Source organism: Pantherophis guttatus, chromosome 6, assembly GCF_059756535.1.
Source record: "Pantherophis guttatus breed Tessera chromosome 6, ASM5975653v1, whole genome shotgun sequence".
Classification (NCBI taxonomy): Eukaryota; Metazoa; Chordata; class Lepidosauria; order Squamata; family Colubridae; genus Pantherophis; species Pantherophis guttatus.
The window spans coordinates 99,273,801-99,850,516 of record NC_142068.1 but is presented as its reverse complement, the minus strand read 5'-3'; the positions used below and the strand labels follow the sequence as shown (position 1 = coordinate 99,850,516).

The window sequence follows — 576,716 nt, the reverse complement described above, 5'->3', positions numbered from 1 at the left end:
TGGGGAGCATGAATATGTGTTTCTTCTGCAAATCTGAGCTCTGTGTCAAAAGTTCCGTTTTCTGGCTGAATTGAGCCCTACTGCCAATTCTGAGAGACACCTTGGTCTATCTCCTCAGGGATAGCTCAGATTTGTAAAAATTGACTGTTTTGGGGGCTTTTCAAACTGTGGGGTACATGAATATGTGTTTGTATGTGTGAATATGTGTCTGCCAATTCTGAGAGAGCTTTGGTCTAACTCCTCAGGGAAAGCTCTTACTTGAAGATTGAATGTGTTTTTGCCCTTTTTCAGACTGTGCGGAACATGAATATGTGTTTCTTCTGTAAATCTGAGCTCTGTGTCAAAAGTTCCGTTTTCTGGTGCTGCCAATTCTGAGAGGCACGTTGGGCTATCTCCTCAGGGAAAGCTCAGATTTGAAAAAATTGACTATTTTTTGGGCTGTTCAAACTGTAGGGTACATGAATATTTGTTTGTTTTGCATATCTAAGCTCTGTGTCAATCGTTATGTTTTCTGGTTGAATGCAGTCCTGCTGCCAATTCTGAGAGACACTTTGGTCTAACTCCTCAGGGAAAGCTCAGATTTGAAAAAATTGACTGTTTTTTGGGCTTTTCAAACTGTGGGGTACATGAATATGTGTTTCTTCTGCCAATCTGAGCTCTGTGTCAAAAGTTAAGTTTTTTGTTTTAATTGAACCCTACTGCCAATGCCGATGCCCTTTGGTCTAACTCCTCAGGGAAAGCTCTTACTTGAAGATTGAATGTGTTTTTGCCCTTTTTCAGACTGTGGAGAACATGAATATGTGTTTCTTCTGCCAATCTGAGCTCTGTGTCAAAAGTTCCGTTTTCTGGTTGAATGCAGTCCTACTGCCAATTCTGAGAGACACTTTGGTCTAACTCCTCAGGGAAAGCTCAGATTTGAAAAAAATGACTGTTTTTTGGGCTTTTCAGACCGTGGGGAACATGAATATGTGTTTCTTCTGCAAATCTGAGCTCTGTGTCAAAAGTTAAGTTTTTTGTTTTAATTGAACCCTACTGCCAATTCTGATGCCCTTTGGTCTAACTCCTCAGGGAAACCTCGTATTTGAAATTTGAATGTGTTTTTGTCTTTTTTCAGACCGTGGGGAACATGAATATGTGTTTCTTCTGCAAATCTGAGCTCTGTGTCAAAAGTTCCGTTTTCTGGCTGAATTGAGCCCTACTGCCAATTCTGAGAGACACCTTGGTCTATCTCCTCAGCGATAGCTCAGATTTGTAAAAATTGACTCTTTTTTGTGCTTTTCAAACTGTGGGGTACATGAATATGTGTTTGTTTTGCATATCTAAGCTCTGTGTCAAAAGTTATGCTTTCTGGTTGAATGCAGTCCTACTGCCAATTCTGAGAGGCACTTTGGGCTATCTCCTCAGGGAAAGGTCAGATTTGAAAGAATTGACTGTTTTTTGGTTTGTTCAAACTGTGGGGTACATGAATATTTGTTTGTTTTGCATATCTAAGCTCTGTGTCAAAAGTTATGCTTTCTGGTTGAATGCAGTCCTACTGCCAATTCTGAGAGACACTTTGGTCTAACTCCGCAGGGAAAGCTCAGATTTGAAAAAATTGACTGTTTTTGGGCTGTGGGATACATGAATATGTGTTTGTTTTGCATATCTAAGGTCTTTGTCAAAAGTTATGTTTTCTGGTTGATTGCAGTCCTACTGCCAATTCTGAGAGACACTTTGGTCTAACTCTTCAGGGAAAGCTCAGATTTGAAAAAATTGACTGTTTTTTGGGCTTTTCAAACTGTGGGGTACATGAATATGTGTTTCTTCTGCAAATCTGAGCTCTGTGTCAAAAGTTAAGTTTTTTGTTTTAATTGAACCCTACTGCCAATTCTGATGCCCTTTGGTCTAACTCCTCAGGGAAACCTCGTATTTGAAATTTGAATGTATTTTTGTCCTTTTTCAGACCGTGGGGAACATGAATATGTGTTTCTTCTGCAAATCTGAGCTCTGTGTCAAAAGTTCCCTTTTTTGGCTGAATTGAGCCCCACTGCCAATTCTGAGAGTCAGTTTGGTCTAACTCCTCAAGGAAACCTCGTACTTGAAAATTGAATGTTCTGGCCCTTTTTCAGACCGTGGGGAACATGAATATGTGTTTCTTCTGCAAATCTGAGCTCTGTGTCAAAAGTTCCGTTTTCTGGTGCTGCCAATTCTGAGAGGCACTTTGGGCTATCTCCTCAGGGAAAGCTCAGATTTGAAAAAATTGACTATTTTTTGGGCTGTTCAAACTGTAGGGTACATGAATATTTGTTTGTTTTGCATATCTAAGCTCTGTGTCAATCGTTATGTTTTCTGGTTGAATGCAGTCCTACTGCCAATTCTGAGAGACAGCTTTGGGCTTTCAGATTTGAAAGAATTGACTGTTTTTTGGGCTGTTCAAACTGTGGGGTATATGAATATTTGTTTGTTTTGCATATCTAAGCTCTGTGTGAAAAGTTCCGTTTTCTGGTTGAAGGCAGTCCTACTGCCAATTCTGAGAGACAGCTTTGGTCTAACTCCTCAAGGAAACCTCGTACTTGAAGATTGAATGTGTTTTTGCCCTTTTTCAGACTGTGGGGAACATGAATATGTGTTTCTTCTGCCAATCTGAGCTCTGTGTCAAAAGTTCCGTTTTCTGGTTGAATGCAGTCCTACTGCCAATTCTGAGAGGCACTTTGGTCTAACTCCTCAAGGAAACCTCGTACTTGAAGATTGAATGTGTTTTTGCCCTTTTTCAGACCGTGGGGAACATGAATATGTGTTTTTTTTTCATATCTAAGCTCTCTGTCAAAATTGTGTGTTTTTGGTGTTTTCATACCTTGCATAATATGAATATGTGGTTCTTTTGAAAATCTGAGCTCTGTGTCAAAAATTCCGTTTTCTGGCTGAATTGAGCCCTACTGCCAATTCTGAGAAACACTTCGGTCTAACTCCGCAGGGAAAGCTCAGATTTGAAAAAATTGTCTGTTTTTTGGGCTATTCAAACTGTGGGGTACATGAATATGTGTTTTTTTTTCATATCTAAGCTCTCTGTCAAAATTGTGTGTTTTTGGTGTTTTCATACCTTGCATAATATGAATATGTGGTTCTTTTGAAAATCTGAGCTCTGTGTCAAAAATTCCGTTTTCTGGCTGAATTGAGCCCTACTGCCAATTCTGAGAAACACTTCGGTCTAACTCCGCAGGGAAAGCTCAGATTTGAAAAAATTGTCTGTTTTTTGGGCTATTCAAACTGTGGGGTACATGAATATGTGTTTTTTTTTCATATCTAAGCTCTCTGTCAAAATTGTGTGTTTTTGGTGTTTTCATACCTTGCATAATATGAATATGTGGTTCTTTTGAAAATTTGAGCTTGTGTCCAAAGTTAAGTTTTCTGGCTGAATTGAGTCCTACTGCCAATTCTGAGATACAGGTTTGGTCTAACTCCTCATTGAAAGCTCATATTGAAAATTGAATGTCTTTTTGCACTTTTTTCAGACCGTGGGGAACATCAATATGTCTGTGTGTTGCAAATCTGAGCTGTGAGTCAAAAGTTATGTTTTCTGGTTGAATGCAGTCCTACTGCCAATTCTGAGAGGCACTTTGGTCTAACTCCTCAGGGAAAGCTCAGATTTGAAAAAATTGACTGTTTTGGGGGCTTTTCAGACTCTGGGGTACATGAATATTTCTTTGTTTTGCATATCTAAGCTCTGTGTCAAAAGTTATGCTTTCTGGTTGAATGCAGTCCTACTGCCAATTCTGAGAGACACTTTGGTCTAACTCCTCAGGGAAAGCTCAGATTTGAAAAAATTGACTGTTTTGGGGGCTTTTCAGACTCTGGGATACATGAATATTTGTTTGTTTTGCATATCTCAGCTCTCTGTCAAAAGTTATGCTTTCTGGTTGAATGCAGTCCTACTGCCAATTCTGAGAGGCACTTTGGTCTATCTCCTCAGGGAAACCTCGTACTTGAAATTTGAATGTGTTTTTGCCCTTTTTCAGACCGTGGGGAGCATGAATATGTGTTTCTTCTGCAAATCTGAGCTCTGTGTCAAAAGTTCCGTTTTCTGGCTGAATTGAGCCCTACTGCCAATTCTGAGAGACACCTTGGTCTATCTCCTCAGGGATAGCTCAGATTTGTAAAAATTGACTGTTTTTTGGGCTTTTCAAACTGTGGGGTACATGAATATGTGTTTGTATGTGTGAATATGTGTCTGCCAATTCTGGGAGAGCTTTGGTCTAACTCCTCAGGGAAAGCTCTTACTTGAAGATTGAATGTGTTTTTGCCCTTTTTCAGACTGTGGGGAACATGAATATGTGTTTCTTCTGCCAATCTGAGCTCTGTGTCAAAAGTTCCGTTTTCTGGTTGAATGCAGTCCTACTGCCAATTCTGAGAGGCACTTTGGTCTAACTCCGCAGGGAAAGCTCAGATTTGAAAAAATTGACTGTTTTTGGGCTGTGCGATACATGAATATGTGTTTGTTTTGCATATCTAAGGTCTTTGTCAAAAGTCATGTTTTCTGGTTGAATGCAGTCCTACTGCCAATTCTGAGAGACACTTTGGTCTAACTCCTCAGGGAAAGCTCAGATTTGAAAAAAATGACTGTTTTTTGGGCTTTTCAGACCGTGGGGAACATGAATATGTGTTTCTTCTGCAAATCTGAGCTCTGTGTCAAAAGTTAAGTTTTTTGTTTTAATTGAACCCTACTGCCAATTCTGATGCCCTTTGGTCTAACTCCTCAGGGAAACCTCGTATTTGAAATTTGAATGTGTTTTTGTCTTTTTTCAGACCGTGGGGAACATGAATATGTGCTTCTTCTGCAAATCTGAGCTCTGTGTCAAAAGTTCCGTTTTCTGGCTGAATTGAGCCCTACTGCCAATTCTGAGAGACACCTTGGTCTATCTCCTCAGGGATAGCTCAGATTTGTAAAAATTGACTGTTTTTTGGGCTTTTCAAACTGTGGGGTATATGAATATTTGTTTGTTTTGCATATCTAAGCTCTGTGTCAAAAGTTATGCTTTCTGGTTGAATGCAGTCCTACTGCCAATTCTGAGAGGCACTTTGGGCTATCTCCTCAGGGAAAGGTCAGATTTGAAAGAATTGACTGTTTTTTGGTTTGTTCAAACTGTGGGGTACATGAATATGTGTTTGTTTTGCATATCTAAGCTCTGTGTCAAAAGTTATGCTTTCTGGTTGAATGCAGTCCTACTGCCAATTCTGAGAGACACTTTGGTCTAACTCCTCAGGGAAAGCTCAGATTTGAAAAAATTGACTGTTTTGGGGGCTTTTCAGACTCTGGGGTACATGAATATTTTTTTGTTTTGCATATCTAAGCTCTGTGTCAAAAGTTATGCTTTCTGGTTGAATGCAGTCCTACTGCCAATTCTGAGAGGCACTTTGGTCTATCTCCTCAGGGAAACCTCGTACTTGAAATGTGAATGTGTTTTTGCCCTTTTTCAGACCGTGGGGAGCATGAATATGTGTTTCTTCTGCAAATCTGAGCTCTGTGTCAAAAGTTCCGTTTTCTGGCTGAATTGAGCCCTACTGCCAATTCTGAGAGACACCTTGGTCTATCTCCTCAGGGATAGCTCAGATTTGTAAAAATTGACTGTTTTTTGAGCTTTTCAAACTGTGGGGTACATGAATATGTGTTTGTATGTGTGAATATGTGTCTGCCAATTCTGGGAGAGGTTTGGTCTAACTCCTCAGGGAAAGCTCTTACTTGAAGATTGAGTGTGTTTTTGCCCTTTTTTAGACCGTGGGGAACATGAATATGTGTTTCTTCTGCCAATCTGAGCTCTGTGTCAAAAGTTCCGTTTTCTGGTTGAATGCAGTCCTACTGCCAATTCTGAGAGACACTTTGGTCTAACTCCGCAGGGAAAGCTCAGATTTGAAAAAATTGACTGTTTTTGGGCTGTGGGATACATGAATATGTGTTTGTTTTGCATATCTAAGGTCTTTGTCAAAAGTTATGTTTTCTGGTTGAATGCAGTCCTACTGCCAATTCTGAGAGACACTTTGGTCTAACTCCTCAGGGAAAGCTCAGATTTGAAAAAATTGACTGTTTTTGGGCTTTTCAAACTGTGGGGTACATGAATATGTGTTTCTTCTGCAAATCTGAGCTCTGTGTCAAAAGTTAAGTTTTTTGTTTTAATTGAACCCTACTACCAATTCTGATGCCCTTTGGTCTAACTCCTCAGGGAAACCTCGTATTTGAAATTTGAATGTATTTTTGTCCTTTTTCAGACCGTGGGGAACATGAATATGTGTTTCTTCTGCAAATCTGAGCTCTGTGTCAAAAGTTCCCTTTTTTGGCTGAATTGAGCCCCACTGCCAATTCTGAGAGTCAGTTTGGTGTAACTCCTCAAGGAAACCTCGTACTTGAAAATTGAATGTTCTGGCCCTTTTTCAGACCGTGGGGAACATTAATATGTGTTTCTTCTGCAAATCTGAGCTCTGTGTCAAAAATTCCGTTTTCTGGCTGAATTGAGCCCTACTGCCAATTCTGAGAAACACTTTCGTCTAACTCCGCAGGGAAAGCTCAGATTTGAAAAAATTGTCTGTTTTTTGGGCTATTCAAACTGTGGGGTACATGAATATGTGTTTTTTTTTCATATCTAAGCTCTCTGTCAAAATTGTGTGTTTTTGGTGTTTTCATACCTTGCATAATATGAATATGTGGTTCTTTTGAAAATTTGAGCTTGTGTCCAAAGTTAAGTTTTCTGGCTGAATTGAGTCCTACTGCCAATTCTGAGATACAGGTTTGGTCTAACTCCTCATTGAAAGCTCATATTGAAAATTGAATGTCTTTTTGCACTTTTTTCAGACCGTGGGGAACATCAATATGTCTGTGTGTTGCAAATCTGAGCTGTGAGTCAAAAGTTATGTTTTCTGGTTGAATGCAGTCCTACTGCCAATTCTGATGCCCTTTGGTCTAACTCCTCAGGGAAACCTCGTATTTGAAATTTGAATGTGTTTTTGTCCTTTTTCAGACCGTGGGGAACATGAATATGTGTTTCTTCTGCAAATCTGAGCTCTGTGTCAAAAGTTCCCTTTTTTGGCTGAATTGAGCCCCACTGCCAATTCTGAGAGTCAGTTTGGTCTAACTCCTCAAGGAAACCTCGTACTTGAAAATTGAATGTTCTGGCCCTTTTTCAGACCGTGGGGAACATGAATATGTGTTTCTTCTGCAAATCTGAGCTCTGTGTCAAAAATTCCGTTTTCTGGCTGAATTGAGTCCTACTGCCAATTCTGAGATACAGGTTTGGTCTAACTCCTCATTGAAAGCTCGTATTGAAAATTGAACGTCTTTTTGCACTTTTTTCAGACCGTGGGGAACATCAATATGTCTGTGTGTTGCAAATCTGAGCTGTGTGTCAAAAGTTATGTTTTCTGCTTGAATGCAGTCCTACTGCCAATTCTGAGAGGCACTTTGGGCTATCTCCTCAGGGAAAGCTCAGATTTGAAAGAATTGACTGTTTTTTGGGCTGTTCAAACTGTGGGGTACATGAATATGTGTTTGTTTTGCATATCTAAGCTCTGTGTCAAAAGTTATGCTTTCTGGTTGAATGCAGTCCTACTGCCGATTCTGAGAGACACTTTGGTCTAACTCCTCAGGGAAAGCTCAGATTTGAAAAAATTGACTGTTTTTTGGGCTTTTCAGACTCTGGGGTACATGAATATTTGTTTGTTTTGCATATCTAAGCTCTGTGTCAAAAGTTATGCTTTCTGGTTGAATGCAGTCCTACTGCCAATTCTGAGAGGCACTTTGGTCTATCTCCTCAGGGAAACCTCGTACTTGAAATTTGAATGTGTTTTTGCCCTTTTTCAGACCGTGGGGAGCATGAATATGTGTTTCTTCTGCAAATCTGAGCTCTGTGTCAAAATTTCCGTTTTCTGGCTGAATTGAGCCCTACTGCCAATTCTGAGAGACACCTTGGTCTATCTCCTCAGGGATAGCTCAGATTTGTAAAAATTGACTGTTTTTTGGGCTTTTCAAACTGTGGGGTACATGAATATGTGTTTGTATGTGTGAATATGTGTCTGGCAATTCTGAGAGAGCTTTGGTCTAACTCCTCAGGGAAAGCTCTTACTTGAAGATTGAGTGTGTTTTTGTCCTTTTTCAGACCGTAGGGAACATGAATATGTGTTTCTTCTGCCAATCTGAGCTCTGTGTCAAAAGTTAAGTTTTTTGTTTTAATTGAACCCTACTGCCAATTCTGATGCCCTTTGGTCTAACTCCTCAGGGAAACCTCGTATTTGAAATTTGAATGTGTTTTTGTCCTTTTTCAGACCGTGGGGAACATGAATATGTGTTTCTTCTGCCAATCTGAGCTCTGTGTCAAAAGTTAAGTTTTTTGTTTTAATTGAACCCTACTGCCAATTCTGATGCCCTTTGGTCTAACTCCTCATTGAAAGCTCGTATTGAAAATTGAATGCCTTTTTGCACTTTTTTCAGACCGTGGGGAACATCAATATGTCTGTGTGTTGCAAATCTGAGCTGTGTGTCAAAAGTTATGTTTTCTGGTTGAATGCAGTCCTACTGCCAATTCTGAGAGGCACTTTGGGCTATCTCCTCAGGGAAAGCTCAGATTTGAAAGAATTGACTGTTTTTTGAGCTTTTCAAACTGTGGGGTACATGAATATGTGTTTGTATGTGTGAATATGTGTCTGCCAATTCTGGGAGAGCTTTGGTCTAACTCCTCAGGGAAAGCTCTTACTTGAAGATTGAGTGTGTTTTTGCCCTTTTTTAGACCGTGGGAAACATGAATATGTGTTTCTTCTGCCAATCTGAGCTCTGTGTCAAAAGTTCCGTTTTCTGGTTGAATGCAGTCCTACTGCCAATTCTGAGAGACACTTTGGTCTAACTCCGCAGGGAAAGCTCAGATTTGAAAAAATTGACTGTTTTTGGGCTGTGGGATACATGAATATGTGTTTGTTTTGCATATCTAAGGTCTTTGTCAAAAGTTATGTTTTCTGGTTGAATGCAGTCCTACTGCCAATTCTGAGAGACACTTTGGTCTAACTCCTCAGGGAAAGCTCAGATTTGAAAAAATTGACTGTTTTTTGGGCTTTTCAAACTGTGGGGTACATGAATATGTGTTTCTTCTGCAAATCTGAGCTCTGTGTCAAAAGTTAAGTTTTTTGTTTTAATTGAACCCTACTACCAATTCTGATGCCCTTTGGTCTAACTCCTCAGGGAAACCTCGTATTTGAAATTTGAATGTATTTTTGTCCTTTTTCAGACATCAATTCAGACCGTGGGGAACATCAATATCTCTGTGTGTTGCAAATCTGAGCTGTGTGTCAAAAGTTATGTTTTCTGGTTGAATGCAGTCCTACTGCCAATTCTGAGAGGCACTTTGGGCTATCTCCTCAGGGAAAGCTCAGATTTGAAAGAATTGACTGTTTTTTGGGCTGTTCAAACTGTGGGGTACATGAATATGTGTTTGTTTTGCATATCTAAGCTCTGTGTCAAAAGTTATGTTTTCTGGTTGAATGCAGTCCTACTGCCAATTCTGATGCCCTTTGGTCTAACTCCTCAGGGAAACCTCGTATTTGAAATTTGAATGTGTTTTTGTCCTTTTTCAGACCGTGGGGAACATGAATATGTGTTTCTTCTGCAAATCTGAGCTCTGTGTCAAAAGTTCCCTTTTTTGGCTGAATTGAGCCCCACTGCCAATTCTGAGAGTCAGTTTGGTCTAACTCCTCAAGGAAACCTCGTACTTGAAAATTGAAAGTTTTTGCCCTTTTTCAGACCGTGGGGAACATGAATATGTGTTTCTTCTGCAAATCTGAGCTCTGTGTCAAAAATTCCGTTTTCTGGCTGAATTGAGCCCTACTGCCAATTCTGAGAAACACTTCGGTCTAACTCCGCAGGGAAAGCTCAGATTTGAAAAAATTGACTGTTTTTTGGGCTTTTCAAACTGTGGGGTAGATGAATATGTGTTTTTTTTTCATATCTAAGGTCTCTGTCAAAATTGTGTGTTTTTGGTGTTTTCATACCTTGCATAATATGAATATGTGGTTCTTTTGAAAATTTGAGCTTGTGTCCAAAGTTAAGTTTTCTGGCTGAATTGAGTCCTACTGCCAATTCTGAGATACAGGTTTGGTCTAACTCCTCATTGAAAGCTCGTATTGAAAATTGAATGCCTTTTTGCACTTTTTTCAGACCGTGGGGAACATCAATATGTCTGTGTGTTGCAAATCTGAGCTGTGTGTCAAAAGTTATGTTTTCTGGTTGAATGCAGTCCTACTGCCAATTCTGAGAGGCACTTTGGGCTATCTCCTCAGGGAAAGCTCAGATTTGAAAGAATTGACTGTTTTTTGGGCTGTTCAAACTGTGGGGTACATGAATATGTGTTTGTTTTGCATATCTAAGCTCTGTGTTAAAAGTTATGCTTTCTGGTTGAATGCAGTCCTACTGCCGATTCTGAGAGACACTTTGGTCTAACTCCTCAGGGAAAGCTCAGATTTGAAAAAATTGACTGTTTTGGGGGCTTTTCAGACTCTGGGGTACATGAATATTTGTTTGTTTTGCATATCTAAGCTCTGTGTCAAAAGTTATGCTTTCTGTTTGAATGCAGTCCTACTGCCAATTCTGAGAGGCACTTTGGTCTATCTCCTCAGGGAAACCTCGTACTTGAAATTTGAATGTGTTTTTGCCCTTTTTCAGACCGTGGGGAGCATGAATATGTGTTTCTTCTGCAAATCTGAGCTCTGTGTCAAAAGTTCCGTTTTCTGGCTGAATTGAGCCCTACTGCCAATTCTGAGAGGCACCTTGGTCTATCTCCTCAGGGATAGCTCAGATTTGTAAAAATTGACTGTTTTTTGGGCTTTTCAAACTTTGGGGTACATGAATATGTGTTTGTTTTGCATATCTAAGCTCTGTGTCAAAAGTTATGCTTTCTGGTGAATGCAGTCCTACTGCCAATTCTGAGAGGCACTTTGGGCTATCTCCTCAGGGAAAGGTCAGATTTGAAAGAATTGACTGTTTTTTGGTTTGTTCAAACTGTGGGGTACATGAATATGTGTTTGTTTTGCATATCTAAGCTCTGTGTCAAAAGTTATGCTTTCTGGTTGAATGCAGTCCTACTGCCAATTCTGAGAGACACTTTGGTCTAACTCCTCAGGGAAAGCTCAGATTTGAAAAAATTGACTGTTTTGGGGGCTTTTCAGACTCTGGGGTACATGAATATTTTTTTGTTTTGCATATCTAAGCTCTGTGTCAAAAGTTATGCTTTCTGGTTGAATGCAGTCCTACTGCCAATTCTGAGAGGCACTTTGGTCTATCTCCTCAGGGAAAACTCGTACTTGAAATGTGAATGTGTTTTTGCCCTTTTTCAGACCGTGGGGAGCATGAATATGTGTTTCTTCTGCAAATCTGAGCTCTGTGTCAAAAGTTCCGTTTTCTGGCTGAATTGAGCCCTACTGCCAATTCTGAGAGACACCTTGGTCTATCTCCTCAGGGATAGCTCAGATTTGTAAAAATTGACTGTTTTTTGGGCTTTTCAAACTGTGGGGTACATGAATATGTGTTTGTATGTGTGAATATGTGTCTGCCAATTCTGAGAGAGCTTTGGTCTAACTCCTCAGGGAAAGCTCTTACTTGAAGATTGAGTGTGTTTTTGCCCTTTTTTAGACCGTGGGGAACATGAATATGTGTTTCTTCTGCCAATCTGAGCTCTGTGTCAAAAGTTCCGTTTTCTGGTTGAATGCAGTCCTACTGCCAATTCTGAGAGACACTTTGGTCTAACTCCGCAGGGAAAGCTCAGATTTGAAAAAATTGACTGTTTTTGGGCTGTGGGATACATGAATATGTGTTTGTTTTGCATATCTAAGGTCTTTGTCAAAAGTTATGTTTTCTGGTTGAATGCAGTCCTACTGCCAATTCTGAGAGACACTTTGGTCTAACTCCTCAGGGAAAGCTCAGATTTGAAAAAATTGACTGTTTTTTGGGCTTTTCAAACTGTGGGGTACATGAACATGTGTTTCTTCTGCAAATCTGAGCTCTGTGTCAAAAGTTAAGTTTTTTGTTTTAATTGAACCCTACTGCCAATTCTGATGCCCTTTGGTGTAACTCCTCAGGGAAACCTCGTATTTGAAATTTGAATGTGTTTTTGTCCTTTTTCAGACCGTGGGGAACATGAATATGTGTTTCTTCTGCAAATCTGAGCTCTGTGTCAAAAGTTCCCTTTTTTGGCTGAATTGAGCCCCACTGCCAATTCTGAGAGGCACCTTGGTCTATCTCCTCAGGGATAGCTCAGATGTGTAAAAATTGACTGTTTTTTGGGCTTTTCAAACTGTGGGGTACATGAATATGTGTTTGTATGTGTGAATATGTGTCTGCCAATTCTGAGAGAGCTTTGGTCTAACTCCTCAGGGAAAGCTCTTACTTGAAGATTGAGTGTGTTTTTGCCCTTTTTCAGACCGTGGGGAACATGAATATGTGTTTCTTCTGCCAATCTGAGCTCTGTGTCAAAAGTTCCGTTTTCTGGTTGAATGCAGTCCTACTGCCAATTCTGAGAGACACTTTGGTCTAACTCCTCAGGGAAACCTCGTATTTGAAATTTGAATGTATTTTTGTCCTTTTTCAGACCGTGGGGAATATGAATATGTGTTTCTTCTGCAAATCTGAGCTCTGTGTCAAAAGTTAAGTTTTTTGTTTTAATTGAACCCTACTGCCAATTCTGATGCCCTTTGGTCTAACTCCTCAGGGAAACCTCGTATTTGAAATTTGAATGTGTTTTTGTCCTTTTTCAGACCGTGGAGAACATGAATATGTGTTTTCTGCAAATCTGAGCTCTGTGTCAAAAGTTCCCTTTTTTGGCTGAATTGAGCCCCACTGCCAATTCTGAGAGTCAGTTTGGTCTAACTCCTCAAGGAAACCTCGTACTTGAAAACTGAATGTTCTGGCCCTTTTTCAGACCGTGGGGAACATGAATATGTGTTTCTTCTGCAAATCTGAGCTCTCTGTCAAAAATTCCGTTTTCTGGCTGAATTGAGCCCTACTGCCAATTCTGAGAAACACTTTGGTCTAACTCCGCAGGGAAAGCTCAGATTTGAAAAAATTGTCAGTTTTTTGGGCTATTCAAACTGTGGGGTACATGAATATGTGTTTTTTTTTCATATCTAAGCTCTCTGTCAAAATTGTGTGTTTTTGGTGTTTTCATACCTTGCATAATATGAATATGTGGTTCTTTTGAAAATTTGAGCTTGTGTCCAAAGTTAAGTTTTCTGGCTGAATTGAGTCCTACTGCCAATTCTGAGATACAGGTTTGGTCTAACTCCTCATTGAAACCTCGTATTGAAAATTGAATGTCTTTTTGCACTTTTTTCAGACCGTGGGGAACATCAATATGTCTGTGTGTTGCAAATCTGAGCTGTGTGTCAAAAGTTATGTTTTCTGCTTGAATGCAGTCCTACTGCCAATTCTGAGAGGCACTTTGGGCTATCTCCTCAGGGAAAGCTCAGATTTGAAAGAATTGACTGTTTTTTGGGCTGTTCAAACTGTGGGGTACATGAATATGTGTTTGTTTTGAATATCTAAGCTCTGTGTCAAAAGTTATGCTTTCTGGTTGAATGCAGTCCTACTGCCGATTCTGAGAGACACTTTGGTCTAACTCCTCAGGGAAAGCTCAGATTTGAAAAAATTGACTGTTTTTTGGGCTTTTCAGACTCTGGGGTACATGAATATTTGTTTGTTTTGCATATCTAAGCTCTGTGTCAAAAGTTATGCTTTCTGGTTGAATGCAGTCCTACTGCCAATTCTGAGAGGCACTTTGGTCTATCTCCTCAGGGAAACCTCGTACTTGAAATTTGAATGTGTTTTTGCCCTTTTTCAGACCGTGGGGAGCATGAATATGTGTTTCTTCTGCAAATCTGAGCTCTGTATCAAAAGTTCCGTTTTCTGGCTGAATTGAGCCCTACTGCCAATTCTGAGAGACACCTTGGTCTATCTCCTCAGGGATAGCTCAGATTTGTAAAAATTGACTGTTTTTTGGGCTTTTCAAACTGTGGGGTACATGAATATGTGTTTCTATGTGTGAATATGTGTCTGCCAATTCTGAGAGAGCTTTGGTCTAACTCCTCAGGGAAAGCTCTTACTTGAAGATTGAGTGTGTTTTTGTCCTTTTTCAGACCGTAGGGAACATGAATATGTGTTTCTTCTGCGAATCTGAGCTCTGTGTCAAAAGTTAAGTTTTTTGTTTTAATTGAACCCTACTGCCAATTCTGATGCCCTTTGGTCTAACTCCTCAGGGAAACCTCGTATTTGAAATTTGAATGTGTTTTTGTCCTTTTTCAGACCGTGGGGAACATGAATATGTGTTTCTTCTGCAAATCTGGGCTCTGTGTCAAAAGTTCCCTTTTTTGGCTGAATTGAGCCCCACTGCCAATTCTGAGAGTCAGTTTGGTCTAACTCCTCAAGGAAACCTCGTACTTGAAAATTGAAAGTTTTTGCCCTTTTTCAGACCGTGGGGAACATGAATATGTGTTTCTTCTGCAAATCTGAGCTCTGTGTCAAAAATTCCGTTTTCTGGCTGAATTGAGCCCTACTGCCAATTCTGAGAAACACTTCGGTCTAACTCCGCAGGGAAAGCTCAGATTTGAAAAAATTGTCTGTTTTTGGGCTATTCAAACTGTGGGGTACATGAATATGTTTTTTTTTTTCATATCTAAGCTCTCTGTCAAAATTGTGTGTTTTTGGTCTTTTCATACCTTGCATAATATGAATATGTGGTTCTTTTGAAAATTTGAGCTTGTGTCCAAAGTTAAGTTTTCTGGCTGAATTGAGTCCTACTGCCAATTCTGAGATACAGGTTTGGTCTAACTCCTCATTGAAAGCTCGTATTGAAAATTGAATGCCTTTTTGCACTTTTTTCAGACCGTGGGGAACATCAATATGTCTGTGTGTTGCAAATCTGAGCTGTGTGTCAAAAGTTATGTTTTCTGGTTGAATGCAGTCCTACTGCCAATTCTGAGAGGCACTTTGGGCTATCTCCTCAGGGAAAGCTCAGATTTGAAAGAATTGACTGTTTTTGGGGCTGTTCAAACTGTGGGGTACATGAATATGTGTTTGTTTTGCATATCTAAGCTCTGTGTCAAAAGTTATGCTTTCTGGTTGAATGCAGTCCTACTGCCAATTCTGAGAGACACTTTGGTCTAACTCCTCAGGGAAAGCTCAGATTTGAAAAAATTGACTGTTTTGGGGGCTTTTCAGACTCTGGGGTACATGAATATTTGTTTGTTTTGCATATCTAAGCTCTGTGTCAAAAGTTATGGTTTCTGGTTGAATGCAGTCCTACTGCCAATTCTGAGAGGCACTTTGGTCTATCTCCTCAGGGAAACCTCGTACTTGAAATTTGAATGTGTTTTTGCCCTTTTTCAGACCGTGGGGAGCATGAATATGTGTTTCTTCTGCAAATCTGAGCTCTGTGTCAAAAGTTCCGTTTTGTGGCTGAATTGAGCCCTACAGCCAATTCTGAGAAACACTTTGGTCTAACTCCGCAGGGAAAGCTCAGATTTGAAAAAATTGTCTGTTTTTTGGGCTATTCAAACTGTGGGGTACATGAATATGTGTTTTTTTTTTCATATCTAAGCTCTCTGTCAAAATTGTGTGTTTTTGGTGTTTTCATACCTTGCATAATATGAATATGTGGTTCTTTTGAAAATTTGAGCTTGTGTCCAAAGTTAAGTTTTCTGGCTGAATTGAGTCCTACTGCCAATTCTGAGATACAGGTTTGGTCTAACTCCTCATTGAAAGCTCGTATTGAAAATTGAATGTCTTTTTGCACTTTTTTCAGACCGTGGGGAACATCAATATGTCTGTGTGTTGCAAATCTGAGCTGTGTGTCAAAAGTTATGTTTTCTGCTTGAATGCAGTCCTACTGCCAATTCTGAGAGGCACTTTGGGCTATCTCCTCAGGGAAAGCTCAGATTTGAAAGAATTGACTGTTTTTTGGGCTGTTCAAACTGTGGGGTACATGAATATGTGTTTGTTTTGCATATCTAAGCTCTGTGTCAAAAGTTATGCTTTCTGGTTGAATGCAGTCCTACTGCCGATTCTGAGAGACACTTTGGTCTAACTCCTCAGGGAAAGCTCAGATTTGAAAAAATTGACTGTTTTTTGAGCTTTTCAGACTCTGGGGTACATGAATATTTGTTTGTTTTGCATATCTAAGCTCTGTGTCAAAAGTTATGCTTTCTGGTTGAATGCAGTCCTACTGCCAATTCTGAGAGGCACTTTGGTCTATCTCCTCAGGGAAACCTCGTACTTGAAATTTGAATGTGTTTTTGCCCTTTTTCAGACCGTGGGGAGCATGAATATGTGTTTCTTCTGCAAATCTTAGCTCTGTGTCAAAAGTTCCGTTTTCTGGCTGAATTGAGCCCTACTGCCAATTCTGAGAGACACCTTGGTCTATCTCCTCAGGGATAGCTCAGATTTGTAAAAATTGACTGTTTTTTGGGCTTTTCAAACTGTGGGGTACATGAATATGTGTTTGTATGTGTGAATATGTGTCTGCCAATTCTGAGAGAGCTTTGGTCTAACTCCTCAGGGAAAGCTCTTACTTGAAGATTGAGTGTGTTTTTGCCCTTTTTCAGACCGTAGGGAACATGAATATGTGTTTCTTCTGCCAATCTGAGCTCTGTGTCAAAAGTTCCGTTTTCTGGTTGAATGCAGTCCTACTGCCACTTCTGAGAGACACTTTGGTCTAACTCCGCAGGGAAAGCTCAGATTTGAAAAAATTGACTGTTTTTGGGCTGTGGGATACATGAATATGTGTTTGTTTTGCATATCTAAGGTCTTTGTCAAAAGTTATGTTTTCTGGTTGAATGCAGTCCTACTGCCAATTCTGATGCCCTTTGGTCTAACTCCTCAGGGAAACCTCGTATTTGAAATTTGAATGTGTTTTTGTCCTTTTTCAGACCGTGGGGAACATGAATATGTGTTTCTTCTGCAAATCTGAGCTCTGTGTCAAAAGTTCCCTTTTTTGGCTGAATTGAGCCCCACTGCCAATTCTGAGAGTCAGTTTGGTCTAACTCCTCAAGGAAACCTCGTACTTGAAAATTGAATGTTCTGGCCCTTTTTCAGACCGTGGGGAACATGAATATGTGTTTCTTCTGCAAATCTGAGCTCTGTGTCAAAAATTCCGTTTTCTGGCTGAATTGAGTCCTACTGCCAATTCTGAGATACAGGTTTGGTCTAACTCCTCATTGAAAGCTCGTATTGAAAATTGAACGTCTTTTTGCACTTTTTTCAGACCGTGGGGAACATCAATATGTCTGTGTGTTGCAAATCTGAGCTGTGTGTCAAAAGTTATGTTTTCTGCTTGAATGCAGTCCTACTGCCAATTCTGAGAGGCACTTTGGGCTATCTCCTCAGGGAAAGCTCAGATTTGAAAGAATTGACTGTTTTTTGGGCTGTTCAAACTGTGGGGTACATGAATATGTGTTTGTTTTGCATATCTAAGCTCTGTGTCAAAAGTTATGCTTTCTGGTTGAATGCAGTCCTACTGCCGATTCTGAGAGACACTTTGGTCTAACTCCTCAGGGAAAGCTCAGATTTGAAAAAATTGACTGTTTTTTGGGCTTTTCAGACTCTGGGGTACATGAATATTTGTTTGTTTTGCATATCTAAGCTCTGTGTCAAAAGTTATGCTTTCTGGTTGAATGCAGTCCTACTGCCAATTCTGAGAGGCACTTTGGTCTATCTCCTCAGGGAAACCTCGTACTTGAAATTTGAATGTGTTTTTGCCCTTTTTCAGACCGTGGGGAGCATGAATATGTGTTTCTTCTGCAAATCTGAGCTCTGTGTCAAAAGTTCCGTTTTCTGGCTGAATTGAGCCCTACTGCCAATTCTGAGAGACACCTTGGTCTATCTCCTCAGGGATAGCTCAGATTTGTAAAAATTGACTGTTTTTTGGGCTTTTCAAACTGTGGGGTACATGAATATGTGTTTGTATGTGTGAATATGTGTCTGCCAATTCTGAGAGAGCTTTGGTCTAACTCCTCAGGGAAAGCTCTTACTTGAAGATTGAGTGTGTTTTTGTCCTTTTTCAGACCGTAGGGAACATGAATATGTGTTTCTTCTGCCAATCTGAGCTCTGTGTCAAAAGTTAAGTTTTTTGTTTTAATTGAACCCTACTGCCAATTCTGATGCCCTTTGGTCTAACTCCTCAGGGAAACCTCGTATTTGAAATTTGAATGTGTTTTTGTCCTTTTTCAGACCGTGGGGAACATGAATATGTGTTTCTTCTGCCAATCTGAGCTCTGTGTCAAAAGTTAAGTTTTTTGTTTTAATTGAACCCTACTGCCAATTCTGATGCCCTTTGGTCTAACTCCTCATTGAAAGCTCGTATTGAAAATTTAATGCCTTTTTGCACTTTTTTCAGACCGTGGGGAACATCAATATGTCTGTGTGTTGCAAATCTGAGCTGTGTGTCAAAAGTTATGTTTTCTGGTTGAATGCAGTCCTACTGCCAATTCTGAGAGGCACTTTGGGCTATCTCCTCAGGGAAAGCTCAGATTTGAAAGAATTGACTGTTTTTTGGGCTGTTCAAACTGTGGGGTACATGAATATGTGTTTGTTTTGCATATCTAAGCTCTGTGTCAAAAGTTATGCTTTCTGGTTGAATGCAGTCCTACTGCCAATTCTGAGAGGCACTTTGGTCTATCTCCTCAGGGAAACCTCGTACTTGAAATTTGAATGTGTTTTTGCCCTTTTTCAGACCGTGGGGAGCATGAATATGTGTTTCTTCTGCAAATCTGAGCTCTGTGTCAAAAGTTCCGTTTTCTGGCTGAATTGAGCCCTACTGCCAATTCTGAGAGACACCTTGGTCTATCTCCTCAGGGATAGCTCAGATTTGTAAAAATTGACTGTTTTTTGGGCTTTTCAAACTGTGGGGTACATGAATATGTGTTTGTATGTGTGAATATGTGTCTGCCAATTCTGAGAGAGCTTTGGTCTAACTCCTCAGGGAAAGCTCTTACTTGAAGATTGAGTGTGTTTTTGTCCTTTTTCAGACCGTAGGGAACATGAATATGTGTTTCTTCTGCCAATCTGAGCTCTGTGTCAAAAGTTAAGTTTTTTGTTTTAATTGAACCCTACTGCCAATTCTGATGCCCTTTGGTCTAACTCCTCAGGGAAACCTCGTATTTGAAATTTGAATGTGTTTTTGTCCTTTTTCAGACCGTGGGGAGCATGAATATGTGTTTCTTCTGCAAATCTGAGCTCTGTGTCAAAAGTTCCGTTTTCTGGCTGAATTGAGCCCTACTGCCAATTCTGAGAGACACCTTGGTCTATCTCCTCAGGGATAGCTCAGATTTGTAAAAATTGACTGTTTTTTGGGCTTTTCAAACTGTGGGGTACATGAATATGTGTTTGTATGTGTGAATATGTGTCTGCCAATTCTGAGAGAGCTTTGGTCTAACTCCTCAGGGAAAGCTCTTACTTGAAGATTGAGTGTGTTTTTGCCCTTTTTCAGACCGTGGGGAACATGAATATGTGTTTCTTCTGCCAATCTGAGCTCTGTGTCAAAAATTCCGTTTTCTGGCTGAATTGAGCCCTACTGCCAATTCTGAGAAACACTTCGGTCTAACTCCGCAGGGAAAGCTCAGGTTTGAAAAAATTGTCTGTTTTTGGGCTATTCAAACTGTGGGGTACATGAATATGTGTTTTTTTTTCATATCTAAGCTCTCTGTCAAAATTGTGTGTTTTTGGTCTTTTCATACCTTGCATAATATGAATATGTGGTTCTTTTGAAAATTTGAGCTTGTGTCCAAAGTTAAGTTTTCTGGCTGAATTGAGTCCTACTGCCAATTCTGAGATACAGGTTTGGTCTAACTCCTCATTGAAAGCTCGTATTGAAAATTGAATGCCTTTTTGCACTTTTTTCAGACCGTGGGGAACATCAATATGTCTGTCTGTTGCAAATCTGAGCTGTGTGTCAAAAGTTATGTTTTCTGGTTGAATGCAGTCCTACTGCCAATTCTGAGAGGCATTTTGGGCTATCTCCTCAGGGAAAGCTCAGATTTGAAAGAATTGACTGTTTTTTGGGCTGTTCAAACTGTGGGGTACATGAATATGTGTTTGTTTTGCATATCTAAGCTCTGTGTCAAAAGTTATGCTTTCTGGTTGAATGCAGTCCTACTGCCAATTCTGAGAGACACTTTGGTCTAACTCCTCAGGGAAAGCTCAGATTTGAAAAAATTGACTGTTTTGGGGGATTTTCAGACTCTGGGGTACATGAATATTTGTTTGTTTTGCATATCTAAGCTCTGTGTCAAAAGTTATGCTTTCTGGTTGAATGCAGTCCTACTGCCAATTCTGAGAGGCACTTTGGTCTATCTCCTCAGGGAAACCTCGTACTTGAAATTTGAATGTGTTTTTGCCCTTTTTCAGACCGTGGGGAGCATGAATATGTGTTTCTTTTGCAAATCTGAGCTCTGTGTCAAAAGTTCCGTTTTGTGGCTGAATTGAGCCCTACTGCCAATTCTGAGAAACACTTTGGTCTAACTCCGCAGGGAAAGCTCAGATTTCAAAAAATTGTCTGTTTTTTGGGCTATTCAAACTGTGGGGTACATGAATATGTGTTTTTTTTTCATATCTAAGCTCTCTGTCAAAATTGTGTGTTTTTGGTGTTTTCATACCTTGCATAATATGAATATGTGGTTCTTTTGAAAATTTGAGCTTGTGTCCAAAGTTAAGTTTTCTGGCTGAATTGAGTCCTACTGCCAATTCTGAGATACAGGTTTGGTCTAACTCCTCATTGAAAGCTCGTATTGAAAATTGAATGTCTTTTTGCACTTTTTTCAGACCGTGGGGAACATCAATATGTCTGTGTGTTGCAAACCTGAGCTGTGTGTCAAAAGTTATGTTTTCTGCTTGAATGCAGTCCTACTGCCAATTCTGAGAGGCACTTTGTTCTATCTCCTCAGGGAAACCTCGTACTTGAAATTTGAATGTGTTTTTTCCCTTTTTCAGACCGTGGGGAGCATGAATATGTGTTTCTTCTGCAAATCTGAGCTCTGTGTCAAAAGTTCCGTTTTCTGGCTGAATTGAGCCCTACTGCCAATTCTGAGAGGCACCTTGGTCTATCTCCTCAGGGATAGCTCAGATTTGTAAAAATTGACTGTTTTTTGGGCTTTTCAAACTGTGGGGTACATGAATATGTGTTTGTATGTGTGAATATGTGTCTGCCAATTCTGAGAGAGCTTTGGTCTAACTCCTCAGGGAAAGCTCTTACTTGAAGAATGAGTGTTTTTGCCCTTTTTCAGACCGTGGGGAACATGAATATGTGTTTCTTCTGCCAATCTGAGCTCTGTGTCAAAAGTTCCATTTTCTGGTTGAATGCAGTCCTACTGCCACTTCTGAGAGACACTTGGTCTAACTCCGCAGGGAAAGCTCAGATTTGAAAAAATTGACTGTTTTTGGGCTGTGGGATACATGAATATGTGTTTGTTTTGCATATCTAAGGTCTTTGTCAAAAGTTATGTTTTCTGGTTGAATGCAGTCCTACTGCCAATTCTGATGCCCTTTGGTCTAACTCCTCAGGGAAACCTCGTATTTGAAATTTGAATGTGTTTTTGTCCTTTTTCAGACCGTGGGGAACATGAATATGTGTTTCTTCTGCAAATCTGAGCTCTGTGTCAAAAGTTCCCTTTTTTGGCTGAATTGAGCCCCACTGCCAATTCTGAGAGTCAGTTTGGTCTAACTCCTCAAGGAAACCTCGTACTTGAAAATTGAATGTTCTGGCCCTTTTTCAGACCGTGGGGAACATGAATATGTGTTTCTTCTGCCAATCTGAGCTCTGTGTCAAAAGTTCCGTTTTCTGGTTGAATGCAGTCCTACTGCCAATTCTGAGAGACACTTTGGTCTAACTCCGCAGGGAAAGCTCAGATTTGAAAAAATTGACTGTTTTTGGGCTGTGGGATACATGAATATTTGTTTGTTTTGCATATCTAAGCTCTGTGTCAAAAGTTATGCTTTCTGGTTGAATGCAGTCCTACTGCCAATTCTGAGAGGCACTTTGGTCTAACTCCTCAGGGAAAGCTCAGATTTGAAAAAAATGACTGTTTTTTGGGCTTTTCAGACCGTGGGGAACATGAATATGTGTTTCTTCTGCAAATCTGAGCTCTGTGTCAAAAGTTAAGTTTTTTGTTTTAATTGAACCCTACTGCCAATTCTGATGCCCTTTGGTCTAACTCCTCAGGGAAACCTCGTATTTGAAATTTGAATGTGTTTTTGTCTTTTTTCAGACCGTGGGGAACATGAATATGTGTTTCTTCTGCAAATCTGAGCTCTGTGTCAAAAGTTCCGTTTTCTGGCTGAATTGAGCCCTACTGCCAATTCTGAGAGACACCTTGGTCTATCTCCTCAGCGATAGCTCAGATTTGTAAAAATTGACTGTTTTTTGTGCTTTTCAAACTGTGGGGTACATGAATATGTGTTTGTTTTGCATATCTAAGCTCTGTGTCAAAAGTTATGCTTTCTGGTTGAATGCAGTCCTACTGCCAATTCTGAGAGGCACTTTGGGCTATCTCCTCAGGGAAAGGTCAGATTTGAAAGAATTGACTGTTTTTTGGTTTGTTCAAACTGTGGGGTACATGAATATGTGTTTGTTTTGCATATCTAAGCTCTGTGTCAAAAGTTATGCTTTCTGGTTGAATGCAGTCCTACTGCCAATTCTGAGAGACACTTTGGTCTAACTCCGCAGGGAAAGCTCAGATTTGAAAAAATTGACTGTTTTTGGGCTGTGGGATACATGAATATGTGTTTGTTTTGCATATCTAAGGTCTTTGTCAAAAGTTATGTTTGAATGCAGTCCTACTGCCAATTCTGAGAGACACTTTGGGCTATCTCCTCAGGGAAAGCTCAGATTTGAAAAAATTGACTATTTTTTGGGCTGTTCAAACTGTAGGGTACATGAATATTTGTTTGTTTTGCATATCTAAGCTCTGTGTCAATCGTTATGTTTTCTGGTTGAATGCAGTCCTACTGCCAATTCTGAGAGACAGCTTTGGGCTTTCAGATTTGAAAGAATTGACTGTTTTTTGGGCTGTTCAAACTGTGGGGTATATGAATATTTGTTTGTTTTGCATATCTAAGCTCTGTGTGAAAAGTTCCGTTTTCTGGTTGAAGGCAGTCCTACTGCCAATTCTGAGAGACAGCTTTGGTCTAACTCCTCAAGGAAACCTCGTACTTGAAGATTGAATGTGTTTTTGCCCTTTTTCAGACTGTGGGGAACATGAATATGTGTTTCTTCTGCCAATCTGAGCTCTGTGTCAAAAGTTCCGTTTTCTGGTTGAATGCAGTCCTACTGCCAATTCTGAGAGGCACTTTGGTCTAACTCCTCAAGGAAACCTCGTACTTGAAGATTGAATGTGTTTTTGCCCTTTTTCAGACCGTGGGGAACATGAATATGTGTTTCTTCTGCAAATCTGAGCTCTGTGTCAAAAATTCCGTTTTCTGGCTGAATTGAGCCCTACTGCCAATTCTGAGAAACACCTTGGTCTATCTCCTCAGGGATAGCTCAGATTTGTAAAAATTGACTGTTTTTTGGGCTTTTCAAACTGTGGGGTATATGAATATTTGTTTGTTTTGCATATCTAAGCTCTGTGTCAAAAGTTATGCTTTCTGGTTGAATGCAGTCCTACTGCCAATTCTGAGAGGCACTTTGGGCTATCTCCTCAGGGAAAGGTCAGATTTGAAAGAATTGACTGTTTTTTGGTTTGTTCAAACTGTGGGGTACATGAATATGTGTTTGTTTTGCATATCTAAGCTCTGTGTCAAAAGTTATGCTTTCTGGTTGAATGCAGTCCTACTGCCAATTCTGAGAGACACTTTGGTCTAACTCCTCAGGGAAAGCTCAGATTTGAAAAAATTGACTGTTTTGGGGGCTTTTCAGACTCTGGGGTACATGAATATTTTTTTGTTTTGCATATCTAAGCTCTGTGTCAAAAGTTATGCTTTCTGGTTGAATGCAGTCCTACTGCCAATTCTGAGAGGCACTTTGGTCTATCTCCTCAGGGAAACCTCGTACTTGAAATGTGAATGTGTTTTTGCCCTTTTTCAGACCGTGGGGAGCATGAATATGTGTTTCTTCTGCAAATCTGAGCTCTGTGTCAAAAGTTCCGTTTTCTGGCTGAATTGAGCCCTACTGCCAATTCTGAGAGACACCTTGGTCTATCTCCTCAGGGATAGCTCAGATTTGTAAAAATTGACTGTTTTTTGAGCTTTTCAAACTGTGGGGTACATGAATATGTGTTTGTATGTGTGAATATGTGTCTGCCAATTCTGGGAGAGCTTTGGTCTAACTCCTCAGGGAAAGCTCTTACTTGAAGATTGAGTGTGTTTTTGCCCTTTTTTAGACCGTGGGGAACATGAATATGTGTTTCTTCTGCCAATCTGAGCTCTGTGTCAAAAGTTCCGTTTTCTGGTTGAATGCAGTCCTACTGCCAATTCTGAGAGACACTTTGGTCTAACTCCGCAGGGAAAGCTCAGATTTGAAAAAATTGACTGTTTTTGGGCTGTGGGATACATGAATATGTGTTTGTTTTGCATATCTAAGGTCTTTGTCAAAAGTTATGTTTTCTGGTTGAATGCAGTCCTACTGCCAATTCTGAGAGACACTTTGGTCTAACTCCTCAGGGAAAGCTCAGATTTGAAAAAATTGACTGTTTTTGGGCTTTTCAAACTGTGGGGTACATGAATATGTGTTTCTTCTGCAAATCTGAGCTCTGTGTCAAAAGTTAAGTTTTTTGTTTTAATTGAACCCTACTACCAATTCTGATGCCCTTTGGTCTAACTCCTCAGGGAAACCTCGTATTTGAAATTTGAATGTATTTTTGTCCTTTTTCAGACCGTGGGGAACATGAATATGTGTTTCTTCTGCAAATCTGAGCTCTGTGTCAAAAGTTCCCTTTTTTGGCTGAATTGAGCCCCACTGCCAATTCTGAGAGTCAGTTTGGTGTAACTCCTCAAGGAAACCTCGTACTTGAAAATTGAATGTTCTGGCCCTTTTTCAGACCGTGGGGAACATGAATATGTGTTTCTTCTGCAAATCTGAGCTCTGTGTCAAAAATTCCGTTTTCAGGCTGAATTGAGCCCTACTGCCAATTCTGAGAAACACTTTGGTCTAACTCCGCAGGGAAAGCTCAGATTTGAAAAAATTGTCTGTTTTTTGGGCTATTCAAACTGTGGGGTACATGAATATGTGTTTTTTTTTCATATCTAAGCTCTCTGTCAAAATTGTGTGTTTTTGGTGTTTTCATACCTTGCATAATATGAATATGTGGTTCTTTTGAAAATTTGAGCTTGTGTCCAAAGTTAAGTTTTCTGGCTGAATTGAGTCCTACTGCCAATTCTGAGATACAGGTTTGGTCTAACTCCTCATTGAAAGCTCATATTGAAAATTGAATGTCTTTTTGCACTTTTTTCAGACCGTGGGGAACATCAATATGTCTGTGTGTTGCAAATCTGAGCTGTGAGTCAAAAGTTATGTTTTCTGGTTGAATGCAGTCCTACTGCCAATTCTGATGCCCTTTGGTCTAACTCCTCAGGGAAACCTCGTATTTGAAATTTGAATGTGTTTTTGTCCTTTTTCAGACCGTGGGGAACATGAATATGTGTTTCTTCTGCAAATCTGAGCTCTGTGTCAAAAGTTCCCTTTTTTGGCTGAATTGAGCCCCACTGCCAATTCTGAGAGTCAGTTTGGTCTAACTCCTCAAGGAAACCTCGTACTTGAAAATTGAATGTTCTGGCCCTTTTTCAGACCGTGGGGAACATGAATATGTGTTTCTTCTGCAAATCTGAGCTCTGTGTCAAAAATTCCGTTTTCTGGCTGAATTGAGTCCTACTGCCAATTCTGAGATACAGGTTTGGTCTAACTCCTCATTGAAAGCTCGTATTGAAAATTGAACGTCTTTTTGCACTTTTTTCAGACCGTGGGGAACATCAATATGTCTGTGTGTTGCAAATCTGAGCTGTGTGTCAAAAGTTATGTTTTCTGCTTGAATGCAGTCCTACTGCCAATTCTGAGAGGCACTTTGGGCTATCTCCTCAGGGAAAGCTCAGATTTGAAAGAATTGACTGTTTTTTGGACTGTTCAAACTGTGGGGTACATGAATATGTGTTTGTTTTGCATATCTAAGCTCTGTGTCAAAAGTTATGCTTTCTGGTTGAATGCAGTCCTACTGCCGATTCTGAGAGACACTTTGGTCTAACTCCTCAGGGAAAGCTCAGATTTGAAAAAATTGACTGTTTTTTGGGCTTTTCAGACTCTGGGGTACATGAATATTTGTTTGTTTTGCATATCTAAGCTCTGTGTCAAAAGTTATGCTTTCTGGTTGAATGCAGTCCTACTGCCAATTCTGAGAGGCACTTTGGTCTATCTCCTCAGGGAAACCTCGTACTTGAAATTTGAATGTGTTTTTGCCCTTTTTCAGACCGTGGGGAGCATGAATATGTGTTTCTTCTGCAAATCTGAGCTCTGTGTCAAAAGTTCCGTTTTCTGGCTGAATTGAGCCCTACTGCCAATTCTGAGAGACACCTTGGTCTATCTCCTCAGGGATAGCTCAGATTTGTAAAAATTGACTGTTTTTTGGGCTTTTCAAACTGTGGGGTACATGAATATGTGTTTGTATGTGTGAATATGTGTCTGCCAATTCTGAGAGAGCTTTGGTCTAACTCCTCAGGGAAAGCTCTTACTTGAAGATTGAGTGTGTTTTTGTCCTTTTTCAGACCGTGGGGAACATGAATATGTGTTTCTTCTGCCAATCTGAGCTCTGTGTCAAAAGTTAAGTTTTTTGTTTTAATTGAACCCTACTGCCAATTCTGATGCCCTTTGGTCTAACTCCTCAGGGAAACCTCGTATTTGAAATTTGAATGTGTTTTTGTCCTTTTTCAGACCGTGGGGAACATGAATATGTGTTTCTTCTGCCAATCTGAGCTCTGTGTCAAAAGTTAAGTTTTTTGTTTTAATTGAACCCTACTGCCAATTCTGATGCCCTTTGGTCTAACTCCTCATTGAAAGCTCGTATTGAAAATTGAATGCCTTTTTGCACTTTTTTCAGACCGTGGGGAACATCAATATGTCTGTGTGTTGCAAATCTGAGCTGTGTGTCAAAAGTTATGTTTTCTGGTTGAATGCAGTCCTACTGCCAATTCTGAGAGGCACTTTGGGCTATCTCCTCAGGGAAAGCTCAGATTTGAAATAATTGACTGTTTTTTGAGCTTTTCAAACTGTGGGGTACATGAATATGTGTTTGTATGTGTGAATATGTGTCTGCCAATTCTGGGAGAGCTTTGGTCTAACTCCTCAGGGAAAGCTCTTACTTGAAGATTGAGTGTGTTTTTGCCCTTTTTTAGACCGTGGGGAACATGAATATGTGTTTCTTCTGCCAATCTGAGCTCTGTGTCAAAAGTTCCGTTTTCTGGTTGAATGCAGTCCTACTGCCAATTCTGAGAGACACTTTGGTCTAACTCCGCAGGGAAAGCTCAGATTTGAAAAAATTGACTGTTTTTGGGCTGTGGGATACATGAATATGTGTTTGTTTTGCATATCTAAGGTCTTTGTCAAAAGTTATGTTTTCTGGTTGAATGCAGTCCTACTGCCAATTCTGAGAGACACTTTGGTCTAACTCCTCAGGGAAAGCTCAGATTTGAAAAAATTGACTGTTTTTTGGGCTTTTCAAACTGTGGGGTACATGAATATGTGTTTCTTCTGCAAATCTGAGCTCTGTGTCAAAAGTTAAGTTTTTTGTTTTAATTGAACCCTACTACCAATTCTGATGCCCTTTGGTCTAACTCCTCAGGGAAACCTCGTATTTGAAATTTGAATGTATTTTTGTCCTTTTTCAGACATCAATTCAGACCGTGGGGAACATCAATATCTCTGTGTGTTGCAAATCTGAGCTGTGTGTCAAAAGTTATGTTTTCTGGTTGAATGCAGTCCTACTGCCAATTCTGAGAGGCACTTTGGGCTATCTCCTCAGGGAAAGCTCAGATTTGAAAGAATTGACTGTTTTTTGGGCTGTTCAAACTGTGGGGTACATGAATATGTGTTTGTTTTGCATATCTAAGCTCTGTGTCAAAAGTTATGTTTTCTGGTTGAATGCAGTCCTACTGCCAATTCTGATGCCCTTTGGTCTAACTCCTCAGGGAAACCTCGTATTTGAAATTTGAATGTGTTTTTGTCCTTTTTCAGACCGTGGGGAACATGAATATGTGTTTCTTCTGCAAATCTGAGCTCTGTGTCAAAAGTTCCCTTTTTTGGCTGAATTGAGCCCCACTGCCAATTCTGAGAGTCAGTTTGGTCTAACTCCTCAAGGAAACCTCGTACTTGAAAATTGAATGTTCTGGCCCTTTTTCAGACCGTGGGGAACATGAATATGTGTTTCTTCTGCAAATCTGAGCTCTGTGTCAAAAATTCCGTTTTCTGGCTGAATTGAGCCCTACTGCCAATTCTGAGAAACACTTCGGTCTAACTCCGCAGGGAAAGCTCAGATTTGAAAAAATTGTCTGTTTTTGGGCTATTCAAACTGTGGGGTACATGAATATGTGTTTTTTTTTCATATCTAAGCTCTCTGTCAAAATTGTGTGTTTTTGGTGTTTTCATACCTTGCATAATATGAATATGTGGTTCTTTTGAAAATTTGAGCTTGTGTCCAAAGTTAAGTTTTCTGGCTGAATTGAGTCCTACTGCCAATTCTGAGATACAGGTTTGGTCTAACTCCTCATTGAAAGCTCGTATTGAAAATTGAATGCCTTTTTGCACTTTTTTCAGACCGTGGGGAACATCAATATGTCTGTGTGTTGCAAATCTGAGCTGTGTGTCAAAAGTTATGTTTTCTGGTTGAATGCAGTCCTACTGCCAATTCTGAGAGGCACTTTGGGCTATCTCCTCAGGGAAAGCTCAGATTTGAAAGAATTGACTGTTTTTTGGGCTGTTCAAACTGTGGGGTACATGAATATGTGTTTGTTTTGCATATCTAAGCTCTGTGTCAAAAGTTATGCTTTCTGGTTGAATGCAGTCCTACTGCCAATTCTGAGAGGCACTTTGGTCTATCTCCTCAGGGAAACCTCGTACTTGAAATTTGAATGTGTTTTTGCCCTTTTTCAGACCGTGGGGAGCATGAATATGTGTTTCTTCTGCAAATCTGAGCTCTGTGTCAAAAGTTCCGTTTTCTGGCTGAATTGAGCCCTACTGCCAATTCTGAGAGACACCTTGGTCTATCTCCTCAGGGATAGCTCAGATTTGTAAAAATTGACTGTTTTTTGGGCTTTTCAAACTGTGGGGTACATGAATATGTGTTTGTATGTGTGAATATGTGTCTGCCAATTCTGAGAGAGCTTTGGTCTACCTCCTCAGGGAAAGCTCTTACTTGAAGATTGAGTGTGTTTTTGTCCTTTTTCAGACCGTAGGGAACATGAATATGTGTTTCTTCTGCCAATCTGAGCTCTGTGTCAAAAGTTAAGTTTTTTGTTTTAATTGAACCCTACTGCCAATTCTGATGCCCTTTGGTCTAACTCCTCAGGGAAACCTCGTATTTGAAATTTGAATGTGTTTTTGTCCTTTTTCAGACCATGGGGAACATGAATATGTGTTTCTTCTGCAAATCTGAGCTCTGTGTCAAAAGTTCCCTTTTTTGGCTGAATTGAGCCCCACTGCCAATTCTGAGAGTCAGTTTGGTCTAACTCCTCAAGGAAACCTCGTACTTGAAAATTGAAAGTTTTTGCCCTTTTTCAGACCGTGGGGAACATGAATATGTGTTTCTTCTGCAAATCTGAGCTCTGTGTCAAAAATTCCGTTTTCTGGCTGAATTGAGCCCTACTGCCAATTCTGAGAAACACTTCGGTCTAACTCCGCAGGGAAAGCTCAGATTTGAAAAAATTGTCTGTTTTTTGGGCTATTCAAACTGTGGGGTACATGAATATGTGTTTTTTTTTCATATCTAAGGTCTCTGTCAAAATTGTGTGTTTTTGGTGTTTTCATACCTTGCATAATATGAATATGTGGTTCTTTTGAAAATTTGAGCTTGTGTCCAAAGTTAAGTTTTCTGGCTGAATTGAGTCCTACTGCCAATTCTGAGATACAGGTTTGGTCTAACTCCTCATTGAAAGCTCGTATTGAAAATTGAATGTCTTTTTGCACTTTTTTCAGACCGTGGGGAACATCAATATGTCTGTGTGTTGCAAATCTGAGCTGTGTGTCAAAAGTTATGTTTTCTGCTTGAATGCAGTCCTACTGCCAATTCTGAGAGGCACTTTGGGCTATCTCCTCAGGGAAAGCTCAGATTTGAAAGAATTGACTGTTTTTTGGGCTGTTCAAACTGTGGGGTACATGAATATGTGTTTGTTTTGCATATCTAAGCTCTGTGTCAAAAGTTATGCTTTCTGGTTGAATGCAGTCCTACTGCCGATTCTGAGAGACACTTTGGTCTAACTCCTCAGGGAAAGCTCAGATTTGAAAAAATTGACTGTTTTGGGGGCTTTTCAGACTCTGGGGTACATGAATATTTGTTTGTTTTGCATATCTAAGCTCTGTGTCAAAAGTTATGCTTTCTGTTTGAATGCAGTCCTACTGCCAATTCTGAGAGGCACTTTGGTCTATCTCCTCAGGGAAACCTCGTACTTGAAATTTGAATGTGTTTTTGCCCTTTTTCAGACCGTGGGGAGCATGAATATGTGTTTCTTCTGCAAATCTGAGCTCTGTGTCAAAAGTTCCGTTTTCTGGCTGAATTGAGCCCTACTGCCAATTCTGAGAGACACCTTGGTCTATCTCCTCAGGGATAGCTCAGATTTGTAAAAATTGACTGTTTTTTGGGCTTTTCAAACTTTGGGGTACATGAATATGTGTTTGTTTTGCATATCTAAGCTCTGTGTCAAAAGTTATGCTTTCTGGTGAATGCAGTCCTACTGCCAATTCTGAGAGGCACTTTGGGCTATCTCCTCAGGGAAAGGTCAGATTTGAAAGAATTGACTGTTTTTTGGTTTGTTCAAACTGTGGGGTACATGAATATGTGTTTGTTTTGCATATCTAAGCTCTGTGTCAAAAGTTATGCTTTCTGGTTGAATGCAGTCCTACTGCCAATTCTGAGAGACACTTTGGTCTAACTCCTCAGGGAAAGCTCAGATTTGAAAAAATTGACTGTTTTGGGGGCTTTTCAGACTCTGGGGTACATGAATATTTTTTTGTTTTGCATATCTAAGCTCTGTGTCAAAAGTTATGCTTTCTGGTTGAATGCAGTCCTACTGCCAATTCTGAGAGGCACTTTGGTCTATCTCCTCAGGGAAAACTCGTACTTGAAATGTGAATGTGTTTTTGCCCTTTTTCAGACCGTGGGGAGCATGAATATGTGTTTCTTCTGCAAATCTGAGCTCTCTGTCAAAAGTTCCGTTTTCTGGTTGAATGCAGTCCTACTGCCAATTCTGAGAGGCACCTTGGTCTATCTCCTCAGGGATAGCTCAGATTTGTAAAAATTGACTGTTTTTTGGGCTTTTCAAACTGTGGGGTACATGAATATGTGTTTGTATGTGTGAATATGTGTCTGCCAATTCTGAGAGAGCTTTGGTCTAACTCCTCAGGGAAAGCTCTTACTTGAAGATTGAGTGTGTTTTTGCCCTTTTTCAGACCGTGGGGAACATGAATATGTGTTTCTTCTGCCAATCTGAGCTCTGTGTCAAAAGTTCCGTTTTCTGGTTGAATGCAGTCCTACTGCCAATTCTGAGAGACACTTTGGTCTAACTCCTCAGGGAAACCTCGTATTTGAAATTTGAATGTATTTTTGTCCTTTTTCAGACCGTGGGGAATATGAATATGTGTTTCTTCTGCAAATCTGAGCTCTGTGTCAAAAGTTAAGTTTTTTGTTTTAATTGAACCCTACTGCCAATTCTGATGCCCTTTGGTCTAACTCCTCAGGGAAACCTCGTATTTGAAATTTGAATGTGTTTTTGTCCTTTTTCAGACCGTGGAGAACATGAATATGTGTTTTCTGCAAATCTGAGCTCTGTGTCAAAAGTTCCCTTTTTTGGCTGAATTGAGCCCCACTGCCAATTCTGAGAGTCAGTTTGGTCTAACTCCTCAAGGAAACCTCGTACTTGAAAACTGAATGTTCTGGCCCTTTTTCAGACCGTGGGGAACATGAATATGTGTTTCTTCTGCAAATCTGAGCTCTCTGTCAAAAATTCCGTTTTCTGGCTGAATTGAGCCCTACTGCCAATTCTGAGAAACACTTTGGTCTAACTCCGCAGGGAAAGCTCAGATTTGAAAAAATTGTCAGTTTTTTGGGCTATTCAAACTGTGGGGTACATGAATATGTGTTTTTTTTTCATATCTAAGCTCTCTGTCAAAATTGTGTGTTTTTGGTGTTTTCATACCTTGCATAATATGAATATGTGGTTCTTTTGAAAATTTGAGCTTGTGTCCAAAGTTAAGTTTTCTGGCTGAATTGAGTCCTACTGCCAATTCTGAGATACAGGTTTGGTCTAACTCCTCATTGAAAGCTCGTATTGAAAATTGAATGTCTTTTTGCACTTTTTTCAGACCGTGGGGAACATCAATATGTCTGTGTGTTGCAAATCTGAGCTGTGTGTCAAAAGTTATGTTTTCTGCTTGAATGCAGTCCTACTGCCAATTCTGAGAGGCACTTTGGGCTATCTCCTCAGGGAAAGCTCAGATTTGAAAGAATTGACTGTTTTTTGGGCTGTTCAAACTGTGGGGTACATGAATATGTGTTTGTTTTGCATATCTAAGCTCTGTGTCAAAAGTTATGCTTTCTGGTTGAATGCAGTCCTACTGCCGATTCTGAGAGACACTTTGGTCTAACTCCTCAGGGAAAGCTCAGATTTGAAAAAATTGACTGTTTTGGGGGCTTTTCAGACTCTGGGGTACATGAATATTTGTTTGTTTTGCATATCTAAGCTCTGTGTCAAAAGTTATGCTTTCTGTTTGAATGCAGTCCTACTGCCAATTCTGAGAGGCACTTTGGTCTATCTCCTCAGGGAAACCTCGTACTTGAAATTTGAATGTGTTTTTGCCCTTTTTCAGACCGTGGGGAGCATGAATATGTGTTTCTTCTGCAAATCTGAGCTCTGTGTCAAAAGTTCCGTTTTCTGGCTGAATTGAGCCCTACTGCCAATTCTGAGAGACACCTTGGTCTATCTCCTCAGGGATAGCTCAGATTTGTAAAAATTGACTGTTTTTTGGGCTTTTCAAACTTTGGGGTACATGAATATGTGTTTGTTTTGCATATCTAAGCTCTGTGTCAAAAGTTATGCTTTCTGGTGAATGCAGTCCTACTGCCAATTCTGAGAGGCACTTTGGGCTATCTCCTCAGGGAAAGGTCAGATTTGAAAGAATTGACTGTTTTTTGGTTTGTTCAAACTGTGGGGTACATGAATATGTGTTTGTTTTGCATATCTAAGCTCTGTGTCAAAAGTTATGCTTTCTGGTTGAATGCAGTCCTACTGCCAATTCTGAGAGACACTTTGGTCTAACTCCTCAGGGAAAGCTCAGATTTGAAAAAATTGACTGTTTTGGGGGCTTTTCAGACTCTGGGGTACATGAATATTTTTTTGTTTTGCATATCTAAGCTCTGTGTCAAAAGTTATGTTTTCTGGTTGAATGCAGTCCTACTGCCAATTCTGAGAGACACTTTGGTCTAACTCCTCAGGGAAAGCTCAGATTTGAAATTTGAATGTATTTTTGTCCTTTTTCAGACCGTGGGGAATATGAATATGTGTTTCTTCTGCAAATCTGAGCTCTGTGTCAAAAGTTAAGTTTTTTGTTTTAATTGAACCCTACTGCCAATTCTGATGCCCTTTGGTCTAACTCCTCAGGGAAACCTCGTATTTGAAATTTGAATGTGTTTTTGTCCTTTTTCAGACCGTGGAGAACATGAATATGTGTTTTCTGCAAATCTGAGCTCTGTGTCAAAAGTTCCCTTTTTTGGCTGAATTGAGCCCCACTGCCAATTCTGAGAGTCAGTTTGGTCTAACTCCTCAAGGAAACCTCGTACTTGAAAACTGAATGTTCTGGCCCTTTTTCAGACCGTGGGGAACATGAATATGTGTTTCTTCTGCAAATCTGAGCTCTCTGTCAAAAATTCCGTTTTCTGGCTGAATTGAGCCCTACTGCCAATTCTGAGAAACACTTTGGTCTAACTCCGCAGGGAAAGCTCAGATTTGAAAAAATTGTCAGTTTTTTGGGCTATTCAAACTGTGGGGTACATGAATATGTGTTTTTTTTTCATATCTAAGCTCTCTGTCAAAATTGTGTGTTTTTGGTGTTTTCATACCTTGCATAATATGAATATGTGGTTCTTTTGAAAATTTGAGCTTGTGTCCAAAGTTAAGTTTTCTGGCTGAATTGAGTCCTACTGCCAATTCTGAGATACAGGTTTGGTCTAACTCCTCATTGAAAGCTCGTATTGAAAATTGAATGTCTTTTTGCACTTTTTTCAGACCGTGGGGAACATCAATATGTCTGTGTGTTGCAAATCTGAGCTGTGTGTCAAAAGTTATGTTTTCTGCTTGAATGCAGTCCTACTGCCAATTCTGAGAGGCACTTTGGGCTATCTCCTCAGGGAAAGCTCAGATTTGAAAGAATTGACTGTTTTTTGGGCTGTTCAAACTGTGGGGTACATGAATATGTGTTTGTTTTGCATATCTAAGCTCTGTGTCAAAAGTTATGCTTTCTGGTTGAATGCAGTCCTACTGCCGATTCTGAGAGACACTTTGGTCTAACTCCTCAGGGAAAGCTCAGATTTGAAAAAATTGACTGTTTTGGGGGCTTTTCAGACTCTGGGGTACATGAATATTTGTTTGTTTTGCATATCTAAGCTCTGTGTCAAAAGTTATGCTTTCTGTTTGAATGCAGTCCTACTGCCAATTCTGAGAGGCACTTTGGTCTATCTCCTCAGGGAAACCTCGTACTTGAAATTTGAATGTGTTTTTGCCCTTTTTCAGACCGTGGGGAGCATGAATATGTGTTTCTTCTGCAAATCTTAGCTCTGTGTCAAAAGTTCCGTTTTCTGGCTGAATTGAGCCCTACTGCCAATTCTGAGAGACACCTTGGTCTATCTCCTCAGGGATAGCTCAGATTTGTAAAAATTGACTGTTTTTTGGGCTTTTCAAACTGTGGGGTACATGAATATGTGTTTGTATGTGTGAATATGTGTCTGCCAATTCTGAGAGAGCTTTGGTCTAACTCCTCAGGGAAAGCTCTTACTTGAAGATTGAGTGTGTTTTTGCCCTTTTTCAGACCGTAGGGAACATGAATATGTGTTTCTTCTGCCAATCTGAGCTCTGTGTCAAAAGTTCCGTTTTCTGGTTGAATGCAGTCCTACTGCCACTTCTGAGAGACACTTTGGTCTAACTCCGCAGGGAAAGCTCAGATTTGAAAAAATTGACTGTTTTTGGGCTGTGGGATACATGAATATGTGTTTGTTTTGCATATCTAAGGTCTTTGTCAAAAGTTATGTTTTCTGGTTGAATGCAGTCCTACTGCCAATTCTGATGCCCTTTGGTCTAACTCCTCAGGGAAACCTCGTATTTGAAATTTGAATGTGTTTTTGTCCTTTTTCAGACCGTGGGGAACATGAATATGTGTTTCTTCTGCAAATCTGAGCTCTGTGTCAAAAGTTCCCTTTTTTGGCTGAATTGAGCCCCACTGCCAATTCTGATAGTCAGTTTGGTCTAACTCCTCAAGGAAACCTCGTACTTGAAAATTGAATGTTCTGGCCCTTTTTCAGACCGTGGGGAACATGAATATGTGTTTCTTCTGCAAATCTGAGCTCTGTGTCAAAAATTCCGTTTTCTGGCTGAATTGAGTCCTACTGCCAATTCTGAGATACAGGTTTGGTCTAACTCCTCATTGAAAGCTCGTATTGAAAATTGAACGTCTTTTTGCACTTTTTTCAGACCGTGGGGAACATCAATATGTCTGTGTGTTGCAAATCTGAGCTGTGTGTCAAAAGTTATGTTTTCTGCTTGAATGCAGTCCTACTGCCAATTCTGAGAGGCACTTTGGGCTATCTCCTCAGGGAAAGCTCAGATTTGAAAGAATTGACTGTTTTTGGGGCTGTTCAAACTGTGGGGTACATGAATATGTGTTTGTTTTGCATATCTAAGCTCTGTGTCAAAAGTTATGCTTTCTGGTTGAATGCAGTCCTACTGCCGATTCTGAGAGACACTTTGGTCTAACTCCTCAGGGAAAGCTCAGATTTGAAAAAATTGACTGTTTTTTGGGCTTTTCAGACTCTGGGGTACATGAATATTTGTTTGTTTTGCATATCTAAGCTCTGTGTCAAAAGTTATGCTTTCTGGTTGAATGCAGTCCTACTGCCAATTCTGAGAGGCACTTTGGTCTATCTCCTCAGGGAAACCTCGTACTTGAAATTTGAATGTGTTTTTGCCCTTTTTCAGACCGTGGGGAGCATGAATATGTGTTTCTTCTGCAAATCTGAGCTCTGTGTCAAAAGTTCCGTTTTCTGGCTGAATTGAGCCCTACTGCCAATTCTGAGAGACACCTTGGTCTATCTCCTCAGGGATAGCTCAGATTTGTAAAAATTGACTGTTTTTTGGGCTTTTCAAACTGTGGGGTACATGAATATGTGTTTGTATGTGTGAATATGTGTCTGCCAATTCTGAGAGAGCTTTGGTCTAACTCCTCAGGGAAAGCTCTTACTTGAAGATTGAGTGTGTTTTTGTCCTTTTTCAGACCGTAGGGAACATGAATATGTGTTTCTTCTGCCAATCTGAGCTCTGTGTCAAAAGTTAAGTTTTTTGTTTTAATTGAACCCTACTGCCAATTCTGATGCCCTTTGGTCTAACTCCTCAGGGAAACCTCGTATTTGAAATTTGAATGTGTTTTTGTCCTTTTTCAGACCGTGGGGAACATGAATATGTGTTTCTTCTGCCAATCTGAGCTCTGTGTCAAAAGTTAAGTTTTTTGTTTTAATTGAACCCTACTGCCAATTCTGATGCCCTTTGGTCTAACTCCTCATTGAAAGCTCGTATTGAAAATTTAATGCCTTTTTGCACTTTTTTCAGACCGTGGGGAACATCAATATGTCTGTGTGTTGCAAATCTGAGCTGTGTGTCAAAAGTTATGTTTTCTGGTTGAATGCAGTCCTACTGCCAATTCTGAGAGGCACTTTGGGCTATCTCCTCAGGGAAAGCTCAGATTTGAAAGAATTGACTGTTTTTTGGGCTGTTCAAACTGTGGGGTACATGAATATGTGTTTGTTTTGCATATCTAAGCTCTGTGTCAAAAGTTATGCTTTCTGGTTGAATGCAGTCCTACTGCCAATTCTGAGAGGCACTTTGGTCTATCTCCTCAGGGAAACCTCGTACTTGAAATTTGAATGTGTTTTTGCCCTTTTTCAGACCGTGGGGAGCATGAATATGTGTTTCTTCTGCAAATCTGAGCTCTGTGTCAAAAGTTCCGTTTTCTGGCTGAATTGAGCCCTACTGCCAATTCTGAGAGACACCTTGGTCTATCTCCTCAGGGATAGCTCAGATTTGTAAAAATTCACTGTTTTTTGGGCTTTTCAAACTGTGGGGTACATGAATATGTGTTTGTATGTGTGAATATGTGTCTGCCAATTCTGAGAGAGCTTTGGTCTAACTCCTCAGGGAAAGCTCTTACTTGAAGATTGAGTGTGTTTTTGTCCTTTTTCAGACAGTAGGGAACATGAATATGTGTTTCTTCTGCCAATCTGAGCTCTGTGTCAAAAATTCCGTTTTCTGGCTGAATTGAGCCCTACTGCCAATTCTGAGAAACACTTCGGTCTAACTCCGCAGGGAAAGCTCAGGTTTGAAAAAATTGTCTGTTTTTGGGCTATTCAAACTGTGGGGTACATGAATATGTGTTTTTTTTTCATATCTAAGCTCTCTGTCAAAATTGTGTGTTTTTGGTCTTTTCATACCTTGCATAATATGAATATGTGGTTCTTTTGAAAATTTGAGCTTGTGTCCAAAGTTAAGTTTTCTGGCTGAATTGAGTCCTACTGCCAATTCTGAGATACAGGTTTGGTCTAACTCCTCATTGAAAGCTCGTATTGAAAATTGAATGCCTTTTTGCACTTTTTTCAGACCGTGGGGAACATCAATATGTCTGTCTGTTGCAAATCTGAGCTGTGTGTCAAAAGTTATGTTTTCTGGTTGAATGCAGTCCTACTGCCAATTCTGAGAGGCATTTTGGGCTATCTCCTCAGGGAAAGCTCAGATTTGAAAGAATTGACTGTTTTTTGGGCTGTTCAAACTGTGGGGTACATGAATATGTGTTTGTTTTGCATATCTAAGCTCTGTGTCAAAAGTTATGCTTTCTGGTTGAATGCAGTCCTACTGCCAATTCTGAGAGACACTTTGGTCTAACTCCTCAGGGAAAGCTCAGATTTGAAAAAATTGACTGTTTTGGGGGATTTTCAGACTCTGGGGTACATGAATATTTGTTTGTTTTGCATATCTAAGCTCTGTGTCAAAAGTTATGCTTTCTGGTTGAATGCAGTCCTACTGCCAATTCTGAGAGGCACTTTGGTCTATCTCCTCAGGGAAACCTCGTACTTGAAATTTGAATGTGTTTTTGCCCTTTTTCAGACCGTGGGGAGCATGAATATGTGTTTCTTTTGCAAATCTGAGCTCTGTGTCAAAAGTTCCGTTTTGTGGCTGAATTGAGCCCTACTGCCAATTCTGAGAAACACTTTGGTCTAACTCCGCAGGGAAAGCTCAGATTTCAAAAAATTGTCTGTTTTTTGGGCTATTCAAACTGTGGGGTACATGAATATGTGTTTTTTTTTCATATCTAAGCTCTCTGTCAAAATTGTGTGTTTTTGGTGTTTTCATACCTTGCATAATATGAATATGTGGTTCTTTTGAAAATTTGAGCTTGTGTCCAAAGTTAAGTTTTCTGGCTGAATTGAGTCCTACTGCCAATTCTGAGATACAGGTTTGGTCTAACTCCTCATTGAAAGCTCGTATTGAAAATTGAATGTCTTTTTGCACTTTTTTCAGACCGTGGGGAACATCAATATGTCTGTGTGTTGCAAATCTGAGCTGTGTGTCAAAAGTTATGTTTTCTGCTTGAATGCAGTCCTACTGCCAATTCTGAGAGGCACTTTGTTCTATCTCCTCAGGGAAACCTCGTACTTGAAATTTGAATGTGTTTTTTCCCTTTTTCAGACCGTGGGGAGCATGAATATGTGTTTCTTCTGCAAATCTGAGCTCTGTGTCAAAAGTTCCGTTTTCTGGCTGAATTGAGCCCTACTGCCAATTCTGAGAGGCACCTTGGTCTATCTCCTCAGGGATAGCTCAGATTTGTAAAAATTGACTGTTTTTTGGGCTTTTCAAACTGTGGGGTACATGAATATGTGTTTGTATGTGTGAATATGTGTCTGCCAATTCTGAGAGAGCTTTGGTCTAACTCCTCAGGGAAAGCTCTTACTTGAAGAATGAGTGTTTTTGCCCTTTTTCAGACCGTGGGGAACATGAATATGTGTTTCTTCTGCCAATCTGAGCTCTGTGTCAAAAGTTCCATTTTCTGGTTGAATGCAGTCCTACTGCCACTTCTGAGAGACACTTGGTCTAACTCCGCAGGGAAAGCTCAGATTTGAAAAAATTGACTGTTTTTGGGCTGTGGGATACATGAATATGTGTTTGTTTTGCATATCTAAGGTCTTTGTCAAAAGTTATGTTTTCTGGTTGAATGCAGTCCTACTGCCAATTCTGATGCCCTTTGGTCTAACTCCTCAGGGAAACCTCGTATTTGAAATTTGAATGTGTTTTTGTCCTTTTTCAGACCGTGGGGAACATGAATATGTGTTTCTTCTGCAAATCTGAGCTCTGTGTCAAAAGTTCCCTTTTTTGGCTGAATTGAGCCCCACTGCCAATTCTGAGAGTCAGTTTGGTCTAACTCCTCAAGGAAACCTCGTACTTGAAAATTGAATGTTCTGGCCCTTTTTCAGACCGTGGGGAACATGAATATGTGTTTCTTCTGCAAATCTGAGCTCTGTGTCAAAAATTCCGTTTTCTGGCTGAATTGAGCCCTACTGCCAATTCTGAGAAACACTTCGGTCTAACTCCGCAGGGAAAGCTCAGATTTGAAAAAATTGTCTGTTTTTTGGGCTATTCAAACTGTGGGGTACATGAATATGTGTTTTTTTTTTCATATCTAAGCTCTCTGTCAAAATTGTGTGTTTTTGGTGTTTTCATACCTTGCATAATATGAATATGTGGTTCTTTTGAAAATTTGAGCTTGTGTCCAAAGTTAAGTTTTCTGGCTGAATTGAGTCCTACTGCCAATTCTGAGATACAGGTTTGGTCTAACTCCTCATTGAAAGCTCGTATTGAAAATTGAATGTCTTTTTGCACTTTTTTCAGACCGTGGGGAACATCAATATGTCTGTGTGTTGCAAATCTGAGCTGTGTGTCAAAAGTTATGTTTTCTGCTTGAATGCAGTCCTACTGCCAATTCTGAGAGGCACTTTGTTCTATCTCCTCAGGGAAACCTCGTACTTGAAATTTGAATGTGTTTTTTCCCTTTTTCAGACCGTGGGGAGCATGAATATGTGTTTCTTCTGCAAATCTGAGCTCTGTGTCAAAAGTTCCGTTTTCTGGCTGAATTGAGCCCTACTGCCAATTCTGAGAGACACCTTGGTCTATCTCCTCAGGGATAGCTCAGATTTGTAAAAATTGACTGTTTTTTGGGCTTTTCAAACTGTGGGGTACATGAATATGTGTTTGTATGTGTGAATATGTGTCTGCCAATTCTGAGAGAGCTTTGGTCTAACTCCTCAGGGAAAGCTCTTACTTGAAGAATGAGTGTGTTTTTGCCCTTTTTCAGACCGTGGGGAACATGAATATGTGTTTCTTCTGCCAATCTGAGCTCTGTGTCAAAAGTTCCGTTTTCTGGTTGAATGCAGTCCTACTGCCACTTCTGAGAGACACTTTGGTCTAACTCCGCAGGGAAAGCTCAGATTTGAAAAAATTGACTGTTTTTGGGCTGTGGGATACATGAATATGTGTTTGTTTTGCATATCTAAGGTCTTTGTCAAAAGTTATGTTTTCTGGTTGAATGCAGTCCTACTGCCAATTCTGATGCCCTTTGGTCTAACTCCTCAGGGAAACCTCGTATTTGAAATTTGAATGTGTTTTTGTCCTTTTTCAGACCGTGGGGAACATGAATATGTGTTTCTTCTGCAAATCTGAGCTCTGTGTCAAAAGTTCCCTTTTTTGGCTGAATTGAGCCCCACTGCCAATTCTGAGAGTCAGTTTGGTCTAACTCCTCAAGGAAACCTCGTACTTGAAAATTGAATGTTCTGGCCCTTTTTCAGACCGTGGGGAACATGAATATGTGTTTCTTCTGCAAATCTGAGCTCTGTGTCAAAAGTTCCGTTTTCTGGCTGAATTGAGCCCTACTGCCAATTCTGAGAGACACCTTGGTCTATCTCCTCAGGGATAGCTCAGATTTGTAAAAATTGACTGTTTTTTGGGCTGTTCAAACTGTGGGGTACATGAATATGTGTTTGTTTTGCATATCTAAGCTCTGTGTCAAAAGTTAAGTTTTTTGTTTTAATTGAACCCTACTGCCAATTCTGATGCCCTTTGGTCTATCTCCTCAGGGAAACCTCGTACTTGAAATTTGAATGTGTTTTTGCCCTTTTTCAGACCGTGGGGAGCATGAATATGTGTTTCTTCTGCAAATCTGAGCTCTGTGTCAAAAGTTCCGTTTTCTGGCTGAATTGAGCCCTACTGCCAATTCTGAGAGACACCTTGATCTATCTCCTCAGGGATAGCTCAGATTTGTAAAAATTGACTGTTTTTTGGGCTTTTCAAACTGTGGGGTACATGAATATGTGTTTGTATGTGTGAATATGTGTCTGCCAATTCTGAGAGAGCTTTGGTCTAACTCCTCAGGGAAAGCTCTTACTTGAAGATTGAGTGTGTTTTTGCCCTTTTTCAGACCGTGAGGAACATGAATATGTGTTTCTTCTGCCAATCTGAGCTCTGTGTCAAAAGTTCCGTTTTCTGGTTGAATGCAGTCCTACTGCCAATTCTGAGAGACACTTTGGTCTAACTCCGCAGGGAAAGCTCAGATTTGAAAAAATTGACTGTTTTTGGGCTGTGGGATACATGAATATGTGTTTGTTTTGCATATCTAAGGCCTTTGTCAAAAGTTATGTTTTCTGGTTGAATGCAGTCCTACTGCCAATTCTGATGCCCTTTGGTCTAACTCCTCAGGGAAACCTCGTATTTGAAATTTGAATGTGTTTTTGTCCTTTTTCAGACCGTGGGGAACATGAATATGTGTTTCTTCTGCAAATCTGAGCTCTGTGTCAAAAGTTCCCTTTTTTGGCTGAATTGAGCCCCACTGCCAATTCTGAGAGTCAGTTTGGTCTAACTCCTCAAGGAAACCTCGTACTTGAAAATTGAATGTTCTGGCCCTTTTTCAGACCGTGGGGAACATGAATATGTGTTTCTTCTGCAAATCTGAGCTCTGTGTCAAAAGTTCCGTTTTCTGGCTGAATTGAGCCCTACTGCCAATTCTGAGAGACACCTTGGTCTATCTCCTCAGGGATAGCTCAGATTTGTAAAAATTGACTGTTTTTTGGGCTGTTCAAACTGTGGGGTACATGAATATGTGTTTGTTTTGCATATCTAAGCTCTGTGTCAAAAGTTAAGTTTTTTGTTTTAATTGAACCCTACTGCCAATTCTGATGCCCTTTGGTCTATCTCCTCAGGGAAACCTCGTACTTGAAATTTGAATGTGTTTTTGCCCTTTTTCAGACCGTGGGGAGCATGAATATGTGTTTCTTCTGCAAATCTGAGCTCTGTGTCAAAAGTTCCGTTTTCTGGCTGAATTGAGCCCTACTGCCAATTCTGAGAGACACCTTGATCTATCTCCTCAGGGATAGCTCAGATTTGTAAAAATTGACTGTTTTTTGGGCTTTTCAAACTGTGGGGTACATGAATATGTGTTTGTATGTGTGAATATGTGTCTGCCAATTCTGAGAGAGCTTTGGTCTAACTCCTCAGGGAAAGCTCTTACTTGAAGATTGAGTGTGTTTTTGCCCTTTTTCAGACCGTGAGGAACATGAATATGTGTTTCTTCTGCCAATCTGAGCTCTGTGTCAAAAGTTCCGTTTTCTGGTTGAATGCAGTCCTACTGCCAATTCTGAGAGACACTTTGGTCTAACTCCGCAGGGAAAGCTCAGATTTGAAAAAATTGACTGTTTTTTGGGCTTTTCAAACTGTGGGGTACATGAATATGTGTTTGTTTTGCATATCTAAGCTCTGTGTCAAAAGTTATGCTTTCTGGTTGAATGCAGTCCTACTGCCAATTCTGAGAGGGACTTTGGTCTATCTCCTCAGGGAAACCTCGTACTTGAAATTTGAATGTGTTTTTGCCCTTTTTCAGACCGTGGGGAGCATGAATATGTGTTTCTTCTGCAAATCTGAGCTCTGTGTCAAAAGTTCCGTTTTCTGGCTGAATTGAGCCCTACTGCCAATTCTGAGAGACACCTTGGTCTATCTCCTCAGGGATAGCTCAGATTTGTAAAAATTGACTGTTTTTTGGGCTTCTCAAACTGTGGGGTACATGAATATGTGTTTGTATGTGTGAATATGTGTCTGCCAATTCTGAGAGAGCTTTGGTCTAACTCCTCAGGGAAAGCTCTTACTTGAAGATTGAGTGTGTTTTTGCCCTTTTTCAGACCGTGGGGAACATGAATATGTGTTTCTTCTGCCAATCTGAGCTCTGTGTCAAAAGTTCCGTTTTCTGGTGCTGCCAATTCTGAGAGGCACTTTGGGCTATCTCCTCAGGGAAAGCTCAGATTTGAAAAAATTGACTATTTTTTGGGCTGTTCAAACTGTAGGGTACATGAATATTTGTTTGTTTTGCATATCTAAGCTATGTGTCAATCGTTCTGTTTTCTGGTTGAATGCAGTCCTACTGCCAATTCTGAGAGACAGCTTTGGGCTTTCAGATTTGAAAAAATTGACTGTTTTTTGGGCTGTTCAAACTGTGGGGTATATGAATATTTGTTTGTTTTGCATATCTAAGCTCTGTGTGAAAAGTTCCGTTTTCTGGTTGAAGGCAGTCCTACTGCCAATTCTGAGAGACAGCTTTGGTCTAACTCCTCAAGGAAACCTCGTACTTGAAGATTGAATGTGTTTTTTCAGTTCTTTTTCAGACTGTGGGGAACATGAATATGTGTTTCTTCTGCCAATCTGAGCTCTGTGTCAAAAGTTCCGTTTTCTGGTTGAATGCAGTCCTACTGCCAATTCTGAGAGGCACTTTGGTCTAACTCCGCAGGGAAAGCTCAGATTTGAAAAAATTGACTGTTTTTGGGCTGTGGGATACATGAATATGTGTTTGTTTTGCATATCTAAGGTCTTTGTCAAAAGTTATGTTTTCTGGTTGAATGCAGTCCTACTGCCAATTCTGAGAGACACTTTGGTCTAACTCCTCAGGTAAAGCTCAGATTTGAAAAAAATGACTGTTTCTTGGGCTTTTCAAACTGTGGGGTACATGAATATGTGTTTCTTCTGCAAATCTGAGCTCTGTGTCAAAAGTTAAGTTTTTTGTTTTAATTGAACCCTACTGCCAATTCTGATGCCCTTTGGTCTAACTCCTCAGGGAAACCTCGTATTTGAAATTTGAATGTGTTTTTGTCTTTTTTCAGACCGTGGGGAACATGAATATGTGTTTCTTCTGCAAATCTGAGCTCTGTGTCAAAAGTTCCCTTTTTTGGCTGAATTGAGCCCCACTGCCAATTCTGAGAGTCAGTTTGGTCTAACTCCTCAAGGAAACCTCGTACTTGAAAATTGAATGTTCTGGCCCTTTTTCAGACCGTGGGGAACATGAATATGTGTTTCTTCTGCAAATCTGAGCTCTGTGTCAAAAATTCCGTTTTCTGGCTGAATTGAGCCCTACTGCCAATTCTGAGCAACACTTTGGTCTAACTTCGCAGGGAAAGCTCAGATTTGAAAAAATTGTCTATTTTTTGGGCTATTCAAACTGTGGGGTACATGAATATGTGTTTTTTTTTCATATCTAAGCTCTCTGTCAAAATTGTGTGTTTTTGGTGTTTTCATACCTTGCATAATATGAATATGTGGTTCTTTTGAAAATTTGAGCTTGTGTCCAAAGTTAAGTTTTCTGGCTGAATTGAGTCCTACTGCCAATTCTGAGATACAGGTTTGGTCTCACTCCTCATTGAAAGCTCGTATTGAAAATTGAATGTCTTTTTGCACTTTTTCAGACCGTGGGGAACATCAATATGTCTGTGTGTTGCAAATCTGAGCTGTGTGTCAAAAGTTATGTTTTCTGGTTGAATGCAGTCCCACTGCCAATTCTGAGAGGCACTTTGGGCTATCTCCTCAGGGAAAGCTCAGATTTGAAAGAATTGACTTTTTTTTGGGCTGTTCAAACTGTGGGGTACATGAATATGTGTTTGTTTTGCATATCTAAGCTCTGTGTCAAAAGTTAAGTTTTTTGTTTTAATTGAACCCTACTGCCGATGCCCTTTGGTCTATCTCCTCAGGGAAACCTCGTACTTGAAATTTGAATGTGTTTTTGCCCTTTTTCAGACCGTGGGGAGCATGAATATGTGTTTCTTCTGCAAATCTGAGCTCTGTGTCAAAAGTTCCGTTTTCTGGCTGAATTGAGCCCTACTGCCAATTCTGAGAGACACCTTGATCTATCTCCTCAGGGATAGCTCAGATTTGTAAAAATTGACTGTTTTTTGGGCTTTTCAAACTGTGGGGTACATGAATATGTGTTTGTATGTGTGAATATGTGTCTGCCAATTCTGAGAGAGCTTTGGTCTAACTCCTCAGGGAAAGCTCTTACTTGAAGATTGAGTGTGTTTTTGCCCTTTTTCAGACCGTGGGGAACATGAATATGTGTTTCTTCTGCCAATCTGAGCTCTGTGTCAAAAGTTCCGTTTTCTGGTTGAATGCAGTCCTACTGCCAATTCTGAGAGACACTTTGGTCTAACTCCGCAGGGAAAGCTCAGATTTGAAAAAATTGACTGTTTTTTGGGCTTTTCAAACTGTGGGGTACATGAATATGTGTTTGTTTTGCATATCTAAGCTCTGTGTCAAAAGTTATGCTTTCTGGTTGAATGCAGTCCTACTGCCAATTCTGAGAGGGACTTTGGTCTATCTCCTCAGGGAAACCTCGTACTTGAAATTTGAATGTGTTTTTGCCCTTTTTCAGACCGTGGGGAGCATGAATATGTGTTTCTTCTGCAAATCTGAGCTCTGTGTCAAAAGTTCCGTTTTCTGGCTGAATTGAGCCCTACTGCCAATTCTGAGAGACACCTTGGTCTATCTCCTCAGGGATAGCTCAGATTTGTAAAAATTGACTGTTTTTTGGGCTTCTCAAACTGTGGGGTACATGAATATGTGTTTGTATGTGTGAATATGTGTCTGCCAATTCTGAGAGAGCTTTGGTCTAACTCCTCAGGGAAAGCTCTTACTTGAAGATTGAGTGTGTTTTTGCCCTTTTTCAGACCGTGGGGAACATGAATATGTGTTTCTTCTGCCAATCTGAGCTCTGTGTCAAAAGTTCCGTTTTCTGGTGCTGCCAATTCTGAGAGGCACTTTGGGCTATCTCCTCAGGGAAAGCTCAGATTTGAAAAAATTGACTATTTTTTGGGCTGTTCAAACTGTAGGGTACATGAATATTTGTTTGTTTTGCATAACTAAGCTATGTGTCAATCGTTATGTTTTCTGGTTGAATGCAGTCCTACTGCCAATTCTGAGAGACAGCTTTGGGCTTTCAGATTTGAAAAAATTGACTGTTTTTTGGGCTGTTCAAACTGTGGGGTATATGAATATTTGTTTGTTTTGCATATCTAAGCTCTGTGTGAAAAGTTCCGTTTTCTGGTTGAAGGCAGTCCTACTGCCAATTCTGAGAGACAGCTTTGGTCTAACTCCTCAAGGAAACCTCGTACTTGAAGATTGAATGTGTTTTTTCAGTTCTTTTTCAGACTGTGGGGAACATGAATATGTGTTTCTTCTGCCAATCTGAGCTCTGTGTCAAAAGTTCCGTTTTCTGGTTGAATGCAGTCCTACTGCCAATTCTGAGAGACACTGTGGTCTAACTCCTCAGGTAAAGCTCAGATTTGAAAAAAATGACTGTTTCTTGGGCTTTTCAAACTGTGGGGTACATGAATATGTGTTTCTTCTGCAAATCTGAGCTCTGTGTCAAAAGTTAAGTTTTTTGTTTTAATTGAACCCTACTGCCAATTCTGATGCCCTTTGGTCTAACTCCTCAGGGAAACCTCGTATTTGAAATTTGAATGTGTTTTTGTCTTTTTTCAGACCGTGGGGAACATGAATATGTGTTTCTTCTGCAAATCTGAGCTCTGTGTCAAAAGTTCCCTTTTTTGGCTGAATTGAGCCCCACTGCCAATTCTGAGAGTCAGTTTGGTCTAACTCCTCAAGGAAACCTCGTACTTGAAAATTGAATGTTCTGGCCCTTTTTCAGACCGTGGGGAACATGAATATGTGTTTCTTCTGCAAATCTGAGCTCTGTGTCAAAAATTCCGTTTTCTGGCTGAATTGAGCCCTACTGCCAATTCTGAGCAACACTTTGGTCTAACTCCGCAGGGAAAGCTCAGATTTGAAAAAATTGTCTGTTTTTTGGGCTATTCAAACTGTGGGGTACATGAATATGTGTTTTTTTTTCATATCTAAGCTCTCTGTCAAAATTGTGTGTTTTTGGTGTTTTCATACCTTGCATAATATGAATATGTGGTTCTTTTGAAAATTTGAGCTTGTGTCCAAAGTTAAGTTTTCTGGCTGAATTGAGTCCTACTGCCAATTCTGAGATACAGGTTTGGTCTAACTCCTCATTGAAAGCTCGTATTGAAAATTGAATGTCTTTTTGCACTTTTTCAGGCCGTGGGGAACATCAATATGTCTGTGTGTTGCAAATCTGAGCTGTGTGTCAAAAGTTATGTTTTCTGGTTGAATGCAGTCCCACTGCCAATTCTGAGAGGCACTTTGGGCTATCTCCTCAGGGAAAGCTCAGATTTGAAAGAATTGACTGTTTTTTGGGCTTTTCAAACTGTGGGGTACATGAATATATGTTTCTTCTGCAAATCTGAGCTCTGTGTCAAAAGTTAAGTTTTTTGTTTTAATTGAACCCTACTGCCAATTCTGATGCCCTTTGGTCTAACTCCTCAGGGAAACCTCGTATTTGAAATTTGAATGTGTTTTTGTCCTTTTTCAGACCGTGGGGAACATGAATATGTGTTTCTTCTGCAAATCTGAGCTCTGTGTCAAAAGTTCCCTTTTTTGGCTGAATTGAGCCCCACTGCCAATTCTGAGAGTCAGTTTGGTCTAACTCCTCAAGGAAACCTCGTGTTTGAAAGAATTGACTGTTTTTTGGGCTGTTCAAACTGTGGGGTACATGAATATGTGTTTGTTTTGCATATCTAAGCTCTGTGTCAAAAGTTATGCTTTCTGGTTGAATGCAGTCCTACTGCCGATTCTGAGAGACACTTTGGTCTAACTCCTCAGGGAAAGCTCAGATTTGAAAAAATTGACTGTTTTTTGGGCTTTTCAGACTCTGGGGTACATGAATATTTGTTTGTTTTGCATATCTAAGCTCTGTGTCAAAAGTTATGCTTTCTGGATGAATGCAGTCCTACTGCCAATTCTGAGAGGCACTTTGGTCTATCTCCTCAGGGAAACCTCGTACTTGAAATTTGAATGTGTTTTTGCCCTTTTTCAGACCGTGGGGAGCATGAATATGTGTTTCTTCTGCAAATCTGAGCTCTGTGTCAAAAGTTCCGTTTTCTGGCTGAATTGAGCCCTACTGCCAATTCTGAGAAACACTTCGGTCTAACTCCGCAGGGAAAGCTCAGATTTGAAAAAATTGTCTGTTTTTGGGCTATTCAAACTGTGGGGTACATGAATATGTGTTTTTTTTTCATATCTAAGCTCTCTGTCAAAATTGTGTGTTTTTGGTCTTTTCATACCTTGCATAATATGAATATGTGGTTCTTTTGACAATTTGAGCTTGTGTCCAAAGTTAAGTTTTCTGGCTGAATTGAGTCCTACTGCCAATTCTGAGATACAGGTTTGGTCTAACTCCTCATTGAAAGCTCGTATTGAAAATTGAATGTCTTTTTGCACTTTTTCAGGCCGTGGGGAACATCAATATGTCTGTGTGTTGCAAATCTGAGCTGTGTGTCAAAAGTTATGTTTTCTGGTTGAATGCAGTCCCACTGCCAATTCTGAGAGGCACTTTGGTCTATCTCCTCAGGGAAAGCTCAGATTTGAAAGAATTGACTTTTTTTTGGGCTGTTCAAACTGTGGGGTACATGAATATGTGTTTGTTTTGCATATCTAAGCTCTGTGTCAAAAGTTAAGTTTTATGTTTTAATTGAACCCTACTGCCAATTCTGATGCCCTTTGGTCTATCTCCTCAGGGAAACCTCGTACTTGAAATTTGAATGTGTTTTTGCCCTTTTTCAGACCGTGGGGAGCATGAATATGTGTTTCTTCTGCAAATCTGAGCTCTGTGTCAAAAGTTCCGTTTTCTGGCTGAATTGAGCCCTACTGCCAATTCTGAGAGATACCTTGGTCTATCTCCTCAGGGATAGCTCAGATTTGTAAAAAATTGACTGTTTATTGGGCTTTTCAAACTGTGGGGTACATGAATATGTGTTTGTCTGTGTGAATATGTGTCTGCCAATTCTGAGAGAGCTTTGGTCTAACTCCTCAGGGAAAGCTCTTACTGGAAGATTGAGTGTGTTTTTGCCCTTTTTCAGACCGTGGGGAACATGAATATGTGTTTCTTCTGCCAATCTGAGCTCTGTGTCAAAAATTCCGTTTTCTGGCTGAATTGAGCCCTACTGCCAATTCTGAGAAACACTTCGGTCTAACTCCGCAGGGAAAGCTCAGATTTGAAAAAATTGTCTGTTTTTGGGCTATTCAAACTGTGGGGTACATGAATATGTGTTTTTTTTTCATATCTAAGCTCTCTGTCAAAATTGTGTGTTTTTGGTCTTTTCATACCTTGCATAATATGAATATGTGGTTCTTTTGAAAATTTGAGCTTGTGTCCAAAGTTAAGTTTTCTGGCTGAATTGAGTCCTACTGCCAATTCTGAGATACAGGTTTGGTCTAACTCCTCATTGAAAGCTCGTATTGAAAATTGAATGCCTTTTTGCACTTTTTTCAGACCGTGGGGAACATCAATATGTCTGTCTGTTGCAAATCTGAGCTGTGTGTCAAAAGTTATGTTTTCTGGTTGAATGCAGTCCTACTGCCAATTCTGAGAGGCACTTTGGGCTATCTCCTCAGGGAAAGCTCAGATTTGAAAGAATTGACTGTTTTTTGGGCTGTTCAAACTGTGGGGTACATGAATATGTGTTTGTTTTGCATATCTAAGCTCTGTGTCAAAAGTTACGCTTTCTGGTTGAATGCAGTCCTACTGCCAATTCTGAGAGACACTTTGGTCTAACTCCTCAGGGAAAGCTCAGATTTGAAAAAATTGACTGTTTTGGGGGCTTTTCAGACTCTGGGGTACATGAATATTTGTTTGTTTTGCATATCTAAGCTCTGTGTCAAAAGTTATGCTTTCTGGTTGAATGCAGTCCTACTGCCAATTCTGAGAGGCACTTTGGTCTATCTCCTCAGGGAAACCTCGTACTTGAAATTTGAATGTGTTTTTGCCCTTTTTCAGACCGTGGGGAGCATGAATATGTGTTTCTTCTGCAAATCTGAGCTCTGTGTCAAAAGTTCCGTTTTGTGGCTGAATTGAGCCCTACTGCCAATTCTGAGAAACACTTTGGTCTAACTCCGCAGGGAAAGCTCAGATTTGAAAAAATTGTCTGTTTTTTGGGCTATTCAAACTGTGGGGTACATGAATATGTGTTTGTATGTGTGAATATGTGTCTGCCAATTCTGAGAGAGCTTTGGTCTAACTCCTCAGGGAAAGCTCTTACTTGAAGAATGAGTGTGTTTTTGCCCTTTTTCAGACCGTGGGGAACATGAATATGTGTTTCTTCTGCCAATCTGAGCTCTGTGTCAAAAGTTCCGTTTTCTGGTTGAATGCAGTCCTACTGCCACTTCTGAGAGACACTTTGGTCTAACTCCGCAGGGAAAGCTCAGATTTGAAAAAATTGACTGTTTTTGGGCTGTGGGATACATGAATATGTGTTTGTTTTGCATATCTAAGGTCTTTGTCAAAAGTTATGTTTTCTGGTTGAATGCAGTCCTACTGCCAATTCTGAGATACAGGTTTGGTCTAACTCCTCATTGAAAGCTCGTATTGAAAATTGAATGTCTTTTTGCACTTTTTTCAGACCGTGGGGAACATCAATATGTCTGTGTGTTGCAAATCTGAGCTGTGTGTCAAAAGTTATGTTTTCTGCTTGAATGCAGTCCTACTGCCAATTCTGAGAGGCACTTTGTTCTATCTCCTCAGGGAAACCTCGTACTTGAAATTTGAATGTGTTTTTTCCCTTTTTCAGACCGTGGGGAGCATGAATATGTGTTTCTTCTGCAAATCTGAGCTCTGTGTCAAAAGTTCCGTTTTCTGGCTGAATTGAGCCCTACTGCCAATTCTGAGAGACACCTTGGTCTATCTCCTCAGGGATAGCTCAGATTTGTAAAAATTGACTGTTTTTTGGGCTTTTCAAACTGTGGGGTACATGAATATGTGTTTGTATGTGTGAATATGTGTCTGCCAATTCTGAGAGAGCTTTGGTCTAACTCCTCAGGGAAAGCTCTTACTTGAAGAATGAGTGTGTTTTTGCCCTTTTTCAGACCGTGGGGAACATGAATATGTGTTTCTTCTGCCAATCTGAGCTCTGTGTCAAAAGCTCCGTTTTCTGGTTGAATGCAGTCCTACTGCCAATTCTGAGAGACACTTTGGTCTAACTCCGCAGGGAAAGCTCAGATTTGAAAAAATTGACTGTTTTTGGGCTGTGGGATACATGAATATGTGTTTGTTTTGCATATCTAAGGTCTTTGTCAAAAGTTATGTTTTCTGGTTGAATGCAGTCCTACTGCCAATTCTGATGCCCTTTGGTCTAACTCCTCAGGGAAACCTCGTATTTGAAATTTGAATGTGTTTTTGTCCTTTTTCAGACCATGGGGAACATGAATATGTGTTTCTTCTGCAAATCTGAGCTCTGTGTCAAAAGTTCCCTTTTTTGGCTGAATTGAGCCCCACTGCCAATTCTGAGAGTCAGTTTGGTCTAACTCCTCAAGGAAACCTCGTACTTGAAAATTGAATGTTCTGGCCCTTTTTCAGACCGTGGGGAACATGAATATGTGTTTCTTCTGCAAATCTGAGCTCTGTGTCAAAAATTCCGTTTTCTGGCTGAATTGAGCCCTACTGCCAATTCTGAGAAACACTTCGGTCTAACTCCGCAGGGAAAGCTCAGATTTGAAAAAATTGTCTGTTTTTTGGGCTATTCAAACTGTGGGGTACATGAATATGTCTTTTTTTTTCATATCTAAGCTCTCTGTCAAAATTGTCTGTTTTTGGTGTTTTCATACCTTGCATAATATGAATATGTGGTTCTTTTGAAAATTTGAGCTTGTGTCCAAAGTTAAGTTTTCTGGCTGAATTGAGTCCTACTGCCAATTCTGAGATACAGGTTTGGTCTAACTGCTCATTGAAAGCTCGTATTGAAAATTGAATGTCTTTTTGCACTTTTTTCAGACCGTGGGGAACATCAATATGTCTGTGTGTTGCAAATCTGAGCTGTGTGTCAAAAGTTATGTTTTCTGGTTGAATGCAGTCCTACTGCCAATTCTGAGAGGCACTTTGGGCTATCTCCTCAGGGAAAGCTCAGATTTGAAAAAATTGACTGTTTTTTGGGCTGTTCAAAGTGTGGGGTACATGAATATGTGTTTGTTTTGCATATCTAAGCTCTGTGTCAAAAGTTATGCTTTCTGGTTGAATGCAGTCCTACTGCCGATTCTGAGGGGGACTTTGGTCTATCTCCTCAGGGAAACCTCGAACTTGAAATTTGAATGTGTTTTTGCCCTTTTTCAGACCGTGGGGAGCATGAATATGTGTTTCTTCTGCAAATCTGAGCTCTGTGTCAAAAGTTCCGTTTTCTGGCTGAATTGAGCCCTACTGCCAATTCTGAGAGACACCTTGGTCTATCTCCTCAGGGATAGCTCAGATTTGTAAAAATTGACTGTTTTTTGGGCTTCTCAAACTGTGGGGTACATGAATATGTGTTTGTATGTGTGAATATGTGTCTGCCAATTCTGAGAGAGCTTTGGTCTAACTCCTCAGGGAAAGCTCTTACTTGAAGATTGAGTGTGTTTTTGCCCTTTTTCAGACCGTGGGGAACATGAATATGTGTTTCTTCTGCCAATCTGAGCTCTGTGTCAAAAGTTCCGTTTTCTGGTGCTGCCAATTCTGAGAGGCACTTTGGGCTATCTCCTCAGGGAAAGCTCAGATTTGAAAAAATTGACTATTTTTTGGGCTGTTCAAACTGTAGGGTACATGAATATTTGTTTGTTTTGCATATCTAAGCTCTGTGTCAATCGTTATGTTTTCTGGTTGAATGCAGTCCTACTGCCAATTCTGAGAGACAGCTTTGGGCTTTCAGATTTGAAAAAATTGACTGTTTTTTGGGCTGTTCAAACTGTGGGGTATATGAATATTTGTTTGTTTTGCATATCTAAGCTCTGTGTGAAAAGTTCCGTTTTCTGGTTGAAGGCAGTCCTACTGCCAATTCTGAGAGACAGCTTTGGTCTAACTCCTCAAGGAAACCTCGTACTTGAAGATTGAATGTGTTTTTTCAGTTCTTTTTCAGACTGTGGGGAACATGAATATGTGTTTCTTCTGCCAATCTGAGCTCTGTGTCAAAAGTTCCGTTTTCTGGTTGAATGCAGTCCTACTGCCAATTCTGAGAGGCACTTTGGTCTAACTCCGCAGGGAAAGCTCAGATTTGAAAAAATTGACTGTTTTTGGGCTGTGGGATACATGAATATGTGTTTGTTTTGCATATCTAAGGTCTTTGTCAAAAGTTATGTTTTCTGGTTGAATGCAGTCCTACTGCCAATTCTGAGAGACACTTTGGTCTAACTCCTCAGATAAAGCTCAGATTTGAAAAAAATGACTGTTTCTTGGGCTTTTCAAACTGTGGGGTACATGAATATGTGTTTCTTCTGCAAATCTGAGCTCTGTGTCAAAAGTTAAGTTTTTTGTTTTAATTGAACCCTACTGCCAATTCTGATGCCCTTTGGTCTAACTCCTCAGGGAAACCTCGTATTTGAAATTTGAATGTGTTTTTGTCTTTTTTCAGACCGTGGGGAACATGAATATGTGTTTCTTCTGCAAATCTGAGCTCTGTGTCAAAAGTTCCCTTTTTTGGCTGAATTGAGCCCCACTGCCAATTCTGAGAGTCAGTTTGGTCTAACTCCTCAAGGAAACCTCGTACTTGAAAATTGAATGTTCTGGCCCTTTTTCAGACCGTGGGGAACATGAATATGTGTTTCTTCTGCAAATCTGAGCTCTGTGTCAAAAATTCCGTTTTCTGGCTGAATTGAGCCCTACTGCCAATTCTGAGAAACACTTTGGTCTAACTCCGCAGGGAAAGCTCAGATTTGAAAAAATTGTCTGTTTTTTGGGCTATTCAAACTGTGGGGTACATGAATATGTGTTTTTTTTTTCATATCTAAGCTCTCTGTCAAAATTGTGTGTTTTTGGTGTTTTCATACCTTGCATAATATGAATATGTGGTTCTTTTGAAAATTTGAGCTTGTTTCCAAAGTTAAGTTTTCTGGCTGAATTGAGTCCTACTGCCAATTCTGAGATACAGGTTTGGTCTAACTCCTCATTGAAAGCTCGTATTGAAAATTGAATGTCTTTTTGCACTTTTTCAGGCCGTGGGGAACATCAATATGTCTGTGTGTTGCAAATCTGAGCTGTGTGTCAAAAGTTATGTTTTCTGGTTGAATGCAGTCCCACTGCCAATTCTGAGAGGCACTTTGGGCTATCTCCTCAGGGAAAGCTCAGATTTGAAAGAATTGACTTTTTTTTGGGCTGTTCAAACTGTGGGGTACATGAATATGTGTTTGTATGTGTGAATATGTGTCTGCCAATTCTGAGAGAGCTTTGGTCTAACTCCTCAGGGAAAGCTCTTACTTGAAGATTGAGTGTGTTTTTGCCCTTTTTCAGACCGTGGGGAACATGAATATGTGTTTCTTCTGCCAATCTGAGCTCTGTGTCAAAAGTTCCGTTTTCTGGTGCTGCCAATTCTGAGAGGCACTTTGGGCTATCTCCTCAGGGAAAGCTCAGATTTGAAAAAATTGACTATTTTTTGGGCTGTTCAAACTGTAGGGTACATGAATATTTGTTTGTTTTGCATATCTAAGCTATGTGTCAATCGTTATGTTTTCTGGTTGAATGCAGTCCTACTGCCAATTCTGAGAGACAGCTTTGGGCTTTCAGATTTGAAAAAATTGACTGTTTTTTGGGCTGTTCAAACTGTGGGGTATATGAATATTTGTTTGTTTTGCATATCTAAGCTCTGTGTGAAAAGTTCCGTTTTCTGGTTGAAGGCAGTCCTACTGCCAATTCTGAGAGACAGCTTTGGTCTAACTCCTCAAGGAAACCTCGTACTTGAAGATTGAATGTGTTTTTTCAGTTCTTTTTCAGACTGTGGGGAACATGAATATGTGTTTCTTCTGCCAATCTGAGCTCTGTGTCAAAAGTTCCGTTTTCTGGTTGAATGCAGTCCTACTGCCAATTCTGAGAGGCACTTTGGTCTAACTCCGCAGGGAAAGCTCAGATTTGAAAAAATTGACTGTTTTTGGGCTGTGGGATACATGAATATGTGTTTGTTTTGCATATCTAAGGTCTTTGTCAAAAGTTATGTTTTCTGGTTGAATGCAGTCCTACTGCCAATTCTGAGAGACACTTTGGTCTAACTCCTCAGGTAAAGCTCAGATTTGAAAAAAATGACTGTTTCTTGGGCTTTTCAAACTGTGGGGTACATGAATATGTGTTTCTTCTGCAAATCTGAGCTCTGTGTCAAAAGTTAAGTTTTTTGTTTTAATTGAACCCTACTGCCAATTCTGATGCCCTTTGGTCTAACTCCTCAGGGAAACCTCGTATTTGAAATTTGAATGTGTTTTTGTCTTTTTTCAGACCGTGGGGAACATGAATATGTGTTTCTTCTGCAAATCTGAGCTCTGTGTCAAAAGTTCCCTTTTTTGGCTGAATTGAGCCCCACTGCCAATTCTGAGAGTCAGTTTGGTCTAACTCCTCAAGGAAACCTCGTACTTGAAAATTGAATGTTCTGGCCCTTTTTCAGACCGTGGGGAACATGAATATGTGTTTCTTCTGCAAATCTGAGCTCTGTGTCAAAAATTCCGTTTTCTGGCTGAATTGAGCCCTACTGCCAATTCTGAGCAACACTTTGGTCTAACTTCGCAGGGAAAGCTCAGATTTGAAAAAATTGTCTATTTTTTGGGCTATTCAAACTGTGGGGTACATGAATATGTGTTTTTTTTTCATATCTAAGCTCTCTGTCAAAATTGTGTGTTTTTGGTGTTTTCATACCTTGCATAATATGAATATGTGGTTCTTTTGAAAATTTGAGCTTGTGTCCAAAGTTAAGTTTTCTGGCTGAATTGAGTCCTACTGCCAATTCTGAGATACAGGTTTGGTCTCACTCCTCATTGAAAGCTCGTATTGAAAATTGAATGTCTTTTTGCACTTTTTCAGACCGTGGGGAACATCAATATGTCTGTGTGTTGCAAATCTGAGCTGTGTGTCAAAAGTTATGTTTTCTGGTTGAATGCAGTCCCACTGCCAATTCTGAGAGGCACTTTGGGCTATCTCCTCAGGGAAAGCTCAGATTTGAAAGAATTGACTTTTTTTTGGGCTGTTCAAACTGTGGGGTACATGAATATGTGTTTGTTTTGCATATCTAAGCTCTGTGTCAAAAGTTAAGTTTTTTGTTTTAATTGAACCCTACTGCCGATGCCCTTTGGTCTATCTCCTCAGGGAAACCTCGTACTTGAAATTTGAATGTGTTTTTGCCCTTTTTCAGACCGTGGGGAGCATGAATATGTGTTTCTTCTGCAAATCTGAGCTCTGTGTCAAAAGTTCCGTTTTCTGGCTGAATTGAGCCCTACTGCCAATTCTGAGAGACACCTTGATCTATCTCCTCAGGGATAGCTCAGATTTGTAAAAATTGACTGTTTTTTGGGCTTTTCAAACTGTGGGGTACATGAATATGTGTTTGTATGTGTGAATATGTGTCTGCCAATTCTGAGAGAGCTTTGGTCTAACTCCTCAGGGAAAGCTCTTACTTGAAGATTGAGTGTGTTTTTGCCCTTTTTCAGACCGTGGGGAACATGAATATGTGTTTCTTCTGCCAATCTGAGCTCTGTGTCAAAAGTTCCGTTTTCTGGTTGAATGCAGTCCTACTGCCAATTCTGAGAGACACTTTGGTCTAACTCCGCAGGGAAAGCTCAGATTTGAAAAAATTGACTGTTTTTTGGGCTTTTCAAACTGTGGGGTACATGAATATGTGTTTGTTTTGCATATCTAAGCTCTGTGTCAAAAGTTATGCTTTCTGGTTGAATGCAGTCCTACTGCCAATTCTGAGAGGGACTTTGGTCTATCTCCTCAGGGAAACCTCGTACTTGAAATTTGAATGTGTTTTTGCCCTTTTTCAGACCGTGGGGAGCATGAATATGTGTTTCTTCTGCAAATCTGAGCTCTGTGTCAAAAGTTCCGTTTTCTGGCTGAATTGAGCCCTACTGCCAATTCTGAGAGACACCTTGGTCTATCTCCTCAGGGATAGCTCAGATTTGTAAAAATTGACTGTTTTTTGGGCTTCTCAAACTGTGGGGTACATGAATATGTGTTTGTATGTGTGAATATGTGTCTGCCAATTCTGAGAGAGCTTTGGTCTAACTCCTCAGGGAAAGCTCTTACTTGAAGATTGAGTGTGTTTTTGCCCTTTTTCAGACCGTGGGGAACATGAATATGTGTTTCTTCTGCCAATCTGAGCTCTGTGTCAAAAGTTCCGTTTTCTGGTGCTGCCAATTCTGAGAGGCACTTTGGGCTATCTCCTCAGGGAAAGCTCAGATTTGAAAAAATTGACTATTTTTTGGGCTGTTCAAACTGTAGGGTACATGAATATTTGTTTGTTTTGCATATCTAAGCTATGTGTCAATCGTTATGTTTTCTGGTTGAATGCAGTCCTACTGCCAATTCTGAGAGACAGCTTTGGGCTTTCAGATTTGAAAAAATTGACTGTTTTTTGGGCTGTTCAAACTGTGGGGTATATGAATATTTGTTTGTTTTGCATATCTAAGCTCTGTGTGAAAAGTTCCGTTTTCTGGTTGAAGGCAGTCCTACTGCCAATTCTGAGAGACAGCTTTGGTCTAACTCCTCAAGGAAACCTCGTACTTGAAGATTGAATGTGTTTTTTCAGTTCTTTTTCAGACTGTGGGGAACATGAATATGTGTTTCTTCTGCCAATCTGAGCTCTGTGTCAAAAGTTCCGTTTTCTGGTTGAATGCAGTCCTACTGCCAATTCTGAGAGACACTGTGGTCTAACTCCTCAGGTAAAGCTCAGATTTGAAAAAAATGACTGTTTCTTGGGCTTTTCAAACTGTGGGGTACATGAATATGTGTTTCTTCTGCAAATCTGAGCTCTGTGTCAAAAGTTAAGTTTTTTGTTTTAATTGAACCCTACTGCCAATTCTGATGCCCTTTGGTCTAACTCCTCAGGGAAACCTCGTATTTGAAATTTGAATGTGTTTTTGTCTTTTTTCAGACCGTGGGGAACATGAATATGTGTTTCTTCTGCAAATCTGAGCTCTGTGTCAAAAGTTCCCTTTTTTGGCTGAATTGAGCCCCACTGCCAATTCTGAGAGTCAGTTTGGTCTAACTCCTCAAGGAAACCTCGTACTTGAAAATTGAATGTTCTGGCCCTTTTTCAGACCGTGGGGAACATGAATATGTGTTTCTTCTGCAAATCTGAGCTCTGTGTCAAAAATTCCGTTTTCTGGCTGAATTGAGCCCTACTGCCAATTCTGAGCAACACTTTGGTCTAACTCCGCAGGGAAAGCTCAGATTTGAAAAAATTGTCTGTTTTTTGGGCTATTCAAACTGTGGGGTACATGAATATGTGTTTTTTTTTCATATCTAAGCTCTCTGTCAAAATTGTGTGTTTTTGGTGTTTTCATACCTTGCATAATATGAATATGTGGTTCTTTTGAAAATTTGAGCTTGTGTCCAAAGTTAAGTTTTCTGGCTGAATTGAGTCCTACTGCCAATTCTGAGATACAGGTTTGGTCTAACTCCTCATTGAAAGCTCGTATTGAAAATTGAATGTCTTTTTGCACTTTTTCAGGCCGTGGGGAACATCAATATGTCTGTGTGTTGCAAATCTGAGCTGTGTGTCAAAAGTTATGTTTTCTGGTTGAATGCAGTCCCACTGCCAATTCTGAGAGGCACTTTGGGCTATCTCCTCAGGGAAAGCTCAGATTTGAAAGAATTGACTGTTTTTTGGGCTTTTCAAACTGTGGGGTACATGAATATATGTTTCTTCTGCAAATCTGAGCTCTGTGTCAAAAGTTAAGTTTTTTGTTTTAATTGAACCCTACTGCCAATTCTGATGCCCTTTGGTCTAACTCCTCAGGGAAACCTCGTATTTGAAATTTGAATGTGTTTTTGTCCTTTTTCAGACCGTGGGGAACATGAATATGTGTTTCTTCTGCAAATCTGAGCTCTGTGTCAAAAGTTCCCTTTTTTGGCTGAATTGAGCCCCACTGCCAATTCTGAGAGTCAGTTTGGTCTAACTCCTCAAGGAAACCTCGTGTTTGAAAGAATTGACTGTTTTTTGGGCTGTTCAAACTGTGGGGTACATGAATATGTGTTTGTATGTGTGAATATGTGTCTGCCAATTCTGAGAGAGCTTTGGTCTAACTCCTCAGGGAAAGCTCTTACTGGAAGATTGAGTGTGTTTTTGCCCTTTTTCAGACCGTGGGGAACATGAATATGTGTTTCTTCTGCCAATCTGAGCTCTGTGTCAAAAATTCCGTTTTCTGGCTGAATTGAGCCCTACTGCCAATTCTGAGAAACACTTCGGTCTAACTCCGCAGGGAAAGCTCAGATTTGAAAAAATTGTCTGTTTTTGGGCTATTCAAACTGTGGGGTACATGAATATGTGTTTTTTTTTCATATCTAAGCTCTCTGTCAAAATTGTGTGTTTTTGGTCTTTTCATACCTTGCATAATATGAATATGTGGTTCTTTTGAAAATTTGAGCTTGTGTCCAAAGTTAAGTTTTCTGGCTGAATTGAGTCCTACTGCCAATTCTGAGATACAGGTTTGGTCTAACTCCTCATTGAAAGCTCGTATTGAAAATTGAATGCCTTTTTGCACTTTTTTCAGACCGTGGGGAACATCAATATGTCTGTCTGTTGCAAATCTGAGCTGTGTGTCAAAAGTTATGTTTTCTGGTTGAATGCAGTCCTACTGCCAATTCTGAGAGGCACTTTGGGCTATCTCCTCAGGGAAAGCTCAGATTTGAAAGAATTGACTGTTTTTTGGGCTGTTCAAACTGTGGGGTACATGAATATGTGTTTGTTTTGCATATCTAAGCTCTGTGTCAAAAGTTACGCTTTCTGGTTGAATGCAGTCCTACTGCCAATTCTGAGAGACACTTTGGTCTAACTCCTCAGGGAAAGCTCAGATTTGAAAAAATTGACTGTTTTGGGGGCTTTTCAGACTCTGGGGTACATGAATATTTGTTTGTTTTGCATATCTAAGCTCTGTGTCAAAAGTTATGCTTTCTGGTTGAATGCAGTCCTACTGCCAATTCTGAGAGGCACTTTGGTCTATCTCCTCAGGGAAACCTCGTACTTGAAATTTGAATGTGTTTTTGCCCTTTTTCAGACCGTGGGGAGCATGAATATGTGTTTCTTCTGCAAATCTGAGCTCTGTGTCAAAAGTTCCGTTTTGTGGCTGAATTGAGCCCTACTGCCAATTCTGAGAAACACTTTGGTCTAACTCCGCAGGGAAAGCTCAGATTTGAAAAAATTGTCTGTTTTTTGGGCTATTCAAACTGTGGGGTACATGAATATGTGTTTGTATGTGTGAATATGTGTCTGCCAATTCTGAGAGAGCTTTGGTCTAACTCCTCAGGGAAAGCTCTTACTTGAAGAATGAGTGTGTTTTTGCCCTTTTTCAGACCGTGGGGAACATGAATATGTGTTTCTTCTGCCAATCTGAGCTCTGTGTCAAAAGTTCCGTTTTCTGGTTGAATGCAGTCCTACTGCCACTTCTGAGAGACACTTTGGTCTAACTCCGCAGGGAAAGCTCAGATTTGAAAAAATTGACTGTTTTTGGGCTGTGGGATACATGAATATGTGTTTGTTTTGCATATCTAAGGTCTTTGTCAAAAGTTATGTTTTCTGGTTGAATGCAGTCCTACTGCCAATTCTGAGATACAGGTTTGGTCTAACTCCTCATTGAAAGCTCGTATTGAAAATTGAATGTCTTTTTGCACTTTTTTCAGACCGTGGGGAACATCAATATGTCTGTGTGTTGCAAATCTGAGCTGTGTGTCAAAAGTTATGTTTTCTGCTTGAATGCAGTCCTACTGCCAATTCTGAGAGGCACTTTGTTCTATCTCCTCAGGGAAACCTCGTACTTGAAATTTGAATGTGTTTTTTCCCTTTTTCAGACCGTGGGGAGCATGAATATGTGTTTCTTCTGCAAATCTGAGCTCTGTGTCAAAAGTTCCGTTTTCTGGCTGAATTGAGCCCTACTGCCAATTCTGAGAGACACCTTGGTCTATCTCCTCAGGGATAGCTCAGATTTGTAAAAATTGACTGTTTTTTGGGCTTTTCAAACTGTGGGGTACATGAATATGTGTTTGTATGTGTGAATATGTGTCTGCCAATTCTGAGAGAGCTTTGGTCTAACTCCTCAGGGAAAGCTCTTACTTGAAGAATGAGTGTGTTTTTGCCCTTTTTCAGACCGTGGGGAACATGAATATGTGTTTCTTCTGCCAATCTGAGCTCTGTGTCAAAAGCTCCGTTTTCTGGTTGAATGCAGTCCTACTGCCAATTCTGAGAGACACTTTGGTCTAACTCCGCAGGGAAAGCTCAGATTTGAAAAAATTGACTGTTTTTGGGCTGTGGGATACATGAATATGTGTTTGTTTTGCATATCTAAGGTCTTTGTCAAAAGTTATGTTTTCTGGTTGAATGCAGTCCTACTGCCAATTCTGATGCCCTTTGGTCTAACTCCTCAGGGAAACCTCGTATTTGAAATTTGAATGTGTTTTTGTCCTTTTTCAGACCATGGGGAACATGAATATGTGTTTCTTCTGCAAATCTGAGCTCTGTGTCAAAAGTTCCCTTTTTTGGCTGAATTGAGCCCCACTGCCAATTCTGAGAGTCAGTTTGGTCTAACTCCTCAAGGAAACCTCGTACTTGAAAATTGAATGTTCTGGCCCTTTTTCAGACCGTGGGGAACATGAATATGTGTTTCTTCTGCAAATCTGAGCTCTGTGTCAAAAATTCCGTTTTCTGGCTGAATTGAGCCCTACTGCCAATTCTGAGAAACACTTCGGTCTAACTCCGCAGGGAAAGCTCAGATTTGAAAAAATTGTCTGTTTTTTGGGCTATTCAAACTGTGGGGTACATGAATATGTCTTTTTTTTTCATATCTAAGCTCTCTGTCAAAATTGTCTGTTTTTGGTGTTTTCATACCTTGCATAATATGAATATGTGGTTCTTTTGAAAATTTGAGCTTGTGTCCAAAGTTAAGTTTTCTGGCTGAATTGAGTCCTACTGCCAATTCTGAGATACAGGTTTGGTCTAACTCCTCATTGAAAGCTCGTATTGAAAATTGAATGTCTTTTTGCACTTTTTTCAGACCGTGGGGAACATCAATATGTCTGTGTGTTGCAAATCTGAGCTGTGTGTCAAAAGTTATGTTTTCTGGTTGAATGCAGTCCTACTGCCAATTCTGAGAGGCACTTTGGGCTATCTCCTCAGGGAAAGCTCAGATTTGAAAAAATTGACTGTTTTTTGGGCTGTTCAAAGTGTGGGGTACATGAATATGTGTTTGTTTTGCATATCTAAGCTCTGTGTCAAAAGTTATGCTTTCTGGTTGAATGCAGTCCTACTGCCGATTCTGAGAGGGACTTTGGTCTATCTCCTCAGGGAAACCTCGAACTTGAAATTTGAATGTGTTTTTGCCCTTTTTCAGACCGTGGGGAGCATGAATATGTGTTTCTTCTGCAAATCTGAGCTCTGTGTCAAAAGTTCCGTTTTCTGGCTGAATTGAGCCCTACTGCCAATTCTGAGAGACACCTTGGTCTATCTCCTCAGGGATAGCTCAGATTTGTAAAAATTGACTGTTTTTTGGGCTTCTCAAACTGTGGGGTACATGAATATGTGTTTGTATGTGTGAATATGTGTCTGCCAATTCTGAGAGAGCTTTGGTCTAACTCCTCAGGGAAAGCTCTTACTTGAAGATTGAGTGTGTTTTTGCCCTTTTTCAGACCGTGGGGAACATGAATATGTGTTTCTTCTGCCAATCTGAGCTCTGTGTCAAAAGTTCCGTTTTCTGGTGCTGCCAATTCTGAGAGGCACTTTGGGCTATCTCCTCAGGGAAAGCTCAGATTTGAAAAAATTGACTATTTTTTGGGCTGTTCAAACTGTAGGGTACATGAATATTTGTTTGTTTTGCATATCTAAGCTCTGTGTCAATCGTTATGTTTTCTGGTTGAATGCAGTCCTACTGCCAATTCTGAGAGACAGCTTTGGGCTTTCAGATTTGAAAAAATTGACTGTTTTTTGGGCTGTTCAAACTGTGGGGTATATGAATATTTGTTTGTTTTGCATATCTAAGCTCTGTGTGAAAAGTTCCGTTTTCTGGTTGAAGGCAGTCCTACTGCCAATTCTGAGAGACAGCTTTGGTCTAACTCCTCAAGGAAACCTCGTACTTGAAGATTGAATGTGTTTTTTCAGTTCTTTTTCAGACTGTGGGGAACATGAATATGTGTTTCTTCTGCCAATCTGAGCTCTGTGTCAAAAGTTCCGTTTTCTGGTTGAATGCAGTCCTACTGCCAATTCTGAGAGGCACTTTGGTCTAACTCCGCAGGGAAAGCTCAGATTTGAAAAAATTGACTGTTTTTGGGCTGTGGGATACATGAATATGTGTTTGTTTTGCATATCTAAGGTCTTTGTCAAAAGTTATGTTTTCTGGTTGAATGCAGTCCTACTGCCAATTCTGAGAGACACTTTGGTCTAACTCCTCAGATAAAGCTCAGATTTGAAAAAAATGACTGTTTCTTGGGCTTTTCAAACTGTGGGGTACATGAATATGTGTTTCTTCTGCAAATCTGAGCTCTGTGTCAAAAGTTAAGTTTTTTGTTTTAATTGAACCCTACTGCCAATTCTGATGCCCTTTGGTCTAACTCCTCAGGGAAACCTCGTATTTGAAATTTGAATGTGTTTTTGTCTTTTTTCAGACCGTGGGGAACATGAATATGTGTTTCTTCTGCAAATCTGAGCTCTGTGTCAAAAGTTCCCTTTTTTGGCTGAATTGAGCCCCACTGCCAATTCTGAGAGTCAGTTTGGTCTAACTCCTCAAGGAAACCTCGTACTTGAAAATTGAATGTTCTGGCCCTTTTTCAGACCGTGGGGAACATGAATATGTGTTTCTTCTGCAAATCTGAGCTCTGTGTCAAAAATTCCGTTTTCTGGCTGAATTGAGCCCTACTGCCAATTCTGAGAAACACTTTGGTCTAACTCCGCAGGGAAAGCTCAGATTTGAAAAAATTGTCTGTTTTTTGGGCTATTCAAACTGTGGGGTACATGAATATGTGTTTTTTTTTTCATATCTAAGCTCTCTGTCAAAATTGTGTGTTTTTGGTGTTTTCATACCTTGCATAATATGAATATGTGGTTCTTTTGAAAATTTGAGCTTGTTTCCAAAGTTAAGTTTTCTGGCTGAATTGAGTCCTACTGCCAATTCTGAGATACAGGTTTGGTCTAACTCCTCATTGAAAGCTCGTATTGAAAATTGAATGTCTTTTTGCACTTTTTCAGGCCGTGGGGAACATCAATATGTCTGTGTGTTGCAAATCTGAGCTGTGTGTCAAAAGTTATGTTTTCTGGTTGAATGCAGTCCCACTGCCAATTCTGAGAGGCACTTTGGGCTATCTCCTCAGGGAAAGCTCAGATTTGAAAGAATTGACTTTTTTTTGGGCTGTTCAAACTGTGGGGTACATGAATATGTGTTTGTTTTGCATATCTAAGCTCTGTGTCAAAAGTTAAGTTTTTTTGTTTTAATTGAACCCTACTGCCAATTCTGATGCCCTTTGGTCTATCTCCTCAGGGAAACCTCGTACTTGAAATTTGAATGTGTTTTTGCCCTTTTTCAGACCGTGGGGAGCATGAATATGTGTTTCTTCTGCAAATCTGAGCTCTGTGTCAAAAGTTCCGTTTTCTGGCTGAATTGAGCCCTACTGCCAGTTCTGAGAGACACCTTGATCTATCTCCTCAGGGATAGCTCAGATTTGTAAAAATTGACTGTTTTTTGGGCTTTTCAAACTGTGGGGTACATGAATATGTGTTTGTATGTGTGAATATGTGTCTGCCAATTCTGAGAGAGCTTTGGTCTAACTCCTCAGGGAAAGCTCTTACTTGAAGATTGAGTGTGTTTTTGCCCTTTTTCAGACCGTGGGGAACATGAATATGTGTTTCTTCTGCCAATCTGAGCTCTGTGTCAAAAGTTCCGTTTTCTGGTTGAATGCAGTCCTACTGCCAATTCTGAGAGACACTTTGGTCTAACTCCGCAGGGAAAGCTCAGATTTGAAAAAATTGACTGTTTTTTGGGCTTTTCAAACTGTGGGGTACATGAATATGTGTTTGTTTTGCATATCTAAGCTCTGTGTCAAAAGTTATGCTTTCTGGTTGAATGCAGTCCTACTGCCAATTCTGAGAGGGACTTTGGTCTATCTCCTCAGGGAAACCTCGTACTTGAAATTTGAATGTGTTTTTGGCCTTTTTCAGACCGTGGGGAGCATGAATATGTGTTTCTTCTGCAAATCTGAGCTCTGTGTCAAAAGTTCCGTTTTCTGGCTGAATTGAGCCCTACTGCCAATTCTGAGAGACACCTTGGTCTATCTCCTCAGGGATAGCTCAGATTTGTAAAAATTGACTGTTTTTTGGGCTTTTCAAACTGTGGGGTACATGAATATGTGTTTGTATGTGTGAATATGTGTCTGCCAATTCTGAGAGAGCTTTGGTCTAACTCCTCAGGGAAAGCTCTTACTTGAAGATTGAGTGTGTTTTTGCCCTTTTTCAGACCGTGGGGAACATGAATATGTGTTTCTTCTGCCAATCTGAGCTCTGTGTCAAAAGTTCCGTTTTCTGGTGCTGCCAATTCTGAGAGGCACTTTGGGCTATCTCCTCAGGGAAAGCTCAGATTTGAAAAAATTGACTATTTTTTGGGCTGTTCAAACTGTAGGGTACATGAATATTTGTTTGTTTTGCATATCTAAGCTCTGTGTCAATCGTTATGTTTTCTGGTTGAATGCAGTCCTACTGCCAATTCTGAGAGACAGCTTTGGGCTTTCAGATTTGAAAAAATTGACTGTTTTTTGGGCTGTTCAAACTGTGGGGTATATGAATATTTGTTTGTTTTGCATATCTAAGCTCTGTGTGAAAAGTTCCGTTTTCTGGTTGAAGGCAGTCCTACTGCCAATTCTGAGAGACAGCTTTGGTCTAACTCCTCAAGGAAACCTCGTACTTGAAGATTGAAGGTGTTTTTTCAGTTCTTTTTCAGACTGTGGGGAACATGAATATGTGTTTCTTCTGCCAATCTGAGCTCTGTGTCAAAAGTTCCGTTTTCTGGTTGAATGCAGTCCTACTGCCAATTCTGAGAGGCACTTTGGTCTAACTCCGCAGGGAAAGCTCAGATTTGAAAAAATTGACTGTTTTTGGGCTGTGGGATACATGAATATGTGTTTGTTTTGCATATCTAAGGTCTTTGTCAAAAGTTATGTTTTCTGGTTGAATGCAGTCCTACTGCCAATTCTGAGAGACACTTTGGTCTAACTCCTCAGGTAAAGCTCAGATTTGAAAAAAATGACTGTTTCTTGGGCTTTTCAAACTGTGGGGTACATGAATATGTGTTTCTTCTGCAAATCTGAGCTCTGTGTCAAAAGTTAAGTTTTTTGTTTTAATTGAACCCTACTGCCAATTCTGATGCCCTTTGGTCTAACTCCTCAGGGAAACCTCGTATTTGAAATTTGAATGTGTTTTTGTCTTTTTTCAGACCGTGGGGAACATGAATATGTGTTTCTTCTGCAAATCTGAGCTCTGTGTCAAAAGTTCCCTTTTTTGGCTGAATTGAGCCCCACTGCCAATTCTGAGAGTCAGTTTGGTCTAACTCCTCAAGGAAACCTCGTACTTGAAAATTGAATGTTCTGGCCCTTTTTCAGACCGTGGGGAACATGAATATGTGTTTCTTCTGCAAATCTGAGCTCTGTGTCAAAAATTCCGTTTTCTGGCTGAATTGAGCCCTACTGCCAATTCTGAGCAACACTTTGGTCTAACTCCGCAGGGAAAGCTCAGATTTGAAAAAATTGTCTGTTTTTTGGGCTATTCAAACTGTGGGGTACATGAATATGTGTTTTTTTTTCATATCTAAGCTCTCTGTCAAAATTGTGTGTTTTTGGTGTTTTCATACCTTGCATAATATGAATATGTGGTTCTTTTGAAAATTTGAGCTTGTGTCCAAAGTTAAGTTTTCTGGCTGAATTGAGTCCTACTGCCAATTCTGAGATACAGGTTTGGTCTAACTCCTCATTGAAAGCTCGTATTGAAAATTGAATGTCTTTTTGCACTTTTTCAGGCCGTGGGGAACATCAATATGTCTGTGTGTTGCAAATCTGAGCTGTGTGTCAAAAGTTATGTTTTCTGGTTGAATGCAGTCCCACTGCCAATTCTGAGAGGCACTTTGGGCTATCTCCTCAGGGAAAGCTCAGATTTGAAAGAATTGACTTTTTTTTGGGCTGTTCAAACTGTGGGGTACATGAATATGTGTTTGTTTTGCATATCTAAGCTCTGTGTCAAAAGTTAAGTTTTTTGTTTTAATTGAACCCTACTGCCAATTCTGATGCCCTTTGGTCTATCTCCTCAGGGAAACCTCGTACTTGAAATTTGAATGTGTTTTTGGCCTTTTTCAGACCGTGGGGAGCATGAATATGTGTTTCTTCTGCAAATCTGAGCTCTGTGTCAAAAGTTCCGTTTTCTGGCTGAATTGAGCCCTACTGCCAATTCTGAGAGACACCTTGGTCTATCTCCTCAGGGATAGCTCAGATTTGTAAAAATTGACTGTTTTTTGGGCTTTTCAAACTGTGGGGTACATGAATATGTGTTTGTATGTGTGAATATGTGTCTGCCAATTCTGAGAGAGCTTTGGTCTAACTCCTCAGGGAAAGCTCTTACTTGAAGATTGAGTGTGTTTTTGCCCTTTTTCAGACCGTGGGGAACATGAATATGTGTTTCTTCTGCCAATCTGAGCTCTGTGTCAAAAGTTCCGTTTTCTGGTTGAATGCAGTCCTACTGCCAATTCTGAGAGACAGCTTTGGTCTAACTCCGCAGGGAAAGCTCAGATTTGAAAAAATTGACTGTTTTTTGGGCTTTTCAAACTGTGGGGTACATGAATATGTGTTTCTTCTGCCAATCTGAGCTCTGTGTCAAAAGTTCCGTTTTCTGGTTATATGCAGTCCTACTGCCAATTCTGAGAGGCACTTTGGTCTAACTCCGCAGGGAAAGCTCAGATTTGAAAAAATTGACTGTTTTTGGGCTGTGGGATACATGAATATGTGTTTGTTTTGCATATCTAAGGTCTTTGTCAAAAGTTATGTTTTCTGGTTGAATGCAGTCCTACTGCCAATTCTGAGAGACACTTTGGTCTAACTCCTCAGATAAAGCTCAGATTTGAAAAAAATGACTGTTTCTTGGGCTTTTCAAACTGTGGGGTACATGAATATGTGTTTCTTCTGCAAATCTGAGCTGTGTCAAAAGTTAAGTTTTTTGTTTTAATTGAACCCTACTGCCAATTCTGATGCCCTTTGGTCTAACTCCTCAGGGAAACCTCGTATTTGAAATTTGAATGTGTTTTTGTCTTTTTTCAGACCGTGGGGAACATGAATATGTGTTTCTTCTGCAAATCTGAGCTCTGTGTCAAAAGTTCCCTTTTTTGGCTGAATTGAGCCCCACTGCCAATTCTGAGAGTCAGTTTGGTCTAACTCCTCAAGGAAACCTCGTACTTGAAAATTGAATGTTCTGGCCCTTTTTCAGACCGTGGGGAACATGAATATGTGTTTCTTCTGCAAATCTGAGCTCTGTGTCAAAAATTCCGTTTTCTGGCTGAATTGAGCCCTACTGCCAATTCTGAGAAATACTTTGGTCTAACTCCGCAGGGAAAGCTCAGATTTGAAAAAATTGTCTGTTTTTTGGGCTATTCAAACTGTGGGGTACATGAATATGTGTTTTTTTTTCATATCTAAGCTCTCTGTCAAAATTGTGTGTTTTTGGTGTTTTCATACCTTGCATAATATGAATATGTGGTTCTTTTGAAAATTTGAGCTTGTGTCCAAAGTTAAGTTTTCTGGCTGAATTGAGTCCTACTGCCAATTCTGAGATACAGGTTTGGTCTAACTCCTCGTTGAAAGCTCGTATTGAAAATTGAATGTCTTTTTGCACTTTTTCAGGCCGTGGGGAATATCAATATGTCTGTGTGTTGCAAATCTGAGCTGTGTGTCAAAAGTTATGTTTTCTGGTTGAATGCAGTCCCACTGCCAATTCTGAGAGGCACTTTGGGCTATCTCCTCAGGGAAAGCTCAGATTTGAAAGAATTGACTGTTTTTTGGGCTGTTCAAACTGTGGGGTACATGAATATGTGTTTGTTTTGCATATCTAAGCTCTGTGTCAAAAGTTAAGTTTTTTGTTTTAATTGAACCCTACTGCCAATTCTGATGCCCTTTAGTCTATCTCCTCAGGGAAACCTCGTACTTGAAATTTGAATGTGTTTTTCCCCTTTTTCAGACCGTGGGGAGCATGAATATGTGTTTCTTCTGCAAATCTGAGCTCTGTGTCAAAAGTTCCATTTTCTGGCTGAATTGAGCCCTACTGCCAATTCTGAGAGACACCTTGATCTATCTCCTCAGGGATAGCTCAGATTTGTAAAAATTGACTGTTTTTTGGGCTTTTCAAACTGTGGGGTACATGAATATGTGTTTGTATGTGTGAATATGTGTCTGCCAATTCTGAGAGAGCTTTGGTCTAACTCCTCAGGGAAAGCTCTTACTTGAAGATTGAGTGTGTTTTTGCCCTTTTTCAGACCGTGGGGAACATGAATATGTGTTTCTTCTGCCAATCTGAGCTCTGTGTCAAAAGTTCCGTTTTCTGGTTGAATGCAGTCCTACTGCCAATTCTGAGAGACAGCTTTGGTCTAACTCCGCAGGGAAAGCTCAGATTTGAAAAAATTGACTGTTTTTTGGGCTTTTCAAACTGTGGGGTACATGAATATGTGTTTCTTCTGCCAATCTGAGCTCTGTGTCAAAAGTTCCGTTTTCTGGTTATATGCAGTCCTACTGCCAATTCTGAGAGGCACTTTGGTCTAACTCCGCAGGGAAAGCTCAGATTTGAAAAAATTGACTGTTTTTGGGCTGTGGGATACATGAATATGTGTTTGTTTTGCATATCTAAGGTCTTTGTCAAAAGTTATGTTTTCTGGTTGAATGCAGTCCTACTGCCAATTCTGAGAGACACTTTGGTCTAACTCCTCAGATAAAGCTCAGATTTGAAAAAAATGACTGTTTCTTGGGCTTTTCAAACTGTGGGGTACATGAATATGTGTTTCTTCTGCAAATCTGAGCTGTGTCAAAAGTTAAGTTTTTTGTTTTAATTGAACCCTACTGCCAATTCTGATGCCCTTTGGTCTAACTCCTCAGGGAAACCTCGTATTTGAAATTTGAATGTGTTTTTGTCTTTTTTCAGACCGTGGGGAACATGAATATGTGTTTCTTCTGCAAATCTGAGCTCTGTGTCAAAAGTTCCCTTTTTTGGCTGAATTGAGCCCCACTGCCAATTCTGAGAGTCAGTTTGGTCTAACTCCTCAAGGAAACCTCGTACTTGAAAATTGAATGTTCTGGCCCTTTTTCAGACCGTGGGGAACATGAATATGTGTTTCTTCTGCAAATCTGAGCTCTGTGTCAAAAATTCCGTTTTCTGGCTGAATTGAGCCCTACTGCCAATTCTGAGAAATACTTTGGTCTAACTCCGCAGGGAAAGCTCAGATTTGAAAAAATTGTCTGTTTTTTGGGCTATTCAAACTGTGGGGTACATGAATATGTGTTTTTTTTTCATATCTAAGCTCTCTGTCAAAATTGTGTGTTTTTGGTGTTTTCATACCTTGCATAATATGAATATGTGGTTCTTTTGAAAATTTGAGCTTGTGTCCAAAGTTAAGTTTTCTGGCTGAATTGAGTCCTACTGCCAATTCTGAGATACAGGTTTGGTCTAACTCCTCGTTGAAAGCTCGTATTGAAAATTGAATGTCTTTTTGCACTTTTTCAGGCCGTGGGGAATATCAATATGTCTGTGTGTTGCAAATCTGAGCTGTGTGTCAAAAGTTATGTTTTCTGGTTGAATGCAGTCCCACTGCCAATTCTGAGAGGCACTTTGGGCTATCTCCTCAGGGAAAGCTCAGATTTGAAAGAATTGACTGTTTTTTGGGCTGTTCAAACTGTGGGGTACATGAATATGTGTTTGTTTTGCATATCTAAGCTCTGTGTCAAAAGTTAAGTTTTTTGTTTTAATTGAACCCTACTGCCAATTCTGATGCCCTTTAGTCTATCTCCTCAGGGAAACCTCGTACTTGAAATTTGAATGTGTTTTTCCCCTTTTTCAGACCGTGGGGAGCATGAATATGTGTTTCTTCTGCAAATCTGAGCTCTGTGTCAAAAGTTCCATTTTCTGGCTGAATTGAGCCCTACTGCCAATTCTGAGAGACACCTTGATCTATCTCCTCAGGGATAGCTCAGATTTGTAAAAATTGACTGTTTTTTGGGCTTTTCAAACTGTGGGGTACATGAATATGTGTTTGTATGTGTGAATATGTGTCTGCCAATTCTGAGAGAGCTTTGGTCTAACTCCTCAGGGAAAGCTCTTACTTGAAGATTGAGTGTGTTTTTGCCCTTTTTCAGACCGTGGGGAACATGAATATGTGTTTCTTCTGCCAATCTGAGCTCTGTGTCAAAAGTTCCGTTTTCTGGTGCTGCCAATTCTGAGAGGCACTTTGGGCTATCTCCTCAGGGAAAGCTCAGATTTGAAAAAATTGACTATTTTTGGGGCTGTTCAAACTGTAGGGTACATGAATATTTGTTTGTTTTGCATATCTAAGCTCTGTGTCAATCGTTATGTTTTCTGGTTGAATGCAGTCCTACTGCCAATTCTGAGAGACAGCTTTGGGCTTTCAGATTTGAAAAAATTGACTGTTTTTTGGGCTGTTCAAACTGTGGGGTATATGAATATTTGTTTGTTTTGCATATCTAAGCTCTGTGTGAAAAGTTCCGTTTTCTGGTTGAAGGCAGTCCTACTGCCAATTCTGAGAGACAGCTTTGGTCTAACTCCTCAAGGAAACCTCGTACTTGAAGATTGAATGTGTTTTTTCAGTTCTTTTTCAGACTGTGGGGAACATGAATATGTGTTTCTTCTGCCAATCTGAGCTCTGTGTCAAAAGTTCCGTTTTCTGGTTGAATGCAGTCCTACTGCCAATTCTGAGAGGCACTTTGGTCTAACTCCGCAGGGAAAGCTCAGATTTGAAAAAATTGACTGTTTTTGGGCTGTGGGATACATGAATATGTGTTTGTTTTGCATATCTAAGGTCTTTGTCAAAAGTTATGTTTTCTGGTTGAATGCAGTCCTACTGCCAATTCTGAGAGACACTTTGGTCTAACTCCTCAGGTAAAGCTCAGATTTGAAAAAAATGACTGTTTCTTGGGCTTTTCAAACTGTGGGGTACATGAATATGTGTTTCTTCTGCAAATCTGAGCTCTGTGTCAAAAGTTAAGTTTTTTGTTTTAATTGAACCCTACTGCCAATTCTGATGCCCTTTGGTCTAACTCCTCAGGGAAACCTCGTATTTGAAATTTGAATGTGTTTTTGTCTTTTTTCAGACCGTGGGGAACATGAATATGTGTTTGTTCTGCAAATCTGAGCTCTGTGTCAAAAGTTCCCTTTTTTGGCTGAATTGAGCCCCACTGCCAATTCTGAGAGTCAGTTTGGTCTAACTCCTCAAGGAAACCTCGTACTTGAAAATTGAATGTTCTGGCCCTTTTTCAGACCGTGGGGAACATGAATATGTGTTTCTTCTGCAAATCTGAGCTCTGTGTCAAAAATTCCGTTTTCTGGCTGAATTGAGTCCTACTGCCAATTCTGAGATACAGGTTTGGTCTAACTCCTCATTGAAAGCTCGTATTGAAAATTGAATGTCTTTTTGCACTTTTTCAGGCCGTGGGGAACATCAATATGTCTGTGTGTTGCAAATCTGAGCTGTGTGTCAAAAGTTATGTTTTCTGGTTGAATGCAGTCCCACTGCCAATTCTGAGAGGCACTTTGGGCTATCTCCTCAGGGAAAGCTCAGATTTGAAACAATTGACTTTTTTTTGGGCTGTTCAAACTGTGGGGTACATGAATATGTGTTTGTTTTGCATATCTAAGCTCTGTGTCAAAAGTTCCCTTTTTTGGCTGAATTGAGCCCCACTGCCAATTCTGAGAGTCAGTTTGGTCTAACTCCTCAAGGAAACCTCGTACTTGAAAATTGAAAGTTTTTGCCCTTTTTCAGACCGTGGGGAACATGAATATGTGTTTCTTCTGCAAATCTGAGCTCTGTGTCAAAAATTCCGTTTTCTGGCTGAATTGAGCCCTACTGCCAATTCTGAGAAACACTTCGGTCTAACTCCGCAGGGAAAGCTCAGATTTGAAAAAATTGTCTGTTTTTGGGCTATTCAAACTGTGGGGTACATGAATATGTGTTTTTTTTTCATATCTAAGCTCTCTGTCAAAATTGTGTGTTTTTGGTCTTTTCATACCTTGCATAATATGAATATGTGGTTCTTTTGAAAATTTGAGCTTGTGTCCAAAGTTAAGTTTTCTGGCTGAATTGAGTCCTACTGCCAATTCTGAGATACAGGTTTGGTCTAACTCCTCATTGAAACCTCGTATTGAAAATTGAATGCCTTTTTGCACTTTTTTCAGACCGTGGGGAACATCAATATGTCTGTGTGTTGCAAATCTGAGCTGTGTGTCAAAAGTTATGTTTTCTGGTTGAATGCAGTCCTACTGCCAATTCTGAGAGGCACTTTGGGCTATCTCCTCAGGGAAAGCTCAGATTTGAAAGAATTGACTGTTTTTTGGGCTGTTCAAACTGTGGGGTACATGAATATGTGTTTGTTTTGCATATCTAAGCTCTGTGTCAAAAGTTATGCTTTCTGGTTGAATGCCAATTCTGAGAGACACTTTGGTCTAACTCCTCAGGGAAAACTCAGATTTGAAAAAATTGACTGTTTGGGGGGCTTTTCAGACTCTGGGGTACATGAATATTTGTTTCTTCTGCAAATCTGAGCTCTGTGTCAAAAGTTCCGTTTTCTGGCTGAATTGAGCCCTACTGCCAATTCTGAGAAACACTTTGGTCTAACTCCGCAGGGAAAGCTCAGATTTGAAAAAATTGTCTGTTTTTTGGGCTATTCAAACTGTGGGGTACATGAATATGTGTTTTTTTTTCATATCTAAGCTCTCTGTCAAAATTGTGTGTTTTTGGTGTTTTCATACCTTGCATAATATGAATATGTGGTTCTTTTGAAAATTTGAGCTTGTGTCCAAAGTTAAGTTTTCTGGCTGAATTGAGTCCTACTGCCAATTCTGAGATACAGGTTTGGTCTAACTCCTCATTGAAAGCTCGTATTGAAAATTGAATGCCTTTTTGCACTTTTTTCAGACCGTGGGGAACATCAATATGTCTGTGTGTTGCAAATCTGAGCTGTGTGTCAAAAGTTATGTTTTCTGGTTGAATGCAGTCCTACTGCCAATTCTGAGAGGCACTTTGGGCTATCTCCTCAGGGAAAGCTCAGATTTGAAAGAATTGACTGTTTTTTGGGCTGTTCAAACTGTGGGGTACATGAATATGTGTTTGTTTTGCATATCTAAGCTCTGTGTCAAAAGTTATGCTTTCTGGTTGAATGCAGTCCTACTGCCAATTCTGAGAGACACTTTGGTCTAACTCCTCAGGGAAAGCTCAGATTTGAAAAAATTGACTGTTTGGGGGGCTTTTCAGACTCTGGGGTACATGAATATTTGTTTGTTTTGCATATCTAAGCTCTGTGTCAAAAGTTATGCTTTCTGGTTGAATGCAGTCCTACTGCCAATTCTGAGAGGCACTTTGGTCTATCTCCTCAGGGAAACCTCGTACTTGAAATTTGAATGTGTTTTTGCCCTTTTTCAGACCGTGGGGAGCATGAATATGTGTTTCTTCTGCAAATCTGAGCTCTGTGTCAAAAGTTCCGTTTTCTGGCTGAATTGAGCCCTACTGCCAATTCTGAGAGACACCTTGGTCTATCTCCTCAGGGATAGCTCAGATTTGTAAAAATTGACTGTTTTTTGGGCTTTTCAAACTGTGGGGTACATGAATATGTGTTTGTATGTGTGAATATGTGTCTGCCAATTCTGAGAGAGCTTTGGTCTAACTCCTCAGGGAAAGCTCTTACTTGAAGATTGAGTGTGTTTTTGCCCTTTTTCAGACCGTGGGGAACATGAATATGTGTTTCTTCTGCCAATCTGAGCTCTGTGTCAAAAGTTCCGTTTTCTGGTGCTGCCAATTCTGAGAGGCACTTTGGGCTATCTCCTCAGGGAAAGCTCAGATTTGAAAAAATTGACTATTTTTGGGGCTGTTCAAACTGTAGGGTACATGAATATTTGTTTGTTTTGCATATCTAAGCTCTGTGTCAATCGTTATGTTTTCTGGTTGAATGCAGTCCTACTGCCAATTCTGAGAGACAGCTTTGGGCTTTCAGATTTGAAAAAATTGACTGTTTTTTGGGCTGTTCAAACTGTGGGGTATATGAATATTTGTTTGTTTTGCATATCTAAGCTCTGTGTGAAAAGTTCCGTTTTCTGGTTGAAGGCAGTCCTACTGCCAATTCTGAGAGACAGCTTTGGTCTAACTCCTCAAGGAAACCTCGTACTTGAAGATTGAATGTGTTTTTTCAGTTCTTTTTCAGACTGTGGGGAACATGAATATGTGTTTCTTCTGCCAATCTGAGCTCTGTGTCAAAAGTTCCGTTTTCTGGTTGAATGCAGTCCTACTGCCAATTCTGAGAGGCCCTTTGGTCTAACTCCTCAGGGAAACCTCGTATTTGAAATTTGAATGTGTTTTTGTCTTTTTTCAGACCGTGGGGAACATGAATATGTGTTTCTTCTGCAAATCTGAGCTCTGTGTCAAAAGTTCCCTTTTTTGGCTGAATTGAGCCCCACTGCCAATTCTGAGAGTCAGTTTGGTCTAACTCCTCAAGGAAACCTCGTACTTGAAAATTGAATGTTCTGGCCCTTTTTCAGACCGTGGGGAACATGAATATGTGTTTCTTCTGCAAATCTGAGCTCTGTGTCAAAAATTCCGTTTTCTGGCTGAATTGAGTCCTACTGCCAATTCTGAGATACAGGTTTGGTCTAACTCCTCATTGAAAGCTCGTATTGAAAATTGAATGTCTTTTTGCACTTTTTCAGGCCGTGGGGAACATCAATATGTCTGTGTGTTGCAAATCTGAGCTGTGTGTCAAAAGTTATGTTTTCTGGTTGAATGCAGTCCCACTGCCAATTCTGAGAGGCACTTTGGGCTATCTCCTCAGGGAAAGCTCAGATTTGAAACAATTGACTTTTTTTTGGGCTGTTCAAACTGTGGGGTACATGAATATGTGTTTGTTTTGCATATCTAAGCTCTGTGTCAAAAGTTCCCTTTTTTGGCTGAATTGAGCCCCACTGCCAATTCTGAGAGTCAGTTTGGTCTAACTCCTCAAGGAAACCTCGTACTTGAAAATTGAAAGTTTTTGCCCTTTTTCAGACCGTGGGGAACATGAATATGTGTTTCTTCTGCAAATCTGAGCTCTGTGTCAAAAATTCCGTTTTCTGGCTGAATTGAGCCCTACTGCCAATTCTGAGAAACACTTCGGTCTAACTCCGCAGGGAAAGCTCAGATTTGAAAAAATTGTCTGTTTTTGGGCTATTCAAACTGTGGGGTACATGAATATGTGTTTTTTTTTCATATCTAAGCTCTCTGTCAAAATTGTGTGTTTTTGGTCTTTTCATACCTTGCATAATATGAATATGTGGTTCTTTTGAAAATTTGAGCTTGTGTCCAAAGTTAAGTTTTCTGGCTGAATTGAGTCCTACTGCCAATTCTGAGATACAGGTTTGGTCTAACTCCTCATTGAAAGCTCGTATTGAAAATTGAATGCCTTTTTGCACTTTTTTCAGACCGTGGGGAACATCAATATGTCTGTGTGTTGCAAATCTGAGCTGTGTGTCAAAAGTTATGTTTTCTGGTTGAATGCAGTCCTACTGCCAATTCTGAGAGGCACTTTGGGCTATCTCCTCAGGGAAAGCTCAGATTTGAAAGAATTGACTGTTTTTTGGGCTGTTCAAACTGTGGGGTACATGAATATGTGTTTGTTTTGCATATCTAAGCTCTGTGTCAAAAGTTATGCTTTCTGGTTGAATGCAGTCCTACTGCCAATTCTGAGAGACACTTTGGTCTAACTCCTCAGGGAAAACTCAGATTTGAAAAAATTGACTGTTTGGGGGGCTTTTCAGACTCTGGGGTACATGAATATTTGTTTCTTCTGCAAATCTGAGCTCTGTGTCAAAAGTTCCGTTTTCTGGCTGAATTGAGCCCTACTGCCAATTCTGAGAAACACTTTGGTCTAACTCCGCAGGGAAAGCTCAGATTTGAAAAAAATGACTGTTTCTTGGGCTTTTCAAACTGTGGGGTACATGAATATGTGTTTCTTCTGCAAATCTGAGCTCTGTGTCAAAAGTTAAGTTTTTTGTTTTAATTGAACCCTACTGCCAATTCTGATGCCCTTTGGTCTAACTCCTCAGGGAAACCTCGTATTTGAAATTTGAATGTGTTTTTGTCTTTTTTCAGACCGTGGGGAACATGAATATGTGTTTCTTCTGCAAATCTGAGCTCTGTGTCAAAAGTTCCCTTTTTTGGCTGAATTGAGCCCCACTGCCAATTCTGAGAGTCAGTTTGGTCTAACTCCTCAAGGAAACCTCGTACTTGAAAATTGAATGTTCTGGCCCTTTTTCAGACCGTGGGGAACATGAATATGTGTTTCTTCTGCAAATCTGAGCTCTGTGTCAAAAATTCCGTTTTCTGGCTGAATTGAGCCCTACTGCCAATTCTGAGCAACACTTTGGTCTAACTTCGCAGGGAAAGCTCAGACTTGAAAAAATTGTCTATTTTTTGGGCTATTCAAACTGTGGGGTACATGAATATGTGTTTTTTTTTCATATCTAAGCTCTCTGTCAAAATTGTGTGTTTTTGGTGTTTTCATACCTTGCATAATATGAATATGTGGTTCTTTTGAAAATTTGAGCTTGTGTCCAAAGTTAAGTTTTCTGGCTGAATTGAGTCCTACTGCCAATTCTGAGATACAGGTTTGGTCTCACTCCTCATTGAAAGCTCGTATTGAAAATTGAATGTCTTTTTGCACTTTTTCAGACCGTGGGGAACATCAATATGTCTGTGTGTTGCAAATCTGAGCTGTGTGTCAAAAGTTATGTTTTCTGGTTGAATGCAGTCCCACTGCCAATTCTGAGAGGCACTTTGGGCTATCTCCTCAGGGAAAGCTCAGATTTGAAAGAATTGACTTTTTTTTGGGCTGTTCAAACTGTGGGGTACATGAATATGTGTTTGTTTTGCATATCTAAGCTCTGTGTCAAAAGTTAAGTTTTTTGTTTTAATTGAACCCTACTGCCGATGCCCTTTGGTCTATCTCCTCAGGGAAACCTCGTACTTGAAATTTGAATGTGTTTTTGCCCTTTTTCAGACCGTGGGGAGCATGAATATGTGTTTCTTCTGCAAATCTGAGCTCTGTGTCAAAAGTTCCGTTTTCTGGCTGAATTGAGCCCTACTGCCAATTCTGAGAGACACCTTGATCTATCTCCTCAGGGATAGCTCAGATTTGTAAAAATTGACTGTTTTTTGGGCTTTTCAAACTGTGGGGTACATGAATATGTGTTTGTATGTGTGAATATGTGTCTGCCAATTCTGAGAGAGCTTTGGTCTAACTCCTCAGGGAAAGCTCTTACTTGAAGATTGAGTGTGTTTTTGCCCTTTTTCAGACCGTGGGGAACATGAATATGTGTTTCTTCTGCCAATCTGAGCTCTGTGTCAAAAGTTCCGTTTTCTGGTTGAATGCAGTCCTACTGCCAATTCTGAGAGACACTTTGGTCTAACTCCGCAGGGAAAGCTCAGATTTGAAAAAATTGACTGTTTTTTGGGCTTTTCAAACTGTGGGGTACATGAATATGTGTTTGTTTTGCATATCTAAGCTCTGTGTCAAAAGTTATGCTTTCTGGTTGAATGCAGTCCTACTGCCAATTCTGAGAGGGACTTTGGTCTATCTCCTCAGGGAAACCTCGTACTTGAAATTTGAATGTGTTTTTGCCCTTTTTCAGACCGTGGGGAGCATGAATATGTGTTTCTTCTGCAAATCTGAGCTCTGTGTCAAAAGTTCCGTTTTCTGGCTGAATTGAGCCCTACTGCCAATTCTGAGAGACACCTTGGTCTATCTCCTCAGGGATAGCTCAGATTTGTAAAAATTGACTGTTTTTTGGGCTTCTCAAACTGTGGGGTACATGAATATGTGTTTGTATGTGTGAATATGTGTCTGCCAATTCTGAGAGAGCTTTGGTCTAACTCCTCAGGGAAAGCTCTTACTTGAAGATTGAGTGTGTTTTTGCCCTTTTTCAGACCGTGGGGAACATGAATATGTGTTTCTTCTGCCAATCTGAGCTCTGTGTCAAAAGTTCCGTTTTCTGGTGCTGCCAATTCTGAGAGGCACTTTGGGCTATCTCCTCAGGGAAAGCTCAGATTTGAAAAAATTGACTATTTTTTGGGCTGTTCAAACTGTAGGGTACATGAATATTTGTTTGTTTTGCATATCTAAGCTATGTGTCAATCGTTATGTTTTCTGGTTGAATGCAGTCCTACTGCCAATTCTGAGAGACAGCTTTGGGCTTTCAGATTTGAAAAAATTGACTGTTTTTTGGGCTGTTCAAACTGTGGGGTATATGAATATTTGTTTGTTTTGCATATCTAAGCTCTGTGTGAAAAGTTCCGTTTTCTGGTTGAAGGCAGTCCTACTGCCAATTCTGAGAGACAGCTTTGGTCTAACTCCTCAAGGAAACCTCGTACTTGAAGATTGAATGTGTTTTTTCAGTTCTTTTTCAGACTGTGGGGAACATGAATATGTGTTTCTTCTGCCAATCTGAGCTCTGTGTCAAAAGTTCCGTTTTATGGTTGAATGCAGTCCTACTGCCAATTCTGAGAGACACTGTGGTCTAACTCCTCAGGTAAAGCTCAGATTTGAAAAAAATGACTGTTTCTTGGGCTTTTCAAACTGTGGGGTACATGAATATGTGTTTCTTCTGCAAATCTGAGCTCTGTGTCAAAAGTTAAGTTTTTTGTTTTAATTGAACCCTACTGCCAATTCTGATGCCCTTTGGTCTAACTCCTCAGGGAAACCTCGTATTTGAAATTTGAATGTGTTTTTGTCTTTTTTCAGACCGTGGGGAACATGAATATGTGTTTCTTCTGCAAATCTGAGCTCTGTGTCAAAAGTTCCCTTTTTTGGCTGAATTGAGCCCCACTGCCAATTCTGAGAGTCAGTTTGGTCTAACTCCTCAAGGAAACCTCGTACTTGAAAATTGAATGTTCTGGCCCTTTTTCAGACCGTGGGGAACATGAATATGTGTTTCTTCTGCAAATCTGAGCTCTGTGTCAAAAATTCCGTTTTCTGGCTGAATTGAGCCCTACTGCCAATTCTGAGAAACACTTTGGTCTAACTCCGCAGGGAAAGCTCAGATTTGAAAAAATTGTCTGTTTTTTGGGCTATTCAAACTGTGGGGTACATGAATATGTGTTTTTTTTTCATATCTAAGCTCTCTGTCAAAATTGTGTGTTTTTGGTGTTTTCATACCTTGCATAATATGAATATGTGGTTCTTTTGAAAATTTGAGCTTGTGTCCAAAGTTAAGTTTTCTGGCTGAATTGAGTCCTACTGCCAATTCTGAGATACAGGTTTGGTCTAACTCCTCATTGAAAGCTCGTATTGAAAATTGAATGTCTTTTTGCACTTTTTCAGGCCGTGGGGAACATCAATATGTCTGTGTGTTGCAAATCTGAGCTGTGTGTCAAAAGTTATGTTTTCTGGTTGAATGCAGTCCCACTGCCAATTCTGAGAGGCACTTTGGGCTATCTCCTCAGGGAAAGCTCAGATTTGAAAGAATTGACTGTTTTTTGGGCTTTTCAAACTGTGGGGTACATGAATATATGTTTCTTCTGCAAATCTGAGCTCTGTGTCAAAAGTTAAGTTTTTTGTTTTAATTGAACCCTACTGCCAATTCTGATGCCCTTTGGTCTAACTCCTCAGGGAAACCTCGTATTTGAAATTTGAATGTGTTTTTGTCCTTTTTCAGACCGTGGGGAACATGAATATGTGTTTCTTCTGCAAATCTGAGCTCTGTGTCAAAAGTTCCCTTTTTTGGCTGAATTGAGCCCCACTGCCAATTCTGAGAGTCAGTTTGGTCTAACTCCTCAAGGAAACCTCGTGTTTGAAAGAATTGACTGTTTTTTGGGCTGTTCAAACTGTGGGGTACATGAATATGTGTTTGTTTTGCATATCTAAGCTCTGTGTCAAAAGTTATGCTTTCTGGTTGAATGCAGTCCTACTGCCGATTCTGAGAGACACTTTGGTCTAACTCCTCAGGGAAAGCTCAGATTTGAAAAAATTGACTGTTTTTTGGGCTTTTCAGACTCTGGGGTACATGAATATTTGTTTGTTTTGCATATCTAAGCTCTGTGTCAAAAGTTATGCTTTCTGGATGAATGCAGTCCTACTGCCAATTCTGAGAGGCACTTTGGTCTATCTCCTCAGGGAAACCTCGTACTTGAAATTTGAATGTGTTTTTGCCCTTTTTCAGACCGTGGGGAGCATGAATATGTGTTTCTTCTGCAAATCTGAGCTCTGTGTCAAAAGTTCCGTTTTCTGGCTGAATTGAGCCCTACTGCCAATTCTGAGAAACACTTCGGTCTAACTCCGCAGGGAAAGCTCAGATTTGAAAAAATTGTCTGTTTTTGGGCTATTCAAACTGTGGGGTACATGAATATGTGTTTTTTTTTCATATCTAAGCTCTCTGTCAAAATTGTGTGTTTTTGGTCTTTTCATACCTTGCATAATATGAATATGTGGTTCTTTTGACAATTTGAGCTTGTGTCCAAAGTTAAGTTTTCTGGCTGAATTGAGTCCTACTGCCAATTCTGAGATACAGGTTTGGTCTAACTCCTCATTGAAAGCTCGTATTGAAAATTGAATGTCTTTTTGCACTTTTTCAGGCCGTGGGGAACATCAATATGTCTGTGTGTTGCAAATCTGAGCTGTGTGTCAAAAGTTATGTTTTCTGGTTGAATGCAGTCCCACTGCCAATTCTGAGAGGCACTTTGGTCTATCTCCTCAGGGAAAGCTCAGATTTGAAAGAATTGACTTTTTTTTGGGCTGTTCAAACTGTGGGGTACATGAATATGTGTTTGTTTTGCATATCTAAGCTCTGTGTCAAAAGTTAAGTTTTATGTTTTAATTGAACCCTACTGCCAATTCTGATGCCCTTTGGTCTATCTCCTCAGGGAAACCTCGTACTTGAAATTTGAATGTGTTTTTGCCCTTTTTCAGACCGTGGGGAGCATGAATATGTGTTTCTTCTGCAAATCTGAGCTCTGTGTCAAAAGTTCCGTTTTCTGGCTGAATTGAGCCCTACTGCCAATTCTGAGAGACACCTTGGTCTATCTCCTCAGGGATAGCTCAGATTTGTAAAAAATTGACTGTTTATTGGGCTTTTCAAACTGTGGGGTACATGAATATGTGTTTGTATGTGTGAATATGTGTCTGCCAATTCTGAGAGAGCTTTGGTCTAACTCCTCAGGGAAAGCTCTTACTGGAAGATTGAGTGTGTTTTTGCCCTTTTTCAGACCGTGGGGAACATGAATATGTGTTTCTTCTGCCAATCTGAGCTCTGTGTCAAAAATTCCGTTTTCTGGCTGAATTGAGCCCTACTGCCAATTCTGAGAAACACTTCGGTCTAACTCCGCAGGGAAAGCTCAGATTTGAAAAAATTGTCTGTTTTTGGGCTATTCAAACTGTGGGGTACATGAATATGTGTTTTTTTTTCATATCTAAGCTCTCTGTCAAAATTGTGTGTTTTTGGTCTTTTCATACCTTGCATAATATGAATATGTGGTTCTTTTGAAAATTTGAGCTTGTGTCCAAAGTTAAGTTTTCTGGCTGAATTGAGTCCTACTGCCAATTCTGAGATACAGGTTTGGTCTAACTCCTCATTGAAAGCTCGTATTGAAAATTGAATGCCTTTTTGCACTTTTTTCAGACCGTGGGGAACATCAATATGTCTGTCTGTTGCAAATCTGAGCTGTGTGTCAAAAGTTATGTTTTCTGGTTGAATGCAGTCCTACTGCCAATTCTGAGAGGCACTTTGGGCTATCTCCTCAGGGAAAGCTCAGATTTGAAAGAATTGACTGTTTTTTGGGCTGTTCAAACTGTGGGGTACATGAATATGTGTTTGTTTTGCATATCTAAGCTCTGTGTCAAAAGTTACGCTTTCTGGTTGAATGCAGTCCTACTGCCAATTCTGAGAGACACTTTGGTCTAACTCCTCAGGGAAAGCTCAGATTTGAAAAAATTGACTGTTTTGGGGGCTTTTCAGACTCTGGGGTACATGAATATTTGTTTGTTTTGCATATCTAAGCTCTGTGTCAAAAGTTATGCTTTCTGGTTGAATGCAGTCCTACTGCCAATTCTGAGAGGCACTTTGGTCTATCTCCTCAGGGAAACCTCGTACTTGAAATTTGAATGTGTTTTTGCCCTTTTTCAGACCGTGGGGAGCATGAATATGTGTTTCTTCTGCAAATCTGAGCTCTGTGTCAAAAGTTCCGTTTTGTGGCTGAATTGAGCCCTACTGCCAATTCTGAGAAACACTTTGGTCTAACTCCGCAGGGAAAGCTCAGATTTGAAAAAATTGTCTGTTTTTTGGGCTATTCAAACTGTGGGGTACATGAATATGTGTTTGTATGTGTGAATATGTGTCTGCCAATTCTGAGAGAGCTTTGGTCTAACTCCTCAGGGAAAGCTCTTACTTGAAGAATGAGTGTGTTTTTGCCCTTTTTCAGACCGTGGGGAACATGAATATGTGTTTCTTCTGCCAATCTGAGCTCTGTGTCAAAAGTTCCGTTTTCTGGTTGAATGCAGTCCTACTGCCACTTCTGAGAGACACTTTGGTCTAACTCCGCAGGGAAAGCTCAGATTTGAAAAAATTGACTGTTTTTGGGCTGTGGGATACATGAATATGTGTTTGTTTTGCATATCTAAGGTCTTTGTCAAAAGTTATGTTTTCTGGTTGAATGCAGTCCTACTGCCAATTCTGAGATACAGGTTTGGTCTAACTCCTCATTGAAAGCTCGTATTGAAAATTGAATGTCTTTTTGCACTTTTTTCAGACCGTGGGGAACATCAATATGTCTGTGTGTTGCAAATCTGAGCTGTGTGTCAAAAGTTATGTTTTCTGCTTGAATGCAGTCCTACTGCCAATTCTGAGAGGCACTTTGTTCTATCTCCTCAGGGAAACCTCGTACTTGAAATTTGAATGTGTTTTTTCCCTTTTTCAGACCGTGGGGAGCATGAATATGTGTTTCTTCTGCAAATCTGAGCTCTGTGTCAAAAGTTCCGTTTTCTGGCTGAATTGAGCCCTACTGCCAATTCTGAGAGACACCTTGGTCTATCTCCTCAGGGATAGCTCAGATTTGTAAAAATTGACTGTTTTTTGGGCTTTTCAAACTGTGGGGTACATGAATATGTGTTTGTATGTGTGAATATGTGTCTGCCAATTCTGAGAGAGCTTTGGTCTAACTCCTCAGGGAAAGCTCTTACTTGAAAATTGAATGTTTTTGCCCTTTTTCAGACCGTGGGGAACATGAATATGTGTTTCTTCTGCAAATCTGAGCTCTGTGTCAAAAATTCCGTTTTCTGGCTGAATTGAGCCCTACTGCCAATTCTGAGAAACACTTCGGTCTAACTACGCAGGGAAAGCTCAGATTTGAAAAAATTGTCTGTTTTTTGGGCTATTCAAACTGTGGGGTACATGAATATGTGTTTGTATGTGTGAATATGTGTCTGCCAATTCTGAGAGAGCTTTGGTCTAACTCCTCAGGGAAAGCTCTTACTTGAAGAATGAGTGTGTTTTTGCCCTTTTTCAGACCGTGGGGAACATGAATATGTGTTTCTTCTGCCAATCTGAGCTCTGTGTCAAAAGTTCCGTTTTCTGGCTGAATTGAGCCCTACTGCCAATTCTGAGAGACACCTTGGTCTATCTCCTCAGGGATAGCTCAGATTTGTAAAAATTGACTGTTTTTTGGGCTTTTCAAACTGTGGGGTACATGAATATGTGTTTGTATGTGTGAATATGTGTCTGCCAATTCTGAGAGAGCTTTGGTCTAACTCCTCAGGGAAAGCTCTTACTTGAAAATTGAATGTTTTTGCCCTTTTTCAGACCGTGGGGAACATGAATATGTGTTTCTTCTGCAAATCTGAGCTCTGTGTCAAAAGTTCCGTTTTGTGGCTGAATTGAGCCCTACTGCCAATTCTGAGAAACACTTTGGTCTAACTCCGCAGGGAAAGCTCAGATTTGAAAAAATTGTCTGTTTTTTGGGCTATTCAAACTGTGGGGTACATGAATATGTGTTTGTATGTGTGAATATGTGTCTGCCAATTCTGAGAGAGCTTTGGTCTAACTCCTCAGGGAAAGCTCTTACTTGAAGAATGAGTGTGTTTTTGCCCTTTTTCAGACCGTGGGGAACATGAATATGTGTTTCTTCTGCCAATCTGAGCTCTGTGTCAAAAGTTCCGTTTTCTGGTTGAATGCAGTCCTACTGCCACTTCTGAGAGACACTTTGGTCTAACTCCGCAGGGAAAGCTCAGATTTGAAAAAATTGACTGTTTTTGGGCTGTGGGATACATGAATATGTGTTTGTTTTGCATATCTAAGGTCTTTGTCAAAAGTTCCGTTTTCTGGTTGAATGCAGTCCTACTGCCAATTCTGAGATACAGGTTTGGTCTAACTCCTCATTGAAAGCTCGTATTGAAAATTGAATGTCTTTTTGCACTTTTTTCAGACCGTGGGGAACATCAATATGTCTGTGTGTTGCAAATCTGAGCTGTGTGTCAAAAGTTATGTTTTCTGCTTGAATGCAGTCCTACTGCCAATTCTGAGAGGCACTTTGTTCTATCTCCTCAGGGAAACCTCGTACTTGAAATTTGAATGTGTTTTTTCCCTTTTTCAGACCGTGGGGAGCATGAATATGTGTTTCTTCTGCAAATCTGAGCTCTGTGTCAAAAGTTCCGTTTTCTGGCTGAATTGAGCCCTACTGCCAATTCTGAGAGACACCTTGGTCTATCTCCTCAGGGATAGCTCAGATTTGTAAAAATTGACTGTTTTTTGGGCTTTTCAAACTGTGGGGTACATGAATATGTGTTTGTATGTGTGAATATGTGTCTGCCAATTCTGAGAGAGCTTTGGTCTAACTCCTCAGGGAAAGCTCTTACTTGAAAATTGAATGTTTTTGCCCTTTTTCAGACCGTGGGGAACATGAATATGTGTTTCTTCTGCAAATCTGAGCTCTGTGTCAAAAATTCCGTTTTCTGGCTGAATTGAGCCCTACTGCCAATTCTGAGAAACACTTCGGTCTAACTACGCAGGGAAAGCTCAGATTTGAAAAAATTGTCTGTTTTTTGGGCTATTCAAACTGTGGGGTAGATGAATATGTGTTTTTTTTTCATATCTAAGCTCTCTGTCAAAATTGTGTGTTTTTGGTGTTTTCATACCTTGCATAATATGAATATGTGGTTCTTTTGAAAATTTGAGCTTGTGTCCAAAGTTAAGTTTTCTGGCTGAATTGAGTCCTACTGCCAATTCTGAGATACAGGTTTGGTCTAACTCCTCATTGAAACCTCGTATTGAAAATTGAATGCCTTTTTGCACTTTTTTCAGACCGTGGGGAACATCAATATGTCTGTGTGTTGCAAATCTGAGCTGTGTGTCAAAAGTTATGTTTTCTGGTTGAATGCAGTCCTACTGCCAATTCTGAGAGGCACTTTGGGCTATCTCCTCAGGGAAAGCTCAGATTTGAAAGAATTGACTGTTTTTTGGGCTGTTCAAACTGTGGGGTACATGAATATGTGTTTGTTTTGCATATCTAAGCTCTGTGTCAAAAGTTATGCTTTCTGGTTGAATGCAGTCCTACTGCCAATTCTGAGAGACACTTTGGTCTAACTCCTCAGGGAAAGCTCAGATTTGAAAAAATTGACTGTTTGGGGGGCTTTTCAGACTCTGGGGTACATGAATATTTGTTTGTTTTGCATATCTAAGCTCTGTGTCAAAAGTTATGCTTTCTGGTTGAATGCAGTCCTACTGCCAATTCTGAGAGGCACTTTGGTCTATCTCCTCAGGGAAACCTCGTACTTGAAATTTGAATGTGTTTTTGCCCTTTTTCAGACCGTGGGGAGCATGAATATGTGTTTCTTCTGCAAATCTGAGCTCTGTGTCAAAAGTTCCGTTTTCTGGCTGAATTGAGCCCTACTGCCAATTCTGAGAGACACCTTGGTCTATCTCCTCAGGGATAGCTCAGATTTGTAAAAATTGACTGTTTTTTGGGCTTTTCAAACTGTGGGGTACATGAATATGTGTTTGTATGTGTGAATATGTGCCAATTCTGAGAGAGCTTTGGTCTAACTCCTCAGGGAAAGCTCTTACTTGAAGATTGAGTGTGTTTTTGCCCTTTTTCAGACCGTGGGGAACATGAATATGTGTTTCTTCTGCCAATCTGAGCTCTGTGTCAAAAGTTCCATTTTCTGGTTGAATGCAGTCCTACTGCCAATTCTGAGAGACACTTTGGTCTAACTCCGCAGGGAAAGCTCAGATTTGAAAAAATTGACTGTTTTTTGGGCTTTTCAAACTGTGGGGTACATGAATATGTGTTTCTTCTGCAAATCTGAGCTCTGTGTCAAAAGTTAAGTTTTTTGTTTTAATTGAACCCTACTGCCAATTCTGATGCCCTTTGGTCTAACTCCTCAGGGAAACCTCGTATTTGAAATTTAAATGTGTTTTTGTCCTTTTTCAGACCGTGGGGAACATGAATATGTGTTTCTTCTGCAAATCTGAGCTCTGTGTCAAAAGTTCCGTTTTCTGGTTGAATGCAGTCCTACTGCCAATTCTGAGAGTCAGTTTGGTCTAACTCCTCAAGGAAACCTCGTACTTGAAAATTGAATGTTTTTGCCCTTTTTCAGACCGTGGGGAACATGAATATGTGTTTCTTCTGCAAATCTGAGCTCTGTGTCAAAAATTCCGTTTTCTGGCTGAATTGAGCCCTACTGCCAATTCTGAGAAACACTTCGGTCTAACTACGCAGGGAAAGCTCAGATTTGAAAAAATTGACTGTTTTTTGGGCTGTTCAAACTGTGGGGAACATGAATATGTGTTTCTTCTGCAAATCTGAGCTCTGTGTCAAAAGTTCCCTTTTTCGGCTGAATTGAGCCCCACTGCCAATTCTGAGAGTCAGTTTGGTCTAACTCCTCAAGGAAACCTCGTACTTGAAAATTGAAAGTTTTTGCCCTTTTTCAGACCGTGGGGAACATGAATATGTGTTTCTTCTGCAAATCTGAGCTCTGTGTCAAAAGTTCCGTTTTCTGGTTGAATGCAGTCCTACTGCCAATTCTGAGAGACACTTTGGTCTAACTCCGCAGGGAAAGCTCAGATTTGAAAAAATTGACTGTTTTTGGGCTGTGGGATACATGAATATGTGTTTGTTTTGCATATCTAAGGTCTTTGTCAAAAGTTATGTTTTGTGGTTGAATGCAGTCCTACTGCTAATTCTGAGAGGCACTTTGGGCTATCTCCTCAGGGAAAGCTCAGATTTGAAAAAAATGACTGTTTTTTGGGCTTTTCAAACTGTGGGGTACATGAATATGTGTTTCTTCTGCCAATCTGAGCTCTGTGTCAAAAGTTAAGTTTTTTGTTTTAATTGAACCCTACTGCCAATTCTGATGCCCTTTGGTCTAACTCCTCAGGGAAACCTCGTATTTGAAATTTGAATGTGTTTTTGTCTTTTTTCAGACCGTGGGGAACATCAATATGTCTGTGTGTTGCAAATCTGAGCTGTGTGTCAAAAGTTATGTTTTCTGGTTGAATGCAGTCCTACTGCCAATTCTGAGAGGCACTTTGGGCTATCTCCGCAGGGAAAGGTCAGATTTGAAAGAATTGACTGTTTTTTGGGCTGTTCAAACTGTGGGGTACATGAATATGTGTTTGTTTTGCATATCTAAGCTCTGTGTCAAAAGTTATGCTTTCTGGTTGAATGCAGTCCTACTGCCAATTCTGAGAGGCACTTTGGTCTATCTCCTCAGGGAAAGCTCAGATTTGAAAAAATTGACTGTTTTTTGGGCTTTTCAGACTCTGGGGTACATGAATATTTGTTTGTTTTGCATATCTAAGCTCTGTGTCAAAAGTTATGCTTTCTGGTTGAATGCAGTCCTACTGCCAATTCTGAGAGGCACCTTGGTCTATCTCCTCAGGGATAGCTCAGATTTGTAAAAATTGACTGTTTTTGGGCTTTTCAAACTGTGGGGTACATGAATATGTGTTTGTATGTGTGAATATGTGTCTGCCAATTCTGAGAGAGCTTTGGTCTAAGTCCTCAGGGAAAGCTCTTACTTGAAGATTGAATGTGTTTTTGCCCTTTTTCAGACCGTGGGGAGCATGAATATGTGTTTCTTCTGCAAATCTGAGCTCTGTGTCAAAAGTTCCGTTTTCTGGCTGAATTGAGCCCTACTGCCAATTCTGAGAGACACCTTGGTCTATCTCCTCAGGGATAGCTCAGATTTGTAAAAATTGACTGTTTTTTGGGCTTTTCAAACTGTGGGGTACATGAATATGTGTTTGTATGTGTGAATATGTGTCTGCCAATTCTGAGAGAGCTTTGGTCTAACTCCTCAGGGAAAGCTCTTACTTGAAGATTGAGTGTGTTTTTGCCCTTTTTCAGACCGTGGGAAACATGAATATGTGTTTCTTCTGCCAATCTGAGCTCTGTGTCAAAAGTTCCGTTTTCTGGTTGAATGCAGTCCTACTGCCAATTCTGAGAGACACTTTGGTCTAACTCCGCAGGGAAAGCTCAGATTTGAAAAAATTGACTGTTTTTGGGCTGTGGGATACATAAATATGTGTTTGTTTTGCATATCTAAGGTCTTTGTCAAAAGTTATGTTTTCTGGTTGAATGCAGTCCTACTGCCAATTCTGATGCCCTTTGGTCTAACTCCTCAGGGAAACCTCGTATTTGAAATTTGAATGTGTTTTTGTCCTTTTTCAGACCGTGGGGAACATGAATATGTGTTTCTTCTGCAAATCTGAGCTCTGTGTCAAAAGTTCCCTTTTTTGGCTGAATTGAGCCCCACTGCCAATTCTGAGAGTCAGTTTGGTCTAACTCCTCAAGGAAACCTCGTACTTGAAAATTGAATGTTCTGGCCATTTTTCAGACCGTGGGGAACATGAATATGTGTTTCTTCTGCAAATCTGAGCTCTGTGTCAAAAGTTCCGTTTTCTGGCTGAATTGAGCCCTACTGCCAATTCTGAGAGACACCTTGGTCTATCTCCTCAGGGATAGCTCAGATTTGTAAAAATTGACTGTTTTTTGGGCTTCTCAAACTGTGGGGTACATGAATATGTGTTTGTATGTGTGAATATGTGTCTGCCAATTCTGAGAGAGCTTTGGTCTAACTCCTCAGGGAAAGCTCTTACTTGAAGATTGAGTGTGTTTTTGCCCTTTTTCAGACCGTGGGGAACATGAATATGTGTTTCTTCTGCCAATCTGAGCTCTGTGTCAAAAGTTCCGTTTTCTGGTGCTGCCAATTCTGAGAGGCACTTTGGGCTATCTCCTCAGGGAAAGCTCAGATTTGAAAAAATTGACTATTTTTTGGGCTGTTCAAACTGTAGGGTACATGAATATTTGTTTGTTTTGCATATCTAAGCTATGTGTCAATCGTTATGTTTTCTGGTTGAATGCAGTCCTACTGCCAATTCTGAGAGACAGCTTTGGGCTTTCAGATTTGAAAAAATTGACTGTTTTTTGGGCTGTTCAAACTGTGGGGTATATGAATATTTGTTTGTTTTGCATATCTAAGCTCTGTGTGAAAAGTTCCGTTTTCTGGTTGAAGGCAGTCCTACTGCCAATTCTGAGAGACAGCTTTGGTCTAACTCCTCAAGGAAACCTCGTACTTGAAGATTGAATGTGTTTTTTCAGTTCTTTTTCAGACTGTGGGGAACATGAATATGTGTTTCTTCTGCCAATCTGAGCTCTGTGTCAAAAGTTCCGTTTTCTGGTTGAATGCAGTCCTACTGCCAATTCTGAGAGACACTGTGGTCTAACTCCTCAGGTAAAGCTCAGATTTGAAAAAAATGACTGTTTCTTGGGCTTTTCAAACTGTGGGGTACATGAATATGTGTTTCTTCTGCAAATCTGAGCTCTGTGTCAAAAGTTAAGTTTTTTGTTTTAATTGAACCCTACTGCCAATTCTGATGCCCTTTGGTCTAACTCCTCAGGGAAACCTCGTATTTGAAATTTGAATGTGTTTTTGTCTTTTTTCAGACCGTGGGGAACATGAATATGTGTTTCTTCTGCAAATCTGAGCTCTGTGTCAAAAGTTCCCTTTTTTGGCTGAATTGAGCCCCACTGCCAATTCTGAGAGTCAGTTTGGTCTAACTCCTCAAGGAAACCTCGTACTTGAAAATTGAATGTTCTGGCCCTTTTTCAGACCGTGGGGAACATGAATATGTGTTTCTTCTGCCAATCTGAGCTCTGTGTCAAAAATTCCGTTTTCTGGCTGAATTGAGCCCTACTGCCAATTCTGAGAAACACTTCGGTCTAACTCCGCAGGGAAAGCTCAGATTTGAAAAAATTGTCTGTTTTTGGGCTATTCAAACTGTGGGGTACATGAATATGTGTTTTTTTTTCATATCTAAGCTCTCTGTCAAAATTGTGTGTTTTTGGTCTTTTCATACCTTGCATAATATGAATATGTGGTTCTTTTGAAAATTTGAGCTTGTGTCCAAAGTTAAGTTTTCTGGCTGAATTGAGTCCTACTGCCAATTCTGAGATACAGGTTTGGTCTAACTCCTCATTGAAAGCTCGTATTGAAAATTGAATGCCTTTTTGCACTTTTTTCAGACCGTGGGGAACATCAATATGTCTGTCTGTTGCAAATCTGAGCTGTGTGTCAAAAGTTATGTTTTCTGGTTGAATGCAGTCCTACTGCCAATTCTGAGAGGCACTTTGGGCTATCTCCTCAGGGAAAGCTCAGATTTGAAAGAATTGACTGTTTTTTGGGCTGTTCAAACTGTGGGGTACATGAATATGTGTTTGTTTTGCATATCTAAGCTCTGTGTCAAAAGTTACGCTTTCTGGTTGAATGCAGTCCTACTGCCAATTCTGAGAGACACTTTGGTCTAACTCCTCAGGGAAAGCTCAGATTTGAAAAAATTGACTGTTTTGGGGGCTTTTCAGACTCTGGGGTACATGAATATTTGTTTGTTTTGCATATCTAAGCTCTGTGTCAAAAGTTATGCTTTCTGGTTGAATGCAGTCCTACTGCCAATTCTGAGAGGCACTTTGGTCTATCTCCTCAGGGAAACCTCGTACTTGAAATTTGAATGTGTTTTTGCCCTTTTTCAGACCGTGGGGAGCATGAATATGTGTTTCTTCTGCAAATCTGAGCTCTGTGTCAAAAGTTCCGTTTTGTGGCTGAATTGAGCCCTACTGCCAATTCTGAGAAACACTTTGGTCTAACTCCGCAGGGAAAGCTCAGATTTGAAAAAATTGTCTGTTTTTTGGGCTATTCAAACTGTGGGGTACATGAATATGTGTTTGTATGTGTGAATATGTGTCTGCCAATTCTGAGAGAGCTTTGGTCTAACTCCTCAGGGAAAGCTCTTACTTGAAGAATGAGTGTGTTTTTGCCCTTTTTCAGACCGTGGGGAACATGAATATGTGTTTCTTCTGCCAATCTGAGCTCTGTGTCAAAAGTTCCGTTTTCTGGTTGAATGCAGTCCTACTGCCACTTCTGAGAGACACTTTGGTCTAACTCCGCAGGGAAAGCTCAGATTTGAAAAAATTGACTGTTTTTGGGCTGTGGGATACATGAATATGTGTTTGTTTTGCATATCTAAGGTCTTTGTCAAAAGTTATGTTTTCTGGTTGAATGCAGTCCTACTGCCAATTCTGAGATACAGGTTTGGTCTAACTCCTCATTGAAAGCTCGTATTGAAAATTGAATGTCTTTTTGCACTTTTTTCAGACCGTGGGGAACATCAATATGTCTGTGTGTTGCAAATCTGAGCTGTGTGTCAAAAGTTATGTTTTCTGCTTGAATGCAGTCCTACTGCCAATTCTGAGAGGCACTTTGTTCTATCTCCTCAGGGAAACCTCGTACTTGAAATTTGAATGTGTTTTTTCCCTTTTTCAGACCGTGGGGAGCATGAATATGTGTTTCTTCTGCAAATCTGAGCTCTGTGTCAAAAGTTCCGTTTTCTGGCTGAATTGAGCCCTACTGCCAATTCTGAGAGACACCTTGGTCTATCTCCTCAGGGATAGCTCAGATTTGTAAAAATTGACTGTTTTTTGGGCTTTTCAAACTGTGGGGTACATGAATATGTGTTTGTATGTGTGAATATGTGTCTGCCAATTCTGAGAGAGCTTTGGTCTAACTCCTCAGGGAAAGCTCTTACTTGAAAATTGAATGTTTTTGCCCTTTTTCAGACCGTGGGGAACATGAATATGTGTTTCTTCTGCAAATCTGAGCTCTGTGTCAAAAATTCCGTTTTCTGGCTGAATTGAGCCCTACTGCCAATTCTGAGAAACACTTCGGTCTAACTACGCAGGGAAAGCTCAGATTTGAAAAAATTGTCTGTTTTTTGGGCTATTCAAACTGTGGGGTACATGAATATGTGTTTGTATGTGTGAATATGTGTCTGCCAATTCTGAGAGAGCTTTGGTCTAACTCCTCAGGGAAAGCTCTTACTTGAAGAATGAGTGTGTTTTTGCCCTTTTTCAGACCGTGGGGAACATGAATATGTGTTTCTTCTGCCAATCTGAGCTCTGTGTCAAAAGTTCCGTTTTCTGGCTGAATTGAGCCCTACTGCCAATTCTGAGAGACACCTTGGTCTATCTCCTCAGGGATAGCTCAGATTTGTAAAAATTGACTGTTTTTTGGGCTTTTCAAACTGTGGGGTACATGAATATGTGTTTGTATGTGTGAATATGTGTCTGCCAATTCTGAGAGAGCTTTGGTCTAACTCCTCAGGGAAAGCTCTTACTTGAAAATTGAATGTTTTTGCCCTTTTTCAGACCGTGGGGAACATGAATATGTGTTTCTTCTGCAAATCTGAGCTCTGTGTCAAAAGTTCCGTTTTGTGGCTGAATTGAGCCCTACTGCCAATTCTGAGAAACACTTTGGTCTAACTCCGCAGGGAAAGCTCAGATTTGAAAAAATTGTCTGTTTTTTGGGCTATTCAAACTGTGGGGTACATGAATATGTGTTTGTATGTGTGAATATGTGTCTGCCAATTCTGAGAGAGCTTTGGTCTAACTCCTCAGGGAAAGCTCTTACTTGAAGAATGAGTGTGTTTTTGCCCTTTTTCAGACCGTGGGGAACATGAATATGTGTTTCTTCTGCCAATCTGAGCTCTGTGTCAAAAGTTCCGTTTTCTGGTTGAATGCAGTCCTACTGCCACTTCTGAGAGACACTTTGGTCTAACTCCGCAGGGAAAGCTCAGATTTGAAAAAATTGACTGTTTTTGGGCTGTGGGATACATGAATATGTGTTTGTTTTGCATATCTAAGGTCTTTGTCAAAAGTTCCGTTTTCTGGTTGAATGCAGTCCTACTGCCAATTCTGAGATACAGGTTTGGTCTAACTCCTCATTGAAAGCTCGTATTGAAAATTGAATGTCTTTTTGCACTTTTTTCAGACCGTGGGGAACATCAATATGTCTGTGTGTTGCAAATCTGAGCTGTGTGTCAAAAGTTATGTTTTCTGCTTGAATGCAGTCCTACTGCCAATTCTGAGAGGCACTTTGTTCTATCTCCTCAGGGAAACCTCGTACTTGAAATTTGAATGTGTTTTTTCCCTTTTTCAGACCGTGGGGAGCATGAATATGTGTTTCTTCTGCAAATCTGAGCTCTGTGTCAAAAGTTCCGTTTTCTGGCTGAATTGAGCCCTACTGCCAATTCTGAGAGACACCTTGGTCTATCTCCTCAGGGATAGCTCAGATTTGTAAAAATTGACTGTTTTTTGGGCTTTTCAAACTGTGGGGTACATGAATATGTGTTTGTATGTGTGAATATGTGTCTGCCAATTCTGAGAGAGCTTTGGTCTAACTCCTCAGGGAAAGCTCTTACTTGAAAATTGAATGTTTTTGCCCTTTTTCAGACCGTGGGGAACATGAATATGTGTTTCTTCTGCAAATCTGAGCTCTGTGTCAAAAATTCCGTTTTCTGGCTGAATTGAGCCCTACTGCCAATTCTGAGAAACACTTCGGTCTAACTACGCAGGGAAAGCTCAGATTTGAAAAAATTGTCTGTTTTTTGGGCTATTCAAACTGTGGGGTAGATGAATATGTGTTTTTTTTTCATATCTAAGCTCTCTGTCAAAATTGTGTGTTTTTGGTGTTTTCATACCTTGCATAATATGAATATGTGGTTCTTTTGAAAATTTGAGCTTGTGTCCAAAGTTAAGTTTTCTGGCTGAATTGAGTCCTACTGCCAATTCTGAGATACAGGTTTGGTCTAACTCCTCATTGAAACCTCGTATTGAAAATTGAATGCCTTTTTGCACTTTTTTCAGACCGTGGGGAACATCAATATGTCTGTGTGTTGCAAATCTGAGCTGTGTGTCAAAAGTTATGTTTTCTGGTTGAATGCAGTCCTACTGCCAATTCTGAGAGGCACTTTGGGCTATCTCCTCAGGGAAAGCTCAGATTTGAAAGAATTGACTGTTTTTTGGGCTGTTCAAACTGTGGGGTACATGAATATGTGTTTGTTTTGCATATCTAAGCTCTGTGTCAAAAGTTATGCTTTCTGGTTGAATGCAGTCCTACTGCCAATTCTGAGAGACACTTTGGTCTAACTCCTCAGGGAAAGCTCAGATTTGAAAAAATTGACTGTTTGGGGGGCTTTTCAGACTCTGGGGTACATGAATATTTGTTTGTTTTGCATATCTAAGCTCTGTGTCAAAAGTTATGCTTTCTGGTTGAATGCAGTCCTACTGCCAATTCTGAGAGGCACTTTGGTCTATCTCCTCAGGGAAACCTCGTACTTGAAATTTGAATGTGTTTTTGCCCTTTTTCAGACCGTGGGGAGCATGAATATGTGTTTCTTCTGCAAATCTGAGCTCTGTGTCAAAAGTTCCGTTTTCTGGCTGAATTGAGCCCTACTGCCAATTCTGAGAGACACCTTGGTCTATCTCCTCAGGGATAGCTCAGATTTGTAAAAATTGACTGTTTTTTGGGCTTTTCAAACTGTGGGGTACATGAATATGTGTTTGTATGTGTGAATATGTGCCAATTCTGAGAGAGCTTTGGTCTAACTCCTCAGGGAAAGCTCTTACTTGAAGATTGAGTGTGTTTTTGCCCTTTTTCAGACCGTGGGGAACATGAATATGTGTTTCTTCTGCCAATCTGAGCTCTGTGTCAAAAGTTCCATTTTCTGGTTGAATGCAGTCCTACTGCCAATTCTGAGAGACACTTTGGTCTAACTCCGCAGGGAAAGCTCAGATTTGAAAAAATTGACTGTTTTTTGGGCTTTTCAAACTGTGGGGTACATGAATATGTGTTTCTTCTGCAAATCTGAGCTCTGTGTCAAAAGTTAAGTTTTTTGTTTTAATTGAACCCTACTGCCAATTCTGATGCCCTTTGGTCTAACTCCTCAGGGAAACCTCGTATTTGAAATTTAAATGTGTTTTTGTCCTTTTTCAGACCGTGGGGAACATGAATATGTGTTTCTTCTGCAAATCTGAGCTCTGTGTCAAAAGTTCCGTTTTCTGGTTGAATGCAGTCCTACTGCCAATTCTGAGAGTCAGTTTGGTCTAACTCCTCAAGGAAACCTCGTACTTGAAAATTGAATGTTTTTGCCCTTTTTCAGACCGTGGGGAACATGAATATGTGTTTCTTCTGCAAATCTGAGCTCTGTGTCAAAAATTCCGTTTTCTGGCTGAATTGAGCCCTACTGCCAATTCTGAGAAACACTTCGGTCTAACTACGCAGGGAAAGCTCAGATTTGAAAAAATTGACTGTTTTTTGGGCTGTTCAAACTGTGGGGAACATGAATATGTGTTTCTTCTGCAAATCTGAGCTCTGTGTCAAAAGTTCCCTTTTTCGGCTGAATTGAGCCCCACTGCCAATTCTGAGAGTCAGTTTGGTCTAACTCCTCAAGGAAACCTCGTACTTGAAAATTGAAAGTTTTTGCCCTTTTTCAGACCGTGGGGAACATGAATATGTGTTTCTTCTGCAAATCTGAGCTCTGTGTCAAAAGTTCCGTTTTCTGGTTGAATGCAGTCCTACTGCCAATTCTGAGAGACACTTTGGTCTAACTCCGCAGGGAAAGCTCAGATTTGAAAAAATTGACTGTTTTTGGGCTGTGGGATACATGAATATGTGTTTGTTTTGCATATCTAAGGTCTTTGTCAAAAGTTATGTTTTGTGGTTGAATGCAGTCCTACTGCTAATTCTGAGAGGCACTTTGGGCTATCTCCTCAGGGAAAGCTCAGATTTGAAAAAAATGACTGTTTTTTGGGCTTTTCAAACTGTGGGGTACATGAATATGTGTTTCTTCTGCCAATCTGAGCTCTGTGTCAAAAGTTAAGTTTTTTGTTTTAATTGAACCCTACTGCCAATTCTGATGCCCTTTGGTCTAACTCCTCAGGGAAACCTCGTATTTGAAATTTGAATGTGTTTTTGTCTTTTTTCAGACCGTGGGGAACATCAATATGTCTGTGTGTTGCAAATCTGAGCTGTGTGTCAAAAGTTATGTTTTCTGGTTGAATGCAGTCCTACTGCCAATTCTGAGAGGCACTTTGGGCTATCTCCGCAGGGAAAGGTCAGATTTGAAAGAATTGACTGTTTTTTGGGCTGTTCAAACTGTGGGGTACATGAATATGTGTTTGTTTTGCATATCTAAGCTCTGTGTCAAAAGTTATGCTTTCTGGTTGAATGCAGTCCTACTGCCAATTCTGAGAGGCACTTTGGTCTATCTCCTCAGGGAAAGCTCAGATTTGAAAAAATTGACTGTTTTTTGGGCTTTTCAGACTCTGGGGTACATGAATATTTGTTTGTTTTGCATATCTAAGCTCTGTGTCAAAAGTTATGCTTTCTGGTTGAATGCAGTCCTACTGCCAATTCTGAGAGGCACCTTGGTCTATCTCCTCAGGGATAGCTCAGATTTGTAAAAATTGACTGTTTTTGGGCTTTTCAAACTGTGGGGTACATGAATATGTGTTTGTATGTGTGAATATGTGTCTGCCAATTCTGAGAGAGCTTTGGTCTAACTCCTCAGGGAAAGCTCTTACTTGAAGATTGAATGTGTTTTTGCCCTTTTTCAGACCGTGGGGAGCATGAATATGTGTTTCTTCTGCAAATCTGAGCTCTGTGTCAAAAGTTCCGTTTTCTGGCTGAATTGAGCCCTACTGCCAATTCTGAGAGACACCTTGGTCTATCTCCTCAGGGATAGCTCAGATTTGTAAAAATTGACTGTTTTTTGGGCTTTTCAAACTGTGGGGTACATGAATATGTGTTTGTATGTGTGAATATGTGTCTGCCAATTCTGAGAGAGCTTTGGTCTAACTCCTCAGGGAAAGCTCTTACTTGAAGATTGAGTGTGTTTTTGCCCTTTTTCAGACCGTGGGAAACATGAATATGTGTTTCTTCTGCCAATCTGAGCTCTGTGTCAAAAGTTCCGTTTTCTGGTTGAATGCAGTCCTACTGCCAATTCTGAGAGACACTTTGGTCTAACTCCGCAGGGAAAGCTCAGATTTGAAAAAATTGACTGTTTTTGGGCTGTGGGATACATAAATATGTGTTTGTTTTGCATATCTAAGGTCTTTGTCAAAAGTTATGTTTTCTGGTTGAATGCAGTCCTACTGCCAATTCTGATGCCCTTTGGTCTAACTCCTCAGGGAAACCTCGTATTTGAAATTTGAATGTGTTTTTGTCCTTTTTCAGACCGTGGGGAACATGAATATGTGTTTCTTCTGCAAATCTGAGCTCTGTGTCAAAAGTTCCCTTTTTTGGCTGAATTGAGCCCCACTGCCAATTCTGAGAGTCAGTTTGGTCTAACTCCTCAAGGAAACCTCGTACTTGAAAATTGAATGTTCTGGCCATTTTTCAGACCGTGGGGAACATGAATATGTGTTTCTTCTGCAAATCTGAGCTCTGTGTCAAAAGTTCCGTTTTCTGGCTGAATTGAGCCCTACTGCCAATTCTGAGAAACACTTTGGTCTAACTCCGCAGGGAAAGCTCAGATTTGAAAAAATTGTCTGTTTTTGGGCTATTCAAACTGTGGGGTACATGAATATGTGTTTTTTTTTCATATCTAAGCTCTCTGTCAAAATTGTGTGTTTTTGGTCTTTTCATACCTTGCATAATATGAATATGTGGTTCTTTTGAAAATTTGAGCTTGTGTCCAAAGTTAAGTTTTCTGGCTGAATTGAGTCCTACTGCCAATTCTGAGATACAGGTTTGGTCTAACTCCTCATTGAAACCTCGTATTGAAAATTGAATGCCTTTTTGCACTTTTTTCAGACCGTGGGGAACATCAATATGTCTGTGTGTTGCAAATCTGAGCTGTGTGTCAAAAGTTATGTTTTCTGGTTGAATGCAGTCCTACTGCCAATTCTGAGAGGCACTTTGGGCTATCTCCTCAGGGAAAGCTCAGATTTGAAAAAAATGACTGTTTTTTGGGCTGTTCAAACTGTGGGGTACATGAATATGTGTTTGTTTTGCATATCTAAGCTCTGTGTCAAAAGTTATGCTTTCTGGTTGAATGCAGTCCTACTGCCGATTCTGAGAGGGACTTTGGTCTATCTCCTCAGGGAAACCTCGTACTTGAAATTTGAATGTGTTTCTGCCCTTTTTCAGACCGTGGGGAGCATGAATATGTGTTTCTTCTGCAAATCTGAGCTCTCTGTCAAAAGTTCCGTTTTCTGGCTGAATTGAGCCCTACTGCCAATTCTGAGAGACACCTTGGTCTATCTCCTCAGGGATAGCTCAGATTTGTAAAAATTGACTGTTTTTTGGGCTTCTCAAACTGTGGGGTACATGAATATGTGTTTGTATGTGTGAATATGTGTCTGCCAATTCTGAGAGAGCTTTGGTCTAACTCCTCAGGGAAAGCTCTTACTTGAAGATTGAGTGTGTTTTTGCCCTTTTTCAGACCGTGGGGAACATGAATATGTGTTTCTTCTGCCAATCTGAGCTCTGTGTCAAAAGTTCGGTTTTCTGGTTGAATGCAGTCCTACTGCCAATTCTGAGAGACACTTTGGTCTAACTCCGCAGGGAAAGCTCAGATTTGAAAAAATTGACTGTTTTTTGGGCTTTTCAAACTGTGGGGTACATGAATATGTGTTTCTTCTGCCAATCTGAGCTCTGTGTCAAAAGTTCCGTTTTCTGGTTGAATGCAGTCCTACTGCCAATTCTGAGAGGCACTTTGGTCTAACTCCGCAGGGAAAGCTCAGATTTGAAAAAATTGACTGTTTTTGGGCTGTGGGATACATGAATATGTGTTTGTTTTGCATATCTAAGGTCTTTGTCAAAAGTTATGTTTTCTGGTTGAATGCAGTCCTACTGCCAATTCTGAGAGACACTTTGGTCTAACTCCTCAGATAAAGCTCAGATTTGAAAAAAATGACTGTTTCTTGGGCTTTTCAAACTGTGGGGTACATGAATATGTGTTTCTTCTGCCAATCTGAGCTCTGTGTCAAAAGTTAAGTTTTTTGTTTTAATTGAACCCTACTGCCAATTCTGATGCCCTTTGGTCTAACTCCTCAGGGAAACCTCGTATTTGAAATTTGAATGTGTTTTTGTCTTTTTTCAGACCGTGGGGAACATCAATATGTCTGTGTGTTGCAAATCTGAGCTGTGTGTCAAAAGTTATGTTTTCTGGTTGAATGCAGTCCTACTGCCAATTCTGAGAGGCACTTTGGGCTATCTCCGCAGGGAAAGGTCAGATTTGAAAGAATTGACTGTTTTTTGGGCTGTTCAAACTGTGGGGTACATGAATATGTGTTTGTTTTGCATATCTAAGCTCTGTGTCAAAAGTTATGCTTTCTGGTTGAATGCAGTCCTACTGCCAATTCTGAGAGGCACTTTGGTCTATCTCCTCAGGGAAACCTCGTACTTGAAATGTGAATGTGTTTTTGCCCTTTTTCAGACCGTGGGGAGCATGAATATGTGTTTCTTCTGCAAATCTGAGCTCTGTGTCAAAAGTTCGGTTTTCTGGCTGAATTGAGCCCTACTGCCAATTCTGAGAGGCACCTTGGTCTATCTCCTCAGGGATAGCTCAGATTTGTAAAAATTGACTGTTTTTTGGGCTTTTCAAACTGTGGGGTACATGAATATGTGTTTGTATGTGTGAATATGTGTCTGCCAATTCTGAGAGAGCTTTGGTCTAACTCCTCAGGGAAAGCTCTTACTTGAAGATTGAGTGTGTTTTTGCCCTTTTTCAGACCGTGGGAAACATGAATATGTGTTTCTTCTGCCAATCTGAGCTCTGTGTCAAAAGTTCCGTTTTCTGGTTGAATGCAGTCCTACTGCCAATTCTGAGAGACACTTTGGTCTAACTCCGCAGGGAAAGCTCAGATTTGAAAAAATTGACTGTTTTTGGGCTGTGGGATACATAAATATGTGTTTGTTTTGCATATCTAAGGTCTTTGTCAAAAGTTATGTTTTCTGGTTGAATGCAGTCCTACTGCCAATTCTGATGCCCTTTGGTCTAACTCCTCAGGGAAACCTCGTATTTGAAATTTGAATGTGTTTTTGTCCTTTTTCAGACCGTGGGGAACATGAATATGTGTTTCTTCTGCAAATCTGAGCTCTGTGTCAAAAGTTCCCTTTTTTGGCTGAATTGAGCCCCACTGCCAATTCTGAGAGTCAGTTTGGTCTAACTCCTCAAGGAAACCTCGTACTTGAAAATTGAATGTTCTGGCCATTTTTCAGACCGTGGGGAACATGAATATGTGTTTCTTCTGCAAATCTGAGCTCTGTGTCAAAAGTTCCGTTTTCTGGCTGAATTGAGCCCTACTGCCAATTCTGAGAAACACTTTGGTCTAACTCCGCAGGGAAAGCTCAGATTTGAAAAAATTGTCTGTTTTTGGGCTATTCAAACTGTGGGGTACATGAATATGTGTTTTTTTTTCATATCTAAGCTCTCTGTCAAAATTGTGTGTTTTTGGTCTTTTCATACCTTGCATAATATGAATATGTGGTTCTTTTGAAAATTTGAGCTTGTGTCCAAAGTTAAGTTTTCTGGCTGAATTGAGTCCTACTGCCAATTCTGAGATACAGGTTTGGTCTAACTCCTCATTGAAACCTCGTATTGAAAATTGAATGCCTTTTTGCACTTTTTTCAGACCGTGGGGAACATCAATATGTCTGTGTGTTGCAAATCTGAGCTGTGTGTCAAAAGTTATGTTTTCTGGTTGAATGCAGTCCTACTGCCAATTCTGAGAGGCACTTTGGGCTATCTCCTCAGGGAAAGCTCAGATTTGAAAAAAATGACTGTTTTTTGGGCTGTTCAAACTGTGGGGTACATGAATATGTGTTTGTTTTGCATATCTAAGCTCTGTGTCAAAAGTTATGCTTTCTGGTTGAATGCAGTCCTACTGCCGATTCTGAGAGGGACTTTGGTCTATCTCCTCAGGGAAACCTCGTACTTGAAATTTGAATGTGTTTTTGCCCTTTTTCAGACCGTGGGGAGCATGAATATGTGTTTCTTCTGCAAATCTGAGCTCTGTGTCAAAAGTTCCGTTTTCTGGCTGAATTGAGCCCTACTGCCAATTCTGAGAGACACCTTGGTCTATCTCCTCAGGGATAGCTCAGATTTGTAAAAATTGACTGTTTTTTGGGCTTCTCAAACTGTGGGGTACATGAATATGTGTTTGTATGTGTGAATATGTGTCTGCCAATTCTGAGAGAGCTTTGGTCTAACTCCTCAGGGAAAGCTCTTACTTGAAGATTGAGTGTGTTTTTGCCCTTTTTCAGACCGTGGGGAACATGAATATGTGTTTCTTCTGCCAATCTGAGCTCTGTGTCAAAAGTTCGGTTTTCTGGTTGAATGCAGTCCTACTGCCAATTCTGAGAGACACTTTGGTCTAACTCCGCAGGGAAAGCTCAGATTTGAAAAAATTGACTGTTTTTTGGGCTTTTCAAACTGTGGGGTACATGAATATGTGTTTCTTCTGCCAATCTGAGCTCTGTGTCAAAAGTTCCGTTTTCTGGTTGAATGCAGTCCTACTGCCAATTCTGAGAGGCACTTTGGTCTAACTCCGCAGGGAAAGCTCAGATTTGAAAAAATTGACTGTTTTTGGGCTGTGGGATACATGAATATGTGTTTGTTTTGCATATCTAAGGTCTTTGTCAAAAGTTATGTTTTCTGGTTGAATGCAGTCCTACTGCCAATTCTGAGAGACACTTTGGTCTAACTCCTCAGATAAAGCTCAGATTTGAAAAAAATGACTGTTTCTTGGGCTTTTCAAACTGTGGGGTACATGAATATGTGTTTCTTCTGCAAATCTGAGCTCTGTGTCAAAAGTTAAGTTTTTTGTTTTAATTGAACCCTACTGCCAATTCTGATGCCCTTTGGTCTAACTCCTCAGGGAAACCTCGTATTTGAAATTTGAATGTGTTTTTGTCTTTTTTCAGACCGTGGGGAACATGAATATGTGTTTCTTCTGCAAATCTGAGCTCTGTGTCAAAAGTTCCCTTTTTTGGCTGAATTCAGCCCCACTGCCAATTCTGAGAGTCAGTTTGGTCTAACTCCTCAAGGAAACCTCGTACTTGAAAATTGAATGTTCTGGCCCTTTTTCAGACCGTGGGGAACATGAATATGTGTTTCTTCTGCAAATCTGAGCTCTGTGTCAAAAATTCCGTTTTCTGGCTGAATTGAGCCCTACTGCCAATTCTGAGAAACACTTTGGTCTAACTCCGCAGGGAAAGCTCAGATTTGAAAAAATTGTCTGTTTTTTGGGCTATTCAAACTGTGGGGTACATGAATATGTGTTTTTTTTTCATATCCAAGCTCTCTGTCAAAATTGTGTGTTTTTGGTGTTTTCATACCTTGCATAATATGAATATGTGGTTCTTTTGAAAATTTGAGCTTGTGTCCAAAGTTAAGTTTTCTGGCTGAATTGAGTCCTACTGCCAATTCTGAGATACAGGTTTGGTCTAACTCCTCATTGAAAGCTCGTATTGAAAATTGAATGTCTTTTTGCACTTTTTCAGGCCGTGGGGAACATCAATATGTCTGTGTGTTGCAAATCTGAGCTGTGTGTCAAAAGTTATGTTTTCTGGTTGAATGCAGTCCCACTGCCAATTCTGAGAGGCACTTTGGGCTATCTCCTCAGGGAAAGCTCAGATTTGAAAGAATTGACTTTTTTTTGGGCTGTTCAAACTGTGGGGTACATGAATATGTGTTTGTTTTGCATATCTAAGCTCTGTGTCAAAAGTTAAGTTTTTTGTTTTAATTGAACCCTACTGCCAATTCTGATGCCCTTTGGTCTATCTCCTCAGGGAAACCTCGTACTTGAAATTTGAATGTGTTTTTGCCCTTTTTCAGACCGTGGGGAGCATGAATATGTGTTTCTTCTGCAAATCTGAGCTCTGTGTCAAAAGTTCCGTTTTCTGGCTGAATTGAGCCCTACTGCCAATTCTGAGAGACACCTTGATCTATCTCCTCAGGGATAGCTCAGATTTGTAAAAATTGACTGTTTTTTGGGCTTTTCAAACTGTGGGGTACATGAATATGTGTTTGTATGTGTGAATATGTGTCTGCCAATTCTGAGAGAGCTTTGGTCTAACTCCTCAGGGAAAGCTCTTACTTGAAGATTGAGTGTGTTTTTGCCCTTTTTCAGACCGTGGGGAACATGAATATGTGTTTCTTCTGCCAATCTGAGCTCTGTGTCAAAAGTTCCTTTTTCTGGTTGAATGCAGTCCTACTGCCAATTCTGAGAGACACTTTGGTCTAACTCCGCAGGGAAAGCTCAGATTTGAAAAAATTGACTGTTTTTGGGCTTTTCAAACTGTGGGGTACATGAATATGTGTTTGTTTTGCATATCTAAGCTCTGTGTCAAAAGTTATGCTTTCTGGTTGAATGCAGTCCTACTGCCAATTCTGAGAGGGACTTTGGTCTATCTCCTCAGGGAAACCTCGTACTTGAAATTTGAATGTGTTTTTGCCCTTTTTCAGACCGTGGGGAGCATGAATATGTGTTTCTTCTGCAAATCTGAGCTCTGTGTCAAAAGTTCCCTTTTTTGGCTGAATTCAGCCCCACTGCCAATTCTGAGAGTCAGTTTGGTCTAACTCCTCAAGGAAACCTCGTACTTGAAAATTGAATGTTCTGGCCCTTTTTCAGACCGTGGGGAACATGAATATGTGTTTCTTCTGCAAATCTGAGCTCTGTGTCAAAAATTCCGTTTTCTGGCTGAATTGAGCCCTACTGCCAATTCTGAGAAACACTTTGGTCTAACTCCGCAGGGAAAGCTCAGATTTGAAAAAATTGTCTGTTTTTTGGGCTATTCAAACTGTGGGGTACATGAATATGTGTTTTTTTTTCATATCCAAGCTCTCTGTCAAAATTGTGTGTTTTTGGTGTTTTCATACCTTGCATAATATGAATATGTGGTTCTTTTGAAAATTTGAGCTTGTGTCCAAAGTTAAGTTTTCTGGCTGAATTGAGTCCTACTGCCAATTCTGAGATACAGGTTTGGTCTAACTCCTCATTGAAAGCTCGTATTGAAAATTGAATGTCTTTTTGCACTTTTTCAGGCCGTGGGGAACATCAATATGTCTGTGTGTTGCAAATCTGAGCTGTGTGTCAAAAGTTATGTTTTCTGGTTGAATGCAGTCCCACTGCCAATTCTGAGAGGCACTTTGGGCTATCTCCTCAGGGAAAGCTCAGATTTGAAAGAATTGACTTTTTTTTGGGCTGTTCAAACTGTGGGGTACATGAATATGTGTTTGTTTTGCATATCTAAGCTCTGTGTCAAAAGTTAAGTTTTTTGTTTTAATTGAACCCTACTGCCAATTCTGATGCCCTTTGGTCTATCTCCTCAGGGAAACCTCGTACTTGAAATTTGAATGTGTTTTTGCCCTTTTTCAGACCGTGGGGAGCATGAATATGTGTTTCTTCTGCAAATCTGAGCTCTGTGTCAAAAGTTCCGTTTTCTGGCTGAATTGAGCCCTACTGCCAATTCTGAGAGACACCTTGATCTATCTCCTCAGGGATAGCTCAGATTTGTAAAAATTGACTGTTTTTTGGGCTTTTCAAACTGTGGGGTACATGAATATGTGTTTGTATGTGTGAATATGTGTCTGCCAATTCTGAGAGAGCTTTGGTCTAACTCCTCAGGGAAAGCTCTTCCTTGAAGATTGAGTGTGTTTTTGCCCTTTTTCAGACCGTGGGGAACATGAATATGTGTTTCTTCTGCCAATCTGAGCTCTGTGTCAAAAGTTCCGTTTTCTGGTTGAATGCAGTCCTACTGCCAATTCTGAGAGACACTTTGGTCTAACTCCGCAGGGAAAGCTCAGATTTGAAAAAATTGACTGTTTTTGGGCTTTTCAAACTGTGGGGTACATGAATATGTGTTTGTTTTGCATATCTAAGCTCTGTGTCAAAAGTTATGCTTTCTGGTTGAATGCAGTCCTACTGCCAATTCTGAGAGGGACTTTGGTCTATCTCCTCAGGGAAACCTCGTACTTGAAATTTGAATGTGTTTTTGCCCTTTTTCAGACCGTGGGGAGCATGAATATGTGTTTCTTCTGCAAATCTGAGCTCTGTGTCAAAAGTTCCGTTTTCTGGCTGAATTGAGCCCTACTGCCAATTCTGAGAGACACCTTGGTCTATCTCCTCAGGGATAGCTCAGATTTGTAAAAATTGACTGTTTTTGGGGCTTCTCAAACTGTGGGGTACATGAATATGTGTTTGTATGTGTGAATATGTGTCTGCCAATTCTGAGAGAGCTTTGGTCTAACTCCTCAGGGAAAGCTCTTACTTGAAGATTGAGTGTGTTTTTGCCCTTTTTCAGACCGTGGGGAACATGAATATGTGTTTCTTCTGCCAATCTGAGCTCTGTGTCAAAAGTTCCGTTTTCTGGTGCTGCCAATTCTGAGAGGCACTTTGGGCTATCTCCTCAGGGAAAGCTCAGATTTGAAAAAATTGACTATTTTTTGGGCTGTTCAAACTGTAGGGTACATGAATATTTGTTTGTTTTGCATATCTAAGCTCTGTGTCAATCGTTATGTTTTCTGGTTGAATGCAGTCCTACTGCCAATTCTGAGAGACAGCTTTGGGCTTTCAGATTTGAAAAAATTGACTGTTTTTTGGGCTGTTCAAACTGTGGGGTATATGAATATTTGTTTGTTTTGCATATCTAAGCTCTGTGTGAAAAGTTCCGTTTTCTGGTTGAAGGCAGTCCTACTGCCAATTCTGAGAGACAGCTTTGGTCTAACTCCTCAAGGAAACCTCGTACTTGAAGATTGAATGTGTTTTTTCAGTACTTTTTCAGACTGTGGGGAACATGAATATGTGTTTCTTCTGCCAATCTGAGCTCTGTGTCAAAAGTTCCGTTTTCTGGTTGAATGCAGTCCTACTGCCAATTCTGAGAGGCACTTTGGTCTAACTCCGCAGGGAAAGCTCAGATTTGAAAAAATTGACTGTTTTTGGGCTGTGGGATACATGAATATGTGTTTGTTTTGCATATCTAAGGTCTTTGTCAAAAGTTATGTTTTCTGGTTGAATGCAGTCCTACTGCCAATTCTGAGAGACACTTTGGTCTAACTCCTCAGGTAAAGCTCAGATTTGAAAAAAATGACTGTTTCTTGGGCTTTTCAAACTGTGGGGTACATGAATATGTGTTTCTTCTGCAAATCTGAGCTCTGTGTCAAAAGTTAAGTTTTTTGTTTTAATTGAACCCTACTGCCAATTCTGATGCCCTTTGGTCTAACTCCTCAGGGAAACCTCGTATTTGAAATTTGAATGTGTTTTTGTCTTTTTTCAGACCGTGGGGAACATGAATATGTGTTTCTTCTGCAAATCTGAGCTCTGTGTCAAAAGTTCCCTTTTTTGGCTGAATTGAGCCCCACTGCCAATTCTGAGAGTCAGTTTGGTCTAACTCCTCAAGGAAACCTCGTACTTGAAAATTGAATGTTCTGGCCCTTTTTCAGACCGTGGGGAACATGAATATGTGTTTCTTCTGCAAATCTGAGCTCTGTGTCAAAAATTCCGTTTTCTGGCTGAATTGAGCCCTACTGCCAATTCTGAGAAACACTTTGGTCTAACTCCGCAGGGAAAGCTCAGATTTGAAAAAATTGTCTGTTTTTTGGGCTATTCAAACTGTGGGGTACATGAATATGTGTTTTTTTTTTCATATCTAAGCTCTCTGTCAAAATTGTGTGTTTTTGGTGTTTTCATACCTTGCATAATATGAATATGTGGTTCTTTTGAAAATTTGAGCTTGTGTCCAAAGTTAAGTTTTCTGGCTGAATTGAGTCCTACTGCCAATTCTGAGATACAGGTTTGGTCTAACTCCTCATTGAAAGCTCGTATTGAAAATTGAATGTCTTTTTGCACTTTTTCAGGCCGTGGGGAACATCAATATGTCTGTGTGTTGCAAATCTGAGCTGTGTGTCAAAAGTTATGTTTTCTGGTTGAATGCAGTCCCACTGCCAATTCTGAGAGGCACTTTGGGCTATCTCCTCAGGGAAAGCTCAGATTTGAAAGAATTGACTTTTTTTTGGGCTGTTCAAACTGTGGGGTACATGAATATGTGTTTGTTTTGCATATCTAAGCTCTGTGTCAAAAGTTAAGTTTTTTGTTTTAATTGAACCCTACTGCCAATTCTGATGCCCTTTGGTCTATCTCCTCAGGGAAACCTCGTACTTGAAATTTGAATGTGTTTTTGGCCTTTTTCAGACCGTGGGGAGCATGAATATGTGTTTCTTCTGCAAATCTGAGCTCTGTGTCAAAAGTTCCGTTTTCTGGCTGAATTGAGCCCTACTGCCAATTCTGAGAGACACCTTGGTCTTTCTCCTCAGGGATAGCTCAGATTTGTAAAAATTGACTGTTTTTTGGGCTTTTCAAACTGTGGGGTACATGAATATGTGTTTGTATGTGTGAATATGTGTCTGCCAATTCTGAGAGAGCTTTGGTCTAAGTCCTCAGGGAAAGCTCTTACTTGAAGATTGAGTGTGTTTTTGCCCTTTTTCAGACCGTGGGGAACATGAATATGTGTTTCTTCTGCAAATCTGAGCTCTGTGTCAAAAGTTCCGTTTTCTGGCTGAATTGAGCCCTACTGCCAATTCTGAGAAACACTTTGGTCTAACTCCGCAGGGAAAGCTCAGATTTGAAAAAATTGTCTGTTTTTGGGCTATTCAAACTGTGGGGTACATGAATATGTGTTTTTTTTTCATATCTAAGCTCTCTGTCAAAATTGTGTGTTTTTGGTCTTTTCATACCTTGCATAATATGAATATGTGGTTCTTTTGAAAATTTGAGCTTGTGTCCAAAGTTAAGTTTTCTGGCTGAATTGAGTCCTACTGCCAATTCTGAGATACAGGTTTGGTCTAACTCCTCATTGAAACCTCGTATTGAAAATTGAATGCCTTTTTGCACTTTTTTCAGACCGTGGGGAACATCAATATGTCTGTGTGTTGCAAATCTGAGCTGTGTGTCAAAAGTTATGTTTTCTGGTTGAATGCAGTCCTACTGCCAATTCTGAGAGGCACTTTGGGCTATCTCCTCAGGGAAAGCTCAGATTTGAAAAAAATGACTGTTTTTTGGGCTGTTCAAACTGTGGGGTACATGAATATGTGTTTGTTTTGCATATCTAAGCTCTGTGTCAAAAGTTATGCTTTCTGGTTGAATGCAGTCCTACTGCCGATTCTGAGAGGGACTTTGGTCTATCTCCTCAGGGAAACCTCGTACTTGAAATTTGAATGTGTTTTTGCCCTTTTTCAGACCGTGGGGAGCATGAATATGTGTTTCTTCTGCAAATCTGAGCTCTGTGTCAAAAGTTCCGTTTTCTGGCTGAATTGAGCCCTACTGCCAATTCTGAGAGACACCTTGGTCTATCTCCTCAGGGATAGCTCAGATTTGTAAAAATTGACTGTTTTTTGGGCTTCTCAAACTGTGGGGTACATGAATATGTGTTTGTATGTGTGAATATGTGTCTGCCAATTCTGAGAGAGCTTTGGTCTAACTCCTCAGGGAAAGCTCTTACTTGAAGATTGAGTGTGTTTTTGCCCTTTTTCAGACCGTGGGGAACATGAATATGTGTTTCTTCTGCCAATCTGAGCTCTGTGTCAAAAGTTCGGTTTTCTGGTTGAATGCAGTCCTACTGCCAATTCTGAGAGACACTTTGGTCTAACTCCGCAGGGAAAGCTCAGATTTGAAAAAATTGACTGTTTTTTGGGCTTTTCAAACTGTGGGGTACATGAATATGTGTTTCTTCTGCCAATCTGAGCTCTGTGTCAAAAGTTCCGTTTTCTGGTTGAATGCAGTCCTACTGCCAATTCTGAGAGGCACTTTGGTCTAACTCCGCAGGGAAAGCTCAGATTTGAAAAAATTGACTGTTTTTGGGCTGTGGGATACATGAATATGTGTTTGTTTTGCATATCTAAGGTCTTTGTCAAAAGTTATGTTTTCTGGTTGAATGCAGTCCTACTGCCAATTCTGAGAGACACTTTGGTCTAACTCCTCAGATAAAGCTCAGATTTGAAAAAAATGACTGTTTCTTGGGCTTTTCAAACTGTGGGGTACATGAATATGTGTTTCTTCTGCAAATCTGAGCTCTGTGTCAAAAGTTAAGTTTTTTGTTTTAATTGAACCCTACTGCCAATTCTGATGCCCTTTGGTCTAACTCCTCAGGGAAACCTCGTATTTGAAATTTGAATGTGTTTTTGTCTTTTTTCAGACCGTGGGGAACATGAATATGTGTTTCTTCTGCAAATCTGAGCTCTGTGTCAAAAGTTCCCTTTTTTGGCTGAATTCAGCCCCACTGCCAATTCTGAGAGTCAGTTTGGTCTAACTCCTCAAGGAAACCTCGTACTTGAAAATTGAATGTTCTGGCCCTTTTTCAGACCGTGGGGAACATGAATATGTGTTTCTTCTGCAAATCTGAGCTCTGTGTCAAAAATTCCGTTTTCTGGCTGAATTGAGCCCTACTGCCAATTCTGAGAAACACTTTGGTCTAACTCCGCAGGGAAAGCTCAGATTTGAAAAAATTGTCTGTTTTTTGGGCTATTCAAACTGTGGGGTACATGAATATGTGTTTTTTTTTCATATCCAAGCTCTCTGTCAAAATTGTGTGTTTTTGGTGTTTTCATACCTTGCATAATATGAATATGTGGTTCTTTTGAAAATTTGAGCTTGTGTCCAAAGTTAAGTTTTCTGGCTGAATTGAGTCCTACTGCCAATTCTGAGATACAGGTTTGGTCTAACTCCTCATTGAAAGCTCGTATTGAAAATTGAATGTCTTTTTGCACTTTTTCAGGCCGTGGGGAACATCAATATGTCTGTGTGTTGCAAATCTGAGCTGTGTGTCAAAAGTTATGTTTTCTGGTTGAATGCAGTCCCACTGCCAATTCTGAGAGGCACTTTGGGCTATCTCCTCAGGGAAAGCTCAGATTTGAAAGAATTGACTTTTTTTTGGGCTGTTCAAACTGTGGGGTACATGAATATGTGTTTGTTTTGCATATCTAAGCTCTGTGTCAAAAGTTAAGTTTTTTGTTTTAATTGAACCCTACTGCCAATTCTGATGCCCTTTGGTCTATCTCCTCAGGGAAACCTCGTACTTGAAATTTGAATGTGTTTTTGCCCTTTTTCAGACCGTGGGGAGCATGAATATGTGTTTCTTCTGCAAATCTGAGCTCTGTGTCAAAAGTTCCGTTTTCTGGCTGAATTGAGCCCTACTGCCAATTCTGAGAGACACCTTGATCTATCTCCTCAGGGATAGCTCAGATTTGTAAAAATTGACTGTTTTTTGGGCTTTTCAAACTGTGGGGTACATGAATATGTGTTTGTATGTGTGAATATGTGTCTGCCAATTCTGAGAGAGCTTTGGTCTAACTCCTCAGGGAAAGCTCTTACTTGAAGATTGAGTGTGTTTTTGCCCTTTTTCAGACCGTGGGGAACATGAATATGTGTTTCTTCTGCCAATCTGAGCTCTGTGTCAAAAGTTCCTTTTTCTGGTTGAATGCAGTCCTACTGCCAATTCTGAGAGACACTTTGGTCTAACTCCGCAGGGAAAGCTCAGATTTGAAAAAATTGACTGTTTTTGGGCTTTTCAAACTGTGGGGTACATGAATATGTGTTTGTTTTGCATATCTAAGCTCTGTGTCAAAAGTTATGCTTTCTGGTTGAATGCAGTCCTACTGCCAATTCTGAGAGGGACTTTGGTCTATCTCCTCAGGGAAACCTCGTACTTGAAATTTGAATGTGTTTTTGCCCTTTTTCAGACCGTGGGGAGCATGAATATGTGTTTCTTCTGCAAATCTGAGCTCTGTGTCAAAAGTTCCCTTTTTTGGCTGAATTCAGCCCCACTGCCAATTCTGAGAGTCAGTTTGGTCTAACTCCTCAAGGAAACCTCGTACTTGAAAATTGAATGTTCTGGCCCTTTTTCAGACCGTGGGGAACATGAATATGTGTTTCTTCTGCAAATCTGAGCTCTGTGTCAAAAATTCCGTTTTCTGGCTGAATTGAGCCCTACTGCCAATTCTGAGAAACACTTTGGTCTAACTCCGCAGGGAAAGCTCAGATTTGAAAAAATTGTCTGTTTTTTGGGCTATTCAAACTGTGGGGTACATGAATATGTGTTTTTTTTTCATATCCAAGCTCTCTGTCAAAATTGTGTGTTTTTGGTGTTTTCATACCTTGCATAATATGAATATGTGGTTCTTTTGAAAATTTGAGCTTGTGTCCAAAGTTAAGTTTTCTGGCTGAATTGAGTCCTACTGCCAATTCTGAGATACAGGTTTGGTCTAACTCCTCATTGAAAGCTCGTATTGAAAATTGAATGTCTTTTTGCACTTTTTCAGGCCGTGGGGAACATCAATATGTCTGTGTGTTGCAAATCTGAGCTGTGTGTCAAAAGTTATGTTTTCTGGTTGAATGCAGTCCCACTGCCAATTCTGAGAGGCACTTTGGGCTATCTCCTCAGGGAAAGCTCAGATTTGAAAGAATTGACTTTTTTTTGGGCTGTTCAAACTGTGGGGTACATGAATATGTGTTTGTTTTGCATATCTAAGCTCTGTGTCAAAAGTTAAGTTTTTTGTTTTAATTGAACCCTACTGCCAATTCTGATGCCCTTTGGTCTATCTCCTCAGGGAAACCTCGTACTTGAAATTTGAATGTGTTTTTGCCCTTTTTCAGACCGTGGGGAGCATGAATATGTGTTTCTTCTGCAAATCTGAGCTCTGTGTCAAAAGTTCCGTTTTCTGGCTGAATTGAGCCCTACTGCCAATTCTGAGAGACACCTTGATCTATCTCCTCAGGGATAGCTCAGATTTGTAAAAATTGACTGTTTTTTGGGCTTTTCAAACTGTGGGGTACATGAATATGTGTTTGTATGTGTGAATATGTGTCTGCCAATTCTGAGAGAGCTTTGGTCTAACTCCTCAGGGAAAGCTCTTCCTTGAAGATTGAGTGTGTTTTTGCCCTTTTTCAGACCGTGGGGAACATGAATATGTGTTTCTTCTGCCAATCTGAGCTCTGTGTCAAAAGTTCCGTTTTCTGGTTGAATGCAGTCCTACTGCCAATTCTGAGAGACACTTTGGTCTAACTCCGCAGGGAAAGCTCAGATTTGAAAAAATTGACTGTTTTTGGGCTTTTCAAACTGTGGGGTACATGAATATGTGTTTGTTTTGCATATCTAAGCTCTGTGTCAAAAGTTATGCTTTCTGGTTGAATGCAGTCCTACTGCCAATTCTGAGAGGGACTTTGGTCTATCTCCTCAGGGAAACCTCGTACTTGAAATTTGAATGTGTTTTTGCCCTTTTTCAGACCGTGGGGAGCATGAATATGTGTTTCTTCTGCAAATCTGAGCTCTGTGTCAAAAGTTCCGTTTTCTGGCTGAATTGAGCCCTACTGCCAATTCTGAGAGACACCTTGGTCTATCTCCTCAGGGATAGCTCAGATTTGTAAAAATTGACTGTTTTTGGGGCTTCTCAAACTGTGGGGTACATGAATATGTGTTTGTATGTGTGAATATGTGTCTGCCAATTCTGAGAGAGCTTTGGTCTAACTCCTCAGGGAAAGCTCTTACTTGAAGATTGAGTGTGTTTTTGCCCTTTTTCAGACCGTGGGGAACATGAATATGTGTTTCTTCTGCCAATCTGAGCTCTGTGTCAAAAGTTCCGTTTTCTGGTGCTGCCAATTCTGAGAGGCACTTTGGGCTATCTCCTCAGGGAAAGCTCAGATTTGAAAAAATTGACTATTTTTTGGGCTGTTCAAACTGTAGGGTACATGAATATTTGTTTGTTTTGCATATCTAAGCTCTGTGTCAATCGTTATGTTTTCTGGTTGAATGCAGTCCTACTGCCAATTCTGAGAGACAGCTTTGGGCTTTCAGATTTGAAAAAATTGACTGTTTTTTGGGCTGTTCAAACTGTGGGGTATATGAATATTTGTTTGTTTTGCATATCTAAGCTCTGTGTGAAAAGTTCCGTTTTCTGGTTGAAGGCAGTCCTACTGCCAATTCTGAGAGACAGCTTTGGTCTAACTCCTCAAGGAAACCTCGTACTTGAAGATTGAATGTGTTTTTTCAGTACTTTTTCAGACTGTGGGGAACATGAATATGTGTTTCTTCTGCCAATCTGAGCTCTGTGTCAAAAGTTCCGTTTTCTGGTTGAATGCAGTCCTACTGCCAATTCTGAGAGGCACTTTGGTCTAACTCCGCAGGGAAAGCTCAGATTTGAAAAAATTGACTGTTTTTGGGCTGTGGGATACATGAATATGTGTTTGTTTTGCATATCTAAGGTCTTTGTCAAAAGTTATGTTTTCTGGTTGAATGCAGTCCTACTGCCAATTCTGAGAGACACTTTGGTCTAACTCCTCAGGTAAAGCTCAGATTTGAAAAAAATGACTGTTTCTTGGGCTTTTCAAACTGTGGGGTACATGAATATGTGTTTCTTCTGCAAATCTGAGCTCTGTGTCAAAAGTTAAGTTTTTTGTTTTAATTGAACCCTACTGCCAATTCTGATGCCCTTTGGTCTAACTCCTCAGGGAAACCTCGTATTTGAAATTTGAATGTGTTTTTGTCTTTTTTCAGACCGTGGGGAACATGAATATGTGTTTCTTCTGCAAATCTGAGCTCTGTGTCAAAAGTTCCCTTTTTTGGCTGAATTGAGCCCCACTGCCAATTCTGAGAGTCAGTTTGGTCTAACTCCTCAAGGAAACCTCGTACTTGAAAATTGAATGTTCTGGCCCTTTTTCAGACCGTGGGGAACATGAATATGTGTTTCTTCTGCAAATCTGAGCTCTGTGTCAAAAATTCCGTTTTCTGGCTGAATTGAGCCCTACTGCCAATTCTGAGAAACACTTTGGTCTAACTCCGCAGGGAAAGCTCAGATTTGAAAAAATTGTCTGTTTTTTGGGCTATTCAAACTGTGGGGTACATGAATATGTGTTTTTTTTTTCATATCTAAGCTCTCTGTCAAAATTGTGTGTTTTTGGTGTTTTCATACCTTGCATAATATGAATATGTGGTTCTTTTGAAAATTTGAGCTTGTGTCCAAAGTTAAGTTTTCTGGCTGAATTGAGTCCTACTGCCAATTCTGAGATACAGGTTTGGTCTAACTCCTCATTGAAAGCTCGTATTGAAAATTGAATGTCTTTTTGCACTTTTTCAGGCCGTGGGGAACATCAATATGTCTGTGTGTTGCAAATCTGAGCTGTGTGTCAAAAGTTATGTTTTCTGGTTGAATGCAGTCCCACTGCCAATTCTGAGAGGCACTTTGGGCTATCTCCTCAGGGAAAGCTCAGATTTGAAAGAATTGACTTTTTTTTGGGCTGTTCAAACTGTGGGGTACATGAATATGTGTTTGTTTTGCATATCTAAGCTCTGTGTCAAAAGTTAAGTTTTTTGTTTTAATTGAACCCTACTGCCAATTCTGATGCCCTTTGGTCTATCTCCTCAGGGAAACCTCGTACTTGAAATTTGAATGTGTTTTTGGCCTTTTTCAGACCGTGGGGAGCATGAATATGTGTTTCTTCTGCAAATCTGAGCTCTGTGTCAAAAGTTCCGTTTTCTGGCTGAATTGAGCCCTACTGCCAATTCTGAGAGACACCTTGGTCTTTCTCCTCAGGGATAGCTCAGATTTGTAAAAATTGACTGTTTTTTGGGCTTTTCAAACTGTGGGGTACATGAATATGTGTTTGTATGTGTGAATATGTGTCTGCCAATTCTGAGAGAGCTTTGGTCTAAGTCCTCAGGGAAAGCTCTTACTTGAAGATTGAGTGTGTTTTTGCCCTTTTTCAGACCGTGGGGAACATGAATATGTGTTTCTTCTGCCAATCTGAGCTCTGTGTCAAAAGTTCCGTTTTCTGGTTGAATGCAGTCCTACTGCCAATTCTGAGAGACACTTTGGTCTAACTCCGCAGGGAAAGCTCAGATTTGAAAAAATTGACTGTTTTTTGGGCTTTTCAAACTGTGGGGTACATGAATATGTGTTTCTTCTGCAAATCTGAGCTCTGTGTCAAAAGTTCCGTTTTCTGGTTGAATGCAGTCCTACTGCCAATTCTGAGAGACACTTTGGTCTAACTCCGCAGGGAAAGCTCAGATTTGAAAAAATTGACTGTTTTTTGGGCTTTTCAAACTGTGGGGTACATGAATATGTGTTTGTTTTGCATATCTAAGCTCTGTGTCAAAAGTTATGCTTTCTGGTTGAATGCAGTCCTACTGCCAATTCTGAGAGGGACTTTGGTCTATCTCCTCAGGGAAACCTCGTACTTGAAATTTGAATGTGTTTTTGCCCTTTTTCAGACCGTGGGGAGCATGAATATGTGTTTCTTCTGCAAATCTGAGCTCTGTGTCAAAAGTTCCGTTTTCTGGCTGAATTGAGCCCTACTGCCAATTCTGAGAGACACCTTGGTCTATCTCCTCAGGGATAGCTCAGATTTGTAAAAATTGACTGTTTTTTGGGCTTCTCAAACTGTGGGGTACATGAATATGTGTTTGTATGTGTGAATATGTGTCTGCCAATTCTGAGAGAGCTTTGGTCTAACTCCTCAGGGAAAGCTCTTACTTGAAGATTGAGTGTGTTTTTGCCCTTTTTCAGACCGTGGGGAACATGAATATGTGTTTCTTCTGCCAATCTGAGCTCTGTGTCAAAAGTTCCGTTTTCTGGTGCTGCCAATTCTGAGAGGCACTTTGGGCTATCTCCTCAGGGAAAGCTCAGATTTGAAAAAATTGACTATTTTTTGGGCTGTTCAAACTGTAGGGTACATGAATATTTGTTTGTTTTGCATATCTAAGCTCTGTGTCAATCGTTATGTTTTCTGGTTGAATGCAGTCCTACTGCCAATTCTGAGAGACAGCTTTGGGCTTTCAGATTTGAAAAAATTGACTGTTTTTTGGGCTGTTCAAACTGTGGGGTATATGAATATTTGTTTGTTTTGCATATCTAAGCTCTGTGTGAAAAGTTCCGTTTTCTGGTTGAAGGCAGTCCTACTGCCAATTCTGAGAGACAGCTTTGGTCTAACTCCTCAAGGAAACCTCGTACTTGAAGATTGAATGTGTTTTTTCAGTACTTTTTCAGACTGTGGGGAACATGAATATGTGTTTCTTCTGCCAATCTGAGCTCTGTGTCAAAAGTTCCGTTTTCTGGTTGAATGCAGTCCTACTGCCAATTCTGAGAGGCACTTTGGTCTAACTCCGCAGGGAAAGCTCAGATTTGAAAAAATTGACTGTTTTTGGGCTGTGGGATACATGAATATGTGATTGTTTTGCATATCTAAGGTCTTTGTCAAAAGTTATGTTTTCTGGTTGAATGCAGTCCTACTGCCAATTCTGAGAGACACTTTGGTCTAACTCCTCAGGTAAAGCTCAGATTTGAAAAAAATGACTGTTTCTTGGGCTTTTCAAACTGTGGGGTACATGAATATGTGTTTCTTCTGCAAATCTGAGCTCTGTGTCAAAAGTTAAGTTTTTTGTTTTAATTGAACCCTACTGCCAATTCTGATGCCCTTTGGTCTAACTCCTCAGGGAAACCTCGTATTTGAAATTTGAATGTGTTTTTGTCTTTTTTCAGACCGTGGGGAACATGAATATGTGTTTCTTCTGCAAATCTGAGCTCTGTGTCAAAAGTTCCCTTTTTTGGCTGAATTGAGCCCCACTGCCAATTCTGAGAGTCAGTTTGGTCTAACTCCTCAAGGAAACCTCGTACTTGAAATTTGAATGTGTTTTTGCCCTTTTTCAGACCGTGGGGAGCATGAATATGTGTTTCTTCTGCAAATCTGAGCTCTGTGTCAAAAGTTCCGTTTTCTGGCTGAATTGAGCCCTACTGCCAATTCTGAGAGACACCTTGGTCTATCTCCTCAGGGATAGCTCAGATTTGTAAAAATTGACTGTTTTTGGGGCTTCTCAAACTGTGGGGTACATGAATATGTGTTTGTATGTGTGAATATGTGTCTGCCAATTCTGAGAGAGCTTTGGTCTAACTCCTCAGGGAAAGCTCTTACTTGAAGATTGAGTGTGTTTTTGCCCTTTTTCAGACCGTGGGGAACATGAATATGTGTTTCTTCTGCCAATCTGAGCTCTGTGTCAAAAGTTCCGTTTTCTGGTGCTGCCAATTCTGAGAGGCACTTTGGGCTATCTCCTCAGGGAAAGCTCAGATTTGAAAAAATTGACTATTTTTTGGGCTGTTCAAACTGTAGGTACATGAATATTTGTTTGTTTTGCATATCTAAGCTCTGTGTCAATCGTTATGTTTTCTGGTTGAATGCAGTCCTACTGCCAATTCTGAGAGACAGCTTTGGGCTTTCAGATTTGAAAAAATTGACTGTTTTTTGGGCTGTTCAAACTGTGGGGTATATGAATATTTGTTTGTTTTGCATATCTAAGCTCTGTGTGAAAAGTTCCGTTTTCTGGTTGAAGGCAGTCCTACTGCCAATTCTGAGAGACAGCTTTGGTCTAACTCCTCAAGGAAACCTCGTACTTGAAGATTGAATGTGTTTTTTCAGTACTTTTTCAGACTGTGGGGAACATGAATATGTGTTTCTTCTGCCAATCTGAGCTCTGTGTCAAAAGTTCCGTTTTCTGGTTGAATGCAGTCCTACTGCCAATTCTGAGAGGCACTTTGGTCTAACTCCGCAGGGAAAGCTCAGATTTGAAAAAATTGACTGTTTTTGGGCTGTGGGATACATGAATATGTGTTTGTTTTGCATATCTAAGGTCTTTGTCAAAAGTTATGTTTTCTGGTTGAATGCAGTCCTACTGCCAATTCTGAGAGACACTTTGGTCTAACTCCTCAGGTAAAGCTCAGATTTGAAAAAAATGACTGTTTCTTGGGCTTTTCAAACTGTGGGGTACATGAATATGTGTTTCTTCTGCAAATCTGAGCTCTGTGTCAAAAGTTAAGTTTTTTGTTTTAATTGAACCCTACTGCCAATTCTGATGCCCTTTGGTCTAACTCCTCAGGGAAACCTCGTATTTGAAATTTGAATGTGTTTTTGTCTTTTTTCAGACCGTGGGGAACATGAATATGTGTTTCTTCTGCAAATCTGAGCTCTGTGTCAAAAGTTCCCTTTTTTGGCTGAATTGAGCCCCACTGCCAATTCTGAGAGTCAGTTTGGTCTAACTCCTCAAGGAAACCTCGTACTTGAAATTTGAATGTGTTTTTGCCCTTTTTCAGACCGTGGGGAGCATGAATATGTGTTTCTTCTGCAAATCTGAGCTCTGTGTCAAAAGTTCCGTTTTCTTGCTGAATTGAGCCCTACTGCCAATTCTGAGAGACACCTTGGTCTATCTCCTCAGGGATAGCTCAGATTTGTAAAAATTGACTGTTTTTTGGGCTTCTCAAACTGTGGGGTACATGAATATGTGTTTGTATGTGTGAATATGTGTCTGCCAATTCTGAGAGAGCTTTGGTCTAACTCCTCAGGGAAAGCTCTTACTTGAAGATTGAGTGTGTTTTTGCCCTTTTTCAGACCGTGGGGAACATGAATATGTGTTTCTTCTGCCAATCTGAGCTCTGTGTCAAAAGTTCCGTTTTCTGGTGCTGCCAATTCTGAGAGGCACTTTGGGCTATCTCCTCAGGGAAAGCTCAGATTTGAAAAAATTGACTATTTTTTGGGCTGTTCAAACTGTAGGGTACATGAATATTTGTTTGTTTTGCATATCTAAGCTCTGTGTCAATCGTTATGTTTTCTGGTTGAATGCAGTCCTACTGCCAATTCTGAGAGACAGCTTTGGGCTTTCAGATTTGAAAAAATTGACTGTTTTTTGGGCTGTTCAAACTGTGGGGTATATGAATATTTGTTTGTTTTGCATATCTAAGCTCTGTGTGAAAAGTTCCGTTTTCTGGTTGAAGGCAGTCCTACTGCCAATTCTGAGAGACAGCTTTGGTCTAACTCCTCAAGGAAACCTCGTACTTGAAGATTGAATGTGTTTTTTCAGTACTTTTTCAGACTGTGGGGAACATGAATATGTGTTTCTTCTGCCAATCTGAGCTCTGTGTCAAAAGTTCCGTTTTCTGGTTGAATGCAGTCCTACTGCCAATTCTGAGAGGCACTTTGGTCTAACTCCGCAGGGAAAGCTCAGATTTGAAAAAATTGACTGTTTTTGGGCTGTGGGATACATGAATATGTGTTTGTTTTGCATATCTAAGGTCTTTGTCAAAAGTTATGTTTTCTGGTTGAATGCAGTCCTACTGCCAATTCTGAGAGACACTTTGGTCTAACTCCTCAGGTAAAGCTCAGATTTGAAAAAAATGACTGTTTCTTGGGCTTTTCAAACTGTGGGGTACATGAATATGTGTTTCTTCTGCAAATCTGAGCTCTGTGTCAAAAGTTAAGTTTTTTGTTTTAATTGAACCCTACTGCCAATTCTGATGCCCTTTGGTCTAACTCCTCAGGGAAACCTCGTATTTGAAATTTGAATGTGTTTTTGTCTTTTTTCAGACCGTGGGGAACATGAATATGTGTTTCTTCTGCAAATCTGAGCTCTGTGTCAAAAGTTCCCTTTTTTGGCTGAATTGAGCCCCACTGCCAATTCTGAGAGTCAGTTTGGTCTAACTCCTCAAGGAAACCTCGTACTTGAAAATTGAATGTTCTGGCCCTTTTTCAGACCGTGGGGAACATGAATATGTGTTTCTTCTGCAAATCTGAGCTCTGTGTCAAAAATTCCGTTTTCTGGCTGAATTGAGCCCTACTGCCAATTCTGAGAAACACTTTGGTCTAACTCCGCAGGGAAAGCTCAGATTTGAAAAAATTGTCTGTTTTTTGGGCTATTCAAACTGTGGGGTACATGAATATGTGTTTTTTTTTCATATCTAAGCTCTCTGTCAAAATTGTGTGTTTTTGGTGTTTTCATACCTTGCATAATATGAATATGTGGTTCTTTTGAAAATTTGAGCTTGTGTCCAAAGTTAAGTTTTCTGGCTGAATTGAGTCCTACTGCCAATTCTGAGATACAGGTTTGGTCTAACTCCTCATTGAAAGCTCGTATTGAAAATTGAATGTCTTTTTGCACTTTTTCAGGCCGTGTGGAACATCAATATGTCTGTGTGTTGCAAATCTGAGCTGTGTGTCAAAAGTTATGTTTTCTGGTTGAATGCAGTCCCACTGCCAATTCTGAGAGGCACTTTGGGCTATCTCCTCAGGGAAAGCTCAGATTTGAAAGAATTGACTTTTTTTTGGGCTGTTCAAACTGTGGGGTACATGAATATGTGTTTGTTTTGCATATCTAAGCTCTGTGTCAAAAGTTAAGTTTTTTGTTTTAATTGAACCCTACTGCCAATTCTGATGCCCTTTGGTCTATCTCCTCAGGGAAACCTCGTACTTGAAATTTGAATGTGTTTTTGCCCTTTTTCAGACCGTGGGGAGCATGAATATGTGTTTCTTCTGCAAATCTGAGCTCTGTGTCAAAAGTTCCGTTTTCTGGCTGAATTGAGCCCTACTGCCAATTCTGAGAGACACCTTGGTCTTTCTCCTCAGGGATAGCTCAGATTTGTAAAAATTGACTGTTTTTTGGGCTTTTCAAACTGTGGGGTACATGAATATGTGTTTGTATGTGTGAATATGTGTCTGCCAATTCTGAGAGAGCTTTGGTCTAACTCCTCAGGGAAAGCTCTTACTTGAAGATTGAGTGTGTTTTTGCCCTTTTTCAGACCGTGGGGAACATGAATATGTGTTTCTTCTGCCAATCTGAGCTCTGTGTCAAAAGTTCCGTTTTCTGGTTGAATGCAGTCCTACTGCCAATTCTGAGAGACACTTTGGTCTAACTCCGCAGGGAAAGCTCAGATTTGAAAAAATTGACTGTTTTTTGGGCTTTTCAAACTGTGGGGTACATGAATATGTGTTTCTTCTGCAAATCTGAGCTCTGTGTCAAAAGTTAAGTTTTTTGTTTTAATTGAACCCTACTGCCAATTCTGATGCCCTTTGGTCTAACTCCTCAGGGAAACCTCGTATTTGAAATTTGAATGTGTTTTTGTCCTTTTTCAGACCGTGGGGAACATGAATATGTGTTTCTTCTGCAAATCTGAGCTCTGTGTCAAAAGTTCCCTTTTTTGGCTGAATTGAGCCCCACTGCCAATTCTGAGAGTCAGTTTGGTCTAACTCCTCAAAGAAACCTCGTACTTGAAAATTGAAAGTTTTTGCCCTTTTTCAGACCGTGGGGAACATGAATATGTGTTTCTTCTGCAAATCTGAGCTCTGTGTCAAAAATTCCGTTTTCTGGCTGAATTGAGCCCTACTGCCAATTCTGAGAAACACTTCGGTCTAACTACGCAGGGAAAGCTCAGATTTGAAAAAATTGTTTGTTTTTGGGCTATTCAAACTGTGGGGTACATGAATATGTGTTTTTTTTTCATATCTAAGCTCTCTGTCAAAATTGTGTGTTTTTGGTCTTTTCATACCTTGCATAATATGAATATGTGGTTCTTTTGAAAATTTGAGCTTGTGTCCAAAGTTAAGTTTTCTGGCTGAATTGAGTCCTACTGCCAATTCTGAGATACAGGTTTGGTCTAACTCCTCATTGAAAGCTCGTATTGAAAATTGAATGCCTTTTTGCACTTTTTTCAGACCGTGGGGAACATCAATATGTCTGTGTGTTGCAAATCTGAGCTGTGTGTCAAAAGTTATGTTTTCTGGTTGAATGCAGTCCTACTGCCAATTCTGAGAGGCACTTTGGGCTATCTCCTCAGGGAAAGCTCAGATTTGAAAGAATTGACTGTTTTTTGGGCTGTTCAAACTGTGGGGTACATGAATATGTGTTTGTTTTGCATATCTAAGCTCTGTGTCAAAAGTTATGCTTTCTGGTTGAATGCAGTCCTACTGCCAATTCTGAGAGACACTTTGGTCTAACTCCTCAGGGAAAGCTCAGATTTGAAAAAATTGACTGTTTGGGGGGCTTTTCAGACTCTGGGGTACATGAATATTTGTTTCTTCTGCAAATCTGAGCTCTGTGTCAAAAGTTCCGTTTTCTGGCTGAATTGAGCCCTACTGCCAATTCTGAGAAACCCTTTGGTCTAACTCCGCAGGGAAAGCTCAGATTTGAAAAAATTGTCTGTTTTTGGGCTATTCAAACTGTGGGGTACATGAATATGTGTTTTTTTTCCATATCTAAGCTCTCTGTCAAAATTGTGTGTTTTTGGTCTTTTCATACCTTGCATAATATGAATATGTGGTTCTTTTGAAAATTTGAGCTTGTGTCCAAAGTTAAGTTTTCTGGCTGAATTGAGTCCTACTGCCAATTCTGAGATACAGGTTTGGTCTAACTCCTCATTGAAACCTCGTATTGAAAATTGAATGCCTTTTTGCACTTTTTTCAGACCGTGGGGAACATCAATATGTCTGTGTGTTGCAAATCTGAGCTGTGTGTCAAAAGTTATGTTTTCTGGTTGAATGCAGTCCTACTGCCAATTCTGAGAGGCACTTTGGGCTATCTCCTCAGGGAAAGCTCAGATTTGAAAGAATTGACTGTTTTTTGGGCTGTTCAAACTGTGGGGTACATGAATATGTGTTTGTTTTGCATATCTAAGCTTTGTGTCAAAAGTTATGCTTTCTGGTTGAATGCAGTCCTACTGCCAATTCTGAGAGACACTTTGGTCTAACTCCTCAGGGAAAGCTCAGATTTGAAAAAATTGACTGTTTTGGGGGCTTTTCAGACTCTGGGGTACATGAATATTTGTTTGTTTTGCATATCTAAGCTCTGTGTCAAAAGTTATGCTTTCTGGTTGAATGCAGTCCTACTGCCAATTCTGAGAGGCACTTTGGTCTATCTCCTCAGGGAAACCTCGTACTTGAAATTTGAATGTGTTTTTGCCCTTTTTCAGACCGTGGGGAGCATGAATATGTGTTTCTTCTGCAAATCTGAGCTCTGTGTCAAAAGTTCCGTTTTCTGGCTGAATTGAGCCTACTGCCAATTCTGAGAGGCACTTTGGTCTATCTCCTCAGGGAAACCTCGTACTTGAAATTTGAATGTGTTTTTGCCCTTTTTCAGACCGTGGGGAGCATGAATATGTGTTTCTTCTGCAAATCTGAGCTCTGTGTCCAAAGTTAAGTTTTCTGGCTGAATTGAGTCCTACTGCCAATTCTGAGATACAGGTTTGGTCTAACTCCTCATTGAAACCTCGTATTGAAAATTGAATGCCTTTTTGCACTTTTTTCAGACCGTGGGGAACATCAATATGTCTCTGTGTTGCAAATCTGAGCTGTGTGTCAAAAGTTATGTTTTCTGGTTGAATGCAGTCCTACTGCCAATTCTGAGAGGCACTTTGGGCTATCTCCTCAGGGAAAGCTCAGATTTGAAAGAATTGACTGTTTTCTGGGCTTTTCAAACTGTGGGGTACATGAATATGTGTTTGTATGTGTGAATATGTGCCAATTCTGAGAGAGCTTTGGTCTAACTCCTCAGGGAAAGCTCTTACTTGAAGATTGAGTGTGTTTTTGCCCTTTTTCAGACCGTGGGGAACATGAATATGTGTTTCTTCTGCCAATCTGAGCTCTGTGTCAAAAGTTCCGTTTTCTGGTTGAATGCAGTCCTACTGCCAATTCTGAGAGACACTTTGGTCTAACTCCGCAGGGAAAGCTCAGATTTGAAAAAATTGACTGTTTTTTGGGCTTTTCAAACTGTGGGGTACATGAATATGTGTTTCTTCTGCAAATCTGAGCTCTGTGTCAAAAGTTAAGTTTTTTGTTTTAATTGAACCCTACTGCCAATTCTGATGCCCTTTGGTCTAACTCCTCAGGGAAACCTCGTATTTGAAATTTAAATGTGTTTTTGTCCTTTTTCAGACCGTGGGGAACATGAATATGTGTTTCTTCTGCAAATCTGAGCTCTGTGTCAAAAGTTCCCTTTTTTGGCTGAATTGAGCCCCACTGCCAATTCTGAGAGTCAGTTTGGTCTAACTCCTCAAGGAAACCTCGTACTTGAAAATTGAAAGTTTTTGCCCTTTTTCAGACCGTGGGGAACATGAATATGTGTTTCTTCTGCAAATCTGAGCTCTGTGTCAAAAATTCCGTTTTCTGGCTGAATTGAGCCTTACTGCCAATTCTGAGAAACACTTCGGTCTAACTCCGCAGGGAAAGCTCAGATTTGAAAAAATTGTCTGTTTTTGGGCTATTCAAACTGTGGGGTACATGAATATGTGTTTTTTTTTCATATCTAAGCTCTCTGTCAAAATTGTGTGTTTTTGGTCTTTTCATACCTTGCATAATATGAATATGTGGTTCTTTTGAAAATTTGAGCTTGTGTCCAAAGTTAAGTTTTCTGGCTGAATTGAGTCCTACTGCCAATTCTGAGATACAGGTTTGGTCTAACTCCTCATTGAAACCTCGTATTGAAAATTGAATGCCTTTTTGCACTTTTTTCAGACCGTGGGGAACATCAATATGTCTGTGTGTTGCAAATCTGAGCTGTGTGTCAAAAGTTATGTTTTCTGGTTGAATGCAGTCCTACTGCCAATTCTGAGAGGCACTTTGGGCTATCTCCTCAGGGAAAGCTCAGATTTGAAAGAATTGACTTTTTTTTGGGCTGTTCAAACTGTGGGGTACATGAATATATGTTTGTTTTGCATATCTAAGCTCTGTGTCAAAAGTTATGCTTTCTGGTTGAATGCAGTCCTACTGCCAATTCTGAGAGACACTTTGGTCTAACTCCTCAGGGAAAGCTCAGATTTGAAAAAATTGACTGTTTTGGGGGCTTTTCAGACTGTGGGGTACATGAATATTTGTTTGTTTTGCATATCTAAGCTCTGTGTCAAAAGTTATGCTTTCTGGTTGAATGCAGTCCTACTGCCAATTCTGAGAGGCACTTTGGTCTATCTCCTCAGGGAAACCTCGTACTTGAAATTTGAATGTGTTTTTGCCCTTTTTCAGACCGTGGGGAGCATGAATATGTGTTTCTTCTGCAAATCTGAGCTCTGTGTCAAAAGTTCCGTTTTCTGGCTGAATTGAGCCCTACTGCCAATTCTGAGAGACACCTTGGTCTATCTCCTCAGGGATAGCTCAGATTTGTAAAAATTGACTGTTTTTTGGGCTTCTCAAACTGTGGGGTACATGAATATGTGTTTGTATGTGTGAATATGTGCCAATTCTGAGAGAGCTTTGGTCTAACTCCTCAGGGAAAGCTCTTACTTGAAGATTGAGTGTGTTTTTGCCCTTTTTCAGACCGTGGGGAACATGAATATGTGTTTCTTCTGCCAATCTGAGCTCTGTGTCAAAAGTTCCGTTTTCTGGTTGAATGCAGTCCTACTGCCAATTCTGAGAGACACTTTGGTCTAACTCCGCAGGGAAAGCTCAGATTTGAAAAAATTGACTGTTTTTGGGCTGTGGGATACATGAATATGTGTTTGTTTTGCATATCTAAGGTCTTTGTCAAAAGTTATGTTTTGTGGTTGAATGCAGTCCTACTGCTAATTCTGAGAGACACTTTGGTCTAACTCCTCAGGGAAAGCTCAGATTTGAAAAAATTGACTGTTTTTTGGGCTTTTCAAACTGTGGGGTACATGAATATGTGTTTGTATGTGTGAATATGTGCCAATTCTGAGAGAGCTTTGGTCTAACTCCTCAGGGAAAGCTCTTACTTGAAGATTGAATGTGTTTTTGCCCTTTTTCAGAGTGTGGGGAACATGAATATGTGTTTCTTCTGCAAATCTGAGCTCTGTGTCAAAAGCTCCGTTTTCTGGTGCTGCCAATTCTGAGAGGCACTTTGGTCTAACTCCTCAGGGAAAGCTCAGATTTGAAAAAATTGACTGTTTTTGGGGCTTTTCAAACTGTGGGGTACATGAATATGTGTTTCTTCTGCAAATCTGAGCTCTGTGTCAAAAGTTAAGTTTTTTGTTTTAATTGAACCCTACTGCCAATTCTGATGCCCTTTGGTCTAACTCCTCAGGGAAACCTCGTATTTGAAATTTGAATGTGTTTTTGTCCTTTTTCAGACCTTGGGGAACATGAATATGTGTTTCTTCTGCAAATCTGAGCTCTGTGTCAAAAGTTCCCTTTTTTGGCTGAATTCAGCCCCACTGCCAATTCTGAGAGTCAGTTTGGTCTAACTCCTCAAGGAAACCTCGTACTTGAAAATTGAATGTTTTTGCCCTTTTTCAGACCGTGGGGAACATGAATATGTGTTTTTTCTGCAAATCTGAGCTCTGTGTCAAAAATTCCGTTTTCTGGCTGAATTGAGCCCTACTGCCAATTCTGAGAAACACTTCGGTTTAACTCCGCAGGGAAAGCTCAGATTTGAAAAAATTGTCTGTTTTTTGGGCTATTCAAACTGTGGGGTACATGAATATGTGTTTTTTTTTCATATCTAAGCTCTCTGTCAAAATTGTGTGTTTTTGGTGTTTTCATACCTTGCATAATATGAATATGTGGTTCTTTTGAAAATTTGAGCTTGTGTCCAAAGTTAAGTTTTCTGGCTGAATTGAGTCCTACTGCCAATTCTGAGATACAGTTTTTGTCTAACTCCTCATTGAAAGCTCGTATTGAAAATTGAATGTCTTTTTGCACTTTTTTCAGACCGTGGGGAACATCAATATGTCTGTGTGTTGCAAATCTGAGCTGTGTGTCAAAAGTTATGTTTTCTGGTTGAATGCAGTCCTACTGCCAATTCTGAGAGGCACTTTGGGCTATCTCCTCAGGGAAAGCTCAGATTTGAAAAAATTGACTGTTTTTTGGGCTGTTCAAACTGTGGGGTACATGAATATGTGTTTGTTTTGCATATCTAAGCTCTGTGTCAAAAGTTATGCTTTCTGGTTGAATGCAGTCCTACTGCCAATTCTGAGAGAGACTTTGGTCTAACTCCTCAGGGAAAGCTCAGATTTGAAAAAATTGACTGTTTTTTGGGCTTTTCAGACTCTGGGGTACATGAATATTTGTTTGTTTTGCATATCTAAGCTCTGTGTCAAAAGTTATGCTTTCTGGTTGAATGCAGTCCTACTGCCAATTCTGAGAGGCACCTTGGTCTATCTCCTCAGGGATAGCTCAGATTTGTAAAAATTGACTGTTTTTGGGCTTTTCAAACTGTGGGGTACATGAATATGTGTTTGTATGTGTGAATATGTGTCTGCCAATTCTGAGAGAGCTTTGGTCTAACTCCTCAGGGAAAGCTCTTACTTGAAGATTGAATGTGTTTTTGCCCTTTTTCAGACCGTGGGGAACATGAATATGTGTTTCTTCTGCAAATCTGAGCTCTGTGTCAAAAGTTCCCTTTTTTGGCTGAATTGAGCCCCACTGCCAATTCTGAGAGTCAGTTTGGTCTAACTCCTCAAGGAAACCTCGTACTTGAAAATTGAATGTTTTTGCCCTTTTTCAGACCGTGGGGAACATGAATATGTGTTTCTTCTGCAAATCTGAGCTCTGTGTCAAAAATTCCGTTTTCTGGCTGAATTGAGCCCTACTGCCAATTCTGAGAAACACTTCGGTCTAACTCCGCAGGGAAAGCTCAGATTTGAAAAAATTGTCTGTTTTTTGGGCTATTCAAACTGTGGGGTACATGAATATGTGTTTTTTTTTTTCATATCTAAGCTCTCTGTCAAAATTGTGTGTTTTTGGTGTTTTCATACCTTGCATAATATGAATATGTGGTTCTTTTGAAAATTTGAGCTTGTGTCCAAAGTTAAGTTTTCTGGCTGAATTGAGTCCTACTGCCAATTCTGAGATACAGGTTTTGTCTAACTCCTCATTGAAAGCTCGTATTGAAAATTGAATGTCTTTTTGCACTTTTTTCAGACCGTGGGGAACATCAATATGTCTGTGTGTTGCAAATCTGAGCTGTGTGTCAAAAGTTATGTTTTCTGGTTGAATGCAGTCCTACTGCCAATTCTGAGAGGCACTTTGGGCTATCTCCTCAGGGAAAGCTCAGATTTGAAAAAATTGACTGGTTTTTGGGCTGTTCAAACTGTGGGGTACATGAATATATGTTTGTTTTGCATATCTAAGCTCTGTGTCAAAAGTTATGCTTTCTGGTTGAATGCAGTCCTACTGCCAATTCTGAGAGACACTTTGGTCTAACTCCTCAGAGAAAGCTCAGATTTGAAAAAATTGACTGTTTTTTGGGCTTTTCAGACTCTGGGGTACATGAATATTTGTTTGTTTTGCATATCTAAGCTCTGTGTCAAAAGTTATGCTTTCTGGTTGAATGCAGTCCTACTGCCAATTCTGAGAGGCACCTTGGTCTATCTCCTCAGGGATAGCTCAGATTTGTAAAAATTGACTGTTTTTGGGCTTTTCAAACTGTGGGGTACATGAATATGTGTTTGTATGTGTGAATATGTGTCTGCCAATTCTGAGAGAGCTTTGGTCTAACTCCTCAGGGAAAGCTCTTACTTGAAGATTGAGTGTGTTTTTGCCCTTTTTCAGACCGTGGGGAACATGAATATGTGTTTCTTCTGCCAATCTGAGCTCTGTGTCAAAAGTTCCGTTTTCTGGTTGAATGCAGTCCTACTGCCAATTCTGAGAGACACTTTGGTCTAACTCCGCAGGGAAAGCTCAGATTTGAAAAAATTGACTGTTTTTGGGCTGTGGGATACATGAATATGTGTTTGTTTTGCATATCTAAGGTCTTTGTCAAAAGTTATATTTTCTGGTTGAATGCAGTCCTACTGCCAATTCTGAGAGACACTTTGGTCTAACTCCTCAGGGAAAGCTCAGATTTGAAAAAATTGACTGTTTTTTGGGCTTTTCAAACTGTGGGGTACATGAATATGTGTTTCTTCTGCCAATCTGAGCTCTGTGTCAAAAGTTAAGTTTTTTGTTTTAATTGAACCCTACTGCCAATTCTGATGCCCTTTGGTCTAACTCCTCAGGGAAACCTCGTATTTGAAATTTGAATGTGTTTTTGTCCTTTTTCAGACCGTGGGGAACATGAATATGTGTTTCTTCTGCAAATCTGAGCTCTGTGTCAAAAGTTCCCTTTTTTCGCTGAATTGAGTCCCACTGCCAATTCTGAGAGTCAGTTTGGTCTAACTCCTCAAGGAAACCTCGTACTTGAAAATTGAATGTTTTTGCCCTTTTTCAGACCGTGGGGAACATGAATATGTGTTTCTTCTGCAAATCTGAGCTCTGTGTCAAAAATTCCGTTTTCTGGCTGAATTGAGCCCTACTGCCAATTCTGAGAAACACTTCGGTCTAACTCCGCAGGGAAAGCTCAGATTTGAAAAAATTGTCTGTTTTTTGGGCTATTCAAACTGTGGGGTACATGAATATGTGTTTTTTTTTTCATATCTAAGCTCTCTGTCAAAATTGTGTGTTTTTGGTGTTTTCATACCTTGCATAATATGAATATGTGGTTCTTTTGAAAATTTGAGCTTGTGTCCAAAGTTAAGTTTTCTGGCTGAATTGAGTCCTACTGCCAATTCTGAGATACAGGTTTGGTCTAACTCCTCATTGAAAGCTCGTATTGAAAATTGAATGTCTTTTTGCACTTTTTTCAGACCGTGGGGAACATCAATATGTCTGTGTGTTGCAAATCTGAGCTGTGTGTCAAAAGTTATGTTTTCTGGTTGAATGCAGTCCTACTGCCAATTCTGAGAGGCACTTTGGGCTATCTCCTCAGGGAAAGCTCAGATTTGAAAAAATTGACTGTTTTTTGGGCTGTTCAAACTGTGGGGTACATGAATATGTGTTTGTTTTGCATATCTAAGCTCTGTGTCAAAAGTTATGCTTTCTGGTTGAATGCAGTCCTACTGCCAATTCTGAGAGACACTTTGGTCTAACTCCTCAGGGAAAGCTCAGATTTGAAAAAATTGACTGTTTTTTGGGCTTTTCAGACTCTGGGGTACATGAATATTTGTTTGTTTTGCATATCTAAGCTCTGTGTCAAAAGTTATGCTTTCTGGTTGAATGCAGTCCTACTGCCAATTCTGAGAGGCACCTTGGTCTATCTCCTCAGGGATAGCTCAGATTTGTAAAAATTGACTGTTTTTGGGCTTTTCAAACTGTGGGGTACATGAATATGTGTTTGTATGTGTGAATATGTGTCTGCCAATTCTGAGAGAGCTTTGGTCTAACTCCTCAGGGAAAGCTCTTACTTGAAGATTGAATGTGTTTTTGCCCTTTTTCAGACTGTGGGGAACATGAATATGTGTTTCTTCTGCAAATCTGAGCTCTGTGTCAAAAGTTCCGTTTTCTGGCTGAATTGAGCCCTACTGCCAATTCTGAGACACACCTTGGTCTATCTCCTCAGGGATAGCTCAGATTTGTAAAAATTGACTGTTTTTTGGGCTTTTCAAACTGTGGGGTACATGAATATGTGTTTGTATGTGTGAATATGTGTCTGCCAATTCTGAGAGAGCTTTGGTCTAACTCCTCAGGGAAAGCTCTTACTTGAAGATTGAATGTGTTTTTGCCCTTTTTCAGACTGTGGGGAACATGAATATGTGTTTCTTCTGCAAATCTGTGTCAAAAGTTCCGTTTTCTGGTGCTGCCAATTCTGAGAGGCACTTTGGGCTATCTCCTCAGGGAAAGCTCAGATTTGAAAAAATTGACTATTTTTTGGGCTGTTCAAACTGTAGGGTACATGAATATTTGTTTGTTTTGCATATCTAAGCTCTGTGTCAATCGTTGTTTTCTGGTTGAATGCAGTCCTACTGCCAATTCTGAGAGACAGCTTTGGGCTTTCAGATTTGAAAAAATTGACTGTTTTTTGGGCTGTTCAAACTGTGGGGTATATGAATATTTGTTTGTTTTGCATATCTAAGCTCTGTGTCAAAAGTTATGCTTTCTGGTTGAATGCAGTCCTACTGCCAATTCTGAGAGACACTTTGGTCCATCTCCTCAGGGATAGCTCAGATTTGAAAAAAATGACTGTTTTTGGGGCTATTCAAACTGTGGGGTACATGAATATTTGTTTGTTTTTCATATCTAAGCTCTGTGTCAAAAGTTATGCTTTCTGGTTGAAGGCAGTCCTACTGCCAATTCTGAGAGACACTTTGGTCTAACTCCGCAGGGAAAGCTCAGATTTGAAAAAATTGACTGTTTTTGGGCTGTGGGATACATGAATATGTGTTTGTTTTGCATATCTAAGGTCTTTGTCAAAAGTTATGTTTTCTGGTTGAATGCAGTCCTACTGCCAATTCTGAGAGACACTTTGGTCTAACTCCTCAGGGAAAGCTCAGATTTGAAAAAATTGACTGTTTTTTGGGCTTTTCAAACTGTGGGGTACATGAATATGTGTTTCTTCTGCAAATCTGAGCTCTGTGTCAAAATTTAAGATTTTTGTTTTAATTGAACCCTACTGCCAATTCTGATGCCCTCTGGTCTAACTCCTCAGGGAAACCTCGTATTTGAAATTTGAATGTGTTTTTGTCTTTTTTCAGACCGTGGGGAACATGAATGTGTGTTTCTTCTGCAAATCTGAGCTCTGTGTCAAAAGTTCCCTTTTTTGGCTGAATTGAGCCCCACTGCCAATTCTGAGAGACAGTTTGGTCTAACTCCTGAAGGAAACCTCGTACTTGAAAATTGAATGTTTTTGCCCTTTTTCAGACCGTGGGGAACATGAATATGTGTTTCTTCTGCAAATCTGAGCTCTGTGTCAAAAATTCCGTTTTCTGGCTGAATTGAGCCCTACTGCCAATTCTGAGAAACACTTCGGGCTATCTCCTCAGGGAAAGCTCAGATTTGAAAAAAATGTCTGTTTTTTGGGCTATTCAAACTGTGGGGTACGTGAATATGTGGTTTTTTTTCATATCTAAGCTCTCTGTCAAAATTGTGTGTTTTTGGTGTTTTCATACCTTGCATAATATGAATATGTGGTTCTTTTGAAAATTTGAGCTTGTGTCCAAAGTTAAGTTTTCTGGCTGAATTGAGTCCTACTGCCAATTCTGAGATACAGGTTTGGTCTAACTCCTCATTGAAAGCTCGTATTGAAAATTGAATGTCTTTTTGCACTTTTTTCAGACCGTGGGGAACATCAATATGTCTGTGTGTTGCAAATCTGAGCTGTGTGTCAAAAGTTATGTTTTCTGGTTGAATGCAGTCCTACTGCCAATTCTGAGAGGCACTTTGGGCTATCTCCTCAGGGAAAGCTCAGATTTGAAAAAATTGACTGTTTTTTGGGCTGTTCAAACTGTGGGGTACATGAATATGTGTTTGTTTTGCACATCTAAGCTCTGTGTCAAAAGTTATGCTTTCTGGTTGAATGCAGTCCTACTGCCAATTCTGAGAGACACTTCGGGCCATCTCCTCAGGGAAAGCTCAGATTTGAAAAAATTGTCTGTTTTTTGGGCTTTTCAGACTCTGGGGTGAATATGTGTTTTTTTTTCATATCTAAGCTCTCTGTCAAAATTGTGTGTTTTTGGTGTTTTCATACCTTGCATAATATGAATATGTGGTTCTTTTGAAAATTTGAGCTTGTGTCCAAAGTTAAGTTTTCTGGCTGAATTGAGTCCTACTGCCAATTCTGAGATACAGGTTTGGTCTAACTCCTCATTGAAAGCTCGTATTGAAAATTGAATGTCTTTTTGCACTTTTTTCAGACCGTGGGGAACATCAATATGTCTGTGTGTTGCAAATCTGAGCTGTGTGTCAAAAGTTAAGTTTTCTGGCTGAATTGTGCCCTACTGCCAGTTCTGAGATACACTTTGGTCTAACTCCTCAGGGAAAGCTCGGATTTTCAAATTGAATGTGTTTGGCGCTTTTCCGAACCTCGGAAACATTTATATGTTACCCGTAGGAATCAACTCAGCGAGAAAACTTACCTTCTGATACAAAGCTCAGATTTGCAAGGAACACATATTCATGTTACCCTGGGTCTGAAAAGCCATAACACATTTAATTTTTAAATCCGAGCTTTCCGTGAGGAGTTAGACAAGATGTATCTCCGAATTACCAGTAGAGTTAATTCAGCCAGAAACTTCTGACACAGAACTCAGATTTGCACGGAAATACATATTCATATTCCCATATGTCTGAGAAGCCCCAAACAGTTTCAATTTTCTAGACCAAGCTGGTCCTCAGAATTTCCAGTAGTTCAGCCCAAAAATCCATTGATATACAGCTGGGTCTAACACAGAAGGGAAAGCTCAGTACATGAATATCTGTCTCATTTGCAAATCTGAGCTTTATGCTGGAAGTTTAGTTTACTGGCTGAATGTGGGAAACATTACCACATTACACATGTTACCCGTAGGACGCAATTCAGCTGGAATTTTAACCCACCACAGAGCACAGATTTGCAAAAATACAAATATTCGTGTTCCCAGCTTCTGAAAAGCGCAAAACACAATCAATTTTCAAATGTGAGCTTTCCCTGAGGAGTTAGACCAAGCTGCATCTCAGAATTACCTGTAAAAGTCAATTCAGGCACAAAATCAATTCTGAGATAAAACTGTACATGAATATCTGTTTCATTTGAAGTTACATTTCCTAGATGAATTGAGACCTACTAGTAATTCTGAGATATACCTTGGTCTAACTCCTCAGGGAAACTCGGATTTTAAATTGAATGTGTTTTGGGCTTTTCAGAACCTGGGAAACATGACTATGTGTTTCTGGATCGGGACTCCCTACACACAGTCACTCATGCCCTCGTCACTTCCCGCCTGGACTACTGTAACGCTCTCTACATGGGGCTACATCCTTCTCCGGAGGCTCCAACTGGCGCAGAGTGCGGCCACGCAGGTGGTTATGGGAGCAAGTGTGACACCTCTCCTGCGTGAGCTGCACTGGCTCCCGGTGGTCTTCCGGGTGCCCTTCAAGGTTTTAGTTACCACCTTTAGAGTGCTCCATGGCTTAGGACCTGGTTATTTACAGGACCGCCTACTACCACAAGCAGCCTCCCACCGGCCAGTACACTCTCATAGAGAGAGGCTCCTCCGGGTGCCATCAGCTAAACAATGTCGACTGGCGGCCCCCAGGGGGAGGGCCTTCTCTGTGGGGGCACCCACTATCTGGAACGAGCTCCCCCCAGAGATATGGAGGATCCCGGATCTGTGCTCTTTCCGCCGTGCTCTTAAGACTCTCCTATTCGAGCAAGCCGGCCTGGCCTAATTTTCTCCCCTGTTTTAAAATTCTTTTAAATCAAAATTTTAATCTGTTTTAAATTATTGGGATTTTTAATTGTCTCGGGCTAAATTATTTAATCTGGTTTTAATTATGTTTTTTAACTTTTGTATCTATGTATTTTATTTTGTGCCTGTTCACCGCCCTGAGTCCTTCGGGAAAGACTATGTGTTTCCTTGCAAATCCGAGCTCTGTGTCAGAAATTACGTTTTCTGGCTGAATTGATTCGTACTGGTAATTCTTTGATCCAGCTTGGTCTAACTCCTCAGGGAAAGCTCGGATTTTTAATTGAATGTGTTTGGGGATTTTCAGAACCTGGGAAACATGTTAAATATGTTACCCATAGGACTCACCTTAGCCAGAAAACTTAACTTATGACACAGAGCTCAGATTTGCAAGGAAACACATAGTCATGTTTCCCAGGTTCTGAAAAGCCCAAAACACATTCAATTTTCTAATTCGAGCTTTCCCTGAAGTGTTGACCAAGCTGGTCCTCAGAATTTCCAGTAGGACTCAGTTCAGCCCAAAAATCCATTCTGATATAAAGCTTGGTCTAACACTGAAGGGAAAGCTTGGTACATGAATATCTGTTTCATTTGCAAATCTGAGCTCTGTGTCAGAAATTAAATTTTCTGGCTGAATTGACTTTTATTGGTAATTCTAGATGCTGCTTGGTCTAATTCCTCAGAAAAACCTCGGATTTGAAAATTGAATGCGTTTTGGGATTTTCAGAACCTGGGAAAAAACATGAATATGTGTTTCTTTTGCAAAGAGACTAATTGAATGTGTTTGGCGCTTTTCAGAACCTGTGGAATACGAATATGTGTTCTTTTGCAAATCTGAGCTCTGTGTCATAAGTGTTCTACCTGAATTGAGTCCTACCGCCAATTCTGAGCTAAAGCTTGGTCTAACACCAAAGGGAAAGCTCGGATTTGAAAATGTGTTTTGGGCTTTTGAGAACCTGGGAAACATTCAGCCAGAAAACCTAACTTCTGACACAGAGCTCAATTTGCAAGGAAACACATATTAATGTCGCCATGGGTCTGAAAGGCCCAAACCCCATTCAATGTTCAAATCCGAGCTTTCCCTGAGGAGTTAGACCAAGCTGCATCTCAGAATTACTAGTAAAAGTAAATTCAGCTATAAAAATTAATTCTGAGATAAAGCGTGGTCTAACACCGAAGGGAAAGCTCGGATTTTAAAATTGAATGTGTTTGGCGCTTTTCAGAAGCTCGAAGACATGATACCTGTAGGACTCAACTCAGCCAGAAAACTTACCTTCTGACACAGAGCTCAAATTTGCAAGGAAACAATGTTGCAAGGGGAACAATGTATTCATGTTCCCCTTGGTCTGAAAAGCCATAAGACATTCAATTTTGAAATCCGAACTTTCTCTGAGGAGTTAGACCAAGGTATATTTCAGAATTACCAGTAGGACAATTCAGCCAGAAAAGTTAACTTCTGACACAGAGCTCAGATTTGCAAAAGAACACATTCGTGTTCCACAGGTTCTGAAAAGCGCAAAACACAATCAATTTTCAAATGTGAGCTTTCCCTGAGGAGTTAGACCAAGCTGCATCTCAGAATTACCTGTAAAAGTCAATTCAGGCACAAAATCAATTCTGAGATAAAACTGTACATGAATATCTGTTTCATTTGAAGTTACATTTCCTAGATGAATTGAGACCTACTAGTAATTCTGAGATATACCTTGGTCTAACTCCTCAGGGAAACTCGGATTTTAAATTGAATGTGTTTTGGGCTTTTCAGAACCTGGGAAACATGACTATGTGTTTCTGGATCGGGACTCCCTACACACAGTCACTCATGCCCTCGTCACTTCCCGCCTGGACTACTGTAACGCTCTCTACATGGGGCTACATCCTTCTCCGGAGGCTCCAACTGGCGCAGAGTGCGGCCACGCAGGTGGTTATGGGAGCAAGTGTGACACCTCTCCTGCGTGAGCTGCACTGGCTCCCGGTGGTCTTCCGGGTGCCCTTCAAGGTTTTAGTTACCACCTTTAGAGTGCTCCATGGCTTAGGACCTGGTTATTTACAGGACCGCCTACTACCACAAGCAGCCTCCCACCGGCCAGTACACTCTCATAGAGAGAGGCTCCTCCGGGTGCCATCAGCTAAACAATGTCGACTGGCGGCCCCCAGGGGGAGGGCCTTCTCTGTGGGGGCACCCACTATCTGGAACGAGCTCCCCCCAGAGATATGGAGGATCCCGGATCTGTGCTCTTTCCGCCGTGCTCTTAAGACTCTCCTATTCGAGCAAGCCGGCCTGGCCTAATTTTCTCCCCTGTTTTAAAATTCTTTTAAATCAAAATTTTAATCTGTTTTAAATTATTGGGATTTTTAATTGTCTCGGGCTAAATTATTTAATCTGGTTTTAATTATGTTTTTTAACTTTTGTATCTATGTATTTTATTTTGTGCCTGTTCACCGCCCTGAGTCCTTCGGGAAAGACTATGTGTTTCCTTGCAAATCCGAGCTCTGTGTCAGAAATTACGTTTTCTGGCTGAATTGATTCGTACTGGTAATTCTTTGATCCAGCTTGGTCTAACTCCTCAGGGAAAGCTCGGATTTTTAATTGAATGTGTTTGGGGATTTTCAGAACCTGGGAAACATGTTAAATATGTTACCCATAGGACTCACCTTAGCCAGAAAACTTAACTTATGACACAGAGCTCAGATTTGCAAGGAAACACATAGTCATGTTTCCCAGGTTCTGAAAAGCCCAAAACACATTCAATTTTCTAATTCGAGCTTTCCCTGAAGTGTTGACCAAGCTGGTCCTCAGAATTTCCAGTAGGACTCAGTTCAGCCCAAAAATCCATTCTGATATAAAGCTTGGTCTAACACTGAAGGGAAAGCTTGGTACATGAATATCTGTTTCATTTGCAAATCTGAGCTCTGTGTCAGAAATTAAATTTTCTGGCTGAATTGACTTTTATTGGTAATTCTAGATGCTGCTTGGTCTAATTCCTCAGAAAAACCTCGGATTTGAAAATTGAATGCGTTTTGGGATTTTCAGAACCTGGGAAAAAACATGAATATGTGTTTCTTTTGCAAAGAGACTAATTGAATGTGTTTGGCGCTTTTCAGAACCTGTGGAATACGAATATGTGTTCTTTTGCAAATCTGAGCTCTGTGTCATAAGTGTTCTACCTGAATTGAGTCCTACCGCCAATTCTGAGCTAAAGCTTGGTCTAACACCAAAGGGAAAGCTCGGATTTGAAAATGTGTTTTGGGCTTTTGAGAACCTGGGAAACATTCAGCCAGAAAACCTAACTTCTGACACAGAGCTCAATTTGCAAGGAAACACATATTAATGTCGCCATGGGTCTGAAAGGCCCAAACCCCATTCAATGTTCAAATCCGAGCTTTCCCTGAGGAGTTAGACCAAGCTGCATCTCAGAATTACTAGTAAAAGTAAATTCAGCTATAAAAATTAATTCTGAGATAAAGCGTGGTCTAACACCGAAGGGAAAGCTCGGATTTTAAAATTGAATGTGTTTGGCGCTTTTCAGAAGCTCGAAGACATGATACCTGTAGGACTCAACTCAGCCAGAAAACTTACCTTCTGACACAGAGCTCAAATTTGCAAGGAAACAATGTTGCAAGGGGAACAATGTATTCATGTTCCCCTTGGTCTGAAAAGCCATAAGACATTCAATTTTGAAATCCGAACTTTCTCTGAGGAGTTAGACCAAGGTATATTTCAGAATTACCAGTAGGACAATTCAGCCAGAAAAGTTAACTTCTGACACAGAGCTCAGATTTGCAAAAGAACACATTCGTGTTCCACAGGTTCTGAAAAGCGCCAAACACATTCAATTTTCAAATCCGAGCTTTCCCTGAAGAGTTAGACCAAGATGTATCTCCGAATTACCAGTAGAGTCAATTCAGCCAGAAAACGTAACTTTTGACAGCCCAAAAATCCATTCTGATATAAAGCTTGGTAGTTCAGCCCAAAAATCCATTCTGATATAAAGCTTGGTCTAACACCAAAGGGAAAACTCAGTACATGAATATGTGTTTCTTTTGTAAATCTGACCTCTCAAAAGTAAAGATTTCTACCTGATTTCGGTCCTAACACCAATTCTGAGTCCCGGTAGACCGGGCCGTCTGCCAGTAGCGGACACCCCTGGGGCCTGTCGCGGGCACCGAGGTGACGGTGGAGGTCCCTGACCCAGGCCTGCGGCCCCCATGATTGGATCCTGTACATCCATCATGGCAGGGAAACAGAAAAAGAGACTCTAGTCTGGCCAAGGTCCCGGTTAAACCGGTCCCACCCGAGGCTGCCTGAACTTCCTGGTAGACCAGGTCGTCTGCCCGTTGTGGACCCATCGCAGACTCCTCCACAACCGAGGCCCGCGGCTCCCATGCTGAGATCCCATCCCGCAATCCCCGCCCGCGCCACCCCGGTCTCCCATCTCCACGCTCCGCTGCTGGGACCAAAGTGGAGACGTTACGCCATAGTCCACTCAGAAGGAACCCCTCTCACGCGGCCCACTCCGGTTGCGAGACGCGAAGGAAAAACGAGCGATAAGGGAGAAAGAGGGGGTCATCTGATGAACGTGAGGGGCAAGCAAGCGACAGACACTGATTTAAACACAGATTTAGACAATTACCAGTAGGACTCAATTCAGCCAAAAAATCAATTTGAGATAATGCTTGGTCTAACACTGAAGGGAAACATCAGATTTGAAAATTGAATATGTTCTGGGCTTTTCAGAACCTGGGAAACATGAATATGTGTGTTTCTTTTGCAAATCTGAATGTGTCAGAAGTTAAGTTTTCTGGCTGAATTGAGTCTTACTGGTAATTCTGAGATACAGCTTGGTCTAACTCCACAGGGAACTCTCGGATTTGAAAATATAATGTGTTTTAGGCTTTTCAGACCCTGGGGAACATGAGTATATGTTTCTAATGGCCCCTGTGTGTCTTGGCTTCTGTTTTCCATGCTCTCATATTAATGTAAATCCTTGTCCCCTGGGCAAGGGGAAACCAGATCAGCGGTTCAGCTGTGTCGATCATCTCCAATTTCTTTAAATTTTCTAGTTTGAATAGAGTGTTATCTTGTTCTTTCCTTGGGAGAGCGCCAAAAGCATGAATGAGACCGGTTTCTGTGCTGTTAAGTACATCTTCGCTGGACAAGACTGGCTTACTCCCACTTTCTTCCTTTCTCTTTTCCAAAGTTGAGAATGCAGAAGAGACAGCAACTTTGGGAGCTTGCATGTTAGCATGTTAGCAATTAAGGGTTTAACCCTTTCCTCACAGAAAACGGGAGGATCACAGGAAAGATTTGAAAGGAGGCTAGATATGCCTTCAACATGTGGTATGGTCGGCTGTTTGAAAGATAGAAGTATCATCTTCCAATTTGGGGCCTCAGGAAGCTGCAGTACGGGGATCAATCTGCACCCAGTGACAGTGAAGAAGCTGGCTTAGGGAATCTAGTAAGGAATCTTGGTAATCCAGCGTCCATGATTAATTCTGTTCATATGGATTCTAAGCACAACCTGATGTGTTTATAGTGAGTGATGTGATTGCTGTAATTGTAGAGAAACTTCTCTATTAATAACCTCCTCCTCTTGATGCCTTATGTGGAGGACTGTTTTTCCGAGTGGGCTGACACTTTTTAGCAGGCTCTTTAACTGTTTCCCTGGGTCTTTGCTCTTTTTCCTCTTCCTTATATCCCAGTCTGCTGTACGGACTTTAGTGACTGTAGCTCGATGTTGTTCTTGCAGAAAAACAGCTATATCTTTTTTCAATGTCTGCATCATGTTGAATTAGTTGCTCAAATATTGAAACAAACGGTTGTGCTGTAAGGCATTGCTTTGCAATAAACTCTGTTATATTCTCCCACGGTAAACTCTCCACACTTTGGATTAGTTTGTTGTTAAACTTTTTAGACTTTAGCTCGGTCTCCATACTGGCTGTAGCTGGATTTGTTTGTGAAAAAGCTGGCTGTCATTTTGCTCCCCTCCCCCCAGATCAGGAAAGTCTGTTTTGTCAAATCTCTTTGCTGGTCCTGTTCTAACCTCTCCAGATTGTTGGAAATGAAAGGGGGGTATTTTTACTTTACTTCTTGTCAGCAAAGTGCTCATCAATTTTGGTTGTTTTGCATTCTTCATTGGTGGGAGAGATCCTGGCCTGGTGCCATGGCACTTCTTTTTCCCCCCCCCATGCCTTATTAGTCCTTATCAGCCAAAACTTTGTCTATGTTGTGGTCTACTCTATCGTCCCTGAAAAATATTATTTAAATAAATAGGCTCCAATGGGTATACTAAAAATTGACAAGATACAGCTCGTCTAACTCTAAAGGGAAAGTTCGGATTACCAGTGGTTCATCTTCTGGATCACTTCTGAATGTGTGATTCCTCCTGCTGAGGTGCCAGGGTTTCCTCCCAAAAGAGGGAGGGGGAATGGTAATTCTACGATCAGGGCAGTCTCCTTCTCATGCTGGCCAGGTTTTGCAAGTCCCCCACCCCCGGTGGGTGGTTCTGGGTGGATGTTTGTGAATGACACTCTGCACCTCTTTTCCACACTTGAAACAGGCTGAGGATTTCGGAGAAAATACCGTTGTCGCAGGGCCATCATGAAATGGTCAAAATCCTGCAGTTTTGGTGCATTGGTGTTATGCAGGGTCATCATCCTGTGGCACCCTCTAGGGCTAGGGTCACAACTCAAACTCAGGATCCTTGGGTTTGGAAATCATGCCCATACTCTTGCATGTAAGTGAACATGTGTGCCACAAAGAATCCTAATTGATCTCCATCAAACTTCACCCGAAGGGAGGGAGTTTCCAGTTGCGGGAATCAGGGCTGGTTGGGAATGGGCAACAGGCAATATGTTGCCTGGAGGGGAGGATTTGCTGGGTCCCACTGCTGCTATGCCATCTGCTTGACAGGCAGGCTCCAGAAGGGGTGTGCCTCCCTTGGCATCATCCGCGACTGCTGCCCTTTCAGCACTCTTTGGTTGTCGTCCTGGCTCCCCTCGGATGTTGAGATTTTCCAAAGTTTCCATGACCAATTGGACAATCCTCCCTCAGTGGTGCTTTGGTTAGTTTCCCCTGGTCAGCGAGGGCTTCTAGTTCCAGTTTCCACCCCAGTTTTCGGTTGCCGCGGCTGAGGGTGACTTGTCTAGTTCTCAAATCCCAGCTTTCTTCCCGATGCCAAGTGACTTTTCAGGATTCTCTTCTCTACACTCTCCTCTCTGATGGGGTGTACGAAACAGGCATCCAACTGGGTGTGGTTAATGTCTCCTCCCAGCATTTGGCTTCTCCCAGTTCTCTGCTCGTTCAGACATGGTTTGCAAGGTCTCCTCAGTAGAGCGAAGATTGCTTCTCTGGGTTGACCATTTTGCAGATGTTGCTTTCTGTAAGGATTGCCTCTCCTCCCAACTTAAGAAAGTAAAAACTCTTGAAATGTAGTATTTCAAAAGGACCCTTTTATTAAGCAGAAGTGATAGCAATGGATTCAAAGCAACGTCTGAATACCCTTAGGCAAAACAAGTAGGATTAAAGCAGTAGAGAGCCCTCCCTTAAGCAGTAGAGAGCCCTCCCTTAAGCCAGAATGCGGATTTTAGCCAATACACAAGCGTGAAGATGTTTTCTTTACCTGAGAACCGGATAAGTATGTATTCACATTGTTTCTCCTTTATCCTTTAAAGTGAATCAGCACACATGGCTGTCATAAACATTCCTCAACACTAAGGGGGACTCAGGGCTCTTTGACGCCAGGATATAGGTTGTAAAATATCTGTTGACACAGGCAACCAAGTCTCCCCCTTCTCCCAATTGAATGGCAGTATCACTTTTAGGGATCTAAAAGTGTCCAACTTTTAGATCCCGTCCAACTCTGTTGTCCTATATTCTATAAGCACATATTTATTACTAGGTTAACAAGATATAATTTATTAGTTTGGTAAGGAGAATTTTAGTTTTTACTAAAAACCATTATTAAGCAACTAAAGAGAAAAGTCAAATAAAGTCAGCTTAATTAAATTGCCTTTGTGAAAGCATAAAGAAAACTTCAGAGTTGTTTAGAAAATCAAGAAGTAAATCATTAAGTAAAAGTTTAATAATATAGTTTTATTAATTAGTGAAACTATACATTCAAATTCAACTGTGAGAAAGTTGGGAAAGATGCAAGCATCGCTCAAGGTCTTTTTTTTTTGCTGAATAGTTTAAAGGATATATAAACAAACAAGAAAAAGGCAGAAAAAACTAATAAAATATATATGAGGAAAAATATTTACAAAAACATGAAAAGTAGAGTTTTACAGTACGTCATTAATTAAATATAAATAACTGAATATATTATATTGTTTTAAAGATAAAATCACTGTTAAACTGGAAACAAAGCATGATGTCAATAAAGATGAACAAAGTAGAATAATTCAATGAAACTATAAATTATAAACCCACATTACTAAAATCTAATATGATTTGAATAATACCCAATTTTTTGAGTAGTATGAGTGATTTCTCATTTGAGAACCACTCTAAGAGTGGTTTCTCATTTGAATTAAATTCTGTGTGAAATTTATTTTTAAAGCATGAAAGCATCAAAGTGTATTCCCACAACTTGATTTGACATTCTTCCACTTGAAGGGATCAATAATTCTTCCAGTAAAAAGCATATAATCCCTTGCAGCAGCTGATAGATTTGCATCTTCTCCTTTAATTAACAACAGCACTCAGACTACACTGCCCCACATGTCAGCATATTGTCCCCCAAAATCTGGATCATTTTATCGAAGGATGGAAGGCTGAGTCAACCTTGTTCCTGCCAAGATTGAATTCCAGGCTGTGGGCAGAGTTAGTCTGCAATACTGCATTCTAACCACTGCACCATCAGGGCTCAGTGAAATGTTGAAATCTTCCCTTGGTCAGCTTCTGCCTGCCTGGGTGGATAAAAAGGGCAAGCACAGGCCGCTAGCCAGTTTTGTGGTGACCATAAGGCAAACTGAGCACAGCCCAACTCTCTTGTCAACCACTCACAATTCTGACTGGAATTTCTCTGTTTGGTTCCACTTTCTGCCTGCAAAATGCTACATCTTTTATATTATCATGGTTTTAATCCAGATCTAACTATCTAAACATCGAAATGTTTAAAGTACATTTCAGACTAGGGCCTAGTCTGTCCACTTTCAGATTTAAGTGGCAAAATGGTTCATTTTGGGAATTTCTGTAAGAAGCCATCAACTAATTGCAGATCCTGCTGGATTGGATTTGCTGTCTTTTACCTCAATTGGAGCTTTGGAAAAAGCTACTACTTCTATTTTCTTACAAACAGGTTAGAAAATTGCCCAAGAACTCCATTTTGTGAATGCCTGGACTGCATTTTGAGTTTTCACTGGAGTAGACTATGTAAATCCTTCACTGCTTTCCTTATTGAAGTGAATAACTAATGTTATTCTTATCTTTGAAGTGAATTTGGGTGAACATGTCATTTCCATTTTTTTCCCTGTTAAAGTGATTGTCAAGGCTTGATTGCATTCTCTTGTGCTTTTACCCTTTTGGGTAAAATCTGTTCTGATGGCCCCTTGCTTATTTGTCTTTCACTTTGAAAGTTCAGTGTAAACACTTTTGATTGCGATATTTCTGTTTCATTGAATGGCTAAATCTTGGCCATTTCTTGTGTTTCAAGTTGGCAACATTGTCCTCTACTCTTTCATCTGAATTTTTTCCATGTGAAGTAATGTATTTTTGTGTTAGTTTCTATTTTTCAACATGATGATGTTACTACTATATGTAGCAGTTATTTGGGTCATTTGATTTTTTTAAAAATCAATTAGAAACAATGTCAGCATAACTAAGCACTATCAAAGAGATGAGTGGCATATAAATAAACTAAATGTGTCCTTTTATTGCCTTTTAAGAGAATTAGAAGATTGTGTAAAATCACTAATTTTGGGATTTTCCCTACTGCATTTTGCAGTCATTCTTGATGACTGGCCAATTCTTGTTTTTTACCTTCCTTAGGGCTCAAATGAAGATTACTTCAACAGTAGTTTTTATTTTTGGCTATCTCTCAAGTGGATTTGCATTGCTGCATATTCTCCAAGTTTAAGTTCCCAATCAAATATTGTCAATTTGTATCTTCGTACTGGGCAAAATTTATTCTCACTTGCATATATCTTATTAAATTATAATGTTGGTTGCTGGGAGGTGTGGCTCCCGCACTGCAAATTGGCCGGAAACAAGCCTCGGTAATTCGCCCAGCACAAGTGGACAGGGAGGAATGACGGAACAATGATGTTGGAGGAGGAGCACCAGTGAAGGATGAATGCCTGTGGTAGGTCAGCTGTGGTGGTGGGGCTGGGGTGAAATAGGAGGTGCATTGTGGCCATGGCCAATTACCTGCAAGATGCTGCCACCCTCATAAATGCAAGTTGGTACCAAGTGCCCAAATTGCAATCATATGTCTGTAAGGGTAGCACGAAAGTCATAATTTTAAGGACAGGTCATAAATAACTTTTTCTGAGGTTTGTTGTGGCTCCGTTACCTGAGCCTGTGTCATCGGCAGGAGAGGACTCCAAGAGTGAAAGAGAGGAGTTGGCAAGGTCTCCCTCTCCAGGACCCTTCTCTCTGGCAATGCCTTCGGTGTCCGCCGAAGAGCGGGGCCAAGCACGTCCATGCAGCCACAGATGGACAGTGATGAGGGTAATAAGTCTTGGCTGGACCCACACCAGCGTCGCAAAGATAAGCGCACGCAACAGAAGAAAGGGCGTGCCTGAGATTAGGCTGAGTCACTGGACCACACCCCATAAAAGAGAGCGTGGTGGCCAGTCAAACCTTGTGACGAACAAAGCTGAAAGCTTCCACGCCATTCTGCATTGCCGGACTTTTGCTATAGACTTTGCTAAAAGTATCTCTGGAGTTGATTTAATTCCGTAATTATTGAACTGCTTTCCTTTGATGTATTAGAAGTGGGGAGAAGTTATCTCTCCTCTTTGTAAATAATAAACTTTTGACAGGCAGCCACTAGGTTGTTGCCAAGTTCCGTTATCATAAGGCAGTGTTTCCCAAACTTGGCTATTTTAAGATGCATGGACTTCAATTCCCAGAATTCCCCAGCCAGTATGCCTGGTTGAGGAATTCTGGGAGTTGAAGTCCATACATCTTCAAAGGGTCAAGTTTGGGAAACACTGTCATAAGGAAAAGGATTTTGCCGGCTGGTTTGGTCTTTAACTCCTGAATGTCTGTTGGTGTGTGTGCGTGGGGTTGGGGACAGAACAAGGTTGTCATAACTTTGAAGCATTGTTAAATGGTTGTCAAGGGCAGTCTTGACAAAGACTAATCAAGCTTTATTAGATGTAGAGGACCATGACAGCTGTGATAATTTCACTAAAGAACTAATGAGCAAGGAAGAACTTAGAAGGTTGGGTAACCATCCATCCTTAGAACAGGTCTCCTCAAATTTTTGAAAATGACAGACTCATTGTGAACATTTATATAAAATTACTGTCACAGTAGAAGACAAAATGGATATAAGTCTACATACCTATACATACCAGGTTTCTGAGATGTAAAAGAAATCAGACCAAGATAAATCATTTCAGAATTTTTTTTCATAATATAACATACTGTTTAACCTGCAGGTATGCAGTGGCTCAGTGGCTAAGATGCTGAGCTTGTCAATCGAAAGGTCGGCAGTTCAGTGGTTCGAATCCAATCGAAAGGTCGGCAGTTCAGTGGTTCGAAGCTGCGTTAATGGGGTGAGCTCCCGTTACTTGTCCCAGATTCTGTTCGAAAGCACGTAAAAAATGCAAGTAGAAAAAATAGGGACCACCTTTGGTGGGAAGGTAAGAGCATTCCGTGCGCCTTTGGCATTTAGTCATGCCGGCCACATGACACGGAGACGTCTTCGCTGGCTCTTCAGCTTTGAAACGGAGATGAGTACCGCCCCCTAGGGTCGGGAACGACTAGCACATATGTGTGAGGGGAACCTTTACCTTATAAGCTGCAGAATTCAATTGAAAACCAAACTGAAATCTTTTATGGGAAAAAATATATTTATAAACTTACAATAATGGTTGCATAAATGTGCACACTCTTAAAACTAATACTTTATTAGTTTTATTAGCACAATATAGGCAGCATATGTCTTTGGCGTAGGAGCCTTTCAGCATGGCATATCTTGCCTTGGGAACCTTTGCCTACTCTTCTTTGCAGAAATGCTGCAAATCTGTCAGATTGTGAGAGCATTTTCTGTGCATAGCCCACTTTGCAGATTTTCGATTGGATCCAGGTCTGGACTCTGGCTGAGCCATTCCAAAACATTGATATTCTTCTGATGTTGATTCTTCTTTTGTTGATTTGGAGGTATGCTGAGTCATTGTCATGTTGAAAGATGAAATTCACCTTCATCTTCAGCATTTTTGTGTCATAATTCAATACTTGGAACTGTTAATAATTTCTTCCACCTTGACTAAAATTCTAGTTCAAGCTGAAGAAAAGTAATCCCAAAGCATAATGCTGCTACCACCACGCTTCACTTCACATATATGTACTTTTGGTGATGCACAATTGTTTTTGCACCGAACATACTTTTTGGAATTATGACCAAAAAGTTCAACTTTGGTCTCATTAAGACCATAACACATTTTCCCACATGCTTTTGTCAGAGTTAATGTAGGTTTTTGCAAAAAGTAACCAGGCATGGATGTTTTCTTTGTAAGAAAAGGCCTCTGTCTTGCTGCCCTACCCCAGACATATGAAGAATAAGGGAGATGTAAAACACAACTAGTATTTGCTAGAAAATCCTGCAGCACCTTTAATGTTGCTGTAGACCTTTTGGGCGAGTTATCTTGTATTTTCATCAATTTTGGAGGAGTCCCAGTTCTTCACTGTTGAGCTATTTTCTCTACTTGTCTTCACTGTGTTCTATTCCATAGTATATCCAATGCCTTGGAAATGGTTTTGTATCCTTCTCCTGACTGATATCTTCCAACATGGAAAACATCAACATCTTTGATGTTTCATAAGCTCTTTGCAGACCATGAGTTTTGCTGTAACAGGCAACTGAATGTCAGAAAAATCCTACTAGAAGAGATGAACTTTATATGGGATTGATTATTTTTTTCCCCTAAAAGATTTCAGTTTTTTTTTTAATTAAATTGTACAGCTTGTATTGAAGGTGAAAACAATTCTGAGGTTATTTAGCTTGGTCAGATTTATTTACATTTTAAAAATGTGGCATTTAAACAGGTTTTAACAGGACTTTTTATATCCACAGTATATTATCTCTCTTAGTGCACAGAGTGTTATCCCTTTGTTTGCCTTTTCTTTGGATGTTATTTCCAAAGAGAGACATCTCTTTTATTATTATTTAAGAATCCGTGTGGGACACATGTTGGACCTATAGAATTTGGCTACACTGAAGAAAGAAAGAGGGAATCTGATGGATACTAGATACTGTAGTCCTATAAGCAGGACTGAAGGGCTCTCAGTTCCACTGCAATAGACATTGCCTTTATATTTTTTGCTTCTGGGGGAGAAAGAGTCAGATTTCATTCTTAGTCTACTAAGGAATGACAAAAAACCTTCTGGGGGAGAAAGAGTCAGATTTCATTCTTAGTCTACTAAGGAATGACAAAAAACCATAAATATGAAATATAGACATATTTCAACTCAATGAACTTTGTAAGATGCAATTACACAATTATATTTTTAGGTCCAAAGAAAGTCTGTATTTTTTCTTTTTTTTTTTTCTATGACCAAGGAGCATGTATGACAGTAGGACTATGTCCATCTAGAGATCTAGTTTGGTGTAGTGACTAAGGCACCAAATTAGAAACTGGGAGACAGTGAGTTCCAGTTCCTTAGGCACAAAGTTGGCTGGGTGACCTTGGGCCAGTGACACCCTCTCAAGCAGGCAAGGGCAAACCACTTCCAAAATCTTTCCAAGGAAACTGCAGGGACTAGTCCAGGAAGTTGCCAGGAGTCAACAATGATTCAAACACACACACATGCACACACACACACCTCTTGTTTCAAAAAGGGTGATCCTTCATAATTGGTCAATAGCGATACTCTAATTTTCCAAAACAATCTAGAATAAAAAGGCAACATATTTGATATGTAAGGAAATAAACCTCTAAGCCACATTTCATTTACAGGCAATTTTTATTTCATCCTAAAGTCATTTAACTCCACACACATACATACTCACACATACAAACACCCAAATCCACATGCACACTCACACACAATCACCTATTGTTCCATACAGTGGGACATTGGCCAGTGGGATTCTGCATTGAATGTAGAGAATTTTAGCCTGGTGGGAGCCCTAGTTAAAACACATTTTATTTCTGGGCTTATGCAGGAGAGAAATGGCCTTTCTTAAGTGAAAGACTGCAAAAAAGATAGAAAGAAACATTTTGCAGTCCATTCCTGAAGGAGTAGAGGCTATTTTTTGCCTATTGCAATCACTTCACATCAGTACCTTTTATAACACTAGATTGGAATGCCTGCAAGACCTTCAGCAATTTTAAAATAAAAAGGAAGCACCACACCACCGATGCTAACCCTAATGAAGCTTACACGGCAATCTGAGATTATTATTTTCTTGCTTTTATTTTAGATGCAGCTTTTCCACAGTTTCAAATATTGTTCAGTGACCCTTCTAATCCTCTCAGAAAGTTCAGTTTACTCTGGCAAAAGTACAAGCCTAAATCCCTGAAGATTCAAGAGCGAAAGAATGGTCCTAAAGTAAACCTGTGCAAGGAATGCTGACAGTGAAGCAAAGTACTGTACTTATACAGAAGCTGGATATTTCTTTGCTTGATTCTAACAGTATCTTGCAGTATCCATTCTGAAAAAAACAAAGCAGGTCTCTACTGAAAACTTTAACTTTAAAGGAAGGAGGAGCTGCAAGATTGTCACCTTAGCATGTTTACTTTGGGATGCTACTCTTTTGCTTAGGGCAAGCATAACTTCAGTTGGACATAGCATGATCAGAATCCATCATTCCTTTAGTCATTTCCTTTTTTTTTAATTTATTTCAGAAATTGTGATGGAGTCAGTAGACTGCTGGGTAGCCAAAAGAGGTACCGGGGAGGTTGCCTCTATGAGAGCTGGGTTCAGAATTATAGGCAGAGACAAAGGTGGCACTCCCACTTGTAAGGGGGAGGCTAGTGGTTGAAGAATAAGAGGCTGCTGTGCCACTGCTGGAATATCTGTAGCTAGGTTCATCTTCCCAGGTGTTGCTGGAGAGGCAAAATGTGATCCAAAGTGAATGCAGGCATTCTCAGAATCTGCAGGGAAAAAATAACAGACTTCTCATTTTTATATGAGGGACATTAGTCTCTATCACTTTCCCCAAATTTCACCCAATTCATTCTGAGCTCTTCTAAGTCCTTAGAATTTGAGTGTTCATGTCTGCAATGGACACTCTTGTATAATCTCCATTTAAAATCTGTAGACATTATAGGAGAGGGGTGGTACTCTACGGTAGCAAAAATCAGAAGTCTGGTGGCTCCTTTTCTCACTAATGAATTTTATTAAGAAGCACAAGCAGCTCACCATCAGAGTGACTGTTTAAGGATTAAAACCAGGGTGAGTAGGGGGAATATAGGGATGGTAATCAAATTGTTAAAGTCCTTATAACCTGTTGACCTCATCTTCATAACCTCCTTGCCTTTGCCATTCTATTCCAGTATAAATTTAAATCCCATCAGTCTAGCCATTTAAATCCCATCAGTCTAGCCATTTTTTGCATCTGTGCGTCTATGTTACTTTAACTATATGATTCTCACTGGCCCAACAAATAGGTTTTAATATATCCATTCTTAAATGTTATTCCTAGACATAACTCTCTTATCCATTTCACACCCCACTTCAAAACCATTTTATTTGCATTCTTAAATTTAACTCAACTTTGCCTTCCAGGGAAAGGCTACCTCTCTGATGGACTTTCCACCATCAGGTAAAAGGGGATCTATTCTACTGGGCTGGATTTTAAAGGTTTAACTGATTGTTTTTCATGCACTGAATTTTAGCTCTGAATTTTGCACATTTCCCTGTTATTAGATTATGTGATTATGAGCAATCAGAGACAAATTTATTTTTAATTAGTTTTTTTCCTTCTTTTTCTATTCTGTTCTTTTTCTATTCATAGTTCATCTTGTAGAAAATATAATCCTACCACTGGCTGCTAGTTCTGGAGACTTCTCAGATGATGCTGAAAGAGTAGATGGTCTGGAATCTTCTCCAGAGGAATGTGTCTGAGCAGATATTGATGCTTTTGGTGGATGTACTTCTACTGGTAAGGTAGAAACTGGGTCTAAATAAAAGCAGCAAGGAGAAGTATTATAAAAGTCTCTCAAATAAAGCTGCATTCAGACTATGGCCCCTTATGTATCTGCACAACAAACCATTAAACACATGCAAAATGCCCTAATACACATATTTTATTAAAACTTGTTTGAAGCTAGAGCTTGGATTTCTGTGATCAAACAAGTTTTATATAATTATTAAATTATATTATTAATAACTAAATATAATTATTTAATTATTTAATAATATAAGCTATTAAACTACAGGTGATCCTCATTTAATGACCATTCATTCAGGGACCATTCAAAGTTAGGGTGCTAATCAAGTGGTATCTAAATTGATCTTCAAAGTTCTAGCTGTCCTCACATCCCCAACGTCATATGATCACAATCTGAATGCTTGACAACTGTTCACACTTACAACAATTGCAGTTTCTTGCAGTCACATGATTGCCATTTCCCTGCTGACTTCCCAGAAGCAAACTCTGTGGGGAAGCTGGAGGGAAGGTTGTAAGTTATTTCAGTAAGTCACTTATACCCTCCTGGTACGTAATGAGACTTTTCGGCTCGAATTCTTGGTGCTGCCTGTTTTTCCACCAGGGTTTTGCCTCCACATTATTACACCTCGGCACTTTGGGCCACGGCCCCTTCGTCCTTTGCCGTGGCTCATTGGTCGCAGTACAGTTAGCATTGGGCTTTTGGGTGCAGACAACAGTTCGAAGCCAGCTAATCGGTGCAGGGGCTCGGGAGCTTTGGGGGTAGAGGGGGGGCTGCAGTTCAGAGGGAGGCTCTGTCAGTTCGGAGCCTCCTGAGGCAGCCGAGAGCAGCGCGGGGGAGGGATCCAGCCACAAAAGATGGGGGGAAGGGGGCTGTAGAGGTTCCCAGGGTTTCTCTCTGTGGAGGAGGGGGCTGGGAGGCGGCAAACGTATTTCTACCACAACTGGGGCTGCCCTAGTTAGAACTGACAGCCCTTGCCTGTCAGTTTGGAGCCTCCCGAGGCAGCCAAGAGCAGCGCTGGAGGACAAGGGATCCATCAGGTGGAGCTTTTGCAACGAGCTGGGGGGAATGGCTGGCCTGATCTTTTGCTTTCCTTCTCCTGGTTTCTGAAGACCCACCTGTCCCAAGAGCCCTGCTCTCTAATTCCAATCCCTTATCCTTTTCTCTTTCTCTGCTCACGTTCCTTTCAAGCTCGAGCCGAAAAGTCCTAGACCCCTCCTGGTAGCAGCAATCCCTGTATTAGTCCTGCCTCATACTTGTACCTTTAAGTAAGAATGATCCTTGACTCCATTTGTTGACAAAGTTATAGCTTACTAATGATCAAATGGATTACAATAAAGCAAAGCCAGAACTGAGGTTTGTGCGCCAAATCCTTAAGTATAACTTCCCTGTCCAAACACTTCCTACTGTTGCCCCAGGGGTGGGATCTACTTACCTTTACTACTCGTTCGCAATGGGATCGCACGTGCACGTGAACGAAGCTCACACAGGCGCATGCGCAGATCACATCCAGGGTGATGGGTGGAGCCTCCTGCCGGTTTTACTACCAGTTCTTGTGAACCGGTCCAAACCGGGGGCAAACCACCACTGCCCCCCCCCGATCATCCAATCAGTTTTAAAAGATTTGTTTTTGAAATAGTCACTCTTGCAGTTGCATTCCTCTCCCATGAAAATGACCTTGAGGACTCTTCATTGAGAAGGATGCTTCTTTCCATCAGTTTCACTTTCCCCCAAGCATTTACGTTCACCCTCTCTTCCACCCTGTCCCCAGGATTCATGGCAGACTGGCACTGAATGACAGCAAAGTGTGAGTGGCAGTTCTGACAACCTGGCTCTGCCGCACTCACATTGCACCCCGTGGGCCACTCAGATACCCTCCCCTGCCCAGAGTACCAACCACACAGTGCTCATGCAGCACTTTGCCTGGGACTCGCAGGCAAAGTGATCTTCACTTAATGACATCAACCAAGAGTGCCAAGTTTGCCATCAGTAAATGATGTAGTCACATGACACCATGCTTTATGACAGCATTGCTTAGAGATAGAAATTTTGGTCTGAATGAGTAGATGGTCTGGAATCCACTCCAGAGTCTGAGCAGATATTGATGGTTTTGGAGGATGTACTTCTACTGGTAAGGTAGAAACTGGGTCTAAATAAAAGCAGCAAGGAGCAGTAAATGTCCCTCAAATAAAAAACAACAAACCATTGTTAACTAAGCACTGCCTATATATAGTGTGTTCAATATGTTTTATAGGAATAAATTTTAGCTGATGAAATATGGCTTTTTAAATATAAGGTTATTTACATTTGATAATTTACTATGTCTTAGATACAATTAAGAGAATTTTATGAATTTTTTTTTAGTAAGTGTCAGGCATAAGAAATCAGGAACCTGATTGTTCAACTGAATACAAATTTATTCCATGTTACCTCTAAACAAAAATCTGAACTACTAATAGTTGAGGCAAATTGAGTCAATGGAATTCAAGAAGTGCTGAACTCAAGAAGTGTGGACTGCAAATTGATGATGTGCTTCCTCTGGCTCAGCCTGGTCATCTCCTACAGCAAGTATTTAATTAGTATTTTAAGATAATTTATAGATTTGGGTTATTTGTTTAAATTTGGATTGTGATTCTACTGTTACGATCTTTGCACTAAAAGAACTTTCTTTTAGAGGTCATTTTTATTATAAATTTGTTTGATGTATAACTTTTTGGTCATTTTTGTTTTGTCATTCCCTTTCCCTTTTAGGTTAGTATTTTAATGTTTGATGTTGAAATTTGATAAGAGATGAAATATAAAAACAAATTAAATTTGGGAAGTTGATAAAAAGGAAATTGTTATTCCCAGCCTTGGATTGTGGCTTTCCAAAACTCAAATAGTAGCCTCTTTCTAAAGGATCTTGGTCTAGAAAGGACCATGTAACTCTGAAGCTCAAGGGCTCTATATGGGCTTCTGAATATACCTTGGATGACTGTCTGTTTGAAGAGCTCATCTCGTAGTTTTGGCAAAAAGCAGTCTATGCGCTCCCAGGTGATTTCCCATAGATCTGAGTAGCCTGTTCGTGAATCAGCATTATGGAATATCCCAGCTGTGTCCATTACTAGCAACATATTCTTCAGTGATTCAGGGATGGCCTCTGGCTGGAAGGCAAAACATATTTATCAACGGGTCTGCAAAATCGCCACTGAATTTTGATGGCAAGAAGCAAGTGTTATTACTTGGAATTGAATTTTAGAACAAGAGAAAACTTGGCATGTTTCTACAGCTAACCCTACAACTTTGCTTGAGTTGTCAGGAAATGGGAGAGACCTGACAATACTAATTACCTCATTTACATCCAAAGTTAGACTGTTTTAACAATTTGTCATTATGCTTTCTTATGATAATGAGAATAAATTTTAATTGTGTCTGCTGTCCTGAATTTTTGATATGCCAATCATGGTTTGGCTCTAAGACTATCTGCTCCTGCCAGCAGTATCCATTACCCTCACATGCCTGCCATGTTTGAAATCTTAATACAATGTTAAAATCCTCTTTTTATTCTCTTTTACCCTAGATATAGCATCAGTGCTGTTTTAGACCAAGCTGCTTCTTTACCACGATTGCTGGGATGACACATGGAACAAAATATTTTTGATTCCTGAGATTAGGAATCAGGAATCAGTGAATGAAAAGCCATAATAGAGATTTCTACCCTTTCTTTGGTCATTTTTAGATTCTGTTTCCACTGGATGGAACAGGAGGAAAGTGGAATGATCATCTATCATCTCCTTATCCTGCTTGTTAAAACACTGAAAGCACTTCAGACCACACTCTACATTTCTCCTCTCTTTATTTTTTCTAAGCAGAGTGCATTATTGCAATGGATACTGCTATCATATCTGCTTATGAAGAGGTAAGATTTTTGTTACCTAGCTGAGAATAATAGAATGTACTGTAATGTGTAATTCAGGATGGGGAAAGGAAAGAAGTGGGACAAAATGAATTAAATAATTTGTTAATTAAAAGTACTACATTTATTATCAATCCAGATTCCATAATTTTTATGAATGGGTTCTCAGATACTTAGTCTGGCACTTAGTGGCACTTAGTCTGATTAAGGCTGCGTTACCTTGATTACATGTTTTCTCTTCCCAACATGCTATTGAGAAATTGGAGAAGTAAAAAAATTGAACCTTGCAAAGAGCACTACTAATAATTAAGATAGCCTCCACTTACTTACCAACAAGTCACTGGAGCCAGCATGCATGTATTTATCCATAAAATCCAATATTGTCAGCCATAAAGCAGCAAATGTTGGGAGAGAGAGGAGTGGGGACAAATGTTGCAAGAAGACCTAAACAGAAAATACAGTGAGAATTTAGTTTAGGATTCAGCAAGTCTTGTCCACTGTGACTTTCATGTGATGTTAAAAAATATTTTTTTACCAATATCAGTGACCAAGTTGCACACAGTTCTTTATTCTTAATAAAAAGTGAAAACAAACTGAGTGAAATGACTAGTGACAATTATGTGGCACAAAATTTTCAGGGTAAAGGTATGTGGAATCGGAGTTTTATTGTATTGGGGGTGTTACTTGGAACCCTGACATAAAGACTTCCCCAAATCTTTCATTTTAAATTCTGGAGTAACATTTTATTTCACATAAAACATATCTAGTCCTTTAAAGCTGAAAAAAGTTCCCCCGTGAATTTATAGATAGAATAGAAATAATTAAATATGTATATTTAAATAACAAGTTTGTAGCTGAATACTGAATCTTTTTTAAAAACTTGTATCGCCTCCCAAAGGAAGCTGTGAAGCAGTTTTCCAGTCCCATAAGTGCGCTGATAAAAGTAAACAAATTTGCTTTGGTAAGAACACTTAAGTGACAGAACCTGGCCAACGCCAGTCTCCATCAGAATGGGGCTAAATTCTGGAAACTGCATCCAATTTTCATTTTCTTCTCCTTAATCATTAGAACTATTACAATTCAGTCAGAAACCACCTTCTATAAATAGCCTTATACCTTGGAGAGTAGAGTTGAAGCTCTCATTCTGGTCTCTTCCATCCCTCCAATATCTGCCGGGCTAATATTTTCCAGAAGTTTGGTCAACAAAGGAAACAGAACCTATTGATCCAAGGTATGGAATTTGCTAATAGTTAAGAAAGATAATTCTAATATTGTATACAGGCTGCAAGCAAATCAAGAGTTAAGTACTGGTAGATTGGCGGAGGAAGCAGATTGACTCATCAATAGATAAATGTTATTAATAAAATAAATTTCCCACAGGCCAAAAATAGGCTCTGGTGTTCTATTAGTTTCTACTTCAGACTTGTTTATTTGTCTGTTCTGCTTTCCTTTACTACAAAGTGTTTCTAAGCTGCTCCGGGAGCTTTTTTGTCTACAAACTTTAAGTAGTGTTCACTACTTCCTCATGTAATACAAAAATCTTTCATAGCCAAAAGAGTCTATAACTCAACACAGCGAGCTCTCTACAAACAACTCGCCACAGGACAAGAGTTACACCAATATGGAAGAAATAGTCAAATAGAATCATTAAAGAAAGATGCCAAAGATGCCAAATAAAATGTGAATGACAAAAATTAAAATTATTTTTAAAAATTATTTTAATTAATTAAATTGAATTGTTGAAGCATCCTGCAGAGAGTTGTCCCGTGGTGAGTTGGCCATTTAAAACTGGTGCAGCATCCCATAGTCATGTGGTCAAAATTTGGGTGCCTGGCAACTGGCATGTATTTATGGCAGTTGCAAGTGTCCCAGTGTGTTGTGATCACCCTTTGCCATCTTCTGACAAGTAAAATCAATGGAGAAGCCATATTCATCTAACAATCGTATTGCTAACTTAACAACTGCAGTGATTCAACTTAACTTCAACTTAACAACTATGGCAAGAAAGGTTGCAAATGGTACAAAACTCACTTAATAACTGGAAATTTTGGGCACAATTGTGGTCATAAGTTAAGTACTATAGATAAGGTAGCTATTCACCTTGATTTATAAAAATAATAAAAGGCAGGTTTACTTACATCCTACCTTTATTATTTTTATAAATCAATGAATAAAAATTTGAGTTTAAAGTTGCTGAAATGTTAAGATGAAGTTTCATCCAAATCCCATACTTACAATATGCAATACTGTTTGATACTAGTAAATAGGAAATTTCCAATTGGCATGGTTCCTTGAAATGGAATTAAGCAATTAAGATCATCCTTATGCCACATAAGGCATAATAACTGAGTTATTATTCAATTATTTACCTGAAGTATTTCTTTCCAAATATTCCACAGTATCTTATGCCTAAAGTAGTAAGTTATCCTTAATACTGTGTTTCCCCCAAAATAAGACCCTGTCTTATATTTTTTTGAACCCTGAAATAAGTGTTTGGCCTTATTTTGGGGGAGTCTTATTATTTTGGGGCGCATGGAGCAAGACAGGGCTCCTCTTGCTGTCTTAACTGATTTCGAGCTATGTCTCCCTAACCCTAACCAGATAAAATGACGGGGACCGGCTGCGCATGTGTTTAAATAGGGCTTATTTTTTGGGGGGGGGGCTTATTTTTAGCACATGCGCTGAAAAGCTCAATTGGGGAGTACAAACAGCATGTAACTGCATAAATGCCACATACAGTATATCACAGAAGTGAGTACAGCCCCTCACATTTTGTAAATATTTAAGTATATCTTTTCATGTGACAACACTGAAGAAATGACACTTGGCTACAGCTTGTATAACAGTGTAAATGTGCTGTCCCCTCAAAATAAGCCATTAATGTCTAAACTGTTGGCAACAAAAGTGAGTACAACCCTAAGTGATAATGTCCAAATGGGGCCCAAAGTATGAGAGAGTGAGAGCGATAATTTAAAACACCTGTTCCCCCTTCACGCCTGAGACCTTGTACCACTAACAAGTCACATGACACCAGGCTACTTGGGCCCATTTGGACATTATCACTTAGGGGTGTACTCACTTTTGTTGCCAGCAGTTTGGACATTAATGGCTAAACTGAGTTGCGTTATTTTGAGGGGACAGCACTTTTACACTGCTATACAAGCTGTATACTACTTTACATTGTAGCCAAATGTCATTTCTTCAGTGTTGTCACATGAAAAGATATACTTAAATATTTAAAAAATGTGAGGGGGTGTACTTACTTCTGTATATAGCTATCTCTCTCAAACATAGCCCGATCATTAAAAAAATTCTAATTTTTGGTTTTTTTTAACTTAATTGTTGTCTTTCACCTAAATTTCCGAGACCCTGTGATAAGAGTGAATCTAATCCTTATTATCTTTGAAAAGCTGTCATTCCTTGTAATGGACATACATTACCTTATTGAAGCAGGATTCCCATTCCAAAGCATCGAGAGCTTGTAAATCATGCACAAGAAGAGCCCGCTGCAAGTAGGTCAGTGCCTGCATCCGTACTTGTCTTCTTGCATCACAACACAAACAAGCAATGCCTGTATAGAAGACAAAATGATGTGAAAAGAACTATTTATTTACTCTTGGTTAATAACCTTATATCCAACATATATAATTTTCACCTCTTCCTAAGTAACATGAAAATCCTGTGGCATACTTAAAGTAACAAAGAGCAAGACAAAATACAGAGTTCTAGTGTTCTACACTAGATCTGATCAATGACTTTCATAGAAAATTGAGTTTATAAATGATCTGAAGTTAGCAGTTGAATAGTCAGGGGAGGGAACAAGCTTATTATTGACCATGAAATTATTCAGGATATTGAAACAAGAACAGGATTCTAAAGAATTCTCCCAGGCCACAAGGTTTCAGAGGAAACGGGAATTCCCTGAGGTAGTGTTGAACTCCACAGTTCAACTCCACAGTTTGCCAGTTGGAATGAAAGGGCAATGTAGGCCGGGTCTATGGCAATAGGGGTCTAAGATTTTTCGGCTGGAAAGCTTCTCCTTGCCTGTTTTGCCTTGAGGTTTTTGCCTCTGGGTTATTAGCCACTCCTCGGCTGGTCCTCCCCCAGTCTTTCGCCCCAGCACAATGGCCACGGCCACTCCCTTCCAGGCGCTTCATCCTAGGTTTTTTGACACCTGGGACAGTTAGGGCCCAACAAATCAGCTAGAGGGGGAAGGAAGGAAGGAACAGCCTTGGTGAAATGGGAGGGAGAAGGAGGGAGGGGACTTCCACCTCTGGCTTTTTTTTCGAGAGAAGGAAGAACCCTTTTCAGGCCAGATATCCAAATTGACAATGAATAATTTACGACATTGGATTCCCACCCTAAAAGAAGGGGGGAGATGTTGGCAAACATCACATCAAAGATTTAGAAAGGAAGAAAAGGAAATTGTAAAAACGCTCTGTTCCCACCCCTGCCCGTTCCCCCAGTTCAAAGGGAAGTACTCCTGATGTTTGTTTGTTTTTTTGCAACTGTCCCAGGTGTCGAAAAACCTAGGACAAAACCTCCTTCTGTGTATGGGCTGTGGCGAAGCGCCTGGGAGGGAGTGGCCGTGGTTGTTGTGCCGGGGCGAAAGACTGGGGGAGGGCCAGCCAAGGAGAAATGTTTGTGGCTAATAACCCAGAGGCGAAAACCTCGAGGCGAAACAGGCAAGGAGAAGCATTCAAGCCAAAAAATCCCATTCCGGACAATAGCCCTCAGCTGCCTGTTCCAATTCATCATGCAGGGCAGGGCAGGGCAGGGCAGGGCAGGGCAGGGCAGGGCAGGGCAGGGCAGGGCAGGGCAGGGCAGGGCAGGGCAGGGCAGGGCAGGGCAGGCAGCAGCATTTTTCGAAAGGACTGAGAGGCAGCCAGGTGTGCATTCTGACGGACACTGGTTGCTACCCAGTGTGTGTGTGTGTGTGTGTGTGTGTGTGTGTGTTTGTACAATCTTTTTCCACTATCAGCAAGCTGGTATTTTATTTTTTACTCTCAGCTGAGATACTATTTCAGCTGAATTTTTTTGTTTTTTCAAATTTTATTCATCTGTCATTTTTTAAATACATCTGTGGATTACAAACTACATCAAGGGGACAACGTCGACATTAGCCACAGGAAGGACCAAAAGGAGAACTAAGAACTTCTAGAACTAAGGTGAAATTTCCTGACTGCATAAACAATTAACCAAATGGAATGGCTTGACTTTAGAAGTTATGGTTGCTCTATCACTGGAGGTTTTTGAGAGGAGATTGGACAGCCATTTGTCCAAAATAGTATAGGTCCCTTCAACTCTGTTACTCTTGTTATTCTAGAATACTAATGTTTAAGAATAGAAATTTCAGTTTAACATTTTTGTTTTAAAAATCTTCTAAATGTTGGGGAATTTTGAAAATAAACTTCTAGAATTTTTAAAATTTTTGGAAAAAAATCCTTTTAATGAAATGGCTGAGAGGCAGCCCAGCTGAGAGACAGAGAGGCGGCCCACTTCTGGCAGCTGAGTGGAGACAGTGCGGTACAAATGGAGGCCAGCTGAGCAGCAATGAAATAGAGCTAGGAGGCAGTAGATCAGAAGCTGTGAGCAGCATCGCAGACCAGCTGAGCAGTGGTGGTGCAGAGTTAATTGGCAGAGGTGCAGAGTGTCCAGAGCAGCAACTGAGAGCAGCGCAGCAGACCAGCTGAGCAGTTATAGTGGACCAGAGTTCCAGAGCAGCAGCTGAGAGCAATGCAGCAGACCAGCTGTGCAGCAGTTAAGTGGAGCAGAGTGCCAAGATGGCGGCAACGGAGGAAGCATTGTTACATTGCAGGGATAAAAGTTTCTATTAAACTAAGATAAAATGGTAGGAGGAGAGGTGGAGAGGGAAAGATAAGTCTTAGAAAAAGAAAAGACTGGAGAAAGTAAAAGGAGAGGAAAGATTGGAGAAATTAGGAGGAAACCACAGCAAACTTTTCCTGCTGAGAGAAGCCCAGCTGCACCCAAGAGGCCTACCGAAGAGACCCATTGAAGTGAGGTGAGTGGAGAGGCAAAATGAACTAGTGGAGAACAAAGAGGCGAGTTGGTGAGTGAGTGGGGCCAGCTGCGGAGCAGAGAGGAGAATCAGCTGTGGGGTGGACAGACTGAGGGCAGCGCAATGACCAGCAGAGAACAAAGAGGCAAGCCAGTGGAGCAGAGAAGAGAAGAGCTGGCTGTGGAGAGGAGAAGTGAGCTGGACCATTTAGGCGAGGGGTGTCAAACTCACGAAGTCACAGTGTCATCACTTGATGTATCGCAACTTTTTTCCCGTTCACTAAACGGGCCCGGCAGTGACCAGCATGTGATGCATCCGGCCTGCAGGCCGTGAGTTTTGACACCCCTGATCTAGGCAGTCCTAGATTGTTGGTGGAAGCAGCACACCAACTCGACGGACCAGCAAACGGGAGCCATGTGGCTGTGGCGCAAAGAGCAGCGGCAGCGCAGCAGAGAGAAAAGCCAGCAGCAAGGGGCAGCACAGCAAACTAGAGCCTGAGAGCAGTGCAGAGAGCAGTGTGGAAACCGACGGTAGAGCAATGGTGGAATTGGAGGCTATGGTTGGGGGTGGACCATAGTGGACTCATGACTGCTAACAGCAACAGAACAGCATGGCACACCAACAGATGAGGCAGGGGCAGTGGTGGGATTCTGCCGGTTCTAGGGGGTTCGGCCGAACTGTTTGTTAAATTGCTGGCTCGCCCCGCCCCTTGCCCCTCCCCTCCGCACCACTATTTATTGCCAATAAATAGTGGTGGGCGAGGGGCGGGCGAGCCAGCAATTTAACAAACGGTTCGGTGTTTTTTCGTAATTTTATTGGCCCGCAGACCTTCAGCATAGGCTAATTAGCCCTTGATTAGATCAGCTCCCGACTCTCATCTGATTTGCTGTCAGCTGTTTTGCTCAGGGCTCTGCTGCTTGCTGGAGTAGATTTTTTTCCCCCTAGCTATGCTGAAAAACGAAACTGAAAGTAAAGCAGGCTGTTGGCTTTGCTGTTGCTGCAACGTTGGAAAATTAGGCAGGCAGATTTCTTTTCTTTTTCCTCACCAAAAAAGGTAGGTGTAAACAATGGGAAATTTAGGGAAAAAGAGGAGAGTTCAAGATTTTAAAACACAAAAGAAAAAAAGCTCTATTTAACTAGGGAATTGTAATAATTGAGATACTATTAATTGTATATTGTGTTGAAAGCAGAAATGGTTAAGTTGTGGTTTGGAGGAATATATGGGGGAAATTATTTGGTTTATTATTATTGGTAAATATAATTAATTGATTTGTAAGAAATTGGATTGCATGGAAATAATTGGAATATTCATGTTCATATTGATTAATATACAAAAAATGTAGTTATATAACTAATTGATTTATATTAAAATGTTGAATTTATATTAAACAACTGTAATATTACATAATTAACCAATGTGAGGATGGATATAAAAATAGATGACAATAGGAAGGGGTATAATATAGAATAGAAGGGAAAAATTGAATTTGATTAAGATTAGAGATGAGGATGAAGGGTAATATTGGTTTTTTACAAAAATAGATGAGGAATAAATATGGCAAAAAGGAAATATAGACATTGTAAATTTAATTGAAATGACTAAACACTGTTTAAATTTGTGAACCGGCCAAATATTCTGTTCAAAGAAAATGGGGAGAAACAGGCTCTGACTCAACCCCTCCAAGACCGAGTGGCTGTGGCTTCCAGCGTCCCGATATAGCCAGCTGACGCCATCGCTGGCTATTGGGGGCGAATCACTCGCCCCCACGGAGAGGGCTCGCAACTTGGGCGTCCTCCTGGACGCACGGCTGTCTCTAGAAGACCATTTGACGGCCGTGGCCAGGGGGGCTTTTTATCAGGTTCGCCTGATACGCCAGTTGCGCCCCTTTCTAGATCGGGACTCTCTACGCACAGTCACTCAGGCACTAGTCACTTCCCGCCTGGACTACTGCAACGCTCTCTACATGGGGCTCGCCCTGGGGTGCACCCGGAGGCTCCAGCTGGTCCAGAACGCGGCCGCGCGGGGGATTATGGGGGCGACGAGGCGCTCCCATGTGACACCTCTCCTGCGTGAGCTGCACTGGCTCCTGGTGGTCTCCCGGTGTGCTTCAAGGTGTTGGTGACCACCTTTAAAGCGCTCCATGGCTTAGGGCCGGGGTACTTACGAGACCGCCTACTGCCACCAATAGCCACCACCGGCCAGTACGCTCGCACAGAGTGGGCCTCCTCAGGGTGCCGTCCGCCAGACAATGTCGGCTGGCGACCCACAGGGGGAGAGCCTTCTCTGTGACGGCGCCCACCCTCTGGAATAACCTTCCCCCAGAGTTACGTATAATAACAGACCTCCGGATTTTTCGTCGGGCCCTGAAAACTTATTTATTTCAACTAGCTGGGCTGGCTTGAGCTAAATTTTAAATTGATTTTAAATTGGGTTGTTTTAATTTACGGCCAGAATATTTAATTATTTTAATACTGTTTTTTAAATTTTGTATGCTTTGTTTTTACTTAGGCTGTGCACCGCCCTGAGTCCTATTTGGAGAAGGGCGGTATAGAAATTTAAACAAATAAATAAATAAATAAATAAAATACATTGTATGTTTGTATGTGTGTTTCTAATTATTGTTATTTATTCATATTTGTTCTCTTTTATTCTTTAAAGTTTAACAATTCATTCTTTATCTTAATATCTTTATATTTGTTTGGGGTTGGCTTTCTTCCCTTTCATCTTTTTTATTGTACAGCAATCTTTCTCCTCAAACTTACCACCTCTCTCTTTTCTTTCCTTCTTACTTTCTCTTCCTCCCCCTCTTCTTCTCCTCTCTACTTCCTCTTCCTTTCTCCTTCTCCTCCTCTCTTCCTCCCTCTCTTACCCTCACTACTACTCTAATTTCCCTTCCCTTCCTTCATCCCTCTCTATTGCTGTATCCTTTTATGCGTATGGACTACTCAGAGGGCTGAAAAAGTTATTTCTGACTGGTCCTCGCACTTTTGACCAGTCCTCGAAGTTACGACTGTCCTCACATTTTACGTTTTTGCCCTATCTTGTCACCATGATGAAGAGAAGCAGTTGTGAAATGAGTGACATGGTTGTTAAGGATGCCGCAACGGGCATAAATGTGAGGATGGTCATAAGTGTGAGGACCGGTCAAAAGTGCGAGGCCCAGTCAGAAATGACTTTTTTCATCCCTCTGTAGTCCCTATGCAGATAGCCACGCTCACCGGTCACATGACCAGCTAGCCACACCCACCCAGTCACATGACCACCAAGCCACACCCCCAACTAAGCCACGCCCACAGAACCGGTTGTTAAAAATATTGAATCCCACCAATGTTGCGGGGGCAACATGAACTGAGAAAAGCAGGGAGAGCTGAATATCCAGTAGCGGCAGGAGAAAAGCAAGTAGGAAGAGAGGATTAAAAAGGCAACAATTACAGAACACAAGGCAAAAAAAACCCCAAAGCCAAGTAGACAATAGCAAGTATGGAACATATAAAGATAGAGAAGAAAGGGATAAATAAAGCTCACAAGAAGGCAGGGAGAGAAAGAATCATAGAAGGCAGGGAGGAAAGAGATAATTATAGAGCATTCCATTACAGGATGGGAATGAATCTTGCACTTAAGCCCCAGTCAACACTGAAAATTTTTAAATTTGACATTTTAAATGATCTGCTAGAACTTTAAAATTTTAAACTAGACATTTTTGAACTGCTAGAACTTTAAATTTTTAGTTAGATTATGGTCTGCATAGTTAACTACCTCCATGATGGGCTTTTGGCAAGGGATGGGGCTGTACCTCGCAAAGACTGGGGAGAATGTTTTCAGAAAACGACTAGCTAACTTATCAGGAAGGCTTTAAACTAAAACCGAGGGGGGAGGGTGACCTGGACCTAATTTCAATTAAAAAACCCTAGAAAACAAGTCAAATAATGAGGTAACACCAAACAGGAGACATAGGAAGCTCTTGTGGCCCATCAGCAGCCTGTGCAGCTAGTAGCTGATTCCGACAGCAAGGAGGCTGGTGTGGTGCTGCACCAGTAGCCTGTGCAGCTGGCACGCAAATCAGACAATGCGGAGGCTGGAGAAGATGTGGTGCCAGAGGCGGGGATTCAGCCAGGGCCTTCAGAACCTCCAGAAGCTCCCATAAGTGAAGAGGAAGAAGAGGAGGAGTCTTTTCTCGATGCACGGGCGCGCAGAGCTGCCAAAAGGCAGGAGTGACTCCTCAGGAGGAGGTCTCCTTGGAAGTAAGGCTTGGGGCTGATTGATTGATTGATTGATTGCCGCCCTTCTCCGGAGACTCAGGGCGGCGTACAATACATTAAGCAATAGCCTTCATACTTTTGTATTAAGGCTTTCGGCCCCCCCTTTGTTTTTTATACAAAATCAGCTTATTGCCCCCACAATCCGGGTCCTCATTTTACCTGCCTCGGAAGGATGGAAGGCTGAGTCAACCTTGAGCCTGGTGAGATTTGAACTCGCAGTAATTGCAGGCAGCTGGCAGCTAAATGCTACTTAACAACACTTTAGTCCGCGGCACCACCAAGGCTTCTTGTTCAAGTTCCCCAAATGCACAAAGTTTGGGGAACAAACAGAGTGAACTCGAATTATTAATACATGATATAGCTGGAATTACAGAAACTTGATAGGATGAAACTCATGACTGGAACATACTGATAGAAGGACACAAACTATTAAAAAAAAAACCAGATCCCATAAAAGAGGAGATGGAGTTGCACTGTATGTAAAGGACATATTGCTACAGAAATGCACGAAACCAAGACAAAAACCTCCTAGAATGCATTCTGCTTGGTTGGGTGGCCTGTAGTATACACCTATACACTTATGGCAATATCATTCTTCTTTTTCTATTATATTGATGAACCAAGCAGAAAAAATAAATGTACTTTTTGCTGAACAATTAACAATTGTTAATTGTTTAGCAATTGTTAACAACACTACAATTATTGTAATGTAGGAAACACTACAATACTAAAGGGGGACTTCAATTACCCTGACATCAACTGGAACACTAATTCTGCACCAAGTGAGAAATCAAATAGGTTCCTAACCCCTCAGTTGCATTGCAGAAAGAGTGGTCTCCCAACTATGAAACACATGGCTGGTGGTGAGGAAAGCTCGGGAGGAGGCTCATGAGCAAGCTGTCAAGAAGCTGTCAAGAACCCAAGCTGTTTAAGACTGGCAACCATGTCTACCTTTCCACCCGCTTCTTGCAATCTTTACAACCTTCAAAGATTAAATGCATCATTAACTCAGTAACTGTAGAATTAGATTTGGCCATGTCCCTTCAATGGGTTCACCCCCATATTCCATTGTAGTTTATTGAAGCCTGAGATAACTTCTCCCCTTAGAGAAGTTCTCCCCTTCCACAACCCCAGAACCTTTAATGGTAGAAGGGATGCAGCACTTTGAAATCAGGGAAATTCTAGACTCCCGTAGAATTCCCTTCTGTATCTGGTGGCATGGAAAGATTTCCTGACAGCTTAGAGTGAGGTCGACCATCACCAGGTTAGAGCCCCTAAACGTATTAAATGCTTCCATAATCAGTACCCGGACAAACCCAAATGACATTCCTTTCTTCTCTCCCTGTTTGTTTTGTTCTGTTCTCCAGGATTAATGTTGAAGACAGAAAGGAGAGGGAGCGTCTTTGGAGAGCGAACTCTCTCCCAGCTGGTTTCAGCCCATCTCCAAGGCCATCATATCCTGAGGATGAATCTCTTTGCACCTCTCAAATCAACCTTGCAGCATTACGGGGAAACGAAAGAATGTTGTTTGCATTGCACAGGCTTTTTCAGATTTCGCCTTGTACTCCTGGAATCACTTTTCTCTCAGTAAAAGTCCTTTTGATTCAATTTAATAGATTAATAGATTAATTCAATTTAATAAGAGTCTTGCTTTCCTGAGGAACTAGCTGAGGCAGTTTCTTACACTTACTCTAGATAGCTGTGAATAAAGAGCTTCTTCTGAGTAGTCCACACCAGTTTTCAACTTTATTAGGAGTCTTCTGACGAGTGTCCACCGTGAACTGAGGGGGGGGGGGCATGTTACAGTAAAAGCATCAGCCTTACTTCTTCAGACAACAGTGGCTCTCTTCTGGGGGATGGGGGGAAGTGTTATGGGCAGAAATGCCTCTTTCTGCAATTAAACTACAAGTATTTTGCTTGTAAAGCAGGGCTCACAAAAGTGGGGGTGGCTTGTGATCTGCTGGCTTTATCCTGACCATAAGCCAGGCAGATCTCTGGTAGCTTCAAGGGGACTCAAAAAAGATTGATGGGGAGAGATCACCCTCATATGCTGCCCCCAAAGCCTGCTGCATGCAGAAAGCCTCGGAGCCCCACGGTCTTCCACTAGTACTTGGTGGCTGAGCTCAGGAGGGCAGCCTTAACCCTTCTTTTGACGGGTGGTTGCAGTTTAGCCCATCAATTTTTCTCAATTCCCCCCACCCAGCTTTTTGGAGCCAGGTTTCACCTAATATGTACTTGTACATTTGGTTTTTCAAGCCTAAGTATAAAACCTTAATATTCTCTACATAAATTTCACTTGGTTGGATAGGGCCCTCAGTTCAAGTCTGTCAAGATCCATTTGGATCCTGAGCCTATCATCTGGGATGTTTGCTATTCCTGCCAACTTAGTGTCATGTGCCAATTTGATGACTTCCCCTTCTATTGTAGTATGTACCTATGACAGTGTCATTCTTTCTTCCCACATGACTTCTTTTGACCCACATGAATTCTAGGTGGTTTTCATGCTTGGTTTTGGGGTTTTCTGTAGAGATGTAGTGATCTCTTACATATAATACAACTCTACCTCCTCTTTTGTTAGGTCTGTTTTTTTAAAATAGTTTGTATTCTTCCATTGGTACATTGCAGTCTTTAATTTCATGCCACCAAGTTTCAGTAGTGGCAACTATATGATAACTATTTTCATGTACTAGTACTTCAAGTTCACCTTGTTGTTCCCTAAATGTTGAGTGTAGAGGCCAGGTGTCGGCAACTCACGGCTCTTTTAGCCCTCTGCTGTGTTTCCTGACGGTGAGCCAGTCATTTTCCAGATGCATTCTTCCAGATGCGTTCTTGTGCGATACAGACCATCCCTTGCCAAAAGCCATCCTGTACAGGTAGTTCACTTAGTAACCATTTGAAATTCCAATAGACACCCCTCCAAAGATACTTACAACTCAGTTCTGAAGTTCAGGTGGACACCTCTCACCATGGTCATATTTCAGATACTTGGCAGATTATGGCTGTTGCAGCATCTTGCAATGATTGCAATTTATATTTTTGCCCCAAAACAGGCATTTACTTCTGGTTTTGGCAAAAATGTCCCATAGTGAACAGCAGGTTTTTAATGACCACGGCAGTTGCTTAACAACTGAGGATTCACTTAATGACTGTGGTGGTTTTCTTAATGGCTCCTGGAAAAAAGGCTGTAAAATTGGATTGGTCATGTAAGGACCCATTTTATGACCATCATGACTTAAAACTGTAATGGACAGGTTCCATTACAATCATGTCTATAATTTTCTAGGTTGTGTGAGCTTTACCTTGCAACAATGGGCACCAACAATTGATCCATAATGCTCGAGAATTTGCTTCTATTTTCTTCTCTGAAGTTTCCAGATGCTGCTGCTCTTCTGCCCAAGAACTGTAGATGGTAGCAGCTCGTGTATGAAGGGTATGCATTAGATCCAATAGCTGTAAAAGAAATAAAATAAATAAAAAACCTTCACTACAGGTCCTTGACTTAAAACCTTTCGTTTAGTGAGCATTTGAAGTTACAATGCATTGAAAAAAGTGACTTATGATCATTTATCATACTTAGGACTGTTTCATGGTCACATGATCAAAATTCGGGTACTTGGCAACTGGCTCATATTCATGATAGTTACAGTGTACCACAGTCATTTTGCAACCTTCTCACAAGCAAAGTCAATGGGGAAGCCAGATTCACTTAATAACCATTGATACTAACTTAGTAACTAAAGTGATTAATTTAACAACTTTGGCAACAAAGGTTGTAAAATGGGGCAAAGCTCACTTAACTGTTTTGCTTAACAGTTCTTTGGGCTCATTTGTGGTTGTAAGTCAAGGACTATCTGTATATTTAGGATGAAGTTTTCTCTTCCTATTCATTTTATATGAAAATAAAATAGACTCTTACAAAAGGAAAAGTTATGAAGACTCTACAGATGTAGATGAAGACACAATAAAATAAAGATCCAGGGTGCTACTTACTACAGAATGAATGTCAAATACATTTTTAAAACAAAAACAAAAAATGTATTTAAAATATTTCCAGTTTGCATTTTGGGGGAAAGTTCCTCTTCCATAGTTTTTTATTAAGAATACCTTTCTGGGATATTTAATAAATGAACATCTAATATTAGAACCATAATTAAAAAGACACAAAAAGAATGTTCTTCCTGCGTCAAGTCAGAAAGTTCAGACTGTCCCAGGAACTGTTGATACAGTTCTACAGAACAGCCATTCAGTCTGTTATTTGTACTTCTATAATAACTGTCTGGTTTGGTATAGCAACCAAACAGGACAGGTACAGACTTCAATGGATAGAACAGACTACACAAAAAACAACTGCAACCAGTCTGCCTTCCACAGAGGACCTGTATATTTTCTCAGGAGGGCTGAGAAAATATCTACTGACCCTTCACATCCTAGACATAATCTGTTTGAACTCCTCCCCTCAGGACACCGCTATAAGGCATTGCATGCCCAAACACCTAGATACAGTTTTTTCCCTTGCAACATCACTCTGCTGATTACTTAATTCCCACAATACTGTTTTATGTGTAAGTATGGTATGGCTATAGTTATTATCATGGTATCCTCTTATTGATACCATTATTATAATTATAATTACACTGTAGTTTTCAATGTAGTTTGAGAGCTTCTGCATCAAAGATAAATTTTTATGTGTCTAATCACACTTGGCTAAGTACAATTACAATTCCATTCCATTTGCAACACATAGAGTACATGTACTAATGAAGATTCCATTAGTAATCAGTTGTGAATAAAGGGCTAAATAAAAAAAGATTAAAGGTAATATTTTTGAAGACATATTCAAGGAGCCTCCCTTGCCATCAAGTTATATACTATATTGAAAGTTTTCTCAGCATATTGGATTGATTTTGGGGGGAAACGTTTTGAGAAAATTAAATCCTAGGAAAACTTAGTGAGCTGAATGAATAATATGATTACTGTAAAAGAAAAATTGCAAAGTGAAGTGCAATTGATATGTAGTATGCATATAAAATTAAAATTAAATTCTGGGCAAAGAAATTGCTAAATTTATTGCTAAAAATCATGAATATTTGTTTGTCACTTTGAGAACCATGGTGTGTATATAATTTTAAGAAACTGAATACTGAATACAAGCTTCATTGTATTATCTACAATATGGTAGATTATGAAATATGAAAGTGAAAGATTGCTAATCTACAATATGGTAGATTAGCAATCTTTCACTTTCACTTTGATAACAAACATCTATTAACCTTCTGTTAGTTCACAATTTGATTGGAAAGAAAAAAGATTTCTCTGTCCTTTTTTAAAAGAATTCCCTTTAAATGGAAAGGGATAGGGCAAAACTGGCAACTTGTTTTGTGAAACCTACGTAAATTTCACATTATGAATTATCTGAGAAAACAAACTACAAAGTTAAACAAAAAACTCTAAAAAAGTTTATAAGCAAAGCATTACTCAGATTAATCTACTTAAATCTTAATCTTAATCTTAGTTTGAATCTTTTTTTTTTATTGCAAAAGTTTTACAATTACATTTTCACCCCTTTTTCCCCCCCCCCCACCCACCCCAAACTTCCCAACCTCCCTAACTCTCCCTAACCCTCCCCTCCCCCCAGACTTCCCTATATTATACTCATATCTGGTAAAGAAAGAGAAAAAAAAGAGAGAAAAAAACCCCTTAATATAAAACTTGTGTAAAAACTTGAACCCCTCCCTCCCCTTTATAATTTTTCTTTTTACCCTCGTTCCATTAAAATATTTCTAATACATTATTTTCAAATAAAAGCTATTTGATACTTTCTAGTTTGATATTTGTTCTGAACATATTCTATCCACCTTTTCCATTCCCATTCATAAGTCTCTTGTGAACAATCTTTTAAATATGCTGAAATCTTCGCCATCTCTGCAAAACTGGCCATCTTCAAAGTCCATTCCTCAATAGTGGGCAAAGCTTCATTTTTCCAATATTTACCTATCAACAATCTTGCTGCTGTTATCATATACAATATCAGTTTTGTTTCACCCGATGTAAAACCCTTAACTATACCCAATAAAAACAATTGTGGAGAGAATTGAATTTTTTTCTTCAAAACATTCTGCATGACCCACCAAATTTTTATCCAAAAAGCCTTAACTTTCCTACAGGTCCACCAAACATGATAATACGTAGCATCCAAACATTCACATCTCCAACAGTTTGGCTGAACATTAGGGTACATACATGACAACTTTTTGGGATCTAAATGCCATCTATAAAACATTTTATAAAAATTTTCCCTCAGATTCTGCGACTGTGTAAATTTAACATTCTGAACCCAAATTTTTTCCCATGTTTCCAACATCACTGGTTCTTCAAAATTTTGTGCCCACTTAATCATACAATCTTTAACTAATTCAGTTTCTGAATCCCTTTCTAACAAAACATTATAAAGCCTTTTGATATGCATTGGACCTTTCTCTTTTATATGTCTAACCAATTCTTCCTCATGCAACATAATACCAGTTTTTTGGTCCTCTTTCCATCTCAATTGTAATTGATTATATTGTAACCAAGTTAAATTAATCCCTTCGTCCAACAGTGTCTGCAATGTCTTCAGCTGCCATCTGCCCGCATCTGTAAAAAGAACCTCTTTGTATAAACCCCCCCCGAGTGACATTATATTTGTATTCCACAAAATATGACCAAGATCCAGCCATAGCAGTATTTTATAATCCCATTTGAATCGGTGCTTCTTCCAAACTCTCATCAAAGAGTCTCTAAGTATATGACTTTTAAATACTTTATCAACTTTGTCATCATAAAATAAGTAAGCATGCCATCCAAATTCAAGATCAAAACTTTCTGCATTCAATATTCCAGTCTTTTTCCTTCCAAACCAATCACTTGTTAAAGTTAAAGCTGCTGCATCATAATATAACTGTAGGTTTGGAAGTTTAAGACCTCCTCTTTCTGGAACATCTTGCATAATTTTCAATTTCACTCTCGGCTTTTTCTCGTTCCAGACAAACTTATTCACTCCAGTTTGCCAGACTTTCAATTGTTTATCACTTTTGAGCACCGGAATCATTTGAAACAAAAAAAGAAATCTTGGCAAAATGTTCATCTTAACTGCTGCTATTCTTCCAAGTAGAGGCAGCTGCAGTTTTTTCCAAGTCTCCATATCTTTCTGCACCTCTTGCCACAACACCTCATAATTATTTTGAAATAATTTCATGTTTGATTCTGCAACCTGAACTCCTAGATATTTTACCTTAGGTACAATCTCAAAACCTGCCCTCCTTTCAAGCTCATGTTTACGATCTTGTGTCATGTTTTTAGCTATCATTTTAGTCTTTTTTGGATTCAGTCTAAAACCTGAAACTTTACCATAGTCTTGTATAATGTCCTTCATCAGGATTATTGATTCCATTGGTTGTGATAGGGTAACAACCAGATCGTCTGCAAATGCCTTTATTCTGTAATCCTCTTGCCTAATCATTATACCTTTCAAGATATTAGAATCCCGTATTGTATTTAGCAAGACTTCTAGTGTTAAAATAAATAAAAGTGGGGACAACGGACATCCCTGTCTTGTTCCTTTTTCAATTTTGAACTCTGTTGTCAAACTTCCATTAATAATAATCTGTGCCTTTTGCTCTTGGTAAATTGCTGAAATCGCCTGTATAAATTGATCCCCAAAATCCATCTTTTTAAAAGTCTTTAGTAGAAAATTCCAATCCACTCTATCAAAGGCCTTCTCTGCATCCAAAAAGACCAGCACTGCAGGAATCTGTTTATTCTTCTCAAGATATTCCAATAAGTCTATTACTTGCCTTACATTGTCCTTCATGTGTCTGCCCTCGATAAATCCCGCTTGATCATAATGAATCACCTTTTGAATTACTGGCATCAACCTGTTGGCTAATACTTTCGCATAGATTTTATAATCTGTATTCAAAAGAGATATTGGTCTATAGTTCTCTGGTTTTTTAGGACCGATTTGTTCTTTTGGTATCAAAGATATGTAAGCTGTTGTCCATGATGGGGGTATTTTACCCCCTTGTTGAATATTGCAAAATAAATCTCTGAGTTGTTCCACCATTTCAGCTTGCAAAATTTTGTAATACACTACGGTCAAGCCATCCGTGCCAGGAGCTTTGGCTGTTTTTAACTGTTTAATTGCTACTATTATCTCCTCCTCTGTTATAGGATAATTCATTCTTTCCTTTTGTTGATCAGTAGTTTTTGTAACTCTTTTATCATTTAAATATTTTTCTATAAGTCCATTCTGCACCTCCTCTTTAGCATATAATTTAGTATAATAGTCCACAAAAGCTTCTTTAATTAATTTTTGTTGAAAGATTTCTTTCCCTCCAATATCAATACTATCAATAGTCCGTATACTTTGTTTTTTCCTCAATGTGTAAGCCAACCATCTGCCTGGTTTATTAGCGTTACAAAATGTATTGTACTTCGCATATTGTAAGTTTGTTGCAACTTGTTCCGCCATAAGCATTTGGAATTGATCTTTCAAGAGTTTTATAGCACCGCATATTCTTTCATCTGTTGGATTTTTAATAAGTAACTGTTCTTTATTCTTTATTTCTATTTCCAATTCAGATCTTTTCTTTTGTCGAAACAGTCTATGTTTAGAGTTCATATGGATAAGCACCCCTCTCATATAGGCTTTGCTTGCATCCCACACAATTTCTATTGGGGTACCTTTATTCAAATTTATTTCAAAAAATTCTTTCAAATGCTTTTTAAGTTCTGTTGTGTTTTTTTCATATCTGAACAAGTTCTCATTTAATCTCCAAGAACGTCTCTCAATCTTATCCATCTCAATTTCTATCCATACTGGGCTATGGTCAGTCAAAGTTCTTGGAAAAATCTTTGTTCTTTTTGTCTTGAGAAGTAGATCATCTGACAACAAAATAAAATCAATCCTAGAGAAGGATCTATGTCTATCTGAATAAAAAGTATAGTCCAGTTCTTTTGGATTATGTATTCTCCAAATATCTTTTAGTTCCAAATCTTCTTTCATATCAAAAAAAGTCTGAGGTAACCTAATCCTAGATTTCGCTGAACTCCTTTTGTCTAATTTAGAGTCTATTACTCCATTCCAGTCTCCCATGATTAAAATAGATCTATAGTCCCATTGTAGTATTTTAGTATGTAACATTTTATAGAAATAATCCTGTTGTTGGTTGGGAGCATAAATTCCTATCAAAAGAATTTGGCCATATGTTGTTAGTAATTCAATTGCTACAAACCTACCATCTTCATCTGTTTCTATAACTTTAGCCGTAAATTTCTTATTTACATAGATAACCACACCATTCTTTTTTTGCAACGTTGAGGATATAAAATGTATTCCTAATTTGGAGTTTATCAAGTATTTTTGATCTTGAACTGTAATATGCGTTTCTTGTAGACAAATTATATCATTATTAAATTGTTTCAAATATGTAAATAATTTCTTCCTTTTCTGTGCTGAATTCAACCCATTCACATTCCAAGATAAACACTTAAGCATCATCTTCATCTTTCTGGAGCAAAGAGCAGAATAACCGAATATCATCCAAAATCTTCGGAGTCGCTCCCCCCATGGCTCCAGTCTCTTGTGTAGTAGTCTTAGCTCCCTTCTTGTCTTGTCTTTCCTGTTGTTGTTGTTGCTTTTGTTTAAGTAATTTAGATTGAGCTCGAGTTATACGTTGATCCTTAACTTCGATCATCCGAACTGGGTCCAAGATTGGAGAAGATTCCAGCAGAGGCTCATCCAGAAAACCTCCTTCTGCGCCTTGCACTTCCTCTAGTTCCTGCTTAGACTGTTCTTGCAATTCTCGTTGAGGTTGCTTCTCATCACTCTCCTTAATCTCCAAAACTGTAGATGTACGTGGGGATGGTGTTCTTTCCTTAAGAGTAGTAGTGTAGAAGTGCTCTGCCTTCTCCATGGTGTTCAAACGATATCTTTCTCCCTTGTATCTCAAAATTATACCAACTGGGGCGTCCCACCGAAATGGTATCTGTAAATTCTGCAATTCTTTAACAAGAAAACCGAATTCTTTTCTGGTTTTCAACATTTTAGGAGGTAATTCTTTATAAATTCCAATTCGTGAGCCCCCCACTTGCACAGAGGTGTAAAAGGATTTTTGCAGGATGTCATTTCTTATTTCTCTGTCCGTAAAATATATGACCACATCTCTGGCCACCCAAGAATTCACTCTGTAAATTTTATCTATTTTGTGAAAAACCACATCAGGATTAACTTGTAAGATCTTGGCCAGAGCCTCAGAACAAACCTGTCTCAAATCCTGTCTATCCTCTTCTCGAATTCCTCGAAGCCGAATTGCAAACTCCATTGCCCTGAATTGTACCATCACAATTTCATTTTCAACTCTCTGCATTTTATTGTCAACATCAGCAATTTTATAATCATTGTCTTTCATCTTAACATTAACTTCTGATTTAAATTCTTCAACTTTAGAATCAACTTTAATAATAAATTCTGCCAGGCCAGACGCCACTTCTGATATTTTTTTGGTCATCTTATTTTGATTCTGTTTCACCATATCTTTAACTTCATTAATTTCCTGCATAAATTCCTGGTGTGACTTTTGAAGTTTATCATCTATCTCCTGTTGAGATTTTTGAAATTTATCATCCAGAATTTTAGAAATAAATTCTTTTAAATCTCCCACATCAAAATCTTTTTTCTGAGTCTGTGTCTGTTGTTCAGGGGGAGGCTGTGTTTTATGTGTGGGAGATCCACCCCCTGTTGCCTTCGCTTCCTGCTTCTTTGAGGCCATCCTGCCACGTAAGCTAGTTTTACTAAAAAAGGAAGTTCTTCTTCCTCTCCCACCTCCACAAAGACTTCTAAAAAAGTCCCCCAGATTTATTCGAATAAAAACTAAAGTAAAGCAAAGTCCAGTATTGAAAAAGGAGAAATTTCTCTGTTATTCTCTTATTACAAGCGAAGCAACTTTGTAGCAACTTGGTAACTTTGTAACAAAGCAAGATGACTTCACCAATCCACACTTGCTGGCTCGTTAACTCTAATGCTAAGCGTCATATTTTTTCAAGTCACTTTCACTCATTCGCATTTTTTCTTAAATTGAAAAGTCAACAAAGCGATTCCAAGTTTCAGGGTTCAAGTGTATATCCGCTGCTTGTTAAAGTTGGTTCCTTTCGCTTTAAATGTTTACTGCAGCCGGCTTGTTCTGCAGAAGCAGAATCGTCCCACGCCGCCCGGAGTCTCAGCAGGTTGGGAGGGAGCCGCGCCTGTTTCCTCCCCAGAAACAGTTCCCTGGGGGGTTACAGGGGCTCGACCTGTGCCCTGCTATCTCTCCTCCAACAATCCTCAGGATTTTGAAGTTTTCGAGCCACTTCTCGATCGCGAAGCGGCTCTACAGGCGGCGGGGCTGGCGGTCCTTAAAAAGGCACCGTCGTCGCCGAAGGCTAGCAAACCGGAAGTCTTAGTTTGAATCTTAATTTTAAGATTTTGGCTCTTATTTTTGTTTGAATAATTTTTATAGTTGAGGACCATTATTTTGTTTTGTTAATTGCATTTGAACAACTGTATGCTGTCCAGAGTCTATATGCACTGGGGAAGATTATAATTCTGATTTAAAAACAAACAAACAAAATACATCTTATGATACAAACATAGTGTACTATGAAGTACAAATGATTCAAATAGCAATAGCACTTAGACTTCACAGTGCTTTTACAGCCCTCTCTAAGACATTTACACAGTCAGCATATTGCCCACAACAATCTGGGTCCTCATTTTACCGACCTCGGAAGGATGGAAGGCTGGGTCAACCTTGAGCCTAATGAGGTTCGATCTGCCAAATTGCAGTCAGCCGGCAGTCAGCAGAAGTATCCTGCAGTACTGCATTCTAACCACTGCGCCATCGCAGCTCTTAGATTGTTAATAGATTGTTAATTTCCTCCAGTCATTGGTCAGTGGATCGATCAGTTGGTGGGCTCATCCCATCTCATCAGCAATGGACCCATCCTCCCACAGTTCTATAGATGTCCTAAAATACACAAGCTTGACATATTTCTCTGTCCAATTATATCATTACCGGGGAACCCAACCTACAACATAGCTAAAGAACTGACAAGAAAGCTTGAACATCTCACAGAGGGGATGTTCTGTCCCCCCACCTCACATAGGCAGACACACGAGCAAAAGATATCTGCCAGTAATTTATTTTTACAAGCCGACCTGAATCCTTTGGCAGATAAAAGTTATGGCAGCTACTTTCCGAATGCCTGCCAAGTTTCTTATCAAGTCTAGAAACAGGAGTCAGCGTATCTGCAGTCCGTTGCTGGGGCAACCAAGAGTTCACAAGGCACAAAAGAGTAGTCAGAAGTCATTCACAAAGTCCAAGCCTTAATTCCGAAAGATATCCCATCCGAAGCTCACGATATGCAGTTTTTGTCCGTCACAGAGCCTGCAGAGCAACCCCACCCACTTTTATCCCCTGTGGGGCATGGCTCAGTGACTCAGCAATCTCTGGCCCTTCCACACCTCTTCCTTTGCTGCGCACACCTCTCCCTCCAACGCTGCCTGGGATCAATCCAAGATTGATCTTCATCACTCCCTATTAGTGGGTGCTCCGACATGCCTTCCTCCTGACCTTCAGCTGGAACCTGAGATATTGCCAGAAAGGAGGGTCCTGGAGAGGGAGGCCTTGTCAGTTCCTCCCCATCACTTTCAGAGTCATCTTCATCCGTGAGGACAGGCTCCGGAGCCGGAGTCACAACAGGGGAGAGAATATACTGTAATATCAACTCCCCACTACAGTGCCTCCATAAAATCAAAGATGACATTTTTTTAATTTATTTATTTATTTTATAAAATTTGTATGCCGCCCTATCTCCGAAGACTCAAGGCGGTTCACAATGACAATCGACCAAGCGACTGTTAAAACCAACAAATATACATAAAAAATATCAGAAAAGTATTTTAAAAAAATTAAAAAATACTACCCCATCAGTACTCGATGTAATAGCACTCTTTATATCCACAGATCCAGGACTAGCAAAAAATAAATAAAAAAATAAAAAAAATAAAAAAAAATCCATGGCAGCACACTACTATACAACATACCTGACCTAACCAAATACACCAAGATCATGGACCTCATCAATTTCTGCCTTACCCCCTCTGCCTTATCACAAATTAAAGAAATACATGTGTGATTAACGTCTCAGTACATAACAGAGACTGTAATGTCTAGAAACTATAGTATTCCCATGCATACAATCAAAGGTATGGATCTGGCATGTACATGACAGTTTGTCATAATAAAAAAGGAATAACATGAAACAATCAACATTTTCAAAAGAATAAAATTCACGAGGAGGCGTGGCCAGCATCGTGGTGGTACGACAGACTGTTTGGGAGCTCCTAAAGATCCGCTGCTATCTCGGTTGCCTGGGGTCTCAAGTGACCTAAGTCACCCTGTAGAGACAACGAACAAGGGGTTTGCGATCCCCCTGTGTTGGCACGGACAAGCCAACACAGGGGGATCGCAAACTCCCCAGTTGGTCTGGAGAAGCTTCTCAAACTGGGCAGTGGAGAAAGCGACCCTAGAAGTCGCTAAGAAGCTGGGGCGGCCGCAGTGGAAGAAAGCATAAGAAGACAGTGTCATCGAGGTGAGAAAAATTTGTTTTGGGGGGAAAAAAGTTTCCCTTCATTCCCACTTGCAAGTAAATAGAGTGGAAAAGAGGCTAAGAGAGAGGAGTGAGAGTGGGAGTGTATTCAGCTCTCACATCCGACACTGGGTGGCGAGGAAAGTGAAAGTACAAGGCTAAAAGAAACTTTCTTTTTGGAGAAAAGAGGAATTTAAAGAAATTTGGGAATTCCTTTAAAAATTAGGACTAACCAATTTGAGAAGTCTGATTTTTTTTTTTTTTTTTTTGCGGAGATGAAATAGTTGTAAATAATTGTGAAATTAAAGTTTGAATAGGATTAATTAAAAGCAGTAAAGACTTTGGAATGTTGAAAATGCTTGGCTTGATTGACTGAACTAGCCTGCAGTGCCATCTAGTGGCAGAAGAAAAAGAGAGAGAAAAAAAGAAAAGGGCTTTGAGGCTAAGGCTGACCTTGATAACTAAGGCTGACTAGGAAGATAAGAAAGCAGATGTGCAAGAGATTGTTAACTTTATTTTTACTTTTTAAACTTTTTATCTTTTTTGCCTATTCCCTTATTTACTTTTACTTTGAAGTACTTTGTTTGGATTTTTTGTGGTGGAGAAGTATTGGATAGTTTTTCTTTCTATCTCTGCTTTTTTTTGGGACTTTTTATAAGTTAGTAAAGGGAATAAGGATATTCTTTTTCCTTTCTTGTTTACTGTTTTTCTCTCTCTTGTTACTGGATTTGAAAAGAACCGGACTGCTGAGAAGGTGGATTAAGACAAGAAGAGTCTGAAGAAAAAAAAATTTTTTTCCTTGTTCGGGATTAAATTTTTGTTTTTATTTTTTCTCTTGGTTTTTATTTTATTTTTTTGGTGTTTTTTTTCTTTTTTCTCCCCCTTTTTTTACTGTTGGAATATCTCTGGTATTTTATTTTGGGGTGTGTGTGATTGAATTCTTGTCCTTTTTTTGTTCTTTTTCCCCCTTTTCTCTCTTTTTATTTTTCTCAAATCCAACCATCAGGGAAGATTAGATATTTGGTTACAAATAAAACATAAGCAGATTACAAATTTATCTTTGACAACATCAAAATGAAGAAACTTACAGCACAACACCCAGCAGCAAGCCCCTCATCAACAGAAACAAAAACTTCAGAGACATTGGAACTAAAAAATCTCATACAGTCTCTTCATGAAACAGGACTTAAAAGTAAGAGGAAAAAATGGAAATGACAGAAAAGAGGGTTGAAGAATTAGAAGAAAAGTTGATTTCAGTAGACAAAAACCAAGAAAAAACAATAATCTCGTTGGAAATGGACCATTCTGATTATTATCTAAGATTTCAAAATATAGAGGAGGAAAAAGGAGAAAATTTACCAGAGGTGATTGCTGAGATGCTGGCAGAACCCAAGGAGAAGATTTTAAATGAGATTGATGAGGTTTTTAGAATACATACAAGATATGCAATGAGAAACAAATTACCAAAAGAAGTACACATAAGATTCACAAAGAAAGCACTAAAAACAGAGATATTACAAATAACAAGAAGTACAGCATTGAAGTACAAAGACAAAGAAATAATAGTACCGAGGCAAATATCTAAAAGAGTTAGAGATTTGAGGAGAGAATATCAATTCTTAACAATTTTTTTAATAACAAAAGGAGTGAGTTTCAGATGGTTAATACCAGAAGGAATCTTGGTGACATGGCAAGAACAAAGACATAGATTGGATTCAATTGAAAAAGTGAAGTTATTTTATGAACAATTTTGTGGACCATTAGGATGGGAGCAGCATGAGAAATTAAACATAAAGATGAAAAAAAAAGAAAGAGCACTAAGAGAAGGTGCAAGATCAAAGGGGCCAAAGGAACAAAGAGAGACAAGAACGATGAAACTTAAAACTAGTAACAAGTAAAATATGGAAGAAGAAATAAGTGAAGGCGAAGGCGGCAGTGTGGTGGTGAGTGGCAGGCAGGCAGCCCGTTGAATTCCGTCTGCCCCACTCGGAAACCTCAGCGGCCCTTTGGAACCGGGAATGGTGGCGCTGGCATCAGCGGGGGTGGCGTGGTCGGCCCGGATATTAATTTGGGCCGCAGCACACCCCATTGAAGTACTGACGCTGTTTCCAAACTCTATTGTCGGCAAAAGGGGCTTGCTGGGGGCGAGACTGAGAGGGACACAAGCGGTTTGTTTTCGGGACTGGAGATGAGAGACCCCTTCCTGGAGGATCTTTGGCGGCTGCACAGGACCTGGAGGCCCCCTGTGGCATTAAATGGAGGCTGGGGTCTGGAAGCTGGTTGTTATCCTGGAAGAACTGAGGAGAATAGGGCTGGTGGGCGATGGAGGGGTTTCCCCGTTGCATGGATACCAACCCTTTCTCTCCTCCCCGCTCCCGGGTATTGTATACGCCAAAAATGGGATTATTATCTGGCCTTGACTGAAGGGGTTCTCTCTTCCCCCCCTTCCTTCTTTTTCCCCTTCCCTTTTTCATCGGGATTTACTCGGATACGATCTTCGAGTATAAGACTACACCAAGGACTTCCATCTTTGCCCCGGCATGACTCACGGACTGACAGACCAATAGACTTCTCCCTCCGACAGTGGGTCAGCCAAATGATGCAACTGCTGAGGGGGCCTTTATTACACCATGATTTTGCCATTGGGAGAAGTACTTTTTTGATCCATGGCTGCTTGAGGGTCCCGCCGTGAGAGGGCAGGCAGGATGTCGTGACTATTGGATGAAATTGTCAGGACCCCCTACTGTCGTGGGAGGGCAGTAGAGATACCAGTGGTACATCATTGAACAATGGCTCCATGCTACATCTTTTTTGAGACCCCTAATTATGCTCTGTGCCTCCATCGCTGCACTCGGAGATGTACACGACAGCGGATCTTCTTGCGCTGCAAGATTCCCCCTTCTCGCAGATGTGGCCCTCATTATCGAGGGCCCACCTCAATGATGGGTTTTGGGACCCAGAGAGGTGGCATGTGAAAACCAGGGGGTTGAGGGTTTTTTTATCGAAATTTTTAGTTAAACTTTTAAGGGGTCCCAGGGAGGGGGAGGGTCAGATTGGAATTCAGGCTGTGGGTATGGGGGATAACCCACAAAGGGGAGGGTCGGGTCTGGCAGTGAAGTGCAGCGTGGGGGGTGGGGGACCCGGGGTCGAGCGGGGTCAGAGCTCATCCGGATAGTGTTTCGAACATCAATACAGTGGGTGGGAGGGGCAGATACGGCAGGAGCAGGGGGCCATATCATGTTAGGGGAATGTGCACTCGCTGTCTACGAGCGGTGGCGTGCTCCAGCCCCCAAGGCTCCACTCGTTCCCCAGGTTGCACAGACCCTCAGGGCCCAGGCCTTCGGCTGATGCTATGGAATGCCAGGTCCATAGTAAATAAAGCCCCCCTCATTTGTGATCTTGTTCAGGAGGGGGGAGCGGACCTGGCAGGTATTACGGAGACCTGGTTGGGCCAGGAGGGGGGGTTTCCCCTCGTTGAAATGTGCCCACGGGTTTTCCATGCATTCCATCAGCCAAGGTCACAGGGGAGGGGAGGGGGGGTAGCGGTTATCATTAAAGAAGATCTGAGACCGAGGGAGGCCACTGTTCCTCAGACGGCCGGCTGTGAATCCCTCCTTGTGAAATGGGGTCACGGGGTTCAGATGGGTTTGCTGATCACGTACCTGCCTCTCTCCATGTGGCAGCAGCCCTGCCCGAGCTACTCAACGTCATCGCCGCGGTGGCGGTTGACACCCCTAGACTTATGGTCATGGGGGATTTCAACCTGCTGTCAGTGGGTGAGACGTCTGAGGTGGCTCGGGAGTTCATGGCTTCCATGACAGCTATGGACCTGACCCAATTAATTCATGGCCCTGCCCACACGAGGGGACACAGGCTGGATCTGGTTTTTGTCTCTGGACAGTGGTTGAGTGATCTTGAGATAAAGTTACCAAGCCCCTGTCATGGTCAGATCACTCTCTCCTTCGTCTCGACCTTCGAACCGCTGCACCCCGCCACAGGGAGGCGGAGCCGGTAAGATGGTACCGCCCCAGGCACCTGATGGAACCTGATAGGTTCCAGATGGAGCTTGGGCCATTTCCTGAGGCTCTGGCACACGCCTCGACTGGAGACCTAGTGGCTGCCTGGGATAGGGTGGCCGCTGGAGCTCTGGATCGGGTTGTGCCTTTGCAGCCTCTGACCCGGCGCTGATCTCATTTGGCTCCTTGGTTTACTGAGGAGCTGAGGGAGTTGAAGCACTGGAAAAGATGCCTAGAGAGTAGTTGGAGGGCCAGTCTTTCTGAATCGGACCGGACACTGGTAAGATCTCATATTAGGAATTACCGAGTGGCGATAAAAGCAGCAAAATGTAGTTATTTTGCTGCTCTTATTGCATCATCAGATAACCGCCCGGCTGCCCTGTTTAGGGTGACCCGCTCCCTGCTCCACTAGGAAGCGCGGAAGGACGCCTTGGAGGGTAGAGCCAAGGATTTTGTTCAGTATCTGTATGACAAAATCACTCAGATTCGGGAAGATCTGGACTCCGACTGGGTAGTCTCAGAGGGAGGGACTGTGGTAGGTCTTGAGAATGTTATCTGGGATGAGTTTGATCCTGTGATTCCTGAGGCCGTGGACAGGATTCTGGGCAGACTGAACGCAACCACGTTTGTTGGACCTGTGTCCCTCCTGGTTAGTGCTGGCTTCCCGGGAGGTGACATGAGGCTGGCTCCAGGGGATTATAAATGCTTCATTGGGTGAGGGTGACTTTCCCGCCGCCTTGAAAGAGGCGGTGGTGAGGCCTCTCCTCAAGAAGCCTTCCCTGGACCCGGCAATGTTGGTTAATTATCGTCCGGTCTCCAACCTTTGCTTTGTGGCGAAGGTTGTTGAGAGCGTGGTTGCGCAACAGTTCCCCCAGCACCTGGATGAAACGACGTATCTGGATCCGTTCCAGTCGGGTTTCAGGCCTGGGTACAGCACGGAAATGGCATTTGTCGCGTTGGTAGATGATCTCTGGAGGGCTCGGGACAGGGGTTGCTTCTCTGTCCTGGTCCTATTAGATCTCTCAGCGGCTTTTGATACCATCGACTATGGTATCATGCTGCACTGGTTGGAAGAGTTAGGGGTGGGAGGCACTGTGTTGCGGTGGTCCTCCTTCTTTCTCTCCGACCAGTTGCAGTCTGTGCTGGCAGGGGGACAGAGATCGACCCCGAGGCCCCTCATATGTGGGGTGCCGCAAGGGTCGGTCCTCTCGCCCCTCTTGTTCAACATTTATGTAAAGCCGCTGGGCGAGATCATCCATGGTTTCGGGGTGAAGTACCAGCAGTATGCTGATGACACTTAGCTGTACATCTCCACCCCAGACCACCCCAACGATGCCCTTGAAGTGATGTTCCGGTGCCTGGAGGCCATGTGGATCTGGATGGGGAGGAATAGGCTCAGGCTCAACCCATCCAAGACCGAGTGGCTGTGGTTTCCGACGTCCCGATATAGTCAGTTGGCGCCATCACTGACTATTGGGGGCGAATCATTGGCCTCCACAGAGAGGACTCGCAACTTGGGCGTCCTCCTGGATTCACGGCTGTCTTTAGAAGGGCATTTGACGGCTGTGACCAGGAGGATTTTTCATCAGGTTCGCCTGATTCGCCAGTTGCGTCCCTTTCTGGATCGGGACTCCTTACGCATGGTCACTAATGCCCTTGTCACTTCCCGCCGGGACTATTGTAACGCTCTCTACATAGGGCTCCCCTTGAGGAGCACCCGGAGGCTCCAACTGGCGTAGAGTGTGGCCGCGCGGGTAATGGGAGCGACATGGCGTTCCCATGTAACACCTCTCCTGCGCGAGCTGCACTGGCTCCCGGTGGTCTTCCGGGTATGCTTCAAGGTTTTGGTTACCACCTTTAGAGTGCTCCATGGCTTAGGACCTGGTTATCTATGGGACCGCCTGCTACCACCAATAGCCTCCCACCGGCCGGTACGCTCTCATAGAGAGGGGCTCCTCTAGGTGCCGTCGGCCAAAAAATGTCAACTGACGGCCCCTAGGGGGAGAGCCTTCTCTATGGGGGCACCTACTATCTGGAATGAGCTCCCCCCAGAGATACGGAGGATCCCGGATCTGCGCACCTTCTGCTGCACTCTCAAGACCTTTTTATTCCACCAGGTGGGCCTGGCCTAATCTTTTCCCTTTTTCTTTTTAATATGAAAATTTTAATCTGTTTTTAAATGATTGGGGTGTTTTAAATCTGTCTGGGCCAAATAGTTGAATTCGGTTTTATTCTGTTTTTAAATTTTGTATTTATGTATTTTATCATCGTTCACTGCCCTGAGTTCTTCGGGAGTAGGGCGGTATATAAATCAAATAAAGATAAAGATAATAAAGATAAAAGCAATATCAATAAATGAAAATGGACTGAATTTGGCGACAAAAAGAAACAGAATTTTCAACAGATTAAATAGCCTAAAGATGGGCATTATATGCGTACAAGAAGTACATATTAGAAAGCAACATACAAAATTATTAGAGCACTCAAAATTAGGAGCTATATTTACTTCATTGATACAACAAAGTAAGAGGGGATGTTAAAGAAAAACTAGAGCCTAAATTAATATTTGAGGATGAAGAAGGTAGGATTTTAATGGTGGAAATAAAAATGAAATTTAAACAAATACTTTTGATAGTGTTATACGCTCCAACAAGAAGAATTTTACAAGAAGTTGCACAGGAAAATTATAGAATTGGATTATGAATGTATAATGGGTGATTTTAACACTGTAATGGATGCGGAGTTGGACTATAAAACAACAAAGACAAATAACAAACCCAGAAAAACTCTCCCAAAATCTTTTTTTTACAATGATTGAAGAATTAAGTATTCAAGATATTTGGAGACAAAAGACATTTGAAAGAAAAACAATACACCTTTTATTCAAATAGACATTTGTCGTGGTCGAGGGTAGATATGATATAGATTTCAACAGAATTTATAGATAACATAAAGAAGTAAACATTGAAACAAACATTTGGGCGGACCACAACCCAATAACAATAACTTGGAAAGGACAGAAGAAAAAGACAAGATGGACACTGAATCTAATAATATTAAATGAAAAAGAATTTCAACAGACTATGGAAAAGGAATTAGAGTTTTTCTTCAAAATTAATAAAAAGGAGGATACATCACTTCAAAATGTATGGGACACAATGAAAGCATATATTAGGGGCTTGGCAATAACATACCTGGGAAAGGAAAAAAAAAAGACAAATACAGAAGAAATTGGAAGAGGAGTATAACTAGAGAAAGATTTACAAAAGGACACACAAAGCAACAAAATTAAGAAACACATGGAAAGGAAAAAACACGAAATAAACCTGAATGAGCAAGAATTTTTGGCAAATAAATTAAGAGCACCCAAACAAATATTTTTGCATAAATAAAATGCAAATAAACCGGGAAGATGGCTAGCATATAAAATAAAAAGAGAGAGAGAGAAGAAAGCAATAAAATACTTACAAGATGAAAAGGGAAAAATACTTTATAGAAGTGAAAAAAAGAAGAGAATAATTCAAAATTATTATGAAAAGCTTTATTATCAAGAGATAATAAAGATAAATTGTATTATCTGAAGAGAAGATAATACAATTTTTAGAAAAATCAGACTTACCTAAAATACCTGAACAATACAAAGGAATGTTAGAAGAAAGAATAACAATGATGGAGCTAACAGAAGCGATTAAAAAACAAAAAAATGTGAAAACACCAGGTCCGGATGGACTACCAGTGGAACTATATAAGACATTTCAAGAGGTGTTATTGCTCGAACTAATTAATGAACTTTTATTGAAAGCAAAAATGCCAGACTCGTAGATAGAGGCCTATGTAACACTTATACCTAAAGAAGATTCAGACTTGCAATTAAGAAAAAACTACAGACTGATTTCATTGTTAAATGCGGATTACAAAATTTTCACTTCAATAATGGCGAATAGACTAAAGAGATTATTAAATGAATTTATTCATATGGACCAAAATGGGTTTCTACCTAAAAGGCAAATTAGAGACAATATGAGGATAATTTTGAATACTTCTGAGTACACTCAGAAAAACAAATGGCGATGATATTTCTAGATGCACAGAAAGCTTTTGATAATGTGAATTGGCAGTTTATGATAAAGCAACTACAGATAATGGACTTCGGAGAAAGATTTATGAATACTATAAAAACAATATATAATAAACAATCAGCCAAGATAATGATGAATGGAGAGATGACAGAAAAAGTTAAGGTAACAAAAGGAACAAAGCAAGGATGTCCATTGTTATTTGTATTGACTCTAGAAGTGCTAAATAGAAATATAAGACAGAATGAAGAAATAAAAGGGATGAAAATTAAAAAAGAGGAATATATATAACAAGCCCTTGCGGATGATTTAATATTTATTCTGGAGGAACCCCAAAGAACAGGACCCAAATTATTAGAACAAATAGAGGAATATGGAGAGGTAGCAGGTTTAAAAATAAATAAAGAAAAAACAAAAATATTGGTGAAAAATACTACAGAAAAACAAAAAAGAGAATTAAGGAAGAAATTAGATATACAAATTGTGAAAAAAGTGAGATAATTAGGAATACAAGTATGCGTAACAATAAAAGAGGATAATTATTATAATTTTAAAAGACAAATTGTGAAAGACTTGGAAAAATGGAAAACTTTGCAATTATCACTTATGGGAAAGACTGCAATAATCAAGATGAATATACTACTGAGATAATTGTTCTTATTTCAGAAAATTTCCATAAAAATTGAAGACTTATTTTCAACATCTCAATAAAATAATGAAGAAGTTTATACGGCAGGGGAAAAAGGCGAGAATTAATATAAAGATGCTACAAGATGCAAGAATAAGGGGAGGATTTGGATTGCCTAACTGGGAATTATATTACCAGGCAGCAGCATTGACGTGGATGAAAGAATGGATCAAATTAAGAAATATAAGATTACTAACTTTGGAAGGACATGATTTGCAATTGGGATGGCATGCATTTTTTAAAAAAAATTTGATTTATATGCCGCCATTCTCCGGAGACTCAGGGCGGCTTACAATGCGTTAAGCAATAGCCTTCATACTTTTGTATATTTATACAAAGTCAGCTTATTGCCCCCACAAAATGGGTCCTCAATTTACCCACCTTAGAAAGGATGGAAGGCTGAGTCAACCTTGAGTCTGGTGAGAATTGAACTCGCAGTAATTGCAGGCAGCTGGATGTTATTTATTTATTTATTTAATTTATTTATTAAATTTTTATACCGCCCCCTCTCCCGAAGGACTCGGGGCGGTGAACAGCCAAGATTAAAAAAACATATAATATAAACATTAAAATACAGTTAAAAGAAAATTAAATACAAAATGGCTCGCCAATTTAAAACGCCTTACCCATAACCCTATAATTAAAACAAATTTAAAATTTCCACATGTAAAAGGGGGAAGATTTAGGCCAGGCCGGCTTGATGAAATAGATGAGTCTTAAGCGCGCGGCGGAAGGTGCGCAGATCCGGGATCCTACGTATCTCCAGGGGGAGCTCGTTCCAGATCGTAGGTGCCCCCACAGAGAAGGCTCTCCCCCTAGGGGCCGACAGCCGACATTGTTTGGCTGACGGCACCTGGAGGAGCCCCTCTCTATGGGAGCGTACTGGCCGGTGGGAGGCTATTGGTGGTAGTAGGCGGTCCCGTAAATAACCAGGTCCTAAACCATGGAGTGCTTTAAAGGTGATGACCAGAACCTTGAAGCGCACCCGGAAGACCACCAGGAGCCAGTGCAGCTCGCGCAGGAGAGGTGTTACATGGGAACTCCACGTCGCTCCCATAACCACCCGCGCGGCCGCACTCTGCGCCAGTTGGAGCCTCCGAGTGCACCTCAAGGGGAGCCCCATGTAGAGAGCGTTGCAATAGTCCAGCCGAGAGGTAACGAGGGCATGAGTGACTGTGCGTAGGGAGTCCCGATCTAGAAAGGGACGCAACTGGCGAATCAGGCGAACCTGATGAAAAATCCTCCCGGTCACGGCCGTCAAATGCTCTTCTAAAGACAGCCGTGAATCCAGGGGGACGCCCAAGTTGCGAGCCCTATCCATGGGGTCCAATGGTTCACCTCCAATGGTCAGCGATGGCACCAGCTGACTATATCGGGACGTCGGAAACCACAGCCACTCGGTCTTGGATGGGTTGAGCCTGAGCCTGAGCCTGTTCCTCCCCATCTAGATCCGTATGGCCTCCAGGCACTGGGACATCCCTTCAAGGGCATCATTGGGGTGGTCCGGGGCGGAGATGTACAGCTGGGTGTCGTCAGCATACTGATGGTACTTCACCCCGAAACCACGGATGATCTCACCCAGCAGCTTTACATAAATGTTGAACAAAAGAGGCGAGAGGACCGATCCCTGCGGCACCCCACATATAAGGGGCCTCGGGGTCGACCTCTGCCCCCCTGTCAACACAGACTGCGACCGGTCAGAGAGAAAGGAGAAGAACCACCTTAGTACGGTGCCTCCCACCCCCAACTCTTCCAACCGGTGCAGCATGATACCATGGTCGATGGTATCAAAAGCCGCTGAGAGATCTAACAGGACCAGGACAGAGGAGCAACCCCTGTCCCGAGCCCTCCAGAGATCATCAACCAACGCGACCAATGCCGTTTCCGTGCTGTACCCAGGCCTGAAACCCGACTGGAACGGATCCAGATACGACGCTTCATCCAGGAACCAGGGAAGCTGTCCCGCAACCACACTCTCAACAATCTTCGCTACAAAACGAAGGTTGGAGACTGGACGATAATTAGACAATATTGCCGGGTCCAGGGAAGGCTTCTTGAGGAGGGGCCTCACCACTGCCTCCTTAAGGGCAGCGGGGAAGACACCCTCACCCAGTGAAGCATTTATAATCCCCTGGAGCCAGCCTCGCGTCACCTCCCGGGAAGCCAGCACTAACCAGGAGTGACACGGGTCCAACAGACATGTGGTCGCGTTCAATCTACCCAGAATCCTGTCCACGTCATCTGGGGTCACAGGATCAAACTCATCCCAGATAACAGTCTCAAGACCTGCCTCCGTCACCCTCGCTGGATCTACCCAGTCAGAGGCCAGACCTTCCCGAATCTGAGTGATTTTGTCATGCAGATACTGAACAAAATCCTCGCCTTTTCCCTCCAAGGGGTCCTCCCACGCTTCCTGGTGGAGCAGGGAGCGGGTCACCCTAAAAAGGGGGGCCGGGCGATTATCTGATGACGCAATAAGAGCAGCAAAATGAGTACATTTTGCTTTTATCGCCACTCGGTAATTCCTAATATGAGATCTTACCAGTGTCCGGTCCGATTCAGAAAGACTAGCCCTCCAACTGCTCTCTAGGCGTCTTTTCCGGCGCTTCATCTCCCTCAGCTCCTCAGTAAACCAAGGAGCCAAATGAGATCAGCGCCGGGTCAGAGGCTGCAAAGGCACAACCCGATCCAGAGCTCCAGCGGCCACCCTATCCCAGGTGGCCACTAGGTCTCCAGTTGAGGCGTGAGCCAGAACCTCAGGAATTGGCCCAAGCTCCATCTGGAACCTATCAGGTTCCATCAGGTGCCTGGGGCGGTACCATCTTATCGGTTCCGCCTCTCTGCGGCGGGGTGCCGCGGTTCGAAGGTCAAGGTGAAGGAGAGAGTGATCCAACCATGACAAGGGCTCGATGACTATATCCCCTATCTCAAGATCACTCAACCACTGTCCAGAGACAAAAACCAGGTCCAGTGTGTTTCCCCCTATGTGTGTAGGGTCATGAATTAGCTGGGTCAGGTCCATGGCCGTCATGGAAGCCATGAACTCCCGAGCCACCTCGGGAGCCCCTATTAAATGCTGCCTGCTGCTAAATGCTGCCTGGCGTAGGAGGCATTAGCCTCCTACGCCACTCAGGCTCCTGCCATACCATTTTTATGATATGGCAGAAGTAAGATACGTATTTTCATAGACATTATGTAAGAAATGCATTGTTATTAGTGTGGGAGAAGGTTAGAGATAAATATTATTTGAAAATTCCAATATGGTTATCAACAATGGAAGCATTGATACACCCAAATATGGTTAATTTTAGAAATATTTTTAGATATAAAGACTTACTTACAGACAAGGGGGAATTGAAAGGGAAATAAGAAATGGAAGAACAAGGGATTGTTCATGTTCTGCTAGTTTTCTGCCTGTTTGTCCTACATAGTAACTGTTACAGACTTTACACCAAATTTTGTAGATTATTCCTTTTTTATTCCTTTGGCTATTGGGTCTCTTGGAAGTTTTGGAAGGCTTTAGTTTGTTTGTGTACTATTATAATGCCATAGTGTTGTAATATTATGTTAGTTGATTCTGAGATGTTTTTGATATATAGCAGTGTTATTTTTGATAGCTTGTGTTGATTGTGCTGTAGTGGGTTGAACGGTCATAATCTTTTGATAAAGCATGTATATTCATTTGATTGGAAGATGTATAGGCAATGTATAGGATTTTTTTCTGCTTTCCATCTTTGCACAAATGCTATCCTTGCTGTAGTTATTATATGTATATATTTTCTTTACTAATTTTCTTTGGTACTATATACCAATAGGAATGGCTCAGGTTTTAAATCAATGTGTTGTTGGATCATTTCTTCTAACCATGTCTTTAATTCTGCTCCAATAGTCTCTAGCTTCTGAACATGTCCACCACATATGATAATAAGATCCTGGTATTTGATGGCATTTCCAACTTTTAGCTGATTTGTCTTTAAACATTTTTGCCAATTTTTCCGGAGGCACATGCCATCTATAAAACATTTTATACTGATTCTCTTTATATGCAGTGGACATTGTTAGTTTATAGTTCTTTTCCCATAACTGTTGCCATCTATCGAGCTCAATTGAACATCCACAATTTTTTGCCCAAGCAATCATTGTTTCCTTTACTTGTTCTTCCTCTAATTCAATGCTAAGCAGAAAACTATAGATTTTTAAAAATTATTTTATCCTCTGTTCCCATGAGTATCCTATTCAAATCTGTAATTTCTAAATAAAGACCGTATAATTTTGCATCTTTTTCATATCTTGCTTGTTGTATTTGCATGTGCCAACTAACAGAAGACATGATGAAAGCTCCTGAATTTTACAATACATGAATAGACTTAACCATAGTTTCCACTGGGAAACTGTGAGGATCTGACATTAAGCTAAGTTTAAAAATGTTAGGAAATTCATGGAAACTTGGCACTCAAGACAATTCGGACTTCAACAGGCACACATAAACATTTATGCACTATTCAAGAGAGTGCACTTGATCAACAATCAAACAGTAAACAACAGATTAATAAAAGAACTACCAAGAAGAAATCAACATTCCCACTGCCACTGATAGGGAAAGCCACTGTATATTAACAAGAGCAAACTGCACTCCCTTCTGGCACTGAAAATGTTACCTAGTTTAATAATGAACACTAAAATCTCAAGCTAATAACAAGCATCAAACAATCTTCTTTATTTCTTGTTAAACATCTTCAAAAAGATAAAGATAGCCCAATTAAATAAGAGCCTGTAGTACAGTGGACTAAAGCACTGTTATTAACATCTGCTGCTTGCAATTACTGCAAGTTCAAATCTCACCAGGCTCAAGGTTGACTCAGCCTTCCATCCTTTCAAAGGTAGGTAAAATGAGGACCCAGATTGTGGGGGCAATAAGCTGACTTTGTATAAATATACAAAAGTATGAAGGCTATTGCTTAACGCATTGTAAGCCGCCCTGAGTCTCCGGAGAAGGGCGGCATATAAATTAAAGCAAAAAAAAAAAAAAAATCCATTAAAATACATATTTTGTTATCTTTTCTGAATTACCACTCGCATAAATCCACTCAAACTTTGGGATTATGCTTAGTTTACAGCATTCAAGGAGAGAGCTCCCTTCTCTAACTAATAATCCAATCCAAACTGCTCCTCAGAGCCTGTTTGGTATAGTGATTAAAGTTCTGGCCTAGAAACCAGGAAACTGTGTGTTCCAGTCCCACCTTTGGCATGAAATACTCACTTGGTCTAACCCACCTCACAGGGTTTTGTTGTGGGGAAAATAGGAAAAGGAAAGAGTATTGTGTATGTTTACTGCCTGGAGTTACTTATAAAGTAATGAAAGCAGGATGGAAGTTTAATAAATAAATAATATTCCTAATTATAGGAAAGGCCCCATTGACATTCTGATTCAAATCTGTTTCTCTTTTCCCCTCTCTATTTGTGTTTTAAAAGTCACACAAGATAAAACAATGTGAATAAGTATCTAGTTAACTTATAGATATTACACTAGAAAAAACACAGGGAGAGGAAAAAATCATGGCTATACTTACGTCTTGACTAACCTGTAAAGATACAGTGTGATAACTGGCAGGGACACTCTCATCCTCATCCTCATCTTCACTAGTGGAACGGTGCTGATGTTGGCTGGAGGTTTTAAAGTGTCTCAGAGAGTTTTCCTTTGCTTTCTTCTTAAACCGTGCTGATTTGGAGTCGTATTTATGATTTTTTCCTCTTTTCTCCTGGGATTTACACCCTATAAACACAATATACAACGGTGCTTAAAAGTTTGTGAAACTTGAATTTTCAGTATTTCCACATTAATATGGGCTCCTTTTTATCTAGAGCTAGATAAAGATAGCCCAATTAAATAAATGAGTAACTTCTGGGGAAAAGTGGTGGACTGTGATTAAGAACAGGGAACTAAAAAATAGATCAGCTCCTTTAATCCTATCTGGGCAAAGCGTGACATGAGACCACCCAAACTGTGTTCCTTACAGTTCTTTCTCTAAATGAGGCTACACAAGACAGCAGTCTCCAAAGGATAAGCCAACTAGAAACTGAGGAAATTGTAGTTGTAATTGGAGCGTTCCAAAGGACATTGTGTTTGCATTTCCTTTGCTAGTAACTTTTTAGAAATTGCCTATAAACTACTTTAAAGAGGTTAGATGCCTTCAAAATGAGAAGGCTGGAAACACTGGATAAGCACCTTCAATCCTTATTATAAGAAAAAAACACCCTGTTTCTTTAAAAGCTTTAAGAATTTAAAATAAACAGTGGGGTGGAGCTAAGATGGCAGCAATGGCTGTAAAGAGCTCCTCCAAAAGTAAATTAGGTTTTTCTTTTTTTAAAATACTTTGTAAATATTTAAAAAATTTTAAATATGTAAATTTTTTAAAAAATATTTTTAAGTATTTTTATATTTTTAACTCATTTTTAATCTATTTTTAATCTATACCTGACTTTTATAAAAACACATATAGTGAGGCTACCATTTGTTTTAGATACATTTTAACAATACTATAAGCCAGGATTTTTTTTAAAAAAAAAATTATTAAATTTCCAAAGATTAAAATACACAGTACAAAAAGAAACATAATACACACACAAAAAAAGCAAGAAAAACACAGAAACACACACACACACCAAAAAAATATAAACAACCAAAAATAAACATCAAACTTTCAATACTAACAACAACTTTTCTGCATCGGTATCTCTAACCTATTTAACCTCTTTACACAAATTCTAGTTCTAAATATCTCTATCTTAAACTTACATCTTTATTTAAATTATCTTGATTTCTATTATTATTTTTTTTTTAATTTGATTTATATGCCGCCCTTCTCCGGAGACTCAGGGCGGCTTACAATGCATTAAGCAATAGCCTTCATACTTTTGTATATTTATACAAAGTCAGCTTATTGCCCCCACAAACTGGGTCCTCATTTAACCTACTTTAGAAAGGATGGAAGGCTGAGTCGACCTTGAGCCTGGTAAGATTCGAACCTGCAGAAATTGCAGGCAATTCGATCTCATAACAAAAACATCCCTTAAATTTTACATTTCACCATTTCATTAAATGTTTACTCTCCAGCCAGGAATACCATTTATATTCCATATTAAATAGTACTCGGTGTCCTCCCTCTCCTTCATTTTCTCTGCACATTTGTATATTTGTTTTATTATGATTTGATCTGGAGGGGTGTGTGGTTGTTTCTAATTTTGTGCTATCACAATTCTACTTGCCGTTAGTATATGTAATATGATATATTGTATACTTTTCTGCATTTTCCCTTCCAGAATACCCAGGAGAAACAGTTCTGGCTTTCTTTCTATCTTCTGCCCTATTATTTCATCCAGCCATTTTTTAATCTTGCCCCAAACTTTCCTAATCTTAGGACATGTCCACCACATGTGGTAGAATGTCCCTTGTTTGTGTCCACACCTCCAACAATTCGGAGACCTATTGAAGAACATCCTGGCCAATCTCACTGGTGGCAAATGCCATCAGTAGAACATTTTGTAAAGATTTTCTTTATAAGCAGCTGACACTGTTAGTTTGTAAATTCTCTCCCATAATCTATCCCAGTGATGACTAACCTTTTTACCATCGCGTGCCAGGAAGGGGGGGTGAGGGAGGTTCGTGCGTGTGCATGCCCACACCCATAATTCTATGCAACCCGCCCTGCGCATGCGCACACAACCCTCCGTGGTACGCTACTGGTACACTCCTGGTACGCGATGGCCAGATAGGAGTCTCTGGAGGCTGGGGAAGAGCAAAACACGTCACTTCCTGTCCCACCGGGAGTTGGGAAATGGGCCATTTCAGGTCTCCTGAAGGAGGGCCTTCAGGAGGTGGGGAAGGCTGTTTTCGCCTTCCCCAGATGCATAGAGAGGATCTGGAGCCAGGTGAGGAAGAAAAACGGGCCTTCCCCCCCCCAGGCCCTCCGGAGGCAGGAAACAGCATGTTTCCCTACTTCTGGTGGGCCCAGAAGGCCCGAAAATCAGGTGGCCAGCGCGCACATGCGCGCCAGAGCTGAGCTGGCGTACCCACAGATATAGCTACATGTGCCACCTGTGGCACGCATGCCATAGGTTCGCCATCACGGATCTATCCCATTGATCCAAATGAATATTATGTCCAAAATTTTTTGCCCAACTAATCATTGTTTCTTTCACAGTTTCCTCTTCCATTTTAGATTTCAATAAAAAATTATACATTTTTATTATCATTTCCCTCCCGGATCCTAATAATATCTTATCAAATTCCAATTGTTCTCTGTATATGCCAAATTGTTCCTTATCTTTTTTATATTTTGTTTTAATCTGTAAGTATGGCCACCAGTCAATTTTTATTCCTTGTTTTATTAGATCCTGTTCTGACTTTAAATTTCCAATTTCATCTAATAGGTCCGAATATCTTACTATTTTATTTAAATCCAATACATTGGAATATCATTGATATCCAAACTGGAACTTTCATATAACGATTTTTCTTTATAATATTCCAAGTATCGATCAAAACATTTCACACTAGATGTCTCTGGAAGTATGTATGTGTCTTAATTTTCCCTTCCCAAAGGAATGCACGCTATCCCAACTGGAGGTCATGCCCTTCCAATATTAATATTCTTATTTCTTAATTGGATTTATTTCTTAATCTTTTAACCAAGTTATTGCAGCTGCCTGATAATATAATTCCCAATCGGGCAGGCCAAATCCTCCTTTGGTTCTGGAGTCCTGCAGAAGTTTACGTTTTATTCGGGCTTTTTTCCCCAGCCAAATGAATTTACCTATCATTCTATTTAGATATTCAAAAAACAGTTTCCCTAGTCTAATTGGTATCGATTGAAAAAGATATAATAATTTAGGCCAGTGGTCCCCAACCTTTTTATCGCCGCGGCCCGCTGAGCGCGCGCAGGGGTGGGGGCACGGCCCAGGAGCTTTTGCGCACGGCCCATTGCACACGGCCCAGGAGCCTTTGCGCTGCAGCGTTCATGTCCCCCGGCCGCTGCGCGGCCCGGTGCCAGGTACTCCACGGCCCGGCACCGGTCCGCGGACCGGGGGTTGGGGACCACTGATTTAGGCAATACATCAGGGGTGAAATGTAAAATGTGTTACTACTGGTTCTGTGGGCGTGGCTTGGTGGGGGTGGGGATGTGACTGGGTGGGCGTGGCCAACTTTTTCTTTTTTAAAAAATGCTTTGAAAAGCCTCTCTGCCGATTAGGCAACTCAGCTGGGATCGTCAGAGACTTTTCAAAGCATTTTTTTTACCACCTTTTTGACCAAGAGGCTGCAGAAAAAAATGCTTTGAAAAGGCTCTGAGGATCCCAGCTGAGCCCCGCGATCATCAGAGGCTTTCTTTTTTACTTTTAAAAGCTTTTTTTCGTCAAAAGAGGTTGTAGAAAAAATGCTTTTAAAAGTAAAAAAAAAAAAAAGCCTCTGATGATCATGTGACTCAGCTGGGCATGGTGGGGGAGGCGCAGGGATTTTTGCTACCGGTTCTCTGAACCACCCCCACTGCCATCGCTACTGGATTGGGCGATCCGGTCCGAACCGGGAGCATTTCACCCCTGTAATACATTCATCTTTATCACGGCTATTCTACGTATTAAGGATAATTGTAATTTGGCCCAAATATCTAAGTCTTTTTGAATTTGCTGTATTAATTTATCCTTTTTTAATCTGTAGGCCAACCATCTCCCTGGCTTATTAGCATTTATTTATTTATTATTATTTATGTAATTTATATGCTGCCCTTCTCCCGTAGGACTCAGGGCGGCTTACAAAAACAAAACAAAGATGTAACAAGGGCATGAGTGACCATGGCAAGGGCATCCCGATCTAGGAAAGGGCGCAACTGGCGCACAAGGTGTACCTGTGCAAAAACCCTCCTGGTCACGGCCATCAAATGATCTTCTAGGGATAGCCGTGAATCCAGGAGGATCCCCAGATTGCAGACCCCTTCTGAGGGAGTAAGGGTCTCCCCTCCCATCACTAATGACGGGGCCACTAGATCAAGAGATGCCAGTATCCACAGTCACTCAGTCTTGGATGGGTTGAGTCTGAGTCTGTTTCTTCCCATTCAGGCCCGAACCGCTTCCAGGCAGTGGGACATCACAGAAAGGGCATCCCCAGGGTGATTCGGGGTGGAGATGTAAAGCTGAGTGTCATCAGCATATTGATGGTACCTCACCCTGAAACCACAAATGATCTCACCCAGCATAGATGTTAAAGAGCAGAGGGGAGAGAACCGACCCCTGAGGCACCCCACAAGTGAGGGGCCTCGGGGTGGATCTCTCTTCCCCTCGTCAACAAGGACCAGGATGGAGGAACAACCCCCATCCCTGGCCTGCCAGAGATCATTTACTAGGGCGACCAATGCCGTTTCCATGCTGTAACCGCACCTGAAACCCGATTGGTACAAGTCTAGGTAGTCAGTTTCCTCCAGGAACTGCGGGAGCTGCTGTGCCATCACAGACTCAACAACCTTCGCTATAAAGAGAAGGTTGGAGACTGGACGATAGTTATTAAGAGAGTCTGGATCCAGGGTGGGCTTCTTGAGGAGGGGACGAACCACCGCCTATTTGAGTGTGGCGGGGAAGACCCCTTCCCTCAAAGAAGCATTGACAACCGCTTGCATCCAGCTTCCAGTCACCTCCCTGGCTGCAGAAACGAGCCAGGAGGGACAAGGGTCCAATAAAAATGTGGAGGCACCCAGTCGACCCATGATCCTGTCCACTTCATCCATCAAAACAAGCTCAAATTCAACCCATCAGGACAGGCCCCTGTCGACTCGTCAGACTCTGCCCAGTAGAGTCCAACCCAGTCCGAATCTGAGTGATTTTATCTTGCAGAAACTGTACAAAATCCTCAGCTCTGCCCTGCAAGGGGTCCTCCCTCACTCCATGATTGAGGAGAGAGCGGGTCACTCTAAAAAGAGCGGCTGGGCGATTTTCTGCAGATGCAATGAGAGCAGCAAAATATTGGCGCTTTGCCACTTCCATTGCCACAAGATAAGACCTAATATGGGTTCTTAACTGTGTTCGGTCAGATTCGGATTGGGAGGATCTCTAATCGCCCTCCAGGCGTCTTCTCCGACGCTTCATTTCCCTGAGCTCCGCGGTGAATCAGGGAGCCACCCGGGATCAGAGACCGCAAAGGCACGATTTGATCCAAGGCCCCCACCGTGGCCTGTTCCCAGACCGCGACCAGGGCCTCAGACGAATCGTGGGATAAGGAGGTGGGAAAAGGCCCAAGCTCCGTCAGGAACCCTTCCGGGTCCATCAAGCGCCTGGGGCAGAACAATCTCACTGGTTTTGCCTCCCAGCGGTGGGGGATGACGGAAAGTCCAGCCTGAGGAGGGAATGATCGGACCATGACAGGGGATAGGTTGACAAGTTTCCCCATCACGATCATTTATCCACTGTCCAGAGAGAAAAACCAGGTCGAGTGTGTGTCCTCCCTTATGAGTTGGGCCCTGTACAACCTGAGTTAGGTCCATGGCCGTCATGGAGGCCATGAACTCCTGGACTGATTCAGATGTCTCCCCGGCCGATGGCAGATTGAAATCTCCCACAACCAGAAGGTTGGGGAGTTCAACCACCAATTCGGCCAGGACATCTAGCAGAGTGGCAGGGCTGAGGCTACGCAGCTGGGAGATAGGTACGTAACCAACAGACCCGACTGAACTCCAGGGTTCCATTTCAGAAGGAGGGACTCACACCCGCCTATCTGAGGAACAGTGACCTCCCTGAGACTGAGACTTTCCCTAATAACAACCGCCGCCACCCCGCCCCTACCCTGGAGTCGTGGCTGGTGCAGCACACGGAAGCCTGGGGGACATAAATCGATGAGAGGGACGCCTCCCTCTGGCCCTAACCAGGTCTCCGTAATGCATCCCAGGTCCGCGTCCTCCTCGTCAATTAAATCTCGGACGAGGAGGGCCTTGTTCACCACAGACCTGGCATTCAGATACACCAGCCGCAGTCCAGGGCTCCGCACCCCTACACCCCTGGGGAAACAGGATAAGGCCAGGGGGCCGGAGCGCACCACCGGCTGGATGCAGCAGGGGCGCTCCCCAGATCCCCTTCTCTCCCACCCCCTGCCCCTCCCAACCATCACTGGGATTGGAAGACCCTCACTCCACCAAACCTCTTCTTTCCCCTCCCTTCACCCCGCCAACTTTGGTCGAGCTAGATGGCTGAACCGTGAGAGCCGCCCCCGGCTCATTTTTCACCCCCCACCTCCCAGGTCCCCTTAAAATTTGATTAAAAACCCTAATTAAAAAACCCCTCAAGACCTGCTTTGAAGCATGCCACCACTCGGGGTTCCAAAACCCGTCCTTGAGGTAGGCCTTTGATAAATAGGAAGGCCATGACTGCGAGAGGGGGGCATCTCGCAGTGAGCGGAGGTCCGCCGAGGTATAAGCCAGTTAAAAATATGGGGAGAAACAAGTGAAAGTTGACTGTGGGCGTCGGAGATGGTAAAAAAAAAAAAACAGGGGATAGTAAATGCAAAGCAGTTGGGCTTGAAGTACCGGAAAAACTACCACTCTCTCACAGCGATGGACAAGTCAAAGAGCAGCTGTGATGATTATCCAGGGGAGTCAGCCACAGCCGCCCACTCACGGCAAACTAGGTGACAAAATCCACCGGCAAAGATCATAACACATTCCTCCGGAATAAAGTAGCAGTAATTGTCCAAAGACTCTCAGTTCCTTCGCCCGTTGCCTGCTGTCCCCCTCCGGCATGAGATCGATGGAAAGCGATGAAAAGGAGGCAGAATTGAAACCACAAAGAGATAGAGAGAAGAAGGAGATCAGATGGCAGTATAATAGAGAAGGGTGATGCTAAAGTCCAATTAACCACTGAAGCTGGTAAAGATAGGCTGGCCAAAATCGGAGTAAGGGCAGTAATCGGGGGGGGGGGCGCTACAAGAGGAGGGGAGGGGTTCCAAGGGGGGAGATAAAGATGGAAAAATTGCCAATCCCCCTCTAGCCACCTCACCAACAACCCTGGATCTTCACTGGCACACTCACCCAAATGAAAAAGTCCCATCCTCTCAGAACAGAAACTGTCCAGTTCTTCCGGTGGCCACAAAGACAAGGGAGGTTGTAAAGACCCAGCTAAATCAAACTGGGCGATAAGTCCCCTCAGTCTACAGTTAATTGAATCAGCTGCCATCGATGCGGTCTCTGCCATTGCCGATTTCGCCACTATCACCTTCCTCTGGCTCCCTACGGCACCTGACGATCCTCCCTCGCCGCCACAGCACTGCAGGGTCCCGGAATAGCTGTATGCGGCTGTATACGGCTTCCCGGCAACCCAGCCGCGCCAAGCAGACCAGCTCTCCGCGGCCTAGGCACAATCATAGAGACCGCCGCCGCCCTACTAACAGCGTCCCAGCTGATGCAATCCCTCCATGCTGGTTCTCGTGCCAGTTCGTGCCATCCCGAAGCCTATCCCTGGTCTGAATGGCTCATCAGAGCCATCAGGTACTCAGCAAGATGGGCATGGGGCCAGAAGGTGGAAAAGCGGCCCCCGACCGCCCCAAATAATCTGAATAATCCTTCACCGTCCTGTCAGCAGATACCCCGGGAGACGGCTATCTTGCACATGCGCAGGACCATTCAAAGCATGTTCAAAGTGTATCTGCTTCGCTGTTTTAAACTTATTTATTTATTGGTTCGATTTATATGCCATCCTTTTCTGGCATAAAAGGATGCCTTCAGGGCGGCTTACAACGCATTAAACAATAGCCTTCATACTTTTGTACATACCTGCTTAGTAGGGCTTTCGCCCCCCCCCCCCAGCGGTGTTCTTTATACAAAGTCAGCTTATTGCCCCCACAAACCGGGTCCTCATTTTACCTACCTCGAAAGGATGGAAGGCTGAGTCAACCTTGAGCCTGGTGAGATTTGAACTTGCAGTAATTGCAGGCAGCTGGTATTACTTAACAGTGCTTTAGTCTGCTGCGCCACCAAGGCTCTTTTGGGCCATTTCCTCCTGGGAGAGCAGATTTATTTTGTTTGGTCAAATCCCTTTCCTCTCTGCCTCTCTTATCTGGGGATGTCTGCATTTTACATTTTAATTCTTCCAATTTCTCTTGTAGATCCAATTGTTGTTTCTTTTTTTCTCTATTTCCCCTTATCCCGTATACAATCATTAGGCCTCTGACATAAGCCTTGGTTATATCCCAAAGGTTCTGTAAGGTCGTATCCTCATTTAGATTCTCCTTCAAGAAAAAATCCAGTTCTGACTTCCGGTTTGCGAGCTTCGGCGACGGCGGTGACTTTTTAAAGACCGCCAGCCCCGCCGCCTGTAGAGCCGCCCCGCGAACGAGGTGCGGCTTGAAAACTCCGAAATCTTGAAGATTGTAGGAGCAGAGACAGCAGGGTACAGGTTGAGCCCCTGTAACCCCCCCAGGGAATTGCTTCTGGGGGTGAAAACAGGTGCGGCTCCCTCCCAACCTGCGGAGACTCCGGGCGGCATGGGACGATTCTGCCTTCAGCAGAACAAGCCGGCAGCAGCAAACTCTTAAAGTGAGAGGAACTAATTCTAACAAACAGCGGAAATATCAACTTGAATCCAGAAACTTGAAAATTGCAAGTATTAGTGCTTTGTTGACTTTTTAAATCAAAAGAGAAAGTGAGCGAGTGAAAGTGATTTGAAAAAATATGGCGTCCAGCATTTGAGTTAACGAGCTAGTGAAAGTGGATTTTTGAAGCCTTCCTGCTTTGCTACAAAGTTGTAAAATTGCTACAAAGTTGCTCTATCTAAAGAAAAAATTTCTTTTGCTAAAATTTGACTTTGCTTTACTTCAGTTTCACCTGATTAAATCTGGGGGACTTTTTTAGAAGTTTCTGTGGAAGAGGGAAAGGAAAAAGAACTTCCCTCTTCAGGAAAACTAGCGTACGTGGCACGATGGCTTCAAAGAAGCAGGAAGGGAAGGCATCAGGGGGGGGATCCCCCACACATAAACATCAAACGCAACTTCCCCCTGCTCAACAGTTACAAACTCAGAAAAAAGAATTCGATGTGGGAGATTTAAAAGAATTTATTTCTAAAACTTTGGATGACAAATTTCAAGAATCACAACAGGAGATAGATGATAAACTTCAAAAATCACATCAGGAATTTTTGCAGGAAATTAATGAAGTTAAAGACATGGTGAAACAGAATCAAAATATGGTGACCAAAAAAATATCAGAAGTGGTGTCTGGCCTGGCAGATTTTATTGGGAAAGTTGATTTTAAAGTTGAAGAATTTAAATCAGAAGTTAATGTTAGGATGAAAGACAATGACTATAAAATTGATGAAGTGGATAATAAAATGCAGAGAATTGAAGATGAGATTGTTATGATACAATTCCGGGCGATGGAATTTGCCATACGGCTTCGGGGAATTCGAGAGGAGGAGAGACAGGATTTGAGACAAGTTTGCTCTGAAGCCCTGGCTAAGATTTTACAAGTTAATCCTGATTTGGTATTTCATAAAATAGACAAAATTTACAGAGTGAACTCTTGGGTGGCCAGGCAAAGACAACTGCCCAGAGATGTGGTCATATACTTTACTGAGAGAGAAATTAGAAATGATATCCTGCAAAAATCTTTTCACACTTCTGTACAAGTGGGGGGCTCACGGCTTGTAATTTTTAAAGAATTACCTCCTAAAATGCTGAAAGTTAGAAAAGAATTTGGTTTTCTTGTTAAGGAATTGAAAAATTTACAGATACCCTTCCGGTGGGATGCACCAGCTGGGGTAATTTTTAGATATAAGGGAGAAGGATATCGGTTGAATACCGTGGAGAAGGCACAACACTTTTACAGTACTATTCTTAAGGAAAGAACACCATCTCCACGTACATCTACAGTTTTGGAGATTAAGGAGAGTGAAGAGAGGCAATTGAAAGAACAGTCTAAGCAGGAATTAGAAAACGTGCAAGGTGCAGAAGGAGGTTTTCTGAGTGAGCCCTTGTTGGATTCTTCTCCAATTTTGGATTTGATTCATTTGACTGAAGTTAAAGACCAACGTATAACTAGAGCTCAATCTAAGCTACTTAAACAAAAGCAACAACAACAACAGGAAAGACAAGACAAGAAGGCGGTTAAGAGTACCCTACAAGAGAGTGGAGCTATGGGAGGAGCGAGATCGAAGCTTTCGGATGAACTTCAAATATTTTGCTCTGCGCTCCAGAAAGAGGCTAATGACCTTTAAGTGTCTATCTTGGAATGTTAATGGGTTGAATTCAGCACAGAAAAGGAAGAAATTATTTACATATTTGAAACAATTTAATAATGATATAATATGTTTACAAGAAACGCATATCACAACTCAAGATCAAAAATATTTGATAAATTCAAAACTAGGAGCACATTATATATCTTCAACTTCGCAGAAAAAGAATGGTGTGGTTATTTATGTAAATAAAAAATTAACAGCAAAAGTTATAGAAGCAGATCAAGATGGTAGGTTTGTAGCAATTGAATTGCTCACAGCAAATGGTCAAATTCTTTTGATTGGAATTTATGCTCCCAATCAACAACAGGATTATTTTTACAAGATGTTACATACTAAAATATTGCAATGGGACTACAGATCTATTTTAATTATGGGAGACTGGAATGGAGTAATTGATTCTAAATTAGATAAAAAGAGCTTGGCAAAGTCTAGAATTAGACTACCACAGACCTTTTTTGATATGAAAGAAGATATGGAACTAAAAGATGTTTGGAGAATACATAATCTAAATGAATTGGATTACACTTTCTTTTCTGATAGACATAGATCCTTTTCTAGGATTGATTTTATCCTGTTGTCAAATGATCTACTTGTTAAGACAAAAAGAACAAGGATTTTTCCAAGAACTTTGACTGACCATAGCCCTGTATGGATAGAAATCGAGATGGATAAGGTTGAGAGACGTTCTTGGAGATTAAATGAGAACTTGTTTAGATATGAAAAAAATATAATAGAACTTAAAAAGCATTTGAAAGAATTTTTTGAAATAAATTTGAATAAAGGTACCCCAGTTGAAATTGTTTGGGATGCAAGTAAAGCTTATATGAGAGGGGTACTTATCCACATGAATTCTAAACATAGACTGTTCCGACAAAAGAAAAGATCTGAGTTGGAAATGGAAATAAAGAATAAAGAACAGTTACTTATTAAAAATCCAACAGATGAAAGAATACGAAGTGCTATAAAACTTTTGAAAGACCAATTCCAAATGCTTATGGCGGAACAAGTTGCAACAAGTTTACAATACGCGAAGCATAATACATTTTGCAATGCTAATAAACCGGGCAGATGGTTGGCCTACACATTGAGGAAAAAACAAAGTATACGGACTATTGATAGTATTGATATTGGAGGGAAAGAAATCTTTCAACAAAAATTAATTAAAGAAGCTTTTGTGGATTATTATACTAAACTATATGCTAAAGAAGAGGTGCAGAATGGACTTATAGAAAAATATTTAAACGATAAAAGAGTTACAAAAATTACTGATCAACAAAAGGAAAGGATGAATTATCCTATAACAGAGGAGGAGATAATAGTAGCAATTAAACAGTTAAAAACAGCCAAAGCTCCTGGTACGGATGGTTTGACTGCAGTGTATTACAAAACCTTGCAAGCTGAAATGGTGGAACAACTTAGAGACTTATTTTGCAATATTCAACAAGGGGGTAAAATACCCCCATCTTGGACAACTGCTTATATATCTTTGATACCAAAGGAACAAGTTGGTCCTAAAAAACCAGAGAACTATAGACCAATATCTCTTTTGAACACAGACTATAAAATTTATGCGAAGGTATTAGCCAACAGGTTGATGCCAGTAATCCAAAAGGTGATTCATGAGGACCAAGCGGGATTTATTGAGGGCAGATACATGAAGGACAATGTAAGGCAAGTAATAGACTTATTGGAATATCTTGATAAGAATAAACAGATGTCTGCAGTGCTGGTTTTTTTGGATGCGGAGAAGGCCTTTGATAGAGTGGATTGGAATTTTCTACTAAAGACTTTAAAAAAGATGGGCTTTGGGGACCAATTTACACAGGCGATCTCAGCAATTTATCAAGAGCAAAAAGCACAGATTATTATTAATGGAAGTTTGACGACAGAGTTTAAAATTGAAAAAGGAACAAGACAGGGATGTCCGTTGTCCCCACTTTTATTTATTTTAACATTGGAAGTCTTGCTAAATACAATACGGGACTCTAAAATTTTGAAAGGCATAATGATAAGGCAAGAGGATTATAGAATAAAGGCATTTGCAGATGATCTGGTTGTTACCCTATCACAACCAATGGAATCAACAATCCTGATGAAGGACATTATACAAGACTATGGTAGAGTTTCAGGTTTTAGACTGAATTCAAAAAAGACTAAAATGATAGTTAAAAATATGACACAAGATCGCAAACATGAGCTTGAAAGGAGGGCAGGTTTTGAAATTGTACCTAAGGTAAAATATCTTGGAGTTCAGGTTGCAGAATCAAACATGAAATTGTTTCAAAATAACTATGAGGTGTTGTGGCGAGAGGTTCAGAAAGACATGGAGACTTGGAAAAAGCTGCAACTGTCTTTACTTGGAAGAATAGCAGCAGTTAAGATGAACATTTTGCCAAGATTTCTGTTTTTGTTTCAAATGATTCCGGTGCTTAAAAGTGATAAACAACTGAAAGTTTGGCAAACTGGACTTAATAAGTTTGTCTGGAACGAGAAAAAGCCGAGAGTGAAATTGAAAATTATGCAAGATGTTCCAGAAAGAGGAGGCCTTAAACTTCCAAACCTACAGTTATATTATGATGCAGCAGCTTTAACTTTAACAAGTGATTGGTTTGGGGGTAAAAAGGCTGGAATATTGAATGCAGAAAGTTTTGATCTTGAATTTGGATGGCATGCTTACCTATTTTATGATGACAAAGTTGATAAAGTATTTAAAAGTCATATACTTAGAGACTCTTTGATGAGAGTTTGGAAGAAGCACCGACTCAAATGGGATTATAAAATACCGCTATGGCTGGATCTTGGTCATACCTTGTGGAATACAAATATAATGTCACTCGGGGGGTTTTTATACAAAGAGGTTCTTTTTACAGATGCGGGCAGATGGCAGCTGAAGACATTGCAGACACTGTTGGATGAAGGGATTAATTTAACCTGGTTACAATATAATCAATTACAATTGAGATGGAAAGAGGACCAAAAAACTGGTATTATGTTGCATGAGGAAGAATTGGTTAGACATATAAGAGAGAAAGGTCCAATGCATATTAAAAGGCTTTATAATGTTTTGCTAGAAAGGGATTCAGAAACGGAATTAGTTAAAGATTGCATGATTAAGTGGGCACAAAATTTTGAAGAACCAGTGATGTTGGAAACATGGGAAAAAATTTGGGTTCAGAATGTTAAATTTACACAGTCGCAGAATCTGAGGGAAAATTTTTATAAAATGTTTTACAGATGGCATTTAGATCCTAAAAAGTTGTCATGTATGTACCCTAATGTTCAGCCAAAATGTTGGAGATGTGAATGTTTGGATGCTACGTATTATCATGTTTGGTGGACCTGTAGGAAAGTTAAGGCTTTTTGGATAAAAATATGGTGGGTCATGCAGAATGTTTTGAAGAAAAAAATTCAATTTTCTCCACAATTGTTTTTATTGGGTATAGTTAAGGGTTTTACACGGGATGAAACAAAATTAATATTGTATATGATAACAGCAGCAAGATTGTTGATAGGTAAATATTGGAAGAATGAAGCTTTGCCTACTATCGAGGAATGGACTTCGAAGATGGCCAGTTTTGCAGAGATGGCGAAGATTTCAGCATATTTAAAAGATTGTTCACAAGAGACTTATGAATGGGAATGGAAAAGGTGGATAGAATATGTTCAGAACAAATACCAAACTAGAAAGTATCAAATAGCTTTTATTTGAAAACAATGTATTAGAAATATCTTAATGTAAAGAGATAAAGAGGGAAAATTATATAGGGGGAGGGATGGGTTCAGGTATATATATCAGTGTTATTAGTTATGAGTACATAATAGGGAAGTCTGGGGGGGGAGGGTTAGGGAGGGTTAGGGAGGACGGGAAGTTTGGGGAGGGAGGTGGGGGGGTGAAAAAAGGGGTGAAAATGTAATTGTAAAACTTTTGCAATAAAAAAAAAAAAAAAGAAAAAAGAAAAAATCCAGTTCTTTTCCCATCCATTCTATATACTTTTTTTCTTTTATCACTTTTTAATTCATGGTCCATCTTCCTCTTAATTTATGCCTTCCTTTCCATTTTAGTATCAATGGGCTGCCCATTAGTTAGTTATTAGTTAGTTAGTCATATTAGTTGCTATTTCAACTTCATCTATATTTTTAGTTAGTTCCAAATCCGTCCAAATCATATCTATTCTGGACCATGAATCATGTGGGTTAGAATAAAAAGTATATTGTTTTTTTTTTGTGTGGATTTCATTCTCTCCAGATATCTTTTAGATTCAGCTCTTGCACCATATCAAAAAAAGTAGATGGCAGTATCTTCCCCTGTTTTTTATTTTTCTTCCCCAATCTATAATCTTGTTTTGGATCTACAACCGAATTAAAATCCCCCAATAAGCAAATATTTTCACTTTCCAATTCCGCTATCTTTTTATGTAATTTGTAGTAAAATTCCCTTTGTCTAGTTTTTTCCCCTTATTGTTATCTCAATTAATAAAATTCTACCTTCATCATCTGCATAAATTTGTTTCGGTTGTAGCCAATCTTTAATATATGTAACTACTCCTCTCTTTTTTTGTGGTGCAAGAGCTGAGTAAAGGTTTCCTAATTTAGGGGCTTCCAATAGATGTCCTTGTTGTCTTTTGATGTGAGTTTCTTGTAGGTATGTGATATCTGTATTATGCTTTTGTAATTTAGCTAGAGTTTGTCTCCTTTTGGCTGGAGAATTTAGACCACTGATGTTAATGGAAATTAATTTAATTTCTTTGTCCATTTACCTTCTACTGATGATCCTAGTTTCTTTTCCTTAAGTTCGGTTCTTTTTGTGTCCTTGACCTTGTCCCTATTCTGTCCTGCTGTTCTTTTTCAGTCCTCTCCTGTAACTCTGTTTCTGACTCCTTTCCTTCTTCCTGACTCTTAACTTCTATCTCCTCCCCACTTTCCCTCTCTTCCAGGGGTGAAATGCTCCCGGTTCGGACCGGATCGCCCGATCCAGCAGCAATGGCGGCGGGTGGTTTGGAGAACTGGTAGCAAAAATCCCTGCGCCCCCTGCTTTTACTTTTAAAAGCATTTTTTCTACAATTTCTTCCTCCGAAAAAATGCTTTTAAAAGTAAAAAAAAAGCCTCTGATGATCGCGTGGCTCAGCTCGGATCTCAGAGGCTTTTCAAAGCATTTTCTGGGGAAGAGGTGGTTTAAAAAATGCTTTGAAAAGGCTCTGATGATCAGGCAACACAGCTGGGATCGTCAGAGCATTAAAATACAATTAAATAATTTGGCCCGGAAAACAAAATTTAAAACACCCCAAATTCCTAAGACAAATTTAAAATTAAATTTTTTTTAAAAGTTTAAAAGAGAGGTTAGGCCAGGCCGGCCTGCTGAAAAAGAAATGTTTTGATGGCACGGCGAAAAGCGTGCAGGTCTGGGATCCTCCGTATCTCCGGGGGGAGCTCGTTCCAGATGGCGGGTGCCCCCACAGAGAAGGCTCTCCCCCTGGGGGCCGCCAGTCGACATTGTTTGACTGACGGCACCCTGAGGAGCCCCTCTCTATGGGAGCGTACTGGTCGGTGAAAGGCTACTGGTGGCAGAAGGCGGTCTCGTAAATACCCCGGTCCTAAGCCATGGAGCGCTCTAAAGGTGGTAACCAAAACCTTGAAGCGCACCCGGAAGACCACCGGGAGCCAGTGCAGCTCGCGCAGGAGGGGGGTCACATGGGAGCGCCCCGTCGCTCCCATAACCACCCGCGCGGCCGCATTCTGGACCAGCTGGAACCTCCCGGTGCTCCGGGTGCTCCTCAAGGGGAGCCCCATGTAGAGAGCATTGCTCCAGGCGGGAATACTGAACTTGTTCCTGTTTGAAACGCAAGAAGAATTGCTTTATTGTGTAATGACAACAACTGGTAAGAAGACTTTGTACTTGGAATATCCCTGAATTGATATTTTAACTATCACCTTATCTGTGTATGACTTGGATTGTTATTGGACTTTGCTTTACTTTTTTCCAAAAGTAAGACTACCACAGCTCAGTGTGTCAGTATATTAACTGTGGTTATTCACTGTCAGCCGCTTTCATGTGCATACTCAAGGGGTACTCTGCTCAATAACCCATAACATTGGTTATGAGCCAAGAATATCCTTAACACACATTACCCCCCCCCACCAAGCCACGCCCACAGAACTGGTAGTAACAAATTTTACATTTCACCCCTGCTCTCTTCATCTGTTATTATACACTGTTCATAAAACTCCTGGGCCTTGTCTATTGTATCCAAGCTAATTTTTTTATCTTGCCAGGTCACTAGCAAGCCCTCCAGGATAAGCCACCGAAACATGATCTTATATTTGATAAGTTGGGAGGAGAGAAAGTGTCTTTGCTCCCTTACCCTCCTGGGTATTTGTTTAAGAGTCAGGATCTCTTTCCCCTTATATGTCAATGTTGTATCTCGGGTTCTTCTATAGATTTCATCTCTAATTGTTCTTTTAGTAAATCGTATATGTACCTCCTGTGGCAATTTATTACGTCATGCATAATTGGTATGCATCTTATACAACTCATCGATACCATGTTGTAACTCACTCTTATTCTTCTTCAAACTGCCAGCTACAACTCTATCATAAGACTCAGGAGGTCTTCTTTATTTTCTTGTGTATTCTGGAATCATAAGTAAAACGCAGAGTTGTCCATTTCGAGAAACGTTATTGCGTCCTCAAATTCTCGATTCATTGCCATCGATTTCTTTTCTGTCTCCTCTAGGTTTTTTTCTGTCTGTTCAGTTCTTTCCGCCACAATTTTTATCCTCTGGTCATTCTTAACAATTGTCTCTTGTATTTCTCCTATTTTATTGTCTAATTTTCTTATATCGCCTTTAACTTCATCCATATTGTTTTTCAATTCCTCATGATTCTTTCCAATCGATTCTTGAGTCTTCAGAAGTACCTCTTGAATCATATTCAGAGATGTCTGCATGCTTTGTAGATTCATTGAAGTCCCTGCTTTCTCACCTCCCAACATCGCCTATCAGTTTTTGTCCTGCTGGAGAGGCAGTCATTTGTGTGACTTTCTTTGCAGTTTTGGTTGCTGTATTTGACATATCTAATTTCCCAAAAAATTTCTTCCACAAAACCATACACAAATCTATTTCCCTTCTCCTCCTATAGTTTATCTTTTCTATCTACTTTTAAGTATTAAAATTTCCCTCAATTACAGTTCTTTTAGAGTTCAATAATTAGAATAATTAAATACTTGAATAATTAGATAGTATAATTAATAGTGTAATTAATAATAATATATAGTTATAATAAAAATGATTAATAATTAGTTAATTCTATCTTCCAACCTTATCAATATCAATTTCACTCTAAATTCAATTAACAATACCTACATAAACAAGAATATATTACTTCAAAGTCAAAAAGGCAGAAAGACAAGGCAAAACAAACAGTAATAGTAATCACTCCATATATAAATTATTTATCCCTATTTGCAGCTAGACTTATCTATTTATATACACTATCTTATAATATACCACTATTTTCAAGAGTCAGTTGAATAACCAATAATGACAATAATAAAAGTAAAGATAATCTAGACATATACCAAATTATTTACTTCTAAATATACAATATACACAATACCTCTGGCTTCTAATCTCCCCAGCCTACATTTTCTTGATAATTCTAAACAAGTCCTCTGTTCTCCTACTTCCTCACACCGTCCAATCCAGTCCCGTTCACTACTTTCTAACTCCTTCTTTGAAGATGTCTGCTCCTCTTAATATGCACTGTCACTGTTGCTGTCACTCTGATCCACACTCCAGACCTCGTCATTTAGATTGTTAAATCCACAGTCCACCTTCTTTCACTTTCAAATCCCGATCAAATTAGTCCCAGTCTTTACCGAAATTCAAGTTCCTTCCTTTCTCTTCCTTTCAGCTCCTCCAATCATCCTCTTTTCTCTCTTCCACTTCTTTTACGCTGTTCCGCTCCACTGCCTAGGGCGCCGCTTTTTCTCTTTTTAGAGGCTCCCTTGTCTCACCTTTTAAGTTCTACCAATTTAGGGAAGTAGCCCAGTAACTTACTCTTTCCCGTCTCAGTTCACCGATGCTTCTAGCTGTTTTTCCACTTCTTGCTTCCTTCTCTATTCAAATTGACCGTCATGCCTCTGGATCCGACCATTACAGCTAGTCTCTTCCATGCTGAAAATTAAGGGGTTCTTCCTTCCGTAACAGGGGATCGCGCACCTCCCTGTTACCCCGAGAATTTCCCCTCTACAGAACCAACCTCTCCAGGGTCAACTCTCGCAGTTATCGGTTTTCAAGCGTGGAAATTCAATCCAAGAAGACAGAGCTCCGCTTCTTAGATCGCAACACCATGACATCACCCCGGAAGTCCCCTACAAGTCAGGATTTTTAAGAATGGGGAAAAAGAGAAAGAGACAGCACTCTGCAACACAGAGGTCATCCAAGCCATTGAATCAACAGAAAATGGAGGATTATACTGCAAACAAACACTCTGTTCCAGTAAGTAACTTGTCTGCAGCCGTCTTATCAGATAAATTTAATTTATGTGACTCATTGGAATGGGACTTACAAACCGAACTTGAAAGCAAACAACATGTAGAACTTTCCTCCTCTGTCTCACAGAGTGGTTCCCCTCCTTGGAACTCGGCAGAAGCCTTCCTTGCACAGGAGGGAGATGTAATAAATTTAAAGGGGGAACATATGACAGATTTCCTCTCTAGGCAATGTTTGCTTACAGTTCAATCTGTAAACTCAATCTATGAACTTTTATCAACTATCATAAATAAGGTTGACTGCCTGAAAGAATCTTTTTGCAAAGTTTGTTAGGAGCCACCCAAATACTGCAGAAAGACTTGGGAGGACAACCATGGATAGATATGGGATGGCTAATTCAGAAGATAAAACTAGAGAAGGCCCTTGTCTTCCTTCCAAAAATGTGACACTCATAAAGAAAACACTCAATCAGGTAAAGGCCTAAGACCAATATAACTACAGTCTGCAGACTAACCAGGTTACCTTGCAAGTTTACAACAGAGTGAATAGAGGGTGTTGGAGTGATAGAGAAGCTGTTAGGCAGTCTGATAGATCTATTCTGATAGATCTAATTCAGTCTGATAGATCTACTACACACAGAGTGGCTGCCAGCGAGAAGGTAATGTATGAGAATTCTCCTATCGTTCAAGCAGCCCACAATTCCCTCTATGCTCTTTAGAATGAAGCCCTTTTGAGCACCTTTTCAATATTTCCAATACAGGTCTTTTGCTCAGACAAAGTGTGTCCACTCCTGAAACAGCATTTCATCTCTGGGTGCAGAGGGAACTGTTGCTTTAAATCCAAGCTGCAACACCCCTTGCTGCTAAGCCTAAGGCTGCTGCAGCTGAATTGATCCTGAGAAGGCAAAGGGGTGATATACAAACCAGGAGTGAAATCCTACCGGTTTGGACCAGTTTGGGCGAACTGCTAGGGATTATGGGCATCAGTTCGCCGAACTGGTAGTAATTACCCCTCCTTGGCCCACCCATGATCGGCCGGTCGCTGCTCACCTCTTCTAGCTGCTTGATATTCCACAGAATTCAATGTTAAATGCAGAAGAGAGAATGCTAACTTTTCTCCCTCCATTCAGAATGGAGCTGCTGCAGTCTGTCCCTTTAAGGTAGTCCCCAGGAGGGAGGGGGCCAGGAGGGAACCATAAAGGGAGCAGCAGCTCCGTTCTGAATGGAGGGAGAAAAGTTAGCATTCTGTCTACCACAGAATTCAATGTTAAATGCAGCAGAGAGAATGCTAACTTTTCTCCCTCCATTCACAACGGAGCTGCTGCAGCCTGTCCCTTTTAAGGTAGTCCCCAGGAGGGAGGGGGACGGAGGGGGAACAGCTAGAATGGAGCCATTTTCATGAAAGGCAGGAAAATGGGGAAGGAGAATTTCCTGCCTGTCATCCATTCCTCAATCTCAGTACAGACTGAGGGAAGGATGGTAGGCAGGAATATTCCCCTCCCCATTTTCCTGCCATTCGCAGGAATGGCTGGGAGTGGCGGGGCCCATGAGGGGCCCCTCGATGCGAGTGATGTCAAGTTGGCCACGCCCTCCCAGTCACATGACCACCCCCAACAAGCCATGCCCACAGAACCGGTAGGGGAAATTTTTTTAATTTCACCCGATACAAACTGTGTTACCCACAGCTGCAGAAACTGCTGAGGATGTGCCAGAAGAAATGCTGATTGACCTATTCAGTGTATTGCCAGAACCTGAGCAAATTAATATTATTCAAAGATTGGATGATCTAAAAGAGGCTCTGACAACAATCTACAGCAAAGCCTCTATTTAATTTGGCTCCACTAATCTCTCAACCTTGTGGCAATATATTTAACCAACAATCCTTACCTCAATAGTAAAAAAAGGTAGTGTCACACAGACTAACAATGGGGTAATTGCACTGACGGACCCAGACTCTGAGAAACAGCTGAAAGACAAAGGGTTTCATCGCATAGTGCCCGCTAAGCTTTACTTTTACTTTTTACTTTTATTTGATTTATATACCGCCCTACTCCCGAGGACTCAGGGCGGTGAATAGCCAACAATAAAATACATACATACAAAATTTAAAAAGCAGAAATAAAATCGAATTAAATAGTTTGGCCCAGACAGATTAAAACCCCAATCAATTTAAAACAAATTTAAACTTTGAATATTAAAAATACTAAAAATATTAAAAATTGTTTAAAAAGAGGGAGAAAGTTAGGCCAGGCCCGCCTGATGAAATAAAAAGGTCTTTAGAGCGCGGCGGAAGGTGCGCAGATCCGGGATCCTCCGTATCTCCGGGGGGAGCTGACAAATACTAATCCATCTTCCATCCTCATTGACTTAGAAGTTCCCACAACATCTTCTCACAAGATGAATCCTTAGCTATGTCCCTCCAAACAATGACATAAATCTATAGTTATAGATTTAAGCTGGAGTACCTGCCCATCTGAAAAAAAATCATTCTTGGAGCAAGGGCAGAGGCACACTGGCAATCAAGATATAGAGGAGCAACCTTCCAGCAACCGGCAAGATACCACAGAGTTGATCTCCTCCGGGTCCCGTCAGCTAAACAATGTTGACTGGCGGGCCCGCGGGGGAGGGCCTTCTCTGTGGCTGCCCCAGCTCTCTGGAACCAGTTACCTCCTGAGATCCAGACCATCCCCACCCTATTGGTCTTCCGAAAAGCGGTGAAGACCTGGCTTTTCCGGCAGGCCTGGGGCCGTTGATCTCACTGTTGCGATCTGGCGAGATCTGGCCATGAATGGTGTGAATGGGTTTTAATTGTTTTTAATGTTTTAATTTTTAATGTTTTAATATATGGTTTTTAAATGCATTGTAAGTCGCCTTGAGTCTTCGGAGAAAGGCGGCATACAAGTTGAACAAATAAAATAAAAATAAATAAAAACAACAAGTTCTGCAACCCACGAGGAGAAATATCGAACCTCACAACAACGTTTATATGAGAAGCATAGATAATATTGACACAGCTCCAATGTCAAGTTGACATCTGGCCTTTTTACCATCTAGTCAATCCTGCCTTTCTGCCACCAAACCGGCAGTTAGGTTCTTTCTTAGGGGGAGCCTGGAACCCCCCGCCAGAGCATGTGCTATAATGGTGGGCTGGAGGGAATCAAATACCTCCTGTGGACCAACAGGCCTGGTGAGTGGCAGCTGGCTCATCAGTATTGACTGACAGCGGAGACCTCATTGGTCAGAACGGCTTCAGAAGAACAGCACACGGTGTGGTGGCAGCCACTTGAACAGCGTGTGCACAGCAGTACAGAAAGCAAAGGGAAGACTACTACACTATTTATTTCCCAGGAAAATCATGTTAATGGCAGCAAAACCTAACAATGGCCCCAAGTACGGGCACCCCTTAAATTGGGTAGGGGTGCTAAGAATCTCCCGGTCCGCTAGAAGCATGATAAACCCAAAACTAAGAATTGGAATGTGGAACCTGAGAAGCCTATATGAATCCGGGAACGCACAAGCTCCTCTAAAGAGAGCATTCTTTATAGGAGCTATTAGCTCTCTTCATGCTAATCTTAGCTTTTTGTTTGTATTAGATACTGGGCCTACTTGATGTCTTCTAAATGTGGATTTGCTTATACAGTATATCTGTCAGGTTCATTCATGTCAGCGCTGGGGAAATCATATTTTGGAGTGCTGACATCATCACTCTGCTTAGCAACTAATTCCCACAACACTGTCAAATAATCTACTAAAACTGTATTACTATTATTCTTCTCTTCCTTACTAGTATCTATCTCTTCCCACTTATTACTATAACCATGTTGCTTGTATCTTACAATTTATATTGTTTTTATTTGTTTCCTAGTACGATTTGATATCTTATTAGTAACCTTGACTATCTCTAACTGTTGTATCTTATTCTCCTTATGTACACTGAGAGCATATACACCAAAGACAAATTCCTTGTGTGCCCAATCACACTTGGCCAATAAAGAATTTTATTCTATTCTATCACAGAAGTGAGTACACCCCTTCACATTTTGTAAATATTTAAGTATATCTTTTCATGTGACAACACTGAAGAAATGACACTTGGCTACAATGTAAAGTAGTGAGTATACAGTTTGTATAAGTGTAAATGTGCTGTCCCCTCAAAATAATGCAACTCACAGCTATTAAATCTAAACTGCTGGCAACAAAAGTGAGTACACCCCTAAGTGATAATGTCCAAATGGGGCCCAAGTAGCTGTTTTCCCTCCCTGGTGTCATGTGACCCGTTAGTGGTACAAGGTCTCAGGTGTGAAGGGGGAGCAGGTGTTTTAAATTTGATGTTATCGCTCTCACACTCTCATACTGGTTACTGGAAGTTCAGCATGGCACCTCATGGCAATGAACTCACTGAGGATCTGAAAAAACGAATTGTTGCTCTACATAAAGATGGCCTAGGAAGATTGCCAAGACCCTGAAACTAAGCTGCAGCACGGTGGCCAAGACCATACAGGACAGGTTCCACTTTGAACAGGCCTTGCCATGGTCGACCAAAGAAGCTGAGTGCCCGTGCTCAGAGGTTGGCTTGGGAAATAGACATATGAGTGTTGTCAGCATTGCTGCAGAGGTGGAACGGGTGTGGGGGTCAGCCTGTCAGTGCTCAGACCATACGTCGCACGCTGCATCAAATTGATCTGCAGGGCTGTCATCCCAGAAGGAAGTCTCTTCTTTTTTTTTTTATTGCAAAAGTTTTACAATTACATTTTCACCCCTTTTTTCACCCCCCCACCTTCCTCCCCAAACTTCCCGTCCTCCCTAACCCTCCCTAACCCTCCCCCCCAGACTTCCCTATTATGTACTCATAACTAATAACACTGATATATATACCTGAACCCATCCCTCCCCCTATATAATTTTCCCTCTTTGTCTCTTTACATTAAGATATTTCTAATACATTGTTTTCAAATAAAAGCTATTTGATACTTTCTAGTTTGGTATTTGTTCTGAACATATTCTATCCACCTTTTCCATTCCCATTCATAAATCTCTTGTGAACAATCTTTTAAATATGCTGAAATCTTCGCCATCTCTGCAAAACTGGCCATCTTCAAAGTCCATTCCTCGATAGTAGGCAAAGCTTCATTCTTCCAATATTTACCTATCAACAATCTTGCTGCTGTTATCATATACAATATTAATTTTATTTCACCCCGTGTAAAACCCTTAACTATACCCAATAAAAACAATTGTGGAGAAAATTGAATTTTTTTCTTCAAAACATTCTGCATGACCCACCATATTTTTATCCAAAAAGCCTTAACTTTCCTACAGGTCCACCAAACATGATAATACGTAGCATCCAAACATTCGCATCTCCAACATTTTGGCTGAACATTAGGGTACATACATGACAACTTTTTAGGATCTAAATGCCATCTATAAAACATTTTATAAAAATTTTCCCTCAGATTCTGCGACTGTGTAAATTTAACATTCTGAACCCAAATTTTTTCCCATGTTTCCAACATCACTGGTTCTTCAAAATTTTGTGCCCACTTAATCATGCAATCTTTAACTAATTCCGTTTCTGAATCCCTTTCTAGCAAAACATTATAAAGCCTTTTAATATGCATTGGACCTTTCTCTCTTATATGTCTAACCAATTCTTCCTCATGCAACATAATACCAGTTTTTTGGTCCTCTTTCCATCTCAATTGTAATTGATTATATTGTAACCAGGTTAAATTAATCCCTTCGTCCAACAGTGTCTGCAATGTCTTCAGCTGCCATCTGCCCGCATCTGTAAAAAGAACCTCTTTGTATAAAAACCCCCCGAGTGACATTATATTTGTATTCCACAAGGTATGACCAAGATCCAGCCATAGCGGTATTTTATAATCCCATTTGAGTCGGTGCGTCTTCCAAACTCTCATCAAAGAGTCTCTAAGTATATGACTTTTAAATACTTTATCAACTTTATCATCATAAAATAGGTAAGCATGCCATCCAAATTCAAGATCAAAACTTTCTGCATTCAATATTCCAGCCTTTTTACTTCCAAACCAATCACTTGTTAAAGTTAAAGCTGCTGCATCATAATATAACTGTAGGTTTGGAAGTTTAAGGCCTCCTCTTTCTGGAACATCTTGCATAATTTTCAATTTCACTCTCGGCTTTTTCTCATTCCAGACAAACTTATTGACTCCAGTTTGCCAGACTTTCAGTTGTTTATCACTTTTAAGCACCGGAATCATTTGAAACAAAAACAGAAATCTTGGCAAAATGTTCATCTTAACTGCTGCTATTCTTCCAAGTAAAGACAGTTGCAGCTTTTTCCAAGTCTCCATGTCTTTCTGAACCTCTCGCCACAACACCTCATAGTTATTTTGAAACAATTTCATGTTTGATTCTGCAACCTGAACTCCAAGATATTTTACCTTAGGTACAATTTCAAAACCTGCCCTCCTTTCAAGCTCATGTTTACGATCTTGTGTCATATTTTTGACTATCATTTTAGTCTTTTTTGAATTCAGTCTAAAACCTGAAACTCTACCATAGTCTTGTATAATGTCGTTCATCAGGATTGTTGATTCCATTGGTTGTGATAGGGTAACCACCAGATCATCTGCAAATGCCTTTATTCTATAATCCTCTTGCCTTATCATTATGCCTTTCAAAGTTTTTGAGTCCCGTATTGTATTTAACAAGACTTCCAATGTTAAAATAAATAAAAGTGGGGACAACGGACATCCCTGTCTTGTTCCTTTTTCAATTTTAAACTCTGTCGTCAAACTTCCATTAATAATAATCTGTGCTTTTTGCTCTTGATAAATTGCTGAAATCGCCTGTATAAATTGGTCCCCAAAGCCCATCTTTTTTAAAGTCTTTAGTAGAAAATTCCAATCCACTCTATCAAAGGCCTTCTCTGCATCCAAAAAGACCAGCACTGCAGGAATCTGTTTATTCTTGTCAAGATATTCCAATAAGTCTATTACTTGCCTTACATTGTCCTTCATATATCTGCCCTCAATAAATCCCGCTTGGTCCGCATGAATCACCTTTTGGATTACTGGCATCAACCTGTTGGCTAATACCTTCGCATAAATTTTATAGTCTGTATTCAAAAGAGATATTGGTCTATAATAAATCTCTAAGTTGTCCCACCATTTCAGCTTGTAAAGTTTTGTAATACACTGCGGTCAAACCATCCGTGCCAGGAGCTTTGGCTGTTTTTAGCTGTTTAATTGCTGCTGTTATCTCCTCCTCTGTTATAGGATAATTCATTCTTTCCTTTTGTTGATCAGTAATTTTTGTAACTCTCTTATCCTTTAAATATTTTTCTATAAGTCCATTCTGCACCTCTTCTTTAGCATATAGTTTAGTATAATAATCCACAAAAGCTTCTTTAATTAGTTTTTGTTGAAAGATTTCTTTCCCTCCAATATCAATACTATCAATAGTCCGTATACTTTGTTTTTTCCTCAATGTGTAAGCCAACCATCTGCCCGGTTTGTTAGCGTTGCAAAATGTATTATGCTTCGCGTATTGTAAACTTGTTGCAACTTGTTCCGCCATAAGCATTTGAAATTGGTCTTTCAAAAGTTTTATAGCACTTCGTATTCTTTCATCTGTTGGGTTTTTAATAAGTAACTGTTCTTTATTCTTTATTTCCATTTCCAACTCAAATCTTTTCTTTTGTCGGAACAGTCTATGTTTAGAATTCATGTAGATGAGTACCCCTCTCATATAAGCTTTACTTGCATCCCAAACAATTTCAATTGGGGTACCTTTATTCAAATTTATTTCAAAAAATTCTTTCAAATGCTTTTTAAGTTCTATTGTATTTTTTTCATATCTAAACAAGTTCTCATTTAATCTCCAAGAACGTCTCTCAACCTTATCCATCTCAATTTCTATCCATACAGGGCTATGGTCAGTCAGAGTTCTTGGAAAAATCTTTGTTCTTTTTGTCTTAACAAGTAGATCATTTGACAACAGGATAAAATCAATCCTAGAAAAAGATCTATGTCTATCCGAAAAAAAAGTGTAGTCCAATTCATTTGGATTATGTATTCTCCAAACATCTTTTAATTCCATATCTTCTTTCATATCAAAAAAAGTCTGTGGTAGTCTAATTCTAGACTTTGCCAAGCTCTTTTTATCTAGTTTAGAATCAATTACTCCATTCCAGTCTCCCATAATTAAAATAGATCTATAGTCCCATTGCAATATTTTAGTATGTAACATCTTATAAAAATAATCCTGTTGTTGGTTGGGAGCATAAATTCCAATCAAAAGAATTTGACCATTTGCTGTGAGCAATTCAATTGCTACAAACCTACCATCTTGATCTGCTTCTATAACTTTCGCTGTTAATTTTTTATTTACATAAATAACCACACCATTCTTTTTCTGCGAAGTTGAAGATATATAATGTGCTCCTAGTTTTGAGTTTATCAAATATTTTTGATCTTGAGTTGTGATATGCGTTTCTTGTAAACATATTATATCATTATTAAATTGTTTCAAATATGTAAATAATTTCTTCCTTTTCTGTGCTGAATTCAACCCATTGACATTCCAAGATAGACACTTAAAGGTCATCAGCCTCTTTCTGGAGCACAGAGCAAAATATTTGAAGTTCATCCGAGAGCTTCGATCTCGCTCCTCCCATAGCTCCACTCTCTTGTACGGTACTCTTAACTGCCTTCTTGTCTTGTCTTTCCTGTTGTTGTTGTTGTTGCTGTTGTTTAAGTAGCTTGGATTGGGCTCTAGTTATACGTTGATCTTTAACTTCTGTCAACTGAATCAAATCCAAAATTGGAGAAGAATCCAACAAGGGCTCATTCAGAAAACCTCCTTCTGCACCTTGCACGTTTTCTAATTCCTGCTTAGACTGTTCTTTCAATTGCCTCTCTTCACTCTCCTTAATCTCCAAAACTGTAGATGTACGTGGAGATGGTGTTCTTTTCTTAAGAATAGTACTGTAAAAGTGTTGTGCCTTCTCCACGGTATTCAACCGATATCCTTCTCCCTTATATCTAAAAATTATCCCAGCTGGTGCGTCCCACCGGAAGGGTATCTGTAAATTTTTCAATTCCTTAACAAGAAAACCAAATTCTTTTCTAGCTTTCAGCATTTTAGGAGGTAATTCTTTAAAAATTTCAAGTCGTGAGCCCCCCACTTGTACAGAAGTGTGAAAAGATTTTTGCAGGATGTCATTTCTTATTTCTCTGTCCGTAAAATATATGACCACATCTCTGGCCACCCAAGAATTCACTCTGTAAATTTTATCTATTTTGTGAAAAACCAAATCAGGATTAACTTGTAAGATCTTGGCCAGAGCCTCAGAACAAACCTGTCTCAAGTCCTGTCTCTCCTCCTCTCGAATTCCCCGAAGCCGTATGGCAAATTCCATCGCCTGGAATTGTATCATAACAATCTCATCTTCAATTCTCTGCATTTTATTGTCAACTTCATCAATTTTATAATCATTGTCTTTCATCTTAACATTAACTTCTGATTTGAATTCTTCAACTTTAAAATCAACTTTCCCAATAAATTCTGCCAGGCCAGACGCCACTTCTGATATTTTTTTGGTCACCTTATTTTGATTCTGTTTCACCATGTCTTTAACTTCATTAATTTCCTGCATAAATTCCTGATGTGATTTTTGAAGTTTATCATCTATCCCCTGTTGAGATTTTTGAAATTTGTCATCCAGAGTTTTAGAAATAAATTCTTTTAAATCTCCCACATCAAATTCTTTTTTCTGGGTTTGTAGCTGTTGAGCAGGGGGAAGTTGCGTTTGATGTTTGTGTGTGGGGGATCCCCCCCCTAATGCCTTCCCTTCCTGCTTCTTTGAAGCCATCCTGGCTCGTGATCTAGTTTTTCTAAAGAGGGAAGTTCCTTTTCCTTTCCCTCCTGCACAAAGACTTCTAAAAAAGTCCCCCAGATTTGATCAAACAAGGGTTAAAATAAAGCAAAGTCCAATATTGAAAAGGGAAAAAATTTCCCAGTTATTTCTCTTATAACAAGCAAGGCAGCTTAGTAGCAACTTGGAAACTTTGTAGCAAAACAAAGTAACTTCACCAATCCACACTCGCTGGCTCGTTAACTCTGAAGCTAGGCGCCATATTTTTTCAAAGCACTTTCACTCATTCGCATTTTCTCAGATTGAAAAGTCAACAAAGTGCTAATACTTGCGTTTCCAAATTTCAGGATTCAGGTAGTTTCGCTGTTTATTAAAACTGGTTCTTTCGCTTTAAGTTTCCTGCAGCCGGCTTGTTCTGCAAAAGCAGAATCGTCCCACGTCGCCCGGAGTTCCAGCAGGTTGGGAGGGAGCCACGCCTGTTCTCTCCCCAGAAACTTCCCTGGGGGGTTACAGGGGCTCAACCTGTGCCCTGCGATCTCTCCTTCTTCAATCCTGTGGATTTAGAAGTTTTCGAGCCGCTTCTTCGTCTCAAAGCGGCTCTACAGGCGGCGGGGCTGGCGGAGCTTCAAAGAGCGCCGCCGTCGCCGAAGACAAGGAAACCGGAAGAGTCCCAGAAGGAAGTCTCTTCTAAAGATGATGCACAAGAAAGCCCACAAACGGTTTGCTGCAGACAAGCAGACTAAGGACATGGAACTATGTCCTGGGGTCCGATGAAACCAAGATAAACTTATTTGGTTCAGATAGTTCAAGCGTGTGTGGTGGCAACCAAGTGAGGAGTACAAAGACAAGTGTGTCTTGCCTACACTCAAGCATGGTGGTGGGAATGTCATGGTCTAGGGCTGCATGAGTGCTGGGGAGCTACAGTTCATTGAGGGAACTATGAATGCCAACATGTACTGTGACATACTGAAGCAGAGCATGATCCCTTCCCTTCGGAGACTGGGCCACAGGGCAGTATTCCAACATGATAACAACTCCAAACACACCTCCAAAATGACCACTGCCTTGCTAAAGAAGCTGAGGGTAAGGGTGATGGACTGGCCAAGCATGTCTCCAGACCTAAACCCTATTGAGCATCTGTGGAGCATCCTGAAATGGAAGGTGGTGGTGCGCAAGGTCTCTAACATTCACCAACTCCGTGATCTCATCATGGAGGAGTGGAAGAGAACTCTAGTGGCAACCTGTGAAGCTCTGGTGAACTCTATGCTCAAGAGTTAAGGCAGTGCTGGAAAATAATGCTGGCCACACAAATATTGACACTTTGGGCCCCATTTGGACATTTAGGGGTGTACTCACTTTTGTTGCCAGCAGTTTAGACATTAATGGCTGTGTGTTGCGTTATTTTGAGGGGACAGCACATTTACACTGTTATACAAGCTGTAGCCATCATTTTTTCAGTGTTGACACATGAAAAGATATAAATATTTACAAAATGTGAGAGGGTGTACTCACTTCTGTGATATACTGTATGTGGAATTTATGCAGTTATATGCTGATCCTTCCTTCCTTCCTTCCTTCCTGCCTGCCTGCCTGCCTTCCTTCCCTCCCTCCCTCATCATTTTCCTTTCTTCTTCCTTCCCCTCTTTCCTTCTTTTTCCTTCCTTTCTCTTTTAATCTTTCTTTCTTTTTCTTTGTCTCTCCTCTTTCCCTTTCTCTTTCCCTATCCTTTCTTGGATGCTCAAATGCAAAAGGAAAAACAGTTCTCGTTTTGTTTTGTTTAGTTTTTTCTTTTGCTAGCCCTTTGCTAGCAAAAATGGAGCCCGGGGAGTTGTGTGCGGCCCTCCAGGGCCCCATTTTTGGCCTGGATGGCCTCCTGCAGCCCTCTGCCAGTGAAAATGAGCCTGGGATGTGCCCCTCCCCCCCGAGCTCCTTTTTCGCTGGCAGGGGCACTGCAGGCCGGTCCTTCACTGTTTCTAGGGAGGCCCTGCAGGCCAGATCTAAGCACCCTCTTTTTTAAAATGATTTTTTTATTTTCTTTTAATACAAAACATTCCATCATTCATTAAACCATGTGTCATCTGAGTACAATTTTTTTGTGTCATAACAGTTAAAGCTTACCACCATATTCATTATTTATATCTACTCTTAGTTTAATATTAATACTTAATACTTAACATATCTGTTATCATAACATTTCTCTTCTTAACTTACTTAACTTTGCTATAATTACTTTCATATTTATTCTCTAACCGCTGACAAAATAAATCCCATATATTTTAATAATCAGATTCTTCCTTCCCTCTAATTGCAAGTGTTAATATATTCATTTCTGCACATTCCAGTATTTTCTTTTTTTTTAATGTAATTTTATTATAATACATATATGACATTCACATAACATACAACATATACGTATCTTATCGTTTTTAAGCATTGTTTCTTATGCTTAAAAACGATAAGATATGTTGTATGTTATGTGAATGTCATATATGTATTATCTTATTATTCTGTATTAACAGAATATCTTTCTGTTATTTTATCTTTCCTCCCCTATGTCTTCTTCTTCCCCCCCATGTCCTTTTTCCCTCCCTAAAAAAAATGTTTTTTAACAAGCTTAACTTTGTACATTTCTCTGCAATTATCATCTACATATTTTAATTATATCTTTAATATTATACATTTCTATATTCTTATTATATAATTTTTATTCCACTCCATACATTTGTTATATATATATATATATTGTACTTCTAATTTTCTCCCCTGATAGTTATTATTCTTTATTTCTAGCCTTAAGCTATTTATACCATTTATTCCATATTTTATAATAGTCTGTCTCTTCTTTTTCTTTAATTTCTTTTGTTAATCTGTCCATCTCCGCACATTCTAAAATCTTATCTATCAATTTTTCCTCAGTTGGAGTTCTTTCCTGTTTCCAGTTTTTTGCATATACTATTCATGCTGCTGTTAAGATGTGTAGCATCAAATATTTTATTTCCTTGGAATATGGTCTTGTAAAAATTCCTAACAGGAATGTTTCTGGTTTTCTTTCTATTTGTTGGTCTGTTATTTGTTCTTTGCCCAAAGGTTTTTTGCTGCCGGGCACGTCCACCATAGATGGCAATATCTTTGCAAGTCTTGTCGGTGGCAAATGCCATCTGTAAAACATCTTCAGCTGGTTTTCCTTGTATGCCGCTGATAATGTTAATTTTGCATTTACTTGCCACATTGTTTCCCATCTCTCCAGATCTATTGTATAATTAAAGTTTTGCACCCATTTAATCATTGTATTCTTCACTATCTCTTCCTCCATTTTATATTGTAGTAGAAATTTATAAATTTTGCTAATTAGCTTTTCTTCTGATCCTAATATAATTTTGTCTAATTCGTGTTTCTCTCTTTGAATTTCGTATGTATTTGTATCTTCCTTATATTTAGATTGATTTGTCGTCCACCAATCGATTTCTCTATTTAGGTCCGATTCCAATTCTTGTTTTGGATTCAATTTTCCTTGTTGTTCTTTTTTTTTTTTTTAATTTTATTGAATAAACAAATATATTACAATTCAACCTTTTCGGTTTGGCAACGTGTAGTCATACTATCTGCTGGTATATGGTAGCTAATAGGTTATATAGATAATTTACATTTAGAATCGTAAGATATTCATGAAATTAATGTATTATAAGTCATAATATAATAGTACATAAGTTAAGTTAATAGTTAAGTGTTGTCCCCCTTAGTAATTAACTTTTGCATCAATTTTCCTTGTTGTTCTATTAGCTCTTTATACCTTATTACTTTATTTAATTCTGTTAAATTTGGATGTCTTACTCAAGGGTGAAATGTAAAATTTGTTACTACCGGTTCTGTGGGCGTGGCTTGGTGGTGATGGGGGTAATGTGACTGGGTGGATGTGGCCAACTTTTTTTTAATTTTAACTTTTCAAAGCATTTTTTCTGCAAGTGCAAAAAAATGCTTTGAAAAGCCTCTGCCGATCAGGAACACAGCTGGGATCGTCAGAGCCTTTTCAAAGCATTTTTTTAACCACCTCTTCCCCAGAAAATGTTTTGAAAAGCCTCTGAGATCCCAGCTGAGCCGCGCAATCTTTTTTTTTACTTTTAAAAGCATTTTTTCGGCAGAAGTTGTAGAAAAAATGCTTTTAAAAGTTAAAAAAAAAAGCCCCTGATGATCGTGTGGCTCAGCTGGGCATGGGGGGGGCACAGGTATTTTTGCTACTGGTTCTCCGAACCACCCACTGCCATTGCTCCCAGATCGGGCGATCAGGTCCGAACCGGGAGCATTTCAACCCTGGTCTTACTGCTTCTAATGGTGAGAGCCAGATCGGTATTTTTGTATAGTGCTGCTTTTTAATTTACAACCAAATTTGTAATAGCGCATTCCTTATTATATGTCTTTTGAAATAGCTGTGTGTTTTGTGTTTTCCATCCCAGAGGAATGCATGCCAACCCACTTGTATTTCATGTCCTTCAATTGTTAATATTCTATTATTTTTTAGTTCCATCCATTCTTTTAACCAAGTTAAGCCAGCTGCTTGATAATATAGTTCCCATTCTTGGAGTGCTGTTCCTCCTCTGTCTTTTATGTCCTGTAATAATTTAAGTTTAATTCATAGGTGCTTCCCCCTTTTTTTTTTAAAAAAAAAAATTGATTTGTATACCGCCCTACTCCCGAAGGACTCAGGGCGGTAAACAGCCAAGCAATAAAATACATAAATACAAAAATTTAAAAAACCAGTTAAAATCAAATTAAATCATTTTGGCCCAGACAAATTAAAACACCCCAATAATTTAAGAACAGATTTAAAATTTATATATTAAAAGAGGGAGGAGATTAGGCCAAGCCTGCTTGATGGAATAAAAGAGTCTTCACAGCGCGGCGGAAGGTGCACAGATCTGGGATCCTCCGTATCTCTGGGGGGAGCTCATTCCAGACGGTAGGTGCCCCCACAGAGAAGGCTCTCCCCCTAGGGGTCGCCAGCCGACATTGTTTGGCTGACGGCACCCGGAGGAGTCCCTCTCTATGAGAGCGTACTGGCCGGTGGGAGGCTATTGGTGGTAGTAGGCGGTCCCGTAGATAACCAGGTCCTAAGCCATGGAGCGCTTTAAAGGTGGTAACCAAAACCTTGAAGTGCACCCGGAAGACCACCGGGAGCCAGTGCAGCTCGCGCAGGAGAGGTGTCACATGGGAGCGCCATGACGCTCCCATTACCACCCGCGCGGCCGCACTCTGCGCCAGTTGGAGCCTCCGGGTGCTCCTCAAGGGGAGCCCCCTGCCATATAAATTTATATGTTATTTTATTCAATGTTTCAAAAAACTTTTTTTTCCAATTTTATTGGTATGACCTGAAATAAAAATAAAAGTTTTGGTAAAATATTCATTTTAATGGTGGAGATTCTTCCCATTAGTGATATCTGTAAATTTCTCCAATTGTCTTTCTTTATCTGTGTTACTAATTTATCATAATTGTCTTCTTTAATTGATGAACCTCTTGCCGATAACCAAATCCCTAGATATTTTATTTTCTTAGTTGATTGAATTTGTATAATGTTCTCCAACTCTTTTTCCTGTTCCTTTATGAGATTTTTTGTTATTAATTTTGATTTATTTTTATTAATCTTTAGTCCTGCCACTTCTCCGAATTCTTCAAATTTCTTAAACAGTTTTGGTGCTGACTCTAGTGGTTCTTCTATTATAAACACAAGATCGTCAGCAAAGGCCTGAACCTTGTACTCTTCTTTCCTTATCCTTTAATTTCTTGGTCTTCCCTGATCTTTTTTAAAAGGATCTCCAATGTTAAAATATACAATAGTGGAGAGAGTGGACATCACTGTCTAACCCCTTTTGTTATGCCAAATTGATCTGTGGTGTCATCGTTCATAATTACTCTTGCCGTTTGTTTTGTATAGATTTCCCCTATGATTTTTTCAAATTTTGTCCCGAATTGCATAAATTTTAGTTGCCCCATTAAAAATTTCCAATTTAGATTATCGAATGCTTTTTGGGCATCAAGGAAAACCAGTGAAGCTTGTTTTTCCGAGTGTGATTTGTAAAACTCTAATGTATTTATTATTATTCTCATGTTATTCTTGATTTGTCGGCCTGGCAGAAATCCATTTTGGTCCTAGTGTATATGGTTTTTAATACTTTTTTAATTCTTTCAGGTATAATTACCGCAAATATTTTGTAATCTGTATTTAGTAAGGAGATTGGTCTATAATTTTGTATTAACTGGTGGTCCATATCTTCTTTGGGTATAATAGTAATTATTGCCTCTGTCCAGGTTGTCGGGATTTTTGCCTTTTCCAAAGCCTCATTATATAATTCTAACATGGTTTCTCCCAATATTTCCTGTAGGCTTTTATATAGTTCCACCGGTAGCCCGTCTGGCCCCGGTGTTTTGTTGTTTTGTTGTTTTTTCAATGCCAATTCAAATTCAAGTTTAATTATTGGTCCGTTTAATATTTCTCTTTGTTCTTCTGTGATTGTTGCCATTTCTGATCTTTCTATATACTGTTTTACTTTTTCCTCCTCTATTTCTTCTTGTTTCTATAAGTTTGAAAAGAATGTCTGAATAATGTTCTTTTTAGCTTCTCTTCCATATTGAATTACCCCTTTTTCGTCTCTGAGTTGGTATATCATTCTTTTATCTTTTTCTTTTTTCAGTTTATATGCCAACCATCTGCCTGTTTTGTTCGCATATTCAAAATAGTTTTGTTTTGCCATCTTTGTTTTCTGGGCTATTTCTTTTTGATTTATCAGATTTATTTTATTTTTGATTATATTCCATTCCTCTCTTACTTTTTTGTTTTGAGGATCTTTTTGTAATTTGTATTCTGAGTTTTTTAATTCTTCATATAGTTTATCTTGCTGTTGTCTCCTTTATTTTTCTTCCCTATATATGCAATTGTCAATGCTTGTATGTATGCTTTTGTTGTATCTCTTTTGTTGTATCTATTATTCGGATCTGGATGGGGAGGAACAAACTCAGACTCAACCGAGTGGCTGTGGTTTCCGTCGTCCCGATAGTCAGTTGGCGCCATCTCTGACTATTGGGGGCGAGTCGTTGGCCCCCACAGATGGAGTTCGCAACTTGGGCATCCTCCTGGACTCACGGCTGTCTTTTGAAGAGCATATGATGGCCGTAGCCAGGAGGACTTTTTATCAGGTTCGCCTGATTCGCCAGTTGCATCCCTTTCTGGATCGGGACTCGTTACGCACGGTCACTCTCGCCCTTGTCACCTCACGCCTGGATTATTGTAATGCTCTCTACGTAGGGCTCCCCTTGAGAAGCACCCGAAGGCTCCAACTGGTCCAGAATGCGGCCGCGCGGGTGGTAATGGGAGCAATGTGGCGCTCTCATGTAACCCCCCTCCTGTGCGAGCTGCACTGGCTCCTGGTGGTCTTCCGGGTGCGCTTCAAGGTTTTGATTACTATCTTTAGAGCGCTCCATGGCTCAGGACCAGGGTACTTACGAGACCGCCTCCTGCCACCAATAGCCTCTCACCGACCAGTTCGCTCCCATAGAGAGGGACTCCTCAGGGTGCCGTCGGCCAAACAATGTCGACTGACGGCCCCCAGGGGGAGAGCCTTTTCTGTGGGGGCACCTACCATCTGGAACGGGCTTCCCCCGGAGTTACGAAACATCCAAGACTTACGCATATTCCGCCGTGCCCTGAAAACATTTCTATTCCAACAAGCTGGTCTGGCCTAACTCTCCCTTTTTAATTGGCTTTTAAACTGGCTTTTAAATTGGGTTTTAAACCTCTTTAGATAAATTTGGATGTTTTTAATCTTTGAGCCTAAATTACTTAATCTGTTTCTTAATAGTTTTTAACTTCTATATGTATTTGTATTTATTATGGCTGTTCACCGCCCTGAGTCCTTCGGGAGTAGGGCGGTATACAAATATGAAAAATAAAAATAAAAATAAAAAATGTTTTCTAAAGAAGTATCTTCTCTTTTGTTTATCTTACAAAACAATTCTAATTCCTTTTCCAGCATTTGTTTTAATTTACATATATTTTAGTTCATTGTCCATCTCCTAAATCTTTTTCCCCTTCCAATTTATAAGTATTGGGTTGTGATCTGCCCATTCGTTTACTCCTATCTCTATTGTTTCTACGCCTGCCTGATATCTGCAGTCATCCAGGCCATATTGATTCTAGACCAGGATTAGTGTGGATGGGAGTAAAATGTATATTGATTCTCATCTTCATGTGTCTCCTCCAAACATCTCTCAGGTTTATTTCCGCCGCCATATTAAAAAATTCTTTTGGTAGCATTTCTTTTTTTTTTTTAATTTTTCTTACCACTTTTATAATCTTTTTTGGCATCTACTATAGTGTTACAATCTCCAATTAGACAGATATTTTCATATTCTAATTCTAATACTTTATTATGTATTCCTTTAAAAAATTCATGTTGATTTTGGTTAGGGGCATATATTTATTTATTTATTTATTTGTTTAAATTTCTATACCGCCCTTCTCCAAATAGGACTCAGGGCGGTGCACAGCCTAAGTAAAAACAAAACATACAAAATTTAAAAAACAGTATTAAAATAATTAGATATTCTGGCCGTAAATTAAAACAACCCAATTTAAAACCAATTTAAAATTTAGCTCAAGCCAGCCCAGCTAGTTGAAATAAATAAGTTTTCAGGGCCTGACGAAAAATCCGGAGGTCTGTTATTATACGTAACTCCGGGGGAAGGTTATTCCAGAGGGTGGGCGCCGTCACAGAGAAGGCTCTCCCCCTGGGGGTCGCCAGCCGACATTGTCTGGCGGACGGCACCCTGAGGAGGCCCACTCTGTGCGAGCGTACTGGCCGGTGGGAGGCTATTGGTGGCAGTAGGCGGTCTCGTAAGTACCCCGGCCCTAAGCCATGGAGCGCTTTAAAGGTGGTCACCAACACCTTGAAGCGCACCCGGAAGACTACCGGGAGCCAGTGCAGCTCGCGCAGGAGAGGTGTCACATGGGAGCGCCTCGTCGCCCCCATAATCCCCCGCGCGGCTGCATTCTGGACCAGCTGGAGCCTCCGGGTGCACCCCAGGGGGAGCCCCATGTAGAGAGCGTTGCAGTAGTCCAGGTGGGAAGTGACTAGTGCCTGAGTGACTGTGCGTAGAGAGTCCCGATCTAGAAAGGGGCGCAACTGGCGTATCAGGCGAACCTGATAAAAAGCCCCCCTGGCCACGGCCGTCAAATGGTCTTCTAAAGACAGCCGTGCGTCCAGGAGGACGCCCAAGTTGCGAGCCCTCTCCGTGGGGGCGAGTGATTCACCCCCAATAGCCAGCGATGGCGTCAGCTGGCTATATCGGGACGCTGGAAGCCACAGCCACTCGGTCTTGGAGGGGTTGAGTCAGAGCCTGTTTCTCCCCATCCAGGCCCGCACGGCCTCCAGGCACTGGGACATCACTTCAAGGGCATCGTTGGGGTGGCCTGGGGTGGAGATGTACAGCTGGGTGTCATCAGCGTACTGATGGAACTCCACCCCGAAGCCACGGATGATCTCACCCAGTGGCTTTACATAAATGTTGAACAGAAGGGGCGAGAGGACCGACCCTTGTGGCACCCCACAAGCAAGGTGCCTCGGGGTCGACTGCTGCCCCCCCGTCAACACAGATTGCGACCGGTCAGAGAGGTAGGAGGAGAACCACCGCAGAACGGTGCCCCCCACCCCCAACCCCGCCAACCGGTGCAACATGATACCATGGTCGATGGTATCAAAAGCCGCTGAGAGGTCTAACAGGACCAGGATAGAGGAGCAACCCCTATCCCGAGCCCTCCAGAGATCATCCACCAACGCGACCAATGCCGTTTCCGTGCTGTGCCCAGGTCGGAAGCCGGACTGGAGCGGGTCTAGATAGACAGTTTCATCCAGGTACCAGGGAAGCTGTTGTGCTACCACACTCTCAACAACCTTCGCAACAAAGCGAAGGTTGGAGACTGGACGATAGTTAGCCAAAACAGCCGGATCCAGAGAGGGCTTCTTGAGGAGGGGCCTCACAACCGCTTCTTTCAAAGCGGCCGGCAGGACCCCCTCACTCAAAGAAGCGTTAACAATCTTCTGGAGCCAGTCTCGTGTCACCTCCCGGGAAGCCAGTACCAACCAGGAGGGACACGGGTCCAATAAACATGTGGTCGCATTCAGCCGTCCCAGGACCCTGTCCATGTCCTCGGGAGCCACAGGATCGAACTCCCCCCAGATAACACTCTCAAGACCTGCCTCAGTCATCCCATCCGGACATACCCAGTCAGAGGCCAGCCCTTCCCGAATCTGAGCGATTTTGTCATACAGATACTGCACAAAGTCCTCAGCTCGGCCCTGCAAGGGGTCATCCCGCGCTTCCAGATGGAGGAGGGAGCGGGTCACCCTAAACAGGGCGGCCGGGCGATTATCTGATGACGCGATAAGAGCGGCAAAATAGCTAGATTTTGCCGCTTTTATTGCCACTAGGTAGGTCTTAATATGAGACCTCACCAGTGTTCGGTCGGATTCGGAGCGGCTGGTCCTCCAACTACTCTCCAGGCGTCTTTTCCGGCGCTTCATCTCCCTAAGCTCCTCGGAGAACCAAGGAGCTAGGTGAGTTCGGTGCCGGGTCAGAGGCCGCAAAGGCACGACACGGTCCAAGGCCCCGGCAGCCGCACTATCCCAGGCGGCCACCAGGTCCTCAGCCGAGTCGTGAGTCATAGTCTCAGGAAATGGCCCAAGCTCCATCTGGAACCTATCAGGGTCCATCAGGCGCCTGGGGCGGAACCACCTGGTCGGTCCCGCCTCCCTGCGGCGGGGTGCAGCGGTTAGAAAGTCCAGTCGAAGGAGAGAGTGGTCAGACCATGACAAGGGTTCGATGACTATATCCCCTGTATCAAGGCCACTCGACCACTGACCAGAGACAAAAACTAAGTCCAGAGTGTGTCCACCCATGTGAGTGGGGTCATGAATTAACTGAGTAAGGTCCATGGCCGTCATGGAAGCCATGAACTCCCGAGCCACCTCAGACGTTTCGCCGACAGATGGCAGGTTGAAATCCCCCATGACTAGAAGTCTGGGGGTACCAACCGCCACCTCAGCTATGACGTTGAGCAGCTCAAGCAGGGCCGTTGCCACGCGGCAGGGAGCCAGGTACGTGATCAACAAGCCCATCTGTACTCCACGACCCCATCTCACAAAAAGGGACTCACATCCGGCTATCTGTGGAACAGTGGTCTCCCTCGGATCAAGACTTTCCTTTATAATAACCGCCACCCCCCCACCCCTGCCCTGAGCTCTCGGCTGATGGAATGCTCGGAAACCTGGTGGGCACATATCCACGAGGGGAACCCCCCCCTCATGGCCCAACCAGGTCTCCGTAATACCTGCCAGGTCCACTCCCCCCTCCTGAATAAGATCGCAAATGAGGGGGGCTTTATTTACCACGGACCTGGCATTGCACGACAGCAGCCGAAGGCTCGGGCCCTGAGAGTCTGAACAGCCTGGGATACGAGAAGGGCTATGGGGACCGGGGCGCGCCACCGCTCGAAGATAGCGAGTGCGCGCCCCCACCACATGATGCGGCCCCCTGCTCCCGCCGTATCTGCCCCTCCCACTCAACACATTGATAGAAAAGCCCTCGACAGAATGGACTCTAATGTCCCCCTTACCCCCGGAATCTGCACCCTCCGTGGCCCCACTAACAGCTGGGCCGGACCCCTCCCCCCGTGGGTTAACCCCCAAACCCACACAACCCTCCCACCCCTTAAAATCCCTTAAAAATCTATCAAAAAGTTTCCCTAAAAAACCCCTCAATCCCCTTTTTGCAGCATGCCACCTCTCGGGGTGCCAAAGCCCGTCATAAAGGTAGGCCCTTGATAAAGTAGAGGGCCACACCTGCGAGAGGGGGGAGTCTCGCAGAATAAGAAGTTCTGTTGGTGAATACATCTAATCAATCAGTTAATTAATTAAGCTGGGGGAAGTCCACGGCCTGGGGGTAATCCAGATAGTCCAAGGTCTGGGGAGGGACATTCAGTCAATTCCAAGTCAATAAAGTCAATAAATCCAATAAATCCCACTGCTCTCTCACAGCAGTGGATGGAGTCTTAAGCCACTTTGAGGCCAGATGTTAACACCAGCTGCCCTCTCACGAAAGCTGGGAAGGGCCAGAAACCGCAGTCATCGTCCGGCTCCATACAAGGCTTGAAATCTGAGATATCTCACTCACGAATCAGGAGGCAAATCAGGGGGCTGTAGATGTCCATGGGAGGCAAATATCATCCTATTGTTCAGAGGAACCTCCAGATAATAAGTGGCCTCACAGAGGCTAACAAACCACGTGGGGCATAAGAGCTTGGCCTCAGGTCTTTTCCAACCATCAGAACCAGCAATGTTTTTAGCTCGCCCCCATCCACATAAGGGGGGGGGGGAAACCTCTGGGAGAGCCAAGAAGAGGCTCCCTCCAAGTAAGCCTCCCATCTAAGTTGTAATAGCAGTTCCAAAGAAACTGACATTACTAGTATATTGTGGTCAGAGGCTCCTCGCGCTCCCGAGCAAGTTCCTCCTCCTTTTCGCCCCCTCTGGTGCCATCCCTCACAGCCGCTCGTCCCAGTATTGTAGCAAGTGCCAGCCCGACGATCCCAGCTCTCGAAAAAATCTCCATCCATCGCTGGGAAGCCCCTGCCGTCCCCTCGGAGCTCCGGGGAGAAACTGCATCGCCGACGCCGCCACCGCCCACTCCACCGGTCCGGCAGCTGCGGGGAGACGCCGAAGCCGCTCTCCCTGCTCGTAAAACTCGTAAAACTCGTATTACTATTAATAGTAAAAAAAATTTCTTTCTATTTCTAGTTCGACCATCACTGTTCTTCCTACCTCATCTGCGTATGTTAATTTCGATTTTATTCTTTCTTTTACATAGACCACTACTCCTCTTTTTTTTTTTTGTATCAAAGATGTATATAGTTTTCCTAATTTTAGGTTTTCTAATAGTATTTGGTATCCTCTTTTGATATGTACTTCTTGAAGGCATATCACATCTGCTTCCGATTTTCGTAATTTTGTGAATGTTTGCGTTCTTTTCTTCGGCGCATTTAATCCATTTATGTTTACTGAAAGTTTAATTGCCTATTCCATTGCCTAGTGTAACTGTTTTTTGGTGTGTCTTGTCTCCATCCGCCTTTTTGCTCTCGCACCTTCTCTTTCCTCTTGTTCTTTTTCTTGACTTTCTTGCTTCTCTTTCTTGCTCCACTTCTTCTATTTGCTCTTCTTCCTGACTTTTACTCTGTTTCTTCTTTGTTTTCCTGTTCCTCTTCCTGTGTAAAGTGTAAGTTATAGAATTCTCTTGCTTTTTCTACTGTGTCTACTTTATACTTTTTGTCTTGCCATGTGATTAAAATCCCCTCTGGTGTCAGCCATCTAAACATTATTTTATATCTAATCAATTGGGTTGTTAAGAACTGGTATTGTTGGCATTGGTTTCTAATTCTTCATGGTATTTGTTTTAAAATCATAATTTCTTTACCCTTATATGTCAACGTTTCTTCTCGATTTTTTATATGCTTCATCTCTAATTGTTCATTTTGAAAATCTGACATGTACTTCCCTCGCCAATCGATGTCTTATGTAATTAATGTGTACCCAGTAGATTTCGTCCATCTGTACTTTTATTTCTGACTTGTCTTTCTGTATTATTTCTGACACTATCTCCGCCATTTTTTCTCCTAGATCTTCATTATTTTCTTCTATTATATTTTGAAAGCGCAAGAAATATGAAGTTTTCTCCATCTCCATCATCGCTATTGAGTCAGACAATTCCTTGTTTAGTTGGAAAGATTTTTGCTCCATTGTCTCCACTTGTATCTCTACTTGGTCTACTTTTGTTTCCATTATTTTAATTCTTTGTTCATTTTCTCTTATGGATTGTTGGATATCCCCAATTTTATCATTCATATTTTTGATGTCCTCTTCTACTTCTCCTATTTTGTTTTTAATTTCTGCATGAAACATTTTCATTTCTTGATGATTATCCGCCATTTTTTCTTGTGTTTTTAATAGAGTTTCTTGAATCATCTGAAACATGTTTTGGATAGCATTTAATGTCATTTCCAGCTTTTCTTTTTCTTTTCCTATCATATTGTCTATTGTTCTTTGCTATAGTGGTGATGCCATTGTTATTGTAGGATTCGTACTTAGTTTTTTTTCCTGTTTTTGCTATAGTAGTTATACTTGACATTTTTAAAGCTCGTGTGAAATTTTCCCACACTAACATATAAATATTGGTCTTTAGTTTTTGTTTTCTCTCTCCCCCCTCCTTTTTTTTTTTTTTTGGATATACTTAATGTCAGGTTTCGATGCCATCTCAAATAAATTGCACTCCCAAACAATTAATCTTTGCTGAAATATTCCATTTATTGAGTATGACAGATCTGGCCCCGATTTTGTCGTAGCTGATACTAACCTTCTGACCCACAAACCCTTTCCTTTTCGTTCCTCAATTCTCAACTTCTCATTGGCCATCTTCCAAATCAGTTTCCCCAGCTTCTGACCTCACCCCACAGGAATGTCTCCCATCCCATCTCCTAGGGGATATTATCTACAGAGAAAATAAGTAAGTGAAAAGTCAATCCTCATCTCCTCCTTTTTATGGCAGCATCAGAATGCTGACATCTGGCCCCTCTCCCTTCATTTTTCCAGGGAGGCCTGTTTCAAGAAAAAAATCAAATTAAGTACCGTTACCCAATCCTAGGGTGTGTCCCACCCCCTCCCGCCTTGCCCGGGTGATCTGCATGGAATTTGGCTATAAGGCGATCAGCTTGGATATTTGTGTTCTTCACCCAGGAAGCCTCTGACAAGGGGTAACCCTTCCACTTAATTAAGTATTGGAGGCACCCCCTATGCCACCTCGAATCGAGAATTCGCTGTAACTCATAGTGAGTGTGGCCCCAACAACCAGGGGCTCGGGGGAATCACGTGGCACTGGTCTTAAAGCTCACCCCACCACAGGCTTCAGGAGGCTGCTGTGGAAAACGGGGTGTATCTTCCCTAGTAGCCGGGGCAACCACAGTTGTACTGTAACTGGGTTATTTTTTCTATAGGGAAAGGTCCTATAAACTTCGGGCCCAATTTCTTGCTCGGGAGTCTAAGTCTCAAATACTTGGTGGAGAGATAAACCTTCTCCCCCCCTCGAAATGGTCTTTGGGGAATTTGGTGCTTGTCTGCTTGTTTCTTATAGGATTGTGCCGCCTTGGCCAGTGCCCTCTTAACGTTCTCCCAGGTTTTCCTCAACATATCCATCCAATCGGTCAAGCTGACTGAGGAAGGGGGCTCCCTTGGGTACTCTGGCATGGGGACCACTCACTATTTTAAACGGGGTTAATCCCATGCTACTGTGGACAATGTTATTATACGCGACCTCCGCAAACGATAGGAGGTCTGCCCAATTGGACTGTTGGTAGTTGACGTAGCATCTTAAATACTGCTCTATCATGGCATTCAGTCTCTCCGCCCCCCCCACTGGTGCTCGGGTGAAACGCTGAGCTGAGGCCTTGGGATGAACCTATGGATCGTAGGAACTCCCTCCAAAATTTTGCTGTGAACTGGACCCCTCGGTCGGAAATGATTCTTCTGGGTACTCCATGCAGGTGGTAGATGTGTTTCAGGAACAGTTTGGATAATTGGCGGGCTGAGGGTAGCCCGCTGCAGGGTATAAAGTGTGCCTGTTTGGAGAATAAGTCTATTACAGTCCAGATCACTCTGTTGCCACCACTTCTCGGCAGTTCTACTATGAAATCCATCGCAATCTCCTCCTATGGTCTCGTTGCTTCAGCTACTGGTTGCAGCAGCCCGGGAGGGCATCCTGGTCGTCTCTTCATCGTGGCGCAGACGGTACAACTTTTTACGTAACTGTCTACGTCCTTTCTCATGCGGAGCCACCAGAACTGTCTCCGTGCTAAGTGCAGAGTCTTTAGGAAGCCAAAATGTCCCGTTGGTTTAACATCGTGGCTCCTCTTGAGGATCAGGGTGCGTAGAGTCTGTGGGACATAGAATTTTGTCCCTTTCCATGCTAGGTCATCCCTTTTTGTCAAGAGGTGTTGATTGTCTCGAAACCTGGGGTCCGCTGCTGTTTCAGTTTTGAGTCTTGTAGTTAAGTCACTTGCAGGTTGACCCTGCTGGTCGCGTCATTGCCGTCTGGTGACCACCTGACCCACAGCCTGGGTGGAGGGGATGATGGCATTCACTACCTGCTCCCGCTCACTGTTGTATTGGGGCATCCGGGAGAGGGCATCAGCCAGAAAGTTCTTCCCCCCTGGGATGTGCTTGAGCTCAAAGTTGAAGCGAGTGAAGTATTGAGCCCATGGGACCTGCCTGGGCGACAATTTCCGTGGTGTTCTGAGCTCCTCCAGATTCTTATGATCAGTCCAAACTTGGAACGGTTCCTGGCCTCCCTCTAGTAGGTGCCGCCAGGTCAACAACGCCCATCTCACTGTGAACGCTTCCTTCTCCCACGCCGCCCATCGCCTCTCCGTGTCGGTGAGCTTGCGGGAGGTGTAGGCACAAGGTTGTAGATTACCTTGGCTGTTCTTTTGGAGCAGCACGGCCCCCACTGCCACATCGCTTGCATCTGCTTGGATGATGAAAGGCTGTTCAGGGTCAGGATGCTTTAAGACAAGTTCTTTTGCAAACAGTGTCTCGAATGCCCATTGGCAGGTCAGGTCCCACTGTAGAGGTTGTCCCGGGCGGGGTTTCGTCGCCGGACTTCCTGTCTTTAGGAGGTCTGTCAGAGGTTTGGCAATTCTTGCGAACGAGGGGATGAATTGTCTGTAGAAGTTCGCGAACCCTGGGAAGCTTTGCAGTTGTCTGCAGGTGCGACGGGGCTGCCACTGTAGAACTGATTGGACTTTGGTTGGGTCCATCTCTATTCCTTTGGTTGATACTCGGTAGCCTAGGTAGTCTAGTCGTGATTGGTGGAACTCACATTTTGACAGTTTGACATACAGGTTTGCCCTCAGCAGTTTTTCCAGCACTTGGCGGACGAGGGGTATGTGTTCGTCTATGGTCTCCATGTAAATGAGAATATCATCCAGGTAGACGAGGACCCCTTTGTAAAGGTGCTCATGTAGGACTTCATTTATCAGCTGCATAAACACCGCCGGGGCTCCTTGCAGTCCAAAGGGCATTACCTTGAACTGGAAATCCCCAGGGGGCAGTTGAATGCCGTTTTCCATTCATCTCCTTCCCTGATGCGTATTTGGTAGTAAGCTTCCCGAAGGTCTAGTTTGGTGAAAACTTTTCCTTTAGCTAGGTGGGCTAGCATGTCCTTCATGAGGGGAAGGGGATATAAGTTGTGTACGCAAACGGCGTTGATATCTCTAACATCAACCACCAGGCACATAGAGCCATCTTTCTTCTCTTTGAAAAGGACCGGTGCCACGACCTGCGGTTTAGCTGCCTCAATGAAACCCCTTTGTAAGTTCTTGTCTATGTAGTTCCGCATTTCCTGCATTTCACGGAACGTCATGGCATACAGTTTAGGTTTAGGCAGTTTCGCTCCAGGGATGATCTCGATAGCACAATCGGCCTCGTGGTGGGGGGGGGTAGAATTTCACACTCGGCCATGCTGAATACCTCTGCAAGGTGTTGGTACTCCCCTGGGATCTGATCTGTGTCATAAGAGCTGTCAGATGCGGCTGACAGTTGCTCCGCTGTACCCTCAGGGAGGGGCCCTTGTGTTGGCGGTGTCTTCTTTTGCTGAGGTGGGAGAGATTGGGGTCCCTGCGTGGGGGGCATCTCCCCTGGTTGGGGCGGCAGGGGTTGGGGGCCCTTTGCTATCCTCAACCTGCGGGTCCCCTCTTGCCACCAGATGATTGGACCCCATTTGTCCAGCCATGAGAGTCCCAGTATGACTGGGTCTGTCATCTTGGGGGCTATTATGAACCGAATCATTTCCCAGTGATCTGCTAGCTCCAGCCTCAATGGCTCGGTCAAGTGTGTGGCATAAGTTCCCCCCACTAAGGATCCATCAACTTGCTCAAATCGAATTGGGTGTTTGAGCTTTTTAGCTCGGATTCCCAATTTTAGGACTGTGGGTAGGTTGATCAGGCACCTCGTGCTGCCAGAGTCTATTAGGGCTTGGAAAGTCCCTTGGGTCCCTGTTTTCGGGGCTGTTAGGCGTATGGGGAAACAAAAGGATGGACGGGTCCACTCACCATCGGGTCGTCTTCACCCTCATCCTCGCTGTCATAAGATTCGGGGGATTGATCTCCCTTATCTGGGATTCCTCTTGTTTCGGTCAGGTGAGCGAAGACCTCCGGGCCCTGGGGAGCTTTCCGTGGCACGTGGGTGGCGCGTTTGGGCCCTCGTTCCGGTCGTGCTTTGGGCGGTGGATCTGGTCTCAGTCTAGGGGTTCCACACATTGCTGCCAGGTGACCAATCCCCCCGCATCTGTAGCACCTCAGCAGGCTCTGTGGAGCGACTGGCCAATGGGTGGGCTGTGGTGCTGCAGTTCCTCGTCTACTGGGTGGCCCCTAGTCCGGTTGGCCTCTCTCCTTGCTATCTGGTTGCTTCAACATGTCGTTGGCCCGCAGCCCTCTGTCAACTTTTATCGCTACCCGGAACCATTCGGAGAGTCGGTTCAGGATGTCTCGATAAGCGGTCACTTGGGCAATTCTCTTATCTAGGCTTGTCCTAAAGAAGTACACCAGCAGTCGCTCTGGTAGGGGAGGCAGGGTCCCAATAACTCTCCTGAATTCACAGATATGTTCTCTGATGGGCTTCCCCTTCTGCATTAGGTTTCTGAGCTCGTCCTCCACATAGGGGTCCTCCTCTGCCTCCTCGAACCGGGCTCATAGCAGTTGTAAGAACCTGTCTGCGTCTTGCAGTTGGGGGACCCTGTTCTTGTAGAGGGCTGCTGACCACCTCCTTGCTTCTCCCTCCAACCCTTCTGAAATGGCACTCACTAGGGCTCTGGGGAATGGGTAGAGGTGTCCATAACGCTCTATGTAGATCTCAGCGGTATCGAGGAATTGGGCTAGGTGGTCTGGGTTGCCATCGAACTTCCCTCTGAACCGGGGTGGCTCCTCCCACGCTGCCCTCTCCTCCCAGTGCGGGGCTCTGTAAGTCTGGCCTCGGTGCTGATGGTCCTCTTCCTCATCTCTCATTCTAGGGTAGGGAGGTGCTGTCCCATCTAGGCTGCTCTGCTTGCTGGGCCAGAGGGGAACCCATGGATGCATTTTTGGGCTCCTTCTCCTTCTGCTAGGGAGGGGGGAAGGGCTGCGCTTCAGCCTACGCCTTCTCGGTTCAGCAGCCCGAACTGGTTCTCTCTTTTCCTTTGGTCTGCATGATGGCCCCTCCTCCCGAAGGATGGCACAGTCAAATTTCTCCTTCAATTCATCTATGGGGCTATCAAGTGGCTTCCTTGGAATTTCTTGGTGCCTGGCCTGATGCCAGTCCCATAGCCAGTCTGCCCTCCCCAATTCACTTAGGGGTTTCCCCTTCTCCTGCACGTTTGGGAAGGGAAACTCAACCTCTGCGGCTTTTGCAAACCCCCTGAGTACTTATCTGCCTTCTTCTTGGCTTGCAGCACGATCGTCTGACCTTGGCTATCTTGCAACTTTGCCAGGGGAGACGGGCAGGGTTGAGATTTCGTGGCTTCCAAGCTGGCTGGAATCAAGGCTGGCTCTTTTCCAGTTGCCTGAATTAAACTTTCTTCAGCCATGGCGTCAGTGGAATATCTCCATTCACTCCAGATATCTGGGAGGCAACTGGAGGATTGGAGGTCAGCCAGCTTGGCTTGGAAAGGAGTATCGGCTATCTGTCAGATTTCGATGTCATCTCAAATAAATTGCACTCCCAAACAATTAATCTTTGCTGAAATATTCCATTTATTGAGTACGACAGATCTGGCCCCGACTTCGTCGTAGCCGATACTAACCCTCTGACCCCCAAACCCTTCCCTTTCCGCTCCCCAATTCTCATCTTCTCATTGGCCATCTTCTAAGTCAGTCTCCCCAGCTGTGACCTCCTGTGACCTCACCCCACAGGAATGTCTCCCCTCCCCTCCCATCTCCTAGGGGATATTATCTACAGAGAAAATAAGTAGGTGAAAAGTCAAGCCTCGTCTCCTCCTTTTTATGGCAGCATCAGAATGCTGACACGTAAACTTATTTCTATAACTTTTGCTTATTCAAAAACAGTTTTAGATACACACACCTTTACTTATATCTTATATACGTTTCAACTTATTCTAGATTTATCTATTATGCAAATATACACTATAATACGTATAACGCTATAGCACTATAACAATATCACCATATAATCAATTATTACTTTGCAAGTAATCAATTGTTACTTTACAATATTTTTAATTAGTGTAGCTGTATTTAATTTATTTTTTCTTTTGCTTTTATAATATATTATATTATATTAACCATACAATCCTTAATTATAGGATTAATAAATATCTTTTCTTCATTAATTCCTTATACTCTATAACATTTCACTTTTTCAAACTCTATAAATTAACAATGCAATAATTATGACTGTAATACAATCTTTTCCCCCCCCTTACATTACTATTTGAATATATATATATATTTGTATATAAGAATATACAAATGCTGCTGTGTCATCTTCTCCAACCACATACGAATTCTTGCCCAGTATTTTTTTGCTTCTACACACGTCCACCACATATGATAATACGATTCCGGTATCTGATGGCATTTTCAACATTTAGTTGATTTATCTTTAAACATTTTTGCCAGTCTTTCAGGTGACCAGATCTAAGCACCTTGTGGGCTAGATCTAGCCCGTGGGCCTTGAGTTTGACACCTCTGTCTTATAACATGTTGAATACCCAAAGACAAATGCAAGTTTCTTTTTTGTAGACTTTAGCTCGGCATTCAGCACCATTATTCCCAAAATCCTCTTTAAACTGACTCAGCTATCTATGCCTGACTATACTTGCAGATGGATTATAAGCTTTTTAACATTATTGGGCTGTACCCTAACTGCCACCAGGCTGCATGAGTGGCCGGCTGGTGCATGTGTGTCCACCCGTGCATATGGCCCCACTTTTGCAAGCGTAGCCGCGAGCGTCATGGATGTTCCAGCTCCATTTGCGCAAATCTCGTCACAGACATATGAGCCTCATTGTGGGCACTTGCGAATCCACGTCTCGTGCACTCTCAGCCACACTTGTGTGAGCTTTACTACAGACCCCGCAGGCATTCACGTGCGTGCACAGACACACACATATGCTTGCCTCGTGTTCTAACAGATAGGAAGCAGCAAGTGAAGCTAGGTAAAATCACATCAAATACCCGTTCAATTAGCACCGGAGCCCCCCAGGGCTGAGTGCTCTCTTCATCACTCTTTTCTCTATATATCAATGACTGCATCTCAAAGGATCCCTCTCTTAAAGTACTGAAGCTTGTAGATGATGCAACAGCCATTGGTCTCATTTGAGACCTTAAAACTGTAGAGATGATAGTAGATTTTAGAAAAGGCTCTCCTATTCACAGTATCAACAGGGACTTCAGATGGACACCCAACATTAGAACATCATTAAAAAGGTGCAACAAAGAATGTTCTTCTTGCATCAACAGAGAAAGCTCAGATTGTCCAAGGATCTTCTTATACAATTCTACAGAGGAATTCTTGAGTCTGTCATTTGTATCTCAATGTCAGGATTCCAAGGAACACCCCCAACAAAATAAAGCTCCGAGGCCTGAGGTTCCTCAAAGTTCTAATTTATTAGAGATGTCATGTTGGCACATCTGGGAAAACCCAAATCTGAAAGCTTCCAAGTTTCCCCCACCCAGCTAAGAGTTCACAGCCCTGCCCCACACCCACAAGTTCATCACATTGTCCAATCACCTCTTCACACTCCACTGGATACAATCTTCAGGCAGTCTCCATCAGATGCAGGCAAAAGTCAGGCAAAAGTTCTTGAGTACGGAATGTTGTTATGACTAACTTTCTACTGCTCCAACAACAACCCCCTCACAACTTCCCCAGCTAAAATATGTGGCAGTTTAGAAGCAAAAAGAAATTTGTCTTCCAAAACTGACAGGCTTCCCCCCCCCTCAGGAAAGGAATGCATCCTGGGACAAGACTGAAGTCAGGGGTTAACATAATTAGCACATTAACCCCCTCCCCCTCCCAGGAGGACCCTTAGGCTTATCAGGGAATTTATCATGCAATTGCCTAACTAAGGTGTCTGCCTGAACATCCCAACTCTTCACCCACGTGGCTTCAGACAAGGGGTACCCCTTCCAATGAACCAAATATTGCAAACGTCCCCTCTGCAATCTAGAGTCCAAAATCTTCTTCACCTCATAATGAGTCTCACCCTGCACCACAATTGGCTTTGGGGGAGCAGCAGGTTGAGGTCTCAATTTAGATCCCACAGCAGGCTTTAACAGGCTGCAATGGAAAACAGGATGAATTTTTCCCAGTATGCGGTGGAGATTTAACTGTACAGTAACTGGGTTAATCGCTTTTACTATGGGGAAGGGACCTAAATGTTTTGGTCCTAACTTCTTACTCTGCAACCTCAAATGTAAGTATTTGGTGGAAAGATACACGCCATCTCCCATCCGAAAGGGGGGTTGGAGAGATCGGTGTTTGTCTGCTTGCTTTTTGTTTGCTTCGGCCGCTTCATTCACGGCTTTTTTGGTATTCTCCCAGCCTTTCATTAATGATTCCATCCATTCATTCAGAGTCGTGGAAAAAGGCTGTTCTCTCAGCAGTTCTAGCATTGGGACGAATTCCATGCCGCTCGTAATCTGAAAAGGCGTCAGTCCCGTACTACTATGCACCGCATTATTGTAAGCCACTTCTGCGAAAGGAAGCAAGTCAGCCCAATTATCTTGCTGGTAATCTACTTAACATCTGATGTACTGTTCCACCATGGCATTAGCATGTTCCGCGGCTCCGTTCGTACTCAGATGGAAAGCCGAGCTAAGTCTCTGAGATGACCCAATGGACCTCAGGAACTCCCTCCAGAACTTAGCGGTGAACTGAACTCCTTGATCGGAGATCACCTGTCGCGGAACTCCATGCAGCCGGTAGATCTGTTTGACAAACATCTTGGCTAATCTCTTAGCCGAGGAAAGTCCAGAACAAGGAATAAAATGGGCCTGTTTGGAGAACAGGTCTATCAGAGTCCATATTACAGTATTTCCACCATTTTCTGGGAGCTCTACTATAAAGTCCACAGCTATTTCTTCCCACAGGCGGCTGGGCTCAGCTACCTGTTGAAGCAAACCGGGAGGCTTCCCCGGTCTTGTCTTATTGCTGGCACATGTGGCACAACTTTTTACATAGTCCTCCACATCAACTTTCATTTTTGGCCACCAAAACTGCCGTCTAATCAGATGAAGTCTTTAGAAATCCAAAGTGACCAGCCAATCGGGAATCATGGCTACGCTGGAGCACCAGGAGTTTCATGCTATTGGGGACATAAATTTTTGAACCTTTTCAAGCTAGTCTATCACAGGTCATCAAAGTATCTTGATTGTCGGCTAGCCATGGATCAGTAGATAGTGCTGCCTTCAAGTCAGCAGTTAACTTCCCATCGATGGGATCAGTCCGCCTGCTGGCCTGACTCCGAGTAGTGACTTCCGCTGCACTCTGTGTGTCTGGGATGATGGCATGGATGACGTCCTCCCTCTGACTGTCATATTGGGGTTTCCTTGAGAGGGCATCTGCAAGCAGGTTCTTCCCCCCTGGGAAGATTTCAGCTTGAAATCAAACCGCTTGAAATACTGGGTCCAGCAGACCTGTTTGGGGGAGAGCCGTTGTGGGGTCTTTAAGGCTTTGAGGTTTTTGTGGTCTGACCATATCTCAAAGGGGATCGTGGCTCCCTCTAGGAAGTGCCGCCATGATAGAAGAGCCCAACGAACAGCAAAGGCTTCCTTCTCCCATATTGCCCATCTCTGCTCGGTGTCTGTGAGTTTTTTGGACACATATGTAGCCGCCCTTGGGGGTCTTCCTGGAGGAGCACTGCTGCCACTGTAACGTCACTGGTGTCAGCCTGGACAAGGAACTGCCTATCTGGGTCTTGGTGCTGAAGGATGGGCTCCTCTGCAAACAGCCGTTTCAATTTTTCAAATGCTTTTTGACAGCTTAGCGTCCAGGCTAACGACTGCATTGGCTGCGGCTTTACAGGGGAGGGTCCTGTCTTTAGCAATTCAGTAAGCGGCAGGGCCAGTTCCGTGAAGGCCGGGATGAATTGCTGGTAGAAGTTAGCAAACCCCAGGAAACTTTGCAGCTGTTTCCTGGTGTGAGGGGCCTGTCAGTCAAGTACAGCTCGCACTTTCCCGGGATCCATCTCTATGCCTTCGTTCAACACTCGGTAGCCCAGGTAGTCCAGAGAAGTTTTGTGAAACTCACATTTGGACAGCTTCGCATAAAGTTTTGCGGCTAACAGTTTCTTTAGTACTTGTCGGACTAGTTTCACATGTTCTTCTAATGTCTCACTGAATATGTCATCCAAGTAGACTAGAACCCCCTTGTATAAATGTTCATGCAGCACTTTGTTAATCAATTGCATGAATACAACAGGGGCTCCTTGGAGACCAAAGGGCATGACTTTGAATTGGAAGCTACCTAATGGGCAGCTGAAAGCAGTCTTCCACTCATCTCCTTCCTTTATGCGCACCTTGTAGTAGGCTTCTCTCAAGTCAAGTTTAGTAAACACTTGCCTTTTGAAAGGTAGTTCAGTAGGTCTTTCATGAGGGGAAGATGTTTTCCATGCATACAGCATTTATTACACAAAAATCCACACAAAGCCTCATTCCCCCATCTTTCTTTTCCTTAAACAGCACCGGGACAGCTATTCTGGATTTTGCTGGTTGGATGAACCCTCGGGCTAGGTTAGTACCGATGTACTTCCTCAGCTCAGCCATCTCTTTTGGGGTCATTGAGTACATCTTTGGTTTAGGGAGTTTGGCCCCAGGCTCGATCTCAATTGCACAGTCAGTGTGGCGATGAGGGCGAATGATATTGCATTCCACATCATTAAATGCTTCAGCCAGGTCCCTGTATTCCTTGGGGACCTGGGGAGTCCCAGGTAGGACTTAGATGGCCGTTGTGTCCGCCTCTCGTTGGTGGGGCCCTAGAGGGCTTGTCTCAGTGGGTTCGGCTTCAGGAGGGATGGGCAGCAAAGGCCCCACTCCTATCATGACTTTTCGGTAGCCGTCCTCCCATTTGATTGTAGGGGCCCATTTGTCTAGCCAGGCAAGTCCCAGGATGATTGACTGCCATTTTTGGGGCTACTATGAATCGAATGAGTTCTGTGTGGATCCCTAGTTCTAATCTGACAAGTTCAGTGGCCCACGTAGCAGGAGTGCCACCTATTAAGGTCCCGTCTACTTGATGAAAGCGTATGGGGTGGCTTAAGAGGTGTGTCTTAATGCCCAGCTGCTCAACAATGGGGGAACTAATTTATTTATTTATTTGGCAGTATTTATATGCCGCCCTTCTCCCGAAGGACTCAGAGCGGCGAATACAGGTTAAAAACATACAATGATAAAATAATGAAATCCCGTTAAAGCCAAATTAAAATCAATAAATAATAAAACCCAAGAATCAGCATCAGCCCATTCGTTGAAATAGCCAAGTCTTCAGGCCTCGATGGAAGGAGCGGAGATCCGGGGCCGTCCGGAGCTCGGTGGGTAGTTTGTTCCAAAGGGTAGGGGTGCCCACAGAGAATGCCCTAGCCCTGGGCGTCGCCAGACGGCATTGCCTGGTCGACGGTATCCTGAGGAGAGCGGCTCTGTGAGAGCGGACAGGACGGTGGGAAGCAGGCAGGAGATGGTCCTGCAAGTACCCCAGGCCTAAGCCATTAATTAAGCAACGGGTGCAGCCGGTGTCTATTATTGCTGCTACCTCTCCAGGCACCCGTCTCTGGCACTGTCAGCTTGACTTTGACCACAAAGGGGTGGATGGTTCCACTTACCATCGGGTCGTTTTTGCTGCTGCTACTGTTGGCTGGCCCAGGCGGCAAGTCTTTGGTCGAGGTCTCTTCGTTCTCTCCAGAGGGAGGGGAAGTCTCGACTGCCTGCTGGGCAATTCTGCTGGCATCTGGGGGCTTTCGTGGGTCCCTTCTGCCTCAGGCTGACATGGCGGGGCGCGGTTGTGGAACTGGCCCAGGTGCCAGACACTCCGCAGCTCAATGACCCACTTGTCTGCAATGGTAGCACTTGATTACCCCTGTAGATTGAGCAGGAGGGGTTTCAGTGGGGTTTGTCAGAAATTGTTAAAGGTAGCATTTAGCTTCCAACTGCCTGCAATTACTGCGAGTTCAATTCTCACTAGGCTCAAGGTTGACTCAGCCTTCCATCCTTTCTAAAGTAGGTAAAATGAGGACCCGGTTTGTGGGAGCAATAAGCTGACTTTGTATAAAATATACAAAAGTATGAAGGCTATTGCTTAATGCCTTGTAAGCTGTCCTGAATTTCCGGAGAAGGGCGGCATATAAATAAATAAATAAAAAAAGATCTCTAACCAAAGTTCTCCCTGGGGGCCTCTCAACTGAGGGGTTGTGGCGTGGGTGAACTTCTCTATCAAGAGCTATTGACATGGTATACCAGTCTTGCAGTCACTCTGGCACCCCCTGGATTCCACAGGCGGTTCTGACTTCTTGATCAATGGCTTCTTTAAAATAATGCAGAAATATTCTGTCCTGCTAATGTCCAAGGTTCCCCGCAACTTGTCTAAAGTCCCATATGAAGTCCTTCATGAGTTTCCTTGACTCATCACCTTTATCTTGGTTTCATTCTCATTGATTTGGTCTCAGTCTTCGAATCTGGCCCGGAGCAGCTCAACAAAACCTTCCGCATCATTTAATTTAGCAACCCCCTCATTATGCAGTTGGGCTATCCAGTCAGCAGCATCTCCCTCATTCATCCCCTCTGAGATCGCAGATACCAAGTCGCGATCTGTTTCGTATTGCTTTCCATACTGATCTATATGAGCCCATACTCGGCTGAGGAAATCGGCCAGTTTGGTAGGCTTACTGTCAAATGTCGCTCTAAGCCATGGTGGCGGGGCCCTTGCTGGCGGCATTCACCCTGCTGGAGGCGGGATGAATGCCGGAAGCTGAACTGGAACCTGTGGCGGCACTGCTGGCTGCTGGATCAGACCCCACAGGCAGTGCTGGTATCGTTGGGGAAAATTGGGCTCATGGTGATCCCGTAAGAAGGGGAGCAGCAGGTGCTGGCATCCACTGCCACTGGACCCACCCCTGGCCGGGATAGAATCTCCAGCCTGGAGGGATAAATTCTGCAGGGGGTAGCATGAAGGCAGGTTGATGAGGGCTGGATACAGTATGACATCCAGGCAATCGTTCTTTCGGTCCCATCTCTGGAGTTGGACCAAGCTGGCAACTTTTCCCAGAATCCATTTCCCTGGACTGAGCTCCTAGGCTTTGCGTCACTCCCATGGCTCCCTCTGCAATCTTCTCTCTCCCTTCCATCTTCGCTGAGTCTTCGTACCACCCAATCTTTAGGTTGGTGCTGGGGCTCAGCACCCCATTCAGCCCCCTTTCAGGGTGCTGCTTAGTTATTTAGGGGATTCAGGTTAATGTCAGGGTTCCAAGGAACACCCCCAACAAAATAAAGCTCCGAGGCCTGAGGTTCCTCAAAGTTCTAATTTATTAGAGATGTCATGTTGGCACATCTGGGAAAACCCGAATCTGAAAGCTTCCAAGTTTCCCCCACCCAGCTAAGAGTTCACAGCCTTGCCCCACACCCACAAATTCATCACATTGTCCAATCAACTCTTCACACTCCACTGGATACAATCTTCAGGCAGTCTCTATCAGACGCAGGCAAAAGTCAGGCAAAAGTCCTTGAGTATGGAATGTTGTTATGATAACTTTTTACAGCTCCAACAACAACCCCCTTCCAACTTCCCCAGCTAAAATATGTGGCAGTTTAGAAACAAAAAGAAAATTGTCTTCCAAAACTGACATTCAATTACTATCTGGTTTGGCACAGCAACCAAACAGGACAGGTACAAACTTCAATGGATAGTTAGCACTGCAGAAAATTGCAACCAGCCTGCCTTCTATTGAGGTTCTGTACATTGCACGAAACAGAAAGAGGACTGAGAAAAAATATCTACAGATCCCTCACCTCCTGGGCATAAACTGTTTCAACTTCTCCCCTCTAGACAACACTATAGGGCACTACATGCCAAAACAATTGACAAAAAGATCCCTTATGCCAGGGGTCCTCAAACTTTTTAACAGGCGGCCAATTCATGGTCCTTCAGACTGTTGGGGGGGGGCAGACTATAGTTTAAAAAAACATGTACAAATTCCTATACATACTGCACATATCTCATTTGTAGTGCAAAAAAACATGATACAATATTTAAAATGAAGAACAATTTTAACCAACATAAACTTACTAGTATTTCAAAAGCAGTATGGGCCTGCTTTTGGCTGATGAGATGGTCAATGTCTGGTTCCATAAAGGGGGGGAGGCTGGAGAGGGGGAGGAAGGGAGGATTGCAAAATAAAACAATAACAATAATAATGCCAATCAATTCTTCAAACAGCTGTCAGCAACCTCTCCCATGGAGATTCCCCCCAGCTGCTTTTACACACCCTCCTTTCTTCCTAGCAGCTTTCGCAGGCCAAAGAAAGATGTCTAGGAAATCCAGTGCGGTCCTGCCAGCTTGGCTTCCTGAAGTGCTCAAATTCCTTCTCCGGCATTTGGGGTGGACTACAGACTTGGGGGGAAGGAGAGACTTTCTTTGCTTCACTTGAAAACTTCTTAGTGTCCTCGCCCAGCGTGGAAGGAGAGGGGGAGAGTGAGGAAACGTTGTGAAGAAGTGGGGTGGGGTGACACTCTGTGGTCTTCGCTGAGAAAGCGAGTGTCAGGCAGGAGGCTGTCGGTAGCAGGCATGTGCGGGCGGGGGTGAGAAGATGCGAGGCAATCGCTTTAATTGTCCCCATTGATTCTTAACTGGCGTGTTTCTTTCCTTTGCTCGGCGTGCCCTCTTGCTGGCTTAGTGTGTGGAGGGAGTGGGAAGCGGAGATGGGGCAGACGAGCCTCTGAGTGGGAAGAGGGTGGGTGTGGGTGCTTGCGCGCATGGGGGGGGGTTAGAATCTGTGTGGAGTCGAGAGAAAGTTACCCAGGTAGAGGGAGGGAGAGGGCCAGGGGTGGGTTCTACTTACTTTTACTACTGGTTCGCAGGGGGGCCACGCTAAAAGGGGGTGAAAATTTAGGTGCGTCTTATACACCGAATGTAGCCCCGCCAACCCACTGGCCCCCACCCTTTGGCCTCTGCCTTGCAGCAGTTACCTCCTTGCAAGCAAACAGTAAGAAAAAAAAGCTTTCAGCTTCAGCACAGCCTAATTAGCACAAGTTGATTGGATCGGCCTCCTGACTCTCAGCTGATTTGCTCTCAGCTGTTTTGTGCAGGGCTCTGCTGCTTGCTGCAAAGAGGTAAATTGCTGGAGCAGATTTTTTTCCTTGTGCTAATCAAGCTATGCTGAAAACAAAAATGAAAGTAAAGCAGGCTGTTTGCTGATTGCTGCAATGAGGCAAAATTGCTCAGAGGGAGAGGCAGAGGCAGATTTCTTTTTCTTCTTTTCCTCATCAAAAAAGCTAGGTGCGTCTTATACTCCGGTGCGACTTATACTCTGAAAAATACGGTAATATTCTTGGAGATATTACCCAAGATAATATCCAAGGAAAAAGGCCTCTCTTGTATTGCTGAACGTTCATGAGTCTATCAACAGGAGAACACTGAATATCAATGTATGCATGGCAGGGCTGCAAGGAAAAAGACATTACTCTCCACAAAGAACATTGCTGCCTATCTATAGTTTGCAAAAGACTTCATGATAAGCCAGAAGGGTACTAGAAGAATATTCTGTGAATGGATGATAACAAAATATTATTTTTTGATTTGAATGAAAAGTGTTATTTTTGGCTAAAAACAAACACTGGCTTCCACTGTAAGAACTGGTGTAGGGTTTCCTGCCTAAGCAAGGGATTTGACTAGAAGACCTCCAAGGTCCCTTCCAACTCTGTTATTCTATTCTAACTTCATCTTGTTTGTGAAACGTGGTAACAGAATCATGGTTTGGGTTTGATTTGCTGCCTTCTGGACCAGAACATCTTGCCCTCATTGATGGAACTAAATTCTGAATTGTACCAACAAATTCCACAGGAAAATGCTAGGATATCTATCCATGAACCTAAGATCAACATAAAGTGGGACATGCAACAACAACAACCCAAAACATGCTGGTCCAAAACAAAATAGCTAAAGCAGAAGAAAGTATGATTTGAAATAACCAAGCCAAAGTCCTGATCATATAACCTATAGAAATGTTGTGTAATGATCTGAAGCAGGAAGTTCAATTGAGGAGGTTTACTGTAGGGAGGCACAAGTTAAAATTCCTCCAAGCTGATGTGCAGGACTAATCAACAATTAACAGAAATATTTAGTTGTGATTATTCCTGCCAAAGAGTCACAGCAGTTATTGAAAGCAAAGTATCACATACTTTTGTTGTTAGTTGCAAAGTCGTGTCCGACCCATCACGACCCCATGGACAATGTTCCTCCAGGCCTTCCTGCCCTTTACCATCCTCTAGAGTCCATTTAAGCTCATGCCTACTGATTCAGTGACTCCATCCAGCCACCTCATTTGATTCATCTAGCCCTACCTTTCTCATGATGTGCTCTGCATATAAATTAAATAGGCAGGGCGACAGTATACAGCCTTGCCGAACTCCTTTCCCAATTTTGAAACAATCAGTGGTTTCATGTCCAGGTCTCACTGTTGCTTCTTGACCCGCATATAGGTTTCTCAAGAGACAAATAAGATGGTCTGGTACTCCCATCTTAAAGAAGAACTTGCCATAATTTGTTGTGATCCACACAATCAAAGGCTTTAGCATAGTCAATGAAGCAGAAGTAGATGTTTTTCTGGAACTCCCTAGCTTTCTCCATGATCCAGCGTGTGTTGGCAATTTGATCTCTAGTTCCTCTGCCTCTTCGAAATCCTGCCTGTATTTCTGGTATTCTTGCTCCACATACTGCTGGAACCAGTGGCGAAATTAAAAAATTTTCCCTACCGGTTCTGTGGTGTGGCTTGTTGGGGGGAGGTCATGTGACTGGATGGGCATGGCCAACTCGACATCACTCACATTGAGGGGCTCCTCACCGGCCCCTCCCCTCCCCGCCACTCCTTGTCGCGAATGGCAGGAAAATGGGGAGGGGAATATTCCTGCCTACCATCCTTCCCTCAGTCTGTACTGAGATTGAGGAATGGATGACAGGCAGGAAAATCCCCTTACCCATTTTTCTGCCTTTCACGAAAACAGCTCCGTTCTAGCTACACCCCCTCCATCCCCCTCCCTCCTGGGGACCTTAAAAGGGACAGCTGCAGCAGCTCCGTTATGAATGGAGGGAGAAAAGTTAGCATTCTCTCTGCTGCATTTAACATCGAATCCTGTGGTAGAGAGAATGTTAACTCTTCTCCCTCCATTCAGAACGGAGCTGCTGCTCTATGGTTCCCTCCTGGCCCCCTCCCTCCTGGGGACTACCTTAAAGGGACAAGCTGCAGCAGCTCCGTTCTGCATTTAACTTTATTTATTTATTTAATTTAAATTTAAATTATTTATTTAAATTATAAAATTTATTTATTAAATTTAAATTTAATTCTGTGGAATATTGAGCGGCCGGAATAGGTGAGTGGCGACCAGCTGGGCGTGGTGGGGCCAAGGAGGGGTAATTACTACTGGTTCGGCAAACTGATGTCCAAAATCCCTAGCGGTTTGCCCGAACCAGTCCGAACCGGTAGGATTTCATCCCTGGCTGGAGCCTAGTTTGTAGGATTTTAAACATAACTTTACTGGCATGTGAAATGAGTGCAATGGTGCGATAATTTGAACATTCTTTGGCATTGCCTTTCTTTGGAATTGAAATGTAAACTGACCTTTTCCAATCCTGTGGCCACTGTTGAGTTTTCCAAATTTGCTGGCAAATTGAGGGTAGCACTTTTACTGCATCGTCTTTTAAGATTAAGCTCAGCTGGAATACTGTCACCTCCATTACCTTTGTTGTTGCTCAGATTTCCTAAGGCCCATTTGACTTCATATTCTAGGATGTCTGGCTCAAGATGTAGTTATCAGGGATGTTAAGCTCGTTCTTTTCTTCTGTGTAATTTTGCCACCTCTTCTGCCTCTGTCAGGTCCCTGAGATTTTGGTCCTTTATCATGCCTATCTTTGCATGAAACGTTCCCTTCATATCTCTAATTTTCTTGAAGAGATCTCTGGTCCTCCCTATTCTATTGTTTTCTTCTATTTTTTTGCACTGTTCATTTAAGAAAGTATTCTCATCTCTTCTAGCTATTCTCTGGAATTCTGCATTCAATTGACTGTATCTTTCTCTTTCTCCCTTGCCTTTCACTTCTCTTCTTTCCTCAGCTATTTGCAAAGCTTCCTCAGACAGCCATTTTGCTTTTTTGCTTTTTTTTCTCTCTTTGGGATGGTTTCAGTTGCTACCTCTTGTACAATGTTGCGAACCTCCGTCCATAGTTCTTCAGGCACTCTGTCTATCAGATCTAATTCCTTAAATCTATTTGTCACCTCTACTGTATTCTATATTCTATATTCATCAGGGATATGATTTAGTTCATACCTGAGTGGCCTAGTGCTTTTCCCTACTATTTTCAATTTAAGCCTAAATTCTACAACAAGAAGCTCATGATCTGAGCCACAGTCAGCTCCTGGTCTTGTTTTTACTGACTGTATAGAGCTTCTCCATCTTTGGCTGCAGAGCACATAGTCAATCTTATTTCTGTGTTGACCGTCTGATGATGTCCATGTGTAGAGTCGTCTCTTGGGTTGTTGGAAAAGAGTGTTTGCTCTGACCATTGTATTCTCTTGACAAAATTCTATCAACCTGTGCCCTGCTTCATTTTGTACTCCAAGGCCAAACTTGCCTGTTATTCCGGTTATCTTTTGGCTTCCTACTTTAGCATTCCAATCCCCCCTGATAAGGACATCATTTTTTGGTGTTAATTCTATAAGGTGCTGTAGGGCTTCATAGAACCGGTCAATTTCATCCTCTTCAGCACCAGTGGTTGGGGCATAGTCTTGGATTACTGTGATATTGGTTTGCCTTGGATTCGAACTCATTCTGTCATTTTGGGGATTGTATCCCAGTATTGCTTTTCCTACTCTTTTATTATTCCTACTCCGTTTCTTCTGAGGGATTCTTGCCCGCAGTAGTATACCTGATGGTCATCTGAATTAAATTCACCCATTCTTGTTCATTTTAGTTTGCTGATTCCTACGATGTCGATGTTCAGTCTTGTCATCTCTTGTTTGACCACGTCCAGCTTGCCTTGATTCATGGGTCTTACATTCCAGGCTCCTATGGAGAAAAAATCTTTACAGCATCAGACTTTCCTTTCATCACCAGATGCATCCACAGCTGAGTGTCCTTTTGGTTTTGGCCCAGTCGCTTCACTCTTTCTGGCGCTAGTAGTACTAGCCCTCTGCTCTTCCCCAGTAGCATATTGGACACCTTCCGATCTGAGGGGCTTATCTTCCGGCGTCATATCTTTTTTCCTTTTGGTATTGTCCATGGGGTTTTCCTGGCAAAGATATTGGAGTAGGTTGCCATTTCCTTCTCCAGTGGATCACATTTTGTCAGAACTCTCTGCTATGACCTGTCCGTCCTGGATGGCCCTGCATGGCATAGTTCATAGCTTCATTGAGCTACGCAAGCCCCTTCGCCACATACTTTAGTCATACTCAAATATGTATTTTTCGATCATTTAGTTATTGAGATCATTTTATCTAATTTTAGAACACCTTTTATGTCATATTTAAACACAAATATTGAAAATTCAAAGAAGTTCATATACTTTTAAGCACCACTATAAATATATAAATATTGCATTGCGGTAAATACTGGCAAGTATTTTCGACAATTGCAGCATCCACTGGTCATGTAATCACCATTTGTATCCAAGCTTCGAAGCATCCAAGCGAGCTTCCAACAATGGAGGCAGCCAGATTTGCTTAATAATGGCATGATTCACTTAACAACTGCAGTGATTCGCTTAACAACTGTGGCAAAAATTGTTGTCAAATGGGGTAAAACTCACTTAACAACTGCCTTGTTTAGCAATGGAAATTTTGGGCTCAGTTGTGGTTTTAAGGTGAGGATTACCTGTACTTCACATCACATTTTATTCTTCAAGACTTTATCTATCAATTAAACAATCAGAATAGAGCTGGAAGCAACCTTAGAGGTCTTCTAGTCCAACCCCCTGCTGAAGCAGGAGACCCTGTACCATTTCAGACAGGTGGCTGTCCAGTCTTTTCTTAAAAACCTCCAGTGATAAAGCACCTCCAATTTCTGAAGGCAAGCTGTTCCACTGTCCTCATTGTTAGGAAGTTTCTCCTTAATTCCAGGTTCCTTCTCTCCTTGATTAGTTTCCATCCATTGTTTCTTGTCCTGCCCTCTGGTGCGTTAGAAAATATGCTGACCCCCTCCTCTTTGTGGCAGCCTCTCAAATACTGGAATACTGCTATCATATCCCCCCCAGTCCTTTTCTCTAGACTAGCCAAATCCAAACCCAAATCCTGCAACCATTCTTCCTATGTTTTTAGTCTCCAGGCCTTTAATCATCTTAGTTGCTATTCTTCGCACTTTTTACAAAGTCTCAACATCTTTTTTTGTAACGTGGTGACCAAAAATGGATGCAGTATACCAGGTTGTGGCCTTATTAAGGTTTTATAGTACCTAATACTAGGTACTAATACTTCACATGATTTTGATTCTATGCCACTGTTTATACAATTTAGGATTGCATTAGCTTCTTTGGCTGCTGCTGCAGAATGCTGGCTCAAATTTAAGTGATCTTCTACTAGGACTCCAAGGTCCCCCTCACAGTTACTGTTTTTGAAACAGGTTTTGCCTAATCTGTACTTGTACCTTTGGTTTTTCCTGCCTAAGTATAAAACCTTGCTTTTCTCCACATTAAATTTCATTTTGTTGGACAAAATGAACAAGTTCCATTGTTCAAGTCTGTAAAGATCTTTTTGAATCCTGAGCCTATCATCTGGGATGTTTGCTATTCCTGCCAGCTTAATGTCATCTGCAAATTTGATGACTCACCTTCTATCCCCTCATCTAAGTCATTTATGAAGATATTGAAGACTACTGGGCCTAAGGACCATATGGTACCTCACTGCTTACTTCCCTCTATGTAGATATTAGTAACATTAAGGGCTACTTGTTGAATATGGTTTGTCAGCCAGTTACAAATCCATCTGGTGGTGATGCTGTCTATCCCACATTTTTCTAGTAGGTTGAAGTAGGCTGTGGTCTACTTTGTTGAATACTTTGCTGAAATCTAAGTATTGTCAGCTTTGAAAGCCATATCAGGCTAGAAGCTTCCATGCTGCCACTTTCTCATGTGTGGGAAAGTAGGAGTGGGATTTAGTAGAGGGGTTGTCTGTAGACATAATAACATTCTTCTTGTCGGTCAAGGTCAAGGCGATCCTGCATCAGGTCAGAGTGATGTCTCGAGATGGGACGGCGGTTGATTGGAGCATGTGATCGACTGAGGAGTGAGAGGATGGTTTTGGGGGTTTTGATTTACTGACGGAAAGCCCGGACCTCTCAGATTTGGGTTTTCCCAGATTTGCCAGTTTACCTATTCTAGTAAATAGAACTTTGAAAAATGCTTGCTTCAGAGTCTTTACTTAGAGTTGGGATTTTTTCTGGAACACTGACATTAACCCGAATCTCCCTTAAAGCATAACGGCACCCCAAAAGAGGGCTGTCGGGGGTGCTGAGTCCCAGCATCTACCTAAACTTCGGATGGTGCAAAGACTCAGTGAAAATGGAGGAGAAAGGAGAGATCGCAGAGGGGGCAGTGGGGACGGATATTCAAGGATTTACTGACACCCTGATTTCTCCTTCTGAAGAAATGGTGCGAGCCATTGAGGCTGCAGAAGAGACCCAAAGGCTAAGTGCTCAGCCCAAGAAGTCGGATTCCGGGAAAAGTTGCCAGTCTGACCCAACTCCAGAAAGGGGACCAGAGGAGATAGTGCTGCTCCCAGCCCAATGAAGTCGCCCCATGAGCCAGAGTGGAGAAGAGCAACAGCTATAGGATCTGGAGATTCCCGGGACTGAAACCTGTTGCCCTCAACGCGAAGCTAATAGTTAACTGAGCTCCCTGAGTGTTTCGAATGGATGGAAGTGGGAAGTTACACACCCCCTCCCTACCTCCTCAAGTGAGATGGAGCTTAGTGCAACCTACATTCACCTTCCCCGATCCAGGACCTGGCGGAGGAATTAGCGAGGCGCAGGCATCTCTCTACCTGGCCAGGGGCGAAACAAGCGGATCAGCGCAGCATGGCCATCCTGCAGCTGGGAGACATCAGACGCAGACAGTATGGGGAATGCGAAACCCTCCTGCAGGGCCCCCTCACCAGCCTGCCTTTGTACTACCTCCTCCTGAATGTATACCCCCAGGCTGGGGATTCTATCCCGGCTAGGGGTGGGTCCAGTGCCAGTGGTATCCAGCATCGTCTGCTCCAATTTTCCAGGGATCCCCATGGCCCCAATATGGCCCAACAATCCCAGCACCACAGGTGTCTGGTGGTGTTCCGCAGAGTGCTATACTCACAGCAGCCAGCTGGAGTCCCCCCCCGCCCTCTCTGCAGCCCAGCAAGCAACTCAGCAGCCGCTCCCCCTCCCCTAGCAGCCGGCTGGAGTCCAGCAACCAGCAGCAGCTCCGCCAGAGGTTCCAGCTCAGCCTCCCGATGGCAGGCCCAATCAACCCACAAGGCCAATGCCAACCCCCTTCAGAGCAACCTTTGATGGTACTCCTGCCACACTGGCTTACTTCCTCAGCAGGGTCTGGGCTCATGTAGATCAGTATGGAGACCAATATGAGTCAGACTGGGACTTGGTATCGGCAATTTCTGACGGGATGAATGAGGGGGAGGCTTCTGAATGGATAGCCCAGCTGCACAATGAGGGCGCTGTGGAACTAAATGATGCCGATGGGTTGTTGTGCTGCTCTGGGCCAGATTTGAAGACCCAGATCGAATAAATGAAAATGAAGCCACACTAAAGGTGATGAAGCAAGGTAATTGACCCATAGAAGACTTTGTATTGGACTTTAGATGGGTCGCAGGGAACTTGGGGCACTGGCCGGACCGCATACTCCTACACGTTTTTAAAGAGGCCATTGATCAAGAAGTCAGGACAGTCTGTGGGTTCCGGGGGGTGCCTGAGTGACTGCACGACTGGTATATCATGTCCATAGCTCTAGACAGAGAAATTCACCCCTACCGCAAAACCCCAGCAGAGAAGCCTCCTCGGAAAGCTTTAGCTAGATGGCCACTTTCAAAGCCTGCTGAAGTCACCCCCCCTTAACTGGCAGGGGCGATTAAATGCTATCGGTGTGGAACATCGAGCTTCTGAGTGCCTGGCCCCTGCCCCAGTTCCACAACAACGTCCTGCCACAGCCGCTCGAGGCAGAAGGGCTCCAAGGAAGGCCCCAGACACTAGTCAATTTGCCAGACAAGCCGTAGAGGTTCCCCTCCCCACTGAAGAGAGCGAGGAACCACCAGCCAAAAAAGCCCCTCCCGACGAGGCTAGCAGAGATGAAGACCCGATGGTGAGTTCACCCATCCCCACCTTTCAATTAAAGTGAAACTGGTAGTGCCAGAGACAGGGAAGCAAGGAGAACTGCCAGCAATAATAGATACAGGCTGCACCAGATGTTTATTTGGACTTCCAATTGTTGAACAATTGGGGATCAGAACAACAGCCTTAAAGCGTCCAATTAAATTTCACCAGGTGGATGGGACGTTAATTGGAGGCTTCCCCGCCACCCATATTACAGAACTGGTTAGATTAGAAATCGGAAGATATCATGAATTTATCCAATTTATAGTAACCCCAAAGATGTCAGAATCGGTCATACTGGGCCTGGTTTGGCTGGACAAATGGGCCCCCACCATCAAATGGGAAGATAGATACTGGAAAATCATAATGGGTGTCAGCCCATTATCCCCTGCCCCTCCTACTCATAAGGGCGAGCTGCCAGAAACAGCAGATGCTTGTTCAGACAGGCCTCCACGTGAACCCAAGATTCCTAAGGTATATAGAGACTTAGCTGAAGCGTTCAGCGAGGAGGAATGTAACTTCCTCCCCCCTCATCGGCCTATGGATTGTGCCATCGAATTAGAACCAGGAGCCAAGTTGCCAAAACCCAGGATGTACTCCATGATGTCTGCTGAAATTACCAAGTTGAGGAAGTACATTGACACCAACCTAGCCAGAGGGTTCATCGAGCCTGTGAAATCCAGGATGGCCACCCCCGTATTGTTTAAAGAGAAGAAAGATGAGGGGCTCAGATTATGTGTGGACTTTAGGGGTGTAAACTGCATTTGCATACAAAATACCTACCCCCTACCACTAATGAAAGACTTGCTGAACCACTTGTCAAAAGTCAAGATTTTCATCAAGTTAGATCTAAGGGAAGCCTACTACCGGCTTCGCATAAAGGGTCATGCCTTCTGGACTCCAAGGGGCTCCTGCAGTCTTCATGCAACCGATCAATGAAGTTCTACGTGAGCACCTGTATAAGGGGGTCCTTGTTTACCTGAATGACATTCTTATATTCAGCAAAAATAAGGAAGAACATGTCAAATTAGTCAGGCAAGCGCTGAAAAAACTCCTAGCGGCCAAACTTTATGTAAAGCTGTCAAAATGCGAGTTCCATAAGGAGTCATTGGACTACCTGGGATGCAGGGTGTCAAATCTGGACTGACTAAAAATAATCCGCCTCATCCAGAATTCTCCAAAGCTGCTATGCGATCAGTCTCTCTACCACCTTCGCCAAAAAGGGGAGGTTGGACACTTGTTGAAAACTGCCCTGGATCAAGCAATGGTCCTGTAAAGATGGGGCACACCAGCATCTCTTTTAAAGGTGGTGGGATCACTCCCTCTTTCAAGGAGTTGTTAACTATTGCCCAGTTCCATACATGCAATGCTTCTCACGAGGTCTTAATTAGCCAGAAGGGGCATGAATCTAACACACGTGGCTGAACTAGCAGCTGAGAGAGCTCTGTCCACTTCCTCATTCAACAGGCTCAAACTCCTCCCATATCATCTTGCAAGATGTAGCCCCCATCACCTCCATAAACTCTGCTCTAAGGGTGGATTCTGACATAGAGTAAATGTGACCAATTTTATCTGACAGATGCACAGCATATTCTTCATATCAATCCTTAAATTAGACTTCGGCATTGCTCCCTCTAAGGAGAGTCCAAGTCATCTAGATTATATAAATATTTCCTTGCTGTTTAAAATAAAATTATGACAATAATAATACACATTAGTAGTAGTAGTAATAATAGTAGCAGTAGTTGGAGCTTTTGGGCCATATAGAAACTAATAGAAATCTGGCTTACCTCCATTTAGGCTGGCTTCCACAAAGATGCGGATTGTTTTGACGCACAGCTCAAAGTTCTCAGGTGTTACATGAGCTGCATCTCGCACAATAAAAGATAAGGACTCAACACACTTCATGAGAGATTTGGTATTATGAGGACCCAGGTCCATTCCCACAGTCAGACTATACTGATTCACCAGGGGAGAATTTCCTAGTCTGGAAAGTCCAGCCATGGTTGAATTATCAATGTCATCTTTCCCAACCTGTGAAATAGAGATTATTCAAAGGTTAAAGGAAATCATATATTCTAACTGGTCAATTTGCTTTTTAAATATAATTTTTATTTAAAAATATAAAAATAGTAGAAAGTAATAGAACTAAACTTAGAGAAACAAAAAGAAAAAGAACAAAAAGTGCAGAGAAAAAAGAAGAAAAAGAATGAATATAATAAAAAAAAGGAAAAGAAATAGACTTCCAACCTTCATCACAACTATAAACCAATTTAATAACTCTTCACACCCTTTAGGTTACAAACAGATCGCTTTTCATTCCATATCCCATCCCCGATCTAAAAGCAAATTCATAAAATATCAATTTGTCAATCCTTGCATCAGCAAAAAGTCCAGAAAGGTTTGCTAGAATTTTGTGAAAAAGTTTTACTTTACCTTTGATCAAATAAACCAACTTTATATTCCCTTTTATTACTTGTCTTAATTTTTAACTCAATGATTGCTGTAGGATTTTTTCTTCAACCTTTATCCCATGAGACAGAGGTTTTACCAACCTTCTTTTGTAGCTCCCCCCACAAAAAATCCAGGTTTAAAAATCTTGTTTTATCATTTTTACTTTCCTTTTAATTTTTAAAACTTAATTTTTTTATATCAAGCAAATGTACTTTTCCAAATTATTATTTTGGCCTCTCATTTGTAGTTCTACTTTCAGTAGTTTCTCTGTCATGTCAGATAAATTTTTTTCCACATCCGTCATTCCTTCATTAAAATTTTTAAGATATAGTTTGTCCATAAAAACAGACATTAATACCAAAAGTATTGACATTGTTACTAATTTTGGGTCTGTTTTCAAAGATTTTCTTTAATATTTCTGATGTTATAACATTTTGTCATTTTGTAAATCCCAGTATTAACTGACATCAAGAATAGGGTTTTTTTTCCCTTCTGCTTAGAATCTTTAGTGTCCTCTAGTGTCCATTTTCTAAAATCATCATCTTTATTATGACTTGCAATAACTATAATAGACAAATTAAGTCTCTATTCCATGAGAAGCTGATTATTTTTTATAATTATTTCCAAAATTTTATTAAAGGCCAATATTCCAAATTTATCTCAGATTATATCTTATTTTTTGCTGTTTGTTTCAATATTCGTCAAGTTCTTATAATTAATTTTTCTTTTGTTTAGAGTTGAAGATAAAACATCACATGACTTACAAGCTTGTTGTTCCAAACATTTCTAGTATATTTAAGATGATTAATAGGCAATTTCTGAAAGTGATTAGAAAGTAAGGTTTGTGAACTTAATGTTCACAAATCCCCCCCCCCAGGTTTGTGAGCAAGACAGGTAATCTTATTGTATCATAATGTTCAAGCCTGCTGAAAATTGCTATCTGATAGACAACTCCTTGCAATAAGCAGCTGTTTGAAGCATATGTGGATGATTTCCTGTTTTCTTCTTATCCAGAGATGTTTCAAGTTTGTCATGGTCATCAATTCTACTTTGACTGAGTCATCTTCAGTTTTCCATACCTCTGTCAGAAGTCTCAATACAATGGGAACTGAATTCCAATTATTACTTTGGGTGATGTTCCAAGACTCTAAGCCAATCCCAGTCTGTGGATCATTACTGGGCAACGGCATGCCAGAACCCGGGACGCACAAACAAGTGAAGCCCCACCCATGGGATGCAGGCAGCTTACGAAACCATGCCCCCTCTGGTCTGCGGAAAAACCTCTCTTCACAGAACCAGTCCCTGGTGCCCAAAAGGTTGGGGACTGCTGCTCTAAGTTTTTCCTCCTATAGCCCTGTATGAATACAGCTAGGTCACCCTACTTAGTTCACAGGCATGATGCCTGTGATAATACACATGTTTTTGCTGTCTTCAGTCACAAACATATAGGTCCATTTCAGTGGTGGGTTTCAAAATTTTTTACTACCGGTTCTGTGGGTGTGGCTTGGTGGGCGTGGCATGGTTTGGTGGGTGTGGCTTAGTGGATGTAGCAGGGGAAGGATACTGCAAAATCCCAATTTCCTCCTGATCAGCTGGGACTTGGGAGGCAGAGAATAGATGGCCAGTCAGAGGTGGTATTTACCGGTTCTCCGAACTACTCAAAATTTCTGCTACCGGTTCTCCAGAACTGGTCAAAACCTGCTGAAACCCACTTCTGGTCCATTTGCCTTCTTTTGGGGAGCATTTAAATGGGACTGAGTGCAATCAGGGACTAAGGATCTAGCTGAGAATAGAAGTACTGGTGATCAAGTACTGATTAGAATACAAGTACTGATGATCTATAATGTAGGAATTAAAATCTGCAGGGGATTTTAAGCTGAGAGTAAGAATTTACCAATTCCCTCAGCTAGTGCTTCCAAGCCTGGAAGACTCATATGGCTTTCAGCTATATTTACTGAGCAGGACAATATTATAAAGTTGCTGCCAAAGCATTCTTCCTAATACTAAATTCTTTTTAAAATATCTCCTGTAAAACATTTATAATATTTCAACTTTTAAAACTTTAAAAGCCAGCCTCTGTGTGTTTATGTGTATATGTGTATGTTTATGTGACTGTGTATAGATGTGTATAGATAAAAATAGATATAGCAGGTTTCTCATACACATATGCAAACATTAGTAAATAAATCCTGGGGACAATATAAGCAATAATTAGATGCACTAATAATATAATTCAAGATAAGGTAGCTTCTTATGTTCACAACATAAAAAGAGAAATCAGTGAATGAGATAGAGGACCAATGAACTGGTTTGTCTTGGAAACAAACCAAACTATTTTTTGATTTAGGAAAACAATGGGCTATGTTTGAAGCCTGCTCATGCCCAGCTACCAAACATAATTCTCAGTGTTACCTTAACCACTGTTGAGGGCTTAGAACAGTGTTTAGAACAGATGCAGAATTACTTTTAACATGGTAAATGAGGGATATGATCCTTTTATTTATTTTTTTCAAACAATAGATGGCAAAAACCCTTAATTATTTACTATTCATTCATCTCAGATACATAAAAAGAGAGCAAAACACTCAAAATTACTTACCACAAGCCAGCCACTGTTCACCACATCTACATCAGTGACAGAACGATGCAATTTACCTTGCTTGCTATGATCTGCATATACCTCTGAATCAGAAGTGTAGCCACGATCTAGGCTGGTTTCATTTGGATGATAGGAGATCTCACTGTCTGATTGAGCTCCTTAAACAAATAATTAAACAAAATGGAATGAAGCAACAACTGTTAACATTGGTAGCATGCTTCTCAACAAGATAACCCATTGCCAATGACCAGTTTACCTGTATCATTCTCTGTTCTTGTAGGTTGCAGCGCTAGGGGTGGTTTCACCCCAGAACCAATGCATTCCAAGAGAGTAAAGAGTGTGTACCAGTCTTCTCCAGAGTGAATATTGGCAGCATTAGTCTTGAGAAGCTCATGAAGGCCATATGCAATCTGATGACTTGCCCTGTTTAACATGCTGGGTTTCATCATGAGCAAGATTCGCAAGGAGAGCAATACCTAGTCAGAGAGAAATCATGGTAACTACAAGAAATGTAAATTATACCTGTACCAGATTCATGTTTGTTAACTGCTAGCAGCACATTCAAGCCTGTATTATAGGAAGAATAACTAGATTTGTAATTGTATCTTCTTGCCTGGTGAACAATCACAAAGCTTTCTCTTCTGAATTTATTCCTACTTTTGAAACATGAATAAAGTAAAAAAAAGGTAAGTAGTAATAAATAATAGATCTGTAATAAAATAGATCTCTGGTTATTTATTGGAGGCCACCTATCTCACTCACAGAGTGACTGATATTTAAAAATATTATATATAAAGAATATGAAAATGTAAAGTTTTAAATCTTTACAAAGTTTATGTTTAAATGAAATAGATTTGAAGTGGATGTCAGAAATGAAGGAATCACCTCAGACATTTGTTGCACCGCTATGATATTGCAAATGATATCTCCTTTCCTGACATTTATGTGGGGTAATCTATTGTTTGATCAACCTTGTGGCTTCATCTCAAAAAACTTCCATAACTTCAAACAAATGTGGAAAGAATCTGATTACTTTTTCTCATAGGAAATATTAATAATTGGCAACCTGAGCCCCTAATAAAGGAGTAGAACTTTCCAAAACCCACAGCCTTTGTTATTCTAGAGAGCAATATCCTGATATGGAATGGGACAACTGGTCATGGCCACATTGCTGTGGCCACTTCACTGTGTCCACACACATCCACACCCACCCCAGCCAACCCACTGCAGCCCTGTTAAGATATTTAAATTTAGCATCTGGAGCAGTGGGGTTGTGCAGTGAGCTGGAACACACAGTTATAGTTGATTGGTTGGAGAGTGCTGGCTCCTGCGTGAAGCAATGTGCGCAGTGATTGGCTGCTGTAGGTGTGAAGAGTTTCCCTTTTTCCCCGCCTTTTTTTCCTGTGTGCCCTGTATGCTCTGTGATTTACCTCATGATGCTCTTGTTTGCCTGACTATCTTGTTTGCTGTAAATAGAGATGTAAAATATATTTATTTATATAAAACTACAAGTTCATGTCAGCGTCTCTAACTTCATTTGGACAGCTGCTATGCAATTCTGGCAGGTTATGGGCCCAGAAATGCACTGAAGCACCAGTATTATTTTCTCTGAGGTAAAAGGTTCTTTGTGAACCTGAGGGAAATTGGCCTGTAAAGACAGCCTGATGTATCTGTTACAGAAATGGGAGGATGACTTCCTTTGGCTTGTCTTATAAGATGAATAATGTCCCATGGAGCCTAAGGATGAAGGTATTTATATGGAGTGAGGATTTGTGGACAGTTGTAAGCAATTCTCCAGCAGATCTCAATGAGAAACAGAAAAGGCAAAATGGAAAAGCACTAGCCAGCATAATTTTACATGCTAACATCTGCTAGGGAATGCTGGCTTGCCCTACACAGAATTTATGTAAAAGAAGCAGAAAAGTAACTCTCACCAGAAAACTGTATAGGGCAGTGATGGCTAACCTTTTTGCCATTGCGTGCCAGGAGAGGGGTGGGTGGGTGAGGTTCGTGCGCGCGCATGCATGGCCTCAGAGTGGGGTGGGAATGGAGATTTTGCAATATCCTTCCCCTGGAGTGGGGTGGGAATGGAGATTTTGCAGTATCCTTCCCCTGCCATGCCCACATAGCCAAGCCATGCCTACAAAGCCATGCCCACAGAACCGGTAGTAAAAAAATTTGGATTTCACTACTGTAATCATTCCATTGTACAGTGCCAAGGAACAGTATACATACCATGTATTGGTATATTGTTTGATAAGATTTTATGGATACCAGATTTAGATCAAAATTTGCTGAGTGTGTCTTGCTTAAACAATGAAGGGTATGAGGTAATTTTTGCAAGGGTCATAAAGACCCTTTGTGTGCACAAAGTTTGAAACTGAACAATTGATATGTTTTGAACCACAAGGAAACTGGTGGCAGTATGCAAACAATCTTTTCTAATGAACCAAAGCATAATGAGTTTGCATATTTGTTACACAGAAGGCTGGGTCATGCAAGCTTTAAAGTATTGCAGAAAATGCCTGATCTGGCTGTAGGTTTGAATGTAAAAGATTGTGACAACTATTTGAATTGTGCAATTTGTAAGGAGGCCAAATCGAAAATATACCCTGTCAGCAAAAGAAGTGGCAGAAAATCTGAAAGAATATTTCAGTTAGTACATGCTGATTTCATTGGCCATCTCTCCCCTCCATGGGAGGAGCTAAATTTGCTTTGGTAATTGTTGATGATTTCTCAAGGTATGGCTTTTGTTATTTACTAAAAGCAAAACAAACATGTTTCAACAATTTTAGCAGTGGGTAATGTTTGTAGAGAGAAGGTATAAACAAAGTGTATGTCAATTACAAACAGACACAGGTACAGAGTTCATGTCTAGTAAGTTTCAGCAGTGGCTGAGAAAGGCATAACCTGGAGTGGCGGGGGTTAAGGGCAGCGGTAGGTTAGCTGGGGCAGGAGGGGCCACAGTGTAGTGGCTGGGGTAATGTGGCGACAGTCAATTGTCCTAGACCCATGATGGCGAACCTGTGGCACGTGTGACACAGGTGGCATGTGGAGCCATATCTGTGGGCACACGAGCGTTGCCCTAGCTCAGCTTCAGCGTGCATACGTGTGCTGGCCAGCTGATTTTCGGGCCTTCCGGGCCCACCCACCAGAAGTTGGGAAACGGGCTGTTTCTGGCCTCTGGAGGGCCTCCAGGGGGGTGGGGATGGCCGTTTCCGCTCTCCCCAGGCTCCTACAAAGCCTCTGGAGCCTGGGGAGGGCAAAAAATGGGCCTACTGGGCCCACCGTGCCATCACATGCCAAAAGTGGGGGAGAGAGTACAGGGGGGTTGCGGGCGCATGTGCAGGATGGTGGTGGGGTGCATTGAATTATGGGCATGGGCACGTGCGTGCATGACGCCCCTAGCTCCCCCTGCTTTTGTCACGCGATGACAAAAAGGTTAGCCATCACTGTCCTAGACCCTCCTGATACTACTATAGCATGGCTGAAAAGCCCTCAGTTTGGTGGAATTTGAAAAATGGTGCTAAAAAACAAATGGGTAGTCATTTCCTGTACCTTCAGAATTTTGTAATGTGATTAGAAAGCATTATTAACTATTAACTATTTTTAGTATAGTAGGAAGCATGGTTATTTATGTCAATTTTGTTGCTATACTGTCATGCTCCTACTTTAAGACAGGCGCACTAGGCTGTGTAACACCAAACCCAAGGGAGTGAGCCATTCTGCTTATTTGTTAGGTGTAATTATAAATATTTTCTGAACATGAAAAAGGAGTCTGATTGTCTTATCTGTCTACTTGATAAGATAATAGAAGGAGTAAAAACGAGAATCTCAAACTGGGAGATAGAGAGAGAGATGGAGAGATGAAGGGAGAGGGAGGGAGGAAGGGAGAGAGAATACTGTATATGTGAATATGTCCAACAGATGTCTGAAAGAACATGGAAAAATTTTGGAAATACTTCTCGTGGTGGTCAAAACGAAAAACCAAAAGAAAAGGCAGAAATTTTACCCTTAACCAGTGGTGAAATCTAAAAATCGTTGCTACTGGTTCTGTGGGCGTGGCTTGGTGGGTGTGGATTGGTGGTCATGTGACCAGGTGGGCATGCCAACTTGACATCACGTACGTCACTCACTGCTAGAGCCAGGAGCTGCACATTCTGAAGCACATTCTGTCCTTCTGAAGCCCCCAACGCTTTGAGTTTCCTTCCACCATCTGATTTGACTGCCCAAGCGAACCTCAGAGCCTTCGCTTGCCCCGCTCTCCATCCCGGAGGGCTGCGCATCCCCCGCGAATCCTCCGTACAAACTGCCCACCCCGTTTCTGCAAAAGCAGAGCCCCCCCGCAGGGCGATCCAAAGAGGGGAGGGGGATGCTGCAGAAAAGGCCGCCTTCCACCTGTGCCTCCCGTGCTGGCTCTGTGGGGCTTGGGGCTCCAAGGCAGCCCACTGGATTCCCACCCACCCATCCAGCCACCTGCCTGCTCTCTTTGACCACCAGCGCCACTCCAGGAACTCGGCCCGCGGAGTCCAGCACTCCAGGGGAGGGAGGCTCAGCCACGCCGCCACTTCCCAGCAGTGAAGCAGAGCAAGAGGGACAGAAGCCCCCCACGTGGGGGATGGCCAGGCCCAGCCGCATCACCAAGAGCCCGCAGCACTTTCCCTTTGCCCTGAGCAGCGGCGCTTACCTGGGCGGGCCAGTGCAGGTAGCCCTTCTTGTCACTCTACCTCCCTGCCTGGGTGCAGACATCCGCCTGCCCGCTGCCGCCATTCTTGCCACTCTACCTCCCTGCCTGGGTACAGACATCCGCCTACGTGAAGCAACCTCCCAAAGCAACTCCACCACCGTTTGCTTTCATTCTGCAATGGGAGAAGGAAGAAAGCGAACGGCAGCAGCATGGCGATGCTCCGGGAGGGCAGGCGAACCAGCCTCAATATCTGCCTGAACCAGTCCGAACTGGGAGCATTTCACCCCTGCCCTTAACATATGGACCAATGATACTTTTAGTATTGGAACATTCGCAGTAACTAATACTGAAGAGACACAACAAAATTAGTCCCTTCAGAAAACTGACATATCACACAGAACTGTATTTACCTGGGCGCTTATTTCTTCTCTGCGCAGAAGTCGGATTGCCAGTCTCAATAGACCCACTACTGCTCTTTCCACTAGACAACAGTATTCCATAGCATTAATACATAAATGGTAAAGATGATCTCGCATTGCCTGCCAAACGAAAGTCACACGATCCCTATAAAGAAAGGGAAAGAAAAAGAGTATTGTGGGGAAAAAATAAATCAAACACAGGCTTTATTCCAGGCAGTTGATAGTGGGAATTTGTGATCAATGTATGTGAATGATTTATTCAGAGCCAATTTGGTTAACGTGCTGGCCTTAACTAGGGGACTATAAATTCTGGTCTTCCATTAAAGCATGGAAGCCGGCTGGGTGATTTTGGGACAGCCACTCTTAGCCCAACTCATCTCATAGGGTTGCTGCTGCAGGAGAAATAGGAGGGAGCATTATGTACCCTGCCCTGAGTTGTACAAAATAAAGGCAAGATACAAATCAAATACATAATTTAGCCAAAATTAGGGTCCGCTAATCCAGGGGTCCTCGACCTGTGGGCCATGGCCAACTACTGGGCTGTGGCCTATTGGCTGCCGGGCCACGTAAGTAGCTACTTGATGCAAATGTGTGTGCGCAATGCATGCAAGCATTGTGAACGTCATGGGCATCACACGGGCTCTTGCAGCCCAACTTGCATGAGGGTTGTCGCAGGCGCTCGTGACTCCACACATGCAAACGTCATTGCGGGCAGTCACAGCCCCACTCCACTTATACTTGGTAAGTATAAATTGAGATGCTTGAAGAAAGTACAGAATATTTTTTGAACTATTTATAGGAGTATGTTTGATGTTAATTTTCTTAGTTGTTAAAGGGTTACTTTTGGATAGATATAGCAGACTTTAAAGAGAGCTCAATTTATCATTAATTATATTCAGCTGCTTATCAATTAAAGAGATAGTATCTGCTGTTTCTATACAACGCCTAGCCAGAAATTATTCTTGAGAGATGTTATCAGTCGATTGATAAAGAACGGCTTTCTCTCTTGCTTGTTAATACAATGCCAATATTGTAATATTAGTTACACACTGAGGTGATTAGAACTAATACACTTGGCTTTTAGTTTGATAAAGTCCATTCATGGTGAGAAGACTGAGATATTTGATGTATTTTTATTAAATGATCAATACTCAGATGTATCAGTAAAGAAAATTCTATTTAAATCTTTGGCTTATAGGAACAGTTTTGTACCTTCAATGAAATGTTAACTTTACAGGGTTTTCCCCTTTTATATGTGTGCATGCGTATAAAGGACAGCAGATAATTAACACATGTATCTGAGATACACATAGACATAAACATAATTAGTCCTATGACAGCTATTTACAAGTTTTTGCTGGAAACCCAGTGGTGGGATGCAACCGGTTTAACAACCTGTTTGATGAGTGCGCGCTTTGCCCGCGCATGTGCTATGTTCAAAAACTGCCCATTTTAAGCTTAAAAACTTACCTTCTAGGTCAGCTGGTGAGTAAAACAGCTGATGTGCGGCAATCTGCTGTGCCGTGCGAATCAGCTGGGCTAAAAAACAGGGAAATATAGGACAGAAAAGGGCAGGGGCGGGACCAACTGCTCATCGGAACTACCAGTTTGCCCGAACCGGCTGAATCCCAGCCCTGAAGAAACCAGCATATATTTCAGCTTTCTGGCAAAAAATATCTATTGCAAATAATGACTGCTGCAAAAAAGACATTTAATAACTGCTGCAAAAGAGATGGTAAAATCCAGTGTGGTCATGGGGTAAACCACTTAAAACTGACAAGACTTACAAACGTAATTCTGGATTCAATTACAATTGTAAATAAAGTAGTACCAGTAATTAGTGGAAAGGTATCACTTTCCAGTCAGCTTCACACTAAAAAAATGGGTCACATATGGGGATAAATTGGTGGAGATCAAGCAGAATTTGATATGAAAATCTCTCCATCACAGTTGCCTCATTATGTGCCAATAAGTCATCATTGACTCTTAGTAACAATATAGATTTTCTCCATGGCATTAAGAACGGAATAATCAAATTTAATTGCTATTAGGGATACTCTTTAACCTGACAATCTACCTGAGTTTCCAGTTTGGAGAATGCTATCAAGTAAAATTGAAAGTTCTCAACAGTTTTTGCCATATCAAAGGGTGAAATGGCATCTATATGGCTCACCTATTTTCCAGCGCAATCCTCAAAAGCATCTCCAAACAGAAAGCACAGTCTTCTTCATCATAGGTTTCCTCATCAGGAGACACAGATATGAGAGCCTGAAGCAGCCAAAGAATATTCACATATATAACATTGGTATAAAATTGAGAACAGATACAATAAGCTGCTGTAATGATCATGGAAATGAAAAGTCAAACATGTTTTGTAGGTGTAATATTATACATTTATTTTTTAACATTTGTCAGCTCCTCTGATTGGAAGATGTGGACAGCTCACAATTATCAAACAGATTTTAAAAATATTATTACCCCAATAGCATAAAAACAGCATAAATCAGTGATTAGATGTCTGGGTGTCAGCGTTCCAAATTATGATCTCCTCCAGCGCTGACATGAATGAGAGAGGGAGAAGCTTTGCTTTAATGCTGAGATGAACTTTTACCTAGTTTCCTGCTCTTCAGTAGATAGCGTTACCTGGGTGACAGAGGGAGGGGGGAATTCCTGTGAAAAGAAAGTGCTTGGGACGAAGAGATGGATCTGCACGATGGCCAATGAGACATTGGGGTTGAAGAACGGAAAGGGAGGGGTTTGGAAGGAGGTGCCAGTTTTGGCTGCACAAAGAGTTCAGGGATGTCGTTCTTTCTATTCTTAAATAAAAAAAAGATTCATTAGAGACCTTGCGTTTGAGAATGAAGTTTATTTAAGATAGCAGCGAAACCTGAGAGACAGCCAAAACTCCTCCAAAGCCAGGCTGGCTGATTTTAAATCATCCCGCTCCCTCCCAGACGTGTGGTCGGACTGGAGGTTATCTCCGGACACTATGGCTGAAGCCAAGTTCTCGGAGGAAAGCCTGCTTCAAGCAACGGGAGGAGAACCGGCCGTGATCCCAGCCAGTTTGGAAAGTACGAAGGCTCAACTCTCCCCGCCTTCCCCCTCGGCAGAACTTCAAGCCAAGAAACAGGAGCCAGATTAAGTACCCGGGGACTGTGCCAAAAGCCTCCGAGGCTGAATTTCTCTTTCCAAACGTGAAAGATAAAGGGAAACCCCTAAGTGAATTGGGAAGGGCGACCTGGCTATGGGAATGGGAGCAAGCCAGGAAACAAACTAAGCACCAAGAAATTTTAAAGAAGCCACTCGAAAGCCCCATAGATGGGTTGAAAGAGAAATTTGACCGTGCCACCCTTCAGGGGGAGGGGCCATCTTGCAGACCCAAAGAAAAGAGAGAACCAGTCTGGGCTGTTGATCCAAGAGGCTGTAGGCCAAAGCGCAGGACTTCCCCCTCCACAGCAGAAGGAGGAGGAGCCCAACGACGCATCCATGGGTTCCCCCCCTCCCAGCAAGCAGCGGAGCCTAGATGAGGCAGTACCTCCCTACCCCAGGATGAGAGACGAGGCAGAGGACTATCAACACCAAGGCCGGCCCTACAGAGCTCAGCACAGAGAGGAGAGGGCAGAGAGGGAGGAACCACCCAAGTTCAGAGGGAAGTTCGATGGTGACCCAGACAATCTCGCCCAATTCCTCGATTCAGCTGAGATATACATAGAGCGTTTTGGACACCTCTACCCTTTCCCCAGAGCCCTAGTGAATGCTATTTCGGAAGGGTTGGAGGGAGAAGCAAAGAGGTGGTCAGCATCCCTCTACAAAAACAGGGCCCCCCAGCTGCAAGATGCAGACAGGTTCTTGCAACTATTGAGAGCCCGTTATGAGGAGGAGGAGGAGGACCCCTATGTGGAAGACGAGCTCAGAAACCTAATGCAGAAGGGGAAGCCTATCAGAGAGCATATCCGTAAATTCAGGAGAGTCATTGGGACACTGCCTCCCCTACCAGAGCGATTGCTGGTGTATTTTTTTAGAACAAGCCTAGATAAGAGAATTTCCCAAGTGACTGCCTATCAGGACATCCCAAACCGACTCTCCGAATGGTTCCGGGTAGCGATAAAAGTCAACAGAGGGCTGCGGGCAAATGACATGTTGAAACCACCAGATGGAAAGGAGAGAGGCCGACCGGACCAGAGACCACCCAACAGATGAAAAACCCCAACATCACAGCCCACCCAGAGGCCAGCCGCCCCACGGAACCCACTGAAATGCTACAGATGTGGGGGGAGTGGCCACATAGCAGCAAGATGTGGAACCCCTAGACCGGGACCAGCTCCACCGCCCAAAGGACGACCGGAACGAGGGCCCAAATGCGCCACCCACGTACCACAGAAAGCTCCCCAAAGCCCGGAGTTTTTCGCTCACCTGACCGAAACCAGAGGAATCCCAGATGAGGGAGATCAGTCCCCCGAACCCTATGACACGGAGGACAAAGGTGAGGACGACCCGATGGTGAGTGGACCCGTCCATCCTTTTCTTTTCTCCATACGCCTAACAGCCCCCAAAACAGGGACCCAAGGGACTTTCCAAGCCCTAATAGACTCTGGTAGCACAAGACGCCTAATTAACCTACCCACAGTTCTAAAATTGGGGATCCGAGCTAAAAAGCTCAAACAACCAATTCGCTTTGAGCAAGTTAATGGGTCCCTAGTGGGGGGAGCGTACGCCACACACTTGACTGAACCTGTGAGACTGGAACTAGCAGATCACTGGGAAACGATCCGCTTCATAATAGCCCCCAAGATGACAGACCCAGTCATATTGGGACTCTCGTGGTTGGACAAATGGGGCCCAATCATTTGGTGGCAAGAGGGGACCCGCAGGCTGAGGATAGCAAAGGCCCCCCAACCCCTACCCCCCCGACCAGGAGAATTCCCTCCTATGCTGAGACCCCAAAGCTGCCTGCCACTGCAGAAGAAAACACCGCCAACACAAGGGTCCCTCCCAGAAGGTACAGCGAAGCAATTGGCAGCCGCACCCGCCAGCGCTTGTAATACAAATCAGATCCCAGGGGAGTACCAAGACCTTGCAGAGGTATTCAGCGAGGCCGAGTGTGACATTCTACCCCCCCCACCGCGAGACCGATTGTGCCATCGAGATTATCCCGGGAGCGAAACTATCCAAACCTAAAATGTATGCCATGACGCCCCGTGAAATGCAGGAAATGCGGGACTACATAGACAAGAACTTACGAAGGGGATTTATTGAGCCAGTAAAACCAAGGATAGCGGCGCCGGTCCTTTTTAAAGAGAAAAAGGATGGCTCTATGAGACTGGTGGTCGATTTTCGAAGTATCAACGCCGTTTGCGTACACAACTTATACCCCCTCCCCCTCATGAAGGACATGCTAGCCCACCTAGCTAAAGGAAAAGTCTTCACCAAACTAGACCTTCGAGAAGCTTATTACCGAGTACGCATCAAGGCAGGAGATGAATGGAAAACAGCATTCAACTGTCTCCTGGGTAGTTTCCAGTTCAAGGTAATGCCCTTTGGATTGCAAGGAGCCCCGGCAGTGTTCATGCAGTTGATAAATGAAGTCCTACATTAGCACCTTTACAAAGGGGTCCTCGTCTACCTGGACGATATTCTTATCTACACGGAGACCATAGACGAACATATACCCCTCGTCCGCCAAGTGCTGGAAAAACTGCTGAGGGCAAACCTGTATGTCAAACTGTCAAAATGCGATTTCCACCAATCACGGTTAGACTACCTAGGCTACCGAGTATCAAACGAGGGGATAGAAATGGACCCAGCCAAGGTCCAATCAGTTCTACAATGGCAGCCCCCTCGCACCCGCAGACAACTGCAAAGCTTCCTAGGTTTAGCGAACTTTTACAGACAATTCATCCCCTCGTTCGCAAAAATTGCCAAACCTTTGATGGACCTCCTAAAGACAGGAAGCCCAATGACGAAACCCCACCTGGGACAACCCCTACAGTGGGATCTGACCTGCCAACAGGCATTCAAGACGCTAAAAGGAATGTTTGCGAAAGAACCTGTCTTAAAACACCCTGATCCTGAACAGCCTTTCGTCATCCAAGCAGATGCAAGTGATGTGGCAGTAGGAGCCGTTTTACTCCAAAAGAACAGCCAAGGTGATCTACAACCCTGCACCTACACCTCCCGCAAACTCACCGACACGCAGAGGTGATGAGCGGCGTGGGAGAAGGAAGCATTTGCAGTAAGATGGGTGTTGTTGACCTGACGGCACTTACTAGAGGGAGGCCAGAAACCATTTGAAGTCTGGACTGATCATAAAAACCTGGAGGCCCTAAAAACCCCATGGAAACTGTCGCCCAGGCAAGTCCAGTGGGCTCAATACTTCAATCGTTTCAATTTCAAGCTTAAGCACATCCCAGGAGGGAGGAATTTCCTGGCTGACGCCCTCTCCCGGATGCCCCAATGCAACAGTGAGCGGGAGCAGGTAGTGAATGCCATCATCCCCTCCACCCAAGCAGCGGCTCAAGTGATCACCAGACGGCAAGAACGTGACCAGCAGGGCCAACTCGCAAGTGACTTAACTGCAAAATTAAAAAATGAAACACTGACAGACCCCTGGTTCCGAGACAATCAACATCTCTTGACAAAAAGGGATGACCTAGCATGGAAAGGGACAAAGCTCTATGTCCCACAGACTTTACGCACCCTTATTCTCAAGAGGAGCCACGACGTTAAACCAGCGGGACACTTCGGGTTCCTAAAGACTCTGCACCTAGTACGAAGGCAGTTCTGGTGGCCCCACATGAGAAAGGACGTAGACAGTTATGTAAAAAGCTGCACCATTTGTGCCACGATGAAGACAAGACCAGGGTGCCCGCCTGGACTGTTGCAACCAGTAGCTAAGCCGACAAGACCATGGGAGGAGATTGCGATGGACTTCATAGTAGACCTACCGAGGAGTAGTGGGAATACAGTGATCTGGACTGTAATAGACTTATTCTCCAAACAGGCACACTTCATTCCTTGCAGCAGACTGCCCTCAGCCCGCCAGTTATCCAAACTGTTCCTGAAACACATCTACCGCCTGCATGGAGTCCCCAGGAGAATCATCTCCGACCGAGGGGTCCAGTTCACAGCAAAGTTCTGGAGGGAGTTCCTACGATCCGTAGGGTCATCCCAAGGGCTCAGCTCAGCATTTCACCCGAGCATCAATGGGGGAGTAGAAAGACTGAACGCTATGATAGAACAGTACTTAAGATGCTACGTCGACTACCAGCAGTCCAATTGGGCAGACCTTCTATCTTTTGCGGAGGTCACATATAATAATGCTGTCCACAGCAGCATGGGGCTAACCCCGTTCAAAGTAGTGAGTGGCATGGATTTTGTCCCCATGCCAGAGTACCCGAGGGAGCCCCCTTCCTCAGTCAGCTTGACCGACTGGATGGCAATGTTGAGAGAAACTTGGGAGAATGTTAAGAGGGCGCTGGCCAAGGCGGCTCAATCTTATAAGAAACAGGCAGACAAGCACCGAACTCCCCAAAGGCCATTTCAGCTGGGAGAGAAAGTCTACCTTTCCACCAAGTACTTGAGACTTAAGACTCCCGAGCAAGAAATTAGGCCCGAAATTTATAGGACCGTTTCCTATAGTAAAAATAATCAACCCCGTTACAGTACAACTGCAGTTGCCACGGGTTTTGGGGAAGATTCACCCCATTTTTCACAGTAGCCTTCTGAAGCCTTCTGAAGCCTGTAGTGGGGTCTACTTTAAGACCGATGCCACGTGAACCCCCTGGGCCCCTGGTTGTTGGGGGCCAAACTCACTACGAAGTGCAGCGAATTCTTGATTCAAGATGGCACAGGGGACACCTCCAGTATTTAATTAAATGGAAGGGCTACCCGTTGTCAGAGGCTTCCTGGGTGAAGAGCTCAAACATCCAAGCTGACCGCCATATAGCAAAATTCCATGCAGACCACCCGGGCAAGCCGGGAGGGGGGGGGAGTTCGCAGCCAAGGAGGGGATAATGATACTTATCTTGTTGTGTTTTTTTTTCCTATGGGGCAGGTTACATCGGAGAAGTGAAGGGAGAGGGGCCGGATGTCAGCGTTCCAAATTATGATCTCCTCCAGCGCTGACATGAATGAGAGAGGGAGAAGCTTTGCTTTAATGCTGAGATGAACTTTTACCTAGTTTCCTGCTCTTCAGTAGATAGCGTTACCTGGGTGACAGAGGGAGGGGGGAATTCCTGTGAAAAGAAAGTGCTTGGGACGAAGAGATGGATCTGCACGATGGCCAATGAGACATTGGGGTTGAAGAACGGAAAGGGAGTGGTTTGGAAGGAGGTGCCAGTTTGGGCTGCACAAAGAGTTCAGGGATGTCGTTCTTTCTATTCTTAAATAAAAAAAAGATTCATTAGAGACCTTGCGTTTGAGAATGAAGTTTATTTATGATAGCAGCGAAACCTGACATTGGGTTCCTCCTGGATAAAGAGGAGCCTATGGAGCTGTTACAAGGCTGCTGTGAGGAATATTCTCAATATCTGCTAGAGAAAGCAACTCAACTTCACTCAGTTGAACAAATCCTTTGAAAGTTACCAGACAGAGCATGTCTGAGGTCTGTTATTTGGAAAGAGTTAGCTGGTTCTAAAGAAGTGAACCTTTTGGGGGTAAGCTTGATCATTTGTGTTCTGGACCCATGCCCCTCCTAATTGATTGAATGGTGGCATGTAGTTGGGTCTGAGCGGTGGTTAATACTTTTTTGCAGGATGGGATGATACAGCCTACTTTGAAGGAGGTGTGGGTATAACTCTTTCTGAAGAGGCCATTCTTGGTCGCAACTGTTTTAGACCACTATGATCCAGTCTCCAATGTTCCCTTTTTAGGGGAGGCTGTTGACAGGGAGGGTTGGTTTTCAGCCATAGAGAGTCATGAAGAGAGTCTTGAAAACCCAAATAGTTTTGGGTTTTGGGCTTCTAAGTTTAGTGGCATGTCACATTTGACTCTGGATGGGGTTGCATTCTCTCCAGGGGTGGGTTCTACTTACCTTTACTACCAGTTCGCAACAGGACCACGGACGCTTACTTGCTTCACATGCACTTCTGCGCATGTGCAGTAGCTTCTGCGCAGATCACCCATGATGACGTCATGGCGGGTGGGCGAAGCCTCCTGCCGCTTTTACTACCGGCTCTATAGAACCGGACAAAATTGGGAGCAACCCACCACTGATTCTCCCAGATGGCACTGATGTGTAATTAGGGAGTCTTCTTGGGCTCATGCTATTGCTTGATAAACAAATGGCAGCTGTACCTAAGTGGAGCTTTTGCATGATCTACCAACACACACACTTTCAGATTTGCAATTAATATAATTTTACAATAAAGTAGAATTAGTTCTTCTAGTGATGCTTCCTGTCTGGTTTGCCTCACAAGACAAAGTCTGCAAGTCTGAAAGTCTGAAAGTATATCTCCTCTTCCATTTTCCTTATTTTTATATTGTATATTCAAATTATCATTGTAAAAAGAGAAATGAAGTTGTATTGAACCCTTTTTCTTTCTTCCTTTTAAAATAGCTCTGTCCATGCATCAGTGGTATGTGTGTTCCTTTTCCTAACTTTTACAATAATCTCTTGAACATAAACAGGACTGCAACAGCACAAATGAATTCTTTTTTAAAATAACCATAATTTTCATAAAGTGAATTTAGCTGCCCCAACAAATTTTATCTAAATTTCAAAAAATTGTATTATCACAGTATAATATATTATGAAATAGACATAAAAATGAATATTTTGCAGGGAATGATTTCCATGAACATTAGAGTTTGTTTCAGACTAGAATTAGTGAATACAGGTTTTATTAAAAAATATAAGCCTTCTGCACAATTAGATTTTAAAAAGTAAGACAGAGATAGAGAATTCTTGTGATATATGTCCATCTTGTTGTTGTTAGTTGCGAAGTCATGTCCGACCCATCGCGACCCCATGGACAACATTTCTCCAGGCCTTCCTGTCCTCTAACATCCTCTGGAGTTCATTTAAGCTCACACTGACTGCTTCAGTGACTCCATCCAGCCACCTCATTCTCTGTCGTCCCCTTCTTCTTTTGTCCTCAATCTTTCCAAGCAATCTTTCCCTCTTCTCCAGTGAGTCCTTCCTTCTCATTAGGTGGCCAAAGTATTTGAGTTTCATCTTCAGGATCTGGCCTTCTAAAGAGCAGTCAGGTTGATCTTCTCTAGGACTGACCGGTTTGATCGCCTTGCAGTCCAAAGGACTCACAGGAGTCTTCACCAGCACCATAGTTCAAAGGCCTCAATTCTTTGGCACTCAGCCTTCCTTATGGTCCAACTTTCACAGCCGTACATTGCAACTGGGAAAACCATAGCCTTGACTATACACGCTTTTGTTGGCAGGGTGATGTCTCTGCTTTTTAGTAAGCTATCTAGTGTCAGCTTTGGAAGCCATATTAGCCCCAGAAGCTTCCATGCTGCCACTTTCTCATGTGCGGGAAAGTAGGAGGGGGGATTTAGTAGAGGGAATGTATTTAGACAAAATAGCATTCTTCCTTTCGGTCAAGGTCAGGACAATCCTGCATCTGGAGGAGGGGTGGTTGGAGTGATGTCTCGAGATGGGACGGATGGTGATTGGAGCATGTGATGGACTGATGAGTTTTGGGGGTTTTGATTTACTGATGGAGAACCCAGAACTCTCAGATTCGGGTTTTCCCAGATGTGCCAGTATACCTACTCTAATAAATGGAATTTTGAGAAAATGCTTGCTTCAGAGTTTTTAATTGGAGTTGGAGTTTTCTGGAACGCTGACATCTAGATTTGCCATAGCTTTTCTTCCCAGAAGCAAGCGTCTTTTCATTTCTTGGCTGCTGTCCCCATCTGCGGTAATCTTGGAGCCAAGGAAAATAAAATCTATCACTATCTCCATTTCTTCCAGGTGCCATGATCTTTGTTTTCTTATTGTTGATTTTCAAGCCAACTTTTGCACTCTCCTTCTTCACCCACATCAGGAGGGCTCTTTAGTTCCTCTTCACTTTCTGCCATTAGAGTGGTATCATTTGCATATCTGAGGTTGTTGATATTTCTCCCGGCAATCTTAATTCCAACTTTTGATTCATCTAGCCCCGCCTTTCTCATGATGTGCTCTGCATATAAGTTAAATAGGCAGGGTGACAGTATACAGCCTTGCCGAACTCCTTTCCCAATTTTGAACCAATCAGTGGTTCCATGTCCAGTTCTCATTGTTGCTTCTTGACCCGCATATAGGTTTCTCAAGAGACAAATAAGATGGTCTGGTACTCACATCTCTTTAAGAACTTGCCATAATTTGTTGTCATCCACACAATCAAAGGCTTTAGCATAGTCAATGAAGCAGAAGTAGATGTTTTTCTGCTCCCTAGCTTTCTCCAAAATCCAGCGTGTGTTGGTAATTTGATCTCTAGTTCCTCTGCCTCTTCGAAATCTTGCCTGTACTTCTGGTAGTTCTCGATCCACATACTGCTGGAGCCTAGCTCATAGGATTTTAAGCATAACTTTACTAGCATGTGAAATGAGTGCAATGGTGCAATAGTTTCAACATTCTTTGGCATTGCCTTTCTTTGGAATTGGAATGTAAACTGACCTTTTCCAATCCTGTGGCTAGTGTTGAGTTTTCCAAATTTGCTGGCAAATTGAGGATAGCACTTTTACTGCATCGTCTTTAAAGATTTTGAATAGCTCAGCTGGAATACTGTCACCTCCACTAGCTTTGTTGTTGCTCAGATTTCCTAATTTGACTTCACATTCTAGGATGTCTGGCTCGAGGTCAGTGACCATCCCATTGTGGTTATCAGGGGCGTTAAGCTCGTTCTTGTTCTTCTGTGTAATTTTGCCACCTCTTCTGCCTCTGTTAGGTCCCTGCCATTTTGGTAGTTTATCATGCCCATCTTTGCATGAAACGTTCCCTTCATATCTCTAATTTTCTTGAAGAGATCTCTGGTCCTCCCTATTCTATTGTTTTCTTCTATTTCTTTGCACTGTTCATTTAAGAAGGCATTCTTATCTCTTCTAGCTGTTCTCTGGAATTCTGCATTCAATTGGGTGTCTTTCTCCCTTGCCTTTTGCTTCTCTTCTTTCCTCAGCTATTTGCAAAACTTCCTCAGACAGCCATTTTGCTTTCTTGGTTTCTTTTTCTTTGGGATGGTTTTAGTTGCTACCTCTTGTATAATGTTGCGATCCTCTGTCCATAGTTCTTCAGGCACTCTGTCCATCAGATTTAATTTCTTAAATCTATTTGTCACCTCTACTGTATATTCATCAGGGGTATTAGTTAGTTCATACCTGAGTGGCCTAGTGCTTTTCCCTACTTTCTTCAATTTAAGCCTAAATTTTGCAACAAGAAACTCATAATCTGAGCTGCAGTCAGCTCCTGGTCTTGTTTTTACTTACTGTATAGAGCTTCTCCATCTTTGGCTACAGAGCACATAGTCAATCTGATTTCTGTGTTGACCATCTGATGATGTCCATGTGTAGAGTCATCTCTTGGGTTGTTGGAAAAGAGTGTTTGCTCTGACCATCGTATTCTCTTGACAAAATTCTATCAACCTGTGCCCTGCTTCATTTTGTACTCCAAGGCCAAACTTGCCTGTTATTCCGGTTATCTTTTGGCTTCCTACTTTAGCATTCCAATCCCCCCTGATGATAAGGACATCATTTTTTGGTGTTAATTCTATAAGGTGCTGTAGGGCTTCATAGAACCAGTCAATTTCATCCTCTTCAGCACCAGTAGTTGGGGCATAGACTTGGACTACTATGATAATGTCCATCTTAGTGTGCCTCTAAAACTTCAAACTGCAGTATGTTAAGGGCTGCTATAAACAATTTCATGGATGTAAGAATTGTTGACCTACATGGCCAATGCATAGCCATATGAATAACTTATATTTCTTCAATATGTATTTCAGAATGGGAAAAGCATACAGGTACATTAATGACTGCAATTGGGATCAGCAACTTGGTTATTAAGCAAAGTAGTCACTAAGTGAAAAATCACTAACTGTGACTGTGTTTACAATTTTCACTTCAGTTTTCCTTTGCTTTACAATGTTGGTAGGATATAACCCCAAATGGCTGGGTAAGCGTAAATGGCAGGCAAGATTTCCAGAATTTGACTCCTGAGGAAGCTGGAAAAAAGGCAACTCTTATAGCACTTTTTCTTCACTCCCCCTTTATGCTTATCTCAGAGCTGGGATAATGAGAAGAAGAAAATTGTATTTACATTCATTGGAGAGAAAGGATAAAAAGATTGCACACACACAATGGGAAACACACATAAATAGGAATGTGCTCTGGCCAGCATATCTTAGTACACTCAGCAGATCTGTTTAGGAGGCAATCAAAAGTCTTTAGTATAAAATATATTAGGCTCATTTAGAGAATAGCATGGGGCTGGAGTATTCTAATCAATTAATTACATTCCGAAAGCTGAGCTTATTAATTTATGGTTAGCAATTTTTAGGAATGTGGTTAGCACTTTCTAGGGACATGCTATGCTGGAGAAAAACAACTCAAGAAGAGACAATGTTTAGGCAATGTCTCCACGGGGGGGGGGGTGGTGGAGGGAAAAATGGGCCAGGTGCAGGACAATATATACTAACTGACTGTAACAGCATTGTGATTGAGACATGTAAAGATTATAAAGGTGGGTGTTGGCTGCAATATGTAAGCAATACAAATCCATCTAAAATTAGCAATGAAATCTCATTACTCACAGTAAATTTTCTCAAAACTCTGCAACTGGTTTAAGCTTGCCTATTTCTAGTTTGCCTGAAGGGCTAACTCAAACCTCACCTTCATTAATTCCTGCAGGGACTCAAGTTGCAGAAACTTGCTCTCAGTGATTAACTTCTCTGGATCACATTGCTGTAAAGTGGAAAATTAGAAGACAAACAAATTATTAATCTTACAAGGCAAAAATAAGTAAAATATAAGTAGTATAAAAACTAAGTATCCACAAACATTTCTAGAATGTATTGCCTCTTTTTTAAATACCCCATACTAATTTTTAGGATGAAGGACTTCTTGGTTTGAACTCAGCATCTTTTTCTCAAGAAATTAAAGAGCTTCTTGAAAGGATTATGAACTGTAATAAATTCAGAATAAAATAGAATAACAGAGTTGGAAGAGACTTTGTAGGTCATCTAGTCCAACCCCCCACCCAATCAGGAGACCCTATGCCAGGGGTGTCAAACTTGCATTGTCACAGAATCATCACGTGAAGTATTGTGACTTTTTCCCCCTTCACACGTGGCCAGTGCGTGAGGTATCTGGCCCACAGGCTGTGAGTTTGACACCCCTGCCCTACACCATTTCTGACAGATGGCAGTTCAACCTCTTCTTGAAAGCTTCCAAGTGATGAAGCTCCTATAACTTCGAAAGGCAAGTTGTTCCATTGGTTGATTGCTCTCACTGTCAGAAAATTTCTTCTTATTTCCAGGTTGAATCTCTCCTTGTTCAGTTTCCATCCATTATTCCATGTCTGGACTTCAGGTGCTTTGGAAAATAGCTTGACCCCCTCCTCTCTGTGATAGCCCCATAAATATTGGAATACTGCTATCATGTCTCCCCTGGTCCTTCTCTTCACTAGATGAGCCATGCCCAGCTCCTACAACCGTTCTTCACGTTTTAGCCTCCAGTCCCCTAATATCTTTGTTGCTCTTCTCTGCATTCTTTCTAGAGTCTCGGCATCTTTTTATACTGTGGTAACCAGAACTGGATGCAGTATTCTAGGTGTGGTCTTACTAAGGCTTTATACAGTGGTATTAGTACCTCACCTCAAATACTTTGGTCACCTAATGAGAAGGAAGGACTCACTGGAAAAGAGCCAAATGCTGGGAAAGATTGAGGGCAAAAGAAGAAGGGGACAAAGTAGGAATTTTGTGAAGATAAAAATTTATAAGGGGGTTTGAGGGGTTCAAGTTTTATAAAAAGGGGATTTTGATGGGATTATATTCTGTGGAAGTCAGGGGGGAGGGTTAGGGGGGTCTGGGGGGGTTAGGGTGGGGACTGTGGGGTGGGTTGGGGGGGGAAATGGGGCGAAAATGTAATTGTAAAACTTTTGCAATAAAAAAAAAAAGAAGAAGAAGAAGGGGACAACAGAGAATGAGGTAGCTGGATAAAGTCACTGAAGCAGTTGGCATGAGCTACCATCCGGGGGATGGTAAGAGGACAGGAAGGCCTGGAGGAACATTGCCCATGGGGTAGCGATGGGTTGGACATGACTTCGCAACTAACAACAACAATGTAGTACCTCACCTGGTCTTGAATCCCTGTGAATCCCTGTTAATGCAATTTAGGATTGGATTGGCTTTTTTGGCTGCCACTGGACACTGTTGGCTCATATTTAATTGGTTGCCCACTAAGGCTCCAAGATCCCTCTCAGAGTTACTGCTATTAAGCCTGGTTTCTACCAATCTATATTTGTACTTTTGGTTTTTCTTGCCTAAGTGCAAGACTTTATTTTTCTCTACATTGAATTTCATTTTGTTAGTTAGGGCCCAGTTCAAGTGTGTCAAAAATAAAAACAAAATCAAATAAATATACCTGTCCAATATATTTGAAAATATATTGCACCACTTAAAGTATGGAGGCCACTAAGGAACTTAATGTTGTCTCTTTTTTCCATCTTGAGTTGAGTGCTACCATCCACTGATGATAAAATCCACTATAAATATCATTTTTCCCAGTCAGAATGAAAGCAGTTAAATATCATGTTAAAAGGTAAATATTTCCCTTTTCCAGTCATGTCCAACTTTAGGGGATGGTGCTCATCTCCTTTTCCTAAGGGAGGCAGCATTGTCTGAAGATGCTTCTGTAGTCATGACTATATGCCAAGGCACATGGAACACTGTTAAAAACAGCCAACTATGCTGTTTTTCCTCTTTGTCATTAATCAGAACTTTAGTGGGATGACACAAGGTTCCCTGTTAAAAGGTACCTAACATTTTACTATACTGTATATCTAATACTGACTTTCAAAGCAAAAAATGTGCCTTTAGAACAAGAAGTAATAATGAGGGAAGTGATGATGGAAGGAAATACTTCTTCTCTACCTCTTTATCTATCTCAATGTAATATACTCTATATTTTTATTGCTGTACATATCTTGAATTCCCACCCAAAGGTGGTGATAGTGGTATTATTGCTTGCTGCATAGTCAGCCAAGTGTTTAGACTGGATTTGGCATTTTTATCCATCTATTACATCCTTCCCAAGGTCCTGAGAAAGGCACTTGTTTGATGATGTTAAAGGTATCACTATATTATTATATTATTACAGGTAGTCCTCTCTTAACTATCACTAAGTGATGTGGTCATTAAGTGAGACATCCTGTGACCATGGCTTCGCCATTGACTATGCTTGTTGGAAGCCAGCAGGGAAGCACACAAATGGCGATCACATGACTGATAGTCATAAATGTCCATCAGTTGTTAAGCACTCAAATCTCAATCACATGATCATGAGGAGGTTCCAAAAGTCATAAATGTGACTACTGGTTATAAAAATTTTCAGCATAATCATAAATTTGAATAGTTGCTAAACAGTACAGTTGTTTCGATACATATACCTATATATGCATACATGACCATGCTACATAGATACATTTATATTAATAATTTATACTTTATACATTTATTATATATATGTAGGTCTTTGGTTATTCAGGTTTTCTCCCGCGTAAAATTGGAAGTGTCTTGGCAACGTTTCGACAAAGTCTCATTCGTCATCTCCAGGCTGGTGTTTTCGGCTTCGTGCTTCTAGGAGTAATGTGTGATCGCAGCTGTTTCTTCCTTTTAACTGCCAGTGGGGGTGGGAGCTGATTGGGTGGGAGCTTGGCTGTGTTCTGATTGGGTGGAGGTGTGTTCTGATTGGTTGGTGGTTTGGCTGTGCTCTGATTGGATGGGGGGTTGGCTGTGCTCTGACTGGCTGGAGGGGGTGTTCTGTTTAGGTGGGGGCTTGGTTGTGCTCAGGTTAGTCTGAGTTGCAGGGGGATTTGAGCTGGTGAGCTGCATTGCTGTTGTTTGGCTTCGCGTTCGTGGTCATGCCACATCTTCATGGTGGGTGTCAGTTTGCTTCATGTATGGATTGGAGGGGTTTAAAGTGGCTAATGATGCAGCTGTGGTCTGGCTTCTGGTTTGTGGTTGTGCCTCATCAGTGTGGGTTTGCTTTTTGGGTGGATGTGTGGTGGTGACATCCTGTGTGGTTTTCGTGAGTGTGGGTCTGGTGTCATTCTTTGTGTTAGGGACTCGTTTGTCAATGAGGGCGGGTTTCCAAATGGCTGGTAGGCGGGAGGTATCATCTCGTTTATTCATGCTGTGTGAGCGTTTTTCTATCTCAATGGCTTCTCTGATTGTTCTGTTGTTAAAGTGTTCAGTTGTGGCTATAATTCTGGTCTTTTTAAAATCAATATCATGTCCTGTGGCTTTAAGGTGTTGGACCAGGGAAGAAGTTAGTTCCCCTTTTCTGACTGAGTTCTTGTGTTCTTCAATGCGTGCACTTATTCTTCTGTTGGTTTGTCCGATGTATGTGGTGGGGCAGGCGGTGCATGGGATTTCATATACTCCTTGATTTTCTAACTCAATTTTGTCTTTGGGGTTTCTTAGGATGGTGGATATTTTTCGGTTTGTGCAGAATGCTGTCTTGATGTTGTGTTTGTGGAGGATCTTGCTGATTCTGTCTGTGGTGCCTTTTATGTATGGGAGGAGGGCTTTGCCGTTTTCTTGTTCTCTGTCTTGGATTTTAGTGGGGGTTTCTTTTTGGATTAGGTTGGTAATCTTATTTCTTTGGAATCCACTGGATGTTAGTACATTAGTGGGAGTGTGTTTTTTTAGGGTTTTAGGTGTTGTTCGTCAGCTAAGCATTTTGTTCTGGAGATGAGTGTCTTGGCTACGGAGCTGATCTGTGCTGGGTGGTGATGTGAGAGTGCCTGCAGATAGCAGTTTGTGTGTGTTTTCTTCTGGTAGATGGTGTGTCCTAGGTAGCCATTGGATTTCTTGTAGACTAAGACATCCAGGAAGGGAAGTTGGTTGTTCGCTTCTGTTTCCATGGTGAACTGTATTTTGGGGTGTAGGCTGTTGAGGTGACCTAAAAACCCCCACCTAAACAGAACACACCCCAAGCCAATCAGAGCACAGCCAACCCCCCATCCAATCAGAGCACAGCCAAATCACCAACCAATCAGAACACACCTCCACCCAATCAGAACACAGCCAAGCTCCCACCCAATCAGCTCCCACCCCCACTGGCAGTTAAAAGGAAGAAACAGCTGCGATCACACATTACTCCTAGAAGCACGAAGCCGAAAACACCAGCCTGGAGATGACGAATGAGACTTCGTCAAAACGTCGCCAAGACACTTATTTTACGTGGGAGAAAACCCGAATAACCAAAGACCTACATACAAACGCCCGCGAAAACCTCAGAAAACATATATATATATATATATATATATATATATATATATATATATATATATATATATATATATATATATATATATATATATGTATATATGTATATATGTATATATGTATATATGTATATATGTATATATGTATATATGTATATATATATATATATATATATATATATATATATATATATATATATGTATGTATGTATGTATGTTATATGCATACTATATATCGTAATGGTGTGTGATACACACACACACACACACACAGAATTTATATTTATTTTAACTACAGCATCTATCACCAATTTGGACTAGTGGCATTTTCTTACGTGAATAAAAATCCCATACTTTTAAAGTGCTTGATATTGATAAATCAGTTTGATATTCAAAACTTAAGAAGTGAATGAAACAAAAGGATCTGCATTTTGTTTAAGTATGTCTGTATGAAAGATTTCAAAATGACTTATAACGTAGTCTGTCAACAGTATTTCAAACTTTCTGGACTCTCCCGGGTCTGCCTAAAATGGGAATGAGTAAAATCATGTGTTCTTTATTTATTCATTTATATTTCATTTTCTTGATCACCTTTCTCCCTCAGAGTGGAGCTCTGGGAGATGTTGGAGATACAATTACAATTCAATATCTACTTCCAATATTTTAAAACAATCATATTATAACTACATATAATAATTTGACTTTGAGACACGGTTTCATATTTTCAGATGTAAATATTCTTTTGAACATGGACATTGACAATTGAACTACAGAATCAGATTCATCACTCTCTTTTCAATGCTAAGAAATCCGTCCTTCAACAATGGAAAGATAAATTTATGGTCTCAATTACTCAATGGATGAAAGATTTGATATTCTACTCCTGTGATGGCGAACCTATGGCACACGTGCCAGAGGAGGAATGCAGTGCCCTCTCTGTGGGCATATGAGCCGTCACCCATTCAGCTCCACTGTGCATGCACGCACGCCTCCTGCCGGCCAGCTGGTCTTTGGGTTTCTGCCACGCATATGCAGGGGTGGGGGGCATGCGAGGCGTGTGTGCAGGGGGGCATGCACTCGTGGATGGGGCAGGGTGCGTGGGGCCGAGCGCACATTGCATTTTGGGGGTTCAGGAGCGCATGCGCGCATTCACACATACACACTTGGTCCAGAAAAGATTAGCCATCACTGTTCTATTCTATGTGCCATTATCTTTTACCTGAACCCAAATTACCTTTATACATTCCAGGGCCATTCTCTTTGCTTCCTGATTCTCTGTGGATGGTCCTCTCATACCAGATTGTTCTGTGCCACTGAGTGTCAGCCAATTAACAAAAATGAGCACTGTAGACTCCCCACTACAAAAGAAAAAAGAAAAACATGCTTATAGAGGAGGGAGGAGAAACTTGCAAATAGAACTCAATATCAGTTTGGGATTCAATATTAGTTCCAAAACTAAACCAGCCAAAATGCTCCAATTTATTTTAAAGAGAGATGAATCAGCAACTTTATTTAGAAATCCAAGGATTGCAGATGAATAAACAAATACTATCAAATTAATTGAGATATGGGGAATCTCAAATATAAGGGTGAAGGTTCATTCTCCAAGCTTGTAGGTTGGTTTCTGAACATTTCATTACAAAGCTAAATAACATCTTCAGTGGAGTTTAGGGGATGTCAATGTCAGAGTTCTTCTGTTTATAAGGGCTTCAGGTGTGGATATGTCAAGTGAGGGTATTGTGATGGGTGAGGTGTGAGTCATCAGTGAGAGTCTTGTGATGGGGAGGTTACATCAGGTGAGGGTCATTGGGAGATGAAATGCTGATTGGAGGGACTTGCGTGGGTTGATTGAGGGTTGGTGCTGTCTTTGGTTAGCTGTGCGATTGATTTGGATTCTGAGGGGTTCGTAAGCTGTTGTAGGTCAATGTGTCTGTTGATGGAATTGCTTCTGGAGTGCCAGGCTTCAATGAACTCACGAGCATGGTGGGTGGTAGCTTGGTCAATGATTTTTGTGTTGCTCCAATCGAACTGGTGCTTTTTGGTGTTGGTGTGGGTAGAGATTAAGGATTTGGGATTGTGGTTAATTTTTGCGTGGTGGTTGGCTGTATGGTGCATCGGAATACGGACTTTTTTGGGTATTTTAGTAGTCATCAGTATGCTGATGACACCCAGCTGTACATCTCCACCCCGGACCACCCCAACGATGCCCTTGAAGTGATGTCCCGGTGTCTGGAGGCCGTGTGGATCTGGATGGGGAGGAACAGGCTCAGGCTCAACCCATCCAAGACTGAGTGGCTGTGGTTTCCGATGTCCCGATATAGTCAGTTGACGCCATCGCTGACTATTGGGGGCGAATCGCTGGCCCCCACGGAGAGGGCTCGCAACTTGGGTGTCCTCCTGGATTCACGGCTGTCTTTAAAAGAGCAGTTGACGGCCGTGACCGGGAGGATTTTTCATCAGGTTCGCCTGATTCACCAGTTGCGTCCCTTTCTGGATCGGGACTCCCTATACAGAGTCACTCATGCCCTCATCACTTCCCGCCTGGACTACTGCAACGCTCTCTACATGGGGCTCCCCTTGAGGAGCACCCGGAGGCTCCAACTGGTGCAGAGTGCGGCCGCGCGGGTGGTTATGGGAGCAACATGGCGCTCCCGTGTGACACCTCTCCTGCGCGAGCTGCACTGGCTCCTGGTGGTCTTCCGGGTGCGCTTCAAGGTTCTGGTTACCACCTTTAGAGCGCTCCATGGCTTAGGACCTGGTTATTTACGGGACCGCCTACTACCACAAGCAGCCTCCCACCGGCCGGTACGCTCTCATAGAAAGGGGCTCCTCCGGGTGCCATCAGCTAAACAATGTCGACTGGCGGCCCCTAGAGGGAGGGCCTTCTCTGTGGGGGCACCCACTATCTGGAACGAGCTCCCCCCAGAGATACGGAGGATCCCGGATCTACGCACTTTCCGCCGTGCTCTTAAGATTCTTCTATTCCAGCAAGTCGGACTGGCCTAATTTTCTCCCCTGTTTTAAAATTCTTTTACATCGAAATTTTAATTTGTTTTAAATTATTGGGATTTTTTAATTGTCTTGGGCTAAATTATTTAATCTGGTTTTAATATCTTTTAACTTTTGTATTTATGTATTTTATTTTGTGCCTGTTCACCGCCCTGAGTCCTTCGGGAGTAGGGCGGTATATAAATCTAATAAAAGATCAAGATAAAGAAAGATTTTAGGCTTTTCTGTCAATCTGGGTTACCCACCGATTAGAAGGTGTTTCCTCTCGCTGAAGAGAGATCTTGCCATTGGGATCTACAAAATCTTCAACCTATGGATCAAATTAATAAATTAGTACTTTAAAATGTATTTTATTAAACTATTTCAATACTGCTTTTCACTGTATTACTAGTGCATATACATCTACGTGCATATATACACACACATCATAAATATTTTAAACATAGAAACAAGCCTTAAAATGATTTTGGAAAAGGCCATTAAAATAATAGGCAGTGAAAGATAAAAGTATATAGCAATAATTAAGCCAGTCTTGGGGTTCTGTTGATATCCTAAAGAGCACAATTTCCCTTATTTCTTACTAACACTACTGCTAATTTGAAGCAGAAGGGGACAACTTGGCGCAGGTGGGTTGGCACAGGTGGGTCCAGTGGTAGGTTGCTCCCGGTTCTTTCTGGTTCTATAGAACCGGTAGTAAAATCGGCAGGAAGCTCCGCCCACCCGCCAGGATATTATAAATGACAATCTGCGCATGCGCAAAAGCTTTTGAAGCTGGCAGAGTGCTGCAGGAGGCCATGGAGGCTGAAAATGAGCCACAGGGGGCGCACATGGCCCCCCCATGCCCCGTTTTGGCTGGTAGAAGCACTGCAAGCTTGTCCTTTGACATTTCCAGGCCGGCCCTGCAGGCAGGCGGCAGAGTGCTGCAGGAGCAGAGGCATCCCGCAGCCCATTTTGGCCAGCAGAGTGTTGCAGGAGGCAGCACCTTCTTCACCTTCTCTTTAGCAACATCTGCCAACTAGAACTAGGTACCCTCCAAGATCTGAATGGCTGTTGTTCAGAAGAGTCAAAAACATCTGGCTCTTCACCTAGATCTTTGAGGAGAGAGAGTAAGAGCCCTCATATCACTGAGTTTGTCCTCTTTTATCTTAATCTTTTACCTGTGATTGATTTAATTGTAAATTTTTTTACAGGATCATTGAGAATTGGGTGGTATATAAATTTTGTAAATTATTACTAATATTAAGTCCTCTTCTAGGGCTGTGTCAGATTAATAGACTGTTTGACAGTTTTTAGAGACATCTGGAGAAATTGTCAGTTCGTTTATGCTCTGCTCCTATACCAAAGAGTCAAGCCGCATAGCAGCTGGGGACTCTACATGTCTTTAATCTCTACATTATGGAATTGAGACTATTTGTCTTCTGCCACCAGTAGCCTCTCACTGGCCAGTATGCGCACATAGAGAGGGGGTCCTCAGGGTGCCGTCGGCCAAACAGTGTCGACTGGCAGCCCCCAGGGGGAGAGCCTTCTCTGTGGGGGCACCTGCTATCTGGAATGAGCTCCCCCCGGAGATACGGAGGATCCCGGATTTACGCACCTTCCGCCGTGCCCTCAAGACCTATTTATTTCAACAGGCTGGCCTGGCCTAACTTCCCTTTTAATTGTAACTTTTAAAATTGGTTTTAAAACATTAGGGGTGTTTTAAATTGTTTTGGGCCAAATTATTTAATGGGTTTTTATATTATCTTTTAAATTTTGTAGTTTGTGTGTTTTATCTTTCTGGCTGTTCACCCCGAGTCCTTCGGGAATAGGGCGGTATATAAATCTAATAAAATAAAAATGAAATGAAAATGAATTGTGCCAGAAAGTAAATCTTCCTTTGTCTGGAATAGCCATTTTGAATGCAAAGGGAAAAAAATGCATCTTGAGCCTGTGTCAAACACCCACCATGGCCATGCCCATCCCGACCACGACCACGCCCACCCCCAGCCACCCCCAACCTCACCCCCTAGCCTTCCAAGGTCAAACACAGCCCTGATGCAGCCCTCAATGAAATAGAGTTTGACACCCCTGCTCTACATTATCATCAAATCAAGAATACAGGAAAGGTCCCCAAGATGGCTGCTGAGGAGTAAGGGCTTTCTTTCTCTTACTCACAATCTGCTATGTTTACTGCCAGAGCTGGTTCTTTGGCAGTCTTGTCCCTCTGGATTTGAATGTGGGCACTTAGGACTTATAGATAGCTGTGAACCCACCCAGGAAGGGAATCTTGAAGACTGCAACTCCTTGTGGGAACAGCCGAAAAATCAATGGGTGTTGACATCTCTTCCTACCAACAGAATGTTTTTGTAAGCATGCCTGAGGCTTTTAAATTCACTTTTTGAATTTTTGTTTTTGTTCTTATCTTTTAAAAGTTAACTGGCTGGCTAAATGTCAATTTATTTCAACCCCTGCTGGATTCTTTCTGCTTCCTTTTCTGCTTTCTTTCTTTATTTGACAGCTCTTATAAATTTCTGCTTTCTATATAGAAACACAGCACATGACTCTGATTTGTATTTTATTAATCTGCAAAAACTTTTTGGGATCAAAACAATCAGAAAATATCTTCTCTGCCTTCTTTGCTTTGAACCACAACATATCAGATTACAGAGAGGAGAAGGAGGCTTGCACTCAATGGAGAAAAAAAGAGTCTGGCTAGCAACATGCAATCTTTAGCTTGATTTTTTTCCTAAAAAGTTTATAAATTTGGTGAATTTATAAAGATTGTGGAACACATTTTGAAAAACCAGACACTAAATACTTTAGACCACAAAAAGAACCTGTTTCAAAGTAACAAATTCATTGGGAAGAAATTCAGACCCAGAAACAACACACAAAACTCAAAACATTGAGAAGAAATATGATTTCCTAGCTGTAAATTGGCCAGGAAGACATATAGACTTAGAAATAATAGAGTCAACTCCATATATACTTTCCGGAAGCTTAACACTGTGCATATAAAAGCAAAGAACTCTCTGTTTGGACAAGTGGCAAATAGCCTTTTTTAAGGGGTTTGAAGGAAAATGGGAAAAGGACTTAATACATCTAATTCAGGAATGATTTTATCTATCTGTTTTTGAGGGGAAGATAGATGGGCTTTGGAGATTGAATTTATTTATTCAATCAACCAGCAATTGATAAGAAATGGTATAAACAAACAAATTGATCTGGGACCAATTAGAGCTAATATTTGGGGTGATTTGGGATTGAAGCTATGGTAAATTTTCTATGAGTTGATTACAATATTAGTTTATTAATAGAGGATTTTGAATTTCAATATTGTCTTTCTCTGACTATTGTTCACAAATTGTATTATTTTTATACTTTTATACAGTATGTTTATTATTATTGGTTTTTTCTGTTAGTTATTTTCTTATTAATATAGTTTATAGATGACAGGCTAACAATTTCTAAATAGATTTAGTGGTCTAGACCCAGAGTAGCATGGGGATCTCATATTCCACAGCACCCTCACATCATCACTTGTACCTACCTGCCTGCCTGTGCACCATAACCCACTCTCATACCCACCCATCTGTGCACCCACCTGAACTTGGGCCTGACTGTAGCACTCACCTGCATGTGTGCCCACTCTCAAACACAAAACTTTATATCATTATATTTTATAAAATCCCAATTTATAGGCTTTTTAAACATAGTATTTAATATTCTGCAAAACAAAAATATTTTTTAAAATGTAGGGTTTTTTTTTAGCACATTGATTATTCAACAAAGCCCAAGCATGGCAAATCCTTGTCCTCTCACCCTATTCTCCTAACATCTACTGTCATTTGTTTTACCTCCACCATGGTTTTTGGCAATAATTCTGCTCTGAAAAGTTGCAACATTGCCTCCATTATGTTTTTCCAGCCCTCTCGTAAAATATCACCATGTCGATGAGCCAGGTGGAACACAGTCTTCGCTGCAATGTGGGCTTTTGGATTGCTTCCAAAAACTGTTGGCAAATTCTCAATTGACTGCAACAGAAAAGTACAAATAAATAAATTCTTATTGTTTAAAAATCTCAAGTTTGGTATTAACTCAATATTAACTCAAAACAGAAAGGGTTGATTTAGTCAAATGTTCAGTCACTTTTTTAATTGCCATCTGCCCCCATCCATAAAAAGAACTTCTTTGTATAAACACCCCCCCCCCGAGTGACATTATATTTGTATTCCATATGATATGACCAAGATCCAGCCCTAACGGTATTTTGTAATCCCATTTGTATCGGTGCTTCTTCCAAACTCTCATCAAAGAGTTCCTAAGTATGTGGCTTTTGAATACTTTATCCACTTTGTTCTCATAGAATAAATATGCATGCCAACCAAATTCAAGATCATGACTTTCTATATTCAATATTCCAGTCTTTATCCTTCCAAACCAGTCACTTGCTTGCGTCAAAGCTGCTGCTTTATAATACAATTGTAGGTTTGAAAGTTTAAGGCCTCCCCTTTCTGGAACATCTTGCATAATTTTCAGTTTGACTCTCGGCTTTTTCTCATTCCAGACAAACTTATTCAGTCCATTTTGCCATTCTCTCAATTGCTTATCACTTTTAAGCACCGGAATCATTTGAAACAAAAAAAGAAATCTTGGCAAAACGTTCATCTTAACTGCTGCTATTCTTCCAAGCAACGACAGCTGCAGTTTTTTCCACGTCTCCATATCCTTTTGTACCTCTCGCCACAACACCTCATAATTATTTTGAAATAATTTTATATTTAGATCTGCAACTTGAACTCCTAAATATTTAACTTTTGATACTATTTCAAAGCCTGCCTTTCTTTCAAGTTCCTGTTTACGATCTTGTGTCATATTTTTAACAATCATCTTAGTCTTTTTCTGGTTCAGTCTAAATCCTGATATCATACCATATTCTTTTATAATGTCTTTCATCTGAATTATTGATTCCATCGGCTGTGTTAGGGTAACAACCAGATCATCTGCAAATGCCCTGGTCCTATAATCCTCATGCCTAATAGCTATGCCATGTAATGAATTTGAATCCCGTATTGTATTCAACAAGACTTCTAATGTTAGAATAAATAACAATGGGGATAGCGGACAACCTTGTCTTGTTCCTTTTTCAATACTAAAATTTGTAGTCAGACTTCCATTAATAATAATTTGAGCCGTTTGTTGTTGATAAATTGCTGAGACCGCCTGTATAAACTGATCCCGAAAGTCCATTTTTCTCAAAGTCTTTAATAGAAAGTTCCAATCCACTCTATCAAAGGCCTTCTCCGCATCCAGAAACACCAGCACTGCAGATATTTGTTTATTCTTCTCAAGATAGTCCAATAAGTTTATTATTTGCCTTACATTATCCTTCATGTATCTGCCTTCTATAAATCCTGCTTGGTCGTGATGAATCACCTCTTGAATAACTGGCATTAACCTGTTGGCTAATACTTTTGCGAAAATTTTATAATCATTGTTCAGAAGAGATATTGGTCTATAATTCTCAGGTTTTTTAAGATCTGCTTGCTCTTTCGGTATCAGTGAAATATAAGCTGCTTTCCATGAAGGAGGTACTTTACCCCCTTGTTGTATACTACAAAATAAGTCTTTAAGATGTTCAATCATTTCTGTTTGTAAAGTTTTATAGTACACCGCAGTTAAACCATCCGTCCCTGGTGCTTTAGCTGTTTTCAATTGTTTAATTGCGGCAATAATCTCCTCAGCTATAATTGGTTGACTCATTCTTTCCTTTTGTTCACTAGAAATTTTTATAACTCTTTTTTCTTCTAAATATTTATCTATAAGTCCAGTCTTTATATCATCTTTAGCATATAATTTGGTATAATAATCTAAAAAAGCTTCTTTTGATCAAACTTCCGGTTCCGGCGTGTCCCAAGATGGCGGCGGTCGGCTGAGCTCCGCGGAGGAGATGGAGAGGTCGCTGGTGTCAGGGGTCTTCAGGAGCCGCTTTAACTATCTCCGGCTCCAGTCCCAATGAGGGGAATGCCCGCCCTGCCTGCTGAGGGCTTTTTCGCCCTCCGGAATATCAGGGCAGGGCGGGACACGCTGTTTGAAGCCGCCGCGGGAGATGGGGCGGCGGCCTGTTAAAAACAGCTGTTTCCAGCTTGTCAGCGCCGGGAGAAGTGGAAGCCGGAGCGTTCGGCGGCATTCGGCGTTGCTATGCGGCGGCGGCTTGGAGGTGCCCTTCATCCCCTCGCCCCTCACGGATCTCTGGGACGCTCTCCTGATGCTTTTCGGGGGTCCTGGGGGTGCCAAGGGGAGCCCAGGGTGCCGGTTGCGAGCCGGCCGCGGCGGTGGCGGCGGTGGCGGCGGCAGAAGGCAATGGCAGCCACAGATCATCCGGCTGAGGAAAGAACTTGCAGCAGGTGGATGGGGGAATACAGACAGCCTTGCCTTGCCCTCAGGATTACCATCTGCTCTTTTTTGAGCCTTGACCCCTGTTATCCAGGGTTTGTCATCAGAGCTGAGACTGGGGATTTGGGGGAGTCTTGGGACAGGAGAGGCGGGAGGCTGACCAGGGCTCTATCAGTCACCTCGGGTGGCTTCTCCTCCCCCCCGCTTTTTCTTTCCCCAGGTATGTGTGGGTGTTGGCCTTTGATGGCCACCCACCCTTGGACTTGGACTGGGTTTTTTGTCTGCTATCCCTACTTTCGCCCCAGGGAAGAACTTGTGCCTGTGGGATTATCATCATTGTCTTTAATAACTTTACAAATTGCTGGCTTCTTGTGCGACCCCGAACTGGAGGAGAACTGGGCAAAATGGTGTGCAGGTGCTGAGGGGGCTGTTTGTCATCCGCCAGATGAAAGGATGGACTATTGTGACTTTATTGTTGGTGTCATCTGCCCCAGTCACTGTAAGAGGGTGACTGGGATAATTATCCTCCAGACGTGGGGGGATGTCACTGGCCCCTTTCACTGTCGTGAGAGGGCAGTGAACCAGCTCCTGATATGAAGATCTACTTTGACCCAGTATTATTGGACGATCTGGTGAAGCCCTGACCAGTTGAATCTCCATCTCTGTTTTGTGCGATGTTTACGGCTGCTGACCTGCTTGCGCTGCGAGACTCCCCCCTCTCGCAGGTTTGGCCCTCCTCACTATCGAGGGCCTACCTTGATGACGGATTTTGGAATCCCGAGAGGTGGCATGCGGTGAGGAGGGGGTTGTGGGGTTTTTTGGGGAAATTTTTAGATAAGGTTTTAAAGGTTTCTGGGAGGGGGGTGGGTTCGGTGGGTTTGGGGGAGAACCTATCGGGGAGGAGGCCAGAGCCGGCTGAAGAGCACGGCACTAGAGATGCGGGAACCGGGGTCAAGGAGGGGGTTAGAGCTTGTGTTATGGATGGTCATTACATCAGTACTGTGGGTGGGAGGGGCAGATATGGCGGGAGCAGGGGGCCACATCAGGTTGTGGGAGCGCGCGCCCGCTGGCTCCAAGCAGTGGCGCGCTCCGGCCTCCAATGCTCCCCTCGTTCCCCAGGTTGCACAGACCCTCAGGTCCTGGGCCTTCGGCTGATGCTGTGCAACGCCCGGTCCGTGGTAAATAAAGCCCCCCTCATTTGCGATCTTGTTCAGGAGGGGGGAGCGGACCTGGCAGGTATTACGGAGACCTGGTTGGGCCAGGAGGGGGGGTCCCCCTCGTTGAGATGTGCCCACCCGGTTTCCGCGCATTCCATCAGCCGAGGACACAGGGGAGGGGCGGGGGGGTGGCGGTTGTCATTAGAGAAGGTCTTGGTCCGAGGGAGGCCACTGTTCCTCAGACGGCTGGTTGTGAGTCCCTCCTTGTGAAGTGGGGTCATGGGGTGCAAATGGGTGTGCTGGTTACGTACCTGGCTCCCTGCCACGTGACGGCAGCCCTGCCCGAGCTGCTCAACGTTATAGCCGCGGTGGCGGTTGACACCCCCAGGCTTATGGTCATGGGGGATTTTAACCTGCCATCCGTCCGTGAGGCGTCTGAGGTGGCTCGGGAGTTCATGGCTTCCATGACGGCTATGGACCTGACCCAGTTAGTTCATGGCCCTACTCACACGGGGGGAAACATGCTAGACCTGGTTTTTGTCTCTGGTCAGTGGTTGAGTGATCTTGAGATAGGGGATATAGTGATCGAGCCCTTGTCATGGTCAGATCATTCCCTCCTTCGCTTTGACCTTCGAACCGCCGCACCCCGCCGCAGGGAGGCGGAACCATTGAGGTGGTACCGCCCCAGGCACCTGATGGATCCTGATAGGTTCCAGACGGAGCTTGGGCCATTTCCTGAGGCTCTGGCACACGGCTCGACTGAGGAGCTGGTGGCCGCCTGGGATAGGGCGGCTGCTGGAGCTTTGGATCGGGTCGTGCCTTTGCGGCCTCTGACCCGGCGTCGATCTCGCCTGGCTCCTTGGTTCACCGAGGAAGTGAGGGAGATGAAGCGCCGGAAAAGACGCCTGGAGAGTGGTTGGAGGGCCAGCCATTCTGAATCTGACCGAACACTGGTAAGGTCTCATATTAAGACCTACCTGGTGGCGATAAAAGTGGCGAAGTATAACTATTTTGCCACTCTTATTGCGTCATCAGATAATCGCCCGGCCGCCCTGTTTAGGGTGACCCGCTCCCTGCTCCACCAGGAAGCGCGGGAGGACCCCATGGAGGGTAGAGCCGAGGATTTTGTACAGTATCTTTATGACAAAATCGCTCAGATTCGGGAACATCTGGACTCTGACTGGGTAGATTCAGCGGGGAGGATAGAGGCAGGTCTTGTGAGTATTATCTGGGAAGAGTTTGATTCTGTGACGCCCGAAGACGTGGACAGGATACTGGGCAGACTGAGCGCAGCCACATGTTTACTGGACCCGTGTCCCTCCTGGTTGGTGCTGGCCTCTCGGGAGGTTACACGAGGCTGGCTCCAGGGGATTATAAATGCTTCCTTGAGTGAGGGTGTCTTCCCTGCTGCCTTGAAAGAGGCGGTGGTGAGGCCTCTCCTCAAGAAACCTTCCCTGGACCCGGCAGTGTTGACAAATTATCGTCCAGTCTCCAACCTTCGCTTTGTTGCGAAGGTTGTTGAGAGTGTGGTAGCGCGACAGCTCCCCCAGTACCTGGATGAATCGTCGTATCTGGATCCGTTCCAGTCGGGCTTCAGGCCTGGGTACAGCACGGAAATGGCATTGGTCGCGTTGATTGATGATCTCTGGAGGGCTTGGGACAGGGGTTGTTCCTCTGTCCTGGTCCTATTAGACCTCTCAGCGGCTTTTGATACCATCGACCATGGTATCATGCTGCACCGGCTAGAGGAGTTAGGGGTGGGGGGCACCGTCCTACGGTGGTTCTCCTCCTTTCTCTGACCGGTCGCAGTCTGTGTTGACAGGGGGGCAGAGGTCGACCCCGAGGCCCCTTGTATGTGGGGTGCCACAAGGGTCGGTCCTCTCGCCCCTTCTGTTCAACATTTATGTGAAGCCGCTGGGTGAGATCATCCGTGGTTTCGGGGTGAAGTACCACCAGTACGCTGATGATACTCAGCTGTACATCTCCACCCCGGACCACCCCAATGATGCCCTTGAAGTGATGTCCCAGTGCCTGGAGGCCGTGCGGATCTGGATGGGGAGAAACAGACTCAGGCTCAACCCATCCAAGACCGAGTGGCTGTGGTTTCCGACATCCCGATATAGTCAGTTGGTGCCATCACTGACTATTGGGGGCGAGTCACTGGCCCCCACGGAGAGGGTTCGCAACTTGGGTGTCCTCCTGGACTCACGGCTGTCTTTAGAAGAGCACATGACGGCCGTGGCCAGGGGGACTTTTTATCAGGTCCGCCTGATTCGCCAGTTGCGTCCCTTTCTGGATCGGGACTCGTTAAATACGGTCACTCATGCTCTCGTTACTTCCCGCTTGGACTACTGCAATGCTCTCTACATGGGGCTCCCCTTGAGGAGCACCCGGAGGCTCCAGCTGGTCCAGAATGCGGCCGCGCGGGTGGTTATGGGAGCGACGTGGCGCTCCCATGTGACCCCCCTCCTGCGCGAGCTGCACTGGCTCCCGGTGGTCTTCCAGTTGCGCTTCAAGGTTTTGGTTACCACCTTTAGAGCGCTCCATGGCATCAGACCGGGGTATCTACAAGACCGCCTTCTGCTACCAATAGCCTCTCACCGACCAGTACGCTCCCATAGAGAGGGGCTCCTCAGGGTGCCGTCGGCCAAACAGTGTCGACTGGCGGCCCCCAGGGGGAGAGCCTTCTCTGTGGGGGCACCTACCATCTGGAACAAGCTCCCCCCAGAGATACGGAAGATCCCGGACCTGCGCACGTTTCGCCGTGCTCTCAAAACTTTTCTATTTCAGCAAGCTGGCCTGGCCTAACTCCCATCTTTTAAATTTTTAAATTTTTTAATTTGTGATTTTATAAATTGGGTGTTTTAATCTGTGTTTTGGCCGAATATTTAATAATTTTAAGGGATTTTTTAATATTTGTATTATCTGTATTTTATCTTGGCTGTTCACCGCCCTGAGTCCTTCGGGAGTAGGGCGGTATAGAAATTTGATTAATAAATAATAATAATAAATAAATAAATTTTTGTTGAAAAATTTCCTTCCCTCCAATCTCAATACTACCAATGACCCGTGTGCTCTGACGCTTCCTCAATGTGTAAGCCAGCCATCTGCCCGGTTTATTAGCGTTGCAAAATGTATTATGTTTCGCAAATTGTAAGTTAATTGCTGTTTGTTCCGTCATAAGCATATGAAATTGATCTTTCAAAAGTTTTATAGCTCCTCGTATTCTTTCATCTGTTGGATTCTTTATAAGTAGCTGTTCTTTCTTCTTTATCTCTGCTTCCATTTCCAATCTTTTCTTTTGTCGGTTTAATCTGTGTTTAGAATTCATATAAATGAGTACCCCCCTCATATATGCCTTACTTGCGTCCCACACAATTTCAATAGGGGTACCCTTATTCAAATTCATTTCAAAAAATTATTTCATTTGCTTTTTAAGTTCATTTACATTTTTTTCATATCTAAACAAATTTTCATTTACTCTCCATAATCTTCTCTCAATCTTTCCCATTTCAATTTCTATCCATACCGGGCTATGGTCGGTTAGAGTCCTTGGAAAAATCTTTGGTTTTTTTTTGTTTTTGCAAGTAAATCAGATGATAATAAGATAAAATCAATCCTTGAAAAGGATCTGTGCCTGTCTGAGAAGAAAGTAAAGTCCAAATCTTTTGGGTTATGTATTCTCCAAATATCTTTTAATTCCAAATCTTCTTTCATATCAAAAAAAGTCTGTGGCAGTCTAATCGATTTTATTTATTGATTAGCCCTTTGGGCCATATCAAGGCAGTCTAATCCTTGACTTTGCCATACTCTTTTTATCTATTTTGAGATCAATTACTCCATTCCAATCTCCCATAATTAAAATAGATCTATAATCCCATTGCAATATTTTAGAATACAATGTTTTATAAAAATTTTCTTGTTGTTGATTAGGAGCATAGATTCCGATCACCAAAATTGGACCATTTTCTGTATAAAGTTCAATTGCTATAAACCTCCCAAAGTCATCTGCTTCTATAATTTTAGCTGATAATCTTTTATTTATATAAATCACTACTCCATTCTTTTTTTCCGAGCTAGAAGCTATAAATTGTGTTCCTAATCTAGAATTTATTAAATATTTTTGATCTTGTATTCGAATATGAGTTTCTTGTAGGCATATGATATCATTGTTAAACTGTCTCAGGTAATTAAATAATTTCTTCCTCTTCTGTGGTGAGTTTAGTCCATTCACGTTCCAAGATAAAAACTTAATTGTCATCTGGAGACTCTTGAAGCGATAAGAACATTTGCTGAAGACTTTCTTCCAAGTTGATAGTCTTCGGCTTAGCTCCCCCCATGGCTTCACGTGCTTGTATACCCTTAGTTCCCTTCTTGTCTTGTTGTGGCTTGGACCTCTCCTGTTGTTGTTTTTCTTTAAATTGCTTATAAGCTGCTCGAGTTATACCCTGATCTTTAGCTTCACACATCCGGACCAGGTCCAAAGCCACTTCTCTTGTATTTGTGGGTGATCCAGTTACAATTTCCAGAGGGAGATCTAACAGGGACTCATCCAAAAATCCCCCTGTAGCTCCCTGCATTTCCATTGCCTCCTGCTCCGTCTGTTTACACTGCTCTTCAGTCTCTTGTTGAAACTGCTTCTCCTTATCACTCTCCTTTATCTCCAACAGTGAAGATGTACGTGGGGATGTTGTACCTTTTTTAAAAACTGTAGAATAAAATTCTTCCGCTTTCTCAACTGTATTTAATCTGTATCTTTCTCCTTCAAACCTCAATATTATGCCAGTTGGAGCATCCCATCTGAATGGGATTTGCTGTTTCTTTAGTTCAGACACTAAAAATCCAAAGTCCTTTCTATCTTTTAACATCTTAGGTGGCAACTCTTTATAAACTCCAATTTCCCTTCCGTCCACTTGTATAGTAGAAACAAAGGACCTTTGCAGAATATCATTTCTTATTCTTCTATCTGTAAAATATATCACCACATCTCTAGGCAATTGCCTTTGTTTAGCCACCTAAGAATTCACTCTGTAAAGTTTATCCATTTTACAAAAAATCTCTTCAGGGCTAGTCTTTAACATCACAGCTAAAGCATCAGCACAGATGCTTCTCAGGTCTTCTCTAGTATTCTCTTTTATGCCTCTAAGTCTTATAGCAAATTCCATAGACCTGAATTGCATCATTGTCACCTCATTTTCAATCCTTTGCATTTTATTGTCAACATTAAAGATTTTATGGTCAGCCTCCTTCATTTTGACATCCACTTCAGATTTATATTCCTCCACTTTTTTTATCAGTTTGCACAACTGCAGCTGAGAGACCAGTCACCACTGTCATTAACTTTTTAGTCATCTTATCATATTTTTCTTGAACCACCTCTTTGATTTCTTTAATCTCCTGCTTAATTTCCTGTTGAGATTTTTTAAACTTCTCATCCATATTTTCATCTTGCCTCATCAAAGCCTGGGCAATAAACTCTTTCAAGCTTTCAAGATCAATCTCCTTTCTCTGGCTCTGCTGGCTAGAAGGCTGTTGTTGCGGCTTATGCGTGGGGGATCCCCCTCCCCCCGCCGCTTTCGTATCTTGCTTAGACTGCTTAGAAGCCATTCTGCCACGTAGTCTAACTTTTTCAAAGAAGTAAGTCTTTTTTCCCCTTCTTCCTCCACAGAATCCTCTAAAAAATTCCCCCAGGTTTGGTCAAATTAGAAATAGAATTAGGTCAAAATCAGGCTTGCTTTAAGAGAATTTCCCTTTCTCTTCACTTGTTACAAGCAGTGATACTTTGTAGCATGTTAAAATAACTATGCAAATCCACTTTCGCTTTCAACTTTCCCTAGCGCTGAAGCCGGGCGCCATTTTCAAGAGGCTTTCAATCTCTCAGTTAAATTTAGTCACAGTGCTCAACACAGCACAAATACTTGCGATTTTGAGGTTCAAGTCCCGATTTCACCCTGTTCAATTAGGAAATTCTCGTTGTTTTCGCTTGTAAGGATGGTCACACCGTCTAGTTCTACGAAGTAGAATCGTCCCAGAGGTCCGGAGCTTCGGCGAGCTGGATAGGGAGCCTCGCCTGTTTCCTCCCCCAGAAGCAAATAAAAGCAGCCTCGGGGCTTCACAGGGGCTCAACCTGATCTCACCGGCTCTCCTCACAATTCCTTTTGGATTTGGAGTTTTCCAAGCCGCTTCTCCTTTCTTGAAGCGGCTCTTTACAGACGACGGGGCTGGCGGTCTAAAAAAAAACTATCTGGCGACGACGAAGACCAAACCGGAAGACATTAGAAATACTGTTGGAAGAAGGGATTAATTTAACCTGGCTACAGTATAATCAACTTCAACTGAGATGGAAAGAAGGTCAAAAAACTGGCATAATGATGCATGAAGAAGAATTGGTTAGACATATAAAAGAGAAAGGTCCAATGCATATTAAGAGGGTTTATAATGTTTGTTTGTTTTTAATTTGATTTATATGCCGCCCTTCTCCGAAGACTCAGGGCGGCTTACAATGTGCTTTGCTAGAAAGGGATTCGGAAAATGAAAATGAATTGGTTAAACATTGTATGATAAAGTGGGCACAAAATTTTGCAGAACCAGTGATGTTGGAAACATGGGAAAAAATATGGGTTCAGAATGTTAAATTTACACAGTCGCAGAATCTGAGGGAATTTTATAAAATGTTTTATAGGTGGCATTTAGATCCTAAGAAATTATCGTGTATGTATCCTAATGTTCAACCAAAATGCTGGAGATGTGATTGCTTAGATGCCACATATTATCATATGTGGTGGACTTGTAAGAAAGTGAAGGCTTTTTGGATAAAAATTTGGTGGGTTATGCAAAATGTTTTGAAGAAAAAACTTCAGTTTTCTCCACAACTGTTTTTATTGAGTGTAGCTAAGGGTTCTACATTGGGTGAAACAAAGCTGATATTGTATATGGTGACAGCAGCGAGATTATTGATAGGTCAATATTGGAAAAATGATGCTACGCCCACTATTGAAGAATGGACTTTGAAGATGGCCAGTTTTGCAGAGATGGCGAAGATTTCAGCATATTTAAAAGACCGATCTCAAGAGTCTTATGTATGGGAGTGGAAAAAGTGGATAGATTATGTGCAGAATAAATATCAAACTAGGAAATATCAGATAGCTTTTAGTTGAATGAATGTATTATGTAGGGATAGATTAATTGAGTTTTATGAAGGTATAAATAGTATAGCTGCTGGAGGACAAGATCCTAAAGGACTAAAGCGGAAGGAAATCTCACCTACGATGGTTGAACAAAAGAAAAGTCGTGATGATATAATGGGAGATGGAGCGGATAAGAAATTCAAGGATCTTGAAAAAGAATTGCAGGAAGCTGAGTGCGGGGAGAAGTTACCACCCTTTTCTCTGAGAGATGAATTTAAGTAGACTACCCGAAAGAAGTGACCCGACCATTGGCACGTCCCCTCTCCCCCACTCTCTTTATAGAGGCGGAAACCAATTGAGGATGTGGGGGACGAAGATTGTTTGTTATTCAATGTTTGATGTGTTTTTTGTTCTTTTTTGTTGTTTTTTTATTGTTTTTTTTCTTCTATGTTGAATGTTGTTTGGAATGTGGGAGATTGGTGTTGGGATCTGGGCACAGAAAGGAAGAGGAGGGGAAAGGATTAAAAAAGTTACAGTTTAAATGGGTTTAATAAAAATAATGACATGGAATGTGAAGGGTATAGGGAATCAGATCAAGAGAAGATTGGATTGGAACTTAAAATTAAAAGAGATCTACCAGATATATTATTTTTGCAAGAAACCCATCAGAAATCTGAAGACTCAAATAAAATGTATATAAAGGGTATGCAAATTTATGAAAAATCTTTTGGAACTTCAAAAGCTAGAGGAGTTGCTACATTGATATCAGATAGGGTATATTTTGAAAAAGAACAAGTAATTGTGGATGAAGAAGGAAGATATGTAATAATTGTGGGAAATATTAACGAGGAAAAAGTGACACTGGTTAATTTATACTTACCAAATGAGAAGCAAAAAGAATTTCTTGAAAAAATAACTAAAATTTTGGAAATCGAAAGTGTAGGGAAAGTAATTGTGGCTGGGGATTTTAATTTAATTAGAGATAAAATAGATAGTACTAACCCCACTCGTTGTGGAGGAGCAAATAAAATGGGGACCTTAAATAAATGGATGTTTCAAAACGGTGTGGTTGATATCTGGAGAGAAGTGAAAGGAACTGAAAGAGTGTACACTTTTTACTCTAAGATACATAATACATATTCAAGAATTGACTATATCTTAGTTTCTAAAGATTTGTTGAATAATGTGGATAAGATAGATGTGGGAATTTTTAAGGATTCTGATCATGCAGAAGTTACGATGGAAATAGATTTTAATTTTGAGAAAAAAGGAAGTTGTTGGAGATATGATGAAAAACTGTATAAAAATGAGGAGGATAAAAAATGGATATTTAAAAAATGGGAAGAATGTTGGAGATTGAATGATAATGGAGAGGTTAAATTTGAAATTGTTTGGGATGCGATGAAAGCAGTGTTTAGAGGGGAAAGTATCAAGTTATCAAGCAGAAAATATAAAAATTATAAAAATAAAATTGAAAAAGATAAAAGCCAGATTAAGGAATTGGAAAATTAATTTTTGCTTACTAAAGAAAATTTTTTTTTGGAGGAATTAAATTTGCTAAAAAATAAATTGATAGAAGAAGATATAGAATTGGTAAAAAAGAATATGAGATATTTAAACAGGAATTTTTTTGAATTTAGCAATAAAAACTCTAAGTTATTGGCAAGGATGGCGAAAAATAAAAGAGAGAAGAGAGAAATTGGAGCCTTGATAGATGATAAGGGTATAAGATGCTATAAAAAATTAGAAAAATGTGAAGTGGTCAGGAACTTTTTTCAAAATTTATATTCGAAAAAATTAATTGATCGGGGAAAACTGAGAAGCTATTTAGAAAAACATGTTGTGAAAATTGACCAAATATATAAAGATTTAATGGAAGAAGATATAACACAAGACGAGATTAATGGAGTAATACAAAAAATAAAATTAGGGAAAGCTCCAGGTGAAGATGGATTACCTGCTGAGTTTTATAAAGAATTTAAGGAAATAATAATACCGAAATTGCAAAAACTATTTAACGGAATTTTACATGGTGGAGAAGTTCCGTTGTCATGGAACAGAACGGTGATATCTATAATCCCTAAACCAGATAAAGACTTAGAAAGGATTGAGTCCTATCGGCCCATCTCTTTAATTAATCAAGATGCAAAGATATTTACTGCCATTATAAGTAATAGATTAAGTAGATTTATAGATAGATATATAAGTTATAACCAAGTAGGTTTTGTGAAGGGTAGATGCATGAGTGATAATGTCAGAAGAGTATTAAATATTATAGATGTTGCTGAATATAATGCTGATAAAATAGGTATAATATCATTAGATATTTTTAAAGCTTTTGATTCTGTACAATGGGAAACTATTAAAACAATTGTTGAGGTACTAAGTTTTGGTAATAAGTTTATACATGTTATTTCAAAACTGTATCAAAAAAGTAGTGCAAGAGTGAAGGTGAATGGAAGGCTGACAGAAGAGATAAGATTGGAAGCGGGTACAAGACAAGGATGTCCCGTCTCCAACATTATTTTTATTGGTTATGGAAATTTTGACTAAAATGATAGAAAAAGATGAAGAATTGGAAGGGTATAAGGGATATAAGATAAATCTGTATGCGGATGATATTTTGATTATTTTGAAAGATATAGAGAAAGATTTGAAAAAGATACATAAGCATTTGGAAGAATTTGAGGAAATGACAGGTTTGAAAATAAATTGGTCAAAATCTGAATTATTAATGAATAATAATGGTAAGGAGTGGGAGAATATGCAAGAACAACTTGGGATAAGGATTAAAAAAACATTGAAATATTTGGGTATAACACTTTCACTCAAAGTTAAAGAAATGAAAAAATTAAATTATGATGTGGTGATGAATGAAATTGAGAAAAAGATAGATAAATATAAAATGATAAAGTTGTCTTGGTTTGGTAGAATTGCAATGTGTAAGATGATGTTGTTGCCAAAGTTTAATTTTTTATTTGAGATGTTACCGTTAAACTTGACAGAGAAAGATATTGAAGGATATCAGAAGAAATTGGATAAATTTTGCAATGGTGGGAAAAGACCTAGATTAGTGAAGAAAATGTGGTATCAAAATCAAAAGGAAGGTGGATTAGGAATCCCCAAACTACTCAATTATTATTGGGCTTATGCTATTCGGACTGTGGTAAAAATATTTAAAGGTGAAGATAGTCATTGGAGAGATTTAGAATTAAAGGACATCAAGAGATTTGGCTCAACATGGTTTTTAGATAAAGCAAAATCAAAATGTGTAATTAATAGCTATTGGTTAAAGGGACTGAGTAAAATTTGGAACAAATTTGTTAAAATTTTAATTCCAGATATAATTTTCTTAGGGAAGACAATTGAAAATTGGCCAATTAAAACTAATATAAGTCGTGATAGGGTAATGGAAGATGAAAATATACAAACTATAATAGATTGGTTAAAAACTTCAGAAAATGAAAGGAGGAAAAAAGAAATCATTGAAAAATTGGGTTTAGGCTGGTTTGAAAAAATACAGATAGAAAAATGGACTAAGAAGGTAAGGGACAATTGTTCGATAAGTAGAAGTAAAACTGAATTTGAATATTTAGTATTCCAAATTATGAAAGATGAAATTGGGCTAAAGGGACTTGTTAGTAAGATATATAAGATTATAAATTTTGATGGAAAACCACAAAGGGTGATGAAGATGAATTGGGAAAAAGAACTTAATATTAAAATATCAGATTTAGATTGGAACGTGAATTGGAAGAGTAGAATTATGAAGACTTTATCTGTAAGGATTAAAGAGCATAATTATAAGGTTGTTTGGAAATGGTATTTGACTCCATTAAGATTGTCATTGATGGATAAAAAAATTAGTAAATAATGTTGGAGATGTGACATGGAATTAGGGACTTATGAACATATGTGGTACAAATGTGATAAAGTTAAAAAGTTTTGGCAACAATTGGAGGAAATGATATTTGAAATGATGGGGAAAGCAATAATATTGAGACCAGAAACTATATTACTGTTGATAATTAAGGAAATAGAACCAACAAAATATGAGAAAGAATTGATTAGAATTATGATTATAATGGGTAGAATTATAATAGCCAGATATTGGAAATTAGATGTGAATTTTAGAATAGAAGAATGGTATTGTGAAATGTGGAAATTAGCTTTAAATGATAAAATGACATGTGATATTAAAATTAGAAATGGTGACTATAAAGAACATATTTTCTGCAAAATTTGGAAACCATTTGTGGACTATGCGCTGGGAAAATTGGATGCTTCGGTACCTGTACCCCGAGAACGTGGATTTTGGCGATCATGAGGATATATCCGAAGAACCAAATCTTCCTTTCTTATGTATAGCACAGGGTGAAATATTGTATATGTTGTTTGTAATGTTAGTAATTTAAAATATAAAATGAATAAAAATAACAAAAATATAAATAAAAGGTAATATATTCATTTTTACAGCGGCTATCCTACCCAGCAAAGACAGTTGCAATTTCTTCCAATTTTCCATCTCTTTCTGTATTTTTTGCCATAACGGTTCATAATTATGTTGATATAAGTTCATATTTGCAGTCATAATATAAACCCCTAAATATTTAACCTTCTTAACTATTTCAAATCCTGTTAACCTTTCTATCTCTTCTTTCTGGCTTCTGTCCATGTTTTTAGCTATTATCTTTGTTTTAGCTGTATTTATTTTAAAACCAGATACTTGTCCATATGAGCAGATTATATCCATCAAGGCTGTAATCGATTGTACTGGTTGGGCTAAGGTAACCACCAGGTCATCCGCAAATGCTCGTAACTTATATTCATGCCATCTAATTCTGATTCCCTTTATTATATCAGTCCCACGTATTTTATTTAATAAAATTTCCAGCGTCAAAATAAACAATAATGGAGACAAGGGACAGCCTTGCCTTGTTCCTTTTTCTATATTAAAATTATCTGTTAAACCACCATTGATTATTATTTGCGCTGTTTGTTTTTGATATATTGCCTTAATAGATTGTATAAAATGTTCTCCAAATTGCATCCTTTCTATTAGTTTTAATAAGAATTGCCAATTCAATCTGTCGAAAGCTTTTTCAGCATCCAGAAAAACTAGCACTGCAGGGACCTGGTTGTTCCTTCCCAATTACTCTAATAAGTTAACAATTTGCCTTACATTACTTTTCATTTGTCTTCCATTTATAAAACCAGTTTGATCATGATGAATCATTTGCTGCATAACTGTCATTAATCTGTTTGCTAAAATTTTAGCAAAAATCTTATAGTCTGTATTTAAAAGTGAAATCGGCCTATAGTTTTTAGGATCTGTATAGTCTTGCCCATCTTTTGGGATCAGCAATATAAATGCTGTGTTCCAAGTTGGAGGTACCTCTCCTCCCTGTTGTATATTATTGAATAATTCCTTCAGTGGTTCCACCATTTCCTCCTGTAAACTTTTATAATAAATAGCTGTCAAACCATCCGTTCCAGGAGCTTTACCCACTTTCAACTGCTTAATTGCAAACATAATTTCCTCGGAAGTTATCAATTGATTTAAGCTATCCCTCTGCTCTTTTGAAGTTATACAAATATTCTTTTTCTGCAGATATCTATCTATATCTATATCTTGAATTTTATCACCAGTATACAGCCTTGAATAAAACTCTAAAAAGGCTTTTTAAATCAATTCTTGCTCATAAACCTCCTTACCCTTGTATTTTATTTTCTCTATTGTCCTTGCTTTCTGCTTTTTCCTTAACAAATATGCCAACCACTTACCTGGTTTATTGGCATTACAAAAAATATTATGTTTTGCATATTGTAAGTTGGTTGCCACTTGATCTGCTATCAACATATTAAACTGTCCCTTCAGTAAATTAATTGCCTCTTTAATTTTCTTATCTGTTGGGTTGGCTATTAAGGCCCGTTCCTGTTTATTAATCTCCTCTTCTAATTCTTTTCTTTTTGCCCCCCGTTTCCTTCTATATTTATTATTCAAATATATCAAAATTCCTCGCATGTAGGCTTTACTTGCATCCCATACCATTTCCATAGATTTACCCTTTTGCATATTCATAGCAAAAAACTCTTTCATAAATTTTTTACACTCTTTTACATTTTCTTCCTATCTAAACAGATTATCATTTAACCTCCAGGACCTCCTAGGCCCTTTCCCATACTCCAATTCCATCCAGACTGGACTATGGTCTGTCAATGTTCTTGAACAGATCTTCGTGTTCTTCACCCTAGATAATAAATCATTAGTAATTAATATAAAATTAATCCTTGAAAAAGATTGATGTCTATCCGAAAAAAAAGTAAAATCTTTTTCTTCTGGGTTTCTTTCACGCCAAATATCCCTCAACTCCCAGTCGTCCATCATCTCCCAGAACGGTTTGGGCAATTTTGCTCTTGTTAAAACATTTTGTTTAGGTCCCTTCTTATCTTTTTTTACATCCAAAACACCATTCCAATCTCCCAATAGGATACAAGTTTTATATCTCCATTCTGTCAACTTTGAATGTAGTAAGTTATAAATTTTTTCTTGTTGTTGGTTCGGGGCATATACTCCAATTACAAGTGTTTTTTCTCCTTTTATTAAAAATTCAATTGCTAAAAATCTTCCTTGATCATCCGCTTCAACTAATTTGCAATTAAGTCTCTTTTCACATATATAACTATACCATTTTTCTTCTCTGATGCTGCTGCAACATAATGTATACCTAATCTTGCATTTGTCAAATATTTTTGATCTTGTATCCTAATATGAGTCTCTTGTAAACAAATTACATCATTCTTAAATTGTTTAAGATAGTGAAATATTTTCCTTCTCTTCTGTGGAGAATTCAAACCGTTGATGTTCCAAGTCAAAAATCTAGTTCCTATCTCTGGGCCTCTGAAGCGTCTGGAAAAATTTTTGATGGTCTTGCCTCATTTGACCTTTAGGTCTTGCTCCCCCCACAGCTTCTGTTTTGGTAGTTTCTTGAGTTGCTATCTGCAGTTGTTGTTGTTGTTGTTGTTGTTGTTGTTGTTGCTGCTGTCTTAATTCTTCCTTACGCTTAGCTGTTGCTGCTCTGGTCTGTCTTTGATCCTTCGGTTCTGCAAAAATATCAATTAACTCCACATCTTGAACAGCCATCTGAATTTGTAGTGATTCTTCTTGACCAGTCAAAACTCCCCCCTGAACCACTGTCAGTAGCTCTTCTCTCTCTCCTTCCAGTACTTCCTTCTTTCTTTTTCCTTCTGGTGATTTGGGTGTCCCAGCCTTTAATACATTGATATAAAAATCTCTTGCTTTCCATATTGTATTAAGCCGATATCTCTCTCCAGAATACGTCACCACTAAACCGGCTGGGACCTCCCATCTGTACTGTAATTGACGTTTTTTCAGCTCATCCACCAGAAAAGCATACTCCCTTCTCACTCTCAGCATCTTGGGGGGGATTTCTTTCATTGTCATCACCTCCTGGCCTTCAACCTGAAGCTTGTTTTTAAAAGTAGCCTGTAAAATTTCATTGCGTACTCTCCTTGTAGTAAAATATATTACAATGTCTCTTGGTAAGCGTTTCTGTCTAGCCACCCAAGAATTGACATGATATACCTTATCAATCTGCCAGCCCAGCTCAGTTTTCGTCTTCCCCAGCAACTGTGCCAATGCCTCTGACATCATTTCTTTCAAGTTCTCTTGTTTATTCTCCTTCACCCCTCTAAATCTTAAAGCAAATTCCATATCTCAATATTGTAACATCGTTACATCATCTTCAGCTCTCTCAAGTTTGCTGTGAGTCTCTCCTAATTTTTTGTCCAAAATTTCTGTAGATTGCTTAATTTCTTCAACTTTATCATCCACCATTTCAATGTCACCTGCCAAACATTTAAATGCCAATAGAATATCATCTCTAATCTGCTGTTCCGAATTAAAATCTCATCTGAAACAGCCTGTATTTTTTTATTAGTTTCATTAATTTTTTCATTGGTTTCATTAATTTTTTCATTAATCACAGTAGCAAATTTATTTTGTGTAGTTTGTAGGGCTTCTTGTATCATCTCAAACGTTAAAATCTGTGGGTCTGTTAGAGGGGCAAAGGCTTGCAATCTAGGGGTATGAGCTGGGGAGCTTCCAGTTCCTTTAATAGGAACAGTCTTTACAGATTTTGAGGCCATTTTCAGTTTAAATTGATCGTTGTATTTTATTCAGAAGCTAAAAAGAAAAGTTCATCAAAGTCCAAGAATTTTCCCAATCGTAAATTAACGTTTAAAATCCTCCTTCTCTCAGCACAGCAATTTTTTCCAGGCAAGAGGCTGCCAGGGAAACGAAACTTTCTGTAACCTTCCCTTTTTCCGCCCCTCCATTTCAAGTTTCAATCGCCATTTTAAATTGCTAACTTGTTACTTCTGAAGGAGGCTATAAACTTTGGAGTTAAGTGTGAATACTTGCAGTCTGACTTCTCCTGGCTTGTTCTGCCTGCAGCAATTAAAGATGTTAAAAATCCCTCATTTGTTGTCAGCAGAGATGGACGCGGCTTCTAGCCCGCTAATTAGCGGAGTCTTCCCAGGTCTGGAGCAGATTGGTAGGCTTCTAGGGAGCCCTTGCCCTTCGCACCCCAGGATTACTCCTAAGGCACTTGGGGGGCTCTACCTCCGCCTGCCGGCTCTTCTCTCTCCCCTTTGCCCAGGGAGAGGGTTTTCAAGCCCCAGACAACTGTTTTTCGGCTGTTCTGGGGCTTTTACAAAACCGAGGATCGGACGCCCACAGAGAGGCGTCAACGAAGTCCTGCGGAGCCAGCCAGAAGTCCAAAAAAAGTCATTTCTGACAGGTCCTCACACTTATGACCATTCTCACATTTATGCCTATGCAGCATTCTTAACAACCATATCACTCATTTCACAACTGCTTCTCTTCACCATGGTGATAAGATAGGGCAAAAACGTAAAATGTGAGGACAGTCGAAAGTTCGAGGACTGGTCAAAAGTGTGAGGACCAGTCAGAAATAACTTTTTCAGCCCTCTGAGTAGTCCATATGCATAAAAGGATACAGCAATAGAGAGGGATGAAGGAAGGGAAGGGAAATTAGAGTAGGAGTGAGGGTAAGAGAGGGAGGAAGAGAGGAGGAGAAGGAGAAAGGAAGAGGAAGTAGGGAGGAGAAGAAGAGGGGGGAAGAGAAAGTAAGAAGGAAAGAAAAGAGAGAGGTGGTAGGTTTGAGGAGAAAGATTGCTGTACAATAAAAAAAGATTAAAGGGAAGAAAACCAACCCCAAACAAATATAAAGATATTAAGATAAAGAATGAATTGTTAAACTTTAAAGAATAAAAGAGAACAAATATGAATAAATAGCAATAATTAGAAACACACATACAAACATACAATGTATTTTCTTTGAACAGAGTATTTGGCCGGTTCACAAATTTAAACAATGTTTAGTCATTTCAATTAAATTTACAATTTCTATATTTCCTTTTTGCCATATTTATTCCTCATCTATTTTTTTTAAAAAACCAATATTACCCTTCATCCTCATCTCTAATCTTAATCAAATTCAATTTTTCCCTTCTATTCTATATTATACTCCTTCGCATTGTCATCTATTTTTATATCCATCCTCACATTGGTTAATTATGTAATTATGTAATACAGTTGTTTAATACAAATTCAACATTTTAATATAAATCAATTAGTTATATAACTATCTTTTTTGTATATTAATATGAACATGAATATTCCAATTATTTCCTTGCAATCCAATTTCTTACAAATCAATTAATTATATTTACCAATAATAATAAACCAAATAATTTCCCCCATATATTCCTTCAAACCACAACTTAACCATTTCTGCTTTCAACACAATATACAATTAATAGTATCTCAATTATTACAATTTCCTAGTTAAATAGAGCTTTTTTTCTTTTGTGTTTTAAAATCTTGAACCTCCTCTTTTGCCCTAAATTTCCCATTGTTTGCAGTTTTGCACCTACCTTTTTTGGTGAGGAAAAAGAAAAAGAAAAAGAAATCTCTCTCTGCCTCATTTTGTCACCTTGCAGCAAAGACCCTGCTTTACTTTCAGTTTTGCTTTTTCAGCATAGCTAGGGGGAAAAAAATCTGCTCCAGCAATTTACCTCTTTACAGCTAGCTAGCAACAGAGCCCACCGCAAAACAGCTGAGAGCAAATCAGCTGAGAGTCGGGAGGCTGATCAAATCAATTTATGGTAATTAACCTATGCTGAAGCTGAAAGGGGTTGTTTTTTCTATTTTTGCAGGCACCGGTCTACTCATTTGTTTTCTTTTAACACTGATCAGCTGTAGGGCGGCCCTTTGAAGCCCCGTGGGAAGAATTTAAACAGTTTTTTTCCCTCTAGCCATCAGCTGGGACTCAGGAGGCAGCAATAGATTGGGAATGGGCGGGGTAAGCGAATGGCGACCGGCGATCCAACAGAGGCAGAGGGTGAGGTGAGTGAAGGCGTGGGGGGAGCGAGAGAGGGCTTTGGCGACCCCTATGAAATGGCCGTTTGACCCCCAAAGGGGTCATGACCCCCAGGTTGAGAACTGCTGCTCTATAAAGTTACAACTAGATACTGCTTCTTCCCATAATCTATCCCTTATCTAGGACTTATCCATAAGACATTAACTTTTCAATCCTGGTGTTAGCAAAAAGTCTTATAAAGGTTTGCCAGAATTTCATAAAAACATGGCTTATTTTGACCTTGATAAAATAAGTCAACTTTATATTCTTTTCTTTTACCTATAACAATCTAAATCTTTAGTTCATTCAAATATTGTCATAGGATTTGATGTCCCTTCAATTCTTATTTGTCCCATTGCATAGGCTTCTTTGGGCTTAACACACAAGATCTGCAGTCTCTGGGAGGTTTAGAGCTCTGAGACATAAGGGAATAGCCATTTTTTCAACCATGGTTGGTGGAAAACACTGGGCTCACATGTAAGTAGTCCTCAACCTATGACAACAATTGAGCTCACAATTTCTGTTGTTAACCAAGATAGTTGTTAAGTGAGTTTTGCTCCATTTTACAATCCTTTCTGCCACAGTTGTTAAGTAAATCATTGCAGTTAAGTTAGTAACATAGTTAAGTGAATCTGGCTTTCCCATTGACTGCTTGTCAGCAGGTTGCAAAAGGTGATCACACATGAGCTAGGGACACTGCAATCGTCGTAAATCTCAGACAGTTGTTAAGGGTCTAAATTTTGATCATATGACCATGGAGATAATGCAACGGTCATAACTATAAGAAATGGTCATAAATCACTTTTTCAGTGCTGTTGTAATTATTATGAACTTTGGATCAACAGGTTTTACAGCACCTGGTGAATTTTCTTCAATTCTTAGTGAAATATGTTTTAAATACAAGTTTTAAAAAATGGAATTAACAGCAAAAAAATGATGAAAAGTTTGATTTTGAAAAATTACAAACAGACCAAGGGTCCAGATGGTTATAAAATAAGATTTTGAAATTAATTACAAGAAACTTTCTTGCAAGAACATGCTTTTGTTTTCAATTCTCTTTAAAAAATTGGTAGGATGTAACTTTGAAAGTTGGATGCTCTGGGGAACCAGAAAGAACTGAAAATTAGTATTAACGAATCAAGTGGTTGTATTTAACTGAAAGGAAAATCAATTTTGTTCATGAACTATGTTTAAATTTAAATTATTTATATGTCTCCATTTGACAACTTACCTCACTGCTGAGGGCTGTGAATTTACAGAGAGAAATTATGAGGTTGTCAAAAACATCACTGAGGCCGTAATGAGCAGAGATCATGGCACATTTTCTGAAAGACAAATCATAATGCTGTAAGCTTCCAGAATTATTCCCCCGTTTTTTCCCATTATATTTCTGCAACGCAAACAGATATGTATCAAACTGTGATTATTCAAACCAAGCTGGTTTGGTTTCAAATGATACCACATGTGCATTAATGAAGGGCAAACTCATATAGTTTAATTGTGAATTAAGCACAATAATCATTGCAGTAATAAAAAATAAGATGACATTCAGAAATACAACTCTGTCACAAACACAAATACTACTCAAACATTCATTTTTCATTCTTGCATATTTATTGATATCTGTGTGTATCATCAGTTTCTTTTACATGAAGTGCATAGGACAGCAAGTTTCTTCCAATGAATCCTATCTATGGCAGCGTCTTCAGCTTCTATCCATTTAATGTCCACTGTTTGTAAGTTATTTTTAAATGTCTGATGCCAAGTTTTGCATGGTCTATTCCACCTCCACTTTCCCTCTGGCGGCTCCCATCATACAGTGTTTTTCGGGTATCAATGTTCTGGCAAAAGAAGAATATGGCCAGCTAGGCACATTTGATGTTCTGTCACAATGGCTGCAACTTCCTGGATCCACCTCACTGGAAAGTTTCCACATTGCTGATACAATCACATCAAGTGACACCCCGAATTCTCTGTAGGCAAGATTGATGGAGCACATTGAGCTTTCATGCTGTGTGTGCTGTTAATGCCCATGTGTCACTGGTATAGATCTCTGTTGGTACAACAATTGTTTTATAAAGCTGTAACTTGGTCTTCTTATCTATTGTTGGAGCTGACCAAGTAGGTCATAAGGACTGGTGTCAGAATGCCAGTCTGCCATGAACTCTGGGGGAGGCTGGAAGGAAGGGAAGGGAGGAAGAGTTAATGCTTGAGGGAAGCGATGAAGCCAGAAGAATGTCGACAGGCATTTCCAAATCATCTCTTTTAAAATTGATTGGACAATGAGAGACCAGCAATGAGAGACTGGGGAAAGTTGGTGTGAATACTCAGTTCTGGCTTTGCTATACTGTAAACCACTTGGCCTTTTAGTAAAGTATACCTTTCACTACAAATGGAGTTGAGGGTCTTTCTTTCTTAAGGGACCAAGTTGGGGCAGAACTTCATTCTCAATCCACCTAGAGGGCTAGCCTACCATGAGGAATGTTTAACCCTGTATGTCTGTCTCCAGCAGGGGTCATGCAAAGATAGGGACCAGAGAGGGGGGTCTAGGACTTTTCACCTTGGTCTCTTCGCCTTGCCTGTTTCACCTTAAGGTTTTCGCCTCTGCATTATTAGCCACAAACTTTTCTCCTTGGCTGACACACCCCCAGTCTTTCGCCCTGGCACATCGGCCACTGCCCCTCCGTCCCAGTCCCTTAGCCGGGGCCCATTCGTCGAAGTACAGTTCGTGTCGGGCTTTTGGCCTCCCAGGACAATTCACACCCAGCCAATCGGTGCAGGGACTTGGGGGCTTTGGGAGTGGAAAAGCGGGGGCTGCAGTTCAGAGGGAGGCTCAGGAGGGCCAACAACACCCGCCTCTTTGTCCAAAGTGCCTGAGACAAGGGTTGGCTTGGCTGCCGAGAGCAGCGTGGGGGAGGGGGGCTGTAAAGGATGAGGGATCCATCACCCCAAATGGGAAGAGAAGAGTGGGGGGAGAGAGAAAGAAAAAGAAAGAAAAGAAAAGGGAGGGAGGGAGGGAGGGAGAGAGAGAGAGAGAGAAAGGAAGGAAGGAAGGAAGGAAGGAAGGAAGGAAGGAAGGAAGGAAGGAAGAAAGAAAGAAAGAAAGAAAGAAAGAAAGAAAGAAAGAAAGAAAGAAAGAAAGAAAGAAAGAAAGAAAGAAAGAAAGAAAGAAAGAAAGAAAGAAAGAAAGAAAGACCACCACCCCTGCTTTGTCCAAAGTGCCTGAGACAAGGGCTGGTTTGCATCTCTTTGCCACAAAGAGAGGTGAGGGGGGATTTGGGGATTTTGAGGATTTGGGGGGGACAGGCTCAAACAGGGTGCTCCACACCCTCGCAGGGAAGGAATCTTTGGCAAAGGACCGGAAGGACCCTAACTGCCCCATCACCACCGGTCTTATATAGCTTATCAAATACACAGAGGTACTCATTAGAATCAAATTTTTTCCTTAGGAAATTAGGAGGGAAGCTGGCTCTTTAAGTTCTCCCGTTTGTTTATTCAGGAAAGAGGTTGTTGTGCTATGCTTGGTGGAAGAGCAGAGGTGAAGAGTGGTGGGGTAAATACCCAGGCTTCATCGAAAGGAGTATGTTTGAAGTCCGAGAGGAAAATTCTTTTTACCACCTTTTTTTTTTTTTTTACCTGGGGCAAATACATTGATCTGGCTTTGATTTGCCTGCCCTTTACCCTTAACAACCTCTTTCCTGAATAAACAAAAGAGGAGAACTTAAATAGCCAGATTCCCTCCTAATTTCCTAAGGAAAAAATTTGTGTCCTATCCTATAAGGACATACCATTGAGTGAACGAATGAATTCTTTATTGGCCAAGTGTGATTGGACACACAAGGAATTTATCTTTGGTGCATATGCTCTCAGTGTACATAAAAAGAAAAGTTACTTTCATCAAGAATCATAAGGTACAACACTTAATGATAGTCATAGGGTACAAATAAGCAATCGAATCATACTAGTGTAAGGTTTGGCAATACACTTAAGCCAAAAATGAACCAAAACAAAGACTTAAACGGAGGCTTGAAAACCAAAGAAAACAGACTTTATTCTTTGATCAAAGTTAAACTTCTCGGTAAGAAGTTCCAAATACATATTCAAGAAACATGGAAGGAAAATTCTACAAAACATGAGATTCTACATTGTAAAAGTCAGTAATATAATCTAACTTCAGATTTACATCTTTCTTTTTCTCTCTCCCCTGTTTTTTCTTTCTTTTTCTTTCTTTTCCCCCTCCCCACTCTTCTCTTCCCATTTGGGGTGATGGATCCCTCATCCTTTACAGCCCCCGTCCCCCACCCTACCTCCGCACTGCTCTCGGCAGCCGAGCCTACCCTTGTCTCAGGCACTTTGGACAAAGGGGTGGGTGTTGTTGGCCCTTCTGAGTCTCCCTCTGAATTGCAGCCCCCACTCTTCCACTCCAAAGTCCCCGAGTCCCTGCACTGACTGGCTGGGTGTGAATTGTCCTGGGAGGCCAAAAGCCCAACACGAACTGAACTTCGACGAATGGGCCCCGGCTAAGTGACTGGGATGGAGGGGCCGTGGCCAATGTGCTGGGGCGAAAGACTGGGGGTGTGTCAGCCGAGGAGAAAAGTTTGTGGCTAATAACGCAGAGGCGAAAACTTTAAGGTGAAACAGGCAAGGCAAAGAGACCGAGGCAAAAAGTCCCATTCTGCCAGAGAGGCAATCACAACAGGACTGGGGGGCAGCTGTAAAAGTAATGACATAGGAGCCAAAGCCCTTTCCCTGCTGAGAATGCAGTGAGACTTTTCCTGACCCTGCAACTGGCAAGGCACATGGGGAGACCTACAACCCCCTCAGGTCCTACAGCTGTAACAAGTGTGGCAAGAGCTACTGCCTTCTCAGCTTGCTGAACCGGCATAAAAGGCACCACATGTAAAAGCCGACATTGATGCCCAGGGCCTGAGAGAGGGGGGAAGGGGAGTCTCCGATGAACAGTTTCAATGGAGACCAACAAACCACTGAAAGGGATGACCATCACCAGAGCACTTGAGACCAGCTTGTGCCGCCCAGAGGAATGGCAGCATCCATGGCAAACCCAGAAGGAGAGTCATGGGACAACCATTGGACCACCACTTGAACCCATCAAAGATGTTGAGAACTTCTAACCGGCATTCCCTTGGAGTAGCCCAACCCCATGCCTAGGTCGATGCCCCCGCCTACTCACTCAAAAAACTGGGAGAGACCTCACTGATGAGGGACTGACCCTAATGATCCCTGGGGAGTTAGAGGGCCCTCTGGCAGCAGTGATCTCACCCGAGAATCTGGGCCCAGAACACGACATCCAGAGACATGTCTTGAGCCGGCACAGATAGAGTGTTCCTGGCAACTGACTGGAGACCAGAGGCAGTTGCCGATCCCTGTCCCCGCTGGCTCCTGCAGTGCTGCCAGCACCAGCTGCCCCAGTGGCACAAGGTGACCACCAGCCACCAGAGCTGGAGGTAAAGTTCAATGAGGAGGTGAAACAACTGGGAATTCTCCTCACCAGAGTTTGGGATTTCATGGCAGAATATGGACTGGGCCTCCCAGATTATGAAACTAAGGTGCGCTAAATTATAAGGACCTTGGAGGGTGAAGCAGCCCACTGGATCATGGTGCTACATGATGCAGATGCTTGCAGCCTATATTCAGAATTCTGTGGGCTGGCCAGGGAACTTCTGGGCTGGCCCCAAGAAATACTCATGCAATATTTCCAGCTGGGCGTAAATCGGGAAGTTCTATACATCTGTTTATTCTCGGGGTCTCTCAAAACTCTCCAAGGATAGTACGTCCTGGCTGGTGAGGTGAAGATTGACCTAGCCTTGTCCCATGAACCCCAGGGAGGGAACCGCAACACTTCAGTGCTGCAGAGAGGAGAGACCTTCCAAAGACAGGAGGGATCCTAGCCCTAGGCGACACACAACAGGGGGTTAAAATGTGGCAAGGAAACCATCGAGCTATTGATTACTCTCCTCCACGCTGGATACCAGCCACCCTGAAGGATTCCCTGAGGAAAGGGAATCCAGTCTCCAAACCCAAAAAAGCAGCAAGCAAGGGGGTTGAAGTCATAGTGTTCACCCCCTCATCTAGTGATGACAAGGGAACTCCAACCAAAGACCTGAAGCCGACCTGGAAAGCAACAGCAGCAGAGTCAACGACCCAATGGTATGTGGAACCATGAGGCTAATGACGGTGGTAGTAGAGCAGCTGGTGGCTTCCTTGGGGTGGATGCAGTGTGGGGATTCATCCGGTTCTCCCCGTTTCGCTAGAACTGTTTGTTAATTTTATATGCAGTTCAGCGAACTGGCTGAATTGCCTGTCCCTGTCCCCGCCTCCTGGCCTCCCTTGCCAGGCTCCGCCTCACCCCTCCCCTCCTGAGGGTTTCTCCCACTGAGAAAATGACGTGTCTCAAGATCACTTTGGCTCAGGCAGTGGAATTCCCCGCTTATTCCCTCTCTCCGCAGAGTGAAGGAATCACAGAAATGCTGCCAAGCCAAGAATGGGGCTTCAGAGAACTTTGGAATAGGGAGTGTCCAGAAAAGCGAAAGGACCAATGAGAATTCTCCCTTCTGCAGCATCATCAGTCTCCGGGCAAAGTTTCCCTTGACTTCACCCACTGGAGGAGAGAGTTCCGTCCATAGAAGAAGCCCAAGTTGGTTATTCAGGCCAAGATCCCCCCTCCCACTTTCTCCGCTTCTCTCTCCCTGCAAAACTGTCTCTCATTGGTGCTGGGCCCTTGTTCTGGGCCCCTCCCACCTCCAAAGTCCGATATAAACGCTTCCTCTCCCCAGTGCAGAACCGCTGATTCCTCCTCTGGGCCTGGAAGCATCTGTCCGGCCACACGGACACCCACACCCATTTCATTTCACAGGTGAAGATTTTGCCGAAGGAAGAGTTACTGCACTGGATGACAAGGGGGGAGGGAAAGCCCCGCAGCCAGCGAGAACTTGGGGGTCACAGACAACCCCAATCCGAAGGGAAGCTAAATCAGGAAGAGGCGGAGAGGATCTGCAGCAGTGGTGAAATGTAAAATTTGTTACTACCGGTTCTCTGGACGTAGCCAACTTTTTTTTTTTAACTTTTAAAACTATTTTTTCTGCTACCGGGCATGTCCACCATAGATGATAATATGTTCCTTGGGATTTCTTGCATTTCCAACATGTTGAGCTATTTTGCTACATTTTGGTGATGTTGGGGTCGGTGGGCAGGGCCTCCCGCCGGTTTTACTACTGGTTCTATAGAACCGGTGCGAACCGGGGGCAATCCACCACTGGGTAATTTGACAACAGTTTGTAAGGTTGCGATACAAGGACATTTTATAGAATACAATGCAGCAATTAAGAGGAAGATGGATGAAAAACATCCAAAATATGTTACAAGAAATTAAACTGAAGAAGATGGAACTCCAAGATTCATCAGAAGATTCTAACATACTTAACTAATTAAGTAATTATCTAACATAATTAACTAATTAATCTTCGTTAAATTAAAGTTAATTAAATTAAAGTTACATTAAAGCTGTGCTGCCAGCCGACCCCTGGCTCACAGACAATAAAGATGTCTTGACTATGAGTGATGGACTAGCATGGAAAGCTTCTAAACTGTATGTCCCTGCGAGCTTGAGACTAGAGGTGTTACAGTGCAGCCATGACTCAAAACTAGGCGGTCACTTTGGATTCCTGAAGAATCCAAAATGAAAGCAGGTGTGGAAAACTATGTAAAGAGCTATGGCACCTGTGCTGCCATGAAATTGAGACCAGGAAAAACCCCTGGACTTCTCCAGCAAGTGGCAAGCCCCAGTAGACCTTGGGAAGACATTGCAATGGATTTTATAGTTGAACTCCCAGAAAATGGGGGGAACACAATAATCTGTACAGTAATTGATTTATTTTCCAAGCAAGCCCACTTTTCTGCTTGCTCCAGACTGCCTTCTGCGAAGAAGCTGGCTAAACCATTCATCAAATGCATCTACTGCCTGCAAAGAATACCCTGCTGAATCATCTCAGACCGAGGGAGTCCAATTTATGGCCAAGTTCTGGAGAGAGTTCCTGAGGTCCATCGGATCCACGCAATGACTTAGCTCGGCTTTTCATCTGAGTATGAACGGCGCGGCGGAACGAGCAAATGCAATGGTGGAGCAATATATAAAATGCTATGTGGATTACCAACAAGAGAACTGGACGGACTTGTTACTGTTTGCAGAAGTGGTTTACAATAACGCACTGCATAGCAGCACTGGACTGATTCCTTTTCAAGTTACCAGTGGCATGGAATTTGTCCCCATGCCTAAACTACCCAGGGAACCCCCTTCTTCTATGTCTTTGGCAGAGTGGAGTCCTTGAAAAAGGGGTGGGAAAATATAAAGAAAGCACTGGCAGAAACTGCGGAGGAATATAAAAAGCAGGCAGACAAGCACCGCTTTATTCAACCCACTTCCATGTGGGAGATAAAGTTTTCCTATCAACCACATGTACGGTTGAGGCTGCCTAGCAAAAAATTAGGACATAAGTTTTTAGGTCCTTTCCCAATAGTGAAAGTACCCTGTGACAGTTCAACTTAGCCTCCCCCGCATTCTAGGGAAAATGCATCCCATGTTTCATTGTAGCCTGCTGAAACCAGCCTTTGGGTCTAGATTAAGACCTCAGACCCAACCACCACCTCCTCCTATAGTAGTGCAAGGAGAAACCCATTATGAACTGAAAAAAATTTAGATTCTAGACTATAGGGGTCGTTTACAATACTTAGTTCATTGGAAAGGGTACCCTTTGTCTGAAGCTACATGGGTTAAGAGTTGGGATGTGAAGGCAGACAGATTGGTTAAGCAATTCCATGAGAAATATCCTGACAAGCCGAAGGGTCCTCCGGGAGGGGGGGGGAGAGGTGGTTAACTGTATGATTTTAACTCTCTGTACTACTCTCATTCCAGGACACGATTTTCTCGGGGGGTGGGGGGGTCTGTCAGACCTGGAAGCCATCTTTTACATTTGGGCCTTCAGGCCTGCCACATTTTCTATGATGGGAAAATGGGAGTGGGGATTGCATAGATTGACAAAGAGTCTTTGGTGGCGCAACTGACTAAGTGCTGTTAAAGTAGCACCAGCTGCCTGCAATTACTGCAAGTTCAAATATCACCAGGCTCAAGGTTGACTCAGCCTTCCATCCTTCCAAGGTAGGTAAAATGAGGACCCGGATTGTAGGGGCAATAAACTGACTTTGTATAAAAAAGAACACTGCTGGGGGGGGGCGCGGGGCGCGAAAGCCCTACTAAGCAGGCATATACAAAAGTATGAAGGCTATTGCTTAACACATTGTGAGCCACCCTGAGTCTCCGGAGAAGGGTGGCATATAAATCGAACCAATAAATCAATAAATCAATATGTTGTCAAACTAACATTCTTTTCTCAGAGAGTCAAGGCCACCTTGCCCTGCAGCTGCGATGAGGTGACTGGGAGGCATCTCCAATTTTGGATGGTGCCTGATTGGATCATGTGATGGACATGTGAGTGCTGGGCAGGGACCTTTTTTAGGGTAGGAAAAACCTGGAAACTTTCAGATTCGGGTTTTCCCAGATGTACCAATATGACATCTCTAATAAAATGGAACTTTGAAGGAATTCAAGCCTCAAAGTCTTCTTTCGTTGGGGGTATTACTTGGAACCCTGACACCCAGTCTGTTCCTCCCATAGCATTTTATTAATTGTTCCTTGCAGGAGTCTAAGGAGAACGATTGAGAACACTTTGCCAGGTACAGAAAGAAAAGTGATAACTTTCCAGTTATTATAGACTCTGAGATTCCCTTCTTGGGAAGTTTTAACAATAACTCTCTTTTGCCAATTGTCAGGAAAGCACTGTGTGTGCCAACACATGTTTAATAATCTAATCAGCTCCATTACCAGATCTCCGCCAGCTTTCAAAAGTTCTGCCAAGATCTCGTCTATGTTGACAGCTTTATTATTCTTCAATGCATTATTTGCCCATTGAACTTCATAGATTGTAATCATGCTCAGTTCAATATCGAGTAGTGCAATGGAATCAGCATTACTAAAATCATAGGTCATATTGGGGATTGGCTGATTAAATGGGTTTTTTTTGAAGTGTTCTACCCATCTCGCCTCTTGGTCTTCATTTTTAAACAAAACTTTTCCATTCTTATTTTTAATAGGAACATCAAGACTTCCTCTTGCATTGGTTAGATTGCAAAACAATATGATATATTATCTTCATATCATTCCTATCCACTGCCTCTTGTGCCTCAATGCTCTTGCGCTTATCAACCGGGCAACTCTGCTTAACCTAGCAGTCCAGGTCTCTGTATTTGTCCTTTGCTACTATTCTTTCAGTCAATGTCTTTGCCTGATCCTGTTGATGTTTCGCAATCCTGTGTTTGTCAATGAATTTCTAGATATCATCTAGAATCCACTGTTCTCTCCATGAACCTTGATGTCACCCTACTGTTACATTGGCACTGTTGACAACGGCCTGTTTAAAATTGGTTATCGGAGACCTGAATGCCCAGATTGATGGACACAAACATAGCATAGAACATGTTCTAGGGCTACACGGTTCAGCTATACAAATGAATGATAATGGTGAATACCTCACCTTATTCTGTGGTATGAACAGTTTATGTATTGGGAACACCTATTTTGAACATAACCGCATTCTCAAGGCAGGATGGCACTCTCCTGACAGTTCCACAAGCATCAAAATCAACTATATATGTATTTTTAGGCAATGGTACTTGATGTTGCTAGATGTATACACCTACTAGGGTCAGATGTGAACTCAGACCGTTACCTAGTCATGGTGTGATTCAGGTTAAAGAAAATACAACAATGCCAAACAATATGTCCTTTTGCAGTCAAGAAATTGAAAGATGTTGCAGTTGTTGTGCAGTTCCAATTTACATTGACTAATAGATTTCAACAGCTACTGCACGATAGTGTAGACATCGAAGATTAGTGGATACATTTTAAACAGGCCATTGTTAAAAACTGTATGTCTTTGTGGAAAATATCAGCATGCTTAACATCCAAGGTTTTTTGGTCAAAATAAGGATATGGTACATAAAATAATTTTGTAGACTGTGAAGAAAAGTTACCTGAAACCAGAAATAGTCTTCTGGATAACTGTTTCATCTAAGCTCTTGTCAAAAACATAGGAAAGAGCTGCAACAGTAGGTCCCCAGGTCATAGCAAAGAGGTCATGATCATAGCTGCCAGGTGGAACATGCAGAAAAACTCCTTCTTCAGTGGCTCCACGATGCAACAACACACTCCATACATAGTTTTCTTTTACTAAACCTGTCTGCTCATCGGGCATCACAATCTCTTCATTTCTATCAAAGATGAATACAGAAATATTAAATGATCAATTGTTAAGATGCACTGTAGCAAATATGCTAAGATTTTATTTTATTTCATTTTTATACCACGTTTTTCATATACAACACCAACTGGTGAATGTATCAATATGCTTCTTTTTTCCTATTTTCCCCACAACAACAACAACTCTGTGAGGTGAGTTGAGAGACTGTGAATAGCCCAAAGACACCCAGACAGTTTTTCATGCCTAAGGCAGGACTAGAACTCACTGTCTACTACTGGCTGCTAGGCTAGCCCTTTAGCCACTACATCAAAGTAGCTTTTTTAAAAAATCAGATTGCTCTGATAACTTTCTTCTTCCAAGGATTAATTTATACTTACTTGATAGCATAATATATATCTTCTAACATGTCTTGGTCAAAATCTTTGCCACCATTTACTCCTTTCAGATTTTTTCGGAATTCCTGTAATTATCAATGAAAGTACATTACTTTCTGATAAATTCTGAATTCTGCAAATAACCTTTATTGTGATATATTTTGAATATTTTCTTATGAAATTCAGAGGTAACACATATCTTTGGAAGATTTTGGGATTAGTTTCTAAAAGCTTCTACAATTCAAAGAAAAAAAGCAGAAAAATAGAAGCAAGAGATCCTCTGAAAATGGCGCTCTGGTAGTTTTCTTTTCCATACTGACAAACAGCTGATTTTGCCACCATCTATGGCTGAAGAGTCAAGTCTCCACCTTTTAGTTCGAATTTTTAAGCATGCCTCCCAAATTTGAAATTCTTTTCTTTTCTTTTTGCTTTACATTTTAAATGTTCTGGTGGAATGCTGAACTATTCTTACAAACACACACTCCTCCCCCACACACACTGGTGGATTATAAACATGAAGTTTTTATTCTTTATTACTGCTTTTTTTCTGGAACAACAAACACTTTTGTTTTTATCACAAGGAAGTCAATGGCATGAAGATTTTTTCCTACATTAGTGAAAGTGATCTGATTTACCCTGGATGCTTACAGTAAGGAAATTGTTTTACCGCTTTTTATAAGAACTTTATTTTCTATTTTTAAATATTTTCCTGGTCCTTTTATTGAAAAGAAAAGAAATAGGAACAAGAAAGCTGAGGATGAAAACATAATCTTAATAAAGCCCAACACACCAGAAAAAAAATCAGAATATTCAAATTAGCAAATTCCACGAAGAAGAAATATCTCACCTCTAATGTCATAGGTACATTCTGCTTGCGAACATTATGATTGTGCTGATCAGTGTTCAGCATGATAACTGCATAGGCTAGAGCAAAACAGGCATCACTATTAGCAAATGGAGTCCCATTTGATTTCTGAAAAGAGAATGAGAATGGAAAGCAGATGTAACTATAATATTGAATATAACTGAAAGGAAAATGCCAAGAACTTAAGCCACTCCCCCTCTAAAAATAAAGATTAAATAGAAAATTGTTTATAAATCCACACAAAATAGTCCTATGAATTGCCCAGATTTCCTGTCTAGGTTTGCCAATCTAGGATTGGCAATTCCCAATAAAATCAATTTGGAAAGTATTTCCTCCTACCAAATTTGTATATATGACTCAATTGCAAATGTATATGCATATGTGTATTTATTTATTTATTTACTTATCAGGCTATGTGTCAATGTTCTGCCTGACGAACCCAATCAAGAAAGCAAAAGCAAGACGATCCAATCTCTGAATGCAAAACTTTATTGAGTACATCATTTCAGCACTGATTAGGTCAAACCAGATCTAACTAATTCCCACGCAAACCCACATAATTAGTATAGGATTTTCCGTTCCCCTCTAAGTGCTGATCACATGGTCCAATTGAGCCTCACGATATTGTGAGAAAAAGTCTTTGCCTTTTGCAAACACTTGCTGCAGTGTCCTTGGCTCCCACATTCGTCTTCTTGTTGTCTGGAGCCTATATTCCATTTCCCCTTCTCTCCTTCCTAGTTCGTTGGCAAGCTGAAAAGCGATAATGGTTGCAACAGCAAAAGCACATTTCAATCTTGAAAATATGTTTATGCATGTATTTATTTAATCAAATTTATAAGGCTGCCCATCTCACAAATAATGGCTCTGGACAACGTGCAACAATATCTAAAACTATAAATATATAAAAAGTTATTAAAAATATAAAACAAACAGTATTAAAATATAAAAACCAAGGCACAGGAGAAGGTGAATATTAATTATGATGGAGTCATCTTATATCAGTGATGGCTAACCTTTTCCAGACCGAGTGCCCAAAGTGTACCTGAACCCCCAAAATGCAATGGCGCATGCCCCCTGCACATGTGCCCCGGCCCTGCGCATGTGTGCACTGCATGCCACCTCTGGCACGCGTGACATAGGTTCGTCATCATGGTCTTAGATCCAGATGACTTAAGGGACATAGCATGCATGCCTTATCTGCAAGATGTAATGGAAGTGGTACATGCAATTGGGGAGAGACAATCCCTCAAATACCTCAGTGCCATAAAGGGATTTAATGGTCAAACCAGTGCCTTGAATTGGAGCCAGAAGCATCCTGGCAACTGATGTAACTTGTGGAGCAAAACTCCTCCCCAGGCATCCATTCTGGATCTGCAACAAAGCTGGCATCCAACTTTGAGCAACTCTGTCCCCTAATAGATTCTGAGCAAATTGCTTTGCCCACCCCTGTAAGAGATTCTCCAAGCCCCCTCTATTCTGGGGGGCTCTTGTGACTTAAAACAGAGTCACAGGGCAGTTATTTGCAAAAGTTATAAGGGCAGAGAAGTAGTGACACTCTGATAAAATGCTGAGGATGAAGAGGAATTTCATCTTTTAAAGTGACAATGAACCAAAGCATACCTCCAAATCAACAAAAGAATGGCTTCATCAGAAGAATATCAATGTTTTACAATGGCCTAGCCCCATGATGGCGAACCTATGGCACGCAGAGCCATTTCTCCGGGCACAAGCCGTCGCCCGTTACTCTTCTGGGTTCCGGCGTGCCGGCCAGCTGGTCTTCACACGTGGCGAAGCGCCAGAAACCAGAAGAGCAGCCACCCGGTGTGATGCTCTGTAGGCCATGCTCCAAATGTAGGCCATGATTTCCTCTGTAGGCCATGCTCCAAAAAATAACAGGGCAAAGACAAACATTCAATTAACATTTATTGATTATAAATTAATAATTATCTGTAAAATAATGTAACTTTTTGTAAAGTTAATAGTTCCCCATCCATATGTACACATTCTCACAAAAACCACTCTGGAGTACAGTTCAAGAGAATGCAGAAGTTCAAGTTCAGCAAATTTAAGACTTATTTAAAATTCCACTCAGTCCATACAATGCTATTATATTGAGGATAGATACATTTAGCCAAAGTTACAAATTGGAATAGAAACTGGGGAAAACCTGTTTTTTCTATTTAAAACCAAGAAACTGGATGATAGTCATGTGTGCTAAGATGCAAGGATAAAGGAATATAATTAGATTTGCAGCAATTTTATTCAATTGATTTCTATGTTTTTACTTCCAGATAAATATAGAGAAAACTTCCAGTCTCATCCACCTCTTTTTATTACTTGCAATGTTTGCAGCAGACATCCTCACATTTATGTCTCTTGTACATTTGTTTACTTTCAATAATACTTTGTCTTATTTCAGAAAATATACCATTTTGACCTACCTCCACTGACTCCATACACACTTAATTTTAGGGAAGAAAAATTTAGTGTTACTTTTGAGTAAATATCATACCCAATCCCAATTCAGACCATTTTATTTATTTATTTATTATTTATTTATTATTCAAATTTCTATACCGCCCTTCTCCTTTCGGACTCAGGGCGGTGAACAGCCAAAATAAAAACATCTATACATAACATCACAGTTAAAAATAAATTAAAAATAATTTATAAATTTGGCCCGTAATTTAAAACTTGTCAATTTAAAATCAATATTAAAATTTTAAAACTAACCCTAAAATCAAGACAGACCGGCTAACTGAAAAAAATAAGTTTTTAGGGCCCGACGAAAAGTCCGGAGGTCGGAGATCACTCGTATCTCTGGGGGTAGATTGTTCCAAAGGGTAGGTGCCACCACAGAGAAGGCTTTCCTCCTGGGGGTCGCCAGCCGGCATTGTCTGGCCGACGGCACCCTGAAGAGGCCCTCTCTGTGGGAGCGAACCGGCCGATGGGAGGCTATTGGTGGCAGAAGGCGGTCCCGTAAGTACCCTGGCCCTAAGCCATGGAGCGCTTTAAAGGTGATCACCAACACCTTGAAGCGCACCTGGAAGTCCACCGGAAGCCAATGCAGCTCGCGCAGGAGAGGAGTCACATGGGAGCGCCCCGTCGCTCCCATAATCCCCAGCGCGGCCGCATTCTGCACCAGTTGGAGCCTCCGGGTGTACCCCAAGGGGAGCCCCATGTAGAGAGCATTACAATAGTCCAGACGAGAAGTGACGAGTGCTTGAGTGACCGTGCGTAGGGAGTCCCGGTCCAGAAAGGGGTGCAACTGGCTTATCAGGCAAACCTGACAAAAAGCCCCCCTGGCCACGGCTGTCATATGCCCTTCTAAAGACAGCCGCGCATCCAGGAGGACACCCAAGTTGCGGGCCCTCTCCGTGGGGGCCAATGATTCGCCCCCAATAACCAGCGATGGCGTCAGCTGGCTATACTGGGACGCCGGCAGCCACAGCCACTCGGTCTTGGAAGGGTTGAGTCGAAGTCTGTTTCTCCCCATCCAGACCCGCACGGCCTCCAGGCACTGGGACATCACTTCCAAGGCATCATTGGGATGGTCTGGGGTGGAAATGTACAGCTGAGTATCATCAGCGTACTGATGGAACTCCACCCCAAAACCACGGATGATCTCACCCAGCGGCTTCACATAAATGTTGAACAGGAGGGGTGAGAGGACCGACCCTTGCGGCACCCCACAAACAAGGTGCCTTGGGGTCGACCGCTGCCCCCGTCAACACGGATTGCGACCGGTCGGAGAGATAGGAGGAGAAGCACCGCAAAACGGTGCCCCCCACTCCCAGTCCCTCCAGCCGGCGCAACAAGATACCATGGTCGACGGTATCAAAAGCCGCTGAGAGGTCTAATAGGACCAGGATAGAGGAATAACCCCTATCCCGAGCCCTCCAGAGATCATCAACCAATGCGACCAATGCCGTTTCCGTGCTGTACCCAGGTCTGAAGCCGGACTGGAGCGGATCCAGATAGACAGCTTCATCCAGGTACTGGGGAAGCTGTCGCGCCACCACACTCTCAACAACCTTCGCAATAAAGCGAAGGTTGGAGACTGGACGATAGTTAGCCAAAACAGCCGGATCCAGTGATGGCTTCTTGAGGAGAGGCCTCACCACCGCCTCTTTCAAGGCGGTCGGTAGGACACCCTTGCTCAAAGAAGCGTTGATAATCCCCTGGAGCCAGCCTCGTGTAACCTCCCGGGAAGCCAGCACCAATCAGGAGGAACACGGGTCCAATAAACATGTGGTTGCGTTCAGCTGTCCCAAGATCCTGTCCACGTCCTCGGGAGCCACAGGATCAAACTCCTCCCAGATAACACTCTCAAGGCCTGCCTCAGTCATCTCGTCTGAACTAAGCCAGTCGGCGGCCAAGTCTTCCCGAATCTGAGTTATTTTATCATCCAGATACTGTACAAAATCCTCAGTTCGGCCCTGCAAGGGGTCCTCCCGTGCTCCCAGATGGAGGAGGGAGCGGGTCACCCTAAACTGGGCGGCTGGGCGGTTATCTGATGACGCGATAAGAGTGGCAAAATAACTAGATTTCGCCGCTTTTATCGCCACTAGGTAGGTCTTAATATGGGACCTTACCAGTGTCAAGTCAGACTCGGAACGACTGGCCCTCCAACCGCTCTCTAGGCGTCTTTTCCGGCGCTTCATCTCTCTCAGCTCCTCGGAGAACCAAGGAGCTAAGTGAGTTCGGTGCCGGGTCAGAGGCCGCAAAGGCACGACCCGGTCCAAAGCCCCGGCAGCCGCCCTATCCCAGGCGGCCACCAGGTCATCTGCCGAGTCATGAGCTAGAGTCTCAGGAAATGGCCCAAGCTCCAGCTGGAACCTATCGGGGTCCATCAGGCGCCTGGGGCGGAACCACCTGGTCGGCTCCGCCTCTCTGCAACGGGGTACGGCGGTCACAAAGTCAAGTCGAAGGAGCGAGTGGTCAGACCATGACAAAGGTTCAATATCTACATCCCCTATATCGAGGCCACTCAACCGCTGACCAGAGATAAAAACCAAGTCCAGAGTGTGTCCCCCCATATGAGTAGGGCCGTGAATTACTTGGGTCAGGTCCATGGCCATCATGGAAGCCATGAACTCCCGAGCTACCTCAGATGTTTCACCGATGGATGGCAGGTTGAAATCCCCCATGACTACAAGTCTGGGGGTATCAGCCGCCACCTCGGCTATAACATTGAGGAGTTCGGGCAGGGTCGTTGCCACATGGCAGAGAGCCAGGTACGTGATCAACAGACCCATCTGCACCCCGCGACCCCACTTCACAAAAAGGGACTCACATCCGGCTATCTGAGGTACAGTGGTCTCCCTCGGATCAAGACCTTCTCTTAGAATGACCGCCACCCCCCCCCGCCCCTGCCCTGAGCTCTCGGCTGATGAAATGCACGGAAGCCTGATGGGCACATCTCCACGAGGGGAACTCCCCCCTCATGGCCCAGGTCTCCGTGATACCTGCCAGGTCCGCTCCCCCCTCCTGAATAAGATCACAAATGAGGGAGGCTTTATTTACTACGGACCTGGCATTACACAACATCAGCCGGAAACTCGGGCCCTGAGACTCTGAGCAGCCTGGGGAACGGGAAGAGCTAAGGGGACCGGGGCACGCAATCGCTCGGAGATAGCGAGCACGTGCCCCCACCACATGATATGGCCCCCTGCTCCCACCATACCTGCCCCTCCCACTCAGCGTATTAATAGAGAAGCCCTCACTAGAGGGCCTTCTAACAGTCCCCTTTCCCCCAGAGTCCGCACCCTCTATGGCACCATTAATAGCAGCCGGACTGGTCTCCAACCCCGTGGGTTTTCCTCCAAACCCACGTAACCTCCCCCCCCTCAAACCCCTTAAAAGTCTATTTAAAAAAGTCTTTAAAAAACACCTCAATCCCCTTTTTGCAACATGCCACTTCTCGGGGTCCCAAGATCCGCCATTAAGGTGGGCCCTTGATAACATAGAGGGCCAGGCCTGCGAGAGGGGGGAATCTCGCAGCACAAGAAGCTTTGCCCTAGAATACATTTTAACACTAGAGTGATAATACAAGTTTGGCCTAGACATGGCCTAGGGGTCTATAATGATGTTTCAAATGTCCAGGAAGCAAGACTAAGTTAATCGGAAGAGTCACCATTATCCTCTTACGGTAATGGGTAGGAGTCCTCACGTTCAGTCCAGCTGAGGGAACTATCCAACCACCCTCTCACAGTGGTTGGCCATCCTAATCAAGGCAAGATGGAAAAAGTCAGAAAAAGTCCAAAGCCACCCTCTCACGGTGGTTTGGCCCTCCTGGCCCTGGAAAGATGAATCCCATCTGCGGCGAACATAGTCTGAAGCTGGCTCCATTATCATGTGAGTGTTGTCCCAGTTTCTACCATTATATTATTTGTACTTCATTTTATCATTTACTATCTTGCTGTCAGTTTGGGATATTTTTCAAATAGAAAATTAACATAGAATTGTAAGTTATAGTCCAATTTGTTTGATTTTTGCTATGTTTGGGTAATAAATCATAGTTGATATATGAATTCAGCCACTGCCACCCACACAAAAAAATTAAGTGAATATAACCTAACCAAAATCAGTTATTTTTTTCCACAATGATGAAAGTAAGCATAGAAAAAAGAATTCTTCATTCCAATTCCATTACTTAATACACTATTTAAGAACAAAGATATAGGGCAATTCAAAACATACATGCCAATGTTCTGTAAAGGCTTCCAATAGCCTGTGAATCACAGGAGCTTCTCCTGGCAAACGAAAGGCTTCTAGGTAGAGTCTTAAAGCTTCATCTAGTCGTAAACCTTGGAAATGGAAAGTCCTGAAAAGAAAAGACAAAATCAAGATAAGTACGCAGAACAAAAGAACTATTAGACTATTACATCACAAAATCATTACAAATAGCCCTTATAACTGGTTGTTTATCAATTGTTTGTAGTCTCAATGGGTTCTGAAAGGTACTTTATGATCTGTAAAGCACTTCTGACTGTGCCGGGAGGGGTGATTTTTTTCCCATTAGGGTTAAAAAAATCTGAAATAATATAGAGAATTTTTAAAATATAAATTATGATAGTTTATAAAGATTAATCAGTAAACAGAAGTATATACTATTCCCCACAGAAAAGAGAAGCAGAGATGGTTAAATTATTTTATCCAAAGAAGAATATATTTAATGTTTTTCTATTTGGAAATTGCTTCCGGATTTTCTGCTTGCAATGGGGAAAAAATGAAACTTTGATTTTGGTTTTGCTGATTAGATAGGTGTCAGGCCTGGAACAGAGGAGGGACTGTAGGGAACTGGGGAGATATATAGTCATAACAACATTCCTTTCTCTAAGAGTCAAGGTCACTCTGCCCTGCACCTGGAGGGGTGTTGCTGGGAGGCATCTCCAGTTGGGATGGTGAATTGATTGGAATATGTGATGGACATGTGGATGAAGGAGAAGGGACTTTCTTTTGGGTGGGAAAAACCTGGAGGCTTTCAGATTCGGGTTTTCCCAGATGTGCCAATATGACATCGCTAATAAAATGGAAATTTGAAGAATGTCTAACCTCAGAGTCTTCTTTCATTACGGGTGTTACTTGGAACCCTGACAATAGCTTTGTTGCTATAGAAATGGCTAAGTATATACTGTTGTGTAAAAGTAAAAACTTCTTGTTGTAATATTGTTAACTTCTTGTCATGCCCTAGCAGATAATTTATGTACGGTATATATTGTTAGTATATATTGTATATGTGTGGATATCAATTTGTAATTGATTTTATTGGGGTGTTTTTAAATTGTGGGCCGAAATTATTTAATATCTTTTTAAATTGTTTTGAATTTTGTATGCTATGTTTTACCTTGGCTGTTCACCGCCCTGAGTCCTGCCGGAGAAGGGCGGTATAAAAATCAAATCAAATCAAATCAAATCAAATCAGATAGATAGATAGATAGATAGATAGATAGATAGATAGATAGATAGATAGATAGAGATAGAGATAGAGATAGAGATAGAGATAGAGATAGAGATAGAGATAGAGATAGAGATAGAGACAGAGACAGAGACAGAGACAGAGATAGAGATGGTAATGAGTATGAAATACTATTTGCTGGACGACAATACACCATAAGGAAAGATAGGAGAATTTGTGCATGAGGTGTTAAGCAGGATAATTTATACATACTAGGAAAGGAAAAGAATGATTGTACACAAACACTTACAAATACTCCCACGGATGAAAATTCTGTACATTTACTATACAGGAGATTAGATCATACAAACTTCAGAACACTGCATAGATGCCAGACCTAACTGAAGAACTATGCAATATGTATTTAGATTGTATTGTTTGTAAAGAGTCAAAGGCCAAGGAGTATCCTGTGAGTAAGAAAAGTTCAAGGCAAACAGAGTCTTGCAATTAGTGCACGCTGATTTGATTGGTCCTATGGCACCCTCACTAGGAGGAGCTAGGTATGCACTAGTAATAGTGGATGATTATACTAGTTTTGCTATGTGCTAAAAAGCAAGACAGAGGTACTGCAAATGTTCAGGCAATGGGTAAACCTTGTAGAGTGCAGATATGGTGGTATAGTATGCCAGCTGCAAACAGACAGCAGAACAGAGTTCATGTCAGATAAGTTCCAAAGGTGTCTGAGGAGTTTAGGCATAAGGCATAGACATACAAATCTGTACTTGCCAGCAAAAAACGAGTGGTTGAAAGAAGGAATGGCGTAATACAAACTATGAAAGACTCACTGCTAGCAGGAATGGGTAGAATGTACTGGGGGGGAGCCATGAAAACAGCCAACTATTTGATAAACAGAGTATGGAGTGTTGCTATGAATGAAACTCCATATTTCCTGTTATATGGAAGAAAACCTTCATTGGCTCACCTAAGAATATTTGGTAGTTATGCCTGGGTGTATAGTGTCAAAAGCACCAGAAGAAAAGGACAGAAAAAGCCCAGGAAACTTAGGTTTATTGGATATGAGCCAGGTTCCAAAGGTTATAGATTCACAGATGGAATCAGAAAGGTGGTAATTTCATGATCTGCTAGTTTTGCAGAACAAAATCCACATCCCATACACACAGCATTGCTGGTGAGATTTAGATTTATCTGTATTTGAGGGTGAAGGTTTGTTCTCCAAGCTTGTGGGTTGGTTTCCGAACATTTCATTACCAAGCTAGATAACATATTCAATGGAGTTTAGGGGATGTCAATGTCAGTGATCTTCTGTTTATAAGGGCTTCAGGTGTGGGTGTGTTAAGTGAGGGTCTTGTGATGGGTCAGCTGTGGGTCTTGTGATAAGGAGATTACATCAAGTCAGGATCATTGGGAGGTGAACTGCTGGGTTGCATGGGTTGGTTGAGGATTGGTGCTGTCTCTGGTTGGCTATGTGGTTGATTTGGATTCTGAGGGGTTTGTAGGCAGGTTGTGGGTCAATGTGTCTGTTGATGGAATTGTCTGTGGAGTGCCAGGCTTCAATGAACTCACAAGAGTGGCGGGTGGTAGCGTGGCTGATTTGTATTGCTCCAATTGAACTGGTGCTGTTTGGTGTCGGTTGAAAAGTTCGGAAACCAACCCACAAGCTCAGAGAATGAACCTTTACCGCCATCCTACACACAAGCTATGTTATGGTCACCAGCAACTCAACACTGCTTATTCTGTATCTGGATTTTTATTATACGTATTTCTATTTTTTCAGTTTCACCTATCCTATTCCTTTAATAAAGCATCCAGATTTACACATGCAATCTATTTTATTGGAGGATAGGTGGGTTAGCTGCATGTCAAGGGGCACACACAGTAACATGTAGTGAAGACAAAACACTTCTACTGTGTTAAGGAGAGTTGGAAGTTGATACTTTTTCTCCCCTTTTCCCTCTTTTTTCCATATTATATCTTATTTTCTTTTTCCTTCCCCCTCCAGTTTTCTATTAATTTTTAAAATTTCTCTTTGTATTTTGATAAACTAATAAAATGTATTGTTTTTAAAAAGAAGGCTAATTGAGATGACTTTGGAACAAGGAGTTGGTGTATCCGAACCAAAACAGAGAAGCTGGAAATCACTATGGAAACTGTCAGGGTTCCGAGTAATGCATCCACCAAAATCACGACGAGGCAGGTCGATTCCTCAAGGAAAATGTTTATTGGACACACCATATCGGCACAGCTAATGAAAACCAACTCTAAAGGTTCCCGTGGTTTTTCCCCTAATTAAAAGAGCAAATATTCCCTCCCCAAGTGTCACCAATCACATTGTCCAATGAAGGTAGCTGGGAGGCTGCTTGGTCACTCCTCCGCCATCTGCTGGATGATCTTGGTTCCCACAGGAAAACTTTGTTTTAACGGGTAGCCAGTCTATCTGCTTCCCCCCTCCCTTCCCCCTTTCAAAGTTCATGGCAACTATGAGGCAGGAGAAAAATGGCTCCAGCCAGGTCAGCTTCAGAGTTCACAGAAACTACTTTTGAAACTTCTGGACTTAAATCTTCCAGGATTTTATATCTTTAATTGACTGTTGAAACTTTTTGCTTCCAAAATTAAAGACTGCCTAAATGGTATTTTGATCTTGCTATGAGGAGGGTGAGGAATAGTTCTGATTTTACTTGCTTCTGATTGGACCAGTTGTGTGAGCTGATTGGACCAGTTGTGTGAGCTGTTAAACAAAGAGGCACAGACTATGTTCTTTTCTGTAGCTCATGTTACAGTGGTAGTGTTTGACCACACGAGGGAGCCAAAAGACTGTAGTATTGCTAATTCTTTTTAAATCTCCAGCAGTATTATTCAACCCATTGGATTTAACGTTATAAACGTACAAGTCTAAAATTTTAAACTGTAAAATCAAAACTTTAGTTACAATTTTACAAGATGGCTACGCGCAAGAGAATGGAGAATCTGGAAAGAATATTAGGAAATGCAAAATCTTTAAGACCTTTTTGGGATAAATATACAGCTAAAACAGGGGTGAAATGTTCCCGGTTCAGACTGGATCGCCCTATCCAGTAGCGATGGAGACGGGTGGTTCAGAGAACTGGTAGCAAAAATCCCTACCCCCCCACCCATGCCCAGCTCAGCCACACAATCATCAGAGGTTTTTTTTTTTTTACTTTTAAAAGCATTTTTTCTACAACCTCTTCGGCCGAAAAAATGCTTTTAAAATTTTTTTAAAAAGCCTCTAATGATCGCGCGGCTCAGCTGGGATTGTCAAAGGCTTTTAAAATCATTTTTTCTACAACCTCTTCAGAGTGAAGAGGTTGTAAAAAAAATGCTTTCAAAAGGCTCTGACGATCCCAGCTGAGTTGCCTGATCGGCAGAGGCTTTTTTTCTTTTAAATGCCTCTGACGATCAGGCAACTCAGCTTGGATCGTCAGAAGCATTTAAAAGAAAAAAAGCCTCTGCTGATCAGGCAACTCAGCTGGGATCATCAGAGCCTTTTGAAAGCATTTTTTAACAACCTCTTCGAAGAGGTTGTAGAAAAAATGTTTTTAAAAGTAAAATAAAAAATGGCCACGCCCACCCAGTTACATTACCTCCCCCCCACCAAACCACGCCCACAGAACCGGTAGTAACAAATTTTAGATTTCACCACTGAGCTAAAACATATGAACAGGCAATAAAATCAAAGCTTGATATGCTTTCAAAGGAACTTCGTGAGGAGATACAACATTCAAATAGAGATGTTAAACAGGTGAAGGATAGTGTGGATCTTATGGAGCATAAACTGGAGAAGAAAGATGTTTTGTATGATTTGGGCAAAAGATTGCTTTTGGAAACAACAATTTCAATTAAGATTTCGACCAATTTCTGAATTGTCTGAAGAGGATATTAGATTAAGTATGATTTTTTTTCCCTCCATCTTTAGATAAAATAGCCAGTTCCTGTATGAACATTTCAGCCGCATCTTCTTCTTGGTGTCAACCTTTTGAGGTTGATCTACTTCTAATTTCTTGTCTGTATCCAGCTGGGTCCAAAATTAGTTTATGTCTGTTCAATAAATCCTTGGCTTTTTCTATAGAATTCAGATTAAGTATGATTAAAGCCTTGATTAATTAATTAATTAACTTTGGGGGGAAGATCCTTGACCTTGAAATAGACAAAGTATACAGAGTAAACTCCAGATTTGCTACTAAAAGAAAACTACCAACGGATGTCTTAGTTCATTTTGTAAAAACAACGAGAGACCATATTCTCGATTGCCATTTCAAATCCAAACTAAGAATGGAAAACCTGCATATAATTGTTTTGAAGGAAATTTCTGTCAGAATTTTGAGATAAAGGAAAGCCTGTTCTTCTTACTGATATTCTGAAGAAGAAAAAGAATTCCCTTCCATTGGGATAAACTTGAAGGAATGATACTCATTTATCAAGAGCAAAGATTCAGACTGAATTCTATAGAAAAAGCCAAGGATTTATTGAACAGACATAAACTAATTTTGGACCCAGCTGGATACAGACAAGAAATTAGAGGTAGATCAACCTCAAAAGGTTGACACCAAGAAGATGATGCGGCTGAAATGTTCATACAGGAACTGGCTATTTTATCTAAAGATGGAGATTAAGTCTATTACATGGAATATTATTGGGGCAAATGCCCATCTAAGCATAAAAAAACTATTTCATTACCAGAGGAAAATCAATTTTGATATAACTTGCCTTCAAGAAACACATATCAAGAAACAAGATAAGAAATATTTAATAAATAAATAATATGGGGAGGAATTTATATCTGCCAGTTTAAAAAAAAGATCAATTGAGTCATATTATATATAAAACCCAATTAAAACCTGTTATTTCGATTAGATGAACATGGTAGATTTGTAGTAGTGGAAATTGAACTTAACTGAATAAAATCAATAGTAGTTGGATTCTATGTGCCAAATGATGATAAAAGTATTTTTTTAACGTCTTATGGATCAATTACTACCCTTTTTATATGAATATTGGCCTATGCTAGGGGTTTGGAATGGGATTAAATCCTCCCAGGGTAAATTACCAAACACTTTTTTTTGAGATGATGGACAATTTACCATTAATTGATTCATGGAGGCAAAAATATCGCTCTGCTATAGAATATACCTTTTTTTCAGAAAGACATAAATCTTTTTCAAGGATTGATATGATACGGACTTCTAAAAACCTTGTAAATAAGATACTAAAAGTTGACATTTTACCTAAATCTTTTTCTAACCATAACCCGGTTCTTTTGGTATTTAGAAAAAAGAGTTTGAGTTATAGATGGAGATTAATCTATTTTGCAAAAGGAAATGATTGTAAAGGACTGTAAAAAGAAATTAAATATATATTTTGATAATAATTTAGGTAAAGGGACAAATTTAATGACTGGGATTTTAGTATAGCAGTTATGAGGGGTTATTTTATACAATATAATTCACCTAGAGAAGAAAACAAAATCTCAGGAAAAGATGCAAAAGATACTAAATGAAATTAGACAGAAACAAATTGAATTGTAAAAGACACCTATGCACTATAAAATTTTACATCAAATTAAACTGTTACAGCAACAGCAAAGATACTTTGAGTTTGCAAACAAATCAGGAAGATGGTTGGCATATAAACTGAGAAAGGAAAGGGAAAAGACAATGAGAAAATTTGTGAAGGCAACAATGTAATAACAGGTGAGATTAAATTTTCATAATTTTTATTCCAATTTGTCTAAAAAGCAGGAGTTAGATATGTCTAAAATAGTTGAATATATGTTGAGACAATGGTTGCCTAAATTCTCACAAACTCAGAGACAATTTATGAATAACCCAGTAACTACCTTTGAAATATTAGAAGCTATTAAAAAATGAAATCTCCAGGTCCAAATGGTCTTACAAGCCAATATTATAAATGCTTCGAAGATGAACTTCTTCAACCACTAAAGCAAGGGCATCGAATTCACGCCGTCATAGCTTTGTCACGTGACGTATCACGACTTTTTTCCCCTTAGCTAAACCGGGTGTGGGTGTGACCAGCGTGTGAAGCATCTGGCCTGCTAGTTTGACCGTCCTGCACTAAAGGATATAATGAACAGCCCTGCACTAAAGGATAGAATATTATAGGAAGGGAAAGATACCTCATACATGGAAAGGAGCCAATATCGTGTTACTACCGAAGGAAGGTCAAGATGTTATGAAGATAAAAATTACAGACCAATCTCATTATTAAACAAAGACTGGCAGAAAGATTAAAGGTTTTACAGGCATATATTCACGAAGATCACTCTGGATTTCACCCAAAAGAAAGTTAAGGGACAACATGAATATTATTGAAAATTTACAATATCATAATAAGAAACAGGAAACGTTAATATTCTTAAACACAGAGAAGACCTTTGATAATCTAAATTGGGCTTTTATGTTTAAAATTTTGGAAGAAATGGACTTTGGAAAGAATTTTTTTTTTTAATGAAAAAGTTTTACAAATACAAATTTTCCCATTTCCCCCCCCTTTCCCTCCCTAACCCTCCCTAGCCCTCCCCTCCTCCCATGACTTCCCCAAGGTGAAATCCAAATCCAAATCATATTATATCATACTTTATCACCCATCTATTCTGCCCCCTGTGTACTATACATTCCTACATGACATTGAACTATTCTACCCCCTATATACTATACATTTCTACACAACATTCAACTAAAAGCTCTCTGGTACTTCCTAGTTTGATATTTATTCTGCACATAATCTATCCATTTCTTCCACTCCCATGCATAGGTCTCTTGAGTCCGGTCTTTTAAGTATGCTGATATCTTCGCCATTTCTGCAAAACTGGCCACCTTCAAAGTCCATTCTTCAATAGTAGGCATAACATCCCTTCTCCAATATTGACCAATCAGTAACCTAGCTGCTGTCACCATATCAATTTTGTTTCACCCCTTGAGAAGTCCTTAACTATGCCCAGTAAAAACAATTGAGGAGAAAATTGGAGTTTTTTCTTCAGAACATTTTGCATAACGCACCAAATTTTTATCCAGAATGCCTTCACTTTCTTGCAAGTCCACCATATATGATAATATGTAGCATCTAAACAATCACATCTCCAACATTTTGGTTGAACATTAGGATACATGCACGACAATTTCTTAGGATCTAAATGCCATCTATAAAACATTTTATAAAAATTTTCCCTCAAATTCTGTGACTGCGTAAATTTAACATTCTGAACCCATATTTTTTCCCATGTTTCCATCATAACTGGTTCTGCAAAGTTTTGCGCCCATTTTATCATACAATCTTTAACCAATTCATTTTCTGAATCTCTTTCTAACAAAACGTTATAAACCCTCTTGATATGCATTGGGCCTTTCTCTTTTATCTGTCTTACCAATTCTTCTTCATGCAACATTAAACCAGTTTTTTGATCTTCTCTCCATCTCAGTTGAAGTTGATTATACTGTAACCAAGTTAAATTAATCTCTTCTTCCAACAGTTTATTTAATGTCTTTAGTTGCCATCTGCCCCCATCATTAAAAAGTACTTCTTTGTATGAAAACCCCCCGAGTGACTTTATGTTTGTATTCCATATAATATGACCAAGATCCAACCACAACAGTATTTTATAATCCCATTTGGACCGGTGCTTCTTCCATACTCTCATCAAGGAGTTTCTAAGTATATGGCTGTTGAATAGTTTATCCATTTTATTTTCATAAAGTAAATATGCATGCCAACCAAGTTCAAGATCATAACTCTCTATATTCACTTTCCAGTCTTTGTCCTTCCAAACCAATCACTTGCTTGTGTCAACGCTGCTGCTTCATAATACAGTCGTAGGTTTGGAAGTTTAAGGCCACCCCTTTCACGAACATCTTGCATAATTTTCAATTTAACTCTTGGCTTTTTCTCATTCCAAACAAACTTATTCACTCCTTTTTGCCATTCCATCAGCTGTTTATCACCTTTAAGCACCGGAATCATTTGAAACAAAAATAAAAATCTAGGTAGAACATTCATTTTAACTGCTGCTATTCTTCCAAGTAAGGACAGCTGCAGTTTTTTCCAAGTTTCCATATCCTTTTGTACCTTTCGCCACAACACCTCATAATTATTTTGGAACAGTTTTATATTTGAATCTGCAACTTGGACTCCTAGATATCTCACCTTTGGTACTATTTCAAAGCCTGCCTTCCTTTCAGGTTCCTTCTTTTGATCTTCTGTCATATTTTTAACTATCATCTTGGTTTTTTTCTGATTCAGTCTAAATCCTGATACCATATTCTTCTATAATGTCTTTCATCTGAATTATTGATTCCATCGGCCATGTTAGGATAACAACCAGATCATCTGCAAATGCCCTTGTTCTGTAGTCCTCTTGCCTTATAACTATTCCATTCAAAGTGCTTGAGTCCTGTACTGTGTTCAACAAGACTTCTAGAGTTAAGATAAACAACAGCGGGGATAACGGACAACCTTGTCTTGTGCCTTTTTCTATACTGAAATTTGTAGTTAAGCTTCCATTAATAATAATTTGTGCTGTTTGCTCTTGATAAATTGCTGAAACCGCCTGCACAAACTGATCCCCAAAGTCCACCTTTCTTAAAGTCTTTAATAGAAAGTTCCAGTTCACTCAATCAAAGGCCTTCTCCGCATCCAAAAACACCAGCACTGCAGAGATCTGTTTATTCTTCTCAAGATATTCCAATAAATCTATAATTTGCCTCACATTGTCCTTCATGTATCTGCCTTCTATGAATCCTGCTTGATCATGATGAATCACCTCTTGAATAACTGGCATTAATCTGTTGGCTAATACTTTTGCAAAAATTTTATAATCCGTATTCAGGAGAGATATTGGTCTAAAATTTTCCGGTTTTGTAGAACCTGCTTCCTCTTTCGGTATCAATGAAACAAAAGCTGCTTTCCATGAAGGGGGTATTTTACCCCCTTGTTGTATGCTACAAAATAAGTCTTTAAGATGTTCAATCATTTCTACTTGTAAAGTTTTATAATACACCGCAGTTAAACCATCCGTTCCTGGAGCTTTAGCTGTTTTCAGTTGTTTAATAGAAACAATAATCTCCTCAGCTGTTATTGGTAGACTCGTTCTTTCCTTTTGATCACTAGAAATTTTTATAACTCTCCTTTCTTCCAGATATTTATTTATAAATTCATTCTGTATATCGTCTTTGGCATATAGTTTGGTATAATAATCTAAGAAGGCTTCTTTGATTAGTCTTTGTTGAAAAACTTCCTTCCCTCCATACTCAATACTGCCAATAGTCCGAGTACTCTGTTGTTTCCTCAGTGTGTAAGCTAACCACCTGCCCGGTTTATTAGCGTTGCAAAATGTATTATGTTTCGCAAATTGTAAATTAGTTGCTGCTTGTTCTGCTGTGAGCATTTGAAATTGGTCTTTCAATAGTTTTATAATACTTTGTAATTTTTCATCTGTTGGATTTTTTTATGAGTAACTGTTCTTTTTTCTTTATCTCTCCTTCCAATTCTAATCTTTTCCTTTGTCGATTTGATTTATGTTTAGAATTCATATAGATCAGTACCCCCTGCATATACGCCTTGCTCGCGTCCCAAACAATTTCAATAGGGGTACCCTTATTCAAGTTCATTTCAAAAAATTCCTTTGGAATTTTGGAAAGAATTTTATTCAAGGGGTCAAAGCTATTCATATGTCACAGCAAGCAAAAATTGTTAGCTTAACCAATTCATGTGAAATTCAAAAGGGTAGGAGACAAGGATGTCCCTCGTCTCCCTTGTTATTTATTGTGGTGTTGGAAATTTTGAATAGAGATATCAGCAGTGATGAAATCCAATTTTTTTTTACTACCGGTTCTGTGGGTGTGGCTTGATGGGCGTGGTGTGGCTTGGTGGGCATGGCAGGGGAAGGATACTGCAAAATCTCCATTCCCACGCCACTCCAGGGGAAGGATACTGCAAAATCCCCATTTCCTCCCCATTTCTGGGGGAAAGATATTGCAAAATCTCCATTCCCACCCTACTCTGGGGCCAGCTAGATGTGGCATTTGCCGGTTCCCCAAACTACTTAAAATTTCCGCTACCGGTTCTCCGAACTACTCAAAATTTCTGCTACTGATTCTCCAGAACCTGTCAGAACCTGCTGGATTTCATCCCTGCATATCAGGTAAGATGAGACAAGATGAGAAAATAATAGGTATAAGTATCAAGAAAGAAGTTTGCTGACAACTTTGTTACATTCTTGCAAGACCCCACAAATAATATAGAATATTTGATAAGGAAATTAAATCAGTTTGGGGTTTGGGGGTTTTTTTAAATAAACAAGCAGAAAACAAGAATGCTTAGTAAGAATATGATTCCACAGGACTGAGATACATTGACTAAAAAGACTGGTTTTAGGGTTGAGAAAAAGGTGAAATATTTGGGGGTCATATTGACAAATACAAACACAAAACTATTTCAAAAAACTATGTGTCTCTCCGGAATAATATTAAAAAGAATTTATTAAGATGAGATAAGCTGTGTTTGTCACTATTGGGTAGAATTTCTGTAATTAAGATGAATGTCTTACCAATACTCCATTTAAACAATGGCAGAGGGATATTTTGAAGTTTATATGGCAAGGGAAAAAACCAAGAATTAGATATAAACTGCTGCAAGATACTAAAGAAAGAGGGGGTTTGGGTTTAGTAGTCTTGAAACTATTTTGATGCTTATTGTTTGGACTGGCTAACAGAGTGTTAAAAGAACGACTGTTGGTATTGTAAATATACTTTACATGTTATTATGTATATAAACTGGTCATCTGGTCGTCTCGATTGATCTCTCCCCCCCCCTATGCCTTTGCCATGCCTTTGACTTGGTCTTCGGCTCCCCGCCTCCAGATTGTGTCCAGCTGTATGTTATCCCTCCCTTTTGAACATCTTCTCTCCCTCGGGTTTAATATCATCATGCCTCTACGGTTTGGCTCCTTTTTCATCTTGAGCCCCAAGCTGGAGGGTGTCTGGGCAATTGTCATGCGGGAGCTGAGGGAGTTGCTGCCTTTCACCAACGGAGGAATAGACCATCTAACTTTCCTAAGCCCTTTCCATCTGGGCTAGCCACCGTGAGAGGGTGGCTTGGATTCTTACCTCCAATTTTGACGAACTGACACGGGACTCCTCCCACTGCAGTGAGAGGGCAGTGGAGTCCGGCCTACCGGCTTTGAGATCCATCTTGCTCCAATACCTTAGACTATTTATCAAACTCCTGACCAGACTTTCTACCTCTCATCTATGTATGGCTTATACCTCGGCAGACCTGCTTGCGCTGCGAGATGCCCCCCTCTCGCGGCGATGGCCTTCTACGTTATCAAAGGCCTACCCTAAGGATGGGCTTTGGAGCCCTGAGAGGTGGCATGTTTCAAAGCGGGGATTAAGGGGTTTTTTAATTAGGTTTTTTAATAATTTTTTAAGGGGAACCGGGAGGACGACCAAAGGGGATGGGGGGGGTAATCCACCAAGGTCAGAGCCGAGCCCGGCACGGGGTAACCGTTTGGAGGACAATGGACAAGGGAATGGGGAGGGGGCAGAGGGCTATCCCAATGAGGGAAATACCATCAGCACGGTGGTTGGGAGGGGCAGATATGGCGGGAGCAGGGGGCCATATCATGTGTTGGGGACGCGCACTCGCTGTTTGAGAGCAATTGCGCGCCCCGGCCCCCAAGGCTCCCCTCGGATACTAGGTGGCTTAGATACTCAGGACCTGGGCCTGCGGCTGATGTTGTACAACGCTAGGTCTGTGGTAAATAAGGCCCCCCTCATTCACGATCTTATCCAGGAGGGGGGAGCGGACCTGGCAGGTATTACGGAGACCTGGTTGGGACCGGAGGGAAGAGTCCCTCTGGTCGAGATGTGCCCACCAGGTTTCAGAGCATACCATCAACCAAGAGCCCAGGGGAGGGGCGGGGGGGTGGCGGTTATTATTAAAGAAGGTCTTGGTTCGAGGGAGATCACTGTGCCTCAGATTGCTGGATGTGAGTCCCTCTTCGTGAGATGGGGTCATGGGGTTCAGATGGGCTTGCTGCTTGCGTACCTGGCTCCCTGCCGCGTGGCAGCAGCCCTGCCTGAGCTACTCGACGTGATAGCCATGGTGGCAGTTGATACACCCAGGCTTATGGTCATGGGTGATTTCAACTTGCCATCCGTTGGTGAAACGTCTGGGATGGCTCGGGAGTTCATGGCTTCCATGACGGCCATGGACCTGACCCAGTTAGTTCATGGCCCCACTCACGGGGGGGGGGACACACTCTAGACTTGATTTTTGTCTCTGGCCAGTGGTTGAATGATCTTGTTATAGGGGAACCCTTGTCATGGTCAGATCACTCACTCCTTCGTCTGGACCTTCGTACCGCTACACCCCGCCACAGGGAGGCGGACCCAATTAGATGGGTCCGCCCCAGGCGCCTGAGGGATCCTGATAGGTTCCAGACGGAGCTTGGGCCAATTTCTGATGATCTGGCACACGACTCGGCCGAGGACCTGGTAGCTGCCTGGGATCGGGCGGCTGGTGGGGCCTTGGATCGAGTCGTGCCTTTGCGGCCTCTGACCCGGTGTCGATCCCTCACGGCTCCTTGGTTCACCGAGGAGCTGAGGGAGATGAAACGCCGGAAAAGACGCCTAGAGAGCGGTTGAAGGGCCAGTCATGCTGAATCTGACCGAACACTGGTAAGGTCGCATATTAAGACCTACCTAGTGGCGAGAAAGACAGCAAAGTTTAATTACTTTTCCGCCTCTATTGCGTCATCAGGGAATCGTCCAGCTGCCCTGTTCAGGGTAACCCGCTCCCTGCTCCACCTGGGAGCGCGGGAGGATCCCTTGGAAGGCAGGGCGGAGGATTTCGGACAATACCTGCATGACAAAATCGCTCAGATCCGGGGGGACTTGGACTCTGACTGGGTAGATCAGGGCAGGGTGACGAGGAATAGTCTTGAGAATGTTATCTGGGAGGAGTTTGATGCTGTGACTCCCGATGATGTGGACAGGATTTTGGGGAGACTTAGTGCGGCCACATGTTTACTGGACCCGTGTCCCTCCTGGTTGGTCCTGGCCTCCCGGGAGGTTACACGAGGCTGGCTCCAGGGTGTTATCAACGCTTCGTTGAGTGAGGGTCACCTCCCCGCGGCCTTGAAGGAGGCAGTGGTGAGGCCTCTCCTCAAGAAGCCGTCCCTGGATCCGACAATATTGGCCAACTACCGTCCTGTCTCCAACCTTCGCTTCATGGCGAAGGTTGTTGAGAGTGTGGTCGCGCGACAGTTTCCGCAATTCCTGGAGGAAACATCCTATCTGGATCCGTTCCAGTCTGGTTTCAGGCCTGGACACAGCACAGAAACGGCATTGGTCGCGTTGGTTGATGATCTCTGGAGGGCTCGGGACAGGGCTTGCTCCTCTGTTCTGGTCCTGTTAGACCTCTCAGCAGCTTTTGATACCATCGACCATGGTATCATGCTGCACCGGTTGGAAGAGTTGGGGATGGGGGGCACCGTGTTATGGTGGTTCTCCTCCTTTCTCTCCGACCGGTCGCAGTTCGTGTTGGCAGGGGGGCAGAGGTCGACCTCGAGGCCTCTTATATGTGGAGTGCCTCAGGGGTCGGTCCTCTCGCCCCTCCTGTTCAACATTTATGTGAAGCCGCTGGGCGAGATCATCCATGGCTTCGGGGTGAGATACCATCAGTACGCTGATGACACTCAGCTGTACATCTCCACCCCAGGCCACCCCAACGATGCCCTTGAAGTGATGTCCCAGTGCCTGGAGGCTGTACGGATCTGGATGGGGAGGAACAGGCTCAAGCTCAACCCTTCCAAGACTGAGTGGCTGTGGTTCCCGGCATCCCGATATAGTCAGTTGACTCCATCACTGACTATTGGGGGCGAGTCTTTGGCCCCCACAGAGAGGGCTCGCAATCTGGGAGTCCTCCTGGATATGCAGCTGTCCTTGGAGGAACATCTGACGGCTGTAACCAGGGGGACCTTTTATCAGGTTCGCCTGATTCGCCAGTTGCGGCCCTTTCTTGATCGGGATTCTCTGTGCACAGTCACTCATGCCCTCGTAACCTCTCGCCTTGATTACTGCAACGCTCTCTACATGGGGCTCCCCTTGAAGAGCACCCGGAGGCTCCAACTGGTCCAGAACGCAGCAGCGCGGGTAGTGACGGGAGCAGCGTGGCGCTCCCATGTAACACCGCTCCTGCGTGAACTGCACTGGCTCCCGGTGGTCTTCCGGGTGCGCTTCAAGGTGTTGGTTATCACCTTTAAAGCGCTCCATGGCATAGGGCCTAGCTATCTTCGAGACCGCCTACTGCCACCGACGACCTCCCATCGACCTGTGCGCTCCCACAGAGAGGGCCTCCTCGGGGTGCCATCAGCCAAACAATGCAGGCTGGTGACCCCCAGGGGGAGGGCCTTCTCTGTGGGGGCACCCACCCTCTGGAATCAGTTGCCCCCAGAGATAAGGAGAATCCATGACCTCAGTGCCTTCCGCCGAGCCCTTAAAACCTTCTTTTTCCAACAAGCCGGGCTGGCCTAATTCTTTTTAAGTGTTTTTAATTGTTTTGTTTATCGTTTTAATTAATGGGGCCAAATCTATATATATATTTTTAACTGTATTTTAATATTTGTAATTGATGTTTTTATTTGGCTGTTCACCGCCCTGAGTCCTCAGGGAGAAGGGCGGTATACAAATTCAAAATAAAAATAAAATAAAAGAAGTTAATGAATCCAACTGAATCAGTTATCTGTGTGTGCTTCTGGATTTGATTTTTTCAAGAAGCTATGATAGAAAATATATTAATAAAATGGAAAAATACAAATAGGGAAAATAGTATATATATTAACAGATAATACAACTTATTATAACTAAAAATAAGTTAAATTTAGTAGATGGAAATTTAAGATTAGGTAATCTAATTGTATTATCAACATTAATAGTGTGTTAAAAGTATATTGTGAATTTAAAATATTAAGGATTAGAAATTGTGGGGATTTTGAGATACACTCCCGGGATTGATTAAATAGTGTTAATATTTGGCTTTATTAGTAATCCTACATATTTGGAATATTGAAGTTATGGTGGAATAATGAGTAATTTTTAAAATACTAAATATTAGTAATTTAGTAAGGGATAACAAGAACATGGCGCAAAGAAATGTTATCTATGTTTAAATGAATTAATGGTGGAAATAATAAAGAATTACAAAGAGAGATAGTATTGTTGAAGTTGGAAGATTAGGATTACCCATACTTATTTGTATTATTATTGTTAGCATTGTTTAAAAAAGATTTGACCCAGTCATCAATTGGAAGAGTAATTCTGCACCAAGTGAGAAATCGAATAGGTTCCTAAGCAACCTAGCTGACAACTTTGTTGTCCAAAAAGTAGAGGAGAGAACTAGAGGGACAGCCATACTGGATTTAATTCTTACAAACAGAGAGAGGGAGTTGAAACTGCAGGAATCTTGGCTGAGAGCAGGAGTGAAATGCTCCCAGTTCGGACCAGATCGCACGATCCGGTAGCGATGGGTGGATCGGAGAATCAGTAGCAAAAATCCCTGCGCCCCCCGCCCCCATGCCCAGCTGAGCTGCGCAATCATCAGAGGCTTTTTAAATTATTTTTAAAAGCATTTTTTCTACAACCTCTTTGGCCGAAGAAGTTGTAGAAAAAATGTTTTTAAAAGAAAAAAAAAGCCTCTGACGATCAGGCAACTCAGCTGGGATCGTCAGAGGCTTTTAAAAGCATTTTTTTATTATTATTATATTATTATTATTATATTTAAATTTGTATACCGCCCTTCTCCCGAAGGACTCAGGGCGGTGCACAGCCAGATTAAAATACAATTAAAATACAATACAAGATTTAAAATAATTTAAAACAGAATTAAATCCAATTGGCTTCCCGAAGTATTTAAAACCCATTACCCCTTAAAACCCTTTAAAAATTTCAAGCCAACCCAGCTTGCTGGAATAGGAAGGTCTTCAAAGCTCGACGGAAGGTCCGGAGGTCCGGGATTAGTCGTATTCCTGGGGGTAGCTCGTTCCAGAGGGCGGGTGCCCCCACAGAGAAGGCCCTCCCCCTGGGGGTCATCAGTCGGAATTGCTTGACCGACGGCACCCTAAGGAGGCCCTCTCTGTGGGACCGAACTGGCCGGTGGGAGGTTATCGGTGGCAGAAGGTGGTCTCACAAATAGCTGGGCCCTAAGCCATATTTTTGATACACACTGCTTAAAGAAAGATGGAATGTTTATATTCTTGAAATTGAAAATTTTTAAAAAATATATTTTAAAAAAAGACATCCAATACTAAGTTCTAAATTCTAAACTCAAAAGATTATTGTGGGATTAAAACAAGAGAGACTCCCACATATGCTTTTTTTTTTTTTGAAAAATTTTTCAGCTTTATTTCTTACACACATAACATAAAATGTACATTTTCTTATACATAATTAATCCTACATATACATATTTTCCTTAAAGAAAGCATTAAAATAAGGCATTTTAATTACATTCGGAGTTGCTCTTCTACCCTTTCTTCCCTCATTTTGCAACAACCCTTCTTCTCCTCCTCCTTTCCCTTCCCTCTCTCCTCTCCTCCTTTTTCCTTCCTCCTCTCCTACCTCATCCTACTTCCCCTTCCTTTCCCCCACTCCTCTCTTCTTTTCCCACTTCTCACCTTCTCTTGTATTCCTGTCCCCTACCCCCACATATGCTATCTTGAGGTCTGTTGGATATTCATCCTACGGCTGGGTAGGTAATATATAGAAAAACTATGTTTGTGACTTTAAATGATATAAGAATGATTGGCTGTGCTATTATCAGGCAGCCATAAAAGTAGACAGGAAGCCCAGGAGCTGCTGCTCCTGCTGTTTGATGATTGATCTCCTGAAGAGGGACTGTGTGTGACTGAAGAGAACTATAAGCAAACTATGTTTTGTGTTGGAGAGTGATTATTCGAAGACGTGTTATCATTGTTTTGAGAAACCAAGTTTGTTTTTTCACTAAGAGTAAAGAAAGTTTTTTTTTCACCGTTCAGTGTCTGAGTATCTGTGTGTTTAACCAACAATGTATCTCTTTGCTGTCTGGTCTGTTGCCTACTATGCAGAGGGAAGTTTTACCCTCAACACTGGTTATGGGCCCAGTTTGTATGTACCGGTTACAGCAATAAGGGAGTTGCGACACACATTACTCCTCCAGGCGTTCTGATATATTTCATATTCTGGTGAGGATGGCACACGGTCAAGCTCCAAATTTATCGCTGGTTACCCGGCTGGATGGCACCAACTACAAATCCTGGTCCATCAAATGCAATCTACTGTTGTGCAAAGAGGGGTTATGGGATGTATTGCAGAACCCACCAGATGTGGCCTCCTGGAATGCTGACGATGCCGAGGATGCCAGGAAGATAGCGGAGTTCCAGAGGAAAAATGAGAGTGCATTGTGTATAATTGGTTTGACTCTAGACGATACCCAGCTTGTTCACATTGAGGGTGAACAGTCTGCTGCAAGATGCTGGGGTAATTTGAGACGGCTTTATGTTCGTGACACTGTGGGGGCACAAATTACACGAAATTACACGAAAGTTATTTCGCACACGACTCCTTAAGGGTGGTGACATGTTAACACACCTGAATTACATGAAAGGCATTTTTCGAGAGCTAAATCAGAAGGAGGTGGTTTTTTCTGAACAGCAACAGGTTTATATACTGTTATCTTCGCTAGATGAGAGCTACAACGACGTAGTAACATCATTTGAAGTCCTCACACAGCAAGAACTAACTTTGGCCAATGTAACCTCGTGACTACTAGAAGAGGCCAGAAGGAGAGAAGAAAGAAAACAGCTGAGAGAAGAACCTGGGTCGACTAATGTAAATGCAAATGCAAATAACCATGTATATGCTGTGAAACATTGTTTTAATTGTGGCAGGAAGGGTCATATAGCCAAGTTTTGTAGAAGGCTGAAACAAACAACCATGGTTAAAGATAGAAAACAATTTAATATAGCTATGTCTGATAAGGCACCGGTTAACCACGAATCGTGGGTTATTGATAGCGGCACGGCACTGTGCATTATCAGAACTAGAAACTATTTTGTAAAAATGTTGCCCAGTAACAATAAGATTTCTTTAGCAAACAGGTGGAAGCTAAAGGCATGTGGTGAGGGAACGGCGGTATGTCCATACATAAAAGAAAAAATGCATATATTATACGTTCCAAATCTAAACTTTAATTTATTATCGGTTAGACTATTAGTTAAGCTAGGATATACAGTAACTTTTAGGGATAATGATTGTTTAATTGAAAAGGGTGGAACGAAGATTACTGGAAAATTGAAAGATGGTTTGTATGTATTATATAAGAATCATGTTACAAATGCTGTATACTCGAATGTCAAACCACATGACAAATACGTTCACTTGCTCCATAGACGAAGGGGGCATATCAGTTTTAAGATGCTGCAGAAAACTGTTAAATTAGTTGATGGGTTGAAGCTGAAGCCATGTAACCAGTATTTAAATTGCAATATTTGTAATCAGCAAAAGAGCAGAACACTCCCTGCCAATAGGTTTGACGGATTTAAAATGAAGAGACCACTGGAAGTGGTATTCGCTGATCTAATAGGGCCAATGAAAGCTAGTCTAGGGGGTGCTTGTTATGTCCTAAGCATAGTTGACCATTACTCCAGGTATGGTTTTTGCTACCTATTGAGGAATAAGACAGATACATTTCGGTATTTTGTTCAGTGGATCAAGTTTGTCAAGAGAAAAACAAAGCAAAAAATAGTTACCATTGTAACTGATAACGGTACTGAATTTGTAAACACAAGGTTTAAATCAATGTTGGACAATGCTGGTATAAAACATAAATGTTCAGCTCCATATAGACCACAACTTAACTCATATGTTGAAAGGAGAGGACAAACTTTACAAGCAATGATGAGAACAATGTTAGCTGATGCAGGTTTACCGGCCAGTCTATGGGGAGAAGCCATTATGTGTGCAAATACACTCTTGAACAATGTCATAAATACAACCACTAAGAAAATTCCCCATACTGTATGGCATGAAAAGAAGCCGGATTTGAGTTACATTCACACATTCGGGTCACCTGCATGGGTACATATTCCATCGCAGTTAAGATGTAAGGACCAGAGTAGGGCACAACAATTAATATTTGTTGGTTATAATTCAAACCACAGGTCCTACAGATTTTGGCTAAAAGGAACAACAACGGTAGTTAACAGTGGGAATGCAAAGTTTATGGAGCATGTAGGGTGGAAAAAATCGGGGACTGAGAATGAGGTTATCATTGGAACTCAGACTGAAGCTACTAATGAAATGCCAGAAATCCAGAACAAAGAGGTAGAGGAGGACGTAGTACAGGAACAGGTGAAAGTGGAGAGACCATCTGTAAGACCTGATCTTCCAAGAAGGTCGAATAGAGTAACAAGACCACCTGATAGGTATCAGGCAACAATGGTCTATCAAATAAACAAAGTTCCTACAACATATAATAAGTTAACCACATTTCCACCTAAAGACCAGGAAGTGTGGAGATCTGCGATGACTAAAGAACTAAAATCTTTGCAGAATTTAAATAAATAAAATAAATAAATAAATAATTTTATTTCTATACCGCCCTTCTCCCGAAGGACTCAGGGCGGTGTACAGCCAATTTAAAAACACAACACACAACAATAATTAAAAATTAAAATAATTACATAGATTTGGCCGATTTAAAACCCCAAACATTTAAAATACCCCAATTAAAATTATTAAGTTGATAGCCCTGCCTGGCGGAACAACAGGGTCTTCAGTGCGCAACGAAACACTCGGAGGTCGGAGATCTTGCGTATTTCCGGGGGCAGTTCATTCCACAGGGCTGGGGCTCCCACAGAAAAGGCCCTCCCCCTGGGTGTCACCAGCCGACATAACTTGGCTGATGGCACCCTGAGGAGACCCTCTCTGTGGGAGCAGACTGGTCGGTGGGAGGCTATTGGTGGCAGAAGACGGTCTCGAAGGTACCCGGGTCCTATGCCATGGAGCGCTTTAAAGGTGGTAACCAACACCTTGAATCGCACCCGGAAGACCACTGGGAGCCAGTGCAGCTCGCGCAGGAGGGGTGTCACGCGGGCACAACGAGTTGCGCCCATAACCACCCGCGCGGCCGCATTCTGGACCAGTTGGAGCCTCCGAGTGCTCTTCAAGGGGAGCCCCATGTAGAGAGCATTACAATAGTCCAGCCGGGAGGTGACAAGGGCATGAGTGACCGTGCGCAAGGCGTCCCGGTCCAGAAAGGGCTGCAACTGGCGGATCAGGCGAACCTGATAAAAGGCCCCCCTGGCCACGGCCGTCATATGCTCTTCTAAAGACAGCCGTGCGTCCAGGAGGACACCCAGATTGCGAGCCCTCTCTGTGGGGGGCAAAGATTCACCCCCAATAGTCAGCGATGGCACCTGCTGACTATATGGGGACGCCGGCAGCCACAGCCACTCGGTCTTGGACGGGTTGAGTCTGAGCCTGTTCCTCCCCATCCAGACCCGCACGGCCTCCAGGCAGCGAGACATCACATCAAGGGCATCGTTGGGGTGGTCTGGGGTGGAGATGTACAGCTGAGTATCATCAGCGTACAGATGACACTTCACCCCAAAACCACGGATGATCTCACCCAGTGGCTTCACATAAATGTTGAACAGAAGGGGCGAGAGGACCGACCCTTGTGGCACTCCCCATGCGAGATGCCTCGAGGTCGACCTCTGCCCCCCTGCCAACACGAACTGCGAGCGGTCGGAGAGGAAGGAGGAGAACCACCGCAGAACGGTGCCCCCTATTCCTAACCCTCTTAACCGCCGCAGCATGATACCATGGTCGATGGTATCAAAAGCCGCTGAGAGATCTAATAGGACTAGGACAGAGGAGCAACCCCTGTCCCGAGCCCTCCAGAGATCATCCACCAACGCGACCAATGCCGTTTCTGTGCTGTGCCCCTGCCTGAAGCCCGACTGGCACGGGTCTAGATAGATAGCTTCATCCAGGTGCCCGGGCAGTTGTCGTGCCACCACACTCTCAACAACCTTCGCCACAAAACGAAGGTTGGAGACCGGACGGTAGTTAGCTAATTCAGCCGGGTCCAGGGAAGGCTTCTTGAGGAGGGGCCTCACCACCGCCTCTTTCAAGGCGGCGGGAAAGGCACCCTCACTCAGAGAAGCAGTTATAATCCCCTGGAGCCAGCCTCGTGTAACCTCCCGGGAGGCCAGTACCAACCAGGAGGGACACGGGTCCAATAAACATGTGGCGGCACTAATACTACCCAGAACCCTGTCCACATCCTCGGGAGCCACAGGATCAAACTCCTCCCAGATAATATTCTCAAGGCCTGCCCCTGTCTCCTCCCCTGGACTCATCCAATCGGAGTCCAAGCCATCCCGAATCCGAGCGACTTTATCATGCAGGAATTGCACAAAATCCTCAGCGCGGCCTTGCAAGGGATCTTCCCGCACTCCCCCCCCGAAGAAGGGAGTGGGTCACCCTAAACAGGGCGGCTGGGCGGTTCTCTGCAGATGCGATAAGAGCGGAAAAATGGTTAGATTTCGCCGCTTTTATCGCCACTAGGTAGGTCTTGATATAAGACCTCACCTGTGTCCGGTCGGAATCAGATTGACTAGTCCTCCAAATGCTCTCTAGGCGTCTTTTCCGACGCTTCATCTCTCTCAGCTCCTCAGAGAACCAAGGAGCCAATTGAGATCGGCATCGGGTCAGAGGCCGCAAAGGCACGACGCGGTCCAAAGCTCCGGTGGCCGCACTCTCCCAGGCGGCCACCAGCTCTTCAGTCGAGTCGTGTGCCAGAGTCTCAGGAAACGGCCCAAGCTCCGTCAGGAACCTTTCGGGGTCCATCAGGCGCCTGGGACGGAACCATTTGGTCGGTTCCGTCTCCCTGCGGCGGGGGAAAGCGGTAGGAAAGTCCAAGTGAAGGAGCGAATGATCTGTCCATTACAAGGGTTTGATGTCTAGGTCCCCTCTACCAAGATCATTCAACCACTGACCAGAGACAAAAATCAGGTCCAGAGTGTGTCCCCCTATGTGAGTCGGGCCTTGAACTAACTGGGTCAGGTCCATGGCCGTCATGGAAGCCATGAACTCCCGAGCCGCCTCTGACGCCTCACCCGCAGACGGAAGGTTGAAATCCCCCATGACAATAAGTCTGGGGGTGTCAACCGCCACCCCGGCAATGACGTCGAGTAGCTCGGGCAGGGTCGCTGCCACGTGGCAGGGAGCCAGGTACGCAGTCAGCAAACCCATCTGCACCCCACGGCCCCACTTCACAAAGAGGGACTCACATCCGGCTATCTGAGGAACAGTGGTCTCCCTCGGACAAAGACTCTCCCTAATAATCACCGCCACTCCCCCACCCCTCCCCTGGGCCCTTGGCTGATGAAATGCACAGAAACCTGGTGGGCACATTTCAACGAGGGGGACCCCCCCCTCTTGGCCCAACCAGGTCTCCGTAATACCTGCCAGGTCCGCACCCCCCTCTAAAATAAGATCACAAATGAGGGGGGCTTTATTAACAACCGACCTGGCATTACACAACATCAGCCGCGGACCCTGGGCCTGAGACTCTGCACAACCCAGGACACGAGTCGCGCATTGGGGGCCGGGGTGCGTAATTACTTGTAAACAGCGTGTGCGCACCCCCAGCACATGATATGGCCCCCTGCGCCCGTCATACCTGCCCCTCCCACTCATTGTTTCAATTACACAGCCCTTCCTATCGTCCCCCTGCTCCCCGGTTAAATTTCCTTTCACGACCCCTCTGTTGCAGCCAATCGACCCATCACCCCGCTCAGTTGCTATCTGAACCCCCCCGGGTCCACTTTTACAACCCCCTCCCTTCCTCCCGGGTCCCCTTAAAATTTTGGTTAAAAATTTAGCTAAAAAACCCCTCAACCCCCTTCTCGCACCATGCCATACACCAATGTGTATGAAACTGTAAAAATACCACAAGGTAGAACTATACTCGGTAGTAAGTGGATATATAAATTAAAGACTGGTATAAAGAGTGAACCAATATATAAGGCTAGGCTGGTAGCTCAAGGATTTAATCAATCTCCTGAAGATTATGATGAGGTATTCGTTCCAAATTTAAAAGCCATTACACTAAGAGCAGCGTTGGTATGGGCAGCTAGATATAAATATATAGTTAAATCATTTGGACGTAGAGACTGCATACCTACATGCACCACTACAGCACGAAAACTATTGAAAGAAACCCTCAGGATTAGAGGAGAATGGGACATCTGACTGTTGGTTATTAAGGAAAAGCCTTTATGGGTTAAAACAGTCAGGGTACGAATGGAACCAGTGTATTGTAAAAACATTAGAGAAGATTGGATTCAAAGCAGGCTTAGCAGATCCATGTTTATTTAGAATGGAGAGGGATGGTAAAGTGTCGTTATTACTTCTTTTTACTGACAACATAGCTTTGATTACAGAAAACGAACAAGAGACCAGCAGGATTGTTGATCAATTAAAAACTCATTTCAGAATTAAAAATCTAGGGGAGATACAACAATACCTGGGTTTACGAATTGAAAAAACCAGGGGAGGATTTAAATTATCTCAAACTGATAAAATCAATAATTTATTAAAACAATTCAGGATGGAGTTATGTAAACCATCAAAGACACCTATGGTTCAAGACTATTGTAACACTGATGTAAACAGTCCGTTGTTTGATAAAGAGATTTACCAATTGCTGGTTGGCAGCTTATCATATATCAGCAATTGGTCTAGGCCCGATATTTCTTATAGTGTTAACCAATTGGCTAGGTTTAACAAGGAACCTACAGAAAGACACTGGCAGGGAGCAAAACGTATCCTAAGGTATTTGAAATATACCATGCATCATGCATTATATCTACAACCATCAGAAGATTTACCTGTAATTGTTTATGCGGATGCTAGTTTCGCAACAGATGTGAATACAAGGAAATCAACCTCAGAAATCGCTATATTTCTGGGAAAGTCTTTGATATGGTGGTGTTCAATTAGACAGAAGCATTTGAGTATGTCTACAATGGAGGTAGAATTTTCTTGTTTATCTTTATTATGTACTGATCTGATTAGTATTAAGCAACTGATGCTAGATATAGGAATAAATATAAGAGATCCTATAACAGTATACGAAGATAATCAGGCAGTGATTCAAATGGCGACGAATATAGCTGTGAAAACTAGAATGAAGCATACAGATCTTTGGTATCTAAATGTAAGAGAATGTATAATGAACAAGATGATAGAACTTGTATACTGTGCATCGGAAGACAATGTGGCTGAACATTTCACGAAAGTACAAGGAAGTAGGAAACATAAAAATACATGTGAACAATATGGTTTGAGATTGTAAATATATTAAGCTACCCAAAGGGGAGAATGTTGGATATTCATCCTACGGTTGGGTAGGTAATATATAGAAAAACTATGTTTGTGACTTTAAATGATATAAGAAGAATGATTGGCTGTGCTATTATCAGGCAGCCATAAAAGTAGACAGGAAGCCCGGGAGCTGCTGCTCCTGCTATTTGATGATTGATCTCCTGAAGAGGGACTGTGTGTGACTGAAGAGAACTATAAGCAAACTATGTTTTGTGTTGGAGAGTGATTATTCGAAGACGTGTTATCATTGTTTTGAGAAACCAAGTTTGTTTTTTCACTAAGAGTAAAGAATGTTTTTTTTTTCACCGTTCAGAGTCTGTGAGTATCTGTGTGTTTAACCAGCAACGTATCTCTTTGCTGTCCGGTCTGTTGCCTACTATGCAGAGGGAAATTTTACCCTCAACAAGGTCTCAAGAGTAAAGTAAAATATAAATAATCTAGCAATAAACAAAGTATAGAGGTCGGCAGAGGTCGACCTTGAGGCCTCTCATCTGTGGAGTGCCGCAGGGATCGGTCCTCTCGCCCCTTCTGTTCAACATTTATGTAAAGCCGCTGGGCGAGATCATCCGTGGCTTCAGGGTGAGATACCACCAGTACGCTGATGACACCCAGCTGTACATCTCCACCCCAGGCCACCCCAATGATGCCCTTGAAGTGATGTACCAGTGCCTGGAGGCCGTGTGGATCTGGATGGGGAGGAACAGGTTGAGTGGCTGTGGCTCCCGGCATCCCGATATAGTCAGTTGACTCCATCACTGACTATTGGGGGCAAGTCTTTGGCCCCCACAGAAAGGGCTCGCAATCTGGGAATCCTCCTGGATATGCAGCTGTCCTTGGAGGAACATCTGACAGCTGTAACTAGGGGGACCTTTTGTCAGGTTCGCCTGATTCGCCAGTTGCGGCCCTTTCTTGATCGGGATTCCCTGTGCACAGTCACTCATGCCCTCGTCACCTCTCGCCTTGACTACTGCAACGCTCTCTACATGGGGCTCCCCTTGAAGAGCACCCGGAGGCTCCAACTGGTCCAGAATGCAGCAGCGCGGGTAGTGATGGGAGCAGCATGGCTCTCCCATGTAACACCGCTCCTGCACGAGCTGCACTGGCTCCCAGTGGTCTTCCGGGTGCGCTTCAAGGTGTTAGTTATCACCTTTAAAGCGCTCCATGGCATCGGGCCTAGCTATCTTCGAGACCGCCTGATGCTACCGACGACCTCCCATCGTCCCGTGCGCTCCCACAGAGAGGGCCTCCTCAGGGTGCCATCAGCCAATCAATATAGGCTGGTGACTCCCAGGGGGAGGGCCTTCTCTGTGGGGGCACCTACCCTCTGGAATCAGTTGCCCCCAGAGATAAGGAGAATCCAAGACCTTAGTGCCTTCCGCCGTGCCCTTAAAACCCACTTTTTCCAGCAAGCCGGGCTGGTTTAAGAAGAAATTTTAAATGTTTTAATTGGTTAAATTGGTTTAATTGGTTAAATGTTTTAATTTTTAATTTTGGGCCAAATTTATATATATTTTAATTGTTTTTAATATTTGTATTTCATGTTTTTTAATTCTGGCTGTACACCGCCCTGAGTCCTCAGGGAGAAGGGCGGTATATAAATTTAAAAATAAATAAATAAATAAATATTATTTTAGAATGAACAGCTGTTCTATTTCACAGAAGGTAAATTGGCAAGTTCCAAAATACATACATACATGCAGTACATACAAACATACATACCCATCAAATAGCACAGCAAGCATAATTTCTAATTATTTCCTAAGTCCTTTGCAATTTTATAATTGTATGAAAATCAACCAACCATTATTCTCTATTCTAGGGTTCTCTTAGCTTGCTTCTGGTGTATTTAAGAAACATTTCTACTCACCTGACAAAACTATCCAGCAAATCGACATTTTTTCGATCACTCACAAATTCCCCAATCATTTTCTTGTCCAGTTTAGGATTTTCTCTCAGCCATTTGGCCACTTGATTGTTATCCATTGGGGTAGCCAAGAGATTTTTCTCCTGAAGAAGCTGTATTCCTTTTTTTGGTTTTTGATTGAAGTGCTCTGAACCACTTATCAAGAGCTTTAAAAAGTCAAAATGAATGAATTAAGTTATACTTTATAGTGAGATTACTCTTATATCAAATCATATACTCTCTGTACAGTAATATAATTCAATATGTTCTTCCTTATTCTTTAGGTTTAGAGACCACTTTTAGACCTTATTCCACACAATTAAGTTTTATATTAGTAGAATTCAATACAGTCATTTTTTGCTTAGCAGCTACCTTGTTTAGCAACGATTTAAAATATAATGGTAATAAAAAAAAAATTGACCAATGCCCACACTTACACCAAATTTCTACACTGTGTGCAAAATTATTAGGCAAGTTGTATTTTGGAGGATTAATGTTATTATTGAATAATTACAGTGCTCTCAGTCAATCCAAAATGTTAATAAACCTCAAACTTGAATATTTAAGAAAGTAAAAGTGAGATTTTGGCTTTCTTAGGAGAATATCTATGTGTGCACAATTATTGGACAACTATTAGTGTGCAGAATTATTATGCAACTAAATGAAAAATGAAAATTTGCCCATTTCACTTCTTTATTTGCATCTGTTAAATTGAGAATAATAAACAAACAACTCAAAATCAACAAATAAACATTTCCGACAGTTCACACAAAAAAATCAGTGACCAATGTGGCCATCCTTCTTTTCAGGAACAGTCATAAGACTTCCATTCATGGAGTCTGTCGGTTTCTTGATCTGTTGACGATCAACTTTTTGTGCAGCAGCAACCACAGCCTCCCAGACACTGTTCAGAGAAGGGCGAACTGTTTTCCTCCACTGTAAATCTCCCATTTAAGAAGGGCCCACAAGTTCTCAATAGGGTTTAGGTCAGGTGAGGAAGGGGGCCATGTCATTACTCTTTCATCTTTTAAGGCCTTTACTGGCTAGTCACGCAGTTGATACTTCGATGCATGCGATGCATTGTCCTGCATAAAAATCATAGTTTTCTTCAAAGATGCAGACTTTTTCCTATACCACTGCTTGAAGAGTGTCTTCTAAAAAACTGGCAGTAGGTTTGGGTGTTGATTTTGAGTCCATCTTCAACCGGAGAAGGTCCAAGTAGCTTATCTTTAATAATACCAGCCCATACCAGTACTCCATCTCCACCTTGCTGGCATCTTGAGTTGAAGTGGAGCTCTGTGCCCATTACTGATCCAGCCATAGGCCCATCCATCTGGTCTGTCAAGAGTCACTCTCATCTCCTCAATCCATAAAACCTTTGAAAAATCTGTCTTCAGATATTTCTTGGCCCAGTCTTGCCATTTCAACTTATGTGTCCTGTTCAGTGGTGGTTGGGTTTCAGCCTTCATTGCCTTGGCCATGTCTCTGAGTACTGAACAGCTTGTACTTCTGGGCACTCCAGATAGGTTGCAGTTCTGGAATATGACAGCACTGGAGAATAATGGATTCCTGGTAGCTTCCCATTTGATTCTTCTCAAATCTTTGGCAACACATTTCTTGTGACCCTGTTGACTATTGGCAACAAAACATTTGATAGTTCTGTGGTCACACTCCAATATCTTAGCAATTTCAAGAGTGCTGCCTCCCTCTGAAGACTTTTTACAATTTTTGACTTTTCAGAATCAGTTAAATCTCTTTCTTGGCCCATTTTGCCTGAGGAAAAGAAGCTGCCTAATAATTATGTACACCTTGATATAGGATGTTGATCTCTTTGTATTTGTATTTGTATTTATTAAATTTCTATACCGCCCTTCTCCCGAAGGACTCAGGGCTGTGTACAGCCATATTAAAACAAACATATACTCACAAAATTTAAAAACAATTTAAAATAAATATATAAATTTGGGCCTTATGTTAAAAGCTACAAACACCCAATTTAAAATTCATTTTCTAAGCCAGCCTGGCCTGTTAGAACAAAAGAGTCTTAAGGGCACGGCGAAAGGTACGTAGGTCGGGGATCATGCGAACCTTCAGGGGCAGTTCATTCCAGAGGGCAGGTGCCCCCACAGAGAAAGCTCTCCCCCTGGGTGTCGCCAGTCGACATTGTTTGGCCAACGGCACCCTGAGGAGTCCCTCTCTGTGGGAGCGTATTGGCCGGTGGAAAGCTACTGGTGGCAGAAGGCGATCTTGTATATACTGTTGGATCTGTATCTTACAGTTGGGTAGACAATATATCAAAAATGTGTACTATGACTTTAACTACTGTAAAGTAACTAATTGAGTAATTGGTTGAAACGGAAATATAAGGAAGGCAGTAAGCTCAGCAGTACTCTTCACTCTTCCCCATTTTTTCTTTGCACGCTCACTTATGCTTTGTTGATACTGCTCACTCCTACTCGTGATGTTATTGCTGAGAGATATTGTGTCGGAGTTACGGAACTAGAAATGTAAGCAACAATGTTTTGTATTGAAAGCTTTATCTTTGTTTACGAGAAGCTTTGTTTGAACTATCACAGTAAAGACTATTCTTTTTACTAAAACGTTCAGAGTTTGGCAGTATCTGTGTTGCAACGCTGCCTGGTATACCGCTGTGCTCTGCAGAGGGCAATTTACCCTTAACACTGGTTATGGGCCCAGAAGCACAGTTTATTTACCAGTTACAGCATTAAGAAAGCTGCGACACACTGTAATTGCTCCAAACGTTCTGATACGTATTTAATATTCTGTTGATGATGGCACAAGGTCAAGTTCCCAATTTATCGTTGGTTACCCGGCTGGATGGCTCCAACTACAAATCCTGGTCCAATAAATGCAGTCTCCTGTTATGGAAGGAAGGGCTATGGGATGTAGTGCAGAATCCACCAGACATTACCTCCTGGAATGCTGATAATGCCGAGGATGCCAGGAAGATAGCCGAGTTCCAGAGGAAGAATGAAAATGCAATGTGTATTATTGGTTTGTCTCTAGACGATACACAGCTTGTTCATATTGAAGGTGAACAGTCTGCTGCAAAATGTTGGGACAATTTGAAACGTCTTTATATTCGTGACAATGTAGGAGCACAAATTAACCTTATACGAAGATTGTTTCGTACAAAGCTACTTAAGGGTGGTGATATGTTAACACACATTAATTGCATAAAAACTATTTTTAGTGAGCTACATCAAAAAGAAGTGTTTTTTTCTGAGCAGCAGCAAGTTTGTGTACTGTTATCATCGCTAGATGAAAGTTACGATGACATAGTAACATTATTCGAGGTTCTCACACAACATGAACTAACTTTGGCACATGTAACTTCACGATTATTAGAAGAGGCCAGAAGGAGAGAAGAAAGAAAACAATTAAGAGAAGAACCTGAGTCAACTAATGTAAATGTAAAAGCAAATAATCATGTATATACTGTAAAACAATGTTTTAATTGTGGAAAGAAGGGTCATATAGCAAAGTTTTGCAGAAAACAAAAAAAACAAACCATGGTTAAATGTAAGATAAAAGATAAACAACAATGTAACGTAACTATGTTTGGTAAGAAACCAATTAACCACGATTTGTGGATTATTGATAGCGGTGCGTCGTTATGTCTTGTCTGAACACCAAACTATTTTGTTAAAATGTTGCCTAGTACTAATAAGGTATCTTTAGCAAATGTCTGGAAGCTAAAGGCACGTGGTGAAGGAATGGCAATATGTCCATATGTAAAGGAACAAATCCATATGTTATATGTACCAAACCTAAACTTCAATTTAATTTCAGTTAGATTATTGGTTAAGCTAGGATATACAGTATTGTTTAGACAAAATGATTGTTTAATTGAAAAAGGTAAAACCAAAATTGTTGGAAAACTGATTGATGGTTTATATGTACTATCTAGTAACCATGTTACAAATGTTGTATATTCTAATGTCAAACCGCATGATGAATGCATACATCTACTGCACAGACGAATGGGACATATCAGCTTTAAAATGTTACAGCAAACTGTTAAATTAGTTAATGGGTTGAAGCTGAAACCATGTAACCAGTATTTAAATTGCAATGTTTGTAATGAGCAGAAAAGTAGTACAATTCCTGCTAATAGGTTTGATGGGTTTAAAACCAAAAGATCACTGGAGGTGGTATTTGCTGACTTAATAGGACCAATGCAAGCTAGTTTAGGGGGTGCTTGTTATATTCTCAGTATAGTTGATCATTATTCTAGGTATGGTTTTTGCTATCTATTGAGAACAAAGGCAGAAACTTACCAATATTTTACTCAATGGATTAAATTTGTGGAAAGGAAAACAAACCACAAAATAGTTACCATTGTAACTGACAATGGTACTGAATTTGTCAATACAAAGTTTAAATCAATGTTAGAAAATGCTGGTATAAAGCATAAATGTTCGACCCCTTATCGGCCACAACGTAATTCTTATGTGGAGAGGAGAGGACAAACTCTACAAGCAATGATGAGATCTATGTTAGCTGATGCAGGTTTACCAGCTAATTTATGGGGAGAAGCCATTATGTGCGCAAATACAATTTTAAATAACATCATAAATACAACCACTAATAAAATTCCATATAGTGTATGGCATGGAAGAAAGCCAGATTTGAGCTATATTCACACATTTGGATCACCCGCATGGGTACATATTCCAACGCAATTAAGGCGTAAGGGCCAGAGTAGGGCACAACAATTAATATTTGTTGGTTATAATTCCAATCACAGATCCTACAGATTTTGGCAAAAAGGGACATCAAATATAGTTAGCAGTGCAAATGCCAAATTTATGGAACACGTAGGGTGGAATAAATTAAATACTGAAAATGAGTTAGTTATTGAAACCCAGATTGAAGCTAACAATAAAATGCCTGATACTCAGAGCGAAGAGGTGGAAAAAGACCTAGTACAGGAAGAAAGGCAATCTGTAAGTCCTGAACTCCCAAGAAGGTTGAATAGAGTGACGAGACCACCTGATAGATATCAAGCAACAACAGTCTATCAAGTAAATAGAGTCCCGACTACATATAATGAATTAACCACATTCCCAATTGAAGATCAGAAAGTGTGGAAAGGTGCAATGACTAAAGAGTTAAATTTTTTACAGAATCTGAAAGTATATGAATCTGTACCAATTCCAAAAGGTAAAAATATAATTGGTAGCAAATGGATATATAAACTAAAAAATGGGATAGATGGAATACCAATATATAAAGCTAGACTAGTAGTGCAAGGGTTTAATCAATCGTCCAATGATTATGATGAAGTATTTGCTCCAAGCTTGAAAGCTATCACATTAAGAGCAGCATTGGTGTGGGGGGCTAGAAATAAATATTTAGTGCATCATTTAGATGTAGAAACCGCATATCTTCATGCTCCATTACAACATGAAATTTATTTAAAGAAACCATTAGGATTTTATGAAAATGGAGACACTGACTGTTGGCTGTTAAAGAAAAGCCTGTATGGATTGAAGCAGTCAGGTTATGAATGGAATCAGTGCATTGTAAAAACACTGAATAATATTGGATTTAGGGCAGGATTAGCAGATCCATGTTTATTCAAAATGGAAAGAGATAATACAGTATCATTATTACTCCTATTTACAGATGATATAGCTTTAATCACAAAGAATGAGCAAGAGGCCAATAAAATTATTAATGAATTAGCATCTCATGTCAGAATTAAAAATCTAGGGGAGATACAACAATACCTAGGTGATAGAATTGAAAAAACTAGGGGAGGATTTAAACTATCTCAAACCGATAAAATAAACAATCTATTGAAACAATTCAGAATGGAATTGTGCAAACCAACAAAAACTCCTATGATCCAAGACTACTGCAACACTGCTGTGCAAAGTCCAGTGTTTGATAATGGACATTGACTTACCTGAATGTCCTTTTTCGGAATGCTGCATATACACTCCAGCATTGGGAAAATCCTCGTATCTGACAGCAACTGAGAGAACTTTTTTTACTACTTAACTTCCTACTCTGTGCTCTCTCCAAGCCCCCTTTTGCACACGAATCCCCAGTCTTGAACGAAGACACAAGAGGTGAACCACAACAAATTTATTAAAACACTCAACCACAAACAAACATAACGGTAGGGAGGGAAATGGAGTGTATACGCAGCGTTCCAAAAAAGGACATTCAGGTAAGTCAATGTCCATTTTCCAGAACGCTGCTACTACACTCCAGCATTGGGACATACCCAAGCCTAACTTCCAGGGTCGGGCAAAACACTAGTCCCTTCAGCAGACCCAGACACCACAGCTTGTAACACTCGCCGCCCAAAAGATGCCTCAGCCGAAGCGTAAACATCTATCCGATAATGTCTTATGAACGGCGACAATGAAGTCCAGGTAGCTGCCCTACAAATGTCCAACACAGAAGCCTGGGTAGCCCAGGCGGCCGAAGTCGCCGCACTCCGAGTTGAATGAGGTAAAATATTCTCAGGAACATGACGACGCTGTTTCTCATAAGCAGATGCAATACAGGCCTTAATCCAACGACCGATCATGGCTGATGACACTTTCTGACCCATGGATGCAGGATGGAATGAAACAAACAGGGTTTCCGTCCTCCGAAACGACGCCGTCCTACGCATGTACCGTCTCAAGGCCCTGCGCACATCCAGAGTGTGCCAAAGAACCTCACGGTGATGTCTCGTCGACGGACAGAAATCTGGAAGAACTAATTCCTGCGCCCGGTGAAACCATGAATTAACCAGCCGCAGGACCACTTTATTAGCATGAAAAATGCACAAGTCTTTCCTGACCGATAAAGCAGCGAGCTCAGAAATGCGCCTAGCCGATGTGATCGCCAGCAGGAAAGCAACTTTGAATGACAGAAACTTAAGGCAGATGGAACCAAGTGGCTCAAACAGTGACAACGTGAGGGCCTGCAAAATCAGAGATAAATCCCAAGAAGGATAACGATGAACAGTAGGTGGCCTCAGGTTCGTAGCTCCATGAAGGAATCCCTTCACCCACGGATGATGAGACAGGGAAGTGTACGGCGGGAAGGATAACACTGTGGCCAGAGCCGCCACCTGACGTCTGAGGGTGGCAGGAGATAAACCCCTTTCCAATCCTGCTTGCAGAAAGATGAGAACATCCTGTATCGTCGCAGATGTTGGATCCACATGGGCAGTCGCACACCAACGGCAAAAGGCCCTCCATGAAGCTTCGTAGATCCTCGTCGTGGATGGCCGGCGGGACGATTGAATCGTACCAATCACCGTGTCTGGCAATCGGCCTTTCTTTAGGATGACGCGCTCAAATGCCAAACGGCCAAATGCAGCCACTGGGGCTCGGGATGACGAATGGCTCCCTGACACAGCACGATCCGATGTGGAGGGATCACCCACGGGTCTGTCACCGAAAACTCCACAAGATCCGCGAACCACGGTCTGCGCGGCCAATGCGGCGCCACCAGTAACACCTCTGCCCTCTCCGCTATCATCTTCCGGACCACCTGCTGAATTAACGTGACGGGAGGGAAAGCGTATAGCAGACCGGCTGGCCAACAACACCGCAGAGCGTTTTGTGTCTTCCGCCGATGGAACCAGATACCGAGTGATGAACCGGGGAAGCTGGGCGTTGGCCGGACTGGCGAACAGGTCCACCACCGGTCGTCCAAAGTAAAATCTCCTGAAACAGACTGGGAAGCAGTTGCCATTCGGCCTGGTCTATCACTTCCCTGCTGAGCCAGTCCGCTCGGATGTTGGCCTTCCCGGAAATGTGGTCTGCGAGAATTGACTCCAGGTGTCTCTCCGCCCAGTTGAACAGACGTATCGACTCGAGCATCAACGTCTGTGACCTCGTCCCCCCTTCCCGGTTTATGTGCGCTTTGGCGGATGTATTGTCCGTGAGTATCAGGACATGACGGTCCCGAACCATCGTCCGGAAATGCAGAAGGGCGAGACGAATGGCTCGAAGTTCTAAAAGGTTGACACTCTGTACACGTTCCTCTGGAGGCCATTGTCCCTGGCCCACCTGGGCTCCCAGGTGGGCACCCCAGCCATGGAGACTGGCATCGGTGGTGCTCACAACCCGGTCCAGTTCCAGAAAATTGCATCCCCTCAGGATGGCCGGCGACCTCCACCAACATAGTGACAGTCTGACTTGTGGAGGCACGAGCACTTTTTTTGACGAGTTGGAACTGCTGTTCCTCTGGAACGGGAGAAGTAGCCATTGCAGCGAGCGAGAATGTTTGCGTGCCCACGGGACAACGCGGAAGCACAAGACAATCTTCCCCAACAATCGCGATAGAGTCAATAGAGGTGTCCTCCTCCGGGCCAGGACTTGGTCTAAAAGCGACTTGATGTTCTGCACTCTTTCTGAGGATAGGAAAACCTGACCTTTCTCGGAGTCTATCAGGGTCCCGAGGTGTAAAATTGAGGTCGCGGGGACGAGCTGGCTCTTGTCCAAGTTGACGGAGAAGCCGTGCTCTCGGAAGGCCGAAAGCACCCTGTCCCTGTCTCGCGCCGCTTGTACCCTGGACGAGGAAAGGATCAGAATGTCGTCCAGGTAACATAACACTCTCACCGGAATGGCACTGAGAGACGCGGACACCACTGCTACCAGTTTGGTGAAAGTCCTGGGAGCCGAGGAAAAACCGAACGGCATCGCACAATACTGGTAATGCCTGCCCGCATACTCGAATCGCAGAAACTGCTGATGTGAAGGAAGCACTGGAACATGCAGGTAGGCCTCTCGTAAATCCACCAACTGCATTAGGTCCCCCTGGCGAATTGATGCCAGAATGGACCGAAGAGAGTGCCTCTTGAAACGACGGTAACATACCGCTCGATTCAAATCCTTGAGGTTGAGAATACCTCTGACCCCGCCAGAATTTTTGGGGACCAAAAACAGGATCGAATAGAAACCGGTCTCCAGTTGGTCTAACGGAACCGGTTCTATCGCGTTGATCTCCAGCAGGTGTGCTATCTCCTCCACCATCAAGCTGCGCGAATCTGTCGACAGGGGAACCGGACACCGGATGAAACGTCGTGGAGGCCGATCTGTGAACTCGATCGCGAGGCCCTCCGAAATTGTGCGACGCACCCACTCGTCCGGGGTGGACCGGGCCCACTGATGACGAAAGGCCTGGAGACGTCCACCCACTGGTCCCAGAGTCGGTGAGTCATTTGCCCCGTCTAAAGGGCCTAAAAGTGGACCCACGATAGGGGCGCTTAGAAGCGGTCTGAGGTCTGCCACGCTCTCTGAAACGCTGCCTGTCTGAGAAGCGGTCTGGAGTTTGGAACGATTGCCGGTAAGAAGAGGGGCCTCCCTGCCCCGAGTAAGAATGAAAGGGCTGACGCTGTGTGTATGGAGTATAACGCCTGTCCTGTCTGTGAAAGGATGATGGCATAATTTTACGTTTGTCTTTGTCCTCAACAAGGACCGGCTCCATCGAATGAGAAGTGAGGGTCGACACCGGTGCATCCACTGTGGGCAAGTCCAACATAGCCTCAAGTTTGGGCGCCGCACAGAACAGTTTCTTGTCTAGATTGCTTGGCGCGGTGGACGACCCTGGTTGGGCCCAAGGAGCCTGCAGAACATCCGTGAACAGCTGAGGGCACGGAATAAAGTCCTTCTCCTGCTTGACTTGTTTAAATAAGGCATCGTGAGGACCGGTCTCAGACGGGGTTGTCGGGGGTTGTGCTCCCACAGAACCCAAGTTAGTAGTCAAACGAGCCTTGTGAAGGAGAGACTTAAATAGTGCGGGGCGAAACAAGCCCGTGAAGACCGGAGTGTCAGGTACCAATCCTTCATCCTCGGAGAATTCGAGGTTTTCAGGGCCCTCCTCGTCATGGCACGAACCCTCAGACGAAACAGACTCACGAGGCGAGGGGGAGCGAGCCCTGCGGGACCCCGAAGTGGCCAACGCGCCTGAAGAAGTCCCCGCCGCGGACGGCTGGGCCGCTGTTTGTGCTCCAGCCGCCATAATAGAAGCTAACGCTGTAGACAGCATCGTCTGGAAGTCAAACTGTGAAGGAGACGGAGGATTGTCCACTGCTCGGAGGCCCGCTGCTGTGGGCGTGAAGGTGGCCGAAGGTTGGCGCCGAGGTGGAAAGGCTTCCAGTCCCGCTAAGGAAACGTCAGGCATCGACTGGGACACACCCTTCTGCCAAGCCAAGGAAACAGATCGGACCTCTCTCCGCTCCGAACCATCGGGAACAGGAACAGGTTGCTGGGCGGATCCCGTGTCACAACTGTATAAAGAAGCTGACGCTTGCTTGGCTTTCTCACATTGTTTCTCCAACGCCTTATGACGCCTGAGAGCATCCTTATCGGCCGCAGCGGAGGTTTTAGAGTGGCGGGACTTGTGACGGCCAGAGGCAGAACGTTTGCCCAACTGTTTCTTGCGGGACTTAGTAGATCTGGCAGGGCTGACCTCCTGATCACTATCTGAGGAGAACGAACAGCCCGCCATGGTGAGAATGCCCTAAGCGGGACCAATTAGGCGGGTTATTTATTATTTATGTATAGATTGATTGATTGATTTATAATAATAATAATTATAAGAAATATTTATTATTTAATGATTGATTGTTGATTGATCGGTTGACTTGATTGATTGATTGCTTGCTTGATTAATTGATTGATTGATTGAGTGCTTGCTTGCTTGACTAATTGATTGATTGATTGATTGATTGATTGCTTAATTGATTGATTGCCTGAATATAGCTCTGGGCAATGTTCTATACCCAACAAGCAGTGATGGCCCTCTTGCCACGCCCAATAAGAGGGAACCCCGCTCTCTGCTCCGGAGTGTGGGTAGGCCCTACACAAAGAGGCGATAAAAGGGGTGAGCGATAGTCTGTAAATGCCCCCCCCCTTTCTGCCCAGACCTGGACTGAAGCTCAGCAAGCGAAGCCCTCAGAGAAAAGGCTGCGGCCCTTTAATTAGGGTCCGCACAGCCACGAGATAATCCAAAATGGCGGCCGCCCTAATGCTCAAAATGGTGGCCGTGCATTGGTGGTGTAGGAGCAAAATGGCGGCCCGCCCGCGCTCTACCAGATGACTGAGCGCTTTCCCCTGGCGCCGCTCTCACTCGGTCGCCACTCAGGGATAATGGCCTGGCCGGCTGCTACACGGCGGGAGGGTGGCGAGCAACCGAAAGCCACGCCGCACCCCCCCCAACAATCACTCACAGCAGTCGAGTCGAAGCAGAGCAAGCCGAAAGCCGCAGCACCGCCTGCAGAAGCCTGACGGGACAGCCGCTGGATAGTCCACACAGCGATTTAAAGGGCACCGGTAGTCGCTCCTTAGAAACGCCTCCGCTCTGGCTTGATGATCAAACGCGGCAGTCGGGGAGCAATCCGCTCAGCCCCGATCTCACCGGCAAGGGAAATCCGGCCGGATCCACCCCGCAGGGACAGAAGCTGGCGGCAGCAAGCGCAGAGGCGCGAAAGCCGGTACGACCCAGATCCCGGGCACGAAACCGACGAACAGCTGACTGACTCGCAGGAGAAATTAAAACCTAAACCTGACCGAAATTCAACCAAAACAAAAAAAGGGGGCTAATCAAAAATAACCAAAAAACCTAACGCAATACTCAGAGCACAGAGAAAACCCTCTCAGTCTGTCAGCAACTGAGAGAAAGACTGGGGATTCGTGTGCAAAAGGGGGCGTGGAGAGAGCACAGAGTAGGAAGTTAAGTAGTAAAAATGTTCTCTCAGTTGCTGTCAGATACGAGGATTTTCCCAATGCTGGAGTGTAGTAGCAGCGTTCTGGAAAAAGGGATATATCAATCATTAATTGGCAGCTTATTATACATTAATAATTGGACTAGACCTGATATCGCTTTTAGCGTGAATCAGTTAGCTAGATACAACATGCAACCTACAGAATTTCACTGGCAAGGTGCAAAACGTATCCTTAGGTATTTAAAAAACACCATGCATCATGCTTTATATCTGCAACCAGCAGAAGAATTGCGTTTAACCGCTTATGCAGATGCTAGTTTGCTACAGATGTTCATACAAGAAAACCAACGTCAGGAATAGCCATATTTCTGGGGAAATCTTTGATAGGGTGGCGTTCAATAACACAGAAACATCTGAGTCTGTCTACAATGGAGGCAGAGTTTTCTTGTTTGTCTTTATTATGTACAGATTTGATCAGTATTAAACAACTAATGATAGATATAGGAATAAATATACAAGATCCTATAATAGTCAATGAAGATAACCAAGCAGCGATAAAAATGGCTACAAATATAGCCGTAAAGACTAGAACAAAACATACAGATCTTCGATATCTTAATGTCAGGGAATGTATAAAGAACAAAATGATTGAACTTGTATATTGTGCTTCAGAAGACAACGTGGCAAATCACTTTACGAAAGCACAGGGAACTAGAAAACATATAGATACATGTGAACAATATCGTTTAAGATCGTAGATATATCAGTCTACCCAAAGGGGAGAATGTTGGATCTGTATCTTACAGTTGGGTAGACAATATATCAAAAATGTGTACTATGACTTTAACTACTGTAAAGTAACTAATTGAGTAATTGGTTGAAACGGAAATATAAGGAAGGCAGTAAGCTCAGCAGTACTCTTCACTCTTCCCCCTTTTTTCTTCGCACGCTCACGTATGCTTTGCTAATACTGCTCACTCCTACTTGTGATGTTATTGCTGAGAGATATTGTGTCGGAGTTACGGAACTAGAAATGTAAGCAACAATGTTTTGTATTGAAAGCTTTATATTTGTTTACGAGAAGCTTTGTTTGAACTATCACAGTAAAGACTATTCTTTTTACTAAAACGTTCAGAGTTTGGAAGTATCTGTGTTGCAACGCTGCCTGGTATACCGCTGTGCTCTACAGAGGGCAATTTACCCTCAACCAATTTACCCAGGTCCTAAGCCATGGAGTGCTTTAAAGGTGGTGACCAGCGCCATGCTGCTCCCATCACTACCCGCGCTGCTGCATTCTGGACCAGTTGGAGCCTCCGGGTGCTATTCAAGGGGAGCCCCATGTAGAGAGCATTACAGTAGTCCAGACGGGACGGGACGATGGCATGAGTGACCGTGCGCAAGGCGTCCCGGTCCAGAAAGGGACGCAACTGGTGAATCAAGCGAACCTGATAGAAAGCTCCCCTGGCTACAGCCATCATATGGTCTTCTAAAGACAACCGTGCATCCAGGAGAACACCCAAGTTGCAAGCCCTCTCTGAGGGGGTCAAGATCTCGCCCCCAATAGCCAGCAATGGAGCTAGTTGGCTATATCGGGACGCCGGAAACCACAGCCACTTCATCCCAAAACCAGGGATGATCTCACCCAGCGGCTTCACATAAATGTTGAACAGAAGGGGCGAGAGGACCAACCCTTGTGGCACCCCACAAACAAGGCGCCTCGAGGCCGACCTCTGTCCATCTGCCAACACAAACTGCGTACGGTCAGAGAGGAAGGAGGAGAACCACCGCAACATGGTACCCCCCACTCCCAACCTCTCCAATCAGCGCAGCATGATACCATGGTCGATGGTATCAAAAGCCGCTGAGAGGTCTAATAGGACCAGGACAGAGGAACAGCCTCTGTCCTGAGCCCTCCAGAGATCATCAACCAATGCGACCAATGCCGTTTCCGTGCTGTACCCCGGCCTGAAGCCTGACTGGTACGGATCTAGATAGACAGCTTCATCCAGGTACTGGAGAAGTTGTCGCGCCACCACACTCTCAACAACCTTTGTCACAAAGCAAAGGTTGGAGACTGGACGATAGTTCGCTAGTACAGCCGGGTCCTTGATTTAGGGTGTTGCATATTTATGACAGTTACAGCATCCTGCGGTCATGTGATCTCTGAGGAAGATGGGAGCTTAAAAAATACAAAATATAAATAAATAATACATTTACGACATTCCCAGCTGTCTTCTTACAAGCAAAGTCAACGGAGAAGCCATCAGAGGAGGTGTCAAGTCATAGTCACCTGATGTCTTGCTCAATGATCATGTTGATTTGATGACAATGGCAAAAATGTGGGTAAAATTCAGTGGTCATGTAATGCTTCACTTAATGACTGCATTACTTAACAACAAATTTTCTGGCCTCTATTGTAAATCATGGGTACCTAGAATCAGAATCAGTGCAGTGTATAATTAAGGTACTACAGGAGAACTGCATAGACTCAGGTTTATTTATTTCTATTTATTTATTGAATTTATTGAATTTATATCTATTCGCACATGGCGACTCAAAGCTGCTTACAGAATATAAAACCTCATTTAAAACAATAAAACTAATAAAAAAAGAATCAAATAAATTAATATAATATAATAAAATCACCCCTCCCACCCCCACCCCAGCAACAGCAGATCACACGAACCATTTAATGGGCTCCATCCTGTTCTGGGTTCCCCAGGCCCACTGGCAGAACCAGGTCTTCAGCGCCTTCTGGAAGAGTGTTAGAGTAGGGGCCATTCTAAACTCTGGGGGAATGATGTTCCAGAGAGAGGGAGCCACCATGGAGAAGGCCCTTCTTCTGGGTCCAACCAGGGGTATCTCCCTAGGAGATGGGACCCGCAGCATTCCCCTGCCTCCCAGCTCTGATGGGTCGGGTAGATGTAACCGGCAAGAGACGGTCCCTCAGATAACCTGATCCCAATAAGGGCTTTAAAGGTGACAACCAGCACCTTGAATTGTACCTGGAAGCTAATTGGCAGCCAATGCAGCTCCCACAGGAGAGATGATACATATGCACCCTGGGGTCTACACAAAACCAGGTTAATGTCCACTCTTAAGCATAGAAGTTAAAAGCATGACTCTTCTGACTCAAGTTATTGTGGGGGAAAAAATGAAGGACTGTCAGCCTTACCAGATGGATTAGACAGGAAACACAATCAGTAAATTAAATAAATTAATACATATGCAAATTTTGCTTTAGTATCAGGAAATCGTTGGTGGTTTCTGAGTTTGGTTGTTTTCTTGCAGAGGTTTCAATTTCCTAACTAGGTAACATTACTCAAACATAAGTGATCTTGTTACCTAGTTTGGGTAATGAAACATCTGCAAGAAAACCAAGCTCAGAGAGCACCAAAGTTTCATTCAACCCTGAGCTACAAATATCCTCCTTTATTGCTACTTTAGTGTAGAGCTACATTAACAGAACCTTGTTAGTCTGAAAGTACAAATAATTATCTTATTTATAGCCCAAAAAACTAAGGAGGCTCCCATTTGAGTCTCTTGCTCTGCCCTGTTTCCAGGTGTGGGCTATGCCCTCTCTTATCTTAGGGATAGTTCTCTAAGATTGTTCTCTAACGACATCTGTTCGTGCTGTCTCCAAAGTTTTTCTCATGTTCCATTACAAAAAAGCAACACTCTGAGCTCCTATATAGATTGTGAGATACAAATCTAACAAATTACTAAATAAAATGTTTTAGTTATTGTTATGCAATTTTATTTTCTTATTTAATGCTTGTACTTTCTAATGTTTACAGTTAAAAATATTTACAGACCCCTCGCATTCTGGACATAAATTGTTTCAACTCCTACCCTCAAAACGACATTATAAAGCACTGCGCACCAGAACAACTAGACACAAGAAGTTTTTTCCGAACGCCATCACTCTGCTAAACAACTAATTCCCTCAACACTGTCAAACTAGTTACTATGTCTGCATTACTATTAATCTTCTCATTGTTCCTATCACCCATCTCCTCCCACTTATGACTGTATGACTGTAACCTTGTTGCTGGTGTCCTTACGATTTATATTGACTGTTTCCCTATGACTATCATTAAGTGCTGTACCTTATGATTCTTGACAAATGTATCTTTTCTTTTATGTACTCCGAGAACGTATGCACCAAGACAAATTTCTTGTGTGTCCAATCACACTTGGCCAATAAAGAATTCTCTTCTCTTCTCTTCTCTTCTCTTCTCTTCTCTTCTCTTCTCTTCTCTTCTCTTCTCTTCTCTTCTCTTCTCTTCTCTTCTCTTCTCTTCTCTTCTCTTCTCTTCTCTTCTCTTCTCTTCTCTTCTCTTCTCTTCTCCTCTCCCCTCCCCTCCCCTCCCCTTCCATTCCATTCCATTCCATTCCATTCTATTATGTTTTTGCAAGTTGTTTTCAGCACTGAAGAGAATTGGTTATACATGTTTTAAAAACATTTCCATTGCCTTTGTAAATCCCCAACTCAGTTCTTTCCTGATGTTTTCCACCTATAAGGAATTCTGGCATTTATTTGGGTCCTTCTATTTCTATATTTTCAAATGCTAATAGAAGTATTTAAAGTTCACTTTAGAATAGCATATTCAAATCTGATCCCCCCCTTTCTTCTTTTATGTCTATGTTTACTACTGTACTTAAGAATGAACACACATCTTTACTGTATGCATAATGACCACAATACTTCAGATGCTTCAGAAACAACATGCCATACCTTTTTTTTATTCTTAATCATTATCAGTTCTTGTGTTCTGGGTAGGAAGCAGGAAAATCGAGTAGGCTTTCTTGGGATGATCTTTTCTGCAAAAAAACAATTGGCTGCTTTTACAGTAGAGCCTTTCAAACAGCTAGCATTGCTGATTATAATCAATTAAAACAACTTTCAACTTCACAAGCCAGCAATACTGCTCTTCTTTATCAGCCACAATTCTGACAGAAATTATTATTTAACAAAAAAACAGGACCTTCAGATTCAGCCATATATATTAAAATAGAGGAGTATTCTAGCAAATACTTGCTAGAATTTTGCAGTAGAAACACTATGAAGTCCTAACCACTGAAAAAAGGAGGAAAGGGATATATAGCAATATCCTACTGTATACTATGTATGGGATAAAACACCAAATAATACATACATATATATCATATTAATATATGATAAGACCCCCAATCATTCACCAGTCTTATTCACAGCCAACTAGAATGATGAACCACAAAACCAAGTCCATATTATTTATATGCTTCACTGTTCCAGGCTACCACTACTAAACTAAAAATCAGATTTACCTGTATCATTTTCCATATCTGAATTCAAACAGTCTTGCTGTTTCAAGTGGGAGGTCGCCAAGCAGTCATTACTCGATGAACATGTCTCCGGTAATTCTGCAGTGGATGATTTAAGTTTTGTTTGCAGTTCTTCAGTAACTATAGGGTAAGAAGAGTATCTATCTGTCTGTCTATCTATCATTTGTTTTTGTAGGCCACATATTTTTATGATTCTCAGTGGCTTGCAATGCGTAAAAGTAAACTGAAACTAAAACCATCCAAAAAAATACTGGTAAAAACAAAAAGCAATTCAAAGCATTAAATAATCCTTATAACAATTATTGCTATTATTAGCAATCATTGCTACATAAATGCCCTCCTAAAGAGGATTATCCTTATTATTTTACAAATGAGTAATGAGGCTATTAATGTTCAAGTGGGTACAAATAACAAAAGGAATTCTCTCTAATATTGGGGTCCCAAATAAGTATGTCCCTTGCCAAATTTGTCTGCAAAATTAAAAATTACAAATGATCTTGAACAGAAAAAAATCCACAATAGACATAAACAGGTTTAAGATAGCACAGACATAATAGTTTGTTAAAATAAAACATGGAACAGAACAATTGTTACCTGCAATAGGATCAAGAATGGCAAATGTCACTATCTACTTAAAAAGAAATATCAAATAAATGATTCTCACTTGCTTCTCTAATGATATTGGCAATTTCTGCATTTGGTTTTAGTATTTCTTTCTCTTGCTGATATATGCCTCTGAGTACTTTGGCTTGGCACCGTGCTTCAATTTGATCAGTCACTGTCAACAATGCTTCAAGTGACAGCAAATGAGTAGTGTACAGTTGTCCAGAAACAGGAAAAGCATTCTGAAAAATCAAGCATAATTAAGGCTATATCCAACTGCATAAGAAAACTTAAATATAACTTCTATTTAACTTACTGTAGTTCTACACAGCTATGCAAGCCTTCATAACTCATTGAAATCTTTAAACTTAAGTTCCCACAAAAGATTAGTTTTCTTTTATGTTAAACATTGTTGACTCAGTATATAAAGCTACATTTCTACTCAGAAGATTTTACATATTTCATGGGGGAATATATGCTTGCTGAACTATTTACATTAATATTCCTAGTAGAAAACATCTGAAATACAGGTAGTCCTCAAGATACAACCACAATAGAGCTGCCTATTACAGTTGCATGTCATGATGATTGTTAAGTGAAGTATCTCACTTAACGATCTCCAATCCCTGTTCTTACCAAAGCAATCGTTAAACTAATGTGCAGGTTGTTAAGTGGAGCATGGAGTGTCTCAGGGGTGAACCTGTCCCAGTCCTCCAAAAGCCTCCCCCACCTCCCGAGACAACTCTCCCTTCACATCCTGCCTCGTTAATCCCCACAAGCCTTTGCCCACTCCACTGGTTCACCCCAAGCCTTATGCCTGATTCCCACCTCATCAGGCCAAATACCCTCTTCCTCACTTACCTTTTGAAGAGCTCCGAGGCTTCCAGAGTGTTGGAATGAATGACTGCACTGCATGTGCAAGCTCGTTAAGGCAGCAAAATAGTGGTTTGTCTTGTAGCTGTCCACAGGGTCAAAATGACAGCCATTTCTGGATTGCTGTTGTGAGACCCAGTAACAAACCATTCCATTTTTCTGCCTTAATGAACTTGCACATTGTTACAGAAAGATTCTAAAAGGCAGAAAAATGGAGCAGTATATTCCTCATCCATGGTACGACTCCAGAATCGTGCTATGAGCAACAAAGCATCCCATTCCAGCACTATGAAAGGCTTCAGAGCTGTTCAAAAGTTAAGTGAGAAAGGGGACTTCCGCTGGCTCCGCGACCTTTGAAAGACGTTCTTTTGAGAGCGTCTGCTCCCTGGCTCCGTTAAAGCCCCAGAACAGCCGACAAACGCTGTCTGGAGGCTTGAAATTCTCCCCCCGGGCAAAGGGGAGAGAGAAGAGCAGGCAGGTGGAGGTAGAACCCCCCCGAACGCCCTAGGAAAAATCCTGGGGCGCGAAGGGTGTGCGTTCCCTAAAAGCCTGTCAAGCCGCTCCAGACCAGGGACGTCTCCGCTAATTAGCTAATTAGCGGAATTAGAAGCCGCGACCAATCTTGCTGAATGGAAATGAGGGAATTAACATCTTGAACTAACAGCAGGCGGAACGAGCAAGGAGAAATCAGACTGCAAGTATTTTTTACCTAACTCCAATGCCTAGAGCCTCCTTCGGAAGTAATCACTTAGTACTTTGCAACAATATGGCGATTGAAGCTTGAAAGGGCGGGGGAAACGGAAAGTTACAGGAAAAGTTTCGTTTTGCTGGCAGCCCTTTGCTTGGGAAAAAAAAAAAGCTTTTGTGCTGACAGAAGGAGGATTTTAAACGTTAATTAACATTGGGAAATCTTTTGAGGAACTCTTCTTTTTGACTCTGAGTAAATATAAAGACTAATTTCAAACTGGAAATGGCCTCAAAGTCTGTAAAAACTGTTCCTACTAAAGGAACTGGGAGTGCTGGTAGCTCCCCAGCTCATATTCCTAGATCACAAGTTTCTACTCCTCCAGCGGATCCACAGACTTTAACGTTGGAAATGTTGCAACAAGCTCTCCAAATCACACAAAATAAAATTGTTGATGTGATTGATGAAAAAATTAAGGAAACTAATGAAAAAATTAAGGAAACTAATGAAAAGATACAGGCTGTGTCAGATGAGATTGCAATTCGCAATCAGGGGATTAGGGATGATATATTAATGGCATTTAAGTGTCTGGCAAGCAATATTGAGATGGTGGATGACAGAGTTGAGGAAATTAAACAATCTTCTGAAATTTTGGATAGCAAAATAGGAGAAGCTCAAAACAGAATTCAAAGGGCTGAAGACGATGTAATAATGGTACAATACAGAGATATGGAATTTGCTTTAAGATTTAGAGGGGTGAAGGAGAATAAACAAGAGAATTTGAGAGAAATGATGTCTGAGGCATTGGCACCGCTGGTGGGGGAGTCCAAAAATGATCTGGGCTGGCAGATGGACAAGCTGTACCGTGTTAACTCCTGGATTGCTAGACAGAAACATCTACCAAGAGACATTGTGATATATTTTACTACAAGGAGAGTACGCAACGAAATTTTACAGGCTACTTTTAAAAACAAGCTTCGGGTGGAAGGCCAGGAAGTAATGACAATGAAAGAAATCCCCCCTAAGATCTTGAGAGCTAGAAGGGAGTATGCCTTTCTGGTGGATGAACTGAGAAAACGTCAGATACAGTACAGATGGGAGGTGCCAACTGGACTAGTGGTGACTTATTCAGGAGAGAGATATCGGCTCAACACAATTTGGAAAGCAAGAGATTTTCATACTAATGTATTAAAGGCTGGCACACCCAAATCAACTAAATCACCAGAAGGCAAAAGAAAGAAAGAAGTAATGGAAGCTGAGACAGAAGAGCTCTTGACAGTAGTTCAGGGGGGAGCTTTGGCTGATCAAGAAGAAATACAAATTCAAATGGCTACTCAAGAGTTGGCGCTGATTGATTTCTCGCAGTTACCAAAGGATCAAAGACAGACCAGATCGGTGACAGCTAGACTCAAGGAAGAATTAAGACAGCAACAATCCCAGATGGCAACTCAAGAAATGATTCAAGATACTACTAGAACAGGAGCAGTGGGGGGAGCAAGACCTAAAACTCAAATGAGATCAGAGCATCAGGACTTGCTTCAGAGGCTCCAAAGGCCCAGAAATGGGAACTAGATTTTTGACTTGGAACGTTAATGGCTTGAATTCTCCACAGAAAAGAAGAAAAATATTTCACTATCTTAAGCAATTTAAGAATGAAGTAATTTGTTTACAAGAGACTCATATAAGAATACAAGATCAAAAGTATCTGATTAATGCAAGACTTGGTACATCTTACGTAGCAGCAGCACCAGAAAAGAAAAATGGTATAGTTATATATTTGAAAAGAGACTTAGTTGCTAAATTAATTGAAGCAGACGATCAAGGCAGATTTTTAGCGATAGAACTTTTAGTAAAAGGAGAAAAAATACTTGTAATAGGAGTTTATGCCCCGAATCAACAAGAAAACTTTTATAATTTACTACATTCAAAATTGACACACTGGGCATATAAAACTTGTATCCTGTTAGGCAACTGGAATGGTGTTTTGGATGTTAAAAAAGACAAGATGGGACCTAAACAAAATGTGTCAACAAGAGCAAAATTGCCCAAAGTGTTTTGGGAAATGATGGATGACTGGGAGTTGAGAGATATCTGGCGTGAAAGAAACCCGGAAGAAAAAGATTTTACTTTTTTTTCAGATAGACATCAATCCTTTTCAAGGATTGATTTTATATTAATTACTAGCGATCTTTTATCCAGGGTGAAAAATACGAAGATTTGCTCAAGAACATTGACAGACCATAGTCCAGTTTGGCTGGAATTGGAGTATGAGAAAGGGCCTAGGAGGTCCTGGAGGTTAAATGATAATTTGTTTAGGTATGAAGAAAATGTAAAAGAGTGTAAAAAATTTATGAAAGAATTTTTTGTTATGAATATGCAAAAGGGCACATCGATGGAAATGGTATGGGATGCAAGTAAGGCATATATGCGAGGAATTTTGATATATTTGAATAATAAATATAGAAAGAAACAGGGGACAAAAAGAAAAGAATTAGAAGATGAGATTAGTAAACAGGAACGGGCTTTAGTAGCTAATCCAACAGATAAGAAAATTAAAGAGGCAATCAATTTATTGAAAGGTCAATTTAATATGTTAATAGCAGATCAAGTGGCAACTAATTTAAGATATGCAAAACATAATACTTTTTACAATGCCAATAAACCAGGCAGGTGTTTAGCATATTTGTTAAGGAAAAAGCAAAAATCAAGGACAATAGAGAGAATAAAATATAAGGGTAAAGAGGTTTATGAGCAACAATTGATTAAAAAATCCTTTCTAGAGTTTTATTCGAGGCTGTATACTGGTGATAAAATTAAAGATATAGATATAGATAGATATTTGCAGAAAGAGAATATTTATACAATTTCAAATGAGCAGAGGGATAGTTTAAATCAATCGATAACTTCTGAGGAAATTGCGTTAGCAATTAAGCAGTTGAAAGTGGGTAAAGCTCCTGGGATGGACGGTTTGACGGCTATTTACTATAAAACCTTACAGGAGGAAATGATAGAACCGCTGAAAGAATTATTTAACAATATACAACAGGGAAGAGAGGTACCTCCAACTTGGAAGACAGCATTTATTTCGTTGATACCAAAAGAAGGGCATGACGATACAGATCCTAAAAATTATAGGCCAATTTCATTATTAAATACAGACTATAAGATATTTGCAAAAATTTTGGCAAATAGATTAATGACAGTCATGCAGCAAATGATTCACCATGATCAAACTGGTTTTATAAATGGTAGACAAATGAAGGGTAATGTAAGGCAAATTGTTAACTTATTAGAGTATTTGGGAAGGAACAACCAGGTCCCCGCAGTGCTTGTGTTCTTGGATGCTGAGAAAGCCTTTGATAGATTGAATTGGCAATTTTTACTTAAACTAATAGAAAGGATGCAATCTGGAGAACAATTTGTACAATCTATTAAGGCAATATATCAAAAACAAACAGCGCAAATAATAGTTAATGGTGGTTTAACAGATGTTTTTAATATAGAAAAAGGAACAAGGCAAGGCTGTCCCTTGTCCCCGTTATTGTTCATTTTGACGCTGGAAATTTTATTAAACAAGATACGCGAGATGAATACAATTAAGGGAATTAAAATTAGACAGCATGAATACAAGGTACGAGCATTTGCGGATGACCTGGTTGTTACCTTAACCCAACCGGTACAATCGATTACAGCCTTGATGGATATAACCTGCTTATACGGACAAGTATCTGGTTTTAAAATAAATGCAGCTAAAACGAAAATAATAGCTAAAAATATGGTTAGGAGCCAAAAAGAAGAGATAGAAAGGTTAACAGGATTTGAAGTAGTTAAGAAGGTTAAATATCTGGGGGTCTATATTATGACCGCAAATACGAAATTATATCAGTATAACTATGAACCATTATGGCACAAAATACAGAAAGAGTTGGACAACTGGAAAAAACTACAACTGTCTTTGCTGGGAAGGATAGCTGCTGTAAAAATGAATATTTTACCAAAATTTCTATTTCTTTTTCAAATGATACCAATACTTAAAAAAGATGAGAATTTGAAGGAATGGCAGAAGGGCATAAATAAGTTTGTGTGGGCAGGGAAGAAACCACGAGTCAAACAAAAGATATTGCAAGATACTAGAGAAAGAGGTGGTCTTAAGATGCCCAATTTAAGATTGTATTATGAAGCTGCTGCCCTCTCAGCAATCACAGATTGGATAAACTTAACGGAGGAAAAGATATTGAATATTGAAGGATATGGTTTGGTTTATGGCTGGCATGCTTACTTAGTGTATGATAAAAAAGTAGATAAGACTTTTAAAAGTCATATATTAAGAAATGCTCTATTGCATGTCTGGAAAAAATATAAATATAAACTAAATGATAGGTTACCAATATGGACAGTACCCAGACACGCGATAGAGAACATAAATTTAGAGCAAAAGCAAGATAAGATTACATATAAGGAACTCCTTTACAAGGAAGGAGTCAGACTACAGTTAAAATCCATGGAACAATTAAAAGAAGAAGGGACTATTAAGACTTGGTTTCAATATGGACAGCTGCTGGCCAGATGGAGAGAAGATCAAAAAATTGGTATTTTGCAGCAGGATGAGAATTTGATAAAGCAAATAAGAGATGAAGGTCAAATGCACATAAAAAGGTTGTACAATGCATTATTGGAAATAGATTCAGAAACAGACTTAGTCAAGGGTTGTATGATAAAATGGGCACAAAATGTAGGTGAACCAATAATGATGGAAACATGGGAAAAGATATGGGTTAGAAATGTAAGATTTACACAAGCACAAAATTTAAGGGAGAATTTTTACAAAATGTTTTATAGATGGCATTTAGACCCAAAAAAACTAGCTTGTATGTATCCAAATTTACAACCCAAGTGTTGGCGATGTGAGTGTGAAGATGCTACATATTTTCATATATGGTGGACATGTAAAAAGATTAAGGCTTTTTGGATAAAAATATGGTGGATTATTCAAAATATTTTGAAGAAAAAAATTAAGTTTACACCACAGTTTTTTCTGTTGGGAATAGTTACGGATTGTACTGTAATAGAGACTAAGATGGTTTTGAACTTAATAACAGCTGCCAGATTACTGGTGGCACAGTACTGGAAGATCCACCTACTACTGAGGAATGGACATTAAAAGTTGTGCATTTGGCGGAAATGGCAAAAATTTCATCATACCTTAAAGACCATTCAAATGAGAGATATATATCGGAATGGAGAAAATGGATTGATTACATACAGAAGAAGTATCCGAATAAGAAGATTCATATAGCTTATGAATGAAATAATATTAAGTAGTTTATGTTTGTTTTTTCTGAGTTATAAGGAGTTAAGGACCTAGGGAGAATATGAAATGTAATATTTGTTAGCACATTTTAGTTCTTGGTTTGTGAATGCTATACCCTGTGCTCGTTCTGGGAAGTCTAGGGAGGGGGGTGGGGGGAGGGAGGGGAAGGGAGGGTGGGAAGGGGAGGGAGGGTTGAGGGGGGAAGGGTGGGGGGGTGAAAATGTTTGTATTTTTCATAAAACTTTTCAATAAAAAAAAAAAGTTAAGTGAGAAAGAATGGTGGAGCCTGGTGGAATGAGAATCAAGCCTAGGTCTAGTGGGGAGTCATTGGGAAATGCTTGCAGGGCCAGGGTGGAGGAGAAGGTAGGCAGGGGTACTGCAGTGTCCCTATGGTCAGTCTTAAGGGCGAATGAGCATGGGAGTACCAATTACTTCGGGACCAGGTCATAAATAGCTTTTGGGGGGATCTGCCTAACTTTGAACAGCGATTAATCGATCGATTGTAAGTCATGAATTACAATAATTATAAGATGCCCATCCCAAACACAGAGTAGAAATGTGGTTGAAATGCCCAATTCACTGGGTATCTATGCATTAGTTGCATAATTTGGACATTTCCTGGATCTTCCCATTTCACTTTTAAAAACTGGTATAACACTATTTTCCAAACTCCTGACACTGAGTATGATTTGAATGACAAGTTACACATTTTTTCTAGAGAGTTAAAACATTTTCACATTCAATTCTTTAAGAACTCTTATGTAGATAGCAGCAAATTTTGATAATTCTTCTCTTGTTCCTCAATTTTTCTTGGTTCTGATTTCCTCCCTAAGAAAATCATAATGGCTCAGGTACCTTTTCAACATATTATGTATCAAGGAGAGATGCAAATAAATCATTTTTCTGCAAACTCCCCATCATACTTGAAAATCCCTCTTATTTCATCAATTTATAGCCTGATTGAATTTAACGAAATCTGTTTCCTCCTGAGTCTCTCATGAGATTCTTTGTTTTTTCATTTTTTGTTATTACCTTACATTTTATCTACCAGAGATTTTGCTTCTTTCTGTTCTCTTTGTTGGAAACATGCTGAAAAAAAGCCTTCTTAATTTTTACAGATGATCCTTTCTTACATTAAATATAATAAAGACAGTTAAGCTTTAATTACTGTGGTTTTAAATAAGCTCTAGGTCTTACAATTTCTCTCTCTTGACTTTTCTTCCAGTCTGTGTTTCTCAGCCCCCTCATTTTTTATGTTTCCTTTTTTGTAGATGCTATGTGACTATGTTACACCCTGCAAGCAATTTCCATTTGTTTATATGCTAAGTGTACCAGTACAATAATCATCATTTCCCATCTGTGTTCAAACTCATTTCAAATCTGATCACAGTCCCCATTTCGGATTAAATCTAGGATTGTGTTGCATTGGTCTACTCTGTTCTATAGTTTTAAAAGCCCAATAACATAGGATATCTAGAGATTTGGTTGATCACAATCTAAGCAGGCATATCTCAGAGTATACTGAGTAACTGCCAGAGTAACTGGCATCCCCATTATTTATAACTATGCTTAGATTGTGGTCAACCAAATCTCTAGATTGTCTCCGTTTTTTTCACATTATCCTCAGCATTATGATCAGGTAGGCAGTAGTTGGTCATTAAATCAGGAGTTTTTAACAATTTTTTTGTTATGAATTCCTTTGCAGGTCTGGTGAAACCCAGAATTTAAAACATGTTTTACATGAAGTAAAACAATGAAGTAAAACAATGAAACTAAATTTCTTTCCCAATTCATGGATGCCCTAAAATCTGTCCATGGGATCCCCAGGTCTAGAAATTCACTGTAAATTTAATTTACATTTGTAGCTAAGTATTCCCATCCACAGTGATACTGTGAAAGAATCTGAACTCCCATTATTTTCTGTTTAGATTTTATACCATTCTTGATAAAAAGAAATCACAGTGGTTAGGAATTCCTCATAAAATATTCCCAATTCCCAATTTTCACATTTTGTAGAAGAAAACAATAAGGATAATTTACTAAATAGCACAGACCTAACCAAGAATAAGACAGGGCTATTTTGTCCTCAGTGTCAAACTTCCAGAAAGCATTCTGGAAACAGCATGATAGTCCACAGAATCACAGTCCAAAATGATTTTTTGTATATATAGACCTAACATTTATTTTCTCTCCCCCGTAAACAGGTTTAACTCAAGCACATTAGATTTCAAAGTATTTCCACCAACAATCATGGTTATGTTTTAAAGCCTGATTACAGTATGAGGCATTTTTCTGAGGAAAAGGTACAGGACTAAAAATAGCCCTTCCAACTGAATTTCTCTTCAGAAAATATTCCTACCTATAGTAAAGATTTTAAAAAGCCTCTACTGGTAACTTTAGGTGATATTCTGAAGCATTTCTAGGGTACTTAAAAGCTCTGATCTGGTTATACGGTGAATTTTCCCCTTTTTAGCAATTCAATGAGGCATGAGAAAGGAGAGAGTACAATCGCGTGAGACTTGGGAGTCAAATTTTGCAGTCTATGGAGAAGTTTCCTAGGTTTTCCTTACAAAATAAACATGGTTTATTATTTTGTGCTTGTAATTGTACTGAAAAGAAAACACCAAAGAAATTCTTCGTCAGGACCTTGGATAGTAGTTTGCTGAGGTCTTCAAAAAGATTAGCACAGTAATAGTCACAGTCATAGTTAATGTAGAGTTCAGTTACAAAGCTAGGAATCCTCCATAGCTGAACTATAGCCTCCAGGGCCATCTCCTTCATTTCATAAATCATCTTGGGGCTTTCCACTGTGATGATCTCCATCAGTTTCTTGATATACATCTGGCAGAAAGATATAGGATAGTTCAGTTTATAGGATATATATGTGATTCATCTATAACATGGGTGAATATTATAAGTGATTGTTTCTTTTCCTGGTCTCCACTCTTACTTTTCTATTCCAGACTTTGCAATTGGAGTTTCAAAACAATTTGATTATAAAATGTATCATTATAAATGAATACATTAAAATATAAGAGCACAAAACTGCAAGACAACATGTTTATTAAGCACTAAGAAATGTATTTAATAGAAAATAAAATTTAAAAATGGAAGTATATGAACATTTCTACTGAGCATTTTAATGATATAGAATATTTTTTTCAAAAGGTCCCCAGACCTTCCCCCAAATGGGAATAATTTCTTCCAAAGATTAGGTAACATACTTCAAGAGGCTCACCTCCAGTTGGAATTTCAAGTGCTCTCTCATTTTCTCAAATAAAAGGAAGCAAACCCTAAGGGAAGCTGAATATAAATTGAGCCGCTCCATGTTCAATAACTGGGAATGAATGAAAAGTTCAAAGATAATGAATATAAATCTATTCTTTCCACCATCCCAACCTAAAATCATATAGAAAATAATTATTCCAAAAGACTTCAACATACATGCCATATCTTTAAAAATGAGAAAGATATTATGTTCATGCTTACTTGAAAGAGATACCGACATAATTCTTCTTTTATAAGTCCTAAGAGAGATGGGCAGTTTGCCACACAAGTCAATTCAAGAGCAACTGTGAGTAGCTGTAGACCCATGTGGATCATCACCTCAGAATTGTGTCGGTCATGTGGATTCGTGAGGGAGATGAGGAAACGCAGTAGTTCACGAATACAGGGCAATCCATAAGGGACTAATGTTGTTCCTTGAAAGAGAGAACACACGAAAACATTGCAACTATAGCACTCCTGCTCAGTATCCTTCCAATTAGTTAGAGATATATTATTCTTGATAGAGGGAAATTAATGGTATTTGGATATTTTTAAAGACATAGAATGAAAACAGAAATTACTATTATAGTACGTTTTTCCAATGCACTCACCCTCTTTTTGAGAACACTGAGTAAATCGTACACCTCGAGGGTTAACATAGTCCATGTCATGAATTGAAACAGAATCTGAGTGTTCAGTTACAGAAGTGCACTCTTCAAGAACCTCTGGGATGGATTCTACTGAGGCAGTTGGAGTCTTTTCCCTCTGAGGACATTCATTCTTTAATCACAACAATAATAAGGCAGAAAATTAGCACAGGCTAATATTGTTAAGTGACAAAGTAATCCTATATACTACTTCACTGATAAATAAACCCATACACTAAAAGAAAAAAAATCAGTCTTCTTAATTAAAATGACTCAGCTCTATGGATAGACATCTTGCATCTAGAATAGCAGCAAATGATTTTCTATTTCTAACACTTCAAGAATAGTAATATATTCAACAGTAAAAGCCTTTTAAAAGTTTAATTTTCAATTTCCACCAATCTTGCCAAAGACGAGAAAAACTGGAAATTGTATTCTTAAATATTTCATAGTCATCCAATTTGCCTACTTTATTCAAAAATTTATGGAGGCAATTTGTCCCACTGTAAAATTGCTCTTCACCTTAAAAGATTTGTGACATTCATAATCCAAATCAGTCCAAATAGTGTAAGGTCAGTGCTATCTAACTTCATGAAAAGTAGTTTTGGTAATGCAAACTATGCTTGAGAAGACCTACATACACAGTTAGCAGTTATTAATGTTTGAAATAGAGCGCTTTACTATTTTTAATTGAAATAATTGTTTTGCAAGTTTCATAAAAAGTAGATTGGAAATCAAATTCATACACACAGAAAAATATTCTTCATCTTATTACCTTTACACCTATTTACAGAGCTACTCAGAAAATACAGTGATGTACCCATCACCCTATTTTTTTGTTTCAGCCTCTTTTAGCAATAGCACTTAGACTTATATATCACTTCATAGTGCTTTTACAGCCCTCTCTAAGCGGTTTACAGAGTCAGCCTCTTGCCCCCAACAATTTTAGTCCTCATTTTACTGACTTTGGAAGGATGGAAGGCTGAGTCAACCGTGAGCCAGTGAGAATCGACTGCCGAACTGCAGACAGCTGGCAGTCAGTAGAAGTAGCATGCAGTACTGCATTCTAACCACTGCGCCACCATGGCTCATTTTAATCATACTTTTTACATGCCAATTTGTTAATAGACTCTTCCTTTTGGTTTGGAGGGAAAATTAAAATCAAGCTATTTAAAATTACATTGGCTAACTGAATAAAATAAAAGCACTTTTATAACTGTCACTGGTACATTGGTCTGCTGAACTGCGCTGTAAAGTAAATTCATACCTGTGGTTCTAACTGCTCTCTGGCTCTAAAATCATTTAAGGGCATTGTTGTACTGATTCCCAAAGATTTGACAAGTTGTAAATCTGTAAGATCATCCTTTGAGCGAATTTGGGAAGATAATTCTAAACCACTGTCAGTGACAGGACTAACTATAGAAGATACGTTTTCTGAATTTCCAGATGAAATTGGAGAAGGTACATCAGTGACATTGACCTCACCTGTGAACAATAAATAGCAGCAATATTAGTCATATATTTATTTATAGTACATGGTGTACTCTTTCTATTTTTGCATCCAGTATGTGCCCTGTTATCAGGGGTGAAATGTTCCCCATTCAGACCGGATCGCCCAATCCGGTAGCGATGGAGGCAGGTGGTTCAGAGAACTGGTAGCAAAAATCCCTGGGCCCCACCCCATGCCCAGTTGAGCCGCAGAATCATCAGAAGCTTTTTTTTTATTTTTTAAAAGCATTGAGGTTGTAGAAAAAATGCTTTTAAAAGCCTCTGATGATCCCAGCTGATTTGCCTGATCGGCAGAGCCTTTTAAAAGCATTTTTTTCAGCCAAAGAGGCTGTAGAAAAAATGGTTTAAAAAAAAAGAAGTTGGCTACACCCACCCAGTCACATTACCACCCCCCACCAAGTCACGCCCACAGAACCGGTAGAAACAAATTTTACATTTCACCACTGCCTGTTATCCATTATTTCAGATAATATAACAAACAGTGGCCTACCTCACTGGAATTAATTAAACAGAACATACGGTATTCACTTCACAAAAGACCTCACTGTCTTTTATTCATACCTCAAGGTTAATGACTTTACGTTATCAACAGCCAGAGTCCTCACAAAAAAAGCCATGAAATTCCTGTTTCCCAATTCCAAACATCAGAATAGAATAGAATAGAATAGAATAGAATAGAATAGAATAGAATAGAATAGAATAGAATAGAATAGAATAGAATAGAATAGAATAGAATTCTTTATTGGCCAAGTGTGATTGGACACACAAGGAATCTGTCTTGGTGCTCTCAGTGTACATAAAAGAAAAGATACGTTTATCAAGAATCATAAGGTACAACACTTAATGATAGTCATAGGTTACAAATAAACAATCAGGAAACAATATCAATATAAATCATAAGGATACCAGCAACAAGGTTATAGTCATACAGTCATAAGTGGGAGGAGATGGGTGGTGGGAACGATGAGAAGATTGATAGTAGTGCAGACTTAGTAAATAGTTTGACAGTGTTGAGGAAATTATTTATTTAGCAGAATGATGGCGTTCGGGAAAAAACTGTTTTTTTTTTTTTTTTGCCAAATCATTTTTTATTTAAAAAAAAAGAAGAAGAAGAAGAATAAAACATACAAACATCATTCATTCAATCAAGTACAGACAGTACATCGGTTGGTTTGCATCCCTAGTGCCCTCTCCTCTCTTCACAATATCACTACATATCCAAAACTTACTCTTATGTAAAATATATCAATTGTATCATCATTTCAAGTATTTCAGCAATTACTTATATATCACCATTTTTTATTATCTACCCAATGGTAAAATAAATCCCATATCAAATAATATTGTTTTTCTTCCTGCTCTCTTATTTCTAATGTCAGTTTACTCATTTCGGCACAGTCCAACCTTTTACTAATAATTTCTTCATTGTAGGTATCATTTCTACTTTCCAATTTTAATTCACAATTAAATACTGCAGTTCTTTGTTATATATTTCTGGTAAAATCCCTAATAAAAATATCTCTGGTTTAAAGTCTATGAGTCTCTTGGTCATTTTTTCCAACCACATGTGTATCTTAGTCCAATATCTCCTTGCTTCTAGGCATGTGCACCACATGTGGTAATAGGATCCTTGGGTCTGATGACATTTCCAACACCTCTCCGATTTGTTCTGGAACATTCTGGCGATTCTCGATGGGGATAAATGCCATCTGTAAAACATCTTATACAAATTTTTCTTATATGCTGTAGACATTGTCATTTTATAGTTATGAGACCACAATTTTTGCCATTTTTCTAAATCAATCTCATAACCAAAATTTTTCCCCCATGCTACCATCGATTCTTTAACTTGTTCTTCTTCCAGTTTTAACTCTTGCAAAAACCCATACTGCTTTTTAATAATATGATCGTCTGCTCCCATTAAAATCTTATCCAAATTAGTCAAAGCATTGTAAAACCCTTCTTTGCTTACAATCTTCTCAATACCTAGAAAATATTTGCATATATGAAAACCAATCCATCTTAAATCCCTGTTCCTCTAGTTCCTGTTTTAATTTGAGTTCACCCTTTTCATCCAATAGTTCACTATAGCTAATAGTTTGTTCCTTTCTAAATATTACGGGATAAGAAAAAGCCTCTGCTGTAGATATCCAAACAGGTATAACAAGTCAGCCATAAAGCTTCACGTATTTGATGTTTTCTGAAATACCGTTGTATTTTTGTTCCTTTGTACCATAAGAAAGCATGCCAACCCATCAACAAATCATGTCCCTCCAAATTTAATAGTCTAATATTCCTCAGAGTTATCCATTCTTTCACCCACGTTAAACTTGCAGCTTGATAATACCATTCAAAATTAGGCAGACCGAAGCCACCCCTTGATTTAGCATCTTGTAATAGCTTTAACTTTATTCTCGCCTTTTTCCTTTGCCATATATATCTCGTTATCATTTTATCTAAGTCTATAAAAAATTCTTTATCCAGCTTAATTGGAATTGACTGAAATAAATATAGAATTCTAGGCAAGATGTTCATCTTAATGGTTGAAATCCTACCAATCAAAGACAATTGTAAATTGCCCTATTTTAACAAATCTTGCCCTATCTGTTGTTTAAGCTTGTTGTAATTGTTTTCTTTCAAAGCACTACATCTTGGTGTTAAATGTGTCCCCAAGTATTTCACTTTGTTTGTAATCTGCATTTTCGAAATCTCCATCAACTCTTCTTTCTGTTTTTTCAACATATTTTTAGTCATTACTTTAGTTTTATCCTTATTAATTTTCAAACCAGCTACTTTTCCAAAATCTCCAATAATTTCTATTAATTTACTTATTGTTGTTAATGGTTCTTCAATAATAAAAACCAAGTCATCTGCAAAAGCTTGGAGCTTGTATTCTTCCTTTCGAATCTTCATGCCCTTTATCTCTTTTTCTCCTCTGACATGTCTATTTAAAACTTCTAGTGTCAATATAAACAGCAATGGGGATAAAGGACATCCTTGTCTCATGCCTTTTTCTATTTCAATCACATCCGTCAATTCTCCATTTATCATTACTTTTGCCATTTGTTTAGAGTAGATAGTTTCAATGGCCTGTACAAATTTCCTCCCAAAGCCCATTCTTTCCATTTGAAGGGTCATAAACTTCCAGTTAACGTTGTCAAAGGCTTTTTGCGCATCTAAAAAAACCAAAGCCATCTGCTTTTCAGGGTGTGCTTCATAATACTCTAAAGTGTCCAAGATTATTCTTATGTTATCCCTAATTTGTCTTTTTGGAAGAAATCCATTTTGATCCGAATGTATGAAATTATTTAAGTATCTCTTAAATCTCTCCGCCAATATTGAAGCAAAAATTTTGTAGTCTGAGTTTAACAAAGATATAGGTCTATAGTTTTTGATTTGTTGTGGGTCTGTATCTTCCTTATGAATCAAAGTAATATATGCCTCTGTCCAAGATTTGCGTATTTCCTTCTTTATCATCACTTCATTCATCACCTCCAGTAATGGTATGGTCAAAGGTTCTTGTAATGTCTTATAATATTCAGCTGGTAGGCCATCAGGCCCTGGTGCTTTGCCATTTTTTTGTTTCTTAATTGCTTCTATTAACTTCATCATTGTTATGTTTCTTTCCAACATCTCCTCAATATCTTTACTAATCTGAGGTAAATTTGCATCTTGTAAGTATTTGGACACTTCCTCCTCCTCTATTGTCTCTCTTTTATAAAGCTTTCTGTAAAACTCATGTATAATCTTTCCCATCTCTTTATGTCCAAATTTGCTTTCCCCTTGTTCATCAATAAGGTGTATTATGTTCCTCGATTCTCTTTCCTTTTTCAATTTATATGCTAACCATCTGCCTGGTTTATTTGCATTTTCAAAAGAGTTTTGTTTAGCACTTCTTATCTTCTGAGCCAGTTCTTCCTTCTCCAATAGATCCGTTTTATGTTTTACTGTATTCATTTTAATTTTGACAATCTTCTTATATGGATCATTCTGAAGTTCCTTCTCAAATCTCTTATAATCGTCAGTCAATGTTTTCAGTGTTAATCTTTTTTTTACATTCTTTTTTCTTGTATAATCTATAATTAATCCTCTAGCAAATGCCTTCATTATATCCAAGCAGATTTGTATAGATGTCTCATCTTTCTTGTTTTCCTTAAAGAAAAAGCCGGTTCTTTTTCCATCTTCTGCACAAACTCTTGCTCTTTTAATATTGTATTATTTAAAGTCCATCTAGCTCTTCTTTTTTGTCTTTTCCAATTTATCATCACCGGGTTATGATCCGCCCATAAATTAGTTTCTATTTCCACATGTTCTATATTCAACAACAATTCCATTGTTGACCATATCATGTCTAACCTAGACCACGATGAATGTCTGTCTGAATAAAATGTATATCGTTTCTTTCTTTTATTTCTTTCTCTCCATATATCTTTCATATTCATTTCCTCCATCATCTTGAAAAAGGACTTTGGCAATATTTTTCTACTGTGCTTTGTTGCTTTATTCGTTTTGTAGTCCCAATTTTCCTCCACAATTCCATTAAAATCTCCCATCATGCATATGTTGTCATAATCCATTTCAGTTACTTTATTATGTAGTCTTCTATAAAAGTCACTTTGGTTTTCATTTGGAGCATAAATTGCTATTAAAATAATTTTTCTGTTATTATCGAGTATTTCCACCTTCAAAATTCTTCCGTCCAAATCTGAGTATTTACATTCTGCCAAAATTGTTTTTTTAATATATATTACAATGCCTCTTTTTTTTTTTTTTTGTTTTGGGCTAGTGATGAAAAATTTTTCCCCAATTTTGGTTGTGTCAATAGGTGTTCATGCTGTTTTTTTTAATATGTACTTCTTGTAGACATATTATATCAGCTTTTAATTTCTCTAATTTGTGAAATACTGTCTTTCTTTTGGTGGCTGAATTGAGTCCGTTTATATTTATTGAGATTAATTTCCTCTCTTCCATCTTCATACTTTATATATAGGTTTTATTGCTCTAGTCGATCTTAACTCACGTTGTTCTCTTGGTTCAGTGTTTCTGCCAACTGTTCCTTCAGTCGATTCAAGGAATATCAATTCTTCCTCAGTAAGTTTTAATGGGACTGCCGATTGGGGTTCAACTTGGATTTCCGTGTCTTTTCCTTGAAAAAACTGATCATAAAATGCTCTTGCTTTGTCAATTGTATTCAACCTATATCTTTGAAATTGCCATGTAACAACCAGTCCTTCTGGGGTCAGCCATCTAAAGTTAATTTCTTTTTGAATCAAGATTTTGGTCAAGAATTGATATTCTCTTCTCAACTCTCTGATTTTCCTTGGTATCTGTCTCAAGACCACAACTTCTTTTTCTTTGTATTTCAAGGTTTTATCCCTTGCTGCTTGTAAGATTTGCGTTCTGATCAATTTTTTAGTAAATCTTATGTGTATCTCTCTTGGCAGTTTATTGTGTATAGCGTACTTGGTGTAAACTCGATAAATCTCGTCAACCCCCTCCAACATCTTCTTTTTGGGGATTTCTAGAGCTTCAGCCAGCAATCCCATCATCACATCTGCCAGGTCTTCTCCTTTCTCTTCTTGCACGTTTTGAAATCTTAGGTAAAATTCAGCTTTATCCATTTCTCAATTGACTATCCCGCCGGCTTCAAGTTCAACCTCCCCCAGTCTATACTCAATTTCTTTCATTTTCTTTTCCTTTTAATCTTCTTTCTTCTCTAATTTAGAAAACCTCTCATCATATTTCACCATTGTTTGTTGGATGTTATCTATTTTTGTCATCTGTTTTGAGTAACTGCTGCTCCATCCTTTGCACTTTTTCATCTGTCTGTTGATTCTCCACCTTAGATAATTGTTGTTCTATTCTTTGTACTATGCTAGTTGTCATTTGCACACTTTGTAAAATTGCTTGTAGAGACGCTTCTTTATCTTTATCTCTGTCTTTGTCTTTCTCTTGTAACATGATCTGAATGGATCTTTGGCCGCCAGAAGGTGATGGCACAGGCGTAGTTGCAGCTGATCCCACTGTCGTAGCTTTCCTACTCATTTTATAATCCAATCAAAGGGGAAAATCCAAGACAAAAAATCCCAAAAGAAAAAAAGGGGGAGAAGGGGAAAAAGAAGAAGAAGAAAAAAGAAGGGTAAGGTAAAAATTATAAAAACTGGAGAGGAAAAAATAGGGAGAGAGAGAAAAAATAAAAAATAGTAAAAAACAAAAACTTTAAAAAGTAAAAAAAAAGATTTACAAACACTTAAAAAAGAAAAAAGAAACGAAAAAGAAAATCTTCAATCTCTTGGGCTCCTTAATACAATAGTACTTATGTTTAATTTTTCTCAACAAGAACAAAAAGTAAAAAGAGAGAGTGTAGGCTTTTTTTTTTTTAAGTCCAAGAAGTATACAGAGAGTGACAATGTAATCTGTCCACGATATTAAATGGAAAGTTTGAATAATAACAAATGCAGCTTCAAAGGAACAAAATTCTTCTTTGTTATTTCAAGGTTTCTAGTTCAAAAATCCAGCTGAGACACCTGTTTAAACAATACAGATATGCCACTTCTTCAACTCTTCCCAGGTCTAATCAGTCTAGCTGGAAACCTCTTGTTTTTGTTACAGTGTATCTCTAAACTGCCACTTTAAATCAACAAGAAAAAGGGGGAAAAAAGGAAAAATAAAACTTTCCCCAGTAGATGGCACTGTACACTCTCCTTTCTTCCCAGTCAGCCTTACAATTCTCTCATTATAAATCCAAATGAAGAAAAAAAAGGAGAATTTTTTAAAAAACAAACCAAAATTTCCTTCAATCAATCCAAAACATTCTAGTCCATATCAGCCAATTCAAAAAAGAAAAAAGAGAAAAATACAAATTATCCAGTCATTAACAAGTTTCTCCTTTAAGTCAAGTCAGTCAGTCAATAGTGAAAATGAAGCAATTAAGCCTCGTTACAAAGTAGCCAAGTAAGGTAACGGGAAAAAACTTTCTTGTGTCTAGTTGTTCTGGTGTGCAGTGCTCTATAGTGTCGTTTTGAGGGTAGGAGTTGAAACAGTTTATGTCCAGGATGCAAGGGGTCTGTAAATATTTTCACAGCCCTTTTTTTGACTCGGGCAGTATACAGGTCCTCAATGGAAGGCAGGTTGGTAGCCATTGTTTTTTCTGCAGATCTAATTATCCTCTGAAGTCTGTGTCTGTCTTGTTGGGTTGCAGAACCAAACCAGACAGTTATAGAGGTGCAGATGACAGACTCAATAATTCCTCTGTAGAACTGGATCAGCAGCTCCTTGGGCAGTTTGAACTTTCTGAGTTGGCGCTGAAAGAACATTCTTTGTTGTGCTTTTTTGATGATGTTTTTGATGTTAGCTGTCCATTTTAGATCTTGTGATATGGTAGAATCTAGAAATTTGAAGGTCTCTACTGTTAATACTGTATTGTCTAGTATTGTGAGAACTGGAAGTATGGAAGACTTTCTCCTAAAGTCTACCACCATTTCTAAGGTTTTGAGTGTGTTCAGTTCCAGATTGTTCCGGTCGCACCACGAGGCTAGTTATTCAACCTCCCGTTTGTATGCGGATTCATCATCGTCTCGAATAAGACCTATCACTGTTGTGTCATCTGTGAACTTCAGTAGTTTAACAGATGGATCATTAGAGATGCAGTCATTGGTATACAGAGAGAAGTGGGGAGAGCACACAGCCTGGGGGTGGGGGGGCTGTACTAATTGTACAGGTATCTGATATGATTCTGCTTAGCTTCACCTGCTGCTTCCTGTTTGTTAAGGAAGCTTATGATCCACTTACAAGTGTGTTCAGGTACGTATAGCTGGTTTAGTTTAGTTAGAAGAGTGCCTGGAATCATGGTATTGAATGCTGAACTTTGAAACTCACAAACTTATATGAAGTAGAACATTTGGACCCCAGAAATATTGCAGGAACAAAATTCCAACTGTGTGAAAAATTGAAAACAGAATATTTCTAATCAATTCTAGATTAGAATATTTACAGAGTTCCTATCCAAGTTTGTATATGTTCTTCCATAAATATTGATTTACATGAGTATTCTTTTAAAAGCATTTATATTGAAGCTCACAACTCGTGTAGTAAATCAGATATGAAGCATCTAAGGAGTCAATCCTGCAAGCCAAAAAGATGCCTCAGAGAGTAGGTAAGATTTTTTCCAGCATCCCTGAAACTGCTGTACAATTCTGGAAACAAATGTGTTTGGTTTAAGGACTAGCATTCTATTCTATATTCCAAACAATTATGCCAACTTATTGTGTTAGGTCATACATCTTCTAAAGACAACATTATAAAGGCAAAAAACATTGAAATTATCATAATTCCTCAGTTCTGATCTGGTGAAAGAAATAGGCTGTAAGGACAGAGGCAAAAGTGATTCATATACATTTAATGTACATGAGATGTATCCGTCCTTAAGTAGCTTTATAATGTTTCACTTTTATGACAGTTATTCTCTTTGGTTTTTATAACTAATCCTCGGGCAAATGATGTTAACGTCTTCAATAAACTGTTAAGAAACTGTTAAGAGTCCTTCGGGAGTAGGGTGGTATATAAATCTAATAAAAGAAAGAAAGAAAGAAAGAAAGAAAGAAAGAAAGAAAGAAAGAAAGAAAGAAAGAAAGAAAGAAAGAAAGAAAGAAAGAAAGAAAGAAAGAAAGAAAGAAAGAAAGAAAGAAAGAAAGAAAGAAAGAAAGAAAGAAAGAAAGAAAGAAAGAAAGAAAGAAAGAAAGAAAGAAAGAATACCATGAGAACCAGTGCCATATCTTAATATATTTTCCACTCTCCCCCTAATTCACTCCGATATTGATGATATCCAATTATACACCTCTGTCCCTGATGAATTAAGTGATGCTGTGAACGTCTTACCTCGGTGTCTGGAGGCTATGAGGATCTGGATGGGGAACAACAGGCTTCATTGAATCCTGATGAGTAGCTTTTGATTTGAAGTCCACTAGTTCCAGGATTATGCCATCTTTGGTGCTGGACAGGTTTGCACTGTCCAGACAGATCATGTGTGCACCCTATCCTCATGACTCCTGCTCAAGGAGCAGGTGGCAGTCAAGGCTAGAACACGGGGTGAAATCTAAAATTTGTTACTACCAGTTCTGTGGGCGTGACTTGGTGGTGGTGGGGTAATGTGACAGGGTGGGTGTGGCCAATTTTTTTTTTTTTTTACTTTTAAAAGCATTTTTTCTACAACCTTAAGAGATTGCAGAAAAAAATGCTTTTAGAAGCCTCTGACGATCAGGCAACTCAGCTGGGATCGCCAGAGGCTTTTAAAGTCATTTTTTTTTTCTACAACCTCTTCGGCCGAAGAGGTTGTAGAAAAAATGCTTTTAAAAGTAAAAAAAACAGCCTCTAATGATTGCGCGACTCAGCTGGGCATGGGGGGGGTGCAGAGATTTTTTGCTACCGGTTCTCTGAACCACCCACCGCCATCGCTACCGGATTGGGCGATCCAGTCCGAACTGGGAGCATTTCACCCCTGCTAGAACACCTTTGGACACCTTTATCTTGTGCTCCAGTTGTGACCATTCCTGAATTGGCAGGACCTGCTTAGTCACTCATGTCCTTGTCACCTCCAGATTTGATCACTGCAATGCAATCTACATAGGGCTGCCCCGAAGAGAATTCAGAAGCTTCGGCCATTACAAAATGTAGTGACACAAGCAACCCATGTTACACCTCTGTTATGCAAGCTATATTACCAGTTTGCTTCCGGGTCCATAATGTTTTCATAATTTTTACTTTAATCTGAATTTTATATTAACTTTTATATTTGTTCTTACTCAATTGTTGTACACTCAATGTGACCCAGAGTCACATTTTGTGAAGTAGGCAGCTATATAAATTTGATTAATAAATAAATAATAAATTCCTTTCAGAAAAAAATACATCAAGCCTGAAGCTGACCTGGCTACAGCTGCCTTCTTTTCGGTGGGGTTTCTTTTCACATGGCTTCAGGTTGACACAGCTTGGAGCTGAAGAGGGTAGCAATAGATGGGGTTTATAGCCAAAACAGAATAGCTCTCTGATGAGTCAGAGACATTCCAACGGCTGGCTGGCCAGAGGAGGAGGAGAGACATAACCAGGCAACCAGCAAATATCCAGATTGGATAATGTGATTTATTGTTTTGAGAAAACAGGAAACTTTTGCTTTTTAATGTGGTGGAAAATGGGGGAACATTCAGAGTTGGCTTTCCACCAATTTATGCTAAGATGGTATCTCCAAATAAACTGTTCTTTGAGGAACAAACTTGCCTCGGAGTTCTGCTTGCAATGGGTGTATTACCTGGAATCCTGACAAAATGCACATTCTGGCTATTAAGAAAAAAAAACCTTCCTAACAGTAGGAGTAATTTGTCAAGATCCTCTGCTAAGATCAAGGCGTAACATCTACAGCTTTTCCATAAACTATTTTTAAAAGTTACCTGGAATAAGAGATTGATGTTGGAATTTGACAAATTACTCCTGAATGGCTAACTGCCTATCCATGGAAGTTCTTTGATTTACTAAAACCAGGAGGAGACTGGTATTTTTTCAAACTAATGAATTTTATTAAAAGACATATTCTTTCCTGGGCTACTGCTCACTTCATTATAACTAAATTAATACAGTATTTAAACTAGGAGGGAAGGGAGGCAAAGAAGATTATTATGTTCTGTGAACAGATGAGATAGAAGTGAAACTTAGTGGCATCAATGAGAAACACTGGATTTCGGACAATACCTGTATGACAAAATCGCTCAGATCCGGGGGGATTTGGACTCTGACTGGGTAGATCAGGGCAGGGTGACGAGGAACAGTCTTGAGAATGTTATCTGGGAGGAGTTTGATGCTGTGACTCCCGATGATGTGGACAGGATTTTGGGGAGACTTAGTGCGGCCACATGTTTACTGGACCCGTGTCCCTCCTGGTTGGTACTGGCTTCCCGGGAGGTTACACGAGGCTGGCTCCAGGGCGTTATTAATGCTTCCTTGAGTGAGGGTCACTTCCCCGCTGCCCTGAAAGAGGCGGTGGTGAGGCCTCTCCTCAAGAAGCCGTCCCTGGACCCAGCAATATTGGCTAACTATCGTCCTGTCTCCAACCTTCGCTTCATTGCGAAGGTTGTTGAGAGTGTGGTCGCGCAACAGTTTCCACAATTCCTGGAGGAAACATCCTATCTGGATCCGTTCCAGTCAGGTTTCAGGTCTGGGCACAGCACGGAAACGGCATTGGTCGCGCTGGTTGATGATCTCTGGAGGGCTCGGGACAGGGGTTATTCCTCTGTTCTGGTCCTATTAGATCTCTCAGCGGCTTTTGATACCATCGACCATGGTATCATGCTGCACCGGCTGGAAGAGTTGGGGGTGGGAGGCACCGTGTTACGGTGGTTCTCCTCCTTTCTCTCCGACCGGTCGCAGTTTGTGTTGGCAGGGGGGCAGAGGTCGACCTCGAGGCCTCTCATTTGTGGAGTGCCGCAGGGATCGGTCCTCTCGCCCCTTCTGTTCAACATTTATGTGAAGCCGCTGGGCGAGATCATCCGTGGCTTTGGGGTGAGATACCACCAGTACGCTGATGACACCCAGCTGTACATCTCCACCCCAGGCCACCCCAACGATGCCCTTGAAGTGATGTCCCAGTGCCTGGAGGCTGTGCGGATCTGGATGGGGAGGAACAGGCTCAGGCTCAACCCTTCCAAGACTGAGTGGCTGTGGCTCCCGGCATCCCGATATAGTCAGTTGACTCCATCACTGACTATTGGGGGCGAGTCTTTGGCCCCCACTGAAAGGGCTCGCAATCTGGGAGTCCTCCTGGATAGGCAGCTGTCTTTGGAGGAACATCTGACGGCTGTTACCAGGGGGACCTTTTATCAGGTTCGCCTGATTCGCCAGTTGCGGCCCTTTCTTGATCGGGATTCCCTGTGCACAGTCACTCATGCCCTCGTCACCTCTCGCCTTGACTACTGTAACGCTCTCTACATGGGGCTCCCCTTGAAGAGCACCCGGAGGCTCCAGCTGGTCCAGAATGCAGCAGCGCGGGTAGTGATGGGAGCAACATGGCGCTCCCATGTAACACCACTCCTGCGCGAGCTGCACTGGCTCCCGGTGGTCTTCCGGGTGCGCTTCAAGGTGTTGGTTATCACCTTTAAAGCGCTCCATGGCATAGGGCCTAGCTATCTCCGAGACCGCCTACTGCTACCGATGACCTCCCATCGACCCGTGCGCTCCCACAGAGAGGGCCTCCTCAGGGTGCCATCAGCCAAACAATGCAGGCTGGTGGCCCCCAGGGGGAGGGCTTTCTCTGTGGGGGCTCCCACCCTCTGGAATCAGTTGCCCCCGGAGATAAGAAGAATCCAGGACCTCAATGCCTTCCGTCGTTCCCTGAAAACCTATCTTTTCCAGCAAGCCGGGTTGGCTTAAGAAGAAATTTTAAAACTTTTAAATCCTTTTAATTAGTCTGTGATTTTTAATTTTTTGGGCCAAATTTTATATATATTTTTAAATGTTTTAATATTTGTATTCTATGTTTTTTATCTTGGCTGTACACCGCCCTGAGTCCTCAGGGAGAAGGGCGGTATATAAATTCGAAATTAAATTAAATTAAATTAAAACTGTGCTTGGAGAAAACAAAACACTTTAAAAGAACATAATCCAATTTATGAAGCATGGCAGTAAAACAGTTCACACATGAAACCTATTGTACACCACTATTATTAAATCAGTTGATTTCTTACACTAAGTATTAATATTGCCCTGCTTTTGTTCATATTCTAAGAACTAATGTCTCGATCTTGCCCACTAAGTAACATTGTGCAACCCACTAGTATTTGTTTGAAAATTCAATAAATCCACTATTGCCAAACATTGTTACTGTCAAAAAGGAGAAAAAACACATATTGAATGGCTGTCTCTCACTAACCACCAGCTCCCTTCCTATTGCCAAATAGCTGACCGGCCCATCAGGGGTCGGTCCTCTCACCCCTTACAACATTTATGTGAAGCCGCTGGGTGAGATCATCCGTGGCTTTGGGGTGAAGTACCATCAGTACGCTGATGACACCCAGCTGTACATCTCCACCCCAGGCCACCCCAACGATGCCCTTGAAGTGATGTCCCAGTGAGCCAGGCTAAGATTCGATATTGGGATAAAACTCAAATATTAGAAATCCAAATCTTTGGTCAAGACAGAAGTGCCTCTTCCGTGCCAAGGTGCTGAGATGACAAACGGTATTTGACGTAGGTACAGAATTGTAAAAGGGCAAACTGACCCTAAACAGATACATTCTGTTGTTTAATGTTTATTGCATCCCAAATGTCATGCATATCCCTGGATAAGGGGTGCTGCTTCCTTATTGCCCTTGAGGCGTCTTCTAGCCTCTTATCTCCTTTTGTTATGTCTTGAGCTCCGGAGCTGAAAACCTGAGCCTGTGGGAACAGGGCTGTTATGTCTTTCCTAGAGATAGATTAAAGGGTAGCTTCTACGTGTGAAATGCATCACTCTCTGTAATAATTTTGCCTTTAAACTGTATAAATACATGGCCAGAAGAAGCCATCGGCGTTCAGACCCTTTTCTTGTCTTTGGACTGTTTGAACCGTGCACAATAAACTTTTTCCTGCATTGGAGAGCTTGCCCAGTCCGTTATTTTGTCTACAAAACCAGTGCCTGGAGGCTGTGCGGATCTGAATGGGGAGGAACAGGCTCAAGCTCAACCCTTCCAAGACTGAGTGGCTGTGGTTCCCGGCATCCCGAGTCTTTGGCCCCTGCGGAGAGGGTGCGCAATCTGGGAGTCCTCCTGGATACGCAGCTGTCCTTGGAGGAACATCTGACGGCTGTAGCCAGGGGGACCTTCTGTCAGGTTCGCCTGATCCGCCAGTTGCGGCCCTTTCTTGATCAGGATTCCCTGTGCACAGTCACCCACGCCCTCGTCACCTCGCGCCTGGACTACTGCAACGCTCTCTACATGGAGCTCCCCTTGAGGAGCACCCAGAGGCTCCAACTGGTCCAGAATGCGGCCGCGCGAGTAATCACGGGAGCCGCCTGGCGCTCCCACATAACACCGCTCCTGCATGAGCTGCACTGGCTCCCAGTGGTCTTCCGGGTGCACTTCAAGATGTTGGTTACCACCTTTAAAGCGCTCCATGGCATAGGACCTAGTTATCTTCGAGACCGTCTGCTGCTACCGATGACCTCCCACTGACCTGTGTACTCCCACAGAGAGGACCTCCTCGGGGTGCCATCAGCCAAACAATGTAGGCTGGTGACCCCCAGGGGGAGGGCCTTCTCTGTGGGGGCACCTACCCTCTGGAATCAGCTGCCCCCAGAGATAAGCAGAATCCAAGACCTCGGTACCTTCCGCCATGCCCTTAAAACTTTCTTTTTTCAGCAAGCTGGGCTGGCTTAATATATTTTTTAACATATTTTTAAAATATTTTTAATTGGTTTATTATCTTAAATTGGGGCCAAATTAATATATATCCTTTTAATTGTTTTTAATGTTTGTATTGTATGTTTTTATCTAAATGTTATCTAATTCTGGGTTTTATTTAATTGACCAAACTAAGTAATAATTTTAATTAGCAATTTTATGATGTTTGTGTGTCTATATTTTTCTTGACTGTACACCGCCCTGAGTCCCTCGAGAGAAGGTGCGGTATACAAATTTGAAATAAAATAAATAAAATAAATCAGTGATTCCTTTGTGATATGTGATTAATTGTAATGTATCAATGTGTCCCATTCCCCTCTATGAGTTGTGCAAGGCTGGTCTAAACAACAGTGAAGTACGTACTGGTACCCATTCCACTGTGGCTTTTATAATTATAGAAACATCAGAACCTCTTTTATATTATTTGTTCACTTTGCTGATCTATGACTGGTTTTGCAGTATCCGAAGCAGAACAACTAAATTCGGTAATAGTTTCATACCATATATATCACTTTGTTAACTCTCAAGACTCTTTTTTCCGCTATGTATTCTAAATGGTCTGTGATTAATGTGTCTGTATATATACGGTATATATAGAGAGCATATGTATCTATGATATGAGTGTATGTGTATATACATACATACACACATATACATACAGACACTTTTGAGATCAGGTATCAGAATTTCATTTTTTTAATGTGTTCCAATGTGTTCACAGAAAAATAACAATAAAGGTTATCTTACCTTATCTTACCTTACCTTACTGAAAACAATTTAGTGCGGGGCATACTTGAGCCAAATTTCCATTTATCTGTTATATTCTTAAATCCTCACAATTTAGCACCAATTTACATTAAAAAATGTAACTAACATGGCAAACAGAAACAAGAAAGAGGGAGTGCTTTCTCAGTGATTACCCATATTTAGAGTATATACATTTTAGTACATAAGCAATTATTTGTCCTACCTGTGCCGTTGGCTGATGACTGTTCTATTCCTTGAGATACCTTGGTTACATGGCAAGAGTTTCTTAGCGATCGTTTCTGCTTCTTCCATTTTGATGAATCACTCATCCCTCCTGTTCTCATTTTCAACTGTGAATAATAAACACAAGTCTCCTATAGCCAGAAGAATTGTAACAGTATTCTATTAGTTCAGAACAATATTCCTGGTATTCATATTCCAATAATAGAGCATGTGGGGGGGGGGAGAGGGAGAGAGGAGGGGGGAATATAGCTCCAAATTGAATTGATGGATTTTGGAGCTCACCCAGCTTTCAGATGTACATTGTGTATGTACATTGACATATACAAATCAGTTCCCAAATACAGAAAAGGAAATATTGTTGGACATTTTGATTTCCATAATCCCCCTTTTCAGTTAAAAGTTTACATTCTTTTTTATTTTAGTTTATTTTGAAACTGTATTCTAAAGCCTTAACTTACAAGCTAGAGATCCAATTTGATGTAGTGGTTAAGACAACAGGCTAGAAAATGATTCTAGTTCCATCTACTGTAGAGCACAAAGCAACCTGGGGCCAGTCAATCTCTCTTAACATTAATAAGAAGGCAATGGACAACTATTTTTGAACATCTTGCCAAGAAAACAGCATGAACTTGCTAGACTTTTATGATGCTTCAAATGCACCAAACAAAACAAAAACCATTATTTTTTTAAAAAAACTTTGCAAGCTAAGTATTCTGCAGGTAGTCTTCAATTTACAATCATTTACCCAGTGACTGATTGAAATTAATGATGGTGCTGAAAGAAGGGACTTACAACCAGTACCTGGAAGTTATAGCTACTGTAGCACCCAACAATCATGTAATCAAAATTCAGGTTCTTGGCAACCTGTCTGTACTTACAATCGTAAGGGCACTTCAACTCCCTCCACTTGCCTTTCTCTCTCCATCTATGCACTTTGGGACTCCTGCTGCCCTATGCTCCACTGATTCAGATGACCTTGAACAGCAGCAGGAGTGTCCTTGCTCCTGCTGCTGCTGAGGCCTGGCCCTTCACTCCAAAATGCCTCTTTGTGCTGCCCTGCTGGGCTGGCTTCCTAGAGCTCCATGGTTTTGGGGCTGTTTCTTGCTTGTTCATTATTTCTACTTCTTGTGGTGTCTTATCCTTCTTGTCCTATTCCATTAGCTGGAGTGTGTGGAGGAAATAGACAACTCTTCTGAAAAACAAACTAACTCAAACTGAGAGGCATTCCAACTCCAAGCAGCAACTTTAGGAGAAGATTTTAATTATTGCCTGCCCCCAGTGAAGTGAGTGATACTTGTGGACATTGTTACATGGTGCCTAGACACGGTGGCAAACAACAACCTTCAGATGAACCCTGGTAAAATGGAGTAGCTGTGGGTGGGCCCTTTTGCATCCTGGAGATTATCATCTTTGCTCTTGGATGGGCTGTACTATCCTCGACAGGCCCAATGTATAATCTGGGAATCCTCCTGGACTCATGGCTCCTCCTGAAAGAGCAGATGGCAGAGTGCTAGGAGGGTTTTTGTTCAACTTTGTGTGCCAGTTACGCCCTTTCGTAGATGGGGAGGGTCTCTGCTCTGTCACACATGTTCTGGTCATCTCTTGTTTGGACTATTTCAATAAACTCTTAAATGAGGCTGCCTTTGAAAAATATCCAGGAACTTCAGCTGGATCAGAACAATTTTGAGTGCCCAAAGTGCATGTAACATCTTTGCTCTGCGAACTGCATTGGGTGTCAGTTTGCTTCTGGGTACAATTCAAGGTGTTGGTTAGGACATATAAAAGCCCTACCCTGCATGGATACCTTGGGACTGTCTTCACCCTGGCCAGGCAGGTAAGGTATATTGTCATTTAAAGAATTCAGACTTGTGGGGTCCAGGAAGAGAGCCTTCTCTGCCACTGTCCCATCCCTGTGGAATATTCTCCCCTAGAGGTGAGTCTGGCCCCCATTCTCTTGGCCTTCCAGAAAGGAATGAAAGACAGACTCTGAGACCTTGAATGGGAAGCTCAGAGGAACATGCAATCTGAAAGCCCTCCCTTCGACTTTCAGTTGATTTTTAACATTGTTTTAATCATCCTTACCTCTTTTTAAAAATTTTAAGTTTTATGTATTGTTTTGATGCTTTACTGTACCCTCTGTGTGGGAGATGGGCAGTTCCAAAATGTGATAAATGTAATAAATGAATAATATTTGTGCTGACAGCTGACTGTATTCCTGCTTCTTCAATCAATTTTTTGTAACTCTACTACAGTTGGCAAAAAATGGTTCCCTTTAACGAACCTGGGTTGGGTTTGATAGCAAATGCCCTATGGCTAAGAAACAATTGCTCTCTTGCTTTAAAAACACAAAAATAACCTTCTATTCTATTCAACCTAAGATTTGTTATTTCTCAGGAGACAATATAAACAATTACTACAGATAAAGAAGAGATAGTGTTGATAGAGTCAGGGAAGCAAATAGTATCTGTATCTTGTCTTCCTAAAAGACAATCTAATTGAGTGGTTGAATGTGCTAAAACACTGGAAAAAGGCCAGTAATAAACTCTAACTCCAGCTTTTGGGAGGGTTGGGCTGAAAATAAAAACTTAGTTGAATCTTGCCTGAGCTCTCCCCCTGGGAGCCGCCAGTCGACATTGTTTGGCCGACGGCACCCTGAGGAGCCCCTCTCTATGGGAGCGTACTGGTTGGTGAGAGGCTACTGGTGGCAGAAGGCAGTCTCGTAAATACCCCGGTCCTAAGCCATGGAGCGCTCTAAAGGTGGTAACCAGAACCTTGAAGCGCACCCGGAAGACCACAGGGAGCCAGTCCAGCTCGCGCAGGAGGGGGGTCACATGGGAGCGACCCCTCGCTCCCATAACCACCCGCGCGGCTGCATTCTGGACCAGCTGGAGCCTCCGGGTGCTCCTCAAGGGGAGCCCCATGTAGAGAGCATTGCAGTAGTCCAGGCGGGAAGTGACGAGGGCATGAGTGACCGTATTTAACGAGTCCCGATCCAGAAAGGGACACAACTGGCGAATCAGGTGAACCTGATAAAACGCCCTCCCGGCCACGGCCGTCAAGTGCTCTTCTAAAGACAGCTGTGAGTCCAGGAGGACTCCCAAGTTGTGAGCCCTCTCCGTGGGGGCCAATGACTCGCCCCCAATAGTCAGTGATGGCACCAACTGACTATATCGGGATGTCGGAAACCACAGCCACTCGGTCTTGGATGGGTTGAGCCTGAGTCTGTTCCTCCCCATCCAGATCCGTACAGCCTCCAGGCACCGGGACATCACTTCAAGGGCATCATTGGGGTGGTCCGGGGTGGAGATGTACAGCTGGGTGTCATCAGCGTACTGGTGGTACTTCACCCCGAAACCACGGATGATCTCACCCAGCGGCTTCACATAAATGTTGAACAGAAGGGGCGAGAGACCGACCCTTGTGGCACCCCACATACAAGGGGCCTCGGGGTCGACCTCTGCCCCCCTGCCAACACTGACTGCGACCGGTCGGAGAGGAAGGAGGAGAACCACCGTAACACGGTGCCTCCCACCCCTAGCTCTTCCAGCCGGTGCAGCATGATACCATGGTCGATGGTATCAAAAGCCGCTGAGAGGTCTAATAGGACCAAGACAGAGGAGCAACCCATGTCCCGAGCCCTCCAGAGATCATCAACCAATGCGATCAATGCCATTTCCGTGCTGTACCCAGGCCTGAAGCCCGACTGGAACGGATCCAGATAAGCCGATTCATCCACGTACTGAGGGAGCTGTCGTGCTACCACACTCTCAACAACCTTCGCAACAAAGCGAAGGTTGGAGACTGGACGGTAGTTCGCCAATATTGCCGGGTCCAGGGAAGGCTTCTTGAGGAGAGGTCTCACCACCGCCTCTTTCAAAGCGGCGGGAAAGACAGTCTCACTCAGAGAAGCATTTATAATTCCCTGTAGCCAGCCTCGTGTAACCTCCCGAGAGGCCAGCACCAACCAGGAGGGACACGGGTCCAATAAACATGTGGCAGCATTCAGTCTACTCAGTATCCTGTCCACATCTTTGGGAGTCACAGAATCGAACTCTTCCCAGATAATATTCTCAAGACCTGCCTCCATCCTCCCCCCTGAATCTACCCTGTCAGAGTCCAGATGTTCCTGAATCTGAGCGATTTTACCATACAGATACTGTACAAAGTCCTCAGCTCTACCCTCCAAGGGGTCCTCCCGCGCTTCCTGAAGGAGCAGGGAGCGGGTCACCCTAAACAGGGCGGCCGGGCGGTTATCTGATGATGCAATAAGAGCAGAAAAATAGTTACATTTTGCCGCTTTTATCGCCACAAGGTAAGTCTTAATATGAGACCTTACCAGTGTTTGGTCAGATTCAGATCGGCTGGCCCTCCAACCACTCTCCAAGCGTCTTTTCCGGCGCTTCATCTCCCTCAGCTCCTCGGTGTACCAAGGAGCCAAGCGAGATCGGCGCCGGGTCAGAGGCCACAAAGGCACGACCTGATCCAAAGCTCCAGCAGCCGCCCTATCCCTGGCGGCCACCAGGTCTTCGGTCGAGCCGTGAGCCAGAACCTCAGGAAATGGCCCAAGCTCCGTCTGGAACCGATCAGGGTCCATTAGGCGCCTGGGGCGGAACCACCTCATCGAGTCCGCCTCCCTGTGGCAGGGTGTAGCGGTTTGAAGGTCAAGGCGAAGGAGGGAATGATCCGACCATGACAAGGGTTCAGTCACTATATCCCCAATATCGAGATCATTCAACCACTGACCAGAGACAAAAACCAAGTCCAGAGTGTTTCCCCCCATATGAGTAGAGCCATGCACTAACTGGGTCAGGTCCATAGCCGTCATGGAAGCCATGAACTCCCGCGCCGCCTCAGACGTTTCACCGATGGATGGCAGGTTAAAATCCCCCATGACCATAAGCCTCGGGGTATCAACCGCCACCCCGGCTATAACGTTGAGCAGTTCGGGCAGGGCCGCTGCCACATGGCAGGGAGCCAGGTACGTGATCAGCAAGCCCACCTGTACCCCATGACCCCACTTCACCAGGAGGGACTCACAACCATCAATCTGAGGAACAGTGGCCTCCCTCGGACCAAGACCTTCTTTTATAACAACCGCCACGACCCCCTCTGCCCCTACCCTGTGACCTCGGTTGATGAAATGCGCGGAAACCAGGAGGGCACATTTCAACGAGGGGAAACCCCCCCTCTTGGCCCAACCAGGTCTCCGTAATTCCTGCCAGATCCGCTCCCCCCTCCTGAACTAGATCACAAATGAGCGGGCCTTGATTTACTACAGTCTGGCATTGCATAACATCAGCCGGAGATCTGGGCCCTGAGAATCTGGACTACCTGGGGAATGAGAGGAGCCTTGGGGGCTGTCTTAAAGACAGCGGGCGCGCACTCCCAGAAGCAGGTTTGGCCCCCCGCTCCCTCCATATCTGCCCCTCCCACTCACAGGACTGATGTACTGGCCCTCGTTACAAGCTCTAACCCCCTCATCGACCCGGAACCCTGCGCCTCCCGTGCCATGCCCCCCAACCGGGCCTAGTTCCTCTCTCAGTGGGTTATCCCCCAAACCCACAACCCTAGTCCCAATCCAACTCTCCCCCCCCCAGAACCCCTTAAAAATTTAATTAAAAATTTAGAGAGAAAACTCCTCAGCCTCCTTTTCGCTGCATGCCACCTCTCGGGGTTCCAAAACCCGTCATCAAGGTAGGCCCTCGATAGTGTGGAGGGCCAGATCTGCGAGAGGGGGGAGTCTCGCAGCAGCAAAAGTTCAGCCGCTGAATACATCCGAAAACAGCCTGGGGTAAAGATGATATATGGCTGGGGATTCAATCATGATTGACAGTAAAAATGGTCCCGGAGAGAAAATACAGAGCCTTTGGGTATGGGTCATCTGGAGTCCACTGCCCTCTCACGGCAGTGAAAAAGGAGTCTCAGCCGTTCAGAAAGAAACCAGGATAAAAATGCCAAAAACCACCCTCTCACAGTGGCTGGCATTAAAAAGATGGACTGTCACCTCTGGTAATAGAACGGCAGCAGTGAACCAGGCTCCCTCAGTACCCACAATCCAAAGGCCAAGAACTCTCCTTATGGCTAAAAGGTATGAGATGGAATATAGAGCCAAGACTAGGGGGGCAGACTAAAGATGGTAACAAAAGAAAGGATAAGATGGGTCCAGGGAGGGTTTTTCAAGGCCAGGGGAGAGTTTTTCATGGTGGATGGAAATAGTCCGGATGGCAGATGACCAAATAATGCCTGAAACCAGGCCATAGGGGAAAGGAGACCGAATAGGGCAACAAACCTGCCACTAGTCCATGACCATCCAGCCGTTCCAAGTCTCTTTCAGGTCTTCCAGCAATCCTATAATTCATATAGTTGCTCCCAGGTTCCCAGATCTTTCCAAAGTTCCCATCCGGAGCAATTCTAGGATGATAAGCCGCCAGAGAGCTCCTCTCACTCTCCACCGCAGATGATATGACCAGGCTGACTTCTCTCGGTGCTGTCCCAACGGCTGCCATCATAGCCGCCGCTGCACCGCCACCGCCAGCAGCCAAATCATCCCCCGAGTCCTCCATGAGCCCCCAGGGATCTGACAAAGGCCGCCGTATCGCCGCCGCCGCAAACGCTGCCGCCGCTATTCTGGCTGCCGTCGCTGCAGCCGCCGCCCCATTGTTGGCACCGAGGCCTCCCAGTGGTGTCTGCCCTCACATCGACTCCTCTCGGTTCTTCTCAGTCCCGAAGATGTTCCGGAGAGCACAAGCTCGTAAAAGCTCTCTATGGGACCGGAACATCTTCGTCTAGCCGGGCCGGGCCAAGAAAAGAAGCTTGACCCATCCAAACCCCCGAAAAATGCCAAAAATTACCCCCTCCGGCAACGGAATATCAGCTGGAGGCTGCCATCTTGGAGCATGCGCAGAGGACTTATTATATTGAGAACATTAAATGATGCACATACAGCCAAAGGAACAGGCAGGATTCAAAAGTAGTTACAGCATAATGGATCATATCCAGGTTGTTCAGCAAGTCATTTGAAAGGCACAATGCTTCTATGCATGGCTTTCATTGACTCAGTATTCCAGCAAACAATAATCAATGCATTACTCAACCAAGGCATAGACACTGCTTACATAAACTTACTACAATCAATATATGAAAAAAATGGTGACAATTTGCCTTAATGATCTTAAAGTAGAAATCAACATAGAATGAGGTGTATGACAGGGTGACACAATATCACCTATCCTTTTCTCAGTCTGCCTTGAAGTATTTCACAAACTAGACTGGAAAATAGATGAAATAAAAATCAATGGTGCCTATTTAAATCACTAAAGATTTGCAGATGACATTATTCTCTTCTCACAAGACCAAGAAGAGTTACAAAGGGGAGGAGTTTGATGTCGCTGCAGAACGGTTGGGAGATTCCTGGGCTCCAGGATCACCACCAAAAGCCCTGTTGCTGGACGGTCCTTTTTGGACCTCCCAGTCTTGTTTTGACTGTGATAGTGGAGGGCACATCCTGACGATCCCAGGAACATCGCAAAGTCCCTGGTTGATCCAAGAGAAGCCTTTTTCTAGCAACGGGGTGGCAGCCATTATGGCTGCTGAAGCTGGGACAGCTCCGAAGATCAGAAGAACAGTGAGCCAATGCGGTGAGAGAGTCTTATTTTAAATTGATGAAAAGAACACCCTGAATTAGAAGTAACAAGAGAATTGAGTTAAAAGGGAATTAAGCGGCGAAGTTAGCTAGAATTGTTTTTTTTTTTGTTTGTTTGTTTGTTTGTTTTTATTTTTAATGCTTAAGTCATTTAAGCTGGCAAAAGTTTAAAACTGCTTTGCTACGGACCGGGACTGACTGAGAAGGACTGATAAAATTAACTTGAAAATTGGTGTGCCTTACTTTTAAAATAACTTTTTTTTTAATTGGGACTTAATTTGGCTTCCCTTTATTCTTTTTTTTTTTTTAGACCACCCTAAAAAAATTTTTTTATTTCCTATTTTAACATTTCATTGACAAAGAAGACTTGGATTAAAATCAGCAAGGGGCTAGGAGAGTGTGTGATATTGCCATCTACTAGAAAAGAAACTTTGTTATTTATTCCTATTCAAGTAGCAAGCTGAGTATTTACATTGTTACAATAAAGCAAGGGCTCTGAACTGTGGAGTTGATAAGATTGTGGTGAGAATATCTGAGGAAGCAGGAGCTATCTGTATTGTTTATACAGGTGTTCCTTGCGGATTTATTTGAAGTAGGAGTCCGGAAGCACTATAGAAGAAACTGAAACTTTTCTTATTTTTTATTATTTCTTCTTTGCACTGGCTAAGGGATAACTCTCTGTATGCTTACCTTGCTGAAACATGTTTAATGGACTTTTCTTTTTCTCTATTCATTGACTTTACGCAATTGAATTGGATTAAGGTAGTCAAGTGCCTGAAGACTGATTTTTTGGATTTTGGATTTTATATTTTGGGTGGCTTTTTTTCTTTTTTTCTGTTTTCATTTTATTGATTCCTTTTTATGTCTATTCTTATTTTTTTTCCCCCTCTCTTTCTTTTTCACCTTTTTTCTTTTTGGCTTACTAAATGGATTAGGGTTTTGAAGAACCTGAAGACATATTTTCATATTCTTATTTTTTTATTTTGCACTTCCTTTTTATTTGCATACTAAGTGGATTAGGGTTTTGAAGAACCTGAAGACTTATTTTTATTGTTTATTTCTTTTTTACCTTTTTTAGTTTTTTTCTTTCTTTTTGCAACTCCTTCTGCTTTTTTGGCTTTTTTATATTTGGATATTGGTGACTACTGGACGGAATGAGTAGAAAAGTAGCGACAGTTGGATCCTCTGCCTCTACACCTACCTTGTCACCGTCTGGAGGACAGCGATCAATCCAAGCGATGCTTCAGTTGGAAAAGGATAAAGAAAAAGAAAGAAAGAAAGATATGACACTACAGATGATTTTTCAAACAGTCCAGAGGATAGAACAACAACTATTGAAGACAGATGAAAAAGTGGCAAGCATCCAGCAAGTGATGTTGAAATATGAAGAGAGACTACAAAACCTTGAGAAAAAATACACTAGGTATGGAATGCGCAATAAGCTACCACGAGAGGTGCACATAAGATTTACTAAGAAATCAATTAAAGCACAAATACTTCAGACTGCCAGAGAAAAAACATTGAAGTACAAGGAGAAAGAAAATGTGGTTCTGAAGCAAATACCAAGAAAAGTGAGAGAGATGAGAAGAGAATATCAATTTTTGACTAAAATCTTATTCCAGAAAGGTGTGAATTATAGATGGCTGGTACCAGAAGGGCTAGTTCTAATGTGGCAACTTCAAAGATATAGATTGGATACAATAGATAAAGTGAAGGCTTTCTATGCTGATTTTCTTAAAGAAAAGGAAACCGAAATGGAAATGGAACTTCCTACAACAGTAGCCCCAGTAGAGTTCCAAGAGGAGGAATTGGCAATGATCAAAGCAACAGAAGGTGCAGTAGGAGGGGCTGTGGAATATAAGGAACAGAGAGAAGTAAGATCAACTAGAGCAACAAAACCCACATATAAAGTATGAACATGGAAGCAAGAAAATTGATCTCAATAAATATAAATGGACTTAATTCAGCTGTTAAGAGAAGAAAGGTGTTTCATAAACTAGAGAAATTGAAATGTGATATAATTTGTCTACAAGAAGTGCATTATCAAAAAGCAATATGAACAACTATTGGTACAACCAAAACTCAGAAGAATTTTTACATCACTGCCACAATGTAAAAAAAGAGGAGTAGTTTTGTATATTAGAAATGCAATACCCGCTGAACAAATATATACAGATGAAAATGGTTTAATTCTGATGGTGGAGATAATAGATAATAACATGAAAGTCCTCTTAGTAGCTATATATGCTCCAAATAACAATCAAAGTGACTTTTATAGAAAATTGCATATGAAAATAATTGAATTGGAATATGACAATAACTGTATGATGGGAGATTTTAATGGTATAGTGGATGAAAATTTGGATTATAAAACACATAAAGCAATAAGACATAGCAGGAAAATATTACCGAAATCCTTTTTTAAGATGATTGAGGAAATAAACCTAAAAGATGTATGGAGAGATAGAAATGGGAAAAATAGATAATATACCTTTTACTCGGATAGACACTCATCATGGTCTAGATTAGATATGATTTGGACAACAATGGAATTGACTTTGAATATAGAACAAGCAGAAATAGAAACAAACATATGGGCAAACTACAATCCTGTGACATTCACTTGGAAAGGATGAAAAAGAAGATTTAGATGGATTTGAAATAATACAATTTTAAAAGAGAAAGACTTTGTACAAAAAATGGAGAGAGAGTTGGCTTTTTTTTTTTCAAGAATAAGAAAGGATACATCGACACAAAATAGAGGTTTAATAATAGACTATACAAGGAAGAGAAATCGGAAGAAAAAACAAATACATAAAATGTTAGAAGATGACTATAAGAGATTTGAAAAGGAACTCCAGAAAAGTCCATATAAAAAAGATGTAAAAGTTAAAATGGATATAATAAAGCATAAAATGGACTTACTGGAGAAAGAAGAATTAGCCCAAAAAATTAGGAGCACTAAACAGAATTATTTTGAGAATGCAAATAAACCAGGAAGATGGTTAGCATATAATTTGAAAAAAGAAAGAGAATCAAGAAAAATAATACATTTAATGGATGATCAAGGGCAAAGAAAATTTGGAAACAAAGAGATGGGGAAAATAATACAGGAATATTATAGATAAATCTACAATTGAGAAAAGATAGAGGAGGAAAATGTAATAAAGTATCTACAAAAAGCAAATCTACCTCGAATTCCCAAAGATGTCGAGGAGATTCTAGAGGGACCTATAATGATGATGGAGTTAACAGAAGCAATCAAAAAGCAAAAGAATGGGAAGGCACCAGGACCTGATGGCTTACCTGCAGAATATTATAGGACATTACAAGAATCTTTAAGTCTCCCACTATTGGAAGTTATGAATGAAGTGATGACGAAGAAGAAAATTCCTAAATCATGGTCTGAGGCATATATCATATTGATCCACAAAGAAGATATAGACCCGCAACAAATTAAAAACTATAGGCCTATATCCCTGTTAAATGCAGATTATAAAATCTTTGCTTCAATACTGGCAGAAAGATTTAAGAGATACTTAAATAAATACAGATCAAAATGGATTTCTTCCAAAGAGACAGATTAGAAACAATATTAAAATAATCTTGAATACTTTAGAATACTATGAAGCGCACCCTGAAAAGCAGATGGTCTTGATATTTTTAGACGCACAAAAATTCTTTGATAACATAAATTGGCGATTTATGTTGATTCAAATGGAACAGATGGGCTTTCGTAGAAAATTTATTCAGGCAATAGAAGCTATATATGATGAGCAAATGGCGAAAGTAATGATAAATGGAGAATTGACTGAATCGATAGAGATAGAAAAGGGCATGAGACAAGGATGCCCGCTGTCCCCACTGTTGTTTATATTGACATCAGAAGTTTTAAATAGAAACATCAGAAAAGAAAAAGACATAAAAGGTATGAAAATTTGAAAAGAATATAAATTGCAAACATTTTATTTATTATTTATTTATTTATTTATTTATTTACTTATTTATTATTTATTTATTTATTTATTTATTTATTTATTTAGATTTCTATACCGCCCTACTCCCGAAGGACTCAGGGTGGTGCACAGCCAAACAATAAAAACACATACAATACAAAATTTAAAAATAGAATAAAATCAAATTAAATAATTTTGGCCCCGACAAATTTAAAACCCCAAACTTTTAAAACCAATTTAAAATTGAATATATAAAATACTAAAAGATATTTAAAATTTTAAAAATCTTTTATGAAAGAGGGGGAAAATTAGGCCAGGCCGGCCTGGTGAAATAGTAAGGTCTTTAAGGCGCAGCGGAAGGTGCGCAGATCCGGGATCCTCCGTATCTCTGGGGGGAGCTCGTTCCAGATAGTAGGTGCCCCCACAGAGAAGGGTCTCCCCCTGGGGGCCACCAGTCGGCATTGTTTGGCTGACGGCACCTGGAGGAGCCCCTCTCTATGGGAGCGTACCGGCCGGTAGGAGGCTATTGGTGGTAGTAGGCGGTCCCGCAAGTACCCTGGTCCTAAGCCATGGAGCGCTTTAAAGGTGGTAACCAGAACCTTGAAGCGCACCCGGAAGACCACCGGGAGCCAGTGCAGCTCGCGCAGGAGGGGTGTTACATGGGAACGCCATGTCGCTCCCATTACCACCTGCGCGGCCGCACTCTGCGCCAGTTGGAGCCTCCGGGTGCTCCTCAAGGGGAGCCCCATGTAGAGAGTGTTGCAATAGTCCAGGCGGGAGGTGACAAGGGCATGAGTGACCGTGCGTAACGAGTCCCGATCCAGAAAGGGACGCAACTGGCGAATCAGGCGAACCTGATGAAAAATCCTCCCGGTCACGGCCGTCAAGTGCTCTTCTAAAGACAGCCGTGAATCCAGGCGGACGCCCAAGTTGCGAGCCCTCTCCGTGGGGGCCAATGATTCGCCCCCAATAGTCAGTGATGGCGTCAACTGACTATAACGGGACGTCGGAAACCACAGCCATTCAGTCTTGGATGGGTTGAGCCTGAGCCTGTTCCTCATTCATCATTTTCTGATGATCTGGTCTTTATTATTGAGGAACCTTTAATATCAATAAATAAACTGATAGAGAATATTGGAGAGTTTGGAAATGTGGCTGGCCTGAAAATTAATAAACACAAAATGAAGATTTTGACTAAAAATATGTTGACAAAACAAAAAGAAGAATTGATGGAGATATCAAAGATGCAGGTCACGAATAAGGTAAAATATTTGGGGATATATTTCACAGTAAGGTGTAGCTCACTTAAAGAAAATAATTATAACAAGCTTAAACAACAGATAGGGACAGGCTTGGTGAAATGGGGAAATCTGCAGCTTTCTCTAATTGGTAGGATATAAACTATTAAAATGAATATTTTGCCTAGAATTTTGTATCTATTTCAGACAGTTCCAATTAGATTGGGGAAAGAATTTTTTGAAGTTTTGAATAAAATGGTATTGAAATATATTTGGCAGGGAAAGAAGGCGAGGGTAAAATTAAAATTGTTACAAGAAGCTAGAATGAGGGGAGGTTTTGGTTTACCTAATTGGGAACTTTATTATTAAGCAACAAGTTTCATGTGGATTAAAGAGTGGGTAACTCTGAGGAATATCAGATTATTGAATTTAGAAGGACATGATTTGTTGATGAAGTGGCATGCTTTTCTATGGTATAAGGGAACAAAAATACAGGGTTATTTCAGGAGACATCATATACGTGAGGCTTTGTTACTGAATTGGGAGAAGATTAAAAAACAACACTATTTGAAAATCCCAGTCTGGGTGTCTGCGACTGAAGCTTTTAAATATTCAGTAACATTTAGAAGAAAACAAATTGTTAGATATAGTGAAATAATGAATGAAAAGGGTGAACTTAAATTGAAGAAAGAATTAGAAGAGCAAGGTTTCAAGATGGATTGGTTTTCATATTGGCAAATATGTTCTAGATATGAAGAGGATTTAAAACAAGAAGGTTTTTATAATGTTATGACTAATTTAGATAAGATTTTAATGGGTTCTGATGACTATGTAATTAGAATAGATTTTGGCCTGAATAGATTTTAGGGGTTTTTAATTGTATTGCTAGGGGTTTTAAATTGGGGTGGCCGTTTAATTTAATTTATTTTTAATTATTTTAACTTTTATATTGCATGTTATTTTAATTCTCGGCTGTTCACCGCCGAGTCCCTTCGGGGAGAAGGGCGGGATATAAATTTAATAAATAAAATAAAATAATAAATAAAAAATTATATGGATATTTGTTAGAAGTAAAATTGGAAGAAGATCAAGTTAAAGAATCAATGATAGCATGGGTGGAAAACTTTGGCTATGGTATTGACTTAGAGAAATGCAAAAATTGTGGTCACAAAATTATAAAATGACAATGTCTACAGCATATAAGGAAAATTTGTATAAGATGTTTTACAGGTGGCATTTACCCCCGACGAGGATAGCCAGAATGTTCAAGAATAAATCAGAGAAATGCTGGAAATGTCATCAGACTCCAGGATCATACTACCATATGTGGTGGACATGTGAAGAAGCTAAGAGATATTGGACTAAGATACACACATGGCTGGAAAAAATGATAAAGAAACACATTGCCTTTAAACTAGAAATATTTTTATTAGGGATTTTACCAGAAATATACAATAGAGATTTGCAATATTTAATTGTAAATGTCTTAACAGCGGCTAGAATTGTATTTACTAAAAATTGGAAAGGAGAGAAGTTACCTACTGATGATGAAGTCATTAAGAAAATTATGGAATGTGCTGAAATGAGTAAATTGACATTTGAAATCAGAGAACAGGAAGATAAGCAATATGACTTGATATGGGACTTGTTTTATCAATGGATAGATAATAAAACATGGAGATGAAATATGAAAGATGAGGTTGATGTAAAGATAAAATATGTGAAGTTCTTCCTTATGAGAAATAAGCTTTTGTTATAAATTGATACCTTGGAAATGAGCTTAAGCACAAAAGAATGTTTACCGATCGACACACTGTCTGTAATTGTATGGAATGATGATGGTTTTATGTTTTGTTTTTGTTGTAAAATAAAAAAAAAAATTTTTCAAAAAAAAGAAGAGTTACAAAGATACCTACAGAGCTTCACAAAGTGGGAGAACCATTTGACTTAAAAAATAAATCTGAAAAAGAGCCAGGTCATGTTTAAAAAATTCACCAAAGAAAGAAAAATTTTAAATATCTCGAGAAGAACTAGACATAGTAGACCACTATATATACCTTCTTAACAGATCTCAACAGAAGTTGATTCAATAAAGGAAACTGAATGTTAAATGTGGTTGGCAGGCACTCAGCAAGCTAAGTGTAATTTTCAAGAACAACCTACCCCTATGCCTGAAGAGAAAAGTTTTCAATCAGTGTGTCAGCTTTGGAAGCCATATTAGGCCGGAAGCTTCAATGCTGCCACCTCCCCATGTGTGGGAAAGTAGGAGGGGGATTTAGGAGAGTGGGTTAGTAGACATAATAGCATTTTTCCTGTCAGTCAAGGTCAGGGCATCCAGCATCTCGAGGAGGGGTGGTCGGGGGGCTGGGTCGAGATGGAACGAACATTGATTGGAGCATGAAGGAAAACCCAGGCTTTTCAGATTTGGGATTTCCCAGATGTGCCAGTTTGCTTAATCTAGTAAAGAGAACTTTGGAAAATGCTTGCTTCTGCATCTTTACTTGGAGTTGGGGTTTTTCTGGAATGCTGACATTATCCCGAATCTCACTTTTGTCTAACGGCACCCCGTAAGGGGGCTGTCGGGGGTACTGAGCCCCAACCTCTACCTAAACCCTGGGTGGTGCGAAGACTCAGTGAAGATGGAGGAGAAAGGAGAGAGCGGAGCAGGGGCCACCGGGGGACCGGGTGCTCAAGGAATTTCCGACCCCTTGCTTTCCCCTGCTGAAGAAATGGGACGGGCCATGGAGGCTGAAGAGGAAGCCTTTCGGCTCAGGGCTCGGCCCAAGGCATCGGAGTCCTGGAAGAGTTGCTAGTCCAACCCAGCTCCAGGAGGGGAATTGAAGTCGCCCCGTGAGCAAGACTGGAGAATGGGAACTACTGTGGGATCTAGCAACTCCCGGGATTGGGACCAGCCGCACCCAAGGCGCAGCCAATCATTAACTGGACTTCCTGAGTAGTTTGAGCGGATGGAAGTGGGGAATTACGCACCCTCTTCCCAACCCCTTGAGGTGAGATGGCGGGTAGCGCAACCTACATGTCGAGACCCATTCGACACATCAGGAGATGGGGACACCTTGTGAGGAACCCAGATGCCCTGGATGATCTCACGTTTGGCAGCAAAGCGCTTGTTAGGGTGGATGGGTGGGTGGTGAGCAAAATGGTGGTGGTGGTGTTTGCGACAGGTTAGGCGGCTGGTCACGTTGCGGCCAGATGAGGCATCCTCACTCTGACTCCCTGCAGCAATGCTGACTGTAGAAGGCGGCGCTATGGACTGATGTCACGCCTTGCACAGGAGCAGCAGAACCGAAGACCCGGAAGTGCGACTGATTGCTGGGTTTGCCGGCGCAACTATTTAAACGGCATTGGGAGGCAGCAGCTCCCAATCCCGATTTTGTGTTGTATAACATTAAACGCCAGCCTTGTCGGCAGCAGATCTGGAGATTGATTAAACCTACTGTCAGCACTTCAAGCTGCATTCACTCCAGTGCTGACATAAGGGGGAGAAGATGGGGCATCTGGCAAGAGGACGTTTGACTTTTCACCTACTTATTTTCCCTGGAGATGCTATCCCCTAGGAGATGGGATGGGAGGGGGGAAATTCCTTTGAGCTGAAGCAGTAGATTACGGGCAGAGTGACTTGGAAAATGGCCAATGAGACACAGAGGAGTGGGGAAAGGAAAGGGAGGGTTTCGGCCAGGAAGTCAGTGTTGGCTGCAACGGAATCGGAGCTCGATTGTTGTGCTTAATAAATGAAAGATTTTTATCAAAGACTATTTGTTTGAAATGCAATTTGTTTGAGATGACATCGAAACCTGACACCTACCTTCAGCAAAGAAGCATCCTGGCTGTAGTGTTTCCTTTCTTCCATACCGAGGTTTGCAGCGCAGGCTGATAGAAAGTTAGCGTTGTCCCTTTCCATTCGGGTTTGACCAGCTGTGAGCCGTTGGAGATGGTGGAGGGCATGACGGCTGGTTTACCGGTGACAGAGGTGGCGGCTGAGAATACCGTACTGGAGGTACTACCAGAGGCTCAGGGTGCCAAGGAGCTTCCAGTGGTGCGCCCCAAGTAGAAGAAGCCCCAACAGGGGGAGGGCGCCTCTGAAGACTTACAAGGCATTTGTACCCAGTGGCACAAAGTCCTCGTCGGGTGACTGGTGGCATAGTTATGCTATCACTGGTCCCGTGGCTACCAAACCTCTGACTCCCCAGCAAGGGGAGGCAACCTTTCAGGGGTGGAGAGAATGGAGGTGGATGGAGGATGAGGATGGAGAGTGGAGTTACTCCACGGGCCCATGGACTACCACTTTAGATTTCTTAAGAGAGAAGTTGGGGGAAGCCAGCTTCAGGGATGCTCCCTCATGGCAGCCTTGGATAACAGGAACGGATACCTCGGCTACCTGGCAAGGAGGGGTGGGGACCCAGGGTAGCACAGACACCCGCTTCCAACTGGCAAGCCCGAAATTGCGTGTCGATAAGAGGTTGTGCAGGTCCAGAGGAAGGGATCATCAGATAACTGGATCTACCACATCCTCATTAGGAGAGGCTCTGCATGGGGTGGATCAGGACTTACAGAGAATGCAGGGGGCTCAGAACACGAGCCAAGCAGGGCCACGAAAACAGATTAGTCATCGTAGGGGTGAGGTCAGAGACACCCAAGAAGTCCGTCCAGCTGGCCAGGCTCCTGTGTGGGCTCCGGGTTGTGGCAGCAACAACAGTTCTGGGGACCTCTACTGATACAGGCTACCTTCGATGGAAGTGCTGACAGGGTGTCCCTCTTCCTAAGTCAAATAATTAGCCATATGAACTTATATGGAGGCCTATACCCCTCACAATGGGCCATGGTGGTACTACTGTTTTGACGGGAGAGGCAGCAGACTGGGTTGCTGACCTCCATAGCGACCACGTGAAAGAACTAGCAAAAGTGGGGCAGTTTCTTGAAGCCTTAAAGCAGTGATGACTAACCTTTTTGCCATCGTGTGCCAAAAGCATGGAGAGCATGGGGGGGTCACACGCACATGTGCCCACATCCATAATTCTATGCGCCCTGCCCACCCATGTCCCCCCTGCTTTTGGCACGTGATGGCCCGGTGGGCCTGGTAGGCCCATTTTTCGCTCTCCTCAGGCTCCAGAGCCTTTCTAGGAGCCTGGGGAAGACAAAAACAGCCTTCCACATACCCCCAGAGGCCCTCTGGAGGCTGGAAACAGCATGTTTCCTGACTTCTTGTGGGTCCAGAAGGCCTGAAAATCAACTGGCCTGTGCACGCATGCGTGCCAGAGCTGAGCTCGCGTGCCCACCAATATGGCTCCACGTGCCACCTGTGGCACCCGTGCCATAGGTTCGCCATCACGGCCTTAAGGTGTCAGTTTGAAGACAATTCCAGAACACAACTGGTGGAAGGGGAACTTGTAGCTCTAAAGCAAAGAGGAAGACCTGCTAGAGATTATGTGAAGGAGTTCCGCACCCTAGCTGGACGATTGAGAGCCTGGCCAGAACAACTATTAGTGCACCAATTCCGGTTGGGGTTGGACAAAGAATTGAGGCAAGCTTGTGTTTACAGGGGCCTGCCACCCAGGTTGTCAGACTGGTTTAGCGCGGCTGTGGATTTAGGTGTAGGATTGCAGGAATTCCGACCACGAGGGGTGGGGAGTTTCGCCCCCCCCCCCACGACGGGCCACAGACAAACAACCTGGATCACGGTGGTTCTTTCCCCGGTCGCCCCACTGTGCCGGCGGGGAGAGGGACGATCCGCTGTTTCCGTTGCAACCAGCTAGGCCACCGAGGAGCTGAGTGTCCCATGCCTCCCATACAACCCTCTACTTCCCGAGCCCCGATGTCAGGTGGCAAGATCCGTGAAAGGGCTCGTTCAACCTCAGAACGGTCTAGAACAGCCACACAAACTCCAACCAGTGGCTCTCACTCAACAACGCAGGACGCGAGGAGTCCTCTTGCCGGGGGAGGCATGCCGGTGGCATTGGATGACAGTAATGATAGTGAACCAATTGACCCCATGGTAAGTGACCCAATACATCTGTTTGTTATACTGGTGACATTGAGAAACATACACAGATCGGGTACGGTCCAACAGGGAGCCCTAATAGATTCAGGGTGTCCTTGTTGTCTAATTCGTAGGGCAGTGGTCGATGGCTTAGGCCTTCACACTGCGAAGCTGCGGACTCCAATATGGTTCGAGCAAATGGATGGCTCTATTCTGGGTGGGGCACCGGCGACGCAGGTGACTGAGCTCGTTCGGTTGGAGATAGGAGAGCATAGCGACCCCATTATATTGGGTTTGGCATGGTTGGACAAATGGAGGCCCACTATTTGGTGGGAGGGCGGGTTCCGAAAACTCCGTCTGGCCATTGGACCAGAACCGGAACCAGAGGGCCAGCAACAGGACGGGCGGCTCAAGGAACGAATTGACTGTTTACAGGGGTTTTCGCAGGCGGGGTATCCAGAGATCTATAAGGATCTAGCAGCTGTCTTTAATGAGGAGGAATGTGAAGCGCTACCTTCCCATAGAGCAACCGATTGTGCAATAGAGTTGATACCAGGCGCTAAATTACCGAAGCCACGCATGTATGCCATGACCAAGCCGGAATTAGAAGACCTCCAGAGGTATATCAATAAGAATTTAGCTAGGGGCTTTATCCAGCCTAGTAGGTCACATACGGCTGTCCCTGTATTGTTCCGGGAGAAGAAAGATGGTGGCTTGTGCCTCTGTGTGGACTTTCGCAGCTTGAATGCCGTATGTGTCAAACATCTATACCATCTCCCGTTAATTAAGGACCTCTTGGTTATGCTGTCCAATGGGAGGATGTTCATGAAGCTCAATCTGAGAGAGGCCTATTACAGAGTGCGTATAAAACCGGGTGACGAGTGGAAAACCACCTTCAATTGTCCATTAGGTAACTATAAATTCCGGGTGATGCCGTTTCGGCTGCAGGGCGCCCCGGCCGTGTTCATGCAGGTACTAAACAAGTCTTGCATGAACACCTATACCGGGGAGTCCTCGTCTACCTGGACGACATCTTAAAATACACCAAGACAACGAAGGAGCATACGCGATTGGTACAACAGGTATTGAAAAAATTACTGCAAGCGAAGCTTTTCGTGAAGTTTTCAAAATGCGAATTCCACCATACGAAGTTGGATTACCTTGGGTATCGCATTTCGGGGGATGGGGTGGAAATGGATCCAAAGAAGGTGAACGTGGTGCTGGAATGGCAAGCACCTGGGACAAGGAAACAATTGCAGAGTTTCCTTGGTTTTGCGAATTTCTATAGGCAGTTTATTCCGGCCTTTGCCCAGGTGGCTCTACCCTTAACTGACCTTCTGTGCACTAAATACACTGGTATGAAGGCGAGACCAGGACAAACGTTGATGTGGACTCCAGAGTGCCAAAGAGCATTTGAGCATTTGAAAACTCTGTTTTCAAGGGAACCGATACTCAAACATCCAGACCCTGAATTACAGTTTATTGTGCAAGCAGATGCTAGCGACGTCGCTGTTGGGCCTGTATTGCTACAGAAAACTAAAGAGGGGAAGCTGCATCCATGTGCTTATACCTCTCACAAGTTAATACCCACAAAGAGGGGTTGGGCTATTTGGGAAAAGGAGGCATTCGCGGTGAGATGGGCGCTGCTCACGTAGCGACATTTATTGGAAGGCATTGGTAATAAATTTGAAGTATGGATGGACCATAAAAATTTAGAGGCACTCCAAACCCCTAGGAAATTGTCGCCAAAACAGGTACGCTGGGCACAATACTTCCAAAGATTCAACTTTGATCTAAAATATGTCCCAGGGGAAAAAAACTTTCTGGCCGATACCCTCTCATGAATGCCTCAATATAACAGTAGGAGAGAGGAGGTAGTACAGGCAATGATACCAGGGAATCAACAGGTGGGCCGATCATAGCACACCAAACCCACCTCCTCATGGCACAAGGACTTGCGTCGCGAACTAAACAAGGATCCTTGGCTCTCTGAACATAATGCCTTATTGTCTCACCGAGACAGTCTTGCATGGATGGGAGCCAAGAAGTACATACCAAGGCCATTGCAGTCTTCGATATTACATAGATGCCACGATGCGAAAACAGCTGGTTACTTCGGTTTCCTCAAAACTTTACACCTCACAAGACGCCAATTCTGGTGGCCACGCATGCATAGAAACATCGAGCAGTATGTAAAGAGTTGTAAAGTATGTGCAGTAACCAAGTCCCGACTGGGGAGACCCCTCGGTTTATTACAGTCCGTTGCGGAACCTAGCAGACCATGAGATGAGATCGCTATGGATTTTATTGTGGATCTTCCGGAAAACAACGGTAATAACGTCATATGGACTGTAATAGATCTTTTCTCCAAGCAAGCCCATTTTACTCCCTGTAGTGGCCTACCTTCTGCTCAGAAACCGTTGAAAATGTTCATACAACATATATATAGACTGCATGGGGCTCCCCATCGAATTATTTCGGACAGGGGTGTGCAATTTACGGCAAAATTCTGGCGCAATTTTGTTATCATGATAGGATCATCACAGGGGTTAAGTTCAGCCTTCCACCCTAGTACCAATGGATCGGCTGAGAGAGCTAACGCTATGGTAGAGCGGTATTTACGTTGTTACATGTCATACCAACAATCCAACTGGTCGGATCTGATCCCTTTCGCTGAAATAGCATACAATAATGCTGTACATTGTAACACCGGTGACACACCGTTCCAGGTCGTGACCGGTAGGGACTTCCCTCCAATCCCTGAACTGAAAGTACAGAGTCGGGAGCACGTCTCTCCCGACAGTTGGGATGTCCATATTGGGAAATTACGGCCACAGGTAAAGGAAGAGTTAAATAAGGCGGCAGAGGCATATAAACACCAGACTGACAAAAAGAGAGCAGACCACAGGCCTTTCAAGATTAGGGATAAACCAAAAAAACTCTAAGACCACTCCCACCCACACAGACAGGCAAGTCTTATATTCACCAAATATTCACCAGAATATAAACTGACATTCCTTACTAGTACTGATGATGTTACCTAGTTAGGGTAATGAAACATCTGCAAGAAAACAAGCAAGCTCAGAGAGCACCAAGGACCTCTCAATAAAAGAATTGAAATAGAAATGGGCTGGTCAGAGCCTTGGTAGTACAGGGGTTTAAGGCACCCTGTTATTAAGCTGGTTATTAAGACCAGCTGCCTGCAATTACTGCAGGGTTCGAATCTCGCCAAGGCTCAAGGTTGACTCAGCCTTCCATCCTTTCTAAGGTAGGTGAAATGAGGACCCAGTTTGTGGGGGCAATAAGCTGACTTTGTATAAATATACAAAAGGATGAAGGCTATTGCTGAGCACATTGTAAGCCGCCCTGAGTCTTCGGAGAAGGGCAGCATACAAATCAAATTTTTTAAAAAAATAGCAATTAAAACTGAGGGCAGGTAGCAAAGGAAAGCTCAATACCATATTGGTTTGAAACATGCAGAAGATCCTGCAGTGGATAGACAGAGGCTAGAATGATGAATGATTAAAGAAAAGAACATACATCAGCCATTGTGAAACAACTGCCCATCATCTGAAGTGAGAAGCAAAGAATCAGACTGTGGCTCTCTGTAGGTACCCACCTGAGCTCACAATGGCATACAAATCCTGTTTCTGCTGCATTATAATCTGATCTAGTAGATGTGTCCCCGAAGAACTGTGAAACAAGGCTCAATATTAAAAGGACTGGTGATCAGTAATGCAGGATTAATAATTTGAAATCAAATAAGGTTTCCAATGAAAGCATCAGGGCCCAAACATGGCTCCTGAACACCACAGACTGCCCAAGTATGAGTTAACATCACCTTGTTGAAATAACATCAACTGTGTTCTATTCAATAAGAAAATCCCTCTACATCTGAAATCCAAGTCAATCTAACAGTCATTAGACCAGTTACAATGTGTGAAAGTGAAACATTGGCCCACAACAAAAAATAATAGCAGAATCTCCATATTATGGAGATGAGAATGCTTTGGTGGTCACTTGGCACAACAAGACTAGACTGAATAACAAATAAAGATATGCTGGTATTCTCTCCATTGCTGAGAAAAATAACAATTGTGTTTAAAGTGATATGGTCATGTACTATATACTGTACTATATGCCGTTGGCCAAACAATGCCGACTGGCGGCCCCCAGGGGGAGAGCTTTCTCTGTGGGAGCACCTGCCCTCTGGAACGAGCTCCCTCCGGAGATACGGATGATTCCAGACTTACGTACTTTCCGTCGGGCCCTCAAAACTTTTTTATTTCATCAAGTCGGGCTGGCCTAATCTCTCCAATTGTGTATTTTAATTTGGATTTTTAATGAGGGATTTTAACTGTCGGGCCAAATTATTTAATTCATTTTTAAATTGTTTTTATATTTTGTATTTGATGTTTTTTACTTTTGGCTGTTCACCGCCCTGAGTCCTTTGGGAGAAGGGTGGTATATAAATTTAAATATTAAATTAAATTAAATTAAAATTAAATTGACAAGAACAGAAGAGAACCCAAAGTCAAGAAAGACAAAAATTTGAGTGAAGAACAAGAAGCAGTATACAACAACCTCAATAAAGCACTGAAGATGGAAACAGAGAAGGAAAATCTTTCAAAAGACTTCTGAATTCAGAAAGAGGTTCCAATTTTGAATTGGTATGCTAAAGAACATCAATGGATCATAGTAGTAGATGTACTAGTAGATACCAATAAACGAATAAACCAAGATGAAAGGATTATGCCAAAACATTGTATAGATGAGATTTCAATACTGAAGATAATTTGAAAGATACTTCTTACTTGCAAGAACTTGCTAGAAGATGAAGTTAGAACAACATTCTGGTCATTACCAAGTCGGAAGGCTATGGGAAATGATGTTATACTCATAGAAATATGGAAAGCAATAGAAGAAAAAAATCAGTAAAAGTTTCTAACTAACTAACTGAGTCCTGACATGTCTTGCTGACAACTTTGTCATACAAAAGGCAGAAAAGGGAACTAGAGGGCCAGCTATACTGGATGTAATCTTTACTGATAGGGAAAAACGGTTGAGAGAGAAGTTATAGGAATTTAGGGAAACAGCAACCATGTCATACTTGAATTCACCATAAGGCAATCACAGGTAACCCAACAAAGTCAGACTAATGTTTTAGACTTTAGATTTAGACTTTAGATTTCAACAATTAAGAGAGAGACTAGGAGAGGGATGGGGCTTCGCAGCGGTACCAGTCACAGGGAACGGAGCTCTCCATTCCTGTACTGGCTTTTCCCTGTTTGTGGGCTCTGAAAGGAGCCAAAGCCACCTTGTAGGGGTGGCAAAGCTAAGGAGGGGCGCTCTGTGAGGTCACAGGAGAGATCGCAAGTCTCCTGCTGAACCCCGGGGCTTTTTTCCCTCTATGCCACGGAGAGGAGAAGCGGCAGTCTAAGATGGCTGCCACAAAGCTGGGAGAGCTGACAATCATCTAAGCACAGTGCAGGAGCGGACTTTGGTGAACAGTGCCGTGAAGTGGGTGAGAAGAATTCTTTTTATTCAAATTTTAACCCCAAAAGAATAGCCAGGAAAAGAGAGCCTCACAACTATTTTTAAAAGTAGCAGTGACCTAGCACCTTGAGAAAATTTTAAAATGGAAGGAAGGAAGGAAGGAAGGAAGGAAGGAAGGAAGGAAGGAAGGAAGGAAGGAAGGAAGGAAGGAAGGAAGGAAAAGTCAGAAAAATGTCTGGCTGACAGCACCTTGAGGAGGCCCACTCTGTGCGAGCGCACCGGACGGTGGAAGGAAGACAGGAGAAAATCCTGCAGATACCCCGGGCCTACGCCATGTAGGGCTTTATAAGTTAGCACCAGCACCTTGAAACAAACCCTGAGAGCCACAGGCAGCCAGTGCAGCTCGCGCAGGAGAGGTGTCACACGGGAGTACCGAGAAGCCCCCGTAACAACCCGCGCGGCTGCATTCTGTAGTAACTAGTCTCCGGGTGCATCTCAAAGGCAGCCCCATGTAGAGGGCATTGCAGTAGTCTAGCCGAGACGTGACAAGGGCATGAGTGACCGTGGCAAGGACATCCTGGTCTAGGAAAGGGCGCAACTGGCCCACAAGGCATACCTGTGCGAAGGCCCCCCTGGTCACGGCCATCAGATGATCTTCTAAGGATAGCCGTGAGTCCAGGAGGACCCCCAGATTGCGGACCCTTTCTGAGGGAGTAAGGACCTCCCCTCCCATCACAAGTGATGGGGCTACTAGATCCAAGGATGCCAGTATCCACAGCCACTCAGTCTTGGATGGGTTGAGTCTGAGTCTGTTTCTTCCCATCCAGGCCCGAACTACTTCCAGGCAGCGGAACATCACAGAAAGGGCATCCCCAGGGTGGTCCGGGGTGGAGATGTAAAGCTGAGTATCATCAGCATATTGATGATAGCTCACCCCAAAACCACGAATGATCTCACCCAGAGGCTTCATGTAGATGTTAAAGAGCAGAGGGGAGAGAACCGACCTGAGGCACCCCACAAGTGAGGGGCCTCGGGGTGGATCTCTCTCCCCCCCGTCCACACAAACTGTGAGTGGCCCGAGAGATAGAAGGAGAACCACCACCCCCAATCCCCCGAGTCGCTGCAGTAAGATACCATGGTCGATGGTATCGAAAGCCGCTGAGAGGTCAAGAAGGACCAGGATGGAGGAACAACCCCCATCCCTGGCCCACCAGAGATCATTTACTAGGGCGACCAATGCCGTTTCTGTGCTGTGACCACGCCTGAAACCCGATTGGTACGGGTCTAGGTGGTAGTTTCCTCCAGGAACTGGGGGAGCTGCTGTGCCACCACAGATTCAACAACCTTCGCTATAAAGAGAAGGTTGGAGATTGGGCGATAGTTATTAAGGGAGTCTGGATCAAGGGTGGGCTTCTTGAGGAGGGGATGGACCACCGCCTCCTTGAGTGTGGCAGGGAAGGCCCCATCCCTCAGAGAAACATTGACTACCGCTTGAATCCAGGCTCCAGTCACCTCCCTGGCTGCAGAAACAAGCCAGGAGGGACAAGGGTCCAATAAACATGTGGAGGCACCCATTCGACCCATGATCCTGTCCACTACATCCAACAAAACAGGCTCAAACTCAACCCAGATGTTTCATTCAGGACAGGCCCCTGTCAGCTCGTCAGACTCTGCCCAGTCGGAGTCTAACCCAGTCCGAATCTGAGTGATTTTATCTTGCAGAAACTGTACAAAATCCTCAGCTCTACCCTGCAAGGGGTCCTCCCTCGCTCCATGATTGAGAAGAGAGCGGGTCACTCTAAACAGAGCAGCTGGCCAATTTTCTGCAGATGCAATGAGAGCAGCAAAATATTGGCGCTTTGCCGCTTCCATTGCCACAAGATAAGACCTAATATAGATTCTTAGCTGTGTTCGGTTGGATTCGGATCGGGTGGATCTCCAACTGCCCTCCAGGCGTCTTCTCCGACTCTTCATTTCCCTGAGCTCTGCGGTGAACCAAGGAGCCACCCGGGATCTGCGTCAGGTCAGAGGCCACAAAGGCACGATTCAATCCAAGGCCCCGACCGCAGCCTGTTCCCAGGCCGTTACCAGAGCCTCAGACGACTCGTGGGATAAGGAGGCAGGAAAAGACCCAAGCTCCTTCAGGAATTCTTCCGGGTCCATCAGGCGCCTGGGGCAGAACAGTCTCACCGGTTCTGACTCCCAGCGGCGAGGGGTGACGGAGAGAAAGTCCAGCCTGGGAAGGGAATGATCGAACCATGACAGGGGATAAGTTGACAAGTTTCCCCTACCACGATCATTTATCCACTGTCCAGAGAGAAAAACTAGGTCGAGTGTGTGTCCTCCCTTATGAGTTGGGCCCTGTACAACCTGAGTTGGGTCCATGGCCGTCATGGAGGCCATGAACTCCCGGACTGACTCAAATGTCTCCCCGACCGATGGCAGATTGAAATCTCCCACAACCAGAAGGTTGGGGAGTTCAACTGCCAATTCGGCGAGGACCTCTAACAGTGCGGGCAGGGCTGAGACTACGCAGCTGGGAGATAGGTACGTAACCAACAGACCCGACTGAACTCCAGGGTCCCATTTCAGAAGGAGGGACTCACACCCACCTATCTGAGGAACAGTGACCTCTCTAGGACTAAGACTTTCCCTAATAACAACCACTCCCCCTGCCCCTACCCTGGAGCCGTGGCTGATGCAAAACACGGAAACCTGGGGGTCATAAATCAATGAGAGGGACACCTCCCTCCGGCCCTAACCAGGTCTCCGTGATACATGCCAGGTCCACGTCCTCCTCCTCAATTAGATCTTGGACGAGGAGGGCCTTATTTGCCACAGACTTGGCATTCAGATACCCCAGCCGGAGTCTAGGGCTCCGCACTCCTACACCCCCGGGGGAGCAGGATAAAGCCAGGGGGCCAGAGCGCGCAACCAACTGGATACAGCGGGGGCACTCCCCAGATCCCCTTCTCACACATCCCCTACCCCTCCCAACCATCACTGGGATCGGAACACCCTCATTCTACCAAGCCACTTCTTTCCCCTCCCCTCCTCCCCTCAACCCACCAACTCCGGTCGTGTTGGATGGCTGAACCGTAAGAGCCGCCCCCGGCTCATTTTTCACCCCCCGCCTCCCGGGTCCCCTTAAAATTTGATTAAAAACCCTAATTAAAAACCCCTCAAGCCCCGCTTTGAAGCATGCCACCACTCGGGATTCCAAAACCCATCCTTGATATATGGTCTTTAGATTATTGGACAAAAGAGGGATACAATAAAATTTAACAAAATGCTCCATGAAGAAGAAAGGAGTGGAATTTGGGAAGAGATGGTGTTGGCAATTCAAAGTACAAAGGAGACACTGACAAGACATTTTAAGGACATTATGAACCGAGTGGAGAGCATAGACGGAATGCTGGGAAATATAACACAAAGGACAATGAGTGATCAAGATGCCCAGGAAGAGGAGGAGCCAACTGAAAGAACAGATGAAAAAACGGAACAGACAAAACAAATGAAACAAGATGCTAAGAAGGAGATAATAATAAAAATAATAAGGATTGATGACATAAGCCAAGGGGAGAGTACTCCAAGGAAATTAAAAAAGAACTGGAATCAGGAAGATTTTTTTGGGAAAGAGATAGGGATAAGAGTAGGTTATATAATGAGAAGTAATAATAAGAGGGAAATTAGAATTTGAATGACAGTATAATTAAGTATACTTAAATAATATGGTGACTGGCACAAAAATAATATATTGAACTATTGATTAAACAAATAATGAAAGATTAAAATTCAATATGAAGACATGTATGTTTGTTACAAATGTAACAAATACGTTCAAAAATATTTTATTTGTATTAAAATGTATGACATGCGTGATTAACATAAAAATAACAATGAAATATTGAATAATTAAATAATGAAGTTGAATTATAAATTGAATAAGAAAATGGAAGATTTTAATTTAACACAAATGTATTATTATTAGAATTATATAAACTTGCTAAATGTAATAAATATAATTAATAATATTCTATTTATATTAAAAGGTACAATAATTAGAATAGGGTGATTGGCATAAAAATAACACATTGAAATACTGAATAATTAAATAATGAAAGATTATAATTTAATAAAAATATGTGTTTTATTACTAGAATTATATAAGATTATTAAATGAAACAAATATGATAAATACTATTTTATTTGTATCAAGATGTCTGACACTCAGGTGCCACACTGTTCACACATTGATATGTTTGTAAAAAATAAAAAACTTACAAAATTCAACAATTAAGAAAGAGATTAGGAAGGATTCCATGGACGGAAATCCTAAAAGGAAAAGCAGCTCAAGATTCAAAATGGGATTACAAGGAGCTATTACAACAATAAATTAAAATTACCCATGTTTCCCCAAAAATAAGACCCCATCTTATATTTTTTTGAACCCTGAAATAAGCGCTTGGCCCTTTTTTCGGGGAGGTCTTATTATTTTGGGGTGCGTGGAGCAAGATGGGGCTCCTCTTGCTGTCTTACCTGATTTCCAGCTCTGTCTCCCTAACCCTAACCATAAGAAATGGCGGGGACCGGCTGCGCATGCATTTAAATATTTCTGGGGAGGGCTTATTTTCAGATGAGGGTTTTTTGGGGGGAGGGTTTATTTTGGGGGGAGGGCTTATTTTCAGAGAAACACGGTATATCTTTTCGATGGATCAGTAATGATTTCCCTTGCAAGTTTTTCCATTAAGGCATTCCTTCATTGATTATACTTTAATCTCATAGAATATAATTGTTCTTGTATAAAAAAATTGTCTAGATAATTGACTTGACCATGACCATCCTCCTGCTGGTACAATTAAAACGTATTCAGCAATTTCTTCCTGAACACGTACTTCAACTTAGAACTAGATTTAGAGCCAGGATTAGTTGTACCAAATGGATTTAGCAACTCAATGAGCAAACTTCTTAACTGCTTCAGAAAGAAGTTGCAATTTCACTTTATTATATCAATAGTGGATTGGCTTTGTCTAAAGCCTGCTTGTTCTTCTTCTACAATGAGCATCTCTGCATTTGCGCAGCGGCAGAAGTAGAAGACCTGGCTCACATCCTATTTGATTGGTGCTTGTATAAGGGGGTGAGAGACAGGTACCTTGGTCCATATACCAAATGAAGGACCCATTGGGATCCCCATATCAAAACAACTTACTTTATGTATGGCCAGAACCTGAAAATAACATTTAACACAGCACAGTACTTAAACAAAATGGTTCGGTTGAGGTCTGCATACGTGGGACCGATTGGGGTAGATTGCAAGGGTGACACTGAAATATAATTTTATGTCATTTTACTCTATTTTATATATCTATCAAATCATATTGTACCTAATCCTATAACTATTGTATTTTATCTACTTTTATTTTAAACTGTTTGTATAAGATTTTAATGGTGATATGTGTTTACACCTTGTGCTTTGATATGGCCTCTAGCCGTGATAGTGAACCTATGGCACGTGTGCCACAGGTGGCACATGGAGCCATATCTGTGGGCACGTGAGCGTTGCCCTAGCTCAGCTCCAGCGCACATATGTGCGCTGGCCAGCTGATTTTTGGGCCTTCCGGGCCCACTGGAAGTCAGGAAACAAGCCGTTTCCAGCCTCTAGAGGGCCTCCGGGCGGGCAGGGGGGAGGCCGTTTTCACCCTCCCTAGGCTCCAAGAAAGCCTCTGGAGCCTGGGGAGGGCAAAAAATAGGCCTACTGGGCCCACCGGTAACCCTTTTGCCATCGCATACCAAAAGCAGGGGTCGCTCAGGGAGGTCACATGTGCATGTGGGGGGGTTGAATTATGGGTGTGGGTATGCGCATGCGTGACCCCCCCACTCCCCACACTTCTGGCACGCAGTGGCAAAAAGGTTAGCCATCATTGGCCTATAGGCTAATAAAGCTAACTAACTAACTAACTTTATTATATGTTAAAGAGTTTTCTGGGAATTCCCTTCTGCAGATATTTACTAAACTCATTCAGTTACTCCAGCCATTCAGATACTGAGGAAGAGGGGGGGAAACAGGCTCATTCCTCTTAGCCTTGGTTTGACATAGAGTGTTTTGTGCCGCAAAGAAAATTGATTAGGAAATTCAAATTAAGTAAAGAAAATTCAGTTGAGCACCCCCTCCCCCCGCAGGACTTTATGTCCATGAAAAAACCAATACAAGCATCAATTACGAAGCAAGAAAAGATAATTTAATAAGGCTTCCTGGCAGCAACTGAAACTCAAAATAGAAATCCCATTTTATTCTGATGCCTAATCGCTTCCTACCCCACTGATAGGCCCTTACATTTCCCAACCTTTTACCTTCGTCTGTGTAGGACGACCACTATCTAATTCTCCTAAATTCGAACTAAATTTCAATGTTAACTTTCTCTCCAATTGGATCTCAGTTTTAAGTGCTGAAAAGAAGGCCCTTATAAATCAGCTTAAGTCTAATAAATCACCAAGCAATGATTTTAATCACTGCTGAAATATTACCGAACAATTTGGAAAGATAGACCTCAGTTCTTGCCTTCATTTACTTAGATTGATCACACTGCAGAAATCCCAGAGCACTGAACCTAGCATCATAGTGCCCATTTACAAAAATCTTGCCAGCTGATTACAGGGAGTCCTCAACTTACAACCACAATTATGACCACAAACTTTGGTCCCTGAGTGAAGTTGAGGCTGTAATATTATTATTTCATTCTACTGTGATAGTCGAAAGTCAATGCTTTTCTTTCCTTTTACTCTGTTGTGACTCCGACCCCCGAGCCTGTCCTAACAGAGGGAGAGGACTCAGAAGGTGAAGGAGAGGATTTTGCAAGGCCTCCCTCTCCAGGACCCTCCTCTCTGGCAATGCCTCAGGTTTCCTCCGCAGGCCAAGAGATATGCCAGGAGCAAGGCACTTCGGAGCAGCCGCAGATAGAGAGTGAGGAGGATGAGTTTTGGCTGGATCCCAGACAGCGTCGGAAGGATAAGCGTGCGCAGCAGAGAAAGAGGCGTGGGCAGGCCAGAGATTGAGCTGAGTCACTGGACCACACCCCACAAGGGATAAAAGGGGGTGTTTCGGCTATTCAGGCCTTGTGACAGACAAATTGAAAAACTCGAAGTCATATCGTGTTTCTAGAACCCTGTTAGAATCTCTTTTTGGATTTCTTCGGACTGGACTTTGACAATTCTTTGCTTTGTGGAATTAATTTGATATATCGGACTGAGGAGAAAAAACCTCCCTTAGTGAGTAAAATCTCTTGGCAGGCAGTTCATGGGTTGCTGCCAAGACTGTTATCTTAAAGGAATTCCTGACTGTTTGATTCATTAACTCCTGGCTGTCTGTTTGTGTGCGTGCGTGCGTGCGTGCGACGGGGACAGAACATATTCCTTTACCCTATACTTCTCCTTTTCCCTTCCCTATTTTCCACTATTTTCATTTTCGTTTGATTTTATATTTTGATAAGTTTAATATATTTATTTTTAAAAAACACCCATTCTTCTTTCTGAGTTAAAGTTGTAGGCAGCTCCATAAAAACAAGGCTTCTCTAGGCACTTTACTTCATGACTTGCCTCCCATAACCACCCAGAGATTAAAATGGGCAGCAATAAAACTCATAATAAAATAAATATAAAGACCAAACAAATGACAGCATAACAATCAGTCTCAGAACTGTCTCAGAATGAAGATATCAAATTGGTAGATAGGATCAACCATCAAGTGCAAATGAATGAACAATCAAGAAATACACTGCAGACTGCCATTTAGTAACTATGAATACTTTAGGAAGATATTCAGATGCCTTGATACCTACAAAGATGACCAGTGCAAGCAATGGTATTCCCCGTGACATTCTATGGTAGTGAAAGTTGAAGAAGCAGAATATAAAGAATATTAATTGTTTTGAACGTTGGTGTTGAAGAAAACTCCTGAGAATACTGTGGACAGCCAAGAAAACAAACAAACAAATAAACCCAGAATTCTCACTCAAGACATATAATGACTACTTCAGATACATTATATGTAGACCTAGCTTTCTGGAGAAATATTTAATGGAAATGTGAAAAGAAAGGTGAAAGAGGATAACTAGCAGCAAACTGGATGAACTCAGTTACAGTGGTGATGGGCAGGGTGCTGGAACACCTGAAAACTCAAGTTAGGGAGAGATCCTCATGGAGAAATTTTATGTATCTGCTAAGAATCAATACCAAGGCACCCTATCAATCCATCCATCTATCAGAAATACTACATATGTCAAATGGCACATACAGCTAAATAAATAGCTCTTGCAACAAATATGACAAGGAGGAGGAACAAGAGAGTGCAAGTGCACTTAAAAGTAAAGCAATATTCACTGTTTGGATCTTACCTTTCTTATGTTGGTCCCTACATAGCTCTTGGGCTCCTCTTTAAACTGAGATGACCTGGAATAATATAAACAGACAAAGATATTAAATACAGGGAATACAAGGAAGTTCTCTATTTTTTTAATGCTAATTTTATTAAAGTTTATAATATACAACAAATACTAATAAAAACAATTTTAGTAACTTATCACCTTCTCTTAAAATACAACAAATGACCTCTTCTTCTCATATCCATCTCTTTATCAATAAACAAATCCATAAAATGTCATCATTTCACTCTTGATGTTAAGCAGAAGTTCATTAAGTTCATTACCAGACAACAACAAATCTATTTTAATCTTGATCATTTATTTCTAACAATCTTGATTTTTAGTCCCTTCAAATAATGTCACAGCACTTGTTTTTATTTTTACTTTTTCTTTGTCCTTTCTCACAAAATTCTTCAAAACTTCAACAAGCCTCTTTTATAAATCCAATATAGGAAAATTATTCAGGTGACTCTCTTGGTTTGTTTATCCAGTGTAATAAGTCATTCTTGTAGCCCGTCATTCTTAAATCCATTTTTAAATTAGGCTCAATTGTGTCAGGTAACCTTTGTTCCTCTTTGATAGCATCTTTTAAACAGAGTCTACCTATAGAGGCGGATACTCTTAAAATTTACTTCTATTTTTTAAAAAATATTCTTCAATATATCTAAAATGGCATATGTGGATGACCTTGGGGGACACGGGAAAGCAATGCTTCCTAGGGAACAATCAGAACAAGAGAAGGGGGAGTCCTCAGCTGCTTAACATTCAGAGAAAGAAATCTAAGAAAGACCCTTCCTAATTGATCAGATTGTTAAAAGTGGTAGCAAGAAGTTTGTACATTCGGATTTCTAACGTTCTGTTAATGTAGGCTTACAATAAAGTAGATCTAGTTCATCTAGTAGCATTTCCTGTCTCATTTACCCAGGTCTGACAATGTCCAAATTTAAAATATTCTGTATTAGTAAGTCAAGTTGAAATGTTCTTCTCCTTTAATTGTAATCTTTTGATCCTTCTATTCCCTCTGGTGTCCAATTTTTAAACTCTTAGTTTTTTTAAAAAAGAATTCAAAACAAAAGCATTTTCCCATGGGAAGGATTCTTTATAATTAATTCCAAAATCTTATGTCAAATTTATCTGGACCCTCAATCCTTTTGTAACTTTCTAAAATTTTAGTTTTAATTGCCCCTTTGCTGTTTGTTCAGGAAATCTTTTTTAAAACCCTTAAATTTTTATTCCAATTTCTTTTGCTAAGGATTGAAGGAAACTCACCCAGTGCTATAAACCTGTTGATCCCAAGGTTCCTAATAAGCAGTTAACAAGCAATTTCTGAAAGTGATTAGAAAACCTAGTGTATGAGGCCAGTGTCTTTTTAGTTTCCATTTTTAGCAAAATGGCTATTCACTTGTCCCCCAGAGCTCTTAAACCTTTTCAGTCTCCTCATGAGAAACAACTCTTTGGATTACATGTGTGCGATCTTGTCCTCTCCTTTTTTAGAGAGGAATTATGAAAAGCCAGTCTGTTTGTCAGCTCCACTTTCTGTGGAGTTGTCTTCAATTCAACATTTTTTTCCTCTGGAAGTCCAAGAAAGTACTCTTCTTAACATTCAACAGATAGTTATAATGCTTTTATTAGAATCTTTTTTTATATGCAGTCTCTTTACTTTCTTCTGGTCAGACGTTTCCTTACATTTTCTAATCAATGTTACAAAAAATAATAACAGACAGAATAACAGAGTTGGAAGGGACCTTGGAGGTCTTCTAGTCCAAACCCCTGCCTAGGCAGGAAACTCTATACCACTTCAGACAAATGATTATCCAACATCTTCTTAAAAACTTCCAGTGTTGCAGCATTTGCAACTTCTGGAGGCAAGTTGTTCCACTGATTAATTGTTCTAACTGTCAAGAAATTTCTCCTTAGTTCTAAGTTGCTTCTCTCCTTTTTTTTTATTGAAAAAGTTTTCAAATACAAATTTTTCCCCCTTTTTTTTCCCCCTCTCCCTCCCCCTCCCTAACCCCCCCTCCCCACCCATCCCCCGTGACTTCTTCATAACAAAAAAAAACCCTAATTCATAACAGATTACTTACTCCCTCCTCTAAATATTGACCTTTACTTACTAAAAATATTATTAATATTATAACATCCCCCTTTATCCATACATTTCTGAAAAGAGAAAAGGAAAAAAAAAAAAAGACATTATACTATAACATTATAGAATAACTTCTCCACTTAACTATACGATAAGTCCTACTTTAACATTTAATCTTCTATATATATTACTATAACATTTCAAAGCGGCCTTCCCCATAAAATCTAGTTTAACATTTATTCCACTCTATCCATTTCCTCCACTCCCCTAAATATATCACTTAAAATCCCTTTTCTTAGACTAATCAATCTACTAACTAGCTTATTCACCCACTATCATGCAAAATTACCATACACAACATTTCTTAATATCTTTGATTCACTGCCCACACTACTTAAAAATATATGTCTATATTTTCCATTATATCTAAATAAAAAAAAAAGAAAAGACAATGACTTTAAATTTATAATCCATATAGTATCTTCTTTGAGGTCTTTCCACTGGATTGGTAGAACCAACATCCATAATCGGGTAACATAGCTTGCTGGTGCAACAGTTTATTCAGGATCTTCAATCATATCTGCCCCCATCAGTAGTAAATATCTTCTTATATGTATAAAAGTAAAAACAACCACCCGAGTGACATTATAATTATATTCCATATAGTAATAATTGTGGGTTTCATCAGGATTATTAATTCCCATCATCGTAGTGGGTAACAACCCGATCTTCTGCATGCCCCAGCATAATTCTCTTGCCTTGTGATTCAAGATAATATAATATGTTTATCAACACAAAAAGAAATTCCAAAGTGGATAATTCAAATCCATCAGTTTAAGGCTCGTTTCACGTCCCCAAATTACGGCCATGCAGAGATCTGCCACAATCCTCAGGATGATATTAACCAATACGTCGCCTCTTCCATGTTTACACATAATCATTCATATTTTAAAGTCACTGGCTTCACTGTTGCCTGATTTAGAAATTTCTATTTTTATGCCACCTATTTCTTTTTTTTTTCTTTTTTTTTTTTGTGGGTTTGGTTTCCATCCTGGTTTCCTTTCTACAAATTGTGTATCATCTGGTCAGTTTTTATTCTGCTTTGTAGATTGGTCTTGCTGGTTTTGTTTTTGTATCTCATGTTTCTTTTTTATCCCTTGTATATCCCCTAATTGGTTTCCATGCTTATCCTTGCCTTGATAAGTCATCACATTAAGGTTAGATGCCTCTTCTCTCAAATTTGTAGATAGTCCAGCTGGGGTATCCAATAAATCCAAAGGCAATTCATCTGGTACAGTCTCTGTAATTCGATATTTTACCTTTATTTCCAGCTCCTTCTGCTTATCCTGTATTATACCTGAAGATGTTAAGTTCATTTTCAACCTATTTTGATAAAATTCTTCCGCTCTTTCAACAGTATTTAGCTGATATCTTTCTCCTTGGTATCTAAATATAATACCAACTGGGGCGTCCCACCTGAATGGGATATTTCTCTTTTTTAACTCATTTACCAGAAAACCAAATTTCTTCCTTTCCATCAATATCTTAGGTGGGAGTTCCTTGTAAATCCAAATCTTTCTTCCATACAATTGCAAATTAGAATTGAAGGAATTTTGCACGATATTATTCCTAATTTCTTTATCTATAAAATAAATCACCACATCTCTAGGCAATTGCCTTTGCTTGGCAATCCAGGAGTTTATTCGATAAACTCTGTCAATCCTACAAAACACTTCCTCAGGTTGAACCTTTAGAATCCCAGCTAGAATTTCAGAAGATATTTTCCTTAAATCATCTCTATTATTTTCCTGCAAACCTCTTAATCTTATCGCGTATTCTGTGAAATTATATTGTACCATTAAAATCTCTTTTTCAATCTTCTGTTGCAGATTTTCTGCATTACCATACTTTTGATCAGCATCCATTTTAGGTTTTTCTTCTAAGCTATTATCCTGAGTGTTTGTCAAATCATTTTCAATTTTCTGAATTCTATTGTCCAATTTATCTTGAGTTTCTTCCATTTTAGACTCTAGTACATTAGTATTTGTGTCCAACTGTATCATAAATTCTGTAAAACCATTAGCCACTTTTAAAAAAAATTTCTCCAAAAAATCAAACTTAGATTTCACCAATTCTTTAATTTCCTGCTTAAATTTTTCAAGTTGCTGATTCACAATCTCCTCCCTTCTTTCAATCTCCTCTATAAAAAATTCTATTATATTAAAATCAGGTTTCTGAGACTGAAGAGTTAAGACTTGTTCCTTTAAGTTGTTGGTGGGGGAATCCCCCCCCCTTCTTGTTTATCTGACTTTATGAGTCTCAGTGCCATGTTTCCGCCCAGGCAGGCTTTGTTAAAAAAAAAAAGCAAGAAAAAAAAAAAAGACTGCTTTCCAATCAACAACAATATCAAGTCTCCAAGGGAAAAAAAAGAGAAAAAGACACAGGAGCGAAGTTTTGTCTACAAATGTAGCCAGTGGTATTTATTCCGCTACATTGTAGTAATAGAAAACAGAAGGACTTTCCCTTTCAGCCTCTCCTCCAGCCGACGCCATTTTAAAAGGCTTTTTTTCCTCTTTCTTTTCCTCCTCTCTCTTAAGTATTTTTTTTTTAAAAAATCAGTAAAATACTTGCGGTTCAGTATTACAGGTCCAGCTCACGTTTTCTTTGAGTAGTCTGTTAAATTTGTAGGCTTGCTTTTTGACGCCTGGCTCTGCATTAGCAGAGGTCTCCCAAAGCCCGGAGCAGCGGCTGGGGATACGGGGCATCTCATCCGCTCCGTCCCAAAAGTAAAAGAAAAACTTTTGGGACTCCGCAGAGAGTTCTACCCACCCCTGCCGGCTCTATCTCCGTTTCCTCATGGAAACGGAGTTTTTTCGAGCCGCCATTCCGTTGTGAAGGCGGCTCTGTACAGGCAATGGAAGCTGACGATCCCAAAGGAACGTCTGGCAGCGACGAGCAGCAAACCGGAAGTCTAAGTTGCTTCTCTCCTTGATTAGTTTCCACCCATTGCTTCTTGTCCTACCTCAGGTGCTTTGGAGAATAGCTTGACTCCCTCTTTTTTGTGGCAGCCCCTGAGATATTGAAACACTGCTATCATGTCTCCCCTAGTCCTTCTTTTCATTAAACTAGACATACCCAGTTCCTGCAACCATTCTCGATATGTTTTAGCCTCCAATCCCCTAATCATCTTTGTTGCTCTTCTCTGCACTCTTTTCTAGAATCTCAACATCTTTTTTACACTGTGGCAACCAAAACTGAATGCAGTATTCCAAGTGTGGCCTTACCAAAGCATTATAAAGTGGTATTAACACTTCACGTGATCTTGATTCTATCCCTCTGTTTATGCAGCCTAGAACTGTGTTAGCATTTTTGGCAGCTGCTGCACATTGCTGGCTCCTATTTAAATGGTTGTCCACTAGGACTCCAAGATCCTTTTCACAGTTACTACTATTGAGCGAGGTACCACATATACTATACCTGTGCATTTCGTTTTTCTTGCCTAAATGTAGAATATTCAAGTCTGTCAAGATCCTTTTGTATCTTAAGCCTATCTTCTGGAGTATTGGCTACTCCTGCCAACTTGGTGTCATCTGCAAATTTGATGAGTTCCCCATCTATCCCCTCGTTCAAGTCATTGATGAAGATGTTGAAGAGTACTGGGCCTAAAACAGAGCCTTGGGGTACTCCACTGCATACTTCCCTCCATGTATATGCAATTCCATTGAGGACTACACATTGAGTGTGGTTGGTCAGCCAGTTACAAATCCATCTGGTGGTGATGCTGTCTAACTCACATTTTTCTACTTTATCTAGTAGTAGGTTATGGTTGTATAACAAAAGTATATATTTTGTTATATAACAAAAGTAACAATCATACTAATCCAAATATGAATAATCCATATTGTATGTGTGTATACACACACTCAGTACTGTGCAAAGTTATAGGCAGTTGTGAAAAAATGCTGTAAATTAAGAATGCTTTCAGAAATAGAAGTGTTAATACTTTATTCTTATCAATTAACAAAATTGAAAATAAATGAACAGAAGAGAAATCCAAAAACAAATCAATATTTGGGCTGACCACCCTTTGCCTTCAAAACAGCTTCAATTCTTACATTTGAACACTTGAACAAAGTCAGGCATTTTGTAGGATTACAGTTAGTTATATGATTAACAAATTATACCAAGTAGGGGCTAATGACCAATCATTTCATATGTAGGTGGTGTCACTGCGTTAAGTGTTTGCCAGCTGAGCTCCCATTCTAAGACTTACGGTAGCCTGGCCAGGGAATTTATCTGTAGCTGAGATAAGGCTGGTCTTGTGAGACATTGGACTACTGCGCATGTCTACATTCTTTCATTTCCTTTTTCCTTTGTCCATCTGTGTGATAACTGTCGGTAAGATGTAGTTAGCTAGTTTTGTACTTTTATAATAAAATGTGTTCTGTCCCCCCACCTCACATAGGCAGACACACGAGCAAAAGACGTCTTGGTTTGAAGATGGTTTAGTTCTGGTGACGGACAAGATGTTCTGTCCCCCCACCTCACATAGGCAGACACACGAGCAAAAGACGTCTACCAGTAATTTATTTTTACAAGCCGACCTGAATCCTTTGGCAGATAAAAGTTCTGGCGGCTACTTTCCAAATGCCTGCCAAGTTTCTTATCAACTCTAGAAACAGGAGTCAGCGTATCTGCAGTCCGTTGCTGGGGCAACCAAGAGTTCACAAGGCACAAAAGAGTAGTCAGAAGTCATTCACAAAGTCCAAGCCTTATCTTCCGAAAGATATCCCATCCGAAGCTCACGATATGCAGTTTTTGTCCGTCACAGAGCCTGCAGAGCAACCCCACCCACTTTTATCTCCTGTGGGGCATGGCTCAGTGACTCAGCAATCTCTGGCCCTTCCACAACTCTTCCTTTGCTGTGCACGCCTCTCCCTCCGCTGCTGCCTGGGATCAATCCAAGATTGATCTTCATCACTCCTTATTAGTGGGTGCTCCGACATGCCTTCCTCCTGGCCTTCAGCTGGAACCTGAGGCGTTGCCAGAAAGGAGGGTCCTGGAGAGGGAGGCCTTGTCACTTCCTCCCCATCACTTTCAGAGTCATCTTCCTCCGTGAGGACAGGCTCGGGAGCCGGAGTCACAACAAATGTTTCTTAGAATATATACATCGGGTATTCTTTCTTTGAGAGTATACCCTATGGAAAACAAGATTCATTCACCTCTAATTAATTACAGTTTCCCCAGGGGGGAAACGAAGCTGATTCACGCTTCGACAATGGTAGAAGAGGATGGTTTGATTTATTTTGTTTTCCTTGGCTGTTACTCAACTGATAAGCAAATAGGCTATTAAGCATAGATTTAGTCGGCAACCGAGGAATGCTGATTATTTACTGCAAACATGCCGAGAAAGAAAAAGATCAAAACAAAATACAGAATACAGTCTGCTGAAGACATAGATCTCTCTGATCTCTCTGATGAAGCGGCAAAAAGAATTTTAAAGAGGCTTTCAACTTTTCAAACACCGCTTGCTTCAGCAACCAGAATTGAGGAAGGTGCTGTTGGGGGAACTGTTAATGAAGACGATGTGCTGCTGAGGTCAGTGACGCCCCCTTCTGATTCCATATGCCCTCAATTAATTACTAAAGAATTTACTAAAGAAGCCCTGGAATTTGAAAGGCTTGGTGCCAAACCTAAAATTACACAAGTGGCTGGGTTTTCTTTACCACAGAGAGAGATGAAATTCATTATTCTCCTCCTACCCCTGAAGAAACTCTGCATGATAAGGCTGTGCGAAGTTATTGTGATCAAATAGAATTTCTGGAACATGAGCTGCACAAGGCAAAAGTGTTTGTTTCTATACTTAAGCCAGATAAGAGGGACTCTCTTCTTTTTCAAATTCCTGAGTCCTCCATTTTTTTTTTCTTTTTCGAAGCCAAAGCCACTCCTCCAGGAGGGTTTTGTGTCAGGCAAATCAGAACAGAAAGCAGTGTCCACGTCACATTTAACTCGTGATGCTGGACCTTCTCTGATTACACATGACTTTGCAATGCCCGAAACTAATGTTTCAGGACCACCTGCTGGCGAAAGTAATTTACAAAATAAAGCTGAAGTGCACTCCACAATGCAGCAGTTAAGAAAATTACATCAGACTGTTTCAACCATGTCCCTAAATCAATCAGTTCTTCAGGCTGCAACGCCACATGTGTCTTCACAGGCTCAATCATCAGCACCCCCTGGTGGTACTGATGACGTTTTTGTCCAAATTCCTAATTTAGATGGAGCACAGCAACGCTTAAGGCAGGCCATTTTGATATTGCAGCTCAAGCACCAGGTGCAGATGGAGCACAACCACCACAAGTCCAAATACATCAGCCTCAGGTTCAACTACAAGTGCCTTTAGCTGCACAGCCCGCTCAGCCAAGACCAGCACCTGTTCCAATGGTACCACAGGTGTTTCCTCAACAGGCATCTTCTATTGTTCCACTGGCTGGAGATTCAAAATTAAAGCGTTCAGGACCCAATTATAAAGCATGGGTCAGTGAGGTTGGACTTTTACTCCGTAGAGAAGGTACCCATTGCATGATCCTCCTGACCAGCCATGGACTCCTGCAATAAGAGACTTAGATACTAAAGCATGCACAACATTACTGATGTCCATGGGTACTGAACTGCAGGTTACTTTTCCAACTGATGCAACTGCCCAACAAATTTGGGCCAAATTAGAAACATGCTACCAGCCTGTTTCAATTGAATCTACATGTTTGCTCTTGTCTGAGTCCCATGGTTCGAGATTAAAACCTGGTGAATATATTGGAGAACATTTAACTAAAATGAAAGGAATGAGAAAGGAATTGGGTGAAAGAGGCTATAATATTGATAATTTTCAAATGATCAGCATTATTATTAATTCATTGAATTATGAATGGAAAGATGCCATTACAAAGATTAATCAAGTGCCCATTCCTCAACGCACAGTGGATCATGTATGCAGAATTTTAACCGAAGAAGAGGCATTTATGCTTGCCACACCACATTTGAGAGAACCACTTGCATCATTGAGCCTGGATAGCTCAACAGACAGAGCTCTGTAATTTAACACCAGCTGTCTGCAATTAAAGTAAGATCGAATCCCGCCAGGCTCAAGGTTGACTCAGCCTTCCATCCTTTCTAAGGTAGGTAAATTGAGGACCCAGTTTGTGGGGGCAATAAGCTGACTTTGTATAAATATACAAAAGGATGAAGGCTATTGCTTAATGCATTGTAAGCCGCCCTGAGTCTCCGGAGAAGGGTGGCATATAAATCAAATTTAAAAAAAAAAAAAAGAGCTCCAGCGAGGCGCCCCTTCCAAAGAAGAGCCTACGTTCCAAGGATGCCAAGATGCTACATCTGTAATCGTGTGGGACACGCCACCCGAGATTGTCCCCAACGATTTCCAGCTCCCATCACGTACCAGTCCAGAGGAACAGACTCCAGAGGAGGCAGAGGCGGAAAGCAAGGTCGTCGTGGTCCAAGGCGTGATCCATAAGCTCCACTCGCCACATTGGCTTTAACCAACGATTCACAACCTCGTCCAGAATATGACAGACGACTTCTGTGGACTTTAGATAGTGGCACAGCATTGCATGTTACCTACAGAAAGGAACTTTTCACAGAGATGCACAAGCCTGAATCTAAACTACGTGAACTTTATTCTTTTTCCAATCATCCTTGTCAGGTCGTAGGAAAAGGAAATGTTTATGTTGAAGAGCTTGATGCATTCTTTCCTGATGTTTATTATATGCCAACAGCAAATAGTAGTTTGCTTAGTCAGAGTCACTTGTCTAGAATATTAAAGTTCCAGGTTCACCACCTCGAAAAAGCAAGTTATACAGAAAAAGCAAGTTATATAGCAAGTTATATAGTCATTGCTGAAACCATGTTAATTGGTGGTGTTTATTACATAAAGCCAAAGTCTAAACCACAAGCACAGGCAAGTATACAGACTCCAAAAGGGGAGAGCACAGGCCCAGAGAGAGATGTTCCAGAGAGAGATCCTGTTGCTACTGCAAAGGCTCCTAAAGCCAACAAAAAAAAAATTAGGAAACAGGTTGCTCAGAGCAAGCTTGAGGTTCCTGACAAAATTGTTAATGTTGAAAATTTACTAACTGGTAAACCTTTGCATTATAGTATATCCATAAGTGGCACAGAAGATTGGGGCATGCCAGTTTCCGTGTTCTTAGGAAGATGCTGGAGTTTGCGAGAGGTTTGGATCTAAAGGGGTATAAGGTGTTTTTCGATTGTGCTGTCTGCAAAAAGGCCAAATCCAAAGCAGCAGCCATTCCAAAACGCGCTACACGCCTGTCAACACGCATTTTTTATTTGGTACACACTGACATAGTAGGTCCTTTTACGCCAACACTTGGTGGTAAAAAATATTTTCTAACAATTGTTGATAGATATAGATATGGATATGTATATCCTATGAAAGAAAAATCTGAGACCTTTCAGATCTTAAAAGACTTTGCCGCTCTTGTTTATATCCAACACGGAGTTAGCATCGCTAGAATTCAAAGTGATCGTGGTGCTGAATTCATGTCTCAGCGGTTCCAGGACTGGATGCGTAAGAATGGGATTCTTCCTCAGACTTTGGCCCCTTATACACCGGCGCATAATGGGGTGGCAGAAAGGCGACAAGGGATCCTACAAACCATGATGCGTTGTCTCCTAGAAGACGCCAACCTCAGTATCCCATACTGGGGTGAAGCTATTAAATATGCAAATTACATTGTCAACCGTACTTGGAGTAGTGTAATAAATCAGACTCCTTTCTTCATGTTGTATGGTTACAAGCCCGATCTCAAAAACCTCCATATTTTTGGTTCATACGCTATGGTGAACATTCCCTTCGCTCAAAGAAGGAAAGGAGGTCCAGCAGCAAAGAGGATGAGATTTATGGGTATTGATGGTAATTCAAAGTGGAGCAAATTTATTGACTCCAAATATGTAATTGTGATTTCCCAATTCGCTAATTTTGAGGAAGATGCTATCATTCCAATGATCCTGGAGTTTATTTTCCTAGAGATGATGTTGCTGATGCCACGCAGTCTGATGATCAAAATTCACAGGCAAATGTTCCATCCACTAGTTCTTCTCAACCTGATGTTCCATCTTCGCAAGCCACCGATGCCGACGCTAGCGACGATAATGAAGACGAGGATGAAATGGAAGAAGAATGGACGGCTGCTTTGAGGCGTTCCAAGAAGGCCACAAAGGGGATCCCTCCACACCGATATTCGTAGCAACTGACAAAAGCACTCTTGCCTCTGATTTGTACTGTTACACTTCCTCCTGATAAGTTCACACAAATCAAGCATCTTCCTGACTCAGAGCAAGAGAAGTGGTATGAGGCAATGCAGGCTGAAATGGACAGTCTAAAGAAACTTAAGGTGTTTACGCCTGCAAAACCTCCAACAAACAAAAAAGTCATTGGCACTCGATGGGTCTACAGAATCAAAAAGAAGCCAAATGGTGAGTCGTTGTACAAGGCCAAACTTGTAACTCAGGGTTTCGCTCAACGTTATCCTGAGGACTACACAAATACCTACTCACCGACAGTCCGGACTGAGAGTGTAAAAATTGCTTTAGCCACAGCAACTATTCTTGGTTTAGAAGCTTTCCAGTTCGATGTTGACACGGCTTATCTACATGCTGACCTAGATGAGGAGATCTACGTAAGAGATCCTCCAGGGTTCCGACAGCAAGAAGGGATACCTGGTTTCTACACAAAAGTCTTTATGGTCTGAAACAGTCTGGTTTAATGTGGTACTTATGTCTTACTGACAAATTAAATTCAATGGGCTTTATTAAGTCCAAAACTGATGAATGCGTATTTACAAAAAGATCTGATAATATGTATGAGATAGCTCTTGTTTATGTTGATGATATTGTTTATATTAGTCTAAATAAGCAGATGAGTGAGAATTTTGCTAAAGCTTTGCAGAGATATTTCACATTGAAATCTTTAGGTCATGTTAGCACTTATTTGGGTGTTCAGATTGACAAAACACAGAAGGGGTTTAGTCTTTCACAAGAGGATAAAATTGAACAACTTTTGCATCATTGCAACATGAAAAATGCTAATACAGGAAGCATACCCATGCAAACAGATTTCCACAACTTGACACATGAACCAAGTCCTGAGTTCGAGGATCAAACACTTTATCGTTCAGTTATTGGGTCACTGTTGTATATTAGTAGTTGGACTAGCCCCGACATTGCACTTAGTGTTAAATCTCTTGTCTCGACACATAGGTAAGGCAAAACAGTTTCATTGGGCATGTGTTAAGAAATTATTGAAATACTTCAAACACACTAAACATATGAGGCTATTGTTAGAACAGACACACATTGATTATGCAGAATTATGTTATTATGCAGATTCTGATTGGGCGAGTAATAAGAAAACATGTAAAAGTACTTCAGGTTATATGATATTCTTAAATGGATTCCTGTTTACTGGCATGTGCGAAAACAGAATTTTGTTTCTTGTTCATCTACTAAGGCTGAATATGCTTGTGTTTCAGATGCATGTAATTCTCTAACTTGGTTTGATGCTTTGGTAACAGATATCTGGACACACCCGAGCCGACCAATCACCGTGATTGAAGACAATGAATCTGTGGTTTATATTTCTGAATCACGTTTCACAGGTTCTAGGTCCAGACACACTGACATCCGTTACAAAAATATAAAACAATTAGTGAAACAAGGTTTTGTAAAATTGCAGTATGTGCCTACACATGATCAGATTGTTGATATGCTCAACAAACTGCTTCCAGCAGCTCAGCACGAGTATCTGCGTAAGAAGATGTGCCTTAATTGATGGCAGTACTTGATGTCCGCTCAACTGACAAAGAAGGGGTTGTCCCTGCATTAAGTGTTTGCCAGCTGAGCTCTCATTCTAAGACTTACGGTAGCCTGGCCAGGGAATTTATCTGTAGCTGAGATAAGGCTGGTCTTGTGAGACACTGGACTACTGCGCATGTCTATATTCTTTCCTTTCCTTTTTCCTTTGTCCATCTGTGTGATAACTGCAGGTAAGATGTAGTTAGCTAGTTTTGTACTTTTATAATAAAATGTTTCTTAGAATATATACTTCGGGTTTTCTTTCTTTGGGAGTATACACCATGGAAAACAAGATTCATTCACCTCTAATTAATTACAGTTTCCCCAGGGGGGGAACGAAGCTGATTCATGCTTCGACAGGTGGAAACACAGTCATTAACTGAAACAGAAAAAACTGTGTAAAAGGCTTAAAACTGGGTGAGGCACAACCAGACTTTGCTACTAAAGTGAGATTGTGGAAGACAGTTTCATGTCACCAGGCAAAGATTGCAAAACAGACTGGGGTTTCAAGAGTTTGCTGCTCAAACTCTTTTGAAGAAGCACAAAGAAGCGGGCAACATTAAGGATCACAGACATGGTGAGGAAGGAAGGAAACTTAATGCAGCAGATGACAAACACATCATGCTCACTTTCCTTTGACATCAGAACATGTCCAGCAGTGCCATCAGCACAAAACAGGCAGAAACCAGTGCAACCCAGATACACCTATCTACTGTCTGGAGAAGTCTGCCAAAGGTGGTCTTCATGAAAGAACTGCAGTCAAAAAGCCATGCTTCCAAAGTGGAAACAAGGCTAAGCGACTCAATTATATAAGAAAATATCAGAAGTGGAGTGTAGAAAAATGGCAGAAGGTGCTCTGGACTAACGAGTCAAAATGTGAAATATTTGGCTATAGCAGAAGGTAGTTTGTTCACAGAAGGGTTGGAGAGGGTACAATAATGAGCATCTGCAGGCAACAGTGAAGCATGGTGAAGGTTCCTTGCAAGTTTGGGGCTGGATTTCTGCAAATGGATTTGGAGATCTGGTCAGGATCAATGGGGTCCTCAATGCAGTAGATACCAATCCATCATGCCCTACCATTAGGGTGACATGTGATTGGCCCCCAATTTATTCTGCAGAAAACAACAATCCCAAACATGCAGCCAATGTCAGAACTATATTCAGTATAAAGAAGAACAAGGAGTTCTGGAAGTGATGGTTTGGCCCCCATAGAGCCCTGATCTCAACATCATTGAGTCTGTTTGAGATTACATGAAGAGACAGAAGGATTTGAAGCAGCCTACATCTACAGAAGAACTGTAGTTAGTTCTCCAAGATGTTTGGAACAGCCTTGAAGGAATCTTGCTGAATTCCTTCAAAAACTGTGTGCAAGTGTACCTAGAAGAATTGATGCTGTTTTGAAGGCAAAGGATGGTCAGCCCAAATATTGATTTGATTTGGATTTCTCTTCTCTTCATTTACTTTCCATTTTAATTAAGAAGAATAAATTATTAACACTTCTATATCTGAAAGCAATTTGCACAACTACCTAAAACTTTTGCATGAGTGTGTGACAGTGGTGGGTTGCCCCCAGTTCGGACCAGTTTGCAAGAACCGGTAGTAAAACTGATGGGAGGCTCCGCCCACTGACCCGGATATCGTCAGGAAGCTTCTGAGCATGCGCAGAAGTGCGTGAGCATGCGCACAAAGCAAGTGTGCACAGGCACTCCTGTTGCCAACTGGTAGTAAAGGTAAGTAGAACCCACCCCTGGTGTGTGTGTGTGTGTGTGTGTGTGTGTGTGTGTGTGTGTGTGTGTGTGTGTGTTCATGTGCAGAGTTCTGTTAGAACTGATATTCTTAGAAAATGATTTGTTAGGCCAGGTCATAAATTGTCCCTTAAGTCAAGATGGCCTCAGAAAATGATCTGAGTTGAAGGGTTTGGGCTGTAAATAACATTTTTGATAACAGAACTAAAAAAATGCAGATGTGGGAATTCCCTTTATAATACTTTGGAAAAAATGGCTGGATATATAACTATCTTAGGTTCATTTGTATTTATAAATCACATTAAAGCTAAGATTATTTCTTGAAACGGTAGACTAGGTACATGGGTCAACTAAGTCAATGGTCGACACCAGTTATCATATTTCACAATTGTAGCCAGTAAAGTGCTCCTGAGAATTCACCAACAAAATGTCAAATGATTGGATTTCAAAGACAGCAAAAACATTGATATTATGGTGACTCTGAAGTAAGCAAAAGTTAACAATTTTGTATTTTATATTTTTAGCTCCCCATCTAAAATTTGAAGAAAATTAGTGGCATAATCTATGAAGAAATGTGGACCTGGCCTTTGGAAAAGGTAGATATGAGCAAACCATTTCAGGTGAATTTTCAGAAAAGATTATTCAGTCCTAAGAGGAAAATGTGAGAAAGAAACTTAAAATAGCATCACTTTGATTTTGTCTGGCAGAAGATGGAAGCAGAGAAAAACATGACAGACTTTCAAGATTCTGTCATTTTACCCTATAGAAATTAAACGTTTCCTGGGATTCTTGCCGTGCCTGTTTCCTGTCCTAGGCTATCTTAAATGACTGACCCAATCTCCACAACAGTGGAGCCAGTGCTAATCATTTTCTACTATTCGTCAGTGCTAATCATTTTCTACTATTCTAAACCATCCTGGATACTGTGCTCAGGGGTGAAATCCAGCAGGTTCTGACAGGTTCTGGAGAACCAGTAATGGAAATTTTGAGTAGTTCGGAGAACTGGCAAATACCACCTCTGGCTGGCCCCAGAGTGATAACACATTCCTCAGTTTCATATATTATTTTATTCTTACTTATTGTCAGTGAAGAAGATACATTTTGATGAAAGGACAAGCTTTGCAAGGACCTGATAATACTTGGAATAGAGTATGCATATACATAACCACTAACATATTTGGAAATGTGCAATCTTCCCACCCTTGAAGGGCCATTTGAGCAGTGCTGAGACAAATACAAGAACGTTTACCTTGTGAAGAGCAGCTGTACCATGTCGACCAGAGTGTGCTCTGCAGATTTTCTCAATAACTCTGAAGACAAAAACAAATAACACAGGTGTCATTATGCCATGTGATATTATCTAGAGGCTTCTTCGTGTAGACTTCCCTCCAAGTGTTGCTTACAAAGGATTACTAGAAATTTATTAAAACCAATCCAGGCTCAGCTGTGCAGAAAGAAAAGGAAAGATACACCAAGCCGCACTACAGAGATAGAGGAATGTAGAGATGAGAAAGAAAAAGACAGAGGAACAGGAAATGATTAGCAAAGTCAACTACTTTTCTAAAAAAATTAAGGAATGTAAACTCAATTTTGCACATTTAGCATATTTTATGTTTATTTACTTTTCAGCATTCAAACTTATTAAATACAGAAATAATATATGACAAAACAATATAAATGTTTATGATTTGCTTGTTTCATTGCAGACCTACCACTAAGCCTCATCTCAAAGCATATACGGAAGCAAGACTGCATGATTTCACACACAGATTCATTTGTGAGATGAGCTCCAACTGGAGCAAGGAGGAGAGTCCTCAAGACCTGAAAGAAGAACAAATCAATATGAAAAGTTATATTCTAATCACATTTTAATATCAAAAACATTCATATGAAATAACAAAGAAACATTTTAAATATCAACTGAACAGTGGAAGAATACTTCTTTTTAGTATTATCATTTCGCCAACTATTCCCATATAAGTGAATGAGAGCAAATTCTTTCCCTGCCACAGAATTGTTTGGATACAGCATGAAGTCTGAACAAAACATTTCTCCAAATCAGTCTCTATGGACAGAGATTGAATACTTAAAATTACTCATAATTTTTAAGAACTCTGACTAACACTGTAGTCTGAGTTTTGGGTAGGTCAATGATAAATAATACCAGGTCACTGGTAAATAATTTACAAATTGTCTTATTGAACTCAGTGAGGTAGTGTGTAATAAGACCTTTTTCAACACAGCTATACCTCTTTTATAACAGTTTCAACTTATTGATACTTTGAGGCTGTCTGGTGTAAAATACACAATATTTTACTTGTATTAAAGTCAATTATATGTTCATTATATGTATTATATGTTCATGTTCCAAAATTTCAAAGTAAGAGATTTTTTTCGATTTTGATCATTCTGTTATAGATTTACTTATGAGTTAAGGACCATTGTTGTGCTCCATGACTTTCATTTAAATTTCAGCTCATGGACATATATTATATAGCTTTCCTGTACATTTGCTGGTATAATCCAGAATCCATTTTTCCTTCAGTGATTGCAAGTTAGCCCCAAACTATTGTATTCCCATTATCATACTTCATAGTTGTTCCAAAAGTCTGTGGAATCTTTCAGGCAGGATGAGATAGGCAGCAATGGATTTTCTGGAGACCAGTGGATTCCACATTACAGTTGCAAGAAAAAGTATGTGAACCCCTTGGGATTACGTGGAGTTTTGCATGAATTGGTCATAAAATGTGCTCTGAACTTCATCTAAGTCACAACAATAGAAAAACACAGTCTGCTTCAAATAATACTACACCAACATTAGAAGTTGCCATGGTTTAATTGAACATAACATGTAAACATTCACAGTGCAGGGAGGAAAAAGTATGTGAGCTCCTAGCCTAATGATTTCTCCAAGAGCTAATTGGAGCCAGGAGTGAGCCAACCTTGACTCCAATCAGTGTGATGATATTGGATGTGTTGCTGACAGCTGTCCTGCCCTTTAAAAACACACACCTGTTTTGGGTTTACTGGTTTCAAGAAGCACTGTCTGATGTGAACCATGCCTCGCAGAAAAGAGCTCTCAGAAGACCTACAATCAAGAATTGTTGACTTGCATGAAGCTGGAAAGGGTTAGAAAAATATCTCCAAAAGCCTTGATGTTCATGTGTCCACGGTAAGACAGACTGTCTACAAATAGAGAAAGTTTAGCACTGTTGCTACTCTCCCTAGGCGTGGTCGTCCTGTAAAAATGACTGCAACAGCACAGCACAGAATGGTTCATGAGGTAAAGAAGAATTCTAGAGTGTCAGCTAAAGACCTACAGAAATCTCTGGCACATGCTAACATTTTTGTTGATACATCTACAATAAGGAAAACATTAAACAAGAATGGAGTACATGGGAGGACACCAGGGAGGAAGCCATTGCTGTCCAAAAAAAATATTGCAGCACGTTTGAAGTTTGCAAAAGAGCACCTGGATGTTCCACAGCACTACTGGCAAAATATACTGTGGACAGATGAAACCAAAATTGAGTTGTTTGGGAAGAACACACAACACTATGTGTGGAGAAAAAAAGGCACAGCACACCAACATCAAAACCTCATCCCCACTGTAAAACATGGCGGAGGGAGCATCATGGTTTGGGGCTGCTTTGCTGCCTCAGGGCCTGGACGGATTGTTGTCATTGATGGGAAAATGAATTCCAGAGTTTATCAAGACATTTTGCAGGAAAACGTACGACCATCTGTCCGCCAACTGAAGCTCCACAAAGGATGGGTGATGCAACAGGACAATGACCCAAAGCATACAAGTAATTCAACAAAAAAATGGCTTCAACAGCACAGAATACGCCTTCTGGAGTGGCCCAGTCAGAGTCCTGACCTCAACCCGATTGAAATGCTGTGGCATGACCTTAAGAGAGCGATTCACACCAGACATCCCAAGAATATTGCTACACTGAAACAGTTTTGTGAAGAGGAGTGGTCCAAAATTACTCCAGATCGTTGTGCAGGTCTGATCTGCAACTACAGGAAACGTTTGGTTGAGGTTATTGCTGCCAAAGGAGGGTCAACCAGTTATTAAGTCCAAAGGTTCACATATTTTTCCTCCCTGCACTGTGAATGTTTACATGTTATGTTCAATTAAACCATGGCAACATCTAATGTTTGTGTAGTATTATTTTAAGCAGACTGTGTTTTTCTATTGTTGTGATTTAGATGAAGTTCAGAGCACATTTTATGACCAATTCATGCAAAACTCCACGTAATCCCAAGGGGTTCACATACTTTTTCTTGCAACTGTATATATTTCCATGGGTACTACTCTTGTATAGTTTTTTCTTTATAAAAGACCCAAGAATGCTTATATAAGATAATGCAAATGCCTGCAGTTTCTTTGTCATTATTCTGGAATTCTTTGCAGCCTCCTAGAGTAAAGCATACTTTGCTCCAGGGATGTTTCTGGATGGATGAGTAGCTATGGTATTGCATTTTATTTTCAGTCTGTATATTATCTATTTGACAGTGGATTGGCAATGAATCATGTTCTTTGACAATGATTTTGTAGCCTATTTTCCACCTCATGAGTATCAAAGAGCATTTTTCTACGGGGAGATCTGCAGGGATCTCTTGATTAGGGCATGATTCATTTCCATAAGCTGTATTGTGAAGAAAAGACTCCCAATGTTCAGAAACCCACATTAAATTTGCATCTTATTGTCTAGAACAGGGGTGTCAATCTTGATTTCATTGAGGGCCACATCAGGGTTGTATTTGACCTTGGGGGGGGGGGCTGGGTAGGCATAGCCAGCTCAACGTCACTCATGTCACAGGGGCCTGGGGTGATCTGAGCACTCTGCCAGCAAAAACGGACTCCCGAGCTGTGTTTCAAATGTGACGGCCCCCTGCAACCCTCTGCCAGTGAAAACAGAGCTCAGGAGGGATGCCTGTGGCCCTCACGAGCTCCATTTTCGCTGGCAGAGGCACCGCAGGCCAGTCCTTCACTGGGACGGCCCCACGGGCCAGATCTAAGCACCCCACGGGCCAGATCCGGACCCGGGCCTTGAGTTTGATACCCCTGGTCTAGAACATCTGCATCAAGTTACTCCCTAAAAAGCTGACTTCCAGTTTGGCGTCGCGGGGATGCAGTCAGGGAAATGGCGGGGCTCTGATGAGCCCTGCCAAAACCCCGACTGGCTAACCGCCGCTGACAGGTCTGCGGACCTACCCTGTTCTGAAGGGACAGGGGAAAAGAGAGGGACCCCTCGGGTGGCCGAGCGGAACAGGCAAGTTCCTCGGAGGCCGGAGGCAACCCTCTAAGTCAGTGGCGGGGGACGGCAGCCATGGCGGCTGCCTCGAGACTGCGACAGATTGGGACAAGCAAAGTGCAGGAGGAAGGAAGAAAGGACAAAGTGCTTCGGAGTCGGGTGAGTGATACCAGCCCAGGCGAGAACAACGCGTTAAAGAGGATATTTTCATTTCATTTCATTTCATTCACCAGGCCGGCCTGGCCTAATTTTCCCCCTCTTTTATAAAGATTTTTAAAATTTTAAATATCTTTTAGTATTTATATATTCAATTTTAAATTGGTTTTAAAAGTTTGGGGTTTTAAATTTGTCGGGGCCAAAATTATTTAATTTGATTTTATTCTATTTTTTAAATTTTGTATTGTATGTGTTTTTATTCTTTGGCTGTGCACCGCCCTGAGTCCTTTGGGAGTAGGGCGGTATAGAAATCTAATAAAATGAAATGAAAGAGGATATTAATAAATAAGACCTCCAGCCTTACTTAGGTTTTTTTTTTTTTTTTAATTTGATTTATATGCCGCCCTTCTCCGGAGACTCAGGGCGGCTTACAATGCGTTAAGCAATAGCCTTCATACTTTTGTATATTTATACAAAGTCAGCTTATTGCCCCCACAAACTGGGTCCTCATTTAACCTACCTTAGAAAGGATGGAAGGCTGAGTCAACCTTGAGCCTGGTAAGATTCGAACCTGCAGAAATTGCAGGCAGCTGTGTTAATAACAGGGTGCATTAAACCACTGTACTACCAAGGCTCCTACTTAGTGGCTGAAGATCTGAGGGGCTTGAAGATTTTGGGGGGGAAAAGGGGGGGGGAAAGAAGTTTTAAACCCTTTAAGAATCTTATTTCACCACTGATTGATTGGAGGGAATTGCTTATTAACAAAGCTGGATATTCGAGCTTTCTTGTTAAAACTGAAATGAACTTGAAAAGAGAAAAGCGAAATTAAGGATTTGCCACCTTTAAAAGACAGACAAAGAGATCAAACAGATTGCTACATAAATGTTTCAAAATGGCATTTGAAGCTGTGACTAGTATTGACTTTAAATTGAAACGCATATGGACAGATAAGGAAAAGAATAAGCAAAATAGATAAATTGGATAGCAATGTTTGAATGTTTAATTGTTTAAATGGTTCAAAATTTAAATGAGTTTTAAATAAAAATAAGAAGTGTTCATGCTAAAGAAAGATAGAAATATTAAAAATAGAAATGGGAAGTAAAGGTGACTAAAAGTGATATGTTTATAAAAGCATAATTTGTTGTAACATGCTTTAGTTTTGATAACAAAGTGGTGGATGATAATTATGATCAATTGTTAATGATTTTAGATGACGTATTAAGGTACACAGATGGAAGTTATAATTGTAATTGCACTTAATATATCTTGGAATGATTAATATTAAGAAATAAATGGGAAATAAAAGAAAGAAAGAAATGCTGAGAAATCAGCCAAATAATGAAATGCTGGAAATCAGCCAAATAATAGGTGGAGTTAAGAAGGAGAATGCTGTTAATCAGCCAAAAAACTAGGTGGAGTTGAGGAGGAGAATGCTGTTAATCAGCCAAAACAAAATATGTTGGAAATCAGCCAAAACAATGAAAAATGCTGGTAATCAGCCAAATAAAAGGGGAAGTTAAGGAGGATAATATGCTAAAAACTCAGCCAAAATATGCTATGCTGGAAATCAGCCAAATAAATAGGTGGAGTAATGGAGGAGAATGAGGAGAATATATTGAAGAATAATTATTAATAAGGGGTGGGAAAAAAATGTTGGGTGATAATTAAAATGAAATGGTAAATTTTGAGATCTCTATGTAAAAGTTTAAGAATATGATAGGATAGATTGGGTTTAGAAAACGAGAAAAATAGAAAGAAATTTTGATTAATAAATTGAAATAAAAATTGAATTGTATACATTTGGAAATTAAGATTTGTGGTGATAAAATTGTAAGGTAAATATATAGATTAATAGAAAAGATTGTTTTTGTGCTTAATGTTGATGTCAAAAGGAGCAAGGGATAAAAAATTTAGATAAAGCGGTATTGAATTCTGATTTATAATTGAATATAAAAAGGAGCTTTGCCTTAGTAGATTAGGATGTATGTTGAGATAATAGAAAAATGTATTAAGATGTTGGAATTTATGTTAAAATTGTTTGTTTCTCATTTGTTAAATTAGTGTACCCATTTGTGACTGGACCAAGATTTCGTTCTTGAAAAAATTTTCTTTTTTATGCTTATGTTGGAAAAAATTTGAATTTTTTTTTTTAAAAAAGTTACTCCCTAAAAAGCTAACCATTCTACAGTTTCACATTCTTTTCCAACAAAATTAGAACATGTTTATTAAAGGTAAAGGTTCCCCTCGCACATATGTGCTAGTCGTTCCCGACTTTAGGGGGCTGTGCTTATCTCCGTTTCAAAGCCGAAGAGCCAGCGCTGTCCGAAGATGTCTCCGTGGTCATGGGACTGGCATGACTAAACGCCAAAGGCGCACGGAATGCTGTTACCTTCCCACCAAAGATGGTCCCTATTTTTCTACTTGCATTTTTTATGTGCTTTTGAACTGTTAGGTTGGCAGAAGCTGGGACAAGTAACGGGAGCTCACCCCGTTATGAGGCACTAGGGATTCGAACCGCTGAATTGCCGACCTTTTGATCGACAAGCTCAACATCTTAGCCACTGAGCCACCGCGTCCCTTTTATGTTTATTAAACATGTTCTATTTTTGTGTATCATATGTTTAATCAGAGCCTCTTAACAGGATCCCCATGAATTCAGAGGAACTCTGATCACAATGTACATCAGTTTTACAGGATACAGATAATCCAAAAAAATTTCATGTCCAACATACCTGCAAGATCTTCATCAAGACAACCTCATCACTTGCAGGATCTGTGCCCACAAATCGGGCATGTGTTACAGCATCTGCCAAGTTTTCCATTCCCTCAGCTGTGCCCTCATGATTTGAATCTAAGAACATAAAATAATGTTTAATAAACCAAGAGCAGTGTAAACAGACTTCCTAGTAAAATACACCACCTTTATATTCATGATTTTCCTTCTTCCCATTCATCCATAAAATTTGTCGTACTACTAGAACCATAATTTAATAATTAGGACTTTACATCCTGAACCTACAGTAAAAAGATTAATAAACATTGTAACAAGATATCAATCATTTTATCTCACTTCCACCACATTTCTCAATCTGATCAAATGGCTGTGGGTGTTTGGGCTGCCCAGGTCTGGGAATATGCCAACTTTGATCTTGGATGAGATAGCATTTCCCCCTTCAGAGTTGGTACACAATCTGGGGGTCTTCCTGGACTCACATCTTTTTGAAGAGCAGGTGTCATCTGTGGCCAAGAAGGCCTTTGCATAGCCACACCTGGTGTACCAATTGTAACTTTTCTTAGGTTAGGATAGGGATGGGCAATTAAATTTTCCAAGGGAGTCACATGAGAAACTGAGACTATTGTGGAGGATCACTGCCACTGCCCCCATCCTACTGCTCATTGCTGCCCTGCCCTGCTTCAACTCCCGCCCCCTGCTTTCCAGCAATGCCATGGGCTGGATAGGGAAAGCCAAAGGGCTAGATGTGGCCCACAGGACTTAAAATGTCTAGGTCTGGATTAGGAGGTTTTCAGACAGCCTGGTCACCTCACTGTTGACTACTGCAACATGCTTTATATGGAGCTGCCCTTGAAGACCACTCAGAAACTTCAACTGATCTGAAATGTGGTAGAACAAACAATACAGATAATCCTCCATTTACAAATGGTCAATTTAGCAACCATTCAAGTTATGATGGACCATTGAAATTGATATATAATCCAGCTTCTAAGTTATGGCCATTGCAGCACCCCCACGTTCACGAGTAAAATTTGGATGCTTGGGAATCTGCCTGCTTTGTGATTGACAGCATAGACACTGTAGTGTAGAGGCTCCTCCATCCCACCCTGCCACAACCCTGCAAGCTTGGGGCCTGCTTTCCTGCCCTGCAGGTTTCCCATAGACCTGATTCCCACCCCATTTCCTCCTCCCACCCACCACCCACCCCCATAGTTAATTAGCCACTTACCTTTTACTGTAGATCTCCTTCTGGAAGCAGCAGCATAGTGGAGACTGCATAGCTCTGTCCTAAAAATGGGTACCAACTTGAGAACAGCTGCAATGAATTGTAGTCTTTTCAAAATGGTGCCCACTTCCAGGACAGAAACATGTAGCCTGCAGGGAAGCTGACAGGCAGAGCAACCTGTTCTCCTTTCCTAACACAAACTCCAGACCCCTAGAGATTTGGGAGATTGCACTGGGAAAGAAGAACGGGCAACCACTTCTGGGACAGAAGGAGAGTGTGGGACCCAGCAGAATGGAAAACAGGCCCAAGGCCTGTGAGGGCCTGGTGGGGTGAGAAAGCAAGCCCAAAGCCTGCGGGGATCCAGTGGGGCAGCAAGAGCATTGTCAGGCTCAGGGAATGTGAGCTGGTGAGATGCTGCTATATGAGGGTCTGTTATGTGACCCATTGCTTCATTATGTTTACCATATTTTATCTTTATTTTGCTATATTTTATTGATTTTATTGTACAGGTAGTCTACCACAACTGGGACCAGCAACTCAATGGCCAAGTAATGTGGTTGTTAAGCAAGACCTCACATGACTGCAATTTTTTGGTTTTACTGGTAGCTTCTGCACTGATTCTACTTGTTGGGAGCTGGCTGTAAAGTGTGCAAATAGTGATCACATGACCCTGGAACAGTGCAACTTTGAAACTGAAAGCTGGTTGCCAAGCACCCATAATATGATTATGTGACCATGGGGATGCTGAGATGGCTGCAACTACTAGGATCCATCATAAGTCCCTCTCATTTAGCACTAGTAACTTCAGCACAGTAACTTCAGCACAGTTGCTAAATTAAGTAAGGACTACCTTCATTATTATTATTATTTTAGCCATATAAAATACAAAACATAATCCTGTTTATTCATTATAAAAGCCAATCCAAATTTCAGTTCTCCTGGGATCATTAATATATAATTCTCGGACAAGTAATGGTTCTCTAAGTCATCAGTTTTAGTTTATAATAAAAAAGAAAATAGTCTCAATCCATACCTATTAGTCCATATGAAATGAATTTGTTTACTGATGTCAGAGCCAGTCCAGTAATCGGGCCTGTAGTATCTTCTGATCGAATAACTTCCAGAAAAGGTCGAAGAAAAACAATAGGTTCAATGGCTGAAAGTTCTAAATCAGAAGACAAAATTAAAATCATAAAAATTACTTGTAGAACAGGGAAAATATTCCTCCAGTGAAGGAAGAATCTTGCTGAGATTCAAGTCTGGCAACCCCAAGACGAGTTCATTGGTTTATTTATTCACACTTATATTCAAATAAACTACACGAAGAAATCTAAAAAGTTCTTTGTTTTATATATCAATATTTATTTGTTATTATTATTTTATTAGTCATATTTCTATTATTATTTATTTATTTATTAAATTTATATCCCGCCCTTCTCCCCGAAGGGACTCAGGGCGGTGAACAGCCGAGAATTAAAATAACATACAATATAAAAGTTAAAATAATTAAAAATAAATTAAATTAAACGGCCACCCCAATTTAAAACCCCTAGCTATACAATTAAAAACTAACCCATAAAACCTATTCAGGCCAGGCCGGCTTGCTGAAATAAAAACGTCTTCAGGGCCTTACGGAAAGTGCGGAGATCCGGAATCGGGGAGGTAGCTTGTTCCAGAGGGCGGGTGCTCCCACAGAGAAGGCTCTCCCCCTGGGGGCCGCCAGCTGACATTGCTTGACCAACGGCACCCTGAGGAGGCCCTCTCTGTGAGAGCGTATTGGCCGGTGGGAGGTTATCAGTAGCAGAAGGTGGTCTCGTAAATACCCTGGCCCTAAGCCATGGAGCGCTTTAAAGGTGAGAACCAACACCTTGAAGCACACCCGGAAGACCACCGGGAGCCAGTGCAGCTCGCGCAGGAGAGGTGCGGGAGAGGTGTTATATAGAAGGACTCTGGGCGGCTTACACCAAAGACAGTATAGTAATAGCATATTGCCCCCAACAATCTGGGCCCTCATTTTACCCACCTATCCACCTCAGGATGGAAGGCTGAGTCAACCTTGAGCCGGTGAGATTTGATCCGCTGATCTGCTGAACTAGCAGTCAGCTGAAGTAGCTGCAGTACTGCCCTCTAACCACTGCGCCATCTCGGCTCATAAGGTGAGCTGAGGTGCAGAATACAATACAATAATAGAAAAAAGGTACAAAGTAAAAAAAAATGAAACTTATTCACTAAAGGTAGTCATTATTTTTATTACAATTTTTAATTGCTAAGGTACCTGTAATTTCTCTTGTATAACCTGAAAGTGCATAATCATTCAGTCTTCCTTCCCTTCTCCCTTCCCACCTCATCCCAGTTTAAATATTACTCAGTTTGATAATATATTATTTTAACTAAAAGGTACATAAATTCCGGCAGGCCTCGGGCTGTTGATCTCGCTGTTGTGATCTTGTGAGATCTGGCCATGAATGGTGTAAATGAGTTTTAATGTTTTAATTTTAAAATGTTTTTATAATGGTTTTTTTTTTTAATGCATTGTAAGCCGTCCTGAGTCTCCGGAGAAAGACGGCATATAAATTGAACTAATAATAAAAATAATAATAATAAATTGCTTTTATAACTATTATGATTACCAGCAGGAATATTTAGATAGATTAGCAGAGTTGGAAGGGACCTTGTAGGTCATCTAGTCCAACCCCCTGATCAAGCAGGAGACTCTACCATCCCCGACAAATGGCAGACCAATCTCCCCCTGAAAGCCTCCAGTGATGAAGCTCCCACAACAAGATGTTTCGCTTCTCATCCAAGAAGCTTCTTCGGTTCTGACTGGAGGGTGGGTGATGATTTCAATGATGTTGTAACTTCCAATGGTTGCTAAATGAAAGGTTATAAGTCAAGGACTATCTGTAGGGTTAGGGTTTTGGGGGAGAGAGGGACTGGAAGTGAGATAATTGTAGTTAACTGCAGAATGTATATTGTTATAACATACTCATCCAGTTTTCTTGCATTACTGGATTGTTTCCTTAGCAAATTACACAATTTGCTAAGGAAAGGCTCTATGTTCTAGAATTGGAGTGTATGGAACTGCCTTGAATTGCAGGAGACCCTAGTAATGAAGTTTAGAATAAACTAAAACAACTGGTAACATTTTTCTAGGATTTGAGACGCCTCCATCCATGGAGAAAGAGAATTCAGAGATTCTACCCCTGAGCTGTACCATGTTCTTTTCTCTTAGAAACACTGGTGAGCAGAGCAGAGAGTATCAATGAGTTTATGGGGAGTTCAATTGCCTTTCAGATGGAAACAAACAGATATATTCACTTTATTTTCATTCTGTTGATCAGCCACTTCTTTCATTTGCTCACATAATAGAACTTTTGAACTTTATTCAACACAAATGCTATTAGAACTACCTGTTTGTTTCTGGAATGTAAGGTTTTCTGTCTGGTTGCATAATTAATAAGAACAACAACTCAGTGTCATCAGAAATAGTTATGAGTTTGTTTGTTTGTTTGTTTGTTTGTTTATCAATCAATCAAATTTACATAGCTGCCCATCTCACCAAAAGCAACACTGGGCAGCCATAACAAACATATAAAATCACATATAAAAACAATAATATAAAGGATATAAAAACCACTTTAAAGGGTAAATATTATCAAAAAGCAGAGGTACAAACCTTCGGTGAAAAGAAAAGAAAAATAATCAGCTCAGCAAAGGAACCATCTAAGCAACTATCCAGTTCCCTGGAAGCCCCTGGCCTTCCAGGGCCTTGAGGGCCAGGTCCCTCAAGGGCCTTGATAATAACCAGGGCCTTGAGGGCCTTCCAGGCTGTCAAAGGGGATGGAGCTAATCCAATTTCAGGGGGAAGAATATTCCATAAGGAATTTAATAAATGAATCCACTACTATCAGTATGCTAGTATGAGGGGCCCTTGGTGCCCTCTGACCTTGCTTGTTTTCTTGCAGACCTTTCATTACCCAAATCAGGTAACATCATCAGAGCTACTCTAGTCTGAGTAATGAAACATCTGCAAAAACAAAAACAAAAACAACAAGCAAGCTCAGACAGCATCAAGACTTCCCATTTCAACCCTATGCTACAAATATGCTCCTTTATTAGTATGCTAGTACTGTTGTTAGTTGCGAAGTCGTATCTGACCCATTGTGACCCCATGGACAACGTTCCTCCAAACTTTCCTGTCCTCTACCATCCTCTGGAGTCCATTTAATCTCAGGCCTACTGCTTCAGTGACTCCATCTAGCCACCTCATTCTCTTGTTGTCCCGTTCTTCTTTTGCCCTCAATCTTCCCAGCATTAGGCTCTTCTCCAGTGAGCCCTTCCTTCTCATAAGGTGGCCAAAGTATTTGAATTTCATCTTCAGGATTTGGCCTTCTAAAGAGCAGTCAGGGTTGATCTCCTCTAGGACTGACCGGTTTGATAGCCTTGCGATCAAGAAGACTCGCAGGAGTCTTCTCCAGCACCATAGTTCAAAGGCGTCAATTCTTTGGTGCTCAGCCTTTCTTATGGTCCAACTTTCACAACCATACATTGCAACTGGGAAAACCATAACCTTGACTATACGCACATTTGTTGGCAGGGTGATGTTTCTTCTTTTTAGAATGCTGTCTAGATTTGCCATAGCTTTCCTCCCCAAGAGCAAGCAGCTTTTAATTTCTTGGCTGCAGTCCCCATCTGCGGTAATCTTGGGGCCCAGGAAAACAAAATCTGTCACTACCTCCATTTCTTCCCCATCTATTTGCCAGGATTTGAGAGGGCCAGATGCCATGATCTTAATTTTCTTAATATTGAGTTTCAAGCCAACTTTTGCACTGTCCTTCTTCACCAGCATCAAGAGGCTCTTTAGTTCCTCTTCGCTTTCTGCCATTATACAGTGGTATCATCTGCATTTCTGAGGTTGTTAATATTTCTCTCAGCAATCTTAATTCCAACTTTTGATTCATCTCGGGTTGTTGGAAAGGAGTGTTTGCTATGACCATCATATTCTCTTGACAAAATTCTATCAGTCTGTGCCCTGCTTCATTTTGTACTCCAAGGCCAAACTTGCCTGTTATTCTGGTTATCTTTTGGCTTCCTATTTTAGCATTCCAATCCCCCATGATGATAAGGACATAATTTTTTGGTGTTAATTCTATAAGGTGCTGTAGGGCTTCATAGAACCTGTCAATTTCATCCTCTCCAGCACCAATGGCTGGGGCATAGTCTTGGATTACTGTGATATTGAATGGTTTGCCTTGGATTCGAACTGAGATCATTCTGTCATTTTGGGGATTGTATCCCAGTATTGCTTTTCCTACTCTTTTATTGATTATGAAGGCTACTCCATTTCTTCTGAGGGATTCTTCCCTGTAGTAGTATACCTGATGATCATCTGAATTAAATTCACCCATTCCTGTCCATTTTAGTTCGTTAATTCCTAAAATGTCAATGTTCAGTCTTGTCATCTCTTGTTTAACCATGTCCAGCTTGCCTTGATTCATGGGTCTTACATTCCAGGCTCCTATGGAGAAAAAATCTTTACAGCATTGGACTTTCCTTTCTCCACCAGATGCATCCACAGCAGAGCATCATTTCGGCTTTGACCCAACCGCTTCACTCTTTCTGGCGCTACTAGTACTAGCCCTCTGCTCTTCCCCAGTAGCATATTGGACACCTTCCGACCAGTGGTGGGTTGCCCCCGGTTCGGACCGGTTCTATAGAACCGGTAGTAAAACCGGCGGGAGGCTCCGCCCACCAACCCCAACGTCATCAGGAAGCTTCTGCGCATGTATGTGTGGCCCCATTGTGAACCGGTAGCAAAGGTACGTAGAACCAACCCTTGCTTCCGACCTGAGGGGCTCATCTTCTGGCATCATGTTTTTTTTTTCCTTTTGTATTGTCCATGGGGTTTTCATAGCAAAAATACTGGAGTGGGTTGTCATTTCCTTCTCCAGTGGATCACATTTTGTCAGAATTCTCTGCTATGACCGTCTTGGGTGGTCCTGCATGGCATAGCTCATACCTTCATTGAGCTAGGCAAGCCCCTTCGCCACGACAAGGCAGTAATCCATTAGGGGTAGATCAGTGTTAAAACCTAAAGAAACAGCCTTCTAGGGCTGTGATAGTGTCAGAGTTTGTTGCAGAAATCACATCCAGAAAGCACACACAAATAACTGATTCAACAGAATTCATTAACTTCACTTTATATACATAATAACAGAAACAATACCAACAGCAGATTCTTCCAACGTGGTAGAGAGTTACAGGCAAAAACACAGGCCGAAGAGAGAACAGCAGAGATGAGTTTCAGTTTCAATTCAGCAGACAGACTAGACCAGACTTGTTTGCTAAACCATGCCCAGGCTCCCTGCTGCCTCCAGCAAATACTGTTTCAGTTTCCAAACAGTCCTCATTGGCTGACCCAGTTGCTATGCCTATTCATTGGCTGACCTTCTTACCATGTCCTATTCCACCCAGTCCCCAATGGCTGACCTATTGCCATGTCTATCCCAGTCATGAACTCTCATACACACTGACAGATGGGATCTCTATCACTTGCAATAATCCAGCCAGTTTACCAAGTATTTGTTTATATCTTTATCCTGCTGTGGTGTGGTCTTGGCACAGTTGTACCTCCTGCCCTAAGGGCACATATAAATGTGTATTGTGTAGCATCTGCCCTCCCTCCACTGTAAAAGGAACAGAATGCCTTTTTGGGATTCCCCTGGAAGTCATCCTTCAGAGCCTGGCATATGCTGTGCCATAATCCAATCAAATAGATCAACAGCCTATCTTCTTTTTACTTTTCGTGTTAGAAAAATTAGGAAGGGTCTCTTCTGAGTCTCTTGCCTCATCCATTATCTAGTTGTCGGTTATGCTGTTGAGCGTAGCCGTTCGGTCATTTTTTTTTATTATTTGATTTATATGCCACCCTCCTCCGGAGACTCAGGGTGGCTTACAATGCATTAAGCAATAGCCTTCATACTTTTGTATATTTATACAAACTCAGCTTATTGCCCCCAAAAACTGGGTCCTCAATTTACCTACCTTAGAAAAGATGGAAGGCTGAGTCAACCTTGAGCCTGGGAAGATTTGAACTAGCAGTAATTGCAGGCAGCTGAATGATAATAACAGGCTATTAGTCTGCTGCGCCACCAGGCTCTTTAGGGTCATTGACCTTCGGTGAGACAGGGACTTGTCTATCCTGAGCATGTGAAGACAGATTCCAATGGATTGAGCGGATGGAACCTAGCAGAATAGGACAACGGTCATGAAAGCGGTCTTGATACGGCAAGACACTAAAGATGCCCTGGTCAACCACTGCACCCAGCCCATCTCCAACTATCTCGACTCTTGTCCTGCCATTGGAACAAGATGGAATCTGGGAAGAGAGAGTGAGGCTGACTATGCGCATCTCTCCCTCATTTTAATCCAATTCACATGCAAGTCTTGACATCCCAACTGTTGTAAACCTTTAAAATGGGCCACAGGACTTTGCAGCAGGTGTGGATACAGGAGGTGTGGATACACTGGGAGCTGTAGCCGCAGACCTGCACACAGGTGACTCAGGTCTAATGGTCATCTCCTTGCTGACTGAAGCAACAGCTGGATTTGGCGTCTACCTGAGTGACTGAACAGCCCTCTTTAGGACCGCACTGCTCACCTCCATAGTATGAAGAAGGGGCTAGAAAAGGTGCTCTAAACATTGTTTGATTCATAGAACCTGGCCAGCTTACTGCGGCTAGAGGGGATCCCATTTCATGCGGTCGAACAACAAAACCTCAAATAAAATGTAAGGTGACACCACTCACTATTGGCACATGGAATGTATGCACGCTTCAAGACAACCCCTCAGCAGATCGACCAGAAATAAGAACTGCCCTGGTCACCAGAGAGCTCGCAAAACTTAACATCAATATTGTGGTCCTGTGTGAAACTCGTCTAGCCAACAAAGGTCAGCTCACAGAAACAGGAGGCGGTTACATATTCTTCTGGTGTGAACGCAGCAGTGATGAACGTTGTGAATCTGGAGTTTGTGTTGCGGTTAAGAATCATCTTGTCCGCAAACTTGCCAGTTTTCCCAGGGGTGTAAATGACCAATTCATGACACTGCATCTTTCCTACTACTGAGAGGAAAGCAAGCCACACTGATCAGCACCTATGCACCCACAATGACGAATCTGGATGAAGTAAAAGGACAAGTTTTATGAAGAACTCGATGCCCTACTCTCATCCATGAAGCGCAAAGATAGGCTGATTCTACTTGGCAATTTCAATGCGAGAATAGGATCCGATCACTCTGTCTGGGATGGCGCCATTGGAAAAAATGGATTTGGCAAATGTAACAGCAGTGGCTTATTACTACTTAATAAGCAGTGGCTTATTACTACTGAAGACATGTGCGGTTCACAACCTGTTCATCACCAATACCATCTTCCGCCTGCCCACTTGCAAAAAGATGTTCTGGATTCATCATGCAGAGGAAAGACAGACAGGATGTAAGGGTGACCAAGGCCATGCTGAGTGCTGACTACAGATGCATCATCTCCAAATTAAGCTTTCACATCAAGCCAAAGAGACGTCTGTAGGGAAACAAAGCTGTGATGAAACAGATCAACGTCAGTAAACTGAGGCACCCCAACATAGCAGCTTCACTAACAGAAGATCTTGACAACCAACTTTCAGAGCTGCAATTGGAGGGAAATGCTGAGCAGGACTGGGAACATTTCCAGGATATTGTGCACTCTTCTGCAGTAAAGGTTCTTGCACCCTTACATAAGAAACAGCAGGACTGTTTTGATGAAAATGATGAAGAGATCAAGGCTCTACTTGCTGAAAAGCACCGTCTTCACCATGCTCATCAGAACGACCGATCATCAACAGCTAAGAAAAATGCCTTCAACAACACTCGCAGGACCATACAGAGCAAGCTTCGCAAGATGCAGGACTCCTGGTTGAGTGCCAAAGCAGATGAAATTCAGAAGTTTGCTGATAGAAACGATGCCAAATGGTTCTACAAAGCCCTCAGATCCTTGTATGGACCTCAGCCCTCAGGGAGCTCCCCTCTACTGGACTCAGATGATGCAACTCTCATTACTGAGAAGACTCAGATTCTACAGCGTTGGGCTGAGCACTTCCAATCCGTACTGAACCGTCCATCTTCCATCAACAATGAGGGGATTGACAGAATGCCCCAGGTGGATATCAACTACAGCCTGGATGCCCCCCATCAAAGACTGAAACACTACAGACCATCAGCCAGCTGTCCAGTGGAAAGGCCTCAGGATCTGACGTGATACCAATGGAAGTCTAGAAGGATGGTGGTGCAGTGCTTGTCGACAAACTTACTCAGATATTCCAGCCCTTCTGGAATCAAGGATCTATTCCTCAGGAACTGAAAAACGCATCCATCATACACCTCTACAAGAGGAATCGACAAGTCTGCGATAATCATAGAGGAATATCACTGCTTTCCATCGCAGGCAAAATCCTTGCACGAGTGTTCCTGAACCGCCTGACTGACCACCTAGAACAGGGTTTACTACTCGAGACACTGCAGTTTCTGCAAAGAGCGTGGCGCTGTGAACATGATCTTCGTAGCCCGACAGCTCCAAGAGAAGTGTCAAGAGCAGAATCGTGAATTGTACACCATCTTCGTGGATCTCACCAAAGCTTTTGACACTATCAGTCGCAAAGGTCTGTGGCGCATCATGTCAAAGTTGGGTGCCCCGATGGATTCATCCTGATGATACATCAGTTCCACGATGGCATGATGGAAAGCATGTCTCAAGGAAAGCAACTGCACGGGGGACAAAGACACGCTAAAAGCCTCTCTCAAGTCCCTGGATATCAACACCACCTCCTGGGAAAACCTGGCACAAGATAGATCGACATGGCGCATGTTGATCCACCAAGGCTGCCAGACATTTGAAGACAGAAGGACAACCACAGCACAAGAGAAGCAAGCACTTAAGTGATTAGATTTGATACTCTTTTAATTAAAAGAAGAAATAAATTGGATGGTTATATAATAATAAATAAAATGGAGTCTTGCATGACTAATGAAAAATGTGGGTTACAGAGAGACACCAGCTGGCGTAAAGAGGAACTTTGTAACTTCCCTTTGTTATGAGAAACTCTGAGCTTTACAGATAAAAATTACTGAACTCTGTGCAGGAGGATTTTTCTTTCCTGTCTGCAGGCAGCTTGATTATGGTGAAAAGAAAAGGAATCTACAATGGAACTCTTACAGTTGAAATAATAATAATTTAAATGCTGGCGCAGGAGTAGAAGAAGGATTAAGCGCAGCCTCAAAAGAAAAAGATTTGATACATTATATCCGGAATAAAAATAAGAAAAGAGAATTAACTTGATTTATGGAGAACAAAATTAAAAACTTGGAAAATAGAAGGAAATATATGTTTGCAGCGAGGAAATGAAGATAATGTGATTAAAAATAAAATAAATAAAGATGGATTGTATTAATAAAAGGGATGTTTTTATAGAAATCAAGAATGTTAAAAGAAATTAATTAATACATGTAAAGATAAGCTTGATGCAAGAACTATGTTTTAATGTAAAATTTTAAGGAAAAGAATAAGGATAAATATGATTAATTGAAAATGTTAAAAGGAATTCTTAAATATAGTTAAAGATATGTTTTAAGCAAGAATCATGTCTCAATGTTAAAATGTCATGAAAAAAGATAAAAGAAAAATAAGATTATGTAAAAAAGCAATGCATAGATGGATGGAAACAACAAAGAAAGTTTTAAGTAGAGATTGATAGTTAAACCAACTATGAATATGTTGTGATTAGCAGCCAAAAAGTTATAATATGCTGTGTTGAACAGCCAAACAAAATGATCATGCTGTGTAACAGCCAAACAAAATTGAATATGCTGTGTAACGGCCAAAAAACAAAAATTAATATGCTGTGTTTAACAGCCAAACAAGGAAGGGCATGCTGTGTAACAGCCAAAAAATAAAAAAGGATATGCTGTGTTCAACAGCCAATTTTCAATTTCAATTTAATTCAATTTATATGCCGCCCCTCTCCGAAGACACAGGGCGGCTCACAATTCATTTAAAATCCTAATAAAAACATTTAAAAATTAAAAACATTAAAAACATTAAAACTCATTCATACCATTCATGGCCGGATCTCGCCAGATCGCAAGAGCGAGATCAACGGCCCCAGGACTGCCGGAAAAGCCAGGTCTTCACCGCTTTTCGGAAGGCCAATAGGGTGGGGATGGTCCGGACCTCAGGAGGTAACTGGTTCCAGAGAGCTGGGGCAGCCACAGAGAACCCCCACCCCCCATGCGGGCCCGCCAGCCAGCATTGTTTAGCTGACGGGACCCGGAGGAGACCAACTCTGTGGGATCTTACCAGTCGCTGGGAGCTATGTGGTAGAAGGCGGTCTCGAAGATAACATGGCCCCGAGCCATGTAGGGCTTTAAAGGTAATAACCAACACCTTGAATTGTGACCGGAGACCAATAGGGAGCCAGTGCAGCTCGCGGAGAATTAGTGTAATGTGGGTGTACCTAGGTGCACCCACGACAGCTCGCGCAGCTGCGTTCACCAACTGTAGTCTCCGAACACTTTTCAAGGGTAGCACCATGTAGAGCGTGTTGCAATAATCTAACCGTGAGGTGACAAGGGCATGAGTGACCGTGAGGAGAGCCTCCTGATCCAAGTAGGGTCGCAATTGGTGCACCAGGTGAACCTGTGCAAAGGTCCCCCTAGCCACAGCTGTCAGATGTTGCTATAAACTTAGCTGTGAGTCTAGGAGGACACCCAAATTGTGAGCCCATTCTGAAGGGGACAATTTCTCACCCCCCAGAACCAAGGATGGACAGTCAACATAGTCTTTAGGAGGCAATACCCACAGCCATTCGGTCTTGTTTGGGTTAAGTCTGAGCCTGTTGACTCCCATCCAGACCCTCACAGCCTCCAACCCCGGCACATCACATCCACCGCATCACTGAATTGACGAGGGGTAGAGATATACAGCTGGGTATCATCAGCGTATTGCTGATACCTCATCCATATCGTTGGATGATCTCACCCAGCGGCTTCATGTAGATGTTAAATAGGAGGGGAGAGAGGACCAAGCCCTGAGGCACCCCGCAAACGAGGGGCCTAGGGGTCGACCTCTGTCCTCTTATCAACACCGACTGTGACCAACCAGAGAGATAGAAGGAGAATCACTGCAACACAGTGCCTCCCACTCCCAGATCCCTTAGTCGTCCCAGAAGGATACCATGGTCAATGGTATCGAAAGCAGCTGAGAGGTCAAGTAGCACCAAGATGGAGGAATGACCCCCAACTCAGGCTCGCCAGAGATCATCCATCAGCGTGACCAAAACAGTTTCCGTGCTGTAGCCAGGCCTGAAGCCAGACTGAAAAGGGTCTAGATAATCTGTTTCCTCCAATGACTGCAAGAGCTGAAGTGCCACCACTTTCTCTACAACCTTTCCCACAAAGGGTAGGTTGGAGACTGGACGAAAGTTCTTTAATTCTGCTGGATCCAGGGAAGGCTTCTTGAGGAGGGGCCTTACAACCACTTCCTTTAATGGTTGCGGGAAGGCCCCTTCCCTCAAGGACGCGTTAACTAAAGCCTGGAGTCAGCCTCGTGTCACCTCCCTGCTGGCCAAAACCAGCCAGGAAGGGCATGGGTCCAACAAACAAGTGGAGGAACTCATCGCTCTTACAGCCTTGTCCACTTCCTCAGGAATCACAGGCTCAAACTCATCCCACACAATAGGACTAAGACCTGTCCCTATCATCTCGGTCAGAATTGCCCAATCAGAGTCCAGGTCCATCCATCTGAGCGACTTTATCCAATAGAAACTGCACAAACTCCTCAGCTCTACCCTGCAAGGGCTCCTCCACTCCCCCTAATTAAGGAGGGAGGAGTCATCCTAAATAGGGCGGCTGGGCGCGAATCCGCGGATGCAATAAGTGCGGAAAAATGCGAACATTTTGCCGCCCGTATCATCACTAAATAAGTCCTAATAAAGGCTCTTAAGAGTGTTTGGTCAGATTCGGAATTACTGGTCCTCTAGAGTCGCTCTAGATGTCTCTTCTGGCGCTTCATCTCCTGGAGCTCCTCGGTAAACCAGGGAGCTTTCCTGGATCTACCGCCATGGAGAGGTTGCAAAGGCACAATCCGGTCCAGTGCCCCAGATGCCGCCCTATTCCAGGCAGCCGCCAGGGACTCAGCCGGACTGTGGACAAGGGAGTCAGGTATTTCCCCAAGCTCCTTCTGGAACCCTTCAGGATCCATTAGGTGCCTGGGGCGGAACCACTTAATCGGTTCCGCCTCCCTGCAATGGAGGAGTAGCGTCCTGAAGTCTAACCTCAGCAGGAAATGATCTGACCACGACAAGGGAGAAGCATCTATACCCCTTAATTCCAGATCATATCTCCACTGCCCCGAAAGGAACACCAGGCCAAGTGTGTGTCCCCCCCCCATGAGTCGGACCCTGAACTACTTGGGTAAGGTCCACGGTTGTCATGGAAGCCTCCTGAGCCGCATCTGAGGATTCGCCAAGTGACAGCAAATTGAAGTCTCCCAGTACCATAAGCCTAGGGAACTCCACCAGCAGCCCAGCTACCGCCTCTAGCAGCACTGGCAGGGCTGTTCTAATGCAGCTGGGAGGCAGGTACGTCAGCAACAAGCCCAACTGAACCCCTGAGTCCAACCTCAAAAGGAGAGACTCACACCCAACAATCTCAGGGGCAGGGATCCTGCGAGGGCAAAGACTCTTCCGGACAATAGCTGCCACTCCTCCACCCCTTCCCTGGAGTCGCGGCTGATGCAATATCAGGAACCCATCTGGGCACATCTCTGAGAGGGGCACACCCCCCTCCTGGCCCAGCCAGGTCTCAGTTATGCATGCCAGGTCAGCCTCCTCCTCCAGGATTAAGTCCCGAACGAGGGGGGCCTTGTTAACAACAGACCTGCCATTAAGCAGCAGTAGCCTGAGGCCAGGGCCCTGACATCCCGAGTCACCAGGTATACGAGGCGAGCCCGGTGAACCAGAACCAGAGGGGCCGGAACAAGTAATCGCTTTGAGACAGCGAGTCCTAGTTTCCCGAGAGCGGCCTAACCCTCAACTCCCACCATATCTACCTCTCCCGGTCATAACCACTCTCCAACACCCCAGAGATCCCCTCCCCCACCTCAATGGCCCTCCTCCTCCCCAGCAGGCAAGGCAACCCACTCATGCCAAGCCGAGGGTCATATCTGAGCCTCCATCTGCTTCTGTTTGCACACTCAGCAGAGTGGGCTCCATTCCTTGCCCCCGGCTCCCTCATTCTCCCCAAATTCAGCCACTCCAAACCCATTCCTTCCACCCCATCCATCCCAACACCCTCACACATACACACACACACACCCTCCTCAAGATAAAATTAATGTATTAAACCAAAGGTGTTTAGTGGATTAAAACACATCTAAAACTAAAGTCTAAAAACTGCTCCAAAACAAATGGTTATGCTGTGTTCCACAGCCAAGAAATAAAAATGATTGGTTTAACAACAAAGATAAAGACAATAACGCTGAGTTTTTTAGGAAAATATAAAATGAGGTGGGATAATTAAAGTGAGGAGGTGTATGTTGAGAGAGATAGTTAAGATAAAATGAATAAGTTAGGTTCAATAATAGAAATATAAAGAGTATAAATTTTGAGCTTAGTAGTTAGAAATAAAATGGGTATGTTGAAATTAAATATTTTTGGAATGTTTAATATAATTGTATGATTTATATTGTTAAAATATATCCATCTAAGCAAATGAAAGAGAAAAATGGATTGATAATTGGTTAGGATTTAAGATTTAAATAACGGGTTTTTGGGAATAATGGCATAGTTAAATAGACAGATTTGAGGGAAATAACTGAGTAAAATATTAAGTTGTGTTAATTGAAAATTAAGATTTGTTAGTGATTTGTATTAATTTGTGACTGGATCAAAAGCTTTGTTTTGAAAAGATGTGTTTTATGTTTATGTTTTAAAAAAAATAATAAACTTTTTTTTTTTAAAAAAAAGAAAGAAACAAAGCGGTTCAATCTTGACAATATGATTTAGCATACTTACAAGACCACCACATATGGTAAAATGTATCTGAAATTTGATTGCATTTCCATCACTTGTTGGCAGTCCCTCTACTCATTTTCACCAATCTATCCAGAGCCAAATACCAACAACACATCGTTTAATAATTTTTTTCTTTTGAACTGTAATTCAAACTAAATTTTAAATCATTGGTCCATGCATTCTCCCATTGGTCTAACATGAAGATGAATCTTGAAAATGAATATGTTAAAGATTAAATAGTAAAATTGTTAAAACATAGTTAGACCAATAAGAAAATGGCCTTTACAAGACACTATTTTCCTAAAGCAGCTGAAAATCCTCCCTGCTGAAATGCAAGCAGGATTTTTAGCCTCTGAGCAAAGAGACAGACACTCGTGTGCGGCCTGCATAGGGCCTCCCCCACCCATTTAAGGTACTCTGCATTCCTTATCTTATTGCACTGCCTTTCCCCTCTCTGCTTGGATTTTAGCTCCCTCTTGTCTCTTGAGGGCTGGCTGAAAAAGCTGCTTGCCAAAGGACAGCTCCCATCTGTGCATGGAAGAAAACTCCTTCAGGATTTGAACTCCATTTCTGCATTCCATCAAAAAAGTTCAGCTCCCCTCCATGCACAGAAGGGAATGCTTTTGGTGGGATGCAAGAATAGAGCTCATTTCTGCACCCTGCCAAAGGAATTTAGTTCCTGTTGGTAAGCAGCAATTTCAGTCAGCTCCCAGAGATGAGAAAGAGTTCTCTTGATAGGTGGCAGCAATTTTCAAACTTCCTTGCCAGCTTGACCACTGGCTTTCTGGGAAAGTTGGCAGAGACTGCAAATGGTGAACATATGATTGTAGGGCACTTGGAACTGTAAGTGCAAACAGGTTGCAAAGCACACAGATCAAGATCAAATGACTATGTAGCAGTGGTGCAACATTTTGTGACTACTGGAAGTGCTTTAGAGGCCAGTAAAGCACTCTTTCTGAAATTGTCACAATTCCAGACTGTCTTTAAATGAATGTTCATAAGATGAGGACTACTTCTAGAAGCAAACTGGATGCCAGGGAAGATAATAAAAACCTGATGTGTGGGTGCATTATTAGAAATTTCTGAATAGTACAACAGATTTTAGTAATATTGAATTACCAGGGCATGGATTACTAAAATGAAATGTTTTGCTTAGTGGGGCTGTAGCTGGTAAATCAGCATAAACTGATAAAAAACACTTTATGCTACTTTTGGATTTATTGATCAGAAGTAATAGTACGTCATCTCTATGTCCTCAATAACAATGTTTCATTATTATTTCTTTTATTCATCAATCTCAAATATAAACCAATACATGACATAAAAACAACAGCATATTTAATGTAACAAAGATACAGGCTCAATCACACTGCCTAAAGTTCAGGCTTGGCAACAAAACCAGTTTTTTAAACCAATACAAAAAGCTACTAGGATCAGGGCAGATATAATTTCAGTCATAACAGAAACGGTTCCCCTCCAAACACTTATTAGATTATAGTCCCTAATGGACAGGATCAGGGGTAAAATCTAAAAAAATTTTGCTACCGGTTCTGTGGGCGTGGCTTAATTACTGCGCGGGGCTTGGTGGTCAGGTGACTGGGTGGGTGTGGCTTGTTGGTCAAGTGGGCGTGGCCAAGTCAATGTCACTTCTTTGCCCTTTTTTAACCTACAAAACACAATACAACACAACTGGCTCACCCACGATGTAAAAGCAGCTGTGCTAGACCCAAAATGGCCCCTGCAACAAGCAGGAACCTCACACAGGTACAAAAAGCCCAAAAAACCAACTTTCACAGTTTACACACACACAGCTGGCTCACCCACAATGTAAAAGCAGCTGTGCTAGACCCAAAATGGCCCCTGCAACAAGCAGGAACCTCACACAGCCACAAAAAGTCCAAAAAACCAACTTTCACACTTTACACACACAAAATTCCACATACAGCTTTGTGAGATTTTGTGTGTTTGTGTAGTTAGAGTGAAACAAACAAAATCTCAGAAAGCTGCACAAATATTTTTATTTTATTTTATTTTTATTTTTATATAAAAGCAGGGGGTTCACATACTTTTTCTTGCAACTGTATCTCACATACGGCTAAATAAATTATTTTTGTTTTATTGTTTTGTTAGCTGACCAGAATTATATATGTGATAAAATTGTTTTTTATTCTGGTGTCATACCAGAATAAACCAGCTGCCAAGGACACCTGGCCTGGGAACAGACTATGAAACTGCTTCGAGAAGTGCCCAGCATCAAAATGATTCACAAAACATCAAACCAGGATGCTGCTGGACACTGATGAAGTGCACAAGGGCGAGAGGACCAGGGAAAGGGGAAAAATAATCTTTTGCATGGGAATACTCAGATCTAGCCTTACATTGGTTGCAACCATTTCATTTTAGTAAAAGAACCCAACACTTCAACCAAATGGAGTCAACGGTCTTTCTTTCCTAAGGATCTAAGCAGGGGCAGGTCTGACATAATGCCTATTTTGTATATTGTTTATATGATATTTTTGTTTTTATTTAGAGTAAGAGGTTATTTAATTGTATATTTGTATCTGTACTGAAGAAAGTCGGGAGACAAATGTCTTTTATATCCTCTTTTTTTCTTGCCACTTTTTAACTTTTCCCCCTTGAATCTTATCCTCCCTTTATTTTTTTGTTTTTGTTATTTTGTATTTTATCTTTCTTTGAAATTTAATAAAGTTATTTTTTAAAAAGTAGCTGGGCCCATAGATGTTCTGCAGTCATATGATTGCCATTTGCAACCTTCTGCCAGCTTCCTCACCAACTTTGCTTATCAGAAACCGGCAGGGAAAGACAGTGTAACCATATTAATTGAGAGATAGTTGCAATCATGTGTTTGCGGAGATGCTGAAACAACTACAACTATGAGAAACAGTCATAAGTCCCCTGTCAGCGTTCCAGAACAACCCAACTCCAATGAAAAACTCCAAGACAGGCATCATATGAAATCTTCTATTTATTAGAGTAGGTATACTGGCACATCTGGGAAAACCTGAATCTGAGAGTTCTAGGTTTTCCCTCAGTAAATCAAAACCACAAATCCAGGGACTTCCGGTTTGACATCGCGACGAGACAGTCGGGGAAATAGCGGGCTCTGACGAGCCCCGCGAAAACCCCAACTGCCGAACCGCTGCTGATGGGTCTTCAGACTAGAACCATCCTGCAGGGACGGGGATGGGAGAGAGCTGCCTCGGAGGACCAAGAGGAGCAGGCAAGTTCCTCGGAGGTCGGAGGGAACTCTCTGCAAGTCAGCGGTGGGGGGTGGCAGCCATGGCGGCTGCCACGAAGCTGGGACAAACCGGGCAAGTGATGTGCAGGAGGAAAGCGGAAAAGAGCAATGCCTCTTGAAGCCGGGTGAGTGACAACCAACCCAGGCTCGAAACAACGTTTGGAGTAATGGCTTTTTATTTGTAAGACCCCTAGCCTTAAAACAACGGCTGAGGAGCTATGGGGCATAGAAGATTCTAAGATGAAATTAAAAAAAAAAAAAAAAAGACCTGACTGAATATTGATATTTGAATAGACTAAATTGGAAAAATAAACATTGAGACTTGGTTCAAAATTGAACTTTAAATTTGAATTGGATTTTTAAAGAAAAGAAGATAAAGAAGAATTATTATCCTTAAAATACAGAAGAAGGAGTGAATTAAGCTGAAATGTTATATAATTGAAACAAAATGGCGATTTGCATGACTAAAGGAAATTGTGGATTGTAGAGGGACACCTTCTGGTTTAAAAAGAAACACTGTAACTTGCTCCTTGTTTGGGAACATTGTCAGTGCTACAGATAACAATTGTGGGATTTTGACTTTGGTAAGGAAAAAAAGGGAAAGTATGATGGAACTCTTATAACTGGACTAATTGGCGCAGGAACAAAAGAAGTCAAATGGCACAGGAACAAAAGAAGAAAAATTGATGTGATTTGCTTGAAATAGAAATAAGAAAAAGAACTAAATTGATATATGGAGAATTAAATTGTGAACATTGAAATTGAAATGAAATATATGCTGACAAGGAAATGAGGAATGATATACACACGGCTGGAAAAAAGAAGATAGAAACAATGTGATTAAAAATAAAGCAATGTATAGATGGACAGTAATAATAAAAAGGTGTTTCTGACAGTTGTGCAGAAAACCATCATTGACACCCTCCATAAGGAGGGAAAGCCTCAAAAGGTAATTGCAAAAGAAGTTGGATGTTCCCAAAGTGCTGTATCAAAGCACATTAATAGAAAGTTATGTGAAAGGGGAAAGTGTGGAAGAAAAAGGTGCACAAGCAGTAGGGATGACTGCAGCCTGGAGAGGATTGTCAGGAAAAGGCCATTCAAAAGTGTTGAGGACTTTCACAAGGAGTGGACTGAGGCTGGAGTCAGTGTATCAAGAGCCACCATAGACAGACGGATTCTGGACACGGGCTTCAAATGTCGTATTCCTCTTGTCAAGCCACTCCTGAACAAACAATGTCAGAAGAGTCTTACTTGGGCTAAAGAAAGAAAGAACTGGTCTGTTGCTCAGTGGTCCAAAGTCCTCTTTTCTGATGATAGCAACTTTTGCATCTCATTTGGAAATCAAGGACCCAGAGTCTGAAGGAAGAATGGAGAGGCACACACTGCAAGATGCTTGAAGTCCAGTGTGAAGTTTCCACAGTCTGTGTTGATTTGAGGAGCCATGTCACCTGCTGGTGTTGGTCCACTGTGCTTCATGAAGTCCAGGGTCAATGCAGCCATCTACCAGGAGATTTTGGAGTACTTCATGCTTCCTTCCGCAGACGAGCTTTATGGGGATGCGGACTTCATTTTCCAGCAGGACTTGGCACCTGCCCACACTGCCAAAAGTACCAAAACCTGGTTCAATGACCATGGGATTACCTTGATTGGCCAGCAAACTCGCCTGACCTGAACCCCATAGAGAATCTATGGGGCATTGCCAAGAGAAAGATGAGAGACATTAGACCGAACAATGCAGAAGAGCTGAAGGCCGCTGTTGAAGCATCCTGGTCTTCCATAACACTTCAGCATTGCCACAGGCTGATAGCATCCATGCTACGCCACATTGAGGCAGTAATTGATGCAAAAGGGGCCCAAACCAAGTACTGAGTACATATGCATGCTTATACTTTTCAGAGATCCAATATTGTTCTATGTACAATCCTTGTTTTATTGATTTCATGTAATATTCTAATTTTCTGAGATTGTGAACTTGGGGTTTTCATGAGCTGTAAACCTTAATCATCAAAATTATGACAAATCAAGGCTAGTTTCACCTTTTAAGTTGCATTACTGAAATAAATGAACTTTTACACGATATTCTAATTTTTCGAGTTTCACCTGTATATTCAGAAAAGCAAAATCACAAAGTGAAGCTGCTGTGAAAGCTAGTTTTATAGTAGCAGAAGAGATAGCTAAATCATTCCAGCCATTTACAGACAGGAAGTTTTTGAAGTGTTGTATGATTACAGTGTGCGAACTAGCACACAAACTAGCGTTCCAGACCAAAAGCAAGCATTTTTTAATGTAAGCCTAAACAGAAATACTGTTGCTGATCTTATATGTGAACTTGCCACTGATTTACAAGTACAATTGATTGAAAAGGGAATAGATTTCATTACATATTCCTTTGCTATGGATGCTGACATCACTGTCACGGCACAGCTGACAATCTTCATCCGTGGAATGGACTCAAGTTTATGCGTTACAGAGGAACTTTTGGATATAAAATCAATGCATGGCACTACCACAGGAAAAGACATATAACATGTAACTCACAGAATAGTAAGAATAAGAGTTAGGCGGTTTACAATTGTAACAGAGAATCTGAATAATGCATTTTAATAATGAGCACATGCATTGTTTTTTTTTAATAATTGCTTCTGCATATATATTTATATGAAAGACATAGCATTCCTCAGAAAGTTAGTTTACTGCAGTAAGTAGAAATATTTAGACAGTTCCATTTGGTATCCCAACACAAACACTGTAGTATAAATATTAGTGAACAGTCACTCCTGTCCTTTTGTCAACAAATGTTTTTAAGAGTACATCTTAAATCAGAGTTTGACAATCCTGATCTGTGGGCACAATGACATATATAATTAAATAGATTAATTTATTATGAAATGGTAAAAAAAATATACAGAGAACACTGAATATCCCAAAATTCTGATGTTCCACCTGACCAGAGGGCAGTAACTCATATGTAACCAGTAGTCTTCAGTGCACAGTTGAGACTCATTATTACTTTATTTAAAAAAGAAATGGTATATTGTATATGTAATAAGAAATATAGAGTTTTCGATACTGTATAAAAATAGGACAGGTAATAACTGTTTCTTCCAACAAAACAAAAATTACCTTCATGTAAAACACTTCAGAGGTGAAATAGTTTGAACACTACTGAGACCATAGTCCATTCGGTACTCATAATATCAATCTCATTCAAAAGGATTGCATCAGACTCCTGGAATGCTGAAGTCCACATATTTGCTATTCAGCATGTAAACTGCTATTCAAGTTCAATCAGCTATAAATGTTGCTTTGTTTTAATTTTCCACTGAACTTCCTGGAACCTATTATCAGACTGCCAGATATGTGTATTTAGCAATGGCCACATGGGCTTTTCTTGTTCCAATGTCACCTCCAATGAAGAGACACATATAACCCAACTAGAAAAAGACACTTGAAAGTTGAATCTACTGGATCATACTGCTTTTTTAACTCTTCAAAAAGAAATACTTTCAGGACTCAAGATTTTTTTCTTATTCATATATCTAAAAATATTTCCTCTTTATTTATTTATAAAGTTATTTGCATTTCAAAATTTCTACTAATAGCTCCCACATTGCTTGTAAAGTTTTCCTTTAAAAAAACATTCAGAATAGATTTTCCACAGAATACCAATCTACCTGCATATGTATTCTATCACAACTTAGAAAACAGATTTACCTTAATGAATTCATGAATTGCAGTATTAAAACAGAATAATTAAAATCACAATAGTACTCAATTATTTTCTTTTTTGTTTTGCATCTTAGCAAAGAAAGTTCTACTGAATTTTCTAGAAAGTTCTAGAACCGTGATGGCGAACCTATGGTACATGTGCCAGAGGTGGCGGGCAGAGCCCTCTCTGTAGGCATGCAGTCACCAGCTGCTCTTCTGGTTTCCGGCGTGCGCTGGCCAGCTGGTCTTAATGGGCGCCTGAAAAGGGCCAGAAAAGCGGCCAGAAACAGGCATGCGAGCGCCAGCCAGCTGGTCTTCAGATTTCTGGTGCTCCAGCGCATGCAAAGACCAGCTGGCCGGCACACATGCATGTGCTGGAAACCCAAAGACCAGCTGGCCGGTGCATGCACGCACTCCGGCCAGCTGGTCTTCAGGTTTCTGGCGCTCTGGTGCGCAGACATGCATGTGCGTTCCGGTTTGGGCACTTGGTGCCAAAAAGCTTCGCCATCACTGTTCTAGAAGTTTGGAAAGCCATGTTTCTATACAGTACTGTTAGAGACCACCTTTGATGAAAAGAATGAAAGAAAAAGTAGCTTTGAAATACTGAGAAAAAAACCACTTGATTTTATGACAACTTGGTTTTATGGAAACTCCTCTTCATATGTAAATATTATACTTAAAATTATGTCACATACATATGGCTGCCCAGAGTCACCTTATAGGGAAGATGGGCAGCCTAAAAATCTAATAAATAATAATATTGCCTTAAAATATTTGCCTTATTTTTATTTGCATTTAGAAAACTGGCATACAGTTCACTGCGTGTAATTCCAAAATTTATATTGGAAAAATACTTCTATTAAATCAATTCAAATATTAAAAATATCAAACTTCCATTATTTGTAATCTCTTCACCATGCACCAGGTTATGAATAATGACTGGAAAAGGAGAGGGGGTGTTTGATGATATTAAAGTCACAAACTTGTATGATAAAGAATCCTAAAGAGCTAAAGTCCTAAAAAGACACTGCAGACATTCAAATTAGGTTAGCTTCAGACTTCAAGATCTAAACTAGAAGTTTTTAGTATATACAATACTATGCAACTTTATTAGTAATAATAATGCTGGGCCCAGAAAAATATTTTGTTTAGTTAAATAAGGATCATGAATGCTTGTGTCATGAGAATTATTTAAGATATAATATGAGGCACCTTCTCAACAGATCTTAGCATAAAATCCATTGAGGGTGTTAGTTGACAACAGTTTCATTTCTTTGTTCTTGTATTAGTGAGAAATTAAACATTTCATATATTGCACATCACTAGAATAGAATAGAATTTTTTATTGGCCAAGTATGATTGGACACATAAGGAATTTGTCTTGGTGCATATGCTCTCAGTGTGATCTGTCCCCGTCTCCACACATACACAAACACAGCCAGCCGAGGTTTAAGAAAGCACTTGGCATGCACACAGGTCGTTATCTCAAACTTGGCAACAATATAAGCACCGTCTGCCAAGAGCTTTACTTCAACAGATAACATAACATTACATACGCATTGTAAATAGTCCAGCAAAAACAATATCCCTTCGGCAGCTTCAGGCGTTGTTCAAGTGACTAGCCAGAGTTAGTTTTTGTTCGTCACGGAGTTTTACCAGCCACCACCCTCTCTTATATAGTCTCTGGGGTGTGGTTCAGTGACTCAGTTCTAATCCCTAGCACGCCTCCTTAACTGCTGCAACCGTTTATCTCGCCTTCGTTGGCGTGCATCCAGGAACGACGGCTCTCCTTCCTCGCTCTCATCAGAGACACCTGGCTCCTGGCTAATCTCCTCTTCCTCAGCCGGCACCTGAGGCAGTGCCAGAGGGGAGGGGCTTGGAGAGGGAGGCCTGGCTGACTCCTCTCCCTCATGTTCGGAGCCTTCTTCCTCCGATGAGATAGGCTCAGAGGGCGGGGCCACAACACAGTGTACATAAAATGAAAAGATACATTTGTAAAGAATCATAAGGTACAACACTTAATGATAGTCGTAGGGTACAAATAAGCAATCAGGAAACAGTATCAATATAAATCGTAAGGATACAAGCAACAAAGTTACAGTCATACAGTCATAAGTGGAAGGAGATGGGTGGTGGGAACGATGAGAAGATTAATAGTAGTGCAGACTCAGTAAATAGTTTGACAGTGTTGAGGGAATTATTTGTTTAGCAGAGTGATGGCATTCAGAAAAAAACTGTTTTTGTGCCAGTTGTTCTGGTGTGCAGTGCTCTGTAGCTAATGCATTAAGATGTAATGTTCTTTTTATGCATAGCTGCTTCTTTTTAATAATGCAATTACCTGGAAATACGTGAGTTTAATTGCTATACTTGGCATGATTTTTGTCACAGTGATACTATATTTTATTGTTACACTGTTTTTTTAATAATCACTAAACTTTTTTGTTAAAGACAAGAACACACTGGGTAAGATTTTTCTTTGCCAGATACCCAGAGAGCTATCACCTATTAGAAGAGAAAATACCAATCAACATAGATAAGTGATCTCTTCTAAAAGTGAAGTAGCTTTGTACATGTGTAGAATTGTATATGTTCCAAAAATGATTCTGAAGTTACCTACTTCTCATACAAGTGCAACCTCTCTGTTATTCATTAAAAGTAGCAAGCCATTTGCTTGGCTTCTGTGTTAAAAGCGACATTAACTTATTTGCTTAAAGTAGCAAGATTTTTTTTTTACTTATATGAAAGCCTAATGGGTTTTTTTAAGAAGTAGTGCAGAGAGATTGTGGGCCCCTTCAAGAAGGCAGCACTGACAGCAGCAATGATGGCGGTGAAAGCTGGGCTAAAACAGATTTTAGGAGTAGAATGCAAACACACACTACCAGAACATCAATTGATTTTTCTAAGTCATTCTATTTTAAGAAGTTCAAAATCATACAACTTCTGTCCTTACTAATACTGGCCAACTTTAGGAAAGAGAGTAGGAAGAGGGAAATCTAAAGAAGCATCCGCAGTGTTAATACAGGTAGTCCTCGACTTACAGCCATTTGTTTAGTAACCATTTGAAGTTACAACAGCACTGAAAAAAATTGACTTGTTACCATTTTTCACACTTAACGATCATTGCAGCATCCCTGTGATCCCATTATCAAAATACAGACAACTTGTAAACTGGCATGTATTTATAATGGTTGCAATATCCCAGGCTCAGGTGGTCACATTTTGCAACCTTCTGACAAGCAAAGGCAATGAGGAAAGCCTGATTCACTTGAGAACTGCAGTGATTCACTTAACAACTGTGATGAGAAAGGTCATAAAATGGGGCAAAAATTCACTTAACTGTCTTGTTTACAAACACAAATTTTGGGCTCAATTGTGATTGTAAATCAAGGAATATTAATAGTACAATTCGGTATATATGCAACCAAGAGCACCAGTCAATTTGATTTCATTATTTTAAAAAAATACTTAAAAACATTAATAGGCATGTTTAATAGTGGCTAAGACACTGAGCTTGTTGATTAAAAGGTCGGCAGTTCAGCGGTTCGAATCCCTAGTGCCATGTAACGGGGTGAGCTCCCATTACTTGTCCCAGCTTCTGCCTACCTAGCAGTTCGAAAGCACATAAAAAATGCAAGTAGAAAAATAGGGGCCACCTTTGGTGGGAAGGTAAGTGTTCCGTGCACCTTCGGCATTTAGTCACACCAGCCATATGACCACGGAGATGTCTTTGGACAGCGCTGGTTCTTCGGCTTTGAAACAGAGATGAGCATCGCCACCTAGAGTCGGGAATGACTAGCACATATGTGTGAGGGGAACCTTTACCTTTATCTTTATCTTTATGTATCATAATTATTTCTGAAAACTTTTGGAAAATTGATTTTACTGACATACACTTACATTGGGGCAAAAAAGTATTTAGTCAGCCACCAATTGTGCAAGTTCTCCCACTTAAAAAGATGAGAGAGGCCTGTAATTGACATCATAGGTAGACCTCAACTATGAGAGACAAAATGAGAAAATAAATCCAGACAATCACATTGTCTGATTTGGAAAGAATTTATTTGCAAATTATGGTGGAAAATAAGTATTTGGTCACCTAAAACAAGCAAGATTTCTGGCTCTCACAGACCTGTAACTTCTTCTTTAAGAGGCTCCTCTGTCCTCCACTCATTACCTGTATTAATGGCACCTGTTTGAACTTGTTATCAGTATAAAAGACACCTGTCCACAACCTCAAACAGTCACACTCCAAACTCCACTATGGTGAAGACCAAAGAGCTGTTGAAGGACACCAGAAACAAAATTGTAGACCTGCACCAGGCTGGGAAGACTGAATCTGCAATAGGCAAGCAGTTTGGTGTGAAGAAATCAACTGTGGGAGCAATAATTAGAAAATGGAAGACATACAAGACCACTGATAATCTCCCTCGATCTGGGGCTCCACGCAAGATCTCACCCCGTGGGGTCAAAATGATCACAAGAACGGTGAGCAAAAATCCCAGAACCACACGGGGGGATCTAGTGAATGACCTGCAGAGAGCTGGGACCAACGTAACAAAGGCTACCATCAGTAACACACTACGCCACCAGGGACTCAGATCCTGCAGTGCCAAACGTGTCCCCTTGCTTAAGCCAGTACATGTCCGGGCCCGTCTGAAGTTTGCTAGAGAGCATTTGGATGATCCAGAAGAGGATTGGGAGAATGTCATATGGTCAGATGAAACCAAAGTAGAACTGTTTGGTAGAAACACAACTCGTTGTGTTGCATCCAAAGAACACCATACCTACTGTGAAGCATGGGGGTGGCAACATCATGCTTTGGGGCTGTTTCTCTGCCAAGGGACCAGGACGACTGATCCGTGTACAGGAAAGAATGAATGGGGCCATGTATCGTGAGATTTTGAATGCAAACCTCCTTCCATCAGCAAGGGCATTGAAGATGAAATATGGCTGGGTCTTTCAGCATGACGATGATCCCAAACACACAGCCCAGGCAACGAAGGAGTGGCTTCATAAGAAGCATTTCAAGGTCCTGGAGTGGCCTAGTCACTCTCCAGATCTCAACCCCATAGAAAACCTTTGGAGGGAGTTGAAAGTCCGTGTTGCCCAGCGACAGCCCCAAAACATCACTGCTCTAGAGGAGATCTGCATGGAGGAATGGGCCAACATACCAGCAACAGTGTGTGCCAACCTTGTGAAGGCCTACAGAAAACGTTTGACCTCTGTCATTGCCAACAAAGGATATACAACAAAGTATTGAGATGAACTTTTGATATTGACCAAATACTTATTTTCCACCATAATTTGCAAATAAATTCTTTCCAAATCAGACAATGTGATTTCCTGGATTTGTTTTCTCATTTTGTCTCTCATAGTTGAGGTCTACTTATGATGGGAGAACTTGCACAATTGATGGCTGACTAAATACTTTTTGCCCCACTGTATTAATAAGTGACAAATGTTATTTTAATTATCATTGTTACTGTGCATATTTAATGTAATTTAAGCAAAAAAAATTCTACATACTTGGGTTACAGTGCACATTAAGATTTATAATTTTTGTAATTTGATTTAAGCCATTGCTCTAAGTTTTCTTTGTCTCCTTTTTTAAGTTATAATACCTGGATTCAGTTTCACAATCAGACAGGTGGGAGGGATTTAATCATCATCTAGTTCTAGTTTATCCTCTTTCTCAATGCAGGATCTACCCTTACTAAAGTATCTTTGACAGATGACCATCTAGCTGTCTTTCAAGACTTAATAAAGTTGCATTCAAGTGGCTAGCAATGCAGTCAGGTGTTTTCTTGATATCTAGTCTAAATTTGCTTCCCTGCAATTTTAACCCGCTGTTTCTGCTCCTGTCTTCTAGGACAACAGAAAATAAGTTTACTCTCTTCTACATGACAAATCTTCAATTACCTGAAAACAGCTATTATGTTTCACTTCAAGTATCTTTTCTGTAGGAATATGCCCATAGCAGTGGTGATATGTAAAATTTATTACTACCAGTTCTGTGGGCGCGGCTTGGTGGGGGGTAATGTGAATGGGTGGGCATGGCCAACTTTTTTTTTTTAACTTTTAAACCATTTTTTCTACAACCTTTTCCGCCTTTTTAAAAGCATTTTTTCTACAACCTTTTCAGCCAAAGAGGTTGTAAAAATTGCTTTTAAAAACCTCTGATGATCTCAGCTAAGTTGCCTGATCAGCAGAGGCTTTTTTTTCTTTTAAAAGCCTCTGACATCCCGGCTGAGTTGCCTGATCGGCAGAGGCTTTTTTTTTCTTTTAAAAACATTTTTTCTACAACCTCTTCGGCTGAAGAGGTTGTAGAAAAAATGCTTTTAAAAATTAAAAAAAAAGCCTCTGATGATTGCGCAGCTCAGCTGGGCATGGGGGGGCGGGGTTTGCAGGGATTTTTGTTAAAGGTTCTCCAAACCACCACCTGCCATCACTACCGGATCGGGTGATCCAGTCCAAACCGGGAGCATTTCACCCCTGGCCATTGGCTTTGTCCCAATCCCTCATCATCCTGGTAGCCCTCCATTCCAATTTGTCACTACACTTTATGAACTGTGATGCCCAGAACTAGACCCAGTTTCTAAATGAGATCTGACCAGGAGTGGAAAAATTACTTCTCAAGATCCCTGGACTAGACTACTAAAGTATCTCAAGACTTTTGACTAGCACAGGGCTAGGACAGCTTATTCCAAGCTGCAGTTCTCTCATTTCCCCTAATAACATGATAACCAGTCACAACTCAATTTCCTTTCTGAAAGGAGGAAGATGCAAAATAGGAGTTAACTTCTGTCTTTTCAACTGACCAGTGGACAGTCCACAATTCTAAAATACCCAAATTTTTTTTTTTTGTTTCTCCCAAGACTTAGCAAATTCCAAATTTTAGTCTTCCAGACACATTTTCTACAGTTTCTGGAGACTACCCTGTATTTATATTCAGTTGTGTCCTTCCCTCGTTTCCTATACATGTGCTTTCTTCTCTTCAGCATTTTAGAGAGCAATGTTTGTATTCACCCTGGCCTCCGTTTCCTCATTTTTCCTTTCTGTGAGGACTGTTTGCAATTCTTCAATCCTTTATATCAGTACTGAATACTGTGAAGTTTCCGAAAGATGCCCTAATTAATTCATGAGCCATGAGCCAAACTTTAAAAGAAATACAGTCATTTATTAGGAGCACCATTTTGGCAATATTTGGATGCAGTTAGAACTAATCCCACGTAGATTTACGTTCCCCTATGACCCTGTCTCTCCCCTCCTCTCTGGCCATGTCATAAATCACATTCTCCAATTACCCACTTTGGCTAGCTGTGAAATCCAAAACCCTTCTTCTGATTGCGGAAGAAAGCATGTATGGAATGTAGCTTCCGTTAGGGAAATCAATTAGCTCTATCAATTCTCCCTCCCTCCTGCTCATGGCAACTTGAAAACTTTGCAAGTTGACAAATACTTTCTGAATACTCTTTTTTTAAGGATTTAAAACCACTGGAACTGACATACTTCCTGATCAGCTCTGAACCATCACCTATATCCTTCATATGCCACTAAGGCATTTACCCTGAAGTAAATTGATTGTTGAGCCTGATTATAGCTCGACATACTTCCCAGAGGGAGAGGCATAAAGAGAGACATCCCTCAAGTCTATGTTAAAGAGGGATGGCTATGTACGCACCAATCAGGTTAAAAATGGTGTCGGGTTTGCTTCACTGATGGTGATGGTAGTTGCTGTAAGTTGCATTTAGGTTGCGAACGGGAGGCTGTGTTGGGGAGTCACTTCTATGAGACCAGGATGGAGAACACTGAAGAGTGGAATGATCCGAGGCCGCTGCAGTCTGAAGGGAACCAGGATCAGCTGAGAGCTGCTGACAGGGGTGGGGCACGGGTGCAGTCAGCGCGGCTTATTCAAAAGGCGCTGAAGAGCGGTAACGCTCAGCACTAACTTTGTATTGTTCATACTCGGTTTTTCCTGATGCCCAGAAGTTGCAGATTAAAGACTATTGACTCCCTAGACTTGTGTGGGCTTGGTGATTCAGCAACGGACCACCCAGCCGTGGATTAGAAGAGCCAAGAGAAAGTTAGCACTCTCCTCCTATATTGCTTGCTGAGCGTGTAAGCAGTGAGTTAACGGGTCAAGGGGAGTCCCGTGCCAGAACCCCAACCCCAGTCGCAGAGGCAATGTTCCAGGGCTGGAGGGAACGACGATGGACAGAGGATGAAGACCAGGACTTGAGTTATTCCACAGGACCTGATGCTACCACCATGGAGGCTCTCAGGGAGAGGTTTGATGAGGCGAGTTTCAGAGATGCCCCTTCATAGCAACTGTGAGCGACAGGGTTGGACCCCTCAAGTACATGGCGAGGGGGAGGGGGTTCAAATTCCTATACCCGTTTTTGTCTCACCAGTCCGAAACTGAAAAAGGAACAAGACACCCAGAAGGGAGGGGGTGCAGCACACCATACCAGTAGGGTCTCTTTGCCGACCACCGGGGATATGGACCGAGTCAGGATCCAGTGGCTAGGTATGATACGCTCCTTGCCAGACCCCTGAATGGGCAGAAACAAGAGGACTCTTCTAGGGGAACTAGCAGACAGATGGATAGTGCCCGAGCTCATGAGCAAGTACCTGTATGGCCTGCAGGGATATGGTCGCCTCAACAACCTCTCTTTTGGGGCCCACCTCCCATCCAGGCCTCTTTTGATGGGAGCTCCAATCGAGTAGCATTGTTCCTGAGTCAGGTTATCAGCCACTTTGACCTGTATGATCGGTTTTACCCTTCTCAATGGTCCATAGTGGTAGCTGTTACCACAGTATTAACCAGAGAGATGGCGGATTGGGTAGCCAATTTGCATAGTGAGCATGCTAGAGAGCTAACAAATGTAGGCATGTTCCTGGAGGGTCTCAGAGGCAGGTTTGAGGATGAAACAAGAACACCAGCTGCGGAAGGTGAGATAGTGTCCATCAAACAACGAGGACGTTCTGCCAAAGAATATGTCAAAGAGTTCAAGAAGATCGCTGGCCGCTTGAGGGCTTGGCCTGAGTGCCTGCTGATTCACCAATTTCATATGGGTCTAGATAGGGAGTTGCAGCAGGCGTGCATTTCTGAATGGTTTAAAGCGGTGGTAGAATTAGATGTTGGTTTACAAGAGTTTAAACCCCAAGGGGAGAGTAGGGTGCCTTATCAACGCAAGCCACCGGACAGGCCGCCGTCGAGGGGGTATGGCATCCCAGCCAGACCTGTGGCGGGACCGGACAGTTCAGCTCGAAGGCCGGTTTCCCGATGTTTCCGTTATAATCAGGCAGGACACCGGGCGGCTGACTGTTCTATACCACCACCAAAGATGCTAGGACTGCAAGCCCCTATCGTCAGGGAGAAACATCGGGAGCGTCCCAGGTCAGTGTCAGAACGAACACGACTAGTTGCTCATACCATCCCTGTCAACCCCACCAATCCAGGGAAGGATGGTGGAACCCCCCGAGGAAGGGGGAGGACGATTACCGACTGCAGAGCCCGAAGGGAGTGATGAAGATGATCCGAATGACCCAATGGTGAGCAATCCAGTGAGACCGTTTGTAATCCCGGTGGTGATCCAAAACACACACACGGGGGTGGGAAGTAACCAAGGAGCCCTGATAGATTCTGGTTGCACACAATGTTTAATCCGTCAGTCTGTGGTGGATGAATTAGCAATATGGGTTGTGGCTTTGCGGACGCCTATTCGGTTCGAGCAAATGGATGGCACAATGCTGGCGGGCACCCAGCTACACATGTCACCGAGCTCGTCAAGTTGGAAATAGGGGAGTATTGGGAATATATGCAATTTGTGGTGGTCGATATGATGATTGAACCCCTTATTCTAGGTCTCACTTGGTTAGACAAATGGCAACCTGCTATATGGTGGGAAGAGGGGTTTCAGAGAATCAGATTGGCACTGGGCCAATCTCCAATAGCTCATGCAAAAGCAGAACTTAACAAGACAGACCAAAACACAGGAGGAGTTTTCCCCTCAGTATACAAGGACCTGGCAGAGGTGTTTAGTGAGGAGGAATGTGAGGTGCTAACCCCCAACGACCAACTGACTGTGCCATAGAACTGATACCAGGAGCTAAATTACCAAAACCTTGCATGTACTCTATGACCCCTAAAGAACTCATAGTTGCAGCGATACATCGATAAAAATTTGGCACAGGGGTTTATCCAGCCGAGCAGATCCCGTACGGTGGCTCAGGTTCTATTCAGAGAGAAAAAGGACTGTGGCCATCTCTTGTGTGTTGATTTCATATCCCCTACTCCTGAAATGACCTGTTATCCACCTTGGCAACCGACAGGGTCTTTACTAAATTAGATTTACAAGAGGCGTATTACTGGGTGCACATCAGACCAGGGGACAAATAGAAGAAAACATTCAATTGTCCCCTGGGGAGTTACCAATTCCAGGTGATGCCATTTGGCTTACAGGGTGCCCCTGCCATCTTTATGCAGGTCATTAATGAAGTTTTACATGAACACCTCTACCGGGGAGTTCTGGTGTATTTGGACGATATTCTGATCTATACCGAGAATATGGAGGAATGCGTACGATTAGTTCGCCAGGTGCTAGAGAAGTTACTGGCTGCCAAAGTCTTTATAAAACTTTCAAAATGCGAATTTCACAAAACGGAGATCGGCTATTTGTGTTATCTTATATCGGGGAAGGAGGTGGAGATGGACCCAAAAAAGGTACAAACTATCCTGGAGTGGCAAGCCCCAAAGACAAGGAAACAACTGCAAAGTTTCCTCGGATTCGTGAACTTTTATAGGCAGTTTATCCCCTCGTTCGCCCAGTTGGCATTCCCATTAACAGAGCTACTCTGTACAAAACCCAGTACAAAAACCCAGTACCTTAAAACCCCAGCCGGGTCAATTACTCGTCAGTTACACAATGTCAACAGGCATTCGAGAAATTGAAAGGAATGTTTGCATGTGAGCCAGTATTGAAACATCCCGATCCAACAATACCTTTTATGGTCCAAACAGACGCAAGCGATGAGGCTGTGGGGGCGGTTTTGCTTCAAAGGAACACGCAGGGACAGCTACAACCCTGTGCCTACACGTTCAGAAAACTGACAGCTACAGAGAGGGGTTGGGCTATATGGGAAAAGGAGGCATTCGCGATCTGTTGGGCGTTACTCACTTGGAGACATCTGCTGGAGGGGGTAGGACACCCGTTTGAGGTCTGGATGGATCACAAAAACTTAGAAGCCTTACAAACCCCTAGAAGGATGTCACCTAAGCAGGTTAGGTGGGCACAATAGTTCCAATGGTTCACGTTTGCCTTGAAATATGTACCCGCTGGGAGAAACTTTTTGGCAGATTCATTATCACATATGCCACAATATGATAGCAAAAGGGAGGAAGTAATCCAGGCTGTGATACCATCACAACAGAAAGCAGGCCAGGTTACAGCTGCTGGAACAGTAAACTCCTGGTACAACACAGTGAAACAGGCATTACTGACAGATCCGTGGGTAAAAATGAATAAGAACTTAATAACCACGAGGGATGGTCTTGCCTGGAGACGCGACAAACTTTATATACCAATGGATGTCAGGGTTGCAGTACTACGGAAGTGCCACAACGTTAAGCCTGCAGGTCACTTTGGCTTTCTTAAAACATTACACCTAATCAGGCGGCAGTTCTGATAGGGGTGGGGTACGGGTGCGGTCAGCACGGCTTATTCAAAAGGCGCTGAAGAGCAGTAATGCTCAGCACTAACTCTGTATCGTTCATACTCGGTTTTTCCTGATGCCCGGAAGTTGCCGATTAAAGACTGTTGACTCCCTAGACTTGTTGGTGATTGTGTGGACCGTGGATTAGAAGAGCCGAGATTGATGCTTTGCCCTTAGTGGTGGCAACAGGTAGATAGAGAATGAGCAATCCTGAGAATGAATGTTGTTCTGTCAGGATTGTTTCTACACATGTTCAAATACCGAAGATGAATTAATGGCACATGCTTTATTAACCATGTGCCATTAATTGCTTTATTAAGCATATGCCATTATATCATGTGTCCTGAATTAATCAAGTCACTTGTTAGGAAGCTTTCTCACTTACCACTATCAGCAATTATAGATCAGCCATTGCAAAACTCATGAGTGGGACTTTTTTTTCTATTTACTATTATATTTCCTGACCACTCTTTTTTTCTTTCATTAATCTCTATCAGAGTTTGCCAGCTATGGCAATTTCTATTAATTTCTTTTGGAGCTGACTCACTAACCATATTATCACTCTTTCTGCTCTTCTTGGATTGAGGAAAGGGGAGGGGGAAGAGAAGGGGTTCCTATTCTCATATTCCTTTTCATTTCTCTTTTAGATGTGCAAGTTTTGTATCTTCCCCAATTGCCAGATTTTCAGCCAAAAGCTAACTAGAAAATACATTCATTCCCTTTACATATTGCCTCTATTTGTTATTAGAAGCTGTGTTCCTCAAATTCCCCTTTCTCGGCTAAGGGGTGGGGGGGGATGATTGGGAAGGACTTAATGCATGCTACTTTTAGGAGGCTGGAAGTATTGCCCAGCAGCACCAATGAAATCTTTTTTTTTTAGTAGTTCCTTGCTTATTCTACATTAATAAAAGATGCCATATATTGTTGATCAGGAAAAACATGTTTGGCTTTCTCAATTATAATGTTCTTCCAGAGTTACAAAGGGCTAATCATTTATAGTACTTCTCTATTTTCCAGATGTTATCTCTGTTATCTTTATTCTTTTTTGTTCTATATATTGTTTTCTTGTTTTAATATTGTTTTAACAATCTGTAAACAGCCGAAGCATATTTATTTAATAATAAATAAAGCATACTTTGGATTCATTTTTTTCTCAGAATGCCCTCCTAAGAGTTGGTGCTGGAAACCAATTACTCTGGACAGTGAAAAGCAATGCAAGGGTTCTGCAATACAATGACCATTTTAAAAGATAAAACAATTTATCAATACAATTAATGATTGCTTGGGTCTATGGCTATGCAAGAGAGAAATTTACATGTTACTTTGTATAACTAAATTTTAATCTATGTTAATTATGTACCAAGGACCCCACAGTTCAATCCTGAGCTACAAAAAAACACTTTTTGGTTAGAGGGACTGAGAGCCTGCCTTATATGAGATGGCTCCCAGTGGATTTCATTCTAAATTTTGGTACTATTTCTTTAAATAAGGAATGTGGAATTATAATGCCTGAGTCGTTGATCCTTAATACATCAAAAAAATACAAAGCTAAAGAATAAACAAACAAAAACCAGATTTGAAAAAAGAAAAGGCTTAGGAAAGAAAAAGAGTGAAAGTGTAAGAAAGAAAGAGGAAAAGAAGGAAAGCCGAAAAAGAATGACTTCCAACTTTCTTTGGTACAGATATAAGTAAAAAATATATCAAACTCTTACTCTAAGATTAACATTTGTCTACATTATTTCCATAATCCCATATCTAATCATCAAAGTCCCAGATCAACTTTTAATTTCAGTTTCTCACAAAAAGTCCAGTAATGGTTCATATCACTTTAATCACTATTTGTTAAGGAAACCGCAACTGATTTATTTAATTGCACCAAACTCTAAATAAAACAGGAATGGAAAATCCTAAACTCTAGTCTTGACCCATGCTTCTCAACTTTGGCAACATTAAGATGCATGGACTTCAATTCCCAGAATTCCCCAGGCAGCATGAAGTTCACCCATCTTAAACTTGCCAAGACTGAAAAACGCTGATCTACAGATAGGAATTTTTCCATTTCCCTTTTACTGGTCCTTACTTGCTTATGAGCAATCATAATGCAAAATCCTCACTCCAACCCTACTGTTGTGGCCCGTCAGCGGCTGGTGCAGCTAGTAGCTGATTCCGACAGCGAGGAGGCTAGTGTGGTGCTGTGCCAGCAGCCTGTGCAGCTGGCACTTGAGTTGGACAATGAGGAGGCTGGAGAAGATGTGGTGCCAGGGGCGGGGATTCAGCCAGGGTCTTCAGAACCTCCAGAAGCTCCCTTAAGTGAAGAGGATGAAGAGGAGGAGCCTCTTCTCGATGCACGGGTGCACAGAGCTGTCAAAAGGCAGGAGTGGCTCCTCAGGAAGAGGTCTCCTCGAGAGTAAAGCTTGGGGCTAATTGGCCACTCCCTTAGCCTATTTAAGGGGGAATGCCGACTGAAGCAATTTGCAGGGAACAACTCCGTTCACATACCTTCGTGTCTTGTCTTGCTTATCTTATCAGCTTTCTGCAAATTGCTTCTGGGCATTCTGCCAACCACAGTAAGCTTTCAGTATTATTCTTTGAATTCTTGGCGGCTGTTAATGCAGTTAATTAACAGCTGTTGTTGTAAAAAAATGGTTTATTTAGTAATAAGGTTTGAATGGACTTTGTGTGTGCTGCGCTCTTTGGGGTCCATAGCTGGGGCAGAACAGTTTGTTCCCTGCCTGAAAACACACACACAAACCTTGATTAAGATGGAGCGGCTGAGGGAAGAGCATGTGCAGCTTCAGCAGCAGTTGGCTGTGATGGCTGGCCAGCTGGCTCAGCTTCAAACCCAAATGGCTTCATCTCCTCCTCCTCCTCAGAGAAATGGCCTGTAGCTGTGCCAGACAATTTGCTGGTAATTTGGAAATGTTCCCGGCATTTCCAAATTGGACAATAAATTGGACAATGCAATGTATTTATGAGTTTGCGAGCTGAGGATTTTCCCAATGACCAAGATAAAGTCGGATTCCTTATCAGCCTGCTTTCCGACTCTGCAGGTTGTTGGGCCACACCGCTGTTGGTCCAGAACAGTCCATTGCTTAATGACTTTCGGGGGTTTTGTGAGCACTTGCGGCAAAAGTACGAGGACCCTATCAAAACACAAACATCCAATAGGCAGTTGAAGTCCTTGAAGCACAGCCGGCTACCCCTACAGGAATACATTAGCAAATTCCGTTTGCTAAACCAGGACTCGGCCTGGAATGAGGCAGCACTTTTGGTTGTATTCCAGGAGGGTTTGTCGGAGGCATTACAGGATGAGTTGGCTAAAGTGGACATTCCTCTGACTCTTAACGAGCTGGTTCGTCTGTGCCTCAGAATTGATGCAAGGTTACAGTGGTGGCTGTCTCGTCGTGCCAGGTGCAGGGTCTACCTGCGGTATCTTTGCCGGCTGACCTCTCGGACTTTGTGGACGTTTTTAGCAAGAAAGAGGCGGACCAATTGCCCCACTGGTCATACGATTGTCCCATTGACTTAATCCCAGACGCACCGCTCCCTGCAAGGAAGTTGTATTCTATGTCGGATCCTGAATTGGCTGCGTTAAGGGAATTTCTGGACAAAAACCTAGCCCGGGGTTTTATTCGGCCCTAGTCATCGCCCTTGTCCGCTCCGGTCCTCTTTGTCAAGAAGAAAACCGGAGACTTGTGTCTGTGCTGCGATTACCGTAAGATGAACACCATTACGGTGCATAACCAGTATCCTTTACCCTTGATTCCTGAACTTTTAGAGAGACTTCGGGGGGCTACCATGTTTACCAAGTTGGACCTGCGTGGTACGTATAATCTGGTTCGGGTTCGAGAAGGGGATGAGAGGAAGACAGCGTTCGGCACCAGGTATGGCCATTTTGAATACACGGTCATGCCATTTGGGTTAACCAATGCTCCCGCTGTCTTCCAGCATTTTATGAACTATATTTTTTGGGATCTTTTGAACCAGTTTGTTGTGGTTTATCTCAATGACATCTTGATTTACTCCACATCCTGGAAAAGTCATCTCCAACATCTCCATCTGGTCTTGCAACGGCTTCGGGAACACCAGTTATATGCAAAGCTGGAGAAATGCCAATTCTACCAGATGACCATAGACTTCTTGGGCCATCGCATTTCTCCCGAGGGCATAGCGATGGGTCGGAGCAAGGTCGAGGCATTGAGAAGTTGGCAAACTCCCCGTCGGGTGAAAGATGTTCAGCGACTCCTCGGGTTTGCCAATTATTACAGGACATTCATCCCTGGCTTCGCCACTTTGACTGCGCGCCTCACTTGACTCCTGCAGAAAAAAGTCTTGTTTTGGTGGGGCACCCCCGAGCAGCAGGCGTTCCTGGCCTTAAAGCAGGCCTTCATGAAAGAGCCGATTCTGAAACATCCTGACCCTCACCGTCTGTTTGTGGTGGAAACAGACACGTCGGATATCGTGGTCGGAGGGGTGTTACTCCAGGCTCACGTGGCTGGCGGTACTCTTTTTCCTTGCACATATTATTCCCGGAAATTGAATCTTTCCGAGCGCAATTATACCATCTGGGAAAAAGAGCTACTGGCCGCATTTGAGACCTGGAGACATCACCTCGAGGGGGCCCGACATCAAGTGGAAGTCCAGACGGACCACAAGAATCTGGAGTTTCTACAGACCGCGCGGAAACTCAATCAACGACAGATCCGGTGGTCCTTCTTTTTTACCTGCTTCAACTTCAAAGTGATGTACATTCCGAGTGGGCGCAATCAACAAGATGTGCTCTTGAGGAAACCCGAATATGCCCAAGTCAAGGACCTGCTTCCACCTCAGACAATTCTTCCAGTCGAGTCGTTTGCTGCCGTCCAGGAACCTGTCGACCTACAGGTTCAGATCCGGGAGGCACAGCGGCAGGACGCCTACGTCGATCTTTGGAAGCGTGAAGTAGGGCCCGACTCCTCCTGGACGTTTACCGACAATCTCTTGAGGTATCGGAAGAGACTTTATGTACCATCGGGGCCGCTTTATGTACCATCGGGTCTTATATTGTCCCAGTACCACAACAACCCTGCGGCGGGACATTTCGGTCTGTTTAAAACCCTTAACCTAGTGTCGCGGACCTTTTGGTGGCCTCGTCCCGGCATGATGTCCAGACATATGTGATGTCCTGCATCTGTTGTCGACAGGCCAAGTCGGCTGCGGGCGCTCCCCTAAGTCTTCAGCCCTTGCCGACAACAGAGAGACCTTGGGGTGTCATCTCGATGGACTTTCTAATGGACTTGCCCCCGTCTTCGGGTTTCACGACTGTGTTCGTAGTGGTGGACATGATGACAAAGATGGCGCATTTCATACCCTGTCGAGGATTGCCAACAGCACGCACCACCGCCCGCATGTTCATCCAACATGTCTTTTGGCTACACGGCCTACTGGATAGGCCATGTCGGACAGAGGGACCCACTTCACTGCCCAGTTTTGGAAAGGGCTGATGACTGCCTTAGATGTCAAGATCTGCTTATCGTCGGCTCATAATCCCAAAACTGACGGCGGGACTGAAAAAGTCATTGGAATATTGGAGCAATACCTACGCTGCTTTATCAATCAGCAACAGGACAATTGGACAGAATGCTTACCAGTCGCGGAGTTTGCTTTTAATAATTCCCAGCACACCTCCACTCAAACCACCCCTTTCTTAGCCAATCTGGGCTATCACCCGCATTTCTTCCCGCTCACGCCCCTTGACACCCTTGGTTTGAGCAGCGGATGAATTCTTGATTGAGTTACAGGCCGTTCATCAACTGGTGAAATGATATCTGTACAAGGCCAAGGAAGATTATAAAAGGGTCACGGACTGCTCTCGGCGGGCAACACCACCGTTGGCTGGAGGGGATCACGTGTGGCTGTTGACAAATCATCTCCCCTCAGACCAGCTAGTCAGAAAACTAGATCATCGTTACATTGGGCCTTTTCCTGTGGAGCGGGCCTTTTCCTGTCGAGTGGAAGGGGTATGGGCCGGAGGACTTCACATGGGAGGATGTGATCTCTGTTCATGCTCCAGATCTTGGAGCCTTTCACGAGCAGTTCCCGTCCCGACCACATCCGGATCAACAGACTCGGGGGAAGGACCCTGTGGCCCGTCAGCGGCTGGTGCAGCTAGTAGCTGATTCCGACAGCGAGGAGGCTGGTGTGGTGCTGTGCCAGCAGCCTGTACAGCTGGCACTTGAGTCAGACAATGAGGAGACTGGAGAAGATGTGGTGCCAGGGGCGGGGATTCAGCCAGGGTCTTCAGAACCTCCAGAAGCTCCCTTAAGTGAAGAGGATGAAGAGGAGGAGCCTCTTCTCGATGCACGGGCGCACAGAGCTGCCAAAAGGCAGGAGTGGCTCCTCAGGAAGAGGTCTCCTCGAGAGTAAAGCTTGGGGCTAATTGGCCACTCCCTTAGCCTATTTAAGGAGGATCGCGGACTGAAGCAATTTGCAGGGAACAACTCCGTTCACATACCTTTGTGTCTTGTCTTGCTTATCTTATCAGCTTTCTGCAAATTGCTTCTGGGCATTCTGCCAACCACAGTAAGCTTTCAGTATTATTCTTTGAATTCTTGGCGGCTGTTAATGCAGTTAACAACAGCCGTTGTTGTAAAAAACTGGTTTATTTAGTAAACTAAGGTTTGAACGGATTTTGTGTGTGCTGCATTCTTTGGGGTCCATAGCTGGGGCAGAAATTCTACCCCACAGCAATCATAATGCAAAATCCTCACTCTAACCCCATCCCAGAGCAATCATAATGCAAAATCCTCACTCCCACCCCATCCCAGAACAACCAAAATTCCCTCACTAATCTGCTTTCCAGCCCCGTTCTCCTGCATGCAGGGCAACAAGAGACAACCATGTGACTGCCAGTTTTTTAAAAAAGTGCAATCAGACCTTCCAACTTCGAAGGGAAAAAAGATTTTGCAAAGTTAGAAGGTCTGATTGAACTTTTTTTTTTACTGGTAGTCACATGGTCTTCTTTTGTTGCCCTACATGCCAGAGAACAGAGCTGGAAAGCGGGTTAGTGAGGGAATTGTGGTTGCTGCAGGATTTTGCAGGAGGCTGTCCAGGCTGAAAATGGGGCGGGGGGGGCATGTGCAGCTTCCCCCCCCTGCCCCATTTTTCCTAGCAGAGGCATCGTGGGCCAGTCCTTTGTTATTTCCAAGCCCGCCCATGGACCGGATGTAAACACCCCACGGGCTGGATCCAGCCTACGGCCTTGAGTTTGACATCCCTGCTGTAGAAGAACAGGTCTGGCATGAACTGGAGAGAAATGGAAAGTTCTGAATTTATCTGGATCAGTTTGGCAAATTTTGCATATTCCTCAAAATAATGGATAAAAATACTGAATTTCACTAATTCTAATGATACTCCAAACTATGAAATATTGATACAATATTTTATACCGTGAAATAAGTCTAATCATGAAATAAGCCAATCAGCAAATAAGCTAAATCCTATTGATGGGTAGGGTCAATAGATTGCTATATTTAATAGTTTATAATATATTCTTTTTTTAAAAAAATAATTTTTCAATAAACACAAAATCAAAAACGTACATACAAAAATACAAGCAAAAACAAAAAAAAAGAATAGAAGAGATACAAAAAAAGAAAGAAAGAGAGAAAGAAAAGAAAAAGAAAGAAAAGGGGAAGGAGAAAAAAGAAAAAAACCCATTTTTTTAATGCAGAACTGTGTCCATTTGCAAAACTTATCCCTATAAAATACTTATAGTCTATATATTTTACTTCATCAAATTTTTGTTATGTCTGAGCCTGTTTCATCTTTCTCTTTTTAATCCATTCGTACCATTTCTCCCATGATACATAGTACTGAGTGTCATTTCTTTCAATTCCAATGTTAGTCCAATGTTAATTCCAATGTTTGTCCATTTCAGCGCAATCGTAATTTTTTTTGATTATTTGATCTTCTGAGGGCGTCTTCGCATTTTTCCAACATTGCGCCAGTTCAATACCATAATCTTCTTTGTCTTTTGAATACCGTGATTTTATTTGTAAATATGGCCACCAATCAATAATAATTCCTTGTTTCTCCAGATCTTGCCTGCTTTTTAAATTTCCTTGTGGGTCTAAAATTTCAGAATATTTGACCATTTTGTTCATATCCATAGGGTTTGGGTGTATCATTGCCTCCATTGTTGACACACACCCAGGTATTTTCATATAATTTTTTTTTTAATTTCTTGCCAAATTGGTATTAAAGCCTTTTCATTTTGTGATGAAAAAAATATGAATGGGATTTATTTTCTTTATCCCATAGAAAGGCATGCCACCCTTCCAATATAAGTAATCTTTTATTTCTTAAGTTTGTCCACTCCTTAATCCAGGTTAAAATTGCTGCTCTATTATAATAGAGTCGCCATTCTGGGAGCCCTAGACCACCTCTGCTTCTGCTATCTTGGAAGTCTGTTAGTTTTATTCGTGGTTTTCTGCCAGCCCATATAAATTTCAGTGTAATTTGTAATTTGAATTTATCTAATTTTATGGGTATGGTCTGGAAAAGATATAAGTTTTGGCAGAACATTCATTTTGATGGCTGCGATTTGGCCCAACATAGATATTTGTAGTGCACCCCATCTTTCTAAATCCAATTTTATTTGCTGTATAAGTTTTGTATAATTATCTTCTTTTATTGAGGAGCAACTTGCCATCAACCATATTCCTAAATATTTAATTTTTTTAGCGCTTTGTAATCTCAATTTCCCTTCTAATTCTTTTTCTTGTTGTTCTGTCATATTTTTGACTATCATTTTTGTTTTTGTCTTGTTGATTTTAAGGCCGGATATTTCTCCATATTTTTCTATCTCCTTTATTAATATCGGCCCTGTCTCTTTTGGATCCTTCAATGAAAAACACCAAATCATCTGCAAATGCTTTTAATTTATATTCTTCTCTCTTAATTTTGGTCCCCTTAATCTCTGTGTTTGCCCTAATTTTTTTTCAAAAATGACTCTAACGTCAAATTAAAAAGCAGAGGTGATAATGGGCATCCCTAGTGAACTCCTTTTTTTATCTCAAATGATTTTGTCATTTCCCCATTAATTATTATATTTGCTTTCTGGGTGAAATAAATTGTTTCAATCATCTGTTCAAATTTAATACCAAATTTCACTTCTTTAATTAGTTTTATCATGTGCATCCAATTTAAATTATTGAAGGCTTTCTGCGCATCCAGAAAAGCAAGGGCTACTTGTTTCTCTGGATGCGCCTCGTAATATTCTAATATATTTAAAACCGTCCTTGTATTATCTTTAATTTGCCTCTTTGGAAGAAAGCCATTCTGATCGGACTGGATAATTCCATTCAATATTTTTTTCATCCTTCCTGCCATAATGGTCATAAAGATTATGGCAATAATCTAATAATAATACTTGTAATCAGTATTCAAAAGAGAAAATGATCTGTAGTTTTGAATCTGGGTTGGGTCAGTACCTTCTTTCATGATGACTGTAATGTATGCCTCTCTCCACGAGTTGAGTATTTTTGCTTCCAACAATACTTCATTATACAAATCTAAAAATATCGGTTCTAATATTTCCCCCATTTTTTTATAAAATTCACCTGGTAGCCCATCAGGTCCTGGAGTTTTGTTATTTTTTGTCTGTGAATTGCTTCCTTTAGTTCTTCCAAAGAGATCTCTCTATTTAATCCCATCTGTTCTTCATCCTCTAATCTGGGCATACCTTCCTCTTGTAAATAAATACTTATTTTTTCCATCTCCACTTCCTCTTGATTATACAAATTTTCAAAATATTCTAATGTTATCTTTCTAATTTCTTCCTCGCTAATTTGTAAATCGCCCACCTCATCTTGTAATTGGTAAATTATCCTACTTTCTCTTTCTTTTTTAAGTTTATATGCCAGCCACCTCCCCGGTTTATTTGCATTTTCAAATTGATATTGTTTCATATATATAATCTTTTTGATATTGTCTATTTGTTCAATTAGGTTTAATTCATGTTTAACTGATATTAATTCTTCTTTAATCTGGAGGTCATCTAAGTTTAATTGAAATTTATTTTCTAGATATTCTAATTTTTTCAATAGTATATCCTGCTGTTGCTTTTTCCCCTGTTCCTCATCGATGTATATGCTATTGTTATTCCTCTCATAAATGCCTTTAATGTATCCCGCACAGTGCCAGAAACCACTTCCCAGCAGAAACAAAGCTTTTCTGAAATAATTTTTTTCCTGTGCATTGTAATAAATTAAGTCCAAGCAATGGAAGATAATCAGAAGTCTCTCTAGGCCGACTGAATTAACAAACTGGAGCTAAGGAAGAAGGAGAAGGCGTGTTTAAATGAATTACAACTCAGTCTCTGGCCAATCAGACAAGGTTATCACCCATTGCTTTGGACTCTCTAAGCAGTGCACAGGAGAACTGCAGGAACTTGTCAGGCACTTGTCAGGAGACAGGATTGATTTAAAGGCATGATAGATGATGGATTATATGAGATGAGATATAGATATATTCTACACCAATTTAAATATTGGAAGTATAAAACATGATAAAAAATTACAATGTTTAAGTTTAAAACATAATTTAATAAATATGAAATAATTTCTTCATATTGTATACTCAATTTTGGCTAAGAAATTACCGTATTATTTATATTCCAAACAAAATAATTTCTTTATTAAAGATACCTTTATTTTGAGGGAGTTATTCAATTTCTTTCATAGCTGAGTCCATGTTAAGTACTTGCATAATTATCTCTGATTTTTTTATTATCTTGGAGGATGTTTACAAGATGCAAAAATTAGATTTAAAACAAGCAAATATACATAGCAATGAACAGTAGATGCCATTCTGGTTTATACAATACTAAGGCCAACTAGAATTATTTGTCAATAAGCAAGAACTAGGAAACCAATCTTCTGTTGAAAAGGGACGTTGTCTTACCTGAACGTCCATTTTGTCCTCGATGATCCGACACTCCACTCATTGGGACTTCTTTCACTTTCATTAAACCGACTGGGTGCCATTCAAAATCTCCTCCACAGCTTGGTCCCGCCCACTTTAACTGCGCATGTCCAGTCTTTTCACTCAGTCAAAGGTGACCAGACTGGAGTGCTTCATTCTCTAGACTTCATTGTGTTATATTAGGCAAATAATTGGAAAGTTTTAAATTTTCAGCTATTGACAGAGAGCTGCGATCTCACTTAATTATAAGCGCTAATAGCGGTCAGGCGTTTTTCCGGCTGGAGCGCCTGCTGCCAGCTTTAACTTAAATAATCATTCATAATTAGATGATAATTATCATAATTATCATATGATGATAATCAGATTTTGTTGCAATGGTTGAGTTGACCAAGGACATTGGATGAATCTGGTCGGCGGGTTTGAGGTGAATTCCAAAGTGAGGCCACTGGTTACAGTACGTAAGATCCATGCATCCGTTGTTGATTCCTCCCATTGGTGATAGAATAGTTGAAGTTTGCCCCCAATAGGAAGGGAAGAATTCGAGTCACTTGCCTCTACGAGATTGACGTGACATCGCTCCTCGAAAAGGTCTTCTGAACGATGATTGGCGGTTGCCTCTTCCTTGAAAGGAATTTCTATTACTTGAGTATGAGGAATAGTAGGGTTGAAAATTACCACGTTGTGTGTAGGTATTTGAATTCCCTTGATCATATCGAAAAAACTGTCGTTGAAAGGGAGAATATCTGCGTTCTGGTCTTCTATACAAGGAGGGTAAAATCTTTTTATCCCTGCCTTCTACCAGAACCTGTTGCAAGGACTCTCCGAATAGAGAATGGCCTTTATAAGGGGCTGATGTGAGCCTCCATTTTGACCGTGAGTCAGCTTTCCAGTGACGTAGCCAAAGAATTCTTCTTGATGTTACAGAAGATGCTAATGCCCTGGAAGCAAATTTGGCAGCATCTGATGAAGCATCTGCAGAGTATTCTGCAGCTGCAATAATTTTTGATACATCTTGTTGAATCCTAGATTGTTCAGGTGGTAATCTATCTCTTAATTGTCTTAGCCAAATAAGAGAGGCCCGGTTAAAAAATGATGCTGAAACTGCAGCTCTAATTGCCCATGCCGCGGCTTGATGAGTTTTGCGACATGTCATTTCAGCTCTTTTGTCTTCAACTTTAAGACCTTCTCCAACTTCACTGACTAACACAGAAGATGACGTAAGTGTTGCCACCGGTTCATCTACTAATGGCAATTGCAACAATTCATCCAAGTCTGGTGGAGAGCAATATAATTTTTTATCAAAGCTATTAGGGCCAGAAGTTGAACTGGGATGATCCCAAGATTTTTTAACAACTTGTGAAAATAGATCTGGGCACGGAACAAAGTCCAAATCAGACTTATGTACTTTAAACAAATTCTCATTGGGGTTCATTTGAGTATTAGGATCAGATGACTTATGTAAATTTAGTCCCATATTAGTAGCTACTTTTGCTTTATGTAGCAGTGACTTAAATAAAGGTAATAATATCTTATAAATGAAGATATTGATGAACATGTGGCCGCTCTACAAATTTCATCAATAGATGCCTGAGTGGCCCAGGCTGCTGACGTAGCCGCACTTCTCGTAGAATGTGGAACTATACCTCCCGGGACTTTTGACCCTTGTATCTTATAAGCTGAAGAAATGCACAATTTAATCCATCTACCAATTGTTGTTGAGGACACTTTTTGACCCAATGTCGATGGTAGAAATGAAACTAATAACGCTTCCGACTTTCTAAAGCTCGCCGTTCGTGATATGTAATACTTCAATGCTCTCCTTACATCTAAAGTGTGCCATTTTTTTTCTTTTGGATGTTTTGGGTCTGGACAGAAATTTGGTATAATAACTTCTTGTGTACGATGAAATAGAGAATTAATCTTAGGAATGAATACTGGATCTAATCTCATTACTACTCTATCCGGAAAAAATACACATAGATCTTTTCTAATTGATAAAGCGGCTAATTCAGATATTCTTCTAGCTGACGTTATCACCAACAAAAATGCCATTTTTACTGTAAGATTACATAATGATGATTCTATAATGGGCTCATAAGGAGCAGAAGTTAAAGATTGTAATACCAAATTAAGGTCCCAAGTCGGGAATCTGTGCACTACAGGTGGTCTTAAATTCCCAGCACCATGTAAAAAGAATCTAATTCTAATATCTTGGGATAAAGGTTGCCCCTTATCTGTAGCAAGTACTGTGGCTAAGGCTGCCACCTGGCGTCTCAACGTTGCCGGAGCCAGTCCTTTATCAAAACCTGACTGTAAAAATTTAAGAACGTCCTGGACTGTTGCAGACGTTGGATCTGTATGTTGACTTAAACACCACTGAGCAAACTTTCTCCAAGAAGCGTTGTATATGCGAATTGTTGCTGGCCGTCCGGCAGCTTGTATGGTTGCGATAACGTCTTTCGGTATATGATCTTTCATGAGACGTATCTGTTCAAGTGCCAAACGGTCAATTTTAGCCAATCCGGATCTGGATGAAAAATTGCTCCTTGGCTCAGGGAAGTGCTGTTCAAAGGTAACTTCCATGGTGGTTCTATCGACCGATCTTTCAGGTCTGCGAACCACTCTCGACGTGGCCAATATGGTGCTACCAGTAGTAAATTCGCCTTTTCATTTATCATTTTTCTGATTACTTGCGTAATAATGGGAATAGGAGGAAAGGCGTATAGAAGCCCTCGGGGCCAAGGTGCCCTTAACGCATCCTGATCCTCTGCTCCCTGAGTCGGATACCGGGAAAAAAACCTTGGCAGTTGTGTATTCTTTGCTGTTGCAAATAAATCTATTATTGGTACTCCGAACCTGTTGACAATCTGATTGAACAGACCTGGATGTAGTCTCCATTCCCCTTGATCTATTATTCCTCTGCTCAACCAATCCGCTTGTTGATTCATCGATCCCAAAATATGTTCTGCTCTTATCGATAGTATATTCTTCTCTGCCCACTTCATCAATTTTTCTGTTTCGACCATGAGAGACTTGGACCTTGTCCCGCCTTGTTTGTTTAAATGAGCCTTCGTGGCCATATTGTCCGTCAGAATTAATACATGTTTCTGTGTTACCTGCCGTTGAAAATGACCTAGTGCCAATCTTACCGCTCTCAGTTCTAGCCAGTTTATGCTTTGTATTTTCTCTCTCTGAGACCAAGTTCCTTGAGCTAATTGTGACTCCAGATGGGCCCCCCATCCTAACAGACTCGCATCCGTGGTCAGGGTGACCCTGAGAGGTTCTAAGAACAGTGTCCCTTTGGATAGAGTAGGGGAAAGCCACCACTTTAGTGACTGTCTCACTGGAAAAGGAACTGTGATCTTTGTTAAAGAATCGGCTACTCCTTGCTTCTGAAATGGGAGCAGAAGCCACTGCAGCTGACGATAATGCCTTCTGGCCCATGGCACGATGTTGATACATGAAATCAGTTTGCCCAACAGTTGGGACAGCGTTAACAGGGATACATTTTTGTGATATAGTATCTGAGAAATTACTTTCCTGATACTGGTCTGGCGTTCTGGAGATAGATGGACTAAACCTTGAATTGAATCTATTACAGCTCCCAAATGCAAAATTCTTGTTGTGGGCACTAGATGACTCTTGTCCCAATTTATTGTCAGACCATGATCCTGTAGAGACTTGATGACCATTGTCCTGTCCATTTGAGCTTGGTCTGCTGTGGAAGAGAGTATCAGTATATCGTCTAAATAGCAGACAATTCTCACTGACTTTTCCCGAAGAGTAGCTGCTACTGCCGCCATTAATTTTGTGAATATCAGAGGAGCCGACGATAGACCGAAAGGCATAGCTCAGTACTGAAAATGTCGGTTCCCGTAAGCAAATCTTAGTAATTTCCTGTGTGACGAGTGGATCAGAACATGTAAATATGCCTCCTTTATATCTATTGATTGCATGAAATCATTTAAACGGACACATCCTAATAGAGTTCTTAGTGAGTGCATTTTGAATCTTCTGTACCTTATATGGAGATTCAACTGTTTTAGGTTTAATATGCCCCGCCATCCACCCGAGCTTTTGGGCACAAGAAAAAATATCGAATAAAAGCCCATTCCCCATTGGTGCTTTGGTACAGCTTTGATGGCTTCTATTTCCAGTAAATGTTGAATCTCCAAATCCATGAGTTGTTGTTTGGATTGGAGACTTGGGAATGGACATTGAATAAAACGTACAGGAGGAGACGAAACGAACTCCATTTGAAGTCCGTCTAATACAGTTCTTACAATCCAATTGTCTGTCGTTGACATTTCCCATTGGTGATAGAACATTTGAATTTTTCCACCAATGGGAAACTGAGTCAAAGAGTCATTTTCCACGACGGAAGGAACGATAATTGGATCCTCTGAATGGTCGTTTGATCCCAGCCTGGCGCCTTCCCGTCACGAAAGGAAGATCTTTCTGAACAGTTGTTGTACTGTTGCGCAGTGGTACGTGGAAAATAGGAACCGCCCTGTCCTTGCTCAGGACGAAATGGCTGACATGGAAAAGGAGAAAAACGACGATCTGGACGTCTGTAAGATGAAGGTAAGACTTTCCTTTTATCTCTTCCTTCCACTAAAATGGAATCCAATGATTTTCCAAACAATGAACCTCCTTGGTACGATGCTGTTGTTAGGCGCCATTTTGATTTCATATCTGCACGCCACTGGCGTAACCACAAGAGACGCCGAGAAGTGACTGCAGAAGCCAATGCTCTAGAAGCAAATTTTGCTGCATCCAGAGACGCATCCGCAGAATATTCCACAGCAGCAATTAATTTGGCCATATCCTGTTGAAGACGATTATCATGAGTAGGTACTCTGTCCTTCAGCTGCCTGAGCCACACTAACGAAGCTCAATTAAAAAAGGACGCTGAAGTAGCTGCTCTAATTGCCCAGGCTGCTGCTTGGTGGGTTTTTTTAAAAGTTAACTCCGCCCGCCTATCTTCTTGCTTTAAACCATCGCCCGCATCACCAACTAATACGGATGGTGATGTGAGGCTAGCAACCGGTTCATCTATTGAAGGTACTTGTAGGAGAGCATCTAATTTAGGAGATGCACAATAAAGTTTCTTATCAAAATTATTAGGAGCTGATAAAGCACCTGGACGTTCCCAAGGTTTTTGTATTACTTGGGCAAATAAATCAGGACATGGAACAAAATCCAAATCTGCCATAGGCAAAGGAAACAAATTACTTATCGACTCATTTTGATTACCAGAAATGGTAGACTGACCTAAGCCTTGATCCATATTTGTAGCCGCCTTCGCTTTACGAAGGAGCGATTTAAACAATGCAGGATTAAAGAGACCTTGAAAAGCTGGCTTGTCAGCAACCTCGCTTTCATCATCCAACATTTCCAAATCTTCTGGATAATCATCCCCTTGATCTGCCAGATCTACAGATTTATAACCTTGAACTGAATGGTTATGATCAACTCTGGATGAGTGAATTGCTGCAGGATCCATTGGTGCTATAGGTAAGCCAGACTGTTGTAGTCCTGCCTGGAAAATTCTAGTAAAAGTTTGAGCCAAAAATGTTTGGAAATCTATGTCCTGGCCAGATAAAGAATTTTCCTCAACTCTGAGTCCTGCCGCTGTTGGCGTAAAGGTGGACTCAGGAACCCTTTGGGTTAATCTTTGAATAAATGGTCCTACTTGGCCAGTATCTTGTGCTGCCATGCCTCCAGAAAATTGTGGTATTGTCTGATCCCTTGCTTCTGGGACTTCAGGATTTTGTATATGATAGTCAGAATTCAGAGTATTACACTGTTGGACTGGGTCTGAATGACCCTGGACTACTCTTACATCATTATCATCTGCGCTGAGCGCTTAGCTTTGTCAAATTGTCTTTCCAGAGCATTATGCCTACGCTGATCTTGTTTAGACATTTTCAAAATCCCTTCTGACTGACCAGATTCAAGATGAGAAGCTTGTGTTGAAGCCTTGGATTTAGCTTTTTTTGATCTTAGTGGCTTGGGAGATGGAGCCCTAGTAGGAGATGGACTTAGATCTAATTCAGAGGATAATGCTCCTTCTGCCATAATCCCTATTAATCAGTACCTTAAATTAATTTGTAATAAGGTAAAAGTAATACTTCCCTGCCAAAAAGGAGTTAAAGTTGAATTGGAATATGTAACTGCTCTAATACAAAGGCGGTTGGTCTCAACAGCAGCGGTTAAATTGGCTGCGCTGGAATCACCACAGGGAAACCTCAGCTGAGCTGTTTCAAAAGCCGCTACAGTAACAGACTGCTAGCGCTTTATTTCGTTACTTTGAAGCCAAGTACTGAAGAAAAACCTCCTGCTGAGAGAGTTTGCCGGCAAGGCAGGGACTCCAAAGCCACTAGAAATTGACAAATAAAAGCAGAGAGACTACGAGAGCGAGGGCGGTTCTCCCGGCGCGCCAGTTAACCGGCTCCACGCTCACGGCAAATGACAGTTGAGAAGAAATCCAGACTTCTCTCAAAGCGCTGAATGATTATTTAAGTTAAAGCCGGCGGCAGGCGCTCCAGCCGGAAAAACGCCTGTCCGCTATTAGCGCTTATAATTAAGTGAGATCGCAGCTCTCTGTCAATAGCTGAAAATTTAAAACTTTCCAATTATTTGCCTAATATAACACAATGAAGTCTAGAGAATGAAGCACTCCAGTCTGGTCACCTTTGACTGAGTGAAAAGACTGGACATGCGCAGTTAAAGTGGGCGGGACCAAGCTGTGGAGGAGATTTTGAATGGCACCCAGTCGGTTTAATGAAAGTGAAAGAAGTCCCAATGAGTGGAGTGTCGGAGCATCGAGGAGGAAAATGATGTTCTTCATATGTGTTTCAAACTACACAGACAACTGTTTCTTGCCATTTAATTATTTTATTTATTTATTTATTTATTTATTATATTTCTATACCGCCTTTCTCCCGTAGGACTCAAGGCGGTGTATAGTCAAGAAAAATATAGATACACAAACATCATAATTAAAATTATTATAACATAGTTTGCCCAAATAAATAGAACCTAAAATTAGATAACGTTTTAAAAACATTCACATGTTCATATGTTTAGCCCCGCCTGTTGGAACATCAGGGTTTTGAGGGCACGGCGGAAAGCACGGAGTTCAGGGATATTTCCTATCTCAGGGGGCAGTTCATTCCAAAGGGTTGGAGCACTCACAGAGAAGGCCCTCCCACTGGGAGTCGCCAGTCGGCATAATTTGACTGACGGTACCCTGAGTAGTCCCTCCCTGTGAGAACGACTGGTCGTTGGAGGCTATTGGTGGCAAAAGAGCCTTATTAGTACAGTGGTCTAAGCACCCTATTATTAACACAGCTGCCTGCAATTTACTGCTGGTTCGAATCTCTCCAAGGCTCAAGGTTGACTCAGCCTTCCATCCTTTCTAAGGTAGGTGAAATGAGGTCCCAGTTTGTGGAGGCAATAAGCTGACTTTGTATAAATATACAAAAGTATGAAGGCTATTGCTTAATGCATTGTAAGCAGCCCTGAGTCTCCGGAGAAGGGCGGCATATAAATCAAATTTAAAAAAAAAAAAAAAAGACAGTCTCATAGGTACCAGGTCCTAAGCCATGGATCGCTTTAAAGGTGATAACTAACACCTTGAATCGCACCCGGAAGACCACCGGGAGCCAGTGCAGCTCGCGTAGGAGAGGTGTTACATGGGCGCAACGAGCTGCGCCCATAATCACCCATGCAGCTACATTCTGGACCAGTTGGAGCCTCCAGGTGCTTTTCAAGGGGAGCCCCATGTAGAGAGCATTACAGTAGTCCATACGGGAAGTGACTAGGGCATGAGTGACCGTGCGCAAGGCGTCCCGATCCAGAAAGGGATGCAACTGGCGGATCAGGTGAACCTGATAAAAGGCACCCCTGGCCACGGCCGTCAAATGATCTTCTAAAGACAGCCGTGAATCCAGGAGGACACCCAAGTTGCGGGCCCTCTCTGTGGGGAGCAAGATCTCATCCCCAATTGTCAGTGATGGTACCAGCTGACTATATCGGGACACCGGAAGCCACAGCGACTCAGTCTTGGGAGGGATTGAGTCTGAGCTTGTTTCTCCCCATCCAGATCCGCACGGCCTCCAGGCAACGGGACATCATAGCAAGGGCATCATTGGGGTGGTCTGGGGTGGAGATGTATAGCTGAGTGTCATCAGCATACTGATGAACACTCACCCCAAAACCACGGATGATCTCGCCTAGCGGTTTTACATAAATGTTGAACAGAAGGGGTGAGAGGACTGACCCTTGCGGCACCCCACAAATAAGGTGCCTCGAGGTCGACCTCTGCCCCCCTGCCAACACAAACTGCAAACGGTCAGAGAGGAAGGAGAACCACCGAAGCACAGTGCCCCCTATTCCTAACCCCGCCAGCCGGTGCAGTAAGATACCATCGTCGATGGTATCAAAAGCCGCTGAGAGATCTAATAGGACCAGGATAGAGGAACAACCTCTGTCCCGAGCCCTCCAGAGATCATCAACCAACGCGACCAATGCTGTTTCCGTGCTGTATCGTGACCTGAAGCCCGACTGGAACGGATCCAGATAGACAACTTCATCCAAGTATCGGGGTAGTTGTCGCGCCACCACACTCTCAACAACCTTTGCAACAAAGCGAAGATTGGAGACTGGACGATAATTTGATAATATAGCCGAGTCCAGGGAAGGCTTCTTGAGGAAGGGCTTCACAACCACCTCTTTCAAGGCGGTGGGAAAGACACCCTCACTCAGAGAAGCATTTATAATCCCCTGGAGCCAGCCTCGTGTAACCTCCCGGGAGGCCAGTACCAACCAGGAGGGACACGGGTCCAATAAACATGTGGCAGCATTAAGCTTGCCCAGAATCCTGTCCACGTCCTCAGGAGCCACAGAGTCAAACTCTTCCCAGATAACGCTCTCAAGACCTACCCACGTCTCCTCCCCTGGATCTACCCAATCGGAGTCCAGGCCTTCCCGAATCTGAGCGACTTTATCATGCAGGAATTGTACAAAATCCTCAGCTCGACCCTGTAAGGGATCTTCCCGTACCCCCATCTGAAGTAGGGAGCGGGTCACCTTAAACAGCACAGCTGGGCGGTTCTCTGCAGATGCAATAAGAGTGGAGAAGTTGCTAGACTTCGCCGCTCTTATCGCCACTAGGTAGGTCTTAATATAAGATCTCACCTGTGTTCGGTCAGATTCAGATGGGCTTGTCCTCCAATCGCTCTCCAGGCGTCTTTTCCGACGCTTCATCTCTCTCAGCTCCTCGGAAATCCAAGGAGCTAGACGAGATCGGCATCAGGTCAGAGGCCACAAAGGCACGACGCGGTCCAAGGCCCCAGTAGCCGCCCTATCCCAGGCGACCACCAGGTCCTCAGTCGAGTCGTGAGCCAGAGTCTCAGGAAATGGCCCAAGCTCCGTCAGTAACCTTTCGGGGTCCATCAGGCGCCTGGGACGGAACCATTTGGTTGGTTCCGTCTCCCTGCAGTGGGTGGAAGTGACTTGAAAGTCCATGTGAAGGAGAGAATGATCAGACCATGACAAGGGCTTGATGTCTATATCCCCTATTCTTAGATCATTCAGCCACTGATCAGAGACAAAAATCAAGTCCAGAGTGTGATTCCCCAAGTGGGTGGGGCCTTGAACTACCTGTGTCAGGTCCATGGCCGTCATGGAAGCCATGAACTCCCAAGCTGTCTCCGACATCTCACCAGCGGATGGCAGGTTAAAATCCCCCATAACAATAAGTCTGGGGGTTTCCACCGCCACCCCGGCTATAATGTCGAGCAACTCAGGCAGGACCGCTGTTACGTGGCAGGGAGCCAGATACGCAATCAGTAGGCCCATCTGAATCCCCCGACCCCACTTCATAAGGAGGGACTCACATCTGGCTATCTGAGGAACAGTGGCCTCCCTCGGGCAAAGACTTTCTCTAATGATTGCTGCCACTCCCCCACCCCTTCCCTGAGTCCTTGGCCGATGGAATGCACGGAAACCTGGTAGGCACATTTCCACAAGGGGAACTCCTCCCTCCTGGCCTAACCAGGTCTCCGTAATCCCTGCCAGGTCAGCTCCCCCCTCTGAAATAAGATCATGAATGAGGGGGGCTTTATTTACCACTGACCTGGCATTACATAACATCAGCCGTAGACCCAGGGTCTGAGACTCTGAACAACCCGGGAAATGAGCAATGCTTTGGGGGTCGGAGTGCACAATCGCTCGTAAACATCGAGTGCGCACTCCCGAAACATAATATGGCCCCCTGCATCCTTGTCAGATTTCTGTCCCCATCGTCCCCACCGTGATCATCAGACCCATTACCCCTTTCAGTGGATTTATGGATCCCCCCAGATCCATTCCCCCAATCCCTCCAGAACCCCTTAAAATAGAACTTAAAGATTTATCTAAAAAACCCCAAAGCCGTCAGTTTTTTGCAAACCATCTCTTGGGGTTCCAAAACCCGTCCTCAAGGGCGGCCCTCGATAACTGAGAGGGCCAGACATGCGAGAGGGGGGAATCTCGCAGTGCAAGGAGCTCCACAGTTGAATACATCAAAGATAAGAGCGAGTTGAAGGAGATGAAGGATCATTTTCTTCTAAGGGTGTTAGAGATGGTTAAGACAGGTAATTTAAAATAAGGGAGGAAATAGATGTTAAAGGAAGACCAGTATGTTACAAATGTCAATACATCGGAACATCATTGCCCTCTCACGACGATGGGAAGTCTTGTGGTTGTAGTAAGTCCATCCAGAGGAGGTGGGGGTAGAGGTCTTAAAGGGTCGCCCTCTCACGGCGACCAAACCATTTGAAACAAACAAAGAGAAGGTGGTCTATCTCCCCATAATCCAAGACTCTCAATGTCTGTATCTCCTCCAGTCCTGATACCAGCGATGGCCGAGGATTAGATCAAAAAAGTAAGGCAGAGCCACTGGACAAAGTACTTAGGGTTAAATAATCAGGGTTATCTTGGGGAATAGGTGGTAAATAAAGCTGCAAATCGATCTAAGATTGCAAGTTAACGCTGAGTGGTCGTAATAGACCTAGATCTAATAAAGGAGAGAGGGACAGTTGAGGGGGAGAGTAAGTCATCATCTCCAGTTTGTAATCCTCAGTCCCTATCCATCACCTTGCTCAGGCTACTTAGTTCATTAGTTTAATAAGTCCTCAGAGTTTCAAGAAAGAGGAGTGTAACAGGCTTCCGGTTTGCTTCTTGTTGCCGCCAGACGGTCCCTCGGGACCGCCAGCCCCATTGCCTGTAAAGATCCGCCTTTACATCAGAAAGGCGGCTCGAAAAACTCCATTTCCATTAGGAAATGTGAGACAGAGCCGGCGGGGGCGGGTAGAGCTCTCTGCAAAGCCCCAAAGGTTTTTTTTTTACTTTTGGGGACGAAGCAGATGAGGCTCCCTATTTCCCCTGCTGCCGCTCCGGGCTTTGGGAGACCTCTGCCTTTTTGCAGAGCTAGGCGACAAGAACAAGCCTATTAAAGAAAACTAACAGATCAATTAAAGAGGATGAGAGTTGGACCTGTGACCCTGAATCGCAAGTATTTTCATTTATTTTATAAAAGTTACTGAAGAAAGGAAAAAAAGAGTTTTTAAAATGGCGACTGCTGAGGCTTGAGAAAGGGCTGAAAGGGAAAGTCCTTCCGTTTCCTATTAAGATACAAAGTAGCGGAATAAATACTCCTGACTACAATTGAAGATAAAGCTCCACTTTTGTGTTTTCTCTTTCCTGGAGATTTAATATTGATCTTGATTGGAAAGAAGCTTTTTTCTCTTTACTTTGCTTTTCTTTTCTTTTCTAAAAAAGTTTGCCTGTGTGGAAATATGGCATTTAGGCTTACAAAGCCGGACAAACAAGCAGTGGGGGGGGGATTCCCCCATACACAAATTATATGAACAAGTTTTTGACTTACAGTCTCAGAAAACTGATTTTAATATAATTGAATTTCTCCTGGAGGAGATTGTAAGAAGGGATGAGATTATGAATCAGAACTTTGAGAAATTTAAGCAGGAAATTAAAGAATTGGTGCAATTAAAGTTTGATATTTTGCAACGAAAGATTATAAAAATGGCTAATGGCTTCACAGAATTTATGATCCAGTTGGATACAAATATTAATTTATTAGAGTCTAAAATGGAGGAAATTGAGGATAACTTGGACAATAAAATACAAAAAATTGAAAATGATTTGATAAACACTCAATAATAACAACAACAACAACAACAACAACAACAACAATAATAATAATAATAATAATAATAATAATAATAATAATAATAATAATAATAATTTTATTTCTATACAGCCCTTCTCCCGAAGGACTCAGGGCGGTGTACAGCCTATTTAAAAACAGAATAAACATCAATTTAAAATAATTTAAAAGTATTAAATAAATTTGGCTTAATTTAAAAAACCCCAAAATTTAAAACATCCAATTAAAAATTATGTTGCTAACCCAGCCTGGCGGAACAATAGGGTCTTGAGTGCGCAGCGAAATACCCGGAGGTCAGAAATCTTACGAATTTCCGGGGGCAGTTCATTCCACAGGGCTGGGGCTCCCACAGAGAAGGCCCTCCCCCTGGGTGTCGCCAGCCGACATGACTTGGCCGATGGCACCCTGAGGAGACCCTCTCTGTGGGAGCGAACTGGCCTGTGGGAGGCTGTTGGTGGCAGAAGACGGTCTCGAAGGTACCCGGGTCCTATGCCATGGAGCGCTTTAAAGGTGGTGACCAACACCTTGAATCAACAGTTTAGAAGAAAAACCTAAAATGGAAGCTGATTCAAAGATTTGTGATGCAGAAAACATACAACAACGGATTGAAAAGGAAGTTTTAATGATGCAATATAATTTTACTGAATATGCGATTAGACTGAGAGGATTACAGGAAAATAACAGAGATGACTTAAGAAAAATATCTTCTGAAGTTCTGGCTGGGATCTTAAAGGTTCAACCTGAGGAGGTATTTTGTAGGATCGACAGAGTTTATAGAATAAACTCCTGGATTGCAAAGCAAAGGCAATTGCCTAGAGATGTGGTTATTTATTTTACAGATAAAGAAATAAGAAATAATATTGTGCAAAAATCCTTCAATTCTACTTTGCAATTGTTTGGAAGAAAGATTTGGATATACAAAGAACTACCGCCTAAGATGTTATTGGAAAGAAAGAAATTTGGTTTTCTGGTGACTGAGCTTAAAAAACGAAATATCTTATTCAGATGGACTGCTCCAATTGGTATAATATTGAGATATCAAGGAGAAAGATATCAATTAAATACTGTTGAAAAAGCGGAAGAATTTTACCAAAAAATTTTAAAAATGAACTCAACATCTTTATGTACAACACAAGATAAGCAGAAGGAGTTGGATATAAAGGAAAAACATCGAGCTACAGAGCTTTTTGTAGATGAATTGCCTTTGGATTCTTTAGACACCTCAGCTGGATTATCTATAAATAAGAGAGAAGAGGCACCGGATTCTAACGTTATGATTCATCAAGTCATAGAAAAGCATGAAAATCAATTAATTGATACACAATTTATAGAAAAGAAATATGAGTCACAAAAGCAAAACCAACAAGATCAAGTTATAAATCAGAATGAAAACCGATTAGTTGATATACAACTTGCAGAAAAGAAATTAGGATGGAGATCAAACCCACAAAAAGAAAGGAAAAAAAGAAACAGGTCTCACAAAAAAAGCTTCTAAATTAAGCAACAGTAAAGCCAGTCACTTTTAAAAATACATGACTGAATACATGAAAAGATAGTTGAGGCGAAGTAGTAGGTTAATATTATCCTGAGGAGAGTGACAGACCTCTGCAATGCCGTAATTTTGGGATGTGAAAAGGGCCTTAAACGGTTGGATTGGAATTATCTATTTTGGTTTTCTTTTTTTTTCATTGATAAATGTATTATATTTATGCTGAGCTATAAGGCAAGAGAGCTACGCTGGGGCATGCAGAAGATCTGGTTGTTACCCCATTATGACGATGGGAATTAATAATCCTGAAGAAAGCCACTACTACAGATATTATATGGAATATAATTATAATGTCACTCGGGTGGTTGTTTTCTTTTTTTATATATATGAAGATATTCATTATTGATGGGGGCAGATGATAACTGAGGATTTTGAACATTCTGTTGCAACCGGGATGTTACGTTACCCTAATATGGGCGATGGAGTCAGCAATCCAGTGGAAAGACATCAAAGAAGACATTATATGGATTATAAATTTAAAGTTATTGATTTTATCTATATAAGGGAATATTTTTTTAGTAGGGTGGGCAGAAGAATAAAGATATTAAGAATTGTTGTGTACGGTAATTTTGTAGGGAAGTGGGTGGAGACAGGCTAGTTTATTGATTGTATAGCTTAAGAAAAGGGATGCTTAAGAGATATTTTTATGGGAGTGGAGGAAATGAATAGAGTTGAACAAATGTAAAATTAGAATTTATGGGGAAGGCTGCTTTGAAATGTTATATTAATATACATAAAAGATTAAATGTTAAAGTAGGATTTATTATATAGTCTTAAAGTGGAAGGTTGTTTTGAAATGTTATATTAATATACAGACATAAGTATGGGGAAGGAGAAAAAGGGCAGATTATTGTTAAATTGGGAGTTATAATAATATTACTATGCTAAACCAGAAGTTATTATATAATGTTATAGTAGAATGTTTTTTTGAAATGTATAGTAAAAGGGGGATATAATAATATTATTAGAAAGAAAGGGTCAGTATTTGGGGGATGGAGTAAGGGGATGGTAAAGTATTATATAATTGTTATGAATTTGGATTTTACTTTGAAGAAGTCACAGGGGGAGGGGTGGAGAGGGGGGTTAGGGAGGAGGGGGGAGAAAAAAGGGGGAAAAATCTGTATTTGAAAAACTTTTTCAATAAAAAAAAAAAAAGAGGAGTGCAACAGATCCCTAGAGGTTGAAGGGATCCTAACATTTATAGCCTTTGCAGCATTGCCCTCTCCTCTATTAACGAGGGCTTCCTTGCAGCCTCCTGGTGTTGCCGTCGCCGTCGCTGCCGTTAGCGCCATTTCCCTCACCATTGTGGTAACCCAGTCATCATCGCCGCCGTGTTGCTACACGCAGCGCCTATTAGCCCAGGCATCATTATCAACACCCTATCTGGAGTCGCTGTTGCCACCGTCTCGCCAACCATTTCATCAGCTGTATTAGACTCAGTGGTTGACCCGGTTGTGATAGCCAGGCTTTGATGTTGATGTCCTCCGCGCTGCCCTCAGTCTTTTCACCGATGAACAGCTGATCTTCGGGCTCGGCTCGGTTTTTATCCTTGGGCTCCATCCACGGCTCTATTGAGCCGAAAATACCTCAGCTTGCTGGGAGGGGGGTCTATTAGAGCTAGGAATTGGCAATATAATTTTTTGAAACAAATATTTTAGGAAAAACATTAGTTTTCAAAACGCCTGTGGAGATTCTCAGTCATCCAGGTCATAGTTCTCTCAAAGAGCCTGGTGGTGCAGCAGACTAATAGCCTGTTATTAACATTCAGCTGCCTGCAATTACTGCTAGTTCGAATCTCCCCAGGCTCAAAGTTGACTCAACCTTCCATCCTTTCTAAGGTAGGTAAATTGAGGACCGTTTGTGGGGGCAATAAGCTGACTTTGTATAAATATACAAAAGTATGAAGGCTATTGCTTAACACATTGTAAGCCGCCCTGAGTCTCCGGAGAAGGGCGGCATATAAATCAATTTAAAAAAAAAAAAAAGATGTTTTTCAAAAGGCAATTTGACTGTTTTTCCTTGAGGAAGAAGAAGAAAACGTTTCACTTCTTATTCAAGAAGCTTCATCGGTTGTGACCATCACAAATGCAACACCAGCATTATTATTAATACAGCTAGGATCTTCATTTAAAAAATTACATCCTACAAACAGCCAAACTTACCTAACATCCCTTCCTATTCCCTGAGGGAATAGCCAATTTTTTAAAAAATAAAAATAACATTTTAATAGCCAATAATAGACAATAACACTATGAAAAATCATGCATTAAATTGCTTCTTTCATTAAATATTAAAGTTATAAAAGTATTAGCTGGAAAGAAAAAGATTTTAAAATGCTGTTTTCTCATTTAATTAGAATCTCCTACAATCTTGTGAAAGAACACATGCACATGATACATAGCTCAGATTTAAAAAGTTATCACATTGTCTATACTCCAAGTATAGTCTGACCTTGCAAATAGTTCTTCTCCCCTTCCATCTACCTTCTTTTTTCCCTGGGACCAAGTAATAGGAAAATATGTGATACAATAGCTATTTTTAGCTGTCTGAAATTTTTGCAAAGACTATCGTTGCCTCATGAGACAACAACCTAGAAACTGTTCCTAAATGGAATAGGAATTGTCCTAGCTGCAGTTTACAGCTACCTGGATAACAAAATAACAGAACTGGAACAGACCTAGGAGGTCTTCTAGTCCAGAGTTCTCCAATCTTTCCAGCTTTGCGGACCAGCATGGGGGACGAGATGGGATGGCTTTTATTTATATGTATTAGCAACAGGGAGAACATTTGTGAACTTATTTGCAAGTATTAGTAAGTAGCTCTTGAGAGATATTCAAAAAAATTTTGAAGTTGTAAAATCTTGGGACAAAAATAATATAAATAATGTATACCAATACAATACTTTTTTTAAAAAAAAATCTACTTGTCAATATAAGGAAACTAAAGTCACGATGGAAACTTCCAAAAGTCAAGTAATAAATCAATGGGTGAACACAAAAACTTAGTACAGGCCCTAGTGCTAAAGGTAAACACCTTTCTGTCTCAACTGGGGCATCCCATGCCTAATTCCTAAACAGTTAAATAAGCAATGTCACTAAGGAGAAAAAGGTATTCTTCTGCAACATATCTAACATTTACATTGCTCATTAAACAGATTTTGTTTAAATAATGAACAAACTACATTAGCTTCCAATGAGAATTGTAGAATTATAAGTAAACTAATAAAGCTCAGAGGAGATGGAAGAAATGGGAGGGAGAAGAGAGTATATTGACTAACATAAAGGGCGCAGCTTGAGAAAGGATATTCCTGCCACACCTGATCAAACATAATCCACAAAGGGGAAAGTGAAAAAAGAATTAGAGGAGAAGCGAGACAAGGCTGTTGGAAATTTGCATCCAGAACAGATTAAAACAAATTCAGTAGGGACTGGGGAAATACAGAATATATATTACTATAAATGCAAAAGCTGACTCAAATGTCAAGATTACTGCTTGAATAAATCTGAATATGAAAGTCATTGGTTCCATAACTTAATGAAGAAATGTTCAAGAAGAATCTAGGCAAGAGCTGAAAAATTGCCCTAAAAGATGAAAGTAGAAGTGTTCAAGAATACTACTGAAACTTATCTATACAACTCAGCAAAACAAAATTAATGTTGTACAATGTCTTCAGGGTAATCTTGTTTAATCACAATTAAATGATAATATTAAACGTCATAGAAGAATCAGTGAGGCTGATCAATAACGAGGTACAAAAAATGTAATTATTGATTCCCCAGTTAAACAGGAATTTGGGATCTGTTTCTTTAAGCATGCTGATGTTGCACTCTCTCTCCTATTATCCCAGTGAAATGTTCAAGTAACTATTATACTGTTCTGTACATAAAATATAAAGATTTTCTGTGTTATCTTTGCATAAAGCAAAATGTTATCTAAACTTATATAAAAGATGTTACAGTTTTTTCATCTTTCAGTCATTTGGTAGTTTATGTGCACACAAAATCAGAAACCTTCACTCTTTTTACTTTGTTATCTAATCTATGCATACATCTAAAATATTTTGAAGGGTCATTAAAATGATGGTTCAGGTGCTTAGAAGAGCATCAAGCCAACATTATCCTAGAAAATCTTGAAATTATTTTTTTCTTTTTGTATCAGAATATAGAATAACAGAGTTGGAAGAGACCTTGGAAATCTTCTAATTCAATCCCCTGCCCAATTAGAAGTTTAGAAATCTTCTAATTCAAACCCTATACCATTACAAATGGTTGTACAATCTCTTCTTAAAAACCTCCAGTGTTGGATGAAATTATTACAGGTAGTCCTCGAGTTACAAACATTCACTTAGCGAATGTTCAAAGTTATGACATCCCCACCAAAAGTACTTTTGACCAGATCCCAAATTTATGTATGTTGCAGCATCACAGCAGTCATTCGCACTTATGAACGTCTGCAGAAACACTGCATCATGCAACTTTGGTGCCACGCCCGAGAGTCCTGAACTGCCCACACTCGCCTCCTGAGCAGCCTTGGGTGCCAGAGCCCTTGTTCAGCCAGTGGAAAAGCACTAGGCTGGCCTCTCCTCTTCCTCAACAAGACCCAGCCTCTCTCAGAAGCAGGCACGGCCCCAGACTGCCATTTGCTGGAGTGCCAAACCCGCCTGAAGCTGGAGAGCTTGGCGTACCACCACCCTGCTCCCCTCACTTGCCAAAAGCACTCCTTTTCCACATTGCAAGAGGGGTTCCTAAACAAATCTGTTTTCTAGCTCCATCGCATTTCTCTGATGCCATGGAGCTGGAGAGCTTAGCATGCCATTGCCCAGTTCCCTTCACTTGGAGGAGATTTCACAGAGGTGTGGAGAGCAATGCCTTTGCAGCTGTGCCTAGCACACTTTAAAAGAACTGATTTTAACAAACTCAAGAGACAGCCTAGGAAAGATTTCATGGATGAAAATCCTAAAGGGAAAAAACAACTCAAGAAGCGTGGGAAACTCTCAAAAATGTGATCATAAAAGTCCAGTCCAGCATAATACACTGTGTGCACAATTATTAGGCAAGCTGTGTTTTGGAGGATTCATGTTATTATTGAATAATTACAGTGCTCTCAGTCAATCCAAAATGTTAATAAACCTCAAACTTGAATATTTAAGAAAGTCAAAGTGGCTTTCTTAGGAGAATATCTATGTGTGCACAATTATTGGGCAACTATTAGTGTGCAGAATTATTATGCAACTAAGTGAAAAATGAAAATTTGCCCATTTCACTTCTTTATTTGCATCTGTTAAATTGAGAATAATAAACAAACAACTCAAAATCAACAAATAAACATTTCTGACAGTTCACACAAAAAAACCAATGTAGCCATCCTTCTTTTCAGTAACAGTCATAAGACTTCAATTATGGAGTCTGTCAGTTTCTTGATCTGTTGACGATCAACTTTTTGTGCAGCAGCAACCGCAGCCTCCCAGACACTGTTCAGAGAAGGGCAAACTGTTTTCCTCCACTGTAAATCTCCTGTTTAACAAGGGCCCACAAGTTCTCAATAGGGTTTAGGTCAGGTGAGGAAGGGAGCCATGTCATTATTCTTTCATCTTTAAGGCCTTTACTGGCTAGCAACACAGTGGATACTTCGATGCATGCGATGGAACATTGTCCTGCATCAAGCAGTGGTACAGGAAAAAGTCTGCATCTTTCAAGAAAACCGTGAGGTCTTCTTGAAAGATACAGACTTTTTCCTGTATCACTGCTTGAAGAAAGTGTCTTCTAAAAACTGGCAGCAGGTTTGGGAGTTGACTTTGAGTCCATCTTCAACCCAAAAAGGTCCAATTAGCTCATCTTTCATAATACCAGCCCATACCAGTACCCCTCCTCCACCTTGGTGGCATCTGAGTCAAAGTGGAGCTCTGTGCCCGTTACTGATCCAGCCATAGGCCCATCCATCTGGTCCATTAAAAGTTATTCTCATCTCCTCAGTCTACAAAACCTTTGAAAAATCTGTCTTCAGATATTTCTTGGCCCAGTCTTGCTGTTTCAACTTAGGTGTCTTGTTCAGTCGTGGTCAGGTTTCAGCCTTCCTTACTTTGGCCATGTCTCTGAGCAATGAACACCTTGTACTTCTGGGCACTCCAGGTAGGTTGCAATTCTGGAATATGACAGCACTGGAGGATAATGGATTTCTGGTAGCTTCACATTTGATTCTTCTCAAATCTTTGGCAGTTAATGTGCATCTTTTTTTCTCAACATATTTCTTGCAACCTTGTTGACTATTTGCAACAAATGTTTGATGGTTCTGTGATTAACTCCCAATATCTTAGCAATTTCAAGAGTGCTGCATCCCTTTGAAAGATTTTTTTAAAATTTTTGACTTTTCACAGTCAGGTAAATCTCTTTTTTAGCCCATTTTGCCTGAGGAAAAGAAGCTGCCTAATAATTATGCACACCTTGATATAGGGTGTTGATCACCTTAGGCCACACCCTCCCTCATTACACAAATACACATCACCTGATCTGTTTATATCCACTAAGCATTTACTGTAATTTTTGGTGTATAAGACGCACCTTTTTCCCCCCTAAAAGAGGCTGAAAATTTGAGTGTGTCTTACTCTAAATGTAGCTTTTTCGAAGCTTTTTTTCAGCCCTAACGAGGTGCTAACGAGGCACTTGTGAGCGATCTTCCCAGCTTTGCCTGCTCCCTCAACTCTGTGCTTTAACAAGGCGCTAGCAACTGAAGCGATCTCCATGCTTTGCTCCAACTCTCAGCTGTTTAGCTTTTTTGCAGCCCTAATTAGGCGCTAGCTGAGTGAAGTGATCTCTATACACACACACACACACACACACACAAACACGTGCTTTGCCTGCTTTTCTCATTGCTGTTTCCTCTCAGCTGTGCCTTAGAAGCTGTTTTTTTATCCCCAAGCAGGGAATAAAAAAACCAGCAAACTAATGTGCTGAAGCTGACCAGACTAAGGACGCTAGCCAGATTACCTGGTTGGCAGATTTTTTTCCCCTATTTTCCTCCCCAAAAACTAAGCTGCATCTTATACTCCGGTGCGTCTTATACTCCAAAAAATACGGTAAGTTTATTCAGCTTGGAGGAGGAAAATATGCATACAAAGGATGATATGGTCAAAATACTCAGTTGCCTAATAATTGTGCACACGGTGTACCACTGAAAAAGAAAAGCAAGAAATTCAAGAAGAAACCAGTATGGCTGCACAAAGACCTCTCCAACAAACTGAAAGACAAAAAGGACAAGTACAAAAAATGGAAAGAGGAACACTTAACTAAAGCTATCAGCACATAGCCAGAACATGCAAAGATGAAGTCAGGAAAGCAAAGACTTGCAACAAAAGTAAAAGATAATTTTTAAAAAAGTTTCAACATATTAATAACAAGGAAAAAATCAAGGAAACAGTAGGTCCACTAAAGACAGAAGATAGCAAAGAAGTAACAGGCAGTAGGGAGAAAGCAGAGCTGCTTAACTCATTGTTCGCATCAGTCTTCACACAAAAAGAAATTATAGCCCAATGTACCAAAAAAAATATTGTAAAGGACAAACTAAAAATTAAAATTAAGCAAGAAAATGGTAAGAGAACACCTATCTGATCTTGACGAATATAAATCATCAAGACCTGACAGATTACATCGCAGAGTTCTGAAGGAGCTGGTAGATGTTAACTCAGAACCATTGTACCATATCTTTCAAAAATCCTGGAGCACACGGGAAATACATGAGGATTGGAAAAGGGCTGATGTGGTTCCCATCCTCAAGAAAGGGGGTGGGGGGGGAAACAGACCTAGGAAACTACAGACCAATCAATCTAACATCAATACCCTGTTATTAAGCTGGTTATTAAGACCAGCTGCCTGCAATTACTGCAGGTTCGAATATCGCCAAGGCTCAAGGTTGACTCAGCCTTCCATCCTTTCTAAGGTAGGTAAATTGAGGACCCAGTTGTGGGGGCAATAAGCTGACTTTGTATAAATATACAAAAGGATGAAGGCTATTGCTGAGCACATTGTAAGCCGCCCTGAGTCTCCGGAGAAGGGCGGCATATAAATCAAATAAAAAAAAAAAATACCTGGGAAGATTTTGGAAAAGATAATCAAAAAACAGATCTGCGAACAACTAGAAGCAAATAAAGTTACAACTAGTAGCCAGCATGTGTTTGTTAAAAACAGATCATGCCAAACCAATCTTATTTCATTTTTTGATAAAGTCACTAAATTAGTAGACTAGTGAAATGCTATGGACATAGTATACTTAGACTTGAGCAAGGCATTTGACAAAGTAGACCACAACCTACTTTGTGTCAGGAAGGCAGGATCAGGAAGGGGGAGCGAAGTCAGACTGGCATGAACGGATGTAAAAGGGGGAAGTGTACTGGGAGAGATAAGCTGAGAGCCACACAGAGGCCTGTCAGGCTGTGATGGCGCAGAGAAAATGACAGGGAAAGGGGGGAGGAGTCAAAATGTGAAGCCCCACTCCACCCCTGCTTCCTTTTTTTTTCTCCCCTCCCCTCTGTTGCCTCTGCTCATGGACTCTGGCCTGCCACCCCATCACCCCACACCTTATCCTGCCTTCCTGACACCAAACAGGCAGTTGGACTGCCATACACCCGACCCTACACCTGATCCTGCCTACCTAACAGTTGGGCTGCTGCTCCCCCCCATCTCAGAAGCTGCACCACCGCTGTTCTCCTGCTGCACCCCACCTCCCACCATAGCCCCTGCAATCCCCTATCAGCGATTACATGCTGCCTCTGCAACATCATGACTTCTGCTTGCCACTCGATTGGCTAGCAGCTAATTTTCCAGTGCGGCCAAAGGTCCAGGACAAATGATGTCTCATCAAATGGGCTGTGCCAAAGGGCTTGGGGTGGAGGCCCATTTGCCAAGGAGAATGGCCAGGGGAGGGCCAGCAGAGGAGGAAAGCTGGCTGTAAATGGGCTGAGGCAGAAGGCTGGAGGCGAAGGAGGTGCAGTCAAGGGTGGGAGCCTTAAAGTCCCATTCCGAGAAGGGGAACTGGCAGGAATAGCCAACACCCCAAAAGACAAATTCAGGATCCAAAAAGATCTTGACAAACTTGAATAATTGGCCCTATCTAACAAAATGAATTTTAATGTGGAGAAAAGCAAAGTTTTACATTTAGGCAGGAAAAGTCAAAGGTATAAGTACAGATTAGGCGAGACCTGGCTCAAAACAGTAACTGTGAGAGGGACCTTGAAATCCTAGTGGATGATCACTTGAACATGAGCCAGCAGTGTGCAACAGCAGCCAAAAAAACTAATGCAATCCTGGATTGTATAAACAGAGGCATAGAATCAAGTTCATGTGAAGTATTGGTACCCCTTTATAAACCCTAGTAAGATCACACCTGGAATACTACAACCAATTTGGTCACTATACTACAAAAAAGATGTTGAGACTTTGGAAAAAATTCAGAGAAGAGCAACTAAGATGATCAAAGGCCTGGAGACAAAAACATATGAAGAACAGCTACAGGATTTGGTTTGGCTAGAAGAATTAGGGGTGGCATGAGAGCAGTATTCCCGTATTTGAGGGGCTGCCACAAAGAAGAGGAGGTCAAATTATTCTCCAAAGCACCAGAAGGTGCAAGCTCACATCATTCTCCCCGGTGCTGCTTGGCAGGCCACACTCTGCCATGTCTTTTTAGTATGCTGGTGCGAAAGGGCTGGTTGCCATGGTGACAAGACGCAGGGAAAAGGCATGGAACTGAGGGCACTCGCAGCCATGACTGGCATTTTGTGTGATTGGCTGAATCGGGAAGTGAAACTCTCGCGGAGAGTGGGTGAGTCCAGGAAGCAGGGCGTCAAGCCTGACTGGGGTATGGGATTGTTTGTATCCTTGGGCATTCTGGCAAGAATTCAGTTTGGAACTGGAGGGGGATGGAGCCTTCAGTCAAAACATCATACCTAGCTGATGAGTCAACCACATTCCAACATCTCGCTGACTGGAGGAGGAGAAGGAGAGATATCAGCTCCCACCTTAGCTGGACAATGTGACAGTTGTTTTGGAAACCTGAAAAACTGAAACTTATATTGGAGTGAAAAGCCCAGGAATTTTAGTACTGGCTTTTCACCAGTAGCGCCAAGATAGTGTATTTAAATAAATTTGTTCTTTGAGGAGAAGCAATGCCTCAGAGTTCGATTTGTGATGGGTGCATTACTTGGAGCCTGACACAGGGTGTCATTGCTTTGAAGCGCCAGGAGAGGGGGGGGTCCCCCCACCTCCTGGTTCCCCGCAGGAATTATTCATATAATTTTTTTTCAGCTCATCTCAAATAGATCATGTCTTTTCCCTTGTAACCGAGCCCTGCTTCCTTCATTCAGGATGGGAGAAAAGAACCAAAGTGCATGACATTTTAGATATGCTCAAAAGCATTGAAGTTTCCATCATGCTGTTTTTAGTGTTTTACTTCTGCCACAGCCTTGGAAAACAGGTGCCTGAGTTGACACTTCTGTCTGCCTTTTATCTGCTGCAGGGGAAGATTTTTTATATATATAGATTAGAAAATAATGAGGGACTTTTGAGGAGAAAGCCCTGCACATTTGTGGTGTTGGAATGGATTACATGTCAACTCCTAGTGACCATATAGATTTTAAGTGTTCGAATTAAGCTCTTGGAAACTTTTGAAAGTATTCACTTGTGGTGACTGAGAGCAAAACATATTTAACGGCAATACATTAGAAGTATCTTAGAATTGAAAACAACTATTTTTGGCAACAATGCTTTATGAAAATAAAAATATTGGACCCTGTTTCCACACAGTTACTTTGTATTGTATTTTCCAATTATTTAAATAAGCTCATATGATAACTTTTCCTACAAACTGTTCATGTTGACTATTTTGATAGGCTCTCTGAATTTGCAGAAAGGGTCCTCTGAGAAGGGTGGATTTGCAGTATTAAAAAAGAAGACAGAGGATGGTGATTTAATGACTGATCTATATGCTCTACCAATTATCTGAGGCCTGGGATCCTCATTTGTACCACCCAGAGGGCCAATGTATGCCTGTACATATCTCGCTAGTTGCTTGGCAACTTATCTACTCTACCTGTATATAAATATATAGACATATTCAAAATATGTTTAAACTTTTTTGAAAAATGGGAAGCTGACTTGCCACAAAGCAACGCACCATCCTCCAGAAAAGTCATTTATTTCTTTATTTATATTCCATCATTATTTTTATAAGTAATTCAAAACAGCAAATGTTCCAAATATCCCTCCTCCTCCTCCTATTTTCCCCACCACAGTCCTATGAGGTAGGCTGGGCTGAAAGAGGGAATGACTGGCCCAAAATCAGCCAGTCAGTTGTTAACTCACTGAGCCATTTCTTTCCTGCAATGTGAAAAAGAGAGCTATCTGCAGCCAGTGTTTTGTTTAGAAGTGCGTCCACCTGACTTGAAAAATTATAAGCAAAGGACTGTGCATTGCTATGGTGGATAGGGATGCATTTGTCTGTAATTCTTTAAACAAAATATGGCCTTTTCTGAGGAAGAAAAGCAGCTGCATAATCCCAGGAAGCTGCATAATCCCAGGAGAAAAATGCAGCTGCCTTAAAGAATTGCAAACAGGTGCAGCATTCCTTTCTTTGTGCTCTCCAAAATATTTTTTTTTTTTGCATTTGAATCCAAAATGCAGTGGTACAAGAGGGCAAGTAAGAATACACAATCAAGAAAAGTTATTTGAAATAAGTGCTTTGTAAATTTATCTGTGGCAAATCTTCCCAGCCACTGTTTTGCAAAAATATTCACAAAAATAAATCTCCATCAGAATCCAAATATAGGGTTCCAACTTTAGGTTCCAATTTATTTACTAGGTTCCAACAATAAGATGACTGCTTATTTTGTTTCTAGTAGTAGTAAAGAAATGAGTGAGAAATTATCATTTTTATAATTATTCCTGAAGTGGAAGAAACAATTATATAAAAGGCTTCAAATTTAATTGAATATATAATTACAATTAAGCCAAAAATGCAATTTCAGTAAATTAGAATTTGCTCATAGAATTAACCCATGACTTCTCCAGCAAGTGAATTCCCAGATTAACCCATGACATCTCCAGGAAGTGATAGGAAAACTCTTTTTCCACCTAAGGCCCAGAAGAAATAGTACTGAGTTAAATGGACTATAAGCATAAAGGTAAAAAATGATATATGCATTTTAGATGTCAAGGGTTTTGTGGCTCTCGGTGTTTTCTTTTCTGTGGGAAACTGGTCAAAATGGCTCTTTGAGTGTTTAAGGTTGCAGACCCCTGCTCTGGCGGGGGGCGGTGTTTGTGTAAAAGGCAGCACTGATCACTGATCATAACAGCACAAGAACAGGCACTAAGAACTAGATCCATAGAAGCAGGAATTTACCACACTAGATAGAACCCAAGGGGTTGATCAGTGTCTCTCAGCTGAAAGTCGTATGGACTTTAACTCCCAGAATTCCCCAGCCAGCCATCAAGAAGTTTCCACAGAAGATTGTGGAGAATAACAGAGCTAAGAATCTGTGGGAGTTTCGGATCCAGAAAGACAGGCAGGCATTAGATAATCAACTGGACACTGTAGTAGTAGACAAATTAATAGACAAAGACCAGAAGAGCTCAGAAGGCCAGGCAAGTGGGGCGAGGCGCCCCTTGACAGGAGTGATATCGAGTTGGTCACGGCCCCCAGCCACTCCCACTCAGCCACGCCTCCTCAGCCAGTCATTAGGGCAGAGAACCAGTTGTTAAATTATTTGAATCCCACCACTGCTTAACAATCACAAGGCAACAAAGCACAAAGAGCAACTTTACCCAGACATTAGGAGATCTTGCATTAAAACCACGGGGAGGGGAGGCAGAACCAGGCCGGTCAAGTCTCATTCCTTCTGATATTGAAGCTAGAGGGGATAGCCAGCTTCCTTTCGGTGGTTTCTTCCCTCTCACATCCAAACAGCAAGTGCTACAAAGTGAAAAGAGCTGGGTGGTGGAGCACCAAGCTCTCTAACTCTGTGATGATGGAGAAATATGACGGAGCTGGAAAGCAGGTTTATTTAGGAGCCCCTCTTGCAACAGCAAAGGAATGCTTTTGGCAACTCAGGGGAACAGGGTGGTGGCGCACCAAGCTCTCCAGCTCCGTGGTGATGCAATTTGTGAAACCCAGGTGGGTTTGGCATTCCAGTAAATGCCGAGGCAGGGCCACGCCTGCTTGTGAGAGAGGCTGGGGCTCGGCAGGGGAGGAGAGAGACTGGTCCAGCACTTCTCTGCCTGCCTGGACATGGGCTCCAGCACCCAAGGCCATGCAAGAGAGCATTGGAAGCATGGGGCTCTCAAACATGGTGCCAAAAATAAATTAACAGTCAGTGACAGGGTGGGGAGGAAAAGTGGTGGAAAGAAGCACATGGGATCTCTCAATGAGTGGGGGGATGCCTTTGGTGGCTGGACGTAATGGTCTTGTCCCTGAACTAGCCCCCCCCCCATGGCCTTCCCCACCGAGATACCTCATGTGCATTTAACAACCTGTCATTCAATTAGTAAACACATGGGCGAAATCAGGGAGCTTTCATGTTCATTTTAAGTGATTCACTTCAACAAATCCTCAGGTTATGAATGTAATTGGCAAGCTCCATTACATTTCTAACTCGAGGGCTACCTGTATTTGTATGTAAACAAGCACAAATGGGATTCTTATATACACTTAAATAATAAAAATAATTACTATCAGTGTAAAATAGTAAAATACTTTTACACTTAAACACTTAACTTTAGAAAATTTCAGATTAAGCTGCTTTGCAATAAAGTACCAAGTAGGGTATGGAATGAATTTCAAACTCAAAATGAAGCTTTCATTATTTCCGTTGTTTCTGGTGACAGAACTCAGGAATTAACTTAGCTAATCATAGATCATAATGTAGCCTTGTTCACTTCATGCAATATTTGGATTAGCTCTATTTTTATCACACGTATTTCCTTAGAAAAATCAACAGAGACTGATATAGTTCACTTTTGAATAGTTGGAATTAATGCTTTTCACAGGACAGGAGCAATTTACATTCCAGAGCAGAAGATTCCAATCTAGTAGCTGATATCTGTGACTTCAGCTCCCTAAATCAAGACTGGGCAAGGAGTTTTTAGGATAATAAATATCTTTCCATCTCTCTTTACTTCTTCAGAGAAGAAGAACTACAATAGGAAAACAGAGTTAAAACGAAAATATTAACCTATGTTATTCAGTGGAGAACACATTTTAAGGGAGCACATCTGCATAATTCTTACTACAGACCACAGGTGGTATTCAATCGGTTTGCACCAATTCCGGCGAACCAGTAGGGAAAATTTGACCTGGTTCACCAAACCGGTAATAACATCTGGCTGGCCTTGCCCCAGCCCGCCCAGTCGCCTGGTTACTAGCCCCGCCCACCCACCCCACCCCGTCACTCACCTCCCAGGTGCCATAGCACACTGTGTTGCATTGGTTTGCACATGTACACAGTCTATGCTCTGCAGCTTGTCTGCCTAAGCTGCCTTCCCACGCGGGGCCTGCCCTGCACCCCAACTGAGTTGCCTCCTCCTGCCTATAGCCTGCAAGTCACACTAGCCACACACCTCCATTCCTGGAGCATGCCGCAGCCCAGTCCCCGTGTGGCTGGCTAAACCGACACAGCCCAGCGCAGCTCCATTCCAGGCTGCGCTGCCTGCGGCCTAGCTTGCCACAACCCCCCCTCCCCACCGTCCCCGCATGACTGGCTAAGCTGCCACGGCCTGGTCTGGCTCCATTCCAGGCCGCGCTACCTGGAGCCTAGCTTGCCACGTCCCCAACGTCCCCATGTGGCTGGCTAAGCCACTACGGCACGGCACAGCACGGCTCCATTCCAGGCCGCGCTGCCTGCAGCCTAGTTTGCTGTGGCCCCATCGTCCCCACGTGGCTGGCTAAGCCGCCACAGCCCGGCACAGCTCCATTCCAGGCCACACTGCCTGCAGCCTAGCTTGCCACGGACCCCCCACTGTCCTCACCGGGTTTGCAACCTTACCTTCCTCCCATGGCTGGTGGCAGAGGGGAAGGCAAGCACTGCTCCTCGGCCCCACCCATGCGTTTTCAAACCCGGGCTATTGCAATCGCTTTTCACTCCAAGCAGCCCGGGTGTTTAAGCACAGCTGGGGCCAAGGAGCGGTCCTCCTTAACAAGCTCCAAAACTGATTCAAGCCTTGGTTCCTCATGGGGGCTGGAAGTAACAGCCTCAGATGTTTCTCTCTGCCTGGCTTTCTGGGGACCTATCCAAAGCGCTGTGCTGCAAAAGACGCTCTCGGCTCTCCCAGCAACAGCAGAGGCAGAGAGAAGAAGCAACTGCTGATCACATGGAGCTACTCCACGTGTTCTCCGGTGACTTGTTTTCTCTCCAGACTTGCTGGGAGAGCGAAAGCGTCTTTCGCAGCACAGTGAAATTTAGCTTTGGGTCCGACTTCACTCTCATCGAGAAAGTGCTGTGGGCAGCAGAGAAAATCAGCCAGGTGGAATCCTGTTTCTCTCTGCCACCCACAGCGTTTTCCCGATGGGAGTGTGACTTTCAGGACCCAAAGCAGCAACTCCCAGTTGCTAAAGTAAATTTCGCTGTGCTGCACAAGATGCTTTCCCAGGGCCCCAAGGGCCACCCTCCCAGAGCACCGCTGCCGCCATGCTCTCCTTCTGGCACCGCTATGGCTGGCACCACTCTGGAGCTTGCCTTCGGGACGGATCAGTAAGTTCTTGCTTTGCTCCCTGGGAAGGGCTCCATCGTGGAGGGCTGTGTGCCCAGACTAGGCGCCTTTTCTCGGGCCTCTCGCTTTGCATGTCTTGGAAGGAGGAAGGGAAGAGGGAAAGAAAGAAAGAAAGAAAGAAAGAAAGAAAGAAAGAAAGAAAGAAAGAAAGAAAGAAAGAAAGAAAGAAAGAAAGAAAGAAAGAAAGAAAGAAAGAAAGAAAGAAAGAAAGGAGAGAAAGGAGAGAAAGAAAAGAGAGAGAGAAAAGAGAGAGAGACAAAGAAAGAGGAAGGAAGACAGGAAGGAAGGAAGGAAGGAAGGAAGGAAGGAAGGAAGGAAGGAAGGAAGGAAGGAAGGAAAAGAAAGAGGAAGGAAGGAAGGGAAGGAGAGAGAGAGAAAGAAAGAAAGAAGAGGAAGGAAGGACCACAAACCCTGGCACTAGAAGATGCTTTGAAACAGCACAGCAATCTAGGGCTGGAAGGGATCTCAGAGGTGATCTAATCCAACCCCCTACTCCACCAGGAGTTCCTTACAGAATCATAGAATAGCAGGGTTAGAAGTGACCTTGGACGCCATCTAGTCCAACCCACTGCTCCAGCAGGAAACCTTATATCATCTGGATTATTTTGGTGCCTCTAACAAAGAGGAAAACTGCCAGACAGAAGAAGGCGTTTACTAGGACAAGGCTGCCATGCAGAGGAAGGCAGAAATAGTCCTTGACTTATGACCACAATTGAACCCAAAATTTTGGTTGCTCAGCAAGACAGTTGTTAAGTGAGTTTCACCACATTTTACTCAATCCATGACATCTCCTGGCTCTAACAGTCATGTGCAAGCTAGGGAAGAACATCTGAAGGCGTGTGTAATGTTCTAATGTACAGAAGTTACAGTTAAATGTGTGGCAGAAAGTGGACTCTGGGTGTGTTTTTCCAAATGCAGTAAGTGAGGTTGAATGTTTTAGAAGACCTGTGTGTCTGTACATACACATACAGTATATATAGTAGATAATGTATCTTTTTGTGTGCCTATACACACTCTATACTATGTAATATGCATGTACACATATAGCATATATACATAGGATTAAATAGTATATTTTGGATGTTCAGTAGTAGTAAATAAATAGACAGGGAAATTGTATCTTGTTGAGGTCTTTGAGGCGAGGAGAGGCAAGGGCCCCTTGACATAAGTGACGTTAAGTTGACCACTCCCACCCAGTCACATGACCACCAGCCACGCCCACCCAATCACATGACCACCAAGCCACACCCGCCAAGCCACGCCGACAGAACCGGTAGTAAAAAATTTGAATCCCACCACTGCTACAGACATATAGCCAAATCCAGTAAATAGGTAATGCAAGTAAGCCGATATGGTAAATATTTTTTTACCGCTAGGATACCTCAGCTATAACAATTCTGTGCATTTTAGGTTTTTAAATTAATAAAGATTTACTATATAATCCATCTATTCTATGACTTTTTTTCAACCACATGGGGACGGTTCTCATACACTCTGGTCTACTCACAGAAAATATCATATAAAGTAGAAAACAAATCAGTTAGGGACTTGCATATGTGGACAGATTTCTGATGGAACTCTGAGTACCACATATGGAAACAGAGAAAAAGAATTTATATTAGTGAATTCAAGCCTAATACATACTGTAACTGATAATTAGATCAGGTAGAACCAGTACTAAATGAACACATGTAAAGAAGGAAATTGTACTGAGTTTTCTTAAATATGCAAATACTAAAAGTAAGTGCATGAAAACTTAAGTATGACAATTCTTCAGATCTTCCTGCATTTAGCATAAAATTTTATCTGGCCCAATAGAAATCGAAAATGAAACAACACAGAGCATCCACCTAAAAAACACTGTGATGGCTCCAATAAGGGACCATAATGAGGAACAAAGGCTTTTATGTGCTAATATAATATAGAAATGAATCAAGATGCTGAAAAAATACAAATAAATACAGGAAATTTAAAACTGAGCAGTTAGAAATGTTGGAAATTATAAAAAGTTGTCACCACAACCAATTTTAGGTATAAATAATTCTGAGGAAAAAGTGTTTTGTGAAATAATTTTCAGCTGTTAAAAAAATTGCTATTTAATTAACAACTGGCTAAAGTTGTTTGGAATATGATATGCTGTTTTAAAAAAAATACATCGAAGGGTATCTAAAACAGAACTGAATACTATCAGAAACATGAATAATGACTGCAATAATAAATCAGAGGAAGACATTACAAAAATAAGAAACAGAGGTAGTACCAAACAAGACCACTTGAAATCTCAATACTTAGAATACCTCTTGGAAGGGAATCATGTTGTAAATTCTATAGAAAAATAAATAAGCCTGCAATATTATTGCATGCAAACATTATTACAAGACAAAATAAATTCAGAAGTTGTAGCTAAATACGTTAAAAATGACAGGCTTAAACATTATTATTTAAGATTCAAAGAAGCTGAAAACAGTAAAGATACTCAAAATGAGGAAATTTGTGTAAAAAATTAACACACCTTTCTTGTTGGGAAAAAACAACAAATAATCAAAAACTGTAAAACTAGAAGGTTAGAAGAACAGATTTTTTTTTCTTAACTAATTGTAAATGAAAGATAACCATCTTACATAAAACTTATCAAAACCCATTAAAACAATTGTGAATAACCTTTTTTCTCTCAAAATCTGCTTTTTTACAAAATGAGATAAGATATGTTAGGGTCATTTTCTCTGCACTGCACATACATCCTACTTCACAGTATTACTTTTAATTTTAAGACTTACCAGTTACATTGTTCAAAACATCTTTCAAAACACTGAAGCTGTGCAATAAGGGATCACGTTCTTCATCCTAAACATATGAATATATTGTTATATATTTAAAGCTGGATATTACACCATTCCTAAAAAAAACACATGTGCACAGAAATTTAGGAATTGGAGCATGAAAATCTTGTCAAAAGTGTTTAGCTAAGAATAAAAAGAGAAACAAAAATAATACATTCAGGTGAGGATTTCTTTTTCATAGACTATATAAGCAAGCAAAAATATAAATGACGTCTTCCAGCATCACATTAGTCCTTTGGAGGCATATAACTGGGATAATGAGAGATTTCAATTATCCTGATATCTGCTGAGCACTTAATTTGGTCAAGAATCTAAGGTCCAACAAAATCTGATGGATCAAGTGATAAAGAGTTTTCTGTTGGTACAAATGTAATATCAGATCATGCTCCAGTGACTGCTAAACTGAAATCTGAAAACTCGATTAACTAACATTTGAATTAATAAAATAAATTTCCTGTGTGGAACATTAAAACACTTTTTTTTAATGAAAGAAATCTATGTTTATCACCTGTTCAGAACTCTTTTAAGGCATATTGTACATTTGTCGATGCATGATAACTTTTGCTTCAGAAATCTAGAGATATTATTCTAGAGCAGGGGTGTCAAACTCAAGGCCCGCGGGCCTCATCTGGCCCCCAATGAGGTCAGATCTGGCCTGCACAGCCATCTTGGAAACTGTAAAGGACCGGCCTGCATCATTTCAGCCTGACCCACACCATCTCAGCGGGCAGATACATGCATAGGAGGCGGGCACACATGCACACAGGCCCGGTTTGCTGCCGCTGCCATGTGCAGGGTAACAAAAGTAGTCTGTGGAACTACGGTAAAAATGACCCGTTCGGACAGGTCATTATTCCATATCAAGTGGTCTGGTGCTCCCAGGTGGACCATCACAGATTTTGATGAAATTTGGTGTAAACATGCACACACGTCCCCAATGAACATTGGTAAAGTGTTATGTTTGCCGATGCAATATACTTGCGGAGATAGTCATTTGTATGACTCCATACCGCAGCCTTCGACAGTATGACTCTGAGATTTCAGCAACTTTGAGATATAATATCTCTGGCAATATTTTGTTGAGAGAAACAAAATGTGGCCATCTTGTAGAACTTGTGCTCTATTAAACAAAATAATAAAAACATTCTCATGAGCGATCTCCATCTAGATAATTGGGAGCAAAGTTGGCCAAAAATGACTGCGGCGCAAAAAAAGGGTAAAGTTTGGCTTCTTATATCTCTGGAAAAAAAGACATGAGAAGTGTGAAACTTTGTGCGTAATAATTTAGCAGCACAAGGTTGTTGAATATAAAATTTCATTCTCCTACTGCCTTCCAATAGTTCACAAATTGAGTGTAAAGTTAATGGTTTTTGTAAAAATGCCAAAAATAGGATATTTTCAGCCCACTTTTACAAAAAAAGACCTTCTAGAAACTGTTAAATCATTCTCATTAGAAAGAGCATGTTTCAACCCCCCTAAAAAAGGACAGTTGGTGTTTCATCGCTGACGTAGAAAGCCGTAAAAATAGGGACAAAGTGGAGGACGTTGTATGGCAACGTCACATCCATTCTATTATTGTTTCATCTTGTTTGTTTTATATAAACATCACTACTGCTATTATATTGCATCGGTCCATGGTGACATTGTCATTACCAGTTCAGGCACTTGACCCACCAACCCCATCGCCATAGGGGGCACAACTGATAGCCATGCAATTTCAGCCACGGGTGGGTTTCTTGGTTCAGGATCCCAAGCCTGTAGTTTGGTTTCTTCCTTGAGGTTCCAAAGCCTTATATCTCCGCAAGTATTACATTAGCAAACATAACACTTTACCAATGTTCATTGGGGACATGTGTGCATGTTCACACCAAATTTCATCAAAATCCGTGATGGTCAACCTGGGCACTTTCCTGAAATCAGACCGCTTGACATGGAATGACCCAGACCTTCCAACATTGCAAGACCTTTTTTTTTCTTGAGAAGTTGGAAGGTCTAAACTATTTTTTTTTACCATAGTTCAGGGGTGTCAAACTTGATTTCACTGAGGGCCGGATCAGCATTGTAGTTGTCCTCCTGGGGCTGGGGGGGGGCAGGGACATGGCTGAGGTGGTCGTGTGGCCCGGGGGTGTGGACGGCTTGACATTGCTTGCATGAGTGGTGCCTGTGGGGGTGGATCAGGGTTGGAAAGGGAATCCAGGGGTCTCTGGTAGGTGGGGTGAAGAGTGGGAGGCTCATCCCGCAGTTTGAGGTGAGGCGAGGCAGGGGGTGGGGCAGCTACAGTCAATCTGCCTTCTGCCGCTCAGTTTCCTACCCCACCCCTAACAGGCTGGTTTGGTCTGGTGGGGGGGATTGGTGGGGGAGATTGCCTTCCACCTTCACCACCGCACCATGAACGGGGATTGAACATTCCCCAAACCCCGCCGCTATCAAAGTAAATCCCGGGCACTTCGCTGCAATAGACAGACAAAAAACACAGCTGAGTGAGAAGCGCCCCACCGGCCAGGCACTGAAGCACCACCACTGTGCCAGAGAGAGATAGCACGAGAGTGATCCAATCCAACCTGTGTGTGTGTGAGAGTGAGAGAGAGAGAGAGGGAGGGAGGGAGAGGGAGAGGGAGAGGGAGAGGGAGAGGGAGAGAGAGAGATCTCCAATCCAACCTCGGAGAGTTATACCAGGGCTGGCAATGGTGTGTTTCAGTGCCTGGCCAGCAGGGCATTTCTCACTCAGCTGCTCTTTCTTCTCCCTGCTCCTCGTTCTCCTTCAGACAAAGGCTGTGCTTTTCATCTGTTCATTGCAGCACAGCAAGAGATTTACTTTCACAACGGCAGGGCTTGGGGGATGGTCAATCCCCATTCGTGGCATGGTGAAGGCGGAAGACAATCCCCCCCACCAGACCAAAGTGGCACCGAAAGCAGCTCTCTCTCTCTCACACACACACACAGAGGTTTGATCAGATTGTTCTCTCACTCTTACCCACCTCATGGCGGCGGCACCAGCCATGCTCTCCACGGTGGCCTGCACTGCTTCGTCCTCCACCCCCTCCCCCACCTCGCTTTGTTCGCCTGAAGGCTCAACCCATCCAAGACTGAGTGGTTGTGGTTTCCGACATCCCGATATAGTCAGCTGGCGCCATCGCTGACTATTGGGGGCGAATCATTGGCCCCCACAGAAAGGGCTCGCAACTTGGGCGTCCTCCTGGATTCACTGCTGTTTTTAGAAGAACACTTGACGTGACCAGGAGGGTTTTTCATCAGGTTCGTCTGATTCGCCAGTTGCGTCCCTTTCTAGATCCGGACTCTCTACACAGTCACTCATGCCCTCGTCACCTCTCTTCTGGACTATTGTAACGCTCTCTACATGGGGCTCCCCTTGAGGTGCACTCAGAGGCTCTAACTGGTGCAGAGTGTGGCCGCGCGGGTGGTTATGGGAGCGATGTGGAGTTCCCATGTAACACCTCTCCTGCGCGAGCTGCACTGGCTCCCGATGGTCTTCCGAGTGCGCTTCAAGGTTCTGGTTATCACCTTTAAAGCGCTCCATGGCTTAGGACCTGGTTATCTACGGGACCGCCTGCTACCACCAATAGCCTCCCACCGGCCAGTACGCTCCCATAGAGAGGGGCTCCTCCGGGTGCCGTCAGCCAAACAGTGTCAACTGGCGGCCCCTAGGGGGAGAGCCTTCTCTGTGGGGGCACCTACGATCTGGAATGAGCTCCCCCCGGAGATACGGAGGATCCCGGATCTGCGCACCTTCCGTTGCGCGCTTAAGGCTTTTTTATTTCATCAAGCTGGCCTGGCCTAAATCTTCTCCCCTTTTTAAATGTAAATTTTTAAATGTAAATTTTAATTTGTTTTTAAATTATGGGGTATTTTAAATTCAGACAAATTATTCAATTCGTTTTTAATTTATTTTAAATTTTTGTATTTATGTGTTTTATCTTGTGGCTGTTCACTGCCCTGAGCCCTTCAGGAGAAGGGCGGTATAGAAATTTAATAAAATAAATAATAAATAAATAAATAGTGGTGAAGAATTACTTTACCACTTCTTCTCCTTGCTTGTAGCCGTAACGGAGCAGGAGGATGAGTGATGCACTGGTACAGCAGCCAGAAAGCAAGGTGGTGGAGGGATGGAAGACGAAGCAAGGCAGAGGGTGCAGAGCTGTCCCACACACCGGCTTACCTGAGGGCCTCAGAGCCAGGCCATCAACGTTATGACAATTGACTGGCCTCTCAGCAGCAGCTCCAGAAACCCTGTCCAGGACCCTGCATAGCCATTAGCCTGCTTTCTCTTTGGTTGCTGCCACAATGGAGCAAGAGGCTGAGTGACACACATGGGACTGAACGGGGCTGCTGGAACGGACGAGGCAGTTGTCAGGATGTTGATGACCTGGCGTGGGCCAGGCCGAAGTGATGCAAGCCGGCACTTTACAGTTTCCAGGATGGCTGCGTGGGCTGGCTCTGACCTCATCACGGGCCACATCCGGCCCGCGGGCCTCACGTTTGACACCCCTGTACTACAATAATATTCTGGAAGTGGTTAATGGATTAAGACAAGACCCCACCTCTTCCAATGTGCCTCTTGCTCCCTTCTTCCCATCTTGTCAATTTTAACTCAATTTTATTGTTAATATTTCTAGTTTTAATGCTTTAATGTTTTACCTTGTGGGTTTTTACAATTGTAAGCCATCTAGATTCCCTCTGGGTGAGATGAACAACACACAAGTTTAGTACATGAATAAGAAATAAATAAGAATAAGAATAAGAATAAACTAGGGTAATTACACAAATGGAATAATGCTTGAAATGAACTAAGAAAAAATAGAGAATCTAGTGATAAAGCTGGAAGCTTACTACCCTATCAGCTGAAGTAACATCTAAAACACTATTTCAAAAATCTAGTCTAACATCTGTCATTTATAGACAGCAATATTAAACATATAGATCAGAAGTCCCCAACCTTTGCGGCTTAAAGGCCCAGGCAAGAGGGAGGGAGGGAGAACTGGGCCACGCAAGCGGTAGGCTGGTGCACGCATATACACAGCTTGACTTGCATGAGCGGCAGGCTGATGCGCACACAGCTCAACTTGTGTGTGTGCGCCACCCCACCACTTGTGCAAACTGAGCTGCATGTGCGTGCAGCCTACCATTTATGCAAGCTGAGCTGCACATGCACATGTGCGCCAGCCAGCCGCTCATGCAGCTGTTACAAATAAGCCAGGCCCAGTAGAGGGCTCTGGCCCAGGGGTTAGGGACTCCTGATATAGATAATACCTAATTATATATATCTGATTCCTTTGTAATCTTTAAACAAATTGTAAAATTTTGAGGAGCTATAGAAATGGAATAAATTTCTCAAGCATATATAAGTCATCTGGCCCAACCACTCTCCTTATACAAAATTAAAGATAACATTCGATATTCATGTCCATAATATGTCCATTATATTCATGTCCATGATATGGCTATATTAACTTCTTGCCCTTTACAGTACAGAAGGGAAGGTATAACAATGCTCCTTTTGCAGAGCAAACCTGCCTTTACTCTAAGGGAAAACCTATGATTCTAGTCCACATGTACTTTCTGTAATAACTAACTTCAAATGCTCATACCACTACGTAGTTGTAGTTAGTGCTTGTTGTTAGTCTGAGGATAATATATTTCAGCCTGGAACCTTAATATTTCTTAGAAGAATTGGAGTTTTTACACTGCCATTATTTTACACAACAAAATATTGTCTTAATTTTATTACTAAGTAGAAAAAGTTATAATATAGAAAAAAGTTATAATATGCTATATTCTGACATACTTAGGCTATTTTGGACAATAACTTTAACAGCATTACTTCAGGTTACTGAGATTGTGTAAAGTCAGACTGTTTTAGTTGAACAGCTATATAAAACCTACAGTGCATTCAGACCCCCTTCACTTTTGCCAACTTTGTTATGCTGCAGTTTGATTCTTCAGTTGTTGAAATTTATTTTTTCTCATTAATCTACATTCAGTATCCCATAATGACAAAGTGAAAACAGAACTTTAGAAATGTCTATAAATTTATTAAAAAGAAAAAACTGAAATATCACATTGGCATAAGTATTCAGACCCTTTGCAACAACACATGAAATTTAGCTCAGGAGCCTCCAATTTCTCTTGATCATTGCTGACATGTTTCTACACCTTGATTGGAGTCCATCTGTGGTAAATTAAATTGATTGGACATGATTTGGAAAGCCACATACCTCTCTATAGAAGGCATCACAGCTGACAATGCATGCTGCAGCAGATCAAAAGCCATGAGGTCAAAGAAAGTTTTCCACTCATCTCCTTCTCTGATTCTAATGTGGTAGTAAGCCTCTCATAAGTCCAACTTTGTGAAAATCCTCCCCTTCGCCAAATGGACTAGCATATCCTTCATGAGGGGAAGAGAGTACATATTTTCCAGGCAAAAGGCATTCAGAGATCTATAATCCACACAGAGACCATCTTTTTTTTCTCTAAACAGAACTGGGGCGGCTTCCCAGGATTTGGCCAGTTGGATAAAACCCCTAGCTAGGTTTTTGTCAATGAATGCATGGAGCTCGTCTAATTCCCTGGGAGTCATCGAATAGAGCTTCGGTTTCGGTAACTTGGCTCCCAGAACAATTTCAATGGCACAGTCTGTTGGCGGGGGGTGGGGGGGAAGCTCATCCGAGTTCTTTTCACTGAAAACTTCCCTCAAGTCCCAGTATTCCTTCAGATGGCCAGTAGGGGTCTCTCTTGCATTTCAGCTCCCGTCTCCTGGCGTAAAACTCCCTTATTTAAACATTCTCGGCTACATTGGGGTTTGCCATCTGGTGGGAATTTTTATAGTCCCTTTCTCCAGTCCACCTGTGGGTTCCACCGTTTCAACCAGGCTAATCCTAGGACAAGGGGCCTCTCCATCCCTGGGGCCACTATAAAGCTTAAAATCTCTGAGTGGGCACCCATCTGCATTCCTAAAGGTTCGGTGACAAACATGGCAGGGATGCCTCCCACAACTGAGCCATTCAGCTGGCAAAATGCAATTGGGCATTTTTTTTTATTTATTTTTTTTTATTTGATTTATATGCCGCCCTTCTCCGAAGACTCAGGGCGGCTTACAATGTGCTCAGCAATAGCCTTCATCCTTTTGTATATTTATACAAAGTCAGCTTATTGCCCCCACAAACTGGGTCCTCAATTTACCTACCTTAGAAAGGATGGAAGGCTGAGTCAACCTTGAGCCTTGGCGAGATTCGAACCCTGCAGTAATTGCAGGCAGCTGGTCTTAATAACCAGCTTAATAACAAGGTGCCTTAAACCCCTGTACTACCAAGGCATTTGAGTCTCCTTGGGCAAATCCTCAGTTTTTCCACCAGAGCCGGACTCACCAGGCATCTGGTGCACCCTGAGTCTAGAAGGGCTCTTAAGGAGGCTTTCTGTCCTGTTCCTGGGAGCTGTAATTCTATGGGCATAGTTACGGGTGCAATAGGGCTACTTACCAAGGGGTCATCATCCAACTCGCTGTTAGCCCCTGGTCTTCCTCCAGTGGGGTCAGAGTTCTCTCCTCTCATTTGGGGGAGGGAGTGAACTCCACGCTCTCCAAGCCTTTTAGGGCCATCTCCTTCACCCAGGGTTGTGGTGTTGTCACTTTGCCTCCCAGAGCTGCTGCTTTTTTTTTGATGGGGCGCTTTGCTCAGCACTCTGCTGCTCTATGGCCTTCTTTTCCACAGTTGAAGCAGGCAGAGGAGCATGGTGGTTGGGCTTGGCTTTAGCAATTTCCTTCTTTCTCTCGGGGGGGGGGGTGTTGACTTCTTCCACACTTTGCCACTACATTACTTGTTTTGGTTTGGGTTGATCTCTACCTCTCTTCAGCCAGCACACAGCAGTCATGGAGACGAACAGGAGCCCCCCTTCCATGCATGAATTGTGCATGTCATTGTTCTGGCCATCTTTGAAGCAACTCCCGAGGATGTCCTCTGGCCAGTCGAGGTGGCAGCCAGCTTTCAAAATTCCTCGGTGTTCTCGGCTGCTGGTCTGCACCCGCCTCACAGTTCTGATGCAATCTCTGGCTTTCCGGTCAGCTAGGGGATCTTCAAATCACTGTCTCAGGGCAGTCATGAATCACTTGAAATTCCACAGCTCAGCGACACTGGCATTGTGCAGAGTTACCATCCACCTGGCTGCAGCCTCCTCTAATACCAGAGTAATGACTCCGATCTTAGCCAGTGGGGATTTCATTCCCATATTCCTGCATATAGGTGAGGACCTGGGTCAGGAAAAATGCCAGCTGCTGAGGATCTCCATTGAATTTCACCCCAGGTGGGAGGCTTCTGTCTGCAAGAAGCCACGCCATCTCCCAGCCTTGGGTCATTCCCTGCCCCTGGGTCTCTGTGGGGTCCCTGCCGTTCTTACTGTTCCTGCCGGGGTGGCCATCACTGCTTCCATGGTGTCCAGGGATGAGGTCTTTCCATCTCCCTCCTCTGGCTCAGTCCGTCGCCTGCCCCGCCCCATGTGAGCCAGGGCCTCTCATGCTTTCGAGCTTTGAAATGCATCCCTCATGAATCGCATGGCTGGCATGGCATGGTCGGAATTTCCCCTTCCTCCTCGTCCCCCAGCATTCCCATCTCCTCTTTCCATCCTTTCCAACATCTGCCTCAGGTGAGGGTGATTCCTTTCGTCCCCCATTCCCAGTCGTCCTTCTTTCCAGCACCTATGGCCCATCTAGGCTTTGCTGAGTCTCCTAGGCTGGCAGCTTCCTCCACCCATCCAGCAGAGTTCATGCCTGGCTGAAGTTTGTCTGAAGCTTCACCCCAGCATTCAGTTTCTTCTTGATCACTACCTTGTGCCGACATCATTTGCATGGTCCTCATGGTAGGGCAGGCACCTTGACCAGTTTGCAGACTCCACCTAATGTAAGGACCTGCCTCAGCTACCTTCTCAAGGAAGTAAAACTCTTGAAGCAGTTTGTATTTCAAAAGGAACTTTTACTGACTTCCGGGTTGCTGTTTGTCGCTGCCAGACGTTCCTTTGGGATCGTCAGCTTCCATCGCCTGTTAGAGCCACCTTCACAACGGAATGGCGGCTCGAAAAAACTCCGTTTCCATGAGGAAACGGAGATAGAGCCGGCAGGGGTGGGTAGAACTCTCTGCGGAGTCCCAAAAGTTTTTTTTTTACTTTTGGGACGGAGCGGATGAGATGCCCCGTATCCCCAGCCGCCGCTCCGGGCTTTGGGAGACCTCTGCCGATGCAGAGCCAGGCGTCAAAAGCAAGCCTGCAAATTTAACAGACTACTCAAAGAAAATGTGAGCTGGACCTGTAATATTGAACCGCAAGTATTTTACTGATTTTTTAAAAAGAAATTACTTAAGAGAGAGGAGGAAAAGAAAGAGGAAAAAAAAAAAAGCCTTTTAAAATGGCGTTGGCTGGAGGAGAGGCTGAAAGGGAAAGTCCTTCCGTTTTCTATTACTACAATGTAGCGGAATAAATACCACTGGCTACATTTGTAGACAAAACTTCGCTCCTGTGTCTTTTTCTCTTTTTTTTCCCCTTGGAGACCTGATATTGTTGTTGATTGGAAAGAAGTCCTTTTTTTTTTTTTTTCTTTCTTGCTTTTTTTTTAACAAAGCCTGCCTGGGCGGAAACATGGCACTGAGAATCATAAAGTCAGATAAACAAGAAGGGGGGGGATCCCCCCACCAACAACTTAAAGGAACAAGTCTTAATTCTTCAGTCTCAGAAACCTGATTTTAATATAATAGAATTTTTTATAGAGGAGATTGAAAGAAGGGAGGAGATTGTGAATCAGCAATTTGAAAAATTTAAGCAGGAAATTAAAGAATTGGTGAAATCTAAGTTTGATTTTTTGGAGAAAAAATTCTCAAAAGTGGTTAATGGTTTTACAGGATTTATGATGCAGTTGGACACAAATACTAATGTACTAGAGTCTAAAATGGAAGAAATTCAAGATAAATTGGACAATAGAATTCAAAAAATTGAAAATGATTTGACAAACACTCAGGATAATAGCTTAGAAGAAAAACCTAAAATGGATGCTGATCAAAAGTATGGTAATGCAGAAAATCTGCAACAGAAGATTGAAAAAGAGATTTTAATGGTACAATATAATTTCACAGAATATGCGATAAGATTAAGAGGTTTGCAGGAAAATAATAGAGATGATTTAAGGAAAATATCTTCTGAATTTCTAGCTGGGATTCTAAAGGTTCAACCTGACGAAGTGTTTTGTAGGATCGACAGAGCTTATCGAATCAACTCCTGGATTGCTAAGCAAAGGCAATTGCCTAGAGATGTGGTGATTTATTTTACAGACAAGGAAATTAGGAATAATATCGTTCAAAATTCCTTCAATTCTAATTTGCAATTGTATGGAAGAAAGATTTGGATTTACAAGGAACTCCCACCTAAGATATTGATGGAAAGGAAGAAATTTGGTTTTCTGGTGAATGAGTTAAAAAAGAGAAATATCTCCTACAGGTGGGACGCCCCAGTTGGTATTATATTTAGATACCAAGGAGTAAGAAATCAGCTAAATACTGTTGAAAGAGCGGAAGAATTTTATCAAAATAGGTTGAAAATGAATTTAACATCTCCAGGTATAATACAGGATAAGCAGAAGGAGCCGGAAATAAAGGTAAAATATCGAATTACAGAGACTGTACCAGATGAATTGCCTTTGGATTTATTGGATACCCCAGCTGGACTATCTACAAATTTGAGAGAAGAGGCATCTAATCTTAATGTGATGACTTATCAAGGCAAGGATAAACATGGAAACCAATTAGGGGATATACAAGGGATAAAAAAGAAATATGAGATACAAAAGCAAAACCAACAAGACCAATCTACAAAGCAGAATAAAAACCGACCAGATGATACATATTTTGTAGAAAGGGAACCAGGATGGAAACCAAACCCACAAAAAGAAAAGAAAAAAAGAAATAGGTGGCATAGAAATAGAAATTTCTAAATCAGGCAACAGTGAAGCCAGTGATTTTAAAATATGAACGATTATGTGTAAATACAGAAGAGGCAACGTATTGGTTAATATCATCCTGAGGTTTGTGGCAGATCTCTGCATGGCCGTAATCTGGGGACGTGAAACGAGCCTTAAACTGATGGATTTGAATTATCCATTTTGGAATTTCTTTTTGTGTTGATAAACATATTATATTATCTTGAATCACAAGGCAAGAGAATTATGCTGGGGCATGCAGAAGATCGGGTTGTTACCCACTACGATGATGGGAATTAATAATCCTGATGAAACCCACAATTATTACTATATGGAATATAATTATAATGTCACTCGGGTGGTTGTTTTTACTTTTATACATATAAGAAGATATTTACTACTGATGGGGGCAGATATGATTGAAGATCCTGAATAAACTGTTGCACCAGTAAGCTATGTTACCCGATTATGGATGTTGGTTCTACCAATCCAGTGGAAAGACCTCAAAGAAGATACTATATGGATTATAAATTTAAAGTCATTGTCTTTTCTTTTTTTTTATTTAGATATAATGGAAAATATAGACATATATTTTTAAGTAGTGTGGGCAGTGAATCAAAGATGTTAAGAAATGTTGTGTATGGCAATTTTGCATGATAGTGGGTGAATAAGCTAGTTAGTAGATTGACTAGTCTAAGAAAAGGGATTTTTAAGTGTTATACTTAGGGGAGTGGAGGAAATGGATAGAGTGGAATAAATGTTAAACTAGATTTTATGGGGAAGGCCGCTTTGAAATGTTATAGTAATATATATAGAAGATTAAATGTTAAAGTAGGACTTATCGTATAGTTTTAAAGTGGAGAAGTTATTCTATAATGTCATAGTATAATGTCTTTTTTTTTCCTTTCTTTTCTCTTTTTTGATATGTATGGATAAAGGGGGATGTTATAATATTAATAATATTTTTAGTAAGTAAAGGTCAGTATCTAGAGGAGGGAGTAAGTAATCTGTTATGAATTAGGGTTTTTTTTGTTATGAAGAAGTCACAGGGGGGGAGGGGTGGGGAGGGGGGGTTAGGGAGGGGGAGGGAGAGGGGAAAAAAAAGGGGGGGAAATTTGTATTTGAAAACTTTTTCAATAAAAAAAAAAGGAACTTTTACTGAGAGTGTGATTGCAGAGAAGTCAGGCAGAGTCTGAATTTGCACACGAAGCATTAGGCTAACTATCCCCTTCAACCTCCACCCCACCCCAATGTCCCTGTCCATCCAAAGCCAATGAAATGCCACAAAGGTGTTTTGAAAAACTCCAAGACATGATGGTGAAAAGAGGTTGTCTTTGGGGTGCTGTGACCTTGAATACCAGGCTGGAATCGGCTGAGAAAGAGCCAGTGCAGATGGGCTGATGTTCCTCCCCAAGCTCCCAAGCAGTTACAGCAAAAGCGAAATCATCAAAACATTCCCCCACTAAGCCTCCTTCCCCGCTTCAGATGGCACATTCCAACAGAGACCTGACATTGCCTGGAGAGCTCAGAGACATGATTATTGCAAGGCACAGATCTGGGAAAGGTACAATAAAATTTCTGCTGAACTGAAAGTTCCTAAAAGCACAGTGGCCTCCGTAATTCTCAAACGGAAGAAGTTTGGCGCAACCAGGACTCTTCCCAGAAATGGTCGCCCTGTCAAACTGAGCAATCGGGGGAGGAGGGTCTTAGTAAGAGAGGTAATCAAGACCCCAATGACCACTCTGACTGAGCTTCAGTGATCCTGTGTGGAGATGGGGCAGAGTTTCAGAAGGACAATCATCACAGTAGCCCCCCATCAATCTGGGCTTTATGGCACAGTGGCTAGATGGAAGCCTCTCCTCAGTACAAAACACATGAAAGCTGGCTTAGAGTTCGTTCCTCACAGTTGGAGAGTCCTTCAGGTGCTTTTTTGAGAAGTCCAAGTGGGCTTTTAAGACCATTGGGGTCTTGCTTACCTCTCTTACTATGGTTCTTCTCCTCCGATAACTAGGTTTGATGGAGCCACTCCATCTTGGAAGAGTCCTGGTTGCGCCAAACTTCTTCTATTTGAGAATTATGGAGGCCACTGTGCTCTTAGGAACTTTCAGTGCAGCAGAAATTTTACTGTAGCTTTCCCAGATCTGTGCCTTGCAATAATCCTGTATGTGAGTTCTGCAGGCAGATTTTTTGACCTCATGGCTTTTGGTCTGCTACAGTATGCATTGTCAGCTGTGAGGATTGTGTGTACCTTTCGAAGTCATGTCCAATCAATTTAATTTACCACAGGCCAACTCCATTTAAGGTGTAGAAATATGTCAGCAATGATCAAGAGAAATGAGAAGCACCAGAACTAAATTTCATGTGTTGTTGTCAAGGGTCTGAATACTTATGCCAATGTGATATTTCAGTTTTTTCTTTTCAATAAATTTATAGATATTTCTAAAATTCTGTTTTCACTTTGTCATTATGGGGTACAATGTAAATTAATGAGAAAAAAATGAATTTCAACAACTGTAGAATCAGACTGCAGCATAACAAAATTGACAAACATGAAGGGGATCTGAAAAATTTTCTGAATACATTGTATAAATAAATGAATTTTATATTTAGGTTATACTGAAAGAAAAATAGATAAAATAGCTACAGATTACTATCAAAAATTGGGATTTACAATTAGCTTGGATTGTAAAAAATACTTGGGATGCTATTTTGCCTAAAATACACTGAAATATGTCTGAATGTATAGATGAGACTGCACTGCGTATAAATTGTTGATTAAAACTGCCTTTGAGTCACAAGATTAATGTAGTCAAGTTAACTTGTAGACTGATGCATTTCAAGAGGAATTCCAATGCTAATTCGGTATGTTGCACAGATTGATAAAATCAAAGAAAAGACCCCTTGATTTCCAAAAGCAATAGGATTGCTTTATGAGAATGGTGGGTTTAATTTACCAGATCTTCAAGTTCATCACTGAATTTATATTCTAACCTCTTATGTAGAATTAAATTTTTTTTGATTATTATTCCCTTTGGGTTTGTTTAGAGAATCAATTTGTGATTCCTCTGAAATCATTTCAAGACCCAGTAGGGTCCGACATAAAAGATTAAAATTGCAAATATTAACATAGGATCATTAATTATTGTAATTTCTCTTAAATACTTAACACTGAAAGATAAATTCTATTAGAAAAAATTGGATTTAATTAATACAATTCTTCCATTTCTAGTAACTTACCAAACGTACATGAGTACTCCATCTTGCACTGCGTTTTATCGCTCCTATTACTGTATTGATTTCACCTTGTACAGTGTAAATATTCTTATCTACAATCCTGGTAGTCCTAAAACAGAGACATCAAGTTACTATTCCACCAAAAAAAGCATATTCCCCACATCTGATCAAATAATTAGAAAATAAATGCCCCAAAATATTTTTTTTTTAAAGAGACAGAAGACATTTTTAGGGAACGTAGCAATGATCTGAATTGCACCAGAGCAGTCTACTTTATATACTCTAATTGACAGTTATTTGTTTCTGAACACTGAGTTTGCAAACTCATAAAAACTATAAAAAGAGTTCCTTTCATACCTCAACACTGGTGTATAGGAGTACAAAAATGGGCTGCATGAAGTCCAAAAAAGGTTAGCTATGCCCTATTACACTTCCTCACCTTCTCAGCTGTATCTCCCCTTCAATGCACCGCTAGATTTCTCACTAAATTGTCAGTTCAGAAATACTGCTATACTGTCTTTTTTCCTATCTGATCTCAAATAGTATATATCACCCTGCTTTCCCTAATGCATTTCATGCTACTTCTTGTCTTTATTTTTCATTCATGCCCCAATTTTTTACCCTGCCTTTTGCTTTACTACTGCTTCTCTTTCTCCTCCAATCCCACTTTCCACAAACATCCCTGTATCCTTCTTAGCACATTTTGCCAGCACTACTATTTATGTCTTTAACTTTTTTTTAAATCAATGCTTTTTTCCTTAATTTTATTAAGGATTATATTATACAAGTAAAACATACACATCTACAGTACAAAATAGATAAAAATCAGAAAATGGAAAAAAGTAAAAGATAAAAAAGTAAAAATAAAAGAAACTTCCCCCTTCATCCCGAGCAAGTATAATCAATATTAAAAACTTACTGTATCATTATCTCTTAAAATACAACCAAACATCTCTTTATTCTAGATCTTTAAAAAATACTGCAGAGCTTTTCTTGATGTTAAAGGTAGTTCTCAATTTATAATGGCAACTAGGACCAGAATTTTCATTGCTAACCAATAGTCATAAAGCATGACAACATCACTTAGTGACGGCAATCCCTGTAGTCCTGGTAACCATTGTTAACTGAATCCCATAGTCATTAGGAAGGCAACTTTCTGCCAGCTTCTCACAACAAACGTCAATGGGGAAGCCACTAGGAAGTTGTATGTCCCAGGCTTACAGGCATGAATTAATTAGGGCATCTTTCGGAAACTTGACATGGCTGCTGTCATGTAGGGAGGAGGGTTAGAAAGAGCACTCAAGAGGCACTGTGCAGGGGGTATGTGAGAGGCGCCATACAGGGCAGAGATAGTCCAGAGGGCAGGGCAGGAGAGGTGCGCAGGACTCATCATGGGTCACGGAGGGTTGAAAGAGTGACCAAAAGATATCAGACAAATTTGAAAGGATGCACAACAGTGCACAAGAGATGCTATGCAGGTCAGGGAGGGTGTCCGGGGGCACAATGCAGGTCAGGTGGATAGGACTGTGTGGGTGGCCAGCACAAGTGCAGAGGGGCTGTTTTATTACATTATAAACCAGTCAGAATCATCATATTCTCTCCCTAGAACACTCAAGACTGCTAACAGACTAAATACATATATGCTATATAGAACTAGAAACCAATTAAAAATACATGACCAGTAGATATGTCACAAATAATGCATTAGATGCATCTGCAAATATTTAATTTGCTAGTATCATCTCTTGAAAACCAGCATCATCCAAGTATCAAGAAATACTCTGAAACTGTAGACACACTCTTTCATGAGACCATAAACGAAAGAGTGACCCTGAATATACAAGAACATAAGCTATCTGGTAGAAAACGTTGCTTAGATACATTCAGAACTGCACTCCCATTAAGCTAATCCACTTGAAGTACCTAGGATTTGATCTTGTGGATTTAATTTCAGATGAGTCTGAGTCTGTGACATCTAAGTCCCTGGGGCCAAAGGCAACGAAGGGCGTTGACCTCCTCTAACCCATGCGCTGGGAACCTAGAGAAGAAGCAAGGCAGTTCACTGTTGCCAGTCTATGATCGGCTGACAGAATCAAACTGCAATCTTCTTGAACAATTCTGGCAGCAGGCACCACTCCGAATGGACTATGGTGGCCCTGCTCAGCCAATCTGCCTGTACATTGTTCGAGCCCAAAATGTGCTCCGTTTTGATGGAAATTAAGTGCTTCTCCACCCAGCAACAGAAGAGCCTCGCTTCCTCCATCAGTGGATTGCGTGCCCCCTTGTCGGTTTACGTGAGCCTTGGTGGCTACATTGTCGTTCAACAGGAGCACGTGATGACCTGCAATCCGGGCCTTGAATTTCCTGAGAGCCAAACATGCTGCCCTCAGTTCTAGCCAATTTATGCTCCGACATGACTCTGTCCTTGACCAAGTCCCCTGTGCCACTACGTTTTGGCAATGGGCACCCCAGCCCTCTAGACTGGCGTCTGTTGTGACCAGCAGACGATCTTGGTCCCTGAAATAACAACCCTTTTCCATGCAACTGGACACCCACCAACGTAAGGATGACAACACATTCGCTGGTACCTGAACTCTGACTGGGGAACTGCCCTGGCCCAACCTCTGAAAAGGAACCACTGCAGAGGTCGCGCATGGAGCCTTGCCCAAGGTACTACATTTATGCAAGAAATCATCTTGCCTAATAGAGTTGAGAGTAAGTCTAGTGACATTGCTCTGTTGGATCGAATCTGCGCTATCAGATACCTGATGCTCTGCAATCTCTCTGGGGACAAGAAAACTTGACCATCTAGGGTATCGATTATCGCCCCCCGATGTAAAAGGCGATTCGTCGGCGTGAGATGGCTCTTCTCCACATTGATGGAGAAGCCATGGGACTGCAGGCAGCTTACTGTAGTTTGTAAGTCCCCCTCCGCTCGTGCATAAGATGTTGATTGGACCAGGATGTCGTCCAGGTAATCCTGAATCCAGACCGGCCTGGCCCTGAGCGAAGCCCCCAGCGCTGCCAAGATCTTTGTAAACACTCGGGTTGCTGATGCTAGATCGAACGGGAGGGCACAATATTGGATATGTTTGCCATTGTAGCAAAACCTTAGGTACTGTCTGTGTTGTAGTGAAATCGGGATGTGCAAGAACGCCTCCGTGAGGTCGAAAGAAGTCAAGAAGTCTCCCTTTTGTACATTCCCCAAGATCGGTTATAGAGAATGCATCTTGAACCAACGATACCTCAGAAATTTGTTCAGGCCCTTTAAATTCAGAATCGGTCGCAACCGCCCCCTCCCCCAGGCCTTCTGTATTACAAATAACATGGAATAATACCCACTTCCTTGTTGTTCTATGGGAATGGGCTCCACCGCCCGAATTTCTAGCAAGTACTGGATGGCCGTGTCCATAATGTTTCTCTTGTCCTGTGAAATGGGGCAGCGGACAAAAACCCTTGGGGGGGGGATACAAGAAATTCTAAGGAGAGATCGGATGTTATGGTCTCCCGGACCCACACATCTGTGGTTGTCTGCTCCCACTGGTCCATGTACAGACCCAGTCGGCCACCAATGGGAGCCCTGTCCCTGAAGTCAGCAGGATCGACGAAAGGGGCAATTGCCTCCTCTGCAAAAAGGCCGCTTATTCATGGGGCATGTCCTGTATCGGTCTGTGAACTCTTGATCTGTCTGGTGGTACTATGTTGTTTGGTATCCCTGCCCCTGAGCGAACCCTCTCTGGGCACAGTTGAAACTCGATCCCCCATAGGGACGAAAATAAGACCGCCTGAAAGGGATCGCGGCTCAGTTCTCAAACCGCCTAGATAGGGCTGGCAATACTTTTCTTTTGTCCCTAGTCTCTATCAACAGAGGGTCCAAGGAGGCCCCAAATAACTTAGACCCTTTAAATGGGGCCGATGCCAGCCTCCATTCCCACTTGGAGTCCGCTTGCCAATTTCTGAGCCACATCAGGTATCTGGCAGTGACTACAGAGGCAATGGAACGCACCCCAAACCTGGCGGAAGTCAGTGTGGCTGTCAGGTTTCGATGCTATCTCAAAATAAATGAACTTCCAAACTGTCAATCTTTAAGGAAATTTTCTCTTTATTCGAGCACAGCAGTCTGATCCTGACTCTTTTCGCGGTCAGTACTGACTTTTGCCCCCCAATCCCTCCCTTTCCGATCCCCAATTCTCTGCTTCTCATTGGCTATCTTCCAAGTCACTTTCCTGATTCCTTTTTCGGCAGGTCACAGGAATGTCTCCCCCCTCCCCATCTCCGAGGAGACCGAATCTTCAAAGGGATTTAGCAGGCAAATGTTCAGGCTTCTCCTCCCTTTTCCATGTCAGTTCTGAGAAGCTGACAGTAGCATCTGCAGTGAATTCTACCGCCGCCACTACTTTGTTGAACTCTTTATGAGTTTTGACATCACTGGCCGGCACTCTCTCTTGCATCTACTTTAACCAGAGGAGGGATGCCCTGGTAAAGAAAGAAACCACCATGGCCACCTTTATTCCCCAGGCCACAGCCTGGTGAGTCCTTCGGAATGCAAGCTCAAGTTTTCGATCATCCAGCTTCAACACCTCCTCCGTCTCTGCTAGTGCTGCGGAAGGAGATACTAAGGCTATCACTGGCTCATCAACCTCTGGCACCTGCAGGAGGTTGTTGAGATCAGGGGTCGTGTTGTAAAACTTCTTCTCATATGAAGTCATGTTAGGATATGTTCCCAGGGAAGCCCACTGTCTCTGGATCATATCAAAAAATAATGGGGGTGCTGGAATGGCTTCCGTTTCCGTGGCTGGCTCTGAAAAGAACAAGTCAGCCGGATCCTGCTCTGCCATAGACCTTTCTGGCCTAGCGGTAGCGGTGCCTAACTTCGTTGAGGCCTTCGCTTTAAATAGTAAGGCCTTGAACAAGTGAGGGCGGAACAACCCTTTAAAAACAGGTTGGTCCAGAAACAAGCCCTCCTCGTCTGACAGCTCTTGGTCTAGCTGCCCTTCATCTAAAGACTGAGAGTCATTGGTCTCAGAAGGTGAGGCCAAAGAGGAATCGCTCTGCTGAGACAGCAGTTCCCTCTGGCTTAAAATGTGCTGGAAGGTACCCTGAACGGGTGCCTCAGCCCCCATTGATGACCGTCTATGCTAGTATCTGCCGGCTTCAAAGCCGTGCATCACCGCCTCCAAGATCCATTTCTGGACCATATCCAGCATATATGCGACCCCACCCCTGGATTGGTGTTCCACCGTCTCTGTCGGGATAATAGAGACAGCAGGTGAAACTCTGGTGCCTTTGTACATCTCAGCCCCCAAGGGCAGTGGAGATAACGATTGTGAGGCTCTAAAACTAGTGGAAGGGCCTGTGTTGTGGCCCGCCAGCGGCCTGCGCGGATCGTGGCTGATCCCGACGAGGAGGCTGGTGTGGTGTCGCGCCAGCAGCCTGCACAGCCGGTGCTCGCATCGGACAGCGAGGAGGCTGAAGAGGATGTGGTGCCAGAGGCAGAGACTCAGCCTGGGCCTTCAGAACCTCCAAAGGCTCCTTCAAGTGGAGAGCGAATTGGAGGAGCCTCTTCTCAATGCTTGAGACGCAGGGCTGCCAAAAGGCAGGAGTGGCTACTCAGGAGGAGAAGGTCTCCTCGAGAGTAAGGATTGAGGATAATTGGCCACTCCCTTAGCCTATTTAAGTCACACACCATTAGTAAGTTTCTTGCTAGAAACAACTTGTAATTATCAACAGAGCATTTTTGGAAAAGTCTTATCTTGCTTTCTGGGCTGGTTGCCAACCTTTGCCGGACTTTGGTTTATTCTTGCTACTTAATAAATTTGATAAGGACCGTTGGTGTATATGTCTATATCCTTGGGAATCCGGAGCTGGGACAGAACAGCCTGGCTCCACCAACAAATCCAGATCCAATGCCGGTTCTGCCACCTGCTGTACAGGTCCTGCTCTGTTCTCTGCTTCGTGGGAACAGAGGTGCTTGCGCTTCTTGGCCGCTTTAACACCCCACCCTATCTGCTTCTCTAAGGCCTTCTTGAGTCGTTTTTCTGCTTTCTCCTGAGCCTTAGAGGTTTTCTGATAGATATGGCCTTGGCCCTTATCTTAGCTGCAGCCTCCATGCTGCCACTCTTTGCTCTCTGATGCCAGTGTCTGGAGCCTTGCCCCTTCGCCCCATGGGAGTGGGATCCTTCCCCCAGCTCCACAGGGCCATTAAATGACATCTCAGACACCAGTTCAATGTGAGTCTACAATTCTTTAGGCCCAACTGGCAGTAAAGCTGCCAACTGAACTTTGCAGTCAAAAGAAGGGCTGTCCAGCAATAATACTGCAATTGCGTACATCACAGTAATTCACAGCAGGGCTCAATGAGGAAAGCAACCACAGGCCTCTTGGTACTGTCACAAGGATCAGACCATCGGGCACTCACCAATCCTTGGTTCTGTTGTGACAGAGCCATACCCGCAAGCCGCTGCAGCAGCAAAACGGCCCTAAGCAGGTGAAATTGACAATTGCCAGTCTGAACCAGCCAATCTCTTGTCTACCATATATCCTGGCTGGGGCTTTCAGGCTCCTGAGCAGGCTCGGGCTGCTGTCCTTCACGCTCCTAAATTTTCACCCCCGCCTCACAAGAGGTAAACCTCTGAGGTTTTGGATGCCAATTGGAGACAACTTCATAGAACAGGGTCAGTCACCCTGTCTCCCTAATCTGGAGCAATGCCCAAGGACTGGGAACCAGGCCCTTCTGCCAGCCGTTATTGAAATTTATGGCTGCGAAACGTTAAGATGGTCTGACAAAATGGCCGTCACCGCTGCCAACGGCTCTGGCAGCTGTTTCATGTTGAAAAACTGTTACCACTTAAGCCGCAGATAAACTGGGCCTTTTGTGCGCCCCAGTGCCTGTAAAACCCTTAAAAAGGGCTTGCACGGCCACCTGACCGGCGCCTGCAATCGCCCCCACACCTCTACTTAGCTTCTCTACGGCTGTCGGGGGATGCTGGGTCAATCCTCCGCTGTCCCAGCGCTCTGGCTCGATCCGCCGTCCAGCTGAAGCAATTTGGCACACAAAATGGCGGCATGCCTGTCAGCATCCTCCTAAATGGCTCCGACAGCTCTGCCTGCTCCTTCAGCTGCTGTGCACTGATCGTCAGCGCGAAAAAACCAAACACTGCAGCGACTTCGAGCCCCGGGATCTCTATGGGGCCTTGAAATGCTGACAAGTCCTTTCTATCTACCAACTCTGATATCCAAAGGAAGACTTTCAAACATGTCTAAACTAGCTTGAGACTGAGTTGAAACTGGGAGAGGCACCAGAAGGGGCGTCTCTTCAAACTACAACCCAGTCTGTAGAGCTAGAAGACAAAGTGAATCCCATGCCTGGAATCTCGAGTCCCCTATCAGGAAAAGACGGATAGCTACATAATACTTCTTAATATGGGAATTGTTTTATTAGACATATTATTTTATTAATTGTTTTATTAAATTTTTAATAAATATTAATTTTATAAATTGTTTTATTAAAACATACAATGAATGGTCACAAGTACTTGGCATGGCTAGTCTAGTGAAGAGAAGGACCAGGGGAGACATGATAGCAGCATTCCAATATTTGAAGGGCTACCACAGAGAGGAAGGGGTCAAGCTATTTTCCAAAGCACCAGAAGGTCAGACAAGGAATAATGGATGGAAATTGATCAAGAAGAGATTCAACCTAGAAATATGGAGAAATTTTCTGACAGTGAGAATAATCAACCAATTGAACAGCTTGCCTTCGGAAGTTGTGGAAGCTTCGTCACTGGAAACTTTCAAGAAGAGACTGGACTGCCATTTGTCAAAAACAGTAGGGCCTCCTGCTTGGGCGGAGGGTTGGACTAGAAGATCTATAACCATGATGGTGAACCTATGGCACGTGTGCCACAGGTGGCACACAGCACCCTCTCTGTGGGTACGTGAGCCATTGCCCCAGTTCAGCTGTGCCACACATGTGCGCACGCCTCCCACCGACTAGGTGGTTGTCGGGTCTCTGCCATGCATATGCAGGGGGCGGGGCACATGCAGGGGGCATGGGGCGCATGCACATGGGAGGACGTGTGCGGGGGGACTTATGATTCTTGCCTGAATATCTGATTGTTGCTTACAACTGTGGGAGCACTACAACTCCCTTCCCCACACCATGGACTAAGAGGCATCAGCCAGTTAGGCTTCTCAGAAACAAGCCAAAGGCTTGCAAGCTGGAGCCACTTTGTGTGCTCATTCAGGATGGATGAGTGGCTAGGTAGGAAGAAATCACAAGGCCTGTGGGGACCTTAAAATTTTAACATGATGCTTAAGATTTTTGCTTAAGCATCAAACTGATAGGATTGTAATGAGAAAAAGTTCTAGATAAAATTTCCATCCTAGAGATCTTATTTGGAAGATTCTTAGAAATTCATATTATATCAATTCTTGAAAAAGATACAAGACATTCTGAAAAATAAGTGTATTCTCTGGAGTACCATACTTCTTTCTCCAAATATCCACAAGATAGATTGTCCAACGTATTAAAAAGACTTTGGTAATTTGTCTTGATTAAGTTTAATTTATCTAACTGAAGTTTTATCAAATTGTGGAACTACTCTATTCCAATACCCCATCATGCACCAGTTCTCATATAAAAAATAATCAATTGGTCCATAAGATGATTAAAGAACTTCATTTTATGCTCATTTGGAACATAAACAGCAACAATTATATAATAATTATAAATTTAATCTGTTGCATTTCAACCTCAATTGTAACATTTTATCTACTGAGTTCATCAGTAAATAATAATTTCAGTTTTAATTGTGGATTAATGTACAAAATTACTCTATTAATCTTTTAAGCCTATTGATATAAATTCTTCGCTCATAGTTTTATAGATCAAACACTTCACATCTTTATGAAGTATTCTCAGTACAGGGACTATTCTATTTCAAATTACATAGGTCATTCTATTTACTAAATTTATCTTAGTAATATCATGAAATGGAATTTTTACTAAAATAATTGGCTAGTTCTAGTTTTGCACAAGTAAAATATAAATAAAATGATAACATTAGAACTAGAAGAAAATCCTTGAAATAAATAATAAAGCAAAGAATCATAATTAAAAGTAATCCCATTTAAATTATAGCCCTCGATTTTTAAAATCAGCATGTTGTTATAGTATCACACCAACATCAGTACAAGTACTCTATAAAATTTGAGTATTTTTAAGATTTGTATTTGTTAAGAAACTTCTTAATTACTGGGCTACCAAACAAGTGAAGCTTTCGAACCACCTGGTCTACCCCAATATGGGAGGGAGAATCCTGCTTCCCTTTCACCTTTCAGCTCCAATCCAGGAGCCCTCAAGCAGTCACATTCACAACAAACCATTTTATACCAAATTTATATTTTGCTGATAAAGAAATAAAGGGAGACTAGTATAGATCTATTTCAAGCTATTTAGCTCTCATCAGCTAGCCATATCTTTACTTGGATTCAAAGTATGGATTGATTGGGCAGGCTAGGTTTATACCAACAAATTGCTGAATTTACTAGTACCATAGTTTTCTGCAGGTTGGAAAATACAAAGAAAAATGCATGTGTCAAGTCTCCAGTAAGCTGAATATATCCATTTTACCTTTTAGAATTCAACTCCTAAACTAAACATAAATCAGTAAACTTTTATTAGCATCTGTACATGTTAGCAATATGTCAGCATTGCTAACCCTTACTGAATCCCATTTAGTGGCTCAAATGATATAAAACAACCCATCTACTCATCAGAGAGCAACAAATCTTTTTGTGTAACAGGCCCAACCATGCTATGTGGCCAAAATTGTGGAAACCTTTTGGGGAAAATGTATTTTTGAGGTTTGATGGCTAATAACACCACTTTTTTTTTTGAGTAGTACCATAAAATTATATATCAATGGCTTTCCATTCTTGATAATTTAATCAAGAATGTAATGCAACAAAGTTTATTCTATGAAAAGTTATAGCCAAATAACCAGAAAAAGGAAGCACAACTTGCTTAGGTTTATATCAGGTAGCTTTTCTTCATCTGATTGTAGCCAATGAGCATGAGTAGAGCGCCAATCAGATGTCATCTTGTTTTGGCAATGAGCCAATCAGATCACAGTAGGATTCAGTTATTGATGTCATGTATTGTAGCTGAGAGGTTGGTCGCTATCAAGTTGGTTGGGGTTTTTTGTGTTCTTTCATTTAGTGAGCTTGTAAAATGTAATAAAATTAAAGTAATGGTGCAAAGAGTTGTCTGGTCACCCAGAAAGTGATGTAAAATAGTATTATTGAGTGAACAAGGCTACAGTTATAAAGAAATCAGAAGAAAAATTGGTGGAAACTTAACCAAAGGTAGCATTTCTAAGTTTTTGAAGAGGTATAAGGAGACTCATCACTACAAAACCACACCAGGTAAAGGCAGGAAAAGGTGCAAGTGATGATAGAAGAATTAAGAGACTGTGCCTACATAACAGAAGAAAATCATCTGGGTGTATAAAAGATGAAATGGCGCAATGCAATGTGGAGTGCAAGGACTGTTCGGTGCAGACTGCAGGAATTTAGCCTAAAATCTAGAATTCCAAGAAAAAAGCCACTTTTATCAACAAAAGTTGAAAACTGGGCTAAAACCCATGTTACCTGGACAGAGGAACAATGGGACAGTGTTATTTGGAGTGATGAGACTAAGATCTCCCTATTTGGTAGTGATGGCATAAAAATACACTTTTCCCATAAGGTTTCCACAATTTTGGCCACTACTGTATGTACCTAAATAAGAATCTGCAATCTTCTATTTGCTAACTTCATACAACCTAAAACAAGCTAAAAAAATTAACAAGAAAACAAAAATTGCAATACATGCTACCTTCCACAAAAAGTAATGACGACAAGTATTCAAGTATTTAAACAGACAGCACAATTAGTATCTTGACCAATATATAGATCTACACAGAGAGAGAGAGAGTTCTAAGTATTCCAATTCACGCTATAATCAACCTTTTTCATATCTAACAATTGTTTGAAATAAATCAAGATAGTATATAACTAGATTTGAATGAATAATGGATAGGGCTCATGGTTAGACTCCAAATCTAATTGAATTGAAAAATGCATTAATTTAACACATTGTGATAAGTCACAACATGGTTCAAAACTAGCCAATACATTTAATTCAGTACGTATTTTTTAAAGCTATTTCCCTATCTGTAATTTATACTGTGTTCTAACATTTTTTTTCAGCAGTCATCCATCACTGAGGCAATATAAACCTTTCTTTGCTATTGTTTTAGCAACTCAATAATGGCTAGAACTTAGGTAATTCTATCAGACTTTGGCAGTGGATAGGGAGACATTGTCAATGGATGGAGGAAACTCCACAAAGTTCTGCTTCTGACTCAGGTCCCTAAATCGAAACCCATACCAAACTATAGAACAGGAAACAGTTGTCAAAAACAACATCACTCCTTCAGACCTCCGTTTAAACCAGACAGTTGATGATCACCTTGCTCCCAATCTGTTTGAACAGAAGTACAGTACGGTACCTCTTTTCCATTTTCCCCCCAGTCTCCCTCCAGATTTTCGCAATTCCCAAGAAATCACTCAGCAAAAAGTAAAGATTTCGCGTTCAACAACGGGGGCGGGAGGGGAGAGAGACAGAGGGGAGGGATCACGTTTTACCTCCACGCCACCCAACCTGAAACCCAGGCCTTGTCCAGCGAAACCGCCGGTTTTCAATTTAAAAAAAAAAAAAAAGGTAGGCCCGCTACCGTTGGGCTGCATTGCCGAGGAATTAGTTCACACAAGGCAGTAAATGATACACTCCGAAGTCCGCGCGACCATCGGGCCATTCGCGATTCGCGGAAGACTCCGTAACCTCGGAGATCTCCAGCTGCCCGACATTCCCGCCCCGTCTCCAGTACTAGAAGTCGGTAGGAAAACAATTCCTCAGGCGGCTGTGCGGAAAACCAGGTTGGCTCGGCTTTTGGACTCACCGCCGCTTGTTCGCTGGTAGCAACGCGGCCGCCGGTAAGACAGGCCTAAACCCAACTGGAGCCTCTCTGCGACTGATCGCTCGATCCCGCCCTCCTTCCCTTGCTCACCCTTCCATCCATCCGGCGTCGTTCAAAACGGGGCCGGCTTTGGCGGGCGTCGACAGCCGTCTTGGCATTTCGGGAGCCAGGTCAGCCACAGGCCCGCGTAGCCGAAGAAAAGCGGCCTCGGAACAACAAACACCGGCTCCGCTCTTTTCTCTGACGTGGAAACTGACCACAACCGAACTTGCTGCGTGACGCTACGGGGGAGGGGGGCAATCCAAGTAGCCAATCGAGAATCATCCTGAGATGACAGAAGATCTATTCTCCAATCGAATCAACGAATTACACTGAGGGACAGGCTGAAGTTTTGGTATTCTAAGGAAGACTCTGTAGAAAAACCAATCAAATACGAGATGAGTGAATTGACACGTCATTTACCAATACCTGATACCAAATCCTTGCTTAAGAAAATATCATGACAGTTAAGGTGCGGGGTTGTTTGCGATATGTAATCTAGGTAGCAGTTGTCAACTGTGTGCCGGTTTCAATCGCATTCTTAACTTTAAATTTTCAGCCTCACCGTAAAACAACAGACGTGTACATAAGAAGCACTTTCGTAAGGGCAAATAGGTTTAAAAGTTAGCGCAGAGGTTTGATCAAAGGTTGGAATTTGGTCTAGAGATTAAGCCAATTGGGTGACCTTGGGCCAGTCTCAACTCACAAGTGTGCGGCTGTGGGGAAAATAGGAGGAGGAAGATGGGTTGGATTTGTTCATTGCCTTCAGTTATTTGTAAAAATAATAAAGACAGGATATAAATAAATAGTTATCGATGCCTTGCTGGCCAATCGTGGAAGCACTGATTCGTGGAGACAGCAACCTCACCTGGTCTGATACTCCTCCACCGCTTAGTCTTAGAGAAATGTTTTCCTGGCTGCAATTCAATACCTTAACAGCTACATTACAATGGGCTTTCCTGTTCTCAGTCGCTGCAATCCCTGACTTTTGAGGATAAGGATGATAAACCTAAGGAAGGTAGAGGTACTCATTTCAGTACAGCCATGGACAGCATTTCGTTGAAGTGGGAAAATACTACTTTAAGCCTAAGGGAAACTTAATTCTATCTCATTCATAGGCTGATAACAAGATGAAGGCAATATTATGGGCACACACAGTGAAGAACAAGGCCTAGACCATTGGATGTGCTCCATCTGCATCCCTGTGAGATGGAAGCTTAAGGGGTTTTACACAGTAGGGGATGGCTCAGCAGTCAGTATTACTTTAGTATCCTCAGCTGGAAAACACCTTGCACCCTTTTCATTGCAGACAATGCTATGATAGTTCTTCAGAACATGGATCTATTAATCTTCACCTAGTCCTCTTATGTTGTCAAAGCCAAGTGCAAGAGTTAGGCATCAATAGTCAGGAATGGACTGAGAGATGTCTCTCAGTGCCAAAGTAGCATGTATTAGGTATCTTATTTGTTTTAGATACCAAGTTCTTTGTCAAGTTCATTAAAACGATAAAATAGAAAGTTATTAGAATTTTTGACTAAAGATCTACTTCCCCATGTCTTGACATTTTGAGGGCCATCCAGTGGTGGGATTCTGGGGGTTCTAGGGGGTTTGGCCGAACCCTTTGTTAAATTGCTGGCTCGCCCCGCCCCTTGCCCCACCCCTCCGCACTACTATTTATTCCAATAAATGGGGCGAGTGAGCCAGCAATTTAACAAACGGTTCGGTGTTTTTTTGTAATTTATTGGCCCCGCAGCACACCGAACCGTTTGTTAAATTGCTGGCTCACCCGCCCCTCACCTCGCTCCGCCTCCCATCCGCGCAGCGCCAGCCTACCCTAGCCAGGGGTAGGCAATTGTGGCTCTTTTACAACCTGTGGCCTTCAACTTCTAGAATTCCTGAGACAGCTTGGCTGTCTCAGGAATTCTGGGAGTTGAAGGCCACAGGTTGTAAAAGACCCACAATTGCCCACCCCTTCCCTAGCCTGAGTTCCGCTGTCTGGGATCCACGTGGGCTGCCACGTGGTTCCCCACCGGCTCCGGACGCAAGAGAGCAGGATGGAGAAAGCAGCTTCCACGCCTTCACTCACCCTCACTCTCTGCTCTGTTGGATCGCCAGCCGTTTGCTTACCCCGCCCACTCCCAATCTATTGCTGCCTCCAGAGTCCCAGCTGATGGCTAGAGGAAAAAAAACTTCAAATTCTTGCTGCGGGGCTTCAAAGGGCCGCCTTATAGCCAGTGGTGCAGCCGAACCGTTTGTTAAATTGCTGGCTTGCCCCACCCCTCCGCACCACTATTTATTGCCAATAAATAGTGGTGGGCGAGGGGCAGGCGAGCTAACAATTTAACAAATGGTTCGGTGTTTTTTTGTAATTTTATTGGCCCACGGAGCTTCAGCATAGGCTAATTAGCCCTTGATTCTATCGGCCTCCCGACTCTCAGCTGATTTGTCTCAGCTGTTTTGCTCAGGGCTCTGCTGCTTCCTTGCAAAGAGTCCTGGAGCAATTTTTTTTTCCCCTAGGTATGCTGAAACACGAAACTGAAACTGCTTTGCTGTTGCTGCAAGGTTGGAAAATTAGGCAGGCAGAATTCTTTTCTTTTTCCTCACCAAAAAAGGTAAGTGCAAACAATGGGAAATTTAGGGAAAAAGAGGAGAATTCAAGATTTTAAAACACAAAAGAAAAAAAGCTCTATTTAACTAGGGAATTGTAATAATTGAGATACTATTAATTGTATATTTCTGAAAGCAGAAATGGTTAAGTTGTGGTTTGGAAGAATATATGGGGGAAATTATTTGGTTTATTATTATTGGTAAATATAATTAATTGATTTGTAAGAAATTGGATTGCATGGAAATAATTGGAATATTCATGTTCATATTGATTAATATACAAAAAAGGTAGTTATATAACTAATTGATTTATATTAAAATGTTGAATTTATATTAAACAACTAATATTACATAATTAACCAATGTGAGGATGGATATAAAAATAGATGACAATGGGAAGGGGTATAATATAGAATAGAAGGGAAAAATTGAATTTGATTAAGATTAGAGATGAGGATGAAGGGTAATATTGGTTTTTTACAAAAATAGATGAGGAATAAATATGGCAAAAAGGAAATATAGAAATTGTAAATTTAATTGAAATGACTAAACACTGTTTAAATTTGTGAACCAGCCAAATGCTCTGTTCAAAGAAAATACATTGTATGTTTGTATGTGTGTTTCTAATTGTTATTTATTCATATTTGTTCTCTTTTATTCTTTAAAGTTTAACAATTCATTCTTTATCTTAATATCTTTATATTTGTTTGGGGTTGGCTTTCTTCCCTTTCATCTTTTTTATTGTACAGCAATCTTTCTCCTCAAACCTACCACCTCTCTCTTTTCTTTCCTTCTTACTTTCTCTTCCTCCCCCTCTTCTTCTCCTTCCTACTTCCTCTTCCTTTCTCCTTCTCCTCCTCTCTTCCTCCCTCTCTTACCCTCCCTCCTACTCTAATTTCCCTTCCCTTCCTTCATCCCTCTCTATTGCTGTATCCTTTTATGCATATGGACTACTCAGAGGGCTGAAAAAGTTATTTCTGACTGGTCCTCACACTTTTGACCAGTCCTCGAACTTACGACTGTCCTCACATTTTACGTTTTTGCCCTATCTTGTCACCATGGTGAAGAGAAGCAGTTGTGAAATGAGTGACATGGTTGTTAAGAATGCTACAATGGGCATAAATGATGACCAGTCATAAGTGCGAAGACCGGTCAAAAGTGTGAGGACTGTCAGAAATCACTTTTTTCAGCCCTCTGGGTAGTCCTTTTGTGCATATGGACTACTCAGAGGGCTGAAAAAGTTAGTTTTGATTGGTCCTCGCACTTTTGACCAGTCCTCGAACTTACGACTGTCCTCACATTTTACGTTTTTGCCCTATCTTGTCACCATGGTGAAGAGAAGCAGTTGTGAAATGAGTGACATGGTTGTTAAGAAAGCTGCACGGGCATAAATGTGAGGATGGTCATAAGTGTGAGGACCGGTCAAAAGTGTGAGGCCCAGTCAGAAATGACTTTTTTCAGCCCTCTGAGTAGTCCCTATGCACATAGCCACACCCACCCGGTCACATGACAAGCTAGCCACGCCTACACAGTCACCTGAGTGCCAAGCCACACCCACAACTAAGCCACGCCCACAGAACCTGTTGTTAAAAAAATTGAATCCCACCACTGGGGCCATCATTTCATTTGCTTATTTTACCAAAATATATTTCTAACAATACCTGAATGAAGTCAAGTTCTGCTAGATCTTATTCTAACAGGATTTGTAATCATCTTCCTCTCTGAAGTTGAAGAAATATACACAAACACTGAAACACACACACAGAAAATCCAGAAACATTGTATTTGAGTACATACAAAGCAAGACATCTGGCACAGAGGAGCATAGATAGTTTTTAAAGCTTTATGGAAGGCTAACACATTTGGGGCCATTCTAATCTCCAGAGGGAGGATGTTCCACAGAGCAGGGACTGCTGCAGAAAAAGCTCGTCTTCTACTCCCCATCAGCTGGCATTCTTTGGCTGACGGGATCTGCAGCATGCTCATCCTATTTGATTTAATTGGACAGGCAGAAACACTGGAGAAAAGGCGATCCCTCAGGTACCCTCAGGTATAGGGCTTTATAGATTATCATCAGCACCTTGTATTGCACCCAGAAACACACTGGTAACTAGTGCAGCTCATGCAGGAGTGATGTTACATGTGCCATATATCTGGCCTCAGTTACTACCCACACGGCTGCATCCTGTACCAGTTGAAATTTCTGAATGATCTTCAAGGGGAACTCCATGTATAATGTGTTAAAGTACCAACTTAGTGGTTTATAAGCATGATAAAGGAAAATAAACATATACTGCTTAAATTATGTGTAGTAAACAGTACACAACCAGTGCAGAGGTTTCACAGGATCCTGGACTTCGTATCAGTTATCAGTCTACCGGCTATATTTTGCATCAATTGCAGCTTGGGATGTTTTTAATGGAACTCTCACTTGGGATTTGTTACAATAATCCAAATGGGATGCAGTCAAGGCATTAATAACTGCTACCAAATCCAACTGGCTCAAAGTCACTAATGGCAATTGTACAAAAGTTCTCTTTCCCACAGTTGCTATCTGTGATTTCAGTAACAACTGAAAATCAATGTTCCAATCCCATAACAGCCTGATCAGGGAAAGAACAACTTCAGTCATAACAAGGTAAATCTTAGTCCAAGAGTCTAACTTATTTTAGATCAGCAGCATGTTCTACTTACCTTCCTCATATAACCGATGCTGTATCAAATTTAAACAACATAGTGGTTGCTTCCTTGGAGTTAGTATAGCAGCGGGCAAGTGCATGTGTGTGTGCACATGTGAATCCATCCCCTCCCCCCCTCCCAAAGCCAAAAAGGTTGGGGAACTCAGAATTATTAATGTCACAGACATTAAATATGCCATGTTTTCTGAAGAGGAGAGATATTATTTTCCTCCAAATACTGCAAGGTAGTTTGGGACAAATACATTAGCCTTGCCCTTTATTTTATTAAAATCTGATTTGTAAACAACCAAGGTTTGTATGTTATATTCAACTTTAATTTACATTTAGAAGTCTAGCTTATACTGTAATGACTTTCCTTACTCCTGCGTCTAAGTCTTCCTTATTGATTAATAAGAGTTTATACACTTACAAGCCATTATTCCACTAATTCTGGACAACTTAGAAGTATATATGTATAAAAATTGGTAAATAATATAATTCACCACAGCTTGCACCACAGCTGTTCAAATTAACGGATGATCCTTCATTTCCTGCATAAAAGGAAAATGCATCCATTGGATAGCTCAAATAGATTATCAACAACATGCTTATTAACATCCTATCAACATCCTATTCAAGGAAATGTCGCCCCAAAATTGACTGTTATCTA

General features: G+C 41.7%; 1 protein-coding gene and 2 pseudogenes across 9 annotated transcripts; 1 reads left to right on the top strand and 2 right to left on the bottom strand.

Annotated features, from left to right (window-relative positions):
- Positions 1-150,984: 150,984 nt before the first annotated feature.
- Positions 150,985-571,058, bottom strand: GBF1 (golgi brefeldin A resistant guanine nucleotide exchange factor 1). Of its 7 annotated transcripts, none has more exons than XM_087872324.1 (41): positions 570,813-570,999; positions 558,703-558,808; positions 544,437-544,503; positions 474,425-474,625; positions 468,414-468,545; positions 466,154-466,272; positions 459,714-459,822; positions 459,251-459,311; positions 443,257-443,311; positions 410,520-410,646; positions 394,888-395,105; positions 393,585-393,753; positions 393,196-393,407; positions 392,945-393,043; positions 392,353-392,547; positions 382,899-383,079; positions 382,217-382,354; positions 381,645-381,730; positions 365,167-365,369; positions 337,620-337,743; positions 330,900-331,025; positions 330,056-330,138; positions 329,452-329,688; positions 319,580-319,673; positions 297,060-297,236; positions 293,469-293,533; positions 291,449-291,572; positions 285,597-285,668; positions 273,949-274,043; positions 271,767-271,920; positions 266,926-267,145; positions 266,670-266,827; positions 263,407-263,650; positions 194,890-195,092; positions 170,174-170,324; positions 160,036-160,166; positions 157,712-157,813; positions 156,926-157,039; positions 155,666-155,843; positions 152,574-152,711; positions 150,985-151,683 (listed from the first exon to the last, which is right to left on the bottom strand). In XM_087872324.1, the coding sequence occupies exons 6-41, from the start codon at positions 466,241-466,243 to the stop codon at positions 151,421-151,423; spliced, it is 5,196 nt and encodes a 1,731-aa protein (XP_087728450.1). In that variant the 5' UTR covers positions 466,244-466,272; positions 468,414-468,545; positions 474,425-474,625; positions 544,437-544,503; positions 558,703-558,808; positions 570,813-570,999; the 3' UTR covers positions 150,985-151,420. The 7 variants fall into 7 exon arrangements, with proteins under 7 accessions (XP_087728450.1, XP_087728451.1, XP_034291137.1 ...); XM_087872325.1 differs by having other exon boundaries at positions 382,217-382,312; XM_034435246.3 differs by lacking the exon at positions 474,425-474,625 and having other exon boundaries at positions 570,813-571,058.
- On the top strand, positions 256,254-262,555 carry LOC148113208 (uncharacterized; annotated as a pseudogene). The gene is made up of 2 exons (XR_015728465.1): positions 256,254-261,605; positions 262,025-262,555. The product of XR_015728465.1 is annotated as an uncharacterized LOC148113208 (transcript).
- Positions 558,905-564,200, bottom strand: LOC148113207 (uncharacterized; annotated as a pseudogene). The gene has a single exon (XR_015728482.1). The product of XR_015728482.1 is annotated as an uncharacterized LOC148113207 (transcript).
- Positions 571,059-576,716: the final 5,658 nt, after the last annotated feature.

What these genes read in the sequence shown, in the direction of transcription:
- GBF1 (XM_034435246.3), bottom strand. Translation starts at nt 570,880, where the DNA reads ATGCCAAGACGGCTGTCGACGCCCGCCAAAGCCGGCCCCGTTTTGAAC. An exon ending in TCTTGATGAAGATCTTGCAG is followed by an intron (nt 459,823 to 466,153) that starts GTATGTTGGACA and finishes TTCTTCTTTCAG; the next exon opens with GTCTTGAGGACTCTCCTCCT. An exon ending in CCCTGCAGGAATTAATGAAG is followed by an intron (nt 274,044 to 285,596) that starts GTGAGGTTTGAG and finishes TGGCTGCTTCAG; the next exon opens with GCTCTCATATCTGTGTCTCC.